Source organism: Lissotriton vulgaris, chromosome 4_1, assembly GCF_964263255.1.
Source record: "Lissotriton vulgaris chromosome 4_1, aLisVul1.2, whole genome shotgun sequence".
Taxonomy (NCBI): Eukaryota; Metazoa; Chordata; class Amphibia; order Caudata; family Salamandridae; genus Lissotriton; species Lissotriton vulgaris.
The window spans coordinates 1,419,026,723-1,419,603,438 of record NC_141691.1 but is presented as its reverse complement, the minus strand read 5'-3'; the positions used below and the strand labels follow the sequence as shown (position 1 = coordinate 1,419,603,438).

General features: G+C 45.3%; 1 protein-coding gene across 2 annotated transcripts; it reads right to left on the bottom strand.

Moving 5' to 3' along the window:
- Positions 1 to 234,630: 234,630 nt before the first annotated feature.
- LOC147724067 (uncharacterized) lies at positions 234,631 to 565,730 on the bottom strand. 2 transcript variants are annotated; one of them, XM_086965662.1, is made up of 15 exons: positions 565,133 to 565,730; positions 528,472 to 528,599; positions 525,952 to 526,050; positions 521,321 to 523,171; positions 516,487 to 516,609; positions 501,272 to 501,361; positions 460,765 to 461,019; positions 447,347 to 447,482; positions 429,950 to 430,055; positions 303,482 to 303,651; positions 301,439 to 301,569; positions 293,323 to 293,448; positions 271,696 to 271,752; positions 269,675 to 269,791; positions 234,631 to 236,285 (listed from the first exon to the last, which is right to left on the bottom strand). In XM_086965662.1, exons 1-15 carry the CDS (start codon positions 565,455 to 565,457, stop codon positions 236,118 to 236,120), a joined length of 3,882 nt encoding a protein of 1,293 aa, XP_086821788.1. In that variant the 5' UTR covers positions 565,458 to 565,730; the 3' UTR covers positions 234,631 to 236,117. The 2 variants fall into 2 exon arrangements, with proteins under 2 accessions (XP_086821788.1, XP_086821789.1); XM_086965663.1 differs by lacking the exon at positions 525,952 to 526,050 and having other exon boundaries at positions 565,133 to 565,608.
- Positions 565,731 to 576,716: the final 10,986 nt, after the last annotated feature.

Sequence of the window (576,716 nt, the reverse complement as noted above, 5' to 3'; positions counted from 1 at the left end):
GTTTGACCTGTATCTTAATAGGTTCAACCCTTCGAACCAATCCTATCTCCTCACGCGTGAAATCCCACACTTTCGGAGAAACCGGGTCCCACAAATCATGTGGTAAGTCCTCTGTCGTGAGAACCATGACCATTTCTGCGCACAAGCTCATATTGGTCATTTTGAAATCAGCATCATCACAAGTTTGCAACTCCACACCCCTCGGAGTGCAATATATAGTAACATTTAGCTTACACAAAAGGTCTCGGCCCTATAGACAGACTGGGCTTGAGTCACACACTACAAATTGGTGTCTGTCTCAGAACCGTCCAATTCTCACAGGTAACTCGGTTGTTATTGTGTTAGTCATTCTCTGATTGGTAACTCCCACCACTTGAATCGATTTTCCTGAAAGGGATACATTTGGGACCACTTCTGTCCTTACTGTGGAACGCGGCAGCTCCATTGTCTAACAAAAAGGTAACAGAATGTCCATTCACCTCTGCATCTACAAACGGTCTACTCTGATCTACTTACAGGGCCACACCCAAAGTGCATTCCACTTGCACCCCCCTCTGACATTCATGAGGATCTTGAGCTTGGTCAAATCTGTCTTGTATTTCAAAATAGGGCATCTAATGATACACCTGATTACTGGTTGGTATTCTCGTAGGCTAAGGTATCTGCATTTGTGACTCACAACCTCCTTCATACATGGACCTAGGTCTAGTCACGATGTTCAAACCCTCCGACATCTGTCTCTCTCCCTCATATTGCAGTTGATTAGCCGGATTTAATCAACACTTGTGCTTCCAATGCCCAATTTTGTGACAATAATGACAAGCAGTGACCTTCTTTTGATTCGCCACCCAATCACCTCCTGCACCTGCATCTATTCTCCTTCCTCTTCCCTGTTCAGGTTGGGTTACCATATGTTGACCCATTCCTCTGCCACTTCCTCTTCCTCGACCCATTACTCCTCCATCCCCTTGCATCAGATCAGGCCTTTCGGCATTCCTCAACTGCACCAACATCAACTGGTCTTTCCTTTTTTTGTGCCGCCTCCACCTCCTCACTGCAGTATTTTGCATAACACAGAATTTCGTCCACAACGTATTCTGACAACATATCAAGTGATGCTGTATCATCAAACTAATATCTGATTTCAATCCCAGCACAAACTTCGAGACAAACTGTCCCATATCCTTTTGCTCAATAGTGTCCAATCCACTATGCTGTTTAAAAGCCAATAAAAGTCTCTCATAATAGTCATGTACCGACTCCTTAGGCTCTTGAGTAGTACGATCAATTTTAAGTCAGTCAACAGTCTGAGGAGCTACTTTCGATTGTCACCATGTAATCCCTTGCTCATATATCTTCATTACCTCAGGTGAAGGACCATGATTCACCGGATCTTTAGCAGGTTCTGCAGCAGGCCAATCAATGGCAACTTTACATGCTGTCCACAAATCACCAGGGACCACTATATCAAACAAGGTATTCAAATCAATCCATAATACCGTCAAAAACTTGACAAACCGGTCCATTTGTTTATACCACACGGCAGGTTTTTCCCTCAGCCAAGTAAAATCATTAGTGAATGCTGCCAAATCACCCCTGCTCCATGGCACATGTACATATTCCCCATTTTGTACTTCACTCAGAGGAATTTTCCTACTTGTCCTGTCCCTCCACCCGGAGGCGGAGTATCTCCTATCACTTTCTTGGCACTTTTCTTTTTGGCCCACCTCTCTTCCCATTTGTCTAATTCTCTCCACGCTCGCATCCCTATCACCATTCTCTAATATGTGCCTTTAATCCTGTCTATGGCTTTTCTTCCAATTCTTTATCAGTGTAGTTCAATCTGCAGATTCCCTGCATCATTTTGCCTTGGTCAAATCCATCTCATACCTTCGTGCCAACTGTGACAATGCTTCATGAGATCGCTTTGCCTTTCTAGTAACATCCTTAGCTACAAATAAAAACTCGCTTGGGTCATATGTGTCAATTCTGTCCAAAGGCAGGTTTCCTTCTATCGCCTCATCCATTTCTGCTTTTAATCTTACCACATCTAACAATGGTGCCTTCATTGCCACTTGTAAAATTCTCTGACCTCTTTCACTTCCTGATTTCTCCCGGTCAAAACTTTGTGCTCTATGTGGACCCCCACTCTCCTCCATTCTCAAAACTAGGTGACTTTCTCTCTCACAACTTCGACTTCTCCAAAGGTTACCCTCACACAAATTCTGAGGTTCGAACAGTACCCTAGGTGCTTCTCGTCTAATCCCCATTTCCTCTCTCCATATCATTGACTCCCTCACCCGTAGAAGCCACATTCTAATGTCTGACCTAGAGTTGCCAAAGTTCCTGTTCGTCTTGGTCTCGACCCACTGTCCATTCTCAACGGATCAGCTGTAGCTGGCAGTGGAATACTAGCTTCCACTGGTATCTGAGCCAGACCCGTTCCACTCATTGTAAGACTCACTCCAGATATAGTCTCTTCCCCTTCTCCTGTTTGCTGTTGATTTCCACCTGTTCTCTCTCTAGGATTATATTTCGAAACCACAGGTCCTGTAGTGTAGTTCCTATAGTCCCAATAGGCTCTGCGCATTGGAACAGTGGCGGTTTCTCTTTACGGGCGTCGGGGCTCCGCCCCCGTTACATACAGCAATAATAATGCTGAATGCTCATGTATTTGTTTTCATTTAAAAATATGCCCCCTTTTTGTATTTTAACATATTTTATATTGCACACGGAGCACTGTCGGGCACTCGGGCAGACACTTTCTGCATTACTCACCATCGACACCAGCGTTGTCTAACAAGCATTGTGAACACAGTCATCACATGATTGCTTGTTTTCAGCCCGGGCGCGCTGAAAGAAATCTAAGCATTTGCCGGGCTGACAACCTCACATCCCTGAAGGCTGTGATGTCATCAGCTCGGCAAAGACTTGGATTCAAAGCCCAGTCTCCTCCCCCTGATGGCCTGGAGGTTAAGTTTGCCCTGGGCGTTTTAAATGCAAGCCCGGGATAACAAAACCTCCACGTCAATCACAGAGTGAGGAGCCTTGTCACCCCGCCCTTTCCCAACTCATTACAGGGCGTACGAAAGGGCGTGGCAGTCAGGGACCCAAGGATCGAGTCTGCGCAGACACGACCTCTTGTGAGTGAGGCTGCTTCCCGCCTGACTGGACGCCATTTCTTAAATGTTGCTGCGCAGTGTAACTGACTGCATGTTTGTTGGTCGAGGCAGCAGTATGATGAATTACTCCTGGAAGGCTGCAGCAGCTAGACCATGGGCACAACAGGTTGCTATCAGGAGTGCGACTTGTGCTGTGCACGGTGTGGCGGTGTTATGTTGTGAACTCGAGCAATTCACCACCAGCCGGTAAGGCCCATTTAGTCACTTCACTCTAAGATTTTAAAAAGGGAAGCAAGTGTTGTGCCGTGTGTCATCATGTGTCGGCATCGGAACTTGCTCTCTTTGACGCGCACATGACCCCTGCCGTCTTCTACCCTTCGAAACCATTTCAGCAATTATCTTGTCAGAATACATGAGCAATGGTCAGAATGCGAGGGGTCCTGTGCCTCACGCTTGTCCACAAATAGATGCTGCGGATTATGGATCATGACTGACTTTTCTAAAATTGTTTAAATAGTCATCATTTTGATAACCGCTAGCAAGCTTTCTTAGGTCTCTTTGACTGACCTCCATCCTAGGGTGCCCCTCTGATACCTGGCAGCTCGGGCCACAATATCGGAAATATACAACTATGAACAATCTTTGAACACACAGAGTTAACATGATTATACAAACTCGGTTTCCTCTATGGAATCTTCCCTCTGATGCAGACCCAGCACGAGCACAAATAAATATTCCAGGAAGCAGCAGTGCAGCACTTACACTGATGTCCGTAGTTCATGCGCAGCAGATTTAATCACACATAATCGGACACTGCAAGTTTCAATCCTCCGCTTCTGCATTTTTATTTGTACAGAGTTATAGATGCGAGCATGAAGCTCTGAGATATTGTTAAGTATCAGTAAGATTACATAATATGATAGGTCAGAAGAACCACATTATCATGGTTGGTAAGTGCAGAAAACGTGTTCATGAAAATATTCTGCAGTTGGTAAAATTCTAGAATGAAGCAAAACACGCCAAAGAAAAATAGTTTGTCCTGAACCTCTGTGTGTGTTGAAGCCCTTTGATGAATCGGATATTTTGTGAGGTCACAACTGCCAGGATTAGGTATCTACACCCTGGTATCCTGGCATATGGCCCTAACACTTTGTAGTAGGCAAGGGGAAGCAATTTAGCCTCCCGTAAAGTGACCGAGAAGGAGAGGAGAGACGTCTCTCCCCCTTTGAACCTGTGGCCTCAGTCCCCCAGAGGAGCTCCTGAAAGTTTTTGGGCATTTGGGGGGCACCCACTGAACCTGAACTGTTTGCTAAAAAATGTGAAAGTGTCACATTTACTTTCAACTGCTTTTGGACTCAGGCATTGCTGTTGAAAGTAACACTATGTTTTTGGACAGAAGGTGTTTCTAAAAACGAAACTTTTTAAACGCAATTTTCTCGGGGTTTAAGTTTTGTTCAAGTGGCAAAAATTAGTTCAGTGCTGCCCATGGCATATATTGTAAAAAGTACAGTCTCCTAAAATATTGACTTTTGAGATTTACATTGTGTTCTATGGACACGTTTTGCCTTTTATTTAAAAAATCATAACTTCTCACTCCCTTTGCCCATTTCTAAAAATGTCGGTATCGTGTGTTTTCCACAACTTGCTGTTCCAGAGAGAGGAGACCTATTCTTTTAACTGAGCGTCATTTTTAACAGCTGCAGAAGCCAAAGGAGAGTTCAGTTAAGACCAGTTCCTGTTATGGAAATAAAGCATTCATGAAATCATGTATCAACATATTCACAAATATTTCACAAATTGCTAATTTTTGTCGTATTAACTGGGAAACAGCCATACGAACAAAGCAAGGAATTTAGTGTTTGTTTTTCTGTAGTTGAATGGGAATTGCACCTCAGGGCATGAGCAGAATGGGTGTAGTGAAGTACAGCGCGCAGCCAGCTTGTCCATGCTGTTCAGTAAATAAAAGTTCTTATAAGAGAAAATATAGAAGGCTATTAAGAATAGGGCACAGAAACAGGTGCATCTTTTCAGAAGGAGGGGACAGTTAAACAATTCCTTACCGAGTGCCTCCATGTATGGGTCAAAATTGTGACTGGAGAACAGTTTTGCCATGTGTTGTTTCAGTGTGTGGCAACTCCACCAGTAGAAACGAGAACATGGGAAACCTTTGCTGTTACATGCAGGCATTTTTTACGCAGAGTATTACTGGAAATGCAAGTTGTTCGGCCTGACGCACTACGTTCGCTCACCATAGTGCAGTATGGCAATAATTTTACGCCCTACCACTTTCAAATGTCACCAGCCGCCACTGCATTGGAATAACATATACTATAGTTTAGACGTAGGACTGAGGTCGACTAGGTCTCTATTGTATATATTAAACTTAATTGTGAGTGCCAGCTAGCTCAGAGGTCACTAGAAACTTTCTCGAATAAACAAGAAGGGATTCGTTTCTGACAACCGCATAAACATGGCAACTTTGTTTCTCAAGAATAAGAAATCAATCTCTAGAGTCTCGGAAACAATAGATAACTATTTTACTCAGTCAATCGTGCATGCTTCGTTTAACCAGAGGTGCTGAGAAAATAGAGAGGCAGGCGTTTTCAATAAAAAGTATTTATTGAACAGTCTTCTTCCTCAAGCATAAGAAATGTACTGCTACAATTGTAATACTGGTTATAAAGTACAAGGCATATAATACGAAAAGTATTATAAAGTAGAACTGTAAAAGCATGATATGGCTTTTAAGCCATAAGTTGCCTAAAATGTATAAAATACATACAGTAATAAAGTAATGACTAAAAGTACTCAACTGGTGCTTCTAAAATACGCCTACCCCGGTGTACCTAACCTAAGTCTAGTACAAGGGAAGAAGTGAGGAGTAGCTTAAATTTAGTATTTCTCTGCCAAGGATCTATCCAAGAATTCTCTAAGGGTCTAATCAGCTCCGTACCTTGGTTTAGAATAAAGGAGGTCTTGTATCTCTCTCTCTCAGGACTCGATTTCCCAGAAACCCACAAGAGTAGCCTGGAAACACTGGAGCTGGATTTCTCGGCAAGAGAAAAGACAGCGTCTCTCAGTGCGTCAGCTGGAGGGTCGGCTTCCTTCGGCACTTGCTGCTGCAGGGCGTCTGGCAAGTAGTTAGTCAATCTGCTCCAAACCACTGTGTGTTTGTCTGGGCAAATGTAGGCATATTTCTACTTTGAAGGTGCCGAGTTAGACGTATGATTGGACTTAATACCGTCACTCAAAGACCCAGTTCTGTGAAAACTCCATGATTTCCTAGATAAATTAGTATTCAGGCGAGGGGAAATCCCTAGCTGCTAAAGGCGGGTTTCTCTAAGAAATCGTTGTTGATTGTCGGAACTTAGTGGAAGTAGCCATGCCGTATTTGGGCTACATAGGCTCAGTCTAAATATGGTAATGATTCTTATGCCTATATAAGGATCGGATAATTTATACCTATATAAGGGCATGAACCGGGAAAATTACACTAGGGTCCTAGATTCATTTACAACAGTCCAATGGTAACTGGTACCGTAAGAGATTCTGGTAATTGCATGGTCCATGCATTTTCTTCTGGCTCAGGATCTGCGTACCCTATCCCTACAGATCCTCCCGGAATTCTTGTTCCCACTGAAATACTCCCTCTTACTCCCGTTGTCTGCTCCTCTGAACCTGTTTGTCCCACTCCTAAAGTTTCCTGTTTTCTGCGTCTTTTCAGTCTCCAACTAAAAGAGTCACAAGGTGGAGGACGTTCTGATAGTAGTCTTTCAATAAAACTGTCATCTGTATCACTATCCTCTTCTGACTTAGCCTTTCTTCCAGAACCTCCTTCCAGCAACCAAAATGGACACAATTGTTCTCCCTCTATAGTGTCTACTCTCCATCTCTTCAGTTGTGCATCCCACCTGGCATCCTGATGTGCCTTTATTGAGTTCTTCGTTCTTCCCTGTGAAGCTTCTCTTCTCTTTGATATAGCTGTTCTCATCCATGCATCTAAAGATTCAAATTGTGGTGGTCTGGGCGGAGGTTTCAGAGAAGACATCACTCCTCTCAGCTGGTACAGCACCTCCATACAAAATGACCCATAACAAGGGAAAGCCAATTCTCCCTCTTTCTCTGTAATTTTATGCCAATTTTGAAGCCAGACTATGGCATGGAGTCCCACATTTGTTGCCATATAAGGTGCCGGGGTATCCTCTGGTAGAGCTTCTTCTCCTACCTGAATCACCACCCCTGTGTCACCTCTACACAAATCTCGCAACACCTTAAAACATCTCATAGTGTAAATCAATCAACTGCAAACCAAGTTTCACTGTTCAACTTCGGACGAACTTCCACCAATTTCAGTGTGGCATTACACCAACCGACCTATCCCAGCATGGCACGCACTGATGTCACTGCTCCCTCTTTGCAGCGGCTCGCCCTCCTTTACAATTTCACCCCGTACACTCGCTCACACATTAGTACTAACAAGTAAGTGTATATCCAAAAGCTATTGAAGCAAGTACCTGCTCCTAACGCAGTCACAATAACTTACAGTTAAATAAAACAAGGAAATGTCCGTCCGCTGACAGCGATAGAATGCTCTTACATGAACATTCATCCCCTGTGACCCCCGACCTGCGTCGGTCACTCAATCGCCGTAGTCCACCCCCGGTACCGGAGGCTTTCTACCCGTGACGTACTCCTGCATTCACACAAGTTCCCTGTCACAAGTGAATCACCAATAGCGCTTCACGACACCCACAGTATTGTTCAGACAATTACAAATACAAAACTATCCCAGGATCTTGGATTTTTCTCGAGTCCGCTCACCAAACTTCCTGATCCGCACGTGTCCAGACAAGTAAACAGATAAACCCACAATCCCTCAACTTGCATTCCAACTTCGCAACACATAACACAATTAATTCATTACCGCAATCTAACACAGCACACAGTTTCATACTCACGCTACCACTGTTTCAGCCACACCATCAACGTCCGCCGACTTCCATCAGTCTTCGACATCATCTACTCGGTGTCCAAAGCCCTTTTATTTTTCCAATCCTACACCTAATTTCCCTTTTCTCCCCTTATAGGCAAACCATCCTCTGCTACTATTTGATTACACCAAATTTTGCTCCTTGCCTTTCATATTAAATTCAGGACAGATGGTCTTTTATTGCCTGCTAAAAGTGTTGAGGGGAGTAAAACAATTCAAGATTATACCTTCACTTTAGTCATGCTTTTAAAGGACCATAGACTCCGAATTCCAGTTTGTGAATTTTTTTATAAGGCTAAAAATAATTGAATATAAACACACCTCAATATCAGAGTATACAGGTACATAAAAATCAATACGGAGCCGAGTCTACGAATACAATTCATTCGGCACAAAAGGCATAAAGTGATGAACTCTAAAATTAAAATGCAACAAAGAATAGAAGCTGAGTCCAATTCTATTTTCATTTGAGAGGAAATAAAGGTATCTTTCCCTACTCTGCTCTACATGAAAATCATACCTATTCCCCGATATCCTATCCCAAAGGTGTCAGCACATGTTGACTTCCTAAGAAGTACTCACGTCAAATGGGTCTGATAGCTTAAAGCTTTGGAGCTCATTCTAAGATGCTCCTTCTCCTCCGATATTAAGCAGAAGTCTTCCGAATCTATCCATGCACATCATACAGAAAGGCAACGTTCAACCCACAATACGTCACAAGATAAACTTTTCCATTTGCAACATCTTTCAGGAAGTTTCCACAGAAGCTTTCATTAATTTGGTTCTTGTTCCAGTGGCCTTGGTTCGCAGATAGGACAAACACAAAAGGTGGCCTCCCTTATCAACTTCCAGCCTTCTTCAAAGTCATTCCGGGTATCTCCTTAAATCTAAGAATAACGAGGTCAAATTCCTGCACCTTCAGTAGGATGAGAACACACTGTCTTCAAGCACAAAAAGGATTAATTTAATTATAATTCTTGAGCATCCATGGAGAAACTAAACTCTAAACAACCTGCAGTTTAGGCCTATAATTCAAGCAACTTAAACTAAACACAAATTACATTGCACAAGTATTATTTCATCCTGCACATTCTACATACAGGAATTATAGGTTTCTTTAATTCAAAGTCCTACTTAATTGTGTACACTACATTTCAATGCCAATGTAACTTTAAATAAATGCATCTTAACAATCATGAAACACTGTAAACGACAAAAATACATGTAAGTGCGTTTAAACCATGAGTGTAGTGCACCCATTCAATTTAGAGTGCTGTAATCGCTCTATCACACTTTTGCCTTATGAATTATGAGAAATCCATCCTTCCAGCTGTAATTGAGTAGGCAGTCAACTCGTTATTTTGTGCTATTACAAAACCTAAGCTAGACATCACACTAAGGTATGTGCATTGCACTAGGCAGCCTAATTGCGCACCAGTAGATGTGAAGAGATCACCAGCGTGCCATATTTATTAAATATCGCTTTTCACTGCATTCTCCCCCTAATGCAATACAGTGCAGTAATTTTGGCTCCTGTTTTGCACTACAATTTTGCAAATGTGCCTCAAAATGTCTTTAAATACAGCAGGTGCAATTTTGCACCATGCTGTGATTAATTTTGAGGTAATTATAGCAGGAGTAATCTTAGTGCCTGATTTTTTGACAATCCAATAAAAAGGTGCATTAAAAAGATTTTTGACTGGAGTGTTCAAAAAACCTACATCGAGGAGGCAACTACTATCATATGCGTTTAGTGTAAAAATTGTCATTTTCTCAGAAAGGACACATAGGGAGTTTGTGCATTTGATCCGGCACTGTGTGGACACCATTTTTTTTTTTTAAAGACCTGTACTGTACAAAATGCGTCATACACAGCTTACAGCTTACAACCCCTGGGGGGGCCAGCCGCGTGAATCAATAACCATATAAAATATTGTCAAGTGAACACAGCCGTATGGCCGACAACCCTGGGGTTCGGCGGCGTAATGTTTTAGCAGTACGTATATTCAGGAAATCCCATATCTCAATAAGTAAACAGGCCCGTAAGGTTTTGTCTGTTTGTAGAACAACAGTGGTGTTTTGTCCTCTTCATCATATGGATAACAGTCCGCTCCCATGAGTGAATATTGCAGGTGAGTGTGTCAGCAAGTGTTTTTCCCATGGGGACATGGGGCATTGAATTTGAAAAGCAGTCCTATCTGATATCGCAAGTGCGTTAATGGGTGTGCGTCTATGCAGCTCACTATGTCTAGAATGAGAGGCTCATGTTGGCGGCAGCGTCCGGCAGGAACCGCCATGGCCATGGCTGATACTTTTAGTGGTCCTGTATATGTGTCGTCTCTCAGTAGCGGAGGTGTGAGCGAGATAGCCAGTGTTGTGAAACACAACCCGGATCTATCTGCCCGTCCTCAAGTAGTGCGTGCAGCAGTCATTCCCCTCAGGTCGTGTTTTTATGTTGTTGTGTTTTATTGGCGCTGAGAAGGAGGGGGCTTAACATGTCGGCCAGAATATGGTGTCTAAAGTCACTTGCGCAACGCGTACAATGTCTTTGTTAACAAAATCTAAGAAGCCTGGTCAGCGAACAGGACCAGCCTATCAATAAACACGTGAACCATAACATGGGGGTATGTGCAAAGGGAGGACAAAGTGTGGGTTGGTGTATCTATGCGTTTGAGGGAAAGAGAGGCTGTGTTGCAGCGTCAGTGTAGGTCCGGTGGTCAGGGAATGGGATGCATCATGTAATTAGCTAGTTTGCGTAGGGGGGGTCCATCACAGGGGCGCATTGATGACGTCTTTAAAGTGCAGCCGGTGCGATGGTCACGTCCAGATCACATGGTGAGGGCCTGATATGCGAAGGAGGAGGCAGGGCGAAAAGCGCTTTATCACTGACAGCCGGGCAAGTGTCTTAGGCATTCCGGAGTATGGGTGGTTCGCAGGCGAGGCGCAGTATGTTGTTCGCAGTATGGCAAAGATGTAGTGGCATGGGTCCCGACTTGAGTTACCCTGCCAGAAGGGAGGGGGGGAAGGGATGGGGGGAGCAGTGGGAGCAAGCGCACTCCGCAGTGTCCCTTGTGTATATGTGAAGTTCGGGTACGGACTCCTTCAAGTGATCCCCTGTTCCAGGCATTTCTGCTGAAAGGACTGAAGGATATCATCCCAGTGCTGTGCAATGGGGAATTTCCTAAGTCCTGCCATTTCTTCCCACCGTAGGACTGTGCTTTCCGCTTGGCCCAGTTGGTGAGGGACATATATCAATGTGGGGGTGCGTTGGCCTTACACCGCTTAGTGAGCAGGCGTTTGGCCGTGATGAGCCCTAGGTCCCAGAACCGGGCCGGCACTTTGTTCAGCTTTGTGCGTTTATATAGTCCTAGGATGCAGGCCTCCCACGTTTTCGGCACATTTTCGTTGGTGCAGTGTGTAAGCAGCGCTGTTACCTCATCCCAATATTGCTGGATATTGGGGCACAGCCAAAGCATGTGCAAGAGGTCTGCACCCACCAGGGAGCAACGTCTGCAGGCAGTATCGTGACTCAAAAGTATCTGTTTATCTTATCGGGTGTGAGATAGGCACGGTGTAATATGTAGAATTGTATGACCTTGAAGCGGGGGTTACGCGGGATGTTAACCGGCCCAGCCAGCACCATCGCCCACTCCTTGTCTGTTCAATCTCTCCCTCTGTCTGTCGCCCATTTCTCTCTCAACTGCGAGGTGGAAGGTTGTGTATGGATCAGGAGGGCTTGCGCTAGCCAATGCACTATGTGGGAACCATTGCCCATAACATGGATGTATTGCATAAAGTAGTGTGTCAGTAACTCCTCGGACATGTCGCCCCAGGCGGCAGTCAGCGTGCAGATGAGGGACGCATGCAATAGGAATTGTCCATTCGGGAGGGTCGTACCTTCCGCGAGGTCCGCAAATGAGAGAAGGGTACCGTCAGTGTATAGGTCTCCTAGCGTTTCCACGCCCGCATTGGACCAGGTCTCCAGCATAGCGTCCGTCAGTACTCCAGTGATCCTGGGGGTACCCAGCAGAGGGAGTATCAGGGCATACGGTATCGTCGCACGGGTGAGTCGTAGGCATCGCAGAAAACACCTGTGCGCCACTGCTAGGTACAGCTGCGGGGGACGAGGAGCCCGGGTCAGCGGATGAAACAGAGTGCACACTTGTAATTGAGACCAGGTGGTGACGTCCGTGGCGGTGTCCCCTAGGTTTTTACCACTAGCCATCCTGACACCCACTGCATCTGCGCCGCTAGATAATACAGCTCCATGTTGGGGACTGCCAGACCCCCCTGAGTCAGTGGGCATGTACAACTTTGTCAAAGCCACACGTGGTCGGCCTGTGTTCCAGATTAGGCACCGGAGTAGGACCTCGAGGTCTCGGAATACCCTGTTGGGGACATAGGACGGGATGTTGGCAAAGTAATACAAGAGTCTCGGTAGGACTATCATTTTGGCCAGTGTTACTTGGCTGGGCACGTTCAGGGGTAAAGTCCTCCAAAATCCAATTTGTGCTCGAATGGAGGCGAGCGCTCGCATCAGGTTCCCTTCCAAGATATCCGTGGGGTTACGGTAAATGTGGATTCCTAGGTACCTGAACGTCGTGGGATACCATTGTAGCCTCTCGCCACCGATGTATACGTCGCTCTCGGGTATGCCCGGGTCAAAGGAAGAGGCTCCAGACTTAGCCCAGTTGACTCTCAAGCCCGACATCTCCTCAAAGGTGTGGAAAATGTAAGCGAGGGATCCCGGGACATTAGTCAAGTCTCTGACATAGAGGAGGAGGTCATCCGCGTACAACGATATCACGTGGAGTCCATCCGCCATCGGTATTCCCCACTCCGCACCCCGGGTCCGGAGGATCGTGGCTAGGGGTTCCATGGCCAAGGAAAACAGCAGGGGTGACAGGGGGCAGCCCTGCCTGGTGCCTCTCCGTACGCGTATAGCAACAGAAAGCAATGTACCAGTGCGGACCCGAACTGTGGGTCTATGGTACAATAAGCCAACCATGGTCTCGTATCCATCCCCCAGTTCAAATTTCTCCATGAGCGCCCTTAGGTATGGCCATTCCACCGAGTCAAATGCTTTCTCGAGGTCCAACACCAGGCACCCGGCGTGTGGCCAGTGGTGTGTTACGTATTCCTGTATACGAAATAGGTGGCGGATGGTATAGGCGGTATGGCGGGTTGGTACAAAGCCATTTTGATCATAATGCACCAGGGTTGGGACCAGGGGGGCCAGCCTCTGGGTCAGGGTGGAAGCAAGGATTTTATAATCTGTGTTGAAGAGGGCCAGGGGACGGTAAGAACCCAAACAACAAAGGTAACAGTTTAACAGGAGCGCACAGCGTGTGTAAGTAAGTCAAGTTGCAAATGTTATTGGTGCTCAAAGTGGACAAGAGTCTGTTACCAAGACTCTCATTAGTAGCCAGCAAGTGGCTAATACCAACAAAATAGATTCACCAAGCACTCAATTGTTCAATCACAGTCCACAATAGTAAGGTGAATAAGTTTCTTCAGATTTCTTCTTTTTATTCCATCATCCAATGAAAATGAAATTCTTAGTACAGCCAACACGTGTTTCGTCTTAGTCAGTCTTTGACATTCAGACTTCTTCAGGGCTGCAAGTAATTACAATAACCTATGTTTAGGTTACAATAATAAATAATCTAATACATCATCAAGAGTACACAAGTACAAATCCATAGGCTATTAACTGATTCTCAAAAAAGTCACCGAATAACAAGTGAGCAGAAAGTCGTAAAGCTAGAAGCAGTACCTATTACCAAGAGTGAAAAAACTGAATCACCCAAGTGTGACAGAACAACTAGCCTAATCGGCAGTACTAAAGTATGACACCCATAGTAGAACAAAGTAGAACAAAGTAAGTCCATATATATGGAGTAAAATCATACCCCTAGAGCTTCAGTATTCCATAACCATCGGCGTAAATAATTCTTCTCATCTGTCTGTATAAAATTTAAACACCCCGATCACAAGCCATTCTCATGGGATCTATAATAAGTATGGAGGCCAAACGTTAATAAAACTCACCCACAAGCAGTAATATATATCTTGTAGCACGTATAAACAATGTCTTCATCAGGTATATAACATATGGGTAGTAAGTTCGAACACCACGTAAATCAGCCAGTAACTGCAAATAAGACGTAACAGTAAGTGACCACACAACTCTCTGGTGGTAACACTATCCCACCATAACTCAGCGATCTCAACCAATGCCTTACCTATCAGTATAGCAGGTGGAGTGCTCCAATGTTCGAATTGTAAGTAAATATATCAGTCCATCAACTGCAAAAAAGTAAATATCTAAGTCTCAGTAATCATGTATATTCATGAATCATAACTACAAAACGCAGTATTCTAGTTCAGTCTTCATGTAAACTATACAAATTGAGAACGATATTTTAGTGGTAGCCGGCAATCAGTATTTCCGCGTGCTAAGCGGGTGCCATCTTGTAATGGCTATAAATAGTATTTGAAACGCGCGCCATCTTGAAGTGATAGTATCGTCCAAAGTACCAAGTATCCCAATAAAGAAATCAACTACAAAGTGAATCAATAACACCAACGCCACATTTGACTAGAAAAACATTTCTCTATTACATCATTCTCTATTATATATTCATGTCTGTAAGGTCGAGTCTGTAAGATCGAGTCTAAGTTAAAAGGGCTGATAACGCGCGCCATCTTAGAATGGCAAAGTCGTCCCAATAAACCCGTTTAAACTGACGCTGTCACCACTGAAAATACAACTGGTAACACCAACTCCACCTACAAATTAATTCGTATCCCTAATAATTCGTCATTAGACATGCGGTCACTAAACAGAGACGAGTCTCGTTCCTTATACATACGAGAGCGTCTCCTGCGTGTAAATTTCTTTCTCATACCCTCACAATTACAACAAGTATCTTATATTGCCAATATTGACAAATAAACACAACTAACAAACAAATAAGACCACACTGTTTCTTTTGTCATAATACCCCAGTCTGAATGGCTAATTTTGGGGTGAGAGTAATACAACTGAAACCAAAAGTCAGGGAAAAGATAAGCAGGAGGAAATAGTGTAAGGGAGTAAATAAAATAAAATAAGATAAAACAAAGAATACAGTAAACATTTTTACATCAATATACATCTCACAGATTAATAAATCTAATAAGCATTCTGAAGAGATCGGAATAAAAGGACCAGATCACCATGATATTCATCATTCATGTCCTAAGTAATATTCAAATTTGTGGTCAATATTTAAACCCAGTTCAACAGCTTTCAATTTCATTAACCACATGACCTCTCTGCGTCGCAATTGTAACTGTCTATTACCACCCCTTGGGTCACGTTTAACATGATCAATACCATGGTAAGTGAACACATGTTTATCTTTTTCTTGATAGTTTCTGACCATGTGAGAAGCTACGGGATAGCGAGTGTCTCCTGTTTTAAGAACTCTAAAGTGCTCAACCATCCTTTCTCTCAGTTTCCTGATAGTGCTCCCAACATAGATCTGCCCGCAGGAACACACTATAACATAAACTACAAAAGTAGTATCGCAATTGATGAACATATTTATACAGTATTCGCCAGTCCCATTGTAGTTGAAAGTTTTTACTTTAGGTTTGGCCCATCTGCACGAACTGCACCTACCGCATTTATAAAAACCTTTAGATGTTACAGTTAGCCAATCAGGTTCATTTTTTGTCACAGGGTAACTAGGACTAATACAATTTGACAGAGTACGTCCCTTTCTAAAGGTTAATCCAGGTCTGTCTCCAACAAACGGCAATATATCTTGGTCCATGCTCAATAAATGCCAATGTCTATTCATAATACTGTACAATTTGGCACTATCAGTACTAAAGTTCGTAATGAATCGAATTGTCATATCCTTTATGGTATTCTCACAGGTTCTTTTACTTAAAGTATTAGGGGCCATATGTAGGTAAATGGCATTTACCGAATCGTAAATACCGAATTTTACCGATTCGGTATTTACAATTCGGTAAATGCCATGTAGGTAATAATTCTTTAAATATTATCGAATCGGTAATATTCGGTAATTACCGAATCGGTATTTACCGATTCGGTAATTGCCATTGATTCCTATGGGCCTTGAGGCCCATAGGAATCAATGGCAATTACCGAATCAGTAAATACAGATTCGGTAATTTTACCGATTTGTCAAGGGGGACAGGGTGTCACTTTGACACCCTGTTGCACCCCTGATTCTGGCTTGTGTGCAATGTGACACACATACATGCCCTTAGGGCATGTATGTGTGCCACATGGCACAGGTGTACATGCACAGATGTGCATGTACACAGAAATTCGTTATTTACCATGCCATTGTATTTCATGGTAAATAACGAATTTCTAAGGGCCTGTGGCACTGTTTCCAGTGCCACCTACATCCCAAATTTCCGATTCTGTACATTTACCGATTCGGTAATTTACCGATTCGGTAAAATTACCGATTCAGTAAATATACAGAATCGGTAATTTTCAGGCCCCCTACATCTGGAAGTACAAATACCGGTCGGTAACGGCCGAAATCGGCCGTTTCCGACCGGTATTTTGCCACCTACATATGGCCTTCAGTGGCCTAGCAGTGATGTATCCAGGGCTGTGTACTGCGCAGTTAAAGTGTGAGCTGCTGCAATCAATCTGAGAATATTTCACCTGTGCGTGGTTGTTCGTGTAGGTCTGACCCTGTGTGCAGGTGAGTGTGTGTGAATATATTTTATATCTGATTTCAAACAGTGCTTGTACTGTGTTTTGTGCATTGTGTTATTATTCATTTTTGTATTGTTTTCCATATTTACGTTCATTTCCTACACGTTCAGCAACTTCTACTACCTGTACCTCAAATGTTTTTCCACTATTTAAGAGTCAAAGCCTAACTGTTTTTGTTAGATAATGTAGTTTTTTAAGGTAGCGAAAATGTTGTCTTGCTTTCGTGGCCTACTGCTTGTCGCTGCCATCTGCTATCCACTTGATGGCCCAATTTAGGTGCATTGCCAAATACAATGCTTTACTTCCAGGGCTCTTTATGGCCATTCCTTTTAAGGAAAGGTTGAGATTGGGTTCTTTTAGTTTCCATATAATCCCTTGAAACCAAATTTACCCAAATGAAATTGAATAATCTGCCCTGGAACTGGTCCAAGGGATTCTGAAAGAATTTTACTACGATTTTTTTGCACGGCATAGAGAAGTGATGCAACCATGATGCAAAATCTTAGTAAATCAGGGTCTTGGTTCATTAATATTGCCACAGACAAGCGTCCAACCTAGAGTCCAGAAGTTTCCCCATCTTTGCCCATTGTTATTTCAGACCACCCCTTATTCATGTCCTATTGGATAGGAAGGCATCCGCAGGTCTAAGGCATCATTTAAGTGGGGACTATCTCCAGCTCAAGTCAAACCACCCGGACTACTTCCTCGGGATATATACAATTGTGGACCATTTGAATTTGGGAGGTCCGAGAAAATGTTAACAAATTTGTCATTATAATCCTCTATCAAGAACTAAGTGGTACACAGTATAAACAGAAAGTCTAGACAGGCGATTGTCCAATAGTAAACTCCTGATCCACAGTTTTACTTTTTTGGGATATAGACTGCATTATCACAACAAAATAATGTTTGAACAATGGCAACTTAAATGATTTGGCAAAGGAGAACTGGTGGTGCTGCAATTCCCAAGAACCATGCTTCTTTGCACTTCTTACTTGTAATTGCCTGGACACATCCCTCTTAAGGGAAGGAGAACTTATTTTCTACTGCCTCTAATGGTTGGCTAGAGAAACATCAGGCCGACTGACAGGGCCTCTTCAGTTCAGGTAATAATATTAAAACTCACTTAAGTGCTTATAAATAAACACAGTTAAACAGTCAGGGCCATCAAACAAAAATCTCCTTAACTCTCCTTAACTAATGTCCCAAACTGTAATTATATGAAAAAAGAAAAAGTACCATTCCGAATGAGAGGACATAGATAACACACTGCTCACAGATTTGGCCTCTTTTAAGGCATTTATACATACATCTGAACGAACTTTGCACCACCGTTACGATAAGGTTGCCTAGGAGTCCTCCTTACTATGGTCAAATGCACACTTTATCCAATATAGGCAGCTTCATTGGATTCTAACATTTCTAATTCACTGGAGCAAATGGTACAAAGCACATCAGAAAAGGAAAAACCTGCCACATGTTTCCCTCAAGTCTTGGCCCGTAGTTGTCCAATGAGCTCTAAAGCTTCTTGTATCTATTTCTAGAATATGTGGAGCACATGGTTTGAGCACTCCTTTTCAGAATATCACTGAAAGAACATTCTATGCCTAAAAATGTATCCATTTAGACAAACATGGACAAAAAATTGAGGCAATTTTGTAGGTCGTTTTGGGTACCCTGCATGCCGCATCTGTACATAGGTTAATTTCCAATTCACTAGCTTTGAAATTTAGATTATTGTCTAGTCCATGGTACAGGCTATGAATCGCCATAGCGGTTCTGTGAGAAATTGGGTAGATGTTTCAATAGTAGGAGACCCCTGGTTAAGCAACAACCACAGTCCCTGTCAGGGTGAACCACAAAAGTCACAAAATTAACATATGCTTAACTCAAAATTACTTTATTCGGTTTCAATTAGGAGAAAACCATAAAAGTACATACATATGAATTAATGACATTTTTAACAATTAATACATTTTAAAAACTAATTCATTCCAAATGTTAAATAGCTTAAAATACTCTGTTTGTTCTAAAACCCCAAGGGTATATACAGCAAAGCAGAACTAAAAGTGCATCAGTCTTCTGTTAAAGGTTACTCCAAGGACAAATACAGAATTTTAAAATTTAACAATATTGGTTGCCATACAGTCAGATTCCATAAGTTGAAGAACCATGAAGGCAGGCCGACATTGGCGTAAACCTAAACTTTTTAGAATTGGAACTAACCAGCGCTTTCTTGGTTCGACATAAAATTTGCAGAGAAGGGTTAAGTGTGTTAGAGATTGGGTTGAGATATCGTCACAGGGACAAGGAGATAACAGGTGCGACCAGTCATTGATTTTTGGAAAAGTGACCAATCGATGAAGGGGTTGAACCTAAAACCTGTCATAACCAGTCAAATTCCAGGTTAAATAGGGCTGGATGGCCACTGTCGATTGAATCAGCAAAGAGTGTTGAGCCGAGATTTTATTGGCTTCGGTGGCCAGAGGCAGATCCGCTAGGTGGCACAGGCATAAGGTTTTTATGTTTTTTCTTGACACTTCTGCTATTAGTGGGGGATTATGATAATATTTTTCCAGACCCAAATCATACAGGAACTTCTTAACATAGCGAATCCAATCAATCTTGGTGGGGTTTTCGAGTGCAAGGCAGTCCTTCAACAAGTTTTGAGTAAAAACTAGTTTGGCGGATGACCAAATTCGATGCCATAACAGAATTGGCTGCATCTTGATGGTATCAGAAATATAAGGTAAGCCTAATTCTATATGGCAACCAAAAGTTGAGGTGCCTTGCGGAACAGAGAGGAGAAACCACAGGAAACTGTTCTCTGCTTTTTTGAAGGACTTCCACCTGTGCCATAGCCCCACACCCCTGCTCCATACATGGCAGTACTAATACATTTTGCCTGGTATATACGGATCATGTCAACCGGGATCTTTTTCCCAATCTCTGTATGAAACTTACTAGCGCCATGGTTGACCTTAAAAACAAGAGCTTTCTAGCCTCTATTGCTTTTCTCAGTGAATCTTTTTCATCTATTAAAATTCCAAGATAGGGGTCTATGGTTGTATTCTCATCCCTGGAATTATTGATGAATATGTCTCTCCTTTTTTATGTTTAACTCCTGAGCTCATTATAAACATTTTTTATGTTGATTTTTAGATCGAGATTAGACATAAAGGCATTATATCTGTTAAGTGAGTGTTGGAGTTCCAGGGGAGTGCAGGCAATAATCATGGCGTCATCTGAGTAGAGAAGAGCGGGTATCAGACGATCATAAAGTATAGGTAGGTTCTGGCACCCCTCCAGCATGGCTTTTTCTAGACCATTAGTATAGAGAGTGAAAAGAAAGGGGGCCAGGACGCAACCCTGCCTGACACCCCGCTCGACCCTAAAGGGCGCTGTCAGCTCTCCTCCTATTCCAAATCTCACTCTGGCCGTTGCATTAGAGTACATTTCACGAAGAAAATTTACTAAAAGGAGGTTAACACCCATTTCTATTAAAATACCCCACAGTTTCAAATGGCTTACGCAATCGAAGGCAGATGTTAAATCTACGTAAGCCATATGAAGTTGATTTGATTTGATTTGAATAAAACTTATATTGCACAAACAATAACCCGAAGGCATCAAGGCGCCTAACAACGTATGTCATAAACAAGGGCATGTCACCATTACAGATAGGCCTGCATGAAGAGATGGGTCTTCAGGGCCCGTCTGAAAGCCTGGAGAGTGGGTAGGGATCTTAATTCCAGTGGGAGGGAGTTCCACCATTTGGGCGCCAGGGTGGAGAAAGCCCTGCCACCCCATTTAGTTCTCCTGAATCGAAGGGCTGACAGAAGAAGTCTATTCGAGGAGCGCAAGTTCCTAACAGGAGTGTAGCGGGACAAGATGGATCCTACACCAGTGGGACTGTTTTTAGCTAATGCCCTATAGGTCATACACAGAGTCTTAAAGTGGATACGGTCCTCCACGGGGAGCCAGTGTAACAGCTTTCTAGCCGCTGTGGCTGAGGCCCGTTTGGGAAGATCCAGGACAAACCTGGCAGCAGCGTTCTGGACTACTTGCAAGTGCTGCAGTAGACTTTTATTCAGTCCCACATACAGCGCATTGCAGTAGTCCAGCCGGGAGCCAATCAGGGCAACTGTAAGCTGTTTCCTTGTCTGCAATGACAGGTAGTGTCTGATCCTCCTAAGGATGTGGATGATGCCCCAACAGGTAGAGATGGTTCTGTTGACCTGTTTATCCAGATTGAGGGAGGGATCAATCATGACCCCTAGATTTTTAGCAGAGGGGGTGGGGCAGGCTCCTAATGAGTCTGGCCACCAACCAGATGACCAAACATCCTCTTTCCCACCTTTTGCATGTACGTATTTACCCATAATTAAAGTTAGGTTTAAGACTTGCTCAGTGGTACCCATACCATCCCTGAATCCATATTGGAAGTCCGATAAGATTTTTTTGTCCTCCGCCCAATATTGAAGGCATTCTAATATAATGCACCCAACAACCTTTCCCAAAGAGTCTAATAACTAAATGGGGCGATACCAAGATGGACTCTGTCGATCTCCCTTTTTGAATATTGGTACAAGAATGGAGAGTGACCATGAGTCTAACAGTCCAACTTTACACTTTGCTTCCAAAACTCTAAGGAGGATCAGCGCCCAAAGTTCCTTGTTAAATTTATAAAGGTCAACCGGAACCCCATCAGGGCCTGGGGCCTTTCACCCACTGCTTGCCATTAAGGCTAATTCAACTTCAGCCTGAGTAAAATCTAAAACAAGAGGAGTAAATGGAGATTCAGTGCACACACCATTCGTTTCTACTGGGTTCTGGGCTGTCGATGCGCTAGCGTTTTGTCCAAAAACCTGGGAAAAATGTTCCACCCAAGATGTTTCATCAATTGTCATTTCTATTTTACTAGAGTCTCTAGTTCCTGAGAGAAATGGGGCTTTAATTACTTTCCAAAAGGCAGTGCTATCTTTCGTTAAACAACTCTTATGGAGTTCAGCCCATAGTTCCTGTTTCAATTCGGTTTTCCTCAATCGGATTGCGGAATAATACGTTTTTCAGAGATGAATTATATCTTGCTTATTTCTAACTGGATTATGGAGGGCGGTTTTCAGGTTCGAGTATGCTTTAGTGCAAGCACTGTTAAACCAGTCAACCTTGCTTCTCTTGTTCCCTTTGGGGTTAACACATAGGGCTTCCTTTACAGATTGCTCAGGACCATAAAATTATCTACGATCTCCTGGGGAGTAGAACACTCACCAAAACAGATATTTATGGCTTTCAGAGAATTCACAGCAACCTTATCCGTAATCTTAACCTGATCAGCATATTCCCATTTGAGTGAGTGACCATTTAATCTATTCAAGACCAGATTTTCCTCACCATGGGCCAGATATAGGTCGCCTAATACCGGTCGGTAGCGGCCGAAATTACTGAATTTCGGCCGTTACCGACCGGTATTGGGCTTTCCAGATGTAGGTGGCATTTTTTAAGGATTCGGTATTTTACCGAATCGGTAATTTAAGGATTCGGTAAAATACCGAATACTTAACATACCGATTCGGTAAAATACTGAATCCAGGATGTAGGAAGCACTCAAGTTAGTGCATTCCTCAGTTAAGGATTTGTTATTTACCACCAACTAGAAGTTGGTGGTAAATAATGAAAACCCTTGAAAAAGCATTTTTATTGCTTTTCCAACAGTGCCATGTTGCAGACATACATGCCCTTAGGGCATGTATGTCTGCAACATGTGCACCCATGCACAATTGAGGGATGCAACAGGGTGTCAAAGTGCCACCCTGCCACCCTTCAATGTTTCCCCCAATTACCGAATCGGTATTTACCAATTCAGTAATTGACATTCATTCCTATGGGCCTCCAGGCCCATAAGAATGAATGGCAATTACCGAATTAGTAAATACCGATTCGGTAATTATCAAAACTTACCGATTCTGTAATTTTTTTGGGAAAATTACCTACATCCCATTTGCCTGTTCTTAAATACCGAATCGGCATGATTCGGTATTTAAGAATCGGTAATCTGGGATTACCTACATCTGGCCCTATGTGATCTCAGTTGACAAGTCTTATCTCTCCCCTTCGGGAGAGAAAGAGTGACGGAATTAGGAAAGTGGTCACTAAAGGCACAATCATGTGTTTTAAAACTCAAAGTGAGAGGTGCTGCCATGCAAGACAAGAAAATAAAATCTATACAACTAGAAAAACCTCTACCGTTAAAGGTTGGAATAAGAGGGACTATAGGGACATTAGTTCATTTGCCAAGGACAATTGAAGAATAATTAAAGTCTCATTTAAACATGCCCCGCTCTGATTGTGTATAAAATGAGTCAGATTATCATCTTTCTTTTCTTGTAAACCACAAATTATATTATCATTGTGGACACACAGCAAAAGGTTAAAATCACCACCCCAGATAATAGATGATCTTTTGTTTTGATATTTGTTTTTAAGTTCCAAAAGGATATTGCGTAGCTCTTTAAGGGTATCAATCAGCTGGGATTGTGATAGGTTGTTATAAAAGTTAACTATGATAAAAATGTCAAATTTGTTAATATCAAGAATAATTATTTGAAAGTTAACCTCCAGTTTTAGGGCAGTGATTTCCCGTGCTGTGATTTGATTGGAAATATGAATCGACAGTCCTCCTTTTGCTCGCCCTGATGAGGACAGAGTAGCGGACGAGTGGTAGGTTTTATAACCGTTTAGATGAATAGGTGATACAGCCCACATTTCTTGAAAGCAAAGAATGGAATAGGTCCGCGAAAAGGTCAACCACTCATCGTAGTTGACCTTGGATCGTAGGCCAGCAATATTCCAAAAATGGATACTCAATAGTGGCCCTCTCAAGATGTTTTCTTCATGGGGGATAGACGTAACAGAATCTCCTGTATAAACTGGAGGAATGGCATCTGCGCTAGAAACAGGACTTAAAGGGACATTATGTTTAGGCCCTGAAATCTTTGACACGGATCTAATGTCTAAAGTGACTGGGGAAGATGCTAGCTCTGTCTCATCTGGGACCATTACGGAGTTCAAGGTAGATATTGATACAATGCATACCTGCTCCTCCCCCATTAGAGACAAACTAGGGGGATTTTCTAAGTGGGTCTCACTGGATTTTTTCGCCGGGCTATGCGTCTTAGTAGGGAGGTAAGTTGATTGTCAGTCCACTGCATTTAGAGGAGATAGTACTTCAAACATATTTGGCATTAGGATGGAAACCGTCCCTATTCCTCGGGGCTGAAAAATAGGTTTATAAAAGAAGCCCAGAGGGAGAACCATAATGCTTGAACTTTAAGGGAAAAATTCCTCCTTATGCGTTAATAGAGATCAAACTATTCGAGGACGTCCAAAATTTATGACAATACAATCCCCAGGGATGGTCTTTACAGAGGCACCAACCTAAGCCACTCTTCGGACCATCAAGATTTCATTAATATGGTGGGGACTAAAGTTCTTAAATTTAATCAACCAGTCTGCTGCTTTATTGCGGAGAGTCATCCAAGATTCACGCTGCCCCTGTTTTAATGCCGGAACCCCAGTTAGTATTATTACATACCGGCAGGAAGTGGGTGGTATATTTAAAATTCCTGGACTTGGGTGCTCAGAGGTTTTTTGAAGGGTATTTCGTCTATCTGGACCTATACTGCTCTCCCTCCCCATTGGGATTCTTGAGTTCAGTATCCTCAACTATGCAAGGAGGTGTATGACTATATGTGGTTCTCTTGATCTACCACACGTTTTCTCCTGATTAGGGATCTTTGGTCCCCCCGTATGAGGGAGGTTGGATCCCTTTGTGCCAAGGCAAGGTACTATTTTTTCCAAGGTCTTACCAATTGAACCTACAAGCTCTGTCAACTGCTCAATTCTTTCCTCCAAGCACCCAAATCTTTCTTCAATAAGAGTGCTTATCTGGAGCATCATCGAACTGATCTTGGAATCTAAAAACCCTCTAACTAAATCTTCAAGGGCTACCTGAGTACCTAAAGGAAATTCATTAAAGTTGGAAGTAGTCTGACTGCGAGACCGTTTCGCTCGGTTGGGGTCCAATCCAGCCTCCATTTAGTGTAAGCACTGCTTCATCATCACAGCCTTTTGGGTCAAGTTGTGACTTTGTCTTGGCCATACGAGCCAGCTTTTGTGGTGTGTTGGTGCCCTGCCCGCAGGTGGCCATTTTCACTAGGTCTCGCGGGCCCCTCCAGGGCGCATCTTCCAGCATGGCGGGCAGGGATGAAGCAGAGAAGCGGAAGACCAAGACGCCTCTTCGTGTGGGACCGGTCCAGACAAATGTTATGGACCGGTACACTCAAGCCAAAGGATCCCCCGGGCTCTCCAGCCGTACCCCTGAGGACGCCAGAGAGGACCCGTCCTCTCCTGTCGATTTGTCCCTGCAGGACATTATGGGCGCCATCACAAATATGAAGGAGACCATCGGCCAGCAATATGAGGCTCTGGCTCATAAAATTGACACGGTCGCCATTGATGTCACTCTGATCAGGGCCGACCTGTCCAAGACCAATGAGAAAGTGAAGTCACTGGATCTGAAGACTTCCAGCCTCACGGTCGATGTGTCGGAACTCCAAACCGAACTTGGCAATTTGAAATCGGCCAATGATCTGATGTCCCATCGGCTAGAGGATTTTGAGAACAGGGCACGACGCAACAGCATCCGCGTCATAGGTGTTCCAGAAAATCCCGAGACTCACTCAGTGGACCTCCTGGTTGAAGATCTAGTCCTGAACCATCTTGCCCCTTCTGGACTGAGCAAGTTTTTCGCAGTGGAGCGTGCACATCGTGTCCCGGGTGGTAAGCCCAAGCCGGGCGCTCCTCCGAGGCCTATCATCGCAAAACTTTTTCACTTCAGAGACCGTGATGCGATCCTCCAGGCATCGAGAGTGAGCGGCCCGGTAAAATTTGAAAACTCCACTGTCAATTTTTTTCCGGACTTCACTCAACTTGTCCAGAGACAAAGGATGGGCTTTCAGGGGGTTAAACGACGTCTTCGGGACTTAGGACTAAAGTACGCGATGCTTTTCCCTACAAGGCTTCGAGTGGAATATGAGGAACGGACCTTCTTTTTTGATCGACCGGACAATGTGAGTGACTGGTTGAATTCCTTGCCTGGCCGAGGCGATCGTACGGAGCACCCTGGCGGTGCCGAGGGTGGTGAGCCTACACAGAAGTGACTTTTTGGTCCCTGACTTCCGAACATCCGATATTGCTCAGCTGGGTGCTATTTCTTTTGTATATTATGTCATATTGTTGTCCACGTCTGGGTGGCGGGTGGAGACGGGCCTCTTTCCTCCTCCGGGGTCTTTTTGTAGAATGGGACTGTTAGGGCGACAGGCACACTGCATGTTGGGGTGGCTTCTTAGTCTACTGCAGGGGTGCAGGGTGGGGGGAGTTGTAACGGGTTTTGGTTGGGGGGTGGGATGGGGTGTTTGTGTATGTGTTTTTCTTTCTCAAGGCGACATATTGGTTTCTTCTCTGTTTCAGGTGTCCTGCTCCTTGTGGGGTGACTCATGCACCACTTGTGGGGATGGGGGGTAGTGGGTTGAGGTTGATATCTTGGAACGTAAATGGATTGGGGGATCGCATAAAACGGGGTGTTGTACTGCAATGTCTGCGTTGTTTGTCTCCTGATGTGGTACTCTTGCAGGAGACGCATTTGGTGGGAAATGTGTGTCATGCTATGAATAGGTGGGGTTATCGCCTGGTTGCACACTCCGGGTTCACCACTGGTTCCAGAGGGGTTGGTATTCTGGTCCGGTCTTCTCTTCCTCTAGAGATTGATAACGTAATCCTTGATGTCAGAGGGCGTTATGCCGCCCTCACTGGAAGGTGGGAGGGTAAGACTCTTTCATTGGTTACTATATACGTTCCCCCGGGTCTCCAGACCTCTACTTTCTCTGATGTTGGCCGGATGATGCTGGAGCTCCCTGATAGTCTTCTCCTCATGGGTGGGGATTTTAATTCTGTGCTTTCAGGCGGTTTTGGATCGCCACCCCCCCCCAGGGATCTTCCCAATTCACAGTCATGGCTCGGTGGGTTCTTGGACACTTTTGATCTGGTGGACTGCTGGAGTTTAATGCATTCGACACAATGTCAATACACCTTTCACTCCGGGGCCCATGGGAGTCTCTCCAGGCTTGATTACATCCTTATGCCTGCTGTCCAGTCTTTCTCCATCGGGAAGATCAGACACTTGGCCCGGGGCATTTCAGATCATTCTCCTTTGTGGCTTAGTTTTGATACGGGGATACACGCTGCGGGGCGGATCGCCCCTATCAATCCTTGGTACCTGCGCAATCCCAAGACCCGTAACAGCCTGATAAAGTCCCTGTATCACTATTTCCTGGAGAACAAGGGGTCCGTTTTGTCCTCAGTGTCCCTGTGGGAAGCCTTCAAGACTGTTATTCGTGGACAGGCCCTATCTTTAATAGCTGAGACCAAGAAAGCTAGGAATAGGGAGGTCGTGAGTCTGGAGGTGGAAATACTAGAGTTGGAGGCTGACCTAGACTTAGGTGTCACCCAGGATAGACTCCACGCCCTTAGTTTGAAGCAGTTTGACTATAAATCCCTGGTTACAGATGCTGCCAAGACAATGTACAGGGAACAGCAAGGTAGACTGTATGATGTTGGGGATAAGGCCGGTAAATTGATCGCCTGGCTTGATAAGAAGGAAAGAGCGAATCGTGTGGTCCCTGTGATTCAGACTTCGGATGGTGTGAATGTGACTGACCCTGGCGAGATTGTGGAATGTTTTGCTGACTATTTTCGTGTGGTCTACTCCCCGGTGTCCGATAGAGATGAGGATGACTCTCGTTTATTGCTGAGGGACATCGCGCTGCCCTGCCTGTCTGAGGAAGATCGAGAGTGCATGGAGGCCTCGTTGTCGGTCGACGAGATTGCGACTGCAATCCGTTCCCTCCGTTCTGGCAAGGCTATGGGCCCAAATGGCTTGCCTATTGAACTGTACAAACTGCGCCCGGACAAAGTCGCACCATATCTTCGCGACATGTTTATGGAGTCACGTGATCTCGGCACCCTCCCTTGTGATCAGCGTCTGGCAACTATGGATGTTTGTTGAATGTGTGGGAGCCGAATGACTACAACGTTGCCCAGGCCCAGTGGGCGGCACTTGGGAACATGATCGCAAAGAGAGATATTGCGCAGTTGTGGGGCTCCCAACGGCCTCTCACTGTGTCAGTATGGAAGGAGAATATGGACTGGTGCATGTTTAGAGAGAAGACGGTATATTTGGTTAGGGGCAAGCCTAGGGCGTGGAGTAAAATTTGGGGTCAGTGGAACGCCTACCGTGGGAACATCTGTACCCCCCTGTTTGAAGATACTCCGGATATTTCTCTGTCCCCCTGATCCTGAAGTTCCTGAAATAATTTACTCCTTTTTCCTGATTGTCTGACTTCCTCACTGCCTCCCCCCCCCCTGGTCATCTCTATTGCCCTCCTGATTCTCTATCCGATACTGCAGGTCCCCCCCATCGGAGCCCGACATCGTCTACAACGCTTTTCGCCTTGAGTTTTGTTTTTCTGTTTTTCTGTTTGTTCTTTTTCTAAAAATTAAAAATATCTATATCCTGACTACATCCTGTGTTGCTGCGAAATGTATCCTGTACTCTGCTGGACCTCTAAGGGATCAGTCGCTGCTTTGTGATGTCATATGATTGCTTTATATGTACTAGCGGCCGGCCCCTGTGGTTGTAGGCCCATACTTGTAATGATATTGGCTTGCACAATAAAGTTTAAAAAAAAAAAAAAAAGTTGGAAGTAGGTACTTCTACCTGAGTACCCAATGGTTTTCAAATTACATTTGTTTGTCTTTCCGCTAAAGCAGGTGTTCGGGGGCCAGAACCAACGGCTCCTATGTTGCAACCATCTTTACCCCCCTTTGCACCTTTCTTACTACTTCTCACATTATTCCCCTTAGACAGCTTGGTTTGTTTCTGGGTTTGTGGCTTTGTCCCTAGTGGTGAACTATTATCAATGTACCTTGCTTGATTAGTTGAATGTGAAAGTTGTTTAACCATTAGAGGGTTATTATCTTTAGAGTGGATGATAATTTGGGGTGTTAGGGGAATATTCGGTCCTTCTCTAGTCAATGGGAACTGGGTGGGATAAAGTGAGAGCTGCCGTTCAGTTAGCTGAATCTCGTGGGTAAGGAGCAACTCGGCTCTGGTCAAAAAGGCGTCTAAGGTGCCTAGCGTGCGCTTACGTTTCTCCATATTCCTTATTTGCAATAATTCCCACCAAATAACAAACACTCGGTGGGTAATCCACAATACTTAAGATTTTATGAGTCAGAAACCATTCAACCAGGAGATGGATAAAGAAATCTAAGGTCTGAGAACTTGTACAATGCTTACTGTTATACTCCTTTAAGTACCTCCTATTTAAGGGAAGTAAACCAAATCCAGTGGGAGATATAAATATATGTATCTAGTGAGTTGTACTTAAATTTCCCAATAGTCAAAAAGAGGATGTTGCACCGTTATGCTGCTTAAATCACTCCCTTGGAGGTTGGGGGTACAATAGCTTACAAAATAAAGAAACACACTTTATATATAAAAGAGCAGGCTGGACTGTTCGTTTTTAAATCAGTAATGTTCAAAAGTCAATAGAGTTCTTATCCACACCTCAAAAAACGCGAGACCCAGAAGGAGTACAACCAAGGGGGGTAGCCCTGCCCTGTCACTTCCTGGCCCTAACGGGCACAGACAGGCCTGCCTTTGGCCCGGCCTTCGCTCGGGCATGCCCGTCCCTCCCGCCTCCTAGCGCTTAACGATGATGATGATCAGCTGCTTGTCGCGGGAGCGCCGAGAATGCTGGGGGTTGTGGTTCTCGACTGTCCGCGTCGCCACCAGCGGAACGGTCTCCCCAGGAAGTTCTCCCGTGTGCTCAGGACTTCAATGCACAATGCCTGGTGAGAGCGTTTTGCCGAGAGAAGATTGCTGCAAAAAAGCAAGGGAACCCGCGCCGCGGGAGGCTCGGCGTGCTTTTAAGCGCCTCCTTGCGCATAACGATGATTATGATCAGCTGTGTGTCACGGGAGCACCGAGAATGCTGTGGGTTATGGTCCTCGACCGTCTGCGTCGCCACCGGCGGAACGGTCTCCCCAGGAAGTGCTCCGGTGTGCTCAGGACTTCAATGCACAATGCCAGGTAAGAGCGTTTTGCCGAGAGAAGATTGGCGCAAAAAAGACAAGGGAACCCGCGCCGCGGGAGGCCCGGCGTGCTTTTAAGCGCCTTCTGGCGCTTAACGATCAGCTGTGTGTCACGTAAGCGCCGAGAATGCTGGGGGTTGTGGTCCTCGACCGTCCGCGTCGCCACCAGCGGAATGGTCTCCCCAGGAAGTGCTCCAGTGTGCTCAGGACTTCAATGCACAATGCCAGGTAAGAGTGTTTTGCAGAGAGAAGATTGCCGCAAAAAGACAAAGGGAACCCGCGCCGCGGGAGGTTCGGCGAGCTTTTAAGCACCTTCTGGCGCTTAACGATGATGATGATCAGCTGTGTGTCACGTAAGCGCCGAGAATGCTGGGGGTTGTGGTCCTCGACCGTCCGCATCGCCACCAGCGGAACGGTCTCCCCAGGAAGTTCTCCATGTGCTCAGGACTTCAATGCGCAACGCCAGGTAAGAGCGTTTTGCCGAGAGAAGATTGCCGCAAAAAGACAAGGGAATGCTTAACTCTATGCTAGCTTGGCACAAAAGCAGCAAGACATAACTTAGAGGCTATGATTTAAAAGTAAATGTTGTGATGCAGTGATCACTGTTTGTTTTTTTTAAAAAGGTTATGTATGGTTACTTTCAAAAACTAAACTGAGTTCTAATGTAATGCGTTATCAGATATATTTGTCACAGGTACATTACATTTCAAACATATACCTATCAAACGCCGCCGGACCCCCGGGTTGCCGGTCAAAGGGCTGTGTTAATCTGTTACATACTCCATTACCTTTAAACTTAACATGCTTCCCGCCCCAGGGTTGTAGGTGTACAGCTGTGTACCGTGTGTAAGAATCAATAAAGCAGTTTGAACCAAAAAAAATAAAAGATTTAAAAGTAAATATGCAGAACACAAACGCCAACAAAGTGAATATAGAACACGATAAAAATCCCACACCAATTTAGACAAATGGAGTACATTTCACCAAATTATTTTACACCAAAACAACAAAATCCAATCTGTAGAACCTGAGATATGCAATTTCAACGCCTTAAGCAAAAAACAGTACCTAAAAGCACAAAGTGCAAACTGTGGTTATCTGGTATTCCCAGACCGGGAAAAAGTCACAAATTTACCCCAACCACAATGAAGCGCGAGCCGACCACATGGACCAAGTTAGCCTGCTGAATAGTACCTTAAATCCTGATTGCAGAGCGATGCGAAATCCTACATTGAGGATGCATTGCGCAGCAGTGGAGATGAGAGGCCCTTGCATGGAGATGCATCCGTCAGCAGTGGTTCTGAGGGGCCCAGGGCTGTAATGCTAAGTCCTGCATGGAAATTTCTCATGCAGCAGCGGTTCTGAGGTGCTGCGGCTGCAATGCAAAGTCCTGCATCTGAAATGCGGCGCACAGCGGTTCTGATACAGAGTCTTTGCGAGGCATCGCTTCACACTGGATCTGTTCTTCAGGAACCACCGATGGGCTGGGAGAGCACCTTCAGGTCCACTTCCAAGGGTCCAAGACTGGAGTGGCACCACTTGGAGGACAGTGCTCACAGCTAGAAAAGTCCAGGTCCAAAGTCCAGGTACTGGGTTCAAGGTCGTTAAATGAATGAAAATTTGTAACACACGAATAGCTGCTTCCAAAGGTTGGAGACCGTTCTGTCCCTAAGGCCCTGGTGAGGAAGCCAGCCAACTGGCCCTTGTAGTAACTATGGTGGTCCTGGGTTCAAGATGCAGGTCCAGTCCTTCACTCAGGCAGTAGGGCAACAGAGTAGCAGTCCTTTTGCAGAGCTGCACAGCAGCCTACTGAGCCCCCCACGGGTCTAGAGGGTAGGTCTGATGGTCCCCTTTTAATACATGGTGTCCTCTTTGAAGTAGGAGAAGATTCTAGAGAATTCCCATTGAATTCTTTGAAGTTTCCTTACTCCTCTGCTGTGGCTACAAGCTGGCTGCAAGAACAATGCAGGGGTGATACGTCCTTTCTGTGAAGGCAGTGCACAGCCTGTTGGGCTTTGCACAGCTCGACCCCCCATGCTGCCAGTATTTTGTGACTGTTTGGGAGGAATAAACAAAGTCCACTATCAAGTACACCCAGTAATGTGTCCCAGGATAGACCACTAGTACCAAATAGTTTTGGGCTGCAAAATGCCAATTTTTTAAAAGTGGCATTTTCAATATTGCAAGGTAAAATCAAACTTTACCATTAGAGAGAATTTTTAATTATGATTTCTCAGTCGCCAAACATGAAATGCTTACTTGTTTTCACTAAAATGTTAGTATGTAATAAATGCAATAAGGTAAACCGATGTTATCCTATGGGAAAAGTAGAGCTCACAGTACTGAAAAACGAATTCAGGAGTGTTTTTACTACCAGGGTATGTAAAACCTAAAAGTACAAATCCAGTTTATCAATTACAATGCACTGTGCCCTCTCAGCTACCTAGGACCTTAGGGGTGACAACAAAAGGGGGGTTTCAGGCTTGGCAGGGGGGTTATATTGCCAAGTCAAATTGGCAGTGTAAAACTGCATTCAGGCAATTGCTGGACTGGGACACGTTTAAGGGGGCTACTTAAGTGGTGTCTATGCTGTCCCTGTTGTGTCCCCAAACTGTCATTTTTGTTTTGTCATTGCAATTTCTGTTGTTTTGTGTAGTGCATTGTTGGGTGTTTGTCCAAACAGAGGTTTATGGTTATAGAGGGAGGGGGAAGGGATAGTGTTTCTGTTGTTGGATTAGGGTGGCTTTTGGGGTTCAGGATATGTCAGACAGGGAGAGGAACGTAACAGAAGAAGAGTTTTGGGGCCTGCCATGGCTGATATTCAGGTACCTGCCCAATTTGATGCAGGGTCAGCCAGGGATGCTCAACCCGTGAGAGGCATCAGCTTTGGGAGAAGGTACGCTTTCAGTTGTCTCACATCTTTAATGTCAAGTCAAGCGTCTACCAACTCAAGCACCTGTGGGAAGAGGTCGTCAGCTGGGAGCAAGATTTCCTGGACCACCTGGGGATCAAAGTTAGTGGGGCTACTGGTAAGTCGCTATATACCATGAACTTGTAGTTGTTTGGCTTTCACACAATACTTTCAACGGTTTTCATTCCAGAAGGCCCAGATATGTATATAGCTTAGTATGGCATGATACGGGCTAAATCCGATACATACACTGAACATGCCACAGGGGCCTGTTCACAGTTATGTTATGTTATATTTAATTTATAGAGCGCAGACCAACTCGAAAGTGTCCCGGTGCTTGCTTCAGAAAAGAAAGAAATGCACACCCATCAGGTTAATAAAAAGCAGCGTTTTTAGTTTTTTCTCGAACAAGAGTGGATCCTGGATGTCTTGCAGAGCCAGGGGCAACATATTCCAGGCCAGACCTGCGTTACACACAAAACACTTCCCGCCAAGTCGCTGGCCCTTAAACTTTGGGGTCTGCATGAACAGCTGCGCAGAGGAGCGCAGCTGTCTCCCTGGTATATAAAAAGCGAACCTCTTCTGCAAATAGATAGGGCCTAGACCATAAAGGGCCCGATGAGCAATTGACAACATTTTACATTTAAGGTGAGATTCAACTGGGAGCCAATGCAAAGAACGCAAGTGCATGCGAACACTATGCCTGGATGACAAATCATCAAGAAGTCTGGTCGCCGAGTTTTGAACAACTTGCAATTTCTTCACAAGGAAACCAGGACTGCCAACTAGAAGGGCATAATCTAAACGGGACAGAATAAATGCACGGACCACAGTTTCTCTGGCTATGCTTGGCAGAAAGGGAAGAAACTTCCTCAAGATTTTTAACATGCCAAAGCAAGTACCGGCCAGTTCCTTTACTTGCGTCACAAAGTTCAGATTTTTATCAAACCAGATGCCAAGATTTTTTGCGGCACCTTTCCTCTCAGTAGGGTGAGAAAAAAAAGGCCAGAGCCTCTCCATAAAATCCGTCGAGAAGGAGCCATACAGCAGCACTTCAGACTTTCCTTCATTGCATTCAGCTGTGCATTTGCCAGCCAATGAAAGACTGAAGACAGACAGTGTTGGGCTATCCCAACCGAATCGTCCTCCTTGCTCCAAGTAAACAACAACTGGGTGTCGTCCGCATAGGCCCTCACCTTAGCCCCCAATGGCTCCGCAAGATAAACCAGCGGAGTCACTTAGATGTTAAAAAGGAGAGAGCTAAGTGATGACCCCAGTGGTTCACCAGTAGTCACCCACATAGGCGCAGAGGCACACCGAGGGAGCCAAACCTGCTGCAGCCGACCTTCCAAGAAGGACCTGATCCATTGCAAAGCCGTGCTAGAAATACCTATTTCCGATAGGCGGTCAAGGAGCAGGGAATGGGGCACAGTATCGAATGCCGCCGAGAGATCTAGCATAACCAAAGCTGCACTCCCGCCGGCATCCAGACACTCCATAATCACCTCTGTGACCTCTAATAATACTGACTCCATGCTATAAGCGGCATGGAAGCCAGATTGTGACAGATGAAGCAGACCTGCCCCCTCAACAAAGTTGGTGAGTTGGAACATAACCCCCTTCTTGCATACTTTAGCTAAACTTGGCAGAAGCGAGATAGGGCGGTAATTCTCAGGCAGCAGAGGGTCAAGTGATGGCTTCTTAAATAGGGGGAGAATCAACGCATGTTTCCATACCTTTGGAACACAAGCTTCATACAGTGATTTGTGTACCATAAAATTCACTTCTAAGTTAATAGTATCAGCCAGATCAGACAGAAGCCTGGATGCACACGGGTCCTTAGGTGAGCCGGACTTAAGGGCTTTTAGGATTCTGAGAGAGCTGGCAGAATCAACAGGCCTAAATTCAGAAAAGGTGGAGGCAGGTTCTACCATTGGCATGGGCAGCGCCAACACACCATCGGAATTCTCGGGAGAAATCGAAAACGTCTCTTGGATACTAATTATTTTATCCCTAAAGAATGTCGCCAGGGTGTTACACCAGGTCTCTGAAGCAGGTGCAACCGCCACCTGGGCAGTAGGGGCCAAAAAACTGCACAATTGCAAAGATTTCTTTAGGGTTGTTGTTGGCCCGCTCAATGCGAGCTGAATAGTGCTGGCCTTTGGCCTCTCCTATCGCCGCATAATAAAGTTTTTGTTGAGCTCTAAGAGTAATTTTTATCAGTTGGGCGGTAGCCCCTGGAGTGCCAGGCTCTCTCTGCTATTTTGCATGCATGTTTCAGAGTCCTCAATTCAGGAGTAAACCAAGGCTTAGAACCTCAACCTTGGCTGACTTGGTGCCGACAGAGCAGCCACCGAGCTTGCAATCCATTCAGCAAACTGAGATACATTTTCCTCCAGATCCCCCAAAAGGGAAGGCCGGGAAGCTGCCAGAGAAACACTCAGCAGACACAGGTCCATTTTCCTAGTGGATGGGGATGGTGGCAGTTGGCTGGTCGTGGAGAATTCTTCATAGCCCATGAAAGAAATCTGGGAAAATGATCCGACCAGGTGACCGGACTCGGCCTCATCACAGATATAGGGAAATTAGTACAGATGGTATCCAGAGTACGCCCCCCTAGATGGGTAGGAAACATAACTCTTTGTGAAAGATTAGCCAGGTGAAGGGCACCCAAAAGAACTGTAGAATCAGTCATCTCGGTGTGGTCAAGTTGGAGATTGACATCACCAAGAAACACATCATTCGAGAAATGCAGTGCACGCTCTGCCAGCACGTCCCCACAGGTATCCAGAAAGACCCTGGCTGGCCCAGGAGGCCGATAAATCAGGGACCCCCCCCCAAAGTAAAGTGGGCTGAAAGTTGTAAATTAAAATCCAGAACTTCACAGTCACCCCAAAGGGTGGATATTTCACTGGGGAGGGTCCAACCTTCCCTATACCAAACCTTTACCTTTAAAACCAGCAGGAGTAGCCAAGGCCACGATGGGGTTAGAAAAGGCGTCAAGTGAGGTCTCAGTAACAAACAATATGTCCAGTCAATAATCAAGCGCTCAACATCAACATAATGCTTCTTCACTGATGAGGCGTGGCTTGAGCGCCGATGGCGGTGGTCGCCTGAACGCTCGGCTCCGAGACCGAGCCAGCATTTATCCTGATCTTCGGGGGATACGGGCGCCCGACCCCCAAACCGAGGAGCGCTGTGGGGGCTGACTCGGGGAACGCCTTTGGGGACCTGGAGAGCAACTAGCTGAGGGAGAACGCGGAACTGCGAGGAGAGCGGAGCGGAGCTCAAGATGGCGCCCGCTCCGTCTCCATAGACCCAGGACCTGGGGAGCCGGCATCTCCGGAACCGCCTTCCCCTCTATTTTCCCTGCTGGAGGGGCAACGCTATTGCCGACTGCCTGGGCGGCCGCGGACACCGGGGAACTTTCCGGACGGCACCCGCTGAGACCGCTGCTCGCCCCATCGGCACCACAGAGCCCTGAGTGACAAAGGGAGTGACTGGGCGCGCCGTGCTGCTGGGAGCGGGGTGGCCATACCCCGTCTTGGTCCTGAGGTTGGCAGTGGGCGTGCTCATTGCCATTGTGTGGGGGAGAACACGAACCCTGCCCGGAACTTGAGGGGCACCGTGAGTGGCAGACTGGTGTTTGGACGGCCTGCCTGGAGGTCGGCGGGACCGGTGGTTGGTGCCGGGGATGACGGTGTTTGGAGGGCTTGGCCGACCCCGGTGGGGCACTGCTGCCCGGCGGCGACCGCTCACCCCCCTCTGTTGGCTCCCGGGGACGGGGCCGCTACTGAGCACTGGCTGACTGATTAGTGGGGGAACCTCACAACACTGCGTTGGGGTCCGGTTGGCGGCCCACAGCGGCACGGAACTACAGCTGCTGATTTGAGGCACTTTGCTGGACCCCCTTCCCGACTGGGTGCCTGCTGGGCCCCCCACTGGAGAACACGGCCGACATGGGGAAGACGAAGGGTTCTAAGGGTGGCACTCAGACCGTCTCAGACACGGAGGCTCCTGACAAAGACGACCGGCTGGACCCGGAGAAATCGGGGAGCCCACACCTACAGCAACAATTCGATAGAATCTTGGAGGCGATCGCGGACACACGATCGGCTCTGCAACAGGACACTGCTCAGGTTGCGACGAGTCTGGGCCTGCTCAGGGCGGATCACGGTAAGCTCTCGGACAGAGTCAAAGAAGTGGAGAGCTCGGTGGGAATCTTGGAACCCGCGCAAAAGACTCGGGCCGCTGCCATGAAGGATGCCTTATCCCGCATTGGTGACCTGGAGAGACGAGCGGAGGATGCAGAAGGGCGTAATAGGAGGAATAACGTCCGCGTAGTGGGCCTACCAGAGAAGATTGAAAATGGCGACATGGTGGCCTATCTAGAGGACTGGCTCCGGACTGTGGTAGCGCCCGAGGGGCTCTCCTCTTTCTACACCTTGGAGCGAGCACACAGGGTGCCGGCCAGACCACCGCAACTGGGCCGATCCCCACGCCCGGTGGTGGCGCGGCTACTGCATTTCCGTGACAGGGATCTCCTTCTCAATGCCGCCAGGCAAAATGGGCCATACCAGGTGGCAAACAGTCGAGTTAACATTTTTCCAGACTACACCTACGAAACCCAGCGAAAGCGGGCCTCCTTCTTGGCAATCAAACGGGAATTGCGGAGCGAGAGCATTCAGTACTCCTTGCTGTTTCCGGCGAAACTTCGCATCATCCTGGACGGCACGACCAAATTCTTCGATAGCCCGGAGGACGTATGCAGTTGGCTTGAGCTATACAGAGCTGGCAAAGACGGCTTTGGATCCTCCTTCCAGTCCACCTCGGAGACTGGCCAACAGCGGAGGTCTAAAAGGATCCGGAATCGCCGTGGCAGATCGGGCAGACCCTCGACGGTGGAGACTGCGGCGGAGAGGCGAGGGGTGCTGGAGATGGTCTCCAACATATCTGGCTCCCAAGGCGGACCCATCACGGAAGACTCGGAGCCTGGCGGGGGTGGAGGCCATTCGGACACTGAGGACTCTGAGACTGACAGTGTGAACCTACCTGTGATTACCCCAGAATGGGCGGAGGGCCTGCTGGATGGACAGGGATGAACTCGGGTGAGCTGGCTCCGGTTGGGGAGGGGAGATGGTGGGAGCTGTTGGGTAACTGATCATTGGGTGGGTTGGGGTCGCACCTTTTTCCCGGCCTTCACGACTTGGGGCTCGGTCGCATCTCGGTAGCATTGAGGTGCGGAGGCCCCCTATCGACGCTCGGCCACCACTCAGCCCTTAAGGCACACCTGCGGTGGTTACCGTAAGGTTAGTTGGGGAGGGTGGTTTTTCTGAGGGTATAGTTTGGATGGGAACTAGATGGTACTATTTGGGACCTATTCTGGGGAGGGTGGAGGGGAGTAAGGGGTTGGGGGGAGTTCCGCTGTGGTTGGGGGGGAGGATTGCCATTGGTGTGGGACTAACAGTGAGTTTGATTATACTTGAGCTCTGTCGGGGGAAACTGGATGAGAAACCATGGGACAATGGCTGATTTATCCAATTTGAAATGCATCACTTGGAATGTGCGGGGCCTTCACACCATGTTCAGGCGCCATAAGATCCATGCTTACCTGGTGCACAGGGGGTACAGATTGCGCTGCTGCAGAAGACACACCTCACTAAGTCGGAAGGATTGGCGCTGCAGCGTAGATGGAGAGGGCAGGTATATTGCACCACATATTCAGCTTATGCGAGAGGCGCGTTAATCTGGGTGCGGGCCGGGGTACCCTTACAGGTAACTAAATCCATGGTGGATCCGGAGGGGCGATTTGTGGCAATTGCCGGCAAACTGGGAGGAAGAGCTCTGAACATTTGCTGCATTTATGCGTCTAACGTGGACCAACTCGCTTTCTTGACCGCGCTGTCGGGCTCCTTGACCCACTACCTATCGGGACCCCTCTTAGTAGAGGGAGACTTTAATTCAGTGGTGGACGTCGATCTCGACCGATCCCATCCTCCCCTTCCGGACTCGCCAGTCCGTCGGGTGGCCAAGGGTAGGAGGGAGTGGCAGGCTCAGTGGGGACTGACGGACATTTGGCGGGCACAACACCCAGGTGCCCGGGACTACTCCCACTTCTCTGGCATGCATGAGCTGCATGTGCGGCTAGATGGGTTGCTGGGATCGGCGGAACTAGTATCCTCGGCCATGAGGTCTGAGTACCTGACAAGGACCATCTCCGACCACAATCCTCTATTAGCAGATTTCCGATGGTTCCCGGGTACCCCCTGTGTGCCCACTTGGAAGCTGCGCCCCGAGATATTGGAAGATCTGGTGTTTAGGAAGGACCTAGAGGATAAAATAGCTGAGTACTTCGCGGAGAACGAGGGCACGGCTGGGACGAGGGCCACGGAATGGGATGCATTTAAAGTGGTGGTTAGGGGATATTGCATAACTAAGAAGGTGGGAATGAGACGGGTCATCCTGGATGACCTGGCTAGCGCTGACCGGAAACTCCGCGAGATGGAGCTTCTTCGCCCCGGCCGCCCGGAACTTCAGAGGCAGGCCTCGGCAGCGAGGGAAGCGGTAGCTGTGGAGGTCGAACGACTGCGTAGCTTTGACTACAAGGCTTACTTGACCAGGTCACTAGCAGAGGGGGATAAATCAGGAGCGCTCCTGGCTTGGCTGGCCAACCCCATGAGGCGTACTACCCCTACGATGGCCATGCGTACTGCGGAGGGAAACGAGGTTTGCACCCAACCCGAGATCCTTGATTGCTATCTGCGTTACTATGAAGGTTTATACCGCAGTAGACTGACGCAGGACACTACCCCGATTGACGACTTCTTGCAGGGTCTGCCCATCCCCGCTCTAGAGCCTGAACAGGCGAAGGTCTTGGGGAGAGACGTAGAACTGGGGGAAATCCGCAGCGCCATAAAAGGGATGGCGAGAAATAAGACCCCAGGCCTGGACGGACTTCCGGTGGAGTTTTACTCCTCCTACGCGGACCTCCTGGCCCCCCGGTTATTGGTAGTATATAAGGAGGTGAAGCGCCTAGGGCGCCTGCCTGGTTCGATGTACGAGGCCTTGGTGGTCCCCCTACTCAAACCTGGCAAGGAGGGCAATGACCCGGCGTCTTACCGACCGCTTTCGATGCTTACGGTTGACTACAAGATTCTGAACAGCATATTAGCATCGAGATTGCTGGGTCACATGAGATCCCTGGTGCATGACGATCAGGCGGGATTCATCCCCAAACGTAACACGACAATGAATATCCCCCGCCTGCTCCGCTTGCTGGAGGAAGCTCACGCTGAGGCCCCCTGTCCCTTAATCCTCTCGATGGACCTAGAAAAGGCTTTCGACAGCTTGGAGTGGGAATACCTCCGCAGAGTGCTTGCTCACTTTGGTCTGGGGGAGGGGTTCCTGCGGTGGACTACGGTACTATACGCTTCGGCAATGGCCAGAGTGCGATCGGGCCCGCTGATTTCCCAACAATACCCAGTGGAACGGGGTACGAGGCAGGGACGCTCGTTGTCCCCCCTGCTCTTTGCGCTCGCGGTGGAACCCCTGGCGCTATCAATTCGAACTGGGGCCTACTTCAAGGGGTTGCGGACCTTGACGGGGCAGCAGTACATCTCCCTTTATGCCGACAACCTGTTGCTCTTTCTTGAGGATGTAGGCGATGCCTTGGCCGGGGCCGACACAGCATTTATGACATTTGGAGAGCTTTCGGGCCTTAGAGTGAACTGGGCCAAAACTTGCCTGTTCCCGGTTCGAAGGGGGGAGCTCCGACCGGACACAGCCAGGGTGATCAGGTGGGAGCCCAGCTGCCTTCAATACCTAGGGGTGTATGTTTATCATGACCCTGCCGATATCCTCGACGGCAATATCTCCTGTTGTATTCGGGCACTGAAGGGCAGTATGAGCTTTTGGGCCACCCTGCCGCTGTCGGTGGCAGGACGAATTGCACTGCTGAAAATGGTGGCGCTCCCTCGGCTATTATATTACTATAGGACGCTCCCAGTCTGGGTCCCGCCGGCCACCTTCCGGACCTTAAATTCGATGCTAGTGGCGTTCCTCTGGGGATCGGGCTGCCGTAGAGTGGCGCTTAAGACCATGATGAGACCTAAATCAGAGGGAGGGCTGGCGGTACCCGACTTTGAAAAGTACTATTTGGCCGCCCAGCTGCAGATTTACACCCAGGAGGTAGCGCGAGAGTTTCGAGGACCGGAGGAGGAAAGAGGGCGCGGTATACCCAGGCATGTTATATCCTACATTGCACTGCAACAAAGGTTAGCCTTGAGGGACTTCACGCATGAAGAACGCACCATACGGTCGTGCTGGAACCGAGTGCATTGCCGGGCGGAGCTGAAACGCCTGTATGCCCCGGAGATACCGTTGGGGATGCTCACTGCCTTGCCGCGCGGTGGCGATTGGTCACGATTAAGGCATTGGGAAGACGCGGGGCTACAACTGGTGGGCGACCTCTATGAGGATGTAGTGTTGCTGCCCTTTTGGGTGATTCTGGACCGATTTGACATTCCCCGGGGCGATTTCCTGCTTCACGCAGCGGTCACGAGGGCAATCCAGACGCACTGGCAGAAGGGTTTGGAGGAACCGCTGACCTCAGCGGCGTGCCAATTTGTCATGATTTTGTCAGGGATGGTCAAAGCAGTAACGTGCTTGTACTCCAGAATGGTCAATGAGAGGCTACTCCCACTGGATGCACTCAGGACCCGATGGGAGGCTGACATAGGAAAAGACATACCGGAGACTACGTGGGCGCAGCTGATGCGCCGAGCCTGGAAGGGTACTCGTCACGCTCGACTTCAGTTGGTTCACTTTTACATACTGCATCGGGCCTACTTGACCCCGGAGAAAATACAGAAATATTTTGCCTCGGACACAGCGGCTTGCCCCAGATGCCGGACGACCACGGCTGACCTCATACACATGCTGTGGTCCTGCCCTGCGCTGTCCTTATACTGGACGCTGATAGGGGACACCCTTAACGGGGTTACTGGGAGGGCCCTGGTGTTTGACGCCGCGGTCGGGATCCTGCATCGGTTCCCTCACACTCCTAAAAACATAATCTCTAGTAAATTTATTGACCTGGGGCTAATACTAGCAAAGCGGGAGATAACCAGACACTGGAAAGCACGGGTTGGTCCAACAGGCACTAAATGGCACAATGAACTTCTAAAATGGGCTGCGGGGGAGAGCACCCTGAGGTATCAATTGGCGAGGCGGCAGCAGAACGAGAAGGCGTTAGAGACAGCACAGGAGTGGGAGGCATTGGTGCAGGCCCTGCGCGATCACAGCACTTCCAGTGACTCCGATAGTGATGACGGTGAACAGCCTCCGTCCCTGTAGAGATATTTAGATGCGGAACTTCCATGACGAAGGAAAAGGTTTCCTACCACAAGTTCTTTGCACACACACTAGCGCACCGATGGCGGGGTGGGAGGGAGGAGGTGGATAGAGGCAGAGGGAAGTGGAGTAAGCTTCCACCGACATTGAAGATTTTTCATACTGAATGTTTGGCACTTGGTCCTCTGGGGGGTTGGGTCGGGTGGGAGGCGTGGGGTGTTTTCAAGTTGTTTAGAAAAGCAGAAGAGGACCTTTCATTTATTTTGGTCGACACCAGAAGACCACAAGACCCGCACATATTGGTTCAACGTAAACGCCGCCCAGCCTCCGGGATGTGGGCTGAATGGCTGTGTGGTAGTGGTATTTCGTTACCGGGGTTTCTTTCCTTTATTTGTCAACTGATAATGTGTCATCGGGCCGATATGTAACTTTGACTAATTCCTGCAATAAAAATATATAAAAAAAAAAAAATGCTTCTTCACTGATATAGCATTAATGAGACAGGCACTAATGTTCCCCGGCCTAAGTGTGTCAGCTAACATATCAATTGACATGAGCTCCGTTGAAAAACTAAACCCACAGTCCACACAAACATAGTCCCTTGTAGGCATTGCATTAGCCAAAACATACAAGGCAGTACAGGGGAGACTTATATGTGAAGTGGGTCCCATCCAGCACTGAGCAGGGAATATTGTCACAAGGCCGGGTAGGTCATTACTGACTTAGAACTGTGGGGGGCACCCGTCATGTATGTTGCAGGGGAGCATACTCACCAGTCATCAGGCCACAGGTTGGAAAGGGTGTTTGGTTCTCCCTCCCCCTCAATGGCCAGACATATGTCTATGTGACAAAAAATGTCAGTCATTTATTTATGAGCCTGGATGGGCCTTGATTGTTCATTGTTCATTTGCAGTGCACTGGTCACATGTAAGAAGCCAAGTGAAGAAGACAAACAAGCATGGGTACTGCCTGATGTGTGTAGAATTGTAAAGGACACATATTGACTTCAAAAGGCCCCAGCATTGTCATACTATGCAGAGTGTGGTTCAACAAATTCAACTATTCACATAGCCATCGAATCCTGGCACCCTTGCACCATGTTGCAAGCTAGGCTGTTCTTGTACCTTGTCTTTACTCTGTGCACCTCATATGTGATATACTTGTGATCATCTGAATACATTGCAGCATTGCATAACTATGTCGATCATGAGGGCATTCAACTGTGCCTCCTGCTACAAATCCAACATACAGACATTACCAGGCATTTATGACGTAAATGTACTTTACTTCATATGTACACAGTGTACATGTTCAGCATTCACAGAGCAATGTACTATGTTTTGTCTTGTAGGTAGACCAGACCCATACACTGATGGTGAACTGGCGACTTTATGAGATTTCAGGGCTACTAGTAAGTGTCACATGATTGTTTCTCTCCTCTGTAAGGATTGTATGTGTTTGCTTAAATGGGTTGCAGTGAGATGTGCAAGGGGGTCATCACTCTGCGGAAACAAGCTGTATCTTACACGTGGATTCACAACAGAAGTAGGACAAAGTTGTATGTGCAATTGACAGGACCAAATTGCTATATGGAATCATTTTCAATGTATGCAGGCCCACATGATGGAAGTCTCTTGTTGTGCAACGTTTGTGGCAGCTATGGTGTGGATGCTTATGGCACATGTACCATCACCTGCCTCAAAACCAACTGATGGTCATTGAATCTAATGTCTCTCACCCATACAATGGACAGAAAGTGCCAACATGTGAGCTGAATTATATGACACAAATGTTGCATCGGATAGACTGTGATTTTCCTGACACAATATGTTTGCCCAAGTCCAAATTTGAGAAGGAATCAGGTGTGGCGGGGTGTAACACATATTCCAAACCATGCAATTGTAAACAGCACATCATTTATTGACATGTGCACAGTGGAAATGTTACCAATATATGTGTCCTCCTATCACATCATACCATGCACATGCCTGCAGATTACCGTCCTACCAACATTAGTACAGTCTAAATGATTGAAGGCATGCCAGAAATTCATGTCACTCAAACGGAAAATTGTTTTGTGAGCCATACATGTACCTGTAGTACAGCGCCCATCCATAGTTGGGACTCCGGTCGACTTGGGGTACCGTGTGAGCAGCTCTGCATACCAAAACATGATTCGATCCTAGTGTAGATGCTACATATGTATTTGTGAGGTGGAATAGATAACATGTATCATTCATGATAGCATAACCAGTGGGCAAGTTACATATCCCCATTTGTTTCAGTGAATGCATAAGTGCATTGTCCATGCCAATGACTTACTTGGGTTTGCCCCTTAGCCTCCATTAATCATGATATGTGGCAACTGTATTCCACATCATGGGTACCAGGACATTCCTCAGAGTACTGCATATCTGTGACATGTGAGATGGGGTGCCAGAGGTGATCTTGCCAAAATGGCATGGTGGTACAAATGAAGGTGTGATAAACGCAATGTGAACATGGAGGAATGACCTTCTTTCGGCCTGACTGCTGCACATTGCTACTGTAGGCGTGCACATGGGAATGTATGGTACTATTTGAGTGGCAGGTCCACACAGGCTGCAATGAATTCTACACCAGTGCAGACGTAGTAGGTATGAGCGGATGTAGGGCATCACTATTCCACACATGCCAATGCTGTTATATGCCTATCTCCTGCCACATATATCCAATGTCCTGTAATAGACATGTGACATACATTTGCAGTGTTTTAGGAGAAATAAGGCCAATGTGTTAAGTACCGCAGGCATATATCCACTGTGTTGTCAGCATACAGGCCATTTCTCAGTCCACCTACTGCTGCCGTTACCCATACTGTCTCCCCCATGGAATGTCACCATTGAACCATTTTTGCTAATTACCTGCAAGATACAGCAAAATATACTCATACATATGAGATCTAGAACATGCATGCACACACTCATCACATGGGTAAAGAATGAGTTAATGTGCATCTAGGTAACAATTCTTGCAGAAATTTATGGGCACACTTTTGGATAGAACCACATGCCATTGGTATGTTTCCATTATGTGGTCTAGGTTAAAGTGTTTCAGGTATGTCCATGTGTCACCCTTGGAGAAGTGTCCAGCAGGTCTGTTGATTTGGAGGTAGCTAGCCACACTCTCTCTGCTGTGTCTCAAATACGGGCACAGTGTCAATCTATGCTGCAATGTGTGTGGCCTAGTGTAACTGACATAACAGTGAAGCATTGCTAAGGCACAATACGTGTAAATGCTACACATTACTAATTTCACATAGGTGATAGGCAATTGATTTTACCCTCCAGCATGCTACATTACTATCCCCAGGGAGTACCTAGATAGACCATGAGTACGAATCCACATGTACCCAACATAATTGTGTAGAGACTGTCTTAAAATGAACATGGGTCAATGTTTATTAGGCCAGACACTGCCATTTCATGTACCTACAAAGCAAAGACAGGCGTACTTTTGCATTGTAACTTTAGGAAAAGAACATGCTTCTTGTGACGTTTGGTCATGATGTATTACACAGATGTCTAATATTTGGCTGGACATGCCACTTGTGCAGCTATTTGTTATGCATCCAAGTAACTGATGAAAACGTGGACAAGTTCCGCTTGGTCTGATACATATGTCCTTCCCCCCAACAGACACATAGCCCTTGAGAAGGAACACCAGTACTGCATCAGAAAGAAGAGGTACCGCCACATCAGGCACATAGTCAAGGGATTCCAGATAATTGGGAGCCAGTACAAAAAGGCAAGAGCAGTAGGGGCCTGGAACTCACTGCCTTGGGCCAACACAGCACTGGACAGGGCAAGCACTAGGCCTGAAGTGGCCCTCTCACTTGTGCCTGACCCCCATACAGTAGCTGGACCCCCACAGAACCACCACCAGCAGTGGCACCACATGCGGTGCCCCATACTCCTGCTCAGCCTACGGGCTTTATGAGGCAAGCCCTGAAGCACAATGCAGGCATTAAATTGAGACTGGCAGGGCTTGAACTTCAGGTGGCAACACTGTTGCAGATGGTGAAAATATTATAGCAATCTGTGGACAAAATGACTGAGCAGATGTAGGCCCCCCCATTGTTTTGTCCATCCCAAGTTATTTTTTGTATTGTTCAGTGTATATAGTTTTATCATAGGTTAACATAGGTATTAGCTTAGCGATAGGGTAGGTTAGTTTTAGTTATTTTTATAGATTTCAATATTTAGGCTTTGTTAGGTGAGGATATGGGTGGGTAGATTGTTAAGAGGGTGGGGGGGGTTAATGTTTTGTATGTGTATTACACATTTTATTTTATTTATTTAATGTTTAGGTAGTTTGTGTATAGTTAAGTAGGCTAGGTTAGTGTTAAGTTAGGATAGTGTAGTTGATTTAGCATAGGTTGTTTAGGCATAGTTTAGGTAGGAATAGTTAGTGTAGTTTAGTTAATTTTGGATATTAATTTTTAATGGTGTTTTAAATAAAGCATGTTTAGCACTTTCACAACTGGTTGCTCATTGTCTGCGTGGCAGTTGTCATATATGCTATGTTTGGGTAGAGCACATGCTGAAGCATTTCCTGGCAGTGTTTGTTTACATGTGTACCTAGGTGAGGCACCTATGGAGTGGATCCTGAAGTTTGCAATTGAATCACATAAGGGATCTTCAAATGTTATTGAGCACTATAAGTGGCACTCTTGCTGTGAAATGGACACACAGTCCAATACCAGGTATTAACCTAATGTTGCACTGTGTGTTTTTGTGATGCTACATGTTAGGTATGTATGATTGAGTCAAACCATAGTCCCTAAACTTGGATGTGTTGTGTGCCACACTGATGGCAGCCACTTACACGCTCTCCCTAGCACCATTTTGTTGTCACATCCCTGTTGTCTGCTGGCCAGTATGCATGAAAGGTATCCCCCCATCTGTGCAGAAACGTCATTCAGTCAAACCATTGACTTATTACTTATTGTAGCACTTCATGCATGTGACCTTGGGTAACGACTTACTACTTTAGATGCACATAGGGATCACAAAAACTATATTGCATGGCATGTGCAGTTTTACTTTAGGATTGATGATACACATTTTACTTTAGATAGTAGGCAGTGTCTCTAAGGTCAGCACTTCCAGTATGGTCAGAGAACTGCTACCGGACAGTTTTTTGTTGGAAAGAAGGAACATCCACATCGTCGTCCTCTGATGTGTGTGGTGCCTCCCGTGAGGAGGGTGTTGTCCATGCCGATAGAAATGTAGGCACACACCAGGGGCTGAAGATGTGGATCCCCTGTCGCTAGCAGCATTTATTTGCCTCAACTAGTATGGCAGCAAAGCACTAAGAAGGGCCTGCTGGTTTGCCAGCACAGCAAAAACGTTTGGGTGTAAGGCACCCATTGTCGCTATGTAAGAATCCTGCTTCAACTCCATGGTCTCCAGGATGTAGAGGATCACCTCCAGCTGGTTGGCAACCTTGTTGGTGTCACTTCAGCAGGGCAGTTGTTTGTGCTCTGCCTCATGACACCCGCAATGCCAGCCAGAGACTGTTCCAAGTCCTGGAGTGGAGTGTAGGGGCCTCCTATGGACTCTGAGGTGTCTTTATTGGGACTGAGGCACCTACGGATTCCTTCTAGAGTGCCTGCCACGGTCTCCATCCCTGCCTGCACGCATCTCCAGCACCTGCTGGACTTCTGCCGCATGATTTTGGAATTTAACTTGGGGGTCTTTGGAGTACAGAGCTGAGGGTGGGATGACTGGTGGTGTTTGTTGGGTGATGAGGTATCAATTTTCAATGTCAATTTATTTAAGGGAGCGGTCTTTAAAAACAAACACCATTACACCAAATGACATTTTTAAATAGTACTACTACATACTTGTATAAACAGATACAATCGTTAGTGGAATTATTACACAGTTAATCTACAAACTACTTCTGTGCAACAATTATTTAAAAATTCATTTAAAATAGAGATTTGGAAAGTCCATGTCTTAGTAACAGCCCATATATAAGACGGCATTTTGCTTTTCGGAATTTTTATGGTTGTCCAATAGTTTTAAAAAATCTATTTTGATTTCCACAGAGTTTCAGACAATTTCCTTTAAATACAAATTTTAAAGTTTTACCTCCCTGCATACTAGGGGGATTGAGGACCCGCCGAGTCAGGTGATTACTACTTCTCTACACGTTTGTTTATTCATACTGTTCAGTAGTATTTTTAATAATGGCTTCCATTCTTTTAATAACTTTGGGCATACCCAAAAAATATGTTGAATAGATTCATATTTGTATCCGCATAATCTGCAGTCTCGATTTTCCCTTTGATCCTTCCATAAGGGGATTAGGTCTTTTGTTTCCCCCATGCCAAGACGCAGTCTCATAAATTGATGTTTTAGGGTAAGTGAGAAATAGGCTGATAAAAATTCCTGAAGCTTCCTTATCCCATATGAGCTGATCATCGTCCAGGCATACCGTCTTTGAAGTAAAGTATTCTCATCCGTTGAGTGAGACAAAAGTTTTATTGCAGAGTTGATTAGTTTACTGAAGGCCTTCTTCCCTATGCTGAGGTTCCAAATGTCTTGGGCATATAGGTCCTCTATCACCTGGTTTAAATAACGACCCCAGGTTCCTTGCATTTTCTTTTCTTTTTGTGTGTCTATTTCTTTCCAGCATAGTTGGTCTACGGTCCCACTTTCAGAAGCACACAACCTCCAACATAATTTAATAAAGGAACCTTTTTTCCGAAATACCTGATTTAGCAAGCCAAACTCTAGCCACACCTGAGCTGGCGATGCGCTTTGTTGGATATGGAAAACTTTTTTATAGACTTTTGTTTGTATTTTGTTCAAGGCAGGGATTTCATATCCTTTCATTATTTCAGTGCCGTAGGTTACTGTTGGCATTAACTGTGCATGCATGACAGTTAATTGGTTACCGTATGACAGCTTAATTTATTTTTTAATACGTTAAAACTGTATATCAGGTTTTGAGTTTTTAGCCACATTGTGGTGAGCTGTGATTTATAGCTCAATTTTTGTTCGGCCTTGAATCCAAGATATTTAAAGGAGGCGACTGCCTCAACTTTTTCCCCCTCTATATGCCATATGTATTTATTGTATTTGGCATCCACGTTTGTTTTTAATAAATTCAGTTCTAGCCCTTGTGCTGTCAAATATTTGGCTAAGGCACTCATTCATCGTTGTTAGCCGATTGGAGTTTGACTTAGTAGCACTAGATCATCGGCGTACTTAAGGCACCGGATTTCCTCATTAACTATCGATGGGGGATGACTATTGATTTCCAGAAGAGCCTTTTCAAGGTCATATATATACAGATCGAAAAGAGTTGGAGCTAACATGCACCCCTGTTTCAGACCATTTTGGGTGTATATTTTCTTAGTTATCCACCGGCCATCCTCTAATTTTACCCGACTCCATGTGCAAGAGTATAATTCTCTGATGGCATTTATTAACTTTGGAGGGATGCCCCAGATGTCCAGTTTTTCCCATAATCGTTTACGGGGCACGCTATCAAAAGCTTGCTTAAGGTCCATAAAGCAGGCAAGCAAGCGGATGTTCTTAAATTTGGCTTTTTCATCGAACAATGTTAATGCCGTTAGGTGCCTGCTCCAGCCCGGAACTCTGTTTGTGCCCTTGGGATGCAGTTATAATCGTCTGACCATTTTTTCATTTGGGTTAGCAAGCAGCTCGCTTAGAACTTAGCTTCAACATAAATTAAAGCGATTAATCTATAGTTTATCGGCTTTGTTGAATTTCCCCCTTTAAAAATTGGTTGGATGATGCTTTCCCTCCATGATTCTGGAATTTCGTTTGTCATGAACAGCTCGTTGAAGAGTGGAGTAAAATAATGGGCCCAATATGAAGCTTCTCTCTTGAAAAGGGCATTGGGGATTCCGTTGGGGCCTGGTGCACCCTCTGAGTTTAGTTTCTTTATGATTTGTATTAAGTGATTTATTTCTGTTAATTTATCGGAATTTTGACATTGTGGGGCGATGTGTTTATTATTCAAATTGATGACCCCAAGGGGAGTCTGTGTTTTTTGCGCTGTGCTCCTCCTACTGTCCTTTTTTGCTATTTGACTAACTGGTGTTGATTTGAGCTTTGGTTCTTTATACATGCTCATTATGTGAGGTACCCACGTATCCTCATTTATCCCTGAGTTTTGATGTCTATTTTTCCAGAGTGTTAGTGAATTTATCTGATACCAGAAATGTTTTCCGTTCCGTTGTTTACTTGCCAGAAGAAGTTTATTCCATATTGTAACGCGGTGTCTGGTTTCGGCAGTTTTTCTTATATTGTATTCTTTTTTTTTTTTTTTTTTTTTTTACTTTATTGTGCATTTAAATACGATTACAACCATGGGCCTACAACTACAGGGGCCGGCCGCTAGAACAAGTAAAAGCGATCATTGTTCAGCAAAAATCTGCGGCCGATCTCACCGGGCCGGGGCATCGTTGTAATCATTCGGCTCCCACACATTCAACAGACATCTCCGGGCCTCAGGCAGCAGAGCAACTCGGGTGACACACTCCATTACGGCATGCACCCTAGTCAAATACGCAGCCACCTCCCGGCATTCCCAGATGATATGGAGGAAAGTAACACTCAAACCACATCCACGCTTACATAACCCATCCGCAGAGAAACCCATGGAGACCAAACGAGGATCGGTAACATACACACGATGAAGAATTTTGAGTTGGACGAGACGGAGACGGGCGGGAATGGCGACCTCCTTTGGGGAAGACAGTGCAGACTGCCAGTCTTCATCATCCAGTTCCAACCCGTCCCCAGTCCAGGCCTCCCTGAGACGCACAAGGAGATCTGCCCGATTGTTGATTAAATTCTTATATATTAGTGAAATCGTACTATCAGGCAGATGACCATCAAGTACTCGGTCTTCCAGTGGGGAGGACTCAGGAACATTGGCATCGGCAGCGAAGACCGATGTCAAGGCATGGCGGACCTGTGCATATCTAAAAAACTCTCTTTCACTCAGCTCATATTCATTCTGCAGTGTCTCAAAAGTCTTAACCGCACCCTTCACCCAAAGGTCACCCATTCTGCTTATACCAATCATATCCAATTTCTCAAAACCTTTCATTGTCCAGAGGCATCCCAATCTCTCCGACGCATACAAAGGGGTCGCACATGTCAATCGATCCTTCCAGCCCAGGGCAGCATTTGCATCACTCCAGACGCGCACAGCAATCTTAGTGGGCCCTGTTAAATTTCTCCCTGCTGCCCTAGAGTAGAGCGCCCTGTTGTAATTCCCACCCGGCAACTGATGCTTGTCCATCTCAAATGCCGGATTTGGGCTGGGTGCATACAATGCGTATTAATCACGCACAGCTGAGAGGCCCAATAGTACCGCCTGATATCCGGAAGCGCCATGCCCCCGTCATACCAGGGAAGAGTTAGCTTAGCAAGAGCAATTCTTGCACGGCCATCCCAAATGAGCCTCCTCTGTAGGCTTTCCACCTCCCGAAAGTAACTTGCCGGGATGATGTCAAACGAATTCTGGAGTGCGTATAAAAACCGTGGCAGGGACATCATTTTAAAGAGCGCGGCACTACCGAGCAGTGACAGTGGCAATCTACGCCAACGAACCACGTCAAGCTTCAACCTCTGAAGAGGGGTGAGAAGATTGCGCTCGTAACGAGCAACAGGGCCTAGCGATACGAAGATCCCCAAATATTTAACCCGTCTGGGAAACCTGAATAGGAAATCTACGTGGCAAGGGAGGGAGGCCACCTGAAAGTACATACACACGAGATTTAGCCCAATTTATGATCAGACCTGAATTCTTGCCGAACGAAGTGAGAACATCAAACAAGACGTTAAGCGATTTATGGGGAGAGGTAAGGTATAAGAGAATATCGTCGGCATACAGCGAGATCCGGTCTTCAAAATCGGGAGTCCACTGAATACCCTTTATCGATAGCTCCCATCGGAGCCAGGCTGCAAGGGGCTCTAAGGCAAGTGCAAAGAGTAGGGGGGACAGCGGGCACCCCTGTCTCGTACCCCTCTCAAGAGTGAAGGAATTGGATACTCAGCCGTTAACAACCACCTGAGCCAGCGGTTCCCTGTAAAGAAACTTCACCCACCCGATAAACTCCGAACCGAAGCCAAATTTCACGAGGGCGGCCCAGAGATAAGGCCATTCTATCGTATCAAAGGCCATCGTGGCGTCCAAGGAAGCCAAGATGGCCGGCTCTTGAAGAGACCCCGCCCTCTCGAGAACACCATGCAAGCGCCGCAAGTTGAGTGCGGTGTTCCGATGTGGGATAAAACCAGATTGATCCGGATGGATCAGGTCACAAATCACCGTAATCAGACGATTGGCGAGAACTTTGGCTAGGACTTTAGGTTCCGCGTTCAACAGGGAGATGGGCCTGTACGAGGGGCAGCGATCCAGAGGCTTGCCCTCCTTAGGAATTACCACAATTGTTGCTAAACGCTTATCACAAGGGAGGGCGCCAAGGTCTCGTGACTCCAGGAACATATCGCGGAGATATGGTGCGACTTTATCGGGGCGCAGTTTGTACAATTCAATTGGCAAACCGTTCGGGCCCATAGCCTTGCCCGAACAAACAGAACGAATAGCGTTCGCAATCTCATCCGCAGACAATGGAGCATCCATTAACTCTCGGTCTTCCTCGGATAGGCAGGGCAGCGCAATATCGCACAGCAACAAATGGGAGTCTTCCTCATCTCTATCAGACACCGGGGAATACACAGTACGAAAATAACCCGCATAACACTCCACAATCTCACTTGGGTCAGTCACACACTCTTCATTCAAAGTCTGAATCACGGGGACCACACAATTTGCCCTTTCTTTCTTATCAAGCCACGCAATCAATTTACCCGCCTTGTCCCCTACATCATACAATCTGCCCTGCTGCTCCCTGTACATTGTTTTGGCAGCATCCGTGACAAGGGACTTATAGTCCAGCTGCTTCAAACCAAGGGCGTGGAGTCTATCTTGGATAACGCCTGATTCTAGGTCATTCTCCAGTTCAACTATTTCCGCCTCAAGACGCACAACCTCTTGATTCTTAGTTTTCTTGACTTCAGAAATTAAGGATAAGGCATGTCCACGAATAACAGTCTTGAAAGCTTCCCACAGGGACACAGAAGAGGAAACAGACCCCTCGTTTTCAAGGAAGTAGTGGTCTAGGGACTTTATCAAACTGTTACGGGTCTTGGGATTACGCAAATACCAGGGGTTAATGGGGGTGACCCGCCCCGCACCATTCACCCCAGTATCCATAGAAAGCCATAATGGGGAATGATCAGAGATGCCCCGGGCCAGGTGTCTGATCTCTCTAACAGAAGGGGACTGGGCAGCAGGCATGAGAATGTAATCGAGTCTGGAGAGACTTCCATGGGCCCCAGAGTGAAAGGTATACTGACTCTGCGTCGGATGCATCAACCTCCAGCAGTCTACCAATCCAAAAGTGTCCAAAAACCCACCAAGCCATGACTGGGACTTAGAAAGATCTCTAGGGGGTGACGATCTACGGTACCAGAAACAACAGAATTAAAATCCCCACCCATAAGGAGAGTGCCATCAGGGATCTCCAGCATCACATGCCCGATATCTGAAAAGGTGGAGGTCTGGAGACCCGGGGGAACATATACAGTGAGCAACGAAAGAGTCTTACCCTCCCATCTACCAGTGAGGGCGGCGTAGCGCCCCCTATCGTCGAGGATTACATCGTCAATCTCCAGGGGGAGAGAGGACCGAACAAGAATACCTACCCCCCTAGAACCAGTGGTGAACCCGGAGTGTGCAACCAGGCGATAACCCCACCTATTCATGGCCTGGCACATATTTCCCACCAGATGCGTCTCCTGCAAAAGAACCGCATCGGGGGACAGGCGACGCAAGAACTGCAGTACCACTCCCCGTTTTATTCGATCACCCAACCCATTGACATTCCAAGATATTAACCTCAACCCACTACCCCCCATCCCAACAAGTGATGCAGAACTCACCCCACAAAGAGCAGAACATTCGAAGCATGGAGAAAAACAATACGTTGCCTTGAGAAAGAAAAACAAACTCACAAACACCCCTTCCCACCCCCCAACCAACTCCCGTTACAACTCCCCCCTCCCTGCACCCCTGCAGTAGACTAAAAACCCACCCCAACATGCAGTGTGCCTGTCGCCCTAACATTTCCCAATCTACAAAAAGACCCTGGAGGAGGAAAGAGGCCCATCCCCCGCCACCCTAGGGAGAACATCAGTAAAATACGTGCGTATGAAAATTATAGAGCCCAGCTGAACAATGTCTAGTATTCGGAGATCAGGGGCCGAGTCATCATTTCTGTTCAGGCTCACCACCCTCTGCACCACCAGGGTGCTCAGTTCGGTCGTTCCGGGCAGGCAGAGAATCCAGCCAGTCACTCACGTTCTGTGGCTGGTCAAAGAAAAATGTCCAGTCCTCGTACTCCACACGAAGCCTGGTAGGGAAAAGCATTGTGTATTTCAGGCCTAAGTCTCGGAGACGTCGCTTCACACCCTGAAAACCCATCCTTTGCCTCTGGACGAGCTAAGTGAAGTCCGGGTAAAAGTTAACTGTGGAGTTCTCGAATTTCACCGGGCCGCTCACCCTCGAAGCCTGCAGGATAGCATCACGGTCCCTGAAGTGAAAAAGCTTGGCGATGATAGGCCTCGGAGGGGCGCCCGGTTTCGTCTTTCCACCCGGAACGCGATGGGCACGCTCCACTGCAAAGAACTTGCTCAGTCCAGAAGGGGCGAGATGGTTCAGGACGAGGTCCTCCACCAGGAGATCCATCGAACTGATGATTCTTAGGGTTTTCCGGGACACCTATGACGCGGATGTTGTTGCGTCTTGCCCTATTCTCAAAATCTTGCAGCCGATGAGACATGAGATCATTAGTTGATTTCAGATCGCAAAGTTCGGTTTGAAGTTCCGACACATCGGCCGTGAGGCTAGAAGTCTTCAAATCCAGCGATTTCACCTTCTCGTTGGTCAGGGTGACATCGATGGCAACCGTGTCGATTTTATGAGCAAGAGCCTCATACTGTTGGCCGATGGTCTCCTTCATGTTAGCGATGGCGCTCATGACGTCTTGAAGAGACGGATCAGTAGGGGCGGTTGAGTCTTCCTTGGCGTCCTCCGGGGTACGGCTGGCGCCACCAGGGGATCCTTTAGATTGAGTATACCGGTCCATAATGTTGGTTTGGACCGTCCCCCGCGAAGGGGCGCCTTGGTCTTCCGTTTCTCGGCTTCGCTCCTGGCCGCCATACTGGAAGATGCGCCCCGGAGGGGCCCGTGAGACCTAGTGAAAATGGCCGCCTGCGGGCAAGTCACCAAAAGTCCACAAAAACAGGCTTGTGTGGCCGAGGCAAAGACACAGTTCGACCCGACTGCGTAGAGGATAGAGTCTCACTCTAACTGAACAGAGGCTGGACAGATCTCCGACCGAATGGAACTGTCCCGCAGTTAGACAATGCCAGGACCCAAAAGTGAAACCGAAAGTTGATATAGGGCTACTGGGGGAAGACCCCTCCGCCGTTGTTATTCAACTTCGTCCCGGCGTCACAATTTGCCAAGTCCCCGGCTTACCGCAGGGTGGGCCTCAAAAGTTTGAATCAACGTAGTTTCGGTTCCCAAAGTCCGAATCAAAATTTTAAAAGAGTTAAGAGATCAGCTGAGGTTCCTCTTCACTATTCCGTCCAAAAATTCAGGATGTCGTCAGGATAAGTTGCGAAGAGTGGCGAGGGTCCCGGGAGCTCTGTGCTCACGCGGCCATCTCGGATGCTTGTGTGGGCTCCTTCCTTACATTGTATTCTTAATTGTTTCGTTTTTTTAAATCTTTTTATTGTTTTAAAAACTAAGAAAAGGAATAGACATATCTGGTGTCATACATTCAAGCATAATAATAGGTGAATCGGTACAAAATCAGGATAGACACGATGCGGTAAGTGAGTAGCTGAGACGCCTGCACTGATAATTACCAAACAGGATTAACGACATTGCAATCTACCCCCCAACTCAGGCAACTCAGAACCCACCCACCCACAGAATCAGGATAGTAAAAGAAGCACGTTCACCAGATACTAGAATATGGACAAGTACAGGATAATTCCCAATATTATTGAAGAGACTGAAAGAGAGAGTGGAAAAAAAAGGAAAACCATAATAACTAATGCTAAAACAAAACGAAACAATAGGCCCATCCCCCCACCCTGCACCCCTGCATATGGCTATCGCCTAACCCCAACTAGCAGTGTGCCTGTCGCCCCAACTAACTAAGTTCTAAAAGTAGAAAAGAATACAGAGGAGGAGAGTTTCATACAGGCTCCCGGTCTCCCTTCCCCCCGCCAGCAACGAACAACCCTTGTGGAAACCAGAAAGTAGCCAGAAGTTATAGACAGAGCTAAACAGGGAAGACGTTAAACACCGCCCAACCTTCCGCAAACATTATGGTAACAGATCCCGTGTCCTCTAAAGCCCCGAAATCAGACCCAGGCAAATAATCTCATCCTTGGCCCTTCCGATCCCTCATGCAAATTCTGTCTGACAACACCATCACAATCCCAGGAGAATCAAAGTTCGAAAGGAGTTCAATAAAGATCAGTCTGGGACAGGTCAAAAACGATGAGTCTTTGCAAATCTCAGCCACACATATGATCTCCCTCACCAACATTAAGACCAGATGTTGATTCCTCCGTAGATGTAGGAAAACCGCTAGGGAGGGAAAAGACGACTTTGCCTTACGATAGTCACTAATGGAAGTCTCCAGGAGTGAAAAACCAAGTAGATCAGACTCTATCGACAGCGATGGTGATTGCTGCGATACTGTCAAAGAACCAAGTCCGCAAGCACTCTGCGTTCTAGCCAAGGGCATCAACACTTCTTCCAGCACAGTGTCCTCATCCTCCGGCACTATGTACCTCGTGGGAAATTCAGGTTGTTGTTCTTGCGATAAATCAGGGTCCGGACTCGGGCACCCAGTTTGATGATACCAGCGATCATTTTGTGAACAATAGCTTCCAGATGTGAATGAAGTGCCCCGATGGTGGCCAATACGGTCTTCAATGACGGTTCACAGTTCCGCCGACCCATCTCCGCTCTGTCGATTTCAATCATAGGCGTGTTCCCCAGAGAGCCCAGTTTCTCCGGGGGAATAAGCAAGAGCGGAGAGGACAGCATGTGAGGGTGCACCATTGGACAAACAGCCTCAGTGTGTGTCCCGCTACCATCAGCAAGGGCCCCAACCCAGCAGACCCCGTGGGCGGCAAACCAGGGCGCCGGGACAGGGACACCCCCCCACAGAGCCACAAACAAAAATTGACACCACTCCTTCGATTTCAATCAGGCCCAACGACCGCCATCAGAATCGGGCCAGGATAACCTCCACTGCGAGAGACCGGACCCTGTCTGAGTCCCACGGCTGATGTTGTTCAACTATAACCCGGCTGGGCCAGTACTCGAGGTCCCGGCTCACACGCTGGGTTAGGCCAAGATCCAAAACACGACACAACTCCGTCAATCAGGGCGATAAAATTCCTGGGATTGCTCCATCATACTCAGCAACGGTTCATCTACTCGGGGGTCGGACGTACGTTCAGGACATATGACAGGATTATCTGGCTGAAGACGGAGGTCGGCGGAGCCGGGAGCCTAAGCGGCCATCTTGGTTGCTAGTGAGCTCCTCCGTATTCTTAATTTTTTAACCTCACTACTGTCAGGTTTTCCCCCTATTTTTAACTGGTTTGAGACTGACCTTATTTTGCGCACTATTAGGCTTTTCTGCTTGCGTAGGTTGTAACTGAACCAAGGATGGTGACTGCTTGTCCGGTTGGGCTTCCTGTGATACATAGAAGGATATTGCCTCTTGTTGTCCATGAAGCTTTCCATTAGGGCTCCTGTTAGATTTTACCAAGCTCTTAATCTCTCGCCCTTTCCGGCTTGAGGGGACTCTAAACTTCCGGTTTCCTCTGAACTTCCTTGAGAAATCATCTGGAGACCCAGCGATGCTGTTGGCCCTTCTTGAAACTGGAGATGGTGTCAGAATGGAGTACATATATTGCTGGATGGTGTCTTGGTCGAGGGTTGGCAGGCTTTCATCCTCAGCAGTATCCTCACCAAGGATATGCAGCGGGTCAGGAATTGTTAGTGCATCCTCTGCAGTCGATTAGAGATATGTTGTTGTTGTTGGTCTGTGTTAGATGGGGGTATGAGTAATCTGGTTTACATTCTGACTTTCTACTCATTCCCTGTCAGGACAACATTGATGCTTGCGACATTTGTTCCTCATAGCTTTAGAGGCCATTTTGCATGTAGTTGCTATTCAAATGACAGCATTGCTCACACAACCACTTAGTGACAGGGCTGACCTGTTGTGTTATGACACATGTTGCAACACAGTTACACAGCTCACTGGCTCTGCCATTCATGCACATGCGTTATGAGGTATAGTCCACCTCTCTCTTGGAGATTGGCTTTGTTTTTCATGTTGCCTAGACTGATAGTGTTTTGACATATTGATGTCACTACTGTGCACATTGCAAGTATTCCTCAGGGTGCCTGCATTCCCTGTGACTAGCATTCAGCCCACAGCTCCTGCAAAGGTGAAGTGGGTTTGATCATGTAGGCTGCTTACACACAGTACACCACAACACTCTTCCAAGTTGTTCTGTCTTCATACAGAATGTTCTTTCATGTGGCCAAGGGTTCAGTTCTTCACACAAATCCTGCACTCCTCTACACAGCTTACAACCTTGCAACACTGCAGGAGTATGTAAGGGTATGTAGTTGCCACAGCTTTCCTGTCTTGGTATACTCATGTTTTTTCATGACCAACACAGTTGGCTCCATATTTGTGGACAGTGGGCACTGTGTAGCACCTCTGAGGGATGGGCCCAGTCACACTAAGCAGATTGCTAAGACCTTACACTCAGGCCATTTCATCACTGATGGTGAATGTGAGAAGGTGGCCTGGTATATGCTGTCCACTAATTAAAGTTGGCCCCCTGTACAAGTCTGCATGACCCTATGATGTATGAGGTCAAAGATAACCTTTAGAAAGCTATCCTAGTGGTAGCTGTGGAGAGCAGCCTTCAGGCTTCATCTTGAAGGAATGTAAAGCAGCTTGTTTTACCTGAATATCAACTACTGAATTACTAAATGAAAAGAGAGCCACACAGTAGTTATATAAAAATATGTATTTATTAATATAACACTCTCTACTAATCTCTACATGAGATTAGAACATAAAGCACACAATACTGAATCAATAGAACATTCGTAATTAGCACAATACACAGCAGGCTCCAGAGGGAGACCGAACCATATACAACAAAAATGGTATAACAATCACGACTTAACTAGACACAGTGCCTAGAGCACGTAGAATTGCTGGGACCCCAAAGAACCATCCAAGGCAGTGACACAGGGAGCCCATGGAGGACGCATGCAGTGAGGAAACACGACTGTGTGCTCCGTACAACTCTATGGGAATGTTGCGTTGCAAAGTTATAATTTAAGGACACTTCTATGAGGACTTCAAGCAAGCCCTTTGGAACATAGGCGGTTCTAGAGCCAACCCACCAGTGAGTACCTAAGTACCTGTGTTACCTTTACCAGCGGAGCCGGGTGCATAGGGGTCAAGTGGTGCCAGAAACCTTTTTCGTTTTCAATGGAGAGTTGCAAAGAAGTACTGCTGCTGGGAAGGCGAAGAGTGTCCAGTGCAATCCAAGCCTGTATTCTAGGTGAGAGGATCCTGAAAGCAGAGGGGACAGAGACTGGGTCACTTCAGGTGACCAGGGGCTCGATAGTCGAATGCCCACCAATGTCAGGTGCTTCAGGTGCGAAGAAGGGATGCTTGACTCTGCAGCCACGGGGGCCAGGAGACATTGAGGATGACCAGGATCTGGAGGTGAGCTATCTACAAAGGATGTTGAGTGCTGAGGTGTCGATGGATGGCTAGAGCACTAACAAGCCTTGGCAAATGCAACCCATGCAGGGAGTACAAACAAGTTACGGTGTGGACCAGCAAGGTCCAGGGGACTCTCCAAGCAATGGAAAGTCAGGGCACATATGGATCAACCAGGGAAGCCCAAGAACAAACAAGGTGACCCTCGCCAGGACCCACAGGCCAACGGACCAGGAGTCATGAGGAGACCTCGAGCAAGTTTGCAAAGCACCAACCCACGGAGCAATCGGTGTGGGGAGGCTGGATTTCTTTGGTGCAAATACTGCTCGGGTCAGGACTTCATGGAATACAATGCACAAGCTCAGGAATTTCCAACAAGCATATGCACTTGCAAATGTACGCAGTGCACAGGGGTTCAGGTCACGTGGTCCCCACAAGGGATACTGGTCTCAGAATCGCTGAGAGGGCAGATCCACCTCAGGGACCTTCGGCAACCTACTTCCTGTGTTGTTGAAATCTTTGGAGTCCTCAGGAGCTCAGGAGAAGCAAGCCAGTCAGATGCACTTAGGTGCCTGCTAGTGCAGAGGAGTAACTCCTTTTCTCCAAGGGAGATTCTTAAGTCATGCAGCGTTGTGCAGGCATTCAAAGCACTTGGTTTCTTCTTAGTAGAATCTTGTCCAGGTAAAATCTAAAGATCTGTAGTCAGGTAACCCACTTTATAACCATGGGAAAGGGCTGGACAGATTCTCTGGACCCTCCTAGGGGAGGGGCTGGACAGAGGGGTGGCTACACCCATGTCCTTGTTCAGTTTCACACCAGAGCAGGAGCCAATGGCTCCCAGAACTGGTTTGAGCTGGACTATGCACAGGGACACCAAATGTGCCCCAGTGCAGACTTTCTGGCCCTCTCAGAGTGAACCCGCCCAGCCCCAATACACTAAACCCTGTCTGGGAGGTGGTCACACATCCCTGTGATAGGATTTCTATTGTCATGCCTTCCTCTGCTCAAGCTTGGCTCAGCAGCAGGAGAGCAGAATCGTGTCTGTGGCTGGCGGCATCCATTTTGTGCTGCCCAGGTCGAGAAAGCTGGTACCGGGTAGACTGGTGACAGACAGTAGTGGTTTGAGAAGGGTGGAATCATATCTCCCACACCAGTTACTGGTGCACACTGACTACTCTACAAGCAGATTCCTCTTCACAAGCAGATTCCTCTTTTGCCTGTGCTACCCCAGTCAAAAAGGAATTTGTTTTCCTCAGTATCAATTGTCGCTCATTACCGAAGCATAAAGCAGACATATTTGACCTCCTGATTAAAGAGCAACCAGATGCCGTGTTTCTAACTGAAACATGGCTGCATATGAGTTCTGGCCCTGATATTGTGGCCGCCCTACCCTATAACTATGCCATAGTCAGGAAAGATAGGGACCTAAGCCCGCTGGGGGTATTGCCATTATTTGTAAAAAATCATTTCTGTGTAAATTTGAAGAACTGCCATTTGCAAACTACGAGGCAGCGTTATTTAAGCTTACCTTGTTCACAAGTTCACTTTCTCAGGCATATTATTGTATTGTCCCACTGGGCCGTCTGGCCCATGGGTTTCATCCTTTGCGGATTCAATAACACCTTTTCTTTTAAATACTGCACATTTTTCGATTCTGGGAGACCTTAATTTGCACTTGGATGATCCTGCATGCGTGAATAGCATTACATTTATCTCTGATCTGGCGGCATTGAATATTACACTCTGCAACTCTGGTCCCACTCACGTTGCTGGCCATCTACTGGACCCTATCTTTTCTAGTTTGTCCAATATTCGATGATCACAAGCACTTCCCTTATACTGGTCTGAACATTTTACAATCAACATCCGCTTTGAGATTTTAGCTAATTTACCTACAGTTGCCCCTAATATTAGAAAACCTACCAGGAATTGGGGAAGACTAGTTATGCAAGTCCTTAATAAGCTTTTATCCTCCAAGGTTCCTACAACCAAACAAACGCTGACTGCTCCCTGCAGACACGGCCGCTCCCCACGCTGCTCCCTGACCCGCCTCGCCACTCTGCTGGGTATCGTTACGCAGCTCCGCTGCTTGCTCTGGCTGCTACTGCATTGCTGCTTGACACTGCCTTGACTTGACTGCATCGCGCTATACTGTATATTATTGCTTTATTATTATTATTGCTTTGCGTTCATTTAATTATTCAGCGCCGCTCCGCTGCTTGCCCTGGCCACTGCTGCCTGCCTGGCATCACATTTCCTTTGCCGCTTTGCGCTGTGTGTCACTGAGGATACATTCGATTTCAGCAGGTACAGTGCAGCTGATCGATCCTGTAAGGCCGCCGGCCATTTTGTTGTTGTTGTTGTTGGTCGCCCTGCCCTAGTCTCCACCCCGCTCCCGCCTTCCCAGCTGACCCGCCCTCGCCCCTCCCCCCCTCACCACCATATATGACAGGAGTATTTGCGCGCAGCGTTCACGCGCAGCGACCGCGCCCCATTCGCGCCGAAGGTGCGCCAAAGGTAAGCCCGTCTACGCCCGTCCGCGCCTGGACCGCGCCCAGCGCCAGACCCCCTGGTCCCTGTACCCCCCACCCCACTCGCTTCTCATACGACGCCTCCACCCTCTTAGCCCTAAACCCCGGCCGACTCCACAACTGCGTCCAAGCCGCTCCCGGACACATCCATTGACCCTTCTCCTGCTACTCCTGCAAGTTCGACGGCACCAAGATCGACTTCTCATCCACGAACACAAAACAGACACCTGAGACCAACCACCTACAATGCATCCTGCTCAACACCCGCTCAGTCCACAGGCACGCCATCGACCTCTGGAATCTACTAGACACCATCTCTCCAGATGTCGCCTTCCTCACAGAAACATGGATGAACACCTCTTCTGCCCCAGACATCACCATTGCCATCCCGGAAGGCTACAAGATCATCCGCAAGGACCGGACCGACCAAACAGGAGGAGGCATCGCTATCGTCCATAAGAAATCCATCCGCATCTCAACCAGCTCAGACGTCAATCTCGCCAACACTGAACACCTTCACTTCCAGATCCACATCGACCCCAAGACCACACTCAGAGGCACCCTCCTCTACAGGCCACCAGGACCCCGTGCACAATTCAGTGAGGACATCACGGACTTCATCACCCCACACGCCCTCCCCTCCGAGGATTACATTCTTTTGGGCGACCTCAACTTTCACCTTGAAAAGAACAACGACCGCAACGCCACCACCCTTCTGGACAATCTCGCCAACCTCGGACTTAAACAACTTGTCACTACCCCCACCCACATCGCAGGTCACACACTCGACCCTATTTTCACCTCCAGCAAACATGTCTCCTTCAGCAACACCACAACTCTCCATTGGACCGACCACAGCTGCGTTCACTTTACCTACAACAAGACCCCAACCAACAACCATCCTCAACCCACTCTGCGAAGAAACTGGAACAAAATCACCATCGACCAGATCTCCTCATCGCTTCTTCAAAACCCCCCTGCCCACTCCTCAAACCCCGACCAAGCAGCCATTAACCTCACCCAATGGCTATCCAACAGCGCCGACATCCTAGCACCATTGAAAAAACGTCAAATCAAACTAGGCAGCAAGAAGGCCTCCTGGTTCAACGATGATCTTAAGAAATCTAAGAAACTCTGTCGATCCCTTGAGAAGGCCTGGAAAAAAGACCCAAACACCAGCACCAAGGACGCCTTCAAAAACGCCACCCGTATACACCACCAACTGATCAGGAATGCCAAGAAAGCCGCTTTCAAGGACCGACTAGATAGCAACGCCCACAACAGCAAGGAATTATTCAACATCGTCAAGGAATTTACCAACCCCTCAGCCCACTCCAACGACATCACCCCCTCTCAAGCCCTCTGCGACTCCCTAGCCTCATTCTTCCACAACAAGATTGCAGACATCCACAACAGCTTCAACAACCGACCCGAAGACCATCCCACCCAACCCTCTGCAGGACCTTCACCCCCCTTGAACATCCTCAATGACTGGAACCCAATCTCCACTGAGGACACCATCCGCCTGATGAACTCTATCCACTCGGGATCCCCCACAGACCCATGCCCTCACCACATCTTTAACAAAGCAGACTCCATTATAGCACCGCACCTCTGAGACGTCATCAACTGCTCCCTCAACTCCGCCACCTTCCCGGAAAGTTGGAAACATGCCGAACTCAGCGCCCTGCTGAAGAAACCCACAGCCGACCCCACCGAACTCAAAAACTACCGCCCCATCTCGCTCCTTCCATTCCTGGCCAAAGTCATCGAGAAAGCTGTCAACAACCAGCTCGCCGCCTTCCTCGAAACCAACAAATCCCTCGACTCTTCACAGTCCGGCTTCCAAGCCAAACACAGCACTGAGACCGCACTCATCGCAGCAACAGACGACATTCGAACTCTGCTAGACAACGGAGACACAGTCGCCCTCATCCTCCTCGACCTCTCCGCAGCCTTTGACACAGTTTGTCATAGCACCTTAATACAACGCCTCAGAAACATCGGAATCCAAGGAAAAGCACTGGAATGGATCACCTCGTTCCTTGCCGGAAGAACTCAGAGAGTCCGCCTTCCACCATTCAAATCAGAAGCTACCGAAGTCATCTGCGGCGTGCCACAAGGATCTTCACTCAGTCCCACCCTCTTCAACGTATACATGAGCCCCCTCGCGGCTATCGCACGCCATCACAACCTCAACATCATCTCCTACGCCAATGACACTCAACTGATACTATCACTCACCAAAGACCCCAACACCGCCAAAACCAACCTACATGAAGGAATGAAAGAAGTAGCCGAATGGATGAAGCACAGCCGTCTAAAACTGAACTCTGACAAAACTGAAGTCCTTATCCTTGGTACCTCCCCCTCCGCCTGGGATGACTCTTGGTGGCCAGAGGCCCTTGGAAAAGCACCCATCCCGACGGACCACGCACGGAACTTAGGTGTCATCCTGGACTCCTCACTCTCTATGAACAGACAAGTCAACGCCGTCTCATCTTCTTGCTTCAACATTCTTTGCATGCTCAAAAAATAATTTCGCTGGATCCCCACCGAAACTAGAAAAACGGTCACCCACGCACTTGTCACGAGCCGCCTGGACTACGGAAACACCCTATACGCCGGTACCACCGCAAAACTCCAGAAAAAACTCCAACGCATCCAGAACGCCTCAGCCAGACTCATACTAGACATCCCGCGTAAAGACCACATCTCCGGACACCTGAAAAACCTCCACTGGCTCCCCGTTAACAAGAGAATTACTTTCCGCCTCCTAACCCACGCACACAAAGCACTCTACGAACTTGGACCCGAATGCCTCAACTCACGACTTTCCTTCTACACCCCCTCCCGCCACCTACGATCCTCCAACCAAGCTCTTGCAACTGTACCTCGCATCAACAAAACCACCATGGGAGGCAGATCCTTCTCCTACCTGGCAGCTAAAACCTGGAACTCACTTCCCACTCACCTTCGTCTCACTCAGAACCACCTTACATTCAGAAAGCAACTTAAAACCTGGATATTCGACAAGTAATTCCCCACCCTTCCTCAAGCGCCTTGAGACCCTCTGGGTATGTAGCGCGCTATATAAATGACTTGACTTGACTTGACTCTTTCGGGTACTGTTCAAGAGTGGCTTTTAAAAGCCATTGATACTTGTCTTCCCCCCTCTATTAAGGAGGAGAACAACCATCGTCCTCCTGCACCTTGGTTCACTGAGAACTTGAAATTGGAAAAATCAAAATGCAAAGTGCTGGAGGAGTGATTATACGCCAGACACCAAACTCGCATACAAAAAGGCTATAAAGACTACCATATTCTCTGCAAATCGGCTTGTGCCGAATATGTCACTTCGACTATTTCTCGTGCACTGAATTGTTCTAAGACCCTTTTTAAAATGGTTAAAGAGCTTTCGGGCACTGAAACCCAAGCCATGCCTCCTGCACTGAATAATCTACAATGTGAAGACTTGGCCAATATTTTCTCCATAAAGTAGAAAAAATATATTCTGACACCTGTAATATATTATGCACAACGTTACTCGGCCCCCCCTCTCCCCTTCTCTCAATTCTCCTTCCTCCATACTATCATCATCATATGCCAAACCATAATTCGTAGAACACCCAGCATATTCGAAACCATCATCTTTAGAACACTGAGCCCTCACGGCCGGCGGCACCGACTGCACCCTCTTCACAACATTAAAATCAACAAAATCAACTTCCACTTCGTTCCTCTTCCGGCTGTGGTCCCCAGGCTCCGTGGGTGTTGGGGCCAGCAAGCCTGCTTTGGGCCTACTCCTGCCAGCCCCGACGGGATCCCCGCTGGTACCAGGCACGCCGCCCAAGGGGCCATTCACACCCCTGCCAAGTCTGGTGCTCTGCCTCATGGAAGACAAATGGAAGGTCTGGTGTGCTGGGCCCCACTATCTTGCCCCTACCTGCCCCACTCCGCCTCACACCTACTCACAAGGTACTAGCCGCCGAAGCCCTACCTACCACGCGAAGGTCAACCCCCTCCCTCCATTCTCCTCGTCACCCTCCTCCTTGCTCCACACCAGCCCTACCATCCCGAACCCCCCTCGTCCGATGAGCCCTCACCCTCTCCCCAAACCCTCCTGTCCGCATCGCCCTCACCCCTCCCTAGTGAGGGAGAAGCCACTGTCCCCCTGGCCCCCGTCTGCCTCTCCTCACCTTGTGCGTCATTGACCCCATCCGCCCAAGACTCAAAAACATCTAAATTCTCCCAGTCCCTCTCACTGCCATCCGAGTCCAGCAGCAGTGGTGACATGCTCCCCACCTCCACCCACCAGTCTCCACTCCCCCCAGCCCTGTCAGGCTCCCTTGCATCACCCCCCTCCTGGACCCCCCTTGATCCCCCCACCGCGTGCCCCAGGCACCCTGCCCTCCCCTCTCGAGCTCCCTCACTCCACCCCTTGCCAACCTGCTTCAGCCCCAGGGCCGCAGCCCCCAGACCCACACCACTCCCAGCCATCAGGCCGCCCCACCTCTTCAAAACCGGCCTGCTGTGTGCCAGCCACAATACTCTTCGTCGCAGGGGCCGCTCTCTTCCCTCACGAGCAGCCCCAGACATTGTGCGCAGGGGATGGGCTCGTCCCTCTCCCCATTCTCGGAATCAGCTCGCTCCCTGGAGGCCCGGCCGAGAAGGCCCTGGCCTCTGCACGCTCTCCGCCGATCCCCACACCCGCTCTCCTCATTCCTGTGGCCGCTCCCATCTTACCAGAGCGGCCGAGTTTCCCTGTCAGTCCCAGCGGGGAGACGCAAGGAGCGCTCCCCCACCGAGCCTTCTTCCTGCTCGCCCCTCAAGCCTCACCCTCCCCTGCACCCCCGGGCCCCGACAGACGCACCACCAGGGCATCTGTGCGGTCCTACGCCCTCACCTCTTTTTTTGGCGTTTTGCAGGGCGACAAGCAGACCACTACGGCAGCCGCCACGCTCGCCGACGCGCGCCTCACCAGGCGCGACCCATCCGGGAGGCCAGACACCAGCAAATCCAGACAACCAGCCTCACTGAGAAGGCGTATGGCCTCAAGCACCCTGTAATCCTCTGCAGACATGCCAACCACAATCCTAATAGACACTTCAAACTAAAGCCACTGAACCCTCCAACTACCACAGGCATACTGACAAAAATCCTCAACTACAGCGCTCCAAGCCACTAGGTCACCAAACCTAAAATGGTGGCTGGGAATGCGCTGGGGACCCCTAAGTAGCTTGGGCTACTATTACGAAATTGGGCTGCCTTTGGGCTAGTCTCAAAGCAGCCCAAACGGCTTCAAAATGGCCACGCCCTGCTGGCCTCATATCCTCCCAATCTGTTGGCAGCGCGCTGCAGTGTCACTAGTACCACTTCAATCCTCCATTCGGTTGTGTGACATGCAGGCTAGTGGTGAATAGTACAAATGTCTAAATACACCCACTACCGTTTACTCGACACCTTAGTTTTCATAGTATTGTATTTATCTGAATAAACTTTACATTACGTGGTGAGCAGGTCATGTGCTGTGTGTCAAACAGGAGAGTTTCAATCACGGGGGAAACAATGGGGGGCTTTTGTGTCTACTTTTCAGTACCAGCAGCATTCCTTCTGCTCAGAATGCAAGTGACAGTGCAGGTTTAGAGAGATGCACATAAACTAGTTGCATAGTTAGTATTACAGGAGGCTGGGGACTTGATGGCAGACTGACAGGATATGAAGGAAGGAAAAAGGCAGTTTTAGGGGAGAGGATTTCAGTGGGTGATTCCAGGGTCGCTGAGGAACAATGATGGACTAAATGAAGGGTGGCCAAGTCATGAGATCATTGGTGCTGGAGCCTCTTACCAACTGTTTGGTACCATCTGGAACCTCAGTGCCCTTCCATTTCTGGTGCTTTGCAGCAGTTTTAAGATCTTCTTAGAGTTTGTCCCTGCTCAAATGGTTGTAATTTCTGATATTTATGTTTCCCTCATCTTCATTTCTTGATTTTGCTTGCAAGAAAGTGTCACTCATATTCGTTGAATGTCACTCATAATTACACTGAAATGATTAAAATGGCACACATAAGCAATCTGAAACCTTGGCAGCTATAACACAGTTGCATCGACACGTAGATCCTCCCTATTATTTACTCATGAATTATCAGTGTGATGCTACCCACTTCAAAGGTAACTTTCCGTCCTTGTTGTCTTTGGAAAAATGCCACATTCCGGATAGTTCGCCCTAGGGCAGTGGTGTTCAAACTGGTGGGCGTCTCCCCAGAAGGGCATCAAGGGATCCCAAAGGAGCACCAGGCTCTGGCCAAAAGAAGTATTAAGCTGATGACAGTGCTTAGTTGTCAGTTAAAAAGAATTAGGCCATCACTAACATCTTTTGTCATTTATATCCTGGCTGGGAGAAGGTGTCAAAAGGTGAGGGACTCCAAATACTTTTCATAACCCCCACTTCTAATAATCAAACTGTGGATATATTTACGCGTTAGTAGGGCCTGTCTGACTAGAATGGTATGTTTGGCAATCATGTATTTGATTGCATATTTAAAATGGTGGCAGAACTTAACCTTCCCAAAATACATCTCAGATCTTCAACCATATCTTCCCAAAAGGCTTCTCCGATCCTCAGGCATTGCTGTCCCAGTGATTCCTTGGGTCAATAGAATTCATCTTGATGGCAGCTCCTTCAGATTTCTGGCTGCTAAACTATGGAACTCCTTGCCTCTGTATCTCAGAATGGAATCTTCCGAGATCCTGTTCTGAAAAATTAAAAACCTGGTTCTTCAGGCAAAACTGTCAGTAGCTCTAAGGCAGGGTCCATGAGTTCTCTGTGAGGAATCTTAGCGTGGGTATACTCCGATTGGAGTAGCCAGGTGCTTTACAAACTCATAACATAATTGCAATGTTTAATAGAATAATTGTGAACATTTTTGAGGGGGGTCCGATGATTTTTTTTGACTGGGGAGGTGCAGCATTAAAAAGGTTGAAGACCACTGCCCTAGTGTATGTCATCGTTCAGCACGTTTATATAGGTCATCAACCCGAAGACCCAACATTCTTCTTTTTCAAAGAGTTTTTTCTGAACATTATCTATGTTAGTTAAGATTTCCAAGGGATTCATATCATTTAGGGTATTTCAAAGTTATAAAATGGGCACTAATTTTCGTTGTGAGACAGTGACATTTCACATTGCTCCTGTGTTATTATGCAGGATATTTGTTGGCCTAGTTGTCACACCTATTTCTTTCAAATGGCAAAGGAAATTGATTAGGTAAAATGGAGCTTTTAGTGTTTCAACAATTTCCACACACCTTTTGGTCGCAGGTCTACCTCCTTTGTAGGGTTGGGGTATAAGTGGCATACATTGCATTGTCGTCATAGAAAGTATCCGATGATGGGTGGAAGGCCCCAACATGTGGTTATGGTCTATGTTGGCTTATATTTCTGGGGTCTAAGTGGGACCATCAGAACTCTCCTAACCATCTAGAAGATTCAAAGAAGGACTGCCCTGTTGCCACAATGACTGCCTACCTGCTTAAAGGACTGCCTTGCTGTCTGAAGAAGGGCGATTGGGCCTGCTTGCCTTGACCCAGGGTATCCAGACTGACTCCAAGGGTCACTTTCCTGACCTCCTGTACAACCTACTGGCACAATACAAGCTTACAGACGCATCCCTGCAAACGTCCAACTGACCAGTTTCAACTGGACCTCACTGAACTCTGCTGCTGGCCCCTGCTGTAGTGAGTCCTGATCCCCTAGAGGTGTCCCCCAGGTAATGGACCTGTGACTGGCATCAGTGAGAGCTCCTCTTGAAGTAAAAAATTACAATCCTATTGTGTGAGCTCTTTCTGACCACGAACGGGCAAGATCGAACCTAAATCCTGCTGCCGGCAACGACCACCAATGGGAAGCTCCATGAGACATGCCCTTCGTGCCAACAGAGACCACCAACCAACACAGGCAAAACAAGACCTGCACTTCATGCCGACAGTGATCATCTGTGAAGATCAACCAAAGCAAGGCTCCAGGGATGACAAGCCCTTTGCACTATAGCAGTGACTGTCTGCAAAACTCAACCTGGTCTTGTCAAAGGAAAAATGTCCTCCTTCTGGCCTCCTCCAGCACGAATGGAATTCTTCGCAATAGATTTGAGAAGGTAACTCTTCAGCTGGACTAACCTGGTCCCTGTATTCGGTCCGAGCTCCATCAGTCTGTCTTAACTTGTGACTTTCCTTCGGTTTTGCGTGACCAAATAACTACAAGTGGCACTTTCTGCTTCTTTGCACTATTTTCCCTAACTAAACAGAATTAATTTTTGTCATTCTGGTATCATTTTATATATTACAATTTACTCTATGTTTGAAAATTGGGTTGTGATTATTCATGTGTTGTATTTTCACTTTATTGCGGTCTGTGTGATGCATAAATACTTTCCAAGTTAAGCCTGACTTCTTTTGTGCAAGATACCAGAGGGTTTAGCATAGGTTAATTTAGTGACTTTTGTGGTTCACCCTTACAGGGTCCAACCTGACACAGTTGTTGCTTGAATTGGGCTTCCACTCCTCTCAACCAATACCCAATTTCTTAAATGTAACATGTAGGCAATATGTTTCTGTCAAGAACAAATTAGGAGCAGAGAAGATTTATAAGATTTTTAGAGGTTTGTAAAGCAGATCATCTGCTGTTTTGGGGATAATAATTTGGAGGGTCAGAGCAACGTATAGACAAATGAGACAAGGCACTTCCATCTTTGCTGAAGAAGCCAGTTTGCCATAGGCATGTGGCCATCGTTATCTCCATGAGTAATGCCACCATCGCCATGGCAGAGCAACGTTCATCTTTGGCTTGTGTTTTAGAAGACATTGCAAATTTGTTGAGTTGCATAATGGTCCTTTTCCTGGGTCATTTATGTTGGCTTTGTCTCATTTGTTGTTTCTACTTCCTGGACTAGAAAAAATGGTTAGGGGTTCTGCCCACCTCATCCTCCCGTACCTGAGCAGGAGTCATCCACGGATGAAAAAAAATAAATAGAAAAAAATGGTACTGAAGGGATCAATCCACTTTCATTTCTCAAACAAGAAACAATTAATTTTCTTGTGAATAGTAAATTGAATCAAAGAAGCATATCCATAAATTCATATATACATATATGGGCGGGCAGCCAGAGAGGCACAACAGAAAACATTATATATACAACACATCACATGTACATTCTATACAAATTTACAACATATATAATACAAAAAACACTTTTATGTACCCTAAGGAAAAGAATTATATATATATATAAGACAAAAATATATATACATACACCAATTTACAAATGTATCTCCTATTACGATCTAACGGAGTATACAAAAAAGGTAGTCCCAACAGACAGGCACCAGGGGGTTAACAAATATACCCAACCTATATTTGTGTAGGTGCATCAATGAATAAATCAAATCTTTGTTGTATTGAACTAAGGGACTCCGTTCAAAGCCAAAGGTGTTGACGCAGTCGCGGTCGCGTTTCAGCCAGATGATATAGGCTTCATCAGGACATGGGTACTCTAATAACAACAAACACATATATTATTTTATCCTCTTTCTTATCGAAACAAGGAAACACATTACATTACAGCTGCAAAAATTCAGGTGGAACAATCTATCTCCCCCACAAGTGTGGAAATGCAGTGTCACTAGAGGACTCAATCAAAACAAGAAAAGAAAGAAATATAACCCAAACAAGTGCACCAGATTAAATCAGAGATCACTTCAGCATCAGAAATGATATTCAAGAGAAAAACCACAACCAAACAGGGGGAGGGTAGAGCAACAAGAAACCACCCCCACACCTAGAGAGGGTGCACCGCGCAACTATGTGATAAGGTAGGACCAGATAGATACAATAGGTATTTATCCTTTATATCCCAGAGTGTACAAAAACATGCGCAGATCAAGAATTCCATCACATCCTTAAAGTAGGAAATAAATACCTCATTTGCACGGCCCTGTCCAAATCTAGGGCAAATATACTCGGTCAACCCACAGCCCACCCGGAAGGGTGGGGTAGGTGCCACCGTCTCGGCTCAAGTCTCGAGAAATCTGTACGTGCCAATCACAAGAACAAGCAATTCAATCATAGGAGCACGACCAAAGTCACACATGTATTCATACTCTAATAGATAGTAGAGTACCATTATTGGCAGACATACCTTAATCTCTACAGTGTGTCCGCCCAACACAGTAAATAGATTCCAAATCGTATGGTTCACAGGGGTGGCTCAAGTCACACGCTCTTCCTATCATCAAAGCCAGTTCAAGAAGGAGAAGGAACAAAACAATAAAGGAAAACCCATCACGAGTTATTCCAATCTATATGTGCTCAACACGTCACTCAGTTAAAGTAAAAAAGCACAAGGTGTATGGAGCCAGACTCCACAGAAAAAGAAATAAAACCACACAACGTAAGCCCATAGATAATAGCACCCCGCGCGATGTAAACGAGAAAACATGTATACTCAAGCTAAATTCAAATCAGCCAGTTTAAACACCGGGGAGGAGGGGAATCCAGGCTAGCTCAAAACACTGACGGCAATAGCCACTCGGTCGGGGGAATTTTTATAAAACTACAGGACGAGGGCAGGGCATTAACCCAATACAGTCTAAAGGCAGATTGACACGGTCCCGTCCAGGTAACCCCAATCATACGCAACTAGCCAAGGCTCATACAGAGCGGGCATAGTTAAAAAGCTCCGTGCGGGGAATGACACCAAAAAGGACATAATGCGGAGAAGGGGGTACCTGAAGTCTCCAAATGTCGCACTCGCACGAGGAACCGGTGTCCGCTAGCAACGTCTTCCTCCGGGAAGGCACCGCAGTAAAGCGAGCTGCTAAGTAACGCCTAGGGCAAGGGGCGTGTCAGCGTAAGACGGAACGTGAATGCCGTCAATAACACCAAAAGGGACAAACGATCCCGAGTAAATCCGGAAGTCAGGCAGAGTGAACTGAAAAAGGAAATCTGCTAGCGAGCGAAGCACACGCAGGAAGTAATAATCTACATCCGGCCAATCTCAAGTCAAAGTGCCGGAAAACACCAAAATAAAGGAATTAAAATAAAAAGACAAAATAATTAAACATAATAAATAAAATAGAAAAAGAGAGAACAAAACACCAAAGATGAACCTCTAGTGACACCCCAAGGTTGAAGTTAAACCAAAAACACATCTGCATTTCCACTAAAGGGTTCCCATTCTTAATCAAACTCCATGACCATACATCTCAAAAGGAGAATAAGTATAAAAGAGAACAAGTATAAAAGAACGCAGAATCACAAACCATCATGAATATATAAATGCTACAAACATGTAATAGAATATATGGTGGCATGCAAAAAGTTATATATATTTATATATACACAATATCCATATATGTACATAGATCAAACAAAATATACATATATCAGGCCTATTTCCATATACAGTCAATACATCGCATCTAGCCATAGGCTCAATACAGATTCACAACAGAGTTTAAGTTCGATCAAAGTCAGAAAACAGTGTATAAAAAGACTATAAATCCGAAGTCAAAGCAAAGGGTCAATGGATTCAGATCAATGCCCAAATTTCATCACGCTCATTAAGTCCCTTTTCAGATGTATGGTATCTTTCTATTAATCTTGCTTCTGTGCGATTCAACTTGGTCTCTAATTCGGTTTTATTGTTTGCCATAATGGTAACTAGAACTGCCCAAGTCAAATCCTCTTCATTGTGGTCAGCTTCCATATAGTGCTGCACTAAGGGTGCGCCAATGTACTTGCACCTTATGCGTGATTTGTGCTGTCCAATACGCATTTTCACTGCTTGCGTAGTTTGTCCAATATAGGATAAATTACACGGACATGTCACTACATAGATAGCGTTCTTAGTGTTGCAATTAGAGAAGGTACGCATCGTATGTGTATGGCCATTGATATCAATTGCTTTCAAGTCTTTCGTGTTTGGGCACACAGCGCAATTCATGCAGCGGTAGTGTCCAATCACAGGTGGTAATCCTAATAAACTCCTAGTGTCTTTTTTGTTGGCCGTCAATCTACTTGCCTTTACCAGATGTTGCTTGATATTTTTTCCTTTTCGAAAGGCAAATAGTGGTTTGGGAATATCCAAATGTTCTATAAGTCTCCAATTCTTGGATATGATCTGCTTTACCTTATTAGCTTTTGGATTAAATGTTAAGACGCAGGTCAAGGATGTGCTCTCTTTCTTTTCTTTGGGTATCAACAAACTTTCTCGGGCGTGTACCAAGCACGTTTCAGAGCTGCTCTTACCAACTTCCTAGGGTATCCTCTATTACAGAGTTTATCCATTAGGGTATCCGCATTGTCAAAATAGTCGTTTTTGTTAGAACAATTGCGACGGATACGCAAAAATTGCCCATAGGGCAAATTTTCTTTAAGACTCCTGGGGTGACCACTACTGAACTCTAAAAGTGTATTGCGATCTGTAGGTTTAGTATACAGATTCACTTTCAAGTGCCCTTCGCTGTTATAGACCCACACATCGAGAAAGTTGATTTTGTCATTACTGGCACTCATAGTGAATCTTAAGTCCGTAGAGCACGAGTTCAACCACTCGTGGAACCTACTAAGTTCCTCATTGTCACTATTCCAGATGAGGAAGATGTCGTCGATGAAGCGAACCCACCTCGACACCAAGTGCCGGAATGGGTTCGCCTCACCGAAGACATACATCCCCTCAAATTGGTCCATAACCAGATTGGCGATTTCCGGGGCAAAGCAACACCCCATCGCAACTCCCTTAAGTTGTAAATAAAGGGAGTCTTTAAAGGTGAAGAAGTTGTTTTTTAGGCAGATCTTCGCTAAGTCCAAGATGAATTTCGTAGGGACCTGGTGGGGTCTACTCCTGCGGTCTAATACCATCCCCATTACCAGCAGTGCCTCATCCTGCGGTATGTTGGTGTATAAACTCTCGATGTCGAAGGTGACCAACAATTGTTGATCACCATCGAACACCGAGTCTTCCACCTTCTGAATAAAATCCATAGTGTCACGCACATAAGCCTTGGTGGTACAGACAAATGGCTTAAGGAATGTGTCAATGTATTTGGCTAAGGGCTCAAGCATTGAGCCACAAGCAGCAATAATGGGACGCCCCGGTGGTTTTTGGGCGTCCTTATGCACCTTCGGAAGTACATATATAATGGGTGTCTTCTGTTCCGAGGTGTTCAAGAACTCATATTCTTTTTTGCCAAGGTATCCTATGTCTAAGGCATCAGTAGTTAGATGAAGAATTTTAGCTCTAAGCATAGGTGCGGGGCTATTATCTATTTTACGATAGTGTGTGGGATTACTCAGTTGTTTTAGAACTTCACTATCATAGTCATTACTATCCCACAACACAATCCCGCCGCCCTTATCAGCAGGCTTTATAACTGCTAAGGGATTATTGGCTAAACTGATAAGTGCTTGTTGATCTTCTTTCCAAAAATTGTATCTGTAAGAGATATTCTTTTTATTCAATTTGTCTAATTTCCCTTAACACCTGGTTCTCAAAGAGTATTACTTCATCCGGCATGCTGGCTGAGTCAGGGCAGAAGGTGGATCTAAGTTTCAGTCCACTGACATTCCACTCTGTATTTTGTTCTTGGTTTAAAAAGAAGGTTTTTAACCTCACTTTTCTGAGAAACTGTAAGACCTCAGTTTTTGTATCTACAGGGTCTTGTATAGTTAAAGGCACAAAGGATAATCCTTTCTGAAGCACTCTTAATTCCACTGGGGTCAAAGATATTTTAGACAAGTTGTAAATGGGTATAAGTTCCATATTTGAAGGATCATTATTCTGATTGCCACCAGGTCCCTGGGGGTTATGAGTCATATTTAACGTGGGTACACTCGTTGTCGAGTCCGAAAAAAATTAGGTTCTTGTGCCGGGGCTGGCTGTGGAAAGGATTGGAAAGGTTGGTATTGGGGTTGTCTCCACCCTCGTCTGTACCCCCTCCCACGCCTCCCTTTCCTGGACATGTCTTCGTCTCCCTTGTCTCCTTGTTGCTCAACCCAATCGTAGGCCACCGCTGAGTCAGTGAAGAAGTATGTCTGTGGTCCAGTGCCACCGCCAAGTCATTGAAGGAGTATGACTGTAGTCCAGTAATGATCCTGAGGTTTGTAGGAAACAGAAAGGAATATTGCAATCTCATATGTCTCAACCTGCATTTCATCCCAGCTAAGGAGTTCTCTAATGTTGTATAAAACAACTGGTTCAGTGGGACTCAATCAAGATAAACATGAGGTTAGAATACATGTCAAAATTGATCATCTACAAAAGTAGAAATGTATTGTTCTTTCCACAAGTTACTTAAAAATAAATCAACAAAGTGCATATGGCGATGTGCTCATAAGTGTAACAGTGAAACATTTAAAATATGATACATATGTACATTGTGGGTATCAATAATTCGCATTTTTCAGTCCTGTATAAATACTGATCCAGAATTAGAAATTATTTTATATTAAATGATTCCCACTCTAGTTTTGACGTTTTTGACCCACAAATTATTTACAGTGGGTCTCCTTAGGACAAACAATCCATTTGACAAAGCAACTGTATATTTTTTGCAATTGTAGAGGTCTCAACAACGTTCCCTGCTTACCAAACCAATTGGATACGGTAACAGCACCATCTCATTCATGTTCGTGATGAGTGGGCGTGAGACAGCTCTGCTACCATTTCCAATTAGTTTGGTGCTTATGGCGAAGTTGCTTCTCATTATCGAACTGACCGGTGGATAGATGTGACACAGTTTGCTAGTGACCCGACTATAGTGAGGGTACTATTAAAGCCAAGACAGCATCTATAGTATCTGCAGCATATTTGAAAGAAGTTACACAGCAATTAGACTTGTGCCTAAGGTCCATCATAAAGTCAAGTATCAGGGTAAAACTACAGGACGGACAATATGGTGGTTAAACATTAGAAAGGAACAGAAATAGTTTGGACCATGTTATTTTTATCATCCGAAAGGGCTGTATTAGTCATCCCATTTGGCAATTATACTACCAGAAATTCTGCCTGATCCATGAAGGAGATCCTTCCTTGCCCTAAAAAACTAAGGTGTTTGTAAATCTGTTTTGGGACAAACATTATGAATCAAGAGAGTCACAAAATCTAGGCTTGATAAAGATGGTGTAATAATTTTCTCACCATCGAAACGAGTCAACGCCCTTTTAACACAATCCGTGTACTTGCTGGAACCACAGATTAAGAATCATGTGTAGTATCGGGTTCTAGTTGGTGTGTATTGCTTCACCACGGATGTGTGTGTTATGGCAAAATTGTGGGATAGATTGTTTTTAGATTTGTTTTAAAATATTCTTTTTGAACTGTGTGTACAAAAATCTTTTTTACCAATATGGTAATGAATACATTGATAAATTGACATTTTTAACAAAAGTGTGTATTTTGAGTTTAGATTTGACTTTCTACTCTCAACGCATGGATGGTATAAATGAAGTGTGAACATGCCTGAATGATCAATGTGATTCTTTCCTAGACTGCGAGTTTGTGAGTAAATGTTATTTATAGGAAACTTGCACCTATTGGTCCAAAGGAAATTTTATTTTTGACATTGTTGTTCTGTACCCTATTCCTTTGGTATCAAAGGGTCCCTCTCATTGCCCTCAAAAGAAGTTGCTTCTTCTCCTTTGAGCAGGGAACATTGTTGAGACTGGTTGAGACCTCTACAAATGCAGGATATATACAGTTGAGAGGTGCTTTAATTGTTTCATCACTGCACTCATGAGCACTACCCCATCTTCACCCTATTGATTTATTTTCAAGCACTTTGTGGAAAGACCAATACATTTGTGCTTTTTGTAGGTGATTAAGCTTGACATGTTTTCTAACTTTATGGGTTATCTATATTGAGTTGCTCGGAACCACTTGTTCTATGTTTTGGTATACCAAGGTTCCGTTGATTAGGCAGACTAGAGTTTGGTCTTGTGTATTTTTCTCTGATGTTGTATTGCGAGTATAATTTGGGAAGATGAAAAGCTGGTGGTTATTAATTTCTGGGAGAGTTGTCTGCCTAGTCGCCCGCAGGACCATATTTTGATGCCAGAAGTGTTAAGATGCAATTGGTCTTTGTGAGGAGCCAGGGGGAGGCCTCTGTGTTGGTACTCTGGGTGCCCTTTCAATGGTGAAGAAACCAAATAGTTTGTGAAGTGCCATAAAGCTTCATTTCCCTAAAACGTCAACCATGTCCTGCATCTCTGAGGCTTGGGGCAGGCCTAAATCTTTGACATTGCTTGGTGAAGCACAACCTTCAGCGTACTCAGCCCTGCCCTCCAAGAAGTGCACTCCCTCTGTCATTTTGTGAATTTGTTGCTGCAACTCAGCTGTTTGTTATTGCAATTTTTGCAGTGCTATTTCCAACTGTGCCAGCCTGTCAACTAGCTTCGAGTGGTCATTCTAAAAAAAGACCCTCACTCAGCTGCACTGTGTCAATTATGGTTTGAGGGACATCCTTGTTATTCCAATTGCTACTCGTATGACTTCCAGTGTGTTAGTATCAGTAGGCTGGCATGTTGATGAATGTATGGCAGAAAGATATGCTGTCTTGAGTTTATGACTAATTGTGGATGACTGATGAGCCATTTTGGTTGTTTTTAGCCCCCCATCCCTATTGCGTCGCCTAGGTAAAGTAGACTTCATAGCAAGCCAAATAAGCCAGTGTTACAAGTAATCTGCAGTCCTGTGTGCATCAATTTCTTGCCTGAGTTACAACTCTTGGCCCAAACAGCTCACTTAGGAAGTTACAGGTAGCCTTGTTAGCACTAACTACCCATTAGCTTGGTTAGCAATAAGTCTTCGTGTATCCTTGACCGCACAGCTACGAGAGGGCCACGAGATGACCACTCTGTGACTGTAGTGTTAGATTTGCCCCATAGGCACCACCTCATTAGATAGATAAATACTCATCAGCAGGGTATACAGTTTTGCTTGCAAAGATTGCAGTGATTTGGTTTCACTGCAGTTGCCATAAAACTCTGCAGGGACCCACCAGACTACAATAGATCCACTGCCTAAAGTAGTAAGATTCTACCCCAAACTTAGCAGAGGAGCAATTTTCAATAGGCGCTTCTTAGTGATGTTTCATAGGTAACTGTGGTCTGGTCTTCAGGGCCTTGTGTTCGGCATAGTACAGTATATTCTAAACGAATAGTAGCCACTGGACTACTACTAGGAGATATGGATGGTAAGGGTGCTGAGATAAAAAAACATCCCTTTTAGGGGACGTTCAATTCTAGGACATATATATAAAAAAACTACAGATTGCAATTACACGTTTTAGGTGATAGTGGTGCCCACAGGCCTGGATTCACCCACTCTGGTCACAAATGGCACAGATAAAAATCTGGAGAATCAGTTGGCAGATATATTTTAAGAACCACTTTGTCTACACTGAAATATCCAATGATTTCTAAATCATGACAATATCCTCCAGCTATTTCAATATATCCCTGGCTAGGGGAGGAGAAATCCAAGAAACCTCAAGACCTTGGATGTGTAACTAGAGAACAAAATATAGGCTCCCGGTGGGAAGGTAAGGGTCAAAGGATGCTCACATTGGGCATTCATTTGAAGCAAATGAGCTTCCATTTGTCTCAGCTTTCATCATGCTGTGGATCTTGCTCCCTGGTCTGGTGACTGGTACGACCTTGAGTTCTCCATGGTAGATAATGTTGGACAGTTGTTTCTCTCAGGTCCTTTCAGGCAACAGGGCTCTCCTCTTTGCTGGGGATCAGTCACCCTGTAGACACAGTCCATCAACTCACATAGAAAGGTAGTCTTTCACACCAGGCTCTTCAGGAGACCTTCTAGAGTATTTTCTAGACTTGGTTCCAAACCTATGTTAGGGGAATAATACAAGTAGATACTCTACTTCTTGATTGTCATTTCTTCCCAGGCTCTGGTGAGTAGCTCCACTTTGAATGTTGACCTTTGTTGTGCCCTTTGAATGTTGACGAAACCATGAATGGTGTACTTATCAGAGGGAGCATACTTATGGCCAGGTCTGACCAATCGTAATTTTCAAACTTTGGGGGGCTCCTCCCATTCTGGAGGTGCATGAACTCAATGTGATCAGCTCCACACTAAGTCAAATATCACCACAACCCTTCTTAAAATGAGTTGGATACAACTCAGGTAGAATTGGTATAGGCCCCAGACTTGAGGAATGTAGATGTGGAAGGAACTAGGGGTGGGACTGCACTCACATAGGCATGCATGAGGAGTACAGCCACTTTCAAAGGCATGGAGGGCTATTTCCCCAAAGCTAAAATGACAAATGGTTTTGGGGAGGGGAAGTAGATTGTGTACATGCAGGCTTTCAGATTCTTGGTGGAACATGGGCAGCATCACACAAAGGAAACCACAATCTTAGGCTCACACACATGTGGAGTCCAGTGGACCAAGCAGGGGCACAGTTGTGAAAACACAAAGGGTCCTCCTGAAACATGCACAAAAGTATAATAAACACCAACATGTCTCATACAAGAAAGACACAGGACCTCAGATGAGTGAGTCTAGACAGGCTTTATATGAGAGTGACAGAGGGATGTCCCAAAATACATAATGGGGGCGCAGGGCAGCTCCCCTTTGACTATAAATATCACTGCCACCTCTGCCAGTCTCTCTTAGCCTCACTTAAGGGAACGGTAGAGGTATGGAGGTATTTTGAGGTATATTGAGGCCACACTATACACCTACCTCCCATTCATCCCAAACCTTGGCCAATACTAATGCCATTAGTCATGAAATCAATTATGTAATATGGGATGGTATCAATGATCTAACTTGAACTGTCATGTGTGAAATCATAAGCAGTGCATGGTGGGAGTGTAAATTATGATTTGTGCAATTTACCATGATTGGCCTTTTTTAGGTTTTCTATTGTAAACATAAAATTGCTATAACTATGTAGCTGGAAATGTTTGTATTTTTATAAACATACTCTGTTTAATAGAACCATAGATAACCATAAATTACCTTCAACATAGCTTTTTCAGTGAATTGTGAGGTTTTATTATGTTGCAGAACGCAGCGGCCAAGGCTATCTGCATGAAAAGAAAATTTGACTCGGCCAAGAGCTGTCTGCGTGATCTCCATTGGTTGCCAATGAAGCAAAGAGCAACTTTTAAAATGATGTGTATCACACATAGAGCACTGCACGAGACAGGCCCTCATCCTCAGAAACAGGATTCGGTTCTATGCTCCCACCAGGAACCTCCGCTCTCAATTTTCGGCACGTGCAAGAACCCTTCGGGTAAAGAGAGCCAGGATGGGTGAGCGAGCCTTCTCCCAAATCGCTGCAATCAAGTGGAACGAACTGCCTTGGCCCTCCGACTCACAGAATGCCACTTGGCATTTAGGAAACAGCTAAAAACTTTCCTCTTCCCCCATCCAGACTAATCCAACTCGACCTATGCCAACTGTACATGCACTTTAGCAATCATAGCGCCGTGATATCCTACTTGGATGATTGTTAGCACTTTATAAGAAAAGAAAAGAAATAAATAAATATTCTTACCAGCCCCATCTCACCCAAAGCAGATGCACAGGGACGTGGGATGTGCCCTGATTCCACTTCTATCGCACTAAATCAGGGCTTAAGTTACAGCCAGACCTGCGACGCTCTCATCCCATCCATGCAAGCTGCACAGTAAGCACCGTCTCCATTGTCTAGCCATATGCAGCTGAGGTAATATGAATTTTTATGGTCAATTGTGTCCCCTAACGTAGACCCCAACGGCTCCATGTACGTGCTACAAGTACATGTATGTTCCCTCCACAACCAGCTATGAAGACGCAAATACATTTGCGTCCAACGTTAACATGTCCTCTTTCAGATCCACCATGAATGGATCGATTATTCCGTTCCTAAGTATGCCGTGCCACCGTCTTTACATGGTGCACTTTCACGTTTTCCTGGCTCTGGCGAGCTAGGCCCTGATTTCTGCCATCGAGCCCCTTCTGCCTTCTGCCTCTGAAAGCTGCAGCCTGGATCTGCATCCATGACCCTTGCCTTACTCCCTGTGCGGCGAGCGGTGCCCGGCTCGGCCTGCTTGCCTGCCAAGACCGTATTCAGCCTTCAAGTTATCTGCTCCGCTCCTCGAAAATACATTCCTGTCTAGAGTTTTAGGTAAACACCTCCCCAGCTGCAGAGCAAAGGGCCCGGCCTTTCTGTCTCCGTGCAAGTAATTCATTGCTCCCGTTACCATGGTAGGCCCATGGCCCCTCGCATTACATGCAGACACGTAGCCACATATGCACGCACTAGCAGTCAGTATAGAATAGCCTCTGCCCGAGAGACCTTTCCTTCTAGATAATACAGTTCCTCAAACACAAGATATCAGATATGATTTGGGTTTAGGTTGTTCTGACACGCCAGACTTCTGTCTCCTCTTTTGGAGCTAAATGTCAAGTCCCCGTCACCCTCCAGTTCCACGTCAATCACACGTCATGTTGCTGCGCGCGCATCTCTGCCAATATTTCTGCTGACACTGCAGGATTCTTCTATGGATCCACCCACCTGTTACACTTTTCTGTGACGTTTCTAGCACACACCTCCGTGTACGCCCTCGTGCACGCCTTCTGTTACGCACATGTGTTCTTATCTCGTTTCTCTCAGCTGTTACGCCTTCTGTATCCATCACCACTGTATGCATTGACTATATATATTGTACTCTGTTAATAAAGCATTGTCTATCCCTTCCTGAACCCTCGTGGTGATGGAACACGATACCTGGTTCGAACCAATTCCATTTTATGGAATAAAACCCTTAGAAACTCAGACGCCACGGACTCTGCCTCTTATTTCTGATTGAGTTATTCTTATTGAACTTTACCGCATAGAAATTCCGTATGGGTAAACTTTATTTACCACATAATTTGGCGCCCGAATAGGGACTCCTCCCCCACCTTACGCGCCGGCGGTGCGTTGCAGGCCTAGCCCCCTGCCACAGCCGTGACGGACGTTTACGCGTACCTGCAGGATTTCCTGTATCTCCCTCAGGCCAACGGAGGTGACTGAGGCTGCGATCGACACCCAGACGAGGCGGTGAGGAGTGCGGAGGATCCCGACCAGAGCCCAGCCGAGAGAGAGCAAGGTCCGAGTTGTTCAGAGGCCCACCAGTTCCGAAGTATCTACGTCACGAGTCGAGTCGAGTCCAGTCCGGTCCAGTCCAGTGTCGAGTCCAGTCCAGTGTCGAGTTTCCGAGGCCTTCCGTTCCGTGCTTCCCGGTGAGTACCGTTGCTGGGGACGCATCTAGACGGGTGCATTAATTTGTGTCCGGTCAAGACGGGTTTGGGTACGCAGACCCGGTCTGCACTGTTTAGCAGTGTATCTGTACTGTTTAGCAGTATATCAAGTATCAAGTTATCAAGTTATTGTCCGTTCCGGAATGTTTTGATGTGTTTTAATGTCGTGGTATGAGTGATTGTTTGATCTTCATTACTGTGTTTACTGTATTAGTTGTGTTCAAGTCCGAGTAAGTATCAAGTATCAAGGGTCAGAATGCCGTTATTCTCTAAATTAAGACAGATAGGAACTAGAAAAGGGATACTCGAGGAAGCTGTTCCCATCCCACCCAGGGACACTCCCGGCTATTTTATGTACCACAAGCACGGCCTAGATGCCGTATTATATCTCGACTTGTGGGTGGATTACACTAAGGATTTAGCAGAGAATCAGAGATGGCCCGTTACAGGGACATGGGATGCCGAGTGCATCATGAGAGTAGAGGAAGCATTATGGAAAAAGAAAGCCAGACAGTCACAGAAGGATGCCATTGAATTATGGCGTAAAGAATCACATAGACGCACAGAGAAAGCACTCAGAAAAGCAGAGAAAAGTAGAGAAGATTCTGAAAAAGCTAAAGAAAAGGAACTACTAGAAGAAGGAGAACGAGTTAGAATGGAACAACACGATAGACGTAGTAATGCTATTATGACAGGATTGTATCCAGTCCTGGCCGAGGGCCTGCCCAAGGCTACCCCGGAAACACCGAAAAATCTGCCCCCTCCATTGGTTCCGACTAAATTACGTCACAAGACCGCAGCAGAGATTTTCCTTTCTTCCTATTTAGACGATGTAGCACCCGCATACACCAATGTACATGCCCGTGTACCACCTGCTGACGGTAACCCGCCCCCTGATGATCAGCCTCCAGGTCCGCAACAGCTTACCCCTCCCGGTCCGCTTCCTGCACCCTTACCTATTATTCCCCCCGGTAATCCTTTTGGGCCTGGCGCGGCCCAGGCCCCAACGCAGTTACCGCAAGTACCGACCCTACAGCCAGTTCATGCTCAGGCCTCCACTACAGGAGGTGCTACAGGAGGTTACCGTACTCCGCCACCAGTACAGCGATTAACTGTCAGAGAATTAGCAATGCAACGTACTCCGAAAGCGGCCACAACTGAAAGGCTTAAAGAATATCTTACAGATTGTAGATATGATCCTATACCAGGCCTAGACGGTTGCATGATACTAGCCTCAATACGTATAAGACGTGCTGCAAATTTTGTAGTTCTATTTCCAGGAATGGCAGACTATCTAGACAGGATATATCATTTTGTTCAGACTGGGGAGGGCCAGGAATGTATTCAAGAGGCCATGGCACACCAGAAAGTAGACACTCAAGGTTTAATATTAAGATTCCTCATAAACTGTTTCATAAGAGAACGAGACCAGCCTGGTGTAAATAAAGACGAGATGGAGGTACTAACTACATGGGGTCAGAATATTGCAGACGGAAAACATGATACAGAAAAGTATAGAGCACATGTACAGAAAAATCCGTAAGGAAATAACAGTATTTCATGAAAGACAGAAAGCTGAAAATGAAGAAGATGCTGACAAGAATGAATCCTCACAGGAGGATGAGCCAGAACATACAAGAACAATAGCATATGTAGGAAAGGGTAGACCCTTTAATAAAACGTTACGCCCGGAAAGCAAGAAACTTTTTCACTCTGCTATGTCAAACCAGAGGAGTCCTGAACATCTATTTCAGGCTACCGATAAAATACTTCAAGAACGAATGGGGTACCATGTACTCAATTCCATGGATGAACAAGAATTAGCCAGGTCAGCAGTACAATGGGCTGACAATTCCGATAAATATAATGATGACGCATTAGCGCAAACCTTTTTGAATCTTTCTCCAGACGAACAGCGACTAGCTGGTATGTACATGATACAACACCTCCTCACGTTGTATAAAAGCCAACATTCTGATCCAGGTCCCCTACATGATGTACTAATAGAGTTACTCATGAATAAATGGAGAGGCCTAGGTACCGATTTAATTAAGGTAATTTTAGAACATCGACACAGATATAGTGCTTTCCTGAATCCACAGTTTGTTACAGCTCCACCCCCAGAAAGGAAAATGTTTTACATAGACAGACAGAATCCTTTACGAGAAGTACATCCAGTCAGGAATGATGATAACACCCTTACACGTGTGTATGTATACACGCCTATAACTAAAATGGAATTATTGGAAATGAAGAAAATAGTGCCCAGTCATGATAAAGACCCTGCAGGTTTTCACCGTGAAATAAAAGACATGTTACTCATGGGAGATTATACCTATCCCGACATTATGAAAATATTGAAAGTGTTATTGCCTGCCGGTATTTACGAGAAACTCAAAGAAAAAGAATGGGAGGTGGCAGTGGCGGTTTTACCATTAGGGCGTTTGGGCGTTGCCCCACCTATAATTATCAGGCAATTTATTCAAGCGGCGCGTTAATAAAAGTTTTATAAATTAACGCGCCGCTCGAGTAAATTGCCCGATAATTATTGCCCTGCGGCCGTGGTGTGTGTCATGGACTTCAACTTGGACAGTATGCACTGTCTGACACTGGGTGGCGCTGGACTGACTGTGCCGGGCCGGCACAGTGCGCACTCACTGCGCATGTGGTGTTTGCCCGGCAGGGCTTTTTTAGCTAGCAAACTATGTGGATTTAAAAAAAACCACCGATTAGGGGTTTGCCTGCCTAATGCAACGTACCCCATTGCTAAAAAAACGAACGACGTTTTTTTAATGCTCAGCCCAATCCTGATGCTACTCTCTTTAGAGAGCAGCTCTCCTCTAAAGAGAGCAGCATCAGGATTGGCTACTACTGTGTCTCGGCAAGTTGGCAGCCATTACTAATTAGTCTAGGCGCCAACGGGACCCCAGAGCAGAGATGGTGCGGACCCGGTCAAGTGAAGACAAGGTAAGTTTTTTATTTTATTTATCCCCACCCCCCTGGCCTCCACTGTGAGCGAGCCGTGACTGAGATTCAATATATTTTTTTTTACGGATGAATGATATAAAGTTATGGAGAAATGTACAACAATGATTAGGACAATTGGACAAAGTGCCCCCATACGCCTGCCACAAAAGTAGCCTAGCAAACATGATGTTTGCTAGTTGTGATAATCACTGTCCTGTGAGACACATACATGCAGATGCCACAAGGTGCAAGGAACACGGAGTGCAAGGCCACAGTGCCCTCCGTTTCTGCTGAGTGCATGTCATCCTCCTTAAGTGGCAGAGCCTGCTCTCTGGCTCAGCCCTTCATACTAAAATTTCATTAGTACCCAGGCCGCTGACATTTGCTCGATTGCTCTGAGGTGATGGTTATGTTTCGAGGCGTCCGTGCTGCTCATGTGTCTTTGAGGCACTGTTGTCGGTATTTGGATTGGATTCGGTATATTTCAGTTTAGTTCCTCTGGGCGCCTTAAATGTGGACTACTGAGTACATGGGCCTGTGTTGCTGATCGGACAGACGCCAGACACCTACTTGGCTGCAGCTGTTATTGTGCACTTGCTGATGCTGGGCTTGTTCCTAATGTTTACTGCAGAGGTAGGTTCGTATATATACGTTCTGGGACTGCTTGTTGATCAGGTTCATGGGTCACTGATGTCACTGTATGATTTGTTGTATTTTTGCTGAGTCTGGAGTTGTCCTGTGGGAAATAAGCAGACATAACATCCTAGTGAGATCACACTGGAGATATCACACATAACAGAAGAAGGAAGCAGGTGAGACAGTGGGAGAGGGGGAACAATAGAAACCGAGCAAGCGAGGGAGAATGCAGGAGAGAAACAGGGCCAGAACGAGGGAGAGGTTTTAACTGCAGAGTTCTGGGGTAGTTGTAGTGTCCGCCATTGTAGTGATGTAGTGCGTGGGATCGGTCTGTGTGTAGGGTGTGGTAGTAGCGGAAGGCCTTATCTTAATGTAGGGTGGGTGTGGTCTGTCCGTCTTTTGGTTTAGGGCGTCAGTAGTAATGACGAATATGAGGCAGGAGTCCGAATAGTGGGATTGCACTCTCAATTTTGCTTGCCATTGCACCATTTGCCCACTCTTTTTTTCAAAATGTTCCCCCCGTAGGTGGGTCAGGCTCGCTCGCTATGCTCTCTTGCCGTAGAGAAGTACGACAATTGTTTTACGCCCTACCACTTTCAAATGTCACCAGCCGCCACTGGGAGGTGGGAGACACAAAGATTGATTGGGCTGCATTAGAAAATGAAGAAACGACCCGTACCCCAGGTTTAGGGCTTGGGGATAAAACTAAAGCATTACCAGGATTGTTAGTACAGGTTTTGCCACGTTTGTTAGCAACTAAAAAGGAGGACTGGGATGCAATCTCAGCCTGCAAACAGAAACCGGATGAAGACACTAGTGATTTTTACTCCCGATTTGAGAAATGTTTTATTATTAATAGGGGCCTGAAAGCAAGTAGCGAGTCATACCCACACCTTTTTGTATCTAAATTGGTCGAGAATTCCCTGCCCCAAGTTAAGAATCGTGTACTGAAAGTCGAGAGCACATGGCAAGCAAACACGCCTTCCCAAATGTTACAAATGTTACAGTACCACCAGAACAGAATTAGAGAAGAACATGATCACGAACAAAGACGTATGAAAGACACGAAAATGAAAATGTTAGTTGCTCAGTCAGTTCCAGCTGACGGTCAGAAAAAGGGCATGACACAGTCCAATAATTCAGCAGCTCCTGTTAAAGGGACATGCAACTATTGTAAACAGCCAGGTCACTATGTGAACGATTGTGCAGTTTTGAAACATAATATATCCACAGGTAAAACTAAGGAGAGACCACGTCAACCTAGACAGGACCAGGCCCAACAACGTGTTCCACAGAATGTACAGCCTATGCATGCTCCACAACAGACAGTACAGACCGTAGCGGTCCCACAGCCACAACCGATTGCTGCAACGCAACATGCAACGCAGCAGATGTACCAATATGCACAAACTGATTATCCCGATTATCAACGATACACATGAAACAGCCTAGAGAGGGAGGTTGGCTTGCCTCTTATTGAGGTTCCTGTAGATCAAGAGGGTCCTTACGTACATAGTCAGGTATTAGGGAAAGATAGAAAGTTTTTGATTGACACAGGGGCAAGCAGAACGACAATCAGTCACGACGAGGTTCCAGGGGCACCCCTCTCAGGCTCACAGAATGTTTCCCTTGGATTTTCAGGAAAACCTATTGTTAATGAAGTTTCAAAACCAGTTCCCCTTGCAGTTGGTCCATTGTCACGTACTACAGATTTGTTGCTCACGAAATCATGTCCGGAAAACTTGTTAGGTATCAAGACACTGAAAGCTCTAGGAGCTGTAATTTGCTGTTCTCCGGAAGGAGTCAGACTGTTTTTACGTGACTTTAAGGGTCACTATGTATTGAGAGATATTGATCCTAGATTACAGAATGTTCCTGCACATTTATGGGCACAAGGCCCCACTGATGTAGGTTGTATGCATATTACACCATATCGAGTTACACTCAAGCAAGGTGTTGTTTTGCCACGAATCCGACAATACAAGTTACCTCCAGATGCTGTAGTGGCTTTACTGAAAATCATTGACGAGCTCATTGCACAAGGAGTGGTTGTAGAAACCGACTCAAATCTATGTAATTCCCCTATCATTCCGATTCTTAATCGCACTGATCCAAATGCACCTCCAGTTTATCGATTAGTGATCGATTTACGAGAATTGAATAAATGCATTGTACCACAATATCCCGTGGTCCCAGATATTTCGTCCCTATTGACAGCTATTGATTCTGAAGCAATGTTCTTTTCTGTAATTGACCTGAAGAACGCCTTCTTTAGCGTCCCTATTGATCCGGAAAGCCAATACCTTTTCGGATTCTGTTTAAATGGCCGTAGCTTCAAATTTGCACGCGCACCTCAAGGATTCACAGAAAGCCCCAGCATCTATAGCCAAGCATTGAAAAGACAACTTGACAGTATTCACTTGCCTGCTAACACTGCCCTACTTCAGTATGTCGATGATCTATTGATCACCGCCCGAAGTGAACAAGAATGTGAACAAGCATCACTGACAGTTTTGTATTTCCTGGCTGACAAGGGACACAAGGTGTCTCCTTCGAAGCTACAATTCTGTGCCCAGCAAGTGGTGTACCTTGGGCACTTGCTGTCCAAGAGGGGGAGACAGCTAACACCTGACCGCATCCAGTTAATTGTAAATATGTCACAACCCAAGACACAAAAGGAGGTACGGGCCTTCATAGGCCTCACTTCTTACTGTAGACAATGGATCCCTCAGTATGCATTTCTAGCCAAGCCACTCATACAGTTGACAACCCAGGAGGCAGCGACATCGACTGTCCTCCCTTGGACTCAGGAACATACACATGCTTTTGACGACTTAAAGAAAGCCTTATGTCAAGCACCAGTTTTAGCAACGCCATGTTACAGCAAACCTTTTACACTTTTTGTCACAGAACGCGAAGGTACTGCATTGTCAGTACTCACCCAGGATCAAGCAGGTTCACACAAACCGTGTGCTTATTTTTCTAGTACATTAGATCCAGTAGCCCAGGCCCTGCCTGCGTGCTTGAAATCAGTAGCAGCGACAGCTCTAGCAATCAGACAAAGTGATTCCATAGTGTTAGGACACCAATTGACAGTACAAGTTCCACATTCCGTGGAAGTTCTTTTAAACCGTACACAGACTCAGCACTTGACTATAGCACGACTGACAGGTTATGAATTGACATTGTTCCAGCCACACATAGAAATCAGACGTTGCAATACATTGAATCCAGCTACACTTTTGCCACTAAGTGAGACAGACCCTTTGGCACATGATTGTGTTGAAGTCATTACCATTACGACGAAACCCAGACAAGACTTGACAGATACCGCATTACCAGATCCAGACCTGACACTTTATGTGGATGGTTCATGTATGAGAACAAGTACAGGAGAGTTAGTAGCCGCATATGCAGTCACGACAGAAACTGAAGTCATAGAAACACATCGTATTGACACCCTGTCAGCCCAAGCAGCAGAGCTCATCGCTCTGACTCAAGCTTGTATTCGAGCCAAGAATAAGAAAGTCAACATATACACAGATTCCCGTTATGCCTTCGGAGTTGTACACGACTTCGGAATTCTCTGGCAAGAAAGAGGTTTTTTAACTTCTCACGGTGCCAAGATCCAGCACGGTCCCCTCATTCAAGCTCTGTTAGAAGCAATACATTTGCCTACAGCCATAGCCATCATGAAATGCAAAGCACATACGAAAGTTACAGATACCATTTCCCAGGGTAACGACCTGGCAGACCGAACAGCCAAGCATACAGCTCAGACTCAGACTCACACAACTGACATGACAAAGACAATAGTCCCGACACCGACACATTGCATGACAGTTAAGGATCCTGCCCTATATGTAATTGACATACAGACACATGCTACACCAGACGAAATCAAGAAGTGGACTGAACTAGGAGGGATCCAGACAGAACAGGGATGGATGACGAAGGGAAAATCCACATGGTTTCTCCCCGACTCTATGGTTCAAGTTATCATTAACACAGTACATAGTCCTGCCCATTTAGGAGAAAAAGCCATGTTAGACAGTATTCAAAACCTTTGGTTCAATAAACATTTACGAGCAGCAGCAAAACAGAAAGTGCGTACTTGCATGATCTGTTGTCAGTTCAACCCAGGTAAAGGCATTCCCGTAGAGCAAGGTGGATTTCATCCTCCCGATCATCCTTTTGAAGTCCTCCAGATGGATTATATCCAGATGGAACGTTGTCGAGGATTCAAATATGTCCTCGTAGTTGTATGTGCACTTTCCCGTTGGACAGAAGCATATCCAGTCCCAGATTACACTGCTCCGACCACTGCCAAACAGCTGGTACGTGAATTCTTCCCCAGGTATGGTTTGCCTCGTATCGTGTACTCAGATAATGGTCAGCCATTCTCGTCCGAGCTTATGAAGCAGGTATCACTCCTGCTAGGCTATCAGTGGAAGTTCCACTGTGTCCGACATCCCGAAGCAGCAGGTCTCGTAGAGAGACATAATCAGACCCTGAAAATACGTCTCGCCAAGATATGTAGAGAGAAAGGCGTTGACTGGATAGTAGCTTTACCAGTTGCACTCTTTTACATGAGAATGATCGCACACTCTCGAACAGGGCTATCCCCGTACGAGGTGGTCTTTGGCAGGCCACCGAATATGTGGGGGACGCCTCTGCCTCGTAAAATTACAGATGTTGACTGTAATATGCTGACAGATTACCTTGCTTCCTTGATGTCTGCACTACAATCATGTCGTTCACAGGTCGCTGCAGCCTTTCCCGACAACACCGAGGTGAAGCCACACGAGATCGTTCCAGGGGAATACGTTTTTATCAGGAACTTCGACAGGAGAAGTCCGCTGGAGCCCCGCTGGCAGGAGCCGAAGCTTGTTTTACTAACCACAAGGACAGCAATCAAAGTGGAGGGCCGTAAGGGCTGGCTCCACTCGAGTCATGTGAAAAAACATTATGGACTGCCGCCAAAGCCAGACTCCCAGCCCTGCCCCCTTCCAGAGACTGATACTAAACTCCCCCTGGTAGAGAAAACTCCTTCTCAGGAATTTCGCATGAAGTTGAGGTCTAGCAAGTCAGACAGTTTAATTGTTTAAGTCCTCCCCTAGGTGAATCGGTTAGACAAGTTCCTGACATGTACCCGTTAGACCCCAATAGAGAGAGAGATAGACAGAAACAGCTCAAGAAACGTGAATATTGTAAATCTCTCCGTAGTCACTGCATTGTGACATTATTGATTATGTTTTTTCTGAGTCTTATGATTATTGCTGCAAGTATATTTCTACACATATACTTTCCTATTTTCACACGTGCACATTCTTCCTCAAATGACACTGTCGAGCACACTTTCAGTGAATTACCCCCGCACGAGTTATCTTACCGACTTGCGCTGCGCAACAATACCTATATCAGTATGTTACATCATTCCCATCAGACCAGCAATGCTACCAATTGTTGGATATGTGGCCGACTCCCTCCCTATCAGAAATACAAGGGAGTTCTGCCCCTCTTTCCGTATCCGTTCACACACAATGGTTCCTGTGGTGCATGGTTTAGTTTAATAAATTCTTTAGATTCTGATTCCATAGTTTACCAAGGCAATTGGGTATGGGGAAACCTGAACACAGTTTTGCATAAAGTATGTTTCCCTGACAAGGAGGGTCTTCCCCAAAGAACAGGGACCGATCTAGAAAACGAAGTATATGGATTAGGTAATTTTACACTTAACCTCATGATTCTGAATGTCCAGTCCGATACAAAACCAGACTTACCCGCTATGTCAGTATTACCAGTCAAAGGTGAATTATGTGTCAGAAAGAATGGTTCAGTACACCTAGGTCGTAGTAAGTGTACTACTGTGATCGAATTCAGTGATAAAGGCAAGTCTACATTTAAAGCTTCCCGTCATTCCTATTTCATTTGTGGTCACACAGCATATATACGCCTACCTCTAGATTGGGATGGTACTTGTTACATTGCATTCCTTCTGCCACCCGTTTTCCTAGCCCCCCCTGATTATCATAGGGACTCCCATCTAGTACACAGTAGATTCAAGAGAGATCTCCCGATTGTCGATTATACTGAAACAGCATGGGAACAATATACAGACTTTAATAAAGGTTTCTTTCCCTATTTAGGTACTGTCTTTAATAGTAAACTGATACGTAAATTGACCAGAACCCTTGAAGCAGTAGTGAATGAAACTACTTCCGCCCTAGGCAACTTAACAGAGGAACAGTCTGCTATGAGACTTGTCGTTCTTCAAAATCGTCTTGTTCTTGACGTCATCCTGGCCGATAGGGGCGGAGCTTGTAGAGTCATCGGATCGAGTTGCTGTGTTTTTATTCCAGAAAACGCACCATCAGTGTATAGAGCCATAACCCGTCTCCACAAGATTGCAAGTCAGATACACCAGAATCCAGGCACCTGGACTTGGTCCGGTTGGCTCTGGAGCGTGTTATCAGCCTGGGGATGGAAAGTCCTATCCTTCCTAGGAATAGCCCTTCTCATAGTATTCAGTTGTTGTCTATGTCTGCAATGTGGGCCAGCGATTTGCGGCTTGTGCGCCACATCATGTATTCCCCATTCAAGTCCACGTTCTAAATCCCGCCTGAAAAAGGAAGAGCAAATGATGTTATATGAACAGATTGATGGATTAATGAGAATTGATATATCATGAAGGGTCCGTAGGGGACAAGGAGGGAATGAGGTAATATGAATTTTTATGGTCAATTGTGTCCCCTAACGTAGACCCCAACGGCTCCATGTACGTGCTACAAGTACATGTATGTTCCCTCCACAACCAGCTATGAAGACGCAAATACATTTGCGTCCAACGTTAACATGTCCTCTTTCAGATCCACCATGAATGGATCGATTATTCCGTTCCTAAGTATGCCGTGCCACCGTCTTTACATGGTGCACTTTCACGTTTTCCTGGCTCTGGCGAGCTAGGCCCTGATTTCTGCCATCGAGCCCCTTCTGCCTTCTGCCTCTGAAAGCTGCAGCCTGGATCTGCATCCATGACCCTTGCCTTACTCCCTGTGCGGCGAGCGGTGCCCGGCTCGGCCTGCTTGCCTGCCAAGACCGTATTCAGCCTTCAAATTATCTGCTCCGCTCCTCGAAAATACATTCCTGTCTAGAGTTTTAGGTAAACACCTCCCCAGCTGCAGAGCAAAGGGCCCGGCCTTTCTGTCTCCGTGCAAGTAATTCATTGCTCCCGTTACCATGGTAGGCCCATGGCCCCTCGCATTACATGCAGACACGTAGCCACATATGCACGCACTAGCAGTCAGTATAGAATAGCCTCTGCCCGAGAGACCTTTCCTTCTAGATAATACAGTTCCTCAAACACAAGATATCAGATATGATTTGGGTTTAGGTTGTTCTGACACGCCAGACTTCTGTCTCCTCTTTTGGAGCTAAATGTCAAGTCCCCGTCACCCTCCAGTTCCACGTCAATCACACGTCATGTTGCTGCGCGCGCATCTCTGCCAATATTTCTGCTGACACTGCAGGATTCTTCTATGGATCCACCCACCTGTTACACTTTTCTGTGACGTTTCTAGCACACACCTCCGTGTACGCCCTCGTGCACGCCTTCTGTTACGCACGTGTTCTTATCTCGTTTCTCTCAGCTGTTACGCCTTCTGTATCCATCACCACTGTATGCATACTATATATATTGTACTCTGTTAATAAAGCATTGTCTATCCCTTCCTGAACCCTCGTGGTGATGGAACACGATACCTGGTTCGAACCAAATCCATTTTATGGAATAAAACCCTTAGAAACTCAGACGCCACGGACTCTGCCTCTTATTTCTGATTGAGTTATTCTTATTGAACTTTACCGCATAGAAATTCCGTATAGAGACCAGGCCCTGTCACACTGAAATAGTTGCATGCCCCAATCTCTGGGCACAAGGTCTAGCACATGGTGAAGCCTGCCCCCAGACCTCTTTCCACTGATCTAGCTGTGAAGACAGACTTCTGGACACACCATGGATTTTCTTTTTTTTAAATCTTCAGTTAAAAAAAGAAAGAGAAAATACTTTTTTCAAAAATTTACAAATTTCACCTGTGGATGCAATACACAATATGTCATTTCACAGGTTTCATGGTCCTGGGCATAGATCCATATATACATATATGTTTGTGGGACGGATCTGCGGCCTAGGACCATCCCACATTCTCCCTGGTGGAATGGTGAATGTGTAAAATGTGTGCCTCACATCAGCTAAAGACTACCCCAACATACATTATCAGTTGCAGCCAACAATCTGGTCATCTGGATTTGAAGACCCTTCCAAGATCCACAAATCTTCTTTGGACTAAAGGAAAACATTATTTTCTTGTCCTACAACATTCCTTCAATGTTGCTTTTTAGGTATAGGCTACATAGCTGTTGGCAAACAGACCTATTGTATCCACTATGGACATTTGCACTTATTACAATGTCGGGTGGGCTTGTGTATGCACTACACTGTTTTGAAAACGGGACTGGGTGGCCTAATTACAATGCAACCGCACATGGGGCCTCATTAAGATGTCGGTGTTTAAGCATTCCAAACGCCTTCTTGTTGGAATCCCTTCCAAATGACTCAAGTTCAGGGAGTTTGCCGTTATTACGATAGTTTCGAACACCGTTTGGTCAGACTCCGATTGACTTCAATGGGAGCCTGAGTTCTGACCGACAACACAGGCTCCCATTGAAAAAAGGGACATCATAATACATTGGTCGCAAACGCAGCCCTTAGACCTGTACGATTCAGCTCCAACCGACTAGGAGTCTCCGAATGCTGATCAGAACCAAGTCGGAAAGACCGAAAATTTACTTACCACCGTAATTTTTGGTCAGAAATGTTTCTGAGTCGGTCAGAAACATTCCAACTCGGATTGGGAAAATCTGAATGCCGTTCGGAGCCTTTCCGACTAACATCGTAATGAGGCCCATTGTGTGGTTGAATACTCACATTTCCCTATGGGAGCATGTGTTACGGCCGTAAACCGGCCATAGCACATGGCCCCAGAGGGATTTGGGAGGCTGTGTTCATCCCTTTACTGCATGGCAGGCAGCTCATGGTGCCTGCACACAGTGCAGGGATCAACAAGGGTCACCATAGGTGCCCCCCTCAGCCCCCAACTGAAGGCGGCAAAAAGAAGGGGGCCCTTGGAGGGGCCCCAGAACATGCTTTCTGACAAGCTTTCCACGTCGGAAAGCTTTCTGGAAACCGTGCATCGTTATCCAGACGGCATAAAACACCGTCCATATGGATTACATTCTGGCCTCTGACTGGCAGATGGGCTCCTTAAATCCATAGGAAGATAGCTGGAATGACCGGCCGGTTTCACTTTCAACCGCCTAAATTGGAATTAGGCGGTCGGAATTGAAACCGACGATCTTGGTCGGAAAGCCTCCAACCTAACGTCGAAGGCTTGCTGACGAGATTATAATTGGCCCCTTAGAGTGGGCTTGTTGCACACCACTTACTGATGTTTCACTGATTTTCTTATTTATGTAAGTGCTTTCGTCCAGATTCTACAGCTTTCCTCCCTATTCTTTTGTTTGTGTCAACCAGGGAGCATTTCTGTCGCAGCATATTCTCATTAGATGAGTTGTAACCTTCAACAGCTGACATTAGAACCTTGCACTGCAGTGCATGATGGAATATTTTCTCTTCCTCTGTGTGTCTCCCCCTTCTCTCCCCCTCCTTTGTCCCCCTTGCTCGGTTTCTAAGTAATATGCCCAGTATAATTAACCTCCCCAAAGTCCGCTTGCCCTCCCTGCCTCCTTGCTTTATCACCAGCAGCCAAGGTGGCTGCACATATGCCCACTTTAACATGAACATGCAACAGCTATCTTAGAATGTTCCTGTATTTTAATAACACACATTCCAAGACGGACTTGTCCATGTGTGTGCTTGCATTGCAGCCATCTTAAGATGCCTTTTGTTTGAAAAAAATAATTCAAAGATTGCCATTGTGCATGCTAAAGAAAAGAAAAAACATTTGAAAATGGCAGTCCCACCTGCAAACACACGGCCGTCATCTCAGAAAAAAACATTGGTAAAATGCAAAATAGTTGTCATGGGCTAGATCTATTGGCTTTAGCAATCCTTACTTGATGGAGGCATAACTCAAGATATCTATAAATTGTGCTTGGCCTCCTCTGATCCTCATTTTTTGGGGCTTTTTTGCACAAACTGCTAATGGAATTGTGCCCAGATGCAAAACTATTGCAGATTGGAACAAGCTGCTTCTGCTCATCCATGGTTGGTGACCATCCATGCAGCGATTTCTGGTCTCACTGCAGCAGAAAATTCTACATGCAAATCAACATTGAATATTGCGTTTTGGGTATCCCTCCCATGGTTTTGTCCCATTTGACTGATCTTTAGGAAACTCTGCAGGATCGTGTCAAGGTGGAGCAATCAAACATTCGGAACCATTGATGCGATTTTGCTAAATAGGATCGAAGATGTTAAATTGTGACTTTTCGTGTTGCTTCAGAGGATGGCAATGTACAGGCAAAGCTGAATCAATTATGAGTTTCACTACTATGGCTTACCTCAGCTACATGCACCAAATGTTCCAATACATTCTGAGCCGAATGGATTCCCAAGAACACCTACATTGATATGTAAAACACAAAATCACCACAAAAGGCTTCTATGTGTAAAGCACTGCTTGGGCTTGAGTCAGAAAGCGCTTTAGGAAGTGGTTGTGAAGAGCGGACATCTTGCCTAATAAGAAGAGACACATGAATTTGAAATCAGTGGAAACCTTTGCCTGAGGTGTTGACAAGGTGTGCGTCTTGCTGTAAGAGAAATCAAAAGTCAGATTTACTAATATTAAAAGGCTTGGATTGGTATGCTTATTTCTGATTCACGTTGCTTTCTTTTGCGAAAAGTAAACGGTGCTTATAGTGTATATTTTTCCCACATTGCCTCTACTAACTTCCAAAGCGGGCCTTGGAGACATGTATTTGTAGTACAGAAATCCCTTTCTGCTACAGAAGCGCAGTGATGACACATTTCCCACTCTTTGTACGTTCTTTAATGTGACTATATCCCTCTGTCTGTGTCAAAGGGTCAGTGAATTGTGCCTCCCTGTTGGTAGTGTACGACTCAGTGTAATCCTTTATTCTGTCATCATGGGTTGCCTGCCAGTCCAGATAGGTGAACTTGGCTGTCAACAAGTGCAGCAGATAAAGCTGGTAACAAAATCAGAAGTAAAAAAAAAAATCTAAGTTAGTAAATATAAATGAAAATGAAATTTGCAGCAGTGCTGGAGAAGCTGCTGCCTGCTACCATGTGCAGCTATGTTTGACCAAGATCTGCCCTGACTGACAATACCAGAACTCATGCATAAAACTAAGTACTTACCATGAGGAAATCAGTCGCTCGCTCTGTTTTCAAAAATTATTGGTGAACATTTACAACTGTCTAACTCCACAATATCTCTAAAGTACTTACATGTAATGTTTTATGAGGGTCTGAATGATCATTTTGTCTATTGATAATGGTATTTTAAATTTTGCAAAGTCTTATTGGGAAATAGCCTAGGGAGTAATTTAACTTTATGCTGCTTTCCTTTTCTGCCTCTTTCCCTTTCTTAGCTTTCTGACTACACTCTACACCAAATGAGAATGAGAAATGGCAGACAAGAAGGCAGCTTATGATCATAGGAGACGGAGACACTCCGCCCCACTTCACAGCGCACAGCTCGCGGTCCCTAAGGTTTCTGCATATATGTGGAAATTAAAAAAATTATCCAAAATAAAAACTGTACTCACAAATGTATGCATCAACACTTATTTAACTGATTTATCTGTTACAACAACAGTGTACCACCAAATGAATTTTAAAGTAAAAAGGTTTTTAACACAAGATCATGTTGTTCATTGATAAGACAAACATCAAAAACTGGCATTGTGTTTTGATCATGAACAACTTAAAACAACCCCAATGCATTTCGGGTTGAAAAACCCTTCTTCAGGGGGAAAAACCTTTCATACATGTCATACAATGATTCAAACATGCTTATGTGTTCAAAAGCCTCCTGCTGGAACAAAACGAGAAATTATCAATGTCAGACAGAAGCACTGAAATGGATATTGTACATGAAAATGAAACTTTTTATCTGTGTTCGCAATCATTGTGACATCCAGTCTGCCCGAAGTGTGAATATTCTAACTGTGCAAATGTGATGCAAGCGAGCCTGCTCTGTAAGAGTGCATAAATACCTTATTTTGAACTTGGGCAAAATGTTTGTACCCGCGGTGTGTGAAAGTCAATTTTAGAGATGTTTCGTGAAAATCAAAAGTCGAACTCTGTAATTGATCAGTTATGCAGGCAAAAGGCCCCACCAACCAAAGTGAAACCCTAACAAAAAGGATGCCAATTATCTTACAAAATGTGCGGTGTACAAATGACACCGATGACTGTGGTCATGACAATCAAATGTTGTGCAAAAGAAAAAGACAGTGTGTGAGTCTAATTTTACTCGTTCAAAAACCTGAGTGAGCCATACTGGTAAACAGAGAGTCTCTCCCTTACTGTTCAATTTGAGAAGCTAGTACAACGGTTGAATCTGTAAAAAAGTTCAAGACGGCGTTGCCGATGTAACTGTGATGCTAATAACCTACAACAACAATTGCATATCCATGTTCACTACTCCATTAAGACGGTCAAACAATCTTACCTCAAGGATGTGCGCGAAGATTTCCGAATTACATCTACAAAAGACTGAATAAAATGTCATTACCCTGAAAGATACGGCTTGTAAACAAGCTTATGCCCTATCCAAAGCCCGTTCTGCTTGCAAACTCACCGACGCGCCGCGAAACAGCGTACTGAACTTCCTGAATGCATAATGACAACGGTACGTTACATGACTTCTAGGTTTAAATACCCTCCTCTTAGACGATCGCAACCGTTTAGATTCAAAAACCCTCCCAACTTTATTTATACTACTCCTGATTATCAGCGTACCTGTTGGTAAACCATGTACACAAATGGTATGCTGCACTCAAAACGAGTACCAGTGAGTACGATGAAAATACCATGTCTTTATTAAAATGTTGCATACAATATTCACCGTGAGTGTAAATAGTAAACCAAAGTCCTCTGATTCCCCACTACGTTCATATTCAACTAGTGACGTTTTTAACTGGAAATTCAATGCCCAAGGCACTCTAGGAGCTAAACCACTGCATAAGGTGAAATGAAAACGTGCAGTCAAGCCGCTTCATCAAATGATTGTCGAAGAGGTTGAAATCACCCTGGACATAAACAACATCTCTGTATCAATAAAAAAATAAAATATAATGAAACAAGGAAAAAGAATCTAAGTGTGTGCTTTAGGAAGATGGTGCCACAATAACTGCTGACGCAGATTTACAACTGATTGACCAAGTTGATCATGTAACTTGTACAGCAATGTAAATAATTAAAGAAAACACAACATTTCAAAATGATCATTGCAACATTTGGGAATTAAAGTTCACAAATGTTTTATCCAAAATGTTTCCCTGCGGGCAAGTAAGGTCTGGAACGCAATCCCTGATTTCTTGGTAATTTTCTCTAGCACAGTAAATTTGAACTGAGGGATTGTGTGATGTGTGTCTAACCAATGTGTGGCTAAACATGAGTTAGTATTTTTTGTGCGGATCATGCTTTTATATTCCACTATTCTTACTTTGATTTTTCGTGCAGTTCTTCCTACATATGTGAGTTCACAAGGGCATTGATTAGCATATATAACTCCTTCTGTGTTGCAATCTGATGAATGTTTAAGTTAATCTTCTTTCCCGTGTGTGGGTGACAAAAGGTAGTACCTATCATCAAATTACCACATTGTCCACAATACCAACATTTTGTCATTGCTTTGAATTTTTTGTTATTGTTTCTGCAGGGTTGTCTTCAGAATTTCCCGCATCTTCCTTGATTGTGTGTGAGCAAATAACGGTTTGTTAGGAAAGACCGTTTTAAAATCTATTTCCTGCTCCACAAACTCCCACCTTCTCAAAATAGTCTTTTTAATTTGGGCGGTTTGGTGAGATTACTTTAGTACAAAGACCTCCTGTTTACTGTTTATTTTCGGAAGGCTTGACAATAACTCCTTCCGTTGTTTTAAAGTGACACTTCGATGCACAGATTGCAAAATGTCGGGTGGGTATCCCGGTTTGATGTATCTTATAGATTGTTCTTTAATTTGCGATCTGCCGGTTGATAATTGGAAGAAATTCTTTTAATCCTTATGCATTGAGATACTGGAAAATGTCTCTTTAAAGCCGGAGGATGGAAACCGGCATAGTGGAGTGCATTATTCCTATCAGTGGGTTTTGTGTAAATTGATGTTTGTAACCCTTTCCTGTATTCTGGATGAGAATGTCCAGAAAATTAATCTGGTCTTTCTGGATATTATAGGTGAATTGAATCCTGGGATTTTGTAGGTTAAGTGTGCGAATGTTAACTTCAAGTTCACAACGATCACCTTTCCAAATCACCAATATATCATCAATGAAGCGCTTGTAGGGTACCATGCTCTTCTGCCAATGTTCATTGTGAAGAATTAATACATTTTCAAAGTACGCCATAAATGTATTTGCATACGAAGGGGCTCCCTGATAGCCCATGGATGTTCCGGTGCGTTGCAAGAAATAGTTACCTTTCCATGTGAAATAGCTACGGTATAGTGAGAACTCTAATAGTTGTAAAAGAAAGACACCATTGACATCATCCCGTTGATTGTTTAACAATCTCCATTCTATGGCCCCCAAACAGATGTGTATAGTGCTACTACATCAATAGTGCACAGCCATATATTTTCATTGAATTCATGACGTATGCTTCAAGTTTGTTTAAACAATCAGTGGTGTCTTTGACGTATGTATTCCACACCTGAAACAAAGGTTGAAGGTAAAAATCAAGATATTTGCCAATGGCTTCATGCATGGAGCCACAACCAGCCACAATAGGACGAAACGGTGGATCCTCTGAATTTTTATGCATTTTAGGGAGCATATAAATATGTGGTACCTTCGGGGATGACGTATGTAAAAAATGTTTTGTTGTCTCGTTAATCCACCCGATATCTTTGGCGTGCTCCAGAACTGTGATTAAAGTTGACATAAATTCTTTGGTGGGGTCTGACTTCAAAAGAATGTACGTGTCTGTGTTCAACACATGTTCATCCACCTTCCGATCATAATAGGTTTTGTCCATTGCACCTATTGTGCTACCTTTATCAGCTGGTTGAAAAACCAAGATCTCATCTTAGCTCAAAGAATGGAGGATCCTACACTCTTTGGAGGTGAGATTTGTGTGTTTAGGTAATTGGTATTTGATGGTTTATAAATCCTTTTTTACCAGTAATTCGAAGTTATCAAGGGTTTTGTGAGAAAAAGGTGCCATAAGCGTGCTGCTAGGGCGGAACGTGTCAATCGGTTCTTTGATTGTCTGTTCTAGAGCTGTGGTGTAAAACTTCCTCATAAATTTGAAAAAAGCAATATCAGTTTCCGAAGAGTTGGAAGCATAAGTGGGAACATAGGCCATGCCTTTATTGAGTAACTTGATTGCATCAGAGGTAAATGTACTTTGTGAGATGTTCATAACTAAGTTGTCGTTTTCTTCAAATTCCGTTGGGGTCTGGATGACTCAGACCCTTTTCTCATGTCTCCTGCAAGTTTGGTGTCTTTTGTTATTTCTCCTTTGTCAGGTGGGTGATTCGAAGTTTCTCCCTGGTCCAATAAAGACGGTTTACCACTGGTGGTGGAAGCATCCCATTCCGTCATCCTTGAGGTTTGTTGTTGAACCGATGGTGCTGGTGGTCTATGCAAGGATAAATCCTGATCAGTGGCAATGCTTTCATCGGAAGATGTTGTGTCGACTTTTTTGGGCATATGCTTCCGCCCATGTATATACCTCATCGAGCTTATAATCGATGTATTCTCTCTTGAATTTTCATAACATGCGGTCGTGCACCTCTTTAGCATGTTCATCCAGCTTAGCGTTGATATCATTGAGAGTTTTCGACCAATCCTCCGCTTCCATACGTTTAGAAATTTCATCCTTAAGTTCGGCGATTTCGGTAGCTAGTTCTCCTAAGATTGATGATTATTCCTCAACTATGAGTAGAATTAAATCAAGAGAACATTTTTTCAATATGGCATGCCACCATGCCATAAAGGTCTTATTGTATTTAAATAGCATTGGTTTCAGGACTATCCTTAAACCCCTGGGTATGCGTTTCACCTTGTGATATTGTATTAGTGTTGTTGCGTGTAGACATTGGTTAATTTCTTTGCATATTGTATATTCCAATTGACGCAAAATTTGCTCTAATGTTCCGGGAGTGGCTATAAATGTTCTAACGTCATTTATCAAGGAGTAGATGGATTCTGCTTCCTCTGTGGAGTAAACCTTTGTGTCCACCTGATTTGTTGCCAGGTCTGCTATGTCTTTGATGGACATTATACAATGGGTGCTGGTTGAAAATGAGGCAAAAAGTAAACTACTAAAAAAAAGCGTTCTCAACCTGCACTCCTAATTGATATATTTTATTCCGTAACTGTACAAAGTAATCTGTTTAACAGTGCGTGCTGCTGTGATGAGGGTCTGTCACTGACCCTGCCACTAAAACTTATGATCATAAGAGACGGAGACACTCCGCCCCACATCACAGCACACATCTAGCGGTCGTTAAGGTTTCTGCATATATGTGAAAATTTAAAAATGATTATCCAAAATCAAAACTGTACTCACAAATGTATGCATCAACACTTACTTCATTGATTGGCAGCACCAGCCAGCTTAAGCCTAAGCAAAATATTGTACAGCAATACCTGGCAAAACTTATCATTGCTCTAAGAGGCAGCCTCATGGTAACAATACAGGCGGAATGCATGTTGGATAGGCCACTTAACCACCAACATATGTCTGCAGCTAGCAACAAATAAACTTAAAATATTGTGTGAAATATTAACAGCGCTTTATAGCCAAGCAATAGCCGACCTGAATGTCCTTTTGGTCATGTATAAGTGTATGCTACTTCTTCTTCCTGATTTAACTCCATTAGGATCTTCCTTTCCAAACTGATAATCCACTTAAATTGCAATTTCTGCAAATTAAGGGCCTGCGGCACAGAAGTATGTTTTTTTACTTCGTAAAAAGAGATTTTTACTGAATCGCTATTTTTGAACATCAAAATGTGATGTATTATGTATTCCAGTTACAAAATAGCAATTTATTATTCACTATTGTTAAATAACTAGTCTCTATTTGTGATTCTTATTATTCACAATTAGTGAATTGGCGTTCGCAGTTTGCGAGCATCGCTGTGTATGCAAATAATTATGACACAGATTCATGAACTCCCTGAATCCTTTATTCTGACCCTGGGAGTGGAGCAGATCTATACATCTTAGCCATAGGAGAAAGTCAACAGAAAGAGGAAGAGAACATTTTATGACAGAGTTAAAAATCTTTGTTGAGTAGTATTTTTGAGAGAATGAAACAATGTCTGTAAGTCTTCTCTTACAGTCCCAGAGTCTACAAAAACACAGATCTGAAGAATAATCCAAATGAGGATAAACGCTATTGGGGTGTCAAACAGATGTGCGGAAGGGATTCAGAATAAGTAATACCTTAGGTCGAGAACAAAAGAATAAATAGCCACAAAGAGACAGGAAACAGCTGCACCAGGTGAACAACCCAGTTCAGAAGAAGCACCATCACCTTTGGAGCAATTAATTGAGCCAACTCTCCAGCCTGAAGCAGGTACAGGAGTTTCTAATATTTACTCCTATGCACTAAGGAAGGTATTTACATTTAAAATACTTAATTGTTTACCAACATTTGACAAGTAGATACAGAAATTTCATAACTATTATAAAAACCCATGACGATTTTTATAAAAACCTTTAACAGAATTATTGGTAATGTAGTCTATCATTGTTTCTGTAGTTTAACTTCAAACATTAAAAAAGCAGATACCTAAAAAAAACACTGATAGGGTATAGAAGAGTATTTTCTATAAAAAGTGTTGCTTACAAATTATAACATGTATATGTGTGTATATGTGTATATATATATATTCACTGAAAAAAACATATATTTCACACATCTTATAGTTAGCTGGACATTTCACTCATACAAAACCATTGAAATTCCCCGGTTATAGTTAGTTCAGCTAACTAAAACTCGCGCTCCCGCAATGCACTGCTGATGACGTCACATATTACATCACTCATGAACATGGCTGAAACCTATGTTTTTTCAGTGAATTTCAAAGGTTTTGTAAATTATAATTTTTAAATGTATTAATTGTTATATTTGTTTATACTAATTTACTACATTGTTTTAAAGTATTTATGTTTAGATATTTTATTTTTTAAATTACATTACATATTTTTTATATAAATCGAAAAAAAATGTTTTTAAAAATATTGAAATTGTAATATTTATTTGTATTTAATTTTTTTAATTTATATATATTTTATTTAGCAGGCAATTATATCCTATGGAAGGAAATTCAAGTTACTGGTAAGTACAGTTAAATTTACTTTTCAGGAATAGTAGTGAGCTGAAAGTTGCAGCACTGAGGTATCTCCTGATAACAGGCGAGTAAATTGGAATTCATAGTACGACTGATTTTTGAGGAATTTTTTAAGTTCCAAAACTCCACACTTAAAAAAATTTCAAGTGAAACCAGTCAATGTTAGCCTATGGAAGGAAATTCAAGTTACTGTAACTATGATTAGAATTACTTTTCAAGATCAGTAGTGGGCTGAAAGATGCAGCACTGAGGTCTCTCCTGATAACAGGTGAGTAAATCGGAATTCGTAGTTCGGCTGATTTTAGAGGAATATTTTGCTCAATCGTGAAGGAAGGGGGCGGGGCCCTGAGGTAACATGTGTGCAAACACGCCCTGTGGCACTTTTTAGATTGGGGAATTAATTCCTCTTCAATCCTGAGGTCCCCTGTGAGCCAATTAGCCCACCAGGTACCTCCAGTATGCGCCAGGCAGCTGTGTTGCAGAAAGGTGTTCAGAGGGCATGTCCCCTTTTTACAACACTCTGCAACACAGCTCTGTGGTGCTTACTGGAGATACCTGTTGGACTAGTTTCCCCCTAGGGGACGTCTGGATTGAAGAGGAATTATTTCCGCAACTTAAAATGCGCCACAGGGCATGTTTGCACTCACATCACCCCAAGCCCCGCCCCCTACCTTCACCACTGTGCAAAAGCACCATGTAGCATGTTTTAAGTTGGGGGATTAAGTCCCCTTGCATACTGGGGGTCCCTGGGGGCCAGCTAGCCCACCAGGAACCTCCAGTATGCGCCAGGGGGCTGCATTGCAGAGAGGTGTAATGAGGCCACGCCCCTTTTTACACCCCTCTGCAACACAGCCCCCTGGCGCGTTTGCAGTGGGGGAACTAATTCCCCTTGCATACTGGGGGTCCTTGGGGGCCAACTAGCCCACCAGGAACCTCCAGTATGCGCCAGGGGGCTGCATTGCAGAGAGGTGTAATGAGGCCACGCCCCTTTTTACACCTCTCTGCACCGCAGCCCCCTGGCCCATTTGCTGAGGGGGAACTAATTGCCCTTGCATACTGGAGGTTCCTGGGGGCCAACTAGCCCACCAGGAACCTCCAGTATGCGCTCGGGAAGGTACAGAGTACAGTACAGAGTACAGTACAGAGTACAGTACTTCGTACCCCACGATTTAAAAAAAAGATTTTGGGGGGGGGCCTTGGGGGTCCTTGTCGGACCCCCTGAGCAGGCCTAGGGGATCAGGGTGTTTCTACCCTGCCCCTTTGTGTGTTTTGCACGTTTGTTTCACTGCTTTCTTGTGCCTCGGTTCTACCGAGGCACAAGATGGCTGCCAACACTTCCTGGTTTGGAGTGTTGACAGACAGTGGACAGCTAATGACCATGCAGCTCGTGCTCTGGAAGGTACAGAGTACAGTACAGAGTACAGTACAGAATACGGAACTTCGTACCCCCCGATTAAAAAAAATATTTTTTTATTTTTGGGCCTTGGGGGTCCTTGTGGGACCCCATGAGCAGGCCTGGGCAGTCAGGGTGTTTCTACAGTGCCCCCTTTGCGTTTTTTGCACGTTTGTTTCACTACTTTCTTGTGCCTCGGTTCTACCGAGGCACAAGATGGCTGCCAACACTTCCTGGGTTGGAGTGTTGACAGACAGTTGACAGCCAATGACCATGCAGCTCGTGCTCGGGAAGGTACAGGGTACAGTACAGAGTACAGTACAGAATACGGAACTTCGTACCCCCCGATTTAAAAGAATATTTTTTTATTTTTGGGCCTTGGGGGTCCTTGTGGGACCCCATGAGCAGGCCTGGGCAGTCAGGGTGTTTGTACAGTGCCCCCTTTGCGTTTTTTGCACGTTTGTTTCACTACTTTCTTGTGCCTCGGTTCTACCGAGGCACAAGATGGCTGCCAACACTTCCTGGTTTGGAGTGTTGACAGACAGTTGACAGCCAATGACCATGCAGCTCGTGCTCGGGAAGGTACAGAGTACAGTACAGAGTACGGTACTTCGTCTCTAGATATCACTATGATTTTACTTTTGATTTTCTCAGGAACTACTGAACAGATTTACACCATTTAACAAAAAGCACAATCTGCGAACTGAACTCTACCTTTTTGCCAAATTTGGTGTAATTCCGTTCAGCCGTTCGGGCTATAGCCCTGGCTAGAGGTCCTATGGAAAATTGCATAGGGAAAATAAGTTTTAGGACCCCTCTTGACGAATCACCCCCAAACTTTCAGGGAAGGAGCGGAGCAGGCCATTTTCTTTGAGAATTCTGCAAAGATTCGTCCACCAGCGCCAAAGTTGTTCCAAATAGGTCCTAACTATAACTAACTACTGGCGACCGCCAGTAGGTAATATATATACACACACAAATATAGATATATAAACACAAATATAGATATATACACACAAATATACATCACCTACTGCCAGTCACCAGTAGGTAGTTAGGACAGTTTCTATAGGAAAAGTGTTTTTTGTTTTGCTAATAACTATGGCACCATTTTGCAAATCTTGAACGCATTTTCAAAACTAGTACACACCTGAGTTCTCCGGTTGTGTTGAAAGTTTCTGGGTAGTTTGTCAAGCATGGTCCGAGAAAAAGGGGGGGTCCCAATACGTGTTTTCCCCATGCTATTTCCCATAGGCATTTTTTAGACGACTACAGCCCAACCCGCTGAACGGAATTTCACAGAATTTGTCAGTAAGCTAGCTCTTGGTCCAGAAAGAGCCCGTTTTGTGATTTGGCGTACATCCGTTCAGTAGTTTTACATTTATTAAAGAAAAAAGAAATATAGATATCTAGGGACGAGATCTTATGCTGAGATCTGATTGACAGATAACACTTCAACCAGGAAGTGCTGGCAGCTATTTTGAGACTCAGACTCAACTGAGTCACTTTTTTTTTTTTTTTTTTAAAGAGAAGGGTCAGGATGAGAATATCCTGACACCTTAGGCCTGGTGATGGCGCCCCAGGAGGCCCACCCAGGGCAAAAAAGCATTTTTTATTTAAACTTTTCCTGCAATAATTGGGACAGATCTAAAAATCTTGGGAAAAATAAAAAAACAAGAGAGGTCTCCTGTTCTTGCTTCAAACTCGGCTACTGGGTGGGCCAAATACCAAAGGCATAATACAAGAATTATGATTGAGATGGGGTGCACGTGGCCCCCTCCCCGTGGCCGATTTAGGCCCCGGGACCACCACCTCCTCGGGGCAGGCCAGTAATAAGTCCAAGGGGGATGTGCGCCCCCCCTTCCAAAGGCAATTTATTGCCCCGGGGACGTCAACTTCCCCATGTTTTGGAGTCACTGGGGGCCATGCTGACACCCCTCCCAGGCCATTTTCGGCACGGGGACCACCACCTCCCCAGGGGCTAGGCCTAATTTTCAATGGGGAGGGTGGCCATGCATCCCCCCTTCCAGGTCATTTTCAGCCCCATGGACGACCAACTCTCCGGGGCTGACCCTGCAAATAGAAAGGAGGGGGGTATGTGACCTCTCCCCAGGAGCCATTAATGCCCCTGCTGACCACCCTATGTCCTGAGGTGCTCACCCTCTGGACATAGATGTTTGCTTTCCCTTGGCAGGAGGTTTGACATATTTCTCCAAGTGAAAGCAAACAGCAAGTCCATTCCCAGCGGGTGGGAGCAGTAAAAACGCTCCCGCCCACAGGGAGAGAACTTTTGATCTGTTTTCCTGCCCGCTGTCAAGCAGGCAAGAAAACAGATAAAATATTTGCTCACACATGCGAGGAGCAGCATTTTCTGCTGCTGCTTGCATGCAAGAGCAATGGGAGCTGGAATAGACCGCGGGGTATTGAGGCGCCCCTGCGGTCTCCAACAATGGACACTGGATGCCTTGGGTACCCAAGATGAAGTGGCCAGGCCCCGGAGGATGGGATCCTCTGCACCAAAATCAGCCAAGGGAAGGGGGACATAGCCATCCCCCACCAAGCACGAGGTGTGTGCCTGTGGGGATTGGCTGCAGGCCCCGTGGCCAAACAACTGCTGAGCACAGCAGTGCGTGGAGCAGTGTTGGGTGCCTATGAGTGGTTCCCTGCATGGCCTGACCTACAGCATGGCCCTGCAGCCAAACCTCACTGCTCAGGGCCAAAGACCATCCGTGGCACCAGGTTCGGTGCCTACCAGAGGTTAGGCACAATGCCTGCCCACAGGACAGGCCCTGCAGCTAGCCTACAATGCGCAAGGCCAAAGGCTGTGCATGGCACCTTTAGTGCGCTTAATGTAAGGTAATAAAATATTATTTAACATTAAAAACAACTAGAAATGTACTGAAAAAGCCGGAGACTACATAAAAATTATAGTTAGGAAATAGATTTTAAAAAAACTCAGAAATTCAATGAAAAAATAGAGGCTACACAGACATTGTAGTTAGGAAATAGTATTTAAAAAACCTCAGAAATTCACTGAAAGAAAACAAAGGTTACAGGGACGTGTACAATTTGAACCTAACAATAACGTCCCTGTAACCTTTGGTTTCTTCAGTGAATATGTAAGCTTTTCTGTAATCCTATTTCCTAACTATAATGTCTCTGTAACCTTTGGCTATGTATATATTTAGTCTGTCCGGAAATCGGTTGAAAACCAGGCAATTCAACTGACCCGGTTTAAACCGAGTGTCACTGATTTTCATTGCTGTTGCACCACTTGGCCACTTGATGGAGCCAAACCATTGCAGACCAAACTGCAATTTAGACCCGAGAAGCAAGCAGCCCGGAACATGAGTCACCCCCATTAAATTTGGGGAGACATATTGGTTGGTAAGGTTGGTGGGTATGGCCAGGTTCCATTGAAAATACTGTCCAGAGTTTGGCTGGCTCCACACACCTCACCACACATCAGGCAACCACGACGACGAGACGACAACCAAACTACGACCGCCAGTGTTCCAAGGCCTAGGTGAACCATCCAAGGTGAGTGTTGTACTTGTGCAGTATAATAGCCCGTGGGTGTGGGCAGCGGGCAAAAAGGTGGCACGCTTGGTTTTTAAATTCTGCTTCTGTTGCTTAATGAGGCCCTTGAGCAAGGGCCCCCTGCCTGGTTAACGTGGGGAAGGCACCGGGGAAAGAGGCTGCATGCTTTGTTTTTGAATTATGCTTCTATTGCTTAATGCGGCCCATGATGTGCAAATACATCTTCATCTTGGATGAACATTTCCATTTTCAATGCCGGCTCCCTACTATGGATAGGGAGGCTCAGCAGAACAGACACAAGATGGGAATAAAAACCGTAAGATCAGTGCCTGGAGAAACCATGCTTGCATAGCTGTGATAGGAAGAAGACACCTTTTAACTTCTAAAACATCAGATAGAACAAAGGAAGGGAGGCTGGGCATAAACAGGGCATCCACTCCGCCTACCGAGGCTTTATCAAGCTCCGGTGGAGTCCCGTAGATGGGTCTTACCAGAACATTAGGAGCCCACCGATGGACTGGATACGTCTTCTAGGCACTGCCAATCTTAAACACAAATTCTGCAGCGTAGGTGGCTTTAGGAGAGGAATGCTAGTGCTGATGAAGGAGCTAAGGAAAGGCTACTAGCATCCCTGCTTGGCTAACGTGGGGTGGGCACCGGGGAAAGAGGCGGCATGCTTGGTTTTAAAATTCTGCTTCTTTGCTTAATGCGGGCCGTGCGCAAGAGCCCCCTGCCTGGCTAATGTGGGGTGGGCACAGAGGAAAGAGGCGGCACGCTTGGTTTTAAAATTCTGCTTCTGTTCCTTAATGCGGCCCGTGAGCAAGGGTCCCCTGCCTGGCTAACGTGGGAGTGGGCACCGGGGAAAGAGGCGCACGTATTGCTTAATGCGGCCCATGAGCAAGGGTCCCCCTGCCTGGCTAACGTGGTGGAGAGTAGCTGGAGAGTTCTGCCGTTTGTCTGCATGTGGCCGCACCCGATGAATTCACAGGTCGTTAAAAAGACTATTTACTTAATGAGGCTTGTGGAGAAGCGTGGCTCAATGGTTAGAGCGGCAGACCCTGATGCATAGGTCTGGCCCGGGACCAGGGTTCAATTCCCGCCTTGGCGGCTCTTGGACTCCATCTCCCCGGACCTGATAATTCTCGCCTCGTTGCCTAGTCTAATCATGGGTCCCACTCTGTGACTCTGGGCAATAGCTTGCTTAATCTCCAAAACGGCCCCAGCAGCGCTTGGATGCCTGGCTTCACCTTGGGGGTGCCCAGGAGTGGACATTTCACATGGAAAAGCCAGGAAGGGTTCCACAGCGGTATGAGTGCAGCGCCGGGACGCCTTGTCGCGTGGGCAGCCGTGCGCTTTACATATACAACACATTTACATTTACATGCTTGGTTTTAAAATTCTGCTTCTTTGCTTAATGCGGCCCGTGAGCAAGGTCCCCCGATCTGGCTAACGTGGGGTGGGCACCGGGCAAAGAGGCGTTATGTTACGTTTTAAAATTCTGCTTCTTTGCTTAATGCCCAGCTAACAATAGAAGGTACGGCCTCTCAACAGCAAGGCTGGGCCCATTTAACAAAACACCACTAGAATTGCCGATACTGTTCACAATTTCCTTCCTTATTCTCTAATTGAGGTACATCCCTGACTAAATGTGACACAAAGAATTACTTCATTCTTCTTCTTTTATTTTTTTCAAATTCTTCAATATCTTTTTTTCAATACTTAATATACTTTATACATCTCTTATATACAACCCACACCCACCTTTATACATTAATACAAAACACAGACAAAAAAATGCTTTTTGACATTACCTAATTACAACATAAAAAACAAAAACATTCTGTGTACAAAAAAACAAACATGACATATTTACATAGAAAAAATTGCTTATTTTTGATTCGCTGAATCAACCTCTTGAAATCAACAGTGCCTATTGTTTAAACAACCCTTTACTTGTGGAAACAATCTCATGATAGGATAGTTTGTTCAAACATTTATAACGAGATAAGGGGGACTTTTTTCTTTGTGCTGCACTTGTTGTGTAGCAATACGTGGTCGACGCGTTTCATACCCACATAGATAAGGGGTTCTCATCAGGACCAATAGCTGAAAAACCAAAATATAATATCGGGATATTAATTCTCCAAAAATCAAGAAAAAACTTCATCTCGACACCTCCAAAGTTCACCTAGTTACCTTTTCTTGATGAGATCAGCCAATCTCTTTTTTCCAAATAATTATTGTCCCCAAAAATCCTTTCTGTACCACAATCAAACGGGGGAAACCCAAAGAGAAAAGAGAGAGAAATGGACCGTCAAGATTTGTTTGAAACCTAAAGTTCTGCCACTTGAGATGCACTATTAAGCACTTACTTGGGTCTCTCTATTGGAGGGCATGGGTAGCCATCCTTGCTCAGTATTACTGCCTCTGAAACATGAAATTAAATGAAAATGAAACCGGAAATGTGTTCGGCCTGTCTTCTGAATTATGACATGACACTGCAAACATACGAAAGATTACCTTTCTTATTTTCTTATTAATCACTTTGTATTTCAAGTTGAATGATTTTGTCTGACCTAGGAAATAAACCAAACAGTCCCCAGTAAGGCAATGCACAATCGTACGCAAAAGTTTCACTTGTTGATTCCAAAAAACGTCATTCTTTAAAAAGACGAGAGCATGAGCTTCATAAAAGTGTCGGTATATGACAGCCATTTAGAATAATTCCTATAACCAAATTTCACTTGTGACGCCGTGGGCATTAATTTTCCGTATAATAACGCTGCAGCAAATCAACCCAAGTGGGAAATTTGTACGCACATTAGTAGGGCTCCGGGCACAGTACGCTTTTTCAACACTGCGACCGAGCTTGCACATTAAAACTTTTTCTGTAGTATACTTTCCAAATCCGATGGTGTTAACACTTACTTGTTCTGTCTGTTAGTGACGCGGCGGATGGCTTCTTCTTTGCTCCTACAAACGGGTAGGAATCCAATCTGTTCGGAGCAGTTTTACCTGACTAGGAACTTCCTGTTAGTCCCATACATGCCTAGACTTCTGGAAATTGTAGTTTACTATTATAGCGATGTAAGAATCAATTCAACGATAAACATGAAATTCAAAGTGGCGGCAATAAGTGCAATAAAATGGCAAAGATTACAAAGGTCAGTGCCACCAAGATGAAGCAAAAAAACAAGTATTGGCAATTCTAGTGGTGTTTTGTTAAATGGGCCTAGCCTTGCTGTTGAGAGGCCGTACCTTCTATTGTTAGCTGTTCATTGAGCGGGTTTTGACTCGCAAGGTGTATGTTTAAGCCGTTACAAAATAACAGGCTTGATTCAAGGGTGTAGAGAGATTGTTCCAAGTGGAACTAGTTTGTCCACATTTGAGGCTGTTTTGATGGTGATTGGGTTTTTCTTCGGTGTAGTGTGTATGAATGCATTATTTTATTAATTACTTTATTTTTGGCTTATTTTTACTGACTATGACTGAACAAGATACCTTCACATATAGGGCTAGATGTAGGTAATTCTATTTTACCACTTCTAAAATACCGAATTTTACCGATTCGGTATTTAAGAAGTGGTAAAATAGAAGGGGGCACATGTAGGTATTTCAGAATCGGTAAATACCGAATCTGTAAGATTCGGTATTTACCGATTCGGTAAATACAGAATCGGTATCCCCCATTGATTCCTATGGGCCTTGAAGCCCTTAGGAATCAATGGTGAATACCGAATGGGTATTTACCGATTCGGTAAATTCCGATTTTTGCAAGGGTGCAGGGGGTGTCACTTTGACACCCTCTGGCACCCCAATTCCGGACTGGTGTGCCATGTGGCACACAGACATGCCCTAAGGGCATGTCTGTGTGTCACATTTCACAGGTGTGCATGCACAGATGTGCATGCACACCTGGATTCGGTATTTTACCACCCAATTGGATTGGGTGGTAAAATACCGAATCTGAAAGGCCTGCGGCACTCAAAGATGTGCTACCTACATGTGCTTTTACAGAAAATACCGGTTCTGTAAAGCATGCTCCTACATTAGAAAACCCTAATACCGGTCGGAAACGGCCGAAATCGGCCGTTTCCGACCGGTATTAGGGCTCCTACATCGAGCCCATAGTGAGGACCACATCCAGAAACTTATAAACGCAGCCCCTTTGATCTCCTCAGTAGCATTGAGTGCTACAGCAAAAACACAAAATGAATCAGACAAACGTACATGATTAAAGAAAAAACAAATAAGAACGGATCTTCACGGCCATTATTTATTGCAACACCTGAAAGCAGGGACTACACCTGGTGGTCTCCAGATACGCAACATTCCAGTAATCTTCACGGACGATCCGCTATACAAGAAAGGGTACAGCTACATCGAAACCAAATGCAGCAGGGATCTATTGGTTCTAACGATAGAGACAGCTCAACAGATTTCCCAACAAGAACTAGCAGAGATTGCGAAATTAGAACAAGAGATAAAGGACAATCAAGCAATAAGAGATGCTAAAACCTTATTGCTGAAAGTCGAAAAGGAAATAGCGGAATTCAAGGACTATACAATAAATCAAAAAGAAATTAAATTTGAAAAGAATACAAATTATTTTTCATTGGATACTACATATCCCTAACTGCAGGTAGATTTTTATTCAAGACAGGAATGAAGAAGATTCCTTTCTGAATATCAAGGGAGATCAAGAGGCAAGTTTATCTCTTTTTTGGACACTTCTTCCTTGTCTGGAGGTGAATCTGAGACGAACGAAAGTCGATTTAATACTTTCAATCCTAACAGACGTGGTAATAACCAACAGTTACAAAGCACATCTTTCACTAACAGAGGAACACCTTTTTTAGGAAGAGGCCAAACGAGGCCACGCGGCAGAAGCAGATATCCCAACCAACCATGGGAGATGAGAACGAGGCGCCAATATTACAAGAAGTAACTGCTTCCCCAATTTTTAATATCTCGACCAGACAACTCACTTCGGCTGAAGAAAGTTTACTAAAAAGAGGACTGTCTTATGTACCATCTAAACATACAGATTTTGTCAAAATGAAATCTGAAGTCATAGAATTTTGTAGAAAACTTAGACTAAAGACCTTTTTCTTGGAGAATCCAACATCTCCAACTTTAGAAGTGACTGGTCTGGGGAACAAATCAAAATTTTGTCCGCCAACAAATAAAATACCAAAGGAGGTGTTTATATTTGAAAAAACTGTTTTATCTGCAATTTCTAATCAAGAAAAAAGAGAAACTTTGTCAAACATAACATTTCGATTGCAGAGAAAGAGACCATTTCAACTCTTAAGATTGACAAATCAATTGTTAAAACAAACCGATAAAGGTGGATCTATTGTGATTTGGAGTACTCAGGATTATATCGCTGAAGTGAAATGACAATTAGATGTGAAAGAATGTTATCGAAAGATTCAAAAAGATCCAACATCAGATATTCGGAGGGAATTGACATCAATATTAAAATTTGGTCACAAGGTGGGATTTGTAGGCCAGAAGGAATTTGATTTTCTGAATAAGAAACACCCAGAATTCCACTATTGTACATCCTACATAAAGTTCATGAAAACACAACCCATCCACCCGGGAGACCCATCGTCTCAGGGTGTAAATCAATTTTAGAACCCATTTGAAAGTACGTGGATTTTTTCCTCAAACCGTTTATGGATCAAATACCATCTTACATTCACGATACCACAGACTTTATTAATAAAATTGAAAAGTCAAATTTGAACCGGAACATCAAATCTTGGTGTCACTTGACATAGTATCGCTTTATACGATGGATTAGAAGCTATACAATCATTCCTTGAAACAAGACCAAAACCCAACAGAGTACCAGCTGAGTTCATAATGGAACTCGCGACTTTCTCTTTACGAAAAAACTATTTCAGATTTGAATCAGACTTCTATTTTCAGACAAAAGGTTGTGCCATGGGATGTCCGTTTGCCCCAGAGTTGGCAATCATTTACATGGCAAAATTTGAAGAAAAGTTTGTGTATAACAATAACCCATTTTTTTCAATATATTTCCAATTGGGTTCGTTATATTGACGAATTTTTTTTGATATGGACTGGAAATGAGGAGACTTTGCTTCTCTTTTTTGGATGGCTAAACAATAGATCAGCAGACATCAAGTTTAGAATTAATCATGCATCAAAAAGGATGACATTTTTTAATGTGGAAGTCTACGCCTCTGAAGGACGTTTGGTGACAACACTATATAGAAAAGAAACCGACAGAAACAAATCCTTACATTACAATAGCCACCACCCCCGGAGCTTAAGGGATAATCTCCCTTACCGACAATTTTTATGGATTAAAAGTAATTGTACGTTTAAAGATGAATATTTCTTCCATGCAAACCAACTAGTTGATAGATTAAAAGATCGAAATTATCCAAAGAAACTATTGAAACATGCAATGAAAAGGGCCTGGTAGACACCTAGGAAACTGTTGTTACAAAAGAAAGAAAAAACAAAGATGGATCACATGGTATGTGTTACCACATTTTGCCCAAGTACAAACTTTCTAAAAAAGAACATTTTCCAAAATTGGCATTTAGTGCAGAAATTGGATAATACATTGAACCAACGTCCATTATTCGCACTCAAAAAAGAAAACCGCATTGGTAATCAGGTGGTACGTGCTGCCCTTCCACGAGTGGGATTAAGAAAAACTCTGCGGGAACAACTGTGTTTGCCCCCGATTAAGGGTCATCACAAATGTGATACATGTCTTTGCTGCAATCAGACAATAGAAAGCTCTGCTTTCTCTCACAAGAATGTGAGTTGGAAACATGATACCTTTACGAAATGTAAATCCAGGAATGTTGTGTATGGAATCCTTCTACTCTCAGGTCCATGAGGGCACTGTATAAATAGTCAAAGGCAATTTCGTACAATTCCACAGAATTAATGTTGAATGTGATGCTTGATCTACTGTGTTCATTTTAGTTCTAAAACCAGTTTAAAAAAGGTGTCAGTATACTTTTTGCAGCATCCAATCCTCCAGCTTATTGAGAACTTGACGAGCAAAAACCTTTAGAAGTTATTCAGAAGGCTTACAGGACTATAGTTTGAGGGTTATCCTTTGTCTTTCTTTTTAGAAATTGGTATAATTTTGGCCCTCAGTCAGGGAGGCGGGATTTGGGCGCCTGCAAAAATGTAATGTTGTACAGCAGGGTGATGTAAGGAACCCACATGGTTAGTTCAGATTAAAGAAGGTCTCCCGGAATTTTATCTGGCCCTGGGGCCCTCCCTGGTTTAAGCGCTCAATGGCAACCAAAGTTTCAGGCAGTGAGAAAAAGCTTAGCGTACAATAATAGTGAAAAATGACCACCCTCTACTGGATTAACCATGGTGAAGAGCCTATATTCTTGGGAAACCTCGATTAAGATGGTTTGAAAAAATATTCATTTAAGTGAGCAAAAAATGCCATGGGTTAGAAAGGTATTGGACTGCTATGCTCACCCTATTAAGAGTTCTCCTTGCCTTTCACACGTTTATGATTGATGTTGGTTACCTAACCTTTGCACTGACTAACTTGTTTTCCAGGTGCAGATTTCAAATAAAAAGATTTAAACCTAAGTGAGCAAAAAATTGCTCATGAAGCATGACTATTAGGATCTCATCCATAAGACAATTGATAAAAGATTCAAAAAGTTTAAAAAGCTCTGATACCTTAGAGCCAAAGTGTCCTTATTTGCTACAATTCTACACCACTTAACTGTCCTGTGATTATTCCCAACCTGAATGTCAGGGCTAACCGTTCTAAAGGAACCTGATAAGGCTGCAGACTTGGGGTAGGACAGCTTAAGAGCCAGCAATTATGACCCCTGTCGGGCTTAGAGTCAATTTCAAAGTCAATTATTATATGCCAATTAGAAAGGTCCAAAACAATATCTGTCTGTGCCACAGACCATTAGTAAATGTAGGTGCTCTAAGTTGGTCAATGACCTTCCATTGCAAGTGCACAGGCCATGGGATAAAATTAAAGAAGCTAGTTGGCCGGCTGCAACCACATGGGGAACGCAAAATATGGAACCAATAGTAGCGATGCCTCTTTGTCGGTTATTAATTTCAAGCATTCCAGGGGTTTAAATCTTATATTAAAATCTCCCCCTATTTTCGCATCTGAAAATAAACACGCAGCTGACTTTGCGGTACTGGCTTGTTTTCATATCCTCTACCCTTTGCAGGACAAAACAGCTATTGTGAATGAGATCCCAGGCAATCACATCAGTTACACACGGTACCCTCAAATAATGGATTAGATCATGGCCTTCCGGGAGCTTTGCTTTTGTTTCACTTCGGAGGATGTAGGAGGAGGCCTGGGAGCAGGGACGGAACCTGGAGCGGCGCAGCTTAGCGCTGAAAGGTAAAGTGCACCCATGCCACAGAGGCGAAGACACCCAGTCTCCCCAGCTAATGTTGTAGTGCCTCCTCTGTGAGAGGTCTGTGACTCTGGCTGGCAGACAGTTAATGGGATTGGGAAGGGTTCTCTAGGGGTCGGAGAAGGGAGGCAGAGGCGTAACATAGGCCCCCGCAGCCCCCGCATTGCGTGGGGCCCCGTGCTCCAGGGGCCCCCTCACCCAGCGAGAGCAAGCACTGTTGAGGAGAGCTGCCAGTGGCTCGCCGTGTGCTCTACATGGCAGAGTGCTGCGTGCATGGTGGAGGGGTGGTCGCCAATGGCAATGCACTTAAGGGAGGTAGGCGAAGTATGCAGAACCAGCTCACGGTTTTGGGATGATGATTCTGCCGAGGGCACTGTGGGGTGTTGACAGACCTTGGGGGTGGGGGCATGCAATAGAGCGGGTGGTTACAGGCAAGCAATGTGGCTTGTAGAGGGCACTGGGGGGTGGAATGGGGATGCTCACTCCAGGCACTAGGAGTTGCCCCAGAGGGGCACTCTGGGTACATTCGAGGTCAGGGGCGTGCTTGACCAATAACAGGTGGTTTGAGGGTTCCTAAGGGGCTCTCTGGGGAGGACTAACAAGGAGCACTAGAGTGCTGGCACGGCAAGCAAGTGTGTTTACGAGGTAGGGCCAGGTGCCCGGGGACTGGGCGAGGCTGATTGTAAACATTGGGGCATTGATTGCGAGCACTGGGGGCTGTTCACCACAATGGCGGCTCACAGGAGCGCTGGAGAGAGGCTGTGGAGAGGCCTTTAGGGGCAGAGAATCACAGGCTGCAGTCTGGGTGGCATGAGGCCCCCACTCACTGATGAGTTGGGGACAGTCCGGCAAAGGTCTGTGGTCCCTTTGGGGTGTCGAGACTCTAGAGAGAAGTTTAAGGAAGGGTCTGCTTACTGTGGCACTCCTTACAGGCCTGGGGAGAAGAGGGTCTGTAAATGGTGCCTCTTTGCCTCCCACCCACCAGTGCTGCATGCCTACTTCTGAAATCAGACCTCAGCTGGCCCTAGTGTCCCGAGACCTCCTACTACGTCATGTGCATTCGAACCTTCAAATCCAGTCCACCCATTCCACTCACCCAAATATCCATCTAACCAACCATCCATCCAACCATCCATCCATCCATCCAACCATCCATCCATCCATCCAACCATCCATCCATCCAACCATCCATCCATCCATCCATCCATCCATCCATCCAACCAACCAACCAACCAACCAACCAACCAACCATCCATCCATCCATCCATCCATCCATCCATCCATCCATCCATCCATCCATCCATCCAATCATCCACCCATCCCCAGTCACACACCCATCCTTCCATCCACCGTCCATCTATCCATCCATTCAGCTATCCATTCAGCCATCCATTCAGCAGCAGCCGGTGCAGTTAAGCACCGGAGGGGGGATCTATAGATGATAGAATAGAGTAAATTAAATAAATAAATAAATCCTATTCCGTCAGTCAACATCACCCCGCCCTCCAAGCTTAACTGCATCACCAACTGCTGCATCGATCCATCCATTCAGCCATCCATTCCCAGCCATACACCAATCCTTTCATCCTTCCAGACGTACCTCTGTCTATCCATCCATCCCCAGCCACATATCCATCCGTCCATTCCTAGCCACACACATCTGTTCATCCATCCATCTGTCTTTCTACCCATCCCCCCAGCCACACACCCATCCGTCCATCCATCCATCCATCCATCCATCCATCCGCCCATGCAACCATCCCCAGACACCTATCCTTTCATCCATACATCCTTCTGTCCATCCATCCATACCCAGCCACACACCCATCCTTTCATCCACCCATTCCCTCAGTCCGCCCGTCCATCCATCCCCAGCCACCTATCTATCCGTCCATCCTTAGCCACACACACATTTGTTCATCCATCTATCCGTCCGCCCAGCCACACACCCATCTGTCCATCCACCTATCCATCTACATCCATCCATCCGTACTTCTGTCCCCTCATCCATCCATCCGTCCATCCATCCACCCCAAACAACACATCCACCCACATCCATCCATCCATCCACCCACATCCATCCATCCACCCACATCCATCCATCCATCCATCCATCCACCCACATCCATCCATCCATCCACCCACATCCATCCATCCATCCACATCCATCCACATCCATCCATCCATCCACATCCATCCATCCATCCATCCATCCATCCATCCATCCATCCATCCATCCATCCATCCATCCATACCACCGTCCACCCACCCATCGGTCCATCCATCCGAAGTGGGGCAAAGTGGTAGGTGGTGGGCTGGGCCACGGGGGGCCTCCATGTGTTTAGCAGGGGGGCCCCCTCAAGTTTCGTTACGCCACTGAAGAGAGGCAGATTCTTTTGTTAATTTGGGGAGGGGTTTCCACTTGAAATTATAATTGCCAGCCAGGCGCTGTGATTTTTGGATTTCTCTAGGCACCTGCATCAAATAAAAACCTGCTGAAAGGGAAATTGCAGAATTGTCTTGTACGTTGTTTGAAAGTTGGGCATGGCAAGCCTGCTAACCGATTAATGGACAGTCATTATTAAAAGTACTATTCATGTGTCATATTCTACAACGAACCCTTGCTATTCAAATTGATTCCACAGTGAACACGGATTAAAAATGTAGTTGGTCTTGCATTTTATTAAGTTAAAGCCATTTGCTTTACTATACAATACCATTAGCAAAGCAAATGGCTTTAACTTAATCAAAGGCGAGACCTATTGCATTTTCAATGCTTGTTTAATTGAGCAGTTGACTCAGTCATCCTTAGAAATGTTCCACCATTGAGCTAAATTGTGTCTAAGTACAGTCAAGCATCGGGTGGCAAATTAATGATGTCACATGACTGCTTTTTTAAGCTCAAGAAAATGTTATTGATAAATATAAAGGTGTCTATAAAGAATACACAATAATAACCTCATATCGGTACATTCAGAATAATCATATTGAGAATATACGAATCAGACTTATAAATAACATATGAGATACAACTAATATAAATAAAATCTGAATATCAATAAATTATAGAATATATTGGGAGCGGTTAGGGGATCAGGGGGGGGTTTAAGAACTTCTTGTTGTGATGGTTTTAGGTAAGCGAAACGTTAGGCGCTTGCATCAATAAATATTGTAACAGGTGACCACAAATCCAAACACTTCGTTGCCAAATTTATAGGGTAAACAAAAGCAGTATCTAACCTATGGTTGTGGCAAACAGAGTATCACCAGGCTCTATAAGAAATGTTTGTGAAGTCTTTCCAATGTATAGGAATTTGTTTAAAAGCAGCTGCTAATAACAGATCAATAATTTTGACATTAAACATCACATTTTCCCAAACAGGTGAAAGACTTCCTAAGAAAACATTGGCAAAGGAAAAAGAAAACTCAGTTCCAAAAATTAGGTTGATTTGAGTCCAAACTTCTTTCCAGAAACTACATACAGATACACAGGAGAATAAATCGGCGTTAGGAGATGAACATGTCCAGCAAGCATCTGACACAGTTGAAAAACTTTTACTTAAAGCATGTGGTGATAATAAAAGTCTATTGCATACAAAAAATAATGTTTGTGTTGTGTTTGCTGCTCTGGAGGATTTACGTAACTTAATCCATAGTTTCTTCCACAAAAGGATTGGCCAAGATGTCTGAAAATCATGTTCCCACGCCTCTTCTATTTTGGATTTCTGCCCAATAGTGTCATTATCCTGTAAAAAACTGTTTATAGTAGAAGATTTAGGTGTACTTTTTTAACAGAGTATGCAATGGTGAGAGGGAGTTCGAATTGTTAGAAATAATAGGTGTACTGGATATTTGGGTATATGTAGTCATCACGACTTCCTTTAAAAGATTGTATTTAAAAGTGAATGAGGTAGGTAGGTTAAACAGTTGGCTAAGCGAGGGAAAAGATAAAGACTGATTGGGAGAATAACTGGTGAACCCAAAGTAATCCTTTCTGTCTCCAAGTTTTCCAATAGAAGGGTTTATTATGAATAAGCAAACTTTTATTATGCCAAATGGTTGAATTGAGGAAGGAATCTATAGTGTTATGTGTAGGGGCAGATGATGAGTGAAGGAGTTTAGAGGTCAATTTAATTATGGGAGTAGAAAGGGTCGGCGGTTTGCGCGAGAAGAAAAGATACTCATGAAAAGAAAAGGGAGATAGAAAAAGACGCTCAATTGAGGTCACATAGAACAACGGGGTGAAGAAGGGCCCAAGGGGAAAGAATATTTATAGACCATATGGTATCTTGTCCCCCAACTCAACAGTTACACACACGGAAGATACCACAGGTCTCTTTTTGAACCAATAACAGTGTAGAGCCTATGAAGTGTCCTACACAGATGGTTAGAATTAGAAAGGTACTACAGTGTAGGAGAGACACACAGGATAGTGAGTGTTGAGACACAGTTCAGAATAAGAACCCATGAAAAAGTACCCATCAGCCCACTCAATAGTGGAACTTCGTCATCTGGGATTTCAAGTTTGAAAAGTAGTGTCCAGATTGCCCTTCCTCAAGAAAATCTCGAGGCTAGCTTAGGAACCACTGGTTGAGCCTTCAACCACAAAAGATGACAGAGTCTGAGGCTGGTAGGGCTAAGTTGCAGTGCTAGAAAGAAGTGTAAAAGAATATGTGAAACAGAAAGGATAATAGTCCAAGTGATTAAAAATACCTATCTCGATGTCAATAAGAAGACTTTATTTGACTTGCTCATCAAGATGGTATAATTAAAAGCACAGTGATAATAACGGAACAAAATTGCTATTTACCATCGATGTTATGTGGTCAACATGTTTCATCCTTTATAGGATTTCGTCAGGACCTATGGATCACTACTGCAACACTTACGTTTTATGCTGTGTAGGACAAACTACAGACATTCTCAAAAGTGGTGTCTCCTCTCCCAGATTATTGGGATGAGAAACCTCACCTCACCTGGCAACGGCTCAGGATAAAGGAGGCCACGCACTCTCCGTCGTTACCTCGTGCTGTACTAAGCCGCTCCCCTCGGCTTAGTACAGCACGAGGTAACGACGGAGAGTGTGTGGCCTCCTTTATCCTGAGCCGTTGCCCCCATCACAGTCGACGCTCCTCTCTGGCAGCAGAGATGGCTGGCAGAAAGTGGGACACAGGCGCTCAAGGAAGAGGATCAACAAACCCGACCCTGAAACGGTAGCCCTGGAACACGCGGCTGCTGTTCAAGTGGTGTCGAAAGACACAGCCTGCACACCTTGAGAGATGGTGGCTGGGGTCTCGACGAGCATGGCCGCCGGGTTGCCGTTGCCATTGCCTACCCATCATCGTTCACCTTCACCACAGGACCAGCGGGACTACCGACTGGACCTGGGACACTGTTCACTTCTGACTCTTTCACAGTTGGGGTAAGGGCTTGGGAGGGGGGAGGCAGGGAGGGAGTTGAGGGTGTTCAGACTCTAGGGGTGTTGGGAAGTTGGTGGGAGGGGAGGGAAGGCTCTCCTTGTCGGGGGATTTTCGACACTGCGAGCAGGCTCCATAGGCTAGCCCATATTATACGAGGGAGGACCAGGCCACAGACCATTGCGGACCAGATGCTGCGCCTAGCCAACCCCAAGACTCGCGTGCAATGACACATCCCTTAACAGTGCTCACGCTTAACGTGAGGGGTCTTAACAATCCGGTCAAGCGCGCTGAGGTGTTGTCCTTGCTAGAACGCTCGAAAGCGGACATCTGCCTCTTACAGGAAACTCATTTAGTACCAAGGGATCACCATAGGTTGAAGTCTAGAGCCTTCCCCTGGCAGTTTTTCTCGTCCGCCCATAAGAAGGTGGCAGGGGGCGATCCTGGTAGCCAAATCCTTTAGGGGGAGGGTCTTGCAGAAGGAAGCTGAGGTTCAAGGGAGACTGCTCGCCCATCGATTTCAGATAGCAGGTCAAACACTAGTGATAGGCACTGTTTACGCTCCCAATGAGGGTCAGGAGAAATTTTTGCACACTGCCTTAGAGGCAGCAACGGCCAACACACAACCACACCTACTGCTTGGGGGGGACCTCAACTTGGTGTTTCACAACACAGCAGATCGCTCTGGCCAGAGGTCCGGCCAGGTGGGGGCGCTATCAGCGGCAGGGCACACACACGTCTCAGAGCTGGGCCTCGTGGATCTGTGGAGACACACTCACCCACACTCAACGGCATACACATACTACTCGGCGGCCCACAAAACGTACGCGCGGCTTGATTACTTTTTGTGTTTCTCCCAACTGACCTTACGCGCACAGAGGGTGGAGATACTTCCTGCCTCTCTGTCGGATCACTCGCCAGTAGTAGCGTCTTTCCGTATCGCAGCCACACCGGGCCCCCAGAGACACTGGAGGTTACGGGATGGCCTCCTACAGGTCCAAGCCTCTCGAGAGCGGATCGCTGCGGCGATCGCTCAGTTTTTGACACATAACGCTAACGAAGACACGTCTAAGGCCACGCAATGGACGGCACGGGCGTGGCATCAACTCTGCACTGAAAGGAAGATGCTGGCGGCGCTAGACCAGGATGTGGCGGAATATGCCGCCATGCGCCTCAAGCATGCCTACTATACCGGGGGGGACCGTTGCGGGAAGCTGCTGGCGAGCAGGCTACGGGAACAACAACAGAGGCACCATGTACGATCCCTTCAACCTACACAAGGCGCCCCCATCACTGGCGACCCAGCTATCGCTGCGACCTTCGGCGATTATTATGCGGCCCTTTACGACGCAGATTATCTTGAGCCGCAGGCCGGCATAGACTACCTGCAAGGCGCGACACTCCCAGCCTTAAACGAGGTGCAGGCAGCGTTCCTCGACCGGCCTATTGGCCTGGAGGAGGTCATCTCTGCGATTTCCCGTCTTAAACTGGGGAAGTCCCCAGGCCCGGATGGTTACACCGCGGCCTTTTACAAGACCTTCTGCTCGCAGGTGGCCCCCCTGCTGCGTGACCTTTTCAACACATTTGATCAGCCCGGCGCCATCCCCCCTGACCTCCTAAAGGCGGCCATCTCAGTAATCCCCAAACCCGGGCGTGACCCGGCCAAGTGCGGCTCGTATCGACCAATCTCCCTGTTGAACATTGACCTGAAGCTTTACACCGGCATCCTAGCAAGCCGTTTAGCACCGTATATGCAGCAACTGGTGGAGCCTGATCAAGCGGGCTTCATCCCACAACGGCAGACTAGCGACAATACCAGGCGAGTCCTCCACCTTATCGAGGCCGGGTCGCGCACGAGACCGGGCTGTATGCTACTTACCATCGATGCTGAGAAAGCATTCGACCGGGTGCACTGGCCCTATCTCGATCTGGTGCTACAGCGCTTTGGGATGGGAGAGGTCCTCCGCAATCGCATATTTAACTGCTACCGCCGTCCTAATGCAGCAGTTCGAGTCAATGGTCACACCTCCCCGCGGTTTGAAATCGGCAGAGGGACCAGACAGGGTTGCCTTCTCTCTCCCCTTCTGTTCGCGCTCTATATGGAGCCACTGGCGCAGCGAGTGAGGCAACATGACCTCATTTTTGGCATCCCCTTTGGCGGAGACACACATAAAATCAGTCTTTACGCCGATGACATCTTATTATCACTAACTAACCCGATGCAGTCCCTAAGGGCTTTATTTGTAGAGCTCCACACCTTTGCGCTGGCGTCGGGGTTCAAGATCAATGTGGCGAAATCAGAAGCCCTGAATATATCTCTGCCATGAGAGGTCCTAGAGGAAGCCAAGGCAGAATTTGACGTGCAATGGTCTGAGTCCACCATCCCCTACCTGGGAGTACGTCTGGCGCCTACAATACCGGCCACGACGGAAGCCAACTACACTAGCCGCAGTAAGAAACTTCGTGCCCACCTCGGGAGATGGAAACATCTCACTCTATCCTGGCTGGGCCTGATTGCAGCCGTCAAGATGACCCTACTGCCCCAGATTCTTTATATATTCCAGACCCTCCCCGTGCGCCCGCCAGCTGGGTGGCTTCAAAAGACGCAATCGGAACTAGCACGCTTTGTCTGGAACGGCCGGCGAACGCGGTTTAAACACACTATTGCCACGCTACCGCCCGAGCATGGTGGGGTAGGTCTACCAGAACTCACGCTGTACTTCCAGGCGACGCAACTGCGCACTTTAGTGGAGTGGCACCAACTAGAATCGGGTAAACACTGGCTCTTTCAAGATCAGGCAGTGGCGGGCCGCACCCTGCAGGGTGTCCCGTTTTTGCCACATGAGCATAGACCCCCCAACCTATATGCCTCAATGGTCACTATCACAGTTCTCGGGGTGTGGGATAGAGTAGCAGTAGCCGCCCGAGGGCTCACCTCCTTCCCCTCGCCGATGACCCCAATCTTCGATAATCCAGACTTCACACCGGGACTAGACCCCAAGGCCTATGGGGCCTGGAGAGCGACCCCTTGCAGGGACATGGGACACATGTTTGATCTCAAGGGCATCCTCCCTTTCCAAAAAGTGAAAGAGGATTACGGTGTTCCCGAGACGGACCGCCTACCTACCTGCAGATCCGCCACTTAGTGCTGCACCCTTCGATCCAACCCGGAGCACAACAACATCTCACCCCATACGAGAAGTGGCTGCTAACTCGCACATCTGACAAGAAGCTCATATCAGACCTCCACCAGCACTTACTGCTCACCAACATACATACCTATAACGCAGGGAGGGTTCGCTGGGAAAAAGACCTAGGGCGACAACTGTCGAGGAAAGAATGGGAGGGAGTGTATTATAGAGCTAGACACTCAGCGCACCACACAGGCCTCACCGAAACACTGACCAAGGTTGCCACCTATTGGTACCACACACCGGAGAGGTTACATACATCGTTGGGACCCTCGAGTTAGCGACCGTTGCTGGAGGGGATGTGGGGAACTCGGAACTTTGGAGCACTTACTCTGGAGCTGCGACAAACTCCAATCCTACTGGACCCCAATCCTTGATTTGATTGACTCTCATCTAGACATGCAGCTGCCCAGATTTCCGACTTACATATTGCTGGGTCTGCCCAACGCCCTGATGTACCCCTTGAAATCCTGGAGAGGAAGGCTTATTGCGCTAGCGCTGGGGGCAGCGGTTCAAAACATTGTGGCGCATTGGAGGGCAGTCCAGCCCCCGCACCAGCTGGGTTGGCTGCATCGGCTCTGGGCGATCCTAGGAATGGAAAAGCTGTCGCTAGCCAAGGCGGGGAGGGGGGTAGATTTTGCTGCTTTGTGGCAACCTTTCCTGACCCTGTTGACCGGAGAGTTCCAGGAGCTGAGTTGTCCCCGCTACCTGCGACTGCTGCGCCTTGCTGACACCCCGCTCCCGGAGCCTAGATCTCGACCGCGCAATTGCAGGAGCCTGGCGGGCACTACGCTAGATGGCGCGCAGTAAGGATGTAATGGACTATGGTTTGCGATTCTTGCTACACGGACAAGGAGAGGGGTGGTTTTGGGAGGTGGGTGGGAAGGCAGTGGTTGTTTTACCCCTTTCTTTTTCTCCTTTCTTTTTTGTTTTCCTGGTTCAATTCACGCTTTAACATCAGCCCTGCTTGCATCATCGTAGCACCTCTTGTGACGCAGCCGGCCCGATTGGGTTGTAGGCGGCTTGCTGTGTTAACTGTAATGGTCAATACTCTAGATGGTCATGATGGCACAATGGCGCAGTCTGTGACCACCTTGTGCACGGGCTGGCGCAGATGTCTGTACGAGGTGCAATGCATATGTTTCTTGCTCAATAAAAAAGATTTAATACTAAATGATTTAACAGGAATTGGAACTGGTATGTTGGAGATAGTGTATAAAACTATGGGTGACAGCATCATCCTAATGGTGTCTAAGCGTCCCAACCAAGATAAGTAAAGGGGATGCCACTTAGTGGTTAGGTCTGAAAGCTTTTGAATGCATTTATTCATGCACAGTGCTACTGTGTCTGAAATATAAGGTGTAATATGTAGCGCTAGGTATTTAAAATGATTGGGGCTCCATGTGAAGATAGAAGCGCTAAATTCTGGTTTAAAAGTAGATTTGGTTAAGGGCAAAATTTCGCATTCATCATTATTTAGCTTATATCCAGAAATAAGGGAGTATGCTTGAACTTCATCCAGAAAGGCAAGGATTGATTCACTTGGATTTGATATAAAAAGCAAGATATCATCAGCAAAAGCTGCAAGTTTAATATGGTAATTTAACATTAGGAAACCATGTGAATTTGGGTTTTGCCGTAATTTGGAGAGAAAAGGTTCCAGAGGCAAATTTAACAAGAAGGGAGATAAGGGGCAACCTTGACGGACTACTCTACCTAAATCAAAGAATGAGCAAATCAAATCATTAGCACAAACTGTACCATGAGGATTGGAATAAAGAAGAGCAACCAAGGAGGTAAATTTAGGAACAAATCCAAACCATTTAAGAGTGTAAAACAAATAAGTCCACTCAACCCTATGAAAAGCTTTTTTGCACCTAGTGCAATTGCCACTAAGGATTGTTTTAGGCGAGAAGATTTGGACAAAATGTTAAAAAGAAGTTGTGTATTGTCTGTGATAAATCGTCCCTTAACAAAGCCAGACTGTTCCTTTCCCAACAAGTTTGGTAGGTAGGAATCTAATCTAATAGTTAATGCTTTAGAAAAGATTTTATAATCAATGTTACCCAGGGAGATAGGCCTATAGTTTTTACAAAATCTAGAGTCTTTGCCTTCCTTGAGGATGAGGCAAATATGTGCTTCTGAAAAGAATCCAGAAGAGTTATTTAAGGAGCTAAAAAAATCTATTAAAGAGTACAATTTAGGCAAAAGGAGTTTGGAGAAGTGGAGATAAAATTCAACGGTAAACACATCCGGATCCGGTGCCTTATCTTTCTTAAGATGTTGAAGTGCATTTAAGAGTTCTTGCTGTGTAATATCTGACTCCAAAGAGGATAAATCCAGAGAAGAAAGTTGGGGTTTTGGTATGTTAGAAAAGAATTGTGAAAGGGAATGATCAGTGGGTTGTGTTTTGAATGAGTATAGAGATTTGTAAAAAAGGGAGAATTCGTTTAGAATTTCAACATCCTTAAATTTCAAATTTGAATTCGTGTCATATATCGATTCTGTGTTTGATTTGTTCAGCCTGACTTAAGTAATTGGCCAATATTTACCCAGATTTATTTTTACCTCCATATAAATTTGCACTGGACTTTAACAGGTATAATGAGGCGTCACCAGTCGACTTCTAGTTAAACTGCAATTTAGCATTTATAAGGGCTGTTAAGCAATCTTTCGAGTGGTACGCGTAATAAGAATGTTCTAACTTCTTGATGTCATGAAGGAGATTTTTAGTATGTAAACGTGCAGTTCTGCGTTTCTTGGCAACAACACCAATAATGAAATCTCTTGCCGAAGCTTTGTAAGCATCCCATATAGTTGAAAACAGCATGTGCTCAGTTTGATTGGATTCAAAATATTCATTAAAAAAGTAGTGAAGGAAGCAGTAAACTCTCGGTTTAAAAGAAGAGCTTTATTAAAACGCCATCTTCTAGGGATTAAAGATTTAGGTAAAAGGTCGATGCCAATTGAAACAGGAGCATGATCTGAGAGTAAAATGGCTCCAATCTCTGCATGTGTAAGTGTTTGTGAGATATTGTGGGAGACAAAAATATAATCAATTCTTGACTGGGTATGGCGAGTTGGGGAATAGAAAATATATTCTCTGGTAATCGGATGACATAGGCGCTAAGCATCTAAGGATTTGTGTTGAGTAATAGCGTGAACAAAGGATTTATGCGGTTTATTAGGAACAAAGGGAAATCTAGAGTTTCTGTCAACAAATGGGTCAAAATCCTGATTACAGTCACCAGCTAATACAAAATTATCTTCCATGGAGTGTGTAATTTGCTTGGTAAATGTGGACCAAAAAGAGGGTTCACCACATGTGGGGCATAGACATTAAGAAGAGAAACTGGAACATCTTTTAACAATTTAACATTCAGCCATCTGTCATCCTCATCAGATTCTTGCGACAGGAGTGAGATTGGAAGTGACGTACGACAAAGTATCATTACTCCATTACGTTTCCAATCTCCTGGAGACAAGAAAACATCCCCCACTCATCCTCTTTTTAATTTTAATGATTCGACATCTGTGAGAGGAGTTTCTTGTAAAAACACTATACCAGCATTCAGTTTAGCTAAATGAGTGAAGCTTTCTGTCTTTTGATGGGAGAATTTATACCCCAAACGTTCCATGAAATGAGTTTTAATGACATAAATAATCAAAAATTAAATTATTCAAAATCCAATTTGTTATAACACTGTATATTAATAAAAAAAGTAGAAATAAATGGAAGAATGATAAGAACTCAGATCAGAGAGAAATATAAAATTTAGAAAGCATAAACCATGAGTTAAAGACGAAATTAGCAAAAAAGGATGAGATAGAATTAATGATTAGATAAAGAGGGGGTAAGGAGCTAGGAAAAGGGAGTGTTATAATAACAAGTTATAGTATGCAAAAGAGAGAATAAGACTGGATAAGAGTATAAAAGACAACAGAATAGATAAAAGATAGAAATTGTAAGACAAAACAAAAAATGAAATACAAAACGAACGACATACCTACACTAAGGGGACAAGAATGTGGGGGAAGGTGGAACCACACGGAGCAGACTAGACATCCAGTGAGGACTGGACCAAGAAGGGAACATGCCATAACATAAAAGTAACTCTGAAAGCAAAAAAGAGATGAAATGATCAAATTTGATCTAGCTTATATACTAAATATATACATAGAAGAAGCAAAAACTTGTGATATTAGTTAGCATGGTCAAAGATAAGACTAACATGTAGAACTAATACAAATATATAACAGCATAAATCCTGCAATCAACGAGAAAATGACAACTCAAATAAGAGACTCAGACAAATCAAGTTCCATGTGAGGAGGATGGTCTTGAAGAATCCATGAGATATGCCTTGTGTGCATTAATGAAGCTTTGTAGACATACTGGATCATCGTATGAAGTAGTTTTATTATTATAAGTGACTTTAAACAAGCATGGATGAAATAGACCGTATCTGGCACCCATGGAGCGAAGGACTGGTCTCATGTCGAGGAAGGCTTTATGTCTTGACGCAGAAGCTTTGGAATAGTCCTGTGCAAAAACAAATTTAGCACCAGACCAGGATATTTTTTTAATAGCCCTGGCAGCAGCCAGAACTTTTAACAGATCTGTGTACTCTAGAAAGTACAATATGACTCCTCTCAGCTTCTGTGAAGATGAAGAATTAGTGGCAATACGACCTAATCTGTGAGCACGTTGTATGTTCAAAGTGGTGTCTTCTGGCAAATGAAGAATCTTGGGAAGAAAATATTTAAATAAAGTAATAGGATCTGTACCTTCAACTCCTTCTGCCAAATTATAAATGTGCAAGTAGTTTCTTCTATTTCGATTTTCAAGGTCCTTAACTTGTTTTTGTAGTGTTGATACTTGTGTGTAAGGAGGTACCGCATTTGGTAGTATCCTGAAAGGAGGAAATATTCTGCTCCACTGTTGTGAGTCTAGCATCCAGCTGCGACCAGTTATTTGATCTGATTTGTAATTTGGTGTTCGTTTCCTCCATGAAAGGTCAGAGGGCTCTTTTTTCCTGTAATAATAATTTCTTTGAGACTGGGGAAGCCGGTTTGGGTGGCGAGGGGGGATCTTTTTTTAAGCATTTCACATTAGACTTTCCTGTTATTAACTGAGCAGGCTCCATATCTGTATTGCACTGCTCTATTTCAAGGAACCCCAAACTATCCAAATTAGAGAGTTCTGAGAAAACGTTTGAGTTTTTGATAAAGATGCGTTTTGGTTTCGAAGTAGCAGAGAGGATGCCTTTTGTTCTGCCCATCAAACTGTAATATCGAGAGTCCAGAAGGCAGACACAGACTTCGAAAGTGAGGAAGCTGGCAAAGAGGAGAAAAAACTGGGTGAAGGAATGCACAATTTCACGGGACAACGCCTTGAAAATGGATGTTGAAGAATAAAACAGTCCAAAAAAGTATTAGGAGCCTATGTATATCAAGAGTCTGTTTAGTCACCACCACAGAATAAGCAGTTGAGTTATTTGAAAAAGCACTATAAATAGTCTAAATCGTATCCATAAAGCAAAGAGGTATCACAAATGAGAGGGATGTTTCATACAGAGTCTCACAATGCAGTTGAAATAAAGCCAGTGCGCCTCTTATTAGTGCTGAAAAGCTATGAAATTGCGAGTGAGAGAAAATGGCGGTTGTAACTGTAGTGTAGTTCCTATATTCCTAATAGGCTCTGCGCATTGGAATAACAAACAGCAGTGTAGACGTAGGACTGAGGTCTCTAGGTCTCTACTGACCATGTCAGACTTAATTAGTTTTGCCAGCTAGCTCAGAGGTCACTAGAAACTTTCTCGAATGAATAGGAAGGAGTTAACTTCCCTGATTTAGACAAGAAGGGATTAGCTTCTGACAACCATATAACATGACAACTTTTCTCCCCCAGAATAAGGAGTGAATCTCCAGAGTCGTGTGAAAACAATAGACAGCTATTTCACTCAGTCAATCGTGCATGCTTAGTTCTACCAGATACCAGAGTGCAGAGAAATAGAGAGACAGGCGTTTTCAATAAAAAGGTGTTATTTATTGAGCAGTCTTCTTTCTCATGCATGAGAAGTGAATTGCTATAATTGCAATACTTATCATAAAGTAAAGTGCGTACAGTAAACGGAGTATTATAAAATAATACTGTAAAAGCATTGATATGATTTCTTAGCCATATGTCACTTTAAAATATATAAAATATTTACATACATAAAAACATTGATTAAACAAACTCAACTGGTGCTTCTAAGATACGCCTACCCCGGTGTACCTGACCTAAGCCTAATACGTGGGAAGGAGTAAGTAAGTTGCAGTTTTTTTGCCAAGAATCTGAATCAAGAATTCTCTCTAAGGTTTGAGTCAGCTCCGTACCTTGGTTATAGAATGAAGGAGGTCTTGTATCTCGTTTCTCAGGACTCGATCTTCCAGCACCCAGCAAGGGTGACTAGAAACATCGGAGCTGGATTTCTTGCCGTGAGAAAATGCAGCTTCTCCAGCGTGTCAAAGGGGAGGGGCGGCTTCCTTCGGCTCTCGCATTAGCTGGGCTTCGGATAAGTAGATAGCCGCTCTGCGCCACACCACTGTGTGTCTGCTTAAGGCAAGTGTTGGTATATTTATGTCAAATAAACCATATTTAAAAAGCAATTCAGAGAAGACAAGTTTTATTCTCAACCCCGTGACAACCATGTCACCACAAATGACAGGAGCATCCAAATAGAGATTTCACCTATGTGTCAAGGTAATAGGTTCAATCAACACACCCAATGTGAATACATCATTTTCAAATAAGCCAAAACTAACCAGAAAATTCATCTTTTGTTTGAGAACAAGAAAAGTGCAAAAAGGACTCAAAAGAACCTGAACAGAACCCAAAATTAAAAGTTATTTAAAGTGAAAAGGAAAAGAATATCAGAAGGACACGTCCAGCTAAGTGCAAATTAAAAAGGAAAATCCTGATACCCTAATTACATCACAGTGAATATAAAGGAATATAAACCTGAGGTAAAAGCTCACCAGTATGTATATTTACGAGAATGGCGACACCACTGACTTTCTGTTCCAAGTGGAGCAATGTTTTAGCTGTATAACAAAATGTTCACAGGTTAGATTTACCATATAAAGTGCAACTTAACCACGGAGTGACATTAACACTCCCATTTATATGTCTCATTTCACTTTGTAATGAAGATCAAAAAAAACTGACTCCAATACTCACTAAAATCGAAGTCAACAAGTTGATTCAGCGAAGAAGTTGCACCTCTATTTATAGAAATACACGAGACCCTCGTTAGGGCAAAGTCCAGTAACCACGTCTAAAACAAAATATCAATATTAAATCCCCGGCACTATAGTACATTGCAATGTCTAACTATCAGTATCATTAATGGTTTTTTACTGGCCCTACTCGGTCTAATTTTCCATCCTCGCATCAGGACATGTTAAAATATTATATTTGCAAGCCTTCGTGGCGTTAACCGAACATCGGTAAATACAAGTAAATTACCGTATCGCCAGTATACCTATTCAAGGCTTCGAATTACAATTTAAAGGTTTTGAGAAGTAAAAGTTTTACATTACTCTTACCAGTGTAGATTTGTTCTTCTCAATAACGGTGGCAGCACGAGTACGGCGTCTAGCACCCGCGCAATTTTTTAGTATGCATAAATACTACGTCTCAAACACTAAGGAGGGACCAATTATTCCCCGGTTTCAGACCATTCCAAAATGGCGCCCAAAATCACGTGTTTATTTAAAATCCACATTAAAAACTTTATTAAGCACTCTAAATGAGCATCTAAAAGCACAGGACCCGTTTTAATAAATTGCCCATTAGGTGTATTATCTCAATTCTAACATCAATTCCGTGACCAAATTCAAAGTGTGAGCAGACTAAGATACCTCGTTCATTTTACTGAGTCGACCAACACAACGATTAAATAACAGTGCAAAAACTAAAATTAAAATAATAAAAAGAAAAGAAGAAATGATATATGTAAAGATCCATAGTACTAATAAAGTGAGATAGAGCAAGTATTAGAACGTGCATAGACCCACTTTAAAGTAAAGGAAAGTATTTATTTCATCAGTCAGAATACTGCATTCAACATGTAGTCTTAGAACAGGGCATGTCCTCATTGTATACACAAACCCACTCAGATGATTCAATATGGGTACACAATTGTGAGTGATACATCATATAGGCAAATGGCTGGGCATGTGCATTTCCCAAAACAATACAGAAAAATTAACAGCATGAACAAACAACCAAATCCACAATATGTAGAATGAAATCTATACAGTCTGGTGTCATAAATTGTTCATCCTAGAAAGTATTGCAGTTCATTATCAAAATGTAGGCCCTTATCTACAGCACGCAAATTCAAAATCCAGCGAGCCTCCCTCTGTCGCAGTCTAAGCTCTTTGTTGCCACCCCTCACATCTATCTGAACATTCTCTATACCGTGGAATGTGAACGTAGGGTGGGCACCCTGTGATCCACACTCAGCAGCATGAGCTGTAATCGGATATCTAGTATCATGATTCTTCAGAGCCCTGAAGTGTTCTGATACCCTATCCTTAAGTCTCCTGATGGTGCTTCCAATATAAATCAATTCACATTTGCAGATCAGGGCATACACTACATAGGTACTATTACAATCAATATGTGTAGTAATATTGTAATTTTGCGAACCATTGTAACTGAAGCAGCGTATGCCCTGTATCATCCTACTGCACATACTGCAGTTTCCGCATCTGAATGATCCAATGCTCCTTAATTGTAGCCAATTGGGAGCTCGTGAGTGTTGTCTAGGATAACTAGGACTTAGAATATTCTTAATTGACTTTCCCTTACGGTAAGTCACAGAAGGATGGCTTGCAATGTATGGGCGTAGCCCAGGGTCAGATGTTAAAAGAAACCAGTATTTATTTAGTATCCTATATATTTTAGAGGACAAAGTGCTATAGTTGGTAATAAGGCGCAAAGTAGACATGTTCCTATTTTTATTTTTGATCTTAGATTTCAATGTTTGTTCCCTAGGGAGCTCAATGATTCTTTGTTTGGCTCGTGCAACCACTTTATTGTCATATCCCCGAGATAGGAAGCGTTGTTCCATGTCCCCAATGCACTCCAGAAATTCTGACTCCCTGGAGCAATTGTGGCGTGCTCTATAAAGTTCTCCATAAGGTATGGAGTTCACTTGTGTTCTCGAGTGGGCACTTTTACCATGCAAGATCGAATTGCAAGCGGTTGATTTTCTGTGAAGTTTACTGCAAACTTGGTTATTTACAATAAAAAGTTCAACATCGAGGAACACTATTCTCTCATTATTGTAATTCATGGTGAACGTCATGTTAACTTCGTTGTTATTCATATACTCAAAAAAACGTAGCAGTTCAGTCTCACCACCCGTCCAGACTAGTAAACAAACATCAATGTACCGTCCGTAGTAACAGATAAAATCATGCCACGGGACACCACCTGGGCTCCAGATGTGCCCCGCCTCGAACCATCCCTAAAAAGAGACAGGCAAAGGAAGGCGCAAATCTGGAACCCATGGCAGTCCCACACATTTGTTTATACCATTTCCCATTAAAAAGAAACACATTTTGCTCCAATATGAGTCTGGACATGGTCAAGAACATCTCAGTATGTTCTACTAGTGCTACTGGTCTTCGGTACAAAATATATTGTAAGGCATGCAGACCTTGTTGGTGGTCAATGTTTGTATATGACGACACTACATCGAGTGTAACAAAAAGCATATCTGATTCCCAAGTATAGTCATTCATGATATTCAGAATGTGCTTGGTGTCTTTAATACTAGATGGCAGGTTTAGAACATAAGGCTGCAGGAAATTCAGATAATCTCTCCGTAGGACCCCCAATACCACTCACAATTGGTCTACCAGGAGGGGAGACCGGGTCCTTATGGACCTTTGGTAAGGTATACATGCATGGAAAACGAGGTCGGTCCACCAGAAGATAGTTATATTCAGTCTTCGATGATACCAAGTGTAAACCATTTCTTAAGGTGTTTGTTGATTATGTTCGTCACCTCAAAATTAGGATTGTGTGTAAGTTCCTTATACCACAAGCTGTTGATTAATTGACCAAGAATCTCGTCGTCATATTTAGATCTATCCATGACGACGATATTTCCGCCTTTGTCTGCCTCCTTAACAGCCAGAATGTCATCTTGTCTCAAACTTGGTTTATTTGACATATTTAGCTTGTAATTGTTGTTTGTTATACATTCTAGCACTGATGAAGTCTAAATGCATAAACTGCTAAAAGTAGACGAAACACGTGTTGGCTAGCAATCAAAGAGATGCTGTAATGAACATTAAAGAAGAAGACTGACACCTATTTCGGAACATGATGCTTTATTTGATAGTTGTTTTGTACATAGTTTGACTTTGCTCAGGATATATTGTATGCAATTTTGTTAATGTGGTTTTACTGCATTATTTATGACGATAGATAGACGTCATAATTATCCCTAGTAGCAGCCCTAATAAGTTCTACCCAGTACTGTTGACAATAGAGCGCGAGCACATAACCTTCTATCTATTGCTTTTCATTGTGTTGGTATATTTATACCTGGAAGGTGCTGTGTTTGACGTTAAGGTTGGACAAAAGACGTCAATAAAGATGTCACTAAGAACTGACTGTTCCTTTAGTGCTCGCAGGAGTTCAATGACAAATCAAAACAAAGTCATGGGGAATCCCCAGGTTACTGAAGGTTTGGTGTGTCGAAAGAACTTGTTGTGCTCTCTAGGAATCTAAGGAAGTAGCCTTGCCATATTTGGGCTGCGTCGGCTATTACTGAATATGGGTAAGATTCGTATGTCATCATTAGGACATGATTTATCATAACCGCATAAGGACATGAATCAGGGATAATTAATTAGGGTCCTAGATACATTCACAACATAACCACATCACCTCAGCACCTGTTGAAAGGTGGGGTGAAACTGGGCTACTGCGTCGCCATGGACCCCTGCTGAGAAAAAATATGACATTGCTAGAGCATGGGAGTCCAATGTGTGCAATAATAGAAGACAAAATCGTCACTTATGTAGATAAAGAAGCACTCGTGACGGGTTAAAAAAAAAATGGTGCCCGTCATAGCGTTACCTCTCAGACGCACAAACAACTTCCAATAAATCTGGAAATTACCAGAAAAGCGGCAGAAGTGACCACATCCCCGCGAGAATCAATTCATCCGCAGGATCCTCCAAGAAGCTTTGCAGTTGACTTTCTCAGAGCGCGATTCACCGCAACGCCGCCATGCCTGCTGGGCTCCAAGCCATGCCCCCCCATGTCACATGACTTCTTCCTTGGAGGCGTAGCTTTGATGACAGTTTCTCCCCGTGACCCCCTTGCAAGCATTACCTGCCTGGATACGGTCGCTACTGCTAGGTTCTTCCTCTGCCTGCCGCAAGGAATCTGCTTGTGCAGCTCTTAACTGGGGCAAAGGTGGGTCACAAGGGATACAGGGTGGTGCTGGGAGGGTAAGACAGGAAGAGCATGAAGGTTGAACAGACCACCTATCTATGCACCTGAGCTCCCCCACTCCCCATCCCTGAGGTAGATAGTGTTGCTACTTTTTTCTGGGGCACACCTATATGCTTAATTAGAGGGCTAATGCATATCTCAATAATAGATCTTAGTTTAACAGATAACACATCCCAGTCCAGGTCTCAGCTAGGTACTCTGGCAGGCACTCCTAGGTGGATTACTCGATGTTGACTGGATTGCTTCCTAGGATGTAGATTAGTAGACTCACCTGGAGTTCCTCAAAGGGCATGTCGGTGGCTGAATAACTTAGAAAAAAAATATGGGGCAAGCCAATGCCCTTAGGAACCCAGGTAATAATATTATAACATACATAATGGTTCCCTCATGGGACGCTAAAGGCCTTTTGCTTCCTAGGCTTAAAGAAATGAAAGCGGACTTGAGCAAATTGGAAAAGGAGCAGCTATTAAATGAATACCCATACTTTGAATGCACAAGCCTTTTAAGTCATTGGATATAACCATTTACATTTAATAATGATATTTACACAGTGTTCGGATTACAGTATGTGCTCCTTGTCAGCGGCACAGAGCTAATGATTGCTGTAAAAATGGTGAAAAAAAGAGCACAGTGATGCATACACAAAAAGAAACTTGACTTAGAACGGATAAATTAAGGAAATGCTGAAGCACAGCTCTCAAGTGATCATATGGGTTCCACACTTAGCAGACTTAGATTAAAGTCAACAACACGTACGGCGACATTTCAACCCCAAAGTTTCAACTTATAACGGAATCTTCATCAGGACATATACAGTAGACACCTACAAAACAAATATCAAATCATAAACACAAAGATAATAGACATTAATAATGCGTTCATAGTGTCTCGAAAATCACAGTTCCAAGCCAATCAGAAACACCAATGTACATCAAGGTAATCTTACCTCTTCTTTAGCATTATATTAGTTATGCAAAACAATCCTGAATGAAACTGAAATGCACACCAATCTGAAAGATAGATACAATGACAAAGGTGGTTACAGTTAGAACCTAGTCAAAGCCATACACGGGCACTCAAAATAAATGATAGTACCTAAAAACCAGAGAAGACACACCAGGTGTCACAAATAAAATGCTCTAAACAGGCCACCTAGACACCCTAGGAAATCCGTAGTGTAAACATACCTGAGAAAAATACACCACTCTAAGTATTCTTGAAAAGATGCACTGAGGCAAACAAACTTGGGGGAACTTACCAGCCATGTTGGATACAGTGTATGAATTATAATTTGTCTGGTCTGTGAAAAATAGAAATAAGAGCTACAAGTTCAAGGGAAAGAAAACTTGGAAAACTGTAAAAAGTTGCCATCCAGCAGTCAAACATTACTTACATCAGCACCGGGACTCGTCAGTCGTTGAATGTGAGCTCACGGTTAGAGCTCAGCCATGCACATCCTCATTAAATAAACTGTGCAAGGCGTGGCATGCATGTGGGATCTCATAGCTGAATGAAGGCATGGTTGGAAGGATCTAGTAAGGTGATAAAGGAGGGCTGAACCAAAGATGGTTCAACTAAGTCCAGAGACAAGCATCTCTCAGCCAAGTCTATTTCTTTGATGATTACTCCCACAGCTCAGACATGAAAAGTGTCCAGAGTATTGCTGTGGGAGTCTGAGGAATTGTTGGAGTGTGCAGCTTTCTTTTTGCTCATGTTCCAGCCAATAAAACCAAGGTTTCACAATGCGGTGGGATCGATGACCAAATAAAAAAACTTGGGTTTTGGGGAGAAATATAAAACACGTAAGGAAGACTGTTATGTTGGAATCTTACCTGTTTGTAAGATTCTCCTCACGCTCTGTTATTTCCTTGTGTTCCTTGTGGAACTTCTGGTACACGACACTCGATAGCTGACAGTTGTTCTGCGCTTTCGAGGTGGTCGGATGCCAGGTTGCTTTCTGCTATTAAACTTACCTGAACAAGGCCAACGTTTCCTGCATTCTGCTTTCTCCGCCGTAAGAAGCATCACAACATTTTTGGCGACGCTTTCCTGATGCTTGGATTCACCTACTCGGCTCACCGTATTTCCCTGCTGATCTCCGATGTGTAAAGCAACCTGGTGATCACTCGACGTTTTCCTCAGCGCTGTCTTGGTCCTCGGCTGTCTTCGCCTGGTCCGCTGATTGTCTTCCTTCAATTTCGAGTGACTTATCGACCTCAAAGGTACTGTTTCTTAAGGTTTTATTTATTGCGCTTGTCGAACACCCAACGTTCCAAGCCATTCCGTTATCCCACGTCATTGCACCGCATCTGACGTATCTGAAACGCATTTGACGTTCTGCGTGTTGACGTTGCCACGTCTTGTGACGCCCTTGCTGCTCGTCACTGAAGCGCATCGTCAGTCACCATTGTTACGTCTTTGGGAACGAACGCTCTGCTGCCTCCCACACCTTGCTTTGCGTTCACGTCAGCTTCTCACCGTAGCTCTTCTCGACGTTCCACTCGTCTTTGTGACGTCAACCTGCCTTGAAGTGATTCCCTTGATTCCAAGTGGCCACGGTGATTTGCTCTTCTACGTGCAGACACTTTCACGGTGATTTGCACACCCACATTTTCAAGTTTGCTGCTTAATTTCTTTTCTTTATTTCGTTTTTAAGAATTTGTTTCTTGCCTCTTGCTTCATTATGGCCTCAAATATTGTTATGCCTCCTATGTTTCTGTCCTCTCCAGGCACACCATTAATAGATTGGGAGGACTGGGTTGAAATGCTAGACAACTACATTACTGCGCTTGATGGGAAAATTTTTCACCCTGAAAGGAAAAAAGCGCTTTTATTAAGCACACTGGGTAATGAAGGTCAAAGAGTGTTTAAGTATTTACCGGTTGCTCTAGGTCCCAATGGCCAACCCATGGATGACGCTTATAAAGAGGCTCTCAAAAGACTTGAGACTAGGTTTGCAAAAGAGGTCAACTTAGTCATGGCAAGGTATCGTTTTTATACCCATCCGCAAGCTGAAAATGAAACTATTGATGAATTTGTTTCCAGGTTACGTGAACTTTCCATCAAATGTCGTTTCGGTAACATGACTGATGAGCTAGTTCGCGATCAGCTCATAGTGCAATGTCGTCACAGGAAGATTCAGGAAAGGTTATGGGCTGCCAAGGATCCTTCCTTAAAAGATGCGATAGACATGGCAAAAGTCATCAAAGAGTCTCAGAAGTGTATCAAGGAATTAGAACGTAAAGATAGAAGTTCCTCACAAATTGGGAGTGTCGAATATGATGATTGTGTAGAAGGTTATGAAATTAATGCTGTTTCTAAACGTTTTAACAAGATTAACCCTAACAGTTTTCCTTCCAGGGTCAAGAGTAAAGAATGTTGGCGTTGTGGAAGCCAATTCCATTCAGGTGATTTCAAGAAGTGTTATGCTGTAGACCAGACTTGTAGGAAATGTGGTCGAAAAGGTCATTATCTTAGAATGTGCAAACAGGGCGAGGGTCTCGATAAAACCAAATCATCCGAGACTTTTGACAAACTCAAGTCTAAGGTGAATGTCATCAACGATAGAGTTTTAGTAATTCAACAACTTGATTGTGATTTGGTCAGTACCACATATGATTCTCCCAGATTAACAAGACCTTCCGCTCTATTTACTATATGTGGTCAAGACGTTGTACTTATGGTTGATTCTGGCTCTTTGTTTACCATAATTCCAGAGTCTACCTTTTCTTCGTTGTGGCACAATGTTTCTCTGGTTGAAAAAGATATTGATCCAGTTGGATACCAAGGCAAACCTATTGAAGTTCTGGGGTACATGTTTGGTGTCATTGCATTTAAATCCAGGAGTGTCAACGGGAAAGTGTATATAGCCAGAGAAGGTCCTCCAATTTTGGGGTGGATGCACCAGTTCGATTTAAATATTGTGATTAATCTCAACTCACCTGATGTGGTTATGTCAATTGAAAACGACGTTCAAGTTAAAGACATTTTGAATGCTGCCCATAGAGTATTTGTCAATAAATTAGGGTGTGTTAAGGATTATTTTCACAAAATTGTTTTGAAGCCCAATGCTTCTCCTGTGCAACATAAACTTAGAAGAGTACCTCTTTCTGTTAGACAGGGTCTGAAGGATTTATTGCATGACATGTTGACTACCAAAGTCATTGAACCTGTTGAAGCTTCGCCCTGGATTTCGCCCGTTGTAATCACATTGAAATCCGATGGCCGGTTGAGATTCTGCATTGACCTCAGGTCTCTCAACCAAGAGATTATTACAGACACTTTTCCCCTTCCCAATATCAATGAGTTGTTACAATCTGTGGGGGGGGGGGGTAGATTCTTCTCAAAGATCGATCTGAGGAGTGCGTACCACCAAATCAGATTACACCCTGACTCCAAACCACTGACTGCTTTCATTACCACCGAGGGTACCTTCCAGTTCACTCGCATGCCGTTTGGCCTCGCCTCGGCTGCCAGTGTTTTTCAACGAATGATGTCTAACATGCTTAAGGGTCTGTCTGGGGTTGTCTACTTTCAAGACGACATTCTTGTATCAGGGAAAAGTGTGAATGATCACAATTTAGCTTTACGTCAAGTTCTGTTCAAACTAGAAGACACTGGTTTAACTGTTAATAAGGATAAGTGTGTCTTTTTAACTGAAAGCATTGAGTATTTAGGCTACACTATCTCCGCTGGTGGCATTGCCCCAAAAAAGAACCTTTTACTTGCCATCAGTCAAGCCCCAGCACCTAGTGATAGAGACCAGCTTCGATCCTTCTTAGGGTTAGTCGAATATTATTCGAAATTCGTTAAAAGTTTTGCTAGTTTGTCCGAACCTTTGAGATTGTTGTTGAGAAAGGGCAATAAGTTTATTTGGGAGAAAGCGCAAGAGGACTCCTTTCAACAGATTAAGGAAAATATCTGCAACGCAGGTATTCTAGCCCCCTTTGATCCTGTGTGCAAATCTTTCTTGACTGTAGATGCCAGTCTTACTGGTATTGGTGTAGTGTTTTCACAACTCCAACATGGTTTTGAAAAAACCATCGCCTTCGCTTCTAGTACTCTTACCCAGGCCGAGAGGAATTACTCGGTCATTGAACGAGAAGCTTTGGCTGCTGCATGGAGTGTGGAGTATTTTCGTGTATACTTGTGGGGTGTGAAGTTTGTTTTGCGAACCGACCACAAGCCACTACTAAAGATTTTGTCGGGTGGTGGTGCTGGCAAAGGTTCTGCTCGTCTTGCAAGATTTGCTGCCAGATTACAGGAATATTCATACGAAATTGTTTTTATCCAAGGTTGGAAAAACGTCCAGGCAGATTGTCTGTCTCGCTTGTCTGTTGATTGGAGGTTGGTTGATCAGGATCTTGAAAAGTGCAATGTGGATGAGGCTGTTGCTGTCGTTGTGGATGTGTGTGAATCTTCTGTCGGTGCCTTTTCTCAGGACCAGTGGTTGTCTGAAATGAAGAAGGATTCTACCTTGCAAGAAGTAATTTTACTCATTAAGCGAGGTGCCCCTAGGGAAAGTATGTTGCCTGTCGCTGTCAGGCCCTTTTGGAAACTCTTAGATGAGTTGTCTCTTTCAGGTTCTGAGATCATAATGAGGGGTGATCGTTTCGTGCCACCTGTCGGCCTGAGATTACATATCTTCAAGCTAGCCCACTTAGGACATCTGGGTCAGGGCATGACTATCAGGAGGATAAAGCAGGAGTTTTGGTGGCCAGGTATGGATGATGTGATTCGTGGTTGGGTGGAGAATTGTTCCTTCTGCAAGGAGAGCGAGAAAAGGTTGAAAGTTGGTCTACAGGCCAGTCAAGGACATATTTCGGACCCTGGTAAGCCCTGGTGTAATCGGTGTTTGGATTTCATTGGCCCCCTTTCTGGGCTACCTGTTGACATGCGTTTTGCTGCTGTAATCGATGTTCACTCTAAGTGGTTGTGTGTGGAGTTTCTTAGAGATATCAGCACTAGATCAACCATTCAAGTGCTTGAGAATCTGTTTTCCTTAGAAGGTTTCCCCAACATGGTCTTGACTGACAACGGCACCCAGTTAACCTCTGGTGAAATGAGATGCTTCTTTGAGAAATGTGGCGTCAAGCACTCTCGTACTTCTTTATACAACCCCATGGGAAATGGTATGGTCGAGCGGTCCAACCGTCTCATAAAAGGTACCCTTCAACTTGCCTTAGCCAATAACTTAGATCCCAGACGGTTGGTTCAGGACATGCTTTGGTCATACAGGACTACCCTTCACAGTGTCACTCATCTGTCCCCGTTCCAAGTCATGCGTGGGCGATCCCCTGGTTCTAGAACGGTTCCTGCTTGGTTAAAGGATTGGGTACTGTCTGATGGCGCGAGTTCTCCTGTAGTTGTTTCGGGGAAAATTGCTGTTGGTGATTGGGTCAAAGTCAAATCCGGCAGAACTAAGGCTGGTCTGCATAAGTTTAAAGGCCCTTTCCGTGTTGTTTCCCTCAACAAGTTCTCTCTCATTCTGGAAGGTGGTGATAGGTGGAAACTTAGAAATGTCGCTCTTTATCAGAAGGCTGGTTCGTTTCATACCCCCGCTTCCAGGGGTGAGGGCTGTTCTGGTGTCATGTTCATGCCTGATTCTGATTTCAGTGACTCCGTTACCCATGAGACTGCTTATGATTCTGGTTCCTCTGGTTCTGGTGCCTGTGGGTCTGCATGTGATCCCCCCGCCTTCCCTTCTCCGAGTCTGAGTTTGCCTCTTGGACGTAGAGTGCATAAGTCTCCTGCTTACCTCAATGATTATGTCACTTCTTAACTTGTTTTTTTTTTTTCTTTTTTCTCTCCAGCGAAGTGGGATGGATTCTGTATGATTTTATTTTAATGTTTATCTCTGTTTCTGTTTTTGTTTTTTTTCTTTCCTAGGAAATAGGATGTGTTATGTTGGAATCTTACCTGTTTGTAAGATTCTCCTCACGCTCTGTTATTTCCTTGTGTTCCTTGTGGAACTTCTGGTACACGACACTCGATAGCTGACAGTTGTTCTGCGCTTTCGAGGTGGTCGGATGCCAGGTTGCTTTCTGCTATTAAACTTACCTGAACAAGGCCAACGTTTCCTGCATTCTGCTTTCTCCGCCGTAAGAAGCATCACAACAAAGACCATAACTATTTCCTCCCATTTCTAGTAGGGGAAAGTTACAGTTCTCCAATCTATGCGGTGGATGAACCTCACTTTCAGATTGTTGCCATTCATGTTTTGCATGAAATGTTGGGTATCCTTTTTGAGTCCTGTATAGATTATGAAAAGGTCATCAATAAACCTGTGCCATGTTGCAATATGTTGGGTAAACCTTTAATTGTCAGTGAAGCACACTATTTGTTGCTACCACCATCCCAGTTGGGAGCCAGTTTGAGTGCCATGGCAGTTTGCAAGGCGTTTTAGAAAAAAAAGTTGTTGTACTCCAAACTGTATTTAATCACTGAGAGTAGCATTATGTAAAGCGATGGGAAAGCCAGTGTGATTATTAAGTAATCATTTGACCATTTGGCCAAGGAATTTCACATATGCTTAACATGAAGTATGTGCTGCAATAGATGCTAAAAACCTATGTCAACACATGTGTGCTTGGGAAGTGTTGGTCAAATTCTGAGGTTGGTTCCAAGAATAATAATAATAATAATAATAATAATAATAATAATAATCATCCACATTTGTAAAGCGCGAACCATCACCCGTCAGGGTCTCTAGGCGCTGGGGGCCATCGGGAAGATTAAGCAAGCTATTGCCCAGAGTCACATGGTGCTGGGCTAACCTGCCACCGGCCCAGGGGATCGAAAAGTGATCCCCAGATTCCGGAGACAGTCACCCTGGCCACCTCTCCCCTCCAACAAACATTGAGGATAGAGCATATACTTTGGGGTAGGTAGAACAGATTAGGTTTAATATTCGAACTAATATGATTCCACTCCGATAAACTTTGGTTAAGGAGGACACAATGGGGTGGCAACATTCTAAATTGGAACTCCAGTAAAAGAAACATTCAGGAAAGTGCATATATTGAGAAGGGGACAGATTTTCTAAACTAACAACACTTCAACAAACCTTGAGAATTGTATCCTTTGGGGAAATCTAATATACAATTCTAACTCCAGTTTAACAAACACTGGGAAAAGTGCATATATATTGTGGGTAGTGGGGAGTTGGATTTCACATTTTAACTCCAGTCCAACAAACATCACGAAAAGTGCATACATTGGGGTTGGGGTTTGGTCTGATTTACTATACTAGCTCCTTTCAAACAAATATTAAAGAAAATCAAGCCTTTAAGAGGGTCCAATGTACTATTTTATCTCTACTCGAACGAGCATTTAAGGAAGTTTATATATTTGAGGATTAATAGTCACCACACACAAATAATATATTTACCCATTCAAAAAGAAAAGCATGAAAAAATTATTGAAACTTCTAAACTTTAAAAAAAATAAGTATTTTAAAATTAATTTTAAATTAAATAACATATGTTTAATAAATAATTATTAAATTAAACATATTTAACCTGAACAGTTACATTATTTATTTATTTATGTATTTATTTATTGGTATTTTTTTACCACAACTTTCACCCAAAGGTATCCTGGTAAATAAATCATCCAGAGAGAAAAAAATTGGCATGATTCAGACCCAACCAGTTACTAAACTTATAACGTTGGGTAAAGGAATTCCTTTATTGACACACTCAGACATATACCTACCCATGTCTTTAGACCTATATCTAAAATTCACCCACTAAATATAGAAACTAAAAGCTAAACTATGGCATATAATAATGATTTAAAAATAAAATCTAATGTGTAATGCAACCAATAGACATTTTTACTTAATTACTGTCATAAAGAACGCAATAAAGCACATAACCAATTAAAATTATATGAAAATGTATTTTGCATTTAATTAATTTATAATGCTATTAATTGCCAATTTCAAAATGCCCATATCTAATACACTAATATGCCCTCTCAGTTTATAAATATAATATTTTATTTAAAGTTTAAAGCAGTACCAACCCAGCCACCCCAATAAACTCACACTCAAAATTTAAAAATGTATAAATAACTGATAGAATTATATAACATTTAATCAAATAAATAGCATATATATGGATTAACAATGTTGTTTTTAAACTACACTACCAATGCCCCAATACACCTCACAACCCAATATTACAATTTTCAAAACCATTTAAAAATGTATTAAACACTTTTGCCCGCCCGGAAACAGAGGAGGAGAGGAAGCATGTCCCAGAATATATCCAGCACTCCACCTCCTAGAACTGCATAAATATGAATGTAATGGATTGTCATGGTGTAGATGGTGGGCGGGCAAGTTCCCATTGCGGTATTTGTGAAAGAAAACGTTCCTATGCTTGACCTGATTGTACAGTGCTGTGCCTAATACCTCTGCATCAAACGGATGAAGGGCAGGACTCGAAGGCACCCTAAAGCCCTGCAGTGTTCTGGAGGTGGGGCATAAATCTTGAGTAAAGCAGTGCAATGCACATCGCTGCGTTGCCTTTCTCTGCACAAGCGAGGCTTTGCATGTGCGTAGCGTGGGTGTTCCCATGCAAGTCCCAGGCTTTTTGACGCATACCCAGATTTAACAGAATTGGTAGATCTGGGACTGGGCCAAAAAGACACGCCTTCCCAGGAGAGGCATAACGAGGAGAAATATCTTTCTTTCTCCTTGTTACTTCCTCTTTGTATGTGTTCTCCATTCTGCAGCACACACAGAAAGAGGAATGTGTCTCTCAGGATTGTTTTTGTGCAGGAAGGTGCTCCTTCCTGCACAAAAACAATCCCGCATGCAACGCAGGCACTCTTGCATCATGGTGCAAGGATGCCTGCTGTGGCGCTAAGCGGCCAAAAGGGCACCAGTGCAGGGGGAAAAGCATGAATGTGCTGTATTGCCTTAAATATGGCACATTCCTGCCGTTTCCCTGTCACGCAGTGTAAAGCAGCAGGGCGACTTGCTGTGCTGCACTGTGTGACTTTTTCACAAATAAGCCCCACAGTGTGTAAAAGAAAGACTGAGGGTTACCAAGAAGGCCCTCTCTAAGGTCTTGGATAATGAATCGGACTCAAAATCTATTTCTGATTATTTAGGAAGTGAGTCAATTCAATATGTGCAGGGAGGGTAGACACTAATTCCTTGCATTTTTACTGGCAATATATTAATCACATCTGAGAGCACACTATTAGCAATAATGCTGTGGGATCCCCATCGCCCAAAATGAAAAAGGACCCTGAGGCATGCAAATAGCCTACAGGGAAAATGGCTGCTAGAACTAATCCACCAATTGAGCCAGCGATTGATATATCGACTCAAAATAGGCAATCTCAATCTGATACAGAAGCAGTTCCACAACAAGCACCAAATTTAGAATGTCCAGAAGGCAATTCCATAAATGTTCTTACCAATGCTATTGAAGATGTCCTTAAGGCATTGATTGACGGCCATACTCTCTTTACTTAGGATCTATTAGAACAAGGGTTGCATAAGACCATAGGTCGTGCCTGAGCAAATAGTGCATGGACAACAGAAGGTGCTCATAGCAGAGTTAACGATATTGAGCCAGTGGGTGGACAGCAGGAAATTATTGCAACAGAGCCCTCTTTGAGTAATCCAGTAGCACATACAAGACATATCTGTTGAATGTTGAATGGAGGGACTTTACCATCTACCTTAGATCCAGAAACAACTGTATCCTGGAATGTCAATCCTTCTCATATTGGTGATAGGCAGACCCTTGGACTTTTCAATTACCTCCAGAAGCTACGCCCCCAGTATTACACCATAATCAAACAGAGGATGTTTTCCAGCTAAAAAATAAAATCACTCAGTGGATGGGCAAAATACTTAGGAACCCTAACTGTGATGCCTTGCTTACAGACATAATTGCTGTACGGAGAGTACACTGAAATGGAATGAAATTATGATTTCTAAAGCGCACTACTACCCGTAGCTGTCTAGGAACTGACTTTATAGAAAAGGGTGGACCAGGGTAAAAAACATCAGTCATCAGTAAGTCACAGGAGAAGTGGAAGAGCATACTTAGATAATAGTTAGATAGCCACATTTTAAGAGCTTTACAAAATGTGAGCAGAATGGTTTAGGTTTTAAGTGTTAGTGGCATTGTATTCTAGAGTTTTGCGGTGGTCAAAGCTCTCGCCTCCCCAGGTAACTCTTTTAAACTTGGGAATGACCAAGTTAGCCTGGGAGGCAGATTAAGTTTCTGGCAGGGATGTAATGATGGAAGAGTTGCTTAATAGAAACTGGACCCTCAGAATGGAGAGGCCTTAAAGGCTATGCACAGGGATTTTAACATAACCCTTTTTTTGACCAGAAGACAATGGAGTAAGAGGAGATACTTGGACAGCGATTGATATTTTGGGATCCCTAAAAGCAGCCTGGCGGGCACATTCTGCACCATTTGTAGTTTGTCCAGAGCTTTCTTATGGGTGGTCAAAAAGAGCCCATTGCAGTAGTCATTTTCAGAAAAGACTAGTGCAGTGATCACTGCTTTACGCAGGTCCATTGGGACAAAAGGGAAACCTTCCACTGGGTGGGTAACAGCCCCAAAAGGGAGGAAGGTGACTGTGTTGTCATCAATTTCAGAGACACGCAGGTGGTTGGATTCTCACTTTATAGACTGGCATGCCCTGAGACAGCTAAGAGTGATTTAAAGGCAGTTCCTTTTGAATATTTCTACAGGCCTGGTAATGTTGGGCCCCATGGACCTATTATACCAACTACGCCCATGTACAGACTACCCACTATTGTGAACCATAATCGATTTACCCCTCTGGAGCAGGTTGATTGGCTCATGAGCAATAAGGACCTAACCGAGGAAACTGAACTTTGTGCTGCATGGCCAGGAACAAATGATTAGGGAAGTAACAAGGGTCCAGTGATTACGGAAACAAGGTCTTTAAACACTTGCTCTATACCAAAGTGTGGTGTGATTACAAGAAATTCAGATCCTTGTTTAATGCCCTACAAGATCCTATTCATGCAGGAAATAAAACTGTGCATGTGGCCAAAAACCTAACTCCTAATGACACAGATATTATTGTTTAACAGACGAAAGTAGGCGCAATGCCAAATCCCAAAAAGTGTACCTTATCTTCTGTGTCAGATTTTGTTCTATGGTCCATCAGCCACTCCTTCCAGATCAAGACACCATAGTCGTCACTTGTTAACTCTAATTTCTGTCTCTTTTGCGGGTAGATGAACCAAACGTTGATTAATTCGCCACACTTTCAAATTATTTGTTCGTCTATTTCTGTGAATCAGTCAATTGTTTTAATTAATTGTTATCATAACAATGTTAATTGTGATAATACTGTAGTAGGTGATTCACTCACGCTAAGCACAGTACCCGATTAATTAAAGGGGGGTTTTGCTGTAATTGGGGGGGGGAGCTTAATAGTATTTTCTGCACCATTTCAAGGAATGCTGTGTGCAGTATACTGGGGTAAGACAACTTGGAGCACCTGCATTTTGAACACAGTCCATGTCTTGCTGTTTTTAATAGGATTATGAATAGGCAGGATCTAACATTCACATTAGATTTAGTACAGGATGCAGCCCTAAAGCAAGTTGATGTAACTGGGAAAGCAACTGGTGGTATGATGAATTTTATTGTGATTACAATCCGGTGGTGTAAGAAGGTTTCTAACTTTACAATACTTCAAAACTGTTTGAGCGATCATAATCCTTTGGCACTGAGTTTGCTTATTGGTTATACCCAAATACAACAAACTTATGTTTTCCCTCCAATAGAAGGCACCAAGAATAGGGGCTTCCCGCATAAATGAGCTAATATTGATCCTGGACCTTCACTGTCAGAGCTGGCAGGCAGAAATTGGGTACGTCTGATAGTATGTCTGGGTTCTGGGGGAAATCCTTCAAATTTACTTAGGGCTTATTATGGAATGAACAAGTCTGTCACAGAGTTTTTAGCCTTACCATGACCTATCAGGAAACCTAGGAACTGCACATAGCTGCTTAATTAGCACTTTAAAGACGTCACAAAGGGAGGGGAAGGAAATTAGATCATGTAGATTGCATTACAAGGAAGTGAAAAAAAGAAAATTGTAAGACAGGAAGCTTAGGAGCAACTACATGTGGCAAGCTCCGTGAAAATGTATCTAATTTTTGGCAAATTGTAAATTTATCATTCTTTGAAAAAACCCACAATGCAAACCTCAGTATGATTATTGCCCCACATCTGTGGGTGGCACATTTTTCAAGGTGTACAATGTCACTACACTGATGCGATGAATAATTTAACCCCAGATAATGGAGATTTTCCGATAATCACGTTAAAGAAAGTCACAGGGCACAAGATGGGGTCCCTATTTACTCTTAAAAATAATTTAGATCTCTGGGCTCCATTATTAGTAAATGTGCTGTGGAGAGCAATTTATGCCGGCCCACCCATGTCTTAGTCTAACTCAATCATTGTTCCGATCTTTAAGAAGGGGGACCAGGCTGATTCATGCTGCTGCCATCCCTTCTTTTTCATTGACTCTACCACCAAAGTGCTTGCAAGACTTTTTCAAGACCGATTGGAGATTTGGGCTACTGAGAAAGGTATTCTCTTAAATGTGCAGTATGGGTTCAGGCAGGACTTGGGGACAGTAGACCGGTGCTTGAATCTTCATCTTCTAATTAGTAAGAACACTAACTAAGGTGAGTGGTTTACATCTAGCTTTCGTGGTTCTTAGTTCTGTGTTTCATTGCGCCAATCGAGGGAAATTATAGGGGAGTATGTTGGAAAGGGGAGTGGACCCCCAGATTGTGCATCTATTGACCCAACTTCAGCAGGATGTCAACGGGTGTATCAGACAGTCCAAATAGTGAGTGCACCTCCCCAATCAAGAGCAGGTGGACGTCAGACAAGGTTTTGTCTAGGCGACCCTTCTTTTCTGCATCTACATCAACAATCTTGAATCATTCTTGTTGGATGCAGAAGTAGATGTACTAAGGGCGGGAACTAAGCACTTACTAGAGTTGCTATATGCAGATCACTGTGTCTTATTATCCAGAACTGGGGTCGGCCTACAAAAGCTTTTGGATAACTTTGCTTTATTTATGGATCAGTTGGGAGGGTCTGTTAGTAAATCTAAATCTTACTGAGGCCATTCTACATTAACATATCCAGACTTTTACGCATACCAAACTTCAAGTACTTGTGGGTGCCCTATGATAACAAAGGCACCTGATGTCACCTGGCAAAAGTAAGCATGAACCAACTTAAATTGTCGATAGCTGCAATTTTTAAGTTTTCTGCCAAAACTAGGTTCCTCTCCCTTGGATGTGATGATCAAAATATATAAGGCAAAATGCATTTCAGTGGCTACGTATGGCGCATGGTCTTTTATCAAAAGCCCCCTGGCCTTTGAGAAAAGACCAAGTGCCCCCAATGTTGGAGCGGCCCACTCTCAGGCGGGTCCGCTCTGAAATTAGGCACTGACCATGTGCCATCAGACAGCCCCACTCACCGGGCTCGCCTTGTGCCTCCGTGGCACCCTCCCAATACTAGTAGCTCTCCTCCACTCACCGGGGAATGGGATGCAACGTCTCCTTCAATGTGGGGAAGCGCTGCATGGGGACCTCTCGGGGCTCCGGTCGCTCCTTTGAGGATGCTCGGTCCCAGGCAGCACTCCGGATATCCTCGTGGAGTGGAGGTCACAACGCCTCCTCTCCACTACCCGCGGGGCTCCCACTAGCAGACGGGGGTTCTGCTCTCTACAGACAAGATTGTCAGCTTCCGGGTCTTGGCTGCAGGAGACTCCACCCCCAACCAGGCAGGCTGCCTGACTTCCGGGGACGCGGCAGTGCCCTCTCCGGCAGTGGCAAAGTGTGGGGTGGGCACCCGCTTTAAAAATACTCATAAGCCGGGTGGGCACCCACCAACTAGCTCTGCATGCGGGGTGGGCACCCACTGTTTTGAATATACATAAAGCGGGGTAGGCTCCCGCTTGGCACCACACTGCGGGGTGGGCTCCCGCTCCTCTTGGAATACAGGTGGGGGAATCCCCACGTCAGGATTCCCTCGATATAAATTGCAGCTCTGTGCTGCCGACCCCACAAGCTCTTCTTTGGCAATTTGAATGTAGCGCTCATGAGGCGCTGGAGGCAAAAAGTTCTTAGAGGGGAAAGTGGCAAAGCTGGGCCCAGGCAGGGGAGGATTCAGGGCCCTCTAGCAGGGAGGTAGTCCATCATGGCAGTTCCTCCTGAGGCCCAGCAGCAGCAAGACACCCAAGCACAGGAACAACCATCCCATGGGGTCATAGCCCCAGCACTTATACTCCCAAGTCCTTGATCTCCCAGGTAGAGATGGTCTGTGCCCAGGGAGAACGAGTTCTGCCTTCTCTGGTGGGACTTCCTGGCAGGAGGTGGAGAGGGCAGGGTCAGAGGCAGAACAGGCCCTTTGAGGTGGAAAGGAATCTCCTCCCCATTCCCTGATTGCAGTCCTGGCCTATTCAGCCCTTTCCTGATGCACCTAGACTATCTGGAGCCCCAGCCTTCTGTCATCCAAAACCTAGACAGGCAATCCACATTCCAGCAGAGGCACACGGGACAGCTGAGCAAGAAAGTACCTCCTTTCTAAAAGTGCTATTTTCAAACACAGAATGTAAAAATCACCTTCACGAAAAGATACATCTTTAGATTTTGAGTTCAGGCATACTAAACTTTACCATGCTGCTCCTCTTATATCAGGAATTTCCACTGAAACATCTATCTGGGAATCCCCAGTGCATCTCTAAGAGAGGGTAGCCTCAAGCAGGGAGGAAACCAAAATGGCTATTTGTCACTACCAGGACATGTCACATACTCAAGGTGCATGTCCTACCTTTTACCTACAATACACCCTGCCCATAGGGCTAGCTAGGGCCTACCTTAGGGGTGACTGACATGTAGTAAAAGGGGGGGGGGGGGTCACAGACATGGCATACACTTTAGGTGCCACGTCACAGCAGCAGTAGCACTGCGCGCACAGGCTCTGCAATGGCAGAGGCCTGAGATCGGTTTGAAAGACTACTTTGGTGGGTGGCGCAATCAGCTCTGCAAGCCCACCAGTAGCATTTAATTTACCAGCCCTGGGTATATGAGATACCGCTTTACAAGGGACTGACAGGTAAATTAAATAGGTACACTCACTTTACACTGAACAGCAGTGCTAAAGTGCCCAGAGTCCTAAAACCCCCAGGGCCATGTCAGTAAAAAGGCTAGGAGAAATGCAAAAAGTTTAGGGATGACCCGGCAAAAAGGGCCAAGTTCAACACAGCCCCGTTCCAGCCAAAACGCAGGGTAGACTAATCATTACTTGAGGGGCTTCCCTGCTTTGGGCGATAGAACACTGACGCGGGCCCGCAACTGCAGGGACACACTCCTGTTCTACGCCAATCTGGCCCCATGTGGTTTCCTATGCTAAAGCTCTCAGGACCAAGTAAGCTACCCCACTGGCACTCCCTAGTTGTCCACGGCCTGGACCGGGCCCTAGGCCACCCGGATGTCTCTGGTCCTTGCCATTCCACAGAGTGGGGGGCAGTAACCCCTGGCACATAGTAGCCATTCTCCACTCTTCCTCTCATCAGTGCAGTTGTAAACTGCCACTGAACCTCCAACCTAGGGTCCACACCATCAGGCGGACCAGAGGTCTCGGGTAAGGCTTTCCTCACCTCTCCTTCTGGGGTCACGCACTCTCCTACCAGGAGAAGCACCCCCAGAAACAAACACTGTCAGGACGCTGGAACCAGACCTCCTACACAACCCCTCCACCAGTTCAGGGCCTTGACCCTGTAACTGATTCACCACCCTTGGATCTAAACCCTCCAGTTGAAACCGGGTCAGAGGCGAGGACTCCCTCCCTCGGCACCCCTTCCAGAGTTCTGCACCCTCCCACCTGAAGTGGTACCCCTAGAAGGCAAACCGGTCAGGACACTGCTTACAGTGGTCCTTCCCTCCAGGTCAGGCAGGACCTGAACCTGGCTTCCCAACCCAGGGACTAAACCCTGCGGCTGAGCACCTGTCCTGCGCACCAGGACTTCCTTGGGAGCACGCATGCTCCCCACGAGGGTAACACATGTCTCATGTGTTGTGTGACAGTCTACTTGGCGCAGTTCTCCCTTCCCCTGTCCATCTGACAGGGAGTGAAGATCCCCCAGGACAGAAGTGGTGCCACCATGGTCACTGCTAGAAGGCTCAGCTCTTCTGGCTGGCCCCTGACCCACTGGTTCTCCCACTGCGGAACGCATCCCCCTCTCACCCCTCCGACTGGACTTCTGCACCCTCCCCTTAGGAGCGGCACTGCCAGACACCAGAACCGCTGGAGCTCTGTTTACAGACACTCCACATTCTCCTGACACTAGGAGATCCCCCTCAAATGGACTACTAGTACAGCCTAGACTCCCTAACTGGTGTTCCCTTGAGGAACCATCCAGGTCCTGAGACTGAGTTTCAGGCACCTCGGGACGGATCCCATTCTCACTCTTTCTCTGTGGAGACAGGACGTGAGGCCCTACACCACTCCTACTACACCAGGACCTAGCTGGGCTACTCTGAACCTCTCCCACCACCCTGGGCTGGAAGACACCGGAGCTGCTCCTATTAGGGTCACTCTCAAATGGATGTATGACGTTACAACGCATACCATTACAACTACCTACCATTACAACGCGACCATTACAACGCATACCATTACAACGCATAGCGCTTAGAGGTGCTGGATAGTGGTAAGTATAATTTACTATTCCAACTCCAGTCCCCGTGGACACTAGGGAAGGTGTTGGATAGTAAATTAAACGTATTCCCTATCCTAGAGCGCCCCCCAGCGCAATGCGTTGTAATGGTATGCGTTGTAAAAGTTGCGTTGTAATGGTAGGTAGTTGTAAAAGTTGCGTTGTAACAGGTGTATACCCTCTCAAATGCCTCTTCAGATCCTCTGGCACTCACCCACAGGTCTGCCTCCCGTACAAGTTCCCTGGGATCAGAGAACTCACACTCCAACAGGTGGTGGCGCAACTCTGGAAAACAATTACTAAACATGTGCTCTCTGACAACCAGATTGAACAGCCCTTCAAAATCATTTGCCGTGCTACCCATCAACCAACCTTTCAGTGCATCACAACAATCATCCACAAGCTCCCCCCCGACTGGTGAGACAGTTTCCTACTGCCTCTGAACCTCAACCTGTACCCCTCTTCCTGGAAACCAGGTACCATACGCTGGGATCTGGGAGTGGGACTTCCTGCACTGGACTCCATATTGCTGCCACCACTGGACCCCACCCTCACTGGTGAATCCAGACAACTGAAACTACTCAGGGGACAACCTCTCCTTAAGAGCTAGTTTCTCCCTGGTAAAGGCCCTCTCTGCCTCGTGCCATCCTTTCCTGCGCTAAGACCCAGTCTGTCTCTAGCTTTTTCTCCTCCACACTCAGCTGCGTTAGCTCCACTCTGAGCCTTTCCAATGTCAGCTTATGCTCCCTTTCTTCCCTCCTATCTACCCACTCCTCTGTGGACAGGGAAAGGGATAGGGCACAGCCCCTGGCACTGGACCCAGCAAGGGACTCCCTATCTATGGGATCCTCCCTACCAACTGGCATCCCCGCCCTGTCATTCTCTCCCTCCTTCTCCTTTTGCCATTGGATCAGGACTTTCTGAAGGCTGAGGTAGTTGTCTGACCCTTCACTACTATGTCTCGCTCTTCAAATAACCCCCTCAACTCCAACATACCGTAGTTGAGCAACTCCCTTACATTAAAGGTAGATTCCATCTTGGCAAGGCACAAAAACATAAGTGCAACACAAGAGACCTAGGTGCAAGAGCTGCAACAGGAGTACACAATTCGAAAATGGCACCTTTCAGGAGAAATCAAAACCAGGAAAAAATAATCCCCAAACCTGTGATTATCTAAATGCAGAGCTTGTAGTGCAAACAGTTGTCGCTGCAGTATTGCGCAAATGCAAGCTCTTTCCTCACCGCTGACAACCAATGTTAGATATGGGATTTCTGGTTTGCTAAGGCTTGCGCCAAATACAGGCAGAAACCACCATTCTAGTCAGGGCAAGGGAGTTACACGCTGAAGATAACCCCTGCAAACCCCCTTGGTGGCTTGGCACGAGCAGTAAGGCTCATCCCCGAGGTAATGTGTAAGGCTTTTGCGCAACACACACTCAGCAGCAACACCCTAGGCACACCACAAAAGGAACTCCACACAAGGTTATATCAAAAATAGCCTTTGTATTATCATAAACACATTAGAATACTAATCACACAATATACACTGTGCCAACTGGCACTAGGTAATATTCACAGGGGGATTATAAACAGGACAGGGCCAATCAGGCCACCGTCAGAACCATCAGAACAGGTAAGTAAATATAAAACATAACAAGTAGCTACTAATACCATAAGGACTTAGGCATTATCATATTAGCATTAGACACCATTCTAAAATATCATAACATCTCATTAGGCACAAACACATTAGGCCCAAACATCATCAGCATCCACATATTATGCATTAATCAGGGCCTCACACACTGAAACTGACCCCAGACCAACAGGCCTTCTCAGAGGGTGCAAATGCCCTATGTCCCAAATGTCAGGGCTGGCTGCCAATGGAGCAGAATCACAAGCGCGCAATTGCGCTGGGACCACTGTGCCTCCTGGGTCCCCACTGGGACTCTTAGCACTGAACTGGCCTAAATGTTGCAGCTGCCACTAATTGCGGGGCAGATGTGCAGAGACTGTGGCCACAGGCACTCGCTGTCCCCTCTGGGCCCCCCACTGGGGCTTTCTCAAACAAATATGCCAAGCGTTGCAGCTGCCCGCTCAGGTGAGGCGTGGCTGGGGAACAAAAGGGGGGCCACTGGCACTCTAAGGCCCCGCTCTAGGACTCTCAACACAAGAATTGCCGCCAACATTGCAGTTGCCTGCTACGGTGACGCAACTGAGAACCATAAATCAGGCACGGGCACTACTGTGCCCTGTGGGCCCCACTGGGGCTCCACCACAAAGATTCCCCCATGTAGCAGCGGTCCGCCACAGCGGTACAGCCGTGAGAAGCAAATGAAGGCACTGGCACTACTGGTGCCTGAGGAGCAACCACAGGGGGAGGGCACAGACAATGTGCCCAGACATACCCCCTGACTTTTGAGAAAAGACCAAGTGCCCCCAACGTTGGAGCAGCCCGCTCTTCTGCGGGTCCGCTGTGAAATTAGGACTGACCATGTGCCACCAGACAGCCCCACTCACTGGGCTCGCCGGGTGCCTCCGCGGCACCCTCCCAATAATACTATCTCTGCCCCACTCACCGGGGCATGGGATGCACCGTCTCAGTCTCCTTCAGCGCAGGGAAGCGCTGCATGTGGACCTCTCGGGGCTCCGGTCGCTCCTTTGAGGCTGCTCGGTCACCAGGCAGAACTCCAGATTTCCTCGTGGAGTGGAGGTCACCGCGCCTCCTCTTCACTACCTGCAGGGCTCCCACTAGCACATGGGGGCCCCACTCTCTACAGACACGGCCGTCAGCTTCCGGGTCTTAGCTGCAGCAGGCTCCGCCTCCAACCAGGTGGGCTGCCTGACTTCCAAGGCCGCGGCAGTGACTTCTCCGGCAGCGGCAAAGTGCGGAGTGGGCACCTGCCTTAAAAATACTCATTTAAGCGAGGTGAGCACCCAGCAACTATCACGGCATGCAGGGTGGGCACCAGCTATTTTGAATATACATCAAGCGGGGTAGGCTCCCGCTAGGCACCACACTGCGGGGAGGGCTACCGATCCTCTCAGCATCGAGGTGGGGGAATTCCCACGTCGGTATTCCCTCGACGCAAGTTGCAGCTCCGTGCTGCAGAGCCCATGCGCTCTTCTTTGGCAATTTGAATGTAGCGCTCACGATGCGCTGGAGGCAAAAAGTCCTTAGCGGGGAAGGGGCAAAGCTGGGCCCAGGCAGGCCAACACAGGGCCCTCCAGCAGGGAGGCAGTCCCTCGTGGCAGTTCCTCCTGAGGCCCAGCAGCAGCAAGCCCCCCTAAGCACAGGAACAACCAACCCATGGGGTCTCAGCCCCAGTACTTACACTCCCAAGTCCTTTGATCTCCCAGGCAGAGAGGGTCTGTGCCCAGCCAGAACCAGTTCTGCCTTCTCTGGTATGACTTCCTGGCAGGAGGTGGAGAGGGCAGGGTCAGAGGCAGACCAGGCCCTTTGAGGTGCAAATATTATTGCCTTGTGTGGGTTATTAAATAGCATATGTAAATGGATTTCTGAATTGAAGTACAGGTTCACGGATGAATTTAGCTGCTGCATTCTGTCAGCAGAGAAAAAAAAATATTCCCCCTTCCCTGATTGCAGCCCTGGCCTATTCAGCCCTTTCCTGACCCCCCTAGACTATCTGGAGCCACTCCGGCTCCCCAGTCATCTGTCATGCAAAACTCAGACAGGCAATCCACATTCCAGCAGAGGCACACGGGACGACTGAGGAAGAACCTTCACGAACAGATGCATCTTTAGATTTGGATTTCAGGCATACTACACTTTACCACAATGCTCCTCTTTTATCAGGAATTACCACTGAAACACCTATCAGGGAATCCCCACTGCATCCCTATGAGAGGGCAACATCACAGCAGTGGGAAACCAAAATGACTTTGTCACTACCAGTACATGTCACGCACTTAAGGTGCATGTCCTACCTTTTACCTACAATGCACCCTGCCCATAGGGCTAGCTAGGGGCTACCTTATGGGTGACTGACATGTAGTAAAAGGGGGGTCACAGGCATGGCACACACTTTAGGTGCCACATCACAGCGGCAGTAGCACTGCGTGCACGGTCCCTGCAATGGCAGAGGCCTGAGATAGGTTTGAAAGGCTACTTTGGTGGGTGGGGCAATCAGCGCTGCAAGTCTACCAGTGACCATTATAGAAATGGGGTAACCCAATACGGTTTTTTGGACCTGGGTAATCGATACTGTCAAAGAAAACAATGGTCCAAACCGAAATTCATCATATGATCAATGAATAATACACACAGTTATTCTTTTTTTCTATTTAAACGAGTATCTGAATTAATCTACTCAAAAGAGTCAAACAATAGGGATTATTTAAAAAGGAGAGCAATAACCTGAAAAGAACTGAATTTATTCCAAAAAAGGGGAGTTTTCAAAATTACTCCATCGTAATACAGTTAATATATACATTTGTACATCTTCAAAAAGCGAACGGTAAAGAAAGGGGGAGCAATCTGCTTCTAACAAGGGGGTGCCGGAAAAGGAAAAAAGAGTGATTTAAAGATAAAGGGGTGTAAGCCTCAATGAAAGAGTGACATAGAATTTTAGGTAAATGGAAAAAACAAGGCTATAAAAAAATCAAGCTAATAGTGCAATTAGGCCACTGTTTGTTAGGTTTTTCACATTTATACAGTCTAGACTGGCATGTATAATGAAACTTTGAATAAGTAGTGGTCCTATTTGCTTATTAAAAATGCGTCGACGTTTCGACCCGTCTTGTGGTACAGGGGTGACTGGGAGCCTCGACCTGCGGGTCTTCCTCAGGACGTATGTGACACAGGCCCGTTTACCGTTGATAATCAATATAAACCCAAGCGTTTCTTTTTAATAGGATAATCACAGTCCTCCTACACCTGGATGGATGATCTAGTTGCTTGACCGTGGTATCACACCAACCGAATTGGTGGTCGTATGTGTAACCAGAAGGGTTAAAGAATTGACGAATTGGGGGCAGCAGACACAGCTCACAACAGGTAACCGTCTGTCACTTGGATTTTATTATTCCGCCGTCACTTGTAGTGGCATTACGGATCGTTTCCGGAGCAAACGTAGACCCAGGTGAGCGCCAACCAGTGTCGGCTAGTATTGAACTACCAACCCAGCAAGGGATGGCCACATAAGAATTAATAAGTTGGTACCGATGTCCTGGTGTGGGTAGTGTAACCCCAACATATCTCTACAAGTGACGGCGGAATAAGAAAATTCAAAGTTTCATTATACATGCCAGTCTAGACTGTATAAATGTGAAAAACCTAACAAACAACAGTGGCCTAATTGCACTATTAGCTTGATTTTTTATAGCCTTGTTTTTTCCATTTACCTAAAATTCTATGTCACTCTTTCATTGAGGCTTACACCCCTTTATCTTTAAATCACTCTTTTTTCCTTTTCTGGCACCCCCTTGTTAGAAGCAGATTGCTCCCCCTTTCTTTACCGTTCGCTTTTTGAAGATGTACAAATGTATATATTAACTGTATTGCGATGGAGTAATTTTGAAAACTCCCCTTTTTTGGAATAAATTCAGTTCTTTTCAGGTTGTTGCTCTCCTTTTTAAATAATCCCTATTGTTTGACTCTTTTGAGTAGATTAATTCAGATACTCGTTTAAATAGAAAAAAAGAATAACTGTGAGTGTATTATTCATTGATCATATGATGAATTTCAGTTTGGACCATTGTTTTCTTTGACAGCAAGTCTACCAGTAGCATTTAATTTACCAGCCCTGGGGATACGAGCTACCGCTTTGCAAGGGACTGACATGTAAATTAAATAGGCCAAACCGGTGTAGACCAATCTTACCATGTTTATCACAGAGAGCAGACACACTTTACACTGAACAGAAGTGCTAAAGTGGAGGTTTTCTGATTGGCACCCCAGTGGACCCGGTTCTATTTCCTCGTCCTCCCTCTCTGGTTGTCTGATCCTAAAAAAAGACTTTTATTGGTTTTCTTGATGTTGCCTTGGGTGTCCATGAGGTGCTTCCCACGGTTAGAAGGGTTGATGTTGCAGCATTTGTGGCGGTGGACCACAGAAGACGGTGATGGATACATTGGGGCTTGCTGGAAGTTCCATCATTGGCCTTGTGGGCCTCTGTTTTAGTTTACTCTGTAGGATTGCCTACCTCAACTGGGTGTCCATGTGCCTAAATTGGAATGATCTGAACCAGTATCAGATGCATCACTGTCCGTGTTATAGCCAATGTTCCTTCTTGAGGAACCATAGTCCTACCTGATGTATGGAGAGATTTTCTTGTGGCTGAAACTGGCTGTGTCCTTTTTCAATTTAACAAATTTGCTCTGCTTAAGGGATAATTCAAAGTCATTCAGAGATTTGTAGAGCTCCTCAAGATTCTTTTTTAGGAAGCTGGTTGACTGGTATGATTTTAAACGTATGTCCAGATCTTGAATTTGGGTTTATATTTCCTGTGCCAGTCGTGTTGCGGTTTTTATAATAAGGATGAGCCAGTCTCTTGTACTGTGCCACAAGATGAGCGACTAATCCTTTTTGAAAACTTTGTCTTGTTGGAAGATAAAAGGCTTGTTTCTAAAAATGAGTCCTTGTGTTGCTGCGTTTGCATGTAAATATTCAGTCATCATAACACCATGAATGATGGTCTTTATTTGATTCCTCTTCAGAGTAGTGAGTTCGTCCCAATCATCGTTTCCTAAGCCCAGAGAGGAATCACCAGTCCCTTCAAATGGGGTACTCGCGCCAGGATGCGTTCCACTTTTTCAGATGAAAAAGTGAGGCCAGTGATTTCTGCCATGTTGGGTGTGCAGTGAGTTAACAAGACGTGTGTGTATAGTCACTATGGTTGGTGACCACAAGCCAAAATGTGGGAGGGAAAGAGAAAGAGGGAAGTGTAACTCCTGCAGATGTCCGCTGCCTGTCAATATCAAATCAAAAAAAGAGTAGAGGTAGAAGAAGTCATTCATTCAGGCAGCCCTAGAACACAATCAAAAGTACTTTCTATTTAGATTTGCTGTTCGAAGTATGCACAGATAAGTGCTGAAAATATGGCTTTCCCACTGCATCACAGTTATGACTGTCTACCTTTAAAAAGGGAGCATTGCAGCTTATTTTCCTTTCAAGCATTAGGACTGAGTCGATGATCCGTCATGTGGGGAAGGGGTAAAAGATGAAGATGAGAAAGCATGCTACTCAGGACTGCAGTTATTATTAATACAGCAGGTGTAGTTGCATTGGGGTCAATGTGTGAGGGGCTCACAACACCCCAATTATGGGGAGCAGTTTCTTTGGGATAATATCTGTTTTTGTTTGATGCATTTGCTGTTTTTAAGTCTCATATTTAGTGCGGTTCATAAGCTATAGAAAATGATTTTATGACATCATCTCATAAACCCCGCTCCCTGCACGCAGCCATGTCCCTCCTTCTCCCCAAATCTTTGGCATAAAGTTTTGGAGGGGGGCCAGACCTCAAAACATTTTGGTTAGAGGGGTTCGGGGGGGGGGGCTCAGAGTAAAAATGTTTTAAGACCTCTGGGTTAGGAAAAGAAAATGTCAACTTACTAAAAGTGGCATTTTCGGAATTCTAACTTAAATCAAACAACCACTGAAAGGGATTATTTTTAAATTGTAAATCATTTGAGTATAAACAACATATCTCTAACTACTCCCAATCCAAAGTCATCAATTATTAAATAGAAGGTTATCCAGTGTTTGTCAATGGGAGAGATAGGCAGTACAATAGTGAAAAAACACTTTAGGAGCTTTTTACTAGTAGGACAAGTAACATTTAAATCCACATCTTACTTTTTAAATATTATGCACCCTGCCCTAGCAGCTTTCTAGGACCTACTTCAGAGGTGACTTAGAAGTATCAAAAAAGGAGGTTTTAGCTTGGCAAAAGGTTTATTTTGAAAGGCCAAATTAACAATTTCAAACTGCACTAAAGGCTACAGTGCAGGCCTGAGACATGTTTTAAGATACTACTTTAATGAGTGACACAAGAAGTGCTGCAGGCCCACTAGTAGTATTTCATTTACAGGCCCTAGGTATATGTAGGGCCACATATTAGAGACTTACAAGTAAATTAATTGAGCTAATACGGTGTAGGGAAAATTTACCATGTTTTAGGGAGAAAACACAAGCCCTTTAGCACTGACTAACAGTGGTAAAGAGCACAGTCCTAAAGCCAACAAAAACTAGACCAGCAAAGCAGGAGGGATGAAAGCAAAATGTCTGGAGAGTCCTGGCATAGAGGGCCAGCCAGGTACAAAAACTAGTACTTATACAGTGTACACCGCTCAAGCTCTTCTGAAGGATTCTCAGTCCTTATATGATTGGCAGGAATAAATATGTGATCCAGCATCAGTGTTCGCAATGGGAAATTGTTGGTGCAGTTTTTGTCGGGTTTGACAATTAGTGGGCTGCTACTGCTTCATTAGGGTCGGCAACTGTGAGCAGACAGTCTCTATGGATAAAGTTTTGGAAGTTGGACTTAAATCAGATATCTTCAATTCAGAAACTACCCTTCATAGGACCAAAAACATTTGTTCCAGAGTTAAATAAAATGGTCCATAAATCTGCAGAGGCAAAAACTTTCCTAAATCCTTTCCAACTATCCTTGAGGAAAACGACTCCTACCAAAATGTTTAGTGCAAGATCTCCAGGACACCACATGCCCCTTTCGTGGCCAGGCCCTGCCAGGGTCTGGGTTTGCCAATAAAGCCTAACTACCAACATTTACTTAGTCCCAAGATCAACATAAGAAATGACTGCATGGAAGCAGAGGGAAGATTGAAATATTTCTGTCATTAAAGGAATCGTGTGACAGACATATGGATCCTGTCGATAATCAAGGAGGGTTATTGCATAACCTTCAAACAAACCTCTCTAAGGAAGCACTTCAGACCTACTCCATTACCAAGAGACTAAGCAAGAAGAAACACTTTTCATCTAGGGATTTTAGGCTTGTTGGAGAAGAAAGCTATAATTCTTGTACCAGAAGATGAAATAGAGAGGGTTTTCATTCAATCCTTTTCCAAAATTGGGAGGGTGGTACCGGCATGTATGATCTAAATGTTCTGAATAAATTCACCCCCTTGGAATCTTTCAGAATGATTACTCTACAGACCATCAAAAACCATTGAGGTTCAAATGTGATTATTCAGCAACATTGGACTTACGAGATGCGTACTTTCATGTCCCTGTCCACCCAAAAAGCAAGCCTTCCCTGAGGTATGTGGTACAAGAAAATTACTTACCTTGATGGTGTTATATAATTCTTGTCTTTCCAATGCATAATTGAATGTGGAGATGGTGACCAATATGCTACAGGAATTGGGGTTCATCCTGAATCTTCAAAAGCCCCAGTTGCTACCGGCTCTTAAGAATTTATTCAGTGGGGCTCACACCCAGCAAAGTTATGTCTCTTCCTCAAAACAGAATTATGACTCTTCCGGCCAATCTCATGAATTTGTTATCCAAAACCCAAGTGACTGCCATGGCGATGTTTTGAGTGCAGGGGTTGCTGTTGGTTGCAACAGCTGTGGCTCCCTAGACAAGTTACCACCTAAAGCCTCTAATGAATCATGTCTTGTAACATTGGACCCAGAGTTCCATAATTACAATCTATTAATTGCAATAGAACCACTGATAGCACCAGATCTAAATTAGTGGTTACTAGAAGGCACGTTGTAAAAGTGGATTCCCTTCTACCCATCCCGGATTCAAATAACAATAGATGCCAGTCTCTGGGGATGGGGTGCAACTATGGAGGATCAGGAGTTGACAGGTGTCTGGTCAGAGGGGGCAATTCCTGTTTAACTCTAAGGGGCTGTCTGCAGTGTTGCATGCCTTCCACCTACAACTGGAGGGCAGAAAGGTGGTAGCCAGACTAATCAGGTGAACAGGAGTTACCTGAATCAGCAGGGAGGCACAAGGAACAAAGTTCTGAACTGCATTGTAAGTCAGATTTGTGGTGGAGCGGAGAACCACTTAGTACTGTTAAGAGCTACGTACATTCAGGGGAAGTTGAACTTCCAAGTATACAATTTGGCATTTTTGTCTAAGATTGTTGCTTCCTTTTTCACCAACAGGACTCATATGAGATTCTTTCTTCAGGAGGTCTTACCCTATGTTTGTACTCAACCCTGCTTCCAGGGTGCTTTGGCAACTTGCTGATCAACACCTGTTATCTTCAACAAGTATAGTCAAGAAGTTTGTGTCCTTTGTGGCTTTTATTCTTAACTGGTACTCGCCTAAGGAGCCACTTGACACCTTTCACGTTTTGTATTAAGTGCAGGGAAGCACTGTGGTTACAGGGAGCGGTCATAACTTACCATCCTTTGAGACTTTCCACCTTTCCTCCCTGAAGTTCAACCAAGTTCATTCCCAGTTTAGAACACCCTATATTATAGATGTTTCTACCTTTTTACACTGAGGTGTTGTGTCCTCAGGCTTGCGCACTAGATGCCAGATCATCCACAAGGCCCGAGCATTTTTTAATGTCTTGCTGCTAATTCCCCACTTCACGAAGATGGAAGAGGAGGAATTTATGGTAGTTCTGGTAGTGCTTTTTTGGCCATGGCGATAGTGGTTCACTTTCCTAATAAATCTTTTGATAGGGGAGATTTTTTCCACCCGTCGTTGCCGCCTATCCAATTTCCAATTCTACTGTTGACTCACTATCAACACCTGAGATGAACGGCTTGGAAGTTGAGAGGATAGGTTTGGAGAGGATGGGTTGTTCTAAACAAGTTACTTTGGACATTCAATCGTCAAAGAGATCTTCAATGCTTACATCCTAAAGTGGTGCTCACTCAAGGGCCAGGACCCCTTTTCCATTGATCCTTTCTAGATATTGGCATTAGGATGGATTCATATGAGCTCTAGTCCCTGCTACTCTTTTTGAAGAGGGCAGAAACAAGTTTTCTGAGGGAAAGAAAAGGGGTGTGTGTGTGTGGGTGGAGGGGGCATATATAAGGTATCACCATAAGCACAGGTTATTGAAAAGTGTTAGATTAAGAAAGCAAATGGTACAGATTTCTGTCCCTACATGGGATCTTTCAGTAGTTTAAAGAAATTTACAACAAAAACATTTTGAAACTTTTAAATAAGCATGTCTCATCTGGTCGTCTTCAAAAACAGCATTCCTGACTGCTGTGACTTCAGCAAGAAGGTTGGGGGGAATTAGACGCTTTGGCAATTTCATGCCCTTTTATGCAGATAGGTTTCTGTTACTGTTAGAGCTGTAGTTTATCCCAATGCTCCTGTCCTCTTTTCAATTCTCTCAAGAAATCATAATTCCTTTTTGTCCCAACCAGATCTGGGTATGCAAGTGCTGTCTTCTCAGGATATTAAAAGGGTCTTATTTATTAAGATCGTACTTAACAGTTTAGAACATCTTAATCTTTATTTGGGTCAGCTAATAAAGTTATAAAGGTGACGTCCTAGACTATAAGGAGATGGGTGTGCCAAGCAATTTTTCAAGCTTATAGAGTAGGTAGAGGAAGAGAGAACTCCAGATAGCTTTCAGGGGAGCAGTTTTGGCATTCTGGCCAGAGGCTAGTGGATCATCTCTGCAGAAGATATACATATAGTGATGTAAAGATATAAAAAACTACAGTACATGTGTTTTTGTCCTATTTGGATGTGTGTGGTAAACCACCTCCACCAGTCTATGAGGCAGGACTCATCACAAAGTAAGGCCAGGAACAAGTAGAGCTATGATTCGACATAAAGATTACCAGTAATTGTTGCATTCTCTGTTCAAAGGTAAGAAAATGAGCACTGGAAAATTCAATAGGTCACACCTTTAAAATGTGAGAGCAGAGCTGTTGGCTTTGCCAATGCTGGTTTGCTCTGTCATGGGCAAAAAAGAAAAGATTTAAAAAATGGCCACCAGTTCGTCATAACACTGTTACATTTGGGAAACAAGGCAGTAGCTTGCTCACTTGACTTCACAACCATGGAGAAGGCTGTTTTGAGTACTACATTCAGTGAGTCTTTCGTTCCTAGCTGCCTTTATTGATGATTTTGATGATTTCATAGCCGAATAAAGGGTTGATGTATGAATCATGTGGAACAGCAGGCAAAATGCAGAAGCATGGGGAAAAATAATGTCAAACATGGGCTTCTTCTAATGCTAGCCAGTTCTCGAAACCAGCATTCTCCTAGAACTTTGGGTGCGACTAGCCTGAAAGCCATTTGTTTCCAGGATAGTTCCCAACCCAAGATGGTGTCAACCTTTTTTCCCTGTAATGTCATTTCCTGTTTAATCCACACATAAAAAGGATTTGGTGAGAAGGATTCATCACAAGGTAGTCGACTAATTTTCATCAACCTCTTGGATGGCATTTTTGATTCCTTTTTTATCAAGAGGACTCTTAGATTATTCTTTCTTCAGAAAGACCTTATGCTAGGCTTGCTCTTAAACCCTGCTTTCAGGGTGCTTTGGTAACTTACTTCTCAGCATCTGCATAATCTGTTATATTCAAGAAATATAAAATATGGTCAAATAGTTTTTTTGTCCTTTGTGGCTTTTTCTCTTAACTGGTACCCTCCCAAGGAGGCACTTGGCACCTTTTGTATTTAGTGCAGGGAAGCACCGTGGTTACTGAGAGGGGTTGCTAATTCCTTGTAGTCAAGAGGGAAACTTGAAGAAGGGATCAAAAGTCAAGCGGGAGGAGAAAAGAGGATCTCAAGGGTCAGGATGTGAGGGGCATTAGGCAGACAGAGGAGAGAGCATGGCACGTGCTACCATGGAGTGCTAAAACGCAAATAAAATAGTTCCCAGACTTGAGCAATGGAAATATACTAGTAATTCAATCAGAAACATGATAAAGTAGCTATGCTCCAAGGGTGGAACAAACACAAGAATAGGGAGAAAAAACACTGAATATGGAGTAGGTGCTAGATGGCGAGCAAGTGGCGGGTGAAATCAGATAAGCATTCCAAACTTCTACACCAATACAACCCAAGGCCACAGTGATATCTGGGGGGGGGGGGGGGGGGGGGGGGATATGGAAGAGAAATACAACTTATCAGATTGGTCAGGGTTAAGCAATGCTCTTTGGTCACACAGGTAATGGAGCAGCGTTGGAAATGAGCAAGCGACACAGTAGTGAAAGAACAGGACCCAAAACGTGGAAATGAATCTGCAGAGGCTGTGACTGCGAAAAGGCCCATGTAAGGTCAGTCAAATGCCCCACGATAAGATGGCAATTAGAACACATACATTGTGTGCTTACCAGCAATGAAGAGCAGGTGTGCAGGGTCCCACAGTGGCTTCACTCTTCTCAGTGATGACTTCGACCACATCACACGACTTGCTGGTTCCGGGTGACCCCCTCTGGCATACGGGTGACACCGTAACCTCACAGTAGCTGGGCTCTGCCCTGATCAGCACAGTGAAGCCTCGGCAGCATACAGGGATGTGTCCCACTACTGCAGATGTGTTACAGCCCTAAAAGCAATTGTTATAATTTTGTGGCACACAGGGGCACTGCTTCCTACTTTGCACAGGCTCCAGCCCGATTGGTGCAGCAATGCACACAGCTCAATTTATGGCAGGCCTCCTCTGGCATATGAGGGTCGCAGACTTCATTCTGCACCCAGACAATGACCTTATCAATGCAGCAACCATCTCCTCACATCTTGCAAAGGGAGTCCACTTGAAAGGGCTCCCCACTGAACCTTACACCCTTCAACACTCATCTTCCTCACAGGGCACATTGGCCTTGGCAAGCAGGCAGGCGTTGGTGCTTCAGGCTTGAGGGCAGGTGATTTTGAATTCCCTGGTTGATGTCCCTTCACCCAGCAGGGAGACTAGGCCCCCAGTCTTGGTCACAGACAGAAGTCTTGCAGACCTTCCCTCCTCACAAAGCCAGTCTGGCTGCTTGGCAGAGGACAATTTTTGGGGTCTCAGACTCCCCTTCTTATAGTCCATTTCCATACACTAAATGTAATTTAGACTGGGTCTTTGAAGATTATGTTGGGGGTCTGCTTCCTTTCAATACCCCACTCTTCTGCTCTCTTCTTCCTCTTGAAAGCATTCCAAAACAACAGGAGTGACTCCAAAGCAGATAGCCCCACAACACAGGAGTGACTAAAGCTCACCCCTGGATGTTAGCCACAGCGATGTGGGTATCAAAAGGTTAGCCCAGAGTGCCAGCCCTCCTCTTTATGGTTCTCTTATCAGACCCATATGCATCCTGGCATGTGCCCACGCCCTTTCCTTGTGTTTCAAGTTTATTTTATTTGCAAAGTTCATTAAAACCATTGCAATACAAAAATAGTTCATTTCAAAACAATCTATACGTATAAAACTCCATAATTCTAAAAACATTATATTTAAAATTCTTTTAAAAACTATGCTATAATTGCGCAAATTTACAAATTGAGTGTCAAGTTTTTAGCCACATTATGTCCGACTATACACATCTCATTTATTCTTCAAGGTATCTCATTTAAGTCCATATATTCCTTTATATATCAAAAGGTAGTACATACAAAAAGAGGTGCTTACGGCTCAAAAATAGGGCTCATTAGTGCTGGACATTGAGCTTCTCCTATTCCTGCTTTTTTCCCTGTGACTGGGTTGACTGTGCTGCTTAATTTTTTTCCAATAACTAAGTTTCCGGCATTTTATTTTCGCATATCCTCAAGAACTTTACCAAGGGACAAATACAATAATAACGGTATGGGTGGATAAGCAAGCACAGAGAATAAACCACACATTTTTAGTCCATGAATCAAAGATAGGCCTTGCGCTCTACCCCCTGGGATCTACCGTTAGGACCGCCTCATGGAAAAACTTTTAAAATATCAAACAGTGGGAGCGCCGTAGTCAATCAATTATTCTCACAGGTTCAACAACGTTGATTCCAAATCTTCTTTTTATTGAAGCTTTGATCATGTAATGAAGGCGACAATTATTTCATCAATGTCCCATTCTCCATATCAAATCCAATCGTGACAAACATACAGGTTCAATTAAACAGCCGACGCGTTTTGTCCAGGAATGGACATCAGAGCTGTCAAAACAAATTCAGATAAACATACAGTCAATATCCATTATCAATCATGACAATATCTAGTTTAACAATCTATTCCTGTAATAGTGATTACAAAAACACCTGCCTATTTAACATGCTAGTCGAATTTACATGACAATATTCCCAGTACATCAAATAGTTCAACCAAATGTGCACAGCCAATCACACTCTACCAGCTCACGTACCCCATGATAATCATGACTTTAAACATCACTGCGGCCTACCTCCAAACGTGTTTGCTATTTCATCATGATTTCCCCAACCGGTTTATCTCAGTATCATTCACCGATTTATATGGTTTCTTATACTTAATGAAAAGACCTGAAACAATATAAAGATAACACTCCTCTTAATCTTTGCCTAAGATCATTATAAATTACTCATATAACCTAATGTGGAGTTCTGCCGACCTAGATACCAATCCCAAGTAATTAATACCTCATGCAAAGGACGTGAGTTCACTGTCCAGAAGTCACCCATTCATATTTAATCTGAAACAAGGGGGTATATTAATCAATCCCCCCATCAAATATATTGCTCCCTTAGATTCCCCATTTATCTGTTCTTCACACTAGTGGTGTCGCACAAGTTACTACTTGTGTAACGATATATCTGTAAGAGACATTAGTTAGTGATAGATTCCTTACCCTAGAATATCCCCAGGCGTCAGACTGGATCCGGAAATTTTTGCGTAGCAATACCCCTGCACGCCGGCAGGCGTCGTCCGCGGCTCCGCGTCCGTCGTCGGCGTCGTTAGCGCCGGAATGACGTCCGAGTACTTAGATGCCGGCCATGCGCGTGGACGTCAGTTCTGATACACAGCATTTCCGCGCCAGATACGCAGAGCCATGATAGAACCAACACTGGTGCCATGAAACTAGGGCCCTGAAAGGGGATGACCTTAACCCTAGATATCCGTTCGCAGAACTGGGAGGATGGGTGGGTCGGTAAGGAATCTATCACTAACTAATGTCTCTTACAGATATATTGTTACACAAGTAGTAACTTGTGCATCTGAAAGAGACACGTTAGTGATAGATTCCTTACCTTAGAATAGATACCCCAGCAATACCAACCCCGGTGGTGGGTCTGCGAACCAATAATCACACCAGAAAGTCCTGGAGGACGGAACGGCCAAAGAAGCCATCCCTCTGGACTTGGCTGTCCAGGCAATAATGTCTTGCAAACGTGTGCAGCGAGGCCCACGTAGCTGCCTGGCAAATATCCTGTAAGGGCACTCCTCGGCCCAGGGCAGTGGTAGTCGCCGTGGCCCGAGTAGAATGAGCCCGTAGTCCCACAGGTGGTTCCTTCTTCGCCAAGGAGTAACACGCCTGGATACACAAGATGATCCACCGCGAGATGGTCCACTTGTGCACCGCCTTTCCCTTTTAGCGCCCACGTAACCAACAAAGAGTTGGTCATCCACCCGGAACTGGCGTGTGCGATCCAGATAGTAAAAGAGCGCACGTTTTGGGTCCAGACGGTGGAGCCTCTCTTCCTCTTTCGAGGGATGCGGAGGCAGAAAGAAGGTTGGCAAGGTAATGGACTGCCCGATGTGGAAGGCCGTGACAACCTTGGGCAGGAACGAAGGTCTCGTCCGCAACACAACCTTGTCCGGATGAACAGAGAGGAAAGGAGGTGTAGAAGAAAGAGCCTGGAGCTCACTCACTCTCCTGGCAGAGGGGATGGCAACCAGGAAAGCAGTCTTCAAGGTAAGACGACGGAGAGGACAGTTATGGAGCGGCTCAAAGGGAGCACACATTAGATAAGTAAGTACAAGATTCAAGTCCCACTGGGGCATCACGAAAGGAACAGGAGGGAACATGTGTGTGATGCCCTTCAGAAACCTATTACAATCGGGGACTTGAACAAGGAAGGCTGATCAGGTAGCCTTAAGAAGGCGGAAAGGGCAGAAAGGTAGCCCTTGATAGTGCCCAGAGCAGAACCCTGCTGGGCAAGAGAAAGAAGAAAGAGGAGAACCTCAGAAAGGGGAGCAGGGAGTGGATCCACAGCCTTTGCTGTGCACCATGCCACAAATCTGTTCCACCTGCAGGCGTATACCGACTTTGTGGAGGGACGCCTGGCTGCCAGAATGACATTACAGACTTCGGGAGGCAAGTCAAATGGCCTCAACTGTCACTGCTCAATCTCCAAGCTTGTAGGTGGAGACAGGACAGGTTCGGGTGGAGGACCGTCCCCTGCTGCTGCGACAGAAGGTCCTCCCGAAGAGGCAGACAAATCGGGGGATCGACTGACATGCTGAGTAGCTCGGGATACCAGTACCTTCGTGCCCAGTCCGGAGCCACAAGGATAACCTGGGCCCGGTCGTGCCTGATCTTCTTCAGCACTCTGGGCAGAAGTGGTATAGGCGTACAATAGCCGCAACTCCACTCGCTACGAAAAGCGTCCCCGAGCGAGTGCCGCCTTGGAAACTCCAACTTCTCTTCTGTGGCGAATCGATCTAACCAAGGCTCTCCCCACTGCTGAAAGAGGCCTTGCGCCACGTCCGATTTCAGACGCCATTCGTGATCCATCATGCACCGACGGCTAAGTTCGTCCGCCCTGGCTTTCAGAGAACCTGCCAGGTGTTGAACCACCAGGGTCATGCCCTGATGTTCCAGGCATTTCCAGAGGCGCAGATCCTCCTGGCATAGGGTACACGACCCCACCCCGCCCTGTTTGTTGCAGTACCACATGGCGGTGGTGTTGTCCGTGAACACCTGCACTACACTCCCCCGGACAGAGGGGAGGAATGCCTTCAGTGCAAGTCGGATCGCCCGCAGCTCCAGAAGGTTGATGTGACGCTGGGACTCCGCCCGAGCCCAGAGACCTCTGATCTCCGCCTCTCCCATGTGGCCTCCCCAACCCAGGAGGGACGCATCCGTCACCACTACGTGCTCCAAGTGGGGTAGGGAGAGGGATCTGCCACGGACCCAATCGCGGTCCGTGAGCCACCACTGCAGCTGTTTAGCAGTGCCCTCAGAGATCAAGACATGGTCGGACAAGTTGCCCTGATGCTGGGCCCACTGAAACTTCAGGTCCCACTGCAGAGCCCGCATCCGCCACCGGGCGTGATGCACCAGAAGGATGCAGGAGGCCATCAGCCCCAGAAGCCGCAGCGTCAACCTGACCGAGACCTGGGATAAAGGCTGAAAGATCGGAATCAGAGCCAAAATATCCCGAACCCGCTGTTCGGGTGGATAAACCCTAAACTGCGCCGAGTCCAGAACCGCTCCGATGAAGAGGAGCTTCTGAGAGGGACACAGGTGTGACTTCGGCACGTTGATGGAGAACCCCAGCAGATGCAGGAGATCGGCCGTAGTCTGGAGGTGGCTGACTACTGCCTGGGGTGAGCCCGCCTTCAACAACCAGTCGTCGAGGTAGGGAAAGACTGAAACCCCTAACCTGCGCAGATGGGCTGCGACCACCGCCATCACTTTGGTGAACACCCGTGGGGCGCTGGTAAGGCCGAAGGGGAGCACGGTAAATTGAAAGTGCTCGTGGCCTATCGTGAACCTGAGGTAACGCCGGTGGGCCGGCAGGATGAGGATGTGAAAATAGGCGTCCTGCAAGTCCAATGCTACCATCCAGTCTCCTGGGTCCAGGGCAGCTAAGACCTGAGCCAGAGTCAGCATCTTGAACTTCTCCTTCCGGAGGAAGCCATTGACATTCCGTAGGTCCAAGATAGGGCGTAGGCCCCCTTTGATCTTCTTGGGTACCAGAAAGTAGTGGGAGTAACAACCACACCCTACTTCTGGCCCAGGAACGTGCTCGATGGCCCTCTTGGCCAAGAGGGCCGTGACTTCCTCTTGCAGAAGTTGCAAGTGATCCCCCGACACGCGGTGGAATTGCGGTGGCATGGCTGGAGGGGACGCCTCGAAGGGGAGGGAGTAGCCCCTTCGGACGATTTGGAGCACCCACCTGTCTGATGTGACGGTGCGCCAGTGGAAGAGGTGATGGCGAACCCTGCCCCCCACTGGCGTCACATGGGCCTGAAAGCACGGACTAGGAGGGTTTTGAGGCAGGTGCTGCGGGGGAAGGTGTGAACTGGCCGCGCCGTTGTCCCCGACCGCCACCACGGCGGTTTCCACAGCCGCCACCGTGCTGTTGGACATTCTGCGGCGCGTGGCTGGCAGCACGTGTGGGGGGGCCCCTCCCTTGGCCATGAAAGGAGCGAAAGGCACCCGTTTGCTGGCGAGGGGCCGAGAGGCCCAAGGACTTGGCCATAGCCCTGGAGTCCTTAAATCGCTCAAGCGCATGGTCTGCCTTGTCACCAAAGAGGCGACGGCCATCAAACGGCATGTCCCGCAGAGTGGCCTGGACATCGGCCGAAAAGTTGGCGGACCTCAACCAGACGTGGCGTCGAACTGCCACTGACGTTGCCATCGCCCTGCCCAGTGAGTCCGTGGTATCCAGCCCACACCGGATGGAATACCATGCTGCATCTCTACCCTCCGCAAGGGTTTGGGTGAGTTTTGCCCGGACCTCCTCCGGACACTGTGGCAGCACGTCCGCGACCGCGTCTCACAGGGTGTGGGTATAGCGGCTCAAGAGGCATGCGGTATTAACTGACCGCAGTCCCAAACTGAGGGACGAGAACACCTTCTTCCCAAACTGTTCGTACCTCTTGGATTCCCGATCGGGCGGAGCCGTCGGGAATGCGGTCTGGGAAGTGGAGGCCTGAATGACCAGGCTCTCGGGGGTGGGGTGGGTGGACAAAAAGCAAGGGTCGCCCGGGGCCGGGCGGTAGTGTCTGGCCACGTTCCTATCCACAGGCGGACCTGTGGCGGGCTTGGACCAAGTGCCCACAAGAACGTCACACAAGGCCTCATTAAACGGCAGCAGAGGCTCACTGGAGCTTGCCTGCGGTTTAAGGACCTCTGTGAGGAGGTTAGTCCTCACGGCCGCGACAGGGAGTTCAAGGGTTAGGGCCTTGGCTGCCCATGTCAACACTACACTATAAGCTGTCCCCTCCTCCGTAGCCACGGTGGGAGGGGAGACAAATCCAGTGTCTGGCGAAGTGTCAATGCCACTGGCCTCCCCAAGCTCATTTGTCCAGTCCTGTGGTGACTGCCACTCCCGTGCCATAGGGTCCTCAGTCCCCTCCCAATCACCCTCGTTACCCATCTCCTGTAGCACAGGTTCAACAGATGGGTCCTGTTCATGGAAATAGAACTCTCCAAAAGCCAACGATAGCGGCGCCCATCGGCGCCGCTTCGGCACCAGAACCGGACCGGGGGTAGGATTGGGGACGGCGCCCATAGCAGGCACCGGGGGTGACACCCGTAGGGCCGGCGTCGGCGAGGTAGTGAGGTCGACGGGCGACGACCCGGATCCGGAAGTAGATCCAGAGAGGGCCTGCGGCGCCGGGACCAAAGTCGCCAGCGGCGCCGGGACCGACGCACCCGACGGCGTCGGAGCCGAAGCGCCCGACCCGCTAGGCCCTCCAGCCAGGCCGTTGGGCCCGAAGGCGCCACGGGACCCGGCTGAGGAGGGAGGGACCTCTTGGCCATGAGGTACCGCTCGACCTCCTCAGGCGTCGCGTCTTGCCCAGGGACCCGAAGGTGTGGGGCAGACGGCGACGACAGCGACTCCGGCGGAGCAGTGCGGGTGGTGTCACCCGAACCCCCGGCCGCATCGTTTGAGCGTCGGGGTGGGTCGGAGTAACGATGATGCTTCTCCGACCTCTTATGCCTCTTACCTGAGGACTTGGATCCCGACGACCGATTTCCACTCCCGAGGCTGCGAGGGCTCCGACCCCGCGACCTGTCCCTGGACCTCCCGTGGGACCGGGACCTGGAGCGGCGCGGGCCGACTGCCGGAGCTCCAGTCGCTTGCGAGACGGCTCTCGCCTAGCCTTAGACGTCAGGGGCGGGCAGTCGGAGCAGGTGCGGTCGTCGTGGTCGAGGCCTAAACACTTGAGGCACCGGCAATGGGGGTCGGTAACCGACATCAGTCGGTTGCACCTGGCACAGGGTTTAAACCCGGGCATCTCTACCGGCACCGTAGGAGTCGAAGACTCGAGCAAAGAAATGATTAAAAAGTTTAGTCAAAAAAGAATAAGGGGTAGAGCTTCTCCGGATCTGCGCTAGCTGGCGCGGAAAAAAAGAAGAACCGACGTCAGCGCGCATGGGCGGCATCTAAGTACTCCGACGACGTCATTCCGGTGCTAATGACGCCGACGACAGACGCGGAGCCGCGGACGACGCCCCCCGGCGCGCAGGAGTATTGCTACGCAAAATTTTCCGGATCCAGTCTGACGCCTGGGGATATTCTAAGGTAAAAAATCCATCACTAACGTGTCTCTTTCAGATACCCTATATCATGACAGTAACCCACTCTCCTCCCCACACTTTTAGACCACTGCTGATTCAATTCAACTCCGTACCTACTTCCTCACCTTGGTTCTGGTGTCTTATAACTCATTCAGGCCTGGACTCGTGTAATAATTCTTCATTTACCTTCTCTCCATCTAGAATATAAGGAAGAACACACCTCTAATATCACCCAGCATGGTCATACCATTACCCACGCTGCCATTAGGCATATCTGCACCTCTGTCTTACCTCTAAATGTCTATAACAAATGCACATTCCATTCTTTTCCTCGACAAGTCAAGCAGTGGGCTCAAACAGTTCTCTATAAACAAATAAACAACAAATACTATTGTTAACCTCCAGCCAACATCCATCTCTTACCCCATACTCTTGTATTTCCTCCCTTCAATTGGTCTACAATTGCGCTCACAACTAATCCCATGCTCTTACCTCGCTTCCTTCAACATCACTGACTATTACAGTCCAGACCGGCGACATCGGGCGTTTCCGATACCAATGTGCACTCGTCTGCCTTTCTGGAATTTGGCATTTAGACAGATACATGTGTGGCTTACGGAAGGCATAATAGCAGAAATCCTTGTTCACTGGTGACAGATGGGGCACGCTGATTGGTCGACTGCCTATGAGGACCAGTGAGGGAACAGGTTCTTGGTAGCAGTTGCTAGGTGATTGGGCCACAAAGTAACAGGAAACACTCTAAGGAGGCCACAGGATTGGCTATTGAATGAGGATGCATATGTGTCCCATCGGGGTACTTGAGTAAGAGTGGACCGGATTGGAAATGACATTCCTGGCGGGAACCATGGAAAGATGGTGATTGGCTAATGATAGGTTTAAAGGATCGGGCAGAAAGGCAGACGAGTGCACATTGGTATCAGAAACGCCCGATGTCGCCGGTCTGGACTGTAATTCTCAGTGATGTTGCAGGAAGCGAGGTAAGAGCACGGGATTAGTTGTGAGCGCAATTGTAGACCAATTGAAGGCAGGAAATACATGATTATGGGGTGAGAGATGGATGTTGGCTGGAGTTTAACAATAGTATTTGTTGTTTATAGAGAACTGCTTGAGCCCACTGCTTGACTTGTCAAGGAAAAGAATGGAATGTGCATTTGTTCTAGACATTTAGAGGTAAGATAGAGGTGCAGATATGCCTAATAGTAGTGTGGGTAATGGTATGACCATGCTGGGTGATATTAGAGGTGTGTTCTTCCTTATATTCTAGATGGAGAGAAAGTAAATGAAGAATTATTACATGAGTCCAGGCCTGAATGAGTTATAAGACACCAGAACCAAGGTGAGGAAGTAGGTACGGAGTTGAATCGAATCATCAGCAGTGGTCTAAAAGTGTGGGGAGGAGAGTGGGTTACTGTCATGATATAGGGTGACGCCACTAGTGTGAGGAACAGATAAATGGGGAATCTAAGGGAGCAATATATTTGATGGGGGATTGATTAATATAACCCCTTGTTTCAGATTAAATATGAATGGGTGACTTCTGGACAGTGAACTCACGTCCTCTGCATGAGGTATTAATTACTTGGGATTGGTATCTAGGTAGGCAGAACTCCACATTAGGTTATATGAGTAATTTATAATGATCTTAGGGAAAGATTAAGATGAGTGTTATCTTTATATTGTTTCAGGTCTTTTCATTAAATATAAGAAACCAGAAAAATCAGTGATTGATACGGAGATAAACCAGTGGAGAAATCATGATGAAATTGAAAACACGTTTGGAGGTAGGCCGTTGTGATGTTTATAGTCATGATTATCATGGGGTACGTGAGCTGGTAGAGTATGTGATTGGCTGAGCACATTTGGTTGAATTATTCGATGTACTGGTAATATTGTCATGTAAATTCGACTAGCATGTTAAATAGGCAGGTGTTTTTGTAATCACTATTATAGGAATAGATTGTTAAACTAGTAATTTGATATGGTCATGATTGATAATGGATATTGACTGTATGTTTATCGGAATTTGTTTTGACAGCCCTGATGATGTCCATTCCTGGACGAAACGAGTCGGCTGTTTAATTGAACCTGTATGTTTATGTCACGATTGGATTTGATTTGGAGAATGGGACATTGATTAAATAATTGTCGCCTTCATTACATGATAAAAACTTCAATAAAAAGAAGATTTGGAATCAACGTTGTTGAACCTGTGAGAATAATTGATTGACTATGGCGCTCCCACTGTCTGATATTTTGAAAGTTTTACCAAGGGACAGTTCGGTTTTGGGTCGCTAGATGTAAAACATGCAAGAACAGCCTGCCTCCTGGTTCGAACCCCTTGCTGGTTAAATTTACCTTTGAAACTTGAACCTTCCTTGTGACCTCTCACTGAATCAAAGAGCACCCTTTGAAGTGTACATGGGAAACATGTCTCTCCCCTCTCCAGTGTGAGTCCCATTCAGCTTACAGGAATGCAGCAATACCCAAATCTTTGTGTAGGATTTCTCTACTTTCTCTCTATGTTTCACCATGCAAGCCTCAGTCCCCTAAAATGGAACTCCGGACCCTCCATGTATTGTATCATCCACAGGAACAGATACACCCAGTGCATGTATTCAACCTACACAGTGCACAACATTGTTCCCTTCATAGTCACACATACAGCCAGCACAGGCATTAACCATACATACTACACAGCACTACATTATCCATGTATTGCACCACTCAAGAGACACACATACACTCTCCAGATATCTGTATAGTTGGGCATAACAGTGGTAAACTGCAGTGAAACATGAATTTGTCTGGTGTTTTGCAGGTGAAGCAATAAATAGACATTTTCATTTTGTCAATAGGATACTCAAAAAAAGGGAGTAAGCAGCCTGTGGCAAAACTTAGGCATATTTTGGACCTTTTCCTGTTTGTTGTCGAACCGGAGATGGATCCGAATATAATAGACAAGGTGACCAATGTTTGGGGACTTCCAAGATTAGATGGATAGCTGAGTTGCATATCTGTTGAAAATAATGTAGCTAAAGGGTCTTTACAGCACACCTATGTTCAATTTGGTGGTTTTGGAGAAGCCCCCTATTTGATCAGCATGGTCCAAACGGGTTATGAAGGAGATAAATCAGGCTAGAATTGTTCAGCCTACTCCAAGCAGTCAGGAAGCAATACAGCTGCTGCAAGGATAGCTCGGTGAGTGAAGCATTGCCTGGAAGTTGCTTAGTAGAATGATGGCTAATGTGTGTGATTGGGTAGGTACTTTAGTTATTGTGAACTTTAGAATTTAGATGACACGAGTCTGGGTTATTGTTCAAGAAATTCCCACTCCCATGGTTGTCAATCTTGATGGTCTCATGTTTGTTCACAGTATTACCAGTCTCATCGGTTCCTCGCTCTCAACAGGGACTCAAACACAAAATTGGCACACTTGTTAACAAACATGAAACTGTATAGATTGACAACCATGGGAGTTGGAGATTTCTTGAATGATACTAAAATCTTCATTGTGTCTGTGGACTGGTAATTTTCCAGTTTGAACAGAAGCTTTTTGCATCAGAGCCACAGCTTGGATAACAGAATGGTGTGGTTGGTGGAACTATGGTAGGCCCGTAGCACTCAAATTTGTTACACAAAAAGTTATGCAGTAACTGCAAAGGACTGTGGAGTAACAGAAGTATGCTGTGTAAGTTCAGAAGTCACAGGTTTCTTGAAGATGTGAACAGTTCCATGACAGAAAAGGCTGCATCTACAAGCTCCAAGAAATATTTGAGCAAAAGTGTCTTTAGATTTTTTTCACCATTTTTCCTGCTACACGTGGTATCTTTTAAAGGAGTCACTGTCCCTAGAGGTCATTTCTCAATGAAGGACGAGATTGAGTGCAGATAATCAGACCAGGAAAAGGCTTAGTAACTGGAGCAGAGGTATTAAAGCAAACTATGGTTGGAGTAAAAATGACAGCCAAGTAGTTGCTCCCCAGAACTCCAGTATGTCATAGAAGGTCAGGACCTAGACAGCATTAGCCCTACTTGGCCTCTGTGAGAACAATGCCCGACATCCGGGGGCTCATATGATGCATTATGGTGAGCAAACAAGGACATCAATATCGAAATTGGAGGAAGAGATTTGTGATGAGGTGGCAGAAGAGCATTCCACGACAAAAGTCGGCATTGTGAGCAAGTCCCACTGGGTGCGAAGAGCAGAACCAGGCGGCTGGCCTGGAAAGAATTGCAGCTGTGCTTTAGCCTGGGCCATGATGAACAGCAGCACAGTGACGCCATGAAGAATACCCTGAAACTGGCAGGGGGGCTAGGGGGTAACAGACAGTAAGAAGCAGAGAGCAGGTGGTCGATCTGCTCATAAATGAATGTGAGACCATAAAAGCACCTAGAGGTCACAGGTGAGCAGAGGCCCTTGGGGCTCTAGGCTCTCCAGTGGGAACACCACCAAAAAGCTCAGACATTCCACTCATACCATGGACAAAGGTGGTAGAGAAAGTGAAGTGTGCAGAGTGCAGACCACTAAATCAGCACAAGAAGGGGACAAGAAGTACAAAGTCAATGTGCAGATTGAGAAAGCGAAAGGGCCTGAAATACATTAGCTGAATGACTGAATCCGCCATGAATCTCTGATAACTACATGTGAAAGATGCTCCTGTTGTGAGAGATAACCCTATGTAAGAGAAGGGGAAACCCACTCGATTTCACGGTAGAAATTATAGAAGGAGATTATATATACCCACATAAATGGGGGAAACATTGTCCCTGTGAAGAGTGAGAGACTCAGCAGGTACCACACAATCCTAATATTCTGAAACCGGTCAGGTGCATTACCTCTTGCCAAGTGTCAAGAAATATTTGCAGGGTGTGAACGGTCCTGCCATAAAGTTTGTTAAGGCGGACTTAACTTCAACTTGGGAAGGGGCATAACTGACGAAAGACCTGTTGTAATGCCAAATTTACCTCAAGGTAGACCCTAGCAAGCCTCTGATGGACGGTCTGCTGCAGATAGAACATAGCTCAGCCTACATTATTAATAAGCTGAAAGGAGAAATGAAAGGTATGGGGTCTAGAGTGGACTCAGATATGCAGACCATATACTCGATGTCAAACAAATCAGAGCATGACACTCCTATAGTTTCTCTGAAATCGCAGATTAAGCAGCTCTTAGACCAAAGAAGTGAGTTAGAAAATATTCTATGGCAGAGGTGTGGAACGAGTATGAACCACATTTGAACGCCATGAACAAGACCCAAACTGTGCACGAGTACAATATGCAGAGGACAGGTTACCCAGAGAAACACACCATAAGTAACAAGCACTGGCATAGCCAATAGGTCTCGCCTTTGGAACCGTTTAAGTGTTTAGGCAGATCTATTGGCTTTAGCAATGTTTTTAAGCTACTTTGTAGAGAAGTTAAGTATTAAAATGATTAATAAGCAGTCACTTAATTCCAAGGTTGCTTTGGCGACAGGAGTCATAATGTAACTGTATCGTAGGGATACAACGCTGAAGAAACACAGAATTAAGTAGCGTAAGGCTAGAGCAGCCGACCTTCGAGCTGAGAAAACAGGTTCAGGCCCGACGTCCCGTGATTAAAAAAATTAATATGCCCTTATGTAATGCAACTGGTGCCCATGTAAAGTGCTCCAAGTTTCCTTGCTGCATCATCATAATGCCCAGTACCCATGGGTTTCCTGTGCATATTAATTGCAGGATCCTGGTAGGAGTAGCTCTAGTGCCACCTCACTTGTCACTTCCATTTTACCAAAAAAGATTCCATTCACTGTCACTCTTTCCACCCATCACTAAGCTGGTTCCAAACCAGTTAATCAGCCTAGCCCCTATTCCAAGAATGCTCCACATATTGCCAAGTCTTCTGTGTGAGATTTGCCTGTTGTGACTATACCTCTGTCACACCCTGGTGGGTGCTGAGCAAGAGAATATTTTTCATTTATATGTTAATACACTCTTGCCACTGACACTTTTGTCAGAACAGAATTAAACTCTGCCAAGCACCAGACTCTGCCTCACCCCATAGAAGGCTTAGCCCATCACTATTTTTCCCATTCAATTTACCTGGGGGGCTGCATTCTTCTGCTGTTTATACAGGACACGGTGGGAAACTTCCTTTCACGACTGCATAGATTGCAGTAGTGCTGGTCCACTTTTTCACTGACATTTCCGGATTAGACAGACTGGACCACGTCACCTGCCTTGGCTTTTCATATTAAGTAACCTTAATGCATTTGTATCAGAGAATTTGCCTACTAATCTTTGTGTCATTGTGGCTGTGTCCATAACCTTGCAATCGAAGCATTCATTTCAAGGAGTGAAAGCTGCCCCAGTCAGAGGGTGGGTCTAAGCTGTCTTGGGCGTACATGCATAACACCAAACAATTTCCCACCAGGCACACATATCTTATGGAATTGCCCTAGTGAAGTTTTCAAATACTTGTGCATTAAAAGCAACGTTTTGTTGGATGAGCTGTAGCGTTCTAATCTAGGATCCTGATCGATACTGCGACCTTATGCCCCTATTCGGCTATAAATCCATTTATTCCCTATATTGGCATAACCGTTCAAGTGCAATATTCAGAAACTCATCTCTGGCCTCACACGAACAGAGCCACATTTCAGAATAGCTTTCTCTGCCACTTCCTTTGCAACCAATTAGTGCAATGACATAGCAGAAGTTACTATCTGAGATTCCTAGAATAACACTCCGAGTTCTTAAACAAGATAAAAACTCAGCAAACCTGGAAATCCCTGCTTGCTGTGTTTTGATTAGTAATAGAACTCTAATGAGCACTGATAAGACGATCACTTCCTAGTGACATCTTTATTGACGTCTTATGACCAAAAACTTACGTCAAACAAGGCACCTTTCAGGTATAAATATTACCAACGTTGCCTTAAGCAATTGCTAGTTGCTGGGCACAGCTGATGTTGCTGCAAGCTGCTGTCTCGCTGATACCATCGCTGTCTATCTGCTTTCTCGCTGAAGCTGCTAGCTGCCTCAATGCCATCGCTGCGGACACATCACTGAAGCTGATGATACTATTATCACTGCTACTATCGCTGTGAATGAGCGAACGATGGTGTGGTGAACTTAGGAGCTGAACAGCCGTCCCCTGCAAGAGCCCAGCAGATGCAAGCTGCCCGCGGACGCTGCCCCTCCTCCTCCTCCTCGACGCGCTGAGAAGAGACCCTGTCTTTCTCCTGCAGAGAAATCCAGCTCCGGCGTTTCTAGTCTACCCTTGCGGGTGACTGGGATATCGAGTCCCTGAAGGAGATACCAGACCTCCATCATTCTATTCCAGAGGTATGGTGTTGACTAAACCCTTAGAGAGAATTCTTGAAGCAAACCTTGGCAAAACCAACTTAAACTAAAGCTACTTACTTACTCCCCTCCCAAGTATTAGGCTTAGGTCAGGTACACTGGGGTAGGCATAGTTAGAAGCACCAGTTGAGTATTTTAGCCTAATGTATATATGAATGTATATATGTTTTATTCATTTTAAACCATTGTATGGCTAAGAAACCATATCAATGCTTTTACAGTATTATTTCGCAATACTTATCTTACTGTACATACTTTTTATAATAACAAGTCTTGCAATTGTGGCAATTCATTTCTCTTGTACGAGAAGAAAGACTGTTCAATAAATGTTACCCTTTATTGACAACGCCCGTCTCTCTATTCTCTACATATTGTGAAAGTAATCTGCACCAACCTGACTGAGTAAAATAACTGTCTATTGTTCACACGACCCTAGAGATTGACTCTTGATCTGAGGAGCAAAGTTGTCATGTTGCACGGTTGTTGGAAAACTGAATCCCTTCTTGTCTGTACCAGGGAAGCTGATCACTTCCTATTCAGAGAAGAAAGTTTCCAGTGACCTCTGAGCTAGTTGGTAACAAACCCAATTAAGTTTAGCATAGTCAGTGGAGGCCTGGAAGATCCGCACTTCTACGTCGATACTACTGTTTATGTTATTCCAATGCGCAGGGCCTATTGGGAAAATAGGAACTACACTACATGGCGCCCAACGTTTGGTAAGGCGATAAACTAACGCAAGACGTTAGAGTAACTCAGTCGTGCATATTTCACACAGACCCCTTTCTCCCGTAAATACTCCAATAGACGTCTGGAGTGGGTGAAAGGTTAAAATCCGCCCGACCTTAGTAGGAAGAGATTCCTATGTAAAGCTCTGGTTTATTCAACGTTGAAGGATACAGTGTTCCAAAATATGGTGCACCTAATCTTTGTCTCCTTGGAGACCAACTCTGCAAAACCTGCATTTATAGAATGTCAGATGAAAACAACGGAACCACTGGGGGTGCAGTAAATGCGACTCAGCAGGGTCCCGACGATACTGAACCGGGCGCAATAATCATCCCGGCACATTTAAGAAAATCTATAACGTTAAAAATTATAGAAAACGGACTGACACCACAAGCTGGTACAGTAATTTTCGTGATAGAGGCACACAAATATCGACAGACAGAGGTATTCTATTCATGGATAAACTTTCCAGCGGCAAACGCTAGAACAAAAGAGTTTCACTATTACAAAATAGAGAAACCACCGGAAGAGTACGCTCCTTTCGAGGAGACTGAAATCCCACTAAAATTCCAAGAGCACCTGCTCTGGTTTAATGGCGCCCTAAAACATAATGATCATATTACCAGGCTCGGTCCACTAGGTAGACCAGGAGCAACGTGGCCGGTTCTAGCCAGCTACACACCACATCCGGACATTGAAGAAAATGTCAAGAGAAGAGCTGTTAGTACAGCTAAAAACACTTATAAAAATACATAGACATTTAGTCCAATATGTAATGCGGACTGCAACAGTCCAACCAGCTGTTAATGTACCACAGCTGACCCCTCATCAGGGGAACACTAATAAAATTACACCACAGAACATACAATCATGTCTTGGTAAAACACCCGTAAAACGGGAACAAATTCCTTTCTGGTTAGCACAGAAAATCACTCAAATAGAGGCAGTATTTCCGGATACTACCCCTATTGAGAAACACAGAATCCTGACCATCTGCCTTCCTATGGGAATCGCACCACACGTGGAGGACTATGACACTTGGGGTACAGTCTTTGCTTCCATTTACACGAAAACACATGGTGTTCCGTCTATGGCGGTAATACCAGATGTGCTAAAACAGATTCAGAATGAATACGGTCCAGAGCCCGCTTTAACTCTTGGTATGAAATTACTGAAAGACTTCAAGCAGGTCTCGGCTATATTATTAGCCAATATAAAAGGAGAAGCAGCATCTGTGGCGATCCGCCAGAAGTTGAGGGAAACAGATATAACAGATCAGCCAATTGAGCTTGCCAGAATCATAGAGAAATGCTATGAAGAACTAGGTAGAGACAGCTTGGGTGGAAAACCAGTTAAGCCCCAACTGCTCGAAAATCCTGATAAATTATTTATTAAAAATAATTCAAACACTCCTAAAAAGAGCTGGGATGGAAATAAACAATCCACTCCCAAGGAAAAAGTTTTCCAGTCCAGAGGAAGGTCTCCTCGACGGAGGGAAAGAACTCCGACTCGAGAACACCAGTCTCCCCAGAGGGAGCCCTCTGAGAAAAGATATAACCTTAGAAATAGGGATAATTTGAAAAAACCTGATAGATATCAAAGTATTGATACACGTCCCTCTCGATCTTTTTCGCAGAAATCGGAAAGAAGAGGACGGTCAGACCCAGGAGAGCACACCAAGTCCAAAGACAAGGAACCTGCTCAGAGTAAAAAATCTCAATTTCCGAAAAAGAAGGTAGCCAGTATTAGAGTAATCAACCATGCCGAGAATACTGAGGACACAGTTGAAAAACGGGGAGTGGGCACAGACAATGTTAGACAGTGCAGCAGAGATCAGTATAGCCCGCAAGATCCTGATGAGTCATCTGGAGACAGTGGACACGAATGAATACATTCAGGTTGAAACTGCCGACACCAGACTTAGCGAGCCCCATAAGATATACGAAATAACATTGCGTATAGAGGGTGATAAGACTAGGAAAATAAGGGGTCTATTTTGGGATAAACTCTCAAAAGGCTATGATATTCTGTTAGCTGAAAAAGATTAACCCCCAGAGTTTGTCAGGAAGTGCCCTCGTGGCGAAGAAATGATTATGCCTGCCTTCTCGAATCACATTCCGATTCACAAAAAATATACATATGCAAGGAAATGGGCAGTGGCCCAGGCACCTGCATTATATAAAAATCATGTAGGATGGGATGAGGACTCACCTCCTCACAAAATCCAATTAAAAAGTGAACCAACTGCCCAACGGCAGTATCCCATTAAGCAAGAAGCTAAAAAACAAGTCAGGGAGATCTTAGATCAACTTGAATACCAGGGGGTGATTGAAACATGCACCTCTCAAATGAACAATCCTTTGTTTCCTGTCTCCAAGCCAGACAATTCATATCGTCTAGTTTTGGACTACAGACACCTTAATGCATGTTGCAAAACATTTGCAGTACAAAACTCGCATAGTGCAGCCCTAATGAATAACATAGTTAGGAAAAAATATAAAACAACATTAGACATATCTAATGGTTTCTTTTGTCAAAACATTGCTCCAGAAAGCAGGTATTTGACCGCTTTCTCCGTAATGGGGTCACAGAAAAATTTCTGTAGGCTCCCACAGGGGTTCAAGAATAGCCCAGGACTATTCTCAGCTAGAGTAACAGAGTTACTACAAATATATGATGATGAGGCATTATCTTATGTAGATGATATCTATCTCACAGACGACGACTTGGATACTCACTTGAAAAGAGTGAACACCATTATACTTGGGTTCGCAGCAGAGGGTTACAAATTCAACTTTAAAAAGTCTCGAATTGCCCATCTGACAGTATTATTTTTAGGATACGAATTATCAAGTGAAGGAAAAAGCCTAGCGGACAACTTCCTAGAGAAGTGCGCTGTACTCCAAGCTCCAAAAACGCTGAAGAATTTACAATCGATTCTAGGCTTTCTGAATTTCGGAAGAACATACATTCTAAATTACGCAGAGAGGGTTAAACCTCTCTACGAACTAATCAAACCTGATTTTAAACAAATCACCTGGACTCAAAAACACACAGAAATTTTGAGATCACTGCAAACAGATATGTTAGCAAAAACAAAATTAGATACACGTGACAACACACGCAATCTTGTAATCCGAGTCATCCCAGGAAGATGCGGATTCACGTACCTGACCTCTAATGAGGGAGAAACGGTACCAATAGCTTATAAATCTCACTTGTACACACAAGCAGAAAAAACATTCAGTCACACAGAAAGAACTGTGAAAGCAGTAGAAATTGCATTAGCAAATGAACGAGAATTAGCACATGGTAAAAGGATTAATATCCTCACAGCGGAATCCGCCTTCGAGGCGCTATTCAGCTCAGTAAACCTGCCTACAGTGTCACTGGAACCGAAATGGATACAGTATGTAGATTCTCTAGGAGCGGAAGATGTGAAATACAATTTCGCCCCGCAATTCGAAGAACTGAATGATTTAGAATATGAAGAAGAATATCCTCTGCCGATCGAACTTCTGCCTCTCCCACAATACGCCTGTATAATCCATACAGATAGATTTGTACAGCATTTTAACATAGAGAGCAAATCCTACGATGCAGCCTGTGCGATTGTTAAAGGTCGTTGGCTGTGCGGTAAATTCAGACCGAAAATAACAAAAACTGAATCAGTAAAGTACTGTTCGGCTCAGAGAGCTGAAATCAGATGTTTAAAGATGGCGCTCGAAAATGCAGAACGTGAATTCCCGACACTAATCGTGTGTGATTCTCATTTATGCGTCAACTCTTACAATAATAAACTGCAGAGCTGGATTGAAAACGATTACAAAGATGACACAGGTGCCACAATAAAGCATAAATTGCTATGGAAACAAGTAGCTCTTTTACAGAAAGAACTACAAAAGACTCACGTGATACACGCACAGAGTCTTCAACGTGATGGCGTTCATGTTGCAGGGAATTCATTGGCTAATACAGACACAGCGGAAGCAACTAAACCGGCTTCCGTAGCCACAAAAAAGCGTGCAAAAAAATACATTGACGGGGAAACCATGCTGGCAGTAAAAACGACCGTAAAAGGCGACTGTGCAGCACTACCCGTGAACTATCCACTCAATTATGCGTACATAATCGATGCAAACTCCGTTCCTTTTGCTCGAATCCCTGGAGTGGGGGATAGAGTGATTCCAAACAGGAGCAGGAGGGGCTTCCTCTTACTGGAAGCACACATGGGGTTGGGTCTGAGACATCAAACAATTAAGGATTCTCTGAAAGAATTACAATCAGAGTACTGGTGGTCGGGAATGAGCATAGATATTCAATGTTTTGCTAAAAATTGTGAAAACTGCAACAGAGATCGCAGTGGAGAACCGGCCAGTATAGTGTCAGGAACCCTGATAGACAGCATAAGGCGGTCTATCTGCGCAATCAAAGAAGAGAAGCGCGTCCCATTGTACATCCTTAAGGCTAAACACACTTAAAAGATGTGGCCCCCAGCGCTCGGCTGACGCCAGAACGGTTATAAAAAGATCTGAGAGTCTTTATCGGCACATACGCAATTACCACGTTCCATTCTGACCAGGGTCCTGCTTTTAGCTCTCGAGCTTATGGGAAGGCCATGGCCAGCATGGGAATTGGGTTGCGGTATTCTTGTCCGTCGCACCCCGAAGGGAATAGTGTAGTAGAAAGAAAAAACCGAGACATAAAGCGATCTATAACAGCGAAGGTATTAGGTTCAGGCGCTGGGTGGGTCAAACATTTAATAAGTGTCCAGACCAGCCTTAACAATTTGCCAAGAAAATCTCTAAAAGGTTTCAGCCCATACGAACTATTGTTCGGAATTAGAATGACAATTCAGGACTTAGATAGTCAGATATCAGTGGTACAAGAAAAAACAACAGACTTTGATATAAAAGATCGTTTGGCTGTTTTACAGGAATTGAATGAAACAAGAAAATCCTTAAGCAACAAAGTTAAAGCAACAGCCAGATACCACTGATGAGGCACCACAAGCAACAGCCCCAGCAAGGCCTGTCTGGATTCCAAAGATTGGGGATCTAGTCAGAGAAAAAATAGCGGTGAAGAAGGAATTTGGGCCTTATTACAGAAAAGCAGTACCGGTCTTGGCAGTCACCGGAACAAGATCAGTAGTACTACCGCCCCTTGCTGGTAAAAAGGAGAACAGAGTTGTATCAATCGACCTGGTAAAACCACAAGCATGTGGCCTATAATCAACAGTAGGCCCAGTGGACTCCCGAGAAACAACAGAATACCCAAACTTGCAACAATCCAAGAGGTTCAAACTAAAAGACTAATCACATTCGATCAGTCTGCAGTGCACAGAGAAGGACTATGCAATAATGCCATGGAACTTGTGCCTCTTGAGACACAGATTGAAACAGTTCGTCAAGAAACACCAGTCTACAATAATGTGGCATCAGAAAATGCTACCGAGAGACAAATTGAAAATCCAATTCCAACAATTGACAGAACTGCCTCTGGTTATTTCATCAACTTCGACAACTTCTCTGAAGATCAAAACGACCCGAAGTGATGCCAGAAACAAAAAAGACTTTTAAAGAAAAAGCAACGGAACTCTTTCATCAACTGAAGGAAATCTACCTTATTTCCCCATGGTTCGAGTTCTGGTTAGGTCTAGGTGTATTTTTCCTCCTGCTTTGGCTCATCATGATACTTTGTTTGGGAAAATTCATTGAGGGTAAATATAGTACAATGGACACAGCAAGTCAGAACATCAACTTAGTCCTCAAACCACACAGATCATCCCACGTGAAGAAAAGAGAACTGTCAACAGTAAATGTCACAGCCATTCCAATACCCGGTGGGGTAGTATGGGAGAAAACTGACTATGAGATCTATGGTCCGGTCGAGATCCTGAAGTATCCTCATCAACTGAAGGTTTCCTTAAGTGACTTTGTAAAACCTAGTACATTCTTCGATGATTGTGACTTTAACAGTATTAATGACATGATGTCTGATTTAGTAATGTCAGCTAGATTCACAGATCATGATTATTTACAAGGTTCATCTAGTTATGAGCAGACATTCTGCTACACACATTATGGCGATCATTATTTGCATAAATCTGCACAGCCTAGAAATGTTTTTAAGTATAATCAATGGGAACATTGTGCAACACCGCCTAAAAGCAGTTCTAGAACTTTCTTTGAGAAATTCAAGTACTTCTCAGGGTTTAACATCAGTGATGCAGAAACGTTTTATTACAAACTGTTAGATAAAACAGGAATGAAAACAATGCTGACAAACACTAAATTAATATATTTAGAAGCATTTTATGAAATAATGATGACATTTGGTTTTGATTATTGGAAAAATAACATTGAAACAAAAACCATTTGGGGTACAAAAGATTGGCAGGTACAAGGCCTAGAAGCACTATTCAGAACCTGCATGATACCAGAACAAATGATGTTTTTAAATGACACAATTCACCAAACATCCTGTCTTGGCCTAGCTAAGATCAAAGACCTTAACAAACCGTCTATTCCGAAGCCAATACCTGATATTGCAACTGCAGATATTGAGAAAGACGTAACTAAAATTGTACATTTTAACAGAACACATCCTGATTGGAAAAAGTGGTTAATCTGGCCTACTGACACAAACAACTGTCAAGATAGATTCCTGAATAAAACACAGGGGTTAAAAATGACCAGACAAGACCCTAGATACTCCCAGAGACAACATCCAGGGATAGTAACAACATACAGTGTAGGGAAACTCTGCCTCGAATGGCTAGGATCATCCACACTGGCTGAAATTAAGCAACACTTGTCTTTACTAAAAGAGGGTGCTGATTTGCGCGATTTTCTTATGGGACCACGGAAACAGCGTCAAAAGCGTTTCATAGCGACCAGTATCTATGCTGCGTACAACGAGGCTTGGAAAGTCACACAAATTGAAACAGCAGAAAAAATACGAGAAATTGATCGTATTAATTTGGAAAATTCACTTTCTGTAGTGGACAATGGGTTAATGACTCTGTCCTCCAGAATATATTCGTTGGACAATATTGTATCCTCTGCCTTTGATATAATAGACAGAGACTTGCTAATGTTACAGCATGGCCAGTCACAATTACGTTCTATTGTACAATTAGGCTGGACGCTGCAAAATCTTCGTTCAGGCTATGTGCCTTGGCGTTTAATCAACACAACGTCATTGTTTTCCATTTTTAACCTTACTGATAAACAAATCAGCTTGGCACAGAAAGGAGCAGACTATACAATCCTGAGCATCGAAAAACGTGAGAGATTACCATTGACAATGTCAGAGAGTCCTGTCATTGAATGGATAATACACGGAATTATCACTATTCCGATAACAACTTTCCGATTTAAAAAGTGCCTTGAGTACATACCTACTGGCCAGTATGAACGATTGGGTAAAGGTTATGTTAAATTAGCAGGGAAATTACCATACACACATTCATGCTACAGTGACAGCGACAAAAATGTATTTCTTAGTGGTGAAAACTGTAAACGTTCACTAAGCGGTATACTTTTGTGCCAGGGTATTAATTTACACGGAGCCTGTGAAGGTAATACTAACAACCTCTCATGCCACCAGCTTGTCACACCTGCAACGCAGATAGAGCCCTTCTTTATGCAACTCGCAAATGGGAGTTACATTCTAAGAACGGATCACAGATGTTGTGGCCTTGTTCCAGGGAAAAGTTATCTCATAAGCGTAACTTCCATGGTCAAATGCTGTATGCAAGCATTGTTCCCGAGCGGGCCTGGAGACATAGAGACTCCCACCTGGCCTCGTCTGCATTTCTCTTCTATACGAATTGATACTTTAAGCAAAATGAAATCTGTGCTTTTACAGACAACAGTGCCCATCACGTCATCAAAAGAGACGTATGATCTCCTAGTTGCAAGGACAGCTACGGAGGTTCATGACCTTTTATCAACAAATTGCCCCGTGCATTTCGTAGAAATGTTGAGCCAACTCCTTAACATGTCTAGTGCCACAGGCATCCCAGGCATATTTAAGACGATTTTTACGGGACTGCTAACACCATTTCAAGCAATTCTGGGAATCGTTCCAAATTTTGTCCACTCTGTTTTTGGCGGCATACCCCTATTTTTGGGACTTGTAGCAGGGATTTTATTTTTGACCCTCCTGCTTCGTTATGGCAAGCCACAGCTCAGACATGACTCCTATGGGAATGGAAGAGACAATCCTAGCAATGCGCTACCGGGACAGAATAACTAGCGTCCTTGGATTGGCCAGGCTGAGAGATCTAAACATGACCTGGTTCCTTTCATTCAGACCTATATGGCAGAACTGTATCTTACCGGTACTTCGATGTATGCTATGCGGAGATGAATGCGTGTTGGACATCTGTCTTTCACTTCCATCAGCAGTACCAATGGACGTCGATACTTTGCTCAGTCCGATAAAGGCTCACGCATTGTGTTGTCCCCAGCGGCTACCAATCCTGATGACGGCATTCGTTGAGACTCCTGTGCTACGACTAGGTGGTAACAGTGGAGCGAGTGACAAAAGCAACATCACCCAGGTATGACCTTCTGTGAGCTTTGCTGATCCCGACTATGATGACAGCAATCATTCTCACACCTGCCAAGTTACAGCGCTATCGAATTTGGTTGAACTGTCACCTGATTTTGTAGACCAATTCTTTGAGAGCCTGTCTGATATGATGTTCTCACCCGAACAGAAACAATAACTTTAGAGAAGCATTCCGACACACAGCGTTCCCATGAACTCTGAATTCGGCCTTCAGTTTTGAACAACAAAAACTGCTAAAAGCGTTGGAACTCTATTTCCCCGTTCAAGCAATAATTCTTTTGAATTGAACACTTTTTAATATTCACCTTTTTCTGGCACGAAAAATTCTTTGCTTAAAGTAAAACTATTCATAGAGAACAGAAGCTTCAACTTCTATTTCTGAACACATCTAGAGACATAATAACTTTACACCAGCCTCTAGCACATTTTATTGCAATGCATTTATATGTGATGAAATTATCTCGCCCTTCTTCCGTTTCAGAGATATTTCATGTGTAATTCCTTTTTTGCATAATCGTTCATGGATTTCATATGCTATAATTTTTGAATGATTTCTATGCTTCAAAAACGTACAGTACCTAAATTTTCATGTATTACAAATACGCCTATTTCAAATGCATATATGTATTTTGGGTTGGGCAATGTTACACATGCATCTTATTGCTCTAGTTTTAGTAATTTGATGGACATGAATTCGTGGAGTGGGTGTAGCGTTCTAATCTAGGATCCTGATCGATACTGCGCCCTTATGCCCCTATTCGGCTATAAATCCATTTATTCCCTATATTGGCATAACCGTTCAAGTGCAATATTCAGAAACTCATCTCTGGCCTCACACGAACAGAGCCACATTTCAGAATAGCTTTCTCTGCCACTTCCTTTGCAACCAATTAGTGCAATGACATAGCAGAAGTTACTATCTGAGATTCCTAGATTAACACTCCGAGTTCTTCAACAAGATAAAAACTCAGCAAACCTGGAAATCCCCGCTTGCTGTGTTTTGATTAGTAATAGAACTCTAATGAGTACTGATAAGACGATCACTTCCTAGTGACATCTTTATTGACGTCTTATGTCCAAAAACTTATGTCAAACAAGGCACCTTTCAGGTATAAATATTACTAACGTTGCCTTAAGCAATTGCTAGTTGCTGGACACAGCTGATGTTGCTGCAAGCTGCTGTCTCGCTGATACCATCGCTGTCTAGCTGCTTTCTCGCTGAAGCTGCTACCTGCCTCAATGCCATCGCTGCTGACACATCACTGAAGCTGATGATACTATTATCACTGCTACTATCGCTGTGAATGAGCGAACAATGGTGTGGTGAACTTAGGAGCTGAACAGCCGTCCCCTGCAAGAGCCCAGCAGATGCAAGCTGCCCGCGGACGCTGCCCCTCCTCCTCCTCCTCGACGCGCTGAGAAGAGACGCTGTCTTTCTCCTGCAGAGAAATCCAGCTCCGGCGTTTCTAGTCTACCCTTGCGGGTGACTGGGATATCGAGTCCCTGAAGGAGATACCAGACCTCCATAATTCTATTCCAGAGGTATGGTGTTGACTAAACCCTTGGAGAGAATTCTTGAAGCAAACCTTGGCAAAACCAACTTAACTTAAAGCTACTTACTTACTCCCCTCCCAAGTATTAGGCTTAGGTCAGGTACACTGGGGTAGGCGTAGTTAGAAGCACCAGTTGAGTATTTTAGCCTAATGTATATATGAATGTATATATGTTTTATTCATTTTAAACCATTGTATGGCTAAGAAACCATATCAATGCTTTTACAGTATTATTTCGCAATACTTATCTTACTGTACAAACTTTTTATAATAACAAGTCTTGCAATTGTGGCAATTCATTTCTCTTGTACGAGAAGAAAGACTGTTCAATAAAGGTTACCCTTTATTGACAACGCCCGTCTCTCTATTCTCTACATATTGTGAAAGTAATCTGCACCAACCTGACTGAGTAAAATAACTGTCTATTGTTCACACGACTCTAGAGATTGACTCTTATCTGAGGAGCAAAGTTGTCATGTTGCACGGTTGTTGGAAAACTGAATCCCTTCTTGTCTGTACCAGGGAAGCTGATCACTTCCTATTCAGAGAAGAAAGTTTCCAGTGACCTCTGAGCTAGTTGGTAACAAACCCAATTAAGTTTAGCATAGTCAGTGGAGGCCTGGAAGATCCGCACTTCTACGTCGATACTACTGTTTATGTTATTCCAATGCACAGGGCCTATTGGGAAAATAGGAACTACACTACAGAGCGTCCGAGCAAACGTCTGTGCAGAACGGTGCATTAATTGGAACCAGTCCCTGAGGAGCGGGTGCATCACTCTAGAGGGGCGGCCCTCTTCCAAGGCACATGTGACACATCTCTAAGACAAGTGTCTTGTGTTGAGAGGCGAGAGGCCTCCTCGGCTCCTGACCTATCACACTGCCTGCTTGAGGGGATCCATGGAGGAGAGCGGGGATGCCACCTGGGGGAGGGGGGAAGCCTGTTGATGCTCAACTTCCAGTGGCATAACAAAACTAGAGGGGGGGGGGGGTGAAAGTACATGTGTGAGCTGTCCTATTGTCCCCAGACAAAACCAGTGGTGCCCGAAGGCAGAGGTTCCACTCCTCGTGGGCCTGGCGGAGAAAAGAGGACGGAATAATTGTAGCATTAAGCATATGCTTTAACAGGGAGCGATCAAGAAATAGGAGGTGCCCCCCCACAGGTAAGGTACAGGATGCTGCCGGGGGTCAGGCGCTGCACCACCGGACCAGACAAGCGCTGAAAGACGAGCGCGGCCCGTGGCAGCGAAAGTGAAAGTCCATCTACAGCATTTACCTTAAGGGAGCGAGCAGTGGCGGGCACGATAATTGCAAACATATATCGCCGCTGCTCAGTCCCGCAAGGTAAACGCCATACATGCACGAGGGCTAATTGGAAACCGTGCAGAACATGCACAAGTGTCCACGATAGCCTGGAGCAATTCTAAGAGGTCATCTCCTAAGTGGTGCTTGCACGCTGCGTAGGCGAGACGTAAAAAAGTGACGGCACTACAAGAGGAAGGAAACAGGCAAAAGTTTGCGCGGGGAGTTAAGTTATGACAGCATGGTGATCGAAAAGGATTTAGATGTCAGTGCTATAGAGTTACTTTAAGTTGAAATAAAAATCTGTTGTATCCACTATACCAGTAAACAATGTGCTACTGCAGACAAATAAAAGCGAGATATTAAGACTACTGTTACATGGTATGAGAAATATGAATATTAGAAGCAATACTTACAAGGAATTGCTGTTAAATTAAAAATGATAAACAAATTAAATAAAGCAGCTCTCTGAAAGATGCGAAGACAAGGAGAATATGCCAAGGTCTGATCAACATCTGGAACAAAAATGTCAGAAACAAAAGGAAAGAACATAATGGGCTGTGTCCAATCCCTCTTCAGAGAGGTTCAGGGTAAAGAAGAGTTGTTCTTAATAATCTAGAGCTTGCAAACAGAGTGATGAAGATAACCAACAATACCAGAGACCGTCCATGAGATATTGTAGCAAAGCTATCCTCATGTAGAGTAAAAGAGCAAATATTTAGGCCTGGATTAAGTCGGTCAGAGTTGCCTCTGACCGACATCGCGAATTCGGGACTGACCAACCTCTGGTCGGTTGTCCCAACCGCAGTATTACAATGGGACCGCACATGGTGTGGTCGCATGCTCCCATTTCTTAACGGGAGCTTGTGCGGTACGAGCTCCCATAGAGAAATGGGAGACTGTTAACCCCTTAGCCGTGACCGTGATTTCGCGGCAGTGCAGAGGTTCCACGAAATGGGCGGGGCCGCGTCGGCTGTTGGACGTTCGCAGCACCAGCGAGGTAGTGCTCGCAACGGCCAACGGCAGCAGGGAAGGGGTTAATCCCTGCACGGTGTGCAGGCACCTCAAGGTGCCTGCCACACGGTACAGGGATTCACAGGGGGCACCATAGGTGCCTCCCTCGGCACCCAAACGGAGGCCGCAGGGAGAAGGGGGGCCCTGCTAGGCTTTCCATGTCGGAAAGCCCGACATAGAAAGCCAGTCGGAAACCGACATTGTAATCCCGACGGCGGAAACACAGGATTACGTGCCGGTTCCTTGAGTCCGTCAGGAGCCAGCCAGAATGACCGTCCAGCTTCAGTTCAGACCACCTAGATTGAAATTAGGCGGTCGGAATTGAAACGGTTGATGTGGGTCGGAAAGCCTACGACCATTTCCGAATGGCATCAAAATCTGGCCTTTAAAGCTGAGAGACCACAGGCATAAACTCACTTTGGGGGAAACTGCGGTGCAGCTATTTCAGGACCTGGTAGCAACTACATTGCTGAAATGCTGGAAATATTGCTCTGTGACCGATTGAAATCCAGATACCCTAAAGATGGATCTTCCCGGAAGGAATACAATTCAGATGGAAAGACAGAGGTGTCACAGTAACATCAGAGACATTGGCTAAGGAACTGTTAGGCACCAGGGAAGAGGGAGGAGATCGATCAGACTACAGGGACACAGAATACATGTCAGCGGTAGGCAGTTATGCAAGACAATGTAGAATGGAAGACACTTTAGCCAACTGACTGAGCAGGGAGACATGGGGAACGGAAACTATTTTACCAGTTAGGATAGAGGAAGGTCTTCATTAAACTACCACAGCGCCTCTGAGAAGTGCATGAAGAAAGCCATCCCTAGGAAGCTTGCAGAGAGAAGTGGAAAAGGGGAGGGGGGCTTTCCCTGTATAAGTAGAACAAAAGGCTAGAAAGTAACAACTGTGTTGGCCAATTTGAAACCAAAGGAATTAAGTGATTAGGGGCATTTTAGGATACGAGTTCAAACAAGATTGTCTACAACAAAAGCATTTCAGAGAGGAAGTGTGTTAGATTAATATTATGGTTAGATTATGCCTTCATGAGCACGAGGACTGCACTGCTTATAGCTTGCATTCCACTACAACTGAAACAAAGATGTTAATGCGCCCAAAAGGGTGGTTAAGTGAACCATAGGCCTTGGGCATCATACCCCTTTCGCTGTCTTAATTTCTTTACTGTTAGATGTAATTCTGTTTGTGATGTTTAACGTGGTGTGAAGAGGGAAAGAGTCTACTGGGGGAGCTTGGACTACATCTGGACGGGCACAAAGCAGATCGCTCCCATATACCAGACAGAGGACGTTGCAAATTTGCCCTAGATTTAGGCTAATATTGTTAAACGTGAAAAGTTTCAACTCTTCAAGCAATCATCAGTGAATATGGGAATATGTGCCTCTACAGCATCCAGATGTCTTCTTCCTTTAAAAGATGCACTTAAAGACACGGGACTAACATACCAAGATTACCAGAGGGGATTTTTGCATCACAACCCCATAACAGACACAATAGTGACCGTAATAAATATATAGGCTCCCAAAACAGGCCAAAAGACAAATTCGATGAACAGTAATTTCAGAGTCGCTTGCTGGAGTGCACAATAATGGAAGGTGACAACCTTCCTTTGGGACCAAAAATTAACCAGATTCAACCCCCAGTGTCCGGAAACTATGACGACAAGCAAATTTGGCAGGTTATGATGCCACATCTAGGACTATTGGTCATTTAGCACCACCTTCACCCCACTGATAACTATCTCTTTTTTTCATCAGTCAGAGGTCTTCAAACTTTTTGATGCCAAGACCCCCTTGTCAAACTTTTTTAGGCGTAAGACCACCACCAACAAACATTTCTAGAACCTGGTACTCATCAACAACTATCGACAAACAAACGCCCCCAATTCCAACAGCAAAATATTTTTTTGGTGGGGAAATAATATTAAACAATGTTTAGAAAGCCAAAGGGCGTGGTTAAAGGTGTAGCTAAAAACAAAGTGCCTCATTTACGAGGAATTGGCTTAGGGCAGCACCGCAAGTCATCTTGCGGCCCTGCCCTACGGCAATGCGAAAGGGCTGTAATGCGCTGCATTTATGAAATACGATGCATTCCTCACCTTTCCTCTTGCGCTGGTGCACACATTTCTGCGGAGCACCAACATTGGCAGGATTGTTTGTGTGCAGGAAGGGTCACCTTCCTTCACAAAAACAATCCCATTAGGCGTTTTCCTATTTCTATGTGAGCTGCAGCATACATGAAAGAGGAAAAAAAACCAGGGAGAAATTAAAATTTTTCTCCTTGTTACGCCTCCGCTAGGGAGGGGTACGGTTTTGGTGCTGCCCCAGGTTTACATGATTTTGTAAATCTGGGGCAATATCAAAATCTATGGGTGTTTCGTGGGAACCCCCAGTGGCTTGCACTGCTTTGTCTTACTCCAGCTCTATGAGGCCATACAAAGCCATGCAGGGTGACTTTGCGCTGCCTCACAGGTATGGTTGAGACGCTTGCGCCACCGGAGCGTCAAAAAAAGTAATGCTCTGGCAGCACAAGTCTCTCAAAAGTAAGACCAGAAACAATCAGTAAGTATTTTAGGTCTTACATAAAAAATAATGGGCAGCTTAAATGAAAAATAAATGTTAAAAGTTGTTACTCAGAAGGAAATGCACTGTAAGTCATTATGAAACCGGAATTATTGCCCCTTAGATGTCTGTGTGTTACCAGAGAGCCACAGAAATAAACCTTGGTTGGTGTAGTGGAGAAAAGTGACTTGTGTATTTTTAGTGCTATGAGGTCACTTCCTTTGACAGAAAACACTGTGAATAAATAAGCAAGTCATTATTTTATACTTGCTATAAAATATGCAAATAGTTATACAATAAAATGCTGCTTCCAAAAGCACAAGTTACTACTTGTGTAACAATATATCTGTAAGAGACATTAGTTAGTGATAGATTCATTACCTTAGAATATCCCCAGGCGTCAGACTGGATCCGGACATTTTTGCGTAGCAGTACCCTTGCGCTTCGGTAGGCGTCGTCTGCGGCTCCGCGTCCGTCGTCGGCATCGTGGGCACCGTGATGACGTCGTCGGAGTACTTAGATGCCGCCTCCGCGTGCTGACGTCAGTTCTTAGACACAGCTTTTCCGCGCCAGAAACGCAGAGCTATGCTAAAAACCAACACTGGTGCCATTGAAACTAGGGCCCTGAAAGGCGATAACCTTAACCCTAGATATCAGTTTGCAGAACGGGGAGGATGGGTGAGTCGGTAAGGAATCTATCACGAACTAATGTCTCTTACAGATATATCGTTACACAAGTAGTAACTTGTGCATCTGAAAGAGACACGTTAGTGATAGATTCCTTACCTTAGAATAGATACCCCAGCAATACCAACCCCGGTGGTGGGTCTGCGGACCAATAATCACACCAGAAAGTCCTGGAGGATAGAACGGCCAAAGAAGCCATCCCTCCGGACTTGGCTGTCCAGGCAATAGTGTCTTGCAAATGTGTGCAGCGAGGCCCACGTAGCTGCCTAACAAATGTCCTGCAAGGGCACTCCTTGGCCCAGGGCAGTTGCAGTCGCCGTGGCCCGAGTGGAATGAGCCCTTAGTTCCTGCTTAGCCAAGGAGTAACACGCCTGGATACACAAGATGATCCACCCCGAGATGGTCCGCTTGTGCACAGCCTTTCCCTTCTTAGCGCCCACGTAACCAACAAAGAGTTGGTCATCCACCCGGAACCGGCGTGTGCGATCCAGATAGTAAGAGCGCACGTTTTGGGTCCAGACGGTGGAGCCGCTCTTCCTCCTTTGAGGGATGCGGAGGCGGAAAGAAGGTGGGCAAGGTGATGGACTGCCTGATGTGGAAGGCTGTGACTACCTTGGGCAGGAAAGAGGGCCTTGTCCGCAACACAACCTTGTCCGGATGGACAGAAAGGAAAGGAGGTTTAGAGGATAGAGCCTGGAGCTCACTCACTCTCCTGGCAGAGGTGATGGCAACCAGGAAGGCAGTCTTCAAGGTAAGAAGGCGGATAGGACAGTTGTGAAGTGGATCAAAGGGAGCGCACATCAGAAAAGTAAGAACCAGGTTCAAGTCCCTCTGAGGCATCACGAAGGGAACAGGTGGAAATGTATGTTTGATGCCTTTAAGGAATCGAATAACAACAGGGGACTTGAACAAAGAAGGTTGATCAGGCAGCCGTAAAAAGGCTGAAAGAGCAGAAAGGTAGCCCTTGATAGTGCCCAGAGCAGAGCCCTGCTGGGCAAGAGAAAGAAGGAAGAGAAGAACCTCAGAAAGAGGGGCAGAGAGGATCCACAGCCTTTGCTGTGCACCATGCCACAAATCTGTTCCACCTGCAGGCGTATACAGACTTTGTGGAGGGACGCCTGGCTGCCAGAATGTTGTTACAGACTTCAGGAGGCAAGTCAAATGGCCTCAACAGTCGCCGCTCAATCAAGCATGGAGGTGGAGACTGGACAGGCTCGGGTGGAGGACCGTCCCCTGCTGCTGTGACAGAAGGTCCTCCTGAAGAGGCAGACGAACCGGGGGATCGACTGACATACTGAGTAGCTCGGGATACCAGTACCTTCGTGCCCAGTCCGGAGCCACAAGGATGACTTGTGCCTGGTCACGCTTGATCTTCTTCAGCACTCTGAGCAGAAGTAGTATAGGTGGAAAGGCGTACAACAGACCGCAACTCCACTCGCGACGAAAAGAGTCTCCGAGCGTGTGCCGCCTTGGAAATTCCAACGTGCAGAACTGATGATATTGCGCGTTCTCTTCGGTGGCGCATAGATCTAACCAAGGCTCTCCCCACTGCTGAAAGATGCCTTGCGCCACGTCCGAGTTCAGACACCATTCGTGATCCATCCATCCATGGTAAACAGCTGCCTATCGCAAGCGGACGATGTCTGAACTTAAATGTATGCAACACCTCCCCACACTCTCACTTGAAATTTTATTTCCTTGCTGTAACTTGATCTTAATCAGTTTTAGTATGATTTTATAATAGCATTTTATACACTCTAATTGTATGGCAGACAGAGCACGGACATAACACAATCTCTTGCATAATGACAATCCTAGCTGCCCGTGTAGATGCAATCCATTTATTTTATGTAGGGGGGGGGGGGGGGGGGGGGTTGTGATGATTTTAATTAATCAAGCAATAAACATTAAACTTGAAAACTAAACATTCGTGATCCATCATGCACCGGCGACTGAGTTTGTCCGCCCTGGCGTTCAGAGAACCTGCCAGGTGTTGAACCACCAGGGTCACACCCGGATGTTCCAGCCACTGCCAAAGGCGCAGAGCCTCCTGGCAGAGGGTCCACGACCCCACCCCGCCCCGTTTGTTGCAGTACCACATGGCTGTAGTGTTGTCCGTGAACACCTGTACTACACTCCCCCGGACAGAGGGGAGGAATGCCTTCAGTGCGGTAGTCTCAGGTCTCTTAAGAATCAGTGTTCAAAATAAGCAATACTGATTTATTTCAGACAAGTGTGCTCTCAAAAACGAGCATTCAAAACACTGCCCACGTGTAATCTTACTTGTGGGCTTCAAGCGCTGCAACTGCGCTTCTCCGCGAGGCCCGGGGACTCTTTCTTTCCCCAGGTGCAACCTCGCTCCTTCTTGTGCCTCAGGCGCACCGTGCCGTGCAGATCGCACGCGTCCCCTCCCCGGCCGGTCCCCTTTCCTCTCCCGCCCGCTCTCGACAATCCAACGAGCGGCGGGGGAGGTGGTGCTGCTCACCTTGTGGGGTACGGCTGGCCAAGGGAGCGGGACGCTCTAGATTCCCTCGGCGAGGTCAGGTCAGTCTTCCCCAGTCCCGGCGGTGATCACGGCAATTCCTCGGCTCTTCCAGCAGCTTCAGTCAAGGCAGCCAATCCCGTCGCGGCTCCCGTGACGAGCCCCTCTGAACGCGAGGCCGCCGACCAATGACAGCGCGGCCTCGCCGATGACGCTACGCTCCACCAGCCAATCCCGTCGCGGCTCTGGTGAGGGGGCTCGGCTCTCACCCAATCAGAGCACGGCGGGCTCGATCTTCGAAGCGTAAACACCTGCAAGATACGGGGCACTTCCACGGGGGTTACTGACCCCGGGCTGCAACGGTGACACAGCCCACAATTGTTTTTCAGCGCTCCTTGCACTGGAGAGGCCCACAAGTCTCCGGTCTGTACCACACACGTGTCGATGAACACGTCGATCTTGGCCACACAGCAGGCTGGGTCAGCGCGGCGCCCTCGCTCAAATTAGAGAGCAGCCAGTGCGCTAAACAGTCAAACTGCAGGGTTTCACAATCTCTTCGCCACACAGCAGCTTCAGGGGGGCACAGCAGAATCTTGTAGTAGTTGGGCAACCTTTATGTCCCTGGGTTGCAGACAGGGGGCCAGCTCTTCTCAGGCCCTTGGAGATTCAAGTTGCAGACACAGCACACAGCAAAGTCTGGGCAGTTTCAAGGAGGCAGGGTCACAGCACACAGCAAAGTCCCTTTCTTCTCCTCTCCTTCAGTTGGATAGCAGGATAGGTCAGCCCTTAAAGCACACAGCAAGGCAATCTTCCATCATCTCCTTCAGCAGTCCTCCTTCTGGCAGAGGTTCCTCTTGATTGTAGAATCTGATTTTCTGTTATCAGGGGTCCTTCTCTTATACCCCAAAAAGTCTTTGAAGTCCTTTGAAGTCTTTTGAAGTCTTTGTGCAAAGGGGGCCCTGAGCCCGGTCCAAACCAGTTCTGGGTGTTGCTGGGGCTCTGGGGGTTTCCTGGCTTCCTTCTTCCTCTCAGTATCAGGGACAGAGGTGACAGTCGCCCAGCAGGAGGTGGAGCCAGCTTTGTGGTTAGGCAGGCACAGCCCTTCACTATCAGATGCTATCTACTCCCACTTCCCTGGCTGCAGATGCTGCCTTTCATCCACGGGCTGGCTCAGATAACTCCCTGGGGGCTCTGCAGACCCGGTCATCCTCAACCCAGACAGTCAATCCACAAACAGTCCCAGGCACACAGAAAGGTTAGACAAGAGAACAGCCACTTTCTAAAAAGTACTATTCTCAAACACAGAATTTAAAAACCACCTTTCCTAAAAGATGTGTTATTAAATTCTGAGTTCAGGGATATCATACACTTATGTCCCATCTTGTTCCTATGGGAAGATAGGCTGGGATCCAATGGGACCAGCCTCCCCCATGTTACTCTATGGAGCAAGATAGCCTTACAGCAGTGAGCACACAAAATGGCTGCTGCTCACTACCAGAGCATGTTACCTGCACTAGTACATGCTCTACCTTACCCATGCACTGCACCCAGCCCAGGGGGGTACCTTGAGCCTTCCATAGGGGTGACTGATGTGCACAGATAGGGAAGGGTTAGGCCCAGCCAGTGGGGACACTGGCCAGGCGGACATGGCAGTCCACTGACTGCACACAGGCCCTGCGCTGGCAGACCTGAGACACCATTTTAGGGCTACTTATGTGGGTGGCGCAATCTGCGCTGCAGGCCCACTAGTAGCATCTGTCATCACCAGCCCTGGCACACACAGTGCACTTTACTAGGGACTTCATGGTGATACAAATATGCTAATCAGGTATACCCAATCAATATGACAATTTACAGCACTTCAGCACTGGAACACTTGACTTTTGTATGTCAAAGGGCGACTGCTGCCTATAGTGAACAGGGAATTACCACTAGTGAGAGGGAAGTGGGACTCTGTGACCTGACTATTAAACACTAGAACCCTCACCGTAGGGTTCTGTAAGTATTGTTTGTTTATGCCACATTTCACTTTGCATCCGTATAAATACTTATTTTGTCATGAAAGAAGGTATTTGACTGGACAATCATTTATTGTCGCTATTAAACGCAATTTTACTTGTGAGCCTGTGTTCTACCAACCACCCCTAGCACCCGCTCCTCCCAAGAAGCCTTGGACTGCTCAATCCACACTACCACTGAAAGCCAAGTGGTTAAGGGGTACTTGGCCCAGCTGCATAGTAGATCAGGCCTCATGACATCAAGAGTAAAAGGCCTCAAACCCCCACAATTGGGTGCAGTAGGTCCTGCTTGCTTCTTTGCCCTCTGAAAGTTGTTCGGGTAGGCACACTTAAAAAAAAAAAAAAACTAAGTGGAGGCATCCTAGACTCAAGTCTGGGGATGTAAATGAAGATTCAAAGAAATATCCCCCTACGAATCCACTTCTTAAAAAGGCAATTCAGATGCAAATCCAAGAACTTCGGGATGTCATTAGAGATGCAAACACTTCTGGTTCCAACAGGGACACCTTAGAGGCATACATAAGAGGCACACAAAAACTGCTAAAAGATCAGACAAATATGAAGTGTACCTGGAAAAAATACAAGGCAGAAAAATCCGGATTAAAATTAAAAAGAATTCTAAGACAAAAAAAAAATGAACAAGATTGAACTCTACTAAGGATCCTGAGAACACAAAGGAATAGGAGTAAAGTTAGAAACCCGTATCTACAGGGCAAGGAAGCAAGGAGGAAGCATAGCCCTTCATGAAGTTATACAAGTACTGTTATACAAAAGGAGATGAGAAAAAAAAGAGAAGAGGGACTGCATTACTTAGAAGCCTACCTTGTAGTGGGCCCAATAACATTACAGAGCATACACATTTTAATAATTTTCTCATCACCTATCAATTTAGTCAGCTAAATTACGGAGAAAGCAGCACTCAATAACCTGATCACAACATTATGCTAAGCTGGCAAGATGACAAGTGGCCGAGTGGAAGTGATCCACGGTGGCTCCGCCGCCACAGCCATGATAAGAGGCAGCTGCAGTTCTACCAACACCAGAGGCGAGGATCAACTACAGGACGCACTGAGAAATGCATGCGACCGCTCTGTTGGTGCAGATATTGAGTGCTGAGGGAGGATTGCTCTAGATTGCAGAGAGAGCGGCATCGTTCAAAAGGGCGGCCCTCAGGTACTAACGGCATAGACAGCTGGCGGAGGGTCCAGGAGCCTCTCATTCCCCGCTGGGAAGGTGGGAGCAACGTCTGGTCAGATAGCACGGTTGGGAGGTGCTCTAGGATGAGAGGCACAAGGTAGCAACATGGCTGGCAGAGAGTACCTCTGCAGTGAATGATCAGAGCAGAGATGCCGAGGGTGCGATGCCCCTGTCTGGAACCCGGTAAGCGAGAAGCAGGCCGAGAATAGGCCGATTGAGTATATGCCTGATCCATTCATGGAGGACTGAGTGTGACATGAGCGGCCACTGAATGATTAGGTCAGCAAAGGCCTCTAACCTTGAGAGATGCGAATAGAGACCGTTCTGGGTGAACTGTAGAGTTTCTGGTCGACTGGAGGCCTTTGGAAGTCAATGAAGGGAGCTGCCAGCGATGTCTGGCCTGAATATGGAGACGCTGAAAGAGTTCCGCACAGAGTAGCCTGTGACACACTTCGCATACTGGGGCTCCCACCACAGAATCGACCAATCGGAGCAACTGCAGCAGGCTCTGGTCAACCCTGGGTTGGTGCAAAGAGAGTCCCGAAGTACGGGTCCCGACCCCTATCGCAACTACAACTGACTGGGCGGCAACCCCTGGGAGTGAATGCCACAACGGAGAGTGGGGGGCTGGGCCCAGGGGAGCCTTTGAACTATTGACGCCAGAAGGAGCCCCACAGAACGCACGTGGTGAGCCTGCATGCATTGGGGGGGAAGTCCTGGGCCCACCGAAGCAACCTAATGTACACACAGCGTTTATGCCACCCGAGAAGACAACGAACAGCGTGTCCAGCTACTTCACCCCGGAGAAGAGGGGTCCCCAGAGACAGACCTGCTCTCCTCACTCAATGATTTTAAAGCAGAACTCCGGGGGGACCCCAAATCAGATACAGCAGCCTCTATAGATACACTGAAGGCAGACTTGAATACACAGCTGACCTCCCTCCAACAAGATGAAGGGTCCGTGGAGACGAGGAGCCTGGACCTGGAGGGCACGTCTCTTGAACTGAAACAAAGCACAAAAGATCTAAGCGACACTGCACAGGAGTTGCAAACCCAATTGCAGGTGGAGTTATTAAAAATGGAGGACCTGGGAAATCGAGCCCCACGTGATGCATCCAGATGTGAGACCTGGAGAAGGGAGCGGAAGGTCCGGATCTGGAGGCGTTCATAGTGGGCCTCTTCGCTGAAACCCTCAGTGATGACCTGCTGAAGATTGAAAAAACAAAGGGTTCACCAGGTGGGGAGACCGCTGCCGGGGGACCAAAAAGTACCCGAGATGTTCTGATGATGTTGCACTGCTTTAAAGTCAAGGAATCTATCCTCCAATCAGCACGAAAAGACGACACAAGAAAGTTTGAGGGCTTCACATGCTCCCTGTACCAGGATATTGGCCTGGCCACCTTGGGCAGACACCAGCAATTTAGACAGGTGACAGCGAAACTGCTAAAAGAGCTTATCAGGTACCGCTGAACTTACCCCTTTGCCTTAGCTTTTGAATTCAGGAACAGACCGTAGCAGGTCACCGACCTAGCAGCAGCGATGGAGCTTTTGGGACTTCCACAACCATATAGCATTCAGGATATGCCATGGAGTCGTCGGATGGCTCGGCAGCGGGGTCTGAGAGGGGAAGTCGGTGGCTCATCCAGCAACGCCAGAGGAGCCTGAAAAAGTGAAATAGAACACACGCAATCCTGGACGCTCGATTCCCGGGGCTCACTTTGGGGTTTTGAACAAGGGGACGTTCTCCGAACAAGGGCTAACTATGATAGAATATCAAGACCTGGTTTAATGAGCTGGAGAGGGCCGGTCTGGTCTCCTCCCGTACTTACTTTCTACTGTAGCTTGTTCTCATGACGCATGGATATGTTATGAAGGCTGTGACGGCGACATCTGACCGACTCGTTCATGCCAATGCTCATCCAACTGGTTTAGAAGGGGTCTCGCAGCTCTGACTGTTTTATTTAGGGGATTTTCTTTTCTTGCCTTCTATGTTGGAACTGTATGTGGGACAGAGGGATGGTCTAGGAGTACGATTCTAGAGAGGATCTTGGGGGCTAATGCAACTGTGGGACGTTACCATGTGCACCACGTGATGGGGAGAAGTGGAATCGGGTGGGTGATGGGGAATGAGGGACGGAGCCCGAGAAAGGTACATGAACAGGGAGATGTGGGGAGGAAATATTGTCATGATAACCACTTTCTCATGGAATCTTAGAGGCTTGAACTCGCCTCTTAAGCGTCTAAAAGTGTGGAAATAACTGCTTGATCAAAGGTTCGATGTAATAGAATTGCAAGACACTCACCTTAAAAGATTGGAGGACCACAGGTTAAGACAAACACTAATCTTTGATTTACAGATCCTCCGCTAGTAGAAAGGGGTAGCGCTGTTATTACACTCAACCACCTAGTTTTAGCCAGAGATGTATAGAACAGACAAAGAAGGGAGGATAGTAATGGTGAAGGGCCACTTGAGGGGTAGGATGTGCACCTTCATGACGGCATAAGCATCCAACACAAGTCAATTAGCTGTCATTTACTCTCTCCTAGCAATGGTGGGGGGATACGCAGAGGGACCGATCATACAGGTGTGGGACCTCAACCTGACGTAGCATCCGGACTTGGACAGAACGCACCACAGGAAGTTTCTCCAGGAGGGCAAGTAGGCTGCGAGGAGCCTGGGCCTTGTGGACATATGAAGGACACAATCCGAACACAAAAGACAACTTTTTTTCTCGCACGTCCAGCAGACCTACTTCCGTCTCGATTATAGATTTATGAGTCAGACTCTCCTGGGAAATCTGAAAGCTGCATGAATTTACCTCATTGTGATTTCAGATCATGCATCAGTATCCATGCGCCTAAACTGGGGCAGCTGTTCACCAAAAACTCCCCTTGGTTTTTTCCTCCCTCTCTAGTTCGAGATGCACACTCAAGGGAGGACCCAAGATAGTCGATCAGGAACTACTTTTAATTGAATCTCCCCTAAGTCACTAATCCTGCTAATAAGTGGGATTCCTTTAAAACTGTCCTGAGGGGTAAATGAATTGAACTAAACTCCACCCTTAACAAAGAACGTTTGTTCGTTAGGGGTGAAGTTTAGAACGTTGGAAGGGAAGTTGAGGGAGGTCGAGAGGGCACATTGGGCCAACCCCACGAGGGCCCTCCAACACCAACTGATAACATTAAAATGAAAATTGGTGCCCATTTACACAAACAGAGGAACTCACGGTCCTGCGTTTAAAACACATCTCTTACAAACATAGCAACAAATTAGGTGCTTACTTCGCATGACAACTCGGGGTCAAGAGGGAAAGGGAATACTTAGGGGATATTTTCAATAATGCAGGAGACCTGAAAAGCTCAGACGAAGATAAAGCCAAGATATAAGGCACATTTTATGGATCCCTATATTGAGCAGAGACCACTGACGCTATGGGCCAATCCACGTACCTGGCCTCGCTTGATCGCCACCAAGTGATACAACTCCAGAATGAAATTCTTGGGGCTCCCATAACAGATAAAGCGCTAGGCTGCGCCATTAAAGCACTAAAGCCCCATAAGTCTCCGGGCCTGGATGGCCTAATGGCCCATTTCTACAAAACTTTCAGTTCAGATATCACACCCCATTTGACCCTACTTTTTAACTATATGGCGACTGAGGCAGTGGTCACCCCACCATGAATGACGCTCTAATAACTTTCATTCCCAAGGAAGGGATGGACTCCCATCTGTGTAGCTCATATAGACCAATTGCCTTACGTAATTTGGACGCTAAGCTTTATTCTAAAATCTTAGCGAATAGATTCGACAACTTGATGCTGGACTTAATTCACCCTGACCAATCAGGTTTCATAAAGGTTAGGCAGGCCCACGACCACATCAGGAGAGTACTACACTGGATTGAAAAGGCTTCAAGTGACACATACCCACAATCTTGGTAGGGTTAGAAGCTGAGAAGGCATTCAACAGGATGGACTAGCCCTTTCTCTTTAGCACGCTGAAAAGATACAGATTTTTTAAGAAATTAATTTCAATGATCAGGGCCAACTATGCTCTACATCTGTCACGGGGTGGCAGAGTGGGATAAAGAACGGTGATGGATTAAACCCAGATCTTTTTTGACTGGGTGTGAGTGTTTGATTGGTTCAGATGCTCCGTCCATTACCACCCCCTTTTGTACCGCTACGTCTGTCACGGGCACTAGTCAATACGATTAGCTAGGGGCCCTACCTACCACCTGAGCAGAGGGACACGACAGGGGTGCACTTTGCCCAACTCCTTATTTGCACTTAGTATTGAGCCACTGGCCGCAAGAATCAGGGCAACACCAGAGATTAAGGGCATAGAGTTTGGGTCTGTAGAGCAGAACAATCGCACTGTTCGCCAACGATGTACTAATGACGCTCGACCTTACAGTCCTCATTTTCAGCCTTAGAGCAGGAACTACAAACCTTTGAAGGTGTAGCAGTTTTCCGAGTAAACCTATCTAAATCCTTCCTGCTGAACCTCACTCGCTCAGCCACTGACATGACCATGTAGCTGGGGCCCACCCCATTTCAATGGGCAAAGCTCGATCTCACCTATATAGGGGTGAAGATCACCCCAGCCGGGACGGGTTGTGTCAGACAAACTACCTTCCCCTATTACAGCAATTCAAAATCTACCTTAACAGATGGGCTCCCCTCTCAATTTCCTGGATAGGACATATACATGCAATCAAAATAACTGTCCCTGAAATGGCTATACCTATTTCAGGCCTTACCCATACACTTAGACGGAGTATTCCTCCCAGCCCTGCGAACACTCAGCACCTGTTTATAGGATAACCAAGCTCTTCCCTTTTGCCATATTAATCGATTAAGATGACCTAAAGAGAAGGAGTGCCTTGCCTGACTTTGCGCTGTACTACAAGGCAGCCCAGCTCAGAGTCATTACCGAATGTCAGTGAGAGAATCAGACCAGCATTGGCTGCATGTGGACACAGCGATAGTTGGCAGGGTTATATGGGTTGTGTTTTGGAAACCCAGGGTACACCGAACGCCTATTAAAGCACCCCAATGAGTACCACGCTTAAAACATAGGATGAAATACTCAGACTCACCAAACGGACCCAGTTCCCATCTCCATATACACCCATACATTTTAACCCAGCCACGGCCTTGACACCAGGTCTTTTCGACGCTCGGCGGGAGGGTGGGTGTTTAACCCTATTGGATCTTTTCCACAACTATGAAATTTTAATCTTTGAGAACTGTCGGAAGGCTTTCCAACTTTCCAGCAGTGAACACCTCCATTATCTCCAGCTGAAGAACTTGGTGCTACACCGCGAAGTGATGGCAGTGGCCACCAGAGAACAAACACCTATAGAAAAGTTTGTTACAAGGGCAGGTTCCTTGAAGGGGGGATATCTTTTCTATACACCTTGCTACTGGATACTCTACACTATCCTAGGCCACGTCACATGGGCTTCTGGGAACAGAAATTAGCGAGGGGCAATAGACAACACTATGGAGAGACATCGTCAAATGCAATCGCTCCATGGCATGAGGGACACACACTACAAAACACTCTACAACTGGTATCTGTACTCTACAAGATCAAATATATATGTACATCTCTGAACACCTGGAAGGGGTATAGGCCTCTAGGTGACTTCCACCAAATGAGGTGGGACTGCCCAACAATACGACCCTACTGGGCGTATATTTTGGCACAGATCAAGTACATACTGGGCTACCCGATCGGCACCTCCCTCGAACTCGCTCAACTGAACATGCGAGACATAAGTCTACAGTATCAAACTAAAGGTAACAGAGCCATAATATGAATCAGTCTTGGAGCAGCCAAACTTATGATAGCAGCTGCATGGAAAAAAGTGAGGCCCCAGCTCTGACACAATGACACTCCCGCCTATGGAGGGCACTAACTATGAAGAGAATGGCAGAGATATTTAGGGACGGCTTCAAAAATTTGTAATACTGTTGGGGCCCAATATTAACTTATCTCTCACTGGGTCTACCTTTGATAGCTTGCTTCCCAACCATGAGGGCTCTGCACCTCCTCCAGTTCTGATCTCTGACACAGTGCCTGGGGGTACCATGCTGACCCCATCTTTGTCCACACCCCATCGAGCCCTAGACTAGATGTAACCACCTGTTTTCAATCCCACATGTCAGTACTTGAACATTTTCTTAGTTTTATTTTTCTCTTTCTTTTACCCTTAGTTAGGGACGGGAAGGTGTTTGAGAGAGAGAGAGAGAGGGGGGGGGGGGAACGGGGTGACCATGCACCTGTATACTCTGTAGAACTATGGGGGAGATGCAAGATATTACTAGAGAAGATCCAGCATGTCAATGGTATGGTACAACAATTTCCAAAGGAACAGGGTAACTGAAGTGGAGCGCAAGGATGAGCTGCCACACTGTAGAACATCATGAGTAGCACAAGACTCTTCCCCTCCCCATTTGGTTTAATATATGTAGGTATTTAACAAACTATGCAAACATTTGTATAAAGTGGTCTTCCCCTATTAGGAAATTACAAGGGGGACTCAGCAGAACTCACAAAGAGTAGAAGTGATACTAATATGGAGTAGTCAGAATTAGACGGTTTATCACATCAGATCAATAAATCAGACTAAGAATACTTTTCCTTCTGGGCTGCTGGAATTGAAATTCAAATGCTCAACAAGGTGAAGAACTTGGGACTCATCCTTATCCTCCAAGGAACAGGCTAATGTGGTCACCAAGCAATGAAGTAATTTGATTGGCTTGCTAGTTAAACTCTGCCAACATCTTGAAGAACAAGGTTAGGGTATAGCTGGCTGTGAAATTATCGAAGTTTGCATTGATTAGTGTGGCAGCATGCAATTAGGTGCTTCAGCCCAACCCCTGAATAAACTACAAAATTATGCAACACAAGTGGCAGTAGGTGGAAATAAAAGGGACCACCTGGCCCCAATTCTTAATGGGATACATTGGCTCCCAGTGAAGTTTCGGGTCTCCTTCAGATGACCGGTAGGAATGCATACATTTTTAAATAACATAGAACCAGCCCATTGACTGAGGCTGCGGACTGGCATGTTTCCAATACATGTTCAAGAAACGGAGTATGAAGTTCCTAAAGAGACCAGAAGTGACTAGGGAGAAATGTGCAGGAGACTGTCTATCAGGAAGAACGATGGGGAATTCCTCCTTTCGGATTTAGGGCCCTTGCACACCCAGCCAGCTGGGTGTCATGCTTCACTATTGGGCATGCTCTTCGTCGGGTCGGCGCTGCAATACCAGATGGGCACCCTCAGTGGGGACTCTTTGGCGGAGATCTTTTAATCCTTGCCGTAAAGGTGAGTGTGTGTAAGGGGCCCTAGAGTATAGAAGTCTAGTAAAATGTTGTGTATTAAAAAGGAAGTTAAAACAAGGAGAGGGAGAGGCAGGGCAACTAATTTAATAATCCTGTCTCCCACCTTAGTTAAAAGGGAAGTAGCGGTGACTGTCTATAGTGATGTTATAAGCAGTTGCTCAAAAATCTCATGCGGTCAACATGTTTCTTGCCTTGTATGTCCCATATGGGATCAAGAAGCAATTCTTCAGGACCTATAACTAGTACATTGTTGTGATCTACACTAAGTGACTGATCTACGGTATATTAACCTGAATATTACCTGTCTTGTTGGAACCCACGGTGCCCGGTGTCCATAGGTGCAGTAGACAATCTAGGAGAGAGCACAAGTGTATAAAAACAAGCCACTTACAGTCTGACTAACCCTGGTCGGATTGTCACAGTGCAACTTATCTGCATGGTATCCAACAAGCTTATAGCACAGCATTGTGGTACTAATTACATATGGGAAAATACAGAGTGGAAGTGGCGTATAGTTATGACGTTTTTTGTGTGTTAAAGTAAAACAAAGCCATAGCTAGGGCAGGCAGGCAGCCAGCAGAGTAGTAACAAGTGTGGCCACTCACCTGAATAAAGTATAAGATTGGCCCCTTCGGAATTGCTCTGAAAATCAAAGGTCCTTAGCTTATCAGAATCAACAAGAACAAGATAATATAGGCCATAATAGGAGACTATATTTTGCTCTGCCCAGTCGGGCAGGGTATTTATTTGAACAAAAATGAAAAGACGGTAATTGGTTAAGAGGCACAATCCTGTACCGTACTCAAGACACACAAACAACATAAAAGGAAAAGGGGTTTCACAGGCAAATTTGAGCAATATTGGCCACTTTTAACTCAGTGTTATGATCTAAAGTATTGCCAAGGAAATGCTAGACACAACAAATTGAAACACAATGGTTAGGTTGTGAAAGCACTAACAAAAGTCGACGTTTCGATCCCTTTTTGCTCTAATTACATGGGACCATCTTCAGGACTAAAATTGACCACATTTGCCTGCCTGTATTACTAATGCATCCGCCTGTTTTAGGAGGAAAAGGAAGAGAAAAGGGGGAGAAAAGAAGCCAAAGGCTGAATTACTGGCTGGTTCTCCAGCGTACAAGCATGTCCAGTTTTGCACATTTTTCATTTGTTCGGATTTGACTTAACGTGCTCTAATTGGTGTCTGGCAATTAGTGGGAAGAGCGGGCATACATCAACGGGTGCTCGGGTGACTGGTGATCTCAGAATTACTGATATTAAGTCGCAAAAGCATATTGAAACGGATTGTCTCAACATCACTAACTGATTCATAATCAAAGAATAGTTCACATTTTAACCAACGAAAAACAGGTATTTACATTCTGTCGAGACCCTCGAGTGTCCATTCAGCCTTGAACATTCGTACAGTGCATTGGGGTGGCGGGAGGAAAATGTGTCCAAGCGCTAGCTTACCCAGAAGGAATTTGGACTGGGGTACGTGTTGCCTTGCCACCTAGAGAGATGGCCAGGAAATGGGTGAGTGACCTGGGGGTGGAGAGGGGAATTGGTTACAAGCTTGGAGGCAGCCGTCCTCTTGGTGTAGCTATCTATTGGGTAGGGGTTTACCTCTGCGCATCTAGGCAATGGTTGGAGTCCGGGCAGTCTCGATATGCTGCAAGGTCCGGATTAGTCCTCCGAGTCCTTTCTAAAGACATTGGGATTGAGTTAAGTATTAAAAGCGGGTTATTATTGGGGGCGGAGCCGGGCCAGCGGCCAAGATGGTCGCACGGGTGCCCGGCTCCGCCGGCTCTCCTCTCCCGCCGCCTGATTTTCCCATCCGCCCCGCACAGCTCCGGAGCTTCCGTGTGTCGGAAGAGGTGCCGAGTGGATGTGTCTGACTCCGAGCGCTTTCCGTGCCTCGGAAGCGGAGTTACGGGCATTTGTGTTTCTGGCCTGCGCGCGACTTCCAGCCGGGCCCTAGCGTGATTACGCCGCCGCCAGCGAGAGCGATAACAATGGCCGCAGAGCTCCAGGAGGAACCGCCCTACTACTGAACAGGTCAGCCCGCCCCTGTGGACTTTGCTCCAGCCCTACCCATACACCGGGAGGACAGAACGCACGCTGCTCTCATCGCCGGTTTGGTGTCTCCCCCCCCCCCTTCTTCCCTTGATGGACTTATTTGCTCATTACTTGTTGCTGGTTGCTCGGTTGGAGAGCTGTTTGGCTTGCAACGTGCTGCCTACTCCACATCTCCGTTACATGGGACTGGCTGTGACTGACAGTGTTACCAAGGCGCCTTTTGGATTGTGGGGGCCCGATACTGCTTATTCACCACGCAGTGGACCACAGACACTAATGGGTAGTGGCGTGGGGGTACTGAAGACTCCATTCCCCCTTTATCGGACTTGGGGCGGGCGGCCATGACACCTGCTTCAGCGGCGTTGGGACTTGGGGTTCCCCCTGCGAGTGGCGATTTACAATGGTGAGACCACAGTAGGCGTTGGAAGTGCGCACGGTGGATGGAGGGGAGTGGTGCGGACGTCCCCCATGCGCTGAAAGGAAGGAATTGGACATGGTTTACTGCATGGTGGTGCCGGATGCCATCGGTACGGGGAGACACATTGCCGCAGGCATCTTGGTTGCGAGACCTTGTCCATGTAGCCCTTGTTCGGCCTTTATTGCACAGGCTTTGTGGTGGGACCCTGCTCGGACTTTCTCGGCGACGTGGGAGGATGTCTACGCAAGTATCACTTCCTGTATGCTCGTCATTGACTGCTTCTTTGACAATTTGTCATGTACTCGGGGTGTCCGCTGGACACATTTGATACATCTTCCTTTTACTTGCCTTTCCTGATGTTGAGCTTTGCAACTACGAAATGGTCGTCCTGGTTCTCCTATCTAATGTTCTTGGAATTGCAGATGCAAAATGGCGGCGGACGCCCCTGACGGTGCAGCTAATTGGAACATTGCAGGGCACCCTATTCTTTTTGAGTTGGCCTGCCCGCTCACTGTGTTGCTCTACTTGTTCTCTCCCGCTTGTAATTTTGCGCTATGTTTCTGACTCGGGCCGGCGAAATGTATGTACATCAATGACACTCAGCTCTTTTCCCTAGCATGGGGAGTTTTCCACCTTGCCCAGATGGCTTGCGGGGGTGGGCTGTATATGTGATTTTGACTCTGTTTATGTCTTTTACATTTTATCATCCACCACGGTATTATTGCAGGGGTGCGGGGCGGCGGCGGGGGGGGGGGGGGTCGGGTGCCTGTATTGGGGACCCCCCTAGTTTCTTTTCCCCTTTCGTGGGGTTTTCGTTCATTTCTTCTTCTTTTCTTCCTTTACTTCGTGTTGAATATTGTCTCTTTCTCTCCTCTTCGTCTCTTTCTTACTATATTTCGGGTTTAGACACTGAGCGACAGGCACGCTACTAGGGGGGTAGGCCGTGGCCGTATGCAGGGGTGCAGGGTGGGGGGATGGGGGTGGGGTATTGTTTTTGATTCACTTTTAGTTCTATGGCCTTATTTTTCATGTTCATACTTTGGCTTTTCTTTCCCTTTTTTCTTTCTTCCTCTTTTTCTGTGGGTCTGATTAGAGGTAACTCACTGTGCGTTTCTCTAGTTCAGTAAAAGGGTTTCTGTTCTAATGCTTTATTACGTGGCGGACAGGTACGGTTTGGGTGGGGTTATGTACTGCTTGTTGAATATCCTGATTTTACGTTCTGCTACGAATACCCTGCCTATGATGGTCCTGCCGTAAATATCCTGTCTCAAGTGTACCCTAGTATTGGCGAGGTTTAACTGTGTTATATCAGATCCTTCTTTCCCTTAATTTAAAAAACAAACCTTTATAATCCTGTGACCATGTTCTATTAAGCTCTCCTGAGTTGCGCATTGATACTGTGAGGTGTACTTTTGCATTGATCCTGATCTACATTGTTTGACTGTACTACCTCTGTACCCTTGTTCAACCGTGACGGTTGGTAGACTTTGAATGTAACTGTGAAATGTCAATAAAGGTTTACCCCCCCCCCAAAAAAAGCGGGTTATTTCCGAGGTTAGGAAAACTCGCAACAACCAAAAGGTGCCGAGTGGGAGTGAAAGTATGGCGCTCTTACCTCGGGGAGTCCTTGGACTCCAAGTAGTTGGGATTCTAGGTGCAAGGGAGCTGGGTCCAGATAAAAAAAACAAGGTCCAAAAGGGTTCGCCGAGTGTTTTCTGAAACCGGCAATTAAACAAGGGTCAGTATCTGGTTTGAAAACAAGCGCGGGTTCCAGCAGAGTACCGAATTGGATTAGGGAGGTCTTCACATCAAATAAGTAAGTACTAAGTTCTAGTCCCACTGAGGCATCACGAAAGGAACAGGAGGGAACATGTGTGTGATACCTTTCAAGAATCTATTTACAACAGGGGACTTGAAAAGAGAAGGCTGATCAGGAAGCTTTAAGAAGGCTGAAATGGCCGAGAGATAGCCTTTGATAGTGCCCAGAGCAGAGCCCTGCTGGGCAAGAGAAAGAAGGAAGAGGAGAACCTCTGAAAGAGGGGCAGAAAGTGGATCCACAGCCTTTGCTGTGCACCATGCCACAAAGATGTTCCACCTGCAGGCGTCTACAGTTTTTGTAGCGGGATGCCTGGCTGCCAGAATCACATCACAAGTCAAATGGCCTCAACTGTCGCCGCTCAATCTCCACGCATGTAGATGGAGACTGGACAGGTTTGGATGGAGGACCGTCCCCTGTTGATGCAACAGAAGTTCCTCCTGAAGAGGCAGACAAATCGGGGGGGATCAACTGACATACTGAGTAGCTCGGGATACCAGTATCTTCGTGCCCAGTCCGGACCCACAAGGATGACTTGGGCCCGGTCGCGTCGGATCTTCTTCAGCACTCTGGGCAGAAGTGGTATAGGCGGAAAGGCGTACAACAGACCCCAGCTCCACTCGCAACGAAAAGCGTTGCTGTGCGAGTGCCGCATTGGAAATTCCAACGTGCAGAACTGATGACATTGCGCGTTCTCTTCGGTGGCGAATAGATCTAACCACTTCCCCGGACAGAGGGAAGGAATGCTATCAGTGCAATCCGGATCGCCGGCAGCTTCAGAAGGTTGATATGGAGCCGGGACTCCGCCGGAGCCCAGAGGCCTCTGATCTCCGCCCCTCCGATCCCAGGAGGGACGCATCTGTCACCACTGTGTGCTCCGGTGGGGGTAGGGAGAGGGATCTACCACTGACCCAATCGAGGTCTGTGAGCCACCACTGCAACTGTCTTTCAGTTCCCTCCGAGATCAGGACGGGGTCGGACAGGTTGCCCTGATGCTGTGCCCACTGGAACTTCAGGTCCCACTGCAGAGCCTGCATCCGCCACCTGGCGTGATGTACCAGCAGGATGCAGGAGGCCATGAGCCCCAGGAGCCACAGCATCAGCCTGACCGAAACCCGGGATAAAGGCTGAAAGATCGGAATCAGAGCCTGAATATCCTGAACCCGCTGCTCAGGAGGATAAACACAAAACTGCGCCGAGTCCAGAACCGTTCCGATGAAGAGGAGCGTTGATGGAGAACCCCAGCAAGTGCAGGAATCGGCCGTAGTCAGGAGGTGGGAGACGACTGTCTGGGGCGAGCCCGCCTTAAACAACCAGTCGTCGGGGGGGCGTGGCTAGCGGCCGACCATGGCGGCAGCATAGAGGACTAGCTCCGGCAGGGAAGCGGCCTCTCCAACTATCCGCACATTAATCCGTGGCTAAATCTCACCTCAGACGGAGGCACCAAACGCCGGAGACCGGGCGGAACTGGCAGCAAGTACCCGGACGGAAATCGGAGGCCGGATGACGGAGTTATTGTCGAGTGCTGAATCGATCGACACGCAGGCCTACCTCCGGGGAGTCCAGTGGCGAGTGAAGCCGACCGGAAGTGCAGTCTGTTCGGCTGCCCCAGACCGGAAGTGATCGGTACTGGAGAAACACCCCGCGCGACGACCAACGAGCAAGGTCTCTGCCTTGGGACGAAACGTATGCCATAATTGAAAGTGATTCGTAGAAGGAGGTGCCCGAGGATCCTCTGGAATACCGAGGAAATAATATTCTGCCGGAAAGACGCAGACCGTCTGCTCCGTTACGACCATCGGGGCGTTTTTCCCCCATTGCTGCGGGAGCTTCTCTTTGGACCAGACTGTGGGCCGCGTTGTAGCGGCGAATGCTCCTGTGCTCCCTCGCTCCGAAGAACTGTATAATTTCCGGGACCGCACTATGGCTGGGAAGGGTGTTAAAGGTGGTACGACTCAGACGCGTATCGAACGATACACTAACGACAAAACCGCTTCCCCTCCGGCGGATGGAAGGCATTCCTCCACGAAAACAGGTGAACCTGTGGGGACAAAGAAGGCGACGCTGGATGATGTTATGAAGGCTCTCACGCAGGTCCAGACGACGGTGGGTTCCATCTCGACCGAAATCACCCTCATCCGAGCGGATCTTCACAAAATGGCCGAGAAAGTAGGTTCCTTGGAATTGGTTACGAAATCGCTGGTTGAGGATGTATCGGAACTACAGACGGCCATGGAGGCGGTAATGGGGGAGAACAAAATCCTAAAATACAAGCTGGACGACCAAGAAGGACGATCCAGACGAAATAATGTACGTATTCTTGGTGTTCCGGAGTCTGAAGGCACGAGAGCGATGGATCTGTACGTGGAAGACCTCATTAAAACACACCTTCAACCTAAAGGACTGTCGGCCTTCTTTTCAGTCGAGAGGGCACACAGAGTCCCGGGTGGTCAGCCTAAACCAGGGGCTTCGCCCAGACCGATCCTAGCGAGACTGTTTAATTACCGCGACCGGGACGTCATCCTTCAAGCGGCACGAGTCTCACCACCTGTGAAAATTCTGAACTCTACAGTGGCGTTCTTCCCGGACTACACGGCGGAGGTGGCCAGGCGGCGGAAAACTTTCCTGGACGTTAAAAAGGAACTCAGGAGACGAGAACTTCCATATTCTATGATCTTTCCGGCCAAGCTCCGGGTGGTGGCGGAGAACAGGACCTGGTTTTTCGACAACCCAGAGACTGCACGAGACTGGCTGGACGGCTGGCGTCCTACCTCCCAATCTCGCCGCCCTGGACGGACTAAAAATGGGCAACATTCGAACGACCGGGACGACGCTGGAGACGCTGATATGAACAGTGGCAGAAGCTCGCCAGTCAGAGACAATGTCGATGCAAACCAGGAGGTAGACATATGAACACTCGACAGGTATGAGACATTCTTGTTTGGGACTGTGGCCGGAACCGCCATGGACACTGGGCCGAGGGCCTCTGCAGAGGGTATGAGGGGTCGCTAATTCCAGAGTACTCCTCACCCCCAACGAGCAAGTAACTGTGTGTTTTTCTTGGGGTGGGTCTAAGCACTCTGCTAAATTGGGGTGGCGGGCAGTTTTGAGTCCGTGTAGCAGGGAAGCAGGGCGGGTGGGAGTTCGGGGAACGGGGGGGTTTCGATGGTTTGTTAGTTTGTGTTGTTTGGCTCTATTGATCATCTGGATGTTTCTCATAGTCACACATGGCCGCATTTCATACACCGGGTGTACCACTACTGATCTTCTGGCACTACAAAGACTCCAACATGCGAATAGATACACATGGAGGGGGAGACCTCCATCGACCACAGTTCCGTCCTATCCCATGGAATCCCAATTTACATACACGTCCACACGATGGCGGACCAACCACGACCAAATAACATAACAACCGATACTGAGATAGGGCCTGTGCCGCCGCTACAAATACTGTCATGGAATGTCCGGGGGTTGGGGGACAAAGTGAAGAGGGGACTGGTTCTTCAGTGTATCAGATTAAACTGCGACATCGCCCTGCTTCAGGAAACACACTTAGTGGGTGCAGCTACCAGAGCTTTAGACAGACGAGGTTACCACATGGTTGCACACTCGGATTTCACTTCAGAGTCCCGAGGGACGGGTATTTGGGTGAGAAAGACATCTCGCTTCATACAACAGTCTACCAAAACGGACAAACATGGCCGCTTTGCGGCAGTATGTGGGCAATGGGAAGGTGTGCCCATTAATGTGGTGTCTGTCTACATCCCGCCAGCGCTACATTCATCAGCACTTCCGGACCTGGGCAAATTTCTTCTAGAACTCCCGGATGGGGACCTGTTGGTGGGCGGAGACTTCAATGCACTGGCCAATACTGAACAGGATAGATTCCCGGTTCGCACACTCACCACAGGCCCAACAAAATTCGGGGACTTTTTGGAGGCACAGGGACTGGTCGATATATGGAGGCAGCTCCACCCCACAGATCGGCATTATTCTTACTACTCAGCCACTCACGACTGCCTATCCCGTATTGACTACTTCCTTACACTGGGGGGTGGCAGACTCAAGATTAACGACGTGCAGATTAGGCCCCGGGGTATATCGGATCATTCCCCCCTGACCGCCACATTGTCCTGCACAGCAACGGCGCGCAAGCGAATCTATCCCATCTACCCTGGTTATCTTAAACTCCCTCCGGTTCGAAAAACCCTGAAAACAACTACTAAGCATTATTTCCAAGAAAACACCGGCACGGTATCTTCCCCGACGACACTGTGGGAAGAGTACAAGACGGTGTTGCGAGGCCAGGCGATCGCGGCCATTACCGACCATAAACGCAAGCAGAAACAGGAACTACTAGAGTTAGAACTGAAGTTGGAACAGGCGAATGCGGCCCATATGGCAGTACCGTCGGAGGACACTCGACACACACTACACCTCTGCCAACAGCGGCATGACGACCTTCTTAAACGACGGACGTTAGAGAATATAGAGGCAACAGCGCATAGGGTTTACGATATAGGCGATAAGGCCAACAAACTGTTGGCCTGGCTGGACAGGAAAAAAAGACGGCAGTAGGCACATTTTACAATTGCAGGACCCGGAAGGGACGTGCCACACACGCCCCTCAAAAATTGTTGACCTCTTAGCGGACCACTTTCAGGCAGTCTATACCCCGAGGGTGGTAGTCACGGCAGAGGCGGCAGAGCTAGCACTCCAAGATGTAGAAGTAGAGACGTTGTCGCCAAAGGCAGTGTCTGAACTGGAAGCGGACCTCACGGTCGAGGAGCTCCGTGTGGCGATAGGCACACTACATACAGGTAAAGCGTTGGGCCCTAACGGAATACCGATCGAATGGTTCCAAGCAATGACAGATACCTTGGGCTTACCGTTGTTGGCTATGTTCGAGGACTGCCGAGAATCCGGGACACTGCCTTTGGACCAGCGTTTAGCGACTATAGTGGCCATCCCGAAACCGGGCAAGCCTCCCGCGGATTGCACGTCGTATCGCCCTATCTCGCTCCTCAATGCAGAGGCGAAGATTTTGGCGAAACTGATTGCGAATAGACTGACCCCGCACCTATCACAACTGATCCACCCGGACCAGTCAGGCTTCATGCCACATAGGAGCACTGCACTAAATCTCCGCAGGGTGCATGGAGCATTGGCTCGAGCACATTTGCTGGAGGGGCCGGCGGCCATTTTGTCGTTGGACGCCAGAATAGCTTTCGATATGGTGGAGTGGCAATACCTGTTTGCAGTTCTGACCCGGATGGGCTTTGGACCTAAATTTTTATCCTGGATTAGACACCTCTACACGGACCCGGTTGCCCATGTGGCGGCCAATGGCCACATCTCTCGAGCGATTCCTCTGGCGCGTGGGACACGTCAGGGCTGCCCCTTGTCCCCGCTATTATTCGCACTAGTCCTCGAACTGCTCGCTATTGTTATTAGGAGCACACCGCTGCTGAAAGGTATTAAGTGGGGTGATGCCTGGGAAGACAGAGTATCCCTGTATGCTGACGATATGTTGGTCTACTTATCGGACCCTGAGTCGAGTGTCCCGATATTATTGGCACTTTATGATAAAGATGGCTCGACCTCCGGATATACCATTAACTGGTCAAAATCGGTCCTTTACGTCCTGAAAGGCCCTATACCAATCCTTCCTGAACAGTGTCCTCTAGTGTTGACTGATGTCTCCTTTAAATACTTGGGCATACATGTCACCGGTGACACGAACGTGTTCTATGATCGGAACCTGGCGCCCCCACTCCTTCGCCTGAAAGCAGATGTCCGACACTGGACGGCCCTGCCTCTCACGCTACTGGGGCGCGCTGCCTTATTTAAAATGATTGCAAAAACAACAAGTGATAGACTGAATGTGGATCAATGTCACACATTCCCCCAGTCAAAAGATCTGGGCCCAAATCCATCGTTTTTTTGCACTCCACACCAACCTGGGTTAGACAATGGCGATATGCAAATCAGCTCTGACCCTGTTGCCCCATGGGAACAGTCCAGTCCGAACTACAAAAGCCATGTCCTTCCCAGAACGGAATCAAGCATCCGAGGACCAGACCGGTTTCGAGGTAACACCTCTCATCAGCCCGGCTAGCTTGACTCCAAGTGGTGTGGAGTGCCTGGGACCCACGTCTGGGCATCCCCAGCGCACTTAGGGCGGCAATTGCAAAAACAACAAGTGATGGACTGAATGTGGATCAATGTCACACATTCCCCCAGTCAAAAGATCTGGGCCCAAATCCATCGTTTTTTTGCACTCCACACCACCCTGGGTTAGACAATGGCGATATGCAAATCAGCTCTGACCCTGTTGCCCCATGGGAACAGTCCAGTCCGAACTACAAAAGCCATGTCCTTCCCAGAACGGAATCAAGCATCCGAGGACCGGACCGGTTTCGAGGTAACACCTCTCATCAGCCCGGCTAGCTTGACTCCAAGTGGTGTGGAGTGCCTGGGACCCACGTCTGGGCATCCCCAGCGCACTTAGGGCGGCAATTGCAAAAACAACAAGTGATGGACTGAATGTGGATCAATGTCACACATTCCCCCAGTCAAAAGATCTGGGCCCAAATCCATCGTTTTTTTGCACTCCACACCACCCTGGGTTAGACAATGGCGATATGCAAATCAGCTCTGACCCTGTTGCCCCATGGGAACAGTCCAGTCCGAACTACAAAAGCCATGTCCTTCCCAGAACGGAATCAAGCATCCGAGGACCGGACCGGTTTCGAGGTAACACCTCTCATCAGCCCGGCTAGCTGGACTCCAAGTGGTGTGGAGTGCCTGGGACCCACGTCTGGGCATCCCCAGCGCACTTAGGGCGGCAATTGCAAAAACAACAAGTGATGGACTGAATGTGGATCAATGTCACACATTCCCCCAGTCAAAAGATCTGGGCCCAAATCCATCGTTTTTTTGCACTCCACACCACCCTGGGTTAGACAATGGCGATATGCAAATCAGCTCTGACCCTGTTGCCCCATGGGAACAGTCCAGTCCGAACTACAAAAGCCATGTCCTTCCCAGAACGGAATCAAGCATCCGAGGACCGGACCGGTTTCGAGGTAACACCTCGAAACCGGTTGCTTATTTAAAATGATGGCACTACCGCGCCTCCTATATGCTCTGGAAAACACCCCAGATGTGATTCTGCCCTCCTACTTTCGTAAAGTCACCGCAGTGGTGACTACCCTGTTGTGGGGTGAACATCCACCGAGAATTGCCCACGTTAAACTTAACCGCGGATGGTATGATGGGGGAATAGCACTACCGAATATACAACTTTATTATTGGGCATCCCAACTTAAAGTAATTAATCAATGGATCCACGCACCACACGCTGACCCAGCATATTTGGCTGATAGGGCCCAACTGGGAACGCATAGTTTGTTGGCCCCGTTGTACAACCCGAGTCTCCTTAAGGGACTGATTGGCCCAACCAAGCACACAGTTACTTTATGGTACAGGGCGCTCACACGATTAAAGTGGAAGGGGGTCATTACAAAGCTGACTTCACTTTGGGACACTAAAAAGTTGGGCTGCCTTAGGTCCAGCAAGGGGTTTACCCAATGGGATAATATAGGCATTTCAACGGTGGGAGATCTTTGGACGTCCACAGGGGTACTTCCTTTTTCACAACTGCAACAACAATACGCATTGGGCCCCACTGAAACCTATAGGTACATTCAGATAAGGCACGCTTTGCTGGCAGTACTAGAACCGGGGTCCACCGTCCCACAATCATCACCCCTAGAAGACCGGCTTCTTACAGACTTTATGCAAACACGTGCCACCTCACTTACATACCGCAAACTGTTGAACAACCTCCCGGACCCCTTACAGCGTTTACGAGAGACATGGGAAACTGAGTTAGGAGCTATGGACGAGACGGACTGGAATGCTGCTATGGCGTCACCAAGGGAGGCGGGGGTATCGGCCCGGTTTAGGCTTATACAACTAAAAATATTACATAGAGTGTATTACACAAGAACTACTCTCCATAAAATGCATAGGGCTGAAACCCCATACTGTCTCCGGGGATGTGGGGAGGAAGGAACATTATTGCATACACTGTGGGATTGCCCGTCCATAAGGAGGTATTGGCAACAGGTCATGAGAACGATCTCCCAGGCTCTTGACACTTCCCTAACACCGGAGCCACGCCTATGCCTACTGAATATTTGGGAGGGAACTGACCTTAATCTTAGACAACAGCAGTGGGTTACTATCGGAACAATGGTGGCCAAGCGCGACACGGCGCAGAGGTGGGGGGTAACGGAGGTGCCCACATTAGCGTTATGGTGCATGACTATGGACAAATTGATCTTAACTGAACGAACTGTGTATAAAATGAGAGCTAACCCAAAGAAATGGAACAAGGTGTGGGAGGCATGGAATAGGTACAGGGGAGACATATGTGAACCGCTGCCGGAGGACGAAGACGACGACTCGGAGGATGAGGAGGAACTGGTCGATTGAATTGGGGGGGAATTCTGGGGATGGACGGGGAATGTTCATTTTCCAACAGGGATTTAGGCTTTGTTCGGTGCTTGAGGGGGGGGAAGGGTATCTACCTGGGAAATTGGGATCGGCACACTTCACTGACATTATTTCCTATTTTGTGACTATATATCACGGATGAGCCATCGAGTTTTGTTCTGTTCAATTTTTTACATAAAAACAAAAAAAATGGAAAAGAAAAAGTAAGATTTCATAAATTCATTTATTGTATCCTGATTGCATTTCACATCATTTCGAACAATCGCTGCCGGACCGGAGGGTTGTCGGCTGAATAGCTGTGTGACAGTACGAACCATTGCATTATCATGTGAAGTATACGACTGACCAGATGTACTGATGTTATTTTGATGGCAACTGTCAATAAAAATCTTACACCAAAAAAAAAAAAGAAAAAAAAAAAACAACCAGTCGTCGAGATAGGGGAAGACAAACTCCTGATCTGCGCAGATGAGCTGCGACCACCGCCATCACTTTCGTGAACACCCAAGGGGCACTGGTGAGGCAGAAGGGGAGCATGGTAAACTGAAAGTGCTCGTGGGCTACTGTGAATCGCCGGTAACGCCGGTGGGCCGGCAGGACGGGAATGTGGAAATATGCGTCCTGCAAGTCCAACGCTACCATCCAGTTTCCAGGGTCTAGGGCAGCCAGGAGTGGAGCTAAAGTCAGCATCTTGAACTTCTCCTTGCTGAGGAACCCGTTGACGCGCCAGAGGTCCAAGATAGGGCGCAGGCCGCCCTTTGCCCTTCTTGGGAACCAGAAAGTAGTGGGAGTAGCAACCACGCCCTACTTCCGGCCCAGGAACACGCTTGATGGCCACCTTGGCCAAGAGGGCAGTAACTTCCTCCTGCAGAAGCTGCAAGTGATCCCCAGACATGCGGTGGCATGGCTGGAGGGGTCGCCTCAAAGGGGAGGGAGTAGCCCCTTCGGGCGATTTGCAGCGCCCACCTGTCCTAAGTGATGGTATGCCAGTGGACGAGGTGATGGCGAACCTTGCCCCCCCCCACCCACGGGCGTTGAATGAGCCTCCAAGCTCAGACTAGGAAGGCTTTGAGGCAGATTCTGCAGGAGTGGATGTGGACTGACCGGGCCTCTGTCCCCCTGAACCGCCACGGCGGTTACCACGTCCGTGAAAGCATTGAGGTTGGTTCTGCGGCCTGTAGTTGCACAAACGTGTGGGGGCGCCCCTTCCTTGGCCACGAAAGGGGCGAAAAGCAGAAGTTTGCTGGCGCTGGCCCGACAGGCCCAAGGACTTGGCCGAAGCCTTGGGGTCCTTGAAACGCTCAAGTGCACTGTCTGCTTTGTCGTCAAAAAGGCAACGGCCATCGAAGGGCATGTCCATGAGCGTGGACTGGACATCCCCCCAAACATTGACGGTCCTCATCCAGGTGTGGCGACGGATCGCCACCGTCGTGAAAATCGCTCTGCCCAGCGAGTCCGTGGTATCAAGTCCACATCTGATGGAATAACGTGCTGCATCCCGTCCCAAACTGGTCAAACCTTTTGGATTCCCGATCTGGAAGGGCATTCGGGAATGCGGTCTGGGACGTAGAGGCCTGGATAACCAGGCTCTCGGTGGGGTGTACGGACAGAAAGCAGGGGTCGCCCGGAGCCGGGCGCTGGCGTCGGGCCATGTTCCGATCCACAGGGGGCACTGTGGAGGGCTTGGACCAAGTGCCCATCAGAACGTCCGTGAGGGCCTCATTGAACGGCAGCAGAGGCTCCGAAGAGCTTACTGGCGGTTGAAGCACCTCTGCTGCAGGGAACTCAAGAGCCAAGGCCTTGGCTTCCCTGCGCAACACCACACCATATGTAGCACCCTCCTCCGTAACCACGGAGGGAGGAGAGATAAATCCAGTGTCAGGCGCCCAGTCCTGACTCAACTGGCACTGTTGTGCCAGAGGGTCCTCAGACCCCTCCCAGACCTCCTCTTCATCCGTGTCCTGATTAACAGGCAGAAATGACGGAGCCGGGTCATAGGTGAATTGCTCACCCACCGGCACCGGACCGGGGCTGAAACCGGGGGCGGCGGCGTCTGAGGACGGCGCCGGGAGCGACACCATCGGGGTCGGAGCTAGCGGAGGAGTCATGAGGTCAACTGGCGTCGACTGGGATCCAGGCCTGGATCGCCTGGGGCCCAGCGGCATCAGGAGCAAAGTTGACTACAGCGCCGGGGCCGAAGCCGCCGGCTCGCTAGAGCTCCTAGTCAGGTATGCGGGGCCCGAAGACGCGTCGGCAGGCATCGACAGAGGGAAGTGAGTCCTCATGGCCAAGAGGAAATCACGAATCTCCTCGGGCGTTGCATACACTCCAGGGACTGGAGGGTATGGGACCGGATGAGACGCCTGCGGCTCCGGTGGAGCCGCGCGGGCGGTGCCACCCGAACCCTCAGCCGAGTCGCGCGACCGGTGAGAGGGGTCAGAAGAGCGATGCCGCTTCTTCGTCTTTTTTCGAGTGCCTCGACTTACCTGAATGCGAGGACTTGGAGCCCGACGAACGGTGTGGGCTCAAGGACCAACCTCTCTACTTCCTCCTCGAGCGGCGTGGAGCCGACTGCCCGATCACGAGGAGCTTGCGGGACCGCTCCCACCTAGCCTTCGACATCAAGGCCCGGCAATCGGGGCACGACTTATCGTCGTGGTCGGCCCCTAGGCAGTAGAGACACCGGCGATTGGGGTTGGTTACAGGCATCAGTCGGTGACAGGTGTCGCATGGCTTGAAACCGGCCATCCCTACTGACACCAGGATTCGAAGTCGACTCGAAAAGAGATAGTCAAAAAGACTAAAAAGTTAGTCAAAAGGTGACTAGCGTACTAGCTCTTCCCGGATCTGCGTTTGCTGGCGCGGAAAAAAGAACTGACATCAGCGCGCGAGGGCGGCGTCTAAGTACTCCGACGACGTCATCCCGGAGATCACGACACAGACGACGGAGCCGCAGACTACACCTACTGACACGCAGGGGTACTGCTGACGAAAACTTTCTGGATCCAGTCTTACGCCTTGGGATATTCTACGGTAAGGAATCTAACACAAACGTGTTTCTTTCAGATGTTATTAACAAAGGTTATCTCCTTGGTGCGTTCAGTCTGGGGACAAACTGAACAGGATCTGCATGGATAATGACCAGTGACAGGAGGTAAACCTCAAGCATCGTTGACTGGGTACGTTCTTGGATCTTGGTCTGGTTTGTATTAGTAGATCCTTCCAATTCTTGACGCGGAGGTATATGAGGTTACACATGTGATTGCCTCAGTGGGTGTTTTTTTAGTTTTCTCTAGTAGTGCCTCCCTATTGTTATTTTTTAGCTCTTTTCATGGCTACTGATGCAGTCTGTTTAGGGTATTCTCGTTGGCGTAGATCTGATGCTAGTTTGGCGACTTCTACCTTGTAGTCCTCAATATAAGTGCAATTTCTTCTAATGCGGAGAAATTATCCTAATTGTTTATTGTTTTTCAGAGCTCTGGTGTAGTGGCTGCTAAAAAGCAAAAGATTGTTGCAGTCAGTAGGTTTTTTTGAAGAGTGTAGTATTCAGTGTACCTGACCCCAAATTTTTTGTTCAGGTCTAGGAAAGGGACATTAGTTACAGAGATGGTGTGGGTGAACGTCCGGTATGGATTTAAGGTGTTGATCCAATGGCAAAAGGCCACACAGCTCTCCATGTCCCCCTTCCAAAAGACTAGAACGTTGTCGCTGTACCTCTTCCATAGAATGAGATTGCTGGTATAGGAGTTGGAATTACGAAGGGGCCAATCTTATACTTTTAGGCGAGTGGCCACACTTGTTACTACTCTGCTACCTGCCTGCCACTACCTATGGCTTTGTTTTAACACACAAAAAGCTTCATAACTATACGCCACTTCCACTCTGTATTTTTCTGTATGTAATTAGTACCACAATGCTGTGCTATAAACTTGTTGGATACCATGCAGATAAGTGGCACTGTGATAATCCGACCAAGTTTAGTCAGACTATAAGTGACTATTGTTTTTATACACTTGTTCTCTCTCCTAGATTTTCTACTGCACCCACGGACACCGCAGATGCCAACAAGACTAGCAATATTCAGGTTATTATACCGCATGATCAGTCACTTAGTGTAGATCACAACAATTTACTAGTTATAGGTCCCAGATGGGACATACAAAGCAAGAAACATGTTGACCGCATGAGATTTTTGAGCAACTGCCTATATCATCACTATAGGCAGTCGCCACTACTTCCCTTTTAACCAAGGTGGGAGACTGGATTATTAAATTAGTTGACCTGATCCTCCCTCTCCTTGTTTTAACTTCCTTTTTAATACACAACATTTCACTACACTTCTACACTCTAGGGCCCCTTACATGCACTCACCTTTACGGCAAGAATTAAAAGATATCCGCCAAAGAGCCCCCACTGAGGGTGTCCGTCGGGTATTGCAGCGCCGACCCGACACGCCTAATGATGAAGCATGACACCCAGCTGGCTTGGTGTGTGAGGGCCCTAAATCTGAAAGGAGGAATTCCCAATCCTTCTGCCTGATAGAAAGTCACCTGCACATTTCTCCCTAGTCACTGCTGGTGTCTTTATGAACTGCATACTCCGTTTCTTGAACCGGTTACATTGGTCACGTATGCTGGATCTCTGACAAAAGCCCTCCCCCTATTGTCTCTTCGTTTGATAGCAATGTTTCCAATACATCCCTTGTTCAAGTGGGAAATTTTTTATGCAAGTGAATTGCTACCAGTGGCATAAGGTAAGAGAAAAAGCTCTGTTAAGCTGTTGGTCCCACATTGTGGACACAATCCTACACCACTAAGGAAACTCCTGATATAAAAAAAAAATGTTGAGACTAAAGAAACTATTTGAATAACTGACTTATGTTTTTAATAAGACCCTGCATGTCCCTTAATATAGTGTGAAAATTGTTTTGGACTGGAAGGTACCTAGAGTGAATGAAGGGGGTTGGCGACCAGAGACACGTTTCCAAAAAGCCAGGTAATGCCTCCTTGCAGTACACCGGCAACACGAAGCAGGAGCTGTGTGGATAGAAATTACAAGACCTGGGAGGAATATCCAGTGAGTGTCAGCAGTAAAAAACAGGTACGTGGAAGGAAAGCACTCCTGAAAGTTCATAAAATGTACCATTGGCGAGTTTGCAATAATAATTGGTTTGCTGCAAAAGCCACAATGTAGATCGAAACAAGTGAAATGGCACTAGATACTACCAGTCAAAAACAGGAAAAACCCTTAGGTTTAATCCTCTTCTATTGATCAGAAAAGAGGTTGAATCATTAAACAAATTTACATGGATGGAGCAAAGGCTACACAGATAAACTGTGTAGACAAAGGACAACCGGAGATAAATGTATCCACCCTGTGTAAAACAGTCTTTTCAGAGGTCTTCAAAGTTCACACAAGTAGGGGAGACAAAAGTACTTTATCTTCTGCAACATCTCACTGAAAAATGTATGTCAACGTCAAACAACTGTATTCAGGTTTCTCTAGATTTACATTCTGCCCAAAAGTGAAGTATAAGCAAGTACAAATACCATTACTTCATTTCTGCCAATATAGCGACTTTTTAGTCAAAATGTACTTACAATTCACTTTCACCTCTTGAAGTGCCACAAAAAAAATTTTATAATAAAAATTGCAAATATCAAATGATACTGGATACAAATGTTCTGTTTGTTGAAAACGAGCAACAAGGCCCTTTGCCCAAAATGTATCAATACAGTTTGAACCACATTCACGTAAACCAATTGTGTATTTAACAGAAGTGAGGGAATTGATTGTCCTTCTAGACAAAGTTAAATACAAATCATCAACGGTTAACATTTAGTTAAGTAGGCATCAAGGGTTTCATTTAAATGTCCATTTGTATCCAGATAGCAATTGTATGGAATAAAATGATTACTTTAATGCAGTATTTAAAATACTTGTAAACATCTTCTCAGTAAGAAACAACGCACAAAATAGAAAAAAATGCAGCACTTTACATAAAAAGTAAAGATGAGCATTTAATTAAACAAAATAATTTTTACTGAATGAGACAACATGTTTCTGAACTACAGCTTTGTGGTCAACGTACTGTTATTTAAAAAAAATATTCCAGCATCCCGCTATATATTAAGAACGAATGGTAACCTATCTGCAATTCACTTTGATAATTTACATGGCACCAGAGCCACGAAAGAAAAAAGGAATATAATGGGATTTTGTTTATTTGTTGTGGTCTAGATTTTGGATGCAAGTTGACATGTAGAGCATCTGCACATTGTTTTCAGAATAACGTCAGGACAATAACTATACTTAAACACAATTTGAACTTACATATAAATATCATATAGTACAAAAGGCACGCAGAGAGAAAAATAATCAATATGTCCTTCTTGCCATCCTTTCCAGAGGTGCCAAATGTTCCTGCTAACTAACACCCTGTGAGGGAGGTAGAAAGATGCGGCTGTCCTGGAGGCTTAGTGAATATATGGATATGCAGGGATGCAAGATGGGTTATCCTACATTCTGGTTTGGAAACCATAATGCTGCTTTGGGGGGGGGAAAGATAATGGCAACTTCTCAAGCTGCTTTCTGGAGGAACTTTGGCACAGGGCTACATCCTTTCTTCGCAATTATTGCAAGTTGAATGTACAATTTCTGCCCCTGGGAATCAAGACTGAATATTTAGGGTAGTAACAAAAGTAAACAATCGTTACTACCACTTACTTCTCGTGGAACTCTCAAAGAGCAACCAGCTCCCCAGATAATTGTACCTACATTAATTCCAGCAACAAAACTGATTGCAACTTTACTACCTTAAGTCTCTGCTTTGATGTAGATACTGTTTTCACATAAGCAACTCATCAGCACAAACTTTCACATATTTTTCGATAGAGAAATGCGAGCCTACACACAGGTTATCAGGGGATTGGTAGGCAACTCGTTCATTAAGAGCCCTAGTCTGGTGGGCTAGCAATTCTCACAAAGGTTGCACGAGATTGCCAGTGATGTCCATCTCAGTTGCCCATTCATGCGTCTTCCAGCTTGTACACAAGTTTCAGGCAAACGTGTCATAGCACAGACACACTAACATGGTGAATTCATTGTTTGTTCATGATTCTGCGGGTTTTACATGCTACACAGCCTGCTGTACTGTTTCCTTGACATTGTCGGCTGTTTCCCTCTCCAACGTAAGACGAAAGGAAGGCACTAACATGGAACGGGTTGCAAAGAGCGACAGCCACCGCTAAACGCATGCAGGTAGCTGGTCAAGTATTTGCAATTTGCATCTCTTACTTGATGCTTTACAGACAGCTTATGACTGAATTTCAGCTATTAAAAATCTACTGTTACTAAATTGAGTGTTTTATTTAAAATAAAAAATAACATTTGATTTCTGTAAACAGAAGTTATCCTTAGGTGGACTCTTTTCCCGAAATCATACATTTCAGGATAGTGCAACAATGCAGTAAGTATCTTTCTTTGGCAGCAGTCACAATAACTTAAATGATTTATCATTTAAGGTGAGCACGGTATAGAGCCAGGGAATGCTTCATTTCCCTTTCCTGTTCCATGCAGAAGATCAGGTCCCTGAGACAGACACGAGTCGTTCTTGGACGAAGTAATTGCTTTCCAAGGCCCGCAGGGGTTGAGCTAGAAGAGTGTGTGCTGCCGTTCGAACCCTACAAAAAGAAAAAAATATATTAATTGAAAGTTCCACCTTTTTAACTATTCTTACAGTACAGCTCAGCATTGATTAAGCGTCCAGTACAAATCGTCATGCTGAAGATGCCTAGACTTCAGCTCTATTGTCAGAGTCATAAACCTTAGCTGCACCCTGTATGGAACCAAAGGTGGGAGAGCTAACAAACCGAGCAGAGCCTGGAAAATATTGGACATGTAAATCATGAAACAAATGTCATGCAAAAAATACGATAAAGTATCTTCAATAAAAAAAAGAAAACTTGAAATCCCCTTTGTATATGAGATTATATCACTTCAGTGATCGTTTTAAACATCAACTTAAAAACATTCCCACCCACCTCCTTCCCTTCGGTCAATGAAATAAGTGCACTAAGAGGCAAGTCAGCTGGCAGGTGACCCTATATGTAGCATAGCATTTTATTAGACGAAGCAATATTAGATTTCATTAACCAAAATACCAGAGGTTTTTATACAGTAAACATCCTGAATCGCACATTTTGGGCGAGTGGGGAAGCTGGATTTCTTGTTTCACGTTGTGAAATTCAGCCACTAGATGGGGATAACTTTCTCTTCCCTGTTTTACATTAAAGGTTATGCTTTATTTTTAACTATTACAACATGAAGTTAGAGGTGGTGTGGCAGGCAGAAACCCCATGAAAGCTAGGCTCCTTTTGGGCCCAAGCAGACCTCGAGCTGAGTCAGAGCCTGGCCTCTTGCTCGAGCTTTCAGCGGCTCGCCCATGTGTCTGGAATGCTGCTTGGCTTAGCGTATCAGAATTGTAGGACTAACTATTGCCCGTTACATGGCAGGGACAATCAGTAGACAGATTTTGGTCACAAATCAAAAATAGGGTTGAGATGCTTTACTTCAGGGTGAATCAGGAACACTGCTGTGATTAAACAGGTAGCACTATACAGAAAGTAAACAGGTTACCTTCCATTTACCTGTAACATAACCCTTTTTACTTTGTGATCCTGATGCTCTGACGTAAATTACGAAGAATACTGAAAAGAACATCGAAATGTAACTAAGACATGCATGGCAAGAACTGCATGCCCCCTGCTTTGCACCTCTCCCTCCTATGCCCATTGCTGTATTTTCTTCCTGACCTTGATCCTACTGGATGAATTTGTGCAAAGGCGGTAGGTATGGTTAGGCCAGAGGAACAAAGTTTCATTTAGAAGTAGGGTTTCATTTTGAGACCAATGCTCCAACCGACTTTCAGAGCCGAACAGGCTCTCGCAACTTACAAGAGCACGCAGAGACGACAGCAAAGTATGCTCCTTACACACTATGAACTTATACAAACCCTAAACCTTTAGCTAGCGGTCTATCCCTCAGTAAAGAAGATTTATGCAGTGAAGGTGAAACTGTTAATGCTCAATAAAAACGTGCACGAGTGTGGTGTAATGCAGTCCTTGGCTGCCACAAATTTACACAATGAGCGATACCATTAGTCATTTTATTGGTACTACCCATATTGATGATCCCAGAGGCTCACCTGCACTCTAGGCCTTGCGTGGCCATCTCTTTCGCAATGTCCAAGACCAACCTCAGAAAGTACCTTCTGGATAATTACATCTTTATGCCCTTTCTGTGTCTAACACCAGTTAAACAGAATGTTGTCGTCCTTCACACGACTGTAAATCTCATTCTGTGCTCTATTAATTTTTTTATATGAACTAAGCAAACTGTTTTTTTTTTTAAGCAGAGTAAATGATGGGTGGTTTACGAAAATCGGTGTTTCACGCCCGTGTTTTTTATCTACAGGGCCGCTGGAATTCGGCCACAAAGGAGGTTCAAATCATGCTCCAGGGTTTACTAATGTATGTGACAATAAAAGGCAAATTATGTGGCACAATGCATATGACATTCTGTGTCCTTAATGCACTGTTTTGTCATTTTACACACATTCATGCTGTTTGGGCTTATGGGCTTAAGAAAAGTATCTCCTTAGTAGTACAGGTTTAACACCTCACTATGGCAATCAGCAACTAAAATGTGACCAGGTAACCTTCCTTGGCAAAGCATCTACATCTGCACGCCATTACGAGTGGTGTTTGTAAAAAAAATATTTTCTTGATCCGTTTGAGGTAGTAACCGTGTTGAACCCAGGGGGTTCCGGCTGGCTGGGACACAAAGCCAGTCAGAATCCACCATCCTACATAGGATGATTACGACACATGTGTCCAATAACCTGTGCTCACCTTTGGGTAGCTTGGCAATGAGGAGTCGGGCTGGTCGTCAGGTCCCAAGTGTAAAGTATTGGCACAACAGTACCCTCGTAACGCACTGCGGATGCCACAAAAAGACTCCACAATCTTCTGTATAAAACACTGGTCTTTGTATTACACACATTGAAATCAAAATTAGCTACACGTTGTATATACACTTTACAGTTATATACAATTTTGCCATATCAGAGGTATCCATCTAACGTGACATTCCCCAATATCGCACACCCCCAACAGTTGCAGTGGTCAAGATATCACAGATCTTTGTCTACGCCTCGTGACACTCAGTCACTCATACACGTTGCTACATTGATGAGATGGTTAGAACCACCTAAAAATGGAAACGGAAAGAAACAGTTACTTAGTTTCGTCTAACCAAATTAGACCTGCAGGGCCTGCACATGTGAGGGGTCGCTGCCACCATGATGGATGAGCTACCTACGTGGAGGGAACAACCATTGCTAGAGCATTCGAGGTACATGCGTCGTATACGTCTTATCCCTAGACAAGGGACTTTCAGATAGCTCTAATCAGCCAATCATGTACACACCAATCACCAGTTGTACACGACAAGCACAGCGCTTTGAGCACATTTGATACTGCCATTCAGTGCCACAATCCTGAGCCAGCAAAACAAGGTCCAAACAGGAGGTCGCCAAAAAGGTCAGGGGAAACCACACCAAAAGGTGCCATGTCTAACAGACAGCATTTTCTTTGTTGAAATATGTAAACTTATTAATCAGATGATGTTATGTGTGGCAAGAGTGGTGAATCCATAATGATACTGAAAAAACTGCAGCACTGAACAATTCAAGATGCCCTTCTTATAAAACATATGAAGGAGGAGGGGGGTACCGCAACTCTAGTCTGCAGAACTGAAAAACACTTTTCGTTGTAGGATTAAACAACCAAGTTTTTTTCAACCACTAAGAATCTTTTTGCCTGTAACACAGCCCAGTGCTAAATATCCTTCACAACTGTCACGTTGAAGTGGCAAAAAAGCGTCTGTGGGCCTTACAGCAGTACCATGATATGATGCAAAGCTTGGTATCTGAGCTGGTCAGCACAGGCCAAAAGACAGTAATGTTAGATGACAGCTGCCATTAGGCTGAGGCATGCAACCATATACAGGCTTTTCATATCTTAGGCCCATTATGAGGCAGTCTTCATTCCACATTTGCGCCTGCACCAGTGTTTGACTACTGTATTTTGTTGGTGGGGCTATTTAAGAACGCGAAGAGAGAAAATAATTGCTTCCCATTTCTTAATTCAAAGGAGTGGTGGTGAATTTTTCAAACGTTGTAGTTTATGTGACATAGTTGTAATAATCACTTAAAAGAACCGTAATAATCACTTAATAGTTGAGCTTCATTTTAATGTCAATATTGGAGAGAATACAACTGTAAAGATTAACGAGTGCTGCTATTTATTTCGATTAAGTACTTACTTCCAGTGCATTCCAGTGTCCAAAGATGTCACCAAGCAACATGTCAATATTCCACAATCCAGTATCTTAAGGGATTGTATAATATTGTAATTGCATTTACATACCGCCTACTATCACTGGTGAGGAGTTGATGTGATTTGTGGCAAAGAGAAAGCTTCTCAGTTACCCTAGGGTGGCAAAATCCAGTGGTTAATGTTTGTTAGTCAATGGCATTAGTCCTGTACTTTCAAGGAAAGCACTCCATGCATTTACTCCAGTTTATCGTGACAGAATAAATAAGAGCTAGGAGTGAGCATTAGTGAAGCTGTACACAAATTCATGGCGATGGTTGATGGGCGGAGTAGATTGGCTACAAGCGATTAAGTACTGTCATGGTGCAGGAATATGGTTTCAAAGTGAAAGTTGAATTATGAAAGGTGTGGGAACTTCCAGAAATACAATACAAAATAAAACAGACAGTAATAATACAAAGTAAACTATACTCAGAAATGCGGTATGCATACATTGGAGGGAGAGGGTCATTCGATAGAAAGTAAAACAACCTACAATGGTAAGTCAAGTGGAATTTTTCAATTCAATAGGAGGATGTAAACATGTAGAAAAAAAAACATTTGCATGTGAGATATTGCATTGCAGCATTTGTATGGTGCTTACAACCAAGTGATTGTGCTCAAGAGATTATAGACATGAAAAGCACACTACACCAGGTGGGTGTGTGGTTGGAAGGTTTTTTTCTTTCCTAGAGCCTAAATTTCCATGGTGTGCATGACGACCACCAAGATGGGGCTACCGTGTTATGGGACCGAGTGTTTGGAGGTGTGATGTGTGTGGAAGTGTACGAAATAGACCTGCATTTCTATAGTTTTGGGTATGCTGGTAGCACGGATTAGCTCTGCAGGTCACTTTATTGTGTTGGTAATTTTTGTATGTTCTCAAATTCATTTCCTACGCTGGCTGAGGCAGAAGGTTGTTCCCGTTGAGACCTTAAGGATCTGAGGTAAGTTAACATATGTGGAGCAGGACTGAGTAGGCAGAGATCCGCACTACGGTTCTGTTTGATAACAAAATGTTGGTAGTCACAGTATGTGACACTCAGGACCTGCAGGGTGAACTCCAGATCCCAGCAACGTTTGGCAGATCTCTTCAGTCTTGCAGACCTGTCTAGTTAGTACTGAGAGGGTAGTTAGGTGAGCTGGTATAGTCTGTGTCCTAGCCCTCCAGTTGCAACAAGGTTTCCTCGCAATACTTCGACACTTCATACTTTCAATGCCCGTCACCTTGAAGATGAGGTAACAAGTCCTAAACTGGAATATATCACATCACATGGTGAAACCGATTATATCATATTGAAGCAGAGAGGTTCATCAGAAACACTAGAATTACTGTCCTCCACCTTTAAAAAAATGTAAATTGCGGTTCGATGTAGAGTGGGTTGGTCTTGGTGCTGGTGTCTTAGTAGGGAGTTGATGTCTCAAGGGAGCCTATCTCGTCTGTGTACAAGGAGGGGAGTTGTACCTGTGGCAGCGGCCAACCTACTTCTTCAACTGTTGGATATACCGAGGGTGAGGGGCTCCTACAGTCCAGTGGGTTGGATGTAGCCGGAAGGGACACCCAGTGGATAGGCTGGCCCAGGTGTGCTTATCCCTAGAGCCCAACAGCAGCTATCTCCGGTAGGGTGAGTAGCTGCATATCTGGTGGTCTCCAGGTTGAGAGGCAGAAGTTGACTTTAGCCCTTTTTCAGGCTTTAAATGGGTTAAACAAGCAGCACTCTTAACCTGTCATTCTTTATGCAGACACCAAGATGCCCTAAAGGATCTGTTTAAGCTGAAAGGAAAAGCCCTATTTGTCAGACGAACTGGATCCAATGGCAGTCATTGAAGTCGCAGACTAGGCAGCCTCTTGAGTCCATACATGTTTATCAAGTAGAAACTGGTTGCTGCGAGACACTATTTTGCAGAGAGAATCAGGCATGAAGTTGATCAAATCTATATGAAATGCTCAGAAACGCATTTTAAACCGAATACAATTCAATAGAATCTTTTTGGATCTAAAACAACTTAAAATTGTTTAACACAGAAACCCTAGGTGGCTCTTAAATAAAGCTCATTTCTAGTGTGCCCGATTTCTCAGGATTGTCGAGGCAACATTTGTAAATCAGTCCTCTGCAGCACATCACTCCAAAACGGGGCCTGCAGATATTCGAATTTTGAGCTGCCTGCAGCTGTGATAGTAGTGGGGGTGACACGGTGATTAGGTTACAGGGATTTAATGGTGGCCTAGGAATCACAGACCGATCAGCCTAAAGCAAGGCCGAATTTGAACCCAATACAAATTTACCAAGTAGACTCACTGTCTATGGAAACACCACTTGGCTTGTGAAGAGCACGGAGAAAATGAGGTGAATTTGCTGCAAATATAAACCAAATGCTCAGATAAGCCTTTTACACACAAGGTCATCAAATATAAACTATTTTAGTTAAAATGACATCCAACTTGTTTATCGAGGATTTCCAGGAGGTGAAATGAAATAAAGCGGTTTTCTGGTGTACCTAACTCCTCAGATTCAGGAAGGCAAAGTTTGTAGTGCTGCAGTCTGCAGCGGGTCACCATTCAAAAATCGGGCCTAGAAGGCAGGGGTGGGCAGAATATTCTGTTCCACCCGTGGAATTTTGTTTCTGGTCAAATTCCGCCAATCGCACGAGGAGGATTTTTTTCCTCACACAAGGCTCCAGCACAGTAAGTTGGCGAGTGAGATTTGGCGAACCCTAATGTGATATCCGGTCACTAGAAGGACACGCGGTGAGATTTTTTCTAACGTGAGCGGTCAGACGGCTACCGCTCAAGTAGAAAATCTACTTGAGGAGCAGCAAAATCCACTCTCGTAGCTGCGCCTTCATTTGCACCACATGGTGCAGTTCGTGCTGCTTTTACAGTGTGAAATGTGCTACCAGTTCCAAATCGCAGCAAGAGCAGCACAAAGTACCTATTTCCACATATTGGCAGAGCTCTGTGGAATTTCGCAGTTTTTATGTAGCTCTACGGAATTTTGTGAAGACAAATTCTGCGAATTCCGCCCACCCTACTAAAAGGATTAAACTTTCACGCTGGCTGTGGGAGGATGGGTGGGTGGAGTTTACAATTTTAATAGGGGTGGGGAGATCACTACAGGGGTTTTTGGAATGACAAACATGCATTGGCAAAGCTAAGAGACTCACCTGCAGGACCTATTAGTTTTGCCACTGCTTTTTGGTGAGGAAGCAAAGCACTGGGGGAAAAGGCAAAAAAAAAAAAGGTGCACAGGGTAACGGCTGATGGTGGTGGTTACAGCACTACTTTGGAGCTCAATATTATGCTTCACGATGCATACTTGCAGCGGCATGCCACGAGCGCCATATGCTTAGCTTTTTTATATATTAACTGATACAGCATGGCAGGTGCCAATTGAAACAGTAAATGAATAAATTAAGAGCTTGAGTGCAAAATTCAAAAAAGAACCACAGAGTTGGAGGGCCATGGAGGAGTTGGGAGGAGGAAGCCACACACTATGGAAACACGATGGTCAGAATGATAAGGAGCATAGGGGGGCATGGAAGAAGCACAGGAGAAGGTGAGCAGAACATGCGAGGAAGAGCAACACAGGGATTCAGGGAAAAAAAAAAAGGAGGATGAATGCAACGGGGGGGGGGGGGCAAAGTTGGAGAAATACAAGAAAGAAAGCAGCACACGTGAGAGCAACACAAATGCTGGGGGTTGGGCATATGAGAGGGGAGACTACTAGAGGGAGAGATATGGAAAAACATGCATTTTCAGTACTTAACCAAAAACTAAATAGTTCTCTATATGTAAGCAGTGGAAGAATACAGATCGTAAAGAGCATACCCTGCAAGGGGGAAACAAGATTTGCAAGATCTAAAAAGGAAAGCCACTGAATAAGGAGCCAACGAGTGATAAACCGAACCAATGGTAAGCAATGGGCGGGCTGTAAGCCTATAATAGGTCTTTCACAACCAGACAGGGAGAGACCTACAAACTGGCAGAGGAAAAACAAATGCAGGGCTCCGAGCTAGAATACCATGTTGGTATCGATACGATTGGAAATGAGGTATCGCGCATCAACACTGCATTCGCTCACTTCCTGCAAGTTAATTTGTGAGCAGATTTGCACAATTCCTTGTAACCTTTGACGTTATGCCACTTGCTAATAGACCCTGGATGTGAGCTCTACCTGCCCCAACTAACACGTGGTCAGAGAGCATGAGGCGCATGCGCAGTTTTGTCACTGTTCTTCAAACTAGGGTTGAGAAGCTCATCCGGAAAACACGCCAGCCTGCCTTTCAGTGGAAAAAGGATCAATTTGGACATGCTAAATATGTAACCATATCGTTTAAACTTCGGTTCCTTTGGGAAGAGCAAACGTGGTGCAATAACAGCGAAAGTCTACAAAAAGGAGCAGTATTCAAAGTTAATTGCTAGGCCTAACGTGTCATTTCCTATTTAGCAGTATTATAGCACCAAATGAAATAACTGAAAATATTCAACAAAACCACCCACAGCAGAGCGCAGTTGGTTAGAGTACAAAAGGGCACCGCGGTTGTAGTAAGATGCGGGGGGAGGGGCAGCACGGGTCGGGTCGGTCTGATGACAATCAGAGGATGCTGGCACATCATCCCTCTACAGTGCAGCTGCCAAAGAAGAGTTGAAAAGGAGGTCACTCCGGCAGGATGCTGCAGAGCGCCTCGGGCGGAGTTACAGATTAAACAGACCTCGAGGGAACCTCTGGAACCCAACAGAAATGCCATTTATAATTTCAAGCACTTTAGGGAGCAAATGTTGTAAAATATAGCCCAGAAGCAAAGAACAGAAAACAAAGAGACGATTCCAGCCAGCAGGTAAAAACGTGTTTTTTTCACAAATCATTCGCATTGACATTTTCATGAAACTTAATAAAAAAATAATTTCAACACAAGAATACAACTAAATGCTTCATTAGATATGGTTTAGTGGCAAATGTAACTATTAAGAAACCTAGGTTTCAATCATAGCTCCAGCACTTCACTGAAAATCGTGTGTTTCAGGAAAAATCATTTTAGTCTACCTATGGCTAAATCTCGAAATAAATGTAAAATGTAATGCAACTGTAAATATGTCAAAATACATGTAAAGGTAAAACGCAAATGCGTAAACCAAGCCCAATGCATGTACTGTGCTCTATAGCTACCAAGCTAGGTTGGCACTTTATAACTATCTACACGTACATGGCTCGTAGCAGCTACGAGTGGTGAAAAAGCATTCCTTCATCTGCTCCCCCGTCAAAAAAATAGTGTTATGGTACCTTCCATGGGCCATTGTACAGCGTGTGTTTAGTCAGAATGTTCATTTCTCTCCAAATGTTCATTTCTCTCCAGCAAATAACCTTAATGACCCAGAAGCAGGAGTGTTTTTTAGGGGGTGGGTGTGGGGGGGGGGGGGGGGGGGGGGGTTCTGCCCCTATTGACTGGTACCTCGTACATGTTGTATTATCTTGGGTGCAAAGATGGTTACTAAAAAGTTGCCCCCAGCAGCCTGTTTGGGATGAAAGCAGATTTATTTCTCATACACCTATTAAAAAAAAGCGAATGCACAAAAAGCCGTCTTGCTGGTGATTCCTTGCACAACCAGCCTTCATGCAGTGTCGGGAAACTCGAACGGTCGAACCCCCATCACATCTGCTGCAAAAGAATTACATACCACCTTTAAACGAAATCCTGTCTCCAATATGGGAAGGCTGTTTTTTGCCGGCATTCCTGCAGACATTAGACCCCATATAGTGCTTGAGATTAATAAATGCGGTCAAGATTTTTCAAATCGTTATTAATAGAGCTTGCACATCTTCCTTTGTAGTCCTTGAAAAATCTATACATTTAGAGTAAACAAGGACTTATTTGTGGCCCTTAGGGAAACCATACGTACACAATTAAGAGTTTCAAACAAAATGACAACATTTTAAAAACTGGCCAAAATCTAAGATACGATTCCATCCACATGGAGAGCAATTACATTTTCTTCTTGCCTTCCCGACATTATGTACTTCCAAACAGCAACGTTATCCCTTGGAATGTGGATGGAATACAACACCCTGGCAGGGAGCGGAGAAAGCCCACAGCCTCAGATGATAAAGGTGCAGATTGTGGTCCGACGTTTGAGAATAATATCAATGCGCTGCAGCAGCATTTACTAATGTCTGCAGTTTCAACATTTGCATAAAAAGAAATACTATTTTGGCACGATTAAAACGTTTACTAAGAAAAATGGCCAATACTGGGACAGGTGTAGTATTTATTTTCACCCTTTAATCTCGCTTGCGAAGGAAACACAACTCAAGTCCTTGAAGCTAAGAGGCCTGAAGTGTGCTTGCATGGGATATTTATCACGGTCAATTGTAACCGTGGTAATGAATGGTATACGGTCATTGAGGGACATTTATAGCACTCAGTCTTTTGACTCCTTGCACTGTGTGCACACACAACATTCCTTTAAAAAAAGGCATTTAATACGAAATGACTTTACTCTTCTTCATTTAGCTACTGAAGGGAACTGCAATTCTTAAAGATATAAAACCACCTTGCTTTCAATCCATGCTTGAAAAGCAGGGAGCCGATTCACCATTTATATAATGCCTAAAGCAATATACACTACTTTTCAAGTGAGTCAAACATTCGCTTTTTTGGTTAAATTATTCTGCATGGAGGGAAGAGACAACATTTCAGTTTATCTGTATTCCTTCATTTCATGATATACATCTGAAAACATACGCATATGGAGAGAGTTTAGTAGGCGTATTTTACAGTCACGGAATATACGTGATTGAAGTGTGATGCACTGTATTTTAATATTAGGGTAGATCTTATGATTTAAAGGTGAACATGGCTATTACAAACTTCAGCAGAGTTTTTTGTAACATGATATATTCAGATAAAATGTTGATCACTGCAAAAGGACAGGGGTGAATAGTGAGTGTGGGCAATTTTAAGACATCTGAATGTGGCTAAATAATGACAAAAATATTGTATTTACTCCAAAGTTCAGAATTTCCAAAAATGGAGCAAAGTTTAGATAAACTGGGTACACTGATGTCTAACACACGGCTGGTGTACATGCCTAAATTAATAAGTGCAAAAAACAAAGGGAGGGAAGGTAGATTAAAATAACTATGCGCCTGAGCACTTGCTTCCCAAACGAGCATTTGAAAAGCATAGAGGTCTCGCCTACATGAGAGCTATTGGCTTTGGCAATGTGTTTTAGCCATGTTATACTCAAATGTGGCTGCTGTTCAGTATCACTAAGAGTTAGTGGGGTAGGGTAGATTGGCATAAAGTGGAGTGGGAAACAATGGAGTAGGGTAGATTGGGGATGACGGGAGCGGGAGAGTTGGGTAGATTAGCTTGGTAAATTGGAGTTGGGGCACATAGGATATGGGGCAGATTAGAGATGGGGCAGATTGGGTCAATTATAGTAGGATATAATGGAATAGACTGGGGTAGATTTGAGTGGCTAGATTGGAGTGGAGTGAATTGGAGTGAGGTCGTTTGATGTGGGTGGGGTAGATTGGGGTGAAAGAATGGGGTGGATTGAAGTGGAATGGAGAAGATTGGGATGGGGCAAATTGGAACGGACTGGGGTAGATTGGAGTGGAGTGGGGTAGGGTAGAGTGGGTAAGAGTGGAGTGCAGTGGTTTGGATTAGACTAGAGAGGGGTACAGTGGAGTGTGGTAGAATGGAGTAGGGAGGAGTGGTAGATTAGAGTGGAGTGGGGTAGATTGGAGGGGGATACATTGTTTGGATTATGGTAGGGTAGATTGGAGTGAAGGGGGTAGACTGGAATGGAATGAGGTAGATTGGCGTGAGAGTTAAGAGTGGGATACTTTGGAGTGGGGTAGATTGAGATGGGGTGGGGTAGACTGGAGTGGGAAATAGTGGAGATGGGTAGACTGGAATGGAGAGGAGTAGATTGGAGTGGAATGGGGTAGATTAGGGTGGAGTTGGATGGATTGTGTGGTTTATGGTAGGGTAGACTGAAGTGAAGGTTAGATTGGAATGGAGCAGGGTAGATTGGAGTTAGAAAGGAGTGGGTCAGTTTGGATTGGGGTGGGTTTGAGGGAAGCGGGGTGGATTTGAGGAAAGCGGGGTGGATTGGGACAGGGTAGATTGGGTTAGGGTGGGTTAGACTGGATTAGGGTGGGGTTGAGCAGACTGAGATAGGTTGGAGTGGGTGGAATGGAAGGGGTAGTCTGGAGTGGAGTCTGGTGGGGTCAGGTAGACTGGATTGAGTTAGATTGGAATGGAGTGGGATAGATTTGAGGTGCATGTGGTAGTGTGGAGTTGGGTAGAGTGGAATGGAGTGTGGTAGGCGGGGGATAGAGTGAGGTAGATTGGGTGGATTGGAGTGGGTAGATTGGGGTAGAGTGAAGAAGGTAGATTGGAGTGAGGTTGCATGCATAGGAGTGGCGTCAAGAGTGGGATGGGAAGGGGTGTAGTGGGGTAGATAGGGTGGAGTGAGGTGGATTAAGTAGGGTAGACTGCAATGGAGTTGGGTAGATTGAAGTGAGGTAGATTGGAGTGGGTTGCAGTGTGATAGAGTGAAGAGGGGTATATAGTGTGGACTAGAGTGTGGTAGATTGGAGTGGGGTAGAATGTGGTAGACTGGAGTGGGGTAGAGTGGAGATGAGTTAAATAATGTGCCCTTGCTTTTGGAGTGGGGCAAATTGGAATCTAGTGGGGCAAATTGAACTGGGGTAGACTGGAGTTGAGTTGGGTAGACTCGAGTGAAGTCTGGTATGTTGGAGTGGAAGGGAGGTGGACTGCGGTAAAATTGGAGTGGGGTAGAATAGAGTGGGGTTGATTGGGTTAGATTGAGTGAAGTAGGTTAGAGTGTGGTAGATTGGAGTGGGGAAGGGTAGAATGGGGTGAGGCGGGGCAGATTGGAGTGGGGCTGGGCAGATTGGGTGTAATGGAGCTGGGTAGATTTGAGTGAAATCGATTGGGGTAGAGTGGACTGGGGTAGAGTGGAGTGGCATGTTGTGTAGTGGAGTGAGTGGCGTAAATTGAAATAGCATGTAGTGGTGTGGCATGTCGCAGAGGATCTGAAGAATGGAGGGGCGTAAAGTGCAGTGGCAAGTCATGGAGTGGTGTGGCATAGAGTGAAAGGGCAAGGAGTGGAGTGGCGCAGTGTAAAGTATGCATGGTGTGGTAGTGTACTGCCATTACAGACAACAGGTTTTTTATTGCAATGACCATTACATTTGCATCGAAATATGGTTTCACTGCACACAAACTATAATGTGTGCAAATGTCATCCCCTAGTTTATTGATGTGTTTTGATCGTATTCAAATATTTGTTTCCACAAATGTTCTTCATTTGTACCAATTCTGAAATATTTTGAAACATCAGCATAGTTCATTTTTTTTGTTGGGTGCTAGAAAAAACCCACTACTCTCTTGTCTCCCATGCAGACTCAACGGGATTGTCACATAAACTCTCACACTTTGAAATCAGTGAAAGAAAAATAAACACCGAGCTCCCTGGAAGATAGAGAATGAAATTGGACCTCTGTCTTTGAATGCACAAGAAACGTGACAAGATAAGAATACGATTTTAAGACCTATTTACAGAGAGAAAGTTTGTGGCAAAATACAGTAAACATGGTTTGGGCAATGTGAGGGACGAACTCAAGCTGGATAGCCTAAAGTAAATAAAGCCAGCAAACAAAGGCAGAAAATTTGAGTTACAAACCACAAAGCCAATAGTAAGCAACGGGTGAATGCATTCCTAGGTCAAATTTCTGAAAGGCCAAAAGATATTTAACAAAGCAGACTGCTGCCTGCGGGGGGGAAAAACAACCTGAAGCTAATCATCTTACAATTGTTTGGAAACTAGGCTACATAGGATGAGACCGCCACAACAGACTATAGACCACCTTCTCTCCAGGCACCTTGAACACAAATATGTGCCTATCTAGTTGCCTACTGTTTTGGGGGAGCTTGGGTGACCAAGTAATAACTCTATCCTTTTCTGAACTATATTTTTACAGTTAACACTATTAATTTTTTAATAAAACTACACCTGCAATGCTAACACAGTGACCTAACAAGATCATGGGTCTTTATGCAAGTAAGCACAATGGATCCTTCAGCCAGGTTGACGCCTAATGTCTCAGTTGCCCCTCCAACGGGACTTTGGTCCTAGACTCAACATGCTTTACCCTGGGCTTGGATGATCCTTGCACTCCTTGCACTTGCAACTGTTAAACAACCATAAACCACATTGCAGCTCTTGCTCCCACTTCTCGCCTCAAACAAGAGGACAGTGACTGCCCACAGCACTGGAGACTGGGGAACACGGAAACTGGTGGCGGAGTCCTGCCATCGATTGCTCTGAGCCAGTAATGTGATTTGAGCATAAACACACAGAAATGAGCTGGTGGGATTCCACCCCAACACAAGAAACCTTCAGAAGAATGGGGCCAAATAACTTCTTTTACAGGGAGTTTCAGGTACTGATTTAATGTCTACTAAGTGAAACCAATATACTACTGGGATGAGTGGTGGTAGGCAAGTCTCCCCTCTTTCCAAATCTCCAAGCTTTTAAAAAATGATGTAAGGGGGCAACAAAGAAATGAAAGTGATAACGTTAGAGATCCTTCCAGCGCTTCCAGTGAAGGATAGTGAGTAGGATCCCTCCCTCTTGAATCTAGGGCTCTCAAGGAGTAGTGTGTCCAAGCTACGCAGGGAGAGGCTGCCTCCAGAGAAGGGGAGTTTGCAGACCAGGTACTTAGGTGCCTAAAAACGAAGTGCTTTGTGAGTAATGCAAGCCACTCCCATGCTTCCATTAAGAGCCTTTTGAGGGCAATCAATAATAGAGAAACGTGATCAAAGCAAGGGAAATCCGAGATAGCCTTGCAGCTGCACTAAGCGTGGTCATTCTTATGGAGGTTCCAGCATGACGGTTAGAATCAAGTTACCGTAGTCAAGACAAGAGGTTACAAGCCTGGGAGACATTTTGGAAGTCAAGTGGCAGGATGAAAGGTTTCTCCGAGTTGGTATAAGGAGCTTTTGGCCATGGAGTGGATATGGGTAAGCATGATTGCTTTTATCAAGTGTCATTCCAAGGGATGTGGTTCAGTCAATGATTTTTAGGAATGCAACTGAGTGCATAAAGGAATCTTAAACAGTCTTCAATTTGGGGAACATGGTGCACTAAAGAAACTAGCAGGAATGCGGTCGTTAGAGGGTTTAAGTTAATGTGATTGATAGATAACCAGGACTGAATATTTTTTTAGAGTGCCATTTAAATTAAGTACATGATCTAGAGAGTAGATTTTTAGGTAAAGCTGTGTGTCATCTGCATACAGATGAGATGTAATATTAGCTTTTCGGAGTATCAGTGTAAGGGGTTTCATATAGTGGTAGAAGAGTATTGGGCAAAAGAATAAATCCATGTGGAACCCTGTTAGATCTGGGGGTCTCTAGTTGGCAATGGTATTCACCTTTGTCCAAATAGGGACCCTTACTTCTAAGTCAGGATAAGGAGATTACACTCCTTAATAACCCCTGCTCACCCCCTTGGTAGCAGACCGGCTTATCTCAGAGGAAGTGTGTTCATCATTTGTGAATATACACAGTAATACCGTAAAAACACTACAAATTGACAACACAGGTTTTATGAAAATAAGTATTCTTTATATAGGCTTAAACACAAGACCACAAACTACAAAAATCCACAATACTACACTTAAGATGGTTTTTAAGATGATAAAAGTTACTTAGTTCAAGTTGATGATAAATGCGACAAAGTTCTCAACAAAGTACCTGGATGCATAACGCAAAATAAACAAAAGGCTCGCAATAGGGGAGATGCGTCGGTTCCGTGATCCGGGGGAAATGATGCGTCGTGCCTCAATGCTTGCGCAGAGTAGGGGATGCGTCGTGATCCTTACCAGCGCGGTGTTGATGCGTAGATTCTCGGCCTGCGGGCCCGTTGCAGTGTGCACGATGGCGTTGCGATGAGAGAAGATGGCGCCCTTGATGCGACGATGTGTAGATGCCCCGGCAGCCTTGCGACAACTGTACTTTGAGCCGAAACAGGCCCTGCGACACGCTTCTCCGGTGATGCGATGGCGACTCTCTCGATGGCGTCACGCTTCTCCAGCGATGCAACAGCAGGCAGCTTCGATGAACACACTCTTCCAGGGAGATGTGGCGAAGACACGCTTCTCCGGCGATGTGACAATTTCAGCTGTGGCATGCTTCCTCTTGGTGCGTTGCGCTTCCAGCTCCCAGCGACACGCAAGTGTCTGGAGTTGAGAATTCCCAGCAAGGAAATTCAGGGGGGGAGCGGGAGATGAAGTCTTTTGTCGCTGAGACTTCAGCAGGAGGCAAGCACAGTTCTAGCCCTTGGAGAATATTCTGTAGATGATGAAAGTCCTTAAAAATGTCCTTCTCCTTTCCTTGGCAATGAAGCAACCACTGCCGGCCAACCCAGCAAACAGCACACTGGCAGAGGGGCAGTCAAACTTCTGCAGTTTCCTTGGTTCTTCTCCTTGGCAAAAGGTTTCTTGTTCCAGAATTGATCTAATTTCTTGGGATCAGGGTCTCAATATTGATACCCCAAAATCCTTTGTTCTCTGAAGGCAGAGAGGCCTCTGCCTAGTCCAAACCAGTTCCTGAGCACTCTGTGTACATGACTCTCTCCTTCCTTTCACTGTGCAGGGCAGAGACATTAGCCGCCCCACAGGAGGTGAAGCCAGCGGAGGGGAGGCACAGCTCTGGAGCCCTTTATTGACAAGATTCCTTCTCTCCTTTCACAGTGCAGGGCAGAGACATCAGACAAGCCACAGGAGGTGGAGCCAGCATTGTAAAGGGAAGGCCCAGCCCTATTCAGGTCCCAGGTGCAACTCCTCCCTCCCATCTAGATGCAGATCTCTCTATTCACCACTGGGCTGCCCCAGCCTGTCTCCTGGAATCCCCCAGCCCTGTCACTCACAAACCCAGACAAGAAATACACAACCTAGCAGAGGCAGGCCTGGACAGGTAGACCAGCAAAAACCTACTTTCTAAAAGTGGTATTTTCAAACAGAGGATATTAAAACCAACTTTACTAAAAGATGTATTTTATCATTCTGAGTTCAGGCATACTAAATTCGAAATTATACTATGTTCCCTGAGTCAGTTAGGATTATAAGAATGTAATAATCTAACTGCCCATTCTAGCCTATGGAGAACAGGTAGCCTTGCAATAGTGAAAAACGAAAATGGCTGTAGTTCACTATTAGGACATGAGACACACACCAGAGCATGTCCTACCTTATGCTTGCAATGCACCGTGCCCTTGGGCCTACCATAGGGTGTCTAACATGAAGCAAAGGGGAGGTTTAGGGACTGGCAAGTGGGTGCACTTGCCAAGTCGACATTGTAGTACTAGACTGCACACAGGCCTTGCAATGGCAGGCCTGAGACACACTTTACAAGCTGCTTCTGTGGATGGCACAGCCAGTGCTGCAAGCCCACCAGCAGCATTTGATCTACAAGCCCTGGGCACACATGGTGCACTGTACTAGGGACCGACAGGTAAATCAAATAACCCAATCATGGAATCACCAATTAGTACATCAATTTAACATAGGGAGCACTTGCACTGTGGCACTGAATAGCAGTGGCCCAAAGCATATAACCAGCAATAACTTATCAAAACAGAGGAGGCAATCCGTCAAAATGGAAGGGAGACTCACACCAATGATGCCAGGTCTAACAAACCCCATGATTGACCTGGGCAGGGGTTGACAAGGAGTTCATTAGTTGAACTTGTCAGCAGCCGTTATTGAGATGAGGAAACCCAGTAAATCAATTCCCATGTGTGATTGAGAAGAAAGTTGTGCTTGATGTGAGAAGTTGGCCCGATATGCAGCGTTCGCTATTCTAGCGACCGCTATGTATCGTTCCAAACGACCCTTATGGTGTTTGGTTGTAAGTCAACCTATAGACCAGCTATCCTAGTAGCGTGGATACGAGCAGTCTAAGGCTAAAGACTCGAGAGGGCGCGTTAAGCCAGCTGTTATACCATCACATACCCCTTGAACATCAAGTGAAAGGACTCCACACAAGTGTTATGAAAATAAACAGTATATTTATTAAGAATCACAACAGCCCTGTACTCTTTATGAGGACAGGGTACTAAGCACAAACCAAATCTCTTAGGAAAATACTTCAAGTGCACAATTAAAAACAAGTGTCCGGAGACACAGAAAGTTTAGTGGTCTCGGGCGGACCCGATAAGGCAAGTCGGAAGCGAGGGACTCAGGACCCTAGAGTAAGGAGGCTATGCAGGCACCGAAATGCCGAAGTTACCTAGCCACGAGGGCTGCGGCTGCACAAGTCTTACAGGCGTCGGGGGTCTTCGCTGACGAGCCAGGAGCCGGAAGAAAAGGAGTTGCTGGCCAGCGACCAGTGATGAATAGTGCGTAGAGATCCAAGCCTGGATCAGAGATCGTTGATACCTGAAAGCAGAGGGGACCAAGTTCGTACTACTAGCCAGTAGTCAGAGGGTACCAGGAGGGCACCGGTTGGCCGTCACCTCGACCAGGTGAGTGGGCGACGCTAGGCTCTGCAGTCTCACGGACCAGGAGGCGTTGTCGGCGACCAGGATGGAGGTGCGAGCTGTCCCACGAAGGATGATGCTGTCGGCGTCGCTGGGCCCAGGATTGGGGCAACAAGCCTTGGCAGATCTCAGGGCCACGTGGTAGGCCTAAGATGGCGTCTTGAAGGGACCAGGAGGGTCCGGGGTGCTCCTCTCGGAAAAAGGGAGCAAGGGCCGATCTGGAGCAACCAGACCAGCAGAGTTGTTTGTCGGTCGTCGTCAAGGAAGGGCACAAGCCAGCGGCTAGTGACCAGACAACGTGCTGAGCAGCGAGCAGAAGGGCCCCACGCAGATCGTGGAGATGCTGGGAGACTGCACTTCGGTGCTGGAGCTGCTCAGGGTCGGGGCTTCTCGGACCCCAGAGCACTCACCAGAGAATTGCTTCGATGGTCGTGCTGGTTAAGAGTGTGCAGGTTCTGATGATGGCCGGTCCCTCGAGGTCTCGTCGCACCCACAGATCACAGCTGAGCTGATGACGGGGGTAGAGGTCAGAGGTGCCAGGGAAGCTGGTTCTCGTCGAGCTGGGCCGTCGGATTCCTTGAGGAAGGACTTACAGCAAACCGCAGAGTTCTTAGATGGTGCCCGCTGATGCAGGGTGACTACTCCTTAGTCACAAGGGAGAAATCTTGAGAAGAGTCTCGAATGTCCTTTCGTAGAAAGTAGTTCTTGATTCAAAGATGATCTAATTTGGAAGGGTCCCCGCTCCGGCCTTTATTCTAAAGAAAGGGGTGGGTACATGACTAGGTCCTGCCCTAAGGGTGGGACCAGGAAGGGGGGTAGTTACACCCCTCTCCCCTGCCGGACTTTCCCCAGGCCAGGGCTGGTGCCCCTGGAACTGGTTCTAACCGGCAGATGCGTAGTGAGCACCGGGGTGCCACTCCGCAGTCACCTTCTCGCAAAAGCCCTACCTACCCAGAATACACAAACCCTGTCTGGGACGGTGCGAACATCGCCCTCGACAGGAAACCCTTTGTCCAAGCGCTCCTCGCTGGAAGGACTCCCAGCAGCAGGAGGTCAGACTCGTGTCTGTGGTGGCAGCATCCATTTTGTGGAGCTGAGGCTTTAGTTAACTTTAACCGGGGTTCACAGTTACGTACATGTCGTGTCCCTCTAGAAGGGCGGAATGCCAACCTCGTCGCCAGAATTGGTGAGAGGGCAGCATCCCGATTCGTATGACACCTTACTCGACATGCCTTGATAACGCGACACCGAAATTACCGATGTGGTACGCGTTATCATGGAACAGCCATTGGGTCTTGATTCCGCAAGCTGCAACCGGGCTCGGCTCGAGCCAGAACCTAGTTCACACGAGCCCACGCACTCTGCCTTCAGGATTGTCAAGGCCTGCCATAGGAGTGACTGATAGGAACTCGGGGGTCCATTGTATGGTTAGATATAGTGTTACTATACCTAAAGCAAAGGGTGATTACACGACTTTGCCCCAGCTGTCATGCAGCCAGTTGTGTCAAATTTAGGAGGCCAGCCAGGGGTGGCATAATACATGCTGCAGCCCCTGGCGGCCCTGGGTACACCTATGCCCTGCGTTACGGGGTCTGATAAGGTGGCCCAGTACCAATTGGTAAATGCACCTAGGGTACATATCGTAATTTAGAAAGAGAACAGCCAGGCTGTGGGTCTGATTGGCAGGCCCACAGCCAGAGAAAGTCGTAAACCAGTGAAACAAAAGCAAAAATCTGGGTGATCATAGGATTGCAGACCCTACTCTCCTACACTTGACTGTTGAAGGGTGAGGAAAGCACAAGAACAAGTGGGCAAGATTTCCCTTTGTCAAGAATGCAGAGTGCCTTGCGTTATATTAAGAATGGCAGTTTCCCTACTGCACCCACCTCTGAAACCAGACTGGAATTTGTCTAGTAAGTCAAAGTCTACAATGTGCTGACTGAGTTGAGATAGCACACATTTTCTAGTTCTTTGGTCAGGAAAGGAAGGTTGGTCCCAGGGTGGAAGATGTTAAAGTCTTTTGGGTCAGCTTAATTTTTCTTGAGGAGTACAGTAACCTGGCCTGATTACAGGCAGGTTGGCACTGCACACCTTCTGAAGCAGAGGAGTTGATTTTGAAGTCCATAAAGGGAAGAAAAGGAGACTGATCTTTTTGATTAGGGAGGAAAAGACGGGAGAAGTGGGCAGAGTGTTTCACAGTAGATGATTTAGGCGAGGTTGGCTTCAGTAAGCAAACTAAATTCATTCCATATGCCATTTTAGGGGTTTTACTGGCAAGGGAGTAGAGTCTACTGGCTTGTCGGTGTAGTTAGAGAGCCATGCACAGATATAGAAATCGGGAGAATATCTGCAGATTTATTAGTCAGACACTTTTCTATCTTGAGATGGTCATTGAAAAAATGAGAGAACTCCTCACATCTCTCAAAATGTGTACTCTAGAACAGTGTGTTGTCTGATGATGCTAGAAAGGCAGCTTCGCAGCCTTTAGCCTGGTCTAGTTGGGATTAGAGAAAGGTGGATTTTGCTTTGAAAATGGGCTTTTTGTACTGGTTTATTTTGTATTGCAGCAGGGATAGATGGAGGATTGTAGATTCAAATCACCATCTTCTTTTCATCACTCTGAACTGGCTCCTCTCTTTATGGAGAACCTTGTTGTACCATGAGCAGGAGAGATTTTCTTCTTTACCTTTGCATCTTTAATTTCAGTGTTGAAATGTCTTGGAATATATTGGACATGGTAGAATTGTAGAAGTTAGTTAAGTGGGACCCGTAGCCACTATGCTACTGGATTGAAGCTAGCCAGGCTGATGAGGGGCAATACATCGAAACCGGTCTCAGGATGCTTGTTTTCAGGTCCAGTTCTGGCTGGACTGTTTCCATGAGGAACAGTGTCATGACCGGTTTGCATATGGCTAGGTCCAAACTAGGGTGGCATGATGAGCAAAAGAACAATGGATGTAACTGAAATCTGTAACTGGGTGAATGTTTGACAATGTTCAGCATTCCGTCCATCATCTTTGTGTGTTGCTATAGTCACCCTAAGTAGGAAGGCTATGCCCACAAATTGGGTCCTGTGCTCACTATGCTATGGATTCAAGCAAGCCTGGCTGATAAGGGGAGACACCCTGAAAAGGTCCCAGGAAGCTGGTTTTCCGATCCACAGAGAACTTGGCTTGGCAGTGGAGACTGGACTGTTCCCATGGGAAGACGGGTCAAGACTGATTTGCGTATGGCTGGGTCAAAACTGAGTTGGCAAGGTGAGCAAAATAACTGTCAAACATTCACCCCCGTCACAGATCTCGGTTAAATCAACAATATTCAGCATTCTGTCCATCATCTTTTTGTGTTGCTAACTTTGTAAAAAGGCATTTTCAAAACTGCAATTTAGAATTTGGCTTTACTGGAAGAGGATTTTTCATTACAATTCCAAAGTCAACAAACAAACTGGTTTCATGCTCCCATTTCGAAGTTACAGCTTATTAAATGTAATAAAGAAACTTAAATGTTTAACTATGAGAAAGGTAGGCCTTGCAGTTTTTACAATGCCATATATAAACCAAAGAGTGCCCCCTTCTCACCTTACTTACAGTCTGACTTTTAAGGCGACCGAATAAACACATTCATTAAATCCAGTCTAGTATATTTATTTATACTGCATAAACTATAAAATGATGAATTGTTAGGTTTTGTTGGATGTCTTTAAGTTTTTGAGTTGTTTGTGAATATACATTTTTTTGTACATGTTTTTCTTAGATTGAAAAATGTATTTTGCTAAATAAGAATGTTAACAATTTTTGATATGTGTATCCTTCTCTGTCAATTGAATTTTTTTTTTCTAAAAAACAAATAAGTAGAAAGTATAAATAAATATACTAGACTGGATTTAATGAATGTGTTTATTCGGTCGCCTTAAAAGTCAGACTGTAAGTAAGGTGAGAAGGGGGCACTCTTTGGTTTATATATTGTATAACGGTCCAGCCCTCCCTCAGCCCCACCACGGACCTAACTCCCTTTTTTCGGTTTTTACAATGCCAGCACATATAAAACTTAAAAGCACAAGTCCAACTTTTTAAATACACTGCATACTACACTTGGGGCTGTCCAGGGCCTAGCATAGGGGTGACATATGGTGGTAGTCAAAATGGGGTGTGGACTTGCTGAGAGGGGGGGGGGGGGCAAGGCTCTGGTGGAGTTTAGTAAAGTCACAAGATTAAGAAAGGCGTGTCAAAAATATTGAGGCTATGGCCTGATGATTGTATCAGGATGTTGCCATTGTTGTAGATAGCTAGATAGATATCAAGGCTTCAGCTCCAAGGCTGGATGCGGGGGAGGTGGAGTGCTTGAGATCCTAAGGTGCATTCATAGTTTTGGCCACATACGTGTGATTGGTGTAAAGCTTTTTCCATCCAGGTGGTGCAGTTTGAGTAAAAAATGACATCATTTTGAGTGATTCTTTAACACAGAAGTATAAGTCTGACATGAGGGTTTCTGGTAAATCCTTAAATTGTCTGCATTTGTTGTTTTTCAAAGCTTATTTGAATAGAGTGGGTGGGTAGATATTGCAAAAGTATGTACTGGCCTATTGCATCTGGTCGAATCCATTGGTCAATTGCAAGTAGCTGGAGAATAAAGACTAGTCTGGTCGGTCTATGTGGACCCGGTCAGTTATGTTGTATATGGTCTTATAGGACAATTTAATGACTGAAGCTCAGTTTCAGAAATGTCATCTGGCTTAGTGTCATGGTCGAAACATTAGCATGAGGCAGAAGATTATCTTATGCCTTAGAAGTAGTGTTACAATTACTGGGAAGTCCTTAGAGTTCCAAATGTTTTAATCAGAGGAGGGAGGGGTCAGAAGTGTATCTACAGTGCAAGTGCAGTCTAGCACATGCCTCCTTTACCTTACAAAAATCGAAATGTCCTTTTCACAACAATAAACAACTATGGCACAGTTTTAGACCAGAGTAAAAGGACATGAATCAAGTTTTAAACTAGAGCACCCTTCTCTGATTTTACACACACACTTTCTAAACAATGACTCCGCCTTTATATTTTCATTTTGTTTCTAGCAATTAAAGTCTTACAATGAACAAATGACAATAGCATCTTGAATAGCGGCAATGAGTATTATGGCCCAACACAATGCTCTAAGCGTACAGTGAGACAATGAAGGCACAAATAAATAGAAAAAGCAGTCAAAGCAAAAGGACCACAGGCTAATGTTACTTATCCCAATGTAACCCTTTCAAGCTGGCCCTTAAACAAGAAAACAAGGTGATTTGCCAGGAAGGGAGTGACAATTCAATCTATGTTTCAAAGTTTGCTACATTTTTAGCAATGCCCATAATTGCCAAAATGAAACTAACTGGCTGAATCATGACACACAACAGATTTCTCCTTATTGGTTAATTTTTCATCAGATTTAGAGAACATAGCTGTTGACACCAACCCTTTTCCATTTACTTTTTTAAATTAATGGATTCCAAAAACAAACTATTTTAAATACTACTATAAATTGTAAGTTAACATACACTAAGACCTAACAGCAAATTCATCCGAAAAGCTCCCATGACCGAGTAATCAAATAACTAAATATATCAAAGCAACTACAAGACTTGACTGAGTGAACTTTTAAAAAACATAACGGAGAAAAAAAAGGCCAATTAGGATACTTAGAGAGGGTTGTATAAGGAGATTATGTTACAAGTTATATAACACAAACCAGATAATAACAAACCTCAGAATACATAACATAGGGTTTAGACTATGTACGGCAGGCTACAATACCACATGCAAACTGAAATCATGATTCTTTATATAAGCTGAAAATATTACAGCATAAAGGATGCTAATCGCTGGCAAAATCACATGAAAGAGACCATTTGAATTTTATCTGACAAATCCATAGATATTGTGGAATCAATGGAGTATGTCCGCATTTTCTTTTTAACTTTGAATTCTTCCTTAAAATCTTAGCTTTGTTTTAATAAAAATCAGTCTCGCACTGTAGGCTATCACTCGTCTTGGACAAGAACCGTATCAATGTTTCTTTCAAAGATGTGTTATATTGTTGTGTGGAAGTGTTGCATTTAGAGTATCGCAACTTGACTGAAGTGAATATGATCAAGATGCCCCCAATCCTCTCACGCATCTTACGTAGCACCTACTGTAATGAATATGCTACTTACCAGTATGCATCTGTTCTTGGCATGTAGGGCTGCTAACATTCATATCTTAGCATTAGATCGCCACCTAGTGTTGGGTCCGGATGATCGCACATTGTTGTCCTGGAAGAGTCTTCGAAGTATCCTGAGATGGGTGGCTCCTCCCCTGGACTACAGTGCGCATGGGCATCGGCTCCATCCCCAGATTGTTTTTCGCCATTGTGGCAGAGGATGGAGTGAAAAGTGTAAAGGATGTCCATGCTAATGATTGAATACAATAGTATATCTGCAGCTGCGACAGGCACCGGGGAGGAGGGTGGGCGATATGAATGTTAGCAGCCCTACATGCCAAGAACAGATGCATACTGGTAAGTAGCATATTCAGTTTGAGGCATGTGGGCTGCTAAATTCATATCTTAGCATAGAATACATAGCAGTCCCTCCATCAGCGGCGGTTGCCCGTGCCAGCTGCAGAAACCTGAAAAAGTGTCTTGGGAACAGCCTGCCCTACAGCCGCTTGCTGTTTGGAATGTACATCAACACAGTAGTGTTTTGTAAAGGTATGTGGTGTAATCCACGTGGCTGCTCTGCAAATGTCCTCTAGAGGAATGTTTCCCAGGAAAGCCATGGATGCCCCCAACTTGCGTGTGGAGTGTGCTTTTGGGGGTATTGTTAAAGTGCGCTTGGCTTTATGATAACAGATTTGAATGCACTTAACAATCCATCTGGCTATTCCAGCTTTGGAAATTGGGTTGCCTTTGTGTTGTGGTGAGAAGGCAACAAAGAGTTGTTTCGTCTTCCTAAAGTGTTGTGTCCTGTCTATGTAGTACATCAATGCCCTCCGTACGTCTAACGTATGGAGCATTCTTTCTGCCACTGTTTGTGGGTTCTGGAAGAATGCCGGCAAATCGATAGTTTGGTTGAGATGAAAATGTGACACCACCTTTGGAAGGAATTTGGGGTTAGTACGTAGCACTACCCTATTTGGATGAATCTGAATGAAAGGCTCTTGTATTGTGAGCGCTTGCAGCTCACTAACACGCCTTAGTGACGTAATAGCAATTAGGAAAGCAACTTTCCACGTTAGGAACTGCAATTCACACGAGTGCATTGGCTCAAATGGTGGTCCCATCAGTCTGGTGAGGACCACATTGAGGTTCCACACCGGAGCTGGCGGTGTTCTTGGGGGAATGACTCGTTTCAGACCTTCAAGAAACGCTTTAATGGCAGGCACCCTGAAGACCGAGAGGTGCTGCCTATTTTGAAGGTAAGCTGCGATGGCGGATAGATGTATCCGAATAGAAGTGAACGCTAGCTTGCACTTATAAAGGTGTAACAGATAGCAAATGATGTTAGGGATAGATGCATCTAGCGGGTTTATGTCATTGTCTGCACAGTAAATGACAAAACGTTTCCATTTTGCGGCATAGCATGCCCTGGTTGACGGCTTTCTCGCCTCCTTGATGATGTTCATGCATTCAGGAGGTAGGTTGAGGTATCCAAACTCTAAGACTTCAGGAGCCAGATCGCTAGGTTGAGCTGTTGCGGATCTGGATGCTGAATTTCTCCATGGTTCTGCGTCAGAAGTCTGGGCGTGAGGCGCAGTCTTTGATGCGGCACCACTGAGAGTTCGAGGAACGTGGTGTACCAGGCTTGGCGCGCCCACGTTGGAGCAACTAGGATGAGTGTCATCGAGTGTTGCCTTAGTTTTCTCGCCACCAGTGGTATCAGAGGTGTCGGGGGAAAAGCGTAAGCAAATTTGCCTGACCAGTTCATCCATATCGCATTGCCCTGCGATTGGGGGTGTGGGAACCTGGCGGCGAAGCTTTGGCATTTTGCGTTCTCCCTTGTGGCGAACAGGTCTATGTCTGGACGACCCCACCTTTGGAAGTACGGCTGGAGTACCGATGGATGTATCTCCCACTCGTGCATTTGATGACTGTATCTGCTGAGCAGATCCGCCATCTGGTTGTCCTTCCCTGGGAGGTGTTCTGCCATGAGGAAGATGTTCCTCTGAATGGCCCACTTCCACATGCTCTGAGCCAGGTGAGACAGCTGTGGTGAGTGGGTGCCTCCCTGCTTTTGGATGTAGTACATCGCGGTCATGTTGTCCGTCCGGACTAACACCACCTTGTTGCACAGATGTACAATGAAGGACTTGAGTGCCATGAAGATCGCCATCAGTTCTAGATAGTTGATGTGCATCTTCTGCTGCTGCGTCGTCCATAGTCCCTGCACCGTGTAAGTGAGCAGATGAGCTCCCCATCCCTGGAGAGATGCGTCCGTTGTCAGGATGACCTGTGGCACTGGCTCCTGGAACAGTCGGCCCTTGCAAAGGTTGTGTGGAGTCCACCAATGCAGAGAGTTGTATGCCCGACTGGTAACCAACACTAGGTCTGTTAATTGTCCCTGAGCCTGTGTCCACTGATTTGCTAAGCACTCCTGGAGCGGGCGCATATGCAACCGTGCGTGAGGGACTATGAAGATGCAGGAGGCCATCATGCCTATCAACTGCATGAACACTCTTGCTGGAAGTGAGTGTCCCGGTCTGAACTTTTGGATTAAAGACTGTATGCCGTCTATCCTGACCTGGTTTGGTTGCGCCTTGGCCGTCAGGGTATTGATTGTTGCACCCAGAAACTGCCGGACATGTGCCGGCTGAAGGTGTGATTTTGGGTAATTCAACGAGAAACCCAGGTCGTGAAGGAGGTGAATGGTAGTCGACATGTCCGCGGCGCACTGATGATCCGACCTGGCTTGAACGAGCCAGTCGTCGAGGTAGGGGTAGACATGGATGTTCTGCCTCCTGAGGTGCGCTGCTACTGTCGCCAGACACTTGGTAAACACCCTTGGGGCAGTTGTGACTCCGAAGGGTAGGACTTTGAACTGATAATGCGTGCCCTGGATAGTGAACCTGAGGTACTTTCTGTGGGACGGATGTAGCGGAATGTGGAAATAAGCATCCTTGAGATCTAAGGTTGCTAATAAGTCTCCTTTGTTTAACATAGGAAGAATTTGTTGCAGTGTAAGCATGTGGAAATGCTCTGACAGTATGTACAGATTGAGGGGACGGAGATCCAGAATTGGTCTGAGAGATCCGTCCTTCTTTGGAATGAGGAAGTACAGGGAATAAACCCCTGTGCCTTCCTCCCCCACTGGCACGAGCTCGATTGCCCCTTTTTGCAGCATCACCAACACTTCCTGCTGCAATAAGTGCAAGTGCTCTGCGGACATAGGTCTTTGCCTTGGTGGAATGTTGGGTGGAGTGGATTTTAACTCTAGACAATAACCGTACTGGATAAGCTGTCGCACCCACCTGTCTGTGGTGATGTTGATCCAGACGGGCAGGAACTGCTGTATTCTCCCCCCGACAGGTGTTAAGTGGTCGGGGGGCAGTGACAGCGAGTCACTGGCTGCTTGTGGCAGAGGAGCGTGAATTGTTGCCTCCTTTGCCGCGTCCTTTGTTGCTGTTTCCCCTGTAGCCCCTCTTGTTCTGTTTGGGGTACGAGGATTGTGCTCCACCTCTAGGGAACTGTGACTGTTGACCCAACTGTCCTCTGGTGACTCCACGGGCACCTGAGCGACGAAAATTATTGCCACGAAACTGCTGTGATTGTAGGGCCCCCATAGATTTAGCAGTTTCAGTGTCTTTTTCAATTTTTTCCAGGGTGGTGTCAACATCTGGACCAAACAGTCTATCTGGATTGACTGGCTGATTAAGTATGGTTGTTTGAATGTCAGGTTTGAATCCCGATATGCGGAGCCAAGCCTGTCTTCTGAGCATGACACTGGTGTTAATGGCCCTAGCGGCCGTGTCCGCGGCATCAAGTGCACACTTTATGGCCGCGTTGGAGATCAGTTGTCCTTCTTGTATAATCATTTTGGTGCCCTCTTGAAACTGCGGAGGCAGGTGTTCGACAATCTGCTCTAGTGTGTCGTAATGTGATCTATCATAACGTGCCAGTAGTGCCTGTGTATTTGCAATACGCCAGAAATTTGCGGCCTGCGCAGCCACTCTTTTGCCTCCTGCCTCTAGCACTTTGGACTCCTTATCCGGGGGAGGAGCTTCACCCGTTGTTTGGGAGTTGGCCCTTTTGCGTGCGTTTGCTACCACCAGGGAGTCAAGCGGCAACTGTCCTCGAATGTATGCAGGGTCTGCAGGCGCTGGTCTGTACTTTTTTTCAATACGTGGGTTGACCACCCTCGCCCTGGTAGGCTCTTTAAAGATGTCCGCAGCATGCTTGAGGACCCCTTGGAGCATAGGCAGTGTCTTTACAGTTCTTTCCGAAACTGAAAAGGTGTCGAATAGAAAGTCTTCCTCAACTGGGTCAGCATGCATGTCCACATCATGATTAGCAGCTGCCCTCTCAATGAGTGCATGAAAACCTGCAGAATCCTCCGTAGGGGATGCACGTGTACTGAAAGTCTGTGGGTCTTGTCCCACATCTTGGTTGCCTTGGTCCCCAATGGCATCATATGAATCTGGCTGTGCATCAGGTTCATTGACTGGGAACGTGTATTGTTAGTCTTCACCATAGCCCTCACTTTCGGAATGGTCTGGAGACGGTGTTGGGCTCCTTCCCCGAGGAGGCTGAATAGGTTCCATGAGGCCTGAGGCGTCCTGTGGAAACTTTTTCTTCTTTAGGGGGATGACATAGGATTCCACTGGCTGCGAAGTGATTTTCCTTTTGTAAAGGGTTAACTTCCCTGTGTCCGCGTCTATGAAACACTCCGAATCCTCTTCTGGGTCGAGCACCTGACCCGAAGATGCCCCTGCCGTCGAAGATTCCGACTTCTTTGGCGTCGATTTCGATGAAAAGGCCTTCGGCACCACTTTTGGCGGTAGAAGGAAGAGGAGTTTACTAGCGGGCTTGACCGGGACGTCCGCCACCTTCTGCGTCGATGGCGTTGGCGTCGACGAAGAAAAAGCCTTCTCCCTAATTCTTTGTAGTGAAGAAGCAACGAGAGATGCGTCGGTGACCGATGTCTTTGGCACCGACGAGGTGGCCTTGCCTTCGGATGCGACGTTCCGTTGGTCTTTTGGAGGGATGGACGGCGCCGACCCCGAGTCCTTGGAGCGATGCGCAGATGTCCCCGTTGGAGCCGGGGCAGTGCCGCTTGCTTTGGCTGGCTTTGCCGGCGCCGGAGCGCTTGTCTTGTGCGTGCCACCCTTCTTAGAGGATCTCTCCTCCGGCGCCGATTTTGACCCTGTGGAATCACCGTGTTTCTTCGACTTCTGCGGACCTGAGGTCGACGGAGTCGATGAGGCTGCCGGTTTATTTGTTTTTGCTGTTACGACCGCCATCTTAGGGACGATTGAGTCCTTAACTTTCGGTTTCGGTTTCGGGTCGGCCATTTTAGGTGCTGTCGAGACCGTTGCTTTCAGTTTCGGTTTCAAAACCCTCGGCGCAGCAAGTATGTCCGTGGCCGGGCCATCTGGCGGGGCCGTGGCTTGCGCTACAGGGTCTTGGGTAAGGCCGACAGGCGATCCCGCGACCCTCTCCTGATGTCCGTCAACTTCGGGGCATAGCTCGTCCCCTGAGCTATCTTCCGCGGCCCCATAAACCATATCGTCGTCTCCTACCTCGTCGACGTATTCAAGGCCTTGACCCACGACTCCGTCGCCGTCATATTCCGGATCAGCCTCGACCTCCGTCTCAGGCGGGGAGATTTGAAGATGATGGCTCTGGCCCTCCTCTTCTTGGTCGTCGAATATGTTGTCTGGATCCGGGGCCGCCTGTTTGGCCACAAGGCGCACCGCGCGCCGAATCGTGAGAGTCTTCTTCGACCTGAAACTCGCACAGGCCCTGCAACTTCCTTCGTCATGGTCTGGCGAAAGGCATTTATTACAGACCGGGTGCACGTCTATATGTGGGTATTTGGACCCACAGAGCGGACAAAGCTTAAACGGACTCCGCTCCATGTTGGGAACTTGGTGTCGAGTCGCGATGAGAAGGCCTCGATGTCCGAAGAGTAGTAAAAACTCCGCTGATTCCGGCTCCGAGAGACGGAAGAACTCGAGACCGTACGCAAACAATACCGACGTAAAGAACCCAAAGCCTTTTGGCCGTTAAGATTGATGTTTATTCGGTTCCGACGGAGACGTCGAGACCGCATCCGAACCCAATGGCGGAAAAAAACAATCTGGGGATGGAGCCGATGCCCATGCGCACTGTAGTCCAGGGGAGGAGCCACCCATCTCAGGATACTTCGAAGACTCTTCCAGGACAACAATGTGCGATCATCCGGACCCAACACTAGGTGGCGATCTAATGCTAAGATATGAATTTAGCAGCCCACATGCCTCGAACCTGTAGATCAGTTATTTCACCCTATGGGGATTCTTAGGATCCATCTCTATGAAGTGTAGTATCCAGCTAATGGCTACATTTATTTAAAAAAAGAAATTAAGTCAGGCATGTGTCTTATTTTGATTTGTCGTGGATTAGCACTGAATGGCACAATTACAGTAAATGACTGAACCCTGAATTGTCAAAGAAAAAGAAATAAGTGACCACTTTTATTTTCCTATAAAAGGGGTTAATGTCCTGAGCAACAAATGTCTAAAGTATTGAGAACAGCCAAAGTTGTAGTGGTCACAGAATTCTTCTTCTGTTCTTTATTTTCATTTGATAACAGTTCAACAAAGATGTGGATTTGAGCCAACACGTGTTACGTCTATTTGGAGTAAACCATAGACTTCTTCAGGGCAAACTCATTAAACTTTGTTAGGTTCGAAGTATAAGATACAAAGGTGTCATTCCCTCGGAGCACTCTCCACGTGGATTGACATTCAATTCAGATATCGTTCTGTGACCTGTGATTCAAACTTGAAAGGTTAGCACCTTGCTAGAGGAATGGTCTCACTTTCTTGATATACAATTGTGTTTTTGTAGCGCTTTCATATGGATATTGCACCTTCGTGTCTTATACTTCGTACTGGACAAAGTTTACTTGAGTTTGCCCTAAAGAAGTCTATGGTTTACTCCAAATAGACTAAATAAGTGTTTGCTAGAATCCACATCTTTGTTGAACTGCATCAAATGAAAATAAAGAAAAGAAGACTAATTCTGTGACAACTTAAACTGTTCTCAACACTTGGGACATTTGTTGCTCAGGATATTAACCCCTTTTTATGGCTATAGGTGTGGGCTTTTGTCTACGCGACTGGTGACGGCGGGTGGTCGTGACATATATCCTTTGAGCATTCCTATTTGTCAGCTGTGACTTTGCACAACTCAGCGCATTCTATACCCTGCCACCCTTTCACTTTTATTTCCTTACAACTACATCATGACTGAAAACGGAACAAAACCTAATGTCAGTGCCTATGCTCTTCACACACCATGCAACATTCATCCGCTCTCCACTCAACACCCAACTGAGTCTTCCTTACACCTCTTTACATTCAAATAATTTGAGTGCATTGTGGTTTACCTTGGACGACCACAAATCTGATTAATCTCTATCAGAGTACACCACACCACCATCTCCTCTTCCCTCAGCCACTGATCTTTTCCTCGGATCTTCAACGCAGACAGTACATGCTTTTAAGGTGCTTATAGTTGTCCTGAACACTTTCCCCTCCATCACCCCCATGGGCCTCCCCTTGCATACTTCAACCTGGCCATCAACTCACCATAAACTGAAGCTTATCGAGTCTCTAACCTGCTATTTACAACACATACACACCCCTTGGAAAACCCTCCATTCCATTATCCTCTAACTCAAGTTGCCCTCCACCCAGTTGACCAGTGATCATTTGTACCACCAGTGATTATTTGTACCACCAGCGATATCCATGTCACCCGAACTCCAGGTGGACATGTTCACCTCAATTCACGCCTTTATGCCAAGATCATGTGGGACAAATACAATAAACCTCCCCTGAGTGGTTATCCACTGACTTCGCTCTTGCACCTATGCCATGGATGGAGCCCTCAACCCCACCCCTCTTTGCACCTTTCATTATCCGTTAGCTGCAACCAGGACCACCAGGACTATTAAGGAAATATGCACCCACAGCAATAATTAGCAAAAGGACACAATGTCAAACTGACAGTTGTCTTCTCAATAATTATTCCACTCTCAGCCCTATGAGACTAAGCTATTTATGTACACCTGTAACATACTGCAAACTCCTACACATAGTCCAGCCACTAGTTGCAATCAGGGCTATTGGACACATCACCTTCTCAACTTGGGATAGTTTTTGCACCCTAACGTCTAGCTCCCACCCCCAGCCTTTCTAAAGTAATAAAATAAAAGGCACCCCCCCCCCCCAAAAAAGGATCAAAAAATGGTATTTATTTTAGAACGTACTTCACTAATTATCTGAGATATGTAAAGTATACCTAAATACTCTTCCTGGAAGGCCAACCCTGAAGTGAATACTGAATGTACAATTGCCACCGTTGCCATTTCCCACTACCTAGTCTCAATCAATCAAATAAACTGCTTTGAAAAAAGTAATTTCACTTCAACCAGTTCCACCTTCATTAGGTGACCATCTTTTTTTTGTACTTTATCTTTGACTTGTCCTCTGGGGCGATTCAAATTCTAGTGTAAGCAGTTTATCTCATGGGGCTACCGGCAGGCCTACTCCCCTCACGATTTATGGAGGTTTTTAGCGTTTGCCATGATGGCATTCAGAGGATTCTCAAATTTCCAGCAAGTAGTGCGGGGGTGAAAATGATGGCAGGGTAGGGTAAGGGGGGGGGGGAGGAGGGGGTATGAAGGGGTGGATAACCAAGGCATTCAATGCAAACCTATCACAATCACTCCCAGAAAATATCAGAATAAAGGAGTTGTCAACATTAAAAGTCAGAACAATGGACATGTGACCAACAGGCAAAAAAGAAGGGTACCGTTGACATTAACATTAAATTGAATACCTCAAAGCGAGATGAAAGGCCGAAATCCAATGGCCGTTTCCTTCTGGGGCCAATGGCGGCCAACGCCGTGAGATTAGCCTCCCTCTGCTGCATCTGTGCCAGCTCCATCTGCTGCATCTGAAGAACAGACAGGAAGAGGAGCTTAACACCACCAAATAAAATGGCTGGGGTGATAACTTGCCGCTGGACACATTTTGCAGAAAAATAATATATAAAACCTTTGGATAATGACATTTGATTAGGCACACATAACTTTTCAGTTCTGCTACTTAATGGATACATTTTCTTTAAACAAATTCTTCAGTTATTTTTATTTCTTCTAATATTTAACTTTACCAGCAACATTAATGATGGGCAACGACCACACCTACATGCACCCGAGTGTGAAACCCCACATTCTACATATGCATGTACTTAGACCATGCTCACCCCAACTTCCTGTACATATATCAAAACTGCAGCCAGTAAGGCGTGCCTTTTTGGTTTCCCACAGCATTCCAGGCCAGCTCCTCTGGTGCAGACCTTCTTAATAAATGCAAAGTAGGGGAGCCCTTCGCATTCCAGCTACTACAAAAGGCTTTTAAGATGTGGTGGTTCCAGAGGTACAGGTGGAAAGAGGTTACGCACAACATCGCTCGTCTTGTAAATGTAAATGTAAATGTATTTGAGCTTATATAGCGCACAGCTACCCACAAAGGGTTTCCCGGCGCTTGCTTAGGGAACCCGTCCTGGTATTCCCCTGTGAGATAACCCCGGCAGGGTATCCACAAGGTGAAAGCCAGGCATCCCGCCGCGAGGGGCCGTTGTGGAGATTAAGCAAGCTATTGCCCAGAGTCGCAGAGTGTGAACCCGTGAGTCGAGAAGGCACCGGAGCGAGAATTATTGAGTCCGTGGAATTTTTGAGCCCAAGACCCGCCGAGGCGGGGAATTGAACCCTGGTCCAGGGCCGATCTCAGCTTCCGGGTCTGCCGCCTCTAACCCCTGAGCCACACTTCTCCGTCTTGGTGCTGAGAGATCTTGAGGATTACATGCAATCAGGCTGGTAACTATAGAAACCATTGCTTCGGCTTCAGATCACACGTCTCACACCTCAATTGTCTTTATTATCGTCCACTCTCAGATCCCTTAATCAGAAATGTGAGCAGGGAAAAGAATCTGTAGGTCAAGTGAAAAATTTCACACAGAGACACACACACACACAGACACACACACATCCGCAACCTTAGGTGCTTTCATTTCATTCTCTTACCACTAGCTCTGGGGCCCGAATCCAGCGAGCTCGGATATTAAGGCTCAATTAAAATAAGCTCCAATTAGTGGAGGTCTTTTCCTCTCGGGCTGGAGAAGTCAGGAAATGGATATTGGGAAATGTAAAAAGTCGGCTACTGAAGGAAGGCTGCAGAAATAAATGAACTTATTTGTTGATTTCTACCGTTGCTATGCAGAGGCCCCTGGGAGAGAAAGCTTAACCAGTCTAAGCTATAAACTAAAACCCCTCCGGCTAAACATGAACTGTGCAAAACAAGGGCTCCGTCTCAGAACAGAAAACTGCTGGGCCCAGAAAATGAGAAGCCAGAGGCATTTTCCATTTAAAACTAAATCCCAGTACCGCCTCCCAGCCAAAGCATTCTAAGCAGTATCAGATTTACAAAACGAACAATTACCCTGGAAAAATATAGCCCATTGTACAGTCCCAGATGCTAAATCTCCAGGTTTGTTTTTTCCCTCCTTTTTAAAATCCGGCAATGCATTCTTAAAAGTACACTGCGGAATTTAAGCACCCTTTCTAGAAAGGCCTAAACGATGGAAAAAAAGCTCAGAATTCACTGACCTCATTTGATGTGCTGCCCTTGCCTGTGGCAGTTCTTGTCCTTCCCAGAGGCCCCTCGAAATGGTATGCAACAGCAAAACAAACCCTGACCTAATTGCCAGGAGACTGCTGCCAACCTTCCCTCAAACGCAAAAAGCGAAAAACAGAAGGGAAAAAAACGATGCACCGTCTTGCAACTTGAAAGACCTACCTCTTTGGCTTTTTGCTTTAATCGTAGCTGCTCGGGGTCCTCTTTGTTGGAACGGCTCTAACAAAGAAAAAAAGACTGGTTTAAAAGAAGTTATTAGAGTATAAACAGCAAAGCGTCCATTACATATCTGATGAATAACCATTTTCTTTTGTGATGGAAAACATTAGCTAGAGGGGTAAACGCCTCCATCCAGGCATTTTTAAATGTTGTTTTCATCTAGGCATGCAGCCTTAGCTGTAGCCTGGAGGAAGCTTAGGCTGGAAATGATGCTAACTCTGTCAGTCAGATCGGTGACCTTGATCACGGCTGCAGCATGTACTTAAATGGGTGGCGAAGAGAAAGGACCTTTCTCTGTGCTGAAGAGGAACACCTTGACACAGTGCAAGTTAAGAAAATGGACGCCACAGGATTTCAGCCAGATGGAAGCCCCATTAGAGTAGGGTTGTGTGTGTGTGAGCCCCAAAGTCAATTGCTCAGTGTAATCACATTTCAAGTCTTGTTGTTTCGTCATAACCCGCCCTCTAGTAGCTTGTAACAGTTGGGCTTAGAGTGGTAAAGATGCTCATTGCAACATAAACCAATGTATTATAACACAGATATTTCTTCCAAAGGTTTCGGTCACTCTTTCACCATAATCAACACATTTTTATGTCCAGTGTCTATATTCAATAAATGGAACTCCACCGACACAACCACATCTACGAGGAAGATATGACAGACTAGACTGTTTACCTGAAGCAGCCTGTATGTGCTAAATAAATGAGCAACTGGAAAACAGATGATTAATAGTTGGTTATTTTTGCATAAAAACATGCAAGTGCACGGTGGAACTAGAAGCTTTGCACAGATCAATGAATGAAAGTTGCTTCAAGTCAGATGTGATAACGGCCCCTCAGAGAGGGAGAACATTTGCAAAATACCGTACATTTCGAAGATAATTTATTAACCTTTCCCTGCTTTAACTATATGTAAAGGCAAAAACTTGTGTTTCTTTCAGCCACTCTAAACCAGATTTCTCGAACAAATTGGTCAACTAAGAAAGTTAGGTTAAGACTGGTCAAGGAGGCATTAAATACTTCAAGAAACGTATCTGCAGTGCTCCAGGAGAGCTGTGCAGACATATATAAGCGATGCTTTGCACTTAATGCCCTTAGTGCCCTGAAGGAGTATAGTAGGCATAGGGCACACTCTCCATCTGTGCCCTGTAACTGCATGCAGTGTTTGACTAAAGCTCAGACTTTCCATGAGACATGGCTTTTGGAAGGGCCTTTTACGTAGTGCCCACAGAGAAACAGTGTTCTTATGTATTGAGCATCTATGACACTTACTGTATTTGCTTAATCTGCAAAATATACAGTGCACAAGAGATAGGAATATACCACAATTAGGCCATTTACATGGCACTGGGCACTGCTAGAGCCTAGCCTTATTTTAACGGTAATCCAGTCAGAGTTGCAGAATGTGCCTTGTTTAGAGTGGGTGAAGGCCCTGGTAGTAGTTTGCGTGCTGCGGCTACAGGTGCATAGCTATTGGTTTTGCCTTTTGTGTAGGGGACACAATTGCTTAGTGATTAGTTCACGATAAGGATATCAGAGCAATGAATTAAAGTTCCATGATTCCAACTAGTAAAAGCCCATAAATCATGACACTGCATTAGGGGATTAGCGATTTTGAGCTGCAACCTTAGGGTTACTTCAAATAAACATTTTCTATGAATATAAAGAATGTATGCAACTTTAGCGGTTTTCATTTACTACTTCCACGTGTTATTTTTAGGGGTGCGAACGTAGCCAGGGCAAGAGAGGAGCGGGAGAAGCAATGTGATGTACACATGGCCGGCTCAAGCATTCAGTTGAAAGGCATCTCTTGGATGTCATATTAACAGTACCGATGCTTGAAACATTATGCTGTTTCTCCAGTTCAATACATTTTATATGGAGTACCAGTAAAAAATCCTAGCAGCAATAAAAAATCTAAGAAACGTCAGAAAGACCAGGCTTCTTTACGAGCTCCAAATGCTCCAGAAGTAAGAGTATGAGGCCAGCATATCTTATGCCCGCATGGCACTGCCAATATTGCTGTAAGTCCGTTTAACAAATTCAAAATTAGGAGAGCTGGAGTTTACTGATACAGAAGACAAGACCGATGGTCACATCTTCGGCAATTCGTTAAAAACATAACCAGAATAAAACCTACATAACTTTAATACCAGTGGACATAGCCCAAAGAAATAGTTTGACTACAAGGTGTGCAGTAGGATAGTAGACATCGAGCCCCCTGTTTCCCCTCTGCCACAGTTTCCATGGAGTAGGACCCACCAAGAAAACCGGGGCAGAGAGGAAAACTCATTATGCTTGGCGGGACCGAAGCAGTCCCGCCAATCATATTGCATTCTCAAGTCTGTCGCGCAACTGGCAGTGATCTCTGATCCCTGGCGGTTGCAGCAAGGCAATGGCGGTCTGACTGCTCAAGTTGTAACAGGGCGGTCAGACTGCTGATGCAGCGGTGCCCGCACCGCCACCACATCTACGGCGATCCAGAGAACCGCCATAGTCCTAATCGGGCCCTAAATGTTCCTAAATGTCCATTTCTATTTTCCAAAACAAGTTGGATTCAGCAGAGAGGGAGTTAGTGTTCTGCCCCTCTTTCCATCTCACAAAGGCGATCTACAAGTATAGCTTCCCTTTCGTATTTTCACTCAAAACTGGGCTTAACAAGTGCTCTTTCCAGATTTTTTTTTTTAACATTTAGAATTTGCAAGCAGTCAAAAGTTTTACAACCATCTTCACGAGAACCCAAATTCAAACCCACACCAGCCCCTGCCTCTCTGACCAGAAAAGAGAACTAGTACAGCCCGAGTTACGGGAAATTGCACAAAAATAAATATTTGTTGAGTCCCTTTCCTGCCCAAGGTTTCATGAGCATCATTTGCTCATAAAACACAGATTGAGTAAGATTAATACTACCATCCATTCAATAGCCTGGTTTTGTACCATTGTACACCTTAAGGACACCATAAATCTAAAAAAACAGACTCTTCACACAAAACATCAAAGTGCATTTTGAAATGTAATATTTCAACAGCGTCTAAGTTCTTCTTCACTCTTTCCCTTTGATTCATTTGTTTGGTGAACAGAAAACTTGGCTTCCAAGCCAGCCGCGTGTCATACCCAGGAATAAGTTGTTTCCATCAAAACAAGCCAAATAAACTCGAGCTTTGTGTTTCCTTATGAAAACCCTACACGCACGAGGTTACGAAATAAGGGGGCCTGGAAGTAGGACTATAACTCTTTATTCCATTCCTCACGCAATTGTATTATAAATAACTAAGACTAGGTGAGCCCTTGCAAGGCGCCATCATTCGATGAAAAACATGGCAAGAACACTGAGCTGTCATGGTCCGCCATCCAAACACTGCATGGGCCACTCCAATAAATTGCAAGTCAAAAACATCTGGTCTAATCTGCAACAAAACCTGCAATGGTAGTGAGGTGGAATTATGAATAACAAAACAATAAAACGTGCATTCATATATAGAAAACTACATTTGACTTCTGATGTCAACAACTGCTTAACATTATGGGACAAGCTTTACAGCTCAAATCTTTAGGGGGGATTGAACCTGGTATGTGGTCAAGTGTCATCTGCATACAAAATGCTGCCTCTTTGCACGATTCGCTGCCACTTAAATACTTGCCAGATTAAAGCATACAGCTGTACTCCATTTCAGATGGGCAATAGGTAGACATTCCAATACAATAACCATTTCTGCAGTATCACAGATTAGTTCCTACAAATATCACAGGGAGTTTTTGCCATTCCTTTCTGAATTAGGATACCTACCATTCAACAAAATAGATTTTCTAGCTAAACAAAATGGCATAGTCAGCAGGAAATAAAAGCACTTGAGGTATCATAGTAAATAGAAACTACACGCCCATGTTCCAGCAGATGCAATACTGTTGGAGTCACAATAATTTAAGCACATTTATTTTCAAAGCAGTTCATTGTCTGGTTACAAACAACCTCTCTAAAATTGTGTACTAATACACACCAGCTTAAAACCTATGATCCAACAACCTCAACATACTTTTTATAACTAAGCCACTCAGCGCCACTTTAGGCTCTTTCAACAACTCCGAACAGCACTAAAAAGTTACTTTCCGCAACTTGAAATAAGAGGGTGATGACTCGCCAGTCTTGCTGTACTTCTGTATATTTCATGCCTGTAGGATCCACTAGTTCTACAACATACCTTCAGATAAATTTGTGTTCTCACTTAGCTTAACCACACATTTATATCAATTAAACCATACAACTGTTATTGTGTCTTACTATTGTCAACCACAACATACTCAAAATGTTTAGGAGTGGAATGTTGCTGTCAAATATATTAATAACGAAGTATACTTTAAATGTTGCCCTTGATCATCGTAGACTTTTGTTTTAGGAACATTAATGCACCACCCTAAGTTCTCTCTGAAACTGTCGAACAGATGGAGACAAATACTGAGCGGGTCAGAGAAACTTGAACAAGGTCCGGAATGAACAGCTCTCCTGCCACGCAAGGACTTTCATTACAAGAAAGCTCGAAAAAAAGGTAGAGGACCTGTGTGAGGCTTTTCCTTGGGGCCATGGGATAGTTAGTGGTTACTAGGCAATATCCTTTATTGGTACCATTTGCTAAGGGAGCGCTTCAACTGGATAACTTAGTTACTGCCTGTGGATACTTGACTCTCGAGGTAGCAATGGAGAAGATTGAAGGCTTCATCTAGAAATTGATAGGGTTTGAAACTAACATACAGAATGGCCCAGTCCTTTACACTTAAAAACATAAATAGCCAATCAGTATTATCGTTAAAGAAAATGGACATAGGGGGCAGCTAAATAGAATAAATCTAAGAAATATACAGACAAACATAAGATGGTAGCGTTCTCTATGGCCCATGTAAGATCGTTTTTATGGCTCCTATGGACTACATAGGTGCTATGCAGCTTTGCACTAGGTTGGATTCAGGAATCTTCGTTAAATCTCGTTGGCTTTGTTAAATCTCGGGTGTTTTGCCAGAGTTTTCTTCTGTAAAGGAGTCAGGCTTGTGAAAAGATGCATATGCTGAGGCTCTGGACAAAGATCTAGCACTTATTCAACCTTGAACAAAACGCTGGACAAGCATGCAGGCAGACGCCATAGCAGACAATTTTCCAGTACTCACCATATAGACACTAAAGGTGTACCACAAAAAAGGGTTCTGCCCCAAAACCCATCAACAAATAAGGACCTCCTCCAATGTAGTCAATGGTACGGTCCTGAAAATCCAGTTCCTGAAAGGAAATGGTGACCAAGAGTCCAGTCAACAAGTTCTAGGTAGGGCATTGCTGATTTGTGGAGTCACTCAACCAGTGAAAGACACCACTGTTGGGTATTTAATACATTGTACAACAACTGAAAACTAACTACTAAATGAATGATTGTCAGCTTTTTGAAACAGCCATGAGATGAGTCAACCGTTCAGTCTATTTTCTAGGACCACACTTTCATTACCTTTCCTTTCAGAAAATTAATTTGTAAACTTAAATTCTGTGCACTACAAAGACCAAACTACAATCACTGGGAAATCTTTCAAATTAAAAAATTACTTTGTATAGCAGGCATGTTTGTTAGTATAAAAATCATTGTCATCTAGTTGACCTCCCTTTTCTGGCATTGAGGGTGGGTTGTAAGATTTCTACGTAGTCAGTCATATATAGGAAATGGCAAGTGGGATTTGTTGAAATCTCTCAGACAAAGTAGACTTAAAACATATGTTTAAAATAATTATATACCCTTGGATATTTTTATCCTCATGATTAATTTTCAGTATATTGATACTTTGTGCTCACTGTATGGTTTCTGGGATATTTTTATGTTTCCAATTACAACCATTTAGCAGGTGTTCAGTAATTGTCTTTCTAATGCTCATTATATCAATAGAAAATTACATGTTTTTTCCAGGAACTAGGAGCACACCAAAAGAGTGCTTCTGAAGCTTCAACTGCTCTCTAGCTTGGACTTCATTAGGATTTTTTTGGTTTATGTACATAAAAGTGGTCCACAAGGAATTAGTATTAATTTACGTAGGTAAGCCAACACATGCCTTGCACTGTATTGTATAGTAAAATCAGGAAACCCATTTCAACTTAATGACTTGATTTTTATGTGTAGCCTGAGAGAGTGATCAAAAATGTCAAGGTTTGTTGCCCCGGTGGAAACCCCCTAGTACCACAAATGCTTGCTAAAGTTAGTTAGTATTTATTTTTATGTGCTCCAAGGTGCTTTTGTCTTCATTTACTGGTCTCCCAGGCGTTCAACAATAGCTTGAAGCCATAATAAATACTGTGTCTGTGCACTCCCTATACAACACCCTGAGAGTAACCTTTACACCTGAAGGTCTTCTGTCACTAACCGGTTACAATGTGTTATCTATAGAAGTTTGCAATAGGTTACAAATATATAACTTTCATTTTGTTTTAAATAAACTCTACTTCCTCTTAGAGTCCAGCAGATTTACAGATTAGGAACCTTGTGCGCATCACAATCCCTTCCTTTACATATATTTTGGTAAGTAATCTAAACATAAGACCTTTCTGATCACAACAAAACCAGTTTGTAGACATATCAGGCACCAGTTTGGGGTTCAACATACTCTTGCCAGCCTATTATTCATTGTACCTTGTTTTATAAAACTTGCGTTTTTTCCTTTAGTCCCATTTGAGTTACTCGCCGAGGTTTGATATTAGGCGTTATTAGGCAAAATCGGTCCTTCATCAATTGCTTTTGTACTCACAAGTTGGTCTACTGCCCAGTGAAGTCCAATTGAGCGAGCGGCTAAACGGGAGTGCAAGAGAATTTGTGGTCTTGTTGATTTGCTGCATGGTACCAACTGAGGCAAGCACCAGGTAGCAGGCTTTCAATGGCAGCTTGACCAGTCCCTATGGACAGTCAATGCAGACAGCCTCCTTGGACTGGGTGCAGGCAGCTCTCATAGGGCCACTATCTTCTGGAAGATTGATAATGAGCCTGGGGCTTTAATGCTCAATAAGAATTTGCTGACAGGACACCATACTTGGAAACATTTTAGTGAACACCGCCATGGTAGTAACAGTCGATTCCGTGAACCCCTTGCGGAAATCGGACAGGCAGTAAGGTGAGTATTATAACCTGTCTAGGCTGGTGCATTTGACAGATATAATTTTGAGTGTCACGTTTCTGACAATCACCCCTCACCTCTGACCTCGGGTGGTACTTGTTCGGTACCCAATACCAGCAGCACTACAAAGAAGATAAACTTGCTTTCCTTACCAATCCCCCTCTGGTGCACTCAACATCCGAATTCTTAAAAGCAACTCATCCCAAAAAGATCAGTGCCATATCTGACCGTCACTCTGAACTATTGATAAGAATAAAAGATACAAGGAAAGCTTTAGAATAAATGGTGGACACAGTGGACTTAGACCTAGAACAATTACAACTGGACTTCAATAAATATTTTAGCAAGAAGGCATTGTGGGAAAAAAGGTGCAACAGACATCGGAGGACATGGAAACTAGGAAATTATTGCACGCCTTGAGGTCGGGGGGGCGAGGGGGGGGGGGGGGGTGTTAAGATTTCTGCAAGGAAATGTCAAAGATGCAGAAGGCAGCACCCAGAGCAATAAAGTTCGTATAGTGGGTGCCCTAGAGAAAGAAAAAGGCCCAGGAACAGGATTCTGTCAAGGACCTAATACTCAACCAGGTCAATTCAAATGAAAGCCCAAAGAGCACTGACCCCTCAGCTGAAACCTAGCTCTTCACCCAGAATAATGTCAAGCATCCTGAATTTCATGGGTAGGAATGCAATCCTGTAGGTGGCAAGAGAGCTGGGACTCTTGCCCACAACGATAATACCAAAACGTTGCTTTTTCTTGACACTGTTCAGGCGGTGCAGCAGTAATGACATACATACGCTACCTGCATTCTCGCGGCCGGGCTCAGCTCCGCCGCAGCATCAACAGCTAAGGGCTGGGCCTTGATCCGCCTGTCTCCCGGCCGGGCTTGGCTCCGCCGGTGCCCCTCCCACCACCAGTGACGCCCTTACCAGCGCCAGGAGGCGCATAAAGGCAGCGCCAGGACTGTGAACAAACCGGGGGACACAAACGCTACCTGCATTCTCGCGGCCGGGCTCAGCTCCGCCGCAGCACCAACAGCTAAGGGCCGGGCCTTGCTCCGCCTGTCTCCCGGCCGGGCTTGGCTCCGCCGGGGCCCCTCCCACCACCAGTGACGCCCTTACCAGCGCCAGGAGGCGCATAAAGGCAGCGCCAGGACTGTGAACAAACCGGGGGACACAAACACTACCTGCATTCTCGCGGCCGGGCTCAGCTCCGCTGCAGCACCAACAGCTAAGGGCCGGGCCTTGCTCCGCCTGTCTCCCGGCCGGGCTTGGCTCCGCCGGGGCCCCTCCCACCACCAGTGACGCCCTTACCAGCGCCAGGAGGCGCATAAAGGCAACGCCAGTCATTCGCCCCGCGGGACGCGCGCGGGTGCGCCCGGGAGAAGCCCGGGACAAGGGCGGGCCGTCTGTGGCCGTCCGGGGCCGAAGGAGGCCGGGCTGGGCCACCCCGCTAACATCTACCTCAGTAAATGGGTAAGAGGAAGAAAAACCTGACCATGGAGGAGGGGGGCAAAAACGCTAAGGTGCCTAGGCATTCAAATTCTATTATGTCATACCTTTCCTCTGCTGTGGGGGCACTAACAAAGGAGATTGCCAATGCTGAGCAAGAACTGGGCATCGCTCTAACCTCCCCTCGAACACTAGTATCATCTCAAACAGTGGAGGCTGTAGTACCCATTCCTATTAATACATCCTGTGTTCCCCTGGAACCCCTTGTTACCATTGTTAATCCCCCCTCCGGTCCAAACAAGCAACAATTCTGTGCCTACTCCATCTGTTACACCCCCAAGCGCCCCCCCCACCCCCCAGCTGGCCCCACAAATAAACAAACGCAAGAAAGGGAAAAACATCAACACAACGCCGGCTATTGTTGATAAGTCGGATAGTTTGGAGGACAAACTAGAGGAACTTTTTGTGGCCAGGATTGAACCTCTCCTGGTGGGTATTGCTAAAGACATTGTGGACACTTTAAATACGTGCCTGGAAGGTCTCTTAAAGAAATGTTCCCACATTGATAGAATTGTACGCTCGTTACCTTCCAATATCGTGTTAACAAGCGAGGGTCAATCTGAGGAAGTGGGCAGGGGTGTGGAACCAGCAGGCAACTTGCTTAATATTCTTCCCACAACTGGCACCACGCATAAAGACATCAGGCCCCAGGCTTTAATTACAGTTCCTCCCCGGGTGTCGGCTAACGCTGCTATTCTGGGATCCCAGCCTCTGGCATTGTCCCATAAATACCTACCGCCGCAGAGGAGGGTCACCCCAAGTTCATACAAACTAAACCTTCCCCCAGAGGCGTCCCCACTGGTAGCGGTGTTTATTGGGGTAGACCCTCTTAGGGAAGGGGAACGGGAATCAACCAGGGAACTCATGGCCAAAGTAAAGTCTTGGTGTGCTGAGAAATGTTGTGGGGAGAACATTGCAGATATGATCATTCACGCAAGGAGGGTGGGTTGGATTGGCAAACAACCGAAAACTACATATGGTGATTGCGTGGTTATAAATTTTTGCAGGGCAGACGTGGCTGATAGGCTGTTTTGGGATGGCTCAGCGATATCAACTGGGGACCACCTGAGACCAGTTCCTCTGGGCTTCTTTTATCAACCCCCAACCTACCCTACTCCCAAAATTAATTATCAAGCCAGATGGCAGGGTGCGAGGGCAGCAGTGGCACGCAGAAATGCTAAAGTTTGCACACAGACACAATCAGCAATAGCCCCAAATGCCCCTTTGATAATGACCCAACAGGAGTCCCAGGATATAACAGAGGAGGGTGGGCTGAGCTTGAGTAACCACTATGCCCCTCTGTCTGGAATGGACGATATGGATTGACTACCAAATGCAGAGACAATTTCGATTACTGATGAAAACAGGGCAAATGTAGTAGTAGGTTGTAAAATTCTTAGTTGGAACGTCGCGGGCATTAGTTCGAAAATGAGCGACATTGAATGGGTCAGTTTCATTTCAGATAATAATGTCATTGCTTTGCAGGAAACGTGGGACACGACGTCCCGCTTTTGGTTGGACGGTTTCGTAGGTTTTGCTGTAGCGGCAAGCCCCAGTAATGCAGGTAGAGCGAGGGGGGGCCTCCTGACTTTCTTCACTTGATCTCAGGGGGCCACTGAAACAGATTAAATATGACTCCCCAAATTGTCTAATCGTAGAAAGGGAAATTAGTCCCACAAAGAGTACCTTGTTTATCAATTTTTATAATTCTGTTAATAAGGACGATGGTGGGGACAATATTGCCAGATTGGATTCGTTTTTAAACTCTGTCAGTCAAAATATCCATATTAGCTATGACTATGTGTTAATGGGCGATTTTAATATTCATCCTTGTGACTATAGTTGTGGCCAAATCGATTGCATGGAGACATTGAACCTGGAGGGCCCTCACTAGGAGCACACTAAGGCAGGTGAAGAATTGGAAGACCTCCTGGCCAACTTTAACCTCTTTGAATTTAAGATGAGGGAGGGGGAATCTAGAATACCAACTTTTAAGGGGACAATGCCTGGGACAGTCATTGATTATATTTTTGTGACCCCAGTTATCCTTAATCAAACTATTTCCTATTGTACAGTGCCTTCCCCCTTTAGTGATCACAATCCTGTCCTTTTGGTGGCAGCCTGGGGGGATTCTATGGGCCCCAAGCCGGGACAGGCCAGTCCTGGACCTGCTTTACGTTTAACTGATCAGGGTAGACGGCTGAAGTGGGCGAACGTGGTCCCTGGCGAATTTTATGCTGACATTGGTCCGCAGATAAAAGACCAGATCACGATTTGCCAAAACCCATCCTCACAAGGTCATGACATCATGGATGCCTTCCAGTTAATATGCAGCAAAGTTTCTTCTAACCTCACGGTTCAACGGAGGAAGGGAGATCTCAAACACTGTCGATGGTTTGATCCTTCCTGTTCTAAAGCCCTTAAATCCCTAAAATTGGCTCTTAAAGCAAACCCTAGGGACAGATCTTTGGTTGCAACTATGCGAAAAGATTATAGGAAAGCCATTAAGAGTAGACAGGATTGTATCAAACAAGAGGCTTGGGAAAACCTAATTTCTACTGACATCTTGCGGGATAGCAGGCAATTCTGGGCTGTAATTCATCACCCTTACTTCTCTGAGTCATCCAACCTCGATACGGACTGTGTCATCCCAGATGACAAGTGGTTGGCACACTTTAGTTCCGTTTATGGAGTTAGCGCACCACCACCCACCCACCTAACAGGTCCCTTTCGGAGGCCATGCCTTTGCACTTTAACAGTGCCGAGGTTGAGAAAGCAATCTGCGCAACCACTAGGAATAAAGCCCCTGGTCCGGACGGGGTACTGGCTGATTTTTATATATACTCGCTGAAATTATGGGCCGGTATCTTGGTGAATGTGTTTACAGCAGCAAACAGTACCCCACCCCCAACCACATGGGCGACTTCCACAATAGTTCCCATATATAAAAAAGGGCCAAAGGGACGACCTGGGGTGTTACCGGCCTATATTCCTTTTGGACTCTGCTATAAAGATCTTGGGCAGAGTCCTTTTGGCTAGGCTAAGGGACAGTCTGGAAGGCTGTGGCGGTCTGGACGACATCCAGTACGGCTTCAGGGAGAAAAGAGGCACGATTGAACAGTGCTCAAACTTACACCTGTTGATCTCCAAGTACACGGTGGCCAAGGAGGGGTCACTGTACTTAGCGTTCATGGACCTCTCCTCGGCCTTCGATCTGGTCAACAGGTCTAAGTTATGGGAAACCCTCCTGAGGATGGGGATTGATGAGGCCCTGGTTGGGTTTATAGCCTCACTCCACCAGGAACTTTTTGCTGTAGTGAGGGTCACAAAAGAAGGCAGATGTACATCCCGCTTTAATTCGAAGCAGGGTGTTCGGCAAGGCTGCATATTAGCACCCCTGCTATTCACAATTTACATCAATGGCCAAGGCAACCACTTAGAGGGGGCTGCGAGAGACGTCCCGTGTGTAGAAGAAGTTAAGATCCCTGCTCTCCTATACGCGGATGACGCAGTACTCATAGCTCGTACTGGCGTCTGTCTCCAAAAGCTATTGGATGCATTTGGTTCCTTCATGGACCGGCTTGACCTGAAGGTCAATTCCACTAAATCCCACACTATGGTCGCCGGACGGCAAAAGAAAAGGGCCATGGTGAAAACATTCTGGTGTAAAGGAGAGGTAGTCTCTAGAGTCCCAGTCTTCCCCTACCTTGGTGTGCTTTTTGACAGCAAGGGTACCTGGGGACCTCAGGTACGGGCCAAAAGCTTAGCGGTGATAAGGACATCAACGGCCATCCTGGGTTTCGCTAAAAAGTTGGGCCATAGACCGATGGAAGCCATTCTAAAAGTGTACAACAGCAAATCCATTCCCGTGGCACTATATGGAGCTTCTTTATGGGGCTACGCATGCTTGGAAAAAATTCAGAAGGCAGAGAATAGATTCTTACGTTCTCTTTTGTGCCTTCCTCAATCAACACCAACTTTTTCCATTCATGCGGAGGTAGGATTGGACTATGTCCAGGATAGGTTGAGATTGGCGCCCTTAACATATTGGCTCAAGACATGGTTAAATACAGAATTATCCCTCAACCACCTGATCATGAGGGATGTCATGAGCCTGGAGCACAGTAGTACAATCCCATGGCTGGCCTATTTAAAAAAATCTTTTATGAACCTGGGACGTCCAGATTTATTTACTGATCCCTCTGGCATTACAAAACAGGATGTGGTTGATATTAAAAAGCAATTTATGGTAAGGGAAAGATTGATTCGAGAAGAAACCCACAGTTAGACGCCATTATTTGTTAGTCCATTCACCTGCACTTGAACCCTATTTATGTTTTGTCACCAATTCATTTCACAGGTTTCTTTTAACGAAATTTAGGTTTAACCTTATTCTTTTTTATTTGGGCAGTTTTAATTCCTGGACAAAACCAGAGCTAGCACCACCCTGTACTTGTGACAATTTTTCAGTTCAGTTCAAGACACCATGCACTTTATTATGTTCTGCGATTTCTTTTCGGATCAGTGAAAAAAACAACTGTTACCTGTTTTAAGGGAAGCTGGCTTCTCCCAGGTGAGGCCAGCCTTGCTTTATCTGCAATCATTGGTAAATATACGCATTACATTCTCCATGGCAAATTTCCTATGTGGCGGCGGCTAGATCAAGAAGATACAAGAACTTTGCAATCCCCTTTGTATAAACTGCTTTTAGTGATTTTTAAACCCTGTTTTTATTGTAATACCATGTCATATGAATTCGATTGAAATTAAATTGTTTAATTGTATTTTATTTGTATATAATGTGTTTTTAATGTCCTTTATATGATTAACTAAATCGAATAAAGTTAATTTGACTGACATACATGTGTGGTCAAGTAGGAGCTGCAATGGTAAAGGGAAAAATACTTGATGCTCTTCACTGCACATACGAAGGTACTTCTTGGCGGACACACTTGGCACTCCAACTTTGCACAGAATGTCTGGACCTCAAAGGCCACAATTCAAGGGACCTCCACAACATGATCATCCTCAGCAATCCCTTAGAGGAAAACAGGTTTTTTCTTCCTCCCCTTTGAACTGAGGTAGGAGAAAGGTGGCTACTTGGAGCAGAGGCATAGACTGAACTGCATAATGGGACCTCATCTGGCGAAAGCGGAACACAGTCTTCTTACCTTCTGGCTACAGAGTATTGAGCTCTTGGCCAGGTTACAGTTGAAAGCCATTAATACTCAACAGCAGTAATGGACAGTGAGACTACATAATGTGCTCAGAGAACCCATGGGTGATTTATCTCTTAGGCTCACATTATGAGAATTATTAAGATGCAACAATGACAGTGTATTGTCAAACACGCTTTCACATTTAAGAGCTGAAAGGTGGTTGGGGGGCCCATATAGCAGGCTTCATAGTGAATATCACTACCACCTCATACTGAAGGGCTAGCACCTTCTTTGGGCTTCCTCCCTAGCGATTGCTATAAGGATTGGGCAATATGCACAAGAGAGGTAGCAAGTTAACTGCAGATACTAGAGCAGTGTAAAGCAAGGAGTGTTCAGGATTGGCAGCCGATTCTCATGTTTTATGGTTCAGACTTGGAGGCAGCAAAGGAATAGCGTCTTCGTGATATTGACTATTTTTCCTTATTATGGTGCTTTCAATATTGCAACACAAGTTATTGTGCTGGAAGGTTGATGGCCTGGGAGAAAAGAAAACGTGGAGCTTTCGTTCAGTTGTCAATTAGAAATGCCACGTTCAGCATGCGTCACAGTCCAGTAAGGGACCGAAATTATTTATTGGTGTAAGCTGGGTTCACAGGGCATGACAATTTTAATCAAAGAGTCTATTCTGTTCATTCCACTTAAAATGTGGGCGTCCCTCCATGGCGGTGTAGCACTTGGGGGAATCGCCACTAAGTCTGCTAATTCTTCAGTTAATTGTTTGTCTCTCCACAAGTTCTTCATTCGACTGCTCTACCACAGCCCATTTCAATAGGTCTCTTAAATACCAATTCTGTGTTTGTGTGCTTAGCCTGTAAATAGCTATACACCTTTAAACCAGTGCAGATAGATAATAAATGTATACCCATATAAATGCATCATCAAGCTGGACAGCCTCCCAGTAATTGAGTGTGGTTGCAATGACATGGTTAATTACTTCTCCCTAGTAGTAGTTTTGCAGTTTGAAGAATTTTCTGGATTCACATGGTACACATTTTTTTACCATTTAGTGGCTGGGTCTGGAAAAGTCTCTTTTGTGTGGTGTGTCACAATCGACCATGATGTGCTCTGTCTCTCCTTCGATGACCTCAGATGCTTGCCCCCAGAAGCCTTTCTGCGTAGCAGTCATCTTTAGTTTCTTCCTCTTTTTTAAAAACTCTTTGGTTGTGGCTTCATCTATTGATCCAACTCCTCCTTTTCCCTGTTGCAAATAGCTAATCATTTGGGGAAGTGGAAGGGTTGCATGTGAATTCAGAAAAATCTTCAAGCTACAAAACTACTCCTACAGGTAGGTAACCATTTCATCTTGCAGGGCTAACCTTTTCTGGATTTGCAAGCTGTGCATGGATTGTAGATGTAGTATCCTCCTGGGTGGTGGGGTTACAATAAGATTGTATTTTCAAACAGGTGTTGAGTACTTTGTCCCACCGGTTTATCTTTCTTCACTTGGTCATCTACACAGAGGTGTTTGGTGAAGGTGCATAGAGTACCAGTGACAGATTACGCATTTCCGGAATGGGAACATTAGCGTTGAAAGAGAGGGTTGCTCTTTTTCTTGTGAAGAGGGCTCATTGTTTTCATTCAAATGAAACTCCTGCTGCCTAATGGCATTGTTGGGTTGTCTGGACGATCCATCTTGCAATAGTGCATTTGCTTACAGGTGCACAGCCATTTGTGGTTTTTGCAGAAGTTTTTTTTTAAATGTTTCTCTTCCTGGCAATTTGTTTCTTGAATGTAATACAGGACTACGATTCTGACGTCTAGAGGATGAAGAATTTGTTCAGCTTAAGATTTTGATTGCTGGAAAAAAGCTGGTAGATGGACGGTTTGATTGACATGGGAGGATAAGACAACATTTGGAAGGAAGCATGGACTGATTTTGGTTCCCACTGTATGGATTTGTAAGCAAGGATCTTTGTACTGAGAGAGCTTGAAGTTCACAACAATTGCATGATGGCCAACAAGAAAGTCACTATAATTTCAAAAAGGTTAGTCGTACATAGATAAAAGTACATTTCCTAACTAGGTCCCCAGGAGCCATGCTGCCAAGCTGTATGTGGTGCAGGTGGAACACTTGTCTCCCTTGGATCCTAAGAAGGCCCTGATGAACTGGCAGTGATAGAACCCTTCTTTGTGGTATATCCACTAATTGGGAGAGCCAAGCCTGTCTTGTGCATTAGGTGCTATTTAACAGTGTCCTGGTTGTTTGAACCCCTTTATTACAAATGGTCTTAATGGTGGGGGTAAAAGGGGAAGCATATTCACATTTTCATGACTACTCCATTCACAGGGCAATCCCCCATGACTGGTGGTTTGGGAATCTGGCTGCAAAGCTTTGGCATTAGGTTTCTTTCCTGATTCACAAAGAGGTCTATTGGTGGTGTCCCCACGAATATCATGTTTACCACTGATGCTTCAGCTCCCACTATTGCGAGGTGCTTGCTTGCCAGCTTAACCTGTCCTCCTGTTTTGTACTCTTCGAAGATGTACTGTTAACTGTAGGATATGTATCTAAATGGCTCATGTTAGGCCTGGCGCCCTTGGTGTGATTTTCTTTGACTTTTTGCTTTCAATGCTCCTACTTTGCTCCCTTAATTTTTGCTGGCTTTAGGATGTGTGCACTTTACCACTGCTAACCAATGCTAAAGTGCTTGTGCTCTCTCCCGAAACCATGATAGAAATGGCTTTTACCCAATTAGCATATTTAATTTACTGGTAAATGTAAATGTAAATGTGGGTGTACTTGTAAAGCGCACTGTGACTCCAAGGAGTATCCTGGCGCTGAAGACCGCTGGGGAACCCGTCCTGGTTTTCCCTGTGAGATGGTCCCTTTCTGGGTATCTCCAAGGTGAAACCAGGCATCCCTGGCGTCAGTGGGGGGCCGTTGTAGAGATGAGGCAAGCTTAATGCCCAGAGTTGCCGAGTGTGTTCCCTGGTTAGAGTAGGCACCGAGGCGAGAATTATCGAGTCAGTTTGACCCTGGTCCACGACCCTGCCGCGTCGGGAATTGAACCATGGTCCCAACCCGTTCTCTGCTTACGGGTCTGCTGCCTCTAACCAGTGAGCTACACCACTCCTTAGTACAGTGCACTACATGTGCCCAGGGCCAGTAAATGAAATACTACTGGGAAGCCTGCAGCACCAATTGTGCCACCCACTCAAGTAGCACTTTAAATAGGTCTGTCTGCCATTGCACCCTGTGTGTACAGTTTTTAAAATGCCATGACGAAGCTGGCAAAATCAGCCCTTTGCCAGGCCTAAATTCTCCTCTTTTAATACATACAAGTCAACTCTTGGGAAGGTCCTGTGCATCTCAGATGGCAGAGTGCAGGAGAAGTGTGTCTCGATGGTTAGAGCGGCAGACCCCGATGCAGAAGTCTGGCCCGGGACCAGGGTTCAATTTCCTCGGACCTGTTAATTCTAGCCTCAGTGCCTATTCTAATCATGGGTCCCACTCTGCAACTCTGGGCCATAGCTTGCTTAATCTCCACAACGGCCCCAACAACGCTAGGATGCCTGGCTTCACCTTGGGGGTGCCCAGGAGTGGGCACTTCACAGGGAAAGGCCAGGAAGGGTTCCTCAGCGGTATTCGTACAAGCGCCGAAAGGCCTCTGGGTAGTCGTGCGCTATACAAGTACATTTAAAAAGCTAGACATGTATTTTTTAATTTTACATATCGTGGTAGCAAAAACTGTTACTTTCATTTTTAACTTCTGCAAGACCCATCTCTCCCAAAGGATAACATTGGACTTACCTGGTTACATTTAATAAGTGATAATTTCTAATGGGAGCAGGTGACCAGTTCATGTTTGGTGTCTTTGGAACTGTAATGAAAAATCCTCAAATGCTGATCTGCAGCCTGTATGTCACATGACTGGGAGCACCTGACAGTTGAGCTTTGTGCATTCCTCCTAGAGGCTCCAACAACCTTCATCCCAGCACCTGGACTCTGTCTATCTGTGAGTCCTACCTTGCAATGTAGTGCCAGACTGGTCCTCGACCCTTTGAAGTGGGCTGAAGGCCCTCTGCCAACCCATCTGTTGATCCAGCAGAACCAACTCATCTGCTCTGCTGCACATCTCCAGAAGAACCAGGTCATAGCCTTTGCTGTTTTATGAATCGCCTTCGGAAAGGATGAATCGCCCCAGCTCCCAGGGTTTTCCTGATGCTGGGATTCTGCATCGACCCCGAGGCCCACCTCAGAACTGCCAACTTTGCAAAGCTTTCCTGACGCGGGCGCAAGCATCTAAAATCCCTTGCTGATGGCAGCCTCCATGACAACACAGGATCTCACATTGCAGCCTGATAGCTCTTTGGAAACAATGCATCGCCTCGAATGTGCAATGCATTCTCGACACCGGACTTCATATCTTTGATGACTGAGTTGTATGTAGCAATGTCATCTGGGGGCAAGCTCCTAGAAGGCTACATGTCTAACCCTTCTTCTGGAGAATCAGTTTCGACATCCTGCCACCCTTCATTTAGTGAGTCTTGCTTGACAAAGAATTTTACTGAGACTTTCCAAGGGATCTCTTTTGTCCTCCACAATTTCAACTTCCGGTTTCGCTATAGGTTCTGGATTGGCAGGGGCCACCAGCTCTGGCTGTTCTACCTCTGGATCTTTCTCTTGAGGAGAAAGGTTGGAATCTTGTACATCTGCACTGAGTCAAACTCATTTTGCTGAAGTAAAGCCTGCATTTCGGTTTCATGCTTCAGTTTTTCTTCTTTCGACATTGAGATTCTAATGTTCCTTGTCAAGCATTCGCACCCTCCACTTAGGTGACTAAAGGTCCATTTTCTGGTGTTTCTCTCCCTCCAGCTGTCTTCATAGCCTTTCAGAGTCAAGGCCAGATCTGAGGGCTTGTTATCTGTGGTATCCTTGGATTTGAATACGGGATGCTCTTTGTGCTTGCGCTTTCCCTCAACTGCCAATATTTTTGGAGATGGTTTGGTTTTGGTGATTTGACTTCAATTCTCCAGTTGATCTGCATCCTAATGCACCAGCAATGCTACTTAGTATTTGTGGCCCTCGTGTTCTTTTGGTGCGTTTTTATTGGGGTTGACCCTTTCTTCAAAGATTCTTAGCATTGACTCTGTTCCCTCCAGTTTCTTCTCGTCACTAGATACATTGAGATATTCCCGGGGAGTATGTTTATGCATTTCCACCATTGCGCGGTGAACCCACCTTTGTCTCTCCATGGTATTCAGTGAGGCTTGGGCTGTAATGCAGCATATGCTTCACAGACCTCCAAATAATAGTCCACCAGCATACACCGGATACATACCTTTTGGCTGTCCTTTTGGGAGAATTTGTGATGGCAGATATTGCGAAACATTAAAGGGGTGTGCTGTAAACTCTTTTATTCTCTGACCCATGCAGTCAATGTCCTTTTGGGCCCTGCTGAAACGGTTTTGGGCTTTTTCTCTCAATGTAGGTCAGTATTTTGAGGGTTTTTTTTAGGATTGTGTTTTCCAGTGTTTCTTCAAAAATGATCTTTTCGATCCAGAGCTCTTATCTGTGCTTCCAAAATAAATAGCAAAAAATTAATCTGAAAATGGCGACCACACAGAAGGGCGTATGTCTGATGTCATCCAAGGAGGGACCATACCACCAAATGGTCGATTTTGATGCATTGGGCAAAACAAAGTAAAGGAAATAAAAGAGACTTTCTGGACCAAACCACTAGATGGCAGAACAATGACCAGTATGTGGATCCGAGCAAGATACAAGCTGCAAAATATCACCCTGCCCATAAGCTCTGTATGTGCAGGAATCGTCATGCAATATGCTGGAAGTCTGCGTTGGATCTTCCCAGATCTTTAAAAGTATGCTGGGTGTCCAGTGTAATTGCATTTCGGCTTCAGTGATGTTAAGGAAAAATCTGTGCATGCATTTGTATTGTATGAGATTACATTTGATAATGCTAGATATGCTCTTCACTTGAATACAAGCTGCGTCCCATTCTTGTCTGTAATCACCTCTGGACAACAAAGTTTCTTTTTATCTTTAGCCATATATGATCTACCCCATTTATTTTGGGAACAATAAATCTTAATCGCCTTAGACCCTGTTCACTGAACTGAGCAGCATTATTTATGTTCTGGGGCTCCAGGTAATCTCAGTATTTCTCTGGCAGCCTGATATATGGGCGCACAACAAAAACGGTCTGTCATTCCGATCTCAAAGCAATCCAACCTTCAGCAACTGTAAAAAGACTGCTGCCTAGTGAAAGATTTCCAATTGACATACAGTCATGTCCTGCGCTATCTTCCTGAAAGATCTTATTGGTTTAAATAAGATGCAGTGGTGAGGTGTCTCCAATGGTCCAGTGATTGGGACAACTGTAACAATGTTTTTCGTTCTCTTCTATGTAGTAGTCTCTGGCTTTTCTATCAGTAGTCTACAGAATGTGCAAGATATTTAGGACATACTCTGGTTTTGAATAAACTGTGGAAAAAAGTCCTATTCCCTGTAGAACTGAATCCTTGGCTTAATGTTCTTTCTTGACTTGATGCAGCCGGAAGGTTTAGATATCTGAGAGTAAACAGGTGTACGGATTGAACCAGACTAGTAAAAATAATCCAAGACCTCTTACTCCTCGTCCTGGACTGTCTAACACTGGCACACTCTCCCTTCTGGGCAGAATTACAGTCTATAATATGATAAATGTTCCCAATTAAATAAACACAAAATGTGATATGGGAGAGGGATTGATGGGGACTGGAACACATGCAATAAGACAAACCATTAGTAATCGCTTGGCAAAACATTCCAACCAATCGTTCTTATCCCCACCATGCCACCTCACTTTCAATTCAGCCATATGGAAACCAGTCTTGACCCTGCTCCAATAGGAACAGCAGTCCATAACGAAATGACAAGACAAGCCCTCCCCTACACCGGAATACAAGCATGATTGGTTTCACTCTGACTGGGACTAATTAGTCGGGTGTAGCTTGGTTTGAGTGGCACAGTGAGCACAGGACTCACATCTGAGAATACCTTTGCCACTTTGAGCAGTGCATCAAACACACAAAACTGACCCAGGTTTGGCATCGAGATCTAATTTGTACAAACACCTGACACTTCACTATTTGAGTGCTGTCTTAAGAATATGTGCAGGACATTAGTGTGTGAATCACGACGCTGTGTTGGAGCTTCCAGTAAGTGTCAGAATCTACACTGTATATTTGCCCTGAGTAAGCCTTTAACTGGGTGAAACGCGCTGGCTGCGCACAACTATAACCGGTGCAGAAGAAATAAAGATTAAAAAAAAATAAAATCTATGGAAGGACCTCTTGGTTTAATTTCTTTCTAATGTGTGTCACAGTGACTTCGCTCATGTGTTCTTTGTATGGTTGCCTCTCGAGTATGTTCCAGTATCTTGGGAAACTAACCGAATGAGGTTATAAATCTGAAATGCTCAAAATGCAGATTATATATTATGCCAAACCACCGCTGCTTACCTTAACATAGAAAAGAAGGCAGGCTAGATAAGCATATGAGGCACAGCAGGGCATTCATGCACAGCAGGAGTTAATATTTCACTCCCAAGAGCAATACTCTATTAAGATTACAACCACTTTATTCTTATTTTTAGCACCATTAATAAGTCAGATTAATATTTTAATAATACAGAAATGAACATTCCAACGTGAAAATGCTCACAAATTATTGTTAAAACGGTAGGAGGTAAGAAAGGAAAAAAAACTAACCTTAGCTGCCCTTAGCAACATTTCTCGCTCCTCTTCATTCTTCCGCCTTTTTTCCAAGTGGTCGAGTTGCTCTAGAAATTTTAGCTGTGATCTTGTATCGCTATATTGAATATATTTATCACTCCCCTAAGAAAAGAAGGCAATTAACACTGAAAGTTAACAAATACCAGAATCCCAATTAAAAGCTGTAAAAACACATTACATTAAAAAAACGTACGTGCGCAATTAGGGCAGTTCGCAAAGTATTCAGACAACAGGACGGTCGGCACATAACTGAAGTCCAGAGATGTTGCAAACCACGAAGTAATGCTGGTAGGAAGCAGGTAAAGTTCTTCAAATTCCTGCTAAATTTGGTATAGAACATCAAATCTGCTAGTGAAAAGTCTCAAGATTATGACAGATACAAAATAAGGCTCCACAACATGTATAACCTATCGCACTCCCAGGGCCTGCCACCACAAACCTACTTCAATCAATCAAAGACATTTATAGAGCGCACTACTTACCCGTAGGGTCTCAAGGCGCTGGGGGGAGGGGGGTGCCGCTACTGCTCGAACAGCCAGGTCTTCAGCTTCTTCCTGAAGGAGAGGTGGTCTTGGGTCAGGCGCAGGTCGGTCGGGAGGGAGTTCCAGGTCTTGGCGGCCAGGTAGGAGAAGGACCTTCCTCCTGTAGTCGCTCTTCGGATGCGGGGGACGGCGGCGAGGGCGTGGTTGGCTGATCGGAGGTGGCGTTTGGGAGCGTAGAAGTTGATTCGGTTGTTGAGGTAGCTCGGGCCTTGGTCGTGTAGGGCTTTGTGTGCGTGGGTGAGGAGGCGGAAGGTGATTCTTTTGTTGACGGGGAGCCAATGCAGGTCTCTCAGATGTCCGGAGATGTGGCTGGTTCGTGGGATGTCGAGGATGAGTCTGGCTGAGGCGTTCTGGATCCGCTGGAGTCTCTTCTGGAGCTTGGCGGTGGTACCGGCGTAGAGGGCGTTGCCGTAGTCCAGTCGACTGGTGACGAGGGCCTGGGTGACGGTCTTCCTGGTCTCGTGGGGATCCACCAGAAGATCTTCCGTAGCATGCGTAGGATGTTGAAGCACGCCGAGGAGACGTTGTTGACTTGCCTGGTCATGGAGAGGGAGGAGTCCAGGATGAACCCCAGGTTGCGTGCGTGGTCTGTCGGTTTGGGTGCGATGCCCAGGGCGGGAGGCCACCAGGAGTCATCCCAGGCGGAGGGTGAAGAGCCCAGGATGAGGACCTCCGTCTTGTCTGAGTTCAGTTTCAGGCGGCTGGTCGTCATCCACTCGGCTACCTCTTTCATCCCTTCGTGCAGGTTGGCTCTGGCGGCGGCGGGGTCGTTGGTCAGGGAGAGGATCAGCTGGGTGTCGTCGGCGTAGGAGATTATGCTGAGGTTGTGTTGGCGTGCGATGGCCGCGAGGGGCTCATTTAGACGTTGAAGAGGGTGGGGCTCAGCGAGGATCCTTGAGGGACGCCGCAGATGACTTCGGTGGCCTCTGACTTGTACGGTGGTAGGCGGACTCTGTGTTCTTCCGTCGAGGAAGGAGATGATCCATTCCAGAGCCTTCTCCTGGATTCCGACGTTGCTGAGGCGCTGTACTAGGGTGCGGTGGCAGACAGTGTTGAATGCCGCGGAGAGGTCTAGGGGGATGAGGGCCGCTGTTTCTCCGTTGTCCATCAGGGCTCGGATGTCATCGGTGGCGGCGATGAGGGCGGTCTCGGTGCTGTGGTTGGCTCGGAAGCCAGACTGTGAGGGGTCGAGGGATCCATTCGTCTCCAGGAAGGCGGCCAGCTGCTTGTTGACGGTCTTCTCGATGACTTTGGCTGGAAACGGGAGGAGCGAGATGGGGCGGTAATTCTTGAGTTCAGTGGGGTCCGCTGTGGGTTTCTTGAGTAGAGCGCTGAGTTCGGCGTGCTTCCAGCTCTCAGGGAAGGTGGCGGTGTCGAAGGATGTGTTGATGATGTCTCGCAGGTGGGGTGCGATGACAGCGTCGGCCTTGTTGAAGACGTGGTGAGGGCAGGGGTCGGTCGGAGAACCGGAGTGGATGGAGTTCATCGTGCGGATGGTGTCTTCGGTGCTGATCGGAGTCCAGGCGTGGAGGGTGGTGGTGGGGGGTGGTTGTTCGGTCGTGGTGTGCGTTGGTTGGTTGTTGAAGCTGTTGTGTGTGTCCGCGATCTTGTTGTGGAAGTATGAGGCGAGGGAGTTGCAGAGGTCTTGCGATGGGGTGATGTCGTGGTTTCCTGCGCTGGGGTTGGATAGCTCTTTCACGATGTTGAAGAGCTCCTTGCAGTTGTGTGCGTTGTTGTCCAGCCGGTCCTTGAATGCAGTTTTCTTGGCGGCCCGGATCAGCTGGTGGTGCTTCCGGGTGGCAAGCTTGAAGGTGGTCATGTTGTCCGGTGTTGGTTCCCTTCTCCAGACTTTCTCGAGGTCTCAGCAGCTCTTCTTGGAGCTCTTGAGTTCGTCGGTGAACCATGGGGCTTTCTTGCTGCCGGGTCTACTGGGCGGGGTCCTCAGCGGGGCGAGCTCGTCCGCGCAGTTGCTGATCCACTTCGTGAGGTTGTCGGCGGCCTGGCTGGGGTTCGCTGAGCTGGCAGGAGGGTGCTGGCTCAGGGAGGTGGCGAGCTGGTCGGCTGTGATCTTGTTCCAGCTTCTGCGGGCAGCCTGTTGCTGGTGGTGGTGGGTCGTCGTTCTTTTGAAGGTGAAGTGGACGCAGCTGTGGTCCGTCCATTGAAGCTCTGTGGCGTGGCTGAAGACGATGTCTGTGCTGGATGAGAAGACTGAGTCGAGTGTGTGTCCGGCGAGGTGGGTGGGGGTGGACACCAGCTGCTTGAGTCCGAGATTGGCGAGGTTGTCGAGCAGGGTGCTGGTGTTGCGGTCGTTGTTGTTGTTTTCCAGGTGGAAGTTGAGGTCCCCCAGGAGGATGTAGTCAGCGGAGGGGAGGGCATGCGGGCTGACGAAGTCGGCGATGTCCTCGCTGAATTGGGTGCGTGGTCCCGGAGGTCGGTAGATCAGGGTGCCTCTGAGGGTGGTCTTCGGGTCGGTGTGGATCTGGAAATGCAGGTGTTCGGCGGTGGTCAGGGTGTTGTCGGTGCTGGTCGTGAGACGGATGGTGTTCCTGTGGATGATGGCGATGCCTCCTCCCATCTGTTTGGCGGTGCGATCCCTCCGGGTAATCTTGTAGCCCTCTGGGATGGCGATGGCGATGTCGGGAGCTGAAGAGGCGTTCATCCAGGTCTCCGTGAGGAAGGCAACGTCTGGAGCTGTGGTGTCGAGGAGGTTCCAGAGTTCGATGGCGTGTCTGTGGATGGAGCGGGTGTTGAGCAGGATGCACTTGAGGTGGGTGCTGCTGGTGTTCGACTTAGCGGGTGCTGGTGCGAGGCAGGCCCGGATGCAGGTGAACTTGCAGGCGTGGCAGCTGAAGGGTCCGTGGGTGCGTCGTGGTGTGGCTTGGTAGCATCCTGGGGGTCGACCGGCGTTGAGTGCGCTGAGGTTGGCGGCGGTGTACGTCAGGCGGGTCGGTCGGGGTCCTCGTGGGCCAGGGGTCCTGGCGCTGGGCGCGGTCCAGGCGCGGACGGACGCAGACGGGCTTACCTTTGGCGCGCCTTCGGCGCACAATCGGCACGCCCGCTGCGCGTTCGCACGGTCGCCATATATGGCGAAGTGCGAGGGGGGGCGGAGCAGCTGGGAGGCGGGAGCGGGGAGGGTACAGAATGAAGAAAGGGGCGGGGCTAAGCGGCAGTGGCGGGAAGCAGGGAGGGAAGAGACGGGGCGAGCAAAGCTAAACTACAGGCAAGCAGGAAAAAAAAGGGGAAAAAGGAATACAAATTACAGGTTACAACAGAGTGCAATTTACAAACACAATACAACAGAAACGGTGGCGCAAGGCAGGAAGCGAGCACGGACCACGCTGCTCGAGGCAGGGGGCGTGGTCACGTGTCGGCAGCCGGAGCAGAGAGGCAGGCAGTCGGGGGGCACACGCAGCAGCTGGTGGCCGTGCGGCGCGGGGGGTGTCCTAGACTTCACTCCTTTACTTGATTTGAGCACCTCCAAGACAGACTAGCTAGTGCACATTAATAATAAGAAACAGCTGGGAAAGAAGGTGTGTGGTAAGGAAAGGAAAACCGAGGACCACAAGAACTTGAGTTCACACAAGTGAGCAGAGTTTACATAACATATAGAGAATTGCATCTGGACTCTGCAGCTTACCCCAATGGACATATGTATATGAAAAGCCAGTGACCTAGCTCAGCCATAATTCCAGGAGATAAGCTACATGATAGTGAAGAAAAGCAAATGTACAACACCCAGTTCTGCAATGTCAAATCTGTTGGAGAACCAACACCTGTATGACAAGAACCTTTTAGAGCACAGATGAAACAGATACCCTTCCGAATAAGCCACGTGTTCTTTATGGTCTCCTGTGGAGCACTTAAAAGGACAATCTAAAATCTGTAGCCTGGAATCAGTTTTTATAGCACTTTCCCAAGAAGGCAATAAAACATCGAGGCATCCTACAAACGGAAGCAAGGTATTGGGTGGGTATCTGCAGGTGCACGCTAATGCTTTGCATATGGAGCTCTTCCTTGATTCAAGGCCACGGTCTCTTGGCTACCACTCCAAGGTTCCACAATGCCTAACACTAGGGGAGTTTACTTTCTGTCGTGCTATGCATTTTTACAATATACCATTGATTCAGCATTACAGTTTAGATAAACAAGGAAATACCAAGTTACACAAGCACCCTCAAACGAGTCAAGTATCAGAAAGATTTGCTGTAAAGCATTAATTATTTCAAAAAGTTTTTTTTGAACACCAATATTAGACTTGAGTTCATCTGGGATTATGTAATTTCAAAATATGGATCCAAGACAGTTGTTATACTTGAAGATCTTTATTTCAGACACATTTAAAAGATTTCCAGGCAGTGCAAAGCTGGAAATCTTTTAAATGTGTCTGAAATAAAGATCTTCAAGTATAACAACTGTCTTGGATCCATATTTTGAAATTACATAATCCCAGATGAACTCAAGTCTAATATTGGTGTTCAAAAAAAACTTTTTGAAATAATTATTGCTTTACAGCAAATCTTTCTGATACTTGACTCGTTTGAGGGTGCTTGTGTAACTTGGTATTTCCTTGTTTGTTGATACTAGCATTAAGTTGCTTTGCTTAACATCCCTGGCGGTGGGTGTTTTACCAGGTTCCCAGTGCACCTCTTTTTTGATATTACACGTAGACTGTGCCCATTGGAAATATTTATTAACAGAAGGTGCGGACGTTTTCTCTCTTTGGGAAACACTACCACCAGTATTATTGCATAATTACAGTTTAGATGTTTGTGCAATACTACCACTACTGGAGATCATCTAACATTTTGCAGGAGTGGTTTCAAAGGGATTGTCCCTGGGCTAGAGATGGTTCGTAATATCAGTCTTTGTTCAATTCGTCATTTATCACGAGAGGATGAAGGAGTTTGAGGAAGCGGACATCAGCTCAGGCTCCACTACACTCACTTCTATGGACACCAGAGGCAAACAGGACATAACAATGCAACCTGTTCCATCGTAATACAACGCAGCTTTGTCAAACCATAAACAGTGGTCTATTTTATGTAAATGAATGCATAAAATACTAAAAAGGGAGGCAATGGTCGCCTTCAGAGAGCAGAGTCCGAGGAACACTTCGAGAAACGTATCTTCACTGCGCATGCGCCGGAGCGATCATTGTACACAATGCAAACGGTCAACCAATTGACATGAGCCCGACCAGAGACGCGTGCACGTGACGCACTACAGCTGTGTACGCTCGGGGATAGCAACTGCTTTTAGTTTAGAGGCTCCGAGTACTGCTTGCTATTTACAGCTAATGTATTCGCTGAAAACGATAGCCTCTAGTCCGTAAGTAGGGATTGGTGTTTTGGAAGCAAGATAGCGACCACTTATCGAAATGTTTGGGCAGTTAAGGCAGAACAATTTTCAACGCTTCTGTCACTGGAGCACCGCACGGTCGTCTAATATAAAAACACATTTTCTGAGGTTTTCTTGCGATTTGGTGCCACCTACTGGCAAAGCCCTTACCTTGCCTTATATGAGCGTCTGCTGCGACATTTGGATCACGAATATGTTTTTTTTATAATGATTATCATTTATGCGGTTTTAAATAGCGCGAACTTTACCCGAAGGTGTCAGAGCGCTTTAATGAAAATTCTCCCAAAAACTACCTTCTGTACATCAGAGAGGGCCTCCATGAAAACAAAAACTAAACTAGATCTCAAAGTAATGCCATATTTTGATTTCTCCAAGGCTGTAAACTGTTTATCTCAACAAGGATGCTTGATTAACATGAAAATAAACACACCGTTTATCTAGGATTCATCACCTTTCATTTTGTCAATATGATCGGCAGTAGGATCAGAAAAACACGGAATAACGCAGGTTCCTTTGGAGTGACTTATTTTAAAAGCACAAGCCAGATTAGAGTTTACAGAGACAGCATGTGGCGCCTGCTTAGACGCGAATCTCTCATTCAATATGACGGTTTCTAATCCAGCAACAGTAATAGAAAAATACATGCATGTTGCAGAATGCAACAACATTAAATGATATGCTAAACTACTCACTGGCAAAACTACACGAGATCGTAGATCTGCACAAGTAGAAGATCGGTCCTTAAACACAAACTCACTAAGAATCCTCCAGCAAATTCCCATTCAACATTGTATCCATCTACCCACACTACCACCAATACATTCTCCAACGATCATCCTTTTCGCTTAAACACTCCATCCAGTCCCTCATCTATACACCCACGGACCCATTCATGCATCCACTGGTCGGCTTCCTCAGCCAGCTGCACAACCCCTCAAACATCAATCCATCCACAAACACCTAATGGATTAAACACAATTTCAACTAATACACAAAGGCTTTCACGCAACATTTCAGATAACACACCTCAGCCATCCATCCATGCCTCACCTGTGCATTCACACACACACACTTTTAGACATCCACTAACACAGATTACTCACTAACCCATCTATCTGCATATCATGCATCCACCCAATCGTACATCCAAAGCCACGGCCATCCATACCCCCAACACCCACCAATGCCCCCACACCCACCACCCCAGCGGACTGATCAAAAGCTTCCTGTAACACTTCTTATACGACTCCAGTGGTGCGCACAGCATTCCAAATGAGGATTCGAACAGGACAGAGAACTGAACACAATATGCTAAATGTGCCTTCTAAAAGCACTACCAATATTCCATAACAGCATCTAGAGTTGGGCCCAGTTTTTTACAGGGGACTTCACGAATTAAATGGAATACTGAATTGAAAACAATATTAAGTTAGCAGGACAAAGTTACAAAACAAGGAACAATTTCTGTTGGTCAGACCTCCAGCACAGGGCAAAATATACTGAAGGAGGCCCCAGAACTGAGCACAAACCACCAAAGGTGGCTTCCGGAACCCAAGACGCGGCACCAGATTTCACTTTCCTCACTGGACACTATATGCCACAAGACTCCTCTAGCACTTAAATGAACACATTACGCAGATAAGATTGTACAAGTGATTGTGCGCTGTTTAATCAAAGCACAATTTCAACTTTCTTCTAGATAGCCATTTACGTTCCTCCTGCTCTGCATGTCGCCTTGCCATACTGTCCATCCACTAGGACAACTCAGAGTGCACAATGGGAGTGCTCAAAGCCAAGGCAAGCTTGCATTGTTTTGGACTGAGCTGTAGCTAGTCAGGCTCAGCAGAGGCAATAGTGCAATGTTATACTGCTCTGTGCGTGAGGAATCTTGCACTACTGGTGCCTATCGTATAACTCGTTATATGTGAGGGAGGCTTGCACTTGTATTACAAATTCGTTAGCGAGGTAGGTTTACACTGCTGATGTGGCTGGTTCCTGTTTCATGCTTTACTAAAGCCGGACAGAACCTTTTCATGATAGAAAAGTCAAAACAAATGGCCTTTTCAGTGTTTGTTTTATCACCAGGACTCATTCTTCTGCATGATTTTCCCACGAAGAAACGCTGTGACAGATTATACAGCTACACAAGACCATGAATTCAAGAGACACTCGCTTCCTAAAATGGGGTTTACCTTATACATGGCTGCTCTGTGCTGTGCGGCTACAGTCAGTTTTTCGACCAGCCCTCGCAAGCGCTCCTGCGTGGCATGGGAGATCAGGGTCACAGCATCAGAGGTGAGCTCCACAACGCCATGCCTTTTACCTGTTGAATGCAGAAAAAAAAATCATCATGTGCACAAAAAGGAGCAGGTAATTGAAATAATGAGCACAGCAGGTTCCCTGCTCCCCCTGGAAGTCATGCCTATTACGAACAAAGGTTTGGGGATTAGAATTCTCACTGTGATTCACAACTTCAAAGATATTAGGAAATGCATTAATAAAAAAAATGCCCCCGGCATCATGAAATATAGACATTGCTGAAATCTGCCCCAGGGAATGTTCTTACAAGGTCACATCGTTCATAAGAAATAAAATCCAAGAACGTCATTGGAAGGCAAGGGAAGAAGGTTTGCAGTGCCTTAGCTGCCACTAATGCCAGCAGCCCTTCATTACAGCAAGTAGAACACACAAATATTATGTGCCTCCGTTGAACAGTCCTGCAATGAAGATGAACAGTGTTTTCGCATTTAAAACGTCCATTTCTTGAGCACGGCTTCCTGTCCTCTCAACATGAGGCCTACAGTTCAGCTGAGCATGCAAAGAAACCCAGCTGGAGAGGAGCTTGTTGGCATTGCCATTAAATTCAGTCTTCACACCAAGTATACCAGATTATTTTAAGTGGCAATTTTTTCATGGCCGCGCATCAATCACTATTTAATGCCAAAATATGTTAAATTATTATTCTGTGCACCGATTAAGAATATTTTGAAATGTGATTTCTCGGCTATCTTTGCAAAGGCTGATCTCGTGATCGGTGCGGTGCCTCGCCAACCGGAAGCAGCAGGGCTTAGAAATGGACCAAACAACGCAACCGAACAGGATTCATAAACAGCTAACTTGACGACGAGGGCGGGGGGCTAATTTGATGTGCTCCCAGCCCTCCCCGCCTCCCACGCACCCCCGCGGTTGCAGGTTACAGTATCACTGTGAAATGAGGAGGTAGACGTCCACCCCTTCTGCTGGAAGCTAAAGCCTAGTGATGAGCATTTTACTCAGTGTGTGGGGTGTGAGCAGGCAGGGTAAAGGACAGCGGAAAGGGTGGCCTTATGCAGACGAGTGGGTGATGGGATATTCAGAAACCCAAACATTCTTGAAGCCCTTCAAGCTAGCCACGTTCCGAGTGCGCGGGTGCATAAAAACATTTTAAAAAGTAGCCACTAGGTTCGAGTTAAGTAAGTAACTGAGATTGAGGCTACTGGCTTCGACTTCGGTGCAACAGGTCGGGAGGGTGAGTGCTGCAGAGGTGGGTGGCTCGGTGCGAGCGGTGTGTGTGTAAAAACCTGCAGGTCCATTGGTCTAATGCCAATAAGGGACTTCCGCGGCAAGTGTACCTGCTGTTCAAGTGTGACTGCCCTAATGGCTTTTATTCTTTTATGTTCGATATTTGATACAGAGTGGATCATACAGGAGAACATGTTTATGCCAGCAGGAGTATCTCACAGTTAAGGTGCTGCACATAAAACACTGCTGCTTTTTTTTCCAGGAAAAAATACATACAGCGTTTACAATCATGGATCCAGCAGAGATAGATGTACAAGTAAGGCAACATTTAAGATGAGCTTTGAGTGTTTCAACAGAAGAGTAGGTCCTACTTTGTAGAAGCTCTGATGGGCAATGCAATTTTAAAACATCACCTCCCTCACCGTCTGGCACGCACTTACCAGAGGATCTAATGTACTAAGGCATAGCCAGAAATCCGGCTCTGTAGAAACCCAGACCCCCTTTTCACCAATTCATGGACAATACATTAAACATAAGAATGATGAAAGTTAAAAAACAATAGAGGGAAAAAACACTTTACGTTGTCTTATAAACGTAGAAAATAAGGATATTTAAGAACATCAGCGATGGTGTGCAGCTGGCGCTGTGCAAAAAAAAAATCGTTTTTTCACTCCAATATTGGCTTTGCATCTACAAAACACAAAGTGAATGGCACACGTTAATTATGTTCTTACCCAGTTCTAGAATTTTAGCCTGCAGTGGCCCAATAGAAAGGAAGGGTTCTTCTTTGGAAGAGCGTATCAACCTGCCCACCAACTCGGAATTAGTTGCCAAGATGCACGCGTTCTCTTCATTCAAGTTGACTCCAGCCATTGAAGTGACATCATTGATGTCATCCTCATCTCTGGAAGAACAAATTGGATTTTGTGATTTTAGATTTCTGGTCTAAGCCCGCATCGGCAAAAAGCTCAGTTCAACTGCAGACACTGGGGGCTAGAAAATCCCAAACAAATGACAGGCTAGCACTGCAGGGATGCATCTAAACACACTGGCAAGACAGTCGTGAGTAATGTACTGTGATCAAATACAGCTAGTAAGGACTTTATACTCACCTCCTCTTATATCACCATCTTAAACAACTGGCGTTGACCCTCACAAACCGTAAAGGGGACAAGGCAAGCAGAGCCACCAAAAACAAGCATTTGCAATGCAATAGGTCTCGCATTAGGAACGTTTGAGCTATTGGTATTGTAAATTACATTTTTTATTTCTGTTTTGTTTTTGAAAATAGCGAAATTAATAGCTTTGTCATTTACAATGCCAATAGTTATAACTTTCGCAAATGTGACACCTATAGAATTTGTAATGCAATAAGTGTTGTATTTACGTGACTTACATGTATTGATATTAAAAATAACAAGGGCTTTTAATTTTTTAAAAAATAATTAATACTTAAATAAACGTTATTGTAATTTATAATGGCAATAGCTTAAACTTTTGTAAATAACTTTTGTGAAGATTATGTTCAGTATTTTGTTTAAACGAAAATCCAAGAACAGAAGTGAAATATTAACATCTTTTTTGTTACATTTGTAATAAAGCTTTAAACATTGAGAGAACATATTTGAACCAGTTGTTGAATGGTTGACCAGATTGATGCTGTGGTGATGCTGAGTGATGTGATGGCGAACAAGTGATGCTGAGGCGTTCAGTGATGCTGTGGCGTTCAGTGATGCTGTGGCAGCGCATAGTGATGTTGTGGTGTCCCCGAGTGATGCTGTATGCTATGCTATGTTATCCTAGGTTTTTTGTTGTTATGCTATGCTATCCTTTGATTTGTTATGCTATGCTAGGCTTTGTTTTGCTATGCTAGGTTTTGTTGTGTTTGGTATGCTATGCTATGTTTTGCTATGCTTTTATATGTTTTGTTTTCCTATGCTATGCTATGTTTTGTTTTGCTACCCTATGCTTTGTTTTGTTATGCCGTTTAGTTTTGCTATCCTATGCTTGGTTTTGTTATGCTATGCTTTGTTGTGTTTTGGTTTGCTATGCTTTGTTGTGTTTTGTTATGCTATGCTTTGTTGTGTTTTGCTATGCTATGTTTTGTTATGCTATGTTTTGTTATGCTATGCTAGGCTAGGCTAAGCTTTGTTTTGTTATGCTATGCTATGTTGTATTTTGTTATACTATGCTATGCTATGTTGTATTTTGTTATACTATGCTATGTTTTGTTGTGTTTTGTCATGCTATGTTTGCTATGCTATTTGTTATGTATGCTATGTTTTGTTGTGTTGTGTTTTGTTATGCTATGCTACGTTTTGCTACGTTTTGTTATGCTACGTTTTGTTATGCTTTGTTTTGTTATGCTATGCTATGTTGTATTTTGTTATACTATGCTATGTTTTGTTTTGCTATGTTTTGTTTTGCTATGTTTTGCTATGTTTTGTTTTGCTATGTTTTGTTTTGCTATGTTTTGTTTTGCTATGCTTTGTTTTGCTAGGTTTTGTTTTGCTAGGTTTTGTTTTGCTAGGTTTTGTTTTGCTAGGTTTTGTTTTGCTATGCTTTGTTTTGCTATCCTATGCTTTTTTTTGTTATGCTATTTGCTGTGTTTTGTTATGCTATGTTGGTGAGGGTGAGGGTGAGTAGGGTGTGTGAGGGTGAGGGGGTGAGGAGGGTGAGGGGGGTGAGGGGGATGAGGGTGGGTGAGAGGGTTGTGAGGGTGAGGGGGTTGTGAGGGTGAGTGAGGGTGAGGGTGGGAGGGTGAGGGTGGGAGGGTGAGGGTGGGAGGGTGAGTGTGGGAGGGTGTGAGGGTGGGAGGGTGTGAGGGTGGGAGGGTGAGGGTGGGAGGGTGAGGGTGGGAGGGTGAGGGTGGGAGGGTGAGGGTGGGAGGGTGGGTGAGGGAGGGTGGGTGAGTGAGGGAGGGTGGGAGGGTGAGTGAGGGAGGGTGGGAGGGTGAGGGAGGGTGAGTGAGGGAGGGTGAGTGAGGGAGGGTGAGTGAGGGAGGGTGAGTGAGGGAGGGTGAGTGAGGGAGGGTGAGTGAGGGAGGGTGAGTGAGGGAGGGTGAGTGAGGGAGGGTGAGTGAGGGAGGGTGAGTGAGGGAGGGTGAGTGTGGGAGGGTGTGAGGGTGGGAGGGTGTGAGGGTGGGAGGGTGTGAGGGTGGGAGGGTGTGAGGGTGGGAGGGTGAGGGTGGGAGGGTGAGGGTGGGAGGGTGAGGGTGGGAGGGTGAGGGTGGGAGGGTGGGTGAGGGAGGGTGGGTGAGTGAGGGAGGGTGGGAGGGTGAGTGAGGGAGGGTGGGTGAGTGAGGGAGGGTGGGAGGGTGAGTGAGGGAGGGTGGGAGGGTGAGTGAGGGAGGGTGGGAGGGTGAGGGTGGGAGGGTGAGGGTGGGAGGGTGAGTGAGGGAGGGTGAGTGAGGGAGGGTGAGTGAGGGAGGGTGAGTGAGGGAGGGTGAGTGAGGGAGGGTGAGTGAGGGAGGGTGAGTGAGGGAGGGTGAGTGTGGGAGGGTGAGTGTGGGAGGGTGAGGGTGTGAGGGTGTGAGGGTGGGAGGGTGTGAGGGTGTGAGGGTGGGAGGGTGTGAGGGTGTGAGGGTGGGAGGGTGAGGGTGGGAGGGTGAGGGTGGGAGGGTGAGGGTGGGAGGGTGAGGGTGGGGAGGGTGGGTGAGTGAGGGTGGGTGAGTGAGGGAGGGTGGGAGGGTGAGTGAGGGAGGGTGGGAGGGTGAGGGTGGGAGGGTGGTGAGGGAGGGTGAGTGAGGGAGGGTGAGTGAGGGAGGGTGAGGGAGGGAGGGTGAGTGAGGGAGGGTGAGTGAGGGAGGGTGAGGGAGGGAGGGTGAGTGAGGGAGGGTGAGTGAGGGAGGGTGAGTGAGGGAGGGTGAGTGAGGGAGGGTGAGTGAGGGAGGGTGAGTGAGGGAGGGTGAGTGAGGGAGGGTGAGTGAGGGAGGGTGAGTGAGGGAGGGTGAGTGAGGGAGGGAGGGTGGGAGGGTGAGTGAGGGAGGGTGGGAGGGTGGGAGGGTGAGTGAGGGAGGGTGAGTGAGGGAGGGTGGGAGGGTGAGTGAGGGAGGGTGGGAGGGTGAGTGAGGGAGGGTGAGTGAGGGAGGGTGGGAGGGTGGGAGGGTGAGTGAGGGAGGGTGGGAGGGTGGGAGAGGGAGGGTGGGAGAGGGAGGGTGGGAGGGTGGGAGGGTGAGTGAGGGAGGGTGGGAGGGTGGGAGGGTGAGTGAGGGAGGGTGAGTGAGGGAGGGTGGGAGGGGTGAGTGAGGGAGGTGGTGAGGGAGGGTGGGAGGGAGGGAGGGTGAGTGAGGGAGGGTGGGAGGGTGGGAGGGTGAGTGAGGGAGGGAGGGTGAGTGAGGGAGGGTGGGAGGGTGGGAGAGGGAGGGTGGGAGAGGGAGGGTGGGAGGGTGGGAGGGTGAGTGAGGGAGGGTGGGAGGGTGAGTGAGGGAGGGTGGGAGGGTGGGAGGGTGAGTGAGGGAGGGTGGGAGGGTGGGAGGGTGAGTGAGGGAGGGTGAGTGAGGGAGGGTGGGAGGGAGGGAGGGTGAGTGAGGGAGGGTGGGAGGGTGGGAGGGTGAGTGAGGGAGGGTGAGTGAGGGAGGGTGGGAGGGTGGGAGGGTGAGTGAGGGAGGGTGAGTGAGGGAGGGTGGGAGGGTGAGGGAGGGTGGGAGGGTGGGAGAGGGAGGGTGGGAGGGTGGGAGGGTGGGAGAGGGAGGGTGGGAGGGTGGGAGGGTGGGAGAGGGAGGGTGGGAGGGTGGGAGAGGGAGGGTGGGAGGGTGGGAGAGGGAGGGTGGGAGGGTGAGTGAGGGAGGGTGGGAGGGTGAGTGAGGGAGGGAGGGAGGGTGAGTGAGGGAGGGTGAGTGAGGGAGGGTGAGTGAGGGAGGGTGAGTGAGGGAGGGTGAGTGAGGGAGGGTGGGAGGGTGAGTGAGGGAGGGTGGGAGGGTGAGTGAGGGTGAGTGAGGGAGGGTGAGTGAGGGAGGGTGGGAGGGTGAGTGAGGGAGGGTGGGAGGGTGAGTGAGGGAGGGTGGGAGGGTGAGTGAGGGAGGGTGAGTGAGGGAGGGTGGGAGGGAGGGTGGGAGGGTGGGAGGGTGGGAGAGGGAGGGTGGGAGGGTGGGAGGGTGAGTGAGGGAGGGTGGGAGGGTGGGAGGGTGAGTGAGGGAGGGTGAGTGAGGGAGGGTGGGAGGGAGGGTGAGTGAGGGAGGGTGAGTGAGGGAGGGTGGGAGGGTGAGTGAGGGAGGGTGAGTGAGGGAGGGTGGGAGGGTGGGAGAGGGAGGGTGGGAGGGTGGGAGAGGGAGGGTGGGAGGGTGGGAGGGTGGGAGGGTGAGTGAGGGAGGGTGGGAGGGTGAGTGAGGGAGGGTGGGAGGGTGAGTGAGGGAGGGTGAGTGAGGGAGGGTGAGTGAGGGAGGGTGAGTGAGGGAGGGTGAGTGAGGGAGGGTGAGTGAGGGAGGGTGAGTGAGGGAGGGTGAGTGAGGGAGGGTGGGAGGGTGAGTGAGGGAGGGTGGGAGGGTGAGTGAGGGAGGGTGGGAGGGTGAGTGAGGGAGGGTGGGAGGGTGGGAGGGTGAGTGAGGGAGGGTGGGAGGGTGGGTGAGGGTGAGTGAGGGTGAGTGAGGGAGGGTGAGTGAGGGGAGGGTGGGAGGGTGAGTGAGGGAGGGTGGGAGGGTGAGTGAGGGAGGGTGAGTGAGGGAGGGTGGGAGGGTGAGTGAGGGAGGGTGGGAGGGTGAGTGAGGGAGGGTGGGAGGGTGAGTGAGGGAGGGTGAGTGAGGGAGGGTGAGTGAGGGAGGGTGGGAGGGTGAGTGAGGGAGGGTGGGAGGGTGAGTGAGGGAGGGTGGGAGGGTGGGAGAGGGAGGGTGGGAGGGTGGGAGGGTGAGTGAGGGAGGGTGGGAGGGTGAGTGAGGGAGGGTGGGAGGGTGGGAGGGTGAGTGAGGGAGGGTGGGAGGGTGAGTGAGGGAGGGTGGGAGGGTGAGTGAGGGAGGGTGAGTGAGGGAGGGTGGGAGGGTGAGTGAGGGAGGGTGGGAGGGTGGGGGGTGAGTGAGGGAGGGTGAGTGAGGGAGGGTGGGAGGGTGAGTGAGGGAGGGTGAGTGAGGGAGGGTGGGAGGGTGGGAGAGGGAGGGTGGGAGGGTGAGTGAGGGAGGGTGGGAGGGTGAGTGAGGGAGGGTGAGTGAGGGAGGGTGGGAGGGTGAGTGAGGGAGGGTGGGAGGGTGAGTGAGGGAGGGTGAGTGAGGAGGGTGAGTGAGGGAGGGTGAGTGAGGGAGGGTGAGTGAGGGAGGGTGAGTGAGGGAGGGTGAGTGAGGGAGGGTGGGAGGGTGAGTGAGGGAGGGTGGGAGGGTGGGAGGGTGAGTGAGGGAGGGTGGGAGGGTGGGAGGGTGAGTGAGGGAGGGTGGGAGGGTGGGAGGGTGAGTGAGTGAGGGAGGGTGGGAGGGTGGGTGAGGGTGAGTGAGGGTGAGTGAGGGAGGGTGAGTGAGGGAGGGTGGGAGGGTGAGTGAGGGAGGGTGGGAGGGTGAGTGAGGGAGGGTGAGTGAGGGAGGGTGGGAGGGTGAGTGAGGGAGGGTGGGAGGGTGAGTGAGGGAGGGTGGGAGGGTGGGAGGGGAGGGTGGGAGGGTGAGTGAGGGAGGGTGGGAGGGTGAGTGAGGGAGGGTGGAGGGTGAGTGAGGGAGGGTGGGAGGGTGAGTGAGGGAGGGTGGAGGGTGGGAGGGTGAGTGAGGGAGGGTGGGAGGGTGAGTGAGGGAGGGTGAGTGAGGGAGGGTGGGAGGGTGAGGGAGGGTGGGAGGGTGGGAGGGTGAGTGAGGGAGGGTGAGTGAGGGAGGGTGGGAGGGTGAGTGAGGGAGGGTGAGTGAGGGAGGGTGGGAGGGTGGGAGAGGAGGGTGGGAGGGCGAGTGAGGGAGGGTGGGAGGGTGAGTGAGGGAGGGTGGGAGGGTGAGTGAGGGAGGGTGGGAGGGTGGGAGGGTGAGTGAGGGAGGGTGGGAGGGTGAGTGAGGGAGGGTGAGTGAGGGAGGGTGGGAGGGTGGGGGTGAGTGAGGGAGGGTGGGAGGGTGAGTGAGGGAGGGTGAGTGAGGGAGGGTGAGTGAGGGAGGGTGGGAGGGTGGGAGGGTGAGAGGGTGAGTGAGGGAGGGTGGGAGGGTGAGAGGGTGAGTGAGGGAGGGTGGGAGGGTGAGAGGGTGAGTGAGGGAGGGTGGGAGGGTGGGAGGGTGAGTGAGGGAGGGTGGGAGGGTGAGTGAGGGAGGGTGAGTGAGGGAGGGTGGGGAGGGTGAGTGAGGGAGGGTGAGTGAGGGAGGGTGGGAGGGTGAGTGAGGGAGGGTGGGAGGGTGCGTGAGGGTGGGTGGGAGGGTGAGTGAGGGTGGGAGGGTGAGTGAGGGAGGGTGGGAGGGAGGGTGAGTGAGGGAGGGTGGGAGGGTGAGTGAGGGAGGGTGGGAGGGTGAGTGAGGGAGGGTGGGAGGGTGAGAGGGTGAGTGAGGGAGGGTGGGAGGGTGGGAGGGTGAGTGAGGGAGGGTGGGAGGGTGAGTGAGGGAGGGTGGGAGGGTGAGTGAGGGAGGGTGGGAGGGTGAGTGAGGGAGGGTGGGAGGGAGGGTGGGAGGGTGAGTGAGGGTGGGAGGGTGAGTGAGGGTGGGAGGGTGGGTGAGGGTGTGCTTACCGGCAGCTTCTGGGAATGGCGTACGCGAAATGTGCACTTACAGCTGGGAAATCTACAAATCCCTGGGGCCCAGTTTAAAAACAACGTTTTGTATTATATGGTTGTAACTAGATTCATAAAGCGCTTTCTAAACCGGACGTGGCACTGAAGCTCTGATGGGGTTTATTGTAGACCGAAATCGAAGTGTGCTGTTGTGTAAACTACTGCGTCGGTTGTGCATCATTAGGGTTATTCTCTGATATTCTAATCCCCCCATCTTTCTGTTCTACTCCGCCTCTGTCACCGCCCAGACTCTCGGCTTTGCTTGTGGGTCACAGAAGCGTCGGTGACTGTGAGAGGGATTTAATTACCTTTCACCCTGTAACTAGGACGGCCACAACAAAGCGGCCTGAAGAGGACGGGCGCTGCACTCTCGAGGGCAAGGAGGGAGATTGAGAGGCGATTACAAATCTGGGGCAAAGGCCACCCCTGCTTGCGCTCAAATGCTAACGAGCGCAAACAATCTCATTTGCAAAGTCACTTTAAAAGGGGCCATCCTTTGTAGGGGGAAATGTTTGCCTCCCCAGACCGACATCTCGAACAATCCCGGGCAACAGTAAATCTGTGGAACATGTGATATCGCCTGCTAAAAACCTAAATGTGATTGCTGGGTTGTCGCAGCCCTAAAAGGATGTTCTGGCATTGCGCGGAGGGGGGCAGGGAGCGGCTTCCTTTGAAGTCTGATTGAGGGGGTGGGGGGGGGGGGGGAGTGGCAGCCTTTGAAGTCTGATGCAGAGGCACAAACAAATGGTGGTGTGTGATGTGGCTGGCGATGATGTACACGTGCCTGGCTCACATGAACTGTACGCGATCCGCAGCTAGGTAGACTTTTCCGACCGCTTACTATAATCTCGCCTATCAATCCCTACGGGACAGAATAGGCGAGACCTAAAAAGGGGGAGAGGCTGGACTGGTGATGAAAGCAATCGAGGAATGGTGACATGGAGATACGAGTCTAGAAACTTTTCACTGAGCCTGCAGTTCTTGTACAGTTCTGTACGTTGCCCTGGAGTCGGAGATACACAGGAACTAGGCAAGATCTAATACAAGGGTGAATGCAAACTTCAGATAAATTTAGACAACAGTATCTGACTCAAGAGAAGTAATTTCTGTTTTTACCACGTGAAAATTAACATCCTAGACAATATAAGTCAATGAGCTTTATTAAATCCACATACGTTCCTGAATTTGATTCAACTTCTTTTGGTCCAAAAACAGAAGTAGAGGAGTGGCAGAGTTCCTTTACTTGCCTAACTGATACATTATTTTTATATACAGTTCCACTGCTCCAGTGACAGTTCTACATCGAAAAGGGAGTCCAAACGTCAACTTCTAGGCCTTATTGCTAATTCGTTGTCCCCCTGGATCACAGACTGTGCAGACCGAGTCGCCCCTGACAAACCCACCAAGCTCAAGAGGTCCTCCAAGCAAGCCAGTTGGTACACTACTGAAATAAGAACCATGACACAAACCTGCAAAAGACTTGAATGGTGCACCAGCATGGACCTCATGGATCGACCAGCATTAAAAACAGCCCTCAACCAATACCATCATCTCCTGAAAAACACGAAAAGGAATGCCCTGGCCATCCGCATTGAAGCAAGCTCCAACCACAGCAAGGAACTCTACAACATCGTCAGAGAGTTCTCCAGCCCCATAGCCACCCAACAAAAAAAAAATCAACCCTTCATAGGAACTCCGACTCCCTGGCTGGCTTCTTCCACGACAAGATCTCCACCATCTACAGGAACCTCAAACCCACTGACATCCTCATCCATTTCACCCCCACGAATGAGGAGCATGACTGCCTCCTCACCACTTGGGACCAGCTCACCACACAAAACATGAGCCATCATGAACCATGTCCCTCAGGAGCACCTAGTGAACCCTTCCCATACCACATTTTCAACCTCTAGAGTAAGACAATCAGTCTCGCGCTCACAGCCATCTTCAATGTATCCATCACCACGCCCACCTTCCCAAAAATGGAAACACTAATAAGTCAAGCCCCTACTCAAGAAACCATCTGCCGCCCCCAACGAACTCAAGAACTACCGCCCCATCTTTCTGGTCTTCTTTCCCACCAAAGTCCTCAAGAAGGCCATCAACCGCCAACTCACAGAACACCTGGAGAACAACTATCTTCGACACTTCCCAATCCGGATCCAGCACCAACCACAGCACCAAAACCACCCCAATTGTAGCCACAGATGACATTAGAACTCTCCTCGACCAAGGAAAAACAGTGCCCCTGATCCTTTGTCATCTCTCAGCAGCCTCAGACACAGTATCACATCCTACCCTGATCAAAATCCCTCACACCATTGGAATTCAAGGAGACTCCCTCAAGTGGATGGCCTCCTTCCTCACCGGAAGAACCCAGAGCATCCACCTTCCTCCATTCACCTCAGAACCCAGACCACCATTTGTGGCATCCCTCAGCCCTACCCTGTTTAACACCTACATGACTCCCTTGGCCAACGTCGTCAGATTGCATTAACTGAACATATTGCCTACGCAGACGATACCCAGCTCATCCTCTCACTGTCAGAAGGCTCTTCCGCCATGCTGACCAACTACCAAAGGTGCATGACTAGCATTGCCAACTGGATCAGACAACTGCCTACAACTCACAAACACAACTGAAGTGCTGATCTTCATGAACACCTCTCCATGGAACGACGCATGGGAGCCGCCCGAACTAGGACCCTCAACTACTTCAACCGACCACACCCGCAACCATAGCATCATCCTGGACAGGATGATGCTATGGTTGAAGAGACAGTTAAACGCAGTCTCATCTGCCCGCTTACTCATCCTTCTCATGCTCTTGAAGATTTTTAAGTGGCTCTAATCGACACCAGAAGTGCCGCCACACAAGCCCTGGTCACTAGCCAACTGGACTATAGCACCAATACCAAGACTGCAAACAATACAAAACTCCGTGGCCCGACTCCTCCTAGACCTTCTTAAATGGACCCACTTCACTACCCACCTCAAGAAGCTCCACTAGCTTCTCAATCAGAAGAGATGCTAGTTCAAGATATTGATCCACGCCTTCAAAGCCCTCCACAACCAGGGACCAGCGTACATCAACCACTGCCTCCCCCCTCCCCCACCCCCTCCCGCAGCAACAGTGGAGGATGCTCCTTCTCTTATCTATCAGAGTAGTCCTGGAACATCCTCCCACCTCACCAACAGGACCTCATCATCTCTGCTAGAATACAGAAAAGAACTCAAGACCTGGCTATTCAACGGAGCCCACTGCAGCAGCACTCTCAGCGCCTGGATACCCTCACGGGTTATTACCAGCACTATACAAATCAAGATTGATTAACTTGTAATAATATAGAGTGCCTATTTCTTGACGAATGGCAATGTGACGCATTTGTTTTTCTCTTTTTCTTTTCTTTGTGTATCATTTTCCTTCCATTTTATTTTCTATGTAACATTACCTATTTTACTGTTAAAAATGTGGACTCATATGAGTCACCCTGCTTCTGGAAGAAGGACAGTTCAAAACCTCAGACTAGCCAAAGAAAAAAACCAGCACTGGCAAAGCCATTCGGTCTCGCAGATGCAAGATCTATTGCTATTGACAATCTTTTTAAGGCATCTTGCACAGAAGCATGGGGGAAGGAGGAGGCAAGAATAACGGATAGCGGGAGAAGGGGGTATGGGTAAAACAAAAAGGAGGAGGTGCAGAGGAAGTACCAGATGGAGGTAGGAGTGGGGGGCAGGGGTCTTGGGGGGCGGGGATTAGGGGGGGGGGGGGGGGGAGTAGTACCTCAATCACAGTCCTAGCAGCAAAAGGACACTAATTAATTTGAATCAATCCGTACTCCACAGAAAGGAATGGAAGTGACGTCTGACATGCTCTGACTAATTAGGAGGCTGCAAAAAAGAGGGACACAAACCAACAAATGGTAGGTAATGGGAGGACTCCAAGCCCTTTATTGTAAACAATAGAGGCTTGCGAGAGCGCATGAGCCTTCCCAGCCTTGACCCAAAAATGGCCTCCCCGGAGACCGTACTTATAAGAAAAGATATGCGATTAGTAAGCAGAGGCTAAACTACAAGACCTGTATGAAATGTAAAATTGTTTTAATTGTAAATAATTAAGTTTTTGTACAATAATTGTTATATATATATATATATATATATATATATATATATATATATATATATATATATATATATATATATATTTATTGTTACTTGTAGCCCTGAAGAAGTCTGTGAAAGACGAAACGCGTTGGCTACTTTTTTTGGGAAGAATAAATTAAGAAATAAAGAATATACTGCGAACAACTCCACTGTATTACGATCATCTGTTTTGAATAAGCACTGTAAATATAACTATTAACATTGTTTGAAAATTGAGCTATAATTAATATTACTGTGCTGGACCATTGTATGTTGTATTTGAAACTACAAGACCTGTTAAGGCAAAAATAAAGTTTAAGAAAACCGAAGCTACAACAATTAACACAAAGAAAAGATTAACATTATAGCCACAGTCTGAACACAAGGTGGAAAGGTAGGAGAATGTGGGTACAGGTGCAAGCATACAGGTTCTGAGAAGGCTGGCCTCGGGTAATGGTGGTGCTTTTATTAGCTAGTTTACTTTGATGAGTGCTAGGTACAAAATGCTATATCGGATTAGCGATTCACAAATTTTGCTCACGCAAGCCATCAATTTCTCTTCATGGGTGGGGGGGGGGGGATGGGGGGGATACAGTGAAGCCCCCACCTTACTGGATCACTGGTTAGAGTACTCTTATCCGAGAGCCATAGAGGGAACGAAGAGAGCTGCAGTAATAGAAACAAGAGCAGATATTTTTAGAGTAAAGAGAGGGGGGGCTCGAAAATCAGACCAATGATCTCAGCACAGAGCAGCATTGTAACTGGAGAAAAGAGTGGGGTTACACTGCCTGATAGAAAAACATTTCTAGCATTTAGAAAGGCAACCTGCTAATCACAATATTTCAAACATGAAAAGGTATAAATATTCACGCAGTGTACATACAAAATCTTGTGCAGCTTGAACTTTCGTGTAAGGTAAGACCTAAGGATGTTCTTATAACGTTTACATTTTACCAGTGGATCCTGCATGCACGGCCCTACAACGCATACCTAGTACATTGGCCTAACAGGTCTCAATGGCCTGGTCACTGCAGCCTTGTATGACTGGGAGAGGAGTTGGACAGATCCGAGAATGCCTGCATTGCGGGTGTGCATCTGTCACGCTGCTAGAATTGTTGCATATCAGTAATGTCATTGATGGTCATTATGTGGCAGGGTACAAAAGACTGCATAGAGGGTGATGATGCCAAGCAGGCAGAGTAGCTCAGAGGGTTAATGCTCCAGTTAAAAGTATATCTTGCAGGCCAAAGGATGAAATGGAGGCAAGTTGATACAGCTTATTATATTTATTAATTCAATAAAAGTAGCAGCCTTGAGGTAAATGTAAATTGATACTTGTATAGCGCACTACTCACCCGCAAGGGTCTCAAGGCGCTTGTACAAATACAGCTGTGGAACCCATCCTGGCTTTCCCTGTGAGGCGTCCACTCCTGGGCACCCCCAAGGTGGAGACCAGGCATCCTTAGCTGTGGGGGCCGTTGTGGAGATTAAGCAAGCTATTGCCCAGAGTTGCGGAGTGGGACTCCATGATTGGAATAGGCACCGAGGCGAGAATTATCAGGTCCGTGGAATTTTTAGCCCAAGACCCGCCGAGGCGGGGAATCGAACCCTGGTCCGGGCTAGACCTCTGCATCAGGGTCTGCCGCTCTAATCATTGAGCCACACTTCTCCACATTGAGCCACACTTCTCCACTATATGGTAGCACCTGAAATCTGAGTGGAAGCAAATACATAAATGTAAAGGCTTAATTTTTTAGCACAATGTAAGTACCCTTTCCCTGTGCGCCAAAAAGAAAATTGTAATCCTGCTAGACGCAAGCAAACAAACACCCTTGAAGTAATTCCGAGTAAGGCACAGGCCACTACAAACACAAGTGGTTAGAAAATAAGACAAACATTCCAACTTTCAGGGTGCCAGATAATTCTGAAAAGAAATTCTCTCTGGTCCCAAGCAACCCTAGAAGGGAACCAGTTAAAATTAAAAAAGCACAGAAAGAAAAACTTTCATCCAAAGAAACGAGTAACATTCAAACTCTAGTACATGTTCAGTGCTAATTTATCTTTACGTATTCTCTCCCGCCATCAAACCTCACTCCCTGCTTTTGGCTGGAAATCGCTCGCAGCTGGCAGTGGAAGCAAGACTTTGCTGCTGGCATTAAAGCTACGCTGTAGATTAGCACGGAAAATATGTCATGAAAACAGTGCAGCTGGCATTATCAGAGACAGACGCTACAGACTGCCATCAAACGGCACAGTGGTACTGCTGCTCGAAACCTGGGTCGCCAGCAGCTGTGCTTTACCCAGCATAACCTTGTATTCTAGCTAAAGAATATGCTATCGTTCCACTTATATGCTTTACTGTAGATGCCAAATGTTCGACACAAAGACTTACTTACAAAGCAGGTTTCCAAAGGATATTTTGATTGAAAACAAGCTCTGGCAAAGTCAATAGGTGTAGCGGTCATAGGGCATACTCATGTGAAAAACACCAGAGGAAAAAAAAAATACATCTAGAGTCGCATGTTAGCATCTGAGGCACACAAACTCACCGGGACAACACAAGAGGTGTACAAAGAATACCTTGCCATCTCTCTTATTGGTTTTGTGGTGTGTACTCTTAATTAATAATGAAAAAAACGACAGGAATGTGCAGCCTCAGATGCATATGTAACAAAGGAGCAGCTAGGAGGAACAGACACTGGCAAAGCCAGCAGGTCCGGATTGAATAGGTCAACACGGGTAAACACAAATATTCACATATATTGTTTATTTGAGCTGCATGCACAAATGCTGCTTAGGAATTTAAAGTCTGTCCTTTTTGGCTTGGTTGATACTAGAAACCGCTATCAACAATACTTACAAGATATAGGGCCAGATGTAGGTCGGTCGGTAACGGCCGAAAATCGGTATTTTCGGCCGTTACCGACCGGTATTCAAGAATTGGCATGTAGGGGCACAATTTTACAGAATCAGTAAATTTACCGAATCGGTAAATTTACCGATTCTGTTAAATACCGAATCAGTATTTTTACCGATTCGGTAAATCTCAGATGTAGGTGGGACTCTTCTGAGTCCCAAAGGCCCTACAAAATCGGTATTTTACCACACAATCCTATTGTGTGGTAAAATACCGAATTCAGGTGTGCATGCACATATGTGCATGCACACCTAGCCATGTGACAGACAGACATGCCCTTAGGGCATGTCTGTGTGCCACATGGCGCACATGCCTATTTGTGGGGTGCCAGAGGGTGTAAAAGTGACACCCCCTGCACCCTTGCAAAATTCGGTATTTACCGATTCTGTAAATACAGAATCGGTATTTCCCATTGATTCCTATGGGCTTCAATGCCCATAGGAATCAATGGGAAATACCGATTCTGTATTTACAGAATCGGTAAATACCGAATGTTACAGATTCGGTATTTCCACATCAGGAAATACCTACATATCCACCCCTTAGATATACCGATTTTTAATTACCGAATCGGTAAAATTCGGTAATTAAAAATCGGTAAATCTATTCTACCTACATCTGGCCCATAGAAATTAATATGGGAATTAGAGTGGATAACAAGGGTACTTTTCACATGTCAAAAACAGTTCCTCAGTTAACCCAAAGGAAGCCCTTCCAAGGAAAGTTTCCTTGGAGAAGAGGATGTAGCCTCACGGCTAGTGGGAAACCGGGTTTGAGTCTCGGCAACGACACTCAACATCAACTTAATCTCCCCGTGCCAAACAATGAATGTGTCCTTGTGTAACGAAACCGGTGCTCATGTAAAACGCTCGGATACCAGATATCTTTGGGTCTAGTTCGCGCTTTATAAAACTCTAAAAAAATGTATTAAAAAAAAGTGGAATGATACACCAGATAGTAAAACAGCATGAGGCGAGAGAGAGTGTTAGACCCGTCAGCCCTTTGGGTGGTCCCTCCTGTTATTTATTTATTTTTGTTCCCTTTCTGCCTCCTAGCCTTTGTTTTTTTATGTCCACTAGAACTTTTTGTGTTGCCTTACCAGGGCTGGGTACCATTTTTATCCTTGAGGATTATTTACCTGAGACCTAGTTGCCTTTCGGACTGAATCCACAAGACCCACAAAATGGTGGCTTACAACTGCCACCTGACAGGTTACCTCAGTATCCAGGGCCATAGGACAGTATAGGGGTTTCCAGAACCTTCTGGACGTCTCTGGACATTCTTGGCTTGGCCTATAAAAGGTGGAATGTTAGGGCAGCCATTTTGTGTCGTGTGGAGAGGAGAGCTGTAGGTCAGGAGTACAGGCTGTGGATTGAGGAGGTTGGTGCGCTGTGGGGGGTTTGATAGCCTCTTGGGGCTGCTATCCCTGCTGATCGATACTATCCCTCACCTGCTGACCTGACCCTGCCAGAACATTGACTTGTGGTGTCCCTGATGCAGGAGAGGCCTGTGGGTACCTCAAGTGGGACAAACGAGGCGAGGACTGTGAGAAATTGCCAGGTGAGGGCGACTGAGGCTGACCTCTGAATTAAGTCAAGACCCGGGAGAAGTAAATACCTACACTTGCTGTCCCCCAGTGCCCTGCAAGACCAGACTTGTGGCTTTCCCGAAGTTTCCCGCCCAAGACTGAACTCTGTAGCAAGGAACTGCTAACTTACTTGCCTCCAGACTACGAAGCTCCCTGTGGTGAAAAGGGTGCTGCGCCTGTGGGTTGGAGCCGGCAGCGCCCTCGTGACTGGTCCCTGCTGGTGGTGACGGGCTGGGAGCTCTGCAAGGCTGGAAGTGCCCTCCGGTGAGGCGCCGCGACTCTCGTGACTGGTCCCTGCTGGTGGTGACGGGCTGGGAGGTCTGCAAGGCTGGAAGTGCCCTCCGGAGAGGCGCCGCGACTCTCTGCCCGGAGCGGGGAACTGATGGTAGAGGCTGGGCTGACACATCTGCTTTGCGGTTGGAGGCGGAGCGCTGTCTCAATTCCAGCGCAGGCCTAGTGAAGGGCTGGGCGGCTCCATAGGCGCGGAAGTGTCCCGAATTCCGCACAGGCCTAGTGAAGGGCTGGGCGGCTCCAGAGAGGCGGAACAGAGCTGAGGTGTTCGCCGGCTGTGTGGGTCCTGTGAGGGGTCGCGTGACTTGGAGGGAAGGCTTGGTTCTCGGTGCGAACTCGCCGGGGACCGACCGGCGAAGAAGTAAGCCTCCTAAGCTTCTGGTAGCAGATAAGATCTCCCTTGACAATCGGGTATCTTAACAGCGAGGTCTTGGGGCTGGTGTGAAACAGAGACCCAGGAGTTCGAGCTGTAAAGCTCAGTGGTTGCTCTTACCTCCTGTCTCTGATTGGGTTGTGACAGGGATTGATTGAGCTAAAAAGTACTGAACCCCCCTTATAGAAGCTTGGGGTCTGACTAGTATCAAGAACCCATCTGTTCTTTCCCTACAACTGTTTATAAATCGGGAAGGTTACATGCATTGATCGTCAATAAGGCAAATCTTGTCTCTTTGAGAGTTCTGTTCCCTGGTTATAACAGCAGAAACACAGCTGACAGGAGGAAGATGTAATACTATTTTTCATGACAAAGTGATGTTCTGCCTGATTTTACTAAGTGGAAGCCTAATGCTCACTAATGGATTTATGTAAGTAGGATGTAAGTGACGGAAATCTGTAACCTGCTTCAATAGGAACCTTGGACTTCCAAGAGTAAGGATCCACTGTAGTTAACTGTGTAGAGAAGTGATCATTTCTAGTTGCTGCAATTGAGACTGTGGAATAATTACTGCTGGTAGAAGGGGTAAGATGTACAAGTGAACTCTTTCCAATTGGGGAAGAAAAGAAATGTGTGTGCAATGTTGAACTGGTGCCTATATATACGTACACCACTGTGGAGCTATTTTTATATATTGAACCACGTTCTGCTGAACAACAAAGAGATTATTTTATAAAACAACTCGTATTTTCCTAAGACTGGTGTAGTGTCTTTCTTTTCTAATGGATGGACGCTGTGTTACTGAAGGGTGCGACGCAACCTTTACACATATGCCTTTGGGATAGGCCTTCCTTCTCAGTGCCAAGCTACCCCATGTAGACTGGTAACCCCAGGTCCAACAGAGAGATACTCTGCAGGGTGAAGCAAACGCTCACAGAATGTATATTTTAATGAAATGGTAACAATAAGTAATTAAAATAGCTGCCCATTCAAGCTGGTAATATATATATATTTTTTTTTTAAAGAGACGAAAAGGTGAACCATCCAACCTATAACATCTATTCTGAAATCTCTTAAAACAGCCACAAATGAAAGACACTCCTTCTGTTATCTTTTTGTGCAGAATAAACGATCATACAGCATGAAACTGCTCTCCTAATTTACCTTCCCAGTGGATTTTTGGGTTTCTAACGTGCCATACCTCAATGGGTAAATGTAGATTCGATCTAGCACATTCCAGATCTGAATTAAAGTTGGATAAAGTGAGTGCCACCAAGCTGAGCAACACTAACATCTTATGTACAGAATGTAAAGAATCAGTAGCATGTAGCAAACACAGCAAAAATATTTTTTACTCTCAATTAATTGTTCAATAATAACGTTGCAGGGCGTAAAAGTGTTTACACAAATTGCAACTGCCTTCCTACATTGTAATATCCTATGCAGAATCCGAGAAAAAAGTGAGGGGATTCTTGCAGCCCACCAAACACAAACTAAAATCTATGCATCAATGGCTAATGTGGAGTACATATAATGACTCAGTGCGCTATGCAAAAGATGCGCAGCAAATACCAACATTTTTGCGTTACTGGTTTCTTAACCTGAAGCTACTATTACCTCGCTAGGACTCAAGCTCTTGGCTTGTTAAAAAAAACAACAAAAAAAAACAACCTGCAATGTCATTACTTTCAGTACAACTATAAAACTGTGGGTAGAACACCCAATAGCAAAAAATGGACAAATGAAATTATATGAGTTCCCAAACCTCCCCCCCTTCACCAAACAATGAATAAAATGGGCGGTTACACTAAAAATAGAGGTCCAAATCTTTAGGGAACTTTAGTAGAACAAGTGTTGGCAGAGTAAATAGATCTTGCCTTTTGGATCTAGACCCACAGGCTTTATCAGTGCAGTTTACGGGGGTGGGGTGGTAGGAAATAGGCGGGGAACGAAGATGTAACCACTGTTTGCGGTTATTCTGTGGAACCAGAAACTCTAAAAAGCTGGGTAAGTAATTACTACCAAAACTGGAAGAGCAGACATGTGGATGGCAAAAAAGAACAGAGTGCAGACATGGAAGGTCAGTACTGAATCTCAGCTGAGATGTTCTATTGACCGTCTAATTGCAGGAATTGGTCAGCCAAAAGGAGGATGGGGACCTACAAGCAATAGTATATTGAGATTCGATTGACCCTGATCGATGGCAAGCATCAGGAGGGCCAGGACCAGTCATTGCCAAAGTCAACAGCTCTCACCTTTTGGACCTAGACCTAATGACTTAGTGCAGTTTACTGACGCGGCAACATTGTCAAAAAAATTGTTGGTAGTCTTTCTGTAGACATCAAGCAAGTATGCACCAACAGAATGATGCAGGTGCCATTTTCCTTATTGTTTTTAAATTTTACGATCCAAGAGGGCAGACACCACTTGGATCAGTAAATTTAAAATATAAAAATAAAAAACTTTTTAAAAATCTCAAAATTAAAAAACGGTCTCTGGGAAGCAGAGTAGGTGAAGGGGGAAGGCAAAAGCAGCAAACGATGGAAAGAGCAACTGAGGAGCAGGAGAGAAGTACAGGATGGAGAAACTGAGCATAGGGGAGAGAGAGTTTTGTGGGGGAGAAGCAAATGAGAGCAAAGTAGGGTGGAGGAAGGAGAGCAAAGTAGGGTGGAGGAAGAAGCGCAAAAGGGAGAGAAGCTCTATGGAGGGCTGAAGCAAAACCTCAATAGGACACCTGAAAAGACCAATAACTGATGAAGGTTGACTGAAAGTTCCAGCATGTATCTTATAAATGCAAATGTGTAGCCTGTAAAAGGCTATTTATTACCATTCTTAACAACAAGGTGCAAAATCTGTGGTCATTATCGAACTTGTTCCAAATAACATGTTATTAGGAAACATTTATTTTCCCTGGCATGTTATAAACCTATATCTCTATCCACCCAGCCATCCATCCATCTCTCGTTTGACGAATGTCCACTAAACGTTGCAGACCTACTACCCCTGTTGCATTGTTCGAGTAGTGAAAGTTTTGCAGCGTTTGGTCAAAGAGGTTAAAAAATAATTTAAAAAAAGAGGGGGGGGGGGGGGGTTGGTGGGCAAAAAGGGCATAAAATCCATTATTTCACATAGACTTTTGAATTTCCCACCCCACGAAAACAGTTAGTCCGTTTTCTACAAAATGTGTCTGGATGATATGTTATGCTGCCCTGATGATTCTGTGGGGTATGGTAGGTAATTTTTAAGTTTTAAGTATTTTAAACTTAGTTATATCTGTGGCTGAAGTAGTACCGGGTTATATAGCGATGACAAGGCATTAGCCAATTGGCTAATGACTGCCTTTGAAAACATTAAAGTCAGCCATGTTGTTTTCAGCTCGATTTTGCCTGTGTTCAGCATTATGCCTCGTAATGTAGGCAAGTATTAGATTTGGTATTTTTCCCATACCAATTACCACTTTGTTAAAGCAGTAATAGGAGGGGAAAATATTTATAAGTGTATATTACCTGCTGGAGCTCGCCAGTAGGTAGATATAGTTAGGACCTAGATTCCATAGGAAAAGCGTTTTTAGGTCTCGCGTAGAGAGAGACCTAATGCCGTCCACCCACAAACGACTTTTTACGAGCCGGATTTGTAGAAGTGCACGTGCTCGTGACCGCGCTTCTATCACAGCCATCAGCCTCCCTCCCACGGGCAGCTTGGCCTCAGGCATTCACCCAAGCGCGACTTCTCCTTCCCCCTAATTACATCCCTGCTGTTACGGCCGCGAGGCCGTGCTTCAAAGGATCCGCTCCCCCATGCCCTGCTTTAATTACATTAGCGGTAAAGGGCTTGTTCTGGTTGTGTGGGGCATCCTAGGCTCAAACAATTGTAGGGCACACACACACACACACAGCTTCATCCTAGCACTTTACTGCTGTTTATAAAACAATGTGCATGTTAAAGAGGCTTGGGTACTATTTCTCCCCTACTAACAGCCCCTGCAGCGCTGCTCTATCTATTGCTTGAAGTTTTTAATTTTTGAAACTGTGTTAGGTCCCAGCCATTGGTCTGACATATAAACCAACACATTGACTTAATTTTGTTCTGGTCTCGAACATCAAGCTTATATATAAATTTTCAAACGGGCCCTGTAGGGTTAAAACATCCATGTAAAACGCGAATCTAAGATTTTCTGAGTGTATAGATTCCCAGGTGATAATAATGTACTCTACAGATCTTACCATCATATTGTTTTTACATGCGGTATGACAAATATGTAAGGACCCGATACATTTTGCCATGTATGAAACCATACCTTTATGTTTGTCTAGTGATGAATTTGAAATCGAGGTTCTCCAATATGATTTATATATGCATATTCAGGTTTTCATAACAATTTTTATTATTCATTATGATTTATACTTCCCCAATGTATTGTAATGTCAAACTAGACACTGATACACAACACATTAGGTAGTGGAAAGCCGAGTCGGTCTTCCCTTCTCGTTAGTTCAGACTCGCGCGTACACCAGCAATCTGCGTCTGCACCATGCTGACCATCACGCGGCTGCCGGTGCTCATCTCCGCGAGTCCCAATACATGGAGAACTACGCATTAACAGCGGTTAGTGTGTCCGCATTAACGTAGGTCTTTCTAAAGAAAGATTCTCTCTGAGGCACAATTTCTATTCAGACCCAGCACCGCGCTTTCCTTTTCGCCGGCTAACTTGGTGAGAAATGACAGTATTATGCGCGTAATGATACCTCAAGTGTCCCACAGTCATCCCCCAGCGTGCGCTGTGCCAACAAGCCTTTGAAGTGAAGCTTAGCTTCACTTCAAAGGTATCAGCTACCCCCGCCCCCTGCTTCACAAGTTTCTCGCATTTCTCCTCCCTCCCTCGCCTCCCTCGCCCTTCAGCGTGCCTTTTCCCAATGTCCAAAGAGTCTGCGGCTACGTTTCTCCTCAAAGTCCTTCCTTCTGTTGTTCACCCTGCTCCCTTTCTTCCTTCGTTCTTTCCTTTCCTTCTTTTGGGCCGTCAGCCTCCATCCTTTCTGTCACTCTTCCTTGTTCATATATATTTCCGTTCCAACTGCATTTATTTATTATTTTTTTGCTTTTCCTTTGCTCGACTAATCGCACGGCGTCTGTGAAGCGGACGCCATACTTCATGTTTTGGACGGCATTTAAATTACGGCCGCCTTATCTTTCCTTTCCGTCGCTGCCTCTATATTTCTGGCTTTCCCCCTCCCTCCTTGCGATAGGAGCCCTCCTCCCACCCTCCGAGCACAAACGCAGCTGGGGGTTTCCCAGTATACGTAGGAGAGCTGACACCCACACTTTGTATGGCAAATATGCTATCAGAACATATTAAACAATGTAAACAAAATTACAAATGCTGATCATACTAGGAAAAAATTCCCAGTATGATACATTTTAAATTTTATTTCCATTGTTTAATTTGATGGCGTATTTTTTGTAGGCACAGGGGAGAGCCGACACCGAAACTCAAACCTGTTTCCAGCTCACTAAGTCAGCAGCTATGTAGCTTACATTACACCCTCTCAAAAGTGTCGCTGACCCTGAACCACCACCAGTATGGCTGCATTTGAATGCTCCTACTTGGAAGTGACTCAAGAAAATAACAACGGAAGATGAAGTGCTAGCCCATACCAGCAAGCAGATTTGTCCGTGGAGGAAGAAAGAAAGCTGATGCGTTCTTTGGGCTGTTATTTTATGTTTTACATGTGCGTTTAAAGCATGCATATGCCTACAAAATAGCACAGTGTGTCGGCCACATCACTTTGCTTATTTATTTTGTATTCCTTTAAAAAAAAAGTCATGCCTTGCAAGATCCGCTTTGCTGTACAGCTGGTCATTATTATCACTCTCCTACTGACTGATTTTTCACCCCCTCATCTCACCCTCTCTTAGTACCTCTCACTCATCATCGTTCTCCTCACCAGTCTTTAGTTCACCCACCCACTTCCTTCACTCGTCGTGCCTGCCTCTCCCTCACTTGAAGCTTCTCTGATCATCTGTGTTTGCTGCCCTCTCATCATCAGCCCCCCCTCACAGCCTCTCCTCACTAATCCAGACACTCATTACACCTTTATCAGAACCTCTCCTCACCCTTTTACCATCCACCTCCTCACCCCTATATCTTGGCGTCCCTCTCTTCACCCCAAGTCGGTACCCTTCACTTTATTTTTCTGTTAGTGACTCGACATCATTGTCCTACCATATCAATTAGTCCATCTCTTCATCCCTCACTTTACTTGTCTGTTAGTCGCTCCCCCTCCTTATTATGAACCCCCTCATTCTTCACCAATCACTCGCTATACATTTGCTAATGCTCCCCATTGGGGCTTTTACTCCTCACTAACAGTCCCTCCCCTCAACTTTGTTTCCCGATCCTGTCCGCTTTCCCAGACTCACCCACTGTTTCCCAAACCTCAATTCCGAACTACTCCATAATCATTGTTTACCTACATTTTTCCCATCTCCCCCAACCCTCTTCTGTTACTGCCCTCTGCTTATTCCTATTTAAGCGTGTCTTTTCTCCACCGCTCACCCTTCCCTTATAATCCAGAAGCCCTCCTTTGCCCGCAATATTACCTCTCCTCACTGGCACTGATTGCAAGGGACAATTTCAAACTGGGTGGAATTTCTCTCTTTCCCACGCCTTCTACTTCCCTTGCTACCGACATCTTTCAATCCCTTTATTCCTCTTTTCCAATCCCGCCAATGACTTTTTTCCTTTTCTACCTCCCACCACTCTAACCACTCTCCCCCTCACTCATTCCATTGACATTGTTCCTACCTTTTGCCCCCCTTTTCACCACCTTGCTATTAACCCCATCATGCGTGTCTCTGCAGTGTGTGTGCGCGCGTGTCTGAAACAGTTTATCTCAGTGTACACTGGCATGCGAGGACGTGTTTGTATGTGACGACGTGGTTGTATGCGAGTATATCTGAATAGTGTTGAAAACCCATCACTGCATGTGTGCATTGGAAGTGTGTGTGTGTGTGTCTGGTGTGTATGCATTCAAAGATCGTCGTGTGTGTATATTCTATGTAATGTGTAAGTGTGTGTTAACCGATGTTGGTGTATGCATTCAAGAATCCATCTGTATGTGTTTTTGTGTATGATGATGATCTTTTTGTGGTGGTGTGATCTGCATTCAAAGACCGAGTTGGGTGTTTTTCATTTTAATGTATCTTTTGTTTTGTGTGTGTATCATGCCTGTGTGTAGCATAGACTAAGTTTTATCTGTTCAATAATGTTATCTCGCCTATATTTATATAGTAGCATGCATCTGAATTTGTGGTCTGTCTTGACTGTCCATTTCTCCAATGCTTTTGCATATTGTGTTGACCGGAGTTGATTTTGTGCAATTTGCTGTGTCTAATGCAGTGTGTATTTTATCAGGTACTTTTATCTGGGGCTTTGGGAGAAACTGAAAGTCATTAGTCGTCCATTGTGTGAGATGATTTCGGGGTTGCAACCTGCAAAGGCGGAATAGTACAACACTCGGCGACCCCGCAATTATTCTTACCGCTTGAAAAATATTGTTACTGAAACTATAGGCATCATTTAGATTTAACCGAGCTGGAACCTCGTTAGGAGTGAAGGAAACACCAAGCTTGCATTGTTGGAGCCTCTGCTGGCTCTGCCTGCATAAACATCATACCTGGTGGCCTATCAGCCACTGAGCCGCCATGCCACTCTGGTCACCTCTCCCTACTTCCTACCAGCTCTACATTTCCATTTCTTGTTGTACATTGAAGGAATGGCCGTCCAGGGCAGAGTAATCAAATGAGGACTGAATGCATTGGGTTTTTTTTATTTCAAGAAACAAACTCATACTTTGGGAGTATGTTTCTTGAAAACATAATTTTTTGAGTTCATGCATCAAACATGACTGTTGCTCAGCAATCATCTGTGCCTTCAGTGGTACCACTGAAGGCACACGGGTCCTCCACCATAGGAGCGGAGGCCAAACGCACCAATGACTGAAGATGGCATCTGCCAACACCTGCTGAAAGGGGGTGCGCACTCCGAGCAAAGGTATCACTTCATCGCCACTGTTTGCAGCAAATGGACACTTTTTAAAAAATCCAACCCTGCTCTCTAGAGATGTGGCCTAACGACCAGAGCTGCCATCTAAGTCACGTAAATACAAAACATGTTGCATTCCAAATGCTATAGGTGTCACATTCGCGGAAGTTATAACTATTGGCATTGTAAATGACAAAGCTATCAATTTAGCTATTTTAAAAACCAAGAAATAAAATATGTCATTTACAAGACCAATAGCTCCAACTTTTCTAATGCGAGACCTATTGCATTTCCAATGCCTGTTTGTTTTCTCAATACCTTTGGCGCCGGTTGACAAATCTTCACAAAGGTTTCAAAACTAGTGGCCCGCTCCAGTCAGCTCCTGTCTTGAAAGTTTCAGGGTGATTTGACAAGAGGAGGCTGAGAAAAAAAGGGGGGGGGGGTCCCAAAAAGTGTTTTCTCAATGTAATTTCCCATGGGAAACTTTAGACACAGCTACAGCCCGAACTGCTGACCAGAATTGCGCCAAATTTGGCAAAAAGGTAGGTCTTGTTTCAGTAAGAGCCCTATTTGTTAAGTGGTGTTAATCCGTTCAGTAGTTTTTTAAATATTATTGGAAATAGAATGTTATATATCTGGGCGGAGCCTAACCACACATCTCATTGTGAGATCTGATTGACTGTCGGCACTTCATCCATCTTAGGACCAATATACATGCTAGCACCTCATTAAAAAGCATTGTAGCGAATGGAAGGTTTTGAGGCTCACCAAAAGCAGAACGCATAAAGGGTGATAAGACTTTAGTTTCATTATAAATCATATGTTGATGGTACCATGCTCATTTTAGGAATTGTGGTGTGTTCTAAGGTGATTTTACCCTGTAAAAAAGCCTTCTGGAATATCATGAATCATGTTTGAGAGAAAACTATTTCCTCATGCTTTTCCCACAGAGGTTTGGAAGGTGATCTTTAAGCTAAACTGAGAGCATATTTTCTGTAAATTCACATAATCTTTCTCATTCATGTGAGAATGAAGTCTGACGTTCTCAGTAAAACATGTACATCCATCAAGAGCAGAGACTGTCAGTGGATTCCTTTTTTTTTTTTTCTTTTTATACCAGGGGAAAAGCAGGAAACATTTTGCAATAATACAATAGTATAACAGAAATGTAAATACATAAAGTAGGTAATACAGCAGTACAAGCAGACAGCAGGTATTCAAATTCAAAGAATGGTTCAAGGAAACAAAGAGGATGAAAAAAATAATAATAAATAAATAAAAATTAGATACAGCACCAAGCTAGTAAACCCTAATATCATTTGCAAGCATTTTTAAAAATCAGCCAATACCGCTGGGGATGATACAATTTTTCCATTCAGTTATTGGACGCCAAAGTATATCCCCGCGCAGCTTAGATTGTATTCCTCTTGTTTCAAATATTGCGATTTCATATCTATAAACTGCCAAGAAGCGCGCTAGCCACATCTGGAAGCTTGGAGGATATACGTCTTTCCATCTTGCGGATAAGATTATCCTAAATACTGCCATACCAATAAAAACTAATCTTTCTTCAGATTTAAAGTATGGTCATGGCCAAGTAAAAATAAAGTTTCTGATTCTGGTATTTTGTGCCTAAATATTTCTTCCCAAAAGGAGTTTATCATGTTTTTAACTAGAATCAGATCAGGGCAAGTGTAGAACATACAAGTAAGAGTTGCCGGCCCTTGAGTACATCTAGGACATAGATCATTCTCACGTTTTTACCCCCACACAAACAATTTAGCGGGGGTAAAATATAGGTCAAAAACAGTTTTATATAGCTGTGCTTTAAGATTGCTCGCCATCAGTAATTTTTGACTCATATTTAATGTCTACGTTCGGATTATTCAATTTTAAGGCCCACTTTCTCTGTTTTATCAAGATCATCATTCTTCATGCTTAAAAGAATATTATAGAAAGTTCCAATTCTAGTATTTGATCTAGATATTAAATCCATGATTTCAAATTTATCTAAACAAGTTAGGGATTCTTTGGCTTTTAGTTTAGCAAATATCTGTGGAAATTTTAGAAAATCTCCATTAGGTAACTTATATTTTGCTTTTAAAGTTAGAAAGGTTATGTCAATCATTTATTAAAAAAATCGCCAATTGTCCTAATTCCTAGCTTAGCCCATTGTTTTAAGATGCCAGCTAGATCCTGTCCCTGAATAGCGTTAGAGTGTAAAAGTGGTGTATATCGATTAATTTTCTCAATTTGGATATATTTAGCAATTTTATTCCAAGTTTTCCAGGCATTAACCATAATTTCTCCTTTAAAATCTTTATAATTTCTTATCTCAGTCTTTCGTAATAGTAAGCCATTAGCCTCCTGACCTACCAAAAGCTCATATATTGAGGGCATTTCAACAGAGTCTTCTAAGTTCTCCGAGTTATAACCTCTAATCATAGGCGTAAGTTGTTTTATCTGTGCTGCCCAGTAATATAATATCATATTGGGTATAGTAAGGCCACCTTTATCAAGAGGAAGTGATAATAACATCAGGGATCTCCTAATCTTCCCATTTTGCCACACAAACTTAGATATAAGTGAATTAATCAATATTAATGTTTCATGTTTGATAGCTAATGGAATTGCTCGAAACAGGTAGAGGCATCTAGGTAACGTATTCATTTTAACATAATTGGCTCTTCCTATAATGGAAAGATGAAGACTGTTGACCCTTTCAAAATCGTATCAGTAATGGATCAAAATTGATTTTTGGAATTAGCTTAGTGTTTGCGCAAAGTTCAATTCCCAGATATGTAGCTTTTCCGTTCTTCATGGGTCGATACAAGTTGTGTTAGCTGTGCTTATGATAATCGTCTTTCCTTTATTGAGAGAATATCCAGAATAGGGTCCAAATTCAGAAGTGACTTCCTCTATTTCACGAATAGCCTCTATCGGTTCAGATGTAATAATCGCGATGTCATCGGCGTAAGCCAGTATTTTTGTTTCGAAGTGATGGCTAATAACAGGTTTAATGTTCGTACTTTCTAGTAATTTCAAAATGAGGGGATTAATATATAATGCAAATAGTAGAGGCGAGCATGGGCACCCTTGTCTAGTACCTCTTGTTATGTTAATATATCCAGAAAATAATCCGGCTACCAAAACTTTTGCTTTGGGGCGGTGATCCATTGATTTAATAGAATTAATAAATTTAGGGCCAAAATTATTACGTATCATAACTTCCCAGAGAAAATTCCAAGTGACACGATCAAAAGCTTTCTCAGCATCAAGTAGGATCATCGACATTCGCTCCCCCCTGGCAGCCGTGGTATCGAATAAGGCAATTGCCCTACGAATATGTTCTGTGGTTCCTTTCCCAGGAATGAAGCCATGTTGCCAAGGGGAAGCGAGTTGTTCAATGACCCTACTGAGTCTGAGCGCTAATACTTTAGCATATAATTTAGAGTCCGAATTAATTAGGGATATGGGGTGATACGAAGTGAGCTGTTCAGGGGATTTTCCCCTTTTTAGGAAAGACGATTATATTAGCCTCCACCCAAGATATTGGAGGTACACCATTACATTGTATCCCAAGAAATAAATCATGTAAAATAGGTACTAATTGATGGCTAAGAAGCTTAAATAGCTCAATCGGTATCTTATCGGGGCCTGCTGCTTTGCCAGATGCCAATAATGACAATGCGCACCCACTTCTGTGAGTGTAATTTCTTTTTCAAGATCCTCCTTTGTGGCGTCATCTAGTAATTTTGTGGCCTCAGGATTAATGAGAAAATTATGTAAATAGACTTTTATATCCTCCTCGGAAATTATAGCTTCCTTAGTGTACAGTTTCTGGTAGTACCTCTGGAACTGAGAATTAATTTCAACTGCATGAGTATAGGTCTGCCCGTTTTCTACTATAGTGATAATATCTTTCCTTGCAGTTTTTTGCCGTGTACTAAGTGCCAGTTGTCTGCCCACTTTTGTATGTTTGTTTCCTATGTGATTGATATGTCTGGGCAGCTTTCTGGCTAAGCTTGGAATTCAATTCTGATTTCAGTACTGCTACCTGCATCATCACATGGCTAGTATCTTGTTTTTGTCTAATCTTGAGAGTATGTTCTTCCTCGGCTTTAGCTAAAGCTGCTATTCTTATTTCATATTCTTTTTTTTCCTTATTCCTGATTTTGGATTGGTAGCTGATAGTTTCCCCCCTTAAAGCAGCTTTATAAGTATCCCATACGGTGTTTCTTGGTGCACTAAAGCGATTCATATTAAAAAATTCATCAGTCCAGATTTTAATATGATTAATATATTCTTTGTTGCATAGTAGTTTCCTATCAAAGGACCATGTTGTTTTTTGAGTAAAGTTAGTATCATAATCAATTAATAATATTAAGGGGTTATGATCCGATATTTTTGGGAATTTACTTATATGTGAAGAAGGTGTTAAATCTCTAGAAGTAAAGATATAATCTATTCGTACATGTTTTTGGTGAGGATGAGATTAGCAAGTATAGCCAGGGTCTATTGGATTATTTTGCAGCCAAATGTCAGTTAGTCCAAGACTACATATTAGGCTGCTAATAGCGTGATAAACCTTCGGTTTCCGGCCTATAAACTTAAGTTTAGATGCGTGCGGCGATAAGGATGGTATCAAGGAAATGTTAAAATCACCACAGAGAATTAGCGGACCTTGCCACATAGCTAGTTCTGTTTCCAAAGTTTCAAAAATTGTAGGATCATCCTGATTTGATCCATAAACAGTGCATATAGTGATTCCACTTGCTAATTTAGCGATCGCCCACCTTCCATGTGCATCAGATAAAAAGCGTGTTCCTTGCCCATAACAATTTTTAACCAAAATTGCCACACCCCTAATGTTTGTCGTTTGAGATGATGCTACCATTAAATTATATCCTTTAAGTCTTAACCGCTTCCGTGCGGCGCGAATTCCCCGCCCATGCTGACTCCGCCTTGTGCGGGCGGAGTCATGACGGAACGGTTCCGTCATCAGCACAGCTCAACCGACGCTGATGACGGAACCGTTCCGTCATCAGCATCGAAGGGGTTAATAACCCTCTTTTGGTCCAAGGAATATGGGTCTCCTGTATACACAAAATGTCTACGGGATGTAATTTAACTAGTTCCTCTAGCCTTGAGCGTTTATCTCTAGCCAGTAATCCTCCTACATTCCAGGTTTGTATACTAAGCTTACCCATTGTTAATGTAATAACTTTGTCTAATAACATTGCTCAAATAGTACTCCATATACAAGCCCTGCTGTGTCTTTTCAAAAATTAATTTTATTCCTGCTATTAAGCCTGGTTTGTTTTTCTTATTTTCCACTTCCCCCCCCTTCCTCCTGCCTCCCCTTCCTATTGTCCCTCCCTCTGACCCACCCACTTCCCCACCCCGTTTCCCCCCCCCCCCTTACACAGGCGTTCAGACTCTACCAGAGTCTGTGTGATGAAGTTGCTGCACTTCTACTGAGCTACCGCTCCTTGCCATAGATAATAACAACAACAAAAAAATATTTTTTTTTTACATCATATATCATAGCTATATTCATCCTATCATTCACCTCTAATCTATGCCTAAGCATACTCATCAGTCTTCAGTTAAATTACACAGACCAATTTCTTAAAACATCAGACAAGCTATCAGAAAGAAGTAGAGAAAAATAGAAGCATATCTCATTCTATCCCTCCACTGCGCATTTATAACTCTTGTAGTATGCAAGTTATTATTGCGGTCATCAGAGCTTGTATCCCAAAAGAAAAAAACAAAAAAAGGAAATTTTGTCTAAGAAATTTCATCTAGATACGCTTTTGCTTTGATCTCAGACTGAAAAAACTTTGTCTGGCCACGATGAATAATCTTAAGTCTAGCAGGGTTGGTCAAAAAAGCCAAGGCACCCTTCTCCTGAAATGGTTTGATCAACAATCGCAGCCTCCATCGCCTTTCAACAGTTGCGTGACAAAAGTCAGGTCTTGAAAACAAGGAAAATCCACTACAAGTTATTTTGCAATCTGGTCTCGCTTTCTCCGCCACTGCCTGCCTAAGTAAAAAATTGCCAAAATATACTAAGATAGCACGTGGGTATACCCCTGGCTTCGGTGGTGGATTAAAGGGGACTCGATGAGCCCGTTGGATTTCAACTTCCCAGTTCCAATTCTGTATTTCAGGCATAGATTCGCTAAAGAGTTTAATAATGAATGCTCGCATGTTCTCCCCTTCTATTTTCTCCGGTACCCCTAGGACGCGAAGATTATTGCGACGTTGCCTATTTTCAAAATCTTTAAGCTTCCATTTGATATCCATCAATTCTGTTTCCTGAAGCTTGATCTTCTCATGATTTTCTGAAGAGTCTTTCTCTGCTGCCATCACCCTTAGTTCTATTTCAGTTACTCGTTCGCCAATATGAGTACACGTTTTAGAGAGCTTTTTGACAACCCCCTGCATTTTACGCAATGCTGCGCGAGATCTTCTGCTATCTAGGGCAGTCTCTTCCCTGTGGGCTGCTATTGCTTGTAAAATGGTCTCCACTGCCGTGGGAGTTAGCTCTGGATTATCCGGTGTGTCTGAGGTGGTGCCTTGATTGGACTCAAGATGTCCTTTAACTAATTTATTCTGTGTGGTTCTAGCACTAGTTTTAGGTTTAGTCTTTACAGTATTAAACTTCTGTCTTCCCTCACCGTAGCAGTCTTCTGAGGAATATATATGTGGTTCTGATTCCTCATCCTCACCCTCCGTAGATTCAAAACTCTGACCACTCCCCTAGTACATCTACTTCGGCATCTCCGGTTTCATCAGAGAAAGAGTAAAACTTACTGAGGTCTTTTTCCCCCTCCAATTGTTGTCCAGTTTGCCCAGTTTGTAGCAGGGCAGTACTTGGTAATAAATCATTAGTTCCTTCACTTGTTAAAGTCTGCTCAGAGGTTAGCTGTGGGGATGCCCCTGATATCTCTTCTGAGGCTATTAAACATGGAGTTAGTACTGGTGTACTAGCCTCATTCTGATTGGTAATTAATGTTGCTTCTACAATCAAATTAGTCTGGTCGTTTTGTACACCTAAAATATTGCCCCCGGGGCCAGAGAATGACATTGCACGGCCCTCCTCAATTAGCTTCTCGCCATTCCCTGCTCCCACTGTTGATGCATCAGTTCGGCCGGACTTAGAACTCTCGGTAATTGTAGAATTATTGACATTACTAGCACTTATGTTTTCCGTGCTAGCTGCAATCAGGGAGGTATCAGGAGCAATAGAGGGGCCAGACACCCCTTCCTCTAAATCTAGAGTGTTATTTGATTGTACAATGGTTAAATTATTCTGTTCATCATTCACTGTTGGGGTAGACAGAGACTCAGACTCAGCCTCATTCTGTAAGCTATTTTGAATTGGTGTTTTTTTAACAATAAATCAAGCACAGTCCTCCCCCCTGTATTGCTTAGCCTTCTGCGAGATGCTAAAATTTCCTGCCTTGAGGTCCCAACTGGGGATGCGATCGCTTGCTTCTTAGCTCTTGCAGACGCTGTTTTTACCTGTAATTGATCAAAGTCCTCCCCGTCCAATAAGCCTTCTCGTTGTTGTCTCTCTGCTTCCTTGTGAAGCACCCTTGCTGCCTTCGCGATTCTGGCTCTGGTTGCTGCAGCTGAAGCGCTCTTTGGTGGCATTGTTGCTGTATTTTCTTCCCTCAGCGTTTTCCCCTTCACACACTGCCGTGCTCGCCAAACAAAGCCACACACCGTAGAGCCGGCGTTTTGCCGCGGGATTTTCAGCGTCTGACACACCCCCTGAAGCGCTGCTGACAGCGTTGATCTTGTTCCCTTGGAAACGCCGTGTAATGGAGTTGGATTCCACCAAAACGTAAGAAAGTTTAGGCGTCGATAGATTTTCATTACATTGTAGCAGTATAGCATTGTATCAGTCCTCGAGGGGTTTGTCGGTATATCTCATAGCCAGAGAAGAAAAAGCAGTGAAGCCGTAGTCACTCGTAGTCCGTGTTCTCCCAGCGGTGCGGCGCGGTAAATCAGAGACTGTCAGTGGATTCCTTTGTGTTCTTCTGCAGCTTCCCAGAGTATTCAGAAGAACAACTAGAGCTCTAACAGCCTTACTTATGACAAAAGTATTGCACACATGAAGCCATCTTGATTGGAATAAAGCTGTAACTCTTAAAACATTTAATTTAAAAAGGAACAAAATAAGGGGCTACATTTTTCCATAGAAATTAGGATTCGTGGTGTAGAAGGAAAAATTAGGGCACATTTTTTGTGACTTCTCAATCGTCTTCCATTTCATAAAAAAAATATTCTGACATGCAGACTGAAACATTCACTTTGAATACCAGCAGCAGACTTCCCTGGTGAGCAGTAGTTTACTACAGTGATCTAATGAGCAACTAGAGTGATATCATTCTGAAATTATGGCAAATGTGTGACATCTGAATGCCTTCTTGATGGAATAAAAAAAAACCTGAAAGCATTTCCTACTGAGACTGTTGTAAATGAGGAAATTAGGAAACTTGATAACAAATAAGTCTCCCAAGATGCCCACCATAGACAAAAGACCCCAAATGTAGCACAAATATCACCCAGATGTAGCCCACGTGTAGCACAATGACCGAATTTCCCAGAGGGTTCTAAAGAACAACTAGAGCGCTAACCGTCTTACTTATGACAAAAGTATGGCACACCTGAAGTCATCTTGATTGGACTAAACTGGTAACACTTAAAACATTTAGTTTAAAAAGGAACACCGTGAGGGGGTTCATTTTACCACAGAAATTATGAATATTGCTGAAGAAAGAAAAATTAGGGCACATTTTGAGTGACTTCTCAAATCCTCTTCTATTTCATTAAAAAATTCTGACATGCAGACTGAAACATGCACTTTCAATACCAGCAGCAGACTTCCCTGGTGAGCAGTAGCTTTACTACAGTGATCTAATGAGCAACTAGAGTGCTAACATTCAAAATTTATGGCAAACGTGTGACAATCTGAATGCCTTCTTGATAGAATTAAAGTAAAAAACTGAAAGCATTTACTACTGGGGAGACTGCAGTAAATGAGGAAATTAGGAAACTTCATAACAAATAAATCTCCTGATATGAGCACCACAGACAAAAGAGCCCAAATGTAGCACAAATATCACCCAGATGTAGCCTACGTGTAGCCCAATGACAGAAGTGTGCAAAACACTTTATATTTTGTGTTTTTGCAGTTTTATATAGTGCAGACTGGTCACGTATTGGTGTGCTTTACATGAGCATTGCTTACATCACACAAGAACAAATTCATTTTGGTTGTAGACATAGGGAGATTAAGTGATTTGACCAGAATCACAGAATGTTAATCTGAAGCACAAACTCCAACCTGGATCCCCAGTTGCAAAGTCTGCCGCTCTGGAAGTAACACCATATCCTCTCCCCTAAGTGCAACATTTAATCAGGTGGTGAACTGGATAAAAAAAATACAGATAAATAATCTAAAAGTGCTTTGTCGCCATTTGAAAACTCAGAAAATATGTCATGTCCTCATTTTAGTTTTTTAGAGCACTACCCATAAATTCGATGCAAATAAGATCCTCTCATCTATGTAATTTTTAAAGGAAATGCTACACATATTACAGTTTTGATTACATGAAGATGACATCAGGCGTGCCACACTTTTGTAATAAATACCGAATATTAGCAATCTAGTTGTTCATTAGGATTCTGCTCTTCGTTCCGTGTCTACTTCAAGCGCCGCCGTTTGAAGTAGACACGGAACGAAGAGCAGAATGATGCCGGATTTAAGTTAAGGAACCGCCCTTCACTGGAATACATACAACATAGGTGTATGAATATGCTCATCCACATGAGTAGTTCCCAAAATCATTGTGAGCCACGCAGGCCCACACTGTGACGGTGCAGACCCTGATCGTCACCATGTGCTCACATTTACCTTCCTGATGAAGACCCCAACATGAGGCACGAATAACCCTTCTAATTGCCACAGGGGTCGAAACGTAGACCGCACCAACCCAGCAGACCATAGGAATAAATTACATTGGATTTGTCCAACCTATGTGCGATGCAATTAGGGAACATATGGATTCGCTTATGTGTAATGGCCTACGAATTTTAATGTGATGCTATCAATGTCACACCACCTTTACCCAGTCCCTCACAACCCGATCACATCCCTTCCCTCCTTCACTAAGAGCACTATTGCCGTGATGTTTTGCGAACTATGCTATAGAATGTATAATATAATTCTATGACAAGTAATTCTTGTGATACAATCAATTCACAATGAACACGATTGTGGAAATAAACAGTCATACTTTGAATGTTGTATATGGTTTATTTTGTTTAACAATGCTTAATGCTACATATTTATGGTGAACTTTTCTCCATATAAAACGGACTGATGTTTTAATAATAATTGCACACACTAGGACCATTCTCTTTGTACTGCACAGACATCGGAGGGCAGGGGGAAGGAGAGTAGGGACAGCAAGCTAAGAACAGAGGCTAAGCAGGAGGTCAATGACGGGGCATAGAATTGGGCAATGGAGGGCAGGAGGAGTGGAATGGGACATCAAGCTAAATGGAGGACAGTGACAGCACATCAGACCGTGCATGGCTGGAGGGAGGAGGCTAGTGCATGGATTCAGACAACAGAGGATAGAGAGGAGGTGGCTGGGGCAGCAAGCTAACTGTTCAGAAAAGGCGGGAAGGCAAGTGGCAGAACAATGTTCACACAGGGCTGTAATAAGGGAGCAGGGACATGGACTTGGTCAATGGATAGCAAGGAGGAGGGGAGGCAGGAGCAGCAAGCTTGGGTGGGGGCAGCACAATGTCAGGGAAGGCCCTGCTTCCAACCCCCCACCATCCATTGTGATATGCATCTCATTTAACATAAAAAATAAACTAGAAATTTGCTGAAGAAAACAAAGATTACCGGGAAGTCATATTTCACTCATACACAACCAGTGAAATTCATCAGTTATAGTTACCTGAGCTAACTATAACTTACGCCCCCGCAATGTACTGCTAATGACCTGTGACATTACATCATTCATGACATGGTCAGTTACATCACTCATGACATCTCAAATGAGTTGTGAATGGAATGGAACTATAATTGCTAGAACTTTATTTAGGGAAAGTGAGGCCGATTCACAGAACAAATCTGAGACAAAATCCTAAACGTACTACTTTTGGTATTTACAGAAGGCATTTAGTAGTAGTAAAGTTAGGGCTTTGTCTCAAGCGAGGGCTTTGTCTCAAGCGAGGGCTTTGTCTCAAGCGAGGGCTTTGTCTCAAGCGAGGGCTTTGTCTCAAGCGAGGGCTTTGTCTCAAGCGAGGGCTTTGTCTCAAGCGAGGGCTTTGTCTCAAGCTAGGGCTTTGTCTCAAGCTAGGGCGGGCTTTGTCTTAAGACCAAAACTTAAGACGAAATCCTAAACTTACTACTTTTGGAATTCACAGAAGGCATTTAGTAGTAGTAAAGTTAGGATGTTGTCTTAAGTTAGGATGTTGTCTTAAAACCAAAATGTAAGACAAAATCCTAACTGGAGACAAAATCCTAACTGGAGACAAAATCTTAACTGGAGACAAAATCTTAACTGGAGACAAAATCCTAACTGGAGACAAAATACTAACTTGAGACAAAATACTAACTTGAGACAAAATACTAACTTGAGACAAAATACTAACTTTACTACTACTAAATGCCTTCTGTGAATACCAAAAGTAGTAAGCTTAGGATTTTGTCTCAGATTAGTTCTGTGAATCGGCCCCAGTGTGTGTATATTAACACCATAGGTTTCAGGGACAATAAAGTTAGGAATTATCACTTAAAAAACCTTTGAAATTCACTGAAAAAAACACAGGTTTCAGGGACGTTATAGTTAGTTGGACATTTCACTCCTACAAAACCAGAGAAATTCGGCCGTTATAGTTAGTTGTGCTAACTATAACAAGCGCCCCCGCAATGCACTGCTGATGACATAACATATTACATCACTCATGACATGGTCAATGACATCACCGATGACATCTCAAATTACATCACTGATGAAATAATCCACGTGATCTGATGCACCTCCTCACACCCTAATATAACCTTTGATACAGCCCCTCTAAAATACAGACTACCGTTCTCAAAACCATAGGCACACCAACACCAGTTAGTACATACCCACTCACTGATACATAGGTCTACACACTCATCCACTCACCTATACAGTCACTCATACAAGCAGTCACTCATCAATATAGCCACTGAAATATGACCTCATACACCTGTACAGATACTCACACACCACCACCACTCACCCATAGTTACTCACACACCTAGTCAGTCTTGCAAAAAATCAATCACACTCCCATTTACTCACCTATACAGTTATACACACACCACCTCACTTATTCATACAGATACTAACACATACTTACTCTCTTATACAATCACTGACCCAAGCACACACTCATCCATACAGCCACTCTCAATCACTGTCACATATAGTCATTTATATAGTCCAACACTCACATATACTGCCTTCCACATATGTAGTTACTCAAACATGTACCACTGAGATATCCATTCCAACATCACACCCAAAGAAACACTCACCCACCCACCCATACAGCTCTTCAGATGCACTCGAAGCCGTACACCCAGTGAATCACCCACTCACACATCTATGCACAGAGTCACACAACCCCACCCACCCACCAACACAGACACTCAGGTACACATACAGATACTCTGAAAACCAATCAATAACCCATATAGACACTCATGTAGCTACTCACCAACCCAATTAGCCACTTACACACCAACTGACAGACTGATACAGACATTCACAGTTTAGTCACTAACCCATGAATTCAGTAAGACATGTTTAATTACTCACTTATACAGTCAGTCACGCACCTACTAAATCATCCATTCAGACACTCATACACCCACTCATTCTTCAATACACCTTGTTGTATTATATATAAACATATTTATACTTTACAGAAACACACAGTCACTGGATGATGTCATCAGTGATGCCATTTGAGATATCAGAGTCGCACTGACCATGTCATGAAAGATGTAATATGGGACGTCATCAGCAGTGCATTGCGGGGGCGTGAGTTATAGTTAGAACAACTAACTATAACGGCCAAATTTCTCTGGTTTTGTAAGAGTGAAATGTCCAACTAACTAACGTCCCAGAAACCTGTGATTTTTTAAGTGAATGAGGATTTTTAAATGCTAATTTCTAACTATAACGTACCTGAAACCTGTGTTTTTTCAGCTCACCACACAAAGACTGGCGCTGAGGAAGGCTGAAAATGCCGAAATGCATTCGCCATTGCTGTTTGTCTGCTGAATAAAGGTGTCCCCCAAAGATTTCCCTGCTGTGGCCTCTTCTCTTCTCTTCTCTGGAGGAGTTTTGTTTGGATATTTCAGCGCGGTGACCGGAGACGCGCTTAAGAGGCCCCCCCGTTGTTAAGTGGCCTGGCTTTTCCGGAGACTCTGCTGCAGCGGATTATTTCTTTTCCATGGTTGTGGATTGCCAGTGCCCCCCTCGAAGGCAGGAGGAATGGAGGCGGTGTAGGAGTCATTGACTCTTCGCTGGGCGACTTGGATTTCCGTTTGTGCCCCCGCTAATTGGAATCCTGCACTGGGGGTGATGCGGTTGGGGACCGGAGGGGGCTCTTTCTTTGACATTCATACGTGCAGGAAGTATGGTGACACTCACATCGGAATGCCCTGCATATTGCATAGTCTTTTGACTTCCCTTGCATTGCCTACCTGGTCTACCCACAGTATTCTGGGACTTGCAGTTTCCAGGCATTCGGTGAACTGCTACCGGTGAACATAGGGGCGGAGCTGATTACATTGCATAAGTTTGAGGCGGGACATACAAATGTGAGAAAGACGTGCTCACCACACAGACTGCTGGCGCTGAGGAAGGCTGAATATGCCAAAATGCATTCGCCATTGCTGTTTGCCTGCTGAATAAAGGTGTCCCCCAAAGATTCCCCTGCTGTGGCCTCTTCTCTTCTATATATATATTACCTACTGGCGATAGCCAGTAGGTATATATAGTTAGGATTTTTTTCCTATGGGACTTTTGAAAATTCTATGTCTAATAACTTTGGCGTTTGTGGACGGAATCGGCTGAAATTCAGGAAAATGGCACATTTTGTTTCTGAGCAGCCCTTGAAAATTTGGGAGGGTTTCGTCAAGGGGGGGCCGAGAAAAAAGGGGGGTCCCAAAACGCGTTTTTCCCATGTTAATTTCCATAGGGCGGTTGGCCTCACTTTTAGCTCTAACGGCTGAATGGATTTGCACGAAACTTGGCAAAATTGTAGGGACTGTTAGCCCGATGTGCCTTTGCTGGGTCTCAATATATGTGCTCCAGTGGATTTTGAGAAATTAACGTTTTAAAAAATTTATACATATCTGTGACAGCGTCCCGGGTAGCGCTCCAGATCGCGTACTTTTCGCGTCACGGAGCTTTGCGAAGCGATGCTGATTGGCTCTCCGGTGTCTGTCAACATTCTAAACAGTCCGGAGCGGCCGCCATCTTGTCTCTCGGTGGGATCGAGAGACAAGAAGAGGTGAAAAACGAAGGGGGAATTTAATGAAAGGGGCTAGGTAGACCTGTCTTGACCCCCTAGGAATGATGTTGGGGTTATTAAAGGGTCACGTGGGGCAAATAATAAAAATTTGATTTTTCGAGGTAGAAGCGCTTCTCGGTTCGCAAACTGGTAGCGAAACGTGATTTCGCCATTTTGTGTTTCGATTTCATTAAATTACTAGGTATAAGGGGGTACGGGAGACGTATCCTGACCCCTTTTGTTTTCTGAGGGTGGCTGAGGAGGCTCATATATGTTGATACATGTCTTCCAGCGGCTGTGCGTGAGCGTTTTTTTTTTTGTTGCGTGACGTCTGTTAACGTTCGATTCGATGGAAATCAGGAAGTGTTGACCACCATTTTGTCACTGCGAGTAAATATTTTGTTTAAAATAATTGTTCTAAATTAATCCTTATTGATAAACATTGTCTGCGCCATCTTGTCTTTTTTGCAATGCCACACTTTTGTTGAGCACGGCAGCCATTTTAGATGCCTTGACCAGACACACTCTCTGCACGCCGCCGATCCTCAGCATGGCTCCCCACCCTCGCAAGCATCTCCCCCACGCACTGGTCACCCCCGCTCTCTCTCATGCATGGGCCAGAAACCTCCTCCCATGTGCGCTGCTCTTCCCTGAGAATCACACCCTGTGCCCGCCCGACACCACCCTTTCACCCTATTCACTACCGCACCCTCTGACACTCTTCTTCCTCTGTGTCCGATTGTTCAGGCCGGTCCCAGGCTATCACCTAGCCCTGCAGATGTAGTTTATGGCCCCAGCCGTAGAGAATCACCCCTCTTCAAAGGAGTTACAGTAGATCTGTCACACCACACGCGTTCCTACTATCTGATAACCATCCTGTATAAATGGGACTCGTACCTCCTTGTTGTGTACTGGTTGCACAACCTTGATATCACGAGATACGTATGCAGTTTTGAAGCACATGGCGGGCAGGAATGAGAATTGATTGAATATTTCGACATCCCTATTGATATTAAGTTCTGATATGTTATTGGATTACTGTACTATTGAAAGTTCGAATTAACGTCACCCATGGTACTTGCCCGCAAATGTATATCTAGATAATTTTATTGTAAGTGGCCCTGTCGTATTTTAATTACAAAATGTACGTCCACCGATTCCGCAACTGTTAGACACCTTAGTTCTTGCAACCTAATGGCCCGCTCGTTGCGTTCCTCTACAGTGTAAATGTCTCCTCATCATATACGATTCCAGTTTGCTCCGTGGCCGGCCCACGTGGTTATAGGCCCGTATTTGTATACTGACATTTTCACAATAAAGGTTTTTAAAACAAAACATGATAGTAGTATTTACATTGGTAAAGTTTTTAATTTTAGTCACTGTTTTCGAATCAGTAAAAGGCAAGTGAAATAAAGCAGTCCAATTACATGACGGATAAAAGGTATAATACGCAGGAACGCAGTAAAGATAAATGGTCAAGGGCTGTTGTGTTTTTTACTCTTGCAACATAAAGTGATCGATAAGAATCTGATATTCGGGCGTATCGGCGACTAAGACAGCAGTCCGAGCATCTTTTGCTCAACGGCTCCGTCATGGGACGAAGAAACGCCCTTTTGCTAGAAAAAGGAATATATTTTACTTGCAGGACAGTTGTAAATTTTCCGGGAAAATACATTAGCCTGGAACATTATAACATATATGTTTAAGAAAAAATAATGTTCGAAAGCAATAAAAAGCGTAATTTTTAGGTCATATGACCAAGCCTTCCATCATTAGGAAACCAAAAGTAAAATGAACCAATGAAAAGTTTTATTAACAAGTCATATGACCTGTTATGCTTACGTTACGCGCTGCGCACCGTGCCCCGGATCCCTTCCGGGAAGCTGCGTTTCGCGCACTGGAGTACTTCCGGGTGCGCTAACGCGGCGTGTCATAACGCATTACGCGACAACGTAGGTCCAGAATATAGTCAAAATGTCTCCACCAACCAGCGGTCGGAACACAACCCCTTTCAGCAGTCTAAAAAGTTCTGTTAAATGACAACAGAAGGGACAGGCAACAAGAACCATCAGTCAAAGAGGGGAGGGCAAGTTCTTCCCTACCGGGTCACGTTGGGGCGCTACCGGAACTGATCGAATTGGTTGTCTACAGTGTTTCTGGATGTTTCAGACTGAAGCTGGCGTTAGCATGAGAGCACCACCATCTCGTATCTCAGTCGTGGCCATTCCACGAGCAATCATGGCAGCCGCTCCCCACCAGAAGCCTGCGGGAGTCGGGGGCCCCCAAGACTTTGGTCGAATCTTCAAGGCTCAGTGGACGCTTTCGAGAATGGGGCCCAAGCCCTAGCAGACAAGCGTCCGAGTTCGAAGGTGTCCATGGCCATTTTAGTGGATCACGGCCAAATCTGAAGAGGCGGCCGCCATTTTGAGAGTCCTGTGGCAGCCGCCTATAGTTGCATCGCAAGAGCGGGAGCAACTCAACTACATGGTGAGCGAGACGCTGTAGTCGCAAGAGCGGGCAGTAAACAGCTGAATGGCGGAAGAGGCACAGTGTAGCAAAAGCGGGCGGAATGGCAACTGAAACTGAAACGGTAAAGGGGCACCCCACTACAGCGTGTCTTCAGGTCAAACGGATTGTGGGATAAGGTCCAGAATGGAAGAGTCATCAAAAGGCAAAAAGTTCCGCCGGACCCCGGGAGCCGGCCGCCTATGTCGGGGGCGATCTTAGGCCACACCAGGGCAACACGACTTGGGGAGGGGGCAGAAGTCAAGCGCACCCTCCCAGTCCACGCCACCACACCGTATGTTGAAAATCTGAAGCCATCGTAATATGTAATGTGACGTCATCAGCAGTGCATTACACGCGCAAGTTATAGTGAGTCCAACTAACTATAACATGGAATTCCAATGGTTTTAGGTCAGTAAAATTTCCAGCTAACTAAAACTGGTGTGAAACCTATGGTTTTTTCAGTGAATTTAATAGGTTTTTAAAATGCTAATTCCTAACTATAACTGGTGTGAAACCTATGGTTTTTTCAGTGGATTTCATAGGTTTTTTTAAATGCTAATTCCTAACTATAACTGGTGTGAAACCTATGTTTTTTTCACTGAATTTCAATGGTTTTTTAAATGTTAATTCCTAACTATAAGTCTCAGTTTATAAGTAAGACTGTTAGCGTTCTAGTTGTTCTTTAGAACACTCTGTGACATTCTGTCATTGGGCTGTATTTGGGCTACATCTGGCTGATATTTGGGCTACATTTTTTTTGTCTCTGGTGGCCATCTTTGGGCTACATTGGGCTACATTTGGGCTCTAACATATATATAGCCCAATGTAGCCCAATATATATTTTTTCAAAGTTAATTTTCGTAAAAACCACTTGAGCATATATCTTGAGACATAGCAAAGGCACATCGGGCTACCAGTCCCTACAATTTTGCCAATTTTTTTTTTTAATATATATTTTTAAAAAAATTTTTTTTTGCCTTGGAGCGCTCCCGGAGCGTGCCCCGGTGAGCGCCCCGGAAAGCGTAGTTTTATGAAGCGCCCCGGGGCGCGCACCGGGGAGCGTCCCGTAAGCGCAAATATTGCGAACGAAAACATGATCGTGACGTATCGCGTAGCCGCGACCGCGTGATACGCACGCGTAAACGCACCTGGAAGCACTCTAGCGAATACGAGCGCGCAAAGTAGGGGTCAGACGCGCTTATGCGACGCACCCCGGGGTGCGTAGCGCAAGCGCGTCGGGTCATGTGACCTGAAAATAACACTTTTCATTGGTTCAATAAATTTTTTTTTCCAAAAGGATGAAAGTCCCCACCTTTTTTCCTTATTCTGACTTTGTCCTTTGACTTAGGAAGACCTGTTTGTACCTCTCTGTACCTTTTTGATCAATATAATGGCTTCAGTAGTAGCAGCAGCTGCTGCATCTGCACCACCACCACCACCACCACCACCACCACCAAGAGGACCACCTCAAGATATCATTGGTGGTCAACAAGAAGAGGAGGAGGAGGAGGAGGAGGGTAGTTCAAGATGGCTTCAAGAACAAAATACCCCATACCAGCCAAGACCACACATTTGGGAGTTTTTTTCTATCCCACAGGGGAAGAAAAAAGTAAATGCAGCAAAGGTGACTTGCAGAATCTGTGGCGTGGAACTTTCCAGGGGAAACCCGAACAAGAAATATTCATTTGGAAACAACACGATGATACGCCACATGCAGCGCAAGCATCCAATAAATTATTCTGCTGCAGAGATGAGGAAACTGGCCAGTAACCCTCCCCAATCCACAAGCACCACCTCAAAAAGGAAGCAACCCACTCCGTCGGCACCAGAGGAAAGTGAGACGATGCCGTGCATTCAGCCACGATTTGCAAATTTCAGAATTATCTGTAAATATTGTGGGAAGACCATCTCCTACCGAGAACAAAGCGTAAAGCTCATCGTCCTTGCTGGGGACAACCATAAATTCCCCAATAAACCCTAATTCTTTTCTTTTTTTTTTTGCTCCAGTTGAGCCATTTTCAATTCCCTGTTTTTTCGTTTCTCCCCATGAAAAATCCCCCAAAAATATATAAAACTGTTCAGAAAACCCCCAAAAAAGTACAAAATGTTCAAAAAAATAATAAAAAAATATAAAACAACAAAAGAAGAAAAAAAACAGTTTTTAGAACTACCGCGCAAATAAAAAAAAAAATGTTTGCGCCGCTGGGCCCTTTTATGGCCCCCACATCAAACCTAGGGGGTCAGGGGGTCTATCCCTGCCCCCTTATGGTCATTTCCCCCTTTGATTTTTCCACCTCTTATGTCTCGATTTTACCGAGACACAAGATGGCGGCCGCTCCGGACTGTTTCGAAGGTTTACAGACACCCGAGAGCCAATCAGCTTTCCGTGCGCAAGTCGCGTGGCGCGCCTGGAGCGCTTCCCGGAGCGCGTACCGGGGCGCTGCCATAGATATATATATATTTTTTTAACCTAAATTACTCAAAATCCACTGGAGCACATATCTTAAAACATAGCAAAGGCACATCGGGCGACCAGTCCCTACAATTTTGCCAAGTTTGGTGGAAATCCATTCAGCCGTTCGGGCTAAAAGTGAGGTCGACCGCCCTATGGAAAATAACATGGGGAAAACACGTTTTGGGACCCCCCCCCTTTTATCTCGGCCCCCGCTTGACAAATCCCCCCCAAACTTTCAGGGAAGGACCGGGGTGCCGCGAGGCCATTTTGAGGAAATTCAGGCAGATTCGTCAACCGGCGCCAAAGTTATTCCAAATAGAATTTTGAGATTTAACATTGAAAAAAATCCTAACTATAACTACCTACTGGCGACCGATATATATATCGGGGAGAGAGCAGCAGATTTCTGCTGATTGGAACAACTTCGGGAGAAGATTGCTGCCAGAAGATCATTCAACAAGGAGTGGGCAGACTCACAAACTGATGCAATCAGGGCATTACATAATGCACGAACGGGTCACTGTACTTAAGTTCGCAACGTGAAACCACCTACATGCCCTGTTGAAGTAAACTTTTCCAGACTGCAAACGCAATTGGGGACTACAACTACCAGCATTCTAAGCGTGAGCTGCACACAGAGGCCCAACATCACGCCTCTGATTGGACTACTCAATCTCCAATGGGAACACAACTAGCAGCATATCAAAGCCCCGTGCAAACTACAAAGACTGAACACGAAGCTGGCAATGATCAAGGCACACGCCGAAACGCGTCCGCCAGGTGTCTTTCTTTCCTCTGGATGGTGGCAAATAAATTTCCTTTAGAAGTTCAAAGCATGTGTTGGACCCGTTTTTCAAGTAAAGGCGGGAGAGATATAGATATATATATAGATAGATATATATATATATATAAAAATTTTTTATTATTATTATTTTTACAGAGTATCCTGGTAAACAAGCATATACCCCCCCCCCCCCCCCCAAAGTGTAAAAAATGAGTAACTAGGAATACACTGTCAGACACGGTTTTATAAATATAGTGTGCTAAACCTTTAAATATGATGAAAAAAAGTATACCGAGTAGCATGTTACTACCATTTTTTTTTAAAAGCCATTCCACCGTAGAGTGCTACAAATAAAAGAGAAATTTATAAACAAAAGTGGTAACCTTAGAAAACTGTGTGGTACTGTAGTAGTACCGCACTACTCCCAATTTATAATTTTTTTTATAAATAAACGATATTTTGCACTACCTATTAACACTTTAGTAAACTAATAATTGGAAAGGTAAAAATACCAAACTTGACTATATTTTAAGGTAGAACATTGCCAAGATGTCCATAAAAACATGCCATTCAGCTAATGATTTGTCATCACTATGTACCATGGTAATACAGTGAAATACACCCATATTTCGCACAAATGAAAAGCAAACAGATCTCTCAAAGCTTAAAATAGATTAAAAATTTTAAAATACACCACTTACCTGCCCTATCCAAAGTAAGCGTATGTGCACCATAATATCTAATCCTGACAAAGTGTAACAAAATATAAATTACGGATTTCGCAATATGCAAAGAATAACAATTTATGTAAAATACACTGAATTTAAGCATGTTTTGGAACCCCACAACACTTACTATAAAACTTCTAACGTTTATAGAACTTAATGGGTCTGTATACCAAACATAAATAAAGTTTTACTGACTAACTTATGTTTAACCTTTGGTTGTTTTTTGTGTGTGTAAATACATACATACATACATACATACACACACACATATAAATATATATATACATATATACACATATATATACATATATATACATACACATATAGACATATATGCATATACACACACACACACACACATATTTTCATACATACACACACAGTTTTTCTAAAACAATGAGGCAAGCAAGACAGCGAAATCGGTCTGTAGGTCTGTTCAACCCAGTGACAAAGTAGCTACACTGGATATGGGACAACTCAAGAGCTCTGATAATGGGAGATTTTACCATAAGCCAAACCAAGTGGTAGCATGTACTGTGGCAATACAGGACTCTGCTTATCTGTCTTCCTCATGTCAAAGGCTAAGTGAAAATTGCTTCCTCTTTGCTCATAGGTTCATTTCATTATAGGAGTTCTAATTTCCCCCAATACCCTTCTATTACCTTTTGCCTCTTTGCTTCGTCTCACCCTGATTACATTCTCTGTCTTGCCTCCTTTCTTCTTTAATACCAGTTTTCTCCCTTCTAGCCTTTTCCTCTCAGACTTGTGTTGCTAATTTTCCTTCTGGTCTAATATAATTTCAAAACAAATAGTCATGACCATTCTAACCTATTCACTGTCAAGAACCTCCTCACCAGAAGTCTTGCACCCCTAATTTATATGATAATTCAGTTCAGTATTAAACTAAACGTTAGCACCCCTACAGTTCAGTGCTCATTCTGTGCACCTTCTGCGCCTCACTTTCCAATGATTAGCACTTGACAGGATGTCTTAATCTAGATTTTTAAGGAAATTTTTGTTTTGGAAATACTGTAATAAGTATGAAAAGAAGTCTCTAATTTCCATATTACAAGTCTAGCTATGCAAGCAAATAAAAGATAAATTCTGGAATATTTATTTTCATATAACATGTGAAATGAATTCTACTTTCAACTATTTTATATCTTTCATAAGAAGGACCCGGATTGGGAGGTAGGGTGAGGATGCGAACATATTTATAATAAAATATCTCCTAACAAATAAGTTACCTCCAGTAATGCTTTTTCTGGTAAAGGCTGTCAAGCCGCAGATTCCTCACCTTTAGAATATTCCCCAGGCCTCTAACTGGATCCATAAACAGTACCTCTGCATGCCGGTAAGTGACGTTGTGCAGTCCAGCATTGGTGCCGTTCCGGAATTGAAGTACAGAGCCTATATACCCGCTCCTTCCACGCACAAATGTCAGTTGCTTTCATAACAGTCGAGTCGCCCAAACGTGGAGCCACAAAAGCAAAGCGGAGTAACCAGTGTGTAGATTCCTAGACTTGAGATCTTATTTATGGATAGAGTCCAACCACAGAATGTGGAGAATCGGTGAAAAATCTGCAGGTAGCTAGAGTCTCTAGCAGAAAGCAAACTACTGAAGGTAAATAACTTGTTCTTCTGATCGGCTCAGAGACTCTTAGCTTCAGATTCCTCACCTTTTGAGCAAATACCAAATAAGTACCTAGAGCAATGTTTGACACAGTCCCCCCAATAAGTTGTCAGTGAGTGACTCTTTCCGTTTGCTCAGTTTGCTTTTTTTGGTTTCCATTTTTCCATTTCCTCCCCACCCCTGCTGCCCCCACCAGCATCTCACGCCTGCTCCAACCTCCCGCCACCCAGCTGCTCACCATCCCCCCAATCCCCTACTTAATGGTGGACGCCAAAGACAAGCCTGTCTGCAACCAGCACCAGGGACCCCGATTCCCCCCGCTGGTACAACTCCGGCACGCTCCATGTACTCAACCCCGGACATAACTGCCAGCTCTCAATGCAGAGCAACACTCATGGCCTGATCGCCCAAAGATACTGCTGCCGCACCTTCACCCACCTCCAAACCTCGGAAGTCAACCCACCGGAAGCCAACGCACACAAACCCCCGAACTGCATCCTTGTCAACGTGTGCTCCTGCACAGACACGCCATAGAAATCCGAGACCTCCCTAACACCCACACACCAGACGTAGTCTTCCTCACAGAGACCTTGACAAACGCAAGCTCCGCACCCGACATCACAACCGCATTCCTGGATACAAGATCTTGAGGAAGGACCGACCTAACCGCCCAGGAGGCGGCCTCGCCATCGTTCACAAAAGCTCCCTCCAACAGACGACAACCAACTCGGACGACGTCTTGCCACACCCATGGAACACCTACACTTCCAGATCCAGCCCAACCCCAGAACGATGCTCCGCGGAAAACTCACATATAGACCTCCTGGACCTCGCACACCCTTCACCAACGTCATTGCAGACTACATCGTACCACACGCCCTCGCCTCTGCAGACTACAACACTACTCGGAGACCTGAATTTCCACCTGGACAACCACCGCAATCCCAACACCACCACCCTCCTGGAGAACCTCACCAACATAGAACAGAAGCAACTCATCTCCACCCCCACTCACACTGCAGGACCTACTCGACCCCATCTTCACCAGAGGAAACTACACTCACTTCAGCCACATCACGCAACTGCTCTGGACGGAGCACCACTGCATCCACGAAACCTACCGCACACAAGCACACACGCCACCACCCACACAGAAGCTGGACCAAAGTCCCCAAAGAACACCTCACCACCACCCTCACCTGCACTCCACCCCCAAATACGACAGACACCAGCACAGGGACAAACAACCTCCACCAATGGATAGTCAACTGCTCCAATACCCTCGCAAACTGGTTGACCACGGATCTCCTCTAACCTCAATGCTCCGGCCGACGACTGGAGAAGACATGGAGAAACAGTTAAACCCCGGAAGCAGGCTCCACCTACAAAATGGCCATCACAGCACACCACTAACTCATCAAATCAACAAAGAAAAACGTCATCCAAAACAGAATCCGCTCCAACACCCACAACTCCAGGGAACTCTTCGCCATCCTAAAGTAATTTGCCAAACCCAACAGCTAAGCAACCAATGTTCCTCCCTCCCAAGACCTCTGCGACTAACTCCGCTGCTTCTTCCACCACAAGATCAAGACGCTCTAAGACAACTTCGACGACCAAGACCACAGCACAACCTTAACTCCAACGCCACCACCCAACAGACCCTTCTCTCGTGAACCCCCTCACCACAGAAGACATTAAAGACGGAGAGCATCCACTCCAGAGCACCTTCTGACCCCAGCCCACCGCACATTTTCCACAAGGCCACCACAGACATCGCACCTGAACTACGCCAAACTGCCACTTTCCAAGACAACTGGAAGCACGTAAAAGTCAACTCTCTCCTAAAGAAGCCTTCCGAAGACCCGACAGACCTTGAGAACTTCAGGTCCATCTCACTTCTTCCCTTCACAGCCAAAACAATCAAAAAGGCCGTTGACACAGCTAGCTCACTTCATAGAAACCACCGACATTCTAGACGCTTCCCAATCCGGATCCCGCAGTAACCACAGCACTGAGATCGCCCTCCTCCTCGCCACCACTGATGACATCTGCACCCTCCTCAACCAAGGCCAAAAAGGCAGCCCTCATCCTCCTCGACCCATCAGCAGCTTTCGACACCATCTCCCACCGCACACTAACTACCAGACTTCACGACGCCGGCATCCAAGGAAAAGCGTTAGAATAGTTAAGATCCTTCCTCTAAGGCAGAACATAGAGAATAAGATTTCCCATCCTTCCCCTCAGCAGCGACAGAGATCAGATGCGGAGTCCCCCAAGGAGCCTCCCTCACCCCCCCCCCCCACTCTTCAACATCTACAAGGCCCCCACGCAACCATCGTCCGAAACCACAGGCTCAGCATCGTCTCATACTCAGACACCCAGCTCATCCTCTCCCTCACCAAGGAACCATATACTACAAGGCGCAACTTCCAAGAAGGAATGTAAGCAGTCACGACCTGGATGAGCAACAGCTGCCTGAAGCTCCACCCTCTCCGCTTGGGACAACACCAGGTGCCTCCAAGCTCTCAGAAACCCACCCACTCCAAAGGCCAATGCATGCAATATCGGCATCATACTCGACTCTTCAGTCACCATAAATAGACAGATAAATGCTGTATCCTCCACATGCTCGAACACCCTCAGAGTTCTGCCCAAGATGTTCAAATGGATCCCCCGAAATCAGGAAAACAGTCACCTACGCACACGTCACCAGCAGACTAGACTACAGTAATGCCCTCCACCAAGGAGTCCGCAAAAAACTCCTCTGCTAACTCCAGACCGTTCAGCATGCTGCAGCCAGACTCAGCCTCCATATCCCACGATGTGACCACATCACCTAACATCTCTGCGACCTTCACTGGCTCCCCGTCGAAAGAAGAAGGTTCTGTAGCTGTTCACACGACTACAAGGCCCTCCACAACATCGGACCACAAAACCTCAATGACCGAATATCCTCCCATGCCCCCAGGAGTATCCTTCGCTGAGCCGACCTCACCCTAGCCACCATCCCACGCTACCAAAGGACCAGAGCAGGCAGAAGATCCTTCTCCAACCTAGCAGCCATGTCCCGGAACAAACTCACACTTCACCTCCAAGGAAGCCCAACACGGCACCAGTTCAGAAAGGACCTCAAGACCTGGCTCTTCGACTGACCCCCAACGGAGCTTAGCATACTCCTGGTGCCATTTAGTGTTCGACTTGGGACATTTGAGAGTTGTTTTCCTTCAAAGAAGGCTCTTGAGTCACGAGATGCAACAGGACTCCTACTCTTGTACACTGCGTACCGACTGCACGCTAGATTGTTTTCCACACAGCAGGCGTTTGACCGTTTGGAGTGTAACCAAAATTAATATGAATAGTGCAATTTATAATGAGAGCAAATATAGTTAATAAATCTGAAGCACTGCATGCGCATTGAGAGAGAAGGGTGGGTGCATATGGTAAATAGTAGGTGATGCGGTAGATACACCTGTATAGCATAGACTGTACAGCAGTAATCTTCAGCTAGCACAAAGATGAAGCAGATGTTGGGAGTAATGCTCTTAATACTGCTTAGTCAGCTAGGACCTGCTGCCGAGCCAATATTTCCACACAGTAACGCTTGGTAAGAGTATGCAAGGCTGGTCATGTGGCTGCATTGCAAATATCTATTAAACAGATGTTGACAAAGAAGGCAATAGAGGTGCCTTTTTTTAGTGTGTCCCCTGGGGTGGGGCATGAAGTACTCTTTTGGCCTTAGGAGAACAAGTTTGGTTGTGGTTGGCAATCTGCCTGGTTAGGCCCTCTTTAGAAATGTCTTGGCCCTTGTGAGGTTTAGCAGGAAGAGACAAATAGTTGGTCTGAATTGAGAAATGGTTTGGTTCAGTCTACGTAGTGCATGAGACCCTTAGACATCAGAAGAGTGTAATGCTCCTTCAGCTACAGAATACTGCTTTGGGAAGAACATGGAGTTCTATAGTTGATTAGGATGGAAAGGTGATACTACCTTAGGCAGTGACTTAGAATAGGTTTTGATCTACACCCAATCATTGCGGACCTGTACAAAGGGTTCTAGGAAGGCATGGCCTTGCAGAACCTTAATGTGCCTCGGGGATCCAATGGCAACTAGGAAGGCTACGTTCCACACAAGGATTTGGAGAGGGCAGGAGTGCAAAGACTCAAAAGATGGCCCATACATTTGATAAGAACTATGTTGAAGTTCCAGAAGGGCGGTGGAGGTGCAGGGGGGAAGGGGGGGGGGGGGGGGGGGCGGGGGAGGTGTTGGACCCTTGTTAGTCACTTCACAAATGCCTTGACCACTGGTATCTAGAACAAAAACATATGCTGTCCGTTTGCTGTAAGTTGCAACTGTTGGTGCGTGAAGGCAGATGGATGTATAGTATAACCCTGCTCTTTTCAAGTGGAAAAGGTAGGTAATCATTTCATTTAATATGGGGATTTAAAGGGTAGGATTTATTTGCAATGCAGTAATGAACAAATATCTTCTACTTATCTTCGTAATAGGCTGCCGGATGCCTGGGCACTTTTAAGGATGAGCATTCATTCCAGGGGAAGGAGGAGGTGCCTGCACAATTCGGAAACAAAAGAAAAACAGAACTCTCTCTCTCCTTCCGAGCCAGAGATCCGACTTCTAAACCTCATTATAGCGAATACAAACGAGTTGCTAAAAATGTCGTAAATGCAGGTTAAGGGGAGGGGGGGGGGGAGGAGGTGCTCGGAATGCTTAGGGAGAGGCTTTGTATCAACCTTCAAATTGGAGAGGTCACGGCATTGACATTCTCAGGAAGGCTGTAACCTTCTTCAGCGTAAGGTGCTGTCGCTTCACTACAGATCAGGCTGACACCATCACCAGAAATGTAAAGCTCAGTCCCAAAGTAAAGGAATCTCTTAAAGATTGATTTACTTTGAATACACCCTTAACCTCAGAACAGGTCTCTAGAGTCATTTAACAGAGGTGATCCTGCATAGCTGTCATGAGGGCTACAACAACAAAAATACAAACGTTACAGGAAAAACAGGGTAGGACCAGGCAGGGGGGATTTATCATCACAAACCTAAGTTTACCCAATTCCCTCATCATCAACTTCATGCAAGCAGATGATCCTAATTGCTGCTCCAATCGGAGGGGGTGGCCCACTGCTACATGTTTGTTTGGGGGAGGCGAGGGACAGAAAATAAAAAGGTTAAAAAACTAAGCCCGAGGTATAAATGCAACCCTCCCGAAAAAAATAGAATCGGCTCGTAGGGATTGAATTTATTCAAGAGCGTATCCTAACTAAAACAGTTGACAAAGAAATTTGTACTTAAGAAACGTAGAATGGTATTTACGCAGAAAACTTGCATTTCATTGCCTCTCACCAAAGGAGACAAACATTAGGGCATCCAAAGCGTGCGAGGTGATGAAACAAGGAAGCCGATTTCCGTTCTGAAAAAAAGCCATCTCTCGTACTTTACATGTTTCACATGACGGAGCCCAAGAGAAGGTAGTAGTGTGTGTTATTTTAAAAATCGCCCGCTGCTTTAAACCTTTTGGGATACGTCTAGAACGGTTGTATCGCGACCCCTGTAAATCAAAAATATCCTGAAGTTGAAATATACATAAAAAAATTCAGCTTTGAGATTTGCTGGTGGAAGCATGGATAAATCGCTTGCGCCCCCTAGTGTTTATGGAGTATACTATCGGACAGTTCTGCTGGTAGTTTTTCGTTTAAAATTATCTTCTTGACCAGAGTTGCATGTGTACCAAAAGAACTCGGCGGGCTGTGTAGGGCAGAAGACGCTAACAGTTTGTGTTGTTCAATAAAAACGGATTCAAGTTTCGAAATCAATTCAGCCCACTAATGTGCAAGCGAAATAAATAACTTAAAAAACGGCAGGACCGGACAGGGGATAACACAAAAACAGCCCTGGCAAAAGGTATCAGACCAGCCCCAACGTTGAGGGTAGCCTTGATGTCTTTGGGGTTACTGAGGTGTCCCCTCACCCAAGCCAAGGCATTTATAGAACAAACATTTGCAATGCCATACGTCTCAGGTTTGCGAAAGTTCGAGCTATTGGCGTTGTAAATGAAAATGGGTTTTACCATGTGTTTTGGTTTGCAGTGCAGTGGCCTTTGGGATAATATAAGTGTTAGCGGAGCACGTGCCAGCGTAGTAAATACATGCATACAAAAGATAACTAGGATCTGAGCTGGTGTAATGCAATAGGTGCTTGTGTAAAACACTCTAGTGCGTTTAGCCACTTCTGCTGTTGAGGATACTGCATAAATAAGAAACAAGGCAAAAGAAGGACACTGCAACAGGGAAAGGCATCCAAAGAGCAGCTTAGCATAAAGCCCGACTACTCATGGGCGCGGGCCGCCCTTCCTCTCACGCAATGAACAATGTTCAAGGCATTTTAGCATCTTACGTCACCTCACCGGTGGGGAAGGGGAGGGGGGTGCACCCACATTTTTATTTGTAAACGAGTGCTCGGCTTAAAAGGGTATAAACAGCCTTAGACTATAGATTGAGTGTGAGCTATGTTGGGAAAATCGATAACGCGGATGCATGTTACTTGTAGATAACTCCATGTCACTAAAGTACATGTTATTTAGTGTACTGAGTGCATTCTCCGAGTGTCTTTGTTTGAGTGTAAACGGAATTGCAATAAACACGGCCAAACAGTGTCGAAGAATATAGGAAAGCAGTTACCAAGGCAAAAGAAGGACGCTGCAACAGGTGAAGCCAACCAAAGAGCAGCTCAGCATAAAGGCCCTCCTCCAATGATAAATAAAGAAGGCATTTTAGCAGCTTACGGCACCTGAAGGGGGTGGGGGTGGGATGCTGATGCAGATTAAATCGTATAAAAAGCACATAAATTAAACAAAGCCCATCGTTAAAACAGAACATTCCGAAAACACGATCATCTGGGCCGAAAACAACAAACTAGGAACAACTAGGGGAGGGCAGCGAGGTGAGCAACATAGGGAAGGGACGCAACGAGGAGGGCAGCACAACATTTTGGATTGGAAAACGGCTGTGCACGATTTTTTTCATTTCGTTCCTTTGAGAAGTGATGGGAAAGCGCCTAAGGGCAGCAAGAGAGAATTGTGGGAGAGAAGTTAACGGGTGGAGAGCTGGCGGCACGGTACATTAACTCACTAAAAATTACAGGCAGTGACGTGCGGCACAAGGACATTTCTTAATACAAAGTTTTACTGGCTTGTTTTCAAACAGTGGTGAGTTCTCACACAGCTTTGTTTTAGCATTTGAATGAGACCCACATATTAAGCACTGCATCCCTGAAGCAGGCACTGTGCTGATAATGGAGCAGTGCTGATAATGGAGCCAATTGCAAACAAAACAGGTGATGGACAGAATGTGGATCAATGTCACACATTCACCCCAGTCCAAAGATCTGGGCCCAAATCCATCGTTTTTTTGCACTCCACACCACCCTGGGTTAGACAATGGCGATATGCAAATCAGCTCTGACCCTGTGCCCCATGGGAACAGTCCAGTCCGTACTACAAAAGCCATGTCCTTCCCAAAACTGAATCAAGCATCCGAGGACCGGACCGGTTTCGAGGTAACACCTCTCATCAGCCCGGCTAGCTTGACCCAGAGCCTCCACACCACTGGAGTCAAGCTAGCCGGGCTGATGAGGTGTTACCTCGAAACCGGTCCAGTCCTCGGATGCTTGATTCCGGTCTGGGAAAGATATGGCTGTTGTAGTTCGGACTGGACTGTTCCCATGGGGCACAGGGTCAGAGCTGATTTGCATAAAGCCATTATCTGACCCAGGGTGGTGTGGAGTGCAAAAAACGATGGATTTAGGCCCAGATCCTTGTACTGGGGTGAATGTAAGACATTGATCTACATTCTGTCCATCAAATTGTTTTTTGTAATTTTCTCCCCGAGTGTACTGGGGTAGCTCAGACGTGGGTCCCAGAGCCTCCACACCACTGGAGTCAAGCTAGCCGGGCTGATGAGAGGTGTTACCTCGAAACCGGTCCGGTCCTCGGATGCTTGATTCCGGTCTGGGAAAGATATGGCTGTTGTAGTTCGGACTGGACTGTTCCCATGGGGCACAGGGTCAGAGCTGATTTGCATAAAGCCATTATCTGACCCAGGGTGGTGTGGAGTGCAAAAAACAATGGATTTAGGCCCAGATCCTTGTACTGGGGTGAATGTAAGACATTGATCTACATTCTGTCCATCAAATTGTTCTTTGTAATTTTCTCCCTGAGTGTACTGGGGTAGCTCAGACGTGGGTCCCAGAGCCTCCACACCACTGGAGTCAAGCTAGCCGGGCTGATGAGGTGTTACCTAGAAACCGGTCCGGTCCTCGGATGCTTGATTCCGGTCTGGGAAAGATATGGCTGTTGTAGTTCGGACTGGACTGTTCCCATGGGGCACAGGGTCAGAGCTGATTTGCATAAAGCCATTATGCAGGGTGGTGTGGAGTGCAAAAAACGATGGATTTAGGCCCAGATCCTTGTACTGGGGTGAATGCAAGACATTGATCTACATTCTGTCCATCAAATTGTTTTTTGTAATTTTCTCCGATAATGGAGCCATGCTGCGCTGTTTAAAAAATAAACTATATAAAAAAACAGTTCTGCAAGGTTGGCAAAATAAAAGAATGGTGCGTGGTTGCCATAAAGATCAAGCTGCATAAAAAATCATAATGATAAAAAAAAGCGCCTGTCTGCTTACAAAGGTTTGGAGAGCCACGCATACGAAAACTAAGAACACGCATTCCCCATTGCGCGACGTGAGTGTTGCTTTTCTCCGTTAGAGTGATTAGAAAAATACTGCTCACAAACTGTAAATAACAGACCCTGAGTAACACATATAAGAGGGACAGTCCTTATGTGAGGGTACCACTGGAGGAAAGTCGGTACTAAGGAGGAACTAGTGAAGTTATTGACCGAAGAAACTAAAGCATTTGGAAAAGACAGTCAAAACAGCCACTTAAAAACATGGCAGAATATGGGCAGAGCTTAAAACCCATATGCTTAAAACAGCAGGTCTCAAAGATACAACGCACGCGCCGATTATGTGAGACCTAAAAAAAGGGGGCAAAGGTATTTCTTACTATATATGTATATATATATATATATATATATATATATAGGCAAAAGATACATAGGTATTTTTAAAAGGCAGCTTTGAGGTGGAACTATCCAAATATCACCGTCTGCCACAGTATCAAGGAACATTACTTTTCAATAACAGTGAATGGTTTACGTGCAAAAACAACATTCTGTTCACAAATGTAGTTTTGTCAAAAGAAAAGTGTTGATTTGAGACAGCACTCCACAACTGAAAAAACAGCGATCTCTCCAGATACTTCCGCTTGAATCTGCATCGCCATTAGAGTAATGAGATTGATTTACCACTATACTGCTATTCACTGTTATTCGGTAAGGGAGACAGAAGAGAGTTCTCAAAATGCACCTCCATTTTGTTTAGCACCGTGCATATAATCCTAGTACTAAGCGATCCACAGAGGTCTCATAATGCTTAATTCTTAGTACTGTGATTGAAGTTCATGCCAATGGGAAATCAAAAATGGCTCTTACAATACACATTTATCTTTGAATCAAGCAACATCCAACCAGTACTGAGGGGAAACAGCCTTTACAATGCCCTGCATTAACACACAATGCCTTCACCATGCATGGTAAGGGAAGCTTTTAGCATATACATAGCTCTCTCTAGACAGATAGATAGATACATCTATATCCCCAAAACGATCCCACCAGAAACTGCGGAACTCAGGGCGGGTGTCATCGTGATTCACAAGGGTGAACTTAAGTAAAATGCATACTTTCAAAAGATACGGAGCACTATTGGGGTATCCATTCAATATTTTTAATCAAAGTAGACTAATATTCAGCAGGATGCCTTTATCAATGCTGGTCTATAAAATGAAGTTGACACACATTTCTTTTGTTTAAAATTCATATACATCACTCCTGTTGGGCGATTGAAATGTGGACAAAGAGAAGACTGCAGCTGTCTTCCATTCGATGTTCCATCTTTTGGCCACCATGTTTCTTTGACATTGCACTGTTTAAGCACAAATGGCAGTACCAACTTATTCACCTTTCAATTAATACAGACTTCAATGGCTCCATAAACCATCTTTCCCTCAATGGGCACAGAAACGTATAGGTGCCAGTGATGGAGCAGGGGAGAGACAAAAATGTTTGTGTACCCCTTGTAAAGTTGAACTCTCATAAATCATAATGACTAACAGAGTGAAGCATGCAAAATAATCAAAAAAATGCACTTAGACACTACATGTGGGAAAACGAATTGATGTTTTGCATACATTAATATACTAATAATTGTGAACGAGTCTTAGTAATCTAGAGCTGCAATATATATTTAATCAAATAAGAGTGTGTATTTGTGCTAAAGAGTAGATAGAAAATATTTTTTGGCATGAGAAAAATACGTAAGTAAAATTACGCTATGTGTTTGCTTTGATAGGTAACAACTAACTGGGAAAAATTAGAATGGCAGGAGGTAAATAGAAGAGCTGTAATTCTTAAACTTATTTTTTGTTGTGTTTATTTTCACATTAGTTCTCATTAAGTCCTGCCTGGCCTGGCCAAAGAAAATGGCTGTTTACTGAACCACTGACAGTGCTTTGGGAAAAAGGACTTTCACGCATGCGCTGTAAACTGAGCGTTTGAATAGAATGGCCTGTGCACATAGTAATAGATGTCAAGGTCAGAGTGGCCTGGCACCAGGATATGTGCCAAAGGATGACTGCTTCTAAACCCGTGTGAAAAGAGGAAACTTATTTGAAATGAATAACAAAAAGTGCTACAAAAGGAAAATGACAAGCATTAATTTGGAATGAATGCCATGGGAAAGAATATAAGAAAGACATTGCTAAAATACAAACTGGTATGGACGAGTACATGAGGTGATCATCACCCCTCTAATGGACCAATCAGAAAGAATTGTGAACCCTAAAAGTTTCAATCTTAACTTCGATAGTTAGAGAAAAAGGGTATAAAAGAGTGTGCGAAAGAGAGAGAAAAGGGTTGGCTCCATAAATTTTATTTTGCACCACGACATGCTGTCAGTTTGGACAATTTTATGGTGCTAGAGACTTTGAAATATTTTTGGACTTAAACTTTAATGGAGCAGAGAAGATGATCACTTGCAGAGTTTTTATTTTGGACAGGAGGCATTGAGGAGAATAGACAGTTCTGGGAACCGGTGCGACTGTCATTTGCTTATGGCAGATGGGTATATACTTTTCTAATTTTCATTTTCTTTAACATGTACTAAATAAATGCTTATTTTTTGCTTGTCTCAATAAATTGCTAAATTCCCTCTCTCAAATGAAGTAGATAAAATTATTTTAAATTTCAACTCAAGTCTGTATTTATTTTATCTAAATGTCATGGTAGAATAAGAAATGTTAAACGTTTATAGGATTACTGTGATTGAGCTGGTCTTAATCGTCATCAACTGACTTCTACTAGTTGATCTATCGACCAAATTAGCGGAGTACTTTGATGTATATGCGCCCATTTTTCAAGTTAGCATGATTATCAAAATTTATAAATGTATATAATGTATAAAGTGTAGAAAGTGTAGAAACCTAGGTACCCCGCTAACCAGCAGCTCGCCTTCTTTTTCACTGACTCAGAAACAGTGTGGGGTGTGTGTGTGTGTGTATGTGTGACTCCCGGTGTTATGTGCCCCACCAATGAGTAAGAAATAAGTTGCTCCCGAGTTAAGTGATACAAGTATAGAGGGTTGTTGGGGAGCTCCACTGGATCAGATTTCGGGGTAGCAGAGTTCTGGTTGCTATATGTCAGTTTGGAGATTATTGATGTTTTAAGTTTAATACTATATGTTGAGTTTGTATTACGTTTGTTATATGTTGTCGAAAATGTTGAAGCTTCCGGGAAGCAGGAATTGGTTACCCTGTATGCAGGCAGGGGAAAATGTGTGGCAAGAGAAGTCGCACAGTACATTGTCTGATTTCAAGGTGGTAACATTGTCGTGTGTTATCTTTAGGGACATTTTCAGTGTGAAAAGTGATGAATGTATAGCGAAGGCAATCTGTGAAATTTCAGCCTTAAGAATAGGAGTCAAATGTACTCTGGCTAAAACTTATCCCTGGGAGAGTAATAGGTTTTCACCTAAGCTTGAAAGAAGGGTAAAGTAGAGGGAAGTGCTACTTTATCGGCGAAACGAAATTCTGTGGTAGAGAAGAGGTAAGTGCTGTCTACTGGAAATACAGAATTCTTGTGAGTTTTAACAAAGTATCTCTTTGGTTTTAGTGAAATAGACAATGGAAATGTTTTGTGTCCTAACTAACTGATTTAACCCCTTGTATGCTGGTGACTAACTCCAGCCGTCACGCTCCATGGTGCTCGTGTGCTGATGACGGCTGGGGTTCGTCACGGCCCCGCCCTGTTCGTTTGTTTACCGCACAGCGGCGGAAACGGGCCAGCAGCGAAGGGGTTAAGTTGTATAAAATATATAAATATTGTGCCGATATATTTTGTAAAGGAGGGGGTCAGTAGAAGCAGGAGCGAAGCTGACATCAGCAAGAGTCGCGCTGGGATAGGTTCAAGTCACTGACAAATTGCTCTGATTGGTGCGTTAGTGTGAGACGCGCTGGAATAGGTCAGAAATTGTGTGACGTATTTTGCGCTGATTGCTGCGTTAGTGAGAGACGCGCTGGGATTGGTCAGAATAACGGTCCTGATTGAAGGCAGTACGCGATCGTATTGAGAGGTAGAAAATATGTGAAAAATTGATTATTATTATGAAGACAGAAAAACCTTCATGGTTTAAGAAAATAAAGAATTTGTTTAAAAAGGACCAGAAAATAATGACGCGTGACGAAAAATTGCTTCCTCCACCGAAAACGCCAGCATCATAAATGATGATGAAATATGGCTATCATACTTGCATATTATTAGAAAACTGGGCGAAATACACTAAAGATGACGGAATATTGTCATTTGCAGAAACAGGTTCATTTAGCACAGCAGTGTTACATAATCTAAGAGAGAAAATGATGAAACTTGAGCCGAGACCAAGGTCAACACAATTTGAGGCTCGAATGGAATGGGAGGATGAAATGTATGAAAAATAAAGATTCCAAGATATAAGAGAAAATAGGTGCAGTTCAAGAGGATTATGGGGACATAGAAATAATTTTGGACTTAACTTTGATGGAGCAGAGAAGATGGATCGATTGCAGAGTTTTTATTTTGGAAGGGAGGCATTGAGGAGAATAGAGAGACAGTTCGGGGAAGCGGTGCGACTGTCATTTGCTTATGACAGATGGGTAATCTACTTTTCTGATTTTCATTTTCTTTAACATGTACTAAATAAATGCATACATTCTGCTTGTCTAAATAAATCGCTAAATTTCCTCTCTCAAATGAAGTAGATACAATTATTTAAAATTTCAACTCGAGTCTGTATTTTATATAAATGTCATGGCAGAATAGGAAATGTTACCCCGCTAACCAGCAGCTCGCCTTCTTTTTCACTGACTCAGAAACAGTGTGGTGTGTGTATGTGTGACTCGAAGTGTTATGGGCCCCACCAATGAGTAAGAAATAAGTTGCTCCCGAGTTGAGTGATATGAGTATAGAGGGTTTTTGGGGAGCTCCGCTGGATCACCAGGTATCATTTTAACACTGAAACGGGCCATATTTTTACAGTCCTGCCACATAGTTGCCCCCTGCATGGGCTGCCACTTTTCCCATGGGAGTCATGTCCCTGCGTGCCCAGCACCTCTCACCACAACAACTGGATGTGAAGATCTTACAACATACCAGCAAGCGTCAGTCGAATGACCGTACGTCCTTAAAATCAACAACTCACAACCATGGTTGACATTTTTTCGAAGTATTACCTATACATATATGTTTAGAGGTGGGTAAGGGTATTGAGCTGTAAGGTGGTTTTTAGGGTTTACGGGTTGGTAGGGGTATATGGTGGTAAGGGTATTTTAGGGTTTAGGGTGAGTAGGGGTATTGAGTGGTAAGGGTATTTTTATGCCCTAAGTGTGGGAAGGGGGATGGGGAGGAAAAGGTATTTTTAGGGTTGGATAGGGATATAGGGTGGTAAGGGTATTTTAGGGGTTTGCAAGGGCATAATGTAATAAGGGCTTTTTAGGGTTTGCAGTGTGTAGGGGTATAGGGCGATCAGGGTATTTTTAGGGTTTAAGGGTGGGTAGGGGCATGAGGTGGCAAGAGTAAGCCTTGGATGCTTGATTCCGGTCTAGGAAAGACATGGCTTGGTAGTTCGGGCTGGACTGTTCCCATGAGGCACAGGGTCAAGGCTGATTTGCATATAGCCATTGTCTGACCTAGGGTGGTGTGGAGTGCAAAAAAACGATGGATTTAGGCCCAGATCTTTGTACTGGGGTGAATGTAAGACATTGTTCTGCATTCTGTCCATCAACTGTGTTTTTTGCAACTGACCGAATCAAGGCACAGTAACCACCACTGCAAGTCTTTATGGTAAGAAAAGTCTCCTTGATGTTGGGCCCACTGAGAGTTCAGATACTACTGCAGAATCTTCATATGCCACCTTATATGATCGACCACCAGGATGCAGGAGCCCAGCAGCCTCCGATTTGACCTTACTGAAATCAAGGACTAAGGTAGAAAAATAAAGATGATAGCCAGAATATACTGAACTCTTCCCCAGTGAAGAGGTATTCAACCGAAACATGCCCAGAATGGCTCCAATGAAGGTAAGTGCCTGATAAATCAGGTGTGATGTCAGCATGTTGATATTGAACCAAAAAGATAACAGGAGGGGGGGGTGGCTAGCAGCCGGCGAGAATGGCCGCAGCCTAACCGAGCTCCTGCCTTCCCGCTATCAATCCTGTTCTATCCCGGGCCATCTTAAAAACAAATAAATAAAATAAAAAAAATGACAGCAGTGAAAGAGACTCACTCCCGGTCCCCCTGGGGAAACTTTGACCCTCGGAAGGAGGCGGTGAGGCTCTGGACAGTCCCTGTTGACGACTGATCGGATCCCTCATGGCGGCTCCACAGCAGAGGACTGAGTGAGATGAGGCTTCGGACCGAGGCATGAATCGAACCCGGAGGGCTCAGAGGCCAGCAGCAAGGTATCCCGGTTAAGGAGACAAGAAGACTAGTGCCAGTGGTTGCGACCTTGAGGAGACCCGCCCGGTGTGGAATGAGGCAGCAAAGCGCTCCGTCGGGGGGGAAAGACCTGGGGGAAGGCCTGGGTGAGAGGACGGGCTGTCTTGGACTCTGGGACCGGGAGTTCACAGTGCAGGGGCCCCCTGCCATTGTAACGGACAAGTTATGTTATTATGTTATGTTATTATATTTTGTATAGCGCACAGATGCCGCAGCCAAGAGGCGTCCCGGCGCTTTTGGAGATGAAACACACAACACAACAGAGAGGACCAGAAACACTGAGCTATACAGAGGAGAATAAATGGGTTTTTAATTGTTTCCTGAACTGAAACAAATCAGGAATGGAACGAAGTGAGGCAGGCAAAGAATTCCATAATGTAGCCGCCATCACCGAAAAGGAACGTCCACCCATTCTGGACTTTTTAAAACGAGGAATAATGGCCAAATTAGACCCTGCAGACCGAAGAGCTCTTGAGGGGACATAGTGGAGAATGGTCTGGGTGAGAATAGGAGGGGAGGCCAAATTGAGAATTTTAAAAGTAAGGCACAAAGCCTTGAACTTGATTCTTTGGCCTACTGGGAAGCCAGTGGAGGTCATGGATAGTGCTGCGAGCAGAAACAAATTTAGGGAGGCCGACCAGCATCCAGGCCGCCACATTTTGTACCCGCTGAAGACGGGCTAGCTCAGCTTGATTAACACCCAGAAACAGGGAACTGGCATAGTCCAATCTGGTCAGCACCAGAGCTTGGACTATGATCTGCCTGGTGTCCGCGTCAAAAAAATTAAAAATAGGCCGTAGGCACTGTAGAGCGCCAAAACAAGTTCCCGCGACACACTTGATGTGGGGAATAAAAGACAATTGATCGTCAAGCCATACGCCCAGATTTCTGACTTCGGCTACTGTCCCTACCGAAAAGAATGACCTCCGTCTTGGTGGCGTTAAGTTGTAAGCGATTGTTCGCCATCCAGCCGGCGACAGGTTTGAGGGCTGCCTGAAAGGTGGGGGCGTTCATGTTGGAATCGCCATTAAGTGACACCGCCAACTGTGTGTCATCGGCGTATGACACTATTGTATTGTAAGACCAAAACTGGCAGCTACCTGCGCCAGCGGTGCAACATACAAATTAAAAAGGGTGGGGCTAAGGGCCGAACCCTGTGGAACTCCCTGCAGAATGGGGCGTGGGGCAGAGATGTAGGGAGGTGTAGAAACTTTAAAGGTTCGACCCGTAAGAAATGATCGAAACCATTCAAGCGCTTGTTCTCCAACTCCTGCCTCCACGAGGCGGTGTAAAAGGATGTGGTGGGAGACCGTGTCGAAAGCGGCACTTAGATCCAATAGGATCAGTGCCGCCGTCTGACCTTGGTCTAGTATTTTCCTGATATGTTCCACCACCGCCAAGAGAGCGGTCTCGGTACTATGACGGGCTCGAAACCCATTCTGGGAGTTGTCCAGTATGTTTGCTTCTTGCAGGTGGAAGGATAGAATCTTATTGGCGTGAGCTTCGGCTAATTTAGCCATCCAAGGAAGGAGGGAAATAGGTCGATAATGCTCTGATTTGGAAGGGTCAAGAGAAGGTTTTTTTAGAATTGGTATAATAGTGGCCTGCTTCCAAGTAGTGGGGACACTACCAGTTCTGAAAGAAAGATCAATTAAGCTCTGCATCGCCGGGTAACAGCAATCGGCGAAATCGCGAAATTGCATGGGTCTCATAGGGTCATCCGGAGAACCAGATTTAACTTTGATCGTCAAATTTAGGAACTCCTCTTGGGTAGGACCTGGAATGGCTAATAGGGATTTAGAGACCAGAGGGGCACTATTAATTTCCCTGACAAAAGGCATAGCAAACGACCTGTATATGGCCTCCACTTTTTCAACGAAGAACGAGGCCAGATCTTCGCAGTGTGTCATAGAAGCAATGAACGTGGAGGCAGTTCTTTTGTTGGTGAGGTCCTTGCACACCCTGAAAATGGTCTTGGTAGGGTTAGTACTGTTTTTTATTTCTTGTGAATAAAAAGCAGCCCTGGCTGAACATATGGCCCTATGATACGTCCTGATGCAAGATCTATAGGCTGCTTTAAGATCAGTATCATAGTTTCTGCGCCAAGCGCGTTCTGCTTTTTTACAAGATGATTTCAATACCCTAAGGGATTCATCATACCAGGGACTGGGGGAGCCAGATTTAGCCTTGCTCCACCTAGCTGGTATAAGGGTATCCAGAGACTGCTCAAGCCACTTGCAAAAGTCGTCATAACCACGGGAAACTTCCTCAGGAGGTTGAGGATGATGCTGCAGCAAAAGATGGTGAAAGTGCTCTAGGTTCAAGTTTCACCAAGGACGCTTGAGAGTCTTAGGCAAGTTGCTATTGGCTGGAGGGATGTTGATAGTAATGTGCGTTTCGATCAGATAGTGATCAGTCCAGGCCATAGGCTTGGGCTGGAGCACTTCAATATTAGAGGAGATGTTTGTCAGAAAAGGATCCAACAGGTGTCCGCCGATATGAGTCGGGAATTCAACCCGTTGGACTACTTGAAATGCCTCAAGATCAGAAAGCAAGCTTTGGACTGGGTTGGAAAGTACTGGGTCAGAGGTGAGACCCGTCCGGACGACTGAGTGTCTCTGGCTTCGCCGGCCAGAATAGGAGGCTCGCTGAGGGAGGAGCCTAGCACGGCCTTGTAAACTCTGCTCGGACCGCCAGGGGGGAAAAAGAATCGCAGCAATCGGGAAAGGACGGTGAGGCGGCCGCCGCTAAACAATCCCCTGAGCCCACACTGCATGACGTCATGGCAGCCATTAACGGGGTGCGTGCCTCGGTGGATTAGGTTACTGTGGAGGTTTCACTAATAAGAGCTGACTTTTGGAAAATGGACGAAGAGGTCAAGGAGCTCAAGATAGTCACTAGTGCCCTAAAGACGGATACGTTGGCACTTCAAACGCAAATGCTTGATATGCAGAAGATGCAGGAGAGGATGTCTCAACAATACGACGACTACGAAGGCCGAGCCGGCCGTAATAACATTCGCATTTTGGGGGTACCGGAGAAAACGGAGGGGCCAGTGACGGACCTGTACGTGGAAGAGCTCATTACGAAACACATCAAACCTAAGACTCTGTCCAGCTATTTTTCCATAGAGAGGGCCCACAGAGTGCCGGGTGGTAGACCAAAACCGGGAGCGCCCGAGACCTATTATTGCTAGGGTGTTTAATTACCGAGACAGGGATGCTATTTTGCAGACTGCACGCTCCACTGCACCCCTGAAGATTGATACCTATGAGGTGGCTTTCTTCCCGGACTTCACGGCCAAGGTTTAGACTCAACGTCGCAGTTTTCAGGCAGTGAAGAGGGAACTACGAGATCGGGAAGTAAAGTAGGCAATGCTCTTTCCGGCAGGGCTGAGTGTGTAATCGGACGGCAAGTCGTGGTTTTTTGACTCTCCAGAGGCAGAATGGGAATGGATGGAGGGCTGCAGCATGGTGACGGGATAGAGCGGATAGACCCGGTCAACACAGAGGGCCCCGGAAGGAAACGTTACCAACGGATCGGCAGGGGAAGAAGGCCAGCAGCAGGTGAAGGACTGACTGACTGAGGCGGCCTGGAGGAAGTGCTCATGTCCAGCTGAAAGCGCAAGTAGGGGGTAGGAGGGAGGGACGGGTTACCCATCATGGAGAAACTTCCTAAACAAGGTGACTTTTTGTTATACAGCAGGCTGATGGGATCTATAGCTGTGAGGTGAATGGGAGTAGGAAACATTTACAGGTGCTGGCTAAACTGCGAGCAGACGTGAAACAGTGGCGGTCCCTCCCGCTCTCACGGCTTGACCGGGCGGCGCTTTTTAAGATGCTGACCCTACCTCGCTTTTTGTATATCCTTTAAAATTGCCTGTACCATATTCCGGATTCATATTTCAAAACCGTAGAAGGGGAGGTCCGTACGCTATTGTGGGATGGGAGGTCCCCAAGAGTGGCACTAAAGAAGCTGACGAAGAGTTGGCATGATGGAGGCATTGCGCTCCCCGACCTACAGCTCTGTTATTGGACGGCACAGCTAGTGACTGCCAATAGATGGATGTACCGCCCTGCGGAGGACTCCGCTTATGCTCTTGGCCGATACCAAACTGATCGCTCCGGATATTTGGGGGCCCTATATCTCAGTGACAGGAAAAACAAGAGGCGATTATTTGGGCCCACCTTACACATGTTAAAGGTTTGGCGGAAAGTGAACTCGCGCATGGGATGGGCTGGCGTCCTAACTAAGGTCGCTCCACTTTGGAGCGTGCAATAACTGGGTATGCTACGTTATCAGCCCGGGTTTGACAAGTGGGACCTTATAGGTATCTCTGTGGTAAAAGATTTGGTCAAAAAGGGGGAGATACTCACATTTGAGGAACTCCAGAAACAATATCAACTGGCTCAGGGGGAGACGTATAGGTACCTGCAGATTCGCCATGCCCTTAGAGCGGCCTTCTAGTCTTTTACAGACATACCAGACTCTTCACCGCTCGAAGACAGGTTGTTGGACAGACCTTTGGACTCGAAAGCTATTTCACTCACATACAAGAAATTATGCAATAACCTTTCAGATACTTTTCCAATCTCAGGGAGAGATGGCAGGACGATTTGGGGGCGATTAGTGACGAGGACTGGCAGGAGACCCTGATGTCCCCTCGGGAGGCAGCCATCACGCAAAAATTTAGGTTGATCCAACTTCGGATACTGCACCGCTCGAATAGGACGGGACCGACTCTGGTAAAAGTAGGTTCGCGATCGGACGATCTGTGTCTGAAGGGATGTGGCCAAGAGGCCACATTTTACCACATGATGTGGAGAGGCCACATTTTACCACATGATGTGGAGCTGCCCGGGGTTCCGGGTCCTGTGGGAGGGGCCACGGAACACATGCATAAGACCCTACATAAGGAGATGACCCCAACGCCACGACTGGGTTTGTTAAATATTTGGGAGGCAGCTGACCTGACGGAAGTGGAAAAGCAATTTGTGACACTGGATATACCCCTGGTTAAAAGGGAGATAGCGAAAGGGTGGGGTAGAGCAACCGTACCGAGCGTCCATATGTGGGCGAAAGAGTTGGACAGATGCATGCTGGCGGAAACGGAAGTGTTCATAGCAAGGGGGTGCCCCAAGAAATGGGACCGAAAGTGGTCGAACTGGAATAAATACCGGGGGGTTATTGTGGTGTCCCCAATGGTGGAATTGGAAATGCGTCAAAGTACAGGAGGTGCAGAAACTATGTAATGTATAAATGCTGTTGGATAACTGTCCAGATCCAGAATTTGTTTAAGTTCTACAGTGATGCCCTTGTATGCACATGCTTTGCTGTTACTAATAAAAACATTTAAATAAAAAAAAAAGATAACAGGAGGCTCACCTTTGTCTGGAGGTGACTGACCAATTAAAGGAGCGAATCGGCTTTCAACAGCCAGTCGTCCACTAAGAGGAAAACTGGCACCCCTGACTTCTGTGCTGCCACCATTGCCATCACATTCTTGAACACCAGAGGAGCTCGGGTGAGACCAAAGGAGAGCACAGGAAACTAAAAATGCTCCTGTCCCACCACAAACAGGTAGTGCAATGGTTCTGCAGGATGGACATGTTTAAACATGTGTCCTGCAGGTCCAAACCTACCACCCAGTCTCGAGGCCAGACTAGACCTAAACCAAAGTAAGCATGTTTCATTTTTCTTTCCAGAGGATGGCGTTGAGAGCACACAGTTGTAAAATAATCCTACTTCTAGTACCTTTGACCAAAATGGATGCACTTCCTGATGCAAAAAGGAGAGATAGTTCTCAGTCAGTCGTTGGGGTAGAAGGTGCAGAAAGTAAGAGTAGGGCATAACCGTCAAAGCAATTTGTATGACCCATCGTCTGATGTTACAGTCTAGCAAGAATCGTCAGATCCTGCCTACCTCCAGGTGGCTGTGCTCCAAAACGGTTTGCTAAAGTGGTTTGCTAAAGTGGTTTGGCAGGTGCAGCTGCAGGGGAGCAGTGGCCTTGGCAGCCTGTTGACCTCTACTGCAGGAGTGGTGGGCACTACGGCTGTGACCGCAAAACTGCCGGCACCGTGATGAGGTTAGATTGGCTGACAATAGCCAACAAGAAGAACTCTAGGGCTGATCTGGCTGGCGAGGTGAGGAAGGTAAGTCCAGGAAGCATGCCATGGCCTGCTCTCCTTGAACAGCAAGAGCAGAGTATACCCTGGCCCCAAACAAGCGAGTCCAGTTGAACGGTATTTCCATGAGGGACATCGCCTGAAAAACTAGTGGACAGTAGCTAAGCACAATAGTTAATGGAGACACTGGTGCCAACGGCCCACCCGATGGAGTCCAAGTCAGAAACGACCTGTATGGGCAGAGTGAGGACTGGTCAGAGAGATAGTTAGAGACACCTGGGAGGACTTGAGCCACTAGTCCCAAAGGGCATAGGAATAGAACCACAGCAGGCGGCTGGCATTCACAGACTCCTCCTGAATGTATCCACCCATTTAGTCTCCCTAATGGGGGCAGTAGTTGGGAATGTGAGGTTAGTTTTGCTCGCAGACGTCTGCGTCACCAAGCTTTCATGTGAGGGGTGCGGAGATAGAAAGAGCACGATCATCCGGGGCAGGAATATGGTATAGTGCAATTTGGCTGTTGACCGGGGGGCAGAACAAGTTTTGGGCCATGGCCCCAATATAAAATATCCCTAAAGGCTTTGTTATGTTATGTTATTTCCATTTCTAGAGCACAAAGCTGCCCCAGCAAAGGGGCGTCCCGGCGCTATATCTGGGGAAGGAACACAACTCAGTCAGAGCGAGAAAGAATTTAGGCAGAGAAACCCTAAGATCCAGTGGGGAAAATGAAAGTTTTCACGGCTCTCCTAAATGCTAGTAGCTCATCCATAGCACGAATATGGGCAGGAAGAGAGTTCCACAATTTAGGTGTGAGAACTCTAAAAAAGAGCGACCACCTGCTCTGCTTCTCTTGAAACGTGGGACAACGGCTACATTTTGCCCCAAAGACCTCAACTGCCGAGGAGGAGCATAAGGAGAGATAAGATGTTGCAGAATCTGAGGCGAGGATTGTTTCAAAATTTTAAAAGATAGACACAAGATCTTGAAATGGATTCTCTGAATCAGAGGTTGCCAATGAAGCTTACGGATAGTATCTTTGGCCGAGCAAAATCTAGGAAGGCCTACCAGTGCCCTGGCAGCCGCGTTCTGAACGTGCTGCAGCCTGGTAGTTTCCGCCAAATTGGCTCCGAGCAAAAGTGAGCTCGCATAATCGAGTCTAGATAGTATAGCAGCCTGAATAATCAGCTGTCGGGTAGTGGCATCAAAAAATTTCAAGATCGGCCTTAGCCCACGTAAGATCCCGAAGCAGGTAGCTGCTACATTTTTTAGTATGGGTGGAGAAGCTGAGTGAGGGATCCAGCCACACCCCAAGATTTTTCACCTCAGCAGCCGGAGTGGGGATAGGGCCTAGTTTTGATGGCCACCATTTGTCGCCCCAGAGATTGCTCTGCTTGGCCACAATCAAGACCTCTGTCTTTTTAGCGTTAAACTGTAGGCAGTTGGCCGTCATCCAGCCAGCCACTGCACTAAGACCCCCGCGTAATCTAGTAGTCTCAGGGTCTGAGTCCCCACTAAGTGCGACCGCCAGCTGCGTGTCTTCAGCGTAAGAGACCATAGTCGAGTCCCAACGCTTGGCGACAGCAGCCAGTGGCTGCACATAAAGATTAAACAGCGTGGGGCTGAGTGCTGAACCCTGCGGAACTCCCTGCTCAATGGTATAAGGTTTCGACTCAAATGGTGGAGTGGTGACCCTAAAGGTGCGGTTAGTGAGAAACAACCGAAACCAGTCAAGTGCCACACCATTGACACCCGCTTCTCCAAGACGCTGCAAGAGTATGGTGTGTGATACAGTGTCGAATGCGGCACTGAGGTAGAGTAATATCAGTGCCGCAGTTTGACCTGAGTCCAACACAGAGCGCAGATGTTCTGTCATGGAGAGAAGAGCGGTCTCGGTACTATGACCGGCACGAAAACCATTTTGCGAAGGGTCCAAGATGTTAGCAGACTGAAGATGGTTGGACAGAATGCCGCTGACATGGGCTTCTGCCACCTTCGCGACCCAAGGAAGCAGGGAGATAGGTCGATAGTTCTCCAGTTTGAGAGGGTCCAGTGCAGGTTTTTTCAGAATGGGGTTGACGTAAGCTTGTTTCCATTTAGGTGGAATTAGGCCTGAGGAAAAAGATTGGTTTATAAGTTGGCGTAAAGGAGAAAGGCATAGAGAGGCTAGTTCTTTAAATTGTGCAGGTCTAAGAGGGTCCGCAGGTGACTCAGATTTAACTTTGGCTACCAGCTTATCAAACTCCTCCTCCGATAAGTCAGGGTGTGCGAGAAGTTGGCCTGGTATATAATGCTCACTAATTCTAGTGATCACTTTGTACCATGCCAAGCAACCCTTATGATGATTGGGTTAAGTCAACCTTATAGACCAGTTATCCTAGTGGTAACGTGGACAAAGCAGTCTTAGGCTAAACTCTGAAAGGCATGTGAAGCCAGCTGTATTACCATACACAACCCCCTTGAATACCAAATGAAAGGACACCACACAGATATATATTGAAAATATATATTGATTTATTAACTAAAAGTATCCTCTGGACTCTTTATGAGCACAGAAGCACAAGCGTTAAACACAAGACAGTTTAAAATACACAAAAGTTGCACAATATGGACGAGCCCTAGGGGCCACCTAAACCATATACTAAGAAAGTGGTATAAGAGATACCAATCAGAAAGGAAACAGGCCTAGGGCCTTGGGAATCGCTGGAGCTATTCGAGACTAGCAGTGACTAAGTCGGGAAAGGCCCGCGGGACTCGGGTGCAGTGTTTAAAGTGCACGCACTCACCAATGCAAAGTCTATGGTGCGTAAAAAGTACAAACTTAGTTAGTTCGGAACCTTCCGAGTGACCTATAAAGCTGAAACTTGACACAGGCCCTAGAGATGTGTACCAGTGTAGGAACACCGGCGGAGCTGAGTTACCTCACCCACAGGAAGCGGGTGCACAGGGTCGAAGTAGTGTCGGGTTTTGTCACGCTGGTCGATGGTGCTTGGAGATGAAGATGCTGCAGGCGGCTCGAGGTGAAGAGTTCCGGTGGATCCAAGGGTGGATCTGAAGATGTGAAGACCTGAAAGCAGAGGGGACAATGTTCAAAGTCACTAGCCAGTGACTACCGTGGAACCAGATTGGAACCAGGCGATGTCGGGTGCAAACAGGCGTTGAGGTGTAGCTTCTCTCTGCAGCCACTTGGACACCGGGGGTCGAGGGCGTCCAGGATTCGGTCATGAGCTGTCCCACGCAGGCTTCTCGCTGTTGGCGGCGTCAGCAACTTGATTGTAGCAAACAGGCCTTGGCTAATGCAAGCCACGCAGGAATCGAAAAAGGCTCGTTACTCGGACCAGCAAGGTCTGAGCAGGGGCTCCTTTTTACAGGAGCTAGGGCAAGTCTGGAGCAACCAGACCCGCAGTGTAGTTTGTAGTTGTAGTCGCCAAGATGGCCGCTGACCACGTGGCTAGTGGCCGGGATGGCGCGTCGAGTGGCACGATGAAAAAGGGCCCCACGCAGGTCGTGGAAATGCTGGGGGGCTGATCTTCGGTGCAAGGGCCGCTCGGTGTTAGGGGTTCTCAGTCCCCAAAGCACAACGTCGAGGATGCCTCTGGTGCTGCGCTGTCAGCTCTTCAGGTGTCTTCCAAGAAGTCCGGTCCCACGTCTCTCCATGCCTCCACGGGTCCCTTCTTTGCAGGGACTGTGGATCGGGCTGTGAGAAGTCTGGGAGTCTGGGTCTTGTCAGGCTCCGGCGGGAGGCGGCGGCAAAGCAGACGTTGATTCGCTGGTTGGTACCTGTGTTCACAGGGTGGCCACTCCTAGGCCACAAGGGAGATTCTCTTCAGTCTTCTGAGCAGCAGAATGTCCAGTCTTCTTCTTTGTTTAAAGTTGATTTCAGGATGATCTGCTGTGCGATGGCACTGCTCCCACTCTTATTCCCAATCTGAGGGGTGGATCACCTACTAGGTCCCTCCTCTGGGTGGGACCAGGAAGGGGGGCGATTACACTCCCTTTCCTTTGTCCAGCTCCTCGCCAGGCCTGGGTCTGGAAAGTCCCAGGACCGGTTTGGACTGGCTTATGCACGGGGACACCTTGTGTGCCCCGGGCATGTCTGAATCTTTTCAGCCCTGTCCTACCCAATACACAAAACCCTGTCTGGGGTGGTGCTCGCACCTCCCAAGGCAGGAAACCCTTTGTCCAAGCCTCCCTCGCTGGAAGGACTCCCAGCGGCAGGGGGTCAGACTTGTGTCTGTGGTGGCAGCATCCATTTTGTGATGCTGAGGCTCTGGTTAACTTTAACCGGGGTTAAGGCTACACACATGTCGTGTCCCTCTAGAAGGGTGGAATGCTATGCCCGTCGACAGAACTGTCGAGGGGATAGTATTCAAATTCGTATGACCCCTTACTCGACATGTTTTGATAAAGCCAAACCAAAGATAGCATATAACCGCAAGGATCTTAAAGTAAATAAGAGTATATGGTATGGCAATATCCCGGAACAGCTTAGGGAGTGGTTCCCGACAGCTGCAGACAGGCTCAGCTCATGCTAGAGCACCATCTCACATATTTCCAAGCACTCTGCCTCCAGGATTGAGGAGGCCTTCCATAGGAGTGGCTGATAGGAACATATGTGTCCAGTTTAGGGTTAGATATAGGGATACTATATCTAAGCAAGAGGTGATTACACCAACTTACCCCAGCTGAGTGATCAGCCAGTTGTGTCAAATATGGAGGCCAGGCCAGGGGTGGCACAATACATGCTGCAGCCCCTGGTAGGCCTTGGAAACACCTATGCCCTGGGTACCTAGGGTACACTGTTACAGGGGCCAATAAGGTGAACCAGTTCCCAATTCGTAATGCGCCTAGGGTACATGGAGTCCATTTTAAGGAGAGAGCAATCAGCCTGGGGCCCTGAATAGCAGGATCCCAGGCCAACTAAGTCAAAAACCAGCTAAACACCAAGCAAAAAGTTTGGGGGTAACCATAGTCAGATATCCACCTTCCTACAGGGAGTATGGATAGGGCCAAGTTAGTACTGGGCATGGAACTCTGATCCTCCATTGTCAGACTCGTACTAGGGAAAGAGCGATATATTTTAGACACTTTTTCCACAAAGAAGACCGCAAGATCTTCACAATGTGAAAGTGAACAGATCTCAGCCACAGGTACTCTGTTGGCTGCAAGATCTTTTAACACTTTAAAGATCAACTTCGTGGGATTAGAGCTGGTATTAAATTCATGAGAGTAGTAGGCTGCCCGCGACCTACAAACAGCTCTATGGTAGCTCTTAACTTGCGCTATAGTAGGTTTTTTTTTCCAACATCATAGGACTCCCGCCAAGCTCTTTCTGCTTGCTTACATGTTCTCTTTAGAAGTCGAAGAGAGTCGTTGTACCAGGGACTAGGTTCTAGTAGGCGACTCTTACTCCAGGCTGCAGGAATCAAGGAGTCAAGGGCTTTAGTGACCCATTCACAAAACAGGTCATAGCCAGATTCGACACCCTCAAAGGGAGCGAGCAGGAGACCGCTGAGAAGATGATGGAAGTCAGCTAGTTTAAGTTTTTTCCAGGGACGCCTGAAAATGACGGTCTGATACTTTAAAAGGACGATCCTTGATGGTGAGATGAAGTTCTATCAAATAATGGTCAGTCCAGGCTATGGGTCTTGGCAAGAGGACTTTAACCATAGTCAGGTTTGTGAATATCGGGTCCAAGATATGTCCCCCTCCGTGGGTGGGGTAAGTAACCAGTTGAAGCTGGAGTGCCTCCAGGTCCGCGAAAATACTGCAGATCGCTGGTGTATGGGGAGTATCAAAATGTAGATTTAGGTCCCCAATGATGCTAAACTTAGCCGACCCCAGCGCAAGAGAACTTACAAAGTCAGGGAGAGCTTTCCTGAAAGATATATCACTACCTGGAGGTCTATAGATCAATAATCCAGACAAAGTGAAATGATGGCTGATCGGGATGCAAAAGTATGCACTTTCACATCCAGCTATGTCCAGAGTTTTCCAGGTACAGGGGTAGCATGTTTTAATAGCCATAGGAATCCCTCCTCCTCTTGAGTTTCGATTGTGCGTGAAGATAAGAGTATTCCGGGGGGAGAGCTGAATTAGGTATGGCCATGGCCTCATCCTGCAACCAAGTCTCGGTCATAAAGAAAATATCGGGAGTCTCATCAGATAGCAAGTCAAAGATGTTCTGGTGGTGCTTGACCAAAGATCTGGCATTAAGATGCCAGATTTTTAGGTCGCAGGGAGGCTGAGAGATAATAGGTGAGGCAGGTGACAGGGCATTACCCAAAGGCGGCAACCCTGTATACACAGAGATGGGAGTGCAATGAGGGAGAGACAGCATACCGCATGGGCACTTAAAAGGGCGACAGAGCGGATCAAGGGGTGCAAGTTTACATGGTATAGGGAGGCTCCGTAGACTGAGGAGGTCCTTCCTGGAATACATACCTGCCCTCGGCAAAATGCACAGAGTCTCTGGCGCCAGGCGCTTCCTTAGCGCTGACGGGCGCAGACGGGCAGGACTCTGGCTCGACTCAGGCGCGCCCCCTGCGCGCTAGGCGGACTAGTTTAAATAGGCTGACCGCGTGGCTACCGGATCACTAGAGCGCTCAAAATGGCGCCCAAGAAACATCCCCTCTACTGCCAAGAGGTCGGCCGATACTCGCCGAAATTGGGAGCCCCAGGACCGGACCCGCTCAAGCAGCGGTGATCAAACAATTATGGTGCAGGTAGGTGGGAGAATGCCCATAAAATCAGGGGATAAATAACAGAAATAAACCGGGTTTTTCTAAAAAGCGAAATTACCTACAGCACAGCGCTAAAGCACTACAGTTCTAAATTGCTCAGAGGAGCTATGGTGTCTTGTCCAGACTGGCCCCAGATCGGTTCGCCTTAAGTAGGCTGACCGCGTGGCTAACGGATCACTAGGATTCAGAAAAGGGGGTGGTGATGGACAGTATCTGAATTAAGCAGAGTACTCCTACCCAGTCAACAGATCAGGGCTTGATCCATCACCGTTTTTTAGCTCACTGCACCATCCCAGCTCAGAACCTGGCTACATGCAAATTAGTCTGTCCCTGGCCCAGAGCATCATGGGAACAGGGCAGATCAAACTACCAAGCCAATTCTTTTACTGGAAAGGAAACAAGCTTCCGGGGACCGGTTTCTGGCATTACAGCCGTCTTCGGCCCGGCTTGCTTGAATCCTGATGGTGCAGTGAGCAAGGGACTCACATCTGAGCATACCGGATCACTAGAGTGCTCAAAATGGCGCCCAAGAAACGTCCCCTCTACTGCCAAGATGTCGGCCGATACTCGCCGAAATCGGAAGCCCCAGGACCGGACCCGCTCAAGCAGCGGTGATCAAACAATTATGGTGGAGGGGGCTCAATTGAGGTCTGCCCCGGATGAAGGACCTCCACAAGTACATTGGTCTTGAGCAGTATAGTGGGGAGGCTGGAGATCAAGGACTTCAGCCCCCTTACGCTTGAGCATGGCATAAGGAGCACTCTCCTCAGTGGCATGGCCTGGGTGTGAGAAGAGTCCAGATTCAGGGGAGGCATCAAGACCGCTAACTTCCTGCAGATCATCATGCCAATTCTCCTTATAAGGTTGGCCAATCTCTTTACCTGCATTGCAATCGTTATTCGAAAACATGGCCAACAGGGAATGCATTTGTCATTGTGGAGGCAAAGCTAGTGGCGGAACTAGAACCTCAACAGTGGCCAGGCATGGCTTCAATTGAAGTGAAACCGGCACGGATTCAAAGTCAGAGAGGACAACTGGGACCTCGTCTCCCGGCATCGATTGAGTATGCATCAGAGGAGACTGGAGCCAGAGACAGCCCACTAATGGGTTCATAGTGTTCAACTGGCAAACTTCCAGTGGTGACCCAGGTAGAGATCCTCTCTCCTGCTTGAGGCCCGCAGGTGTGCCAGAGGGAGTCAGCAACGATCTGAAGAGCCAGGGTATGGCCTTGTGCAACTCTTCAATCTACTCAGGAGGGGCAGAATGCCTTGGAAACTCTGGTTGAGCTGCAACTAGCTGCAAGATAGGCTCCAAAGTTAAACACTTTGGGAGTGAGATTGAAAAAGTATAGTGCCACCACTACGCCTTGTATGGGAAGTGTGAATGGTGGGAAGGGACAGAGTCCTGCTTATATTTCTTATGTTTTTCTTCGACTTACCCAAGGACTTGGATCAAGGTGAAGATCAACCTTTGTCCACTTCTGGATGTTTAACAGGACAGGGACTTTAACTTTTGACTTGGAATCGTCTTGATGTGGAATCTTACAGTGATTGGCAATTTAGTTTTTCACCTTGCAATCTCGTTTGGCCTTCAAGTTAATCGACAGTCACTTCTGGCCTTAGAGTCATGGCTCTGACCACAAGCACCACAGACAAATTAGGTGAGGATCTGTCGGATATTTGTTTTGTGGTAGTTTTATAGGGTTTAATACATGTAATTTTGGGAGGGTACCGGTTCCTTGCCCAGTAAAAAACATTTATTTGATCGTAAGGGTTTGTAAGGCTCTCAAAGACATGCGAGATAGCTCAAGATCTGCATCTAGTGGCGTGGAAAAAAGAAATGGATGGCAGTGTGTGGGAGTAATGCCTACATAGGTTCACATATCATTTCCGGAGCGTTATCAGTGCAGAGCAGCACAGCCACATCTACCTGTGCAGGGATCCTTTTGAAAGTTTCCAGATCAAATCTGATGGCTTGGGAATATTCAAAAAGAGTACCCTGCAGCTAGAAATCTATCAATAATGCCCCATATGGAGGGGAAGAGGGGTGGGGATGGGGTAGCATGGCAGAGGTTGTGAGAACTGGGAGCTCCTTGCGTCCATGGACCGCAAGGGGAGTTATCCAGGGCACTGCAGACCTCTGCAGCCCAGAACCCGGACGAGCGGTACCCCAGTAACAAGTGACCCCAGTGGGTGGTGTGCTGGCTGCAGCGGACAGAAAGCGTGACGAAGGTCGGCGGGGTAACTGGCAGCCAAGCAACCAGCACAAAATGGTGGCGGTCCCACCAGGCGGAACAGTGTCACAAAGAGAGGTGAGAGCGGTAGGCCATGTAGGCCATGATGGCACGGAGGCATGTGGGGAACCAACAAACCCAGCCAGAAGGAGATGATTCGGGGTTAGAGAAGCAATTTGCACCCAAAAGGTCCGGTCACCTGCTGAATTCAGTGCAGCAGTAGCCTGGCAGGAGAATCTGCGGCCACAAGGAGTTGGGAGGAGTACGGGAAGAAGGGTGCTCGTGCCCTGTTGCGGCGGTCGGCTACGCTGTCTGGGTGTTGCTATTTCTGCATGGGCTAGCCCAGAGCTGTGGTCGGGGAGCGGATCACAGCCTAGGGGGTAGGGGCGCTGCAACCCTGACACCCTACACAGAGTGACCCCCCTCAAAAGAGTCAGACGCCACGGCGATGAGGCAGTGAGTTACTCCAGGGGCACCTAGCACAATGATGGGCCACATCAAGCAAGTGAAACAATGGTGGCAAGGCAACCCCCCTGGGGCTGCAGAGCTCTACGGACAGCTCAACGCTGGAAGTGTAGTAGCACATAGCAGCAATCCTGGCAGCCATCAAACCTGCCCTGGAACAAAAAATAAAAACAGTGGCCCTGGAAAAGGTGCTGCTGAGGGCAGACCACCAGAAGTTTACAGAGTGAGGGTGACGGGACAAGACCGCTTGGGGATCCGGGAGAAAGAATGTGGTCATGTCCAACTAGACTGTCCCGGAGCGGCTAGAGGGCTAAGTCCCTGACCAATTGGTGGAAGTGTGCTTGGGCTCCTTGGTGCTGGAGGGCCGGCCCTTGAGACTATTCACAGTGGAGATGGCATATAGGGTGCCAGGACGGCCTCTGCCACTGGTAGCTGCACCAAGATTCATTATAGTCAGACTCCTCTACTTTCGAGTCAAGGACCACACATTCTACAGGGAGCGCACACCCATGGACTGTGGCAGCTGGAGGGGAGAGTTGTAAACATGTATCTAGACTACACCTCCAAAGTGCAGAAACAGAGACCTTCATGGAAGTAAAACACTTACTGCGCCAGATAAACCACAAGTATGCACAACTGTACCCTGCTATGTTACATTAACAGATGTGGCGGATACCCATTTGGTTTAGTCTGCAGTGGCAGCATGAGACTGGTTGAAGGCAAGAGACAACCATGTGCACGGGTGGTCTAAGGGAGATCCTGGATGTAGACCTTGACACCACAGATTGGGAAAGCTCAGCAACGTGGGATGAGCAGGAACAAGGGAGGCAGCCAGGGGTCATCCCCGCGGCTGCAAACACAATCATTCGACAAGACAAGAAGGCTCTGCGGGCGATGGCCGCTCTCACTCTGCACACATCATGCAGGTATTACGGCGTATGGCAAGGCCAGTGGCCAAATGCGGAAGCAGAAGACACCTCCGGTGTTATCTGGGGGCAGTTTTAAGCTCACTGTACGACTTTGTATGGAGCGGGGGGGGGTTGTGGGGGGGTCCTTCAGGTTAGAAGAGGTACATGTTTCCCGACAGACATCGGCAATGGGAAAGGTGACAGAGGAGACTGGACATTGAGGGGCAATGGTGATGCTCCTGTGAAAGAGGGGTCAGACCCCAGAGCATGGGGGAGGAGGCCTTCAGACCCTCAAGGAATGTCAATGGTCCTTGCGGTGAAGTTCTTGGCACGACATGATGCAGACATTGTCCTGTTTCAGGAAACCCACCTCGTGGGAAATAGATGTGGATGTATCCACCAGAAGAAATATACCATGGTGGTGTACGCGGGATACTCAGCGGGCTCCAGGGAAGTTGGGATACTGGTATGGAAAAAGGTACTCTTTCATGTCACACAAATGGAAGCGACAAAGAGGTACTTGGAGGAAAATACGGGGTCAGTGGACTTCGGGATGGTTCTAATGGAGGCATATACAATGGTCATTTGGGACAAACCAATTGCCCACATAATCGAGAAAAAGTGACAGATCAGGAGGGGACAGAAATAGAGGAAAGATTGGCAAGGTGGGAGGTGGACTTTATTGCCATGTTGACCCCTGGAAGGGCAAGTAATATCGCTAAGGCTCAAGATGCCTACTAAGCCATGACACGACAGGAAGTGAGGGCCCGCTACAGGGCGAACCCGGGGGGAGGGGGTAGTGTACAAACTGGGAGATAAAGGAAAACTACTGGAGTGGCTGGTGAGGCAAGGAGAGGGGCAGACATGGATCCATCTTTTGCAGGGGAATGACAGGGCTCAAATAGAGATGCCCGCAGGCATAGGCCAGCAGCTAGTGACGTACCAGCGATGAGTTTACGGAACTGGCCTTCCCACAGGAGGTCTGGAAGAATTCATTCAGGAACTCCTCACACCCAAGCTGGAGGGCGAGGCCCGAGACACCCTAGAGAACGAAATTATGAAAGCCAAGAAAGCAGAGGCCCAGACAGGGATTGTTCTTAAACCAGGTGCCAGGAATAGTCGGGTTTTCCCGCTTGATCAGGAGGGAGTGAAGGCGGGGCAGCGACATTCTTCCGGGGTAGAGGTTGGGGGGCGGGAACACTGCCGGAACAGTGAAAAAGCGAGCTTTGAGTAAGCACTCGCTGGATTGTTCTTACACGAGGTGCCAGGAATAGTCGTGTGAGTGAGACATTGCTATTTTGCACATTGGTTGGATCGCCTTATTTTAATGTAACAATGATTTTAGCTGCACTATTTTAAAACCATTTTTGTTTGTTTTAAAAAAAGCACTTACTGCCTCGCCCAGATCCTCCGGACACCCGCAGTCCTATCCGCCGGCTCCCCGGTCCACCACAGGTTTTCCCACTTGATGTGGAGGGAGTGAAGGCGGGGCATCGACATTCTTCCGGGGTAGAGGTTAGGGGCCGGAACATATAACCAGGCTATGTGTTCAACGCGCAGCGGGCGTGCCGATGGCGCGCCAAAGGCAAGCCAGTCAGCGCCTGTTCGCGCCTGCCCGGGACCAGGGGCCACCCCCCCTGCCCAAATGATAAAATCAGTCACTTATTCACAAGGAGAGCTGTATAGCCTATGACCCAAGGGTCACCAACATTGCAATATTCTGAACCCTGAGGACCTCACGCCTCCAACGCATCAACCAGAACCCACAACGCTGTCCTCAACGCAATGTAATTGCCTTCCAAAGTATTTTAATGATAAAATAGCCACAAATACTCAGCCCTCAGTGGAGATGATGTTCCTAACCTAACTCCGACAGTAGCCCCGAGTCCTAGTGGGCCTAGCGAGATGGTGGACAATCATGGGAAATTACTGACAGTCTGGCAGCCTTTTGACCAGCACACATTTGTAGAAACTCTTAACAGCATTAAGTCAGGTTCCCCCCAACGACCCCATGCCAGCAGGCATTTTTAAACAACTTGATCCCGATACACTAAATGTCATCAGAATACTGTTAAACGCATCATTAAGGGAAGCGGTAGTGCCTACCGAATGGAAGCACGCTATGGTAGTACCGCTACTGAAAAAAAGCAAACCGTGATCCAGAGATTTTCTCTAATTTTAGACCGGTATCGCTTTTCCCCATATTCTCTAAAATTCTAAAAAAACATGTCAATAGACAGTTGGCGGAATTTGTTAACACCAACAAGCTACTGCATCCCTCTCAGTCGGGTTTTAGAGCCGGGCACCCTACTGAATCCACCCTACTAAGAGTTACAGAAACTATCCGTCAAAAGCTCAACAATGGTGGCACAGTGGCACTCATTCTTTTAGACTCAAGTGCCGCCTTTGACACCATATCCCATGAAACGCTACTTGAAACCCTAGAGGGAATAGGGGCAAGAGGCTCAGCGCTGGAGTGGCTAGGAAATTTTCTATCCGATAGATCTTATCAGGTCTTCTCCAAAAGTAACACCTCCAATACTCTAACCTCCCCATATGGAGTACCACAAGGTCAATCCTGAGCCCGCTACTATTTAATATTTATATTACCCCTCTAGCGAGCCTAGCGGAAAGACAGTCTTACAATCTTTTCAAATGCAGATGATACACAATTGGTGTTCTCCCTGTCGACAACTGATAAAAATAACACCTCCTCTCTCCGCTCTGGGTTACAGAGCATGGCAAAATGGATGCTCTCCAAGAAATTAAAATTAAATGGAGATAAAACTGAACTGTTAATTTTTGGAGAACAAAAAGAGTTGTGGGGACCACCACATTGGCCCACGGAAATGGGCCCTCCCCCGGCAGCAGTTCCTTCGGCCCGAAATCTAGGAGTCATACATTTTTTTTTTAATTATATTTTATTAGTTGCAAAACAAAGAAAGTAATAGACATGTCAGGTGCCATACATTCAGACATAATAAGGCGAACAGATGTAGATACAGGATAGATACTAAGCAGTGAAGAAATGGCTGGGACGCCTACGCCAATGTATGAGAAACAGGATGTGCCACAGTACAATATATGATTCACATTAAGCGCAAGCTCTCAGAGTCTGCCCACCCATAAAATCAGGATAATAGAAGAAGCATGAGCACCAGATACTGGAATACCAACCAAGTCAGGATGTTCCACCAACTATACTTATAAAAGGAAAGTGAAAGAGAGTGTGAAGAAAAAGAAACCATAAAAACAAAAATGAAGACAAAACAATAAACCCATCCCCCCCACCCTGCACCTCTGCATATGGCTATCGCCTAACCCCAACTAGCAGTGTGCCTGTCACCCCAACTAGCAGTGTGCCCGTCGCCCCAACTAACTAAATACTAAAAGTAGAAAGTGGAGGAGGGCATCTTCATACATGCCCCCCGGTATCCGCTCCCCCCGCCAAAGCCAAGAATCCCCAGACTAAAGTCTCGAAATCTATTAAACTGCAAATACGTAGCACAACAGGGGAAACTCCAAACACCGCCCAACCTCCCGAACGCATCATGGTTGCAAACCCCGTGTCCAGTAATACCCGATGGTAAACTCAATCACACAGTCTCATCCTTGACCCTTCCGATCAAACATGTGAGCCCCTTCCGGACAAACTGTCGCTTCCGCAGGATAGTCAATGCACGAAAAAGCTGTAGCAAAGTTCAAACCGAGACGAAGCAGAGAGATAAAAGTGTTGAGAACTCCGCTAAGTCCAAAGACTCCCCACACCGTCATGGATTCCCAAGGTTGTTTCGTCCGCCATCTTAGCGGTGCCGATGTATAGGGGAGTGACGCAGTTTCAAACCAACAACAGTTCCCATCAAAAGTCTCCGGAAAGGGAGCATCAAGTAGTCCTTCCATAGTCGGCAACGATCGTAGGCCTGACAATCCAATTGCGGCATCAAGCTTGTTCTCAGCACCCAAAACACTGGTCAGAGGCACCAACGCCTCCCATAGTACGGGGTCTGCTTCCTCCATCGAAGCGGCCATCTTGGGTATCTCGAGTCGTTTCTTGTAGTGGACATGGGTCCGGTCCCATCCGCCCAGTTCCAGACAAAAACACTATCATTTTATGGATGTGGGCTTCAACGCAAACATGAAGTGACCCTATGGCTGCCAACACAGTTCGTATTGACGGGTCACTCTCAGTCCGCTCCACAAAATCTCGCTCAGTTTCGGTCATATACGCCTCCCCAGGGAGCTCGGTCTCCCCGGGGGGAATAGGTGGATGCGGAACAGACTACTTCAGAGGGGGACTTGTCGTTGGGGACAATAACAATCCGAACTCAGCCACCGCAGGCGGAGATCTCAACCCAGCGAACACCGGCGGGGCCCTAACCGGGCCAGGGACCCCTGTCTACCGCTCCAATTGTGCATCGTCACCCCTACTTCGATATTCACCAATTCAGCCAACCATCGTCAACTTCGGCCAAAGCAAATGTTTTCCCCTCGGTAGACCGGACCCTGTCACACAACTACAGCCGATGTTGTTCAACTGAAACCCGACTGAGCCAGTACTCGAGACCCCGGCTGCCAGGCAGGTCTAGGCCGCAAACTGCCACACGACTTATCTTTGTCTACCAAATGTTAATAAAAGAATTCACTTTCCTTTCTTTTCTTCGTCTCACTCCGTAAACTATGAAACGACTTTTAACGTTTTTTAAAGTAACTTGAAGAAAACGGAGAAACGAGAAGTCACCTCTTTACTTTTGATTAAAATAGACGAAGAGTAGCGTCTCACGGAAATGCGCTAATCCTTTTTCGTCCATAATCCTCTTCCGCCCACGATCATCCACACGGAGAGTGTATATGCACACAGAGGCGGCAGGAAACTGGATAGCAGAAAAGTAAAGGTGCGTAGGAAAGGTTAATTAGTTTAAAAATCAAACCGCAATGAATCGGTGAGGTTCCGACTTTTTGTAGTCAATTCTTCTTGAAGTTGAAGAGGTGAAACACGTATTAATATTCAGTAACGTGTTCAAAAATCCATCGAAAATTATTAAAGTGAAATGAAATGTCAGGAAATGCCTCCAAATGGTCCGTAAATGCTCCGTCCCTCGTCGCCAAATTGTTATATCAATTTCCAGGAATGCAAATATTGTAAAAAGTAAGTTTATTCCAAGTTAGGAGGCAATCCCCGGCATACATCCGATGGCTCCATGTAACAGCAATAACTGAATTACAATAACTGAATAACACAGTACATACCTTGTAAGCATACATTTGAAAGGATACATGTCACGAGGAATACACAGTAGAAAGGATACATACCACGAGATGCATTTGAAGGTAAATACACTCACGAGCTAAGCGCGAGTCTGTGCACGTGAATGCCATTGCGAAACAGGCAAGCACGAGATGACATAAGAACACAACACACCTTCCTCCCTTATAAAATGAAACAAATAAGGAAAAGAAGAAAAAGAAAAAAATGTGAAACTCAAAATCTTCCCACCATATAGGCAACAAAATCTGACAGCCACCTTGGTTTCTTTGTGACCCTTTTCTGTAAAGAGACATTATCACCATTGGATTGAGGAATACTCTGATTGAAATTGCTGATGTTGGAACAACAAGGTGTCGCATCTCCACCATGATTGGTGTTGCTAGTGGTGGAGCAACAAGGTTCATCAAATACAGCATCACTACTTAAATCCTCATCTAAATATGAAAGGTCAGAATTTGCCAATGTGGATTCTTTACAATAAACATCTTTATCAGCCTTAAGAATAGCAATTCTACTAAGATTCCAAACTTTATTGTCTGACAATCTTACAGAGTTCTTTAAGATCTCAATGACTTCAAAAGGACCCATAAATGCACTTTCCCCTTTCTTGACCTTCCAGGGTTTTTTAACCTTCACCATCATCCCAATTTCTACCTTTGGATCTGTTTTAGAACCACATTTCTCATCAAAGTACTTTTTACTAGAACAGTGAGTACGAATAAGGTTCTCTTTGACTTTCTTCAGATCCACACTAGAGGAAGATGACTTCACTAACCATGATGGATTCACCTTGGTCCTAGCAGTTCTCCCCCTCATGATTTCAAATGGAGAATAACCTGTCATTGAATTCATGGTTGTTCTATACATCCAAATTTTTTTAAAGATTTCAATCTCCCATTTCTTATCATCTTTACCAACAGACTGTATGGCACTCTTAAGAACTCTATTGAACCTCTCTATAACTCCGTTGCCACTGGGATTATATAAGGAAGTAGTAGAGTGCGCTATGCCAAGCCTTGTAAAATAATCATTGGCTTTTTTTGAATTGAATTGAACACCATTGTCGGATATAATCCTTAGTGACAGACCTTCCTCAATAAAAACTATCTAAGAAACAAAGAACTGAGTCAGTATCTATTCCTTGAACAATTTTGATCACAGGCCACTTAGAAAAAACGTCAATTGCTGCAATTACATACTTAGAATCATAACCAACGGGGCCCATAATGTCAATAGCAATGGTCTCCCATGGATTGTCAGGAATGGTGTGTACACCCATATTAGGTTTCAGTGTGACCAATGACTTGTCAGAGTTCGCGCAAACAACGCAATTCCTGACTATTCGTTCAATAAACATGTCCATCCCAGGCCACCAAAATAAACGCTTAACTAGCTGTTTAGTTCTGACCATGCCACTATGCCCTTCATGACTTTGCAAAACAATAACCTTCCTCACACCAGTAGGTGGGACAATACGTTCACCTCTCTTAACGATATCTTTACAATATGAAAGTTCTGATCTTACTTCCCAGAAGCTCTTCAAACTAGAATCAAGATACTTTATCAGGCCAGCCACTTGTAACATATTTTGTCACACTTTTTAAAGTTTCATCAACCTCAAATTTCTCTCTCCACAGTGTCTGATCAATGGGAATGGGGCCTTCGTCATGAATCAAAGCAATTTGAAAATCATCCCACTCATTATGCAAATCTTCTTGAATAGGTAAAGGCATCCTTGACAAGAAATCAGCAGAAACATTTTCTTTCCCGGGTACATATTGTATGTCATAAATGAAATCCTGCAAGCGCATGGACATACGTGCAATACGAGCAGAGGCTCTTAACATCCCTTCAGTGGTAAGAAGACGTACAAGAGGTTTATGATCACTCAGTACACACTCTTTACCCCAAATGAATACTCTAAAATGTTCCAAAGCCCATATGCACGCTAAAGTCTCCCTTTCTATTGTGGAGTATTTTTCTTCAGCAGGAGTAAGAGCCCTAGAAGCATGTGCAATAATGACCTCTTTTCCTTCCTTAGTCTTTTGAGTGAACACAGCCCCCAGCCCCTTCGAACTAGCATCAGTGGTGATGATGTTTTGTAAAGATTGGTCAAAACAGGAAAGAGCATTGGCAGAACAAATGGCACCTTTCACATCACAAAACTCCTTCTCACATTCACTAGTCCATTCAAAAGGAACTCTATTCTTGATTAACTGCCTAATGCTGTATGTCCTGCATGAAAAATCAGGTACATACCTTGCGTAAAATTCTACTAGCCCTAAAAATGATCTTACATCATCTTTAGATTGAGGATGAGGTGCAGACTTAATGGCTTCTAAGAGAGAAGGTTTAGGTTTGATACCTTCCTCACAGAGTTCATGTCCTAAATAATTCACAGAGTGAACACCAAATTTACACTTTTCATGCTTAATAGTGAGGCCATGTGCATTAAGTGCACCTAAAACTTCTTCTAAAGCAGAAATATGTTTATCTTTGTCATCATTAAACACCAAAATATCATCCTGAAAACAGATGGCATGTTTACAGTCTTTCAGAATATCTTGCATTACTCTTTGAAAAATGGCCGCCGCAGATGCCAAACCGAAAGGCATCCTATTGAATCTGAAACACCCAAAAGGTGTAATGAATGCAGTTAGATCTTTGCTTTTATCACTAAGTTCTATCTGGTGGTAGGCCGCAGATAAATCTATGGTTGAGAAAAACTTAGAACCACCAACCACAGATAGCATCTCTGAAATGCGGGGAAGGGGAAACTGATCTACAATGATGTTATTGTTGAGGTGGCGAAGGTCAATGCAGAGTCTCACCTTACCATTGGCCCGTCTGGCAACAACTATGGGCGAAACCCATTCAGATGATTCGATTCTTTCTATTATACCCCCTTCCACTAAACCATCTAACTCATTTTTTACTTCTTCTCTGACAGCAAAAGGTATATTTCTTGCTTTGTGCACTTTTGGACAAGAATTCTCTTTTAATCGAATTTCATGTTTAAAGTTGGTTAATCTCCCAATACCTTTCGAGAAAACATTAGGAAATTTACTTAACATTAGTGAAGAAATCCCATTCTGTTCATCAACCAACATCACAGGATTGGGACTATTGGGATCAAGTATGATATCAAGCTTACCAAAATCAAACCAACTAAGCACTGAAGGACCTTTCTTTGAAACATATAACTTTGCAATACATTTCCTATTTTTAAATCTGAAGACTAGAGTCCTGAACCCTAAAATGTCTATCGTACCGCCAGAATATCCTTCTGGGTTGATGTCACTTTCCTCTAGATGACTGCCTAATCTGGGCACAAACATCTTATTCCAAACAGATTCACACACAATAGAATAAGGAGATCCAGAATCTGCATACATGTTGATCTTTACACCACCAATAATCATATCACATAAAGGTTTTTTCTTAATAGTGGTATCATTTACATTCAGGACAACAGATTCTTTTATTTTAAGAACAAAAGAACAGTTGTTAGAATAATTAGTGAAGTCTTCATCATCACTATAGTCGCTTAATTCAATGCATTTCACCTTCTGATTAACCTTACCCCTTCTACATGCAGAAGTGAAATGACCCATTAAGCCACAGCTTGAACATTTCTGCTTTAGGCCTGGACAAATTTTGTTATTGGCTAAATGTGACTTACTGTTGCACCTAAAACACTTTAAATTATTCTTGGAATCCTCAGAATTTCCTTTAGGAGGAAATGTTTGTCTTTTTTTCGAAAGATCTCTATTTTTGTTATCATACTTTTGATTAATCTTTGACACAATGTCTTTACTAACAGACTTCCTTCCCTTTGACTTGTTGTGCACTCCTACAAGAGAGTTCTGCTTTTCTAACAATAGACAAAATGAAATCTAGGTTCTCATCACCATTAATCCACAATCTCTCCTGTATAGTTTCGTTTTTCGAGTGCATGACAACTTGATCTCTAATTAAATCTTCTTGTAAGTTGCCAAATTTACAATCTAATGCAAGAGTTTTTAAAGAGGATACAAAATTGTCAACAGATTCCTCAGTTAACTGTTTTCTCTGGAAAAATTTGAATCTAGAAATTCCTATACACACTTTAGGAGAACAATATTTGTCAAAATCATAAATAGCCTTATCAAAGACATTCATATCTCCACTGGCTTGTGAAATGGGCAATTGATTAAATGCTTTTAGACCCTCTGGTCCTAGTGAATGCAAAAAAATACCCTTTTTTTCAGGAGCTTTCATTTTCCCATTTGCATCTAAAGTTTCTATGTAATTTAAGAAGTATGCCTTCCATTCTATCCATGGCATACAAGGAGAACTTCCTGCCGACCAGTAACTTTGTGGTGGAGAAAGAGTATACCCTTGTGCACACATAGTGGAGAGAAAAAAAAATAAAGGCTTAATCAATGTTCAATGTAAAAATTACAAGTACTTTGCACTCAATTTAAGAAAATAAAAAATAAGTAAATAAATGTTAATGAAAACGAGATGCTAAAGCTCAATAAGGATAAATCAAATTACTTGTGAAAAGTTGATGAAGAAGAAAAACGAGCAGATCAGTTCCTTCCAGAAGAACGGCGTTTTTCTGTTCAAACTCCGTATTTGTAAAGGTAAAATAAAAGAATTCACTTTCCTTTCCTTTCTTCGTCTCACTCCGTAAACTATGAAACGACTTTTAACGTTTTTTAAAGTAACTTGAAGAAAACGGAGAAACGAGAAGTCACCTCTTTACTTTTGATTAAAATAGACGAAGAGTAGCGTCTCACGGAAATGCGCTAATCCTTTTTCGTCCATAATCCTCTTCCGCCCACGATCATCCACACGGAGAGTGTATATGCACACAGAGGCGGCAGGAAACTGGATAGCAGAAAAGTAAAGGTGCGTAGGAAAGGTTAATTAGTTTAAAAATCAAACCGCAATGAATCGGTGAGGTTCCGACTTTTTGTAGTCAATTCTTCTTGAAGTTGAAGAGGTGAAACACGTATTAATATTCAGTAACGTGTTCAAAAATCCATCGAAAATTATTAAAGTGAAATGAAATGTCAGGAAATGCCTCCAAATGGTCCGTAAATGCTCCGTCCCTCGTCGCCAAATTGTTATATCAATTTCCAGGAATGCAAATATTGTAAAAAGTAAGTTTATTCCAAGTTAGGAGGCAATCCCCGGCATACATCCGATGGCTCCATGTAACAGCAATAACTGAATTACAATAACTGAATAACACAGTACATACCTTGTAAGCATACATTTGAAAGGATACATGTCACGAGGAATACACAGTAGAAAGGATACATACCACGAGATGCATTTGAAGGTAAATACACTCACGAGCTAAGCGCGAGTCTGTGCACGTGAATGCCATCGCGAAACAGGCAAGCACGAGATGACATAAGAACACAACACCAAACTGGTAGAAATCTCGGGATTGCACCGTTAAGCTCCAGTCCGGTTCATACACAATGAGGCAGGGCGCAAAAACTGGATAAATAACAGTATCTTCTGGCAGGAGACGGAGGTCGGCGGAGCCGGGAGCTTACGCGGCCATCTTGTTTGCTGGCGTAGCTCCTGTAGGTGTCATAATTGATGATAAATTGACAATGCACGCTCAAGCTGCTAAAACAGCTTCAGTCTGTTTCGCCATTATAAAATGCCTGAGGAAAATTTGGCAACTTCCTGAAGGGGCGCAAAAAAACTGTAGTTCAGGCCTTGATCGGCTCTAGGCTTGATTATGGGAACATTCTTTTCCTAGGTGCCAACAAAGATCACGCGCCGGCTACAGGTCGTCCAAAATGCCGCAGCTAGGGTGCTTTTACATCCACCTGGGAGGTCGCATGTTTCTGAACATTTACGTAATCTACATTGGTTCAAGATGGGTAACAGAGCTAAATTCAAAGCATTATGTTATATGATCAAAATAAACACAGGCGAAGCACCAGCGTACCTGTGTAAATTGGTTCGTAAATACATTCCGGCTCGTAATCTTCGAACAACACATCAGGCGAGATTTGTTGTCCCGAGATTTAAACGAGCACGAATGGGCGGACGCTCCTTCAGATATATGGTGCCAGTGCTGTGGAACTCAATTCAGCTAAAACTGCGCCTGGAACCCAACTACATAAGATTCCGGAAAGGTATCAAGGCATGGCTTTTCAACCAAGAATAAGAATAATAAGCTTACTCCCCCTGGTATTGTACCGATCCAAGGCGCCGGGAAACCCTCAGGGTTGCTGTTGCGCCATACAAGTGAAATAAATAAACAGACTTTAAGAGCAGGAAAGGCCCAGGCCAGATCGGATTCCTGCTGGAATTTCCTAAATGCCTTTGGACACGCCTTCACCTGGGGAGATGTTCAGTGCTGCAAAGTGGGAAGAGTGCTGACAGGATCTACACCAGGTCCTCATAGTGCCCATTCTCAAGGCGGGTAAAACATGCGAGGACTGCAAATAATATCCCATTTCACTGCTGAATATAGAAGTCAAGGTACTGGCTTGGATCTTTGCAAGCAGTTTACTGCTAGCAGTAGACATACTAGTGGAGGCAGTTCAATCAGGTTCATGCCCCACAAGGCGATAAGACACAATATGAGATGCATGTTTGGGTGCCTTTCCTGCAGCGGTAGAATTGCAGCACCAGCAATGCTCTGATAGTTAGACGCAGAGAAAGCATTAGATTCCTTAGTGTGGCCCTATTGTTTGGCGGTTTTGGAAAAGATGGGATATGGTTCATCCTTCCTGGGATGGGTTAGGCTGCTACATCGAGAACCTGAGGCCCGCGTTGGAGGTGGTGGCAATGATACGGAGTCAGAGGCCATTCCCATTGAGCAGGGTACCCAGCAGGTCTGCCCGCTGGCCCTGCTGCTGTTGGCAGTGGCCCTCGAGCCGCATGCACACTGGATACAGACAGATGCCAAGTTCTGGGCACTGAGATGGGACCTGGACTGGGAAGGCGCAATTTACATATACAAAAACGACATCCTCCTATGTCTGGCAGACCTAGGAGAGATCCCTCCCCTGCAAACTGGCAATCCTGCGCATCATCTGGGGACTACTCTGTAACACGCATCAACTGGGATAAAAATCGGTGGCGTACCCCCGGGTCCTTTCCCAGTACGATGGGAGCCAATCGTGTTCCAGTCCCTTGGGATATACGTCCTGACAGACATGGCTTGGTTCTTCTGCAAAAACCAAGACCGGATCAGAGATATGGTTTACTTGCGTCGCCTCCCACGGTCGCGAACAGACAGAGCAGGGCTCTAAAAAATTCCATATTTGCCCAAATTCCTCTACGTCCTCTGTAATACACTGTATGTGGTACGAGATGTTTTCGTTTCAGACAAATGGACACTGTTACCAGGACGTTGTCCCACGGATTGCCCTGACGAATGTCACGAAGGCCTTGTATGAGGGTGTCGCCCTGCGGAACTTGAAACTTTACTACTGGGCAGTCCACCGGATGGTGGTGAACAACTGGCTTTATGCAGACCATCGACAGCCATGCCTCATGGCAGATACACGCACTGGCCCCAGAGGGCTTACTGTGCAATCTCCAGTGTGGGGGGGGGGGAAGACTGACAGAGCTCAGACAGCCATGGCATAACGGGCTGTGGGCAGGCAGGGGAAGCTCACCCTAGCGACACCACTATGGGAGACGGAAGCTCTGAAAGAGCACAGGGATCTCAAAGGACACAAAGTGAGAGATCATGGGGATTATGAACTTGAGGGATATTTGGAGGGCGAGCGAGCTGGTGCCATTTCCCAAACTACAAGCAGAATATGAATTAACAGGACATCAATACTTAAGGTACCTCCAACTACATCAGATCCTGGAAAAAACAGTGATGCCCTGGCATCACCACTGGAATACAGGGTGCTGGCCTCGACCTATCACACTCCGGTAATGTTGGGGGGTGTACACTACTCTGCTCGCGCACAATCTGCCCCCGCTGGACACCCTTCGCCACAGATGGGAACAAGATCTGGGCAGATGAGAACATGGTGCCTGGGGCAAGGCCTGCAGGTACCTGAGGGAGGTGACAATCAGGTCAGACTTCCAACTAATGCAGCTTAAACCACTCCATAGAGCATGAATAAGAAGGAGTATGCAAGACGAAGGAGGTCATACTTAACGGAAAGTTTGAATACTTTTAAGCTCCAACCTTTTGATAATATATTTAGAAATAAAACCATTTTAAAACAGATTTTGAATTAATCAACTAAATTGCTATCATTAATATTGGATCAGGAGCAGACTGTACAAAAACAAGCATTTACAATGCAATAGGTCTCGTAATTGCGAGATTTTGAGCTATTGGCATTTTAAATGACATTGCCTTTTATTTATGCGTTTAAAAAACCTGCAATAATAGAAGGCATTGACCTTTACAAAACCAATAGGTCAAAGTTTCTAAAATGCGAGACCTATTGCATTGCAAATAATTGTTTTGTTTTGAGATTCTGGTCACCCTAACAAAAGAGAGAAGGGGGAGTAGATTTAACAGAGATTGCTGCCCCGCTAGCATTTGTCTACTGGGATTAGTGTGCAAAACTGAGTCTGACTTGGTCTGTTCTCCCAGAGGCAAGAATCAGTGTCCAATAAGAAGTGTTGATTCTGTTAGTTATGAAACTAAAATGTAGGCTATTGATTTCAAATAAACTATCCATTTTAATTTACATACTTCGCATAGCCAGGAGATACAAGTTCAAAGAAGGTAGAGAGTCTGTAGGGCACATGTATAAAATTTGGCTTAAGCGATATTGCTTGACTGCAAGACAAAAGAGATGAAAAGCGTATATATTAAAAAACTGTTCAACGCTAGTGCATAAATGCTGGAAACTCCTAACCGGACGGAAATGTGTTAAAGTACACAGAAAAGGACTTACCCGTCTGCTTGGTGGCTCCTAGGATCGAATCCTACCCAACAGGGAAAGTACGTGTGGTGCGTATCCCGCGGTGTCTAGCTGCTAAAGGAAGCTGTGGAAGCTATGTTTCAAACCACTGGCGTGTGAATGTATTCCGTGCGTACACAAGGACATATGGGAGACGCTACTGAAACAAGCATTGGCCATGTACGCGCGCGCAGTCTGCCCTTTTTCAAAGCACACACTCGTGCTTAAGGCGCGCCGTTGCTGCATGCAGCCACAAGTAAGAGTATGTGCTTGGAAAAAGAGCTGTACGACAGATAAAGGTCTCCTATGCAGCGCATGCGCGCTTCGTAGGAGAGACCTAAAAAAAAGCACGCCTGGTCGGTTATTAATTTGTATAATAAAATTGAACCCCAATTCTAACTTCTTGCTTGAAACCGGCAGTAAGGGATATATTGCTTAAGCTTAGGTTTGGACATTACCCAACAAAAGATGGTACACCTAGATGGGTACAAGTTTGGCAATCACAAAAGCGTAGATTATGTGGTTATATTAATGAAAAGTTATTGCACAGTGTATGTATTTGCCACAAATTGCGTCAAGAAAGATTAACACTTGAAACTAATATTTAACGAACAAGGGGCGAGAACGTGTCGCCAAGCAATAATACTGTGCCTCCAAGGGCGCATCATCAATTTAACAGTTAACATTGTCAGATTTATCATTATACCTGAAAAAAATACTGGCTCAGGACGATTTTGTGGTCATATAATAAGAATAGAAAGCGGCTAGGATTCCAACTATATTGTTTTCCCCTATACTGACAATGTAGCTTGAAACATTTTATAAAGTATGAGATTCGGGGTAATTTTAAGAAATGGGGATGCACTTTATATTTTAAGTACTAAGATCACAACTGGACCAAACGTGTTACTGTATGCTTACCTTTTTATTAAATTTGTTTGTATTTCTAACAGTTATAAAGATATGTTAACACTTCCTCATCTTTGAGAAATGTAAGAAATTGCCTTATTTTATGAACTGTTATTTTACTGTAATGATTTTAATTAATCAGGCAATAAAGTATATATATATATATATATATATATATATATATATATATATATATATATATATATATATATATATATATATATATATATATATATATATATATATATATATATATATACATACATACACTGAAAAAACCATAGGTTTCAGACCTTATATAGTTAGGCATTAGCATTTAAAAAACCTTTGAAATTCACTCAAAAAAACTATGAGTTTTAGGGGTGTTCTAGTTAGCTGGACAATTCACTCATACAAAACCATTGAAATTGCTCCTATATAGTTAGTTGTACTAACTATTTCGCGCACCCGCAATCCACTGCTGATGATGTAACATATTACATCATTCATGACATGGTCAGTGACATCACTGATGACATCATCCAGTGAATGTGGTTTGCTTCGTTATTTAAATATGCATTATATATATATAGCAATTTGCATTGAAGAATGAGTGGATATATAAAAATAAATATTTGGATGGAGGATTTAGTAGCAGTGTAATTGACTGTTTACTTGACCAATTTATAGTGTCTCACTAAATATAGTAGATAGTGACTAAACTGTGTGAATATCTGTATCACTTAGTCAGTTGTTGTGTAAACTGGTTCTTCAGTTGGTTACTAGCTATGTGAAAGTCTATATTAGTTATTGATTAGTTAACTGAGTATTTGTATGGGAGAGTGAATGTGTGTGTGGTTCGGTGGGGGGGTGAGTGACTGCCCAAAGATGTGTGAATAGTTGATTCAGTAGATATATGAAGTTAAAACTACATGTTCTAACAGTTGTTTGGGTGAGTGAATATCTTTATGGGTGTGGTGATGAGCAAATATATTTCTCAATGGTACAGGTCCAACGAACTAGAAAAATAAAAGACAGTGTATGTGTCAGTTGTATATAAATAAGTATACATAAGACTCAATGAGTGACTGTATGGATAACTGTATACTTGCAATAATGATTGTATAATACACTTAAGTATGACTTACTATCTAAATGAATAGATGAAGTGGTGTTTGTATAAGTGTGTAGCTAAGTAAGTTTGTAAGTATGATCCATGGTTTGCATAAGTGAGTAGGATGACTTCATATGTAATGTAATGTAATGGTGTCTTGTAAAGCACATGTATCACCCCGCCATGGGGTATCTCAGCGCTGTAGACCGCTGGGGAACCCGTCCTGGCTTTCCCTGTGAGATGGTCCCTGCTGGGTATCTCCAAGGTGAAACCAGGCATCCCCGGCGTATGTGGGGATAGGATGTGTGCTGGTGTGTAATGTTGATATAGGTGTATACGTTTTTTTGATAGTGTTCTATTGTTCATTGACAGCATGTATGAGTGAATCTACAGGTAAGTGATTAGATGTGTGTATACATCTAGGAATCATTGAGTGGGTTTTTAGATACTTGTATTGCTTTGTCAATGGATTCAAATATGCAGCTCGTGCTCTGAAAGTTTTAGAACTCAAAAAGGGGGCATTGTAGAAGCACCCTGACCCCCTAGGGTTGCTCAGGGGGTCACACAGGACCCCCTGAGCAACAAGGCAAAAAAAAAAGTATTTTTTTTGGTGAAAAATTGCGGGGTGCGCGTACGGTTTATTTTTTCTTCATTTGCCTTGGGGTTCCTTTGGGACCCCCTGAGCAACCCTAGGGGGTCAGGGTGCTTCTACCCTGCCCCCTTTTTTGAGTTCTACACATTTGTTTTTCTGCTTTCTTCTGCCTCAGTCTACCGAGGCACAAGATGGCTGCCAACAATTTCTGTTTTGGAGTGTTGACAGACAGTGGCAGCCAATCAGCATGCAGCTCGTGCACGGAGCATACGCATACCGTACCAGTACGGGTGCACGCACGGTGCGCGCTTATAGATATATACATTTTTTCTCTTAATTTTCTCAGGAACTACCGGAGGGATTTACACCATTTAAGCAAAAGGGCAATCTGCGAATCAGACTCTACCTTTTTGCCAAATTTGGTGTAATTCCGTTCAGCGGTTCGGGCTGTAGCCGTGTCTAAAGGTACTATGGAAATTAACAATAGGAAAACACGTTTTGGGACCCCCTTTTTTTCCTCAGCCCCCGCTTGACAAATCTACCCGAGACTTTCAGGGAAGAAGCGGTGCAGAACGGGCCATCTTCTTTGAGAAATTCGCAAAGATTCAACAACCGGCGCAAATGTTATTCCCAATAGAATGTTGGGGATTTTCTATGCCAGTGTGTTTGTGTGAGATAGATATATATATATATATATATATATATATATATATATATATATATATATATATATATATATATATATATATATATATATATATATATATATATATCTCTGAGGCTTCCTGACAGTCCTATTGTCACTTATCGGAGGGGACCCTCCCTTAAAACTCAAATCAGTCACGAATTCCCAGAGCTTGAGAAGGATGATTGGTTGAAATCCCGGCCGGTATTTAAACATTGCTCTAATTGTAGAGCCTGTAAATTTGGGAATAAAACCTCCCAGTGTTAAACCCGATTCAGTCCGGTTATGAGAAACATCAAGGGTACATATAACTGTAAGACTGATTTTGCTGTTTATATCCTGACATGCACCTGTGGTCTTAGATATGTGGGCAGCACCAAGCTACAGGTGCATGCCAGGATTGTCCAGCATGTACGTGCTATCGTCAATGATGGCACATACCCAGTTGCCAGGCATTTTAAAGCTATTCATAACAACAATCTACAATGCCTGGAATATTATATCATTGCATCTGTCCCAAAACATCGGAGAGGCGGTGGCAGAGAAAAAATGCTGAGGAGATTAGAATCTCAGTTCATTTTGGAACTAGACAGCAGATTTCCCAATGGATTGAACACTACAGAAGATTTACATGTATTTATAACCATGATTTTCCTCCATGATTCTCAATCTTTTTGCAATTTCCCGTCTTGATCTGCCTCACGAACCCATGAAATGTTATGAATTCTGTTTTAAAATCTCACACTTTTCAATGTATTTTTTCGCACATATGGTTTTTTTTCTTTCCCCTCGGTATAGGATTTACACTATTTTCCCCCACTCTTTCATTAGACACAGACACTAAGACAGTATCTTTGGTTGTGTTTCCCTTATACGTATAACATCATTCTTTGTGGGAGTTTGTAGGAGTGCTTTTATCTTGAGGTTGGAGTTCTATCGTTTTCAAAAATTTTATCAGTGCTGTAAATATGTAGATAGCCACTATTGCATTTATGCAGAAATATTTCAAACTACTGTTATGAATTGGACAATGATTTTTATTATGGTTTGATTTGATCTTGTTGATCCATAATGCATGATTAATATTTTATCATGAAATTATTTATATATTTTTATACATCCATGCATTTTTGCACATATCTTCTTGCGCTATTTGCACAGTATATATTTGCACTTTATTTGAGCAATTTGCACTAACATGTACAAAGCGAATGTTGCACACATTCATTTTGTGTTCACATCAACAGTAGTTTGTTTGGCTTGAGTATTTATGCCTGTATAACCCACATATTTTCACATGCACGCAACAGCACTTTACAAATAATTTACAGTCCGCTAACAATGGTTTGTAAATTAATTAGACTCAATTGCAACCTCTAAATATGATATCCGCACCAATTTCACCCTTCAAGTTTTTGAGCATCATTTGTTGTTTGGAAAACAGACAATATATGTCATCAATGTGTAGTGTGTCTTTGCTCTTTATTTCATCACATGGTGTTGTAAATGTGAAAAAAATGCAATTAGAAAAAGAAAAAAATCGTGCACAAAAACATATATAAAGGGTGTTTTGTCATTCACCTGACTATCTGTGAGCAAGGGCGAACGCCCGAAACGCGTCGATTTGGTAACTACTTGAATAAATTTTGCCGAAAATACGTTTGGACTGGCGTGGTCTTTCCTGTCCCTACTTGCTGGGTGGTCAAGCACTCATGGAGTGCGAAACGCGTCACGTAGGGCTTATGACGTGAATAAACCCTATCTTTGTTGGCAAAACCGGATTGTGCAGTGTGGTTGTTTACGCCTGAGAGCACGCTTGGAACTCCGTTTTACAGGGATATTGATTGCCACCCCCTCAAGACGAAGGATACACCGAAGAAGCTACTTTTGTATAGATATAGATATAGATATATATTCCATAGAGCATACTACACCAAAGTAATTAACTTTGCACAAGATCATTTAGTGCCTCATACCTCTGTCTGAGGGGCTGGGGTCAGCAGGGCACCTTGCTGCATACTGTCTGTGGATGCCCAGCCACACAGTGGTATGGGAAAGGATAGCGAACAGACTCTCTGACGTGATGGAAGTACAGCTACAACTCGCACCTCAGTTGGTATTATTGGGCATATGGGGGAACTCACTTGAAAAATACACGTTACTCTTCTGCAACTGCGCCCTTGCATGAAGAAACACTCTGATGCTAGGGGAGCCCATCCACACCCACATAGAGGGAATGGGAGTTAGACCAAGGGCAGAGGAGCTGGTGTACAAATCACAATGCTGTCCCCAAAAGTTTGAGAGAATATAGAATCCCTGGAGAAGTGAAAAAAATAAATGCTCAGTAGGGCAGTAGACCTAGCGAGGGAGGCTTAAGGGAGCAGCATATCCCAAATGTGTTGATTGGCATCCAGAGGGGCCAGCAGTTAGAAATGCAGTGTGGGAACAGATTCCTACATTCCTGGAAGAACCTGTAGAGTGGGAATCTTTATTGCAGTCTAGTCCCTACACCAATAAGCTTATTACAAGAATGTAAAATACAGTAGGGGGGGGGAGCTAGGTGGCGGAGAAGCAGAATGGCCACCATTACGTGAGGCTTTCGCAGTCTGGCACTTACATCCTGAATTTATCCTGTCCCTAAGGTGATAATCGGTCAACAAATCAGCGGAATCAGGAGCTCGGAGCATGGGGCACATGCGACGAGAGGTGCGGAGACCTCTGTGGCGGAATGCTATAATTATCGTAGCAGAGTAGGCGAGACAGAGACAAGCCCCTGAGTGACACGGAGCTGCTGCGGGGGAAGCGCATACAGGCAAGTACCAAGGCTTTCAAGTGGCGTGCAGGCCGGCGGGCTGATATGGCGGAGGGGCGATGAGGGCCTCTAGGACAGCGCATTCACTACTTATCGCGCTGATGAATGCCGGAAGGTCTGACAGGGACATATATTCTCAGCGCTAATGTAACGGCACTGAGGATTGAGAAGGTGAAACGCTGGCTCTGCATGATGTGTGGATGGCAGGCTTGCTCTGACCAGTGTCGTTCTTACACAGGCACCCTGCAGAAGGAGTGAGTTCGGGCTGGGAGAAGAGAGCGCGGGACCCCCGCCCGCCCTCCCCCAGGCTGGGGAAAGAAGCGAGCTGTGCAATATAGAAACTGGCACACAAAGGACTCTGAGCGCTAGTACAGACACCAGGTTTTGACAATACATAGGTAGCAGGGGTCTAACTGCCATATCTGAGACAAGGCGGCCAATGCGGGGAGATATACCGATCGCAATAACTTCATTATGAGATAATAAAGGTGCCTGAAGTGAAGAGCCACAGCTGATGGAGACATGTGGTCTTGGACATAGCCCTGGTGGGGAGAGCGTGTGGAAGCTACAGACTGTGTGCACGTCGCCTTTGTCACCGACACAGAAAGTTTGTAGTATTTGGGGGTTCACACGACGGAGATCCTTCACCTGACATTTCATACCCATAAGCATCGCATTGTTCCGAGCGCCGCCACACGCTTCATGATGGGGAAACCAGATGCACGCCAACCGCGTCTCGCATTCGACGCTAAGAAAAACACGCAGCAGAGACGGAGACTGGAACCGAAGAGGCACTGCAGGAATCACAATCCTCATCGGGTGACTATATGAAAACAATCCTCTTTGAGATGCGGCAAGGCTTCGCGAGCATTGCAGACAAAGTAGATACATTAACTACACGTATGGATGTGATAGCCCACAAAATTGAAGGCCACGAAACTCGAATAAAATACACGGAGCAACGAATATCAGAAGCGGAGGATACCACTGCCCGCATCCAAAATACAATGTCAAAAATGGACAAGCTACTTAAACTTATTGCTCCCAAAAATGAGGACATCGAAGCGAGAAGCAGGAGGAACAATATACGTGTGTTGGGAATACCAGTAAGTACCAACACAGGCAAGATGGAAAACTATGTCGAAAGGCTGCTGCTGGCGGTGGTGGGGGAGGACTCCCTATCCTCTCAGTTTATAGTCGAACGGGCCCATCGGTCCCTTGGTCCGAAATCACCTCCCAGAAGCCTACCCAGGCCTATTATTGCACGTTTACTAAATTACAGGGATAGAGATGTGGCCCTGAAGGTAGCCGGAGAGAAGAAGCAACTACACTTCGAAGGTGTCCCCTTCACTATGTATCCAGATTTTACTACGTATGTCCAAGAGGAGCAGCGCAAATTCCTTCCTGTAAAACAAAACTAAGGCAAGCTCAGGTTGATTATGCCCTGCTTTATCCCGCGCGTCTCCAGGTCGCGCATCAAGGCAAGCAAACATTCTACACAAAGCCTCAACACGTTGAGGAATTCTTAAAACAGCTCAAGAGACACAAGACAGTAATATCCACGCCAGAAGAATCGCCAAGATCGCACTCACCACACTCAGGTTGATGTACAAGGGGTGTCCTGTTCAAAATATAGACAGCAAGGCTGAGCTGCAGCAGACAACCGCACCACATAACTCTAAACGCCTAGACCAACAACAGATGTGGGTGAGAACTACCCACGGGTGGGACACGCAATACATGAGGGCCCATTCTCAGACTCAGACAACAACATAGACTACCCTGAATGGTGAGAGGTACCCGTGGGCCACCTTGCAAAATATCCCCCAGGCGGGTGATTGCTGCCCCCCCCCCCCCCCATCTTAGATTCACCTGGGCATTGACTTGGGAAGTCCAGAGTAATGGTTTGTTTCATGGGTGCTAGGGAGGGGAAAACGTAACTGGCATGATTGGGATGCTTCAGTGGGAGGGAGAGGTAGGGCTACGTGTTCATGAAATTTTGCAAAGCGTAATTCATGTTATTTCATTTTGAAATGTAACTCTTAATGTTGATGTGCTGTTCTGTATGGACTCGCACTGTAGCGGAAACTACATTCTAAGAAAGAACGGTGGAATTGATGGATAACTCCCAATTGAAAATAAAATCATGGAATGTCGGGGGCTTAGGTGACCCAAGAAAACGCAGACAAATACTAACTTATTTGGACCGGCAGCAGATAAGGAATATGCTACTTACCAGTATGCATCTGTTCTTGGCATGTAGGGCTGCTGACATTCATATCTGTGCATAGATCACCGCCTAGTGTTGGGTCCAGATGATTGCACATTGTTGTCCTGGAAGAGTCTTCAAAGTATCACGAGATAGGTGGCTCCTCCCCTGGACTACAGTGCGCATGGGCATCCTCTCCATCCTCAGATTGTTTTTCGCCATTGTGGCAGAGATGGAGTGTGGTACAGTAAGAGATGTCCATGCAAGAAAGTAATAGTAAGAATGAATGAATGCTACAGCTGTGACAGGCACCGGGGAGGAGGGTGGGCGATATGAATGTCAGCAGCCCTACATACCAAGAACAGATGCATACTGGTAAGTAGCATATTCCGTTCGAGGCATGTGGGCTGCTGAATTCATATCTGTGCATAGAATGTATAGCAGTGTCTCCCTTAGCGGTGGGTACCTGTGCCAGCTGCAGCAGTCTGAAAAAGTGTTTTTAGAACAGCCTGTCCTACAGCAGCTTGCTGTTTGGAATGTACGTCTACACAAAAGTGTTTTGTGAATGTATGTATGGTAGACCATGTGGCTGCTCTACATATTTCCTCGAGAGGAATGTTTCCTAGGAAAGACATGGATGCCCATGTTTGCGTGTAAAATGCGCTCTTGGGGGAACTGTTAAAGTGCGTTTTGCTTTTAGATAAAAAATTTGAATGCACTGGACTATCAATCTGGCTAACACAGATTTTGAGATGGGGTTGCCTTTGTATTGTGGTGAAAAGACAACAAACTGTTTAGTTTTCCTAAAATCCTTAGTTTTATCAATGTAGTATAGGAGAGCTCTTTTGACATCTAGTGTATGTAGAGCCCTTTCAGGCACTGACTGTGGATTTGGAAAGAACACTGGCAGTTATATTGTTTGATTGATATGAAAGTGGGATACCACTTTTGCCATAAATTTAGGGTTTGTTCTAAGGACTACCCTATTTGCATGTATTTGGATGAATGGTTCTTGAATAGTTAGGGCTTGCAGCTCGCTAACTCTCCTAAGCGAAGTAATCGCTACAAGAAAAGCCACCTTCCATGTTAGAAATTGTAATTCACATGAATGCAACGGTTCAAAAGGTGGACCCATTAGTCTGGTTAAAACGATGTTTAGGTTCCAGACAGGTGAAGGTGGGTGTTTTGGGGGGATTATTCTTTTGAGTCAGTCCATGAATGCCTTAATTGCAGGCACTCTAAACAGCTATAGATGCTGCCTGTTCTGAAGATAAGCTGCAATGGCAGCCAAGTGTATTCCTATAGATGAATAAGCTAGATTGCAACGATGGAGGTGCAAAAGATAGCAAATGATATTTTGCGGCGAATCATCTAGTGGGTTTATGTCATTGTTATTACAGTAAATGACAAAACGCTTCCACTTTGCTGCGTAACATACTCTTGTAGTAGGTTTTCTTGCCTCTTTGATAATGTTCCTACAGTCAGGAGGTAAGTTTAGGTACCCAAACTCTAAGACTTCAGGAGCCAGATTGCAAGGTTCAGTTGTTGCGGATCTGGGTGCTGTATGTCTCCATGGCTCTGAGTGAGAAGAGTGGGTGTTAGCTGCAGTCTTTGATGAGGCACCACGGAAACTTCTAGAAAGGTTGTGTACCATGGTTGCCTCGCCCATGTTGGAGCGACCAGGATTAGTGTCAGTGAATGCTGGTGTAGTTTGCGTGCCACTAGCGGTATTAACGGTGCTGGGGGAAAAGCGTACGCAAATTTGCCTGACCAGTTCGTCCATATCGCATTGCCCTGTAATTGCGGATGTGGAAACCTGGCGGCAAAGTACTGGCATTTTGCGTTTTACTTTGTGGCGAACAGGTCTATCTCTAGTTGCCCCCACTGTTGGAAGTATGGTTGTAGGACTGTGGGATGAATCTCCCACTCGTGTATACGTTGGCTGTGTCTGCTGAGCAGATCCGCTATTTGGTTGTCCTTGCCTGGGAGGTGTTCCGCCATGAGAAAAATGTTTCTTTGAATGGCCCACTTCCACATGCTTTGGGCTAGATGTGATAGCTGTGGAGAGTGTGTTCCTCCCGGTTTCAGTATATAGTACATTGCGGTCATGTAGTCCATCCGTATCAACACAGCCTTGTTGCATAAATGTACTTAGAACGTTTTCATTGCGAAAAAACTGCCATTAGCTCTAGCAAGTTGATGTGCATTTTCTTTTGTTGTGTTGTCCATAAGCCCTGCACTGTGTATTTAAGGACATGGGCTGCCCATCCTATCAGGGATGCGTCCGTCGTTAATACTATCTGTGGTACAGGCTCTTGGAACAGTCGTCCCTTGCAAAGGTTTTGTGGATTCCACCAATGCAGAGAGTTGTATGCCCAACTGGTCACCAACACTAGGTCTTTTAATTGTCCTTGAGCCTGGTTCCACTGCTGTGCTAAGCACTCTTGCAGCAGACGCATGTGTAGTCTTGCGTGAGGGACTATGAAGATACACAAAGCCATCATGCCTATGAGTTGTATAAAGACTCAGGCAGAGAGCGAGTGTAGGGGCTTGAATTTTTGGATTAGCAGTTGCATACTGTTGATTCTTGCACCGTTTGGGTATGCCTTTGCTGCTAGAGTATCTATTGTACCTCCTAGGTACTGTTGTACATGGGACGGCTGAAGATGCGATTTTGGGTAGTTCAACGTGAAGCCTAGACTGTGCAGGAGGCGAATGGTGCGGGACATGTGGCTGGCACATTGCTGGGCCGACTTTGCTTGTAGCCAGTCGTCCAGGTACGGATAGACGTGAATCTGTTGTCTCCGTAAATGTGCAACTACTGTCGCTAGGCATTTTGTGAACACCCATGGAGCTGTTACACCAAATGGGAGGACTTTGAATTGGTAATGTTGATTTTGTAACGTGAACTGTAGATACTTCCTGTGAGCAGGATGTATTGGTATATGGAAGTATGCACCTTTGAGGTCCAAAGTTGCGAGGAAGTCTCCTTGTTGCAGCAGTGGTAAGACTTGTTGTAGAGTGAGCATATGGAAATGCTCTGATAAGATGTATTGATTTAGGGGCCTGAGGTCCAATATGGGTCTGAGAGACCCGTCCTTTTTGGGGATGAGGAAGTATAGTGAGTATACCCCTGTACCTTGATGTTGTAATGGTACTGGCTCTATGGCCCCTTTTTGCAGCATGCTGATGACTTCTTGCTGCAATAAGTCTAGGTGTTCTGCAGACATAGGACGGAGTTTTGGTGGTATATTGGGTGGTGTGGAAGTTAGCTCTAGGCAATAGCCAGTTTGGATAATTTGCCTCACCCACTTGTCTGTTGTGATGTTTTGCCAGACTGGTAGGAACTGCTGTAATCGTCCCCAGACAGGTGTTGTATGGTGTGGGGGTAGCACTAAGAAGTCACTGTTTAGTGTTGGTAGAGGACCTGGTGGTATTAGTCCCTCGTCCTCTGCCTTTGTTGTTATTGCTGCGGTATCCACCTCTATTGTTTTTATTGTAGGTGGTTTGCGTATTTGCTTTGTAAAGTGAGGTCTGCTGTGATGAGCTACCTCTTGCAGCCGCTCTATAATTGGAGCGACGAAAGGAGCCTCTATGTTGTTGGGATTGTAAGGCCCCCATCGCCTTAGCTGTTTCATTGTCCTTTTTCATTTTGTCTAGGATTGTATCTACAGCTGGACCAAATAAATAGTCAGGGTTTATTAGCGGATTTAATAAAGTAGACTGGACTTAGTTTTTTAAACCTGAGATGCGAAGCCAAGCATGTCTCCTGAGCATAACACTGGTGTTAACAGATCTGGCTGCTGTATCTGCCACGTCTAGGGCACATTTAATGGAGGCGTTAGTTATTAGCTTTCCCTCCTGTACTAGGTCTTCAGCCTGTTCCTTTTAAGGTTCAGGTAAATGTTGGAGAAGTGTCTCTAGGGTGTCATAATGTGCCCTGTCGTACCTAGCTAGCAGGGCTTGTGTTTTGGATATTCGCCATATATTAGCTGCTTGAGCAGCTACCCTTTCCCCTGAGGCCTCCAAGATCTTAGATTCTTTGTCAGGAGGTGGGGCTTCTCCAGTGGTTTGTGAGTTTGCACGTTTACGTGCATTGGATACCACTAAGGAATCCAAAGGCAGTTGACCCTCAATATATGTGGAGTCTACTGGAGATGGCCTGTACTTTCTTTCAATTCTGGGGTTAATGACCGGTGCCCTAGTTGTTTCTTTAAAAATGTCACCTGCATGTTTAAGTACCCCTTTTAGCATAGGTAGCATTTTGATGTGGCAAAAGTGTCAAAGAGGAAATCCTCCTCAATGGGATCTGCATGCATTTCTACATTGTGATGAAGGGCTGCCCTATCTATAAGTGCATTAAAAGCAGCTGTATCCTCCGTAGGAGAAGGTTTAGCAGGGTATGCAGGTGTATCTGGAATGGGCTGCGAGTCACCAGGATGTACTGGGTCTGCCCATGGTTGAGCTTGACTGTTTTGGTCAGGGTCCACTGTGTAATTTTATTCCTCATTATCCTCATAATCCACCTCTTCGTCTGAGTGTGTGGGTGTATAGGATTATGTGTTTTGTTTTATAGGCTCAAATAGAATAGGTGAAGTTGCACAGTCCCTTTTCTTTTTGAGTGGGATGACATAAGTCTCCTTTTCAGTTTCTGGTCTGACTTTTCTCCTGTAGAGAGTGACCTTCCCAGAATTGGGGTCAATGTAAAGTTTTGACTGTTCTTCTGATGAGGGGTCTGGATAGAAGATCTCCTGCTCAGTAGTTCTTGGTTGTTTGGCCAATGTCTTTGGTTTAGTTTGTTTAGGGTAGATACCGGTGTTTGGGTCAACTGCCTTATGTTTTGATGAAATTGGTAGACCAAATTTGATCAGTCCGAGAGTTTTTGTTGTTTCAAAAGTCTTTTTAGGTTGTGACTGTTTCCTTGGACCCGATTTATCTATAGTTTCGACATTTTTTGTCGACTCGATAGTCCCCTTTTGACTTTGTAGCATCTTTGGAACCGGTGTTTTTGGACCGATGCTTTGTTGTCTCGGCTCGAGGTTTTTCTTTGGGTCGATTTTCTTTGGCTCGATCCGTTTTTGTTGCACAGCCATTGTTTTGTCGATTCTTTGCTTCGGTTCGACAACTTTCTTTGTTTCGAGTCCCCTATTTGTATTGTCGACTGCGATCTTTTCTGTTCGACGGCTTTGTTTCGGAGTGGATGTAGGTGCGCCGGTTTTCGGCTCGACGACCTTTGTGTTGGACTCCGATGGATCGACATAGTTTGGTGCGAAGACCGTGTTGTCGACGATTTTCTTTGGGATAGATTCTGCTGGATCGACGTAGTTCGGTCCGAAGACTGTGTTGTCGATCAGTTTCGGTTTTGTTTTTGTTTCCACAACTTTTACTTTTGATATCAACAGCTTTGGGTTACGTTGAACCGATGGCTCTTTTGTAGTATTCTTAGCCGAGCTGAGTCGCGGGCTATAGAATGTGTTTCTAGATCTTGGCTAAGGCCTTCCGGCGATGCCTTGACCGGAGCCTGTGGAACCATAGAGGTGTATGTCTGGTGCGTTGTAATTAAACAACAAGGGGTGGTGATGGACAGAGTTTCTGAATTAAGCAGAATACTCTCACCCAGTCAAGAGATCAGGGCTAGATCCAACACCGTTTAACTCACTGCACCATCCCAGCTCAGAACCTGGCAGTATGCAAATTAGTCTGTTCCTGTCCCAGTGCATGATGGGAACAGGGCAAACCAAACTACAAAGCCAATTCTTTCACTGGGAAGGAAACAAGCTTCCGGGGACGGGTTTCTGGCATTACAGCCGTCTTCGGCCCGGCTTGCTTGAATCCTGATGGTGCAATGAGCAAGGGACTCACATCTGAGTATACCCTTCCACGCTTATGGTGGACAAAATAATTAAACAACAAGGGGTGGTGATGGACAGAGTTTCTGAATTAAGCAGAATACTCTCACCCAGTCAAGAGATCATTGCTCGATCCAACACCGTTTTTTAGCTCACTGCACCATCCCAGCTCAGAACCTGGCAGTATGCAAATTAGTCTGTTCCTGTCCCAGTGCATGATGGGAACAGGGCAAACCAAACTACAAAGCCAATTCTTTCACTGGGAAGGAAACAAGCTTCCGGGGACCGGTTTCTGGCATTACAGCCGTCTTCGGCCCGGCTTGCTTGAATCCTGATGGTGCAATGAGCAAGGGACTCACATCTGAGTATACCCTTCCACGCTTATGGTGGACAAAATAATTAAACAACAAGGGGTGGTGATGGACAGAGTTTCTGAATTAAGCAGAATACTCTCACCCAGTCAAGAGATCAGGGCTAGATCCAACACCGTTTTTTAGCTCACTGCACCATCCCAGCTCAGAACCTGGCAGTATGCAAATTAGTCTGTTCCTGTCCTCACGGTTGGCCCCGATGTAGTAGGCCTGTTTCATCACTGGAGTAGTCTTCGACGGCCCCGATCCCTTGTTCGTCGTCTCCTACCTCGACGAGGTCTTCATTTTCATCGACATAGTAGTTGGAGTCATGCTCTGAATCTTGATCCGACTGTTGATCCGAATCTTCGGCCTCGATGAGATCTTGTTCATCGTCGAAGATATTTTCAGGCTCCGGCGCTGGTTTCTGCATGATTTGCCTTACGGCCCGTCGAACCCGTAGTGTCTTTTTTGATCGAAATTGTGCACAGGCTAGGCAGTCGGTTTCATTATGTTCCGGAGATAAACACTTGTTACATACAGGATGTTTATCTATATGTGGGTATTTTGAATTACAAAGAGGGCATCTTCTGAATGGACTTCGTTCCATCGACGACCGAACTTCTTTGCGTCGAGAAGGCCTACGGCCGGATTTGACGTCCTGAGTTGGATAAAGTGTAGATTAGGATGTCGGCACCGATCGAAACAATACTGACGATTCCGAAGGCCTTTTGGCCTTTAAGAAAAAGTAATTTTCGATTCCAAACTTCGAATAAGGAAAGTACATCCGAACCCAATGGCGGAAAAAAACAATCTGAGGATGGAGAGGATGCCCATGCGCACTGTAGTCCAGGGGAGTAGCCACCTATCTCGTGATACTTCGAAGACTCTTCCAGGACAACAATATGCAATCATCCGGACCCAACACTAGGTGGCGATCTATGCACAGATATGAATTCAGCAGCCCACATGCCTCGAACATATTGCTATGCTCCAAGAGACTCACACCAGCCCGCAGTCCCAAGTCACATTCGCTAGCAAGGGAACAGGCAATAGTATTTTCTCCTCATATTCCTCATACGCCCGAAGGACAGCCATATTGGTAAAAAAAATAGACACCTTTTGTCCTAGCTAGGGCGATGACAGATCCTGAAGGGAGGTATGTCATAGCCTGGGGACGACTGGGCAGGGATTCGGTCACGATAGCCAATTGTTATAGCCCTAATGTGGATACTCCGGAGTGCTTTACTACCATTTGGGGAAAAATTGTAAATGTAGGATTCACTCAATTTGGGGAGTTGATTTTAACGTGGCCCTTAACTCTGCATTAAACAGGTCCAATACTGCAACGCACCACTATAATAATACTCTGGAGGTATAACAAGGAATAGTTGACGAGGGTGTTCTGATAGTTGGCGCTACACACATCCATAGATCAAGGAAGGCACACATTTTACAACTTATGCTGGGACATGGGCATGACTCTGCTTCTAGAGGACTGGGATCAGTTATTCGGGAGGTGTTGCATCCTGCTAGGACGTTTTCTGATCATTGCCCTGTGAGACTCACAACCCCGGGATATGATAAACCTAGGCCTAGCTGGAGACTCCAACCCAACGCCTTGCTGGATATAGTTTTTCATAACTAGCTGGGAGAGGAGATCCAGGATTTTTTCTTAGGCAACAAAAGGTCCGTGGACAGTGTAGAGATGATATGGGAGGCCTTCAAAGCCACAATCAGGGGGTTCTGTATTTCGAAGAGTTGTGGTGTGCTGAGGGATATACAGAGAACCATCAGAAAGTTGGAGGGAGACCTGAAGAGGCTGAAGTGCGGATGGGGGGGGAGGGAAGAGACCGGCCGGACAGGTGCAGCAGGATTTTCAGGAGAAATTATCTGAATATGAGGAGGCTGCGACGAGAGGCAAGGTTCAAGGGAAGATACTGGGTGGCCCGTAGATATTGCGAAGGTGAACATCCAGGGAGGGCACTAGCTCTATGACCAGACACCCTCATTTCTCAACTCATGTACTGGAAGTTGTGGTGATGGAGCAAGGATTCGCACGTAACGCGACTTGCTCTCTTTCATGAACCTCGCCTTAAATCATAACTGTACTAACTCCGATTGTTTTTCATTTATTTGTATTTCCCCAACACACGGGTGTCCCTAGGAGGCTTGCCTATGTGTTTTTCATCGTAATCAAGCTTGCACACTAATAAAATGGCCGCTTTGCAGAAATCCAGTCTGCGCATGCGTCGGTCATACCCATGTGACGTGACGCACTCGCAATCTGGAGGGAAAAGTTCGCACATGCGCATTGTTGCTAAAATGGCCGCTTGTCACTAATCATGCTTCATGCTATCTTAAGCCGCTTTTGTCTATGCATCTTTTCTGCACTAACTCTTAATGCTATAGGTATTATAAAATAAGGGATTAAGAGTAGTTGGTCATGGTGTACAGTGTATTCATTTTATTCTGTGTTATTAATTTGTTTTCGCTTACTTTACATGTACCACGTAAATGAGGGCCTTGAAGTGGGGATAGGATCCATTTTGAAACTGACGTATCCCTCATCACGTGATCAAAGATCTGGGACGTGCAGCAATGGAACCTGACCAGATTGGCCATTGAAAAGGGGACTGTCCTTTCCCGGCGCACCTTTGCCCTTGAAGATGTGCTATTTTTATTCTGAAATGCGCAACAATGTTGCAAACCTTTTCTTCACTATTGTACTTTCCCACACGTATGCCTGGGAACCCAGATGCTAGGGGGAGGGTAATGTCACGTGAAATACGTAATAGAAATATAGGTGGTAACAAATGTCTTATATCACCTCCCTTGACCAATCGGAAGATGGGACTTTGTCATTTTGCAACATTTATGGGTGGTCTTGGGGACTCAAAACAGTATATATAGCCTAGCTTAGCTTAGAGAAATTGTCCGACTTGTCCGACTAGCAGACCTGTCACTGACCCTACGAACTCTATAGGTGCCTGATACAGAGTGCTGCGGAGCATTCTGCCTGAAACTTTCCACAAACTGCAAGGGGTGGAAATTAGTCCTAAGTGCTAAGCGAAGCACTTTGCTGGGAGATTCGAAAACCCAATCGGGGTTTTGGCAGATTCCGTGCAGAAGAAGGGGTAACGCTGGCGTTGCATCCGATGCTGTGAGGGGTTGGTCGTGCCTTGGTGAACCCAGTCCTGACCCAGACCTGAGGGGTATCCTGTCCTGACTGTCCATGAGCTGTACCTGCTCACCTCCTGGTATTCCCTGAATCCTTGAGGGTCCTTGTCCCGTTCTTTCCCAACTGACCCGTGGCCAGGGTTAGTCCTCATTCTCACCTAGGTAAATATTGACATAGGTGTCTGTCTATACTATACTCTCAACTTTTCCTCCTCTGATTAAAGCAATCTTGCCTGTGATATTCTCCATATCTCCTTTTGAATGTAATTTCATGCAATTGATTATTAGTAAATGTTCCACTCTTACCCATCCCATAGGACAGAGGTCTTCAAACTTTTTGATGCCGAGACCCCCTTGTAAAACCTTTTTAGGGGTAAGGACCCCCTTCCGACAAAAGTTTCTAGAAACTGGTACTCCTCATCAACATCTTTTGACAACCATAACTGCGCATGTTAGACCTCATCACATCCATCCATCATTCATCCACCCACACTTTCACACATCCATCCATCCTTTCATCCTTCCATCCATCCATCCATCCTTCATCCATCTACACTTTCATCTTTCCATCCATACATCCATCCTTTACCCCTCCACCCTTCCATCCAGCCACCCATCATTCATCCACCCACCTTTTCACACATCCATCCATGCAACCTTTTATCCATCATTCGTCCATGCAACCTTTTATCCATCCATCCATACATCCACCCTTTCATCCTCCCATCCATACATCCATCCTTCATCCATCCACCCTTTAATCCATACATCCATCCACCCACCCACCTTTTCATCCATCCATCCACACATCATTCATCCCCCACCTTTTCACACATCCACCCATGCATCATTCACCCATCCATGCAAACTTTTATCCATCTATACATCCATCCATCCATCCATCCATCCATCCATCCTTCATCCGTCCACCCTTTCATCCTTCCATCCATCCACCCTTTCATCCATCCATCATTCATCCGTCCACCCTTTCATCCTTACATCCATACATCTATCCTTCATCCATCTATCCTTCACCCATCCACCCTTCACCCATCCACCCTTTCATCCTTACTTCCATAAATCCATCCTTCATCCACCCACCCCTTCATCCTTCCATCCATACATCCATCCTTTACCCATCCATCCTTTACCCATCCACCCTTCCATCCATCCATCCACCCATCATTCATCCACCCACCTTTTCACACATCCATCCATCCATGCATCATTCATTCATGCAACCTTTTATCCATCCATACATCCATCCACCCTTTCATCCATCCATCCACCCATCATTCATCCCCCCACCTTTTCACTCATCCATGCATCATTCATCCATGCAACCTTTTATCCATCCATACATCCATCTACCCTTTCATCCTTCCATCCATCCATCCTTTATCCATCCATCCTTGCATCCATCCATCCATCCACCCATCATTCATCCCCCACCTTTTCACACATCCATCATTTATCCATGCAACCTTTTATCCATCCATATATCCATCCATCCTTCCATCCATCCATCCTTCCTTCATCAGTCCACCCTTTCATCCTTCCATCCATCCACCCTTTCATCCATCCATCCTTTCATCCATCCATCCATCCTTCATCCGTCCACCCTTTCATCCTTACATCTATCCTTCATCCATCTATCCTTCACCCATCCACCCTTTCATCCTTCCATCCATCCTTCATCCATCCTTTCATCCATCCATTCACCCATCATTCATCCACCCATCTTTTCACACATCCATCCATCCATCCATCATTCATCCATGCAACCTTTTATCCATCCATACAACCTTTTATCCATCCATACATCCTTCATCCATCTACCCTTTCATCCTTCCATCCATCCACCCTTTCATCCATCCACCCTTTCATCCATCCACCCTTTCATCCATCCACCCTTTCATCCATCCATCCACCCTTCCATCCTTCCATCCTTCCATCCACCCTTTCATCCATCCTTTCATCATTCATCCACCCACCTTTTCACACATCCATCCATCCTTCATCCTTTCATCCATCCATCCACCCATCCACCCATCATTCATCCACCCACCTTTTCTGTGCCTCTCTCATGGGGGGCGGGGGGGGGGGGGGGGTCAGTATCTCTGCTCTTCTTCCTTCTTTCCCGATCATGGGAGGGCATCTCTGTGCCTCCCTGCTGGGGGCGGGGGACGTGTCATGGGACTCACAGCTCCAGGCGCGCAATATGCATTGACCTCAAAGGGCTACACTACAGCCTGCTCCCCCAGTCCCCCTACGCCCCCCCCCCACCTCTCCTCCTCCCCCAGCTCGAAACGGCTTCAGGGACACACACACACACACACAGCCACACCCGAGTACTTGACTGGTCTTTAGAAGACCTTTTACTTGTTAATGAGGCGTTGATGTTTTTCACACCTCGGTGAGGCCTTCGATCAGCCCACCGCCAGGAACTGCGTGCTCTGGCAGAATCTGCGACCCCCTTCCAAGGACTCCACGACCCCCCTGGGGGTCGCGCCCCACAGATTGAAGACCTCTGCCATAGGACATTGTTAAACCCGACTGTTTATCTAGATTGTTCCACTTATTCCCTTTCCCTTAGTATGGTTGCCGTGAAGTTAGAAAGATAGCATAAGGTTTAGGAAGTAGTATAAAATTATTAGGTCACACATTAGGTTTTCCTCACGTCCTTGCCCTAGATTAAAACTGTATTAGATAAATGTTCATTATGATTCATGCCCTATAGTGTTCCCCTTTACTCTATGATACTCACTTTCATACATAGTTACATTCTGGTCCTGATACTAATTATTGATGTATTACTTTGCATTTGCCTACTTGTAATGGCATTTTCGTCCTAAACTTATACTATATAAAACCCTTAAAACTATCAAGGTGTCTGTGGTCATTATACATTAAGACGATGCTAAAGGTATTAAATGTGTAAAATAGAATTTTCTCCTTTTTTAGGAAAACCCCTTATCACCTATCCACTGCTAGCTCCTGATCTGTCAGGAGTAATGTGCCTGTGGTAAGTCAGGCACATGAATAGTAAGTGGTGTAAGAGTCACCCACTCTATTACTGATAGTAGCGTGATCGAGGTATTCACCTGGTTCATGCAAAACATGGTCATCATATGCACGCCAGGGCCCAGTGCGTGGAGAATTCGGAAATCTAAGTGACCCGGGTGACCCGCGCGCTCTATCAGTGGGACCTGGGGACACAGTGCAGAGCGATACACTTTATATACTGGAGACATTCGCCTCGCATTATAAAACACTATATACCACGCAGAGACATGTATCAGTGGATCTAGATAGCTTTCTGGAGGACCTAGCACTCGGGTGACTGAGTGATACACAAAGGGAGTTCCTTAGCATTCCATTCGAGTTGGACAAAATTTGGGAGGCAATAATGGAACTAAAAAATGGAAATGTACCGGGATTAGATGGCATCTCTGCTGAATTTTATAAAAGTTATATTGATATTATGGCCCCAGTACTGAAGGAAGTATATGAGGAATCGTTGGAAATCGGTGTACACTCTCCCATTGATGAGGGAAGCGCTAGTCACATCCCTTTTGAAGACCGGCAAGTCCCCCAGCTCCTGCGACTCCTACAGGCCGCTTTTGCTTATCAATTGTGACACAAAATTATTGGCTAAAGTCTTGGCCAACAGGTTGACTCTCCTGATGGACAAGCTTATTCTTCCAGACCAGTCAGTTTTTTTCCCTGGACGGGCCACCACCCATAATCTCCGCACATTATACTCTCTGCTTCAGAACGTAGCACCTGAATTCCCACTGGCTGCAGTTTTCTTAGATGGCACTAAGGGATTTGATTTGGTGGAATGGGATTATCTCTTCGGGGTGTAGCAACGTATGGGCTTTCCTCCTATGTTCATCTCCTAAGTCAAACTACTGTATCAGCAGCCCACGGCCAAAGTGTTGATTAATGGTCATCTTTCGCCCGCGTTTTCCATCACGAGAGGCCCCAGGCAGGGATGCCCGCTATCCCCACTACTATTTGCCATAGCAATAGAGACGTTAGCTTCCAGGCTCCGTCAGCATCACCAGGACAAGGCATTCCGTTGCTGCTTACGTCAAACTTTGATCTCTCTTTATTCAGATGACGTTACTCTATCTGTTAGAGACCCCCAGCAGAACATCAATCCCCTACTAAGGGAATTCATTGTCTTTGGCAGGCTATCTGGAGTGAATATCAATTGGGGGAAGTCTCAGGTTTTCCCTCTGACACCTGCGGTCAATAGATCCGCTCTCTACTTTCCGTTGGAATGGTGTAATACAGATCTGTAGTACTTGGACATACAATTCACCAGAGACAGAGAAAGTGTTATAAGACTCAATTAGGGCACAGCAGGCACACGGCTTACCAGCAATGTGACACGTTGGATCTCCCTGCCCCTTTTGTTTGCAGGCCCCGTATCTTTGATAAAAATGGTTGTTCTCCCACAGTTTCTATACCTTTTTTTGAATATACCATATAACCCGAGCACCTTTTTTTTCCAAAACTCTGAGCACCAAGCTACTCAGGTTGCTTTGGGGAGGGAAACAGCAGAGGCTTAAATGGTCTATACTTACGAGGCCCAATGACCAAAGAGGCTTTGATATTCCAGACTTTGAAGTTTATTTTTTGGGTGCGCAAGCACATTACGCTTATTATTGGATCTACCCTCCTAGGAACATGCCACAGGGGGCTACGGAGGATTGGCTCGCTGACCCCATTCCCTTCAACGGTATTATACATGGTCCGACAGAACCCACTACAGTCACAGGTACGGTTGCCGCATGAAACTGTATTACAGATCTGCTGAACAATCAGTTATTATATTCCGCGCGGTTGCCACTGTGCTATCATGCCGCCATTCCGCTTCTGAAGGAAAAATGCTTTCATAAGTTATGTGAACGGATTAAGGTCACTACATGGGGCGACCTCTTCCACAATTGAATGTTCCGCTCCTCAGATCACTTATATCAAGAGATGCGACCTTCACCTCTGGATCTTTTAATCTGGATCTTTTCCTCTATGTGCAATTGCATCAGGGAATCCGCTCGGTGATCCCAGACTTTCACACAGGAACCCACAAACCTCCTCCCGCTACATCACATTGGGATCCACAAATGGGAAACATTTAGTATCGGGACTCTATAGCTGTATACGTGCACAACAGATGGCAGTCACTAGCCCAGCCCGAGCATACTGAAATGTGGAATTGAGAAGAGAGGTGACAGACGAACTGTGGACATATTGTTGCCTCCAAACCTCACAAATTTCTGCTAGTTGCAGATTGTGGGTAATACACTACAAATTCTTACAAAGCCTGTACTATACACCTGCCAAAAAATACAGATTTTGACTGATAGATAATGATAAGTGTGAGAGATGTGGTAGGCCAGGGTCTGGATTCATACACCTGACGTGGGAATTTTGCAAAATACACGAGTTCTGGGAACAAGTTCACGTAGCCCTTGAGAAAATGACGAATAGCAAACTGGAGAGGGATCCATTTATGGCGCTTTTGGGATATACAGCGCAGATACCTAAATCATATCGTAAGTTCCTTGCTCTAACGCTCCTATTGACCAAGCAAAGGATGGCCTGCAGATGGGACAGGGGACAAGCCCCAAAATTTAAAGACTGGTTGGGAGACTTGTTATATTGTCAGGTGCAATTGACTGCTTTTGCTGAAACACTTCCATGTGCATCTAGGCCCAAGGATATATGGGGTCCTCTCCAAGAATATCTCCTCCTACGGGACATGGGTGGGCCTGACACTTCTTCCCCGGCGCCGGGAAACCCTTTTTGGGTAGCTGTGCGCCATACAAATTTAAAAAATAAATAAATAAATAAATTCCCCGCGGAATGGTACTTGAATGCTGTATACGATATGACTTTCATTGCTTCCCATGCCATGCACCTTCAAGTTAAAGAGCTACATCATACCCACCACTATTGGTGCACTGCGGATTGAGACATTCTATCTTTTCTGCTGATGCGACATATTCAGACATGTGCGGTTGGAAAGGTGAGGGAACTGTTCCTGCATGACTGCTGAAATATATTGCTGATGTTCTGAATGTACTACTGCCATGCCATTCTCAAAGTTGTATTTTTTGCAGTTCATGTATGCTATACAGGACTAATTCACCCACTGTTTTGATATTGTGCAAAGATGAGGGAGAACGTGATATTAGACGCACAAGAGTCCTCTCATGATTATAAGATGCTGTAATGTTGTCATAATTGATGAAAACTGATAAATAAAAGGTTTATTAAAAAAATGTATAATACAGTATGAACAGGATGAGTGAAGAGCTCATGACTAACAGACTACAATGGGTGGAAAGCCCAGTCATTAAGATTACTGTTAAGCACTGGTCCTACGGTTCCCAACAAACCAAAGAAACTTTTCTCAATGGGAAATATAGATCAATTCATTATAAATACACAGAGTATATGGTAAAACCAGAGTCTATGGTACAACATGTTTGAAGTAAAGCTCTAACTATAGATGATGTTCGGGTCTGTAGGCAGATTCCATGCACCTCACCGCAAGGAGTCGGAGGGTAGCTGATAACTGGTCACAAATATGGTGGGCAATGGACATAATGATATGGTAAAATAGCTTGTGATTACTCAGATGATAGTCATGTTGGCTTATGTAAAAGATGCACCAAGAACATTTTGCATATTGCTGGCAATAGTCACCCTTTAGGAAAAGCAAAGGGTTGCAATGACATGCGGTGCAAGACCAACATCACAATTTAAAAATGGACTCAAGGATATGGTGATGTGCGGAAGCTGGCCAAGTTATGCATCCACTCTACAAGCCATGTCCCACTCTAGAGATTTTCAGGAACTAATAAGAACTTGTATAGCTCATTTTAACAACTCCAAAAGAAAAGCAACACTATCAGAACCGGTCCTATAAGTTTCTCTGTGTTGATACAAATTATAACATAACCATGTTAATCATAGCAATGATGTCAGATGCGGATTTGAGTGGTGTATTGCAATTGCATTTAACGCTTACTACCCCAGACGAGGCGTCCAAGTGCTTTTTCGGCAAGAAGCACACAACACCAGAACCCATAAAGGATTCGTGGTGAAATAGTATGGTGAAAATATGAAATTAATTTGAGTGGTGGATATGTTAGTCTTATTTAAATTGAGAAGGATAGTGGAGGGATAGAGAAGGAGAAAGGGTTTGCATTTATATAGCACTTGCTACCACTGATGGAGGGTTGAAGTGCTTTTTCGGTGAGGAGCACATTACTCTAGAAACCATAAAGGATTAGTGGTGAATTAGTATAGTGAAATTTGAGTGGTGACCATGTTAGTCTTATTTGGATTGAAAAGGATAGTGGAGGGATAGAAGGGAAGGATTTAATTTATTATTTGTTTTGGAGCTCGTAGGAGGAGGCTTGGGATGAGTAAAAGGGAGGTGGAGGGGGATGAGTAAAAGGGAGGTGGAGGGGGATGAGTAAAAGGGAGGTGGAGGGGGATGAGTAAAAGGGAGGGTTTATAAAAGCTTGTTTGGGGGATTGGAATCGTAAAAAGAGGTATTAGATGATGCAAGGAGGGGTGGAGTAGAGAAGAGTCTTGAAAGGGTTATTTTGGGGATCGCAGTAGTGGTATGGGATGAATGAGTGTAGGTAATGGATATATTGATAGAGGTATAGGGTGAGAAATAGGCTACTGCTTTGGAAAGAGTAGTAGAAAAAGGTTTGAGATGAGTCAGAGTTGAGCTGGAGGATATATTGATAGCGGTATAGGGTGAAATTAGGGTAGTACATTGGATATGCGGAGTTAAAAGATAAGTAAAAGTAATAAATAATTAGTTCCAAAAGTAATAAAGATATAGATCCATTAGTACATTAAAGGTATATAGATGCATAAAGGAAGGTAGTATATGTAGATTAAAGATGCATTAAATAAAGTCTGGCTTTCAAGGGTTGATGCACTTAAAATGTGTTTTATTTATTTTTATATACATATGTTTTGTAGATCTATAGAGAAGCAATTGTGGATAGTTATGACAAAGATTTAGTTATTTATGCAGTGACATATATATGTTAAAACACAGAATAATTAAATACCTGGGTATACATGTCACTAGGGAACCGGCGGAATTCATTTAAAAAAATCTGACACCTCCTCTAGAGCGCCTAAAGCGTGACGTCAAGCACTGGGCGTCTCTGCCTCTAACATTACTGGGTAGAGTAGCCTTGTATAAAATGATGGCTCTACCGAGATTCCTCTACGCTCTCGATAACACGCCATTTACGATACCACCACAGTATTTTAGGCAAGCTGCAGCACAAGTTTCGGCCCTATTATGGGGCAACTTGCCGCCACGCATAACCCAAATTAAACTGAATAGGAGCTGGTATGACGGCGGAATTGCACTACCGAACCTGCACTTATATTACTGGGCGGCACAACTTAAAACCATCACCCAGTGGATTCGTGCACCCCAAGACGTTCCGGCATACCGTGCAGATAGAATACAATTAGGCACAAACATGCTGGCGGTACTATACAATAGAAGTCAGGCAGTGAGACTAATAGGACCCACGAGGCAGACGGTGGCATTGTGGTATGCAGCACAGGCAAAATTGGGGTGGAAGGGAATCATTACCAAACTCACCCCGCTTTGGGACACCAGGGCATTGGGGAAACTAAGAAACAGTAAAGGCTTCACACAATGGGATAATATTGGAATTTCCACGGTGGGTGACATGTGGGATAAGGGGACGGTGATTCCTTTTGCACAACTACAACAACAATTTGATTTAGGACTGACTGAAACGTACAGATATGCGCAAATTAGGCATGCTTTACTAACAGCGCTCCCGGTCGATACCGACGTCCCAGAGGCTTCGCCATTGGAGGAACGTCTGCTCACAGACTTCATGCAGCAGCGTGCTACATCCCTCACTTACCGTAAACTTCTTAATAATATGCCCGACCCTACACTTAAACTTCGAGACCGATGGATAGTGGAGGTGGGAGATATGGATGAATCGAAGTGGTTTGCTGCCCTGGCGTCCCCTAAGGAGGTGGGCATCTCGGCCAAGTTCCCCCTTGTACAACTAAAAATATTACATTGTGTGTATTACACCAGGACCACCTTACACAAGATACACCACGCGACACACCCGTTCTGCCTCAGAGGGTGCGGGGAGGAGGGCACACTTTACCATACCCTGTGGGATAGTCCTATCATAGTAGAATACTGGTGACCGGTCCTGCGCACCATTAGAAATCTCCGTTCTGCCTGAGCCACGAAAATGTCTCCTCAATGTCTGGGACCCCACTGACCTCACTCGATATGGCCAGGTCTGGTGTACCCTCGGGTGTATGGTAGCGAAGAGAGACATAGCGCAGAGATGGGCGCGGCAGACCCACTCACATTAGCATTATGGTGTAGGAACATTGATTTAATCATGGTAACCAAATGCACAGTATATGAAAGCAGGGGAAGTCCGCGTAAATGGAACAAAATCTGGGCTCCGTGGAACACTTTCAGAGGGGACTTATGTGAACCACTGCCAGAGGAAGATCTAGAAAACTCAGATGACGAGGACGATGAGGTTTAGAGAGGAGATGCACTTGGGTTACAGACTAGCCGGATGTAAATCAAAAGTGATAATTGTCAACTTGAGTCCAAATACACTGCCTAATTCTTTTATGTTTAACTGCATAAGCTCCAAAACAAAATTGATAACGCGATTCCTATTGATCTACTGTAACGTGATTGTACGCTTACTGTCATTGATGCAAATGTTGTATTTTGCAAACGTTTCAATAAAAACAAGTTTAAAAAAAAAACAGAAAATGTAACTATCAGTAATATATCCATTTGTTAGGCAGAAATAATGAATATCTATATATAATGTACATATCTATTGTACAAATAAATGCCTACATACAGAGAGATATGCTGTATGTTTATCTGTTGGAGTATGGTTCTTATGTGAGGAAGAGCCAATTCTTGAGTAGTTTTTTTGAAGATAAGGTGGTTATCCATGGATCTTATGCTGGGGTAAAGAATTCCACAGTTTAGCTGCTTGAAAAGAGAAGGATGTGCCACCCACCATGGGATTTTGAGGCGAGGAGCCACTCTAGAGTGGAGGTTCCTTTGTTGAATGGGTTTGGTGATTATATTCCTGATGAAGAGCGGTCCCGTTCCATGGATCGGTTTGTGAGTGATACAAAGCAGCTTGAACGTGGATCTTCTGGCAGCCGGTAACCAATGAAGGGCTTTCAAGACAGTGGGGTATGGGTCTCACAGTTTTATACGTAAGAGAAGTCTGGTAGCAGAGTTCTGAATCCGTTGTAGTCTTTTCATGGTCGTTAAAGGTGATCCTTGGTAGAGGCTATTGGCGTAATAGAGTTTGGACAAAACAAGGGAGATTGTAACCTGGACCTTGTGTGGCAATCCTAAAAGGGGGGGGGGGGGAGAATAGGTGTAGAGGTTTTATTTGGACTACTCCCCTGCACTCCGCGGGAGCCTTTAGGAAAACTTGCTTTTTAATCACATCACTACCTAGTCTAGCGCTAGCTTCCGCTTTTTAAAACCTTCTCCTACCGCCTGCCGCCTTCAGCGGACGCTCCCTCAGCCACGCCCACTTTTCTGGCCACGCCCACTTGGGCTGTTATTTAGGAGCTGACTACAAGCTCGCTCTCATTGGACTACTCCCCTGCACTCCGCGGGAGCCTCTAGGAAAACTTGCTTTTTTAACCATACCACTACCTAGTTTAGCGCTTGCTCGCGCTTTTTAAAACCATTTCCTTACCTCGAACTCAGGGACCTCTCCCTGACCCTGCCTTCCCGCGCAGCCGAGCTTGACGCTGCCGCGGCCTGACAACCACCCGCCTGCCGCCTTCAGCGGACGCTCCCCCGGCCACGCCCACTTCTTTGGCCACGCCCTTTAGCTGTCCCATAAATCATGTGCCTCTACCGTTCGCGCAGCGGACGGGCGCAGCGGGCGCGCCGTTTGCGCGCCGAAGGCGCGCCTAAGGCAAGCCCGTCTGCGCCCGTCCGCGACGGGCCGGGACCAGGGGCCTCAGACCCTGCCCTTCCTTTGGTGTACTCCTCTGCCCAATTATGCTCCTTTTCTGCTTCTGCTCCCCTTTACCCCTCTGTAGTCCAACACCTATCCTCGCACGGTATTTACGTTCCCCTTTGTTCTCGCCCCGTCTCTCCTACTCCTTCTTCCTCTATTTCTCCCACGCCTTCTGATACTGGCCCCATTTCCGGCTTTCCTGCCGCCTCTGCTATCCTTCTCAACACTCGTTCTGCTGTTAAAAATCAAACTGCCCTTTTCAACCTTTTGGACACTGATTCCCCTGATTTTCTTTTTCTCACAGAAACTTGGTTCTCCTCTGATTCACTCCCGGATCTCCTTGCTATTCTCCCTAGCACCCACTATGCCCTTCGTGCTGACCGCCCTGATGGTAAAACTGGAGGTGGTGCGGCGATGATAGTTCGCTCCTCGATGAAATTCCAGCTTCTTCCGCACCCTTTCATACCCAGTGTTGACTTTCTGGTGGCCCGCTCTCTTAACCTCCCGGTACCCCTTACGGTGGTACTTATGTACCGCCCCCCTCAAAGCATGCCATCATTTGTGTCTACCTTGCAGGACCTCTTGGCGGTAAATAATTCCTCGCTACTCCTGCTCGGCGACTTCAATTTCTGGTCGGGTGACCCGAGAGAGGACTCCTGCTCTAAAGACTTCTCTGCCACACTTCGGTGTCTCAATTTCTTACCTCACGTCTTGGTCCCTACCCACACCCATGGTCACATCCTGGACCAAATCTGGTCCCTACGCTGTAACCTCTCGGCCACCTCCATTCTCCCCTGTGTCTGGTCGGATCACTCCATGATCTCCTTCTCTATCCACTTGGGCCAAGCCGAGAAAGCCTCCCTGCCAAAAAAACATCTTGGCCCGGAGTTGGAACAAGACTGATCTTAACGATCTTTCTTCCCTATTGTCTTCATAGGCTCCTACCCTGACCGACCCGTCTGTGGAAAGTCAGGCGGATGCCATTAACATCTGGCTCTCTGCTGCTTGTGACCAGGTCGCCCCACTTAAAAAGATTAAATCAGCTCGTCTACACGACGCCCACAAGTGGTTCTCTAGCGACCTTAAATCCCTGAAATTAGAACTCAGACAGTCGGAGCGCCGTTGGCGCCGCAACTACTGTCCGACCCTCCGCCTCAAATATAAAGCCCTCCTCAACAACTATAAAAAAGCCATCTTAGTGGCCAAATCTAAATACTTTACTGAGCGAGTGGCCCTTTCGGCCAACAAATCTCGCGAGATCTTCTCACTGGTTCATAGTCTTGCCTCCTCTGACCGCGCATGTCTCTCCCCTGCCCCCTCTCAATCTCTCTGTCACTCTTTGAATGATTATTTCATCAACAAAATCATCACTATCAAGGCCAATATTCCTATTGTGCCTCAACCTGATCTGCCGGATCATTTTCACCCGTCCCCCTCTGCTTTGGATCATTTTGAACCAATTTCATCTGATCTCTTCCTTGACCTGCTTGTCAAGGTCAAGTCCGGCTCCCCTGCGGACTGGGCTCCTGCACGGATCCTCAGAACTCTCTACACTAGTTGCCCTATCCCTCCTCTCACTCTTCTCAACTCTTCCCTGGCTTCGGGCTGTGTTCCCTCTTCCTTTAAATCTGCTATTGTTTTTCCTATCTTGAAGAAAGCCGGTCTGGACCCCTCTCTCCCATCGAACTTCAGGCCGATCTCTCTTCTTCCCTATTTAGGGAAGATTCTCGAAAGCTACGTAACATCCTGCCTTTCCTCCTACATTGAAGCGAACAATCTCCTGGCCTCCCATCAGGCTGGCTTTCGTCCCGGCCACTCCACTGAGGGGGTGGTCCTCGCAGTCCTGGATGAACTTAAGGGGTAGGCCGACAGCAACCTCCCCCAGGCCTTGGTCCTTTTGGATCTGTCCGCTGCGTTTGATACGGTCGACCATGCCATCCTTCTCGACCGGGTCAGCGCAGCGGGCATCCAAGGCACTGCCTTCTCCTGGATCGCGTCCTTTCTTCAAGGCAGATCACAGGCAGTCCACCTTTCTGACTTTTCTGCCCCTTCACTTCCTGTCACTTGTGGGGTCCCTCAAGGTTCTTCCCTTTCTCCCCTTCTCTTCAACCTTCATATCCGCCCCCTTATCTCCTCCCTTCTCGAGCTGGGGGTCTCTGTGTATAACTACGCAGATGACCTCCAGCTCGTCTTTGATCTCTCTTCCCCAACTGACTCTCTTCCCAAGTTTTGCACCACTCTTGTCTTTATTTCCCAGTGGATGAGCTTCAATCATTTGAAGCTCAACCCTGACAAGACAGAGCTTGTCCTCACTGGTGGCCCGTCTAATCCCTGGTCCTCCGTTCACTGGCCTTTCTTTTGGCCCTCCCCCTTCCCCAGTCTCCTCTGTCCGGACTTTGGGCATCAAGATCAGTAATGATTTATCTATGCATGCCCAAATTAGTTCCGTTGTGTCCTCGTGTTTTCTTTCCCTCCACCTTATCCGCAAAATCTCCCGGTTTTTTTCTGTTGACGCTCTTAAAACCATCATCACGGCTCTCATTACATCCCGCCTGGATTATGGAAATGGCTTGTACGTAGGCATTCCTGCCTACGAAACTCACCGTCTCCAAGCCATCCAGAACCAGGCGGCCCGTCTTATCCCCCGTCTTCCCAAATCTTCCCACATTACCCCGGCCCTCAAAACCCTTCACTGGCTTCCTGTTCATTTTAGGTCCCAGTTCAAATTAGCCTGTCTGGCTGTCCGGGCGCACGCTCGCTCTGCCCCGCTTTTTATTAACTCTTTAATCTCTTCCCATGCCCCCAGCCGCTCCCTCCGCTCTTCTTCTCTTTCTCTCCTTCACGTCCCCCGCTTCCGTAAATCCCATACCGGGGGCACCCGTTTCTCTGTTAGGGCCCCCCAGATTTGGAACAATCTCCCTCTTTCCATTCGCTCTATCCCGATCTTCTCCCATTTTCGTAAAGCCCTCAAAACTTTTCTTTTCCTTCAGGCTTTCCCCGGCTAATCCCATTGGGCTCCTTTGCAGATACTGATGTGTCCCCTAGCGCCAGGAAGCCGCTTGGCCACAGTGCGCTTTAGAAATTTCTTTTCATTTCATTTCATTTCATTTTATAGTAACAAAGCTTGATCTTGCTAGTTTGTCCACTAGGGCATTCATCGATAGCTTGGAGTCCATGGTCATTCTGAGGTTTCTTACTTAAGTCGATATTTTGGGCGGTGTTCCCAGATTAGGCCACATGGCGACTGGGTCATAATGTTTCCAATTGCCACACATGAGTATTTCAGTTTTTGGAAGCATTCAATTCGAGATTACTCCATGTTACCCATTTATCCACAGCTCTGAGACAGATTAAATTTGTTGAGTTTACAATATCTTTGGGGCATTGCATTTGCGGGTTATCTGCATACTTTTAGCATGTGAGGTGAAACTGATTGATCAGTGCCGGTAAAGACTTCATGTAGATGCTGAAGAGCTGGGTGACCCCTGCTTTTGTGAAGTACGGTTTGGACAAGAAAGGTGGGGTATGGATGACAAAGGTAGAGTGTGATCCAGTCTAGAGCAGTCCACTCTATGCCAACTTCGTGGAGTCTCTGTATCAGAGCGTCATGGCCAACTGCGTCAGAGGCAGCCGAGAGGTCAAGAGAAGTAGCGCAGCAACCCCGTTGCAGTCAAATGTTGGCAAGGAGGACCAATTCTGTGACTCTTCCTGGACGGAATCCCGCTTGGAAGTCTGAAAGTATGGCATGCTCTTCAATGAATTGTGACATCTGGGCAAAAGCTTCTCTTTCCATCAGTTCGCCCAGGAAAGGTCCATTTGAAATCGGTCTGTAGTTGTCAGGGATCAGCTGGCCCAAGTTTGTTTTCTTCAGTAATGGGCGTATGTATGACTTTTTTAGTTCTTCTGGGAATATTCTGGTAGTTAAGGAGTTGTTTATGATTCTCCTTGCTGGAGTGGCAGCAGAGGTTGTTAGAAAATGGTCTTGAAGGTTTGCAGTGGACAGGGTTAAGAACGGCTGCCGGCAGGCCTGCTTGCTTTGACCAGGTCCATAAATTCATTGTGTGAAATGTGTTGGAAGGAATGGAGAGGCTGGGTCAGAGTATTCTTGGATTGTAGCTTTATAAAAGGGTTAGTGCAGATGCTTTGTCTCGGTTTTAAGTAAGAGTCCAACGTGTCTGCTTTGTCCGCGTAATGATTTGCCAGTTTGTCTGTGAACTCTTGAGTAACATGGAAAAGACCAAGTAAATCGAAGTATTAATGATAGCTGATAGCAATGCGGAAGATGGGGAGATATTCCTAAATAGCTAGGTCAAGTTAAACTTCATTCTGTATGTAAAAAAAAAAAAGAGAAACAAATAAAATAAGAGAAGAAACCTCCTTCCTCTTGAAGGTTCATATCCTCATCACCTTCCACTTTCTTATCTTTCTTTCCCCACTCATTTTCAGGTGTGTTGTGTTTTACTTTCCTTCCCGTTCCCTCTGCAGCACTTGAAGGGGGGATGCTAAACAGTAGTACCAGAAGCATGCAGGTATGACTGGCCAATGGAGGCTAGTTTTAATATTCTTACAGCCACCTTGGTCCAAAAGTACTGTGAATCAGTCCTAACCAGTCTGGTGAAGTAATGATAGCCACAGTGTATAGTTACGAATGTTTAAAAAGTAATATAGGATAGGGGCACTATGGCACAGTACAAGTTGTGTTTATGTTTAGTAGAGGTAATTTGAAAAGCGCAATCAGTCATAAGTTTTTATATTTATATTTGCAAACTATCGATTATGAAATTGACAAATGTTTTAAAGCATAAAACTAAATGGCATGTTCTTAAATTTAGGTCAAGTTCTGTGCAAATTCTGTGCATACACTGCACGGAGGTGTAGCGTCCAAAAGATTCTTCCAGCACCACCCTCCCCCCCAATGAAATGTTACCTAAAGGACGCCATTCCATTCTCCTTAATATTATTCTTTTGAGCAGGAGGTGCTTGAAGGGACAGAATCTTGTTTCCTGGAAGTGTTATCTGTTTCAGGATAGACCCTAGGAAAAGAAACCAGACAGATTTTTTTTTAGTTCAATGTGTTTGCAAAAACACATTGTTTAATGTGCAAATATAAATCTAGCTTCAGCTGCATTTACAAGCTTAGTTTATGTAACTGTCAAGCAGACCGTATACCTCCAGTTCGTAAAGCTGTGTGCAAATAGTGTCCACAGATATAGCAGAAGATTCCCAATTAAACATTCTAGTTAAGATTTCTTGAGACCATATATCATAATTCAAATGTAACAATAAACGTAAATGTCACCATGAAAGCGGTGTATTTTCTATTATACTAAATAAACAATATATGTGGCTGACTGGGAGTAGTATGAAGTTCACTGAACAATTAAAAAAAAAATCTTGCCATCCTTATCTCCCTAGCTGAACACATTACACCACAGCTTCTTCAGAAGGTCAATGTGGACTTCTTGAGGAGGACCAGGTTGCTCTTCAACCCTAACCCTCTCCCTAGAGGCAAGAACATTACACAGCTCCTCCATAATAGATGTGATTCACACCCAAGGACAATGACAAACACCCTATTAAAATATGACCACTCACTTTAACAACCACCACCATTAAAGCCATCACAAAGCCTACTTACTTGGCTTTGACAGATGAAGCGAAGGATGTTAACTATCGTCAAGTAGACTAAATCAGATCAGTTTACCCTGGGCTTCAAAACACTGCTGTGATCGCCAGTCTGAGTAGCCTTGCTTAAAGTCTGGCAATTGGCTCCTTTCTAACTCACCGTCAATGGTATAAAGGAGATGGTTTGAAGCAAAAAGAACAAAAAATGCTTCACTGCTTCCAAGAAGCAGTGTTATATTATATTATATCTATATATATATATATCTATATATATATATATATTCACTGAAAAAACCATAGGTTATAGACCATATATAGTTAGGAATTCGCATTTACAAAACCTTATTTTACTCACACAAAACCATTGAAATTCCATATATAGTTAGTTGCACTAACTATATATCGCACACCCGCAATCCACTGCTGATGATGTCACATATTACATCATTCATGACATGGTCAGTGACATCACTGATGACATCACTGATGACATCTCAAATGACATCACTGATGACATCACTGATGACAACATCCAGTGACTGTATGTTTCTGTAAAGTTAAAATATGTCTTACATATTGAAGAATGAGTGGGTGTATAAGTGTCTGGATGAAGGATTTAGTAGGTGCATGACTGACTGTATGAGTGAGTGATTAAATGTGTCTCACTGAGTGCATGGGTTAGTGACTAAACTGTCTTAATTTGTGCATCATTATGTCTGTTGTTCTGTAAACTGTTGCATGTGTTGATAAGTAGCTATATGAGTAACTATATGGGTTATTGATTGGTTGCCCAAGTATTTGTATGGGAGACTGAGTGTGTGTGTGGCTGGGATGTGTATGACTCTGTGCATAGATGTGTGAGCAGTTGATTCACTAGTTGTATGGTTTCAAAAGTGCATGTGGAAACAGCTGTATGGGCGGTTGACTGTGTGCATGCGTGTATTGGTGAGTGAATGGATATCTCAGTGCTACATGTCAAAGTAAGTACATATGTAAAACACAGTACATGTGAGAGTTGACATATATAAATAACTGTGCATAAGAGCCAGTGAATGTGTGAGTGGCTGTATGGATCATTGTGAACTTGTATCAGGGATTGTATAAGAGAGTAAATATGTGTTAGTATATGTTTGAATAAGTAAAGTTTGTATAACTGTATAGTTGAGGAAATGGAGGTGTGATTGATTCTTTGCATGACTGACTAGGTGTGTGAGTAACTCCATGGATGAGTGACAGTCTGTGAGTGTCTGTTTACACTGATTGTATCTAAGGTTATATTAGAGTCTGAAGAGGTTCATCGTATTATCACATGAATGAAATCATCAGTGATGTGATCAGTAATGTCAAATGAGATGTCATCAGTGATGTCATCAGTGATGTCATTTGAGATGTCATCAGTGATGTCATTTGAGATGTCATCAGTGATGTCAGTGATGTCACTGACCATGTCATGAATGATGTAATATGTGACATCATCAGCAGTGGATTGCGGGTGTGCGATATATAGTTAGTGCAACTAACTATATATGGAATTTCAATGGTTTTGTGTGAGTAAAATAAGGTTTTGTAAATGCGAATTCCTAACTATATATGGTCTATAACCTATGGTTTTTTCAGTGAATTTTCAAGGTTTTGTAAATGCTAATTCCTAACTATATATGGTCTATAACCTATGGTTTTTTCAGTGAATTTTCAAGGTTTTGTAAATGCTAATTCCTAACTATATATGGTCTATAGCCTATGGTTTTTTCAGTGAATATATATATATACATACATATATAAACATATATCATCTGTATATCTATATAAATACAAACATAAATGCATGCATACATATACTTATATGCATACAGATGCATGTTATTTACATGAAAGTTGAAAAAACACTAATAAAAGCAAAGCTAAAAAGCCACCTCATTACAAACAGAATGGCTTTAACTTAAACGAGGGCGAGATCTATTGCATTTTCAATGCTTGTTTACTTTGGTTCCATCAAGAAGGCATTCAGATGTGTCACACATTTGCCATAAATTCTGAATGTTAGCACTCTAGTTGCACATTAGATCACTGTAGTAAAGCTACTGCTCACCAGGGACGTCTGCTGCTGGTATTCAAAGTGCATGTTTCAGTCTGCATGTCAGAATTTTTTTAATGAAATAGAAGAGGATTTGAGAAGTCACTCAAAATGATCCCTAATTTTTCTTTCTGAAGCACTAATCATACTTTCTATGGCAAAATTAACCCCCTCATGTTGTTCCTTTTTAAATTGAGTGTTTTCAGACTTACCACTTCATTCCAATCAAGATGGCTTCTGGTGTGCCATACTTTTGTCATAAGTAAGACTGTTAGCGCTCTAGTTGTTCTTTAGAACACTCTGGGACATTCTGTCATTGGGCTATACTTGGGGTACATCTGGGTGATATTTGGGCTACATTTAGGCTCTTTTGTCTCTGGTGGCCATCTTGGGAGACTGTATGTCAGAATTTTTTAATGAAATTGAAGAGGGTTTGAGAAGTCACTCAAAATGTGCCATAATTTTTCTTTCTGCAGCACTAATCATAATTCATATGGCAAAATATACCCCCTCATGTTGTTCCTTTTTAAATTAAATGTTTTAAGAGTTACCACTTTATTCCAATCAAGATGGCTTCAGGTGTGCCATACCTTTGTAATAAGTAGGACTGTTAGCGCTCTAGTTGTTCTTTAGAACACTCTGGGACATTTTGTCATTGGGCTATACTTGGGCCACATCTGGGTGATATTTGGGCTACATTTGGGCTCTTTTGTCTCTGGTGGCCATTTTGGGAGACTGCATGTCAGAATGTTTTAATGAAATAGAAAAGGATTTGAGAAGTCACTCAAAATGTGCCCTAATTTTTCATTCTGCAGCACTAATCATACTTTCTATGGCAAAATATACCCCCTCATGTTGTTTCTTTTTAAATTAAATGTTTTAAGAGTTACCACTTTATTCCAATCAAGATGGCTTCAGGTGTGCCATACCTTTGTAATAAGTAGGACTGTTAGCGCTCTAGTTGTTCTTTAGAACACTCTAGGAGGCTGCAGTAGAACACAAAGGAATCAACTGACAGTCTCTGTCCTTGTTGGATGTACATGTTTTACTGAGAATGTCAGACTTCATTTTCACATGACTGAGAAAGATAATGTGAATTTACAGAAAATATGCTTTCAGTTTAGCTTATAGATCCCCTTCCAAACCACTGTGGGAAAATCATGAGATATTAGTTTTCTTTCAAACAATATTCATGATATCACAGCAGAAGGTTTTTTCACATGGTAAAATCACCTTAGAACCCACCACAAATCCTAAAACGAGTATGGTACCATCAACAAATGATTTATAATGTAACTAAAGTCCTAAAACCCTCTATTAACTACAATGCTTTTTAATGAGGTGCTATCATGTATATTGGTCCCAAGATGGCTGCCAACACTTCTTGGATGAAGTGCTGACAGCCAATCAGATCAGATGTGTGGTTAGGCTCCGCCCAGATATATATCTTTTTTTGAACCTAAATTACTCAAAATCCACTGGAGCACATATATTGAGACCTAGCAAAGGCAAATCGGGCTAACAGTCCCTACAATTTTGCCAAGTTTCGTGCAAATCCATTCAGCCGTTGAAGCTAAAAGTGAGGCCAACCGCCCTATGGAAATTAACATGGGAAAAACGCGTTTTGGGACCCCCCTTTTTTCTCGGCCCCCCCTTGATGAAACCCCCCCAAATTGTCAGGGGCTGCTCAGAAACAAAATGTTCAATTTTCCTGAAAATTTCAGCCAATTCCGTCCACAAACGCCAAAGTTATTAGACATAGAATTTTCAAAAATCCCATAGAGAAAAAATCCTAACTATATATACCTACTGGCGACCGCCAGTAGGTAATATATATATATATATATATATATACAAACACACACACATATATATACATATATACCCTGCACATTAGGCTAAATTCATGTACAAATCTAAATTTATAAAATTACAAAGTCAACATAAGCCTGTAATGCGAAATGCCTGTCATTTTTCTGCTATCAAGTATAACATTTTTCAACATTCACACTATCTAATCTGATGATAATCTTCCATCCCTTGAAACTGCTCAAGTATCCCAACTTTTATAAAAATGTTACAAATACTCAGACTTTCCAAAAATGTATGGTCAGACTTTGCAATCTTCAAATTCAAAATGCTTGTGATGCAAATATATCTGCCCAAGAGATTGGTTTTCCTTATCTAGTCTTGTTGATGCTAATCTGGTAAAAGCCTGCATTTCAAAGTGGTTGCAGAAGCCCTGTGAATTCTTTATTAGACTTCGGAGTGCAAGCCTTATAAAAGGCTGCTTTTCTACGAGATGGATACTTTCCATTGAAATATGAAACTTGGATAGGACATGGAGCTCACAGTAGAGTTGAGGCCAGAAACAACACAAGTCTAACAGCCTTCAACCTTGATGACCTCTCTTAAATAGTTAACTGAAAACAAAGTAATGTATTTCAATAGTTGGCTCATAGCATAGACTGTTTGAGAGCCAGTTCAGATTCCTCTAATGTAAAGGCCCTCACCTGCTGTCATTTCAAACTCAAAAAGAAGGAATCAAAGCAATCCTTTCAACACATATGACCAATGAAGTCAGTATGTGTTGCCCTCTCAAAGAGGTCTTTCATTAATCTTGGGGGAAAACAAATTAAAGTGGTATACAATTGGGGGCGTGGCCAAGCAGCATGGCTGACAGGACGTGAGCTCCTGCAGCTCCCGGCCGGCCTTGCCCGTAAATCCTCCTTTAATTAAGATCCTGTGACCATTGGACCGGGAAAGTTGTTTGCCGCACGCCCGTGGACCTGAGACACACTCCGGTGTCACAATAGGGGCAGCTGGCTGTGGCAGCGGACGGGAGGCGTCCGAGCAGCTGGCGCCCGGTGCCCTGAATACCAGAGGCCGGGGCTGCGGCCTTGCTTAAGTACTGGCTGCCGGAGGGTCCTGGAAGTCGCCGCAGCTCCCTGGGCCCCGGTGAACTGAGGGATGCGCGTTCCCGAGCCTGGGAGTCTGCGGCGTGAGTAGCGATCTCCCCCGAGACCTGGGGATTGCTGGGGCCTGTGGCGCAGGGGAGCTGCGGCGAAGGAGAAGCCTGGTGCGGCCACCGGGGTGGCACCGAGTCCGCCTGCAGAGTGTTGGCGGGTGCGGAGGCCCCGATCGTCATCGGGGGTCTCCTGCTGCACCAGACGACTGCAGCCTTCCTGACGAGGTGACAGACTGCCCCCCCCCCCGGACGCGGGGGGTTTGTGGTGAGGCCGCGGGGCCGCGCGACTGGCTGCTGGATTATCGGAGTCGCTAGGGGGGCGCGGCAGTCGGGAGCCCGGAGCAGCGCACCGGTGAGGCCGGGCAGCTTCCATAGATTTGGCCCTAAGTGCCTTGGGCACTGGACTGTGGTGCTGCGACGGGGGGTTACCTGAAGCCCCTGGTGCATGAAGCAGAGAGATAGTGCCATCCTGCAGGTGAGCTGAGTGGCCCGGCTGCTGGGGGGCGAGCGAGAGGCACCTGGGGGCGCTGATCGGACCTGTGGCGCTCCTGACTGGCTGGGTTTGTCATGGGGACCCCCGCCCTGGAGAAGATTCTTGGACCTGGGCGTACTATCTGTAGGTGGCCCCCGCCCTTGAGGAGTGGAGTCTGTGAGGGGGGCCGGATGCCTGGTGCCGGGCGCGGCCTGCTCTTGGCGATGTGATTTGGCCCCCAGATCCTGCGGGGGATTTGGACCGCCCGGGTGTCTGGAGGTGGGGAGCTGGCGGTCCCCAGTGTGGACTCTGCCCAGTGACATTCCTTTGGCCACATCGTTGCTATGATGTTGCCGTGCCCGGACGGGAGTTCGATTGCTTCTTCACTTGGCCCAGTCGAGACACTGAGAGCTGGTCCTGGGGACCGGGGCGTAGGGACGGAGTCCTTACTGCGAGACAGACGCCGGCCAGTTGGAGTGGGGGTGAGTGCGGCCTAGCGCTTTGTGAGATCCTGTGAACCCCCCTTCGGGGCTCCTGGGGCCCCCGGCTGCCTTGTGATTGCTTGGAGGGCGCGTCGTTGGGAGGGTGCCTGAGGGGGCACCGCACGGACATACATGATGCGGAAGGACAGGACGGCCCGCGCCTCGCAGCCCAATACCATTACCCAATACACCACCCCGCGTCTCCCGTCGCAGTGCATTACCCGTCAAGCTGGGCAGGAGGACGGGGGCGCGCATCCGGGGGACCCGCCAAGCCCACCAGGGCGGAGCTGCTGCAGGCCATACAGGGATCCCACACAGCCACGGAAAGACAGATTGAGACAGTGTCGATTGATGTAAATTTACTGAGGGCGGACCTTCGCAAGGTCACCGATAAAGTTACTGAAGCAGAGGGGAACATAGCTCAGTTGCAGGAAGAGGTGGCTTTGCTTAAGCAGACGGTGACGCAGCTCTCTGCCACAACGGGGGAGCTGGAGCGCAGGGCGGAGGATGCCGAAGGACGGGTGCGCCGGAGCAACATCAGAGTCCTCGGCATTCCGGAACGTGCGGAGATGGGAAACGCGGAGCGCTTCTTGGAGCACTGGATCCGGATTAAGCTCTGCCCGACTGGTCTATCAGATGTCTTTGTGATAGAGGGTGCCCATCGTGCGTTGGTACCGCCGCCGAGGCCAGGGGCCCCGCCGCGAGCCCTCATCGCAAAGATGTTGAACTATCGCGACAGAGACTGCATTCTTAGAGCGGCAAGAGAAACGGCGGACCTCGCATATGAGAATTCTAAAGTATCTGTTTTCCGGACTATACCCGTCAGGTACAGGAACAACGCAAATCTTTCATGGTGGTTAAGCAGAAGCTGCGTGATATGGGCCTCCAGTACATGTTATTGTATCCCACCAAGCTTAAGGTACTCTCCCAAGGCAAGGCTCACTTTTTCGAGAGGCCAGAAGAGGTATGGGAGTGACTTGAAATCAGGGGAGACGCACTCCCACCGGAATAAAGGGCTCGATCCAGAAATACGTGGGGGGCGCGCCCTGCGAGGAAAAGACGGTCAAGACGTCGGCGATCTACTGGCGCCTCTGATAGTGCAGTGCGCAGAAGGGTTACAGTGGGGGACGATGGAGCCCTCCGACTGGAATCGGCGGCTGCCGAGGACCTTCTGGCGGAGAGTTCAGATAACCTGCTGGAGGATGTTCTGGTGCCGGACACCTTGCTCCCACAACTGGAGGTTCTCCCACCCACAGTTGACAATACCGGAGACACTGGGGGAAGCAGCCACTGAGGTGGAGATCCAGACCTGAATCTGGATCTTGATCCTTGATAGCTGGATGTACCGTTCATTTGTATTTTTTCTTTTTAGGTCTCGCGACCTATCAATGCGCATGCGCATTGAGCGGAGCGAGAATTCAAGTGCTCAAAATAATCGTGAAACCAAGGGTTTTGTTCGTGCGGTTTTCTTTGAGTTCACGTGACCAAACAAGCACGCGCATCAACCTCCCTCCCTCCCTCCCTCCTAATTGAATTTTTTTCACGGCCGCCACCACATCAAAGGGCTTCTCCCTTTGATGTGGTGGCGGCTTCTCCTCCCCTAATTATTCATGGCTGGTTTCTCTTTCAGCGCCTCCACTCTTTCCCAGGCTAGTAAAATGACCGGATTCCCCACCCTGTGCAGTTCAACCTGCATTGCGTGAACGTCAGTCTATGATTCAGTCTTTGCTGTGTTAACCATCATTTGTGCAGTACACATTTATTTTCCTGTGTGTTACCCTTTGTTCACGATCTCCGTCCAAAAATGTTATAATAATCAGCTGTCACAGTTTCCGTCCTTACAGGATGTCAATTCAAGCGAAAGAGGTTAGACTACTTAGCACAAATAATGTAATCTGTGCTCAGAGACCCGCAGTCTGCAAATATTTGCAGTCACGCTCACATGCTGGCTCCTCTGCCACCTGAGGCTCGAAGCACCGAGTGGAATGCATTTTATGGAAAATATTCAGACTGTTTTCTCAGAATTCTTGGATGGTGGTTATTTTAAGCCAAGGTTTTCAGTTTGAGGTTAAATCACATTTCTTGAAAACACTTCGAGACAGATGTGAGAATCCTCACATTCCAGTTTGCGTGATGAGTCAAACATTCCACGAGGTTCAATAACCAGTACCTTCTTTTAAGAGATGGAGAAAGTTTACAATTTCTTGTTTTCCTCGTTGTTCAGCTCTCCCGTTTGCTCGTCAGCTGCCCAGCTTCATCCTTCTGAGCTCTCGTTTACACGTCGCACTTCTTCAGCCCAAAGATATGGCACGCATTAGTCACAATGGATCCGCAATGCAGACCAGGACTCTTGCAAAACTTGAAGCAACCACAAATTATATTCCCTCTCTCCCTTGAAATCTGCCTTCCACCCCGAAATGTTTTTTTATTCATCTGCCGCTGGACGTTTTAATTGTGCTCAAATTCTTATGTTACCCAGGCATATGAATAAAGCCGAACACCACAGAAGTGCTAGCAGCTGCGAATTCTCGGAATGTCTGTCAGGGCCACAGACTGGAGAGATGTGCCCGGCCACATTTGTGCTGGATAAAAATTGCGTCATATCGCATGCCACAACACCTCATTCTTTAGGTGTGAGAAACCGAGTCACAGAGCTCTTAGTGTCAGGCCTGTCGGTGATTGCAAATACACTCAACCACACACTCAACCACACACTCAACCACACACTCAACCACACACTCAACCACACACTCAACCACACACGCACAAAACCACAACCACTCATACAACTACACACACAACCACAAAACCACAAACACGCACAGGCCTCACTCACATCGCACACAGGCCTCACTCACATCGCACACAGGCCTCACTCGCAATGCACACAGCCGTCACTCGCACTGCACACAGCCGTCACTCGCAGTGCACACAGCCGTCACTCGCAGTGCACACAGCCGTCACTCGCAGTGCACACAGCCGTCACTCGCAGTGCACACAGCCGTCACTCGCACTGCACACAGCCGTCACTCGCACTGCACACAGCCGTCACTCGCACTGCACACAGCCGTCACTCGCACTGCACACAGCCGTCACTCGCACTGCACACAGCCGTCACTCGCAGTGCACACAGCCGTCACTCGCAGTGCACACAGCCGTCACTCGCAGTGCACACAGCCGTCACTCGCAGTGCACACAGCCGTCACTCGCAGTGCACACAGCCGTCACTCGCAGTGCACACAGGCCTCACTCGCAGTGCACACAGGCCTCACTCGCAGTGCACACAGGCCTCACTCGCAGTGCACACAGGCCTCACTCACACTGCACACAGGCCTCACTCACACTGCACACAGGCCTCACTCACACTGCACACAGGCCTCACTCACACTGCACACAGGCCTCACTCACACTGCACACAGGCCTCACTCACACTGCACACAGGCCTCACTCACACTGCACACAGGCCTCACTCACACTGCACACAGGCCTCACTCACACTGCACACAGGCCTCACTCACACTGCACACAGGCCTCACTCACACTGCACACAGGCCTCACTCACACTGCACACAGGCCTCACTCACACTGCACACAGGCCTCACTCACACTGCACACAGGCCTCACTCACATTGCACACAGGCCTCACTCACACTGCACACAGGCCTCATCACGCAAACACAGCATCACTCAGCACCACCACAGCATCACTGGTTCAAATATGTTCTCTCAATGTTTCAAGCTTTATTACAAATGTCACAAAAAAAGGTTATTATTTCACTTCTGCTCTTGGATTTTCGTCACTGAACATAATCTTCACAAAAGTTATTTACAAAACTTATTTACAAAAGTTTAAGCTATTGCCATTAAAAATTACAATCACTTTTATTTAAGTATTAATTATTTAAAAAAATTAAAAGCCATTGTTGATTGTAATATCAATACATCTAAGTCACGTCAATACAAAACATGTGACATTACAAATACTAAAAGTGTCACATATGCTAAAGTTAAAAGTATTGGCATTGTAAATCACAAAACAAATATAAAATGTCATTTACAAAACCAATAGCTCCACCTTTCCTACTGCGAGACCTATTGGCAACGCCAGTGCTCGTTTTGTTTGCAGGATATTGCGTGCTGTGTTTGGTATGGAATGATTGTGTGCGGGAGGGGGGGCCGGGGGGGGTAATGCGGGGCGTAAGTCCTAAATTTCTGGAAGAATGAATGGCACAGAGTATGTTCAGTGGGCTCGCTGTGCTGGGGGCTGCTTGGGGGGGGGGGGGGGTTCTTTTTAAGTGTTTCTGGGGTGGTTGCTATGTTTGCAGATATGGGGTCGCTGTGTACGTCCTGGCACCAGCGGGGGAAGGGCATTTCAGTATGTTTAGTTGTTGCAGGAATATTGCTCGTGGGAGGGAGGAGGGGGGGCTGTTGGGGGGGATTGAAGGGGGGTTTGTTTCAGGCATCCGTTGTATTACAGTGCGGGCACGGACGGGGAGATGGCAAGATGTCGAGATGGGGTCCTGCTGGGGCCTGGTGACTGGTCATGGGATACAAGTTTTTAACATGGAATGTGAGGGGGCTGGGCATGTGCGCTAAACGGCATAGAGTCCTTTCATTCCTCCGTAGACACGGGGTCTCTATTGCTTGCCTTCAGGTGACCCACGACGATGGGGCCCGAAAATTGGGGAGAAAGTGGAGGGGCCAATTGTTTCACTCTTCCTTCTCCACCTATGCTAGGTGGGTACTTATTTGGATGGCACCCGGGGTCCCCTTTGCTATTCAGTACATGGAGGCAGATATACAGGGTAGATATTTGCTCCTGAGGGCGAAACCTGATGGTAGGGACCTCACGGTCTTGAATTTGTATGCTCCTAGCGTTGATGACCCTGGATTCTTCTTGACCCTTCAGGAGGTGCTTGTCCCGGATCTGGAGGCCCCTCTGTTTTGGGTGGGGGACTTTAATTGCGTCCTGGATCCCGTAATGGATCGTTGTCCGCCTCACGCGGGCATGAAGCAGCTCAGCGAGGTAATGGGGAATCTGGGGGTGGTTGATATTTGGCGCCAGCGACACCCTACACTGAAACTAAACACCTGTTTCTCCCCCACTCACAACACGCATAGTAGGCTAGACAGGATATTGGTCGCCAATATTGATGCTTCCATCTCACTGGCGATCGCGCATCAGGCTCGATTTCTTTCTGACCACTCCCCAGTGGCGTGCACGGTAACGTGGGAGGGGTGGCCCTCCCGCCGTCGAACCTGGCGGATGCCAGGGGATCTATTACAGGATCCGATAGCGAGGGATCATTTCCAAAATGCACTCGACGGCTACCTAGAGTTGAACTGGCAGGAGGAGTCCCTTACCTATTCCACCAAGTGGGATGCTCTGAAGGCGGTCATAAGGGGTGAGTGCATGGGTCTCACGTATGGGGTTCGGAAGCAGCTTCTCCGAGACTTAAAGGAAGCTGAGGCTACCTTGCTACATCAGCAAACGTTACCGGACCCAGATGAGGCGCAGCAGGAGATGTAAAGGGCGGCCCGAGCATGTGTGCATGACATCCTAGATCAGATCGATAAATACACATTGGGTCAATTCAGACAGCGGCTTCATAGGGAGGGTGATAGAGCGGGTCAGATGCAGGCCTGGGTTTTGCGGCGGGAGTTCGCCCCGGAGAGGATTGTAGCGCTGCGGGACACTGCGGGCGCATGGTGCACTCTGAGGAGGCCATACTCCGGGTACTCCAGTCGCACCTGCGGACGGTATATGCGGCCGACCCCGCAGTTTCCGAAAACTCGTTCCTGCTGTATTTACAGGATCTAAACATGCAGACCCTGGCGAGAGACGCTGTGGAAGACTTGGACGCAGCGTTGACTATGGGGGAGGTGCGGGTTGCAATGGCCGGCCTCCCGAGAGCCAAGTCACCGGGGGGAGATGGTTTCCCCCCGGAATTCTATCAGACATACGCTGATACTGTTGCCCCAAGGCTGTTGCAGGTGTATGTTGAGGCTTTTGAGAGTGGGGTCCTGCCGCAGAGTATGAACCAGGCTGACATCTGCATGATCTTGAAGCCGGGTGGGGACAGTTGTGACCCGGTGGCGTATAGACCCATTACTATGATTAACACCGATGTCAAGAATTTAACTAAACTTTTGGCGGCCCGGTTGGCGCCGCACATGGTAAACTTGATACACTCGGATCAATGTGGGTTTATCCCGGGACGCAATGCCGCCATGAATTTGCGGCGGTTGAACCATATCCTCCATGAGGTTTGCGATCGGGAGGAACAATTGGTTGTAGCGTCTATCGATATCGCCAAAGCGTTTGATACGGTAGACTGGGGGTACCTCTTGGAGGTCCTCCGGCGGGTCGGCATGGGGCCCAATTTTTGTCGCTGGATCAGCCTGTTGTATACGGCCCCTAGTGCTAGAGTGAGATTGGGCATGGGGCGTTCTGAGGAATGGCGGCTGGGCCGGGGGACGCGGCATGGGTGTCCCCTCTCACCACACCTTTTTGCGCTGGCAATTGAGCCCTTGGCGGTCCGGGTGCAATCTGAGATGGTGCAATGGGGTATCCCAGTGGGGGACACCTGTAACATGGTCTCGCTGTACGCGGATGATGCTCTCTTATTTGAGGGCACCTGGTAAATCGTTGCCCATTTTGTTGCACCACCTCGACCGCTTCGGGGAGGCCTCGGGATTGCGGATCAATCGCAGTAAGTCCTTGATCTTTCCTCTAGCAGGCTTCGAAGAGGGACCAGTGCTATGCCTACCAGACCTTGGACTGCGCTGGGAACAGGAGGCTTTTCGGTATCTAGGAATTCAGGTGGCCCCGTCTGACTCGCAGGTACTGGCTCGGAACGTTGGTCAGATACTTACGTCCCTGCAGAACTCGGTAACCTTTTGGAATACCTTGCCGCTCTCACTCATGGGCCGGCTCTCTGTCGCAAAAATGGTGATGCTTCCCAGGATGCTATATGTCCTTCAGAATTCGCTCTGCCCCATTCCCCCGCGAATATTTCGCAAGCTCAATACACTGCTAACGTCACTGCTTTGGGCGGGACGAGGTAGCCGGGTTGCCCTACACACCTTGGTTCGGAGCTGGGAGGAAGGTGGCCTGGAAGCCTCGAGATTTGATTTATATTATTACGCGGCGCAATTGCTGCCGGCAGCACGGTGGTTCACGGAAGCGGACGGGTGGGAGATGCAACTCTTGGCTGAGGCTGCGACCGAACGGACACTCCTGGTGGCACTGATGAAGGGAAGGGGAGCGGCCGTGACCCTCCCATATGTGGTGCGCCATACGGCTGCAATTTGGCAGAGGTGTGTGGAACGGGTACTGAGACGTGCCCCTTTTCACAGGGAGTTGCCGGTTTGGATCCTGGCACCCATTGTGGCCATGGAGGAGCACATGTCCTTTAGGGACTGGAGAACCGGAGGCTGCACAACTATGGCTGACCTCTACCCAGGCGATTCGTTTGTCACCTGTGAAGAGGCTGCGGAGGCTTTTGTGCTGGGGGGGGCAATATTTGCATTATCGAGGCATCCAGGAGGTGGTGAGGGAGTCATGGCCCCAATTTCCGGAGACACCCCACACATCGCATACACTGATCATCATTCTATCCTGTGGTAGGGGTCGCAGATTGATTTCCTTGATTTACTCCGCACTGCGTCTGGACTCGGATCCCCCGGTCCAGCCGGCTTGGGGCGCTTGTGAAACAGATCTGGGGATGGCCTTGGAGGCAGGGCAGAGCAAGCGTATAGGAAGTCTCACACGAAAAGTGTTGTGTAATGCACGGTTTAAGCTCACGCACTTAAATTTTATGCACCGCACCTATATGACCCCGGTTTCCTTGCAGCGCTTTTCACCTGATAGGGAGGACACCTGTCCCAGATGTGGGGCGGAAAGGGCGGGGTTCTTGCACTTGGCCTGTGAGTGCGCCCTGGTGCGCAGTTTCTGGGCGGAGGTGGTGGGACGTATTGCCGCCGCTACTGGCCTTCGAATAGACTTGACACCGCTCCAATGTCTGTTGCCCCTGGTTCCCAGGCCTAGGAAAAAGAGCCTCCCCTACAAACTGTTGCAGCTTATGCTAGTCCTGGCGCGGCGAAGGGTGGCCATTACATGGATGGAGAGGAGGGCCCCGGAAATTGCCACATGGCTAAGGGATGTGCGGGAGTGGTCATTGGCAGAGGAGACTCATATGCAATGTGCGCGCAGGGACGAGAGACTGCAGGAAGACTTACTGGCATGGAGAGTCATGTTTGCTGCCGGTCTGACCTTGAGTGATTCAGAGGGGACTAGTGCTGAACTGTTCACGTCTGAGGGGTCGGGGAAGGAGGAGGGTAATGGGGACTGTTAGATATGTTAGATTTGTATTGCCAGTTGAGGCCGACTGCTACCTCATGTCCACTGTCACGATTTCCTGATTGTGATGTCTGGCTTTTTATTGTGTTCCTATGATTGCTTATTGCCCAGGTGATGCCTGTGTCCCTGCGGTGCCTTAATGAGGTTGTCGCTCTGTTTACAACAGTTTTTGTACGATGCCGCATTTGGGGGGGAATGTTTATGTTTTCTGCATACCAAAAATAAAGTTAAAAAAAGTGGTATACACTTGAAAACACAAACACCTAAACACACTTTGAATATAAAGAATTCAGGTTTAAAAAAAAAAAAAACAGTTGAAAAGTCAAGAAACGTACGTCTTTAATCTTTCAGCCGGCATTAAGTATCTGCCCTGCATACAGGAGATTTCCTGTGAAAGCATTAAGATGAAAATAAACGTAAAGAGGGAGGGGGCGAAGGCCATAGCTTTTATGTTTTTTAACATGCTACACCAAACAATAGGTACCTTAAAGAGGAAATGCCTAAAATGTGTTTGTGCTCCAACATAATTATACAGATACATGGAGATATTAAAAGAATGAAAGTCTATGCACAATCCCACGACGAAGGTCATGGTTTTTATCTGCTATATAAGAGACACGGAAAAATTGATTCAATCCAATCTTTGAATTTAACAGGACATAAGCATAGTATTGTACCGTTGGATTTACTGCCATACCCTTATACCTCACCACAGCACACTATACCACTCATTACAGACCCTCTTGAACGTTCTTGGCCCAAGCTGATGACCGTGGCATAGAACATGGTTGCAAAACTTTTTGGGCAGTCAAAGGAGGATCAAAAAGTCAGTTAGTGTAGTCCATCTTTGACACGTCTTTGTGTTCTGTCCCAGTAATAACAATGGCAAATAACATGGACCCCCTGATTGTGGATCAATTTCCTGGGTCAGGGCAAGCAATATAATGACAAGTAACAACCCCAAGCAAACCAAAATTCCAAATTGCAATGAAAACCAGCAAATTAAACATGACACTTTACTAAAAAAACGATTTTTATTAAAAAAAAAAATCTGAGTATTTAATAATTTTCTTAATACAAATTACACAAAAAATGCATATATTTTCTAAAAAACCATATACATAATAATTAAAACAGACATGAACATAAAATTAAAAAATGATGGTACGGGTGAAGTAGTGACGGTTTCCTAAACGCGTTTCGACACCAAGTGTCTTCGTCAGGAAAGTACCATCATAATTAATCAAAAATTAAAATTAGAATAGACAGTTTTTAATACAGATTTTTACAGACTTTTCTACCCAAGTACATTAATTGCCGGTACACATATAGTCATAGTTCTAATTTTTTTTAAAAAATAACAGTTTTTGAATTTACATTAGGGAGTACCCTGGAGTGGGCTTCGAGGAAACAGAATCCAAGACAGAGCGTGTAAGTAAAGAGATAGCGCATATAGGCCAAGAACTAGATAACCAAGATGAAGGTGACTAAGACTGAATCGTGCCAATTATTAGATGATAACATTTTGTATGAGCTAATAGTAAAAATACCCGCTTGTCTATAGGGCGGTACTGTAATGTTGTTATATCTATATATGCCTATTCTAATTTTAATTTTAGAATAATTATATGATGGTACTTTCCTGACGAAGACACCCTTACCATAATTTTAAAATTTTATGTTCATGTCTGTTTTAATTATGTATATGGTTTTTTAGAGAATATATGCATTTTTTGTGTAATTTGTATAAAGAAAACTATTAAATACTCTGATTTTTTATAAAAATCGTTTTTTAGTAAAGTGTCATTTTTAATTTGCTGGTTTTCATTGCACTTTGGAATTTTGATTTGCCTGGGGTTGTTATTTTTCATTATACTGCCCCAGTAATCACACAGAAACATGCCATAGAACTATTCTCTATTTAACAAGGCAGAGGGATAGACGGTGGAGGCCTCCTATCCATTCTCGTTATGCAACTCCCTCTGTATATGCATTACATCGACATCATGAGCCATGTGAGAGGGAAGCGTCTTTTATCTCCTCCACCCACAGCCTCTGCCTCTTTCTGGTGAGGATTTGTAGATTGCAAAGGGAGATGAGACAGGGAAGAAGAAATCTCAAATGTACTAGATTACGGCCCTGAAATTATCATAGTAGCCAGCCAACACCGGTGTGTATAGCCCTCTGCTGCTCCATGGTCTTCAACAGTGCTGGCAAAATTCCTGTACAAGTACAACACAATTTAATTACGTAGAAACCAATCAAAAATATTTTACAACCGATTTTGAACCAGTAAGAAATATTCCCTTTCTATTCTTCATTGGACTGATCATGTTCATACCTGCTGGAAAGGGTCGTGGCTGGACAAGAGTGTTAACAGGTACTTTGCTTTCTGCAGGCTTCTGAACAATCTGTGCTGTAGTCTGAGGTATGGCAGTCACATGTTTTAAAATTCCTCCGGAAGGCTGTTGGACTATCTGCACACAACAAATACAACATCAGAATTTAAAGCATTAACTTAAAACATGCGTTGGCAATCATATGGTATATTAAGTGATTTAGTGCCACAAACTGGCTTAATCAACCACAACTAGTAATGGCAGACCACAATCTAAAAAAAAAGTTCATAATACTCATGCATTTTTTTGATACATTAGCTCTTCGATTACCTTCAGATAATGCTTGCAGGCTGCCTTTATCTTCCAGCTGTACATAACCAGCAGGTGACTCCCTTGCAAATACAAGTTGTTTTGTGATAGAGTAACCTGCGTTTGTCTCTGGCTCAGCGACCATCTAGGGAAAACTACCAACCCCACACATTTCTGAATACTAGACACCCGGAAAAGTCCAGGAAGGTGTGTCATACATGGATTCACCAACGTTTTCTTACCCAGAATCTCCTGAAAACCTAAAAAAGTCAAATTTCTCACATTTGTGTGGAAAAATTGTGAGATCACTGCACCGACACATTACTTCCCACTACCCGGCGTTTCCACCCAGACTCCCGATAAAAATGATACCTCACTTGTATGGGTGCCAAAAGCAGTCAGCCTAAAAATGTTTTGGTTTTTTAAATGCCTTTTTGAACCCACTTTGGTTTCCCCTCAGTTTTTCATTTTATACGATTTTAGGCTGACACTGCTTTGGGCACCCACACAAGTAAGGTATCATGAGGGCTGTAAGGCCTGCTAGAGGGTGACTTAACTATACCTCCAGGCAGTGCTAGCTGGCCTGGCACCCAAGCAGGGTGCATTCCCAACTTTGTCGTTTTTCACCACATTTGCAAGGGTAATGCCATGGTCTCAGTGGGGTGGGGGGTGTCAAGGGGACCTTTCAGTCCCAGCCAGGCCCTAGGTACACAGGGTTCCACTTACCAAGGACTTAAAGAGGGTAGAAGTGCCAATTGTGGATAAGCTTTCTTTTGTAAAGAAGCACTGGGACAGGGGACCTGGTTGGCAGGGACCCTGTACATTACAATTGAAACCACATCAAAACCATGCAATAAAGTGTGGGCTAACCATGTAAAAAGAGGCACTTTTTCACATTTGCCTTAGAAAAAGGCTGTGTGGCTCCACTAAAAAACATCAATCTTAAGCTGAGGATATTTAAGTCTACCTCAATTGCGCCTACGGCTTAATGCTGACCTAAGATACTCAAAAATGGACATTAAATGAGACGAGAGAAAGGGGAGGGGCTGTTTTACACCACACAGGGCTCCCCCATGGAATTGCCGACACACATAATGACCCAAAGACAATTGTTGGTCTGCTCCTTAAGAAGGATTCTAATTATTTCATTCAGAAAAGGAGAGAGGGCCAATCTGAATGGACCACAGAGGTTTTTCTGTTCAACAGAAGTGGATGGTCCACCATATCAAAACAAGCATTTGCAATGCAATAGGTCTCGCATTAGGAAAGTTTGAGCTATTGGTATTGTAAATGACATTTTTTATTTATGGGTTGGTTTTGAAAATAGCAAAATTAATAGCTTTGTCATTTACAATGCCAATAGTTTTAATTTTCGCAAATGTGACACCTATAGCATTTGTAATGCAATATGAGTTGTATTTAGTTGACTTAGATGTATTGATATTACAAATAACAATGGCTTTTATTTTTTTTAAATAATTAATACCTAAATAAAACCTATTGTAAAATTCAGAATGGCAATAGCTTAAACTTTTTAAAATAACTTTTGTGAAGATTATGTTCAGTGTATTTTATTGTGACGAAAATCCAAGAACAGAAGTGAAATATTAACATCTTTTTGTGACATTTTTAATAAAGCTTGAAAAATTGAGAGAACATATTTGAACCAGTTGTTGAATGGTTGTACAGATTGATGCTGTGGTGGTGCTGAGTGATGCTGTGGTGGTGCTGAGCGATGCTGTGGTGGTGCTGAGCGATGCTGTGGTGGTGCGATAGATAGAGTGAGGGCGATAGATAGAGGGAGACCGAGATAGACAGATAGATAGAGTGAGGGCGACAGACAGACAGTCGGAGTGAGGGAGAGAGAGAGAGTGAGGGCGACAGACAGACAGATCGATAGTGAGGGAGACAGACAGTTGGATAGATAGTGAGGGCGACAAATAGATAGAGTGAGGGTGACAGACAGACAGATAGATAGAGTGAGGGAGACAGACCAATATATAGAGTGAGGGCGACAGATAGACAGATAGATAGAGTGAGGGCGACAGATAGACAGATAGACAGATAGACAGATAGAGGGAGGGCGACAGATAGACAGATAGAGTGAGGGCGACAGATAGACAGATAGAGTGAGGACGACAGACAGACAGTCGGAGTGAGGGCGACAGACAGACAGTCGGAGTGAGGGAGAGAGAGAGTGAGGGCGACAGACAGATAGACAGACAGATCGATAGTGAGGGAGACAGACAGTTGGATAGATAGTGAGGGAGACAGATAGAGTGAGGGAGACAGACCAATATATAGAGTGAGGGCGACAGATAGATAGAGTGAGGGCGACAGACAGATAGATAGAGTGAGGGCGACAGACAGACAGATTGATAGAGTGAGGGCGACATATAGATAGAGCGAGGGCGATAAATAGGTAGAGTGAGGTGGCCTTGTGGTGGACATGGTGGAGGTGGACGTGGGTGTGGTGGAGGTGGAGAAGGTGGTGGTGGTGGTGGGCATGGTGGTGGAGGACGTAGTTCGGGTGGACGTGGTGGTGGACGTGGTGGAGGCGGGGGACGTGGTGGCGGGGGACGTGGTGGTGGTGGGCGTGGTGGTGGTGGGCGTGGTGGGTGTGGGTGTGGTGGATGTGGATGTGGTGGCGGTGTGGATGTGGTGGCGGTGTGGATGTGGTGGCGGTGGTGGATGTGGTGGCGGTGGTGGATGTGGTGGCGGTGGTGGATGTGGTGGCGGTGGTGGATGTGGTGGCGGTGGTGGATGTGGTGGCGGTGGTGGATGTGGTGGCGGTGGTGGATGTGGTGGCGGTGGTGGATGTGGTGGCGGTGGTGGATGTGGTGGCGGATGTGGTGGCGGTGGTGGATGTGGTGGCGGTGGTGGATGTGGTGGCGGTGGTGGATGTGGTGGCGGTGGTGGATGTGGTGGCGGTGGTGGATGTGGTGGCGGTGGTGGATGTGGTAGTGGTGGTGGATGTGGATGTGGTGGTGGTGGAGATGGGTGTGGCGGTAATCCTGCAGTAGTTTGCCAGCAGGCTGTGCAAAATTCAGCAGCGCCTCTAGGCGTTTGTTGCAATGCACGGACTCCACACATAATTTGGCAACACCGTATAGTACACAATAAAACATTTCTTAGCACATAATTAAATTAGAAGCTCAAAAGAGCTCTTTCGGCATCTCTGGCAAGTGTGAATGAACAGCACCATAAACCTCTAAGAAACAAGACCAGAACGGGTAGGAATGCGTACAGTGTAGGTTCTGTAAGACTTTCCCAAAGTGACCCTAATCAGGACAAAACTAAACCTTTCATGTCTATTTTACAACATCTAGATAGCCAAAGACTGGGATCCAATGATGAAAGCGGTGGTGACACCAAAGTAGCAGGAATATAATTTATGGACGCATTACCTCGGCTGTTTAATCGGGTGTGATCTTGGGCATGACAGCCTTCAGCGAGCAAAGCCAGAAATGGCAGGGGGGAGCGGATTCCTTTGAAGTGGAAGTCTGATGCTGGCTCAGAATTCTAAGAAAGAAACTGGATTTAAGTAACTAGTCACACCTAGGAAACTTGGCAACTATGTTGTTGGATATTTGCGTGGCACTTCTTGGTGTTTCTTGTAGTTAGGGGTATTATAAGAAGCAAACGCGTGTCATATCAGAACTGTTATACATGTCTGAAGATTTCGGCCAATAGTATTACACATGTTTAACATGCCCTTTGCAACCATAGGCCTAAAAGTCCCACCATGCTCACTGATGTTGGCCGAAAAAACTGATTCTGCTCAGAGTCACACAATGACTCACTGCCAGTGGGGAGCTATACTCTTCTGGTCTTAGAGAAAAACTAAAATCAAGGCTGTGTCAAGCTTGTTGGCTCTAAATATGCACAAAAAATATGGTGCACATGGGGGGGGGGGGGCAGAGAATGTATGCAGAGCTCTCGAATTCCCATGCAGTCCAGGTTATTGCTTTGCATTCTGGGACTTGTAGCTGAGTGTATCCCATTATAAAATCACAACCTCGGAATCTTAGGAGCTCTGTGGCTGCTGTTTTGTTTTCAAGTTGTAATTGCATGCAAAGTACCCCCTAGGGAGTTCGCGCATTTGTCCAACCACCTACAGTTGTATTTCTGCCTATCTGCAATCTTGTAGGAATTTTGTTAGGCTGAACTGTTGGTTCCGACAAAGAATACCGCGTTCTTTTTTTATTATTCAATTTATTATTGTTTAAGCGCTCTGGGGGGCATGGAAAGGCTCCTTACAGTTCAAAGCCGGTTTGGGGTTGCTTCATAATGGCGGGGTACTTTGTGTCTTCTCGCGATTGCTTTAGAATGTATTCGGTTTCAATGAACTCAGTGCAAAGGTGCACATGGTGTGTCATGCATGAACCCAATTAAGAAAATTATGCTTAATGGCTTCTCCGGCCTTGCTGGCTACAGACCGTCTGCCCCAAATGTATGCCTGAATGCTGAACAGCTGGCGAGGAATCAGCCCAGACAAACCCAAAGCGCTGCTGCTGCTGGAGGCAGTGAGTAAACTAACAAGCATTGTCAAAGTCAAATGCTTTCACTTCTTATACGTCAACATGCTCAAGCTTAAAGAGGAGCTCTCAGGTTTCCTCAATCTTCCAGGGAGCAACTGATCCTGCCTAGGTGAACATTTACTAACAAGCAGAGGTGACGAGAAGGGCGGAGGATAAGGGAGGGGAAGTGCACATAAACATGCTCAAGCTTAAAGAGGAGCTCTCAAGTTTCCTGAATCTGAAGCGCCTGGGATTGTTTTCACAGCACATGTGTCAATCACGCAAACCCCATCGAGGAGCAGCACACAATGCCTGGATGTGTACGGAGGGAGCAGCAAGCCTTGTGTTCTTTGGCAAGCTTGTTTTTTAAATAAAGTTAATACCGGTTGGGCAAATCTGACAGAGCAGGCAGGGGCTGGGACTCCGGCTCACCCACTGAATCCCTTACGGAAACACAAGCTGAGCTCTTTCTTACAGTTATGTGTGCGTGGAGGATGGGGGGGTGGGTGTTTGCATGTCGAGAGCCTCGAAAAACAAACAAGGAACACAAAGCAGGGGCAAGTGCTAAATGCTAAAATGAGGGAAAGAATAAGAAGGGAGAAGAAACGAAGACGGGGAATACGTGGGCAGACAAGAGATAGTGGGAAAAGAAAAGGAAAAAACAAGAGTACATTTAAAAGCACGCTGAAAAAGCGTGCAAGGGGGAGATAAACAAAAGGTAAACGGCAAGCGGAAGGCTTACTTACATTGGACTTTGGTAGAGGAACTGTACTATATGCAGAAGAAAGTAGTCTAGCAATCATCTCTGTATGAAAGAGTGCGTCACGGCAAGAACCGCTCCGTGAGGTTTTCTGCTGAAAAACTTCACAGATAGCTCCTCCACAGTGGACACTCTCACAAGCACTATGCACACAGCGGTTTGAAAGTTATAAGTAGGGCAACTTCACCACCAAGAAATGGAACTGGAAGCAAGAAAGTGGTGCTATCATAGGACGGCAATGTTTAACGCACAACAGGGTGCGTGAGGAGATGTTTTAAATGGCTCACCTTAAAAGCAGAAGCACGGTCAGCGCAGTTATTGAAAGCGTGATGTTTTGAATGCTGGCAGGAAAGCGTTTTCTCAGCAGGAGGGCAAGCAGCGAGGCGTTGAGATAGCCAATGAAAGCATTGAGAGCCTGGTTGGGGGGGGGGGGGTGGAGCCAGCGAGTGGGAGGGAAGCAGCATATGGGGATGGGGTGTGAGTGAGGGGGAGCAGAAGCCTTTGATGTGGTGTGCGAGGCCAAGCATGCGCTGGAGAAGCATCACGCTTCAAGAGTTAACATGCATTGTGAGAAATCCGAGGAGAAATCCGCTTGTTCAAGAGAGTTTGTTCCCCTGCTATAGGTTTGAGCTAATTAATCCCGGAGGGATTTAATAGCTCGACCTAAACAATGAATATATCTAAGCGTGACTACCAGGCAACTCATTGCTTCGAAGGCAAATCTCAAGGCCTCTTTGCAGAAGCCAAGGACAATAGCCTACACATGCATGGGTCTAAAGCCAGATAGAAGGGGAGAGAGATATCTGGCTGTGTCTAGATGTTTCTTTAATAGGGAGACCACGATTGTTTTTATAGATTGTTGGCTACAACTGGCAAGTTGGTACTTGACCTGTAGTTAGACAAAATGTTAGGGTCTTATTGAGGTTTTCTTCTGTGTTAAGTGGTATTACACAACATTTTTTAAAGGCAGTCTGGGACAAGGTCTTACTCTAAAGAGATTTCAAAGGAAAGAAAACTATCAAAGGAGTAGTGCAGGGTTAGAACCGGCGGGTGGGCTCTATGGTAAACTTCAAGGAGGGTAATATGACGAACTTCATTTACGGATATTCGCTGCAAAGCCACGTGACATATTATAAAAGGAGACAAACAAAAGCATGCATAAGTGATTAATAGAATTCCTGAATTAAACTCGGCCACTGGCAATTACTTGGGGCACATCCCAGTACATCATCTTTCTTACCATGCCACCTCAGTTTGGAATCAGCTATGTGCAGATCAGTATTGACCCTGCTGCAATGGGAACAAGTAAAGCCCCAACTGTCAGGCCAGGCCCTCCCTGAACCAGAACATAAGTAACCTAGGACCCCAATTTCGTTCCAGTTAGGCCTCATCAGCCAGGTATAGCTTTGTTCCAGTGACAGTGTGCATGGGATCCACGTCTGGGCATACCTGCCCCATTCAGGGCGACACACTGAAGTATACAAAAAAAAAAAATGGATGGAATGCTGGAATTAATCTTAGTCACTTTGAAGTACTTGTGCTGCATCCCAATCCAGCTCTATTTTGCACACCATGCCACCTTAGTTTGGACTCAGCCATACGCAAATCAGTCTTGGCACTACTCCAATGAGTACAATCCAGCCAAAGCGGTCAGGCAGACATTCGAAAATATTTCTCAACTTCAAACAGGTAATGCTGCACCTGCAGCAACAAGAATTCTCATGTCGGTCTCCTAGGATCTAGAGCTCCCTTCACAACTGGGTTAACCCACCTCTTCAAACACTTGATCCGTGGGTAATTCTTCTGCCCCACGCCACCCCTAGAAATAACGGCCTCAACAGAGATCACCTCAGTCCCCCTGTGCAATCGGTACCCTACTTCTACTCCCTCTTAACGCCTCTGTAAATGGTCATGTACTTCTTGCTTGAACATTGCACTTCTACTTTCTTATTACGTTTTCATGCAATACATGCACCAGTCGTGAATTTGTTTTCAATATTCACATTTCAAGTGAAAGGAGAACACTTGTTTTATGTGAAAAATGTAACCAAAAAAGTAAAAATTACAGTAAAATGTGGGCTTGTGGTTTAGTTAGTGACTAGCATAAACAGAATACATTTCTAATCCAATATATATATATATATATATATATTTAAGTTCTCCAACAGTGTTACAACAGAAAAACCCCTCCTGGTCATACCTACACCTTATACAGATCCCATCAAATTCTATTCTATTTGATTTATAAAGTGCAAGGCTACCAAATGGGCCTCCCAGCGCTAAAAGAGCAACAGGCACTAATTCATCACAGAGATTAAGTCCTTCATCCTTCATTCCTTAGGGTCAATCCGCCAGGCTTTTAATATCTTCATGAAAGTAGGTTCACTGTCAATTTTACGCAACCTAGTTGGAAAAGAATTCCATCGATCATTCCCATTAAATCTTGCCAGTCGAGTTCCAGCATAATGTTCTTAAATGTAGTTGTCCCCAGTGTCCCGCCCATCTCGATTACATTACACCTTCCAAGCTTTTTGGGCTCAGTCCGCTGTTAAGTGTTCACCACTGAGGAGTCGCTTAATCCTTGGAGACGTTTGGGTTCCGCAACCGTCCTCTGGCTGGGTGTGCATATGCTCCGACCCAGTGCCTCTGTCTATATGTCGATCCAACACTAGAAGTCATCCTCCACCTTGTTATTTGTCTTGACCCTTTTCAGTTGCACCTCCTCTGCCAATGCCCATTCCGTCATATCTGGACTCCATTTTGCTACAGCAGGGGAGCTGTGCAGTCAATCAATGTATTGCTATCTAGCGTTTGGCCAGGCCAAGCACTGCAAGTTTGTGTTGCATTTTACTGTGTTTAGATTTTGGGATTATGCTTAGGAGGCACTGCTGTCACAGTTAGCCTGAGCCAGATTACCCCTCTGAGCTGCTGTCACCATCTCCTTCCTGTTCTGTGCCAGCCGTCGCCATGTCCTGGTCATATGCAGGAACGTGGCATTCTGTGCTCCAGTGTGGGCAGGCCAACGTCCTGTTCGGGTACATTCTCTGCAGTTGGACTGGCAGCAGATGCGTAATGCAGATAAATTAAGTGCATCAGTTTGAGGTTAGCATTACTGGCAATCTATGCACAGGATGTCGTCCATTCTTTGTTGCAGCAAATCCTTGTCCCATGCCTGTCTTGCACACATTAGGACTGGGGGTCTGTCCTCTTTCAGGGTCACATAGAGATGTGATAACAGCCATCTTCCCTACCCCCTTTTAGGAGTATTTCTGGTGTGGGTGAAGGGGTCAGCCTAGTCCAGTTTTCCCTTGTCGTCCGTGCCTGTTTGGTGAACTGTAGGAATTGTCCCATGCCCACTCGAAATTACTGTCGAGCTTCCTCAAAGGTGATAAATGAATTTTACGGGTATTCATCCTCAAGTGTATGGCATCCATCCCCTCCATGCCACCAATGTCATGCTTTCCCATATATGCTGATACTGCTGCAGCCAGCCTATTGGTAAAGATCTGCTAAACGGTGGGCACATCAGCATCCTTTTATTTGCCATTTACCAAGCAGAGGCTGGGAGTTCTCTGTGGTTGCTGCTCTTCTCTCATCAAATGAATGGGCAGGGCGCTTTGTTGCATCAATTCGCACATCAATCTGGTTTCCCGGTTGAGGTTTTTCCTGCACCACTTTGCTGAATGCTACAATTGCTCTGCAATTTAGTAAAAATCTCCGGCTGTCCTAGTCCATACTTTTCTCCATTTAATTTTCGTGTCGCTAATTGCACTGTGCTCCATTTTCCAGCCGAGACAAGCTGCACTAACAGTTTGTCCAACTCACAAAAAGACCAGCTGATTAACCTGGTAAACAGTTTTACAATTCGTTGAAACAATGCAGTAGTAGACCATTTTCGCCACACCTAATCTTCACTTCCCAGAGTGGCAGGGTTATCCAGAATGGTATGAAGGCTGGCAGCTACCACCCCCCACCCCTTCCCCCACCAAAGAAAGTCTGAGCTAAACTGTTTTCATTACCTTTAGTTTCAGAGTGAGCCAGTCACACTTCCAAGTACCTGAACGTTTCCTTCTCCCATCGCAGACCTAGGTCGGGAGGATTTCCAGAGCCCTCCCTACAAGGGGTACAGTGGCATTTTGGTTTTGTTGACTTGAAATTCAGACTTCTGCAAACCTCTCCAGTTCCCCACATATAGTAAGGGGACTGACTCTATAGGATGCATCACGTAGACCAGTGCAACATCCGCATACAAGGAAACCACATGGACAAAACGTCCAACTCCTAATCCCCAGCGTTGCATCTCTCTGCGCAGCCAGCTCACCTTGGGTTCCATCGCTGTAGGGATCAGGAGGGGGTGGCAGTGGGCATCCCCGTCTAATTTCGCTCTATTCTGCAAGTAAGGGAGAAGATTTGCAGTGCGCACTTTGAGGCAAGAGTAGTTCTACAGGAAACCCACCCATTGCAGAACGTAGTAGCTAAAGCACATTCTACGATGGACCGCAAACATGTACTCCCACCCCAGGGAGTCAATTGCCTTCTCAAAGTCAAGCGCCACTAAGGCCCAATCAACCTTGGAGGTTTCCATGTTTACCATAACATGGCCTAGCCACCTAATATTCACCTGAGTGTTTCGGTACGTGATAAATCCGCACTGGTCATCTTGTATTAAGACTTCCCACCCAGGAAATTAATCTTACAGACAGCATCTTGGACATGATCTTTATGTCCATGTTTAACAGGGATACAAACCTGTAAGTAGTTCGGTCTGTAGGGTCTTTGTTCTGTTTAGGGGCCATGAAAATAGTTTCTTCTCTCAAGGAGTTGGTAGGAGGCTACGGTTTAGTGCCTCCACATATACTCAAAGTAAGGCATCTGCTAGTGTCTGCATACATCTAGAAACATTCCGTGGGGAAAACCATTGCTCCCGGGGTCTTTTCCGAAGGCAATGCGCGTACTGGTGTCAACAGTTTCTCCCTGGTAATTTGATCTAGTGCTACTCTGTCCACCTAGAGAAGGCACGGTAGCTCAAGTGGGTCGAACGCTTTGATCTGCAAGACATCAGGGTGTTCGGGCTGCTTATAGTGGTCTCTTGAATAGTCCTTTTGAGTGTTAATACTGTCCTGCTTTATCACTGCTGTTCCGCCAGGCCTGTTTAGGGTATTAGTGAAAAGGAGGCTTCCCAGTTAAGGAGCCATGCAAGTAACCTGCCCACCGTGTCCCCTTCACAGTGTAATGCTTGTCTGTAATCGTGAAAGGTATGCCTGTCTAAAATGTCCCATGCCTCGGTTATGACTCTCTAATCGTAACTGTGGCCCGAGGCCATTCAGATGAGTCACACCCCCCTCCCTCCAAGTTTGCAATTGTGCCTATTGCACCACGTCATGCTAGCGTGTGCAGGAATTGCAATTTAATCCAGTACATCTTGGACATACATTCGCCGCGGATTACCAGTTGCAATGCTTCCCATTCAGTAGCCTGTTTCCAGGGAACCCCAGTCAACCTCAAGATATCATTCCACGCAGTCTCTGATGGCGGAAGACTGCATCTTCTAGGACCTCGTGACAGAAGCACCAGATCGATTCCAATTTGGAGCCTCCTTCACAGTCTTGTAGAGGAATCTGTTCAAGAGTGGGCCTCTCAAATTCGAGGTCCCCATACCCTCAGTCACTATATTATGGTCCAGGCGGCTACATGTTGCATGTGCATGGGAATGGCTCATAGCGTTCACGAACACCGCAGTCATACCTGGAGTCGTGCACAAATTTGACGGGCAGCGATCCAGGTTACCATCTAGGATACAATTAAAGTCTATGGCCCATATAAGTGGAATGCAAGTCTATGGGAGAAGGAGTTGGTACACAGTTTTGAAGTTCTTATCGTCTGTGTTTGGGGCATAGGAGTTCAAGAAGCTTCCCATCCAACAGCCCATGTTCCATAATATAGCGGCCCTCAAAGTCAGCTGTGGAGTGTCTGTGGAAGAAGTCTCCCGGGACCATCCAGATTGGGACTCCCCTGGCATATGAGAAATATGTGGAGAGTACATATATCCATGCCAATTCTTCCTCAGTTTGCTTCTTCCTCCGTCAAGTGAGCCTCCTCGAGCATGGCTATTTAAATGCCATGTTGTCTCACGTAGGTCTGTGTTCTGTATCATTGCGTGTAGGCATTTAGACCGCACACATTCCACTTGCGTGCGTGACAGTACATTTCTATATCCAGTATTCAAGTCAGGAAAATTAAGTGGCTTGTTCACATAGCATTTGTGTCTATAGACTCCGATGAGTTGGGGTTTTAGGCGGTCATGGGCTTGGGTTGTGGACTAGGATCGTCGTTAAGATTTTGTGATGTGCATCAGGTTTGTGCAGAATTTATTGTACAACTCCTTCCCACCCCAAGTAAATACCTTTTCTAACAACTAACAGGTGATTTCGCAACGAACTTCGCATGGTGGAGCACATTTAGTGATCCAGAACCCAAGATGGCCGGTGTCCAAGGTCTCCTTAGTGATTAACTAAGCTTCATGCAATATACGCAGTCTCAGCTGCCCAAGAGCTGCAAGGGCCAGTGAATCCTGTGTACTCGTTGGGGAGCAGGTCTCAGAAAGGTCCTATGTGGCGGGAGGCGTGTTGGTGACTAGTTTCATTGCACTCTCCTGTGTAGTCTGTTCCCTTGTTATCACGTTCGGGTAGTTTTCAACTCCACAGCCCTTTATCCCCCCACCAGGTCCCTTGCCTTACCAGACATCCCCACTCACTGATCACGTCTGGTGCGCTTTCATAGGTTCAGTGTTCCACGGTGCAAGTCCCACGGGCACACACACAGCAAGTTCTTCAGGAGCAGTCATTTTTGGGAGCCTCTTGTACAAACTTTGCTACGTGCTCATGAATTTGTTGTATTCCAGGTGCAGAGCTTGGTCAGGAGTCGTTCACACCGCCTAATGAAAATCTGCCACCTCAATGGTGAGACTCTGCACCTCTTTCTGTGGCCAACCAGCATTCATGGACGTCATGTAGATCTGCACGCACTATGTAATTTTCAAGCCCCAGTGTGTCAATTTTAGTTTCCAAAGTGCAGCTGACTGTTCATTTGCTGCGAGGATCTGGGCTCTGGAGCGGGTCACCGATGCTCACCGTAGGGTTTGTTTTGGGTATGCTGGATGTATTGACCTATTCAGGTCTGGTGGGAAGTCCTCGGATGGTGAGCATGGACCATGGGGTCCCTCCCCAAGGTGCAGATGCGCCACAGAAAGTAGCAAGAGTTGGGGGGGAGGCGGGGGGGCAGGGGGAATCTTCGAGAGAAGAGGTGAGGGACTCCCACCATCTCTGGCAACCGTCCGTTACTCCCAGGCATTGATCAATGTCCAACCCTATGGGTTCTGGTGCTCAGTCCATTGTTATTACAGAGGTGTTCCCATTAAGGTCACATTTGGGCAGCAGTCACCTCTATTAATGTATCCATAAAAAATAATGACTCATTTCCGGGAATCAGAATATAAAAATTGGCTTAGGTACAAACAGTTAGGTTTTACACAAACACACTTATTGTAGTATGCAACAGCGAGCTAAATTATTATTTTTCTTCATTTAGGCCATATACCATAGACCGTTTCAAGCTCATCACAATGGTGTTTAATGTTAAAGTAAAATTTGAGAATGAAGCAAAGCAAATCTTCAATTTACGTGTACAAGAAAAACATTATTGGTTGACTGCAATTCCAATATGGTGGAGAAAGAAAAAAACTGCTTTAGATAGCTTAAACATATTTACTTAAGGCCCATAAAGTGAATATCTTCATACAGAGCAAATTAACATGTCAATGGAATATCCTCACCAGCTGTTTGACAGTGACTGCTTGAGAAGTGCTGGTTGTTGGCTGCTTTAGAATAGAAGAGGGTTGTTGAAGTTTAAACGTGAGAGGTGTTGTCCCACAAACTGTCTTCACGGGCTGTACAGAAGATACCACCGTTGTCTTTGCAACTGGGGCTTGGTTAATGCTGGTTGTTGGAGCTACTGGCTGACTTTGACCACACTGCTGAATGAAGTCCTGAGAGTTTGGCATAAGCTGCCGTAGGGCAGGCAAACTTTTCTGTAAACAAAAAAGAAATAAAAGTTAAAGGATTTAAAATCTTCAGAGAATAATAACAAGCATTGCACACATTATCATGGCTCTCTACACACCGAGTTAAAGATAAGAGCACTTAAACGCAAAGCTATCACCATCTCTGTGTTCACCCACTAGGCGGTGAACCTTACTGTGTGCTTCCATTCAAGAATAACAAATAAATAAAAAAATATTGAATATCTTACTGAAGAACAGAAAATAATTCCTTTTTGAAAACAGATGTGTATTGTCATCCAGCACTTGTTACTAGCTGTACACAACAATGATAATACTTATAAGGATTGGCCATATCCCTCCCCAGCTTTGGAGACCATCAACTAGCATGCACAGTTAACACATGATTGAGGGGCCTATCAAAATAATACAACAATGTTGTAGTCACTTGCAAAGGTTTACAAATTAGAAATTCTAGGATGAAACTTAATACGACCTGGCCGGCAATCAGGAGGACCACTCCTTTTCACATTGGGTGCCTTTCCTGGGCTCTTGCTTCCCAGGCCTCCAGTTACCAGCAGACACGACATTGGTCCTACCCGAGCCAATCATGGGCAGAAGTACATCTTGGGCAAAAAAAATCTGCATTTTCGCCTTACACACCAAACATGACTCAACATACCCACAACAGTATATCGGTGCAGCGAACATTAGAATCTCATGTTCTTCCCTCACACCAGACTATACTTACGACCAACATAACAAACCCTCTAAATCATGCTTACCAACATAACAAACCCTCAAACTTATGATTATTAACGCAGTCTGCAATGCTCCACAAACCAGACATCATACACTCCCACAACACCACCTGGATGAATTTGGTCACAAAAGCATTGCTGACAGTAATTATCCTCACACATGACATATCCTCAACCCAGTCTACAACACCCCATTTGCAGACAGCAAACAGCACTTGACATCACCCCTAAATACACCACGAGCACTGCACCGCAACACACATCCTCAAATGTCCCTTTCCATTCTTGCCTTCCATACTGCACCATCATCCTGATCTACAGGCCTTCAGAATTTAAAGGATTTCATCAAGGAAATCACAGACCTCATCACCAATGCCTCCCTTCCACAAACCCACTGCATTTACATCAAAAAGGTGAGCATCAGAAAAGTGACAGGTGCACGTACACTCCTCAATACTGTGGCCACCAAGAGATGCGACAAGGAACCAAAACACTGGAAAGGCCAAACGCTCAAGTTCATAAGTGCATCTTATAAATCCAATTCATGCCAAAGCTATGCCTCAATTGGAACAACCCTCTAGACACTTCCTTCGGTCTCCTCCACACCAATAAATTAAGGACAATCTAAATGAGAAAACAAAAAGTATTTCTCCTTCAAAAAGCTCCACATCACTTTGCTTGAATACCTCAAGTCCCCTAATAACGTCAAGCCAACAACAGGGTTCGCTCTCCTCAAAATACAAAATCGCCAAAAAAAAGGCCTACCACAAATGGAGATGTACCAAATTCCTAGATTAGGTCATTAAACTCCTAACTCCGTTCTGTATGCAAAGTCCCCATAACCTCAGACAAACTCATCTAGTACAATATCATCATCAACAAGGCCTTCAAAGGTAACAAAACCCTCTTTAAGACAGTTAAACTCTGCCACTCCAGAACAAACAATTACACAATTAATCAACAAGTGCAGCACCACAGATCACTTTTTCACAATTCAATTCATTTACGATTTGAAACTCTAAAGAGTCCCACATAAAAATATACAAAAAAAGCACACATTTACAGTGTATCATTGCATACTGTTCAAATTAACAGAATAAAATACAATTTGGGACATAGCAATTACAATTTCACTATACAATTGAAGGTTAAAAAAACAATATTTATGAAAAGCAAAAATGACTCCACATATAATCAAACCACCTAATGTATAAAGTGCAAGTGTGCATATGTAGAAACCTATACACAACTGAATTTGCAATTGTACAAAACTGCATAATACTTTGTTCCAATTAATATTCTAACATCCTCCTTTAGACAAGTCGGGGTACCCTAAGTATCGATTTATAATGCGAAAAATATGCTACACAACAGGGACCATGTTTGGCCTAGAACAACTAAACATACTGTGGGGGGCGGACAAATAACACTTGATTTTACATCTTGCCCTAAGTTCCGGTTTATAATGTGCAAATAATACTGCCCATCAGCGATCGTGTTTGGGATACCAGAACTAAGCACACAGTTATACATCTCCGTAAAAAAAAAATCTTTAAAATAGATAAAAACTTCAAAATATACTAATTCAGATGGGATGTGGGGGCTAATAAGACAAATTCGGGCCTACTCTGCGGTAGTGTTATACTTTAAAAATACAGGTCCTAATAAAGGACGTTGTAGTGGTTGTAATGGGGACAAACAAATGCATGATTTAAATATTGCACCCAGTTTCCGCATAGATGACAAAGTCTATTCTCCCTACGTAATCCCTCCCAGACCCATGTTAAAATTCGCAAAGGGAGATGATTCATCCTTTGCAGCAAAATGGTTCTACCCATTCCATGGGGGAGGTTTCATACAACATAAGATTAGTTTTTTTATACATACATATTTCTCACTATTAAGTCTTTTCTAGAGTTCCCTGAACACAAAGATATATCGCCCTTTGACTAACTTCGGAAATTCTTTTTTTGGAATAGAGTTTTCAATACAGATTTTGGGTAAGAACATGTAACACTATGCCCAATTTCAAATAACTTTAAGGCTTTCCGATAATTTCTAAAAACAACGCTTTTTCCCCTTCAAGCTGACAAAAATCTTGTGAATTGGCGCAGCCCAAATAGAACTTACATAATTTTCCAATAAAGTATTACCCCACCTTAAACATGCTGCGATGGTGAACACACAAGTTGAGAGAAGCCGAAATTCAAGCCGAAGGGCCTCTATGTTGGCTGCACAGTTCAAATTGTAGATTTAGCGCCAAATGCGCCTTTTCACCTTCTCAAATAAATCCCACTGCTGTGCATCCACCGATTTGCATGCATACCTCAATGATGGCGGTATTTTGATTTTATAAACAGATAAAACATGTGCAAAGTATGTTTTCCCACAACATTTATATAGCCCACTAAGTGCTGAAGCTAGGGATATAGCTTTACTTCTGCACTGGTCAATGTGATCACTGCTGGAGCACTTGCTTGAGAAAATTATTTCCTGATATGGGTACTGCTTCACAACCTCGTTTGTTTTTTTCTAAAAACAAATGCATTTCTTTTCTAACCCTACATCCCGAGACCGTAAAACCATGATTTTACTTTTTAAAATATTTATTTTTAAAAAGTGATCAGAGTAATGACCTAACACGTTAAGTCTCCTTTGCAAACCTATTGGAGATAGATCCAATAGGATAGCATCATCCGCATAAAGTAGACAACACAATTTCATAGGACCTAATTTCGGCGAGTCTCCTTTACAATGCCCAACCCAGCTCAGCAGCTCATAGATATGCGAAGAAAGAGGAGAGGGGCCAATAGGCAACGTTGCTTCAACCCATTAGGAGTTACCACTTTACTTACTAGGATCTTGTTGCTTCCCATCAACATTAAAAGGTGCCCTGGAATGCACATTGAGGACAGTTTCCTCCACAGCGTCCTCCAGTCAAAAGCAATCAATAAAAGTGGCATATAAGGCCATTCACCTATCTATTGGATATTTTTCAATCAAAGTTTGTAAAACAGAGATGTTACCCGGAGTGCCACTATGTTCAAAGAATCCCGCTTGTTCTACGGGTGTTACTAACAACTGAGAATGTGATAATATCCTTCAGGTTTATGGATCCCCTACTAGTCGTAAATCGCTCTGGATAAGGCCCGATGATCTCTAAGGGATTCGGTCTGAGAAGGTACTGGCTCGTCATGCAAAAATACATCAATCCAATTTTTCCTAAAATGATAGACATTCGCCGACATTGCAATTACAAGGTCATTACCAAAAGCCCAATCCTGGAGGTGAATAAGTATGCTCTTGGCAAACAGTTTTCCGGTTCCATTCAGAAAGGAAATCTGCCAGGAGTAGTCCAAGGGTCCTTTTTGTTTAGTGGAACCTCTATGGTTCCTTTCCAAGAGGGCGGAAAAAATCTGTAAGCATAGCAGTAGGAAAACACTGGGTAAAGAAAAGGAGCCCATGCCAGGCTATCTTGTTTAATGATGGCTACCAGGAGATAGTCCGGGCCTACTGCATCAGAGTATCATGCCCCTTTAACAAAATTATCGATTTCCTTACAGGAAGGAGGGCCATAGGTGTTCACCCGGGAGGGCTAAGGAATGGACTCCAAATAAAACTGTTCCTAATGTTTAGTGCATATAGTTGAGAGATATATTGGATCCATTCTGCATCAGATATTATAATTGTTTCTGCCTTAGTTTTACTATCACAGAATTGAGCAAATACAGCCCAATATTTACGTGAGTCACCAGAATGTGCAAGCTCTCTGTTTGATCCATTTGGAACCCTCCACCACCCTACGTTTGGAAGCATTAAGTCTGGTTCCTACTCTTTAATCTGTTAATTTCCCTTTGCCTAGACAATGATGCCTGCTTAAATTGGTCCCTTACTAAAGGATTCCATTCCAGATTTAGCTTTATCTTCCACGAAGTAACCACCGTGTGGTCGGTACCACGGACTAGTTTTTTTACTTCCACATATTCTAAATAGAGCCAAATACTTCTCAAACCAACCAATGGGATTTTCCTGACCGGGACCAGGACTCACATTTTTAACACATCTCCCTAAGCATGTTTGATTTTTATGAGACCAAAAGGTACGTCCATTTGTTCTTTTTGTAAGTAATAATTTCATTTCACCTATTCCAACGATAAAGCATCTTAAATTCCAAATTAGCATCCAGATAAAAAACTGTAGTCACTCAGATCCGTCCTCAGTATTTTAAACTCAGTGAATGCTCCAAAGAGTGGATATGATTCCACCATATAGTCAATTAATGACTGCCCCTGGGCAGCATGGAAAGTTAGAGAGGCATGGGGAGTCCTCTGGAAATACCCCTTTTTAATATAGCGAAGTCATTAGTTCTCAAACAATCCAAGAGACTCAATCCTCTCCTATCCGACCGGGTATGAACTGGCAACATAATTTCAGGGATAGACCATACCTCTTCCAATTTTTGGTTGCTAATGGCCAGTGAAGAAGAATTGGAGCTACTAGCATTAAAATCACCTTCCACAATTATCAATGAGCAGTCTTCAGAGGAACTAATTCTATGCCTAAAAGAAAAGATTAAGTCAACAAGAAAAATCAGACCCCCTACCTGGAGGAATGTATATGTTTACTAATAAAAGGGTAGTGTACTGATCTCATGTTAGATTACCCCAGGTCAGTTTTAAACACATACAGAGTTTTGACAGGTGAAAAAAAACCAGTGGGTTCTAATTTATACTGCTACTAAGTAGGATAGCTAAACCCCCACTTCCGTGACCTTTTGCTGAAGGTTTTGCTGCACAACAAAAACACAGAAATTCCCCAAACTAAAATCCATGCAGCTGCAGGTTTCCTGTAGGCAGATCATCCATGGATCGTAAATATTTATAGAACTTAATTAAAAACCTAGGTTTCCAACCCCTGCCACATTCCAGGACCGGATCTTTCCCAGGGGACTACTTCTGAAACATAGGGAGTTTTTTATTTCCTTTAGAGCATTCAATGAGCCTGCTACCCAACTCCACTGTGCTAATTCACCTTCCCAACTAGATTTGGTAGCCCTTTGATCCTCATGTCCCGCAATATTAATCAGTCTTTTCCCGGTGTTACTACCAACCAAGATTGTGATAATATCTTTCAGGTTTACGGATGCCCTACTATTAGGAATCGCTCTGCATAAGACCGGATGATCTCTTCTGAGGGATTCGGTCTGAGCAGGTACTGGCTCCTCATGCAAAAATACATCAATCCCATTTTTTTTCTAAAATGATAGACATTCGCCAAGACTAACATTGCAATTATCTCAAAGCTAACAGTACATTTAGAGTTCAGGAGCCCATTTCGATGGACCAATAAAACTCTCTCAATGTCTCCACTTGTTATCTATCTCAGGGCCTCAATTTCAGATAGAGAATTGAGCCAACTTAGTTGGCTTCTGCAGTTGCTATCAAACAGGGAAGCAAAGATCAGGGTATTAGCTACTTGTCCTGGCTTACACCTATTTCATGCCTTATCACTATACTTTAGTACTGCCCCAGTTCCACTATATTTGAGAGGATGAAGAAAGAGTAAGAACCCGCCCCCCCCCTGAGTGCAACCTTTCTTGATTGAGTACTATCCATCCTTGGAGGTTATAAGTGAGAGAAAGGTTGGAGGGAGAACTATCCACCGTCCACCCTACCTTTGACAAAGTATTTGTTTTTACTCCCATGTTCATCATAACATCCAGGTCCGACCGTGGCTTTTGGTTCTCCCATTCAGATCCCAATCCTCCCCCTTCATTATAACCTGCTATACTCAAATCCTTATGACCCACCTCTTCTCCTAACTCCCCCAATATAGAGACTTCTATCATAATTGAGGAGGACAGGAGAGGACTTTCACCCTGACAGTCCAATTCCTGCGCACCATGTAGCCCAACCGCTTTAAACTCCTAGCATTATCAGGTTCTTCTGGGCCTAAGAACCTCATTTTGTTTGGTTTACATTTAGTGATACACCAGTACTTTTTCTTCTTCCCCTTCTGTGCTTTTACCCGGTTACACTCAGATTGAGAGGTGCCCTCCCCGTGGAGAACAAAAACAGTTTCAACCATTGACTGTTTAATAAAAGGGGGAGCAGTTTTAAAGGCTTGGTCACCAGATGTACTAGAGTTTCCTTTTTAAAATATTGGATAGATGAGGAATTCTTAAAGGCTGAACCCTTTTTATTTCCCCTTACAACACCCAGCGGTTTATTATCCAGACAGCGGAATTTTGGGGGCAGTGCAACACACATTGTTTAGTGCTGTGATATACCCAACACACCCAGTGGAGGGAACTACTGAGTCACCACAAGTTCCCACTTGGACTCCCATTGCTCTAACCACTGTTAGTTGGGGTAGCCTGAGCATTCAAATCAATTCCCATTTCGGCTTTTCCTAAGCAGATACCGGCAGAAGTGAGGTGCTGCACACCCACCAAAATCGGGGACAATACTTCCAACAGATAGCAATACATTTTTCTAACAAAGTACAAATAATGAGAGAATCTTCTCTATGGCACTTAAAATATCAGAGTTGTTCTCCGTCCCCTATTTTCATTTACACCCCTGTTCCCATTTACACCCTCGGTCATTAGTTGCCATATGTCCAATGTCCCTTTACTTAAGGTAGCCTCAAAATTGGAGAGCCCCAATGAACGAGAGAGAAAAACAGAGCTGGCATTCGTCGACAACTAGTAGGGCAGTCCGTTGACAGTCTCAAAGCTAATTCTTGAACAATCAGTGATTTTAAGTTGGCTTCTATTACTTGGTTTTGCCCAATGGTTATAGCAATATCCGGCAATGTAATGTCCTCTAAATCCCCAGGGTCAAAGCTACATTCATCCGCACAATGCTCGTCCTGGGGCGTCGGAAATAACTCTGTGGAGACAATCCTAATTTTTTGCCTTTGCCGCCTTTACGGTGTCAAGTAGAACCACAGAACTCATTGACTTCTGCGAAACCGGATGTTCAGGCAACAGCTTTTTACCAGTGTCTTATTTAAACAAGCATTTACAATGCGATAGGTCTAGCAATGACATTATTTTGAGCTATTGGCATTGTAAATGTCATTGGTTTGTTTTTTCCCTTCGTGAAGCATTAATCAAATGGTGTAATGCAAAATGGCAATAGCTCATTTTGTTGTAACTGCAAAATCTAATGCATTGCATTTGTACTAGTGTGAGTTTTGTATTGTAAATGGTACTGGCTTTTATTAATGTGATTTTGTTATCACAATAATCTAAAGTTTTAACAAGCATTTGCAATGCAATAGGTCTCGCATTATGAAAGTTTGAGCTATTGGTCTTGTAAATGACATTTTTTATTTATGTGTTGGTTTTGAAAATAGCTACATTAATAGCTTTGTCATTTACAATGCCAATAGTTATAAATTTCGCAAATGTGACACCTATAGCATTTGTAATGCAACATGTTTTGTATTTACATGACTTAGATGTATTGATATTAGAAATAACAATGGCTTTTAATTTTTTTTAATACTTAAATAAAAGTGATTGTAATTTATAATGGCAATATCTTAAACTTTTGTAAATAACTTTTGTGAAGAATAAGTACAGTGTATTTTATTGTGTTGAAAATCCAAGAACAGAAGTGAAATATTAACATCTTTTTGTGACATTTGTAAAAAACTTTAAACATTGAGAGAACATATTTGAACCAGTTGTTTAATGGTTGCACATATTGATGCTGTGATGGCGCGGAGTGATGCTGTGGCGTTCAGTGATGCTATGGCAGCGCATAGTGACGTTGTGGTGCCCCTGAGCCAATCAATCCATCATAAAACTTGTAAAGCGCGCTACTCACCCGTGAGGGTCTCAAGGCGCTGAGGAGTGGGGAGGGGGGGGGGGGGGGGGGGGGGGATGCTATTGCTCGAACAGCCAGGTCTTGAGTTGTTTCCTGTAGGCGAGATGGTCCAGGGTCAGCCGGAAGTGGGTGGGGAGGGAGTTCCTGAGTGATGTTGTGGTGGCGCCGACTGATGCTGTGGTGGCGCCGACTGATGCTGTGGTGGCGCCGACTGATGCGGTGGTGGCGCCGACTGATGCGGTGGTGGCGCCGACTGATGCGGTGGTGGCGCCGACTGATGCGGTGGTGGCGCCGAGTGATGCGGTGGTGGCGCCGAGTGACGCGGTGGTGGCGCCGAGTGACGCGGTGGTGGCGCCGAGTGACGCGGTGGTGGCGCCGAGTGACGCTGTGGTGGCGCCGAGTGACGCTGTGGTGGCGCCGAGTGACGCTGTGGTGGCGCCGAGTGACGCTGTGGTGGCGCCGAGTGACGCTGTGGTGGCGCTGTGGTGGCGCCGAGTGGTGCTGTGGTGGCGTCGAGTGGTGCTGTGGTAGTGCCGAGTGATGCTGTGGTGGTGCCGAGCGATAATGTGGTGGTGCCGAGCGATAATGTGGTGGTGCCCAGTGGTGCTGTGGTGGTGCCCAGTGGTGCTGTGGTGGTGCCCAGTGGTGCTGTGGTACCGGTGCCGAGTGGTGCCGAGTGATGCTGTGGTGGTGCCGAGTGATGCTGCCGAGTGATGCTGTGGTGGTGCCGAGTGATAATGTGGTGGTGCCGAGTGATAATGTGGTGGTGCCGAGTGATAATGTGGTGGTGCCGAGTGATGAGTGATAATGTGGTGGTGCCGAGTGATGAGTGATAATGTGGTGGTGCCGAGTGATGCTGTGGTGGTGCCGAGTGATGAGTGATGCTGTGGTGGTGCCGAGTGATGAGTGATAATGTGGTGGTGCCGAGTGATAATGTGGTGGTGCCGAGCGATAATGTGGTGGTGCCGAGCGATAATGTGGTGGTGCCCAGTGGTGCTGTGGTGGTGCCCAGTGGTGCTGTGGTGGTGCCCAGTGGTGCTGTGGTGCTGGTGCCGAGTGGTGCTGGTGCCGAGTGATGCTGTGGTGGTGCCGAGTGATGCTGCCGAGTGGTGCTGTGGTGGTGCCGAGTGATGCTGCCGAGTGATGCTGTGGTGGTGCCGAGTGATAATGTGGTGGTGCCGAGTGATAATGTGGTGGTGCCGAGTGATAATGTGGTGGTGCCGAGTGATAATGTGGTGGTGCCGAGTGATAATGTGGTGGTGCCGAGTGATAATGTGGTGGTGCCGAGTGATAATGTGGTGGTGCCGAGTGGTGCCGCCGAGTGGTGGTGCTGTGGTGGTGCCGAGTGGTGCTGTGGTGGTGCCGAGTGGTGGTGCCGAGTGGTGGTGTGGTGGTGCCGAGTGGTGCTTTGGTGGTGCCGAATGGTGCCGAGTGGTGCTGTGGTGGTGCCGAGTGGTGCTGTGGTGGTGCTGTGGTGGTGCCGAGTGGTGCTGAGTGGTGCTGAGTGATAATGTGGTGGTGCCGAGTGATAATGTGGTGGTGCCAAGTGAGAATGTGGTGGTGCCGAGTGATAATGTGGTGGTGCCGAGTGATAATGTGGTGGTGCCGAGTGATAATGTGGTGGTGCCGAGTGATAATGTGGTGGTGCCGAGTGATAATGTGGTGGTGCTGTGGTGGTGTGGTGGTGCTGAGTGGTGCTGTGGTGGTGCGGAGTGGTGCTGTAGTGGTGCTGAGTGGTGCTGCTGAGTGATGCTGGGGTTGCGCTGAGTGGTGCTGAGGTGGTGCTGAGTGTTACCTTCACATCCTTCCTTCACATCAGAAAGATCTGTGACTGTTCCTATTGTGATTATCTAACAGATCGCAATGCAGTTAAATTCAGTGGGGTACACCCAATAATCACAAATATCCATGTCTCCATGAACATTATAGAATTTACATAAATTATATGGGTTAGGGGATAGACAGGGTATCATTGATATCAACGGACTTATAGAACATTCGCAACCTGCAATCTCTAGGGGTAAGTGTTCATCCAGGAACTAAAATATTTTTCCTTGAAGTCTGTCCGACACACAGAAAACAAAAGTAGCCACTGATATGAAGTCACAGGATCCTCCACACCCAACACAAAGCACACAACTAAAAAAATCGCTCTGCATAACAAACTGTTTGCTTTTAGAGAATATCACAACTTCACAGAATATACGAAATCCACTTCAAAGGATTCACAAATAAACCTGTTCGCCAGCTCAGCTGGCTCAAGTCGGTAAAATGCATTAAAAACAAGCTAGATAAAGAAATATGGGCAAAGTGAGCAAGGACAAAGAGGCAAAAGAGAAACCCGGCAACAGTGGCAGTGGTCCGAAGTAGATAAAATAGTGGCAAAATAGAAAAACTGTGGCACAGAAAACAGGGCAGAAATTCATATCTGGTGTTTGCATAACAAACTAAATCTCAGCATAATTGTTATGGAAACTTTTACCAAAACAAATATTTTGCTGGCAGGTTAATAAAACCCACAGTAAGTATTGGCGTTTTGATAGAGAACAGTGTGGAAAATCAGGGGCTGACCCCCTATATGCCTTGGCGCTTTCACTGGAGGGACTTCCCATGGTTGGGGGGGGGGGGGGTTAGGGGGGGGGGGGAGGAAACCTTACTGCCCAGCAGCTGGCCGTAGCTTTGCAGACCTGATGAGCAGGGAGGGTGTGCGAGGGGTGAGCGAGGAGGGGGTGAGAGGGAAACTGAGGCTGGCAGCGGACGTCTGGGGAGTAAAGAAAAGAAGCCAAAGATAAATAAATAAATACACTCGGTCGGCCGCGAGCGTCGTCTTCAATGCGGCGCTCAGGATACTTTACAGCTCAGCAGCTGGTCAAATGGACGTTGGTATACTCCCCATAGGGTACTGCTACATGAATAACACACTGTGTAGCTTTGCAGACCTGATGAGCGAGGAGGGGGTGCGAGGGATGAGTGAGGAGGGGGTAGCAGGAAAACAGCAGGAGCAGGCAGAGGATGTCTGGAGAGGAAAGAAAAGAAAACAACAAACAAAAGCAAGCAAAAAACTACTGTGAGACTATGAAAAACAAAAGCTAATTCAGCTCTTAACACATTAAATCGTGTCATAGTTTGTATGTGGTCAACACATTTACTGCTCAGTTCCCCAACACACAAATAGAAATATAATCTGGCATCAATGGCCAAGCAGCACTGTATTAAAAAAAAAATGCAAACATTATTAGGCATACTTCTTATGAAGCCTGCCTCGATGATGGAGCGGGGTCACCTATGTGAGACAGTTAATTTTGTGGCCTGTACGCGTGCATCATCGGTAATAGCAATAATGTTAGCAGCGGATGCTTGCAAGTCGGCCTTCTAAAGCCTTTAATTTAGCGATCCGACGTGATGTGATAGCGCTACGTGAAACAATGAATGACGCTGTAGGAGCTTACACAGCACATACAGTTGAATACTTGGAGTCAACAGTTTTCACAATCTTTCTAGTCCCAGTCAGGGGAGAAGTATTAAACCATCTGCAGTCTCCCGTGCCCCTCCCCTTGCACAATATAGTGAAGATCAATGATATACTCTGGCTGCTGCAAGAAATAGGTACGTTTATGCTTTACAAGTTAGCAGGCAGTAAGCAGCGCTGCTGCGCACGTTCTAGCCCGTGCACTGTTGGAGGGCACGGTTAATTCAAATGCCTCACAGGGCTTCAATTTGTTTTTAAAAGGAAGCAACGTGATATTAACAATCACACAATCCAACTTAAACTGAATCTTCCTTAATGTCACCGAATTCGAATGTGTTTCCAGGGCTGCTCTCACGGGCAGTAAAAAAAATGTTTTGTGTCACCATAGCTCAGAGTCCTTTACTGATGACTGGGGAGGGGGGGTGGGTGCGCAGTGGGAGGTGGAGGAGCCTCAGTTCGCAGCCATTTGACTGCATAGATGGCGTCATGCATTACAGTGTTGAGTTTAGAAACCAGTCTGTTCGGTTGTCCTTAAATGAAGTATGTTGTAGCCGCTTCCATGTGCCATGACAGGCAGCTGCCGTCCGTCCTCCGATACTACATCACAGCACAGTAACATTATGCAAGCAGGTTGGTGTAAGTGCAAATATGGCACTTGAAAAGGGCTAAGAAAGTTTACAAATCTGGCCAGGTCATCTTGGAGGAGAGTGGCACTTTATAGTGCATAGAAAGCCCTGCTGCCAAGAAACGAACATTACACAACATTAGACACACATGACATCAATTGTGCCTATCTAAAAACATCGTTCGATTGAGTCAACCAAACAGCTGTGTTGTAACAAATAACTGCGCAGATCATCGTTTTTTAGTAAAATTAAAACATATATTGTGCCATTCTAACAGGTTTAAACAAAGAGCAGAGAAAGGTCGGGAAAACGATGAGTGAGAAGGAAGAAAGGCATGGACACAGATCAAGAAGGCAGCGAGTGAGAGAGAGAAAGGTGGGGGTGAAAGGCTCAGAGTGGATGTGGGGGGGGTGGAGACAGTGGGCGTGAGAAAGAGTCTAAGGCGGAGTGCGAGCGGTTGCAAGGCCACGAAAGATAGTGTTTTTGAGAAAGTGAGATTGAAAATGAGTAAGAAAGAGTGAAAGAAAAAAGGTTAAAAGCATGTGAGAGATTAAGTGGAAATGAAGAAAGCGAGTAAGAGATACAGGGAGAGGAAAAGCGAGGGTGAAGGGGAGGTGTGTATGTGCATTCGTAAAATAAAGATAGTGGCAGTCTAAGAGTGGGAAAGCATGAAATACAGCTCTAAACTAACGCAAAAGGACTAACAGTTGTAAATAAGAGGTTGGGCTGGGCATAAATGCGAGTCACGCCTGGCGGCCGTGAAGTGTGAAGCAGTCGGGGGGGGGGGGGGGGCAGGAGCAAATGTTAAGGGGAGCCTTTGAAGAGCAAGGCAGGGGGATAGAAGCGCGTTCACGAGCACGTGCACTTGTACAGATCCGCATCGTGAACGCAGCTTTCTGGTTTGACTGCAATAGGTCTCTCTGCGAGACCTAAAAATGTTAACACCCATTTATTTTGGAATAAGAACTCCGTGTATATTACATATACCCACGTATTGTTACTATGACTACAGTTACAGTTGTGAGATCCCCATCACTGCAGCTATAGGTGCGATAGCACTATCACTGCATATATAGGTGCGAGATCACTATTCTTGCAGATCTAGGTGTGGGATCATTATTTGTTTAAATAGGTGTGAGATTACTATCACTGCAGATCGAGGTGTGAGATCACCATTATTGCAGTTATAGGTGTGAGATTACCGTCACAGGCATTATCGCTGGAGTGGGACCATCTAGTCTAGCCAGTGAGTGGATTAGGCATCTCTCTGGAGCACAGGGGGTAAGGACAGGAATGCACTGTATTTCATAAATACGGTGCACTTTTTCATAAACAAGGCCCTAAATGTGTTTCGGAATACGCGGTCTCTAATCATTTCCATTGAACTAACACGCCTGAAAACACTGATTTGTTAAAGAAAAGCCCAGGACCGGAGCATTGGTATCTTTGCTGACATGGAATCATCTGCTAACCTTTTATGCAGCACATCTGTTTACTCTTCCCTCTGGGGATGCCAGCGGTAAAATTAGCACACGGCGCCTCCATGAACCAACATGTTGCATGAGGTCTCCTTCAGCAACAAACACCGAAGCAAGGTCAGCTGTGTTAAAATTACGAAACTAAAAAGATGCGACAGCCTAATGTAAACACCGCCTTTTACATGATGTTTTAGAAACTATTATCTTATTTTGCTTCATCTGTTTATAAATGCAGCCCGGACACCGGCTAGAAGCTGCAGCCCAGGGCGCGTAATATAATATCTCAGCGCCTGAAGGAAAAGCTGCAGAGTTGAGTGCATGCAATGTCTGCAGCAGTGGAAAAAACATAACAGTTCAACTTTTGTTAGGTCCGTGCAGAGTGATGAAATGTGAAAAGCCTATCTCTCCCCAAAAATCTCGGGTTTCAAAAACAGCTGGAATGATCAAAAAAGGCAGCCTCGGGTCAGCAGGGCGTCTGCTTCTTGGCCAGGATAAGAGGCAGGGTAGCTGGACCAGCAGAAGAGGGCTGCAGGTGGCCTGGAGTGGGCGTGAAACTCTGGAGTGGAGCCAATCAAAAGACAGGAGCTACCGCAGCCGAGGGTAGGCGACTATGCCGTTAAGCTTGTGCGGACGGAGACTCTGCCCCACAGTAGTAACATGGCCAGCATGTGCGTGCAAGTCTGGCAAACACCAACTGTGTTATCTGTGTCTTCCTGCTCAGTTCAAGAAATTGTGAGGAATGTGGCAGAGTGGGTGTCATTGCTTCTGCCAGAAACTTACAACTGGGAAAAACATTAGCACAAATTATAGCACGCGTATTTGCACAAACAACTTATTTTCTTATTTTGATCTGCTTTGTGCGGGCAAAGGCAATAAACGTTCCATCAAAAATCTCTCGCTGCAGAGTGATTAATGGCTGCAGCATTGGAAGTGAGGAAAGTGCAGCAAACCCAAAGCAACCAGATCGTAATTGAGTTAGACATCACAACTCGTGTCTTATTTATTTCTGTTTATTACTCCCACTGCGCATTGGGGAGCTGCGTTTTATGGGCAGGCGAAGGCTGGAAAATACCCAGGCAGGGAAAATGTAACATTAATGGTTTGAGAAACCGCAGTTTACAGTGGCAGCCCGGCATTTTATAGAGACGTGCGACTGCAGAATACTCCGGGGTTGATCAATGTTTTCATTGTTTTTCTCCTCTATGAGCTTAATGAGCGGGGCGTTTTAAAGGGACAGGCACCAGTGTGCCATATGTGCATGCACTATGGGAGACGCATGACAAAAAAATTTCAGACACGGTTTACATGTGGGGACGACAGAGGCACACCAAATAAAATGTATACCATATTTATTCGAGAGAGCGGTCATTGTTTATATTGTTTATATTTGCATCGCACTTTCACTTTAAGATAGAACGCAATGCAAAAATAAACATGCGGCTGATGTTGCGATAAGAAGTGGCAAAGGAGCAGGAAACATAAGCTACTTAAAAATAGATGGCCACCGTAAAGATAACAAATTGCTTTGCGACAGCCGCAAAGCAGACAATCCTGTCCGGATCGGCCGGACGAAAGGGCGGCAACATAAAAACTAATTTCCAATGGCAGGCCACCGTTTAGCATAAACGGTAACGCCAGCCAATGAAAATGAGGGGTGGGGCTTCAAGTCCCCTTCTCAGATCTACTCTGTCTCGCAGAGCGAGCAGCGCACGTGCTGCAACGCTAGGCGAGACCTAAAAATAACCTTGGCATCTTCCTTATCAATTTACATCGAATATGCTACTTACCAGTATGCATCTGTTCTTGGCATGTAGGGCTGCTGACATTAATATCTGTGCATAGATCGCCGCCTAGTGTTGGGTCCGGATGATTGCACATTGTTGTCCTGGAAGAGTCTTCGAAGTATCACGAGATAGGTGGCTCCTCCCCTGGACTACAGTGCGCATGGGCATCGCCTCCATCCCCAGATTGTTTTTAGCCATTGGCAGAGATGGAGTGAAGTATGCGAGTGATGCCCATGCTATGAGCATATATATATATTCAATGAAAAAACCATTGGTTTTAGGCCATATATAGTTAGGGATTTGCATTTATAAAACCTTATTTTACTCGCATAAAACCATTGAAATTCCATATATAGTTATAAGCGCTAACTATATATCCACTGCTGATGATGTCACATATTACATCATTCATGACATGGTTAGTGACATCACTGATGACATCACTGATGACATCTCAAATGACATCACTGATGACATCACTGATTACAACATCCAGTGACTGTATGTTTCTGTAAAGTTAAAATATGTTTTACATATTGAAGAATGAGTGGATATATAAGTGTCTGGATGAAGGATTTACTAGGTGCATGACTGACTGATTGAGTAAGTGATTAAATGTGTCTCACTGATTGCATGGGTTAGTGACTAAACTGTTTTAATTTGTGCATCATTATATCTGTTGTTCTACAAACTGCTGCATATGTTGATCAGTAGCTATATGAGTAACTGTATGGGTTATTGATTGGTTGTCCAAGTATTTGTATGGGAAACTGAGTGCGTGTGTATGGGTGGCTGGAAGGTGTGTGACTCTGTACATAGATGTGTGAGTAGTTGATTCACTATATGTATAGATTCAAAAGTGCATGTGCAAACAGCTGTATGGGCGGTTGACTGTGCATGAGTGTATTAGTGAGTGAATGGATATCTCAGTGCTACATGTCAAATTAAGTACATATGTAAAACACAGTACATGTGAGAGTTGACATCTATGTATAACTGTATAGTTGAGAAAATTGAGGTGTGATTGATTTTTGGCATAACTGACTAGGTGTGTGAGTAACTCCATGGATGAGTGACAGTCTGTGACTGTCTGTTTACACTGATTGTATCTAAGGTTATATTAGAGTCTGAAGAGGTTCATGGTATTATCACATGAATGATATCATCAGTCATGTCAAATGAGATGTTTTCAGTGATGTCATCAGTGATGTCATTTGAGATGTCATCAGTGATGTCATCAGTGATGTCACTAACCATGTCATGAATGATGTAATATGTGACATCATCAGCAGTGGATTGCGGGTGCGCGATATATAGTTAGCGCTTATAACTATATATGGAATTTCAATGGTTTTATGCGAGTAAAATAAGGTTTTGTAAATGCAAATCCCTAACTATATATGGCCTAAAACCAATGGTTTTTTCATTGAATTTTCAAGGTTTTGTAAATGCAAATTCCTAACTATATATCCACTATAACCTATGGTTTTTTCTGTGAATTTCATTGGTTTTTTAATAGCAAATATGAAAAGCTTTAAAATGTCAAGTACGTGATAGATAAAAACATTTTCGTATTTATGCACGCTGATGTGCTTTGAACGCTGCCCCCCTCCCCTCTTTTCTCTTAGTAGTACTCTCTCTTTGCAGATAGTGAAGAGTAGTTAACGCAGGCCTTTACCCCCGTTGTAATCCGTCCTGCCTGCTTGTCTCTCCATTTGATTGATTATTATCCAAGCATTTACTGTTTTACAATTGATTCTCTTTGGTTCATTCTCTATTTACAAACAAGCACAAAGTCGCAATACTCTGTTTAGTCTTTGCAGATCGTGAAAAATCGTATAAAAAAATAAAAGTAATCGAGCAAAATCAGTAGGCCACTAATTGGATCTCTTTTTGACCTCGCTAAAATAGAAATATTATAAACAACCCTTCATGAGAAATACGAAAATAGTGAGATGAACTGAGCTCCACACCATGAGGGCTGCAAGACAGCTCGGCTCCGTCACCCACCCCGCCCAAAATAACGACAAACCCTATGCAAATATTAAAAATATAGACAACACACCAGCAAAGAAACAGGGTAAAACATTTTATTAAATAACTATTTACATAACGTTGGTTTATAAGATGATGTCAGTAGTGAACCGATGTGTGAATAGGTCGGAAGCAGCACAAGGCGCCAAGATCCGGATGGAAAGTCCTGGATGTTGGGTGCCATAGTTCAGAGTTCTGAGTTTGAGCCTTTTTCAATGCCTGTGCTTTGTTGTTTCCCCTCCATCAAAAACAAAAAAAAAATATAAAACTGTGCAAAAATACAAAAAAATCAAAAAATGTTTACAAAAGCAGTGCTTGTAAGACTGTCTGAAGCTTATTTCCACCTACTGCAGCTTCACTATTCTCAAAGTAAGTGAGGGTCGTTTGTGGACCCGACTGCATTTGAAAACAATGTTATATGGTACCTCCCTAAACCGCTTGACGGAGGCCCCCGAGGGGCGGTGTGATGGCACGGACTCGGAGAAGACGCTTGGCTCCGACCCCCTCCCCAAGTCTTATAGCACTGGTGTAGCCTGAGATCGCCCCCGACATAGGCGGCCGGCTCCCGGGGTCCGGCGGAACTTTTTGCCTTTTGATGACTCTTCTATTCTGGACTTTGTCGCACAATCCGTTTGACCTGAAGACACGCTGTAGTGGGGCGCCCCTTTACCGTTTTAGTTGCCATTCCGCCCGCTTTTGCTACACTGTGCCTCTTCCGCCATTCAGCTGTTTACCGCCCGCTCTTGCGACTACAGCGTCTCGCTCACCATGTAGTTAAGTTGCTCCCGCTCTTGCGGTGCAGCGATAGGCGGCTGCCACAGGACTCTCAAAATGGCGGCCGGCTCTTCGGTTTTGGGCCTGGTCCACTAAAATGGCCCTGGGACACCTTGGAACTCGGACGCTTCCCTGATAGGGTTTGGGCTCCATTCTCGAAAGCGTCCCCTCAGCCGTGAAGATTCTACAAAAGTCTTGGGGGCCCCCGACTCCCGCAGGCTTCTGGTGGGGAGCGGCTGCCATGTCTGCTCGTGGAATGGCCACGACGGAGCTACGAGATGGTAGTGCTCTCATGCTGACGCCAGCTTTAGTCTGAAGCATCCAGAAACACTGTAGACTACCAATTCGATCAGTTCCGGTAGCGCCCCAACATGACCCGGAAGAGAAGAACTTGCCCTCCCCTCTTTGACTGATGGTTCTTGTTGCCTGTCCCCTCTGTTGTCATTTAACAGAACTTTTTGGACTGCTGAAAGGGGTTGTGTTCCGAACGCTGGTTGGTGGAGACATTTTGACTATATTCTTGACCTACGTTTTCACGTAATGCGTTATATGACACGCCGCGTTAGCGCACCCGGAAGTGATCCGGGGCGCGGCGCGCAGCGCGTAACGTAAGCATAACAGGTCATGTGACTTGTTAATAAAACTTTTCATTGGTTCATTTTACTTTTGTTATTTGAATGATGAAAAGCTTGGTCATATGACCTAAAAATTACGCTTTTTATTGTTTTCGAACATTTTTTTTAAAACATATATGTTATAATATTCCAGGCTAATGTACTTTCCCGGAAAATTTACAACTGTCCTGCAAGTAAAATATATTCCTTTTTCGAGAAAAAGGGCGTTTCTTAGTTCCATGACGGAGCCGTTGAGTAAAAGAGACTCGGCCTGCTGTCTTAGTCGCCGATACGCCTGATTATCAGATTCTTATCGATCACTTTATGTTGCAGGAGTGGAAAACACAACTGCCCTTGACCATTTATCTTTACTACGTTCCTACATATTATACCTTTTATCCGTCATGTAATTGGACTGCTTTATTTCACTTGCCTTTTACTGATTCGAAAACAGTGACTAAAAGTAAAAACTTTACCAATGTAAATACTACTACCGTGTTTTGTTTTAAAAACCTTTATTGTGAAAATGTCAGTATACAAATATGGGCCTATAACCACCTGGGCCGGCCACGGAGCAAACTGAAATCGTATATGATGAGGAGACATTTACACTGTAGAGGAACGTAACGAGCGGGCCATTAGGTTGCAAGAACTAAGGTGTCTAACAGTTGCGGAATCGGTGGACGTACATTTTGTAATTAAAATAAGACAGGGCCACTTACAATAACATTTTCTAGATATACATTTGCGGGCAAGGAGTTACGAGTCCCATTTATACCGGCGCCATTTTGGGCGAGGCCGGGCAGGTCCAAGATATAGTCAAAATGTCTCCACCAACAATCGGCCAGACCAGAACCCCTTTCGGCCCTTTATGCTACAAGATGGTGTCTTCCATTCAGAAAATATTGTTGGCAGCATTTTGAAAGGAAAGATAAACAGCCGTTCTCCTAGTGAGTCTCACGTTGTTACATTTAGGAAGAATGTTGAAGAGTAATATGTGGAAAATCTGAAGCCATTTTTCTACAAACTCTCAATCAGCCTAAGTCATGGGCGATCTTTGTCCACACCAGGGCAATAGTGAAGCTGCAGCAGGTGCAAAAGAGCTTCAGACAGTCTTACAAGCACTGTTTTTCTAAACATTTTTTTGTATTTTTGCACAGTTTTATATTTTTTTTTTGTTTTTGATGGAGGGGAAACAACAAAAAACAGGCATTGAAAAAAGCTCAACAGTGCAGGGCGCCTTGTGCTGGTTCCGACCTATTCACACATCGGTCCACTACTGACATCACCTCATAAGCCAACGGGGCACCCCACGCCGACTTTCGGCGCAGCATTGTAGGATGGCCACACCAGTGCGGCAACTTGCTGGACACAACCTCGGTGCCATCCGGATCTCGGCGCGTTCGACTCACTGTACCGCAAGAGTGACCGCAACTCAGCTGGACACGCCGTCTTTCGGCGCAGCATTGTAGGATGGCCACACCAGTGCGGCAATTTGCTGGACACCACCTCGGTGCCATCCGGATCTCGGCGCGTTAGAGTCACTGTACCGCAAGAGTGACCGCAACTCAGCTGGACACGCCGTCTTTCGGCGCAGCATTGTAGGATGGAAACACCAGTGCGGCAATTTGCTGGACACCACCTCGGTGCCATCCGGATCTCGACACGTTGTGCTGCCTTCGGCCTATTCGCACATCGGTCCGCTACTGACGCCGCCTCACGTGCCAACGGATTTTCTACGCTTTTTGTAGCCCTATGCCGCATAACAGGTCATGTGACTTGTTTATAAAACTTTTCATTGGATCATTTTACTTTTGGTTTCCTAAAGATGGAAGGCTTGGTCATATGACCTAAAAATAACACTTTTCATTGGTTTAGAACATTTTTTTTTCCCCAAACGATGAAAGCCCCACCTTGTTTCTGGATCATTCAGACTGAAGCTGGCGTCAGCATGAGAGCACCACCATCTCGTGGCTCCGTCGTGGTCATTCCGCGAGCAATCATGGCAGCCGCTCCCCACCGGAAGCCTGCGGGAGTCGGGGCCCCCAAGACTTTTGTAGAATCTTCACGGCTGAGGGGACGCTTTTCGAGAATGGAGCCCAAGCCCTAGCAGGCAAGCGTCCGAGTTCCAAGGTGTCCCAGGGCCATTTCAGTGGACCAGGCCCAAAACCGAAGAGCCGTCCGCCATTTTAAGAGTCATGTGGCATTCGCCTATCGCTGCACTGCAAGAGTGGGCGCAACTCAGCTGGATGGCCGCCACCTGGGGAGGCCCGTTCACGCCGCCTCCCCCACGCCCCCCCCCCCCCCCCCGGGCCGCCGCACGCAAATTTTCGGAGCAGCATTGTAGGATACCAAAACCAGTGCGGCAGTTTACTGGACATCACCTGGGTGCCATCAACATCTCAGCGCGTTCTGCTGCCTTGGGACTATTCGCACAACAGACCGCTACTGACGAGGCCTCCCCCCGCCCCACCCGGGACGCCCCACCCGGGACGCCCCACGCCAATTTTCGGAGCAGCATTGTAGGATCCCAAAACCAGTGCGGCACCCAGGCGACATCACCTGGGTGCCGTCCAGAACTCTGCACGTTGTGCTGCCTTGGGACTATTCGCACAAAAAACAGCTTCTGACCATTGTTGCTTTTTTGGGTGAAAAATGTTTAAATGTTTTTACAGTTTTTGTTCCGTTCATTATAGTTAAAAGTTAATAAAGTTTTAAAATCTAACTTTGTTGGAGTGCTATATATGTTTAAAAAATCGGGTGAATGGGGCCTTGAATCGGGTTATTGTTATGTGTGGGCTTTGCAAGTGTACTGCTACAAGATCGGACATTTCAAACTCAAATGCACGTTCTTTTTCTTACCTTTCCGAAGCATGGAGGGCAATAGCAGGCAGAGAAAGGGTGATGCACGTGTTGAACACTGCCTGGCCTGGCAAGTTGCTGGCAGTGCCCCCCCCCGCCCGCTCCTGAAAGAGGGCACACACACACCGCCGCCCCGAGTACTTCACAAATCTTTAAAAGACCATGCGCTTGTTCATGAGGCTTAAATGGTTTATCACCCCTTCTAGAACCCCTGCATCGACCCTCTGACGTTTCCTGGAAGAATTAGCACGTAACACAATACCAAGCCCTGTCAGCTGAAACCCCCGAGAAATCATGGGGCATATTATCAAGGGGGTTTATTTCCGCTTTTTTGGCTTTAAAAGCCAAAAAAAAAAAAGAGATAAAATTATCTCCCTATTACCAAGCTGTCGCTAACACCAGTTAGTGACAGCTAAAAGGAGATAGCGACCATCTTGGGCCCCGCTTTGCATATCAGTGATATTTATCATTAATGACATGCAAAGTGGGCGTGCCAAGATTTTAGCGACTGGAAACAGTCCCTAACCATCGCTATCTCCTATTACCAACTTTTGGAGATATTCGCGCTTAGCGCGAATATCTCCAAAACCTAACACCTGCCCTGAGCTGTTTTAGCCATGTTATCCAATGGGAAGTGGATAACATGGCTAAGAGCATTTGCTGGATAATGCATGAATATCGCTGACTTTTCAACGATATTCATGCATTGCGGCCGTTTTTTATCGCATTTGCGATAAACCTTGCTAATAGCAAGGTTTATGTGCGATAAAATTCGCCGATGTGCGGCGATAATTTTTGTCTCTAAACAAGTTAGAGACAAAAATTATCGCTAGTTGTTGGTAATATGCCCCCGGGTTTTTGCTTGCAGGAATCGGGAGGCGGGAGACTAGCACTGAAATCAGTAGTCTCACGCCTGAATCGGGAGGGTTGGCATGTCTGGATACTCTACAGCTGGGGCCATAAACTACATCCGCAGGGCTAGGTGATAGCCTAGGTCCGGCCTGGACAATCGGACACAGAGGAAGAGGAGTGTCAGAGGGTGCGGTAGTGAATAGGGTGAAAGGGAGGTGTCGGGCGGGCACAGGGTGTGATTCTCAGAGAAGAGCAGCGCAGATGGGGGGGAAGTATATGGCCCATGCATGAGAGAAAGAGCGGGGGTGACCAGTGCGTGGGGGAGATGCTTGCGAGGGTGGGGAGCCATGCTGAGGATCGGCGGCGTGCAGAGAGTGGCCCTGGTCAAGGCATCTAAAATGGCTGCCGTGCACGACAAAATTGTGGCATTGGACAAAAACGCAAGATGGCGCAGACAATGTTTATCAATAAGGATTCATTTATAACAAAATATTTACTCGCAGTGACAAAATGGTGGTCAACACTTCCTGATTTCCATCGAATCGAACGTTAACAGACGTCACGCAGCAAAAAAAAAAAAAAAAAAGCTCACGCACAGAACAGTTTTTAGCCATGTTATCCAATGGAAGGTGGATAACATGGCTAAGAGCATTTGCTGGATAATGCATGAATATCGCTGACTTTTCAGCGATATTCATGCATTGTCGCCGATGTGCGGCGATAATTTTTGTCTCTAACCAATTAAAACGAAGCACAAAATGGCGAATTCCCGTTTCGCTACCAGTTTGCGGCCCAGTTCGCGGCCCGTGAAGCGCTTCTACCGTGAAAAATCATTTTTTTTTATTTTCCCCACGGGACCCTTTAATAACCCCAACAACATTCCTAGGGGGTCAAGAGGGGTATACCTTGCCCCCTTTCAATAAATTCCCCCTTCGTTTTTCACCTCTTCTTCTCTCTCGATCCTACCGAGAGATAAGATGGCGGCCGCTCCGGACTGTTTAGAATGTTGACAGACACCGGAGAGCCAATCAGCTTTCTGCGCGCAAAGTTCCGTTTCGCGAAAAGTAAGCGGACCGGATCGCTGCCCGGAGCGCTGTTACAGATATATATCTTGTTTTGAACGTTAATTTCTCAAAAACTACTGGAGCACATATATTGAGACCTAGCAAAGGCACATCGGGCTAACAGTCCCTACAATTTTGCCGAGTTTCGTGCAAATCCATACAGCCGTTCGAGCTAAAAGTGAGTCCAACCGCCCTATGGAAATTAACATGGGAAAAACGCGTTTTGGGACCCCCCTTTTTTCTCGGCCCCCCCTCGACAAAACCCCCCCAAATTTTCAAGGGCTGCTCAGAAACAAAATGTGCCATTTTCCTGAAAATTTCAGCCGATTCCGTCCACAAACGCCAAAGTTATTAGACATAGAATTTTCAAAAATCCCATAGGGAAAAAAGTCCTAACTATATATACCTACTGGCGATAGCCAGTAGGATAGATAGATATATATATATATATATATATATATATATATATATATATATATATACTGCAGCTGCTACAGGCGCCGGGGAGGAGGGTGGGCGATATGAATGTCAGCAGCCCTACATGCCAAGAACAGATGCATACTGGTAAGTAGCATTTGCAGTTCGAGGCATGTGGGCTGCTGAATTCATATCTGTGCATAGAATACATAGCAGTCCTCCCATTATTGGCGGCCGCCCGTGCCAGCTGCAGCAGTCTGAAAAAGTGTTTTGAGAACAGCCTGACCAACAGCTGCCTGCTGTTTGGAATGCACGTCTACACAGTAATGTTTAGTGAAAGTATGTGTGGTAGACCATGTGGCTGCTCTACAAATATCTTCTAAGGGAATGTTACCTAGGAAAGCCATAGAGGCCCCCAACTTTCTGGTGGAGTGGGCTCTTGGTGGAATTGTGAGAGTGCGTTTAGCCTTAGCGTAACAGATCTGAATGCATTTCACGATCCACCTAGCGATCCCGGCTTTGGAGATAGCGTTTCCCTTGTGGTGTGAGGCAAATGCAACGAAAAGTTGCTTGGTCTTACGAAAATCTTTTGTCCTGTCAATGTAGTACATTAACGCTCTTTTAACGTCAAGGGTGTGGAGCATCCGCTCCGCCAGCGACTCTGGGTTTTGAAAAAACACTGGCAACTCAATTGTCTGGTTCATGTGGAATTGAGATACAACCTTGGGTAAGAATTTAGGGTTAGTGCGGAGCACCACCCTGTTAGCGTGTACTTGGAAGAAAGGTTCTTGGATGGTGAGCGCCTGCAACTCACTAACCCTCCGTAGCGATGTAATTGCTACTAAGAAAGCAACCTTCCAAGTCAGAAACTGAAGCTCACAAGAGTGCAGTGGCTCAAAGGGAGGACCCATCAGCCTTGTAAGAACCACATTGAGGTTCCATTCCGGAGCTGGTGGTGTCCGTGGTGGAATGACCCTTTTGAGTCCTTCCAGAAAAGCTTGATAGCAGGGACCTTAAAAAGTGATAGGTGTTGCCTATTCTGGAGGTATGCTGCCATTGCAGACAAGTGAATGCGGATGGAAGAATACGCCAAATTGCATTGGTACAGGTGGAACAGGTAACAAATGATGTTCTGAATGGAAGCATCTAGCGGGTCAATATCGTGGTTTACACAGTAAATGACAAACCGCTTCCATTTAGCCGCATAACAGGCTCTAGTAGTGGGCTTCCTTGCCTCCCGAATGATGTCCATGCAATCGGGGGGAAGATTGAGGTAGCCAAACTCTAGGACTTCAGGAGCCAGATCGCCAGGTTGAGCTGTTGCGGATCTCGGTGCTGAATGTCGCCATGGCTCTGCGTCAGAAGGCTGGGAGTGAGATGAAGCCTTTGATGCGGTACCACGGAGAGTTCCAGAAACGTGGTGTACCATGGTTGGCGAGCCCACGTTGGAGCAACCAGGATGAGAGTCATCGAGTGCTGCCTGAGTTTGCGTGCCACCAGCGGTATCAGAGGTGCTGGGGGAAAAGCGTACGCAAATCTGCCTGACCAGTTCATCCACATCGCATTGCCCTGCGATTGCGGGTGTGGGAACCTGGCGGCGAAGCTTTGGCATTTTGCGTTCTCCTTTGTGGCGAACAGGTCTATCTCTGGATGACCCCACTTTTGGAAGTACGGTTGGAGTACTGATGGATGTATCTCCCACTCGTGCATTTGGTGGCTGTGCCTGCTGAGCAGGTCCGCCATCTGGTTGTCCTTGCCCGGGAGACGCTCCGCCATGAGGAAGATGTTCCTCTGAATGGCCCACTTCCACATGCTCTGAGCCAGATGAGACAGCTGCGGAGAGTGTGTGCCCCCCTGTTTCTGAATGTAGTACATGGCCGTCATGTTGTCCGTCCGGATCAACACGACCTTGTTGCACAGATGTACTTTGAATGCCTTCAAGGCCATGAAGATTGCCATCAGTTCCAAAACGTTGATGTGCATCTTCCTTTGCTGTAGTGTCCATAGTCCCTGCACTGTGTAGTGGAGTACATGCGCTCCCCATCCCTGGAGAGAAGCGTCCGTTGTCAGGATAATCTGTGGCACAGGCTCCTGGAACGGTCGGCCCTTGCAAAGGTTTTGTGGATTCCACCAATGCAGAGAGTTGTACGCCCGACTGCTCACCAACACTAGGTCTGTCAGTTGCCCATGAGCCTGAGTCCACTGACGTGCTAGGCACTCCTGAAGCGGGCGCATATGTAGTCTCGCGTGCGGGACGATGGAGATGCAGGAGACCATCATGCCTATCAACTGCATGAACACCGTCGCTGGAAGCGAGTGCTGAGGTCTGAATCGTTGGATCAGCGTTTGGATACTGGCGATTCTCACTGAATTTGGCTGCGCAGTGGCTGCCAGAGTGTCTATTGTCGCGCCCAGATACTGCCGTATATGGGCGGGTTGGAGATGGGATTTTGGATAGTTCAGCGAGAATCCCAGATCGTGCAGGAGATGAATGGTGCGGGACACGTGGTCGGCGCACTGCTGTTCTGACTTTGCCTGAATGAGCCAGTCGTCCAGATAGGGATAGACGTGGACGTTCTGGCGTCGTAGATGCGCCGCCACAGTCGCCAGGCACTTTGTAAAGACTCTTGGCGCTGTGGCGACCCCGAAAGGCAGAACCCTGAACTGGTAGTGCTGGTCTTGAATCGTGAATCTGAGGTACTTCCTGTGGGAAGGATGCAGGGGGTTATGAAAGTATGCATCCTTCAGATCCAGCGTAGCCAGGAAGTCCCCCTGTCGAAGCAGGGGGAGGACCTGCTGCAACGTGAGCATATGGAAGTGCTCCGATAGAATGTACCAGTTGAGGGGCCTGAGGTCCAGGATGGGCCTGAGGGATCCGTCCTTTTTGGGGATTAGAAAGTACAGAGAGTAAACTCCTGTTCCCCTTTCTTGCAGTGGGACGAGCTCTATTGCCCCTTTTTGCAGCATGACTTGAACTTCCTGCTGCAACAAGTGCAAGTGCTCGCCGGACATAGGACGGTTTCTTGGAGGTATGTTTGGTGGAGTGGAAGTAAGTTCCAGACAGTAACCGTACTGGATAAGAGACTTGACCCACCTGTCCGTGGTGATGGATTTCCACGCGGGCAGGAACTGCTGGAGTCTCCCCCCGACCGGTGTGGTGTGGTCGGGGGGCAGTGACAAGGCGTCACTGTTTGTTGGTGGTGGAGGACCTGGAGCTGTTGTTTCCACGCCCCCTGCCTTTGACGTTGTTGCCCCTGTAACCACCTCTACCCTTGTTGGTGTATGAGGTCTGGGTGTTGCTTTTGTAATACTGTGTGGATTGTGATGCCTGACCCCTTGAGGTGCCTCTGTTATTGGAGCGGCGAAAGGAACCACCCCGAAACTGCTGAGACTGGAGGGCCCCCATAGACTTGGCAGTGTCCGTGTCTTTCTTCATTTTTTCAAGTGTCGCATCCACCTCGGGGCCAAACAGGTGGTCAGGATTAACTGTTTGGTTCAAGATGGTTGTCTGTATATCTGGTTTGAAGCCTGATATTCTAAGCCATGCATGTCTCCTCAGCAACACGCTAGTGTTGATCGCCCTGGAGGCGGTATCAGCCACGTCCAGCGCACATTTGATGGAAGCGTTGGTGATCAGCTTCCCCTCCTGAATCAACATTTCACCTGCCTCCTTGAACTGATCAGGTAAGTGCTGCAGAAGTGTTTCTAGGGTGTCGTAATGCGCCCTATCGTAGCGTGCAAGTAGGGCCTGCGTGTTTGAAATGCGCCAAATATTAGCTGCCTGCGCAGCAATTCGTTTCCCTGAGGCTTCAAATATTTTTGACTCCTTGTCTGGGGGAGGAGCGTCACCCGTGGTCTGCGAGTTCGCCCGCTTATGTGCGTTGGATACAACCAAAGAATCCAGTGGCAAGTGTCCCTTGATGTACGTTGGATCCGAGGGCGCTGCCTTGTATTTTTTATCAATACGAGGATTGATGACTCGCGCCCGAGTGGGCTCCCTGAAAACCTCTGGCGCGTGCTTCAGCACTCCCTTGAGCATAGGCAATGTCTTGACTGACTTTTCAGCCACTGAGAAAGTGTCAAACAGAAAATCGACATCCACAGGATCTGAATGTAGGTCGACATCATGATTATCTGCAGCTCTCTCAATCAGAGCGTTGAAGGCTGCAGAGTCCTCTGTTGGAGAAGTCTTTGCTGCAAAAAGCTGCGGTTCATGACCCGACTGCGGGTCCTCAGGGTCGCCTCCGGCAGACCAAGGTTCATGTACCTCCTCTGGATCCGAGTATGCTGGATAATTGTACTCGTCCTCTTCATCTCCGTCACCTCCCCCAGCGTTTGAATGCGTCGGTGAAAGTTCCAAATTATGTGGAGATGCAGGCTCTATAGGGGCAGAAGTACCCGCAGAGTCCTTTTTGTTTTTGAGTGGAATACGATAATGCTCCAACACCGGCTCCGTGGTGATCTTCCGTTTGAGGAGAGAGAGCTTCCCGGTGTTGGCGTCGATGATAACCTCTCGACGCTCCTCATCTGCGAGTGGCTGGAGCCGAGGCTTCGGCACTACCAATGACGCCTTGGGCGTCGACACCACCTTCAAAGGCACCCCGGCCCCATGCTTCGGAGCGAAAGCCTTCGGCGTCATCTTCGGCGGCAGCGTTAAGTGGATAGGCGTTTGCGCCTTTGCCGGCTTTGGTGTAGGCTTCGGCACCACATCCTTCGGTTCGGGAGCCACAGCGTCCTTCCGAATCCGCTGCAGGGACTCCACGACCTTTTTGGTTAAGGCCGGGGAGGGCTGGACCGGCTCGAGCGATTTCCCCGAGTCCGGAGTCGGGACGGCGAAAAGCACCGTCTTCGGAGCCGACACATCACCATCCTTGGCCTTGACGGCCGGAGTCGGCGCAGCCAGAGCTTCGGCGTAGTCCTGACGCTTCTTCGGAGCCTTCTTCGGGTCATCGACCTCGACCACCTTCGGCGCCGACGCGGCCGCGTCGGTCGTCTTCGCCTTCGACACCGGGGTCTTCGGGTCGGCCATCTTGGCGTGGCTCTTGCTTTCGGCCATTTTGAATTTCTTAGACTTCGAGGCCTCTGGAGCCTTCTGTCCCACCAGTGCGACTTTCACTTTCGGTTTCGAAACCGTTGGTGTGGACCCCGATGGCTTCACTTTCGTTTTCTTCAACGGGAGTGGCACATCAGAAATGTCCGTGGCCGGGCCTGGAGGCGAGGCCGTGGGACGATTAACGAGGTCTCGGGTAAGGCCCGAAGGCGATCCCTCGACCTGGGCCGTATAGTGGGGGTTGACCCCTGAGTCAGTTTGAGGATGCTCCTCCTCTGAGCTATCCTCCACGGTGGCAATGGCCCCATCGTCGTCCCCTACCTCACCGACGACTTCATCAAACTCCTCGTCTCCCGCGTCGTAGTTTTCTTCCTCCGACGCCGGGCTAGAGTCCGAAACTTGAAAGACATTGTCGTCTCCAACGTCTTCTTCGAAGATGTTGTCTGGCGGGGGCGCTGATAACTGGGCCTGGAGTCTAGCGGCCCGACGAAGCTGGAGAGTCTTCTTACACCGGAACTTTGAGCAGGCCATACACCTGGCCTCATCATGGTCCGGAGACAGACATTTGTTGCACACTGGGTGCACGTCGAGGTGTGAATACTTTAAGTGCACACCGGGCACCTCTTAAACGAAGTTCGTTCCATGTCTGGAGCGTCGTGTAGGCCCGTCCGCGCCGACAGCACGCGGAAGGGCAGCAAGAGTTCGGAGCTGAAGAACAGTCAAACCCGAACGAAAAACTATACCGACGCCAAGCCTAAAGACCTTTTGGTCTCAAGTAAGGAAAGTTAAACAACTATCGATTCCGACAGAGGGAACCGAAACACATCCGAACCCAATGGCGGAAAAAAACAATCTGGGGATGGAGGCGATGCCCATGCGCACTGTAGTCCAGGGGAGGAGCCACCTATCTTGTGATACTTCGAAGACTCTTCCAGGACAACAATGTGCAATCATCCGGACCCAACACTAGGCGGCGATCTATGCACAGATATGAATTCAGCAGCCCACATGCCTCGAACCGTGATAACACAAGAGCTCAGTTGACCAAGGACCTGGTCCTGGAACACTAAGGGGTCAACTCACAACTCTCTACTACCTCTGGACATGATTAAATCACAGGCACACAAATAAAAAAAGAATCTCTTTAATGCATCTACTGATCAGCCCATGTAAGATGCACAAGGGATGGTTGCCTGACGTTATATGACCATAAGAAGCAGAACCACAGAAGACTGTGCAAAACTGAGCAAAACTCCGGTGGTAGGAACAGGCGGGGCCAACTGACATACTCCGCAAGTTGCACCCAGTACTTACTGGCCTGCTTCGGCTGACATCGCAGGGCACAAGTCACAGTCTCTGCAACCAACTACGGTTGAAAAGCTTGTTCCAATCTACAGATCTCAGTAGTTCAGGGTCACAGATTAAGAATAAAATCAAGGCCAAGAACGAGGCCGCTTATGCACTTTTGCACCTGTTTTGCCTGGTTTGATGGGACTTTCAAGCTAAAGCAGTGGTGGAAGAGTCCCTATGCCTAAGCAGCAGCAGAGAGTCGCAGGTTGTGGCTGAGGATGTATTCTGCGGCTGTGGGCTGTAGCTGTAGAGAGCCGTGAAAAATAACTAGGTCCAGACTTAGTCCACATTAAGGCTGAGGCACTGAGGTTCTGAGGCAGTGGGAGAAAGTGGGACAGTGGACTGAGTGGAAGCACACCAAGCCGCACCCAGACCTGGCTGGGCTGCCGGCACAGGAGCCTGGGCCTGCAACATCACCACCGTGCTTGGTGCCCATTTCTTACCTCTCAACCACCTGCTAATTCTTGGTAGAGCTGGAACTCTCCTCAGCCAGACCGAGCCAAAAAAACACAAGGCAAGGACCCCCGGTGCAGTCTAAACTAGAGTTTAACCGGTTAATCCAATAACCAATACCCCCGTTAAAGCCACGTCCTCTGCCCTGCTGCCTCGCTCCCAATGCCCGCATCCGTGTTCACGCTGCGTTACCGTTCTCCAAACAGCAACTAGTCCAGTTTATGCAAAAATAATAATAATAATCTTCACTGAAAAGCTTAACCTTACCAGAAATCCACTTTGTCTCCACAACATCACCCCATGTACTACAGCTGTACATGCCAAGAACAGATGCATACTGGGTAAGTAGCATTTTCCGCTTGAGGTAGGTGAGCTGTAGATCACATACTTTGCATAGACCCAAAGCGGTGGCTAAGAAAGAGTGTACGAAGAACTGCCTGGCCTACATTAGCTTGTTGTCTTGCAAACACATCTGCACAATAGTGTTTTGTAAATGTGTGTGGTGTAGACCAGGTTGCAGCTTTACAGTTGTCAGCTATGGGAAAGTTTCGTAAGAAAGCCATAGAAGCCCCCAGTTTGTGAAACGGAACACACTCTGGGGGAAATTGTTAAAGTCCTCTTTGCTTTTGCATAGCATGTCTGAATACATTGGACTATTCATCGTGCAATACCAGATTTAGAAATGGGCTTGCCATTGTGAGGTGGAGCAAAAGCAACAAAGATTTGGAGTTTTACAGAAAGATTTTGTCCTTTTTATGTAATAAAGTAGTGCTCGTTCAACATCTAAGGTCTGTAGACCAAGTTCTGCCACAGAATCCGGTTGAGCAAAGAACAGACAACTTAACAGATTGGGTAGAAAATTAGGGTTAGTACGAAGAAACACTTTGTTTTGGTGTACTTGTAAAAACGTTTCATCTATGGTTAGTGCCTGAAGCTCACCCACTCTACTCAGTGATGTGATAGCAATGAGGAAAGCAATTTTCCAAGTGAGAAATTACAGTTCCCATTAATGCAATGGCTCAAAGGGTGGGCCCAATAGCCTAGTAAGAACAATATTAAGATTCCACACAGGGGCAGGTGGAAGTCGTGGTGGAATAACTCTAGAGTCCTTCCATAAAGGCCTTAATAACAGGCACTCTGAAAAGAGAAAGATGTTGCCTATTCTGAAGGTATACGGCTATTGCAGCGAGATGTAAGCGTATAGATGTGTATGCTTAATTTGACAGTTATAAATGCAGTAAATAGCAAATGATATTTTGAATTGAAGCATCAAGCGGGATGATATGGTTGTCATTACAATAAACAAACCACTTCCATTTTGCTGCATAGCAAGCTCTTGTACAAGGTTGTCTAGCTTCTTTAATGTTATTCATACAGTCTGGTGAAAGATTGAGATAGCCAAACTCTAAGAATTAAGGTGTCAGATTGCTAGGTTGAGATGTCTGGGATCTGGGTGTTTAATCTATCCATGGCTCTACGTGAGGAGATTGGATGTGAGATGTAGTTTTTGAGGAGGAACTACTGAGAGCTCCAACAGGGTGGTGAACAAAGGTTGACACACCCATGTGGGAGCTACTAGGATTAGTGTGAGGGACATTTGCCTGAGCTTTCAAACCACTAGTGGAATGAGTGGGAGAGGTAGAAAAGCGTAGGCAAATATCCCTGACCAGTTCAGCCATAGTGCATGGTCTTGGGACAAAGGGTGTGGATGTCTGGAGGCGAAGCTTGGGCATTTTGGTGTGTGGCGAACAGATCTATTTTGGGGAAGCCACACATCTGAAAGAACGGAAGGAAAACTTGAGGGTGGAGTTCCCACTCGTGAATCTGTTGTCTCGGTCTGCTGAGGAGATCTGCAATTTGATGGTCTACTCCTCAAAGGTGTTTTGTTAGGAGATAGATTTTGTGATGTATGGCCCACCTCCACATGGCCTGTGCAAGGTGGGACAGTTGTAGTGTGTCCCTCCCTGCTTTTGCATGTAATACATGGCTGACATGTCTGCGCGTATCAGGACAGCTTTGCCTACAAAGTGAGCTTGAAAGGCTTTGAGCGCTAGAAATACTGCTAGCAGCTCTGGATGATTTATGTGAAGCTGCTTCTGCTGCGGACTCCACATGCCCCAAATTGTGCGAGTTTGGAGATGAGCTCCCCAACCAGTGAGCGATGTGTCTGCTGTTAGCACTGTCAGTGGAACTGGGTCTATGAAGGGCCGCCCTTTGGAAAGGTTTTGCTGATTCTACCACTGCAGAGAGCGAGGAGTGCAGCTGTCCAACACTAGATCTGATAATTGACCCCGAGATAGATTACAATGATGTGCTAAGCATTCCTGAAAGAGACGCATTTGAAGTCTTGCATACTGAACTATTAATATGCAAGACGCCATCATTCCCAGTAACTACATGAATACCCGAGCTGGCAATGAGTGGTGGCGTTGGAACTGGGAAATTAGAGACTGAATGTTGCGTATGCTGGCTGAATTGGGGCAGGCTAGAGTTTTTTGTGTATCGAGAGTTGCTCCCAAGTACGTATGCATGGTGGATGGTTGGAGATGGTACTTGGACAGATTTACTGCGAATCAGAGATCAAGGAGCAGCTGTACTGTTTTGCAAGTGTGGTGTAGACAGTTTGCTTGGGAACTGGCTTTGATGAGCCAGTCGCCTAAGTATGGGAAGACGTGAATATGTTGTCTTCGCAGATGAGTTGAGACTACTGCCAGCCATTTGGTGAATACTCTGGGAGCAGTGGTGACTCCGAATGGAAACACTTTGAACTGGTAATGTTGTGCCACTAGCACGAACCTGAGAAATTTGCGATGAGCGGGATGTATTGCAATATGGAAGTACGCGTCCTTTAAGTCTAAAGTAGACAGAAAGTAGTCTTGCTGAAGGAGTGTGAGCACTTGTTGGAATGTTACCAAGTGAAAATGGTCTGATTGTATATACAAATGTATGTCTCTGAGGTCTAGAATAGGCCTGAGAGCGCCATCCTTTTTGGGTATGAGAAAGTATAGGGAGTATACGCCGGCCCCTTGATACTGTAATGGGGCTGGCTCTATAGCTCCTTTCTGCAATAGAGAGCGAACTTCTTGTTTGTGAAGGTTCAAATGCCCTTGTGACATTTTGTGTGATCTTGGAGGAATCGCACAGAATAAAGAATACTTAAGAGTATACCTCTAGGTATATTTTATATATTTTCTCTCACCACCAAAAAGAAACAGGAACCAGTGTTTTGTCCGGGGCATAGATATGTAAAAAAATCCCAGGGTTAGATTAGCTTCCCTCGGTTGAGTCCGGGAGAATGCCATGATAAGTTGAGGGTAAGATGACCTCTTAAAAACCTTTTGATGACCCAAACCTCAGAGAAGTCACAAAATACCTAATAGGTCCTAGGTGACATCAATACACTCAAGTGCCCATTCTTTGTGTTGTATAGCTTATGAAGAACACATTTGAGGTTGAACCTCCTTTACTCTCCCCATAGGGATCTATTAGGATACACCTGCTCTGCCAAGACCCTGAAAGAGAGTAGGACACTCAAGTCAGCCTTCTATATTTTTTAATTATTTTTATGTATTTATGTTTAGAGTGCCAACATAAAATAAGCCGCTTTATTTGGGAAGGGAAGAAAGCTAGAATAACTTTTACGCAGTCAAAGAAACTTCCAGAGAGGTCATCTCTAACATACTGAAATAATACTAAGTGTTGCAGCCAAGATTCACCCTAGGTTGGCTAAGAAGAGATACTGAGTAGCATTACTGCTTCAGAGATCAATATCATCAATAAGCCTAGCAATCAAAGTTCCCAGGATTCTTACAGATGAACAAGCTGAAACTTTATATTGGTCTTCCATAACAACCACAAAACATGTCCAGACAGACCGAGGGAATAAGGGGGTGGAGCGCCCCTATTCATCAATGGCGTACAATGCTTTTTTTTTTTTTTTTTTAAATCAAACTTCTCTTCAGATGATTTTGCAAAACAGAAGCTTCCAAACAGGTGAAAGAAGAGGTTGCTGCTTTGGAAAATGAGAGAATAGGATGCCCAGTCGGAGACTGATATATTTGACAGAATCAAAAAGGTGGCCACCAGGAAACTCACCTTTTGAAAAGCTACTTCGAAGTAAAGCAAAATGAACAGGTTATTGATCTATACAGGTTGTTAACCCCATGTGCTTTAATTAAATGAAGATTTAAGAAGTTTGGGGGAGGGGCATGAAAATTAGCATTTAATATGGAACAATGAAAAGACACTGAATAAGAGCAAATTTTGCAAAGAAATTGCAGTGGTGGGGAATGTGTACAATATAATATATACAGATGACACCTTACTCTACACAAACTAAAGGAAACCCTGAGAAGTAACTGATGTGACTGAAGAGTAAAAGGCAGTAACAAATATTTTGGGAGAGTCCTGCACTTCAGTAATTTAGGATAAATTACTAAAGAAGTTACACAAAAATGGGGTGACCCTGTGTCCCTCAGAACCTGGGTATACATTAGTAAGCAAAGAGTGGTTCTGTTGGGTTCATGTAGGTTACTTTACGGGACACTTTGTGTCACATGCGTACTAGAATTTCAATTTTTAACATCAGTATCTCAACCGCCTAGATAAAGAATTTTCAAACAAAAACCGTGACACGATATTAGTGTCTACTATTTATGTTTATAAGAATTAAATCATTCATGTATATTCACATATGCAGTAGATCAAGGCTATCAAAATAGGGTGAACTATTTACACATAAATGGTGATCATGTAACATATGTGCCTAGTGCTCAACACGTGTGCAATATATACAGAGTGGTCAAAACCTATGTATACGGGGGGGGGGGGAATATATATAGGCCAGATAATTATGTGGAATGTCAATGTCAAATATTATTGTAAAGCGCACATCTCACCGGGAGGTCTCATGGCGCTAGCAACAAAAATACACAGTGATGAAGAGAGCAACCTGGAAACCTAGAGCAGGAATTGAGAAAAGAACCAGGTTTTCAGCTTTCTACGAAAGCACCAGTGATCAACTATGGAGGGAGTGAAATGGTAATTTATTCCATAGCATGGGGGCAAGATAAGAAAAAGAACGGCTACCATAACGCGAAGTTCGAATGAGAGGCTGATAAAGGTGTGATTTAGTACCAGATCTTTGTGATCTTCACGGTGTATACCATTGGAGGTTTTTTTAGGTAGTATGGACCAGTGTCATACATTATCTTATGTGTAACACTTAAGACTTGAACTGGTTTCTTTGTCGCACTGGGAGCCAGTGGAGGGTCTTAAGATTAGGGGCGGAGTGTGATCTGGGGGGGGAGATTAAGAATGAGCCTAGCTGCCGTATTTTGAAGTATCTGAAGCTTGGAACGCAGATCTTCATTTAGAGCCGTGAACAAAGCATTTCCATAGTCAAGACGGCTAATCACAAGACCTTGCACCAATGGCGTTGAATTTCTTCAATAGTACAGGAGAAATCAGTACTGCGTCGAAGGGCAAGCAGGCATCAGCCCTGCGTTGTCGCTGCGATTAGTCAGAGAGGAAGAGACTAATCGCAAATTTAACGCCCCGGTCCATCCTGATTTGAGGCACACGTAGCCAGGACGGTCTGGTGTACACTGGGCTGTCATTGCCCTCCCCCCCTCCATCCTGTCCTGATGAAGACCCAACGCGACTACCCAATGGAGCACACTATGGGTTGAAACGTAGACGACTACACAAGGCCCGGACTGACCAAGGCTCTGCAAATCAAAAGGAGCACTATTACCTAACAGAGCAATTGGTTCTACATAATTATCTGGCCTATATATATCCCCCCCCCTCCCTGTACATAAGTTTTGACCACTCTGCATATATTGCACACTTGTTGAGCACTGAGCACATATGTCACATGACCACCATTTATGTGTAATTAGTTCACCCTATGTTGACAGCCTTGATCTACTGCATATGTGAATATAAGTGAATGATTTAATTCCGATAAACAAACAGTAGACACTAATATCAAGTCACGGTTTTTGTTTGAAAAATTCTTTATCCAGGCGGTTGAGATACTGATGTTAAAAATTGTAATTATAGTACGCATATGACACGAAGTGCACCATAAAGTAACCTACATGAACCCGACAGAATGTCTCTTTGCTTACTTAGGGCCAAATGTAGGTAAATTCAATTTAGCGAGTCCTTAATAGCGATTTTTACCAAATCGCTTTTAAGGACGCGCTAATTTGAATGCAGGTAGGAATCGCTAAAATATTAGCGATTCCTTAATTGCGAATCGCAAATTGAGATTCGTTAATAAGGAATACCTACCCATTCATTCCTATGGGCTAGGAGGCACATAGGAATGAATTAGAAGATATTCACCATTTGCGATTCGGTATTAAAGAATCGCTAATAGCGAGAGCTATTTCAAGGGTGCCAGGGTGTCAAAAGGACACCCTGTTGCACCCCTGAAATGTGCATGTGTGCACATGTGGCGCACATACATGCCCTAAGGGCATGAATGTGTGCACATGTGGCGCACATACATGCCCTAAGGGCATGAATGTGTGCCACATGGCACTTTAAAAAAAGCAAATAAGTGCTTTTTGAAAGGAAATCGCTAGTTACCACCAACTTGAAGTTGGTGGTAATTAGCGATTCCTTAAGCCTAAAGTGCACTTTCCTTTGTGCTACCTACATTGCATTTAAGGAATCGCAATTAGCGATTCCTTAAATGTAAGAGCAACACAAGGAATCACAAATTTAGCGATTCCTTATTTTGCTGGTAGGTTTAAACTTACCTACATTGCGCTTAGCCAAATACCGGTCGGTAACACAGAAGGTATTTAGCCACCTACATCTGGCCCTAAATTACTAAAGGAGACACAAAGATCCATGGGAAGGGACTTTAACCCCGTGCCTGAGAAACAGCCGTTAAGCACACACAAAAGGATTGAATTTGGGCAAGACCATATTGCATATTATCTGGCAGGGATCGAAAAATTAGCATAGCCGTGCAGGGAACAAACCGATTTTACAAAAAAATTATAGACCGCAGCTTCTCAAAATTGCCGAACATTAAATGGCAAGTCAGAAGCATGTGCAAATATGTAAGCATACAAGTAACACAGATGGGACTCATTATCCTTAAAAGAATATGAGCACAGCAAGTTGCTAAAATGTTTTCTTCAAAATCGAGCTAAGTACAAGAATGATGCAAGATGGTAAGAGGGAAAGACAAGAAAAAGGAAGTGACAGTTAATTGAGGGGAACAGGAGAGAGGGGGTGAGCAGAGATATTTGTTTAATGTATATAAGCAAATGTAATAAGAATTCATTGTAACAAATATCCTGATCCACCAAACCCCAAAAAGTTAAAGTCCACAGTCATGCTAAGGAGCCCAACATTTAGTATTGAACATAGGCTTCTGCCTCTTTTGGAACTACAAAACACACTGAGTAACATTCTTTTCCACGCAGACTACATGGAAGTTTCCCCTCTCTACTCTTGTGTAATATGGTAATAAATTCACACTTGCAATTATCCAACTACCTGTCCAACCATACTTGCATTGGTCCAGCTATGCAACCATACCCATCCATGTATACACCGACACACTTTCATATGCAACCACAGCCATTCATTAGCAACGCCAGAAATCAGACATGCTTCCAACCAACATCAACCAGTGTCTGCATGTGCCCACATTTGGGTGGTCCGACTATGGGCATGTGCACATAGAGTAATGCCTAATGCATGAATGACTGTAGACTGTAGATCTAGGTCTGTTAGTGCATTCAAACATACCACACAGCCGTAACCTGTTACAACACAAATTAGAACCTAAAATAAGTCAGACATTTTGGCTGCTTTCAAGTGGGGGAATCCAAGCCTTGGGCTACTGAATGTACAAAGTCTAGAGGAGACCTGGGATTGTATTCTAAAGTAGAAATATGGGATGGAGAGTAAGTGGGTTCGAAGGAGATAAACAGGGCATTATATTTCTAAAAATTAATTATTGGAGATAATCAAGTGATATGGGAATCGAAAGATCAAGTTGTGTGCGGCCATTGAATATCTAGTGAGAATTTACAGCTCGTGATTGGGAGGGGGCGAGCAGGTTTGCGAAGCTGAGATGGGGAAGATGGCCAGAAAGAGATGGTCATGCAAGAGCAGCAAACAGGCCGTCATCAGTCATGCGTGAGCTTGAGAGGACTGACTTCATAGTAGCCGCTCCAGCTGAGAACAATTAGTAAAATTGATTTATTTCATTTGGATTTCCAGAACTTGGCAAAGTTGGAAAAAATTAAGTCTGCAAAAAGAAGCTACTGATTTCAATGGGAACTGAGTGCAGATGTCGAATCCAAGTAGGAAAGTGGGAGGGTGGAGAATCAGAGGAGGTGTGTGGATGCAAGGATGTTAGTTTAAATCAAGAGGCCTAATCTTCTCCCTTTCATGCTAGGAAGGCTGGAGTGGATGAAATATATCTATCCCCTCTAGATGAAAAGCAGCCAATATGTCAATGTAAGTTCAGCAGATGCATTTTTCAGTAATGGAAACAAACGCAGGGTTAGGGTTATAGGAGCCAAACTCGTCTCGGATGGGAGCAGTTTTTCCAGAGGCAGGAGCACAGGCTTGATATATTAATTATGTTGAACTGGAATGGGCAAAGTTGGCTAGGTGTTAGGAGGCGATCCACTTAAGGGAGCAAAGTCTTTAGGAGGGCAAAGGTGGGAGGGAGTTATATGAATGTAGACTGCCAGTGTTCGGCAAAAGACAAAGGTTTGAGTGAAGACTCCATATCAGATTTTCACAAGAGATATAGGAATTACGTGTTCGGTATTATTCATGCAAAATTAGACCAAATATTTTGAACAAACATACCTTAAGGAAAGGAACCAAATATGGCTGCGGTGAAGACTTCAGCTCCGTGTACAATCTTTTTGTGAATTCTTCAGGTTCAATTTTTGTCTCCTACAGAAAAGGTGTTAAAGGCAAGCTTAGGGCTGGTGAAATATGAAGCACTCTGTTTTTTAAATGTCTTTCAATATGTGGCACTTTAGATGCAAAGGCAAACATTGAAGATCAAGGCTGCCAGGAGCTAAGAAGAACAATGATATATAAATTAAATAACTACAACTCAGGCAACAAAAACATGTTGTTTTCATTTCACAACACTATGCATAAAGTTTTCAGAGTAATGATGCATAAGTATGTTGTCTCTGGAAGAATCATTCAGTATGTCAAAATAAATCAATATGTAACGGTGTAGCACAAACCATACCCACAGAGTTTGAAAAAATGTACAACTATAAGATGAATAAAACATTAATGTTTTCAACAAGTTCCTTGAGAAAGATACTTTTGTTCCAAAATAGGACAATATTACATGTAGGCTATGTTTTTTTGCTCTAGTCTGAAAAGACCGAAAAATGCTACATTTCAATAGTAGGGTTTAGCCACTTATCTTCGCAATGTTCTTCTAACAATGGGCCTCCGAGTTCAGAGTGAGCAGATAAAATATTTCAGTGGAGCTTTATTTCATGAGAAGAAACCTAGGAGAACAAAGGGCCATGATAAAGCAGAGCAGTGCGTTTTCACGTGGAGTGTGATATCTGCTGGGTACGTCCTCAGCAAATGCCTCTGTAGTGCAAAGAGTGGTCTGTTATGTCGTGGCACCAACATGGTATTCACTCTTGCTGCTCGCGCCAGAGAGATTCCCCTTGTTTCTAATACACTAGTTGACTGCAGAATCATTTCCATTAACAAACAATCCTACTGTTCGTTGAGAGGACTATGGCATCACACATACAGAACATAGAGCCAAGTATTTCCATTGCTAAGCAGTTGCAAGTTACTAAATCACCCCCCCCACTATCTTGTGGGTCACAATATGTGCATCAACTACATCCATGTTTAACATTAATTTAACTACTACATGGTCCCTACACTTTACACCAAGTACAAATCAACTAAAGTTTTTCAGAATTTAATTTGTTATACTTAACCTCCAAATGTAATTTAATAACATTTTGTTTGCTGTACTAACCTAACCCGACGTTTACAATCTGAATGAATTTGTGATTTTTATTTAATAACAATGTTATCCTTTTAAAGAGGTCTGCTTATTTATTTTTATATGCAATAACAGCCTGACGTTTAGCTTTGGTTTTTTTGGGCATTTTATATGGCATAGTTAAGTGTGATAAAAAGCTGTTAAAACAAGCATTTGCAATGCAATGGGTCTCACATTAGGAAATTTTGAGCTATTGGTATTGTAAATGACTTCTTTATGTGTTGGTTTTGAAAATAGCTAAATTAATAGCTTTGTCATTTACAATGCCAATAGTTATAACTTTCGCAAATGTGACACCTATAGCATTTGTAATGCAATATGGGTTGTATTTGCGTGACTTAGATGTATTGCTATTACAAATAACAATGGCTTTTAATTTTTTTAAATAATTAATACTTAAATAAAAGTTATTGTAATTTATAATAGCAATAGCTTAAACTTTTGTAAATAACTTTCGTGAAGATTGTGTTAAGTGTATTTTATTGTGATGAAAATCCAATAACAGAAGTGAAATATTAACATCTTTTTGTGACATTTGTAATAAAGTTTGAGACATTGAGAGAACATATTTTCACCAGTTGTTGTTGAATGGTTGCACAGATTGATGGTGTGGTGCCCCTGAGTGGTGGTGCTGAGTGAGTGCAATAGATCGAGTGAGGGCGATAGATAAATAGAGTGAGGGCGATAGATAAATAGATAGATAGAAAGTGGAACATTAACAATGCAAAAATACAACAAAGCAAGGCGAAGTTGTGGTGTGCATGGACCTAAGAAAAACTGCAGGAAGAAGCTGCCTCAGCCATGTCTGGAGGATGTAAGAAGGGGTCGACAGAAGGCCATTCCTGGCAAGGCAGCCATTGTTCCAGTGTCGTCCCCTTTACATGGTCAGTAGGAGCAAGTGGGAGGAGGGAGTGGGAGAGGGGTGTGAGATAGATCAAAGCCTTTACTGTGATCAGTGGCCGCAGGCTGCCAGTGGGATGGAACAACAATATGGCGAGCGGCGGGGGAGTCTGGTGTGGGGCGGGGGAGCAGGCATATGGGGTGTGAGTGAGGCCAAGCGCGCGCCTGGGTATGCTTTTACGCTCCAGTACACAACATGCATTGTAGGAAATCCAGCTTGTTCAAGAGAGTTTGGTCACATGTAATAGGTTTCGAGCAATAAATTGCTCGACCTAAAAAAATACCTTCACAATTCAATAAAAAAACACCAAAGGTTAAAGTAATGTTCTAGTTAGGTAAACATGTCAGTGACAACATTAACAAGTCCAGAGTAGGTAGTTCCTGACACTCTGGTCTAATCCCTCAGACTATTTAGAAGGATCTGATGTTTCTCTGCGTCATACGCAGAAGATGGGACAAGGAGGTTCAAAAGCACCAGCTAGTTCATGTCTAGAGATGAAAGGAAATGGAAGTATATTTATCAATATAATTTCTGTGCATCTAGCTCACCTGAATCTTGATTGATCGTGGAGGAGGTTACTGTTTCCCTGATGGTCTTTGAATATTTGTGATTTTCCATCTTTTTTTTCCCCATTCATTTACCAACACAATATTTCAACCTGGCCCAAAGTTACCTAAGACGATGGAATTTTCGTATGCCTTTTTTGTGAAGCTAGGATTGCTGCCTGGTTCAGTACAGCTGGCATTCTTCCCTGTTGTAAAGAGGCGATCATCAAGTCAATAACACAGACCCCAACTAGAGGGAAAGATATTGAATCTATTCTGCTGCACATGGAAAAATTTGGATATTTGAAGCTTCAGTCTTTGCTCCATAGTCCATCACTTGGTTAGAGCTCAAGAAGCTGGATAATTTATTAGTAGCAGTGGTCATAGTCAAAGGTGGATGGGGAGATTTTAGATACTTTTGACTCAAAGAAAGATGAGATCAGAGCAGAGGAATGACCGGATTAGTTTCTCAAGCTATCTGGATTATTCCTCTGAAAATAATGTAGAGCAGCTCTGGTTAGTCTTGAGACTCTAAACATGTACAGACCACAGAAACCTTTCTAAATCTTTCTTCGGCATTGTGGTAACCTGGAAACCTTTCATATGGTCTTCACATTTAGGTTTGTCAGCGTCCGATTCGAATTTTCTCCATGTCTTTGCGAGATTGCATCTGCTCCTTTTTATTTCTGCGAATTTCCACATCTCCAAGGATCTAAACCCACTATAGCACCGGGACACTCTAGGATTAGTTGCTGCACTCCATAAATCCACCAAACATAAACAGGCTGTGCCCGTATGGGACTAGGGGCAATCCACTGTGCTGGATGTGTACTTTATTTTAAAAGTTCTGCAGACATCCAATGTTACTCCTTTGCAGGGTTCTCAGCTCACCAGAATAATTGCATGAACGCTATTTGTCCTTTTAGTGTCCTTCATACTGAATATGGTACATGTAATTATATGGCACATATGGACGCTCTCAGTCTTGCTTACTTAAATAGGTGCACTTTGCCCAAACGTGCATCAAATTAGTGATTTGCTAGGTAAAAACTATTTAGATAGCTTATTATTGGCTGAAACCTGGTTGACAGAGGCCTCTGCAATAGATGTAAAAAAAATATTAATAATTCATCTGGACGGAACAAAACAGAATCCAATGAAAATGAATGGTGGTAGCTGCCTTTATTAAAGGTAATCGGATTTCTAGCAGCAAGTCAACTGTCTCTGCTGATCATCTTATCACTCTGAATTTTACCTCACTTATGCTTTTGACCTTACTCAACTTGCTTTCTCCCACGCACGTCCGAGTTCCTTCCCCTCAGACTATAAGCTGGTCAGTTCTTTAATTACCTCGTGTTCCTAAATATCAAATAGTGGTGATTTAATTATTGGGCAGGTAATATCCTTGAAGATCCCAAGGCAAATTAATTTACTTATCTTTTACCTCAAATAAATAGGACACGTTATATCCATGTGCCAACTCACAAGGCCGGTCATGCACTGGGCTACCTTTGGTCCACTGATGCAGATATATGTGGTCTTCAAATCTTCCCATGTTTATGGAAAGAGAATTTTATTATTGAATGATCAATTCAATTTAATACTGTTGCCAGCACAAAGAGCATTGTATGTTTATCAGTCCGTTCAAATCAGTCAAAGGACTTGAGAAATGCATGAAATACCACAGCCTATGCACCTCCTTGGTCAGTGGAAGTACACATTAACACTTTTGAAGCGTTATTAAAAGTGGCAGCCAAAATGTTTCCCCTGCAATTACAAAAACTATTACTAAACATAGGAAACCTGCTCATTGGTATTATTTGAAATAAAAGGACAGCCAAATCAAAACTTGCCTTTTGCAATCAATTAAACCAATATTTAATTGAGAACATTGCCACCATCAGGGAGGAGACTTGCCTCACAATTTCACATTAACTACACAACTTAAATCTACTGCTGAAATTGTAACAGCTTTTGCAGAGCTCTCAAAGAAGGATCCGTCATCTACAATTGGTACTTAAAGTTAGGCTCTCCCATAGACCATTGTCCAGTTCATATTTTTTTAAACATAGTGGTTACAAATCCGATAGCCTCCCGCCTTAATTTTACATTAGAACAAGTAGTCATTCAAAGATGCAGACCTCTCCTCCCCATTATAATTTCTTTATTATCAAAAGGTGTCAGAATTTTAGAACACCGTTTTCCCAATCAATTTTGTAATACCCAGTAAACTAATAATTACTTTGACAATTTGCAGGTTTGCTGACTCATAGCATGAAGTCTATCCTCCTTTCCATTATTGTGGATCTAAGATTAGAATTAGGGCCACATCAATGCATTGATCCTAAAATAGGTCAGCAATATTTGATGTGGACGATCAGGCTTTTCTGTGGGACCATGGCAAAGCAATAGGCATTGAGGGCACAGTTTTACAATTGCCGAGCACTTTTCTTTTTGGACATTCTCTGGTTGTAAACCTTCCACCTTATAAATTACAACGCACAGAAATGTCCAGCTAGCTTTGAGTCCCACAGGGCTCTTCACTCTCACTACAACTTTTTAACATCTATGTGCACCCCATAGCAAAAGCCTGAGCTTAGATCTTATATGTATGCTTTTGACCAGCTGGGTTAAGCCTGGATGGAAATTCCACAATGCACCAGGCCTTTCAACGTACCATGAAAATCATTTGGCAATGTATGGCAAAAATAATCTCAAGCTAAATAACTTAACATTTTGAATATTATTGGCTGACAGGATTTATGGCTACATAACTAATCTGAAAGTGTCAGCCAACATCCATTTCGTCCCTTGTGGTTTGCAGGCCTGGGGCTTTATCAAAGACTTTTATCGTCTTCATAGTAGTATTTTGAGAGAGATGGGAGGATTCTTGTAGTTTGGTCTAAAAAAACAGGGATCTTGTCGACAGAGCTACCGCCTTGAACCAACTGAGTTCTATTCTGCTTGTCCATAGTGCAGTCCGTAGTAAACTAATTCGTGATTACTGGTCCTGTATCCTAATGTGGTCTGTAGAAACAGAACTACGAGAATCCTCCATCTCGCTCAAATTACTACTGTGAATACAATCCTGGGCCATGAAAAAGCCCTAGGCCTGCGCTCCACAAGGAGGCAAAGCACATGATGCTGTGCCTGTCCAAACAAAGAAACAAGAACTCAAGAATTCAACAAGCAACTTGGCTGTTTCATTGTATTCACTAACACAAATTAGGTTTCTAATTGCATATTCCTCCATTTCCATGCTGAATAGATCATGGGAACTCTAAATAATTAGATGCAAGCATCCCCTACCACTTAGTAACATTTTGATAGTACATACTTGTGGGGTAGGTCAACACCCACTTCAGGGCGCTAGGGCACACCACAACCACTTCTAATTGAGACAAGGCAATCAATAGAATACCAGAGTCCAGGAGGCCTCTTCTCTACCAGACATTAATATTAAAGTTTAGTGTATACATGGACACCTGTACTGTGGCCTGAACAGGTGGCAGACGATTGCTTTTGAGAATAAATGTTACTGCAAATAAATTAGCATTATGCGTTTTCAACTTGGCCTTTTGCAGGGTCACCACCAAATGCTTTGTCTGTTTCTCTGATTTTTTGTTGTTGCTGAAACTCGTTTTTGTTGACCTCTGAACTCTAGCACTGGTTAGCAATGTTAAAGTGCCCAAAGCGCTTGTGCTCACTCCTAAAAATATGGTTACATTTGCATGCATCTGATTGGCATACTTGTATACCCATAAGTCCCTTGTAGGGGGAGTAGACCATATGCCCAGAGCCTGTAAATAAAATGCTTCTAGTGGGCCTGTAGCTTGGCATTATAACCTTAAACTCACCATTCACTGTATACAAGTCACCCACAAGGGTAGGGCCTCGGTAGCCCACAGGGCAGGGTGCATTGTAATTAAAAGGTTGAGCATGTATTTTTATGTTTTAAATGCCCTGGTAGTGAAACTCCCAAATTTATTTTTCACTACTGTGAGGCCTATCTGTCTCATGGATAAAATTGGGGTGCCTTATTACACTTAATAAGTGCCAAGATTTGATTGAAGAAAGATGATACAAAGGAAATGCTACCTATGAAAGGACCGGTTAACCCCAAATTGCATCTGTGGCCAGCTTGGAGCAAAGGAAGGGAAGTCAGGAAATTCCAAGCACTTCAAAGAGAAACCTCTAGAAATATCTCCCAGCTTCAAAGAAGGCACCAGGAATAAAAAGAGGGCCCTTAGACCCACTTTTCAGTTCACTTTCGGAACCTGTGGAACGACTCAGAGGACTGACTATTGCACTGTACTTCACAAGACTGCTTTTCTGCACCTGAAAGGACAGCTTTGCTGCCCGGAGCTTGTCTTGAAGCCTCAGAGGCAAGTCCTGCTGTTTGAGCCCTGCTTCTTCACCTGAGCCCAGGGTTACCAGAGTGACTCTAAGGGCTAGTTTGCTGGCCTCCTGCCCAGAGTCACAAGGACATAGCTGGCTCCCAGCATCTTGAAACCACATCTGAACCCAGCCGGAGTGACCCCTGAACCCTCAAATGGTGTCCCACCAGTACTGGACCCTTGGTTGTGAAGCTAAATTTGCCCAGATTGCCAACATTCAAAACCTGGAACTTACTGCATTTTTGCCTTAAAAAAAGCCCTGAGAACCAAAAGGTACCATGACCTACCTGGTTGGCGATACACTCCTGGTCCATCACCGATGAGACTGACTTCACATAAGCTCTGGCAACATTCTTTTAATCAGCAGTAAAACCTGTTCAGCGGTCCTCTGCCAGAGGGGTCCCCCAACCTATTGGAACGGTCATCGGCTATAGCCTTCAGCCTCGTCCTGCTGGAGAATTTTGACTTCCATAAAAGTGACTAAGTCCGAACGTACAGTGACTTACCCTAGCAGCTTCCTGACGAGGAAGCACCCTCCTTGGACACTGCTTTGCAGTTGTGCCACACTGAATTTTACCTTCTCAGAACATTTTTCTTAAAATCTTTGAAGTACGGAGGTAAGCACTGACTGGGTGTAATCCACTTGTATTCAACACACGATCCATCGTGGTTGACCATATTTATCAACTTGGACCTGGTTTTGCATGACCAGATACCTGTGGTTGATACTTTGATCTTTTTTGCACTATATTTCACTTAAACTTTAAAGATTCATAACTCCAGTTCTACCAATAGGATTTATGTTGTTTTGGTGTCAAATAATGTATCAAAATGTATTGTATTTTTGTGAATTAGTGCAGGATTTTTCTTGTGTTTTCATTATATTACTGTGTGTGCTGCAAAAATACTTTACACATTGCCTCCAAGTGAAGCCTGACTCCTCTTTGTGCCGAGCTAGACCAGGGTTAAGCACAGGTTAATTTAGTGACTCTGTGGTTCTCCCTTCCAGGGAATTTGGCTGTTGCTTGACCAGGGCTTACATACCAGTCAATCAACAACCAACTTTCTCACAATTAATTTGTAGTTATTGATTATCCCTCGAAGTGTCCAGAAGTCACAGTTTAAAAATATATATAAACCCACCTGAAACTAGTAATAAAAAAATCTGAATCAGCACCCATTAAGGGAATGTTATAGAAGTCTTTTTGTGTTGAATCAGTCCAAAGAAGAATATTATAATGAACAGGTCCGGACTCCACTGTTGATCGGAATGAGTTCTTTATTATTTGATCCAGACAATAAAATCCAAATACACATGTAATTCTCTTTTAGCCAACGGGTTTCGTCTCGTGACCGACACTTCTTCAGGGCTCAATGGGCGGTCAGCATTAATTCAAATGCGTGATAGCAGCTACCCGCCCGCGGACGCTATCTCTCGTCTCTGGCTACCATGCCACATAACGTTTAAACAAGTCGTAGTCTGAAAATGAAAGAATTCAAAGACTAGTAACTTGATGTTACCTACCATAAGTAACTGTCACACATTTGTATTAATGCCTGCTTTAGCAGGGCAGCTTTGCCCTGTTTTTGAGCAACTTGTGAATTTTTCTCTCACCTCCGGCCATGTCCCTAAAAATTGGAAACGAGCCCTTGTCAGACCCATTAGGAAGAACACCGCCATTCCTTGGACGGAATTGACCAATTTAAGGCCAATCTCACTGCTACCTTTTCTTGGGAAAATATCTGAAAAGCATGTTAATTTCCATCTATCCAGATATATCGAACTGGCAGACGTTCTTGACTATTCCCAGTCTGGGTTTAGGCCAAGGCATAGTACGGAATCCACCTTGGTATCCGTGACTGACGACCTGCACATGAACCAAGACAGGGGCTTTTCAGTGATCCTGGTTTTGCTAGATCTATCAGCGGCGTTCGACACCGTGTCACATTCCATCTTGACAGAACGGTTGTCGAACGCCGGGATCAAAAACAAAGCCCTTGCTTGGCTAAAAAGCTTCCTATCCGACCGCACCCAGAGTGTCACCTTGGGTGCATATCGGTCAGCGGAGGTAGAGATTTCCAAAGGGGTGCCACAGGGCTCTTGTTTGAGCCCTACTCTTTTTAACATCTATGTGGCACCCCTGGCAAGAGTGATGCGTAAGTACGGTTTCATCCCCGTGTCATATGCTGATGACACGCAGCTCCTCTTCCCGTTCAAAACAATCTCCGCTGAAGTGAAGAGCTCCTTTTCAGCTGGTATGAAGGCAGTGGCACAATGGATGTCGGCCAACTGCCTTCAGTGCAACGTCAGTAAAACTGAGGTTATGTTGTTTGGGGAAGCTAAACTGCTTTGGTCTCCAGACTGGTGGCCCAGCGACTTGGGTGTTGTTCCCGAACCCAAGTCGATTGTAAAGAACCTAGGGGTCAGTCTGGATCAAGATCTGACTCTCAAGCAACATGTGAATTCTGCCTGATTCGGTGAGGAGAACTTTAGTCCAGGCACTTGTTCTAAGCAGGATTGACTATTGTAATGCTCTACTGCTTGCCGCCAATGAAGGGGTATTGGATAGACTACAAGTCATCCAGAATACGGCGGCCCGCTTGGTTCTTAATGCCCCTCCTAGAACTGCCTCCAAACCCCTTCTTGACCAATTACACTGGCTTTCTGTCCGGCAGAGAACGAAATTTAAAACATGTTGTTTGATTCACAAGTGCCTAAATGGCAAAGGACCTGCCTATTTGACAAATAAATGTGTCCCTTACACCCCCACTCGATCTCTTAGGTCCAGCAATGATTTTCTTTTGCAGGTACCACGGGCTAAGAAAGCCAGACACGGGAGTAAGGCACTTTCCATACCAGGACCTACTCTCTGGAACAAACTTCCTCTATCACTCAAACAATGTACAGATCATCTAAAATTCCGTAAACAATTGAAAACAATACTGTTTAAAAATGAAATTTAATTTCCTCCCACATTTATTTCTTGGTGTTCTACAGGTGTCAAAGCGCAGAGATACTCCACTGAGAGTTGATTCCAGCGCTATACAAACCAATAAATAAATAAATGCTGACCGCCCATTGAGCCCTGATCAACAGTGGAGTCCGGACCTGTTCATTATAATATTCGTCTTTGGACTGATTCTACACAAAAAGACTTGTATAACATTCCCTTGATGGGTGCTGATTGCGGAAAAAAAAACCTGTATTTTGGGCGTTTGCTCAATAGGGAGTAAAAAGGGTTGTACTCTCTGGTTTCTAAGGCACAATCACAAGACCAGCTAGCCACTTTTATTAACAGGTGCAGTTCCTTTGCCTCAACCAGTTTGTGCCACCTGAAACTAGTGACCACATCTGTAACAGAAGTGGTCAGAAAGGAAAGGTTGCCTAAAAACACTGGCTACTGACAATGGAGTTCAACTCATATTAGATAGCTTGACTAAGTAGCTTGCTGGATGTAATGTCAAAAGAATCACTGCTGCATTGTATGACGCACAGTTTTGCCTAACGATTTAATCATTATCCGAAATAATTTATTCAGCTAGACTTATAAACTAGTAAGTCACTGACTAGTGTTCGTCATGAAAGACTTTTGCTTAATAGGCCCCTCTTTCTCACTGAATATAATACATTTTATTTGTTAAAAGTTAGCCATGCTTCTCAGATTATTACTGTATTCATTAGTCAGCAGCAATATGAGGTTGAACGAAGTTAGAAGTGGGTGGACCGGTTTCTATAAAACAGCTGTAATCCAAGTGGTATAACAATGAAAAGAGGAATGTAAAAGCACCAGGACATACGTAATAGGTTAAGAATTGTGGTGCTATTATAACAAGCCAAAGCAAGATCCAAGTTTAATAAACCTAATCACAGTAGTTCCTGTTGACTTGACAAGGGCTGTGGGGTCTGGAACATACGGAAAGATGTCAAAAATAAGAATAGTTTTAAATTCAAATGAATTGTTCCTAGGGGTGGGATGAGTGCTGATGCACAAGGTTCTGCTAATAATTAAATATTAGTTTGGTTACCAACTGCTAATGGTAATACCGTGGGATCCACAAAAGGTTATTTGCAATGATGGCATGACTTCCACATGTAGGGATTTAAATTATAGTAGTGCTGAGACACACACAAATATAAATGAGACTGTTGAAGGTAGAGTTAATTCTACAGCAAGTGGTTGTTGTTATAGTTACACTTGGCATGGACCTGTAGTGTTGACTCCCAAATGAAAATAAATGCATCTGTTGCCAGCAGTTCAGACAAAAAGAACAGATGATAGACTGAACGCTAAACAATGCAAACATTTACCCCCAGTCAACAGATCTGGGTTTAATCCATCGTTTTTTTGCCCACCACGCCACCCCAGTTTGGAACTAGCCATATGCAAATCAGTCTTGACCCATGTCCTCATGGGAATAGTCCAGGGCGAACTGCCAAGCCAGGTCCTCTCTGGACAGAAACAAGCATCCTGGGACCGGTTTCAGGATATCGGCCCCTCAGACAGGCTGGCTTCAATCCAGCGAGCACAGGACCCATGCCTGGGCATACCTTTTCCACTTAGTTAAGACTTCATATGTACCCACTTTGAGAAGATGTCTTTAGTTGTTATTGTCAAGTATGACTAGATAAAACACTGGGTGTCAGATTGTCCTTTTGCTCCATATGAGCCACGCTACTATAGAATGTCCTTTGTTTAGAAAAGTTGTCATGCTGGAATTCCAAAAGCAGCAGTCAGTTTCTCTGAGGGGCCTCATGAACATATAGCATGTTTCTCCTTAAACATTTATGATTCACCTCCAACTGTGACTGCTGTGCCAAACCATGAGGATGTAAGATGAGGGGGGGCTGGGAGCAAAGGAGAGATGGGAGTGGGTGTATCATGGACCATGCAGATTGCAATCGAGAGGTGCTGCACTTAAAGCACCTGAAGCATCAACTATCTGGTTCATGGCCAGATGGTATTGGTTCAAAGACCGCAAACACAAAGAAGCCTGCAAGGAAAACATGGTATAAAGCTGAAGGGACAAGACCTAGGAAAGCAAACAAACCAAACTCTTTTTAAATACTAGATTTTATAGTACCTAGTGTGTGCTGTTTTGAACACCAACAATATTTCCTGGCTGCAGAAACACAGCTTTAGGAATATTGTGCTAAAAAAAGCAGATGTGGGAGCCCCTGAATTTCTGCAAACTTTTTTTATGGCTACCTAAAAAAAAGTTATGTTGACTACTATCAACATTATTCTACCATTTTCTAATGTCTTACTTTTAAAGGGTTTCAATCTGTAGCTCTAAATCGTAAAATAAGTAGACTGTTCAGCAATAAAGTTATGGATTAATTTTCAGAGAACCTTTTATCGTGGCCTGTTCATATGAGCATTATTTTCACGTTGAAAATCATGTGCGTTATGCTTGGATTATTAACTCCTTTTTAAATTGAGAGCAGTTCTAGTATTTTAAACTCTGCAGTTCTAGCTTTTTGATTGTGTCATTTATTTGTGTCAAATTCCTATGTGGTTCATAGGTTTGAGGTTTAGAGTCTGATGGGCCTCACCCTAAATCAGGGAATCATGAAGTAGTCCACTGTGGTCTTTATACTTCCAACTTCCATCCAAGTTCTCCCATAAAGCATATTTACCAAACTTTATTTATTTCACTCTGGTTCTCATTTAACAGTCACTCCTTTGAATTCGTTCTCTCATATCTTGAAAGCTTGCTTTACATTTAAGCGGTCTGCAGATAACGTTTTCATCTAAAATCTGCCTTCCACTCTTAAAATTCTAAGCTGGTTATGTAACTAGCTCAAATATCCATGATCCTCCGTCAAGAAGTCCTCTATGGCCATGGACAAATAACTCTTCGGTACACAAGCGTGAATTATATTTAATGAGACTGGGCTATCTTCACTTCTGTTTTAGTGAAAGGTAAAGTGTGCTGCTTTTGATGGCTCCTCTGTAGCCCTCAGATGATTATAACCACATACGTATAAAGGAAGCTTAATAGCTTTACCATGTTGGATGCAAATCCACAGTTTAATGTTATTAGGGTTATGGGGTTTCCTTGAACTATACCAAGGAAAAGTATATCTAAAAAAAGACATCAAGATACGCCGGCTCTACTTTCTTATTACAAAAATAAGAATAAGATACAACCAGAATACATCAATTACTTTTCCTCATGTGTAGAAAAACCTTCAAAGGTGTTTTGGCATCAGCGCCTCTAAAATAACACTAAAATGACAAAAGAATTATTGAAAATGGCACTCAAATTACCCATTTATCTGACAACTGCATCGCCTGGTTTGTAGAATAAACATGACTTTTAAGAGCAAACAAGCTATCACTATGGAGAACAATGATTTACGTTCATAAACTCTCATAAGCCATACTAGGTAACACCTCTAAAGTTGAATAAAGCCCGCGCATGAAGCTCCGCTTGGCGATGCTACCTCCTGAACAAGGAGGGTTGGGCCTCCCGGACCTGCTCCTCTACTTCCGAGCGGCGCAGTTACGGACACTAGTTGAGTGGAGCAAATGGGAATCGGAGAAGCACTGGCTCTTCCAGGACCAGGCGGTCGCGGGCCGCATGCTGCAGGAGGTGCCCTTCCTGCGGCGGCGCCATCGGCCCCCGAATCTCTATGCCACCTTCATCACGAGGACGCCCCTGGAAGTGTGGGATCAAGTGAACATACCACATAACCTAACGTCCTTCCCGTCCCCGCTGACACCGCTAGTATCCAACCCGGACTTTGGCCCCGGCATGGATGTGGTGGCTTTTGCGAAGTGGGGCCCGGCGGGTTGCAAAGTGCTGTCCCACATCTACGCCAAGGAGGGAGCTATCCCCTTTGATGCCTTTCGCCGGGAATTTGGTCTGCCGGAGGAGGAACGTCTTCGCTACTTCCAGGTGCGACATTGGGCGCTCCACCCCACTGTTAGAGAAGGGGCTGACCGCAGACTCAGCGATTACGAATATTGGTTGCTTCCTAGAAAGAGCGACCGTGGCTTGATATCGGATCTTTACCGCATGTTACTGGCCAGATACACACATTCACAATGCAGGGAGGGCGCGATGGGAGAGGGATCTGGGGCGCACACTGAGCAATAAAGAGTGGGAAGGCATTTGTTACAGGGCCCGTCATTCCGCACACCACATGGGACTAACTGACACTCTCACTAAATTGGCCACATACTGGTACTATACCCCTGAAAAACTCCACGAGATTGACCACACACAAGACGCGCTCTGCTGGCAGGGCTGCGGGGAGAGGGGTACACTGGTGCATCTGCTGTGGGGCTGCTCGCACCTGCAGGCTTATTGGAATCAGGTGCTAGATGAAGTAGATCTACACTTAGACACTACCATCCCGAGGTTCCCCGCATATGTGTTGCTGGGTTCTCCCAACCCCATCACTTACCCCCTACGCTCCCACAGAGGCAGGTTGATAGCTATAGCCTTGGGATCGGCAACGCAAAACATCCTCACCTATTGGCGCACTACGCATGTCCCCACTTTTCAGGGCTGGTTGCACCGTCTTTGGCACGTCCTAGGGATGGAGAAACTGTCACTGATTGCTAAGGGGGAAGGTGACAAATACCCAGAATTATGGCAACCCTTCTTGACACTTCTGGCTTCTGAATTTAGAGAAGTGACCTGCCCCAGATATTTACGCCTGTCACAACCGGCTGCCGCGAACACTGCGACCTGAGAGGCTACTGTTACGAGTTAGGGAACTGGACCTAGAACCGGGGGGAGGGGTGGGTAGGCTGGGGGAAGTTTAGGTTGGTTTTGATACTTTTTACCGATTTTTGGGCACCGCTAAGCTGCCTCGACGCAGACCCGATTGCAGGAGCAGTTACCTCGTGGTGGCGGCCCCTTGCTACACGGCGCCGCCGAGGGTGCTTTGAAGACACTTTAACATCACCTGGGCTCCGGAATAGGGTCCGCAACACGCAAATGTCCAATTATTCTTCTCTCCCTTTTCCTTGTTCTGCTATGTTCCTAAAAGCTGCATTGACGCTGGCCTGGCCGAATGTTGACGCCACGCCAGTTTGTAAAGCATATTGGTATGATGCCCAGTTTTTGCAGCGCAATAAACACAGTTTATACATAAAGTTAAATAAAGGACAGGATGATCTTGTACGATTTACAACCAAAAAAAAAAAGGTTAGGAAATAGCTTACCAACAGCTGCTGCACTAAAGTCTTCACATTCTTTCCCATCTCTGGGGCTTGTGGTCCACTAGATGCAAGCTTTATTAATGTGGCAAGAAAGTTTTTGCATTTTTTCACATTATCCAGCATTTCCTGGTTATGGAAATAAACAGAAACAACATTAGCACATTTTGCTACATCCAAGCTTTCAGGAATCTCCGCAGGCTGTATAAAGGGCAAATACAATGCAGGTTATTCCATTATTAAATAAGATTATAGTTTTAGGCAGAAATCTCAAGGGGGCTGGGTCTTATGAGCTAGACTCAAGCTGGCAGACTGAGTGAACCCCATCAGGCTGGCTGTGTGAAAATAGTCAATGTCTACCACTAATGAATTAGCACGGTCACGAGCAGTAAAAGGAAAGATACTAGGTAAAACCTAGTAAAGAATACTGGATACAAGGCCTGGAATTTTAAAAAATGATCTTGGCTCAACCATTCAGTCAGTGGAGGCTTTTGAGGATTAGAGACTTTTTTCTTACATTTCTGAATGAGCTTTCCCTTCTGGATAGTTCAAGAATGGCAACAAGAAAATATTTATAGTCAGGGTAAATAGGATCAATATACAATGAGAGGGTCCGACAGAAACGGAACAATCATGCATTGTTTCTTTGGAAAGGAATAGTTTGAACATGTTTCGGGGTAGGCCAGAACTGCAGTTCGTCACCACCAATTCAATCCAGCAGTAGGCTTTACACAACAGTGGTAAAAACAGACATATCAAGACAAGCCTAGAATTGTGATTAGGAAGCTCTCTGTGGTCGTGGACATTTTAATGTTACATAAAGCCCTTATAAGTATAACAAAGTCATGGCCAAGGTGTCTTAGCAAGGGTTGAAAAAGTCAGTTCATCATATATTTTCAAGTACTTTGGTCAGGCCACAAAATCTTCTTCTAAGGCTTTAGCTGGTTAATGCGGATAGGTCCAATTATTTTTCTAATTTTAGAGGTGGGATAGGGCAAAGATACAGACTTTGAAGGAACTTGGGAAAGAGCCTAAGAGGAGAGAGGCATTGATTAAAGGAGCAACCATGAATGGCAGCTTCGCTATGGCGTCTCACACCGGACCCAGACACAAAAGTAGATACTGACAACTGATTACAATAAAACCACCAGACATGCATAGGATATGAATTAATAAAACCCATCTTGAATGTGAAGGAAGCTCCAGAGCAGTGCAAAACCTAGATGGTGACGACAATGGAAAAAGTGTCTATGGTCTAAAAGATACAGCTACTGCGACAGCGGTTCTGGGTGCAGTTAACCATAACTATTGGAGGAAGTGGCACGCGGTGGCCTCGTTGGCTCACTTGTGAATGGGACACAGTGGACCATTTATGGGTTAGCAACCCTTAGCAGAAGGGCTGCTTCAATGGTAACAGAGCATAGCCTGAAGAAGGTGACCATATAGGATTGAATAACTAAAGCCAGGGGTGATTGAGGCAGCAGCGCACTGAGAGTTCAACTGCCCACCTATGCCCAGGTGTTGCTATTAAAGCAACGTGGGGGAGGGTAGAATAGCGAGTAGCACAGACACTACTCCAGTAGTAGGCCCCGTTAATACCAATCGAGAATAAAACAGGATTGGCACATAAAAGTGCATAGTCATGGAAGAGCAAATTAAATCCTGAAAATAACTCATAATTTCAACTTTAAATTTGACCGGTCAGCAACATGCATCCCCTTTCTCCTATTCATGAACCTCTAACACACACTGGTCTGGAGGGCATGTATAAAGGATGATTGTGCCAGAAGCTGAGAAACTCTTTTGCCCAGATGCTTGCCACTGCCTGGGATTCAACCTACTAATGTGGTAGGCTGATCAATCTTAACGAAAAACTTGATCAATGACAAATAGAGATACAATTGGGTCATGCAAAATAATGGTGTTTCGCAATCCTTGATGGGGCTTAGTTATTAGCCCTACCAATTGAAACAAACACTCCACGCAGCAAAGCAGCAGGATTGATAATAGGGAACCCCAAGCTGGTTAAGAACCAGAGGCAGGAAAAGGAGCCTGGCCTAGAAGTTACACTTCTGGTAAATTGTCAAACGCACAAAACAATGGAAACCCCGCTTACCTAAAGAGAAGCGCTGGATAGGAAAACAAACGCAGTATGGTTGATGTGGGCCTGTGATGCGACAACTATAGAAAGTATCTCTCTGAATGAAGGAAAATTAAAACTTTGTTTGTGTATACAAACAATCCACTGAGACGTCACAGAAATGGGTATCAGAAGTATCTGAATGGGTGTGGTTTAGAGTGTAGAGTGGATAACTCAAAAGGCAGATCTAACAACAACATAGGAGTAGAGGAGTGTGCCTTAAAGCAACACCAATACAAATCTGGTTGTATTTGCTTAAAGTTGGCTAGCAAAGATAGTTGCTTGCACTTCCTGGTCTCTTAAAGGTCTGTGCAGTTAAACCTATGCACGTGGACCTAGCACAATGCCTGCCACTGGGGCCCCTTCCCATGACCTTTAACATCCTAACCCCTACAGCCCCACACAAACCACCCCTATTCAACTCCATTCGTGTAGGACGTACATGTACGGCTACAGTTGATATGTTCGGCACTACATAAGTCCACAGTGTAGCCTCACTAATTCTGAAAACTGGCTCCAATTGTAATCCTCTGATGAAGTTTATGTTCTTGAGTCATATTAGAACAAGTAGTAAATCTTGGTGTCACCAAGTAAAACAACTTTTCAGAAAGCAGCAGGACTGTCTCCGATCTACTGGTATAGTGTGAGGCGTTTGAAGTAGCGAGCAGAGGTCAGAGTATTAGATGGTTGCCCTAGAAAAACGTTTTTGACCACTGCAGGTAACTGCTGGACACTCAAGAAATATAGAATAAGTCAGATAGAGACCCACTTGTAAACCCATGTATTACATAAGTTACTCATACTGGGGTTCAGGAGAAAGGTCATGACATGGCTAGATAGGACACTAATGGTAGAAGTGGTCGTTTATGGACCAACAGGGATAATGGATGACTGGCAAAGGAAGGGAAATGAGGTATGGGAAGTGGTACCTCGTTTTGAGACTCATGACCAAACTGTTTCGAAAGCTGAAATTTAAATTGATACAATTCAATTTCCTCCAAAGGACATATCTTGCCAGGAGGAGGAAAGAAGAAATACTCAAACATTAACACCTTCTGCCCCCAGATGTAGAGACATGGAGTCAGCTTTTTACCGTACATGGGCTTTTTCAGAGATAACAGAGTGCAGTGGCTGATAATTGAGGCTAATGATAGAGAAGGCTCTGATATCCGCAAGGATCTTGTCCGCGCTATATAAAACTTTCTAAATAAATAAATAAAATAAATAAAGAAGAGCTCTTAAAACCAGAACGTGCCTGTTAAACTAGATGGTGCATTCGAATAACAGTTTGCAAATGTATGTGCATTGCAGAATGTTAATTCTTTTACCAACAATCATTAAAACATGCATTAAACAACTTAACATTTTTCTTCTGATTGTGTAGATTTACACAGTGGAGATTTACATCTGAAAAATCAATAAATATTTAAAAGAAAAGAACAGCTCTATATAACAGCATTGCTGTTTCCTTCATCATCAGGCGATTGGGACTGGACTAGACCGGCTCCCTTAAAAAGATATTCAAACTTAAATGTGTACGTACATGGGATGTATCAATCATGAATTTGTTCTTCCAACACATATTCTGGGTCTAATAACATATTTATCTCTTCAGTGGGATTGACTAAGTGCAATATTAAGAACCCTACAAAAATGTCCCAGATTAGGTTTTATAAACCATGCTCTTGAGGTTTCTCATTTTTAAATTGCCTTCGTTTTTCTAGGCTTCAACATTATTTAGTGCTTCTTCATTTAGGATTTGAAATGCTTAGGTGCTGAAATTTCCAGTTGTAGTATTAGGAAATTTTAAGTAAATAAAATCATTAGAAATAAAACGTTATCCTTTTCACTGTTAATTTGGCATCCAGTTCTACATCCATTCGTTTGTCTATGAATATTGATCGAACTCTGTAGATCCTTCATACGGAGATTAAACTTGTTGATTTATTTTCCTCTGCCATTCACTCTGCAAATTTCTAAAGTCTGCCCAGACGGCACCATGAGAACTGCTTTCATTGAGCCCTCCTTGTACGGTCAATAGACCTCTCTCTCACATCAAAATGTTACAAGGCATCAGCCTATCACTAGATTCATAGCTGTCACAACCAATCATTATCGCCACAGCCTTGGTGAGAGGAAAAGAACCACCCTCTACTACTAATGGGGATACACTTTGTGTACCTTAACATTTGTCCTACTTACTTATATGTTTTATATTGGTGAAGAATGTATAAAGGATCTCAGTGGACTAACAGATTTCAAATACCCTGGTGGGAAGGAATTAAAAACAGACAGGGGGTCCCTTTGTCCGATTTTCAACTAGCATGTTATTACTTCTCTCTTTCATTACTGCCATGAAATCACACCTGCAGAGAAGTGACTGTCAAGCGTTTAACTACCTATTACAGCACATATTCACAAGTAACTCCACCCGCAATCCCCCTCAACATCTATTGAGGCAATTTATAGATAATGTCCTTCACGCACCTCAAAATGTAGTCACCCAGAGTGGATTTTGTCACATTATACCACTTTTAAACAAACTTTACACTCAATTAAGCATGTTGAAAAACGACTAGATAAATAAATTGCATAGATCACTCGCAAAATAAGGACTATGCATATACAGAGATGGAAAATAACTGGTGATGGTTTTCTCCATGAACAACATCTTATTTGAAGATAAAGTAAAAAACTTACAGAGGAGTTTGAAGTTTGAACAGCCGTTGTTGCATTCGGGGCGTCTGTCTTGATAGAGATGACTTTCTGGGTTGCTGGTGCTGCGAACCGAGTTGGATTCATGTTGGCCGAAGGTGTGCTGCCAATCACAGGTGTCCCAGGACGGGCAGCCGTGGTGACAGTCATGGGCATTCGGGTAACACCAGGGGTTCCAACGGTTACAGGCAAACAAATGGCTGTAGGCATGCTAACTGTTGTAGGAATGAAAGAATGAGATGCTGTGCCAACTGAGGTACTACTGGCAAGAGGGACAGGGTTTCGAACAGCTCCAGACAAGCCTATGGTAAGTGGGGTCCCAGAGGAAGTCGGAGTGCTAATGGTGAAAGACATCCTAGTACCAGCAGACATACCAAATGTTGCAGGAATCTGAATAGCAGTTGGCATGCCAACAGTCAAAGGTCGTCCAGCAGCAGGAGACACAGTCACAGATGTCAGATTAGCTGCTGGAGTGCCAAGAGAGGCTGGAATCCCAATTGTGGTAGAGTTGCAGAGAGGGGCTGGCATTCGAATAGTTGCTGGGATGCCCAAAGGGGCTGGCACCCGAACAACAGGAGAGGTGCAGAGGGAAGCTGTTGTCCGAACTGCGGCAAGGGTAGCTGGTGCACCGAGAGGGGCCGGTGACTGAACTACAGCTTTCGTGCCAAGGGGGGCTGGGGCCAGAACCTTGGAGGTGGTGCTGAGAACAGCTGGTGCTCTTAACAGGGTAGGGGCAGCTAGAGGAGCTGGCACCCTAACAGTGGTCGTGGTGCCATGAGGAACAGGCATCCGAACCATGGCAGTGGTGCAGAGGGGAAGTGGCATTCTAACTGCTGTAGACACACCAAACGTAGTTGGTAGCCCAACAGTAGAAAAAGTACCAATAGATGCTGGCAACCCAGCGGTGGTAGAAGTGCTAAGAGATGGTGGCACCCCCTGCACAGCAGGTGTGCCAATAAAGGAAGTGTTCCCACCTATGGCAGGGGTGACCAGAGAGGTTGACACACCGACACTGGCAGTGGAGCCCAGAGAAACCGGCACTGCATTAGAAGGACTGTCAACTGAGTTTGGTGTCGGAACTGTGGTGGGAATGCTAGGAGGGTCAGTCTTACCAATAGTAGTAAGTGTGCCAACTGTGGAAGGGGTGCCAGTAGCAACAGGTGTGCCAATAGTGATAGACATACGAGTGGGGTTTGGAGTGTCACGAGCAACTGTAGACGTCAGAATAGTAGCAGTTGTGGTAGAAGTAGGAGAAAACTGAGTCACTGCAGGCACAACAGTCACAGGTGCACCAGTCATCACAGGTATCTGTGCAGAAGTAGTTGTAACATTCGGAGGTGCTCCAGTAATGGAAGGTGGGTCGCCAGTCATAGTTGTCCGAGTAATGGGAAGTGTGGCAACAGTCTCATGTGTCTGAGTACCCAAAGGTGCACTCTGAGTTCTAGTAAAAGGAGACATGCCAACAGTCAAAGGCGTCCGAGTAGTGGGCGGTGTGCAAACAGAGGTAGGAGTAGGCATCACAGACCGAGATGTCTGTGTAGTAGAAGGCATTCCATTTATAGACGTTTGAGTAGCGTTAGGCACGCCAACAGTAACAGATGTTAGGGTGGTAACAGGTGTTCCTAAAGCAGAAGGAATCCGAGAATTTGCAGGCATTCCAAAAGTCACGGGACCTGAAGCAGCAACAGGAGGGCCAGCCGTTGCAGGACTTGGTGTGGTTGCATTCACACCAGTAGTTGCTGTGGTGCCAATGGAGACCAGTGTGCCAGGAGTTGCAGCAGTGGTAGCACTCGGACGAGCAGTCGACACAGTGACATTAACGACTGGACCGGTAGACTAGAAAGAAAAATACAAATACATTTAAATCAAATATGTCCTTCTGCGAAGTCAGAAAAAAAAAATTGCTACATTTTAAGCACCAAATTGCTTGTGTTTCACTTCTAAACGTCTTGCTTTCTTCTGAATGAGGAGGTTACCGGGAAGCAAAAGCAAACTAAGAAAGCCCTCAAATAAGCAGGACTTCTTGGCAGAAGTTTATTTGGCTATTCCCTTTACGGTGCATCATAAATTTGCTCTGGTTCCCTATACTTAAAAATGCCATTCATTATGGCCAAAGGGTAATCTTACTCTCTCACATGTTACGAAGGAAAAAGCGTGAATTTGCATAAACTGCACAGGTGAGGTACATAATTTTGTTGTTACCCTAACCCACAAGTTGCGTTATACGTTTCAGTACAGTACTACCCTACCACCATCATCACTGTAAATCTGCTTTGAAAAAAGAAAAAAATTGACCTCCCCAATATTGGGCCACACATCAAAACTGTATGTCTCACTAATGAAAAGGTACTCTCCCCACAGCGGATGAGCCATGATATCCAGAATGTAGTTACTCCCTTCACTACAGAAGGATGCATTTCCCAAAACTTACCACATTTGTCATTGGACAACTAATCTTGCAAACTGATTTGCTCCCTTGACAGCACTGTACAGAGGGTCAAATGTTTCACTGACTTCTGTTTAAGAACACATCAGAAATTTTAAGGAAAAGATCAAGTATCATTATTCAAAATACAATGCTGTAAAGCAACACAGAAAATACAGAGGACCAGCATGCTGCACCATGTAACTGTGAGCAACATGTTCTTAGCACCCTGAAATGTTCATCAGTTCTCGGACTTTAATCAGCAGGGATTAATCAAATGTTTAGAACCAGCTTTAGCAGTCTAACCAGTTTCATTTTTTCAAAACTATTCATAATAAAATTACATATGCATAGGTATACATAAAAGGGGATTTAAGTGAGCTTTCTGCATCCACTGGTCTGTTCAAGAGTCATCCACAGTCTCCTTCTGCCTACAGCACAGGGGAAGGAGTCAGCCTACATCCGCCACGGGCTATCTTCATATTCAGTGATGCTTTTTTTTTTTTTTAAAGAAAATGAAGATCCTTGCCCTGGAGTGTATATCAGGCACAATTAGTCTTAGGGTCACAGATAATTCTAAACACCAGCTCTAGGCTTTTTTTTCTCAAAACGTTTCATCATAAACTTCACTAACGCTTTGAGGGAGCTATATCCCAAAACATCTGGTCACCAAAATCAGATAGTTGAAGGCAGGTTGTATGAGAAGCAGACCATGCAGTTATCAAGTCAGTACTGTGGAACCATATACTTCAAGGTGGAATCATGTTGAATAGCCTTCAGAATACTTGTGTTTGCAACTCCACAATAGGCTGAAGCGAACAACCTGCAAAATATATACCACTATAATAAGAGCTGTGTTATCTTATCAGTACATTAAGAAAAGTGCAAGGGGTGGGTGAATGCAGAAAAGAGGATTTAAGTGCAAAAGCAAACAGGTTAAGCAACTGACAGCTAGGAATGGCTTGTATTACATAGAGACGAAGGACGTAAATGAACACTTCAAATGGACAGGGATTAGGAATGGACAGGAATGGTCCTGAATTCAAACTTGACATTTTACGACTCAGTTCAACTTGGCAGCAGGCCCTGGGCATGCAAGTAGTCTGGAGAACAGGAAACTGGTTATACCAGTAAGTACTTGGGTGAGGGAGCTCCATATAGGTACATTTATGAGGTATACACCCGTTACAACGCATCTTTTACTCCGCACTACCATTACAACACAACTTTTACAACGCATACCATTACAACGCATTGCGCTGGGGGGCGCTCTAGGATAGGGAATAAGTATAATTTACTATCCAACACCTTCCCTAGGGTCCACGGGGACTGGAGTTAGAATAGTAAATTATACTTACCACTATCCAGCACCTCAAAGCGCTATGCGTTGTAATGGTATGCGTTGTAATGGTCGCGTTGTAACGGTAGGTAGTTGTAATAGTATGCGTTGTAACGACATACATCCCATTTATGATCATAAAATAAGAGTGGAAACCAACCATCTATCTTATTTCTGATTTTCTGCAATAGGATATATTCTTGAAAAAGGCCACTTGGAGAATTAGGTTTTGAACCAGACTTAAGGTAGTATTTAAGATTTTGTGGATGCAAAATAAAGAGTTTCAAGTTTTCACAGATTCCGCTTGTGCCCGGACGTGGGATACAGAACCACAAATAAATTCACGTAGGCTGTTTGTAGATCATAGGGATGTATGTCTTTTCGAAAACCTACAATATTAAATATTCTCACATTTATACTTACTTCAAGAAATAACTTTTGCTTCAGTGCTTATACTTATTCAGTTAGATAAACCAATATTGACAGTTATACATTTATGGTTGGAGTAGGGAATAGTTATCCCAAGTCTATAGACATACCAATTCCACACAAGCAAAGAGGTCAACACAAGGATTGGATACATCTGGGCTGTATTAATGAAGGTAAGGCATCTGCCCCAGCATAGAACTTCTAGGCAGATCAAAGGCTAGGTCATCAGTGCCAATATTGGGAATAATATAACCTTGATTCACACAGAATACGTTCTCGATTAGAGCTGGATACCAAAAAGCAAAGGATTATCATTTAAATAGTGCATGAGATATATCAAGCTACTCTTTCATATTTCCATTCAGAAAATGAATCAAAGGGCAGATTTTAAGCATCAAAGCCTGCCAAAAGGCAAGCGATTACCTGTGTAACTGATGTTCTTTGAACAGTGGAGGACACAATGTTTCCTGGAGGAGTGGGCGATGGGGAGGATACTTTAGTCAGTACATTATTCCCCACAATCTTTGAAATAAGAGAAAAACGTAATCCATGTTATTTAAAAAAAATTAAAACACACATTTAAATGTCAAGAAAAGCCTTCTTTGCACCTGCAGAGCCTCCTGAGCACCAATCCGGATAAAACCTTCTAAAGGTAGGCATTAGAATTATAGGATTCAAAATCTAAAATAAGGAATCGTCGACGTCTTCATCAATTATTAAGAATAAACAGTTAATAATGTGTTTCCTCATTCCTAAAAGGATACACGATCACTGCTTAAAGTTGCACAAATTTGTTTTTATGTTGCACTTCCAGGACGTTTGTTATATGCGGTGCATATTTTCTCTTTTACCAGGACTACTTCTCCCTTACACTAGGCATCTGTGAGACTAGTCAAAAAATACCAATATCAGTTTCTCAGCTGGTTTAGCTAATAGTGCTACTAAAGCATGGGGATGGACCAACATTTCTGAGGTAAGTTTTTAAGATCATCAATGATACAAAGCTAAAACGCATAGAAAATGATTAGGCAGAACAAGGTAGTTCACTTAGTCATTCACGGACGTCAACATTAACTTAACTTAAAAGCATCTTCAATCATGCCCCATTTCACAGCAGACTTCTAGCTATGACAAAGCCATTCCCCCATGGGGGAACAGTCGGAACACCACAGTCTAAACCACGATTATTCAGACTTCGCAAAGTAAACCACGCTTGCTTTAACCACGCGTATGCGTGATCAAGGCTATGCGAGGTCTAGCTGCATTGGACGGAAGCAGGAAGAGATTTACAGTGAGCTAAGTGGGGCTGGGCTGTAGTTCTGGGGGTTCTTTTGTGAGCTGGGGTGGTTCGGGTGGGGTTCTGGGGGTGAGTCGGGGTAGTTTTGTGGGCTGGGGATGGGTCGGGCTAGTTCTCAGGGCTGGGGGTAGGTCAGGCTAGTTTTCAGGGGTGTGTCGGGCTTGTTTTCAGGGCTGGGGTAGGTGGGGCTCGTTTTCAGGGCTGGGGGTAGGTCGCTCTTGTTTTCAGGGATGGGAGAGGGTCCGGTAATTCTTTTTAAATAAGGGTTTAGGGTATTCTGCCTCAGGACAGGCTGTGGGGACTGGGTAGTCGGGATAATTTTTAGGGCTTAGGGGAGGGTGGGGTAGTTTTTAGTGCTAGGGCTTGGGCTGGGTCAGGGGTTTAGGCCTCAGCACAGATGAAGGGAATGGGTAGCCAGGGTAGTTTTTAGGCTTTAGGTCGTTTTTGGGCGGGGGAGGGTCGGTGTTTTTTTTAAATAGGGGTTGCCTATGGGCAGTGGAAGGGGCTGGGGTAGTTGTAGAGAGAGCACAAGGGGGTGGGAGGGGGTTGAGGTAGTGTTTAAGGGTTATGGACAGCGAGGGGGTAGGGGTATTTGGGCCTCGGTGGGGGATTTGTAGCTTCGGTTGGGGAGAGGGGGGTGCAACCGTAGCCATGCATACCCCTTTACGATTCGTGCCTTTACCACCAAATTATATGTGGTAAAGGCATGCACGGTAAAGGAATCCGTGGTTATGACACGTTCGTGGATTAGGCTGCGAGGTAGAGGCATGCGTGGTTTATCCAGTCGTGCCTCTATCATACAACCTTCCTGGCACCCTCCCCAAACATAGCAGTATTATGGCTGTGTGTGTTACCTAGTTTGCACAAAGGAACCAGATTTGCAACCAGCTATTAGATGAATGGTTTAGATGTTGCTTCAGAAGAATGAAGCTATAGTGACTAAATACTTTTTTCCTTATTTTGTCTGTTATTGAGACATACAATCGCTGATGTCAACAAAGTCTAGAATCACATTGCATGGGAGATGACACATCGGTAAGCCAGAGGACCCATGTTCCTCAAACAGTTTGGGGAAAAGTGTGAGCAAGCAGGTCGGTACACATGATAGCATAATACTATTGAGCAGCAAATTACATAGTCCGATAATTTCACATGGCGATAATTTTCCGAAATGATCTAGAGACTGTCTTCGAAGCAAAGAAAAGGAATTAAGCAGAGATAGACATCTTAATTCCAATGAGGACTACAGCCACTGAAGAGTTTCTTATAAGCAGCCACTGCTTAACTATTGTTTTGTAATAGTCAGCCGCAATTTTTCTTGCAAGACTCAATGTGTAAAACTACTTTGAAAGTAATACTTTCACTACAGAGCCTCCATACAGTTGATACAGAAGGAACAGAGTACGGTGTGCGGCGAGTAAAAAGATGTGGATTGTGTACCTAAATATTTACAAACGGAAAAGTAAAACTAGCTCTGAAATGTGATGCTAAGTTTTTAATTATTTTTAAATGGAAATGTACACATTTAGAAGGAAGCAAGCACACACAATCTCTTGTTGACATAATTATCCCAGAAGTGATCTTTTCACAAGTATGGCATCTAAAATGCAATTTTTTCACAATACTTGTATAGAACATTATCTTACTTTAGGGGCCTCTGAGGTTCCTACCAGTCGTGGACTTGGGCTACTCTGGAACTGGGCTTGAGCTCGGGCTAGAGCCTGTTGAGACACCAGCATCAGTTGTCCATTGTTGCTTCTAATGAGGACTGTTCCTGTTTCGAGAAAAAAAATTAAGACATGAATATACTTGCACACAGTCTTGATGACAGTATATACTTAACACAATTTATTCTGAAAGAATCCTAAACTGAGACTAACATGATTAAAGAAGTGTGCGAATGATGGTCATGAAGTAACTACAAGTATTTTTTAAATATGAACCGAGATATGTCCTGTTAATTCCATTTTTAACTGAGAAACAGAAGTAGCTGCCTCTTAATACTGAACGGCATCACTGAAATCCAAGTGTGTTTAACAGAAATAAATTAAGGACAAATAGGCTAAAATTAACCATCAAGAGACCTTAAATAAAACATTTCCAAATTGGACACTAAATAAATATAATCACAGGGCTGAATACTATAGCCATCACTGTTAAGCTCTATACTCCTGTCGCCCAAACGCTATACCCTTAACTGTACGCAATATACCCTTAAACCCATACTCCTAATCCTGTGTTGCTAACAGTTTATCCTAGTCTTTTAATCGTAACCCCATATCATTAACGCTGTACCCCAAACCCTAACACAAGATCAAAATCATTCATTGTGTACCCCTAATCCCATACTCTCCACAACAACCCTTAACCCATCCATTATATACTATAAACCCTTAACTGCAAACCCATACTTATATGCCCCAACCCTCAAACCTACATTCTAGATCCTTAAACGTTGATCTCTGCACCCTGAAACCTACCACATAACCCTTATGCACAACACTATAACTGTATATCACAAACCCTTGATCCCACATCCTTAACCCTTTCCTTATTTCAAAACATTTTGGGAATTGACGCGCTGGAAGTCTTTATTTATTTATAGAACTAATAATTGAGAAGTGTTTTTTTGGTTTAAAAGTTAAGGTAACACCAATAAGATATGATGTACAGAACTTAAAGACGATTTTGAGTGGGTTAGTCAGAAAAGCAACAGTTAAGTACACATGACTATAATGGTCAAAGGGTTGGGGAGTAGGAGGATAGACTTCCTCAACTCCCCCATATGTTACATGCCAACACTAGTTGAACTCACATGGTTGGGAGCAGCCAATCAATGTAGGGACCCGTTCTTCTATCTGCTCACTTCCATTTGCTCCATCCCATAAAGCCAGTCGTGAGTCTGTTTTACATGCATTTCCTCTAGAAAATCTGACATGCAGCTTCTTGCATATACAAGTACCCAATATTTGAATGTGGTTGCAGTATAGTTGTTCACTCAATAATGAACGTTATAATAAACAATGCAAAATAACTGACTGCTGGGAATGCGTTGTACATCAAAACCACTTTTGAAAAGAGCTTAATCCTGCAGGTTTATTTTTGCTTGTCACCAACCCTTTAAATCCAGTTGTGTTGCAGTTACTCATTAGGCAAGCATCTTGTAAATAATCTGAAGAAGGGGGCGCTGGCGAGCCCGGAGCAAGTGCTGGTCAAGTTAACAATCCGCCCATTATCGGTCACATTCGGCGCCATTCATGGCTAAAAAAAACTAATACCCGCTTTTGAACTGTTGAGGAGTGCGCCGCTGGTTTAATTTTGGAAATTGTTTTTTTTTGTAAAGAGTTGGTCGGGTTATGAGCACTTATACCTTTTGAGTAAACTAGACGTTATATTTAGATAAATAAATATTCCACCAAAAATCTTCTGTTAAGCATTTTTATTTATATTTTATCTTTCTATTGTTTTTTTCTTTTTACTCTTATTTCATTTCTATTTGTTATACATATATCAACCGCTTTTTGTTATTTTTGTACAAAGACTTTTTACATATAATACATAACAATTATTTTACATTAGATAATCCTTAAAATATTTGAAACACAGAATATATTCCCTTCAACGCGTTTCGGCCGTCCGCCTTCCTCAGGAATTCTGCATTTTCTTTTTTATCAACAGTAGCTATAGTAATGAAAGACAATATTTTAGTATTTACATTTTTACAACATAATATTCATTTTCAACGTCTAGGCAACTACTTCCGTTGTTTTTATCTATATCATTGATTCTGTCTGCCACTTTTTTTGTGTTTTCCCATTGCCATAAGTCGGCCCTGCCTGGTTAGGTGCCATCGTATCTCCAGTTATGTACATCTATTCACAGAAACTATGCCATTCTATACATATTTTACAACCTATTATATACATTATACACATCTTTTACTAGATTGATCAATACAATGTTTACATTCAGACATTTGAAAACTAATCTCTTGCTTGCAGATGGGAGCTTATTGTATATTGGACCTCAGGTGGTATTCTAGAAATGAGAAAAGGGGAGTGGGGGGGGGGGCGGGGGAAGGGGGGGGAGAACAGGATTTGTGCACAGGGGGAGTCTTAGAAAATCAGCATATAAGTAGGCGGACATTGCGTGCTTATTGTTTAATCTGTATACTCTATGCCCTGCCAGTCTAATCATTCGTTTCTATTTGTATTTACAGTCCTGTATCTTTTCGTACCTTAGCGTACAGGACGTGGATGTCAGCAATCTGAATTAGTGATATGTTTCAAGGGCGTAATTGAGAGCAGGTTTTTAGCTTTCTACAAATGAGAAATGTGCGCGTTAATTAGATTAGTTTAAAAAGCGCTATCTATGATTATATTCTACTGCGGGTATAGTGTGAAGATAGTACCTGTATTTTAACGTGGCTGCCCAAGGTCTTTTCGGCCGGATTTCGGGGCAATTGCTCTTCCGATCTTTAAATTATAAACGTCATACCGGTAACGCTTCTGTGGAAAATTTATATATATGTTTTTGTGTAAATATTGGTTCACAGCTTGATTCTTCTTCTTTATTTTCAGTAGAGAGAGCAAAGAGCTACCTGCAAGCGTAACTCTACTCCGAGTATCTTTCGTGTCGTCAGGCTTTTAAAGGCGGGGTCGATCTTTGGGGACTGGATGGAATCATTTTTTTGCCTCTCGCCTTCTAATGTTTAGCTAGTATATACGAAAAAAAGACATACAAGGTGTCTTGTTTAGTTAAAAATTAATTTTTTGAGTAGGGCGTGCTTTAATATTACAGCGTCTAAATCTTTCCTATTCATTCACATACCTTATTAGTTCTTCATAGGCTTGTACGGTATGCCGCTCGTCTGGATGTATCCGACCTTAGAGTTCGCTTGATTCTAACTCCATTTAAACTAAGACCTTTTGGCGCCAAACGTTACCATTTGCCCAGGACTCGCGAGGTCTTGCGTGAATAGGACTGTGTGAGTTTGTTACTATTTTTACAGGATGGAGGGTCCGCCATCTTATCTTAGTAACATTAAACTGGGTTGCGCCTACGAGTTGATAATAATTTGGATTCGCTTTATTTAAAACCCTTAGTTTTTTCAAAACACATTTTTTTATTTATCTTATCAAAACAAAGTATTTATATTTACGCTTGCGTGACATTTACTCGTATACCTTCCTTTATTAAGGAGCTGGTAGGATCTTTTTATCTACTATTCAGAGATTTCTAGAAGGTTTTCTCTTACGTGTTGGGTGGCAAATGGTGCATATTTGAGATATACAGACTGTAGGTTAACACGATCGTATTCCTCTATGTGACAACTATCATAGAGACCGATTGAGTAACACGGGCAGACCAAAAGGTGTGCTGCCATCTGCAGGCAATAGTCAGTTAAAACAGTTTATACATGTTGATTTTGGTACACATTTTTTTATATATAAATCATTTCTCCCTTGTACTCCTACCCCTTTTATAGCAGCATCTTCTTATCTTATTTGGTCAATAACTTCTTATCATAAGATGGCTTGTTCCCACGGAATTTATGCATTGAGCCCATTAATTGCAGTACCCAGAAGAAAAATCCAATAAACTTCTCTCATTTTGCGTATTTTATCTTGTTCTAGTCCTGCTCTTGGATGTATTCTTTCAAGGATGAACCATGCTATGTTATCTGGTGTATGGTTATGTTCTACATAGTGGCTCACCATGGGTGCTGCTAATTTTTTTTGTTCTTATTGCTGACCTGTGTTCTGTCAGTCTGACATTAAGGGCTCTACCTGTCTGTCCTACATAACCCTTTTTACAAGGACAAATGATCAGATAGATTACATTTGCAGTTCTGCAATTGTTTAGATCTGATGGTTGTATTAGCTGCTTATTGAAAGTCAGACTCACCCCTTCTATTGCAGACTCACAGGATTTGCAGTTGGAGCAGATGTAATTTCCTACTACTGCTTTCATATTTGTTATTGATCGTTGTATGGTGGTTGTTTTAGCTGTCATTCTAGATCACACTATGTGATCTTTGAGTGTTTTGGTTTTTTTGTATGCAAAAATGGGCTTGGGTAACTGCTCTTGTTTGGGAACATTGACATTTAGTATGTGCCAATTGGCACATACAGTCTGTCTAATCCTCTCATTGATATTTGAATGTTTTGTTACAAATACCAATTGGGGAATGCTTTTACTTGTTTTTGGTTGTAACAAACATTGTCTGTCATAAAAACGGGCCCGTTTAAATGAGTCTCTTAACTTTTTATTGGGATATCCTCTGGTCAAGAATTTCTCTTTCATTATTAAGGCTTTGGTATCGTAATCTTGTATGTTAGTGCAGTTACGTCTCAGCCTTAAAAATTCTCCAAATGGCACACTGTTTTTTTGGGTGGCTGGATGGTAGCTATCATAGTGGAGGAGTGTATTTTTTGCAGTGGGTTTAACAAATAGGTCTACAATTAATGTCCCCTTTTGATGCTTTATTACTACATCTAGGTAGTTTACTTGTTCTCTGTCTGTGTGATGTGTGAACCTGATGTTACTGTCACATGAATCTATCCATAATAGGAAGTTTTCTAACATGTCTTCATTATCAATCCAAATGAAGAACACGTCATCTATGTATCTTGCCCAATTAGTCACTGACTCAAAAAAGGGCGCAACTTCATTAAATACAAACTGAGATTCAAAGTAGGCCATGTAAATGTTGGCAATTGTGGGGGCGCAAGAAGCCCCCATACTGACTCCTTGTTGTTGTTTATATAACCTGCCATTGAATTCAAAAACATTGTCCTTTAAGACAATGTTTAGACACTCTAGGATGAATAGGCTAGGACACTGGATATTATATTTTTGTATAAACCAATGAGTAGCATGTACTGCTCCTGAGATTGGGATATTGCTGTACAATGCTACAATGTCCATTGTAACTAAGATGTGGGCTGTGTTACAGTAAGGTACGTTCTCTACAAGGTTTATAATCTGCCTGGTGTCTTGCACATGTCCTGGGATGTAGGCGACATGCGGACATAGGCGCCTTGACGCCCATTGGGCTAAGTTTGCGCAAGATAAGATTCCTTTATTATTATTATTGTGTCTATATATTTGGCCAGTGGTTCTGTTACCGAGACAATATCAAGGCAGGCGTCCTTTTTTAGGTCAACGCCCACCGAGACGCACAAATTGGAGGCCACAATACCATCAAAGGTTCCAGAATGCCCCACAACAAGAATATCAATACCCAGTACATCAAGAGACGGGTTACGATCAATACCTAGAGACAAGGAACAACCGTTACTGGAGGAATTAGATCAGTTACCTATATTGTAATGGCATGCGATAAGGGAGGAGGTATTGTGGTCTATGAAACGGCACAATACGTGTCAAAAATGGAAGAAATGTTAAGTGATCTACGTTTCTACACCCCAATAACCAAAGATCCCACTACTCAAACTGCAAATAAGATTAAAAAAAATTAACAAACCAGGCACTTAGAAAGGGTGAAATATGAAGTAAGGAATGGGAGTATCTCAATGTGGAGAATCCAAGATTAGCAAGCATCTATGGTATCCCTAAGATACATAAAGACACACAAGATCCACCCCTGAGACCAATTGTAACAACTATAGGCTCGGTAACAGAACCACTGGCCAAATATATAGACACAATTTTATGTCCGCATGTCGCCTACATCCCAGGACATGTGCAAGACACCAGGCAGATTATAAACCTTGTAGAGAACGTACCTTACTGTAACACAGCCCACATCTTAGTTACAATGGACATTGTAGCATTGTACAGCAATATCCCAATCTCAGGAGCAGTACATGCTACTCATTGGTTTATACAAAAATATAATATCCAGTGTCCTAGCCTATTCATCCTAGAGTGTCTAAACATTGTCTTAAAGGACAATGTTTTTGAATTCAATGGCAGGTTATATAAACAACAACAAGGAGTCAGTATGGGGGCTTCTTGCGCCCCCACAATTGCCAACATTTACATGGCCTACTTTGAATCTCAGTTTGTATTTAATGAAGTTGCGCCCTTTTTTGAGTCAGTGACTAATTGGGCAAGATACATAGATGACGTGTTCTTCATTTGGATTGATAATGAAGACATGTTAGAAAACTTCCTATTATGGATAGATTCATGTGACAGTAACATCAGGTTCACACATCACACAGACAGAGAACAAGTAAACTACCTAGATGTAGTAATAAAGCATCAAAAGGGGACATTAATTGTAGACCTATTTGTTAAACCCACTGCAAAAAATACACTCCTCCACTATGATAGCTACCATCCAGCCACCCAAAAAAACAGTGTGCCATTTGGAGAATTTTTAAGGCTGAGACGTAACTGCACTAACATACAAGATTACGATACCAAAGCCTTAATAATGAAAGAGAAATTCTTGACCAGAGGATATCCCAATAAAAAGTTAAGAGACTCATTTAAACGGGCCCGTTTTTATGACAGACAATGTTTGTTACAACCAAAAACAAGTAAAAGCATTCCCCAATTGGTATTTGTAACAAAACATTCAAATATCAAAATATCAATGAGAGGATTAGACAGACTGTATGTGCCAATTGGCACATACTAAATGTCAATGTTCCCAAACAAGAGCAGTTACCCAAGCCCATTTTTGCGTACAAAAAAACCAAAACACTCAAAGATCACATAGTGTGATCTAGAATGACAGCTAAAACAACCACCATACAACGATCAATAACAAATATGAAAGCAGTAGTAGGAAATTACATCTGCTCCAACTGCAAATCCTGTGAGTCTGCAATAGAAGGGGTGAGTCTGACTTTCAATAAGCAGCTAATACAACCATCAGATCTAAACAATTGCAGAACTGCAAATGTAATCTATCTGATCATTTGTCCTTGTAAAAAGGGTTATGTAGGACAGACAGGTAGAGCCCTTAATGTCAGACTGACAGAACACAGGTCAGCAATAAGAACAAAAAAAATTAGCAGCACCCATGGTGAGCCACTATGTAGAACATAACCATACACCAGATAACATAGCATGGTTCATCCTTGAAAGAATACATCCAAGAGCAGGACTAGAACAAGATAAAATACGCAAAATGAGAGAAGTTTATTGGATTTTTCTTCTGGGTACTGCAATTAATGGGCTCAATGCATAAATTCCGTGGGAACAAGCCATCTTATGATAAGAAGTTATTGACCAAATAAGATAAGAAGATGCTGCTATAAAAGGGGTAGGAGTACAAGGGAGAAATGATTTATATATAAAAAAATGTGTACCAAAATCAACATGTATAAACTGTTTTAACTGACTATTGCCTGCAGATGGCAGCACACCTTTTGGTCTGCCAGTGTTACTCAATCGGTCTCTATGATAGTTGTCACATAGAGGAATACTATCGTGTTAACCTACAGTCTGTATATCTCAAATATGCACCATTTGCCACCCAACACGTAAGAGAAAACCTTCTAGAAATCTCTGAATAGTAGATAAAAAGATCCTACCAGCTCCTTAATAAAGGAAGGTATACGAGTAAATGTCACGCAAGCGTAAATATAAATACTTTGTTTTGATAAGATAAATAAAAAAAAGTGTTTTGAAAAAACTAAGGGTTTTAAATAAAGCGAATCCAAATTATTATCAACTCGTAGGCGCAACCCAGTTTAATGTTACTAAAATAAGATGGCGGACCCTCCAACCTGTAAAAATAGTAAAAAACTCACACAGTCCTATTCACGCGAGACCTCGCGAGTCCTGGGCAAATGGTAAAGTTTGGCGCCAAAAGGTCTTAGTTTAAATGGAGTTAGAATCAAGCGATCTCTAAGGTCGGATACATCCAGACGAGCGGCATACCGTACAAGCCTATGAAGAACTAATAAGGTATGTGAATGAATAGGAAAGATTTAGACGCTGTAATATTAAAGCACGCCCTACTCAAGAGATTAATTTTTAACTAAACAAGACACCTTGTATGTCTTTTTTTCGTATATACTAGCTAAACATTAGAAGGCGAGAGGCAAAAAAACGATTCCATCCAGTCCCCAAAGATCGACCACGCCTTTAAAAGCCTGACGACACGAAAAATACTCGGAGTAGAGTTACGCTTGCAGGTAGCTCTTTCTTCTTCTTTATTTTCAGTAGAGAGAGCAATCAAGCTGTGAACCAATATTTACACAAAAACATATATATAAATTTTCCACAGAAGCGTTACCGGTATGACGTTTATAATTTAAAGATCGGAAGAGCAATAGCCCCGGAATCCGGCCGAAAAGACCTTGGGCAGCCACGTTAAAATACAGGTACTATCTTCACACTATACCCCCAGTAGAATATAAATCATAGATAGCGCTTTTTAAACTAATCTAATTAACGCGCACATTTCTCATTTGTAGAAAGCTAAAAACCTGCTCTCAATTACGCCCTTGAAACATATCACTAATTCAGATTGCTGACATCCACGTCCTGTACGCTAAGGTACGAAAAGATACAGGACTGTAAATACAAATAGAAACAAATGATTAGACTGGCAGGGCATAGAGTATACAGATTAAACAATAAGCACGCAATGTCCGCCCACTTATATGCTGATTTTCTAAGACTTCCCCTGTGCACAAATCCTGTTCTCTCCCCCCCCACCCCCCCCCCCCTTTTCTCATTTCTAGAATACCACCTGAGGTCCAATATACAATAAGCTCCCATCTGCAAGCAAGAGATTAGTTTTCAAATGTCTGAATGTAAACATTGTATTGATAAATCTAGTAAAAGATGTGTATAATGTATATAATAGGTTGTAAAATATGTATAGAATTGCATAGTTTCTGTGAATAGATGTACATAACTGGAGATACGATGGCACCTAACCAGGCAGGGCCGACTTATGGCAATGGGAAAACACAAAAAAAGTGGCAGACAGAATCAGTGATATAGATAAAAACAACGGAAGTAGTTGCCTAGACGTTGAAAATGAATATTATGTTGTAAAAATGTAAATACTAAAATATTGTCTTTCATTACTATAGCTACTGTTGATAAAAAAGAAAATGCAGAATTCCTGAGGAAGGCGGACGGCCGAAACACGTTGAAGGGAATATATTCTGTGGTGTTTCAAATATTTTAAGGATTATCTAATGTAAAATAATTGTTATGTATTATATGTAAAAAGTCTTTGTACAAAAATAACAAAAAGCGGTTGATATATGTATAACAAATAGAAATGAAATAAGAGTAAAAAGAAAAAAACAATAGAAAGATAAAATATAAATAAAAATGCTTAACAGAAGCTATTTGGTGGAATATTTATTTATCTAAATATAACGTCTAGTTTACTCAAAAGGTATAAGTGCTCATAACCCGACCAACTCTTTACAAAAAAAATACTAGACCTTGCTAGGGTTTATCCTTTTAGGCATGGGGCCCCAATCTTCCAAAACAATTAATTTTGGAAATTGGCCAGCTCTAACACCCTATGCTCGGCTGCGATCTGCCGGACCATGCTGGCTGAAAGATGGCGGCCCCCATGACTGCGAGCTACTAATCTCCCAGATCTGCAGGCTGCCTTCTTCGCAGGCGGTCCGGATAGGGGAACAAACAATCTGGATCAACACAGCCTGAGCCTTGAAAAGGGACGCCTACGAGGAGCCCCCCCAAACCTTGAGCAAATAATCACAGAGCACCAGTAAGCCTTGCAAGCAGCTGCAGAATTAGGCCCAACCACGGGGAGTTCAGATGGAGAAAGAGGCCCTCATATCTTTTCATCAGAAAAAGAAGTTGATGACACTAATACCTCCAGGGAAGGTTCGGTCACCCCGCCGGAGGTGACCCCACAAACTGCAGACACTTCAATACAATAGAACTGTTTTGATGCGATAAGGTCTGTAATGCACCACACAACCTTCAACGTAACCTTACGAAGAGTCTAAGTAACATTTTTCAACTCACCCACAGCCAGGCGTAAAACACATTTGGAAAACAAACACTAGTGGGGACAGAACCTCAGACTCACAGAAACCGTAAAATGGCTACAGGACTAGGACCATTGTTATCAGCCTCTTAACACTAAATGTCAGAGGCATGCACACACCCAGCATAGTCTCCTATATCAAACGGCAAGGCGCACAGATAGCTCTACTACAAGAGACATTTAACTGCACAGGAGCTAGAAAGGTTGCGAAATCGATGGCGAGAAACCATGTGTGCCACATCATACTCTGGTTACGCATGATCTGGGTCAGGCCAGGGACCCCTTTTCAAGAACTCAGGAGGCCAATGGATAAAGAAGGGAGCTACGTTCTTGTGGAGGGACTCTTGAAGATGCAGCCGATACTCTTGGGCATGCCCCAAACACCGAGCAGGAAAAGTTTTGGGATCCCCTCACAGGAGTCCTAGCCCAATATACATCCATTCACATCCATACTATGAATATTAGGGATGACTATAATTACGTGCTGAACCTCACGCTGGATAGATAACAACCCCCCACCTGCACACTGTCCGTCCACAATAAACAGAGCAATATCAAACATGGGTAACACACTGGGCGCTCGTGGATGCATGGAAGAGTACAACAACCACAAACAAAACTGCACTCGTTCCACTCCATCCCACACAACCCGTGGGTGAGACTGGACAGATTTCTCTGTGAGCAACAATAGTCCCCAAAATTCAACACTCCTCTCAGATCACGATACCCACATACTAACCCTCAGATGGAACACCCCCACCCCCTCCAGTAGGTACCTGGAGACTACAGCAAGAATTCCTGACTGACCAGGTGTTTAAACACGAGCAGGGACAAAGTATACAGGAATATTTTTCTAAAAAAAACACAGATACAGTGACGTCAAAATTATTAGAAAAGACGCGTTCAAAGTGGTAGCTTGGGGGGGGGAATGTATAAAGCACATAGTGGGGGTCAAGAGGACGCTGGAACGAGCACTAACACAGGCCGAAACCAAGCTAGTGACCCGGACAAAAGAAGCGAATACGAACAGACCAACCATAACTCAAATAGCAGAAGCGAAAACAGAACACACAACAACCGTATTAGATTTGCGCCGATATAATTTTAAGGCACATGAAGCAAGGCCCCCAGAGAAGGTGACAGAACTTGGACACTCCTAGCCTGGCTAGCCTGACAGGACACAGAGGTCAAACCAATTACAGAACTACTAGACCCAGCCGGAAACCCAGTCCATTCACAAACTGGAATATTTCAACTGTTCCTAAACTATTACACTAGGGGTCTCCAAACCGGTCCTGGAGGGCCAGATCCATGCCAGATTTTTAAAATAACTACATGTATCTCAATGGGGATATCCAAACAATCTGGCATGGATCCGGCCCCCCAGGACCGGTTTGGAGACCCCTGTACTAGAGTATATAGGAACCCAGCACAGAACAAGCAAAGAGCAACGGAACAAATCCTAAACCCGCTGGTCACATCACATATCTCAGCAGCAGATAAAACCTCACTAGACACAGATACAATCAGCAGACATAACCCAAGCAATTCATGCTCTAGTGTGCAATAAAGATCCAGGAATGGACGGTTTCCCCCTAAATACTACTCCACATTTTCCTCCCTACTGGTTTCCCGCCTCACAGAAATGTTTGCAGAAGCTTTAGAGAAGGGGAAGCTCCTAGGATCCCTCAGGGAGCCCACTCTGGTGACCTACCCAAAACCAAACCGAGACCCAAAGCGGCTAGCCTCCTATAGACCCATTACACTACTGTTGGCTCACTGCAAGATATTGGGGAAGATATTAGCAGACCTATATAAACAAATCAGACCTATAAACACAAATCTTGCCACCGCTGATCCATCCGGACCAAATGTTGATTCATTCCGGGGAGGAACACATCCCAAAATGTATGCCAGCTATTGCACATACAAGAAAAAGCGGGTGCCACATTCCTAAGAGTTGTTGGTCTCATCCTAGACCTAGAGAAAGTATTCAATACTCTCACATGGCAATACCTGTTCACGATACTACAACGGGTAGGGATAGGCCCACTCTACTCGCATACACACGGCTCTAATACACTAAACTTACTTCACAAATATGTATGGGGAGATACATATCAACTTCATTTCAGGTGGAAAGAGGCACAATACAAGGGGGTCCACTCTCACCCCTACTATTCGCTCTAGCGTTGAGCCACTGGCAATATGCCCGTGCGTGGAGGGAGAAACCTGGGGAATCCCCCATAGTGGCCACCCTGCATAGCGTATCAATGTACACAGATGATTTGTTAATATATGTGCAGGACATTACAGCAGACTTAACTTCTATATGGGCAACACTTGAAGAATTCGCAGAGGCGTCAGGACTCAGGGTGAACTGGGATAAATCCACGATATACACACTGAGCCCAGGCCTTGCCCCCCAGAACATTAGTATAGGAGAACAAGTCATAGCCTGAAGCGAAAGTGCCCCCCCCCCCCCCCAATACCTAGGGGTCCGGTTTTATCACTCCCCATCTGACATATTTGAGGTCAATCACCGCAAAGCACTGGCAGCGATAAGAACTGAGGTGGGCTTTTGTAAGACTCTTCCCTTAGCCCTGATAGGACACATGGCCTTAGCCAAACTGATAATAGTTCAGAGTATTTTATCATTTCACCAACCTTACTGCAACCCCACCTGAGCATTTGTCAGGGACTTGGACTCTCTACTGAGTTCCTTGATCTGGGGTACAAGCGGACACAGGGTCGCACTAGCCAAGCTGCAGCTACCCACCAACGAGGGAGGGTTTCTCTTCTCTTTTGAGTCGCACTTCTTAGAAGCCCAACTCCAGTGGTTTTCCTACTGGACGGTGGAACACATAGGAGAGACCTGTCCTATACCAATACCGGAGATCTGCCGTTTGCACTTACCCAGCACAAAACCAAGGCGAACATACCCACTACAAGTGCCAATAACCCGCACATGAATGCAAAGGATACATCGCATGTCTGCAGGGATGCCCTTCTGTTACCCAATGTTACAGTTAATAGGACTGCCCAGACAAAAGACATATTACACAACTCGCATACTACAGGTATGGACAGCGCACTCACTGATGGAGATGGAGTCCCTATTTGAATTTCTGATTCCTAGGCAGATCATTGCAAGTTACCTTCCATACTATGAACTAACAGAAGAGGAACCAACAACACATCTGGTCATAGACACAATCCTTCACATGGGAACAGGCCAACACTTAATTACCTGGCTATACAAAGCTATACGAAAACTTATAAACAAACCACTAAGCGAAACATGGGAGGAAGAAATCGGGCGCCCATTACATGACAAAGAGTGGGAAAAGGCACTCGAATATCCAAAGAAGGTGTCCCGTAATGCAGTTTAAAAACATACAATTTTACATATTACATAGGTCATACCTAATGCCGGTGCATCAGAGATATTATCCAGACAACAGTTCCTAGTGCCAATCGTTAAATGCAGACTTCCAGCATATGTTTTGGAATTGCCCTACAATACAACCATACTGGAACATTATACATGAAACACCGAGGGAACTCACAGGCTTATCAGAAATGAATAACTGGTAGGCCTGCGCACACGACGGAAACACAAAGTACAGGTACGCTTTGCATCGCTAGCAATATTAATAGGCGAAAGAGGAATAGCTAAGCACTGGCGAGCCAAGACAGGACCCCAAATAGCAGCATAGGTGGGAGCAGTAAATAAATGGGGCGCAGCAGAAGCAATAAGAAACGAAGAAGTGAAAGGAACACGCAAACACCATATATCCACGGAGTGGAATTTACTCTTAAATCACTCCAAACAACAGACAACACAAGATGAATCTGACACACTATCTCAAACCCCCCCAGTTTCACAGACTAAGACCTCAATCGTAGGCACGAGCTATAATCTCCAAGAAGCCACAAACATGTAATAACTAGTGAAAAGTCAGCCGTTCACTAAGCATGTGAGTTAGATGCGTAGAGACAGACATGACCGAGACAGACATGACCGACCTAGACATACAAAGCCACATACAACTATAGGCATGATGACACATTTATAGCGCCCAGTCTGGGCAAAACTTTCAGCTCTCACGAAAACCACCACAGTTAGACTCCCCAGTTAACAGTTGAGAACCTATACCGGTAGTTACCAGGCCGGTAATTACAAGGAAGGAGGTACATTTCCATATGCAAAAGAGCATATAACAACGCGACTATACACATACTTTTATAGCTCACATAACGCAGGTACCATCCCAAACGAGCGATTGTAATTACAAACGATGTATAGGAAAACAGCAAGAATTCTATGAAACAATTATGATTTGTATGTACTAATGTGTAATATAACAAAATATAAAAATGCTAATAAAAATATTTTACCCAAAAAAAAAAAAGTCCAATGACCTTTAAATTCCCAATTCAGAACCTGTTAGAGCCCATAGCCTGATCAGCATGCTGCTACCTTGCTGGACGATATCTACTTGAATGCAGAGGACAAGAACAGGTGGCTCTACAAATGGAATCCTGCTGTTTTGAAGGAATAAGGGATCTTGCACTGTTGGGCAGAAAAAGAATACCTCGGACACCACAGGTCTTTTAAGTAAATTCCATTCTATAGGATCACAACTTAAATCCAGGAGCTCTTGTGGAAGCCACTGGACAGGGATGTTCGCTACAGAATGAGGGTGAAAAGATCTTCCCCTCTATGGATGGCAGAGTAACAGTCATTTCCAACATATACCGTTAGAGGATCACTTTCAATGGGAAATTCGCCATGGCAAAGAGGTGTTGACGCAAGTGTCAGAAGCTCTGACTTTAATCAGGATAGGTTGACTGAGGGACACACAAAGACTTATGCATGATCGGGAACGTAAACTGAGCCATTACTTCTGAATATAGTAAATCTACATTCCACAGGTTAGACACTAAACTGGGAGAGTTAGCACCCTCCAATGAGGGATGATGGCTCAGTGGGTCTTTTATTAAAGAATAAGGGAAATGCCTCCACGCCTTCAAGGACTTTGACAAGGCCACATCGTTGCTTAAAGTGTCTCATTAAGGTTTTTGGAGGTGTCGGGCTAGGAAAGGGAACTCTCTCAGACAATTCCAGGGTTCCCAGAAGAGCTCCAGATGCTCTCTCTCCAAGGTGACTTACAAAAAGTGATTGGCTGAAGTACAGACACTGCTAGGAAAGAAAAATATGGACATTCAGAAGGTGCTAGAGCAATACAAGTACTTTTCAGGCTCCCAACGCAATAAGCGAGTAACATAGTAAATCACCTAACCAGAGTGCTCTACTTTTCTAGGACCATGCGCAAGTATAACATGTAGTCCAGGATTTTTTCTGCATTATGAGACTTTTGGTACTACTTTAATAAAGGGCTAATCAGAACTAATAATCCGAAAATACAAAAAGGAATAATACTCAACTTGAGCCACTCCTGCACGGACATGGGAAAAAATAACTGCAGTGGGACCAACATATTCGTGAAAGGCAGACAGGCTGTTTGCTATGACTTCTGCAATACCAAAGTACCCTGGTAGCACAAAAATCTAAGTCATGTGCCTGTTGCAACCATACAGCAATAACAATAATGACCACTGAGGTGCACACACGCTAACTTCACTGTCCACGAAACCTTAATGGGACTTGCCTCATCAGAAAAAGTGCCCAGGAGCAACAATATCCCTGCAACCCAGGTAGTCAAGGACAACTGAACCACTCAAGCTCATCTGCGACCAGGCTGACCAAATCCTATCCAGCACCTTTATCTGTTCCCTTACAGACACCATGGAACTTTTTTCTTAACTTCACTTTTTTGCTGTTGCGCAACAAGATATAGGCACCTAAGGTGGATTAACAGTTCTTCACAGTATGCAGGGACGATAAAACCTTCACACAAAACAATTCTTAGTTCTTGGCAATAGGTTACTGGTCATCAAAATCAATCCTTAACCCTAGGTTTGTTCTTTCGTAAACCGGCCTAGTTTCAGTCAGATTCAGTAGATAGTCCGTCCGGGGCCATCACAGTGTCATTAACAAATAATCCAAATAGTTCTGGCTGACCGCAGGGCAGCGCCATGAATCGAGGCGGTGTGGAGTGTGGTGCCTACAAGTCGCAGTGCAGTAGGGGCTCGGTCGCAGCGTTGGTAAGACCAGTGTGCCGTGCAAGGTGTGGCGCTGCCCTCTGCAGAGCCTTCAGGTCACGGAGCCGGCAGCGGCATCTGGTTGCCTTTACCTCTGCTGCTGCACAAAACGTACCAGATGTACTTAAAGTCTTTGTTTTTCTTGAGAGTTCTTGAACAGGGGACATGCCCTATCTCAAGCCCTTGGAGAAACTCAAACAAAGAAGTTGCAGAAAGTTCAGTCCAGTCCTTTCACTACCCAAGACAGAAGCAGACTTCAGGCCACAGCAAAGCACACAGAAAAGTAGTAGTTCCTCCTCACAGCTTCTCTAGCTCTTCTTGGTCCCAAAAGTGTTTTAAAGTTCTGGTGTCTGGGCCTCAATATTTATATTGCATTTCTCTTTGTTCTCTTGGGCAGAGTGTGTCTGTGCTTAGTCCAAACCAGTTTGGTCCTCTGGCCCAGCTTCCCGGCCTGAGGTGGAGACAGCATTGTCCAAGGCAGACAAGGCTTCTTCAGGTGCCAGGAGATCTCCTCCCACTACTCTAAATGTAGCACAGATCTTTTCAGCCCAGCACCGACTCAGGAAAGGCAGGACACACCGCAACCCCCTCCCCAGGGGGTTTTATCAACACAAACACACAACATGAATGCTCTCAGAAGACCAAAACAGCCATAGCAACAGTGTGTGGTTGACCTTGGCAACAAGGCAGCAGAAACCGGATGTTTCATGATGGACAGTCTGTGCCACCGGTGTAAATCTGAGCTTATGAAGCCTTGCAATAAATGGGGGACAGAAAGAATCAAATGTCTAAAGTATGTCAGCGTCATTGTTGCTTTGAGCATACAACCGCTTTAGCAATACATCAGTTTCCCCTGAAATCTCAGCAAAGTTTCAAATAGCAAGTGAGAGTGGCTGGCTGTAAGGATGTCTTGGATTCTTTTGCTTGCCTTACATAGTGAGGGAGAGGGGGGAAAGGATCCGTGAGGGAAAGGGTCGATGTGCCTGTGTTTTTATCTACCCCATGCCACCCCACCACCACCACCACCAGAAAGCACCTCTTAGCGGTATTTGCCTTGGGCCACGGCCCGTCCACAGGGCCGTGGCATCCGGACCCGGGCGGTTGTTCCCTTCCTTGGGCCACTGGGTGTATGCAGCTTCTCTTTAGATGCCGGGTCCTCGCCTGGGTACTGGACTCCGCCGCGCCTGCTCTCTCCTCTCTCTGCTCCTTCTCTTGAACTGCTGGGCTCCTCTCCCCCGTTGATACAGCTGGGCTCCTCTCCTTCTCTGGGACAGCTGGGCTCTTCTCTGCTGTCGGTACTGCTGGGCTCTGCTTCTTCACTCTCCGTCCTTCTCCGGGCTCCAGGAAACAGCTTCCTGCATACGCCGCCCTTCCTCCAATAGGGTAAGGCTTTTATTGTCCCTCCTCTCTGTTTGGGACCGCCTGTTCTGGCTGACAACTAGTCCGTCGAGCGCTGGCAAGCACCCCCACCCTGTCCCACTACACCAAGTCCCATCTGGGAAGTGGTCACACCTCCCTGTGATAGAATACCTATTGTCCTGCCTTCCTCTGCTTGAGCTTGGCTCAGCAGCATGGGGCAGAATAGTGCCTCTGGTCAGCAGCAGCCATAGTTTGCCATCCAGGACTAGAAGATTGGTACCGGGAGCACTTGGGCCTCCCGGAGGAGCTTTACAGTGCATGGAATCATACCGCCCACACAGTTTATGGTGTGGGGGTAGGATTCCAACATGTTTGATACCAAGCACAACAGGGTTCATTACAGCCAGTTTAGAGATTGTCATTGTGTAATGACACACGGCCACTCTGTAGCTTAATGGCTGATGCACTACAGCCCAGGAAAAGAAACTACAAAGGTTGCACACAGAAAGCCTACAATCAGAGGGTGACAATAGAAGTGTGATCATGCAAAAAGAAAAAAGTGCTTTTTTAATAGAAATGGAGAGACTGCGCCTAACCAACAAACAGTCCAAACAAAACATCGCACAAGGCGGGGAGGCAAAAAGTGGGCCAAGAAACAACAAAAAAGAGGTTCCAAAGCTGGCAGTTGGTCTAAGGTCATCAAATAAAAAGTAGATCAGGAGAGGGCACATGAGGTAAACATTATGGGTACACATCTAGTGCCCACAACAATTAATGACTTGACTATCATTAACCTTTCCAACTATTGTTTAAGTGCTGAAGAGAATGCAGTCTTACAAAAAGGACTTGGATTTTGTCCTACACAAATGTGTAAAATTATTGATGTCATTGTGGATTTGTATAAGTTTCTTCGTGCACTAAAATTAAAAATATTTTTCATTGCAACCAAAAAAGTGTCTTGCCAATTGCTTCTCGGGGCCCCCCTTCAGGGTATACAGTTGGGGGTGTTAATATTCATTTGCTTATGTCCTTAAATGTTGATAATCGAATTGACTTAGAGGAACTAAAAGAGGAATTAGGAATAATGCCCAAAACAAGACATAGACAGTGGTCTTAAGATCAAATCCAAATTCATACCACAACATACTCATCCTAATATAGAACTATTTGAGACTGAGACAACAGCAGATCTTCATAGATTATTAAATGAGACTACCTTTAGGGACAGTGGCAGTTACAATCTTACCAAAGGTGAACAGGAAGCCATACAAAAATTAAGCAAGAATGAAAATCTAGCAATCTGTGAAGCAGACAAAGGAGGCAATGTTGTAGGGATGAGAAAGGAAGATTATATGACGGAAATCATGAGACAACTAGATGACAGCGTGTGCTATAAACATATTGTACAAAATCCCACACTAGATCTGACCCTACATGTCAATACAAAATTGATGGATTGGAAAGAAAGAGGGATTGGAAAGAAAGAGGGCTTCCAACAGATGAGGAGTCTAGATACTTGCATGTGTCCAAACCTAGCTATCCCTGTATCTACATTCTTCCAAAGGTACACAAGGGGGGTAATTTCCCCCCAGGTCGCCCCATTATTTCAGGTATAGGTTCCCCCACAGAACGGCTATCTGAATATGTGGACACGTTTCTACAGCTACTGGTGACAAATCTGCCAGCTTTTGTACAGGACAGCAAAGATATCCTAAACAAACTAGAGGATATGAAGTGGCAAGAAGGGTTATATATTGTATCCTTTGATGTAACCAGTCTATATACCTGTATAAAGAAAGAATGGGGAATGAGATGATTTTGGAGATGAAGGACCTCATCCTTTCCAAAAATTTCTTCTTACATGACCAACAATGGTATCAACAATTGCAGGGGACTGCGGTGGGAGCAAAATTTGCTCCATCGTATGCCGGACTGTTCATGGGCTACTGGGAAAAAACATGCGTGGGGTAGATATGCCTCCCCCTGGATTGAGAACATCATTTTCTGGGGGAGGTATATCGATGACATACTGGTAATTTGGAATGGTTCTATCACCCACCTGGAGAACTACTTCGAATTCCTGAATCAAAGCCCCTTCAATGTCACATTGACCATCGTACACTCAATGGAACAAATAGATTTTTTGGATATAACCTTCTTTATTAGAGATATCATCCAAAGTACATTATTTCGCAAACCCACAGAAAGCAATAGCACATTGCATGCGACCAGCGCCCATCCCAAAAGTACCATCACAAGTATCCCTTATGGAGAGATGGTAAGAATACATCGCAATTGCAGTATGGACACACAGTTTAAGGAGCATCTACAAGAGACCAAACAAAGATTCAGACAACGGGGGTACGAACAAAGCACCTTGGATGTGGCAGAAAACAAAGTAATGCGATTTGATAGAGATAGAACTTTGAAACAGAAACCCAGTAAGAATAGACAACAAAAGAAAATGCCAGTTGGCCTAGTGACTAAGTACAACAAACAGAGCCCAGAAGTGTATAGGATTCTAGCCAAACATTGGTCACTTTTACAAGATATACCAGGTATCAAAGGGGAAATAACAGCTAAACCCAGGGTGATTTACAAGAAGGGCAAGACCCTTAGAGAGATGCTTTGCCCAAGCTATGTGACGCATACTAAAAAAAATGCAACTACATGGCTACCAGGACCGGCATATGGATTTTTTTACGTGTACAGACTGTAACATCTGCCAATTTGGGAAGACTTATTAGGCTGTGCGTGCAATATTATCTATGTGGGTAGTACGATTCGCCCTCTAAAAATACGTATTCAGGAACATGTAAGAGCTATCCGCAATTTAGATACACGATGCCCCATGCCATTACATATGAAGGAAAATCACGAAGGAAGAACAGATATTTGGTTCCATGGTATAGACCACACACCACCCCACCCTGGGGGGGGGGGGGGGGGGGGGGGGGGGGGAATCGAGAATTGGCATTGAGACACAATGAAGCAGGTTGGATTTGCAGATTGCAAACCACCATGAAGGGACACAATACCGATGAGGAACTACATTATTTTCTCTAATATGGTGAGACTATCTGAAAAGGGCCCCTTACGGGTCTAGCAATTATAGGGCCCCACCTAGCCATCTGAAATATCCAACTTGTAGTGATTTAATTGCAAAATGCCACAATACATGGGAGTCTCGTTCCTTAGCCCACTGAGAATCTGGGGTACCATTGGACAAACAGCTTTAGGAATTACAATAGGATTGGTAGTAACATAGAACAGAAGGCGTTATAATGTACGGAACGATATGATGCGTATATGCACTATCGTAGAGCCTTTCCTGTAAAATGTTTTAATAGGGCTCCTAATATGTAGAGGGCCTGGGACATTGTAACTCCAAGATATAAGAAGACTTTGGTACCAGAACAAATGTTTTTTCCTTATAAATAATATAACACACTTGAGAGTAGATAAAATTATTCAAAAATATCTATGTTTATATGGGGGCGTGTGCGAATATGAAAATAATAATGTATGGGTACTATCAAGTTGTGACTTTTAACAAACTGAAACTGTACATATGTGACTTGGAAATTGAAGTTGTATATATGTGGACAAACATTTCTATTACTAGATCCTTTCACAACTTCTTAAGTCCACGACTTAAAAAACGGCTTTATTTTGGGTTCTCATAATGAACTTCTATGGTCAAAATACATCTGACCCCAATGCCATACTCAGTGCTGCCAAACAAAACAGGTGATGGACCGAATGTGGATCAATGTCACACATTCACCCCAGTCCAAAGATCTGGGCCCAAATCCATCGTTTTTTTGCACTCCACACCACCCTGGGTTAGACAATGGCGATATGCAAATCAGCTCTGACCCTGTGCCCCATGGGAACAGTCCAGTCCGAACTACAAAAGCCATGTCCTTCCCAGAACGGAATCAAGCATCCGAGGACCGGACCGGTTTCGAGGTAACACCTCTCATCAGCCCGGCTAGCTTGACTCCAGTGGTGTGGAGTGCCTGGGACCCACGTCTGAGCATCCCCAGCGCACTTAGGGCGGAATTTGCAAACAAAACATGGGGCACAGGGTCAGAGCTGATTTGCATAAAGCCATTATCTAACCCAGGGTGGTGTGGAGTGCAAAAAACGATGGATTTAGGCCCAGATCCTTGTACTGGGGTGAATGTAAGACATTGATCTACATTCTGTCCATCAAATTGTTTTTTGTAATATACTCAGTGCTGCCAGCAGTCTCGAGTGGACCAAAGTGCAATCAGGTTTAAAAAATACGAGTGCTTTATTGCTGCTTTTTGCGCTACGTTCACAGGGAGATTTTGGTTAGGATCATGATTTGGAGATATCCCTTGGGGGCACACTTAACTTGAAGATATCAGCGCTTACGATCAACACATATATGGTTGCTAACGCTGTTAATAATTTTAGCAATTTGAAAATGGCAGTACAACAGTGAATGTTTCAAAAGAAGTGCATATTACTGCCGACCCTCCGCTGTTTTTCGCAATAAGAGTGTGGCCGGGGGTATAATTTATAGATATTCCAGAGACGCACGTAACGTGAAAATCTGCTGCACGTTACAATGTGGAAATAAAAAGCGGCGTTTTTGGCGTCTGTTGCAAACTTTGAAACGGATACTTTCTTTCGAAGCAGCACGCTACTTTTCTTGGCGAGTACAGGGTTACCCGCAAGATTTAAGAATGGGGGAGATTGGGTTTAGACCGTAAAATATGAATGTTACAATACCGAATAATGTTTCGGAAACGCGGTAGTTTAAAGATGCACGCAACAGGTTTTTTGTAACAAAAGGTTAAAGGGTACCTCCCTTGACGTACATGTTAAAATGTCTCCATTATTATTGGAGGTTTACAAACTGAGACGAGGGCCCGAAATATTGGTCTTAACTTGAAAACTATAATAATGAGGTTGTGTAAAAACGAATCGAATAGATTAATGGTAATGGTAATGGTTTCGGGGAGGGGGACTCCCTGCTCAATAGGTTTACATAACCGGGCCCAAATGTGATAGTACGCAGGTAAAACAAGAGAGGGACAAGTTTCATATATTCCCATACGGGGGAAAAGTGCCTCGATTAATGCATAACAGACTCACGTTAAAGGGTGGATATGCCCGAAGCAACAATTCTGGTACCTAGTTTATAAGAAGAGTGTTAAAACATAAATTAGAGGTTAAATATATAACCTACATGGACTATGAGACAAATATTTCTTTTGCTTTTGCTATATAGGCACAGTAGCCGCTTACATTTATTTGGATACAGAACGTAGACGAACAAGAGGTGATGTCTGTGCACATTGGACACAGTCAGCACGGTAAGACACTGCTTTGCACAAGTTACTTTCTTTTTTCTGGGCCGAATTATACATATCGATTCCCATCCATTTCTCCCACCAAAAAATAGGAGTGTCCTGGTATTACCTATGTATAACATCAGTAGAGTATACCAACGTGGGAAACAACTTATTCACTTTTTGAAGAATATATCGTGATACCCTCAAATTCTTTAAGAACAGCAGCACTCAGGCTTCCATTATTAACTGTGAATAATACCAGTATTTTTTACTAAGGTAGAAAACAATGCATACCTGAAGCAGTAATATGGAGGGAGAAAAAGAAATAATGTTTTAACCGTTTTTACTATTAACTTTTATTATTAATGTTTGAAATCAACAAAACTGATTGCACTGGCTTCCACTGGAGTCTATTGGTGACAAAACTAGGCACTATGTTGCAAGTTCTATGCTTGGCAGTATGATCATAAGAGTTGAGTCACAACGGTGATAGATGTTCAATTGAGAACAAAAAGTGTGATTTCAGAGACATTAAGAAACAATGAAAAATGACATGTTGTAGATTAAGGTTCAAAAAGGTTGTAAAAAATGGATCGTAGTGGGTTATAAGCAAAATGTCTCTTTGAAAGATAACTAGTATAGAAATCTAGCTCCTCCCTTGACTTCTAACACTATTATATGTTGCACATGTTATTGGTGAAGGTAAACATGTGAATTTATAAAGGTTGAAGTTAACATACCCTCACAATGGATTAATTGAGAATGTATACAAGAAATTATGAATCTAATAGAACAGAGGGTTTACATTCTGCTCCGATGTATTTATTGTATGTATTTATTGTATAGTTTGTAAATATATAAAAAAGAATTATAGAGGATTAGAGGATTATTTATAAAGGAAATTTGCCTCCGTCTTATGACTGTGAATATCATGATTGGAAAACTATTATTCTTTATGTATAGTACTACATGGAATCTTTTTAAATGGTTTTACAGCCCTGACGAAATTCTTTTGAACGAAACGTGTTGGCTGCCCGATGAAAATTGAATCAAGAAGAGTTAAAAAAGCAAATGAACCATTGATGGACACTCTTTATTGATTCCAATTATACTTGTGTTAATGACATTTGGTGGTGCAACCCACAGTGGTTGGAAAGGTTGCAGGGGTGTCCTGCTCATGCAGGGGTACCCTCACACTTAGAACCAAGCACCCTGCCTTCAGGTTTGAAAGGACTGCCGTAGGGGTGACTTATAGATTTTAAGGGCAGAGACCTCAAATATAAGGAAAATTATTACTCTCTTAAGTGGTGCTAGCACCAGCTCACACAGGCTGCAATGACATGCCTGTAGTCACAATTTGATTGGCTTTCATGTGTGGCATAAAATATTCTTCAGCCCATGGGAGACCCCTGGTGGACCTATGTCCTGCGTACGTTAGTACCATATATTAGGGATTTATCAGGGTACATCAGTAGCCAATCTAGAGTGAACTCAAGAACTCACCGTGTCCAATTCAGGGGAGAAGCACATAGACTGGGATCCGGATTAGCAGGATCCTAGTCAGACTAGTCAGTAAAGCATAACACCAGCAAAAAGTGGAGATGACCATGAAAGCAGAACAGACTTTCCTACACCAAGTGTAGCACTTGATCATTGGGCGTCTAGCAGGTAATCACAGGGGCAAACCTTGGGCTTTGAATACCTCAAATATGAAACTCCGTAAAGAACTCACTTTGCCAGCTTGTGGCTAGGCTGATAAATTTAGCAACTTTTATATTCTGTTCATCTGCCAAAAAGGCATAAACAAAAATCTGCACCTCATAATCCAGTTTATCTATACTTGAATCTTTATAGACTACCCGATTCTTTAACATACCATTGTCCACCCTCACCTCTGAACTTATTTATTAAAGAGTGAGTTGTTGTGCCATGCAAGCCTCTGTTGCATAAACAAATCTTTGTTATTCCCACAACACTATGGTCTCCCACTAAACTATACAAAGCACACCTACAGAGGTTATTCTCCTGCAGCCAATGTAGAACACATGCTATTTCAGTGCACCAAGATAGACAATGTTGGGACAATAGTATAGGTGGGCCGTAGTTATTTCTAAAAACAGGCGGGCAAGCTAATAGGAAGTAAGACATGGCACCAGAGAAAATCTAAGCATGCAAGGGACAAATTATTTGTCGACCAGTATCATAGAAGAAGGCGGGGAGATAAAAGAAGCCTGAAATAAAGTGAAGGAAACAAAGCTGCGTGGATGAGGCAACTCCAGGATCGAAATGCAAAAATCTGATAAAACAGCCTCAGACTAAAACCCCCCAGCAAAAAAAAAAGCAGGGGGGGGGGGGGGGAGTGAAAGTTGTAGCATTAGTCACCAAGACAAAAGATTTTGTGGGCAAACATATTAAAAAGAACCAACAACTAATTCACAATTATGGGTGGGAAAGCAATCAGCATTAGATAGTTTGACATCACAGGATGCGGAGTTCCTGTACGCAAGCCATCATGATATATCAAACATAAGCGCTCTACCTCTCGAAACAAGATTGTTTTCTTCGCCCTGTCTCCTCTGAAAACTCAGAAGGAGGGGAGCATAGCGAGTAATAAAAAAAAGTACAGGGCTGAACAACAGGGAAGGGGTACAAATGAAGGGAAATGAAAGAATAGAGTTACCCCCACTTATAGCGAACTACATGGTGGAATGTATTTATATCGCGCTATCTGATGCTTATGAAGAAACAGGGAGAAGCAAGGACATACAAACAATACATACCTAGGAGGAGGGAATTGGGGAAAAGGGCCAGGAAGGGGCAAAATATAAATAGAACACAGGAGAAAAAGGTAACCACAAATACAGGAGAAGAATAAAAGATCAGAAAACAAGATAGTCAGACATAAACACAGATAGTGGAGATATAAAGACTATAGAGAGGAAGGGAAGAGAGCAAAGGAAATTGCAAAGTAGAATAAAAAAAAATTACAAAACAGAACAGTCTATGAGCAAAAATGAGTGTGATGCTGGTATGGGTAAACAGGTGGAAGGAAAAGGGATAAAAACATTGAGGAAAGGGAAGGGAAAACTTTGATAATGATCTATTGATACATTTTGAACCGATACAACAAAAGCAATATGGGAAAAAAGTAGGGAAACTAAATCGGACACAATTGCTCCTCTACTTTTCCAAATTTGTGAGCCCGGGAGATTTAGGGACTAAAAACCCTAGACAAATGGGATTTACTACAAATAGAATTGGAAAAGGAGGCAACAACGGTATTGTTGTATTCATAGCTGGTTAAGTCTGCACTATTAAACGCAGAGCAGGAGTTACTTAAAGAAGGAATTAGATTTACCACCAGACCGGAATGGTAAGAAGGGGACAAATATGAGAACCCCTTCCTGATAAGTCATGCAGGGTTGGGATGAAGACAGCTAAGATGGATCAACCAAGGATGCCAAGATAAAGATGATCTCAATATCATTATAAGACATTATCAAATGGATGAATTTAGGGAAGGCTCAAATACTGTGAACAGCTATAAGGTGTTAGCATCTCCAGTAATGGAGCAAAAAAGTTGGCTAAGTGAGATTGATTAGAGGGTAACCTCGTATCAGAACCTGGGCATACTCACTTGGAATATAAATGGATTTAGTAGTATATCTATTTTGGAAAAAAATTAAAAGCAAATGAATCGCCATGAGATTGTATGCTTACAGGAAACTAGGCTATGCAACGAAACACCTCTGTTTGAAGGATTTGTCCAACTAAATGCATCACCAGGAAAGGACAATTTGGAGGTCCATCTGGTGATCAAATATCATTGATAGACTAAAAGCCAAGAAAGTGAATCCCTTGAAAGTTAAGTGTAATTGGTTAGTGGCCAGTAGCGTGACTCTTTCCGATCCGAACCCAGAGTATGATGGTAAAGTTGTAGTAAATGTTTATATGCAGGGGGTGGCGATAAGAAGTATAAATTAGAATTGGAAAAATTCCAATAGGATATAAAAGACGGACATCATAGACATCTGTTCATACTGATGGGAGACCTCAATCATAAATTAGAACCTTGTAGAGTCGACCCATGGTATAAAGAGCTATTGTTTGCCTATAAGATAAAAGCTGCTAGTTTCCCAGGGTGGGGGGGGGGGTCTCAGAGCGAGATACAGCCCTTGGAAACTTCATGGCTTCATTGAGCCTAGTTTGCATAAACGGAAGGATGGAGACAAATCGGCCAGCAAACCGTACATTTAGAATAGGCAATCAACCATGCCCAGTAGATTACATTTTTATCCATGCATGGAATTTTGAATTAATCAGACCCTTTGAGGTGATGAAAGTTTAGGGAACTTACCACTAACCCTTGACAGTTGAAATGGTAGGAGGCAATAAACAAAAAAAACAAGACATTTAGTTGTACAGGAATAATTGTACTACCCCAGGCAGCTCACCACTCAAATGACAGACACTAGATGGCATCCCTATTTCTAATATCCTAGAATGGTTTGAAAATTAATCTCACAGGTGGGTCAATGCATAAGGGTCAACTTTTAAAGAAATAGCTGTAGGAAACATAGAAAGGAGAATAGCTAGAGCAAATATAAAAACTGATTTTACAGAGAATGCAGAAAATTAAAATCAAATATAAGAGGTGAAATAAGTCTGAGGTTAAAGTAGGATTTAGAGATGTTTAATAGCCTACAGAAAATAAGGAAAACATAAAATGGCTATCAGGAAACTAAAAAGAATACACAAATAGAGGCACTGGGGAAGTCTACTGGAAGTAATAGAAACAAGAAATGTAAAAAGGTGCTGGAAGTTAGTGCAAGATGGATCTGGTACGAAGCAGTGAACTTTGAACTGCGTAGTGACAGAAGATGCATGGGAGAGATTTCTAGAAGAAATACATGGGGATGGGTGGGGGCAAAGTAAGCCAGAAAGAAATACCTTGGATTGAGGCGGAGAAGGACACCAGGTCTCTCTTTACGGCACGTAATGTTAGACAAATTATATCAAATCTAATATTAGCCGGGGCAGCTAGCCCAGATGACCTCCCGGCAGTGAAGATAAAAACTAGACCAGATTGGTGGGTAGAATTATTTGCCAAAATGTTTAATTATTTACTTGATTCAGGGCGGATGCCTGACAATTAGAGAGGAACTATTGTTAGACCCATTCATAAATGGGGAGACAAAGATACCAAAAAATGATATGTTAATCAACCTTTGGGATGTCGGCGAAAAGGTGTTTGTGAAAATAATACCGGAAAGCCTTGAGGCGTGAGCTGAAGTAAAATGTAAATGTAAATGTATTTGAGCTTATATAGCGCACAGCTACCCGCAGTGGGTTTCCCGGCGCTTGCTTAGGGAACCCGTCCTGGTATTCCCCTGTGAGATAACCCCGGCAGGGTGTCCACAAGGTGAAAGCCAGGCATCCCGCCGCGAGGGGCCGTTGTGGAGATTAAGCAAGCTATTGCCCAGAGTCGCAGAGTGTGAACCCGTGAGTCGAGAAGGCACCGGAGCGAGAATTATCGAGTCCGTGGAATTTTTAGCCCAAGACCCGCCGAGGCCGATCTCAGCTTCCGGGTCTGCCGCCTCTAACCCCTGAGCCACACTTCTCCACAAGTAAACAAGATTGTGCCTCCTAAACAAGATTGTGCCTCCTGAACAGGGGGTATTTAGGGAGGGCCCCATCACCATTGCTTCTATCTTTGGAATATGGCATTGAAGTCAGTGGAGCGGGGGGGGGGGGGGGGGGGGGGAAATAGCCTGTTCTGCTGCTTTGTCGACCTCCGGGCAGCTTTTGATCTAGCATATAGAGACTGGTTTTGGGAGACGCTAATTAGCTTTAATATACGAAAGGATCTCCTGACTACAAGACAAAGCTGCATAGCCGCAATGGGGCCCAGGTCATCCTGGATACAGAGGGGACTCTGTCGCAAAAGATATCTGTAAGACATTGGCTAAGACAAGGGTGTGTCTTGGCCCCTCTGCTTTTCTCCCTATTTACAGGAGACCTGCCAGCTACTCTTAGCACAGCACAGGGTGTCAGTCCAAAATAAGTTGGGAAACATATAGGGTGCCGCTTGCAGCAGTTGCCTGGATTTTGGACTCTTGTTACCCTGCCTGGAGCTATTTTAAATCCCTGCCGTGTTGTCCCACATTGGACGCCGAGAGGCTGTGATTGCACTGGGAAGTTCCTGTCTACGAGGAGCAAGAGCTGGCACCCGGGACTGCGAGGACCAGCATTCCCCTTTCCATACACAGCTGGTGCCTATTACCGGCGTGCTCCGCCTTCATTCACCGCCTCATTAGTGCTCGCGGCCCCCGCGTCGCCCCAGATCCAATTTTTCAAGCAGGGTTTTTTAATTTTTTTAAACCAGCTACTAAGGGTACTAAGGATAGGGCATCTGAGGGCTTTGTAGATCGTCCAGAGAGTGACCACAACCCCCTGTTTCTAAGTTTGAAACTCACTGGCGGTCTAGACAGACCTCCTGCAGCTCTGTGTGTTACCTCAGAAGCTGTCTCAACGAATGATAGAAAGCGGGTTAGGTGGTGTAGGGTCCTGGCAGATCCCGCAATGTTAGATGGTATATTAGAGGTAGCTTCATCTACTTTGAATGCCATACATAATCTATCTCCCAATAGGGAAGCACTCAACCAGATTAATCAATAGTTCAGAATTGCCAATACACTAGGTATGATCATTGAAACCAACTGGTATATAGTCTTATAGTCTGCTGCTCACACAAACCACAACACTATGTGCTCTGAATGAAATCATACGCATATTAACTAAATGACCATGTTGTGTTTATAAAAATAATAATAAAAAAATGCCTCTTACATGAAATTAGGTATTTTTTTAAAAACGCATAACATGCGACATTTATTATCTAATTGTCAGCATGTTTGGCACGATTTCTTAAAACAATCGAAATTGGGCTTTACCGCCTTCTCCTCGCACAACAGGATGTGCTCCGAACTACATTTCCCATCATATACTGATCACGTGACCATGGCGGGTCACGTGATTCGGCTTTGGGAAACGGATGCATAAACACAGCGAACACTCCACAATCGGTGCCCCCCCAGACAGCTCAGACGCGGAGGCTCTTAATTCTAATGCGCTTTATAATGCTGGTATTTTAAGTTTTAATGTGACTATGAGTTTCTCATTTAGAGCAGCATGGCATCTCACTCAAGACGGGTTTCGCTATACTTTGCCATAACCCACATGGTGTCCAACTAGTGCTTGACACACTCTAGTGCTTTTTATATTACATAACGCTACAGTGAGTTTATCACCTTTGGCAAATTAACGCTATGACATCTGAAAGTACATCAAAAGATGGGTTCCACTAGACCTTAATTTATGTGGTATTCTACTTGTACAGCATCACTTAGTGAGATGGCTGCAACATGTAGAATATTTTGTTGATTACTTAGAGAGTTGGTGATTTTGATATGAGTTTACAGTATGAGTGGAGACAGTAATTGTTCATGAGCTATCCATATACCATTCCATGGATATTTCTAACCAAGTCATGGTTGCCTCTTTTCTTTCAATTCAATTTTTCTACTCTAGAGCGGTGCTCCTCATACCTGAGCAGTAGCCAGGTGGGGTGAAGCTCCTCAACCATCGTTTATGGGTGAGTGCCTGAAATGGAACTTATGTCCTAATATGTGCGACTTTGGGCGTCATGAATTTAAGATTTAACCTGACAATGTATCAGAAAACTGTGGGAATATGATATCTTCATGTTCTCTTGTTTGTCTTTGTTTTTCTTGGTGGATCCTGCTCATGATGCGGTGCATAAACAGTACATGGTTGAGCACACAACCTGGATTCTTTCAGGTGATATCTGTTTTATTTATTATTCTTTCACAAAAGCAGTAGTTTTTTTATAGAACTGGTCCTGAAGAATGCATGGAAACTCTTTTCTTCAAATGCAGAAACATGTTGACCACTACTGACTGCGGATATTATTTCGAATCCACTTTTGCACTTATTTTAACATTAGGAACTGGGAGACACTAATAAACTATTTCTTTCTACCCGGTTTATCTAATTTTATAATCACTCACTATCACTTTATCACCTCACACTGCTTTTTTCAGTCGCCACCTCAACACCAATACTCCCCTCCCACATTTCTTTCGGTTACGGTAACATTTGACCGGCCGCATTGTTTTGTCTCCTGGGCGAGGAGACCCAAATGATGTAAATGAGGGCAGTACAGCGTGGCTTCTGATGGGAATTTTTTCCACTCGTCCTTGAGCCTTTACTGGGCCAAATAACACATTAGTTTGCATGGTGTGTTCCCACTGGTGTTGGTTGCATCATATTTGCGCTGTGATTCCTGGTAAGTATGGGACTTAGCCAATTATGGTCAAACCCGGGATCTTCTGTGTTTCCATCAAAAAAAGAATTTAAAATGTTGTTCTGGGCTTCGGTCAGATCCCAATCTGTTGCCTTGTCAGATACACACTCACTCTAACGGGCTGTTTCCTGGCTCACAAGTTGGACCCCCTACTAGAAGACTATTGGGATGTCATTTCTAATTGTGGAGGGAGTGCTGAGGCACTGTGGGTTTTAAGAACAAATACCTCTGAGTTACTGGTTACAGGAGTAGCGAAGTTCTTAGGGTGGGCTTAAATAATCAGAGCCAGACACCTTCATGTTTAATGTTCTTAAATTTTTATATCTTATACTAAGTCTTTCCTTATTGTTTAATTCTCGTCTTAGAAATACATTGTTGTAAAAAATGTTATACCAATATTAATGAACTGGTTTTTTAATCCTCTTAAGCTTTTTTTTGTAAACTGTCTTTTATGATGTAAAAAAATCGAAATAAAGACTTACGAATCTGAATCTGATATAGTGTGTTTACTTTATGCAGATGACTTGGTAATCCTAGACCAAACAGAGATAGCTCTGCAAAGGAAACTCGTTATTTAGTGAATAATGCAGCCATTAAAAAAAATCAAAAGTAAACTTGAAAAAAACTAAGGTCCTGAGTTTTGGTAATAAGAGGAAGAAATTTAGCTGGTTCCAACAAATCCGGAAACAGTAAAGGAGTATAAATACCTGACTTTGAAAACACATCTGGATGCACTGAGAAGGATATTAGGGAAAGAAACATCACAAGATCATGATTGACAGTACTTGGAAGAGAAAAGATCTGTGCAATTAATGATTAAGTCACAGCTGAATAACCAACAATCCCCATATATAGATATTTTGCCCAATCGTTGGCTTGAAAAGAAATTAGTAAAGGTACGAAGTGGAATTAACCCTTGCTATGCTACTGAAGGGATTAAAAAGGGATATGATAGACCCTGAAGGGAGGTGTACCTGGCAACTTAGGCACAAAATGTCATATTTTGCATATTCTATTAGACGGTATAAACGCCCTTGATGCACGAAAAACGTTTTTTTTACATCCTAGCTTTTTAAAATATGATGTCAAAACACAGGCAGTAGACCTGTTGACCGAAAGGCTCTTAATGGATATAGCTTGAGCAATCAGGTTTATGCTTGAAATTAAGAACGTTTTTAAGAATGTATAGAATTTTAGTTTTTTTTAATATCTTTATAGTCTATGATGAAAGGTTCCTCGCTCAAAAAAATCGTTTTAATTAAATTGGAATTTAATGTCATTTTTACAAAGATTACATTTTGAGATTGTTTTTACAGAATATTGATTGATATGTTTGTATATGTTTAAGGATTGAACGGTCTAAATAAACATTATTTTTGACTGACTGACCTGTTGCTATATTTACCCGGCTCCCAACCAGCCTCAAGGTGACCTAAAGTCTAAACTGCATGACCTACTTTACAGAAATCACCAGATATCCAAAAGAAATCCACCCTATCCGTTCAAACTTCACATAGTGGTGGAATGATATCTGTTTTACCCAGTGCTTGAAATGGAAAGATAGAAGTCCAGGTACTCTGTACCAGAGAATCTGCTTGTTTCTAAGAAGAAGTACTGGTACTCCAATTAAATGTATAGCATTTCTCTTGAAAAGTGCCGGAACTCTCCCTCTCAAAACAAAAAAGTGCTGGTACTCCGTACCGGACAGTACCGGCCCATATCAAGCACTGGTTTTACCCACAGAATGAAACACAATTCGGCAAAATCTAATACCATTCTATTGTGCTTGTTTGATTCAAGGCTACAATTTATAAACTTTCTCTCCAAATAACCATGGACGGCCTCTAAACTTAAGCATTTTACTATCAAACAACCTATTGTTCTGAATTCAAACTGGTATTGCAATTTACTGATGTGCTGATTGTAATCTTAAATGTCAGTTAAATATTTTCCAAATGAATCTCAAACTTCAGCTTGGACTGCAAAATCTTAAGTGGATGGTCTGACTGATCACTTAATCATTGATCATTTTTGTTTAAATCTCCATTAGGAGGACAACAACAACAACAAAATCAGTTGCCTGACACACAATTATATTTCAATTCTGTGCTCAGCATAACTTCAAATGAAAGCCAACATCGAGTCAATATGACACTTTAGCTAGCATTGCATTCTTGCTAAAGCTTCCCAAAACTTTGAAATCCATAACGGAAGACAGGGCTATTTTCCATGACTTCGCAAACACGGACATTACTTCATAACATCTGCTGCACAATCAACCATCAATAACAACCATGTAGAATGTCAAAGGAACAGCCACGTTAGTCAATTCAATGGATTATGGTGGTTTCAATTAGAATGTATTGGCGATATCAATGTAAAATTGTGATTGAGGTGCTAACATCTTCCTAACTTTGGTATTAATTAGTAATGTCAATGAAAACCTCAAAACAGTGCATTGTCGGTAAAGTAGAAAGGAAGGCAATACCATGAAAATAAAATTTCTATGTCAAAGGTGGTAGTAAAAATAATGTTTAATGTTTAATCTTTATCTACAACCACTGATAGAATCCCTGGCAAGCATGGGCTGCAGAATTTTTAACTATGCAGATGATACTCAGCTGTTGCTGAGTATCGGCAACACTTCATCTGCCCAGACTCAGGCCCAGAACATGCTCAGGTTTACGGTGAGCTGGGTGACAGCAAATCTGTTGAAAATAAATCCCGAAAAAACGGAGGTCCTAGTAGTCTCGTCTGCTGCCTCGCCTTGGGGTGATTTGTTCTGGCCCCAAGAGCTTGGCCCCACCCCGAAACCATGTCCTAACGTCAAAAGCCTTGGTATTAAGATCTACCATGAGCTGACAATGGTTAGCCAAGTATCTTCTGTTGTCGGAACTTGCACCAATTTAATTAGGCAGTTGCGCAAGCTAGCTCCCCTACTTTCCCTAAATACGCTTCGAACCATTGTTTCGGCTACTATAATCTCAAGGATTGATTATGGGAACGCACTTTACTTAGGCCTGCCAAAAAAATTGATCAACCGCCTGCAGGTTCTTCTGAACGACGCAGCACGACTAACATTTGAATTACCTAGACAGACCCACGCCTCCCCACTACTGCATAGGCTACATTGGCTTCCCATAAAGCAAAGGGTGGAATTCAAAAGCTTATGCATCGCCCATAAGGCAATCTATGGGCATGCGCCGGCCTAAATAAAGGAACGGCTTGAGGTTTACAAACCAAACCGAGTGTTGCGGTCCTCTGACTCCCAATTGTTGGTTTGTCCGCGTTTTAAAATGGCAACCAAGGGTGGGAGATCCTTTTCTGCCCAAGTCCCACAGTTATGGAACAAATTACCCGAGTCCCTCCGTAAAGAAATTAATCTTCTCCACTTCAGGAAGTCATTGAAAACGCTTTTATTTAGGGAAGCTGTCTGTTCCATTTGATCAAAGTTTGCTATACCTGTACTACTGTTCACTGGATCAATTGTTACTGCTTCTGTCAGAAGCGCCTTGAGACCTGACGGTGATTTGGCGCTATACAAGCCTCAGATAACAATAACAATGTTGGTGTTGCAATGCAGCATTACAATTTTGAGTAAGCGGGAAGTTAAGATAACGTCCAAGGCGACTGGCAGTGATGTCAGCCTCATTACCCATTGTCATGGCAATGTTAAAACAAGTTTTTAGTTTTGGTGGTATAAAAAGTTGTGAGCATGAGTGAATATGTTATGGATACAAATGATAAGTTTTTCCTTTCATAACCACCCCTTTGCCACATTCCTTTTTTGAATGATTTCTTGGGGAACTTTGTTAATTGTGAGAATAGTTATTATTTTGCACTACAGGTAACACATTCACGTAAAATAACTGATTCAGAACACTAAAGTGGCTCATGCAGTAAGCTGTGAAATACACAACTGCAACATACAGCCTAACCAAAACAAAGAATCAATCACATAACTGGTGCTCTGCAACCTCAATATGCAACTGCTTTGCTTGCACTGGGCTGTCAAGCCATCATTGGTTCTCTTCTGTAGGTGTCAGACAAAAACAGCTCTCTAATACATTTAGAATCTCATTAAAGCTACTTCTATACACAAGAAAGTGTGTCCACCATTTGTGATGTGGATTTGAACGAATGTGTAAAGAGCTAAATTCGTCAGAATGTTATAACTGAAGACAGTTTGATGATGTCAACATAAGTTTAAATAATGAGGATGTTGGGGTATGTAAGCGAACTTAGTGGCAAAGATGATAATGCCGTGGAGATGTCAAAGTCCAGGAGGTAGTGACAGCATGTTTTAAAATACAATGGAAGTATATTGGGGAGCCACTGTCTCAGTAACAGAAGAACCTATATGCACTTGTATTTGTAGTACCAATAGGATGTCTAGTAATATTAAAGGATTGTTTTTCAAAAAGGGTATAAGATTAAGTAGCGGCTGCCAATTAGCCACATCATTTGTTTTCCTGCATTGTGCATTACTTGGAAAACCTTCAAATTTGAGAATTTAATTTTAAGTACCGAAAAATACCGTACAGGTAAGAAAAATTCTAACGGAACAACGAGCAACAAAGAAGCGCCGTAGATTTAGAAGATACCGCACTTTCCTCACCACTTTGTGGTATGACTGATCTAAGAGTATAAACACGGAATTACCAGAAACACTGGATTTCAATGAAAGACTTTCAACACCACTACACTGAAATGCCCCAAGTAAAAACACATTGTGCGAGATAAGCATAGTTTATAACACAGACAAGCTTTTTAAAAACTGTGATATACAGAGGTAACGCAGGTGGGCAGTAATCAGAGATAAGAAAATTATATTTTAACCAGTTAATGCACTCGAGGCTAATGAAACACTTCTTGCATCTCGAAAGAGTAAAGAAAATCATAAGTAAATAGCAGTCACCATCAGAAGACCCAGGTTACAAGTCGACTTCGAAGAGAGGCACGAAAAGTAGCATACGTGCTGGGAATTTTCTGCCCAAATGGGAATGCTACATTGGAAATTAAGCAAACTTTATACTAGAGTCTCTGAATGACAGGCGTGACATGCAAAGATAAAACGTAGGAGGTGAACTCACCTGGTGGGATCTGAAAGTTGGCTGGCAGCTGGAACGTAGGCGGAACTTTGGTCGACAAGGTCTGCGGAGCAGGCATCCTGGGGGAATTGGTGACCTTGGGTTGCTGAGCGCCGCCGGCCATGGTTGTCATCCTGGTGACCAGAGCTGCTCCAGGTTGGGGGGCGGGGACTGCTGCAGCCAGGGCACTTATAAGAGGACCCGGCGGAGCTGACAGAGAGAGCGAAGCACTGCACACAGGGAAACCAGGGGCACCTTGGGGCGGGGTGGCTGGTACCCCGGGTGTCGGGGGATCAGAGTGGGGGCGGGCAGGAACGGCGGCGCTCATGGTGGGGGCATGGTCCAGCGCACGCGGCACCCGCGAGGCTACCTGCTTTAGCCCTGAACGCACATGGCCATCCACGGGGGCGCGCCGAGCTCAATACATCCGTAGTGCTAGGCACGCAGCAAACGAAATCTTGGTGCTATGCCTCACAGAGTCCCTCATCACAGGTATTCTCCCCACCGGGGAGACACCGAGCTACAACAGCCACTTCCGCAAGCACAGGTCAGCGGCGTGCCGCCGGTGCTGCATCAGCCATGTTTATATAGCCATGCGGCCTTCGCGCAGGCGCCCAGGCGCGAGGTCGGCACATGTCTGGGTACCTAGCGTTCTGATTGGGTGCGACGTTCACTCACGCCTCGGAAGGAGGAGTGTATTGAGACCGTGACGTCAGAGAGGCGGAAGCTAGAAGTGTTCCACGCTGAGTGAAAGTTTTTGTGACGGATACTCAGGAAGCAAAAGGATGCTGTGCTTTAATGATTAATTCATAGAGCAACCATTTTTACTTCTTTTTATCCGGGGTGGGCGCTGGTATTTTGCCTTTGCTTTTGGCTTTTTGACTGTGGATAGGAAGTTTGTCTGCCATCGCTTGTTATGTTTCTGTTAATGCATTTTGGACGGTAATATTTTTCTGAGCAAACTCATTGTTTACTACTGTAACTGTCCTGTATACAAAAGAAGTACAAATACATTCTCACTGCGAAACGCTTGTTCTGTTTATGTGATTTGTCGAGAAGCAATGTTGTAAGGAGTCAGGTAGAATAACATAATGATAACTATTGTGAGCAGGGCTTTAAGCGTGCCGTGTCCTTCTGTGTCTCCGAATGGGCAGTAATTTAAAACGAACATTGAAACAAATGCCCTATGTTCTTGTCCTTAACTTTTCTGGCAAAAAATATTTATAGATTTATTACCAATCAACGTAAAATTACGCTACCGTACTAGACCTCAGCGATGTAGTTTCTCTTTACATTTCATATGTTTTACTCAGTGTTCGAAGTGCATAAAAAAAGTAAGGGAATTGTGATGCTTTGGGGGCAGGGCGAGTAAGTGTGGGGACAAGATCAAAGGAATGGCAAAAAAAATATAGAGATATCTATATATATATATATATATATATATATATTCTGTAACTTTTTTCGGTCTTTCACCTTCAGATATGTACATATAAAGTAACACACAGCTCAAATGTAAAAAAAAACAATGCAAGTTGGTAATCAATGGGAAATGCACTATCCTAGCTTATGAAACTTGTATTAGATGTCTGTATCTGTAACCAGAGTGCCACAAAATTGAATCCAGGTTGGAGCAGCTGTTGTACTATACTTTTAAGGTACATGTGTATTGCCGCTCTTAAGTTCTTCTGCTTGTTACGTGGTGTTCTTCAGAGCGGCCCTGAATCGCATGCTTGTAATGTTATCTTTTTAATCCAGTTTCACATGCATATGTTGTTATATTTGCACGTGCAAGTTCTTGTTTACATTTGTAATTTACGTGCTGGCAATATGTGTAGCTTTGTGTTTCAGTTGGTTAGTTGATGCTGGAGGTCTGGCTGCACACATTGTGAGCTCCTTATTGTACTTCTTGTCTTGGAAATAAAAGTCAACTGCGTTTTGCAGTCAAGCAACCCTTCTTCGTGTCAAGTGGCTATATTTATTCTGCTAACCTTCACAACATTTTGACGACAATTGTAAAAAAAAATGTTTTTTGATGCAGACATCAAATCCTCACAATGTTTATAATTCTAAGAGCATCATTGACAGTGTGTTTATTTCAAAGTTAACCTACCTTGCAGCCCCCGTTTTGATTTGAACAGTGATCTGTGGAGGTACTTTGTCGGAGCAGTGTGTTGCCGCTACTAGCACGATCTGGATCTTGACCTTCAGGCAGTCTTGTGCATGCTGTGGTGCATTGTGAGGGAAGTCTGACTTAAGTTTGGAATGATTTCTTCTGGTAAACGGCAGGCTTTGCAGTGCAGAGAAGCATCCTTCTCTGGCATTGAGCTCTGATTGGCAGACCAGATTACAGTCGAAAGCAAGCCTATTGGAGGGCTTAAATGGGGTTTGTTTGTTTCTGCATTCATCCCTACGCGACGTGCAGGCTGTAGCCGGGTATTCGGCAGGAAGTGTCATTTGAGGTCCTGTAAGAAACTGGCTCTATATGTACTGCACCAAAGTGAGGTACAGTGTGTATAGAGTCCAAGGGTCTCCAGAGGTTTGGCAGAGGTTAAAGTTAGATAGAACCTGTTGGACTTGGCCCTTTTTGGTAGGTTCACCCCTAAACTTTTTGCCTTGAGCTTTGGCATGGTGGTAGTGATTTTAGGCCTCTGCGCACTTTTTCACTGTGGCCCAGTGTAAAGTGAATGCGCTCTCTGAGTGTGTGTGGTGAGATGGGCCTGCCCTCTCATAGGAATGCTTGGGGGATATGTGTGTCCATGGTAATTCCTGGTATGAGGGGAGTGGAGGGTCGAGTTTAGTATGTGCGAACTCGTGAGAATAAATGCTCCGCAATAGTGTGTGCAGATTTATTGTGGTTATTTTAGAAATACCACTTTTAGAAGTTGGCATTTCTGTGTATGCGTTTCTGCCTGCATGATGTGAATTGCATGTCTGGCTTGTGAGTGGCAGGTGCTGGGTGATGTAGATGGCTCCAGGAGCCAGGATGGGTCTGCCCAGTGGTGAATAGGGAGATCTGCATGTAGATGGGAGGGAGGAGTTGCACCTGGGACCTGAATAGGGCTGTGCCTTCCCTCCACAATGTTGGCTCCACCTCCTGTGGTGCATCTGATGTCCCTGGCCTGTCCTGTGAAAAGAAGAGAGGAGCTGAGCAAAACAAAATGCTCCAAAGCTCTCCTGGACCAGTTGTATCTGGTTCCCCCAAACCCTGCACCTTTTAGATAAAGGAAATTCTGTATAAATATAGGGGCTGTGACCCCATGACATGGTTCCTGTTCTTAGACTCGAATCTGCCAGGGGCGTGCTGCTGCTGGGGCCCAGAGGGGGGCTGCCATGAGGGCTTGCCTCCCTGGGCCTTGCCTTCCCCCTCAACCTGGAAGACCTGTTATTTTGGACCCTTCTGCTTTGCTTTTCATCCCAAGATCTTCAGGACTTTATGAAGCCTTTCAGCGCACGGGGCCCACTTTGATTTATTTCCCCCAGAAGAACGTGGTGGCTCCGCAGTGCTGTTGCTGCAGCCCTTTTGGAGGGAACCCCCAGCATAGGGATTTCCCCCTCCTTGTGAGCTTTGTGGTTGCCCACCCAGCTTATTTCCTTATTTACAGGCGGGTGCCCACCCGCTTTGTATTTTGACTCAGAGGGAGCCTACCCCTCATTGCCGCATTTTCTTCTTTCTAACGGTGGGTGCTCACCCCGCTTATTTTGATAATTTACTGTGGGTTGCCACCCCGCTCAATTTTTGTCTCTTAGCGGGTGCCCACCCCACTTTATATTTTTAATAAAGAGGGAGCCTTCCCTTCATTGTGCCCGGAGTGAAGTTGCTGCAGCGGCTGCGCAGCCGTATCAACCCGGAAGTCAGGCAAGTCTGCCTGTGACGTGGGCGGGGCCTGCGGCTGGTCCGGAAGAGGCGCAGGAGTTGCGGGGCTCCCATGAGCTGTGGGGAGCCCAAGCGTCTGAGGAGGAATCATCCTGGAGCCTCGTGAGCTCCATATCTAAAGTCCTGGTCCCTAGCCCAGGGACAGGGTGAAGCGTGGCGCCTGGTGACGCGGGGCTCCCATGAATGGAGAGAGCCCCGCAAGCGCCGCAGCCTGTTTCCCACGGAGGGGGCGCGAGGATCATTGCCGATGCATGCCCCCGCCGCATCCAACGAGAGGAGCCCCCCGCATAGGCCGGTGAGTGAGGGCTGATGGGGGGAAGACATGGCTGCATTTCGCTCCTGCGCTACGAGGGAGCATAGCTTGTTTTCAGTGCCAGTGCGAGGCACCGAGTCAGAGCAGCCCCATCTGTCAGCGGACCACTCCAAGGAGGCACATTTATTCCTACAGAGGGGCATCTTTTATTTACAGCGGTGCCCAGGCCCATAGAGTATTTTACCCCAGCTGCCCCGCTCGCAGAGGGCAGTTGCAACACTTGGGGGCAAGTTATGTTAGTGGGTAATTATTTTCAGAGCCCTGTGTGGCTCCAACGAAGGGGGCACATTTGCTTTAAGGGCCATTAAGAGCACATGCCTCATTTTTACATTTCCAGCTGCCCAGCAAGTAGTGGGCAGCTGCACCAGTTAGGTCTTTCTTTTCTTTAGGGGACATGCTGAAGTTGGGAGTGAGACGCTTTCCTTCACCCCATCTATTTCCAGCTGCGCAGCACTTAGTGCCAGCTGCAACGTTTAGGTTTGCGCGGTTTATATTAGTAAGTTTATTTCATAATGCAAGTATATTTAGGAGATTATGGTCTACTATGTTTAGGCTCATGCGTTTGACGCAGAATATATTTCTTACCTAATGTGGTACTGTACATGATAGGATTTATGTTACAGGATGGTGCGGAGTATAGTGTTTGCCAGTAATTACTGGTTGTGGTCTATGTTTATGATATGTTCTTACTTTTACTATTTTTACCAAGTGATGATTCTGACAGTGGCACACGTGGCCCTGTCATGTGTAAATAATCCCCTGTAAATATTGCCCAGTGCCAGTTGGCACAGTGCATATTGTGTGATTATCATCTAATGTGTTTTATGATAATACAAAGGCTATTTTTATATATAACCTTGTGTGGAGTTCCTTTTGTGGTGTGCCTAGTAGGTTGTTGCTGTGTGTGTTGCCAAATGCTTCACACATCGCCACCGGGATAAACCTGACTGCTCGTGCCAAGCTACCAAGGGGGTGAGCAGGGGTTATCTTTGGCGTGTAACTACTTTTCCCTGACTAGAGTGGTGGTCTCTGCCTGGCTTTGGCGCAAGCCATAGCCAACTAGAGATCCCCATTTCTAATAGAAGCTTACTCTCTAAAGTGGTAGCTTGATTGAGTAGTAAGGCAGTATTGGAGGACAGTGTTAAGCATTTGATGTACACACTCAGTCAGCAAATAAATTCAAACACTCAAGGACTGAACTCTAGGCCAATTGTTTTTGTAAAAAAATATACTGTTTATTTTTAGAACCAAGCACGCCTGGCACATGTAAGCATTACATTACTTTTCAGATATGAACTGCTGTTGTTGAATACTTTCAAAATACAGTAGGACTTTGTACCAATTTGAGTTTACAGGGATAGCAATGCAATGCACAAACGTAGTAGACTAAGTACATAGGAATCAATAGGCTTTTTCAGTAAAATGCAATTAGATTACTTTTCGGATTACTTTTGCTAACACAGTGCTGGATCCTAGATTCAGCACCGGGGTATTTCCTGAAAGCAGTTGAGTAAATAAGTTTCAGTTAGTTTTACGATTTTTAAAGAATATTCTTGGATTTCAAAAGTTGACACTTTGAAGCTTTACCAATGTTATCCTATGGAAGGAAATTTAATTCGCAGGGAAGTTACTTTAACGTTACTTTTCTTACTCAGTGCTGGATACCTAGATTCAGCAATGGAACATTTCCTGAAAACAATTGAGAAAATGCGTTTTGGTTATTTGTGTGATTTTTAAGGAATATTCTTAGTTTTCAAAAGTCGACACTTGGAAACTTTTTGGGAGAAAAAGTGTCAATGTTATTCTAATTTCAATAGATTTTTATATGAGGAAAAACAGGTTATCGGTTTCGAGGTAAGTAATCAGTCTTTTGAGTTAGGGTTCTGGAGTTAAACTCAGGGGTCCCCAGGGTCAGTGATGCACTGTTGTTGCACCCTCAGCGGTACACGTGCGGATGAGTGCAAAGTGTTGAGGCCCAATGTTATCCTAGAGAGGATAGGGGGACTCCGGTTGGTGGCTGCTGGCAAGCAGGCCACCGGGTTGTGGGAGCAAAGCTCCTAGAGTTAAGCTCAGGGCAAGTTGGAGACCAAGTTATCTCACTGTAACCTCAAAATTATTTGAGGTGATTATTTCAATACGTAACTAATCTTCACAGATCAACACTCATTCGTGTGGTCGATGAACCATTAGTTGAGTAGTTGATGGTTATATTAACAATTAACTAACTAATCTACAGATCTTAAGTGAAATAACCACAGACTCTGGGTAAGATTCAATTAATTTTATCTAAATCTCAGTCATGAATGAATGCTCGTTAGTACAAATTCACAGTGCAAACTCCATCAACTTTCATGGGAGACAAAATTAGTACAAATTCACAGTGCAAACCATCAACTTTCATGGGAGACAAAATTAATTTAGCAAAAACATTCAATATCACAGACTCATTCAACAAATCAATGCATTAACCCCTTCGCTGCTAGGCCTCCCCCCCCCCCCCCCCCTGAGCTAAGCCTTTTTTTTTGGCTATTTGGGGTAGTGCGCGCTTAGGCCCCTGTAACTTTTTGACCACATAAGGTATCCATGCCAAATTTGTGTCCTTTTCTTCCAACATCATGAGGATTCTAAAGGTGCCCAGGGTTTGTGGATTCCCCTGGAGGGGTCCCAGAAATTAGCCAAAATACAGCAACATGTTGGGGGTTTTTTTTGTGGAAAAATGGGAAAAACGGGCTGCAAATGAAAGCGTCTGGGTTTTCCCCTGCAAGTGTTATCAAAAAGCATTTGTGGGGCTGAAATCACAATTTTCCCAGCTTTTGGGGAATGACAGACTTTTGTCAGAAAACCAACACGTTTTACACAGTTTTGGCATTTTTCTGGAACATAGCCTATTTTTGCTATTTTTTTGTGCTTTCATCCTCCTTCCAGTTAATGGTAGAAATGGGTGTGAAAGCAATAATAGATCCTGGAAAGCTATACATTTTAGAAAAATAGACACAATTCTGAATTCAGCAAGGGGTCATTTTGTGGATCCACGCAGATTCTAGAACTTTCCACTATAGAAATGTGAGGAAAATGTGTTTTCTTTGACAAATCTTTAGGTTTGCAAGGGATTCTGGGTAACAGAACCTGGTGAGAGCCAGTCAAGGCACCCCATCCTGAATTCCAGTGGGTGTCTGGTTTTCAAAAATGTATAGGTTTGCTAGATTTCCCTAGGTGCCGGCAGAGCTAGGATTCAAAATCTACAGCTAGGCACTTTGCAAAACAAGCATTGGAAATGCAATAGGGCTCGCATTAGGAAAGTTTGAGCTATTGGTCTTATAAATGATTTTTTTTATTTATGTTATATTTTAAAATAGCTAAATTAATAGCTTTGTCATTTACAATGCCAATAGTTATAACTTTTGCAAATGTGACACCTATAGCATTTGTAATGCAACATGTTTTCTATTTACGTGACTTAGATGTATTGATATTACAAATAACAATGGCTTTTAATTTTTTTAAATAATTAATACTTAAATAATTTATATAATTTGTAATGGCAATAGCTTAAACTTTTGTAAATAACTTTTGTGAAGATTATGTTAAGTGTTTTTTATTGTGACGAAAATCCAAGAACAGAAGTGAAATATTAACATCTTTTTGTGATTTGTAATAAAGCGTGAAAGCTTGAAAACAGCTTGAAACATTGAAAGAACATATTTGAACCAGTCATGCTGTGGTGGCGCTGAGTCATGCTGTGGTGGTGCTGAGTGATGCTGTGGTTGCGCTGAGTGATGCTGTGGTTGCGCTGAGTGGTGTGTGCATCGGTGGAGCTTAGTGGGTGCATTGGTGGAGCTGTTTGGTGTGTGCATTGGTGGAGCTTAGTTGGAGCATCGGTGGAGCTGTGTGGTTGGTGCATCGGTGGAGCTGTGTGGTGGGTGCATTGGTGGAGCTGTGTGGTGGGTGCATTGGTGGAGCTGTGTGGTGGGTGCATCGGTGGAGCTGTGTGGTGGGTGCATCGGTGGAGCTGTGTGGTGGGTGCATCGGTGGAGCTGTGTGGTGGGTGCCTCGGTGGAGCATTGTGGTGGGTGCATCGGTGGAGCTGTGCGGTGGGTGCATCGATGGAGCTGTGCGGTGGGTGCATCAGTGGAGCTGTGTGGTGAGGGCATCGGTGGAGCTGGGTGGTGGGGGCATCGGTGGAGCTGTGTGGTGGGTGCATCGGTGGAGCTGTGTGGTGGGTGCATCGGTGGAGCTGTGTGGTGGGTGCATCGGTGGAGCTGTGTGGTTGGTGCCTCGGTGGAGCATTGTGGTGGGTGAATCGGTGGAGCTGTGCGGTGGGTGCATCGATGGAGCTGTGCGGTGGGTGCATCAGTGGAGCTGTGCGGTGGGTGCATCAGTGGAGCTGTGTGGTGAGGGCATCGGTGGAGCTGGGTGGTGGGGGCATCGGTGGAGCTGTGTGGTGGGTGCATCGGTGGAGCTGTGTGGTGGGTGCATCGGTGGAGCTGTGTGGTGGGTGCATCGGTTGAGCTGTGTGCTGGGTGCATCGGTTGAGCTGTGTGGTGGGTGCATCGGTGGAGCTGTGTGGTGGGTGCATCGGTGGAGTTGTGTGGTGGGTGCATCGGTGGAGCTGTGTCAGTGGAGCTGTGTGGTGGGGCATCGGTGGAGCTGGGTGGTGGTTGTGTTGGTGGAGCTGTGTGGTGGTTGCATCAGTGGAGCTGTGTGGTAGGTGCATCGGTGGAGCTGTGTGGTGGGTGCATCGGTGGAGCTGTGTGGTGGGTGCATCGGTGGAGCTGTGTGGTGGGTGCATCGGTGGAGCTGGGTGGTGGTTGCATCGGTGGAGCTGTATGGTGGGTGCATCGGTGGAGCTGTGTGGTGGGTGCATCGGCGGAGCTGTGTGGTGGGTGTATTGGTGGAGCTGTGTGGTGGGTGCATCAGTGGAGCTGTGTGGTGGGTGCATCGGTGGAGCTGTGTGGTGGGTGCATCGGTGGAGCTGTGTGGTGGGTGCCTCGGTTATTTTCTTTCTATTTTGTAAAGGAGTCAGGTAAACAGAGCTACCGGGGAATATACAGCAACTACCTTTTTGCACTCTAGGATCAAAATGTGCTATAAGGTGTCTGAAAGATGGCATGTTGACGCTATGCAAAGGACAGGACCTATACTAATATCCAGAGAATAAAACATTTTTTAAAAGTCTCTTTAGCTTAAAGGCTAGCTCAAGCCCAGCCCATTCCTCCTTCGGGGAGTCAAAAAGCTCTCAAATGTATAGACGCAATATGTAGGCACTACGCAAAATACCAATAAATAAACAAATAAATATATAAATGAAGAAATGTGTCTAGCTTGTAAACAATACCGCGTGGCATATCTAGCTTTTCTTCAATCGCTGCAGGCTATGCAAGTGATCGGACGTGACTGGAGGGCTACATGTTGGTGCTATACAAGGCACCGATACCTACAATAGTAATATAATATAGTATACCAAAAAGTGCGTACTTGCTGCTTTGTTATGTTATGTTAGGGGGGTATTTCTAGAGCGCACTGACACCGTGAGTTTCCTGGCGCTGATTGGGAGATCAGTGAGATAGCAGATAGAAATTAGCCGGATTGGGGGAAAAGCCAAGTTTTAAGAGATTTACGAAAAAGAATAAGAGAGTTAGCAGATTTGAGAGACAGGGGAAAGGAATTCCAGAGAGTGGGGGCAAGATGTGGAACGTCTAAGTGCTCTGAAGTTTTCGAACGGCAAATTGTTAGCCCTATACCAAATAGGAGCACACGTTTGAAGAAAATACATTTTGATGTCTCCTCTGTGATAGTACAGCACTCTGCCTCTCTTACCCAACACTCACAAACCGCCACGTCAACACAGTCTGCGAGTTCCATTAGGGTTTGTGATAGAGGAAATATGTCGTTTTTATTTGTAACACATTTAGATATAAGCCTGTATTTATTTCTACGAAGCCCTGCTTCTGGCAATCAAACAGTGTACATTTCAAGCCAACAATCAAAGCCGTTGTAGAAAAAAACAAGCAAAGTCTGCGCTGCACATTATCAGTCTGTCATATTTTGCTAAAGCACTGAAATTTATAAGCAGCAATGTGCAGGAGATGGTGAGGGGCCTTGGGATTTTTAGATTAGGCAAACTGCAAGCCGCGAAGGGTGGCGAAGCCCTGAATTGCTTTGCAAACAAAGGGAGAGCGGAGACAACCACCTCTGTTTCTGAGCATCTGAATAATAAAGCACCGAGTCAGGGAAACCCTGGCACAGACTGTAAAACTGAAGCAGTGGACGAGGACAAGTCCTCGTGGCGAAAGATGGGAGTCAACAATTGAGAAAACAAGTTAAACAAGTTGTAAAAGGAGACGAAACTGAAAGTACGGTTGGCCGGCCGTGAATAATTGGGGGGTGAGAAATGCGCTGGGAGGGCTGCCTTTGATGTGGTAATGCCAGGCAGGCAGGCGGCTGGTGGCATTGTGCACGCGCTTTTTAGGGCTTGCGCTTCCGCAATGACCTAAAAAGCACATGCACTGCAAGGAATCGCCAGTGGAATCGCCAGTGTTGGTTAAACACTGGATAAGCCATAATAGAGCTTCCCCAGCTATGCGCAGAAGCGCATCAGCAGACGAGCCCAAAAAGGGTCAGTTTACACTGTGAAAATGTGGTGGGTCCACGTTGCATTTTGGGCAATTTCCTGTCGCAGCACTAGGCCTCCCCATGCAAGTGAGGTACCATTTTTAGGTCAAAGCCTGCATTGCAGGGCATGGCCCTGCTGCAGGCAAAGAGATATTGTGAGCAGGGGATTTCAGTATGGTATGAAGCCACGCCCCTTTTTTCCATTGGAAGGCCTCTCAAAACCGAGGCCTGCCATTGGAAAAAGCTCCTGTTTAGCAGATTTGTCTGCTCTGGATCCCACCTCTCGAGGACTCCATGACCTGCCTTACAGTAGCACAACAATATTTTCAGAAATATTGCCTTGGCAACCATGAGGCAGGTCAGGGAGTCCTGGAGGGGTGGGATTCAGTATCCTGTTCCCGCCCCGTTTTTTTTTTTTTGGTTTCGTTTGTGCCGTAATTCCTGTGAGTTCCTGGGCGGTAGAGGAGGTAGGAGAGTGGGGGTGCTGGTTATGTTTGTTGCAGGATGCCTTTTTTTTAATATGCAGAAGATCCTTTCACGGCCGTGCAGCTTTACTGCTGCGTGGCCAATGCTTGTTTTTCTGTTTCCCGGTTCCTTTACCAGCCTCTCTGTCCGATTCCTCGGCCGTTCAGCTTTACTGCTGCGTGGCCAATGCTTGTTTTTCAGTTTCCCGGTTCCTTTACCAGCCTCTCTGTCCGATTCCTTGAGAGGTCTGAGGAACCCCTTCCTGCGCAACATCCTGTCAGTGACGAAAAAAGAAAGGGAAAAAAAGTTACGAAAGATGCGTA

Bases quoted from the DNA above. Each gene is read 5' to 3' on its own strand.
- LOC147724067 (XM_086965662.1), bottom strand. From the start codon at position 565,457: ATGAGCGCCGCCGTTCCTGCCCGCCCCCACTCTGATCCCCCGACACCC. The intron at 301,570-303,481 runs GTAAGAACATAA...TGCATTCAACAG, and splicing joins GGCTAAAATTCTAGAACTGG to GTAAAAGGCATGGCGTTGTG. The intron at 236,286-269,674 runs GTATTCAATTTA...TTCTTTTTGTAG, and splicing joins GCCTTTCATCTCGCTTTGAG to GGTTCGAACGGCAGCACACA.